The sequence below is a fragment of the Globicephala melas genome, chromosome 3, assembly GCF_963455315.2.
Source record: "Globicephala melas chromosome 3, mGloMel1.2, whole genome shotgun sequence".
NCBI lineage: Eukaryota > Metazoa > Chordata > Mammalia > Artiodactyla > Delphinidae > Globicephala > Globicephala melas.
Genome location: NC_083316.1, coordinates 105048232 through 105592852, shown reverse-complemented (window position 1 = coordinate 105592852; position 544621 = coordinate 105048232). Strand labels below are relative to the sequence as shown.

The 544621-nt window shown below is 38.6% G+C and overlaps 3 protein-coding genes, 2 long non-coding RNA genes and 2 pseudogenes across 7 annotated transcripts; 4 read left to right on the top strand and 3 right to left on the bottom strand.

Moving 5' to 3' along the window:
* Positions 1-141504: 141504 nt before the first annotated feature.
* Positions 141505-313270, bottom strand: CCDC192 (coiled-coil domain containing 192). Its single transcript, XM_060295518.1, is given in 7 exon segments — positions 141505-141585; positions 141588-141823; positions 208031-208163; positions 289031-289087; positions 290012-290143; positions 309503-309610; positions 313250-313270. Coding segments are annotated over 7 exon segments (768 nt in total).
* On the top strand, positions 149962-150534 carry LOC132596964 (double homeobox protein B-like; annotated as a pseudogene).
* Positions 190968-191814, top strand: LOC115860183 (rRNA methyltransferase 2, mitochondrial pseudogene; annotated as a pseudogene).
* A 25025-nt stretch (positions 313271-338295) lies between the features above and the next one.
* On the bottom strand, positions 338296-401741 carry CTXN3 (cortexin 3). Of its 2 annotated transcripts, XR_009563294.1 has the most exons (4): positions 401455-401741; positions 394838-395627; positions 346393-346523; positions 338296-338333 (listed from the first exon to the last, which is right to left on the bottom strand). XR_009563294.1 is itself a non-coding variant. In XM_060295459.1 (2 exons), exon 2 carries the CDS (start codon positions 395535-395537, stop codon positions 395292-395294), a length of 246 nt encoding a protein of 81 aa, XP_060151442.1. In that variant the 5' UTR covers positions 395538-395627; positions 401455-401741; the 3' UTR covers positions 394536-395291. The 2 variants fall into 2 exon arrangements, 1 of the variants encoding a protein (XP_060151442.1); XM_060295459.1 differs by lacking the exons at positions 338296-338333; positions 346393-346523 and having other exon boundaries at positions 394536-395627.
* A 15301-nt stretch (positions 401742-417042) lies between these two features.
* On the top strand, positions 417043-475185 carry LOC132597093 (uncharacterized). The gene is made up of 3 exons (XR_009563453.1): positions 417043-417166; positions 451775-451973; positions 475086-475185. It is a non-coding gene; the product is annotated as an uncharacterized lncRNA (long non-coding RNA).
* Positions 475186-499269: 24084 nt separating this feature from the next.
* On the bottom strand, positions 499270-542950 carry PRRC1 (proline rich coiled-coil 1). 2 transcript variants are annotated; one of them, XM_030869745.2, is made up of 9 exons: positions 542813-542950; positions 538219-538354; positions 536729-537118; positions 534300-534460; positions 531621-531723; positions 529170-529333; positions 522384-522487; positions 515249-515351; positions 499270-502219 (listed from the first exon to the last, which is right to left on the bottom strand). In XM_030869745.2, the coding sequence occupies exons 2-9, from the start codon at positions 538331-538333 to the stop codon at positions 502010-502012; spliced, it is 1350 nt and encodes a 449-aa protein (XP_030725605.1). In that variant the 5' UTR covers positions 538334-538354; positions 542813-542950; the 3' UTR covers positions 499270-502009. The 2 variants fall into 2 exon arrangements, with proteins under 2 accessions (XP_030725605.1, XP_060152149.1); XM_060296166.1 differs by lacking the exons at positions 529170-529333; positions 531621-531723.
* LOC132597092 (uncharacterized) lies at positions 516271-532065 on the top strand. Its single transcript, XR_009563452.1, has 3 exons — positions 516271-516345; positions 530301-530451; positions 531937-532065. It is a non-coding gene; the product is annotated as an uncharacterized lncRNA (long non-coding RNA).
* Positions 542951-544621: the final 1671 nt, after the last annotated feature.

Below are 544621 nucleotides of genomic sequence, written 5' to 3'. Positions count from 1 at the left end.
AAAGATGGAGAGAGGAAGGAACCGCTCTTGGATCATGGAGCCACAGTTTTTAAAGTCCCTCATGAGCTGTAGTAATATTAGAAAACTAGAAGAAGCCAGAACAATCAGGTGGTCCTTTAGGCAGTACAGTTTCTACTACAAGATTGCTGCCTTAGTAGTTGATGCATGTGGTACCTTTTAGCTCCAGAGCTAATTTGGTGGCTGTGGGTATTCAACATTCACTGGTCTAAACAAATAGTAAGCACCTACTATGAGGTGCTCTGTGTTATGGGGATCTAGCAATGAGCAAAACAGACAATCCCTTCTCTCGTGGAGCTCATAGTCTAGCAGGAGAGGCGATAAACAAGATAAATAGGTAAAATATGTAGCATGCTAGTAGTGAGTGCTAAGCAATGGGGAATGGGATATGTGTGTAAGATGGAGGTGGTAAAATTTTTCATAGGATGGCCCCAGTGAGAAGGTGACATTTGAGTGTGGAAATGAGTCATGCAAATACCTGGGAAAAGAGTGTTCCAAGCAGAGGAAAAGCAAAGGCCTGAAGGTGAGAGCATGCCTGAAATGTTGATGAAATTGCACGTAGGCCAGTGTGGCTGAAGCTGCTTAAGGGTTGGGGAGAATCAAAGGTCAGAGAGTTTAGGGGTTGGGGACATGACAGTCCAGAATGTATAGCACCTCTTTGGCTTTTACTCTGAGTGGGATGGTATGTTAGCTTGGGCTGCCTTCTCACTGTGTCCTCACATGGTAGAAAGACAACTGTGATGTCTCTTCTTCTATAGGGCACCATTTCTCTCTGATCAGGGCTCCACCCTTATGACTTCATTTAACATTAATCACCTCATTAAAGGCAATATCTTCAATACAGTCACATGGGTTAGCACTTCAACATAAGGATTTTGGGGAGACACAGTACAGTCCCTAGCAATGGCAAGTTATTGGAGGGTCTGAGTAGAGGAATGACATGATTTGATGATATATAAAGGATCAGTCTAGCTGCCTTGTTGTAAATACACAAGTGGGTAAGCAGTGGTGACAAAGAGAAAAGCAAGGGGATGTGTTAAGAGGTATTGCTGCAATCCGGGAGGTGAAGGTGTGGCTTTGACCACTGTGTGCAGCAGTGGAAATGGGAGGAAAGTGGTCAAGCTCTGAAGTGGAGGCAATAGAATTTGCTGATGGATGTGGAGTATTGTAGAGAATCCAAGAGTTTTGGCCTGAGCAACTGGAAGAATGGTATTGCTATTTTCTGAGATGTAGAAGATGGTAAATGGAGCAGGCTTGGGTTGGAGGAATATCATGAGCTCAAACGGATATGTCTGTTGGAGGAAACAAAGAAATGTATAGTAATAACAAATAATAGTCACTCATAAACGTGTGATGGCAAACCGAGAAGTTCTAGGAGAGGAATATGGTACAATGAGAATGCAAAAGAGAGGGACCAAACTTAGTCAGGGAGGAAGTGACTCTTCAGTGAGGTCTGAAGGATGACTAGGATTAAACTATAACTTTCATAGGGGTTTGAGAAAAGGGAAATACGGTGAGCAAAAGGCCTCTTGGAATGAACTTGGTCAGTTTGGTTAAAGAATAGGGATTAAGGGACAAGAGTAATAAAAGATGAGTCTATTCTAAAAGCCCTATAAAACCTATAAAATGGGTTTCCAGGAAGATTTGGGGTGGGGAGCACAAATGATCAGATTTACATTTACTAAAATTCTCTCTAGTTATTATATTGTGGGCAGAAGATTGGAGAGGAGCAAGAATAAGTATGGAAAGTCGGGATACAATTTCAGTAATCTAGGCATGAGCTGATAGTAATAATAGTAGCTAACATTTATAGGGAGTTTATGTCCTGTATACTGTGCTAAACTCTACGTTCATAGTCTTATTTAATTCTTACAGCAACACTATGAAGAACATTATAGTATTATTCCTATTTTACAGATGAAAAGCTTGGTTAAGGAAAAGAGTTTAAGAAACTTGTCTGAGGTCACTCAGCCAAAACCAAGATTTAAATCCAGGGAGATTTCTCCACTAATCAAGTTATAGGAGTTTGGATTATGGAGGATGCAGGGAAATGAGGAAGGGGAAAAATTTGAGCGATATGGTACTTAAGATGTAACTCAGAGGACTTGGAAACAGATTGAAGGAATGAGGGAAAATGAAGGATAACGAGTTTTCAAACTTGTTCACCTGGAGTTAGTTGGCAGTGACATTAGTGAGGAAGGACATTCTAAAGCTAGGTTTGAAGATGAATATGAGAAAGCTGGTCTGGGGCATTTTGGGCTTTGAGACATCCAAGTGGAAAATTAAGACAGCATTTGGCTACATGGGTCTTGTGCTCAAAAAGAAGTTTGTATGAGAGTTCAAATGTGAGGATTTTCTGCAAATAGATGATAGTAACTGACACCATGGGCATGAATACGGTCACTCAGTAAGATGGAATAGAGCAACGCCGTGCAATAGAATGTTGAAAGTATTCTGTATCAGTGTGGCCCAATGCAATAGCCATGAGCCACTTGTGGTTTTTGAGCCCTTGAAATGCCTAGGGCAATTGAACTGAATTTTTAAATTCTGTTAACTTAAGTTTATTAAACAGCCCCATGGGCTAGTGGCTTCCATATAAAACAGCATAGGTATAGAGTTCAAAAGAAGGCCTAGGGCCCAGACTTGTGTGATTCCAACATTTGATGACTAGATTAAAGGAGAAGTGGCCTGAGATATGAGAAGAAAACCAGATGAAGGCATTTTCAAAGTAGGATCAGCTGTGTTAAATTGGGCCAAGAGGTGGAAAAAGATGAGAGGTGAATATATATTGAATTTAGTAACATATATTAGCCAACATAATGAGAGGGTAATGAGAGAGGGAGCAAGGGCTCCAGGAGATAGAATCAAAGTATGATGTGAAACTTGTAGAAACACTGTCAGGAGAAGTCTCATGTAGTTCACTGCTACCAAACATTTATCAGATTTACCAGTTGTCAATTTAGAGACACTCTGAGGAGAACAGACTTGTTGTAAGGGCCACGATGGAGGAGTAACCCAGGCATTTTGCTCATCTTCCTCTTTTGCCAGGAAGTCGGTCTGGCCATGTATGTACCAATGTCCTTACTATGTATCGAATGTACTCAGAATTTTAGGACTAGAAGGGACTTAGGATGTTGTTCCAAGCTTCTCATTTCACAAATGCTAAAATGTCCTGAAAGGAGATAAAAATTATGTTTGACCTGCAACTCTTCACATCTTGCACCATTAGAGCATGTGAGATACAAAACCTTGAGGAGCTTTAAAGTCACAGTTTTTATTTATCTTTTTTTTACACTGAGTTTTAACTAGATGTGCTTGCTGTGCTCACATTCTACCTGGTTATGGTTTCCCATTTTTACTAGCTAGCAATCAGCATACAGGTTAGGTCAATGGTATTGACCTTGAGAAATTGATTATCATGGGAAAAATAAGTTACCCTAGAGAAGCTTGTATATGCTATAAATGTTACAATTTTGTTTTCTTATCTAAGTCTGATCATATTCTTCTTAAATTAAAAATATAAAGATTTTAAAGTCAGTCATAGAATTAAACATTAATCAAAATCTGACTTGCTTTTTATCTAAATAACACTTAAGTTAGTATTTGTAAATTATGTCTTTCAGAAAACATAGCCCAAGATTTTACTGAATCGAAATCTTTTATGTTTTGTTTATCCAAGCAGTAAATTCATGACAAATACGTTTAAAGTAAACACAATCTCTTTTCTCATTCCCTACCTCCACCTACACATGTGTTTGTCATAAAGCTAATCAAGAATAGATATGCAATATTTTCCCAACATTATTAATTAATAGAAATATTCTAAGTGATAAATGTTGTTAACTCCTAGTTAACTATAAGAAACAAAATTTGGGGCTTCCCTGGTGGCGCAGTGGTTGAGAGTCTGCCTGCCGATGCAGGGGACACGGGTTCATGTCCAGGTCTGGGAAGATCCCACATGCCGTGGAGCAGCTAGGCCTGTGAGCCATGGCCACTGAGCCTGCGCATCTGGAGCCTGTGCTTCCCAACGGGAGAGGCCACAACAGTGGCCTGCGTACTGCAAAAAAAAAAAAAAAAAGCTAATCAAGGAAATCACTAAAATTTTGTATTGGAAAAGTTATTTGTGTCTGCACTGATTTACTTCTAATTCTGCAGGCTGTGAACATTTGCAATAAAGTTCAAAATTGTTATCAAATATTAATATGTCAAATAAATACTTTTACAAAATAGCTAAGTGATTACAATCATGGTCCCCATAGCTAAACAACCTGGATTTGAATCTCAGCTTCACTGGTTACTTACTAGTCATGTGACGTGGACTAGTGTGACCTCTGTGCCTCAGTTTCCTCATCTGTAAAATAGAGATAATGATGGTAGCTAACTCATAGAGTTATGAGGATTACATTAATTACTATCTATAAGGTGCTTAGGACAGTGCCTGATACATGGTAAGCCCTAATATATATAAACATTAAATAATTATTTGAAGCATTATAATGTTTTATTGAAACTTTAAAAAAATGGCTCTAAGGCTAAACATTTAAATTGTATCTTTTTGGGGGAGTGTGTCCTGTTTAGTTTTAAATTTTGCTTTTCATTTTGATTTTGAGAAGCTTTTAAATGATTTTTGAGTAGCATGTAAGCTGTCTTTTTCTGTTACAGATTTGGGGTTTTTTAAGCAGTTGTTAGTATAATTATTTTGCTGCCACTTAATTTGTTTTTTTTAATCTTTTTTTAATATTTATTTATTTGGTTGCGTGAGGTCTTAGTCGCAGCAGGTGGGCTCCTTAGTTGTGGCTCACAGGCTCCTCAGTTGCAGCATGTGGGCTCCTTAGTTGCGGCTTGCCAGCTCCTTAGTTGCGGCACATGGGCTCCTTAGTCGCACTGCCACTTAATTTGGAAGATAGAACAGCAGCCCAGACTGAGGATTTCTTTTTTATTCACCTTAAATCCATTTTTTCCTCCTACTGTGCCCTTTAAAACTAATGGTTTGTTACTAAAACCATTATGCACTAAATGTATGTTACATACTAAAGTATGTTATAGGAATGTTTTGTCTGTATTTCACTATACTTTCCCAAAAATAAAGATTAAAAATACACACACCAACACTTTAACAAAACACACAGGCCTTAAGAATTAAATTACACCTACTTTATGGAGTCAAATATTGTAATGTACCCCATAACTAAATTACATACCTTCATTTTCTTCACTTTTTTTTTTTTTTTTGTCTTTTTTTGGCCGCACCATACAGCTTGTGGGATCTTAGTTCCCTGACCAGGGATTGAACCCGTGCCCTTGGCAGTGAAAGCGCAGAGTCCTAACCACTGGACCACCAGTGAATTCCCTACATTTTCTGCACTCTTAATGAAAAATCTCTAACTTTTTATCCTCTATTATATTCCTTAATGATTACTCCAGTTTTTCGCTTTCAAAAAGCCACAAGTATAATTGAGATATGTTTTTGTAATTGTGTAAGATTCCTGAAATTCAAAGTCATAAATATGGAAGGGATTTTAAAGGATTATATAGTAAACCCCTATATTGAGGAATAGAGTACTTGTTCTGCCTTTGACATTTAAAAAAACAAACTTTTTTTTCCTTTAGTAACACATACTCATGGTTACAAGTCCTTACAGCCATAGTATTAGACATGTAATAAATGCTCAAATACTTATTTAAGAACAGTATATTCTTCCTAATGGCTAAACTAAATTATTCTTCTAACAATTCAGACTTTTTGCTTCATGTCCTTCAGAGGTTATGGAAACCCATAAAATGTAAGGTTATTTTTGGTTTTATTTTCTAAATGATTTCCTCTTGCACGTCATTATAGAGCCCAATTTCTAGGTACATAATTATTTTTATTACTTTTCTCTGGGATCTTTCCAAGTAATTTAATCTTCTTTATATGTGGGCCAAAACTATTAAATTCAATATTCCACTTAAAAAAACAACAGGGACTTCCCTGGTGGTCCAGTGAGTAAGACTCCGTGCTTCCAACGCAGGGGGCCTGGGTTTGATCCTCTGTTGGGGAGCTAGATCCCACATGCATGCCGCAACTAAGAGTTCGCATGCCGCAACTATGAAGTCTGCGTGCTGCAACTAAGAAGTCCGCCTGCTGCAAATAAAAGATCCCGCATGCCTCAACTAAAACATGTCACAAGGAAAATCCCGCATGCTGCAGCTGAGACCCAGCACAGCCAAAATTTAAAAAACAAAACAAAACAGAAAAAACAACAGATGATCATAAAGTTAAGGACAGACTTTTACAATTCAAGTAATTATTTTTTCTTGAAACTGGGCTACCACATCTGACTTCGAAGATGGCCCTGAGTAACAACTCTTCCGATAAGTCAAAAAATGTTTTTTGTTTTTTAAGAGTTTTGAACTGAAAGTCCACCACTATTTCAACCAATTTCTAAAGACATAAAGTTCCAGAATATAAATTTTAAAATCCACATTTATGAGGTCAATTAATTAGATTTTTATAATATTTTTCTAATTATAAAGGTAACACATGTTTAATAAAGAAGTCATAGGAAAAATCAAAGGGAAATAGTACTTATAATGCCATCACCCTACAATAGCATTTACCTTTTGCTTTTTGATATTACAAAAAGATTTATTATATATTTTGTTTTGTAATTTTTAAAACTTACCAGTAACATGAACGTCTTTCTGTATATATAATTATCTTGCAAATGCATGAGTCCTAATGGCTTCATAATATTGCAGTATTTGGATTTTCCATAATTTACTGAATCTATCACCTATTTTTTAATGTTTAGTTTATTTCCTTCCTTTGTAAATATAACAAGCAATGTTGCATTGAATGTCTTTGTGCATATAAATTTTTTTTAAATTGATTATTTTCTTAGGCTAAGTTCCTAGACGTGAAATTTCAGGGTATGTGTATTTTTAAAACTTTTGGCATACATTGCAAAATTGATTTTCAGAAAGGTTATATCGGTTTATTCTTCTATTAGCTTTGTATTTGAGTGCCTGTCTCCCACCATCCTTAGAAATTCTGAGAAAGATCCTTCTTAATCTTTGTCAGTCTCATTAGCAAGGTTTAATTTTCAGATCATCACTTGCTAGTGAGGGTGAACTTTTAAAAGTTTGTTCATCATTTACATATCATTATTTCTGAATTGCCTGTTGATATCTATAATAGACATATTCTGTATCCTAGAAGTCTGGCTTCCATTCTGCCTTGTTTTGGTAATAGCGTACAAATGTTTTTTTGGTGGGGTGTTGGGTATGGCCTCTCTGTGCAGTTTTGGAAGGACAGAACATTGGAGGACCTTGACTGCCCCAGCCTAACTGTGGGCACATGACCAAATGTGCCAGTCTGGTTCTCCTAAGACTTTTGAATTTTGCGGGGTGTGGTGCAAAGTCAGAAAGTAAGTCCGGTTGCTGGGTCTGTTAGCTGCTCGTACTTTACTGCCTCCCTAACTAGAGAGCTGCCTTGCCTATGGGCAGCCGAAGGGTGGACTGGAGAAAGGGACAAAACAAAGGCCTTTGCCTCTCCTTGGGACTACTCTGACGAGCGCCCTGTGGGGTTGGCTAAGGCTTCAGCTGCATCTGCAGCGTTAGTTGGCTTCTCCCTCTGCCCAGTCTCGCCTCCTCATTTCCTTACAGGAGTATCTTCGGAAAGCAGTCACCAGCGAAACTTCATCTTCCACCTCAAACTGTTTCCATGGAACTGTCCTTTTATTTCAGTGATAGCACTCAGAAAAGTCTGTATAGTAGTCCCTCTGGAACTACTTCTCTTGTCCTTTTTGCATCCAGTTCTCTTTGCTTTTAGCTTTCCTATATTCTCCCAGTGATTCACTCTTAAGTTAACCAGAGTTGGCTCCCATGGCTTGCTTTTTGATATTACAAAAAGATTTATTATATATTTTGTTTTGTAATTTTTTAAACATACCAGTAACATGAACATCTTTCTGTATATATAGTTATCAATGTTCCTTGCCATTTTTCCAATGTCTTTTACTTACCAATTTTAGGAGTTTTTAGGTATCACAGACATAAACCTTAAACTAAATTGGTTCTCTTCAGTTTATCAGTTGCATTGTAGTTTTGTTCATCCTAGTGTTGACATGCAGTTATTTTTAAAACAGATTGCAATCCAGTATCTCAATCTTTTCCTCTGTGATTTTTACCTTTTATATAATGCTTAGAGAGAACCACACCATTACAAGGCCATGTGCATAAAATTAGTATGTATATATGTTTCAGTTTAACATTTTATGTTTAATCTCCTAATTCTTATAACATTTACTTTTGCTTTGGTATAAGGCAATGATTTAATAATTTTCTTCAAATAATTTGAGTATTTTGGCTTTTATGTTAAAGTCTACTTTAACAGTATCCTCAAATTTCAGTGCAGGAATAAGATAAACATTTATCTTTTACTCAGACAGTAGTGCAGAACTGTGTCTCAAGCTGGCCAGGTAGCTCCGCCATTCTCATCAGGAGCTCTCATCTTTGGATCAGAGGCAGTTGCTTCCTATCTTGCTTTTTTCTAGTCAGTGGGAAGGGGGAACTAGAGAGTAGAAAACAAGCAACTTCCTTAACAACACACACGTGCGTGCGCGCGCACACACACGCGCACACACACACACACACACACACACACACAGAAATACTAACACACACACATACTCGCATTCTTGCATCTTACTGGCCAAAATTTAGGCACTTGGCTATGCATAACAGATTAGGAAATGTCATCTTTTACTGGGCAGTCATGTGGCCAGCCAAAACCCATGGAATTGGAATTCCCTTTGATGATGAGTCCTGCCAGTGGGTAGAAATCTGCATTTTGAAGGGTTATAAAACATTCTATTAAAATGGCAATTATGTTGAACATGGAACTGAAAATGTACCTAGAAATATTAAGTGAAAATTATACATAGCTAACATTTTGTGGGGGCTTCCCCATACAAAATGGTGTGTGTGTGTGTGTGTGTGTGTGTGTGTGTGTAGGTGTACCATAGCAATTCAAAGCTTCTCTTCCTCTTCCTTCACCATCACCACCAATATGTATTTGGATGTGGAGCTTAAGTTGAGAAGAGATTTTCTTTTAATTAGATGATTTTAAGCCTCTTGACATACCTCACGTACTTCTTTTGTTCAGCTCTCAGATTCCTTTTTTGCAGGGTGGGTAAATATAAGCAATGATGATAGGAAGAATACATTAGTATGAATATTTAAGAGGATTTGCAATTTATGTAGTAAATTCATCAAGAAATACTATATTCTTGAAAAGGAATGGCTTATATCTGATTTAGGAAGAACTATTAAAGATCTAATAATGAAGAATAATCTGAAGTTCTGTCTTCTCATCTATTCTAAATATACTCAGTAATGGGACTGATTTTTATTGTGATGGTTTGGGCACAGTTTTATATTCAGTTTCTCTGTACTTTATTTTGGGGTTATAAATGCCCAAACCTTAGAATTCATCCTGCAAGCCCAAAAGATGACTCCTTGGAAACTAACATAAAATATTCTTTGGTATCATAGACAGAATATTGGTTTTGTGTAAACTATGGTTTTGATGCAGAATGGTATTAGGTGCTTTGTTTTATTTTTATAGTTTTTAATCATGATATATAACAGATACAGGGAAGTGTTTAAACATATATGTACATTTTGATGAAAATTACAAAGCAAATATCTGTATAAATCATGATTTGGTAACCAAACATAACATTGCCAGGTCTCCAAAAGCCCCCAAGTGTGCCTTTTCCTCCTTACAGCCCTTTTGTCCCACTCCCAGATAGTTTGTGATAGTCATTTCCTTGGTTTTCCTATCTGTATATACACCCCTAGACATAATATAAATGGATTCATACTGCATGTTTCTTTGTGTCTTGCTTCTTTTCAGCATATGTTTGTACAGTTGATCCACGCTGATGTGTCATAGTGCATTTATTTTCACAACATTATAGCTTTGCCTTGTATGGCTATATCACAATTTATGTAGCCATTCTACTGTTAATATTTTGGTGGTTTCCACGTTAGCTTTTGTTTTTGCTATTGGGAACATTTTTGTCGTGAACATTTTAGTACACGTGATGGTGAATATATGCGTGTTTTTGTAGGGTCTATATTTAGGAGGATATTGCTGGTTTGTAGGGTATGTTCTTCACCTTCTATAGATGGTGACAAACCATCTATAGAAGGTGACAAACCATAGATGGCAAACTTTTCCAAGTGGTTGTACCAAGAATGGTATTATTTTTAAGATTCTTTACCATATCTTCAAATATTTGCTAAACGTTTCTTGAGAGAGGAAAACAAACTGGTTATACTATGGTATTGTATTTTATTATAAAATAAATTTTGTTTTTATTTTTAAATTTTATTTTATAGAAACAACAGTACATTTTATTCACCACACATTTTCATCTCTTTTGCCTATCTGCTAAGAAAGATGGATGATTGTAGAATGAACAAACCATAAGCACCCAGAAGGAAATAATAATTAAAATAATCAGGAAAATGATATTATGTTAAAGCTATTTTGGATGATGTTCTTTTTTTAAATTAATTTTTATTGGAGTATAGTTGCTTTATGTTAGTTTCTATAAAATAAATTTTAAAACACCATCTAGAAAGGATGGAAACCCATTCTTTCCCAGTCATGATTTAAAAAGGTATCTCAATATGGATGATATATATTAATATATACTATATAAAATATTTATTATATTATAAATTATCCAGTATTAATATATAAAATATAGTATAATATATAATTTATCAATGATATATTCATATAATATAATCATATAATGTATATATATCAAATATACTATGTAATACAGCATAAATATATAATATAGATAAATATATATGGTAAAATAAAATTTTAAATCAAGCAAAAGTCATAAGATGCAAAGTAAAGTCTCTACTAATTCCTCTCCCTAAAGTTCTGCCTTAACTGACTGCCTAATTAACAGTTTCTTTTGTATGATTCCTGGAAAATTGTTTCTATATATTTCTCCATGTACATAAACAGATGAGAATATATATGGTATTGTTACTGAGTCTAAGCTCGCTCTGCTCGCTGCATGACAGGCCAAAAAATCGGGAGATGAGGTGTTGAGGCAAGGAATCCGACTTTATTCGGAAAGCCGGGAGTCCGAGAAGATGGCAGACTAATGTCCTAGAGTACCATCTTATTGGGGTCTTGATGCTAGTTTTATTTTTATAGAACAGAGAGGGGGAGGAGGTGTGAAAGTAAAGTAAAAAGGCCATAAGTCTTACAAAACATCTGCTGGTTTGGCCAGCCTCAGGTAGAGGATGTGTTAATTTCTTTCTTGCAGCCATTCACAGGTGGGCAGGGTCAGAATGTTTCTCTGTGAGATCAGCTAAGGCACTTGTAGTTTAACATTTAGGCAGAGAGGCAGGCTTCCCCCAGGGAGGCCATTATGTATGCCAGTAGCTATAGACAACATACAAAAAGCAACTGAGAGCAGAGGTTAAAGTAAAAGAAACAGATCCAACATGGAGTCAGATTTTGTTCTTTCCTGTTACAGTATTTTTTGTTTATATTCACTTTATGTAACAGCATGTATGATTCCATTCTTTTAACAGCATGTATAACTCTTAATTTGCAATACTAAATAATGTTGAATTGTTTGGGTACATAATAATTTATTCAACCAAGCACACTAACTGATGGATATTTAGGTCATGTCCAGGTTTTTGTTATTAATGATGATGGATCAGTAAATACATTGGAACATATGCCTGGTAACTGTTGAGAGTTTATTCACTGGATGAAAGCCTAGCTGTAGACTTACAGTTCACAGTGTACAAGCATTTTAAATTCTGATAGATGTTGCAAAATTGCCCTCCAAAAAGTTGTATCAATTTACATTTCCATCACCTGCTTTTGCCAACATTGTGCATTAGCAGAATACTTTATGCTTGCTTTTCTGATCATTGAAAAATATTGGTGTGCATTTACTTAATTATGAGTGAAGTTAAGGATGATTCTATTTGTTGTTCTTTTTCTTTCAACTGCCTGTTAATATCCTTTACCTATTTTTGTATTGGGTAGTTGCACTTTTTTCTCTTAGTGTTGCTGAATGCAAGTTTATGTGCCCGATGCACAGTGAGGCCAAACAAATGGAAACGTTGGAGTTTGGAGCAGAGAAAAGTTTATTACAGGGCCGAGCAAGGAGAAAGTGTGGCTTGTGTTCAAAACCCCAAACTCCCAGATGGTTTTCTGGAAGAAGTTTTTATAGGCAAAATTAGGGGTGAGGGCTACAGGTGTGACTTTCTTCTGATTGGTTGGTGGTGAGGTAACAGGACAATGTTCTAGGACTTCGGTGCTCAGCCTGGAGTTACCATCCTCCACCTGGGTGGGGGCCTTATTTCCTACCGAAGAACTCAAAGATATATTTTTATGTGTATTCCTTGAAAAGGAGCTGGAACTCTGTTTTACTGCTGCACTATTGTTTGTTGATTGCTCCTCCTTTGTTTCTGCATTCCCTCACTTTTCTGATTAGCAACTATTTGAATCTGCCCTTTGGTACCTTTGGAAGGTCTAGGAGGCTGAAGTCTTTTTCCTACAAACAAGAAACAGGGGACAAGGAAAGGCTTTTGTGTCCAGGAGGGCCCCGCAAGTTCATGCTCAATTTCATTAGTGATTTGTAAAACTCATTATAAATTAAAGAAATAAACTTTTGGCCTATTATGTGTTAACAAATATTTTCCTATTTTGTAGTTAATTTTTGTAACTTTTGTGGACTAAGTTTTAATCTTTTTTATGGTTTGGGGGTTGTACATAACTTGAAAATTGCTTAGAAGCCTATTTCACATGTTGTCATTTGTTTTGTAAATTTATAAAGACGGCTAAATTTCAGCTCCAGACCACCCCAATAAAGTGAATAGCACAATAAAGCAAGTCACACAATTTTTTCCATTTCCCAGAGCATATAAAAGTTATATTTAGGGCTTCCCTGGTGGCGCAGTGGTTGAGAGTCCGCCTGTCGATGCAGGGGACACGGGTTCGTGCCCCGGTTCGGGAAGATCCCACATGGCGCTGAGCGGCTGGGCCCGTGAGCCATGGCTGCTGAGCCTGCGCGTCCGGAGCCTGTGCTCCGCAACGGGAGAGGCCACAACGGTGAGAGGCCCGCGTACCGCAAAAAAACAAACATAAAAAGTTATATTTACACTATGCTGTAACCTATTAAGTGTGCACTAGCATTATGTCTAAAAAATGTACATGCCTTAATTAAAAGATTTTATTGCTAAAAAATGCTAACCATCATATGAACCTTCAGTGAGTTGTAATCTTCTTGCTGGTGGAGGGTCTTTTCTCAATGTTGGTAGCTGCTGACTGATCAGGATGGTGATTGCTGAAAGCTGGGGTGCTGTGACAATTCCTTAAAAATAACAATGTAGTTTGCCACGTTGATGGAATCTTCCTTTTATGAATGAGTTCTCTGTAGCTTACAATGCTCTTTGACAGGATTTTATGCACAGTAAAACTTCTTTCAAAATTGGAGTCAATTCTTTCAAACCCTGCCACTGTTTTATCTACTAAGTTTATGTAATATTCTAAATTCTGTGTTGTCATTTCAACAGTCTTCACAGTATCCTTACCAGGAGTAGATTCCATCTCAAGAAACCATTTTCTTTGCTCATCCATAAGAAGCAATTCCTCATGCATGCAAGTTTTATCATGAGATTGCAGCAATTCAGTCACATCTTCAGGCTCCACTTCTAATTCTAATTCTCTTGCTATTTCTACCACATCTACAGTGACTTCCTCCACTGAAGTCTTTAATCCCTCAATGTCATCCACGAGGGTTGGAATCAACTTCCTCCAAACTCCTGTTAACATTGATATTTTGATCTCTCCCATGAATCATGAATGTTCTAAATGACGTCTAGAAAGGTGACTCCTTTCCAGAGGTTTTTTAATTTACTCAGATCCATCAGATGAATCACTATCTATGGCAGCTATAGCCTTATGAAATGTATTTCTTAAAGAATAAGTCTTGAAAGTTGAAATAACTCCTTGATCCATGGACTGCAGCATGGATGTTGTGTTAGTAGACATGAAAACAACTTGAATCTCATTGTACATCTTCATCAAATCTCTTGGGTGACCAGGTGCATGGTCTATAAGCAGTAATATTGTAACCAAGCAGGATCCTATGAGGGCTTCCCGGGACAGACCTCTCCCCCATATCCTCTACTTTAGCTCCTCTCTGAAGTACCTAGATAGTAGTATCTAAAGCACATTTCCTGGGTTGTTTTACAGATTCTAAAACCCCCACCAAATGGAAGGTGTTAACTACTTGATGACCCCCAGGCCCTCAGGCTTACTGGAGCCTAAGGATTGATGCTGTTAACCCTTGTGACACCACCCTGTTACCTCACCATCAACCAATCAGAGAATTGTACATGAGCTGATCACTTACCCTGAGACTCCCCTCCCTCAACTTGCCTTTAAAAATGCTTTGTTGAAATCCATGGGGAGTTCAGGCTTTTTGAGCATTAGCTGTCCTGGACTCCTTGTACGGTGCCTTACAATAAATGCTGCACTTTCCTTCACCCCAATCTGGTGTCAGTAGATTGGCTTTGCTGCATGCAGATGAGCAGACACAAATTTAGTTAGGTAACAATATTTTGAAAGAAATCTTTTTTTCTGAGTAGTAGTTCTCAAAAGTGGGCTTAAAATAGTCAGTAAACCATATTGTAAACAGATGTGTTGTCATCTAGGCTTTGTTGCTCCATTTATAGAGCACAGGCACAGTAGAGTTAGCATAATTCTTAAGGTCCCTAGGATTTTCAGAATGGTCGATGAGCACTGGCTTCCACTTAAAAGTCACAAGTGCATTAGCCCCTGACAGCAGTCAGCCTGTCCTTTGAAGCTTTGAAGCCAGGCATTGACTTCCCATCTCTGGCTATGAAAGTCCTGGATGGCATCTTCTTCCAGTATAAGGCTATTGCATCTACAATGAAAATCTGTTGTGTAGTGTAGCCAGGTCTTCTGGTTAACTTGCTGCAGCTTCTACATCAGCACTTGCTGCTTCACCTTGCACTTTGATGTTATAGAGACAGCTTCTAAATTTAAACCTCATGAACCAACCTCTGCTAGCTTCAGACTTTTCTTCTGCAGCTTCCTCACCTCTCTCAGCCTTTATGGAATTGAAGAGAGTTAGGGCCTTGCTCTGGATTAGGCTTTGGTTTAAGGGAATGTTATTATGGCTTATCTGATCTTCTATCCAGACCACTAAAACTTTCTCCAACTGGCAATAAGGCTGTTCTATTTCACACACAAAAAGATTTTAAAACCATGATTGGAAGACAGGAGAGGGGAGTAAGCTATTCCATGACTTCAAAAAATGGTTCTGATGTTACAAAAATGTTAAACACGTATTATATTTTTTGGGACACTTTTGGTTGCAAGCGCTAGAAACCCAAATCAAACTGGCATGAAATAGCTTAAGCTAGTTCTATAGAACCATCTAATAGAAACTCTAATGATGGATCCAGGGGCTCATTATCAGTCATCTACCACTGTAACCGAAAGTGGGGGCCAGAAGGCTGGTGGAAAGGAAAGTTTGCTTTATTTTGGATGACAACAAATGGGGTAGGGGTGGGGGAGGGGACGCCTGAGGCCGACTCCGCCCACCCCCACCACTGACTACTGACTATCAGTGGGCAAGAGTTTTATAGACAGAGAGAGGGAGCTACATGCAGAGACAGCACAGTCAGCTCTGACAGTCATCTTGAAATTGGTCATTGGTAGTCTGACCAGCGACATCTTGATTGTTTTAAGTACAATTCATCTTTAGTTCCAGGGTCAGTTTGTTCCCATTTCCTTGAGGCCAATTCTTAGAATTATGGCAGCTTATGTCATGGCTCTACTCTGGTCAATCATGTAGTTAACTTCTTCCATCTGGTGAGGGCTTCAGTATCTACAAGGCAGCTCACAGGGTATGGCTCAGAATATTACCTATAACAATTGAGAAGGAACTGAAGGTCCTTAACTATGCTTAATTACTAAATTATTAATTTTTAGTCTTGTTAGACTGTTTTCCTTTGTCTCTGCATTTTCTCACATCTCTGATTAAACTTACTCTTTGGCTGAAGTTTTTCCACAGACAAAAGGCAGGTGGAGGACGTAAGGGGCAAGGACCATAGGGTCCTGCTCTGTTTCACCACCAGCCAACACACATAGTAAATAAATATTTATTGAATGAAAATCAGAGCTCTTTCTCCAACTCTAGATTTTTTTTTCTCTTCGTACGTTAGCATAACTTCTCTTCCATTGGTGAAGGATTCCTCCATGCAGTAATAAAGATGCCATAAGCCATTCCTGACATTGTCCTTACAGCTTACAGTCACAGAAGAGGACTTCTGAAAGGGTTCAGAGTGTACCACCCTAAAATATGCCACTCTGGCCTATGGATTATTTTGAGCTGAAGGCAATTGAGAAAAAACAGAGACAAGAAAAACTCTCTGGCCTCCCCATCTGTACCACAAAGGGCAGAACAATCCTTAGTCATTGGAGATAACTCTAGACTCTTATCAGCCCTGGGATGGCACCAGAGGAATCTACATACTATACCTTACCAACTAGCCCTTATCTTCCATTAGTTTTCCCCATATATTTACCTTCCCACAGTTTGCTACCCTTAGAAGTCTAAAACCCTTTCCTTTGTCTTGTCACTTCTCTACAAATTTTTTTTCTTTTGTTAAGAGCATATATAAGCCCCACTTCTAAATACACCTCTGAGTTACTTATTCATCACTGAACTCTCCCGTGTGTATGTGCAATGCATGTGTTAATAAACTTCTGTATGTTTTTCTCTTGTTAATCTCTCTTTTGTCAGTTTAAACCCCGGCCATTGAACCTAAGATGGGTAGAGGATAAACATCTTTTGTCATTCACACTTCCCATTAACTGACAGAGACTTCTCGGGGGGAGGTCTCCCGCCACGCTCTGGACTACCTTGAACTGGGTTGTGTGCGTAAGACTAGGACTGGCTGTGGATGGGTAGGGGTAAAGTCAGTCTTGCCAAGACCTCATAGCAGAGGAGACAATGATTCCCCAAAGGAATGGATGCTGGCAAACAAACTAAACAACTGCGTCATGAAATCCTTTGCATTACAACTATCTTGGTCTTAACTGACCTAAAACAAATAAACTGCTAGTTATTTCTGCAGCGAGAATGGTTTTATTTGGGATCAACAAAAGAATTGCAATTTGGAGTCTACCACTTTGGTGTGCCCTGAGCAAGTCCCCAACCACAAGGAGAGGAGAATTCTTTTAAGAGGGGAAAGGAAGTTGGGAGAGTTATAGTGAACAAAGAGTCCTTTGGAAGAATTGAGAGTTGGAAGTATAGTGACTTTTCATTGGCTGAGTTGTGACAGTCTCTCACTGGCTGAGCGCTTGCCAAGCAGGAAGAAGGAGTCCTGTTGGTCTCTGCTATCCTCTTAGGGCATGAGAGCTCCCCCTTCTGGCCTCCTGACTCTATTTTAATTAAGGTTTCTGTTTATTAATTTTCACAGTCTATCTATAGCAGTGCTTTTCAACTCATGCTGCAGGTTAGAATCACTTGCTGAGCTTTTTAAAAATAGAGATGCAGAGACTCTACCCTAGACCAATTAAATCAGAATTTCTTGGGTGAGAGTTGGTGGTGGAGAGGGGTGAAGCAGTGATATTTTTTAAACTCTTCAGATGACTTTAATGTGCCTTCTCAGTGTGGAACCACTAGATTATTGTGTAAATCACGGAGATAATATTCAAGACAGAAAAATAACAAAAATATTTATAGATAATTAATCTGTTGTCTCATGTGAATACTATAGTTACTTGTTATGAAAATTACTTAAAAGTTCATAGGCCATCATAACCTGTGATCCCAATTAAAGATTTAAAGAAGGAGGAGAATTCAGTGTTGGTTTGCACTCCTTAAGCCAGAGGTAAATATAACACATTTATAAGCTCTTAATCAACTTGATGAAGTTAGGTTAGCTACATTAACACATGAAAAACAGTCAACTTGTTCATGTGCTTTAAACCTACAGGAAATGGATTCATTAGCATCTCCTAGAGGAGAAATTGGCACATGCCATTTCCTCAGCAGTATAGGTGATAAATTGTGCTCTGCAAGGAATTCTTGAAAGATAGAAAAAGGTTCTATACTATCCTGTTTTCTCACTAGTTATAACTGCATTTTAGATGCTATCTCTTTCAAAAGCCAAAGCTACCCTTCCAGAAATACGAAGGATCAGACTTGTAATAATTCATTCAGGACTGTTATACGATAGCTTTATAAATTCAATTTGAAAAGGGCAGCAATCATTTCTGAGTTCTAATATCATATTGGTGGATAGAGTCTAATGTACTAATAGATGCTAATATTGTGCTAATCCAAAATGTCTTATGCTTACCCTTTGTAAATGGTATAACTGACCATTCTCTCTTTTAATGATGGAATAACTATACTTTTGTAAGCAGCAGCATGGCATAATGAAAAGTAGCTTTTAGGATCAGATATACCTGGAACTAAATTCTGCCTGCTATTTATCAACTGTGTCATCTTGGGCAGGTTAACTTCCTAGTGCCTTAGTATTCTCAAGAGTAAATAACAATAGGACCCATCTTGCAGTGTTGTAAAAATTAGAAATGGCAACTACTGTCTTTCTGCATTTTGCTTCAGAATTTTAAAAAATTGCACAGTTAAAAAATGAGTAAATGTATTCTCCTTATAAGAAAGTAAAACATTACAGGTAAGGAATTTAGTCTTTGATGACCCATACCCCTTCCCACCTTGCTAATGGTAACTAGTAATATCAGTTTAGTGCATAACGAGGGACTGAATATACAAATGAACAAGAGCCAGACCATGTATTTCAATAGAACTCTGACACACACTCTCTCTAGCACCCAGACTGGTAAGTCAAACCACAAGTTCGGCAGCAATTGGTCCAGCAGTGTCTGAGCTTGGTCGATGACTGTCAGCTTCCAACTCAGGACCAACTAGAGAGAGCAAAGTACGTTCCCTAAACCAATCACATAAGATACCCCTGCTTCAAGTGAGCCAGCCTCTAGCTTTCCATGCCAACAATTTCTGATCACAGAATACCTGAAGACTTCCCTTTTCCCACTATAATACTTCTTTTTACCACTCCCCTGCCTGTCTTTCAGCCTCTGCCAAATATCAGTGTTGGTGGCTGACTCCCTTGCTATAGCAAGCCCTGTATAAATATCCTTCCATCATTCTCATTTGTTTATTTCCACAATAGCTTTCCAGTCTTTTTATTATGCATTTACAGATGGATATTCATATGTACCCTTGGGAAATATATACTGCTTTATAGATTTTTTTTAATTGAAGTATAGCTGATTTACAATGCTGTGCCAATCTCTGCTGTACAGCAAAGTGACTCAGCTATATATATATATATATATATACACATATATATATATATATATATATATACACACACATTGGTTTTTTTATATTCTTTTCCATTATGGTTTATCCCAGGAGACTGGATACAGTTCCCTGTGCTATACAGTAGGACCTTATTGTTTATCCATTCTAAGTGTAATAGTTTGCATCTACCAACCCAAACTCCCAGTCAGTCCATCCCTCTCCCTTTCCCCCTTCCCCTTAGGAACCGTAAGTCTGATCTCTATGTCTGTGAGTCTGTTTCTGTCTTGTAGATAGGTTCATTTGTGCCATATTTTAGATTCCGCATGTCAGTATATCATGTGGCACTTGTCTTTCTCTTTCTGACTTACTTCACCTAGTATGATAATCTCTAGTTGCATCCATGTTGCTGCAAATGACATTATTTCATTCCTTTTTATGGCTGAGTAGTATTCCATTGTATATCTGTACCACATCTTCTTTATCCATTCATCTGTCAATGGACATTTAGGTTGTGTCCATGTTTTTGGCTTTTGTGAATAGTGTTGCTATGAACATAGGGGTGCATGTATCATTTCAAATTAGAGTTTTCTCTGCATATATGCCCAGGAGTGGGATTGCTGGAGCATATGATTATTCTATTTTTAGTTTTCTGAGGAACCTCCATACTGTTTTCCATAGTGGCTGCACCAACTTACATTCCCACCAACAGTGTAGGCGGGTTCCCCTTTCTCCACACTCTCTCCAGCATTTGTTATTTGTAGACTTTTTAATAATGGCCATTCTGACTGGTGTGAGGTGGTACCTCATTGTAGTTTTAATTTGCATTTATCTAATAATTAGTGATTTTGAGCATCTTTCATGTGCCTACTGGCCATCTGTATGTCTTCTTTGGATGCTTTATGGATTTTTAAAAACAAAAATAGTGTCATATTGTACATATTGTTTTGTTATTTGATTTTTTTCTCAAAAATATCCTGGAAATCTCTCCATGTTCATCCCAATTGTTTCCACTGGAGGAAGGTAGTAATATTTATTCCAGCTTCTTGTAACACAGTTAGCTCTGCGGTGCTACCTACTCCAGTGCTTTGCAGGCTACTTGTTTTTCTGTGTCTATCACAAGAAGTTTCTTTCTGCCATTGCACCTCTATCCTACTTCCCTTTGACCCCCATCTCCAGATTACTCCTCCTTTAATCTTCATCCTCTGAGCTGCAGTTAATTCTCTGTGACCTGGCTAGCTGCCTTCCTTTATGGCTGTTCTAGGGCAGTTTCTTCACCTTTGCAAAGTTGGGGCATGTCTAGGGCTTCAGAGACATTGATCTCTGACTGCTCTAGGTCCTGTGTATTGTCTGCTCAATTTCCTCATTGTAACATATGACCAATGCAGTCTTACTCATGCTAGATTCTTTCACCTTGAGTCAGTTTTCCAATTGTATGTAAAGAATTTCTTCCAGTGAATTAAACATACCAACCTTAGAAACCAGTTTGTGAAGGAAGTAAAATAAAGTTAAATTTTTTGTTTACTTTGTTTTTACCCCAAAATTTGGGTAAACCTTGCAGTCATCCGAATAATGTCCCTCCTGGTAAATACCAATACATTCAGAATGAAGACATCAATGGTAGGGTCTTAGAAGAATTGTGTTTAAGCACTTGGGATGGTAGAACCTTTAGACCCAATATGAATAATTAAATGAATTGATAACTAGCATATATACTCTGGAGCAATATAGCCTTGTATTTAGATCTTGATTCCTCTGGTTCAGTGAACTCGGGCAAGTTTCCTAATTTCTATGAGTCTTAAGTTTCCTCATGTCTACAATGAAGATGAAATTACTTACATTGCAGGATTTGTCAGAGGAAAACCTTTCTTCTACCCTCTTGGGTTCAAAAACTGAGGATGTGTGAATTAAGCTGACAAAGAGAAAAGACAGCTTTTAATCAACTATTTACGTGGGAGCACAAGGTAAAATGAGACTCTCCAAACAGTTAATAGGAATGGGCAGGGGGAGAAAAGGCTTCTATGGGAGGAACAAATGGGTTTTTAGGGGAACAAATGGGAAGTAAGAAAGATTGTGATAATGTTTGTTGATGCAGGTGCCGGTGGTCTTCTCCATCTTCTTTCTGGCCAGTAAAGCTCCCCTAGAGAGGGAATTTATGACATCATTACTCCCAGAAAGTTCTCCCTTTATTTTGGTAAGAGAAGCTCTGAAAAGGCTTCTTTCTGCATCTGTTGTTAAATATCGACTGTCTTATACACTAATATGTATAAAATGGATAACTAATAAGAACCTGCTGTATAAAAAAATAAAATAAAATTCAAACATAAATCTCAACTGTCTTTAGTTTAAAATTATCTTCTTACCAACTCTGGGGGTCTGAGTAGGTCTCAACAGGATGCTGTGAGAATAACTGAGGTTAATCTGGTGAAGCTCTTAGCACAGCACTCCAAATATACTTGCGGTTACTATCGATATTTGAAAATTAGTCTTTCTGCCTTGACACCAGTAGCAGATGAGAAACTATGGGAAGATTGAACCGTTTAATAGATCTCAGCCAGTTTGCTTAATTCCTGAATCAGCATTTCTTATATAGTTATTCAATTACTGATTCATCCCTTTTTGCTCATACGCAATTAAACTCGCAACCTAACTTTTCCAAATCAATTTCTTTTTGAGTGTTAAACTTGCCTTAGAATTAATTGCAGTTGTCCTAAATAATTTGGGTGACTCAAGAAAATTAATATCTGCTAAGATCTGTTCCTACCTTTTGTACCTTCTACCTGGCTTCCCATGGATGTTCTGGGTTGTCACTCAAGGTGGGGTTTTTTGAGGGTTTTTTTTTTTTTTTTTTTTTTACCTATATCTTCTTCATTTTATTCGGCTTTTTCGCCCTCAAAGGAGAAACAGAAAAATGTTATCTTTGCTTTGGTAATCCTCTCATGTCATCGGTTGTTTTATAAATGCTTAGCATTTACAGCACCCTATGAGTTACTGGGAAAAATACACCTTATTAATAGACGTCATCTTTTTTGCCATTTGATAATGTTATAGACTTTCATAGAAGGTCTCAGGAGCTGGAGTAAGCAAAATCCCAGTAAGTTTAGGATAGGTCAGAAGATTTGGATATTAGGTTATATTACTTGCAGGAGGTATGTAACTTCTCTTCAAATTGGCTTGAACACATAAATTGCCAAAGTTCTCTTCTGCTGCCTCAACTCACCAGATAAGTATTTGGTTTACTTTGCCTGGGAAAGCATTATCAATATAAAAATATGTTAGGTGCTCTCTACACAAATGCAATGGAGTATAAACAGGCTTATTAACTGACTACTTTAAATTGGTAATTGCTATTTTGTTTGTCAATAAAACTTTTATTTATTATTATGGTATTAAACAATTGGTATAAATATATTAATAGGATTATTTACTAGTTTCTAAAAACATATACTGTATTTTGTTTATGAAAATGCATTTAAAAAAACTATAGTTGGTCATTTGACATGAAAGCATTATATCATTTTGCATTCAAAGTTGCCAAGATGAAAATATTTAATGCCATCCCCTGAAGGCTAGTAAGTTTACAGTTTGTTGGACCACCAGGGGGAGTGAATTCTAGAGCTAAGAACCCCTCAGTGATTCTACAGTAGACTTGAATAAAATAAAGTCAAGATCCATTTACAACAGCCTGACAAAATGCGTAAGAGAGAGCTAGTTTGGCAGCCTTGGGAAATTTGATTAGAAACAAACAATTTTAATATTTTCAATTAAATAAATCATTAACTTCTTTTAAAACCAGTTATGTTTGCATTTGATTATGTCTTTTGACACTAGAAAATTAGAATTTCATCTATGAAATGTCAGCATAGACTCAACTTCAGACTCAGTCTCTGTGGTTGTGGAATTTATTCCTGGTTTACTAGCAACTATTACAAAGCAAGGTCTTCTAAAAGACCTCTTTCTTAAGTTTTCTGTCTCCTAAGAAAGAAGCTGACCCCTAAAACGTCACTTAAAAGATTGCCAACTCAAATCAGGACATTATTTACAATAAAAAGGCAATAGTTCAGGTCTATAACCATAATTACTTGGGTAAATCAGGATAGGACACACTAATTTTTCTAAATTGCCAAGGTAATTGAGGGCTTTTTCAGTCAATTAGCCTGAATTTTCCTTTACTATACCATTCAGATGACTTGATAATTCAAACTCCATACTTCAGAATTTTAAGCCTTATTTTGAAAAAGTGGCATTTGTCACATTTTGAGACACATAACTTAAAACAGAAGTGCCTTATTGAAAACTGCTACAAACTAGTGATTGAAGCTATTTTGCATATATTTTTCCTTCTTGGTAGGATCTTAAAGACATTGATTATTCTTAGTTTCTCATATTATGCTATTGACCATTCATCCCATAGCATATTATTTTCTCTAGCTAACAGATGGATAGTCTGAAAACCTGTCCTCTTAACTGAACAACTCGGCCCTCTCAGGACTGACTGGGATAAAGCTGATTTTTCACAAGGTGGAGAGGTGAGGAAGAGGCCTGACTTCTCAATGACCGATGATCTGCCATCTTGGTACAGACGGTTTGATGAAAAAAACTGTTCAACATGGATTCTAGGTAAAGCAGTTAGCTGGCCTTGGAAGACAAACCAGAAGTAACACCTGCATGGCCTGTCCCTAAATAATGGTCCTCCTTACTGACCTGCCATTCAAGGGGAGAGGCTGATACCAAGCCCCAGTAAAGGAGCCTCACACAGGCTGGACAGGATTCTTATTACTCTTGCGGTATTGGAGCAGAATGAGAACCAGGACCGAGGAAGAAATTCAGCTAAACAAACCAGTGCTAGGAACTTAGGACCAAGGTTGAATTCTGTTATCACAGGCATCAACTAGTCATACATAATTGATTCTAATGGTACCATCATCCATCGCCCCCAGGCCTCCTGTGTCAGACCTATTACTTTTTTTTTAATCTCTCAACTCAAAGGATCTACGCTTTCCTTTCATAAAAAGCTTGACTGCATAGTAAAACTATAGCAAAAGTTATTGTCAAAAAACAAAAGCTGGTTTCATTTCCTTAAGGGAAAAAAAGAACTTGGTTTTACAAACATGGGACTCATCTCCATTCTTTGAAGAAGATTGGAAATATTTGTTTTATGTCCAGAGGGTACAAAGATGGGTTCTCTTCTCCAAAGATGTATCAGAATCTTCCTTTGAATACTAGTGTAGAAGGGAAAATATTCCATATTAAAAAAGGCTAATTGTTCATATCCATAATACGAATAACTGCTGGAAAACAAATTTTTTTGAAGGAAAGTACTGTGTAATTCCCAAACAAAAGGAAAATAATGGGCTTGATTTCAATCTTCTGGCACAAATATTAAAATGATAATTTTACTAATATAATCACCTTTTTTTAACATCTCTATTGGAGTATAATTGCTTTAAAATGTTGTGGTAGTTTCTGCTGTATAACAAAGTGAATCAGCTATATGCAAACATATATCTCCATGTAAATTCCCTCTTGAGTCTCCCTCCCACCCTCCCTATCCCACCCCTATAGGGGTGATCTCCCTATATAGAGAGCTGATCTCCCTGTGCTATGCAGCTGCTTCTCACTAGCTATCTGTTTTACATTTGGTAGTGTATATATGTCAATGCTATTCTGTCACTTCGTCCCAGCTTACCCTTTCCCCTCCCCGTGTCTACAAGTCCATTCTCTATGTCTGAGTCTTTATACCTATCCTGCTCCCAGGTTCATCAGAACCACTTCTTTTTTTTTTTTTTTTCTTAGATTCTATATATGTGTTAGCATATGGTATTTGTTTTTCTCCTTCTGACTTACTTCACTCTGTATGACAAACTCTAGGTCCATCACCCTCACTACAAATAACTCAATTTCATTTCTTTTTATGGCTGAGTAATATTCCATTGTATATATGTGCCACATCTTCTTTATCCATTCATCTGTCGATGAACACTTAGGCTGCTTCCATGTCCTGGCTATTGTAAATAATGCTGCAATGAACATTGTGGTACATGACCCTTTTTGAATTATGGTTTTCTCAGGGTATATGCCCAGTGGTGGGATTTCTGGGTCATATCGTAGTTCTATTTTTAGTTTTTTAAGGAACCTCCATACTGTTCTCCATAGTGGCTGTATCAATTTACATTCCCACAAACAGTGCAAGAGGGTTCCCTTTTCTCCACACCCTCTCCAGCATTTACTGTTTGTAGATATTTTGATGATGGCCATTCTGACTGGTGTGAGGTGATACCTCATTGTAGTTTTGAGCTGCATTTCTGTAATGATTAATGATATTGAGCATCCTTTCATGTGTTTGTTGGCAATCTGTATATCTTCTTTGGAGAAATGTCTATTTAGGTCTTCTGCCCATTTTTGGATTGGGTTGTTTGTTTTTTTGATATTGAGCTGCATGAGCTGCTTGTATATTTCGGAGATTAATCCTTTGCCTGTTGCTTCATTTGCAAATATTTTCTCCCATTCTGAGGGTTGTCTTTTCGTCTTGTTTATGGTTTCCTTTCCTGTGCAAAAGCTTTGAGTTTCATTAATTAATTAGGTTTCATTCATTAAGTTTCATTGTTTCATCTCATTTGTTTATTTTTATTTCCATTTTTCTTGGAGATGGGTCAAAAAGGATCTTGCTGTGATTTATGTCATAGAGTGTTCTGCCTATGTTTTCCTCTAAGAGTTTTATATTGTCTGGCCATATACTTAGTTCTTTAATCCATTTTGAGTTATTTTTGTGTATGGTGTTAGGCAGTGTTCTAATTTCATTCTTTTACATGTGGCTGTCCAGTTTTCCCAGTACCACTTATTGAAGAGGCTGTCTTTTCTCCATTGTATACCCTTGCCTCCTTTATCAAAGATAAGATGACTATATTTGCGTGGGTTTATCTCTGGGCTTTCTATCCTGTTCCATTCATCTATATTTCTGTTTTTGTGCCAGTACCATACTGTCTTGATTCCTGTAGCTTTGTAGTATATTCTGAAGTCTGGGAGCCTGATTTCTCCAGATCTCTTTTTCTTTCTCAAGAGTTCTTTAGCTATTCATGGTCTTTTGTGTTTCCATACAAATTGTGAAATTTTTAGTTCTAGTTCTGTGAAAAATGCCATTGGTAGTTTGATAGGGATTGCATTGAATCTGTAGATTGCTTTGGGTAGTATAGTCTTTTTCACCATGTTGATTCTTCCAATCCAAGAACATGTTATATCTCTCCATCTGTTTGTCTTGTCTTTAATTTCTTTCATCAGTGTCTTATAGTTTTGTGCATACAGGTCTTTTGTCGCCTTAGGCAGGTTTATTCCTAGGTATTTTATTCTTTTTGTTGCAGTGGTAAGTGAGAGTGTTTCCTTAATTTCTCTTTCAGATTTTTCATCATTAGTGTATATAGCAAAGCAAGAGATTTCTGTGCATTAATTTTGTATCCTGCTACTTTACCAAATTCATTGATTAGCTCTAATAGTTTTCTGGTAGCATCTTTAGGATTCTGTATGTATTGTATCATGTCATCTGCAAACAGTGACAGCTTTACTTCTTCTTTTCCGATTTGGATTCCTTTTATTTCTTTTTCTTCTCTGATTGCTGTGGCTAAAACTTCCAAAACTATGTTGAATAACAGTGATGAGAGTCAGCAGCCTTGCCTTGTTCCTGATCTTAGAAGAAATGGTTTCAGTTTTCACCATTGAGGACGATGTTGGCTGTGGGTTTGTCATATATGGCCTTTATTATGTTGAGGTAGCTTCCCTCTATGCCTACTTTCTGGAGAGTTTTTATCATAAATAGGTATTGAATTTTGTTGAAAGATTTTTCTGCATCTATTGAGATGATCATATGGTTTTTCTCCCTCAATTTTTTAATATGGTGTATCACATTGATTGATTTGCATATATTGAAGAATCCTTGCATTCCTGGGATAAAACCCACTTGATCATCGTGTATGATCCTTTTAATGTGCTATTGGATTCTGTTTGCTAGTATTTTGTTGAGGATTTTTGCATCTATGCTCATCAGTGATACTGGCCTGTAGTGTTCTTTTTTTGTGACATCTTTGTCTGGTTTTGGTATCAGGGTGATGGTGGCCTCATAGAATGAGTTTGGGAGTGTTCCTCCCTCTGCTATATTTTGGAAGAGTTTGAGAAGGATAGGCATTAGCTCTTCTCTAAATATTTGACAGAATTTGACTGTGAAGCCATCTGGTCCTGGGCTTTTGTTTATTGGAAAATTTTTAATCATGGTTTTAATTTCAGTGCTTGTGAGTGGTCTGTTCATATTTTCTATTTCTTCCTGGTTCAGTCTCAGAAAGTTGTGCTTCTCTAAGAATTTGTCCATTTCTTCCAAGTTATCCATTTTATTGGCATACAGTTGCTCGTAGTAATCTCTCATGAAACTTCGTATTTCTGCATTGTCAGTTGTTACTTCTCCTTTTTCATTTCTAATTCTATTGATTTGAGTCTTCTCCCTTTTTTTCCTGATCAGTCTGGCTAATGGTTTATCAACTTTGTTTATCTTCTCAAAGAACCAGCTTTTAGTTTTATTGATCTTTGCTATTGATTCCTTAATTTCTTTTTCATTTACTTCTGATCTGATCTTTATGATTTCTTTCCTTCTGCTAACTTTGGGGTTTTTTTGTTCTTCTTTCTCTAATTGCTTTAGGTGTAAGTTTAGGTTGTTTATTTGAGATGTTTCTTGTTTCTTGAGGTAGGATTGTATTGCTATAAACTTCCCTCTTAGAACTGCTTTTGCTGCATCCCATAGGTTTCGCTTCGTGTTTTCATTGTCATTTGTTTCTAGGAAGTTTTTAATTTCTTCTCTGATTTCTTCAATGATCTCTTGGTTTATTTAGTAGCATATTGTTTACCCTCCATGTGTTCATTTTGTTTTACATTTTTTTCTTTTAACTGATATCTAGTCCCATAGCATTGTGCTCGGAAAAGATACATGATAAGATTTCAATTTTCTTAAATTTACCGAGGCTTGATTTGTGCCCCAAGATAAGATCTATCCTTGAGAATGTTCCATGAGCACTTGAGAAGAAAGTGTATTCTGTTGTTTTTGGATGGAAAGACCTATAAATATCAATTAAGCCCATTTGGTCTAAGTTGTCATTTAAAGCCTTTGTTTCCTTATTTATTTTCATTTTAGATGATCTGTCCATTGGTGAAAGTGGGTTGTTAAAGTCCCCTACTATTATTGTTCTACTGTCAATTTCCCCTTTATGGCTGTTAGTATTTGCCTTATGTAGTGAGGTGCTCCTGTGTTGGGTGCATAAGTATTTACAATTGTCATATCTCCTTCTTGGATTGATCCCTTGATCATTATGTAGTGTCCTTCTTTGTCTCTTGTAATAGTCTTTATTTTAAAGAGTATTTTGTCTGTCTTATATGTTCTTCTGCCTCAGTTATTCTGCTATTGATTCCTTCTAGAGAATTTTAAATTTCATTTATTGTGCTGTTCATCATTGTTTGTTTGCTCTTTAGTTCTTCTAGGTCCTTGTTAAATGTTTCTTGTATTTTCTCCATTCTATGTCCAAGATTTTGGATCATCTTTACTATCATTACTCTGAATTCTTTTTCAGGTAGACTGCCTATTTCCTCTTCATTTGTTTGGTATGGTGGGATTTTACCTTGCTCCTTTATCTGCTCTGTATTTTTCTGTCTTCTAATTTTGTTTAACCTACTGTGTTTGGGGTCTCCTTTTTTTTTTTTTTTTTTTGCGGTACACGGGCCTCTCACTGTTGTGGCCTCTCTGGTTGCAGAGCACAGGCTCCGGATGCACAGGCTCAGCTGCCATGGATCATGAGCCCAGCCACTCCACAGTATTTGGGATCCTCCTGGACAGGGGCACGAACCCGCATGCCCTGCATCGGCAGGCAGACTCTCAACCACTGCACCACCAGGGAAGCCCCTGGGGTCTCCATTTTGCAGGCTACAGGTTCGTAGTTCCCATTGTTTTTGGTATCTGCCCCCAATGGATAAAGTAGGTTCAGTGGGTTGTGTAGGTTTCCTGGTGGTGGGGACTGGTGCCTGTTTCTTGTGGGTGGAGCTGGATCTTGTCTTTCTGGTGGGCAGGGCCACGTCTGATGATGTGTTTTGGGGTATCTGTGAACTTAGTATGATTTTAGGCAGCCTCTCTGCTAATGGGTGTGGTTGTGTTCCTGTCTTGCTAGTTGTTTGGCATGGGGCATCCAGCACTGGAGCTTGTTGGCCGTTGGGTGGAGCTGGGTTGTAGCATTGAGATGGAGATCTCTGGGAGAGCTCTCGCCGATTGATATTACGTGGGGCTGGGAGGACTTTGGTTGTCCAATGTCCTGAGCTTGGCTCTCCCACCTCAGAGGCCCAGGCCTGACACCAGGCTGGAGCATCAAGACCCTGTCAGCCACAAGGCTCAGAAGAAAAGGGAGAAAAAAGAAAGAAAAAAATAATTTTAAAATAAATAATTATAATTTAAAAAAAGAAGAGAGCAACCAAACCAATAAACAAAGCCACCAATGATAACAAGCGTTAAAAACAAAACTAAGATAAACATAAAAATCAGAAAGAAATCAGTTGCAGACAGCAAACGCCAAGTCTACAGTTGCTCCCAAAGTCCACTACCTCAATTTTGGGATGATTCATTGTCTATTCAGGTATTCCACAGTTGCGGGATACATCAGTTTGATTATGGGGATTTAATCCACTGCTCCTGAGGCTGCATGAAGAAATTTCCCTTTCTCTTCTTTGTTCACATAGCTCCTGGGGTTCAGCTTTGGTTTTGGCCCCGCCTCTGTGTGTAGGTCTCCCTCAGGCATCTTTTAGGAGGTCTGAAGTCTGCCAGGGTTCAGTAGGTATTCTGTAGGAGTTATTCTACATGTAGATGTATTTTTGATGTATTTGTAGGGAGGAAGGTGATCTCCACGTCTTACTCCTCTGCCATCTTGAAGATCCCCCCAATATAGTCACCTTTTATCATATGTGAAAATGAGTCACTGATACGATAAATCAGTCTTTGTCTTACTCCTCTGATTGAAGTGATATGAAGGAGTGTTGAGAACTTGACACCATCACCATATGTACTTCAAATGATACCACACTCCTGATTTTCAACAACCAGGTAAGTATAGATTTTTCTTGCCTGTGCCACCAAATTCCATTCCTAATAAACACCAAAACTTATCATCTTGTGGTGAACCTATGGAAACTCTATTTACAGTTGGTGAATGTCCCTTTATGATCAGAAAGAGTTAATGTGACTAAACCTTCTAAATGTCTCACTTAACAGCGGACACTCTGGGGAACTGGACTTATTAATGTATTTTTTTTTTGGTTTTAGTTTTTAATGAGACTCAGGAACTGCCCCCCCAAACATTTTTATTAACCCATAATACGTGTCAGCCCTTGGGGTAGATACCATGGAGAGTAAAACATAATCCTGATGACGGGAAAACATGGAGTCTACTGGAATAGAGATTCTTGAATTTTTTTAACCTTCTATTTGTTCCCATGAAAGCATTTTCTAGAGGACTCCACCACAGAAGCACTAGACATCCATAAGAGATTAATAGTGTTTCTCTTTGAGTGGTATGATTACAGGTGCTTTTATGTTTCTAAGTTTTTTGTTTGTTTATTTATTTTGCAGAGAGTATAGTTAATTTTTTATAAGTAGAACAATAAACACTAGGTTTTGAAGCGATTAAAACTAGGTTTTGAAGTGAAGTAGTCCCCCTTATCCATGGCAGGTATGGCCCATACGTCCCCAGTGGATGCCTGAAACCACAGGTAGTGCTGCACCCCACCTATACTACTAGGTTTTTTCCTGTATATCCATACCTATGATAAAGTTTAATTTCTAAATTAGGCATAGTAAGAGAATATCTGAATTGTCAGCATTGTCTTGCTCTTTGGGGTCATTATTAAGTAAAATAAGGGTTACTAGGACACAATACTGCTACCCAGAGGGCTACTAAATGACTAATGGGTGGGATGTACAGAAAAAGGGTGGTTCACATCCCAGGCACAACGGAGAAGGATGGCACGAGATTTCATCATGCTACGCTGAACGGCGCACAATTTAAAATGTATACATTATATATTTCTGGAATTTTCCATTTAATATTTTTGGACCACGGTTGCCTGCAGGTAACTGAAACTGTGAGAAGCAAAAGTGGATAAGGGGGGACTACTGTAGTGCTTTTTCACAACAATCTCGATGAATATTTGTTAAGTGAATGAATACATTTTTCAAATTCTTGAATTTTTCTCCCTTAAAAACGTTAAGGACATTTATTTCAGGTCAGAAGAACTCCTCAGACTTCCTCTAGGAGAGGTATTCTGCTAACTTGTCTTCAACATTTGAAAACCACTGACAAGTAAGTAAAGGGCTTGATAAATTCTATGGATGTTATATTGTACCCAGAGGCTAAAAAGGTGAATTTGTCTTCTCACTTTTCATTTTTAGAACATTTTAGAAATAAACTCTATTTATGTAGGACATAAACATAGTTTGAGATCATTATAACAGCTAAAGTCTTCCAACCCATCTTGATGGACTAGATTAGAGAATGCAAAAAATATCTGTCTAAGCTGTAGGATGTAAAAATAAGAAAATGTGATGAAAACTAACCTTAAGTTACTAGGTTAGTTACTTAAGTTACTAGGCTAGTTGGCTGGAATGTGAAGGATAATGAGTCCAGCATTCCAACTTTAGACAGCCCACTCCCTTTGTATATTTCTTTAGCCAGAGGCTATGTTGCTAAATTAGCCAGACTTCCTACATAGATGTTCTATGGTCTTAAGGAAACCAGATAATAGGAGCACAGTGATATCATGAAAAAACCAATTCGAAATACAAACTTTAAAAACTTTGTGTGTGTGTGTGTGTGTGTGTGTGTGTGTGTGTGTGTGTGTGGCAGGGGGTACTTTGGCATCAATATTGGTGGAAGAGCCTGGAAGTAGCAGTAGTATTTGTTGGTAAAATTCCCTACTGATCGGGTATATGCCACCGAGACATTTAGAGTCCTGTTGAAGAGACAAGTGACATACACATGGCAAATTAAATAATAAGATACATCATATGCCTTTTATAAGCCACTCATTTCCCTCTGTGCCACATCTTATAGGTCTTGGACAAAAGACCTATAACTGGACAAAACTCATGTAAGCTCCTGCCGGTTACCTACTACTTCCTGCCCAGAGCTTCTCGAAGGCCAGTAGAAATGCATAGTCTCATGCATGTACAATCAGGAAGTACAGGGGAGTTATTGCCAGCAGAGCCATCTTTAATCAATGGGGGACAGGATCTTATAAATAAATATTTCCTCCTTTCATCTCCCAGTGGATTTCCAGAGATGCATTTCATAAGGCTCACTAGAAGATCCTGGTGAGACCTGGCATCAGTTACTCACAGTGGGGGCCAATTCAATAAGGCATCTTTGGACTGGCTCTCCCTCCTTCTTTGTCCCACTCCCTCAGCCTCTTAATCATGCTTCTTGGGATCACTGCCCACATAAACTGCTAATATGCAAGCCTATCTTAGCTTTTCTTTTGAGAGACCCAATGTCAGACACCAGGCAGGGAGAAATCAATGTGATGATAAGGCCATGGCCTAAGAAAGGTAATTGTAAACTGAAATCGAGAGATGGATTTCAGAGACTCTATGAAAGAATTGTTAGAACTCAGTAATAAAATAATGAAGAATGAGAATAGTGACCTTAGAGAGCGAGATGATGAGTTCTATTCTAGATGAGGTCATAATTTAATGGTAATACCCAGCTGGCAGTTGGGACTAGGATTTAGGAATCAAATTGAGAGTTGAAAACTTGAGAGTGAATAAGTTCTCTAAAAGAAGACTTTTGAAGAGATAACCAATGGCTCTAGACTGAATTTCAGATAATGATCAGATTTCAGGAGTCAAGAGGAAAAAGAAAAAACTAATAAAAAATGGAAACATAGGGGCTTCCCTGGTGGCACAGTGGTTGAGAGTCCGCCTGCCGATGCAGGGGACACGGGTTCGTGCCCCCATCCGGGAAGATCCCACATGCCGTGTAGCGGCTGGGCCCGTGAGCCATGGCCGCTGAGCCTGCGCATCCGGAGCCTGTGCTCCACAACGGGAGAGGCCACAACAGTGAGAGGCCCGCGTATCGCAAAAAAAAAAAAGAAACATAGGAAAATAGGAGTTTAGGGCTATGTATAATGGTGGGAGGGGACATATAGTTCAATTCTACCATCAGATCAGGGATCAGACTGAAGAGGCTCAAGATGAAAATAGGTAATACACAGTGAAGAGATGGAGACAGTGATGGAGAGGGCTTACTGCACACATGATGTAGGTGGAGATAGTTCGTTCCTGACACACAAGCTTGCTATTGTGAACTGAAGGAGAGAGGTTAGAAGCTTGTAAATCTGAGCAATTTTTTTCAGAATTTAATAAATGGATAAAAGGTAGTGGAGAGAACTTACATATAAAATATATCCTGAGCTTATTTTATTTCTAAATAAACTTTATTGAAATTAGTCATCAGTTACTTAAAAATTGAGATTTATCTTGCTCTCACACTTTCTTGCCTTTTTATTCTTAAGAACACTCATTTAAAAAAAAAAGCATACTCATAAGCACTTTCTCTAAGATGTTGGTCTACAGAATGGCATTATTGAAAAGTACCTCTCTTCCAGAAAATATTGGAAGAATTCCACTTGCATAAATATTGTATAACTCAGTGCCTACTTTTACATACCCATATTTGCCGTAAGCTAATCCTAGTTTCCAAAGAAAGGCTTTTGCACTGTTGAACAGCATTTCTGAAATACTGCCAACTGCATCTTGTGATTAAAGTTCTCTGGTATAAAACAGGTTAGAAAGGGTGAGATGCCATGCAGGTATTTAGAGAGAGAGTTTGACTTTGATGTTTTATATTTGAATGAATCATGGTTTAGTTAATCTGTTTCTGCAAAAATATTTTCAATATGCAATCTGATCATTTTCTACTTTTCCATTGAATGTTTTCTTTTCGGTGATTTTCAACCATCTGCTTTAAATATAAATGACAGTATATCACTGTGTGCTTAGATTTTAGCATACTTCATCCCTCCAGGGTATGTTTATTATCTGTTGGAATTATACCTTGAATTAAATAGTTATTGAATGAGTGAGATTACAGACAGTGGCTAGTTGCCCACAGAGAATAAGTGAGCCTTACAAACCACATATTGTTTATCCAATTAGTTGTGATAAACCTCTTGCTTATCTATACAATATAACTATGACAATCAAACTGTAATGCACTTGCAGGAGGTTTTTTGTTTTTGTTTTTCTTGTTTCACATTCTTATGACCATGGTATTATTTCAATTGATATTAGACTACTGCTGAGCTCTCACTCTTTTTAAACTTTTACAGCTTTTAGTTTTGCTTAACTTGTGGACTGACAAACATTCCACATGTTATTTTAATTCTTCTTTTGGTGTAAAACTTTCTTCTCAATGCACAAGAAATGCAAATTCCTTTTTTTTGTTTTTGTTTTTGTTTCTTGTGGTACGCGGGCCTCTCACTGTTGTGGCCTACTCCCGTTGTGGAGCACAGGCTCTGGACGCGCAGGCTCAGTGGCCATGGCTCACGGGCTCAGCCGCTCCGCGGCATGTGGGATCTTCCCGGACTGGGGCACGAACCTGTGTCCCCTGCATCTGCAGGCAGACTCTCAACCGCTGCGCCACCAGGGAAGTCCGCAAATTCCTTTTTGATAATGAGATTTTTAAAAAGGAGGGGAAATAAAAATTTTGCAATTCTACCAGAGAGAACCACTACTGACATTTTAGTTTATACAATGTCATAATTTCTCGTATGTCTATAGAAACAAAAATGTGATTAAATATGATATAACCTTCCCAAACTTACTTTTTTCATTAGCATGTATCATAAACACATAATCTTATCCTAATATTACCCTACAACATGATTTATATTGGGTACATTATAGAGGTACTAATCTGTTTCTGTTAAATGTTTAGTGTTTTTTTAAAAAAATTTCTTCTAGTTTTATTGGGACATAATTGACATGTAGCACTGTATAAGTTTAAGGTGTACACATAATGATTTGACTTACATACACCATGAAATGATTATCACGGAAAGTTTAGTGAACATCCATCATCTCATATAGATACAACATTAATGAAATAGGAAAATCTTTTTTTTCCTTGTGATGAGAAATCTTCAGATTTACTCTTTTAACAACTTTCATATGTAACATACAGCAGCATTAATTATATTTACCATCTTGTACATTACATCCCTAGTACTTATTTATTTTATAACTGGAATTTGACTACCTTCAACCAATTATCCCCCCACACCCTGCCTCTGATAACCACAAATCTGGTCTCTTTTTCTTTTTTTAAAACTTTTATTGGGGTATAGTTGATTACAATGTTGTGTTAGTTTCTGCTGTGTTTAGTGTTTTCAATGCTGTGATCAACAGCTGTGTAGTTAAATCTTTCCTGATTTCCTTAATTAATCCTTAGAATATATCGCATTATTTCTGTACTAGAACTTTTATTTTCAAGTAACAGAAACCCACCTGAGTTAACAAAAAAGAGGAATATATTAGACGAACACCAGGGGTATTTTGAGGACCTAAGGATGAGGATGGAGCTGGAAATATTCTCTCGACTCCTATGTATACTCGTCTCTGTACTTCTGATTCATTACCTCTCTCTCAGCCAACAGTCTTCCGCTGCTTCATGTTACATGGCCACAGACAGCAGCCAAGTTTATATGTCACAGATTCAGCCATCCTGAGAAAAACTAAATCGATCCCAATCCTTTCTCATCTCCCCACCCCATTCACAATTCCAGATTTCCAGGATTAGCAGATGTTCACGTTGGCACAATCAACTTGGGCCAAAGGGTGTTGTTTGGTGAACTTGGTTACCAAGAGTCACTCAATAACCACATAAATGGTGGGGAAGAAAAGAGGGACTGGGGAGATGATCTATAAATACCGTCACTCATCACACACATTTTTATTTTGAGATATTCATTGTAATAAATTGGCATTGTTAAATCAGCAAAAGAAAGTAAATTCTTTTTTTCTTTCTTTAATAAGAATAGCTTTTTCCAAGACTGAATTCATTTTATCTGACAGTGGACAGCAACACCTTTACATATTTTTCAGCTTATACTTCTACAAAGGAGATACCATCCTCTACAATCTAGTTTGACTCAAATGAAAAATTATCTATTGTCAAAATCATAAGAAGAATAAGAAAATTCTAGTTTGGGATTAACAGATACACACTACTATATATAAAAAAAGATAAACATCAAGCACCTACTATATAGCACAGGGAACTATATTCAGTATCTTCTAATAACCTACATATATATGTGTAACTACATATATGTACATGTATAACTGAATCACTTTGCCATATACCTGAAATTAACACAACATTGTAAATCAACTATACTTCAATTAAAAAAAAAGTTAGAAAAAAAAAAGAAAATTCTATGATGGAAAAACAATCTTAAAATTTGTCAACTCTTCTCTTTTAGACCTAAATATAAACTAATGTTTCTTACGTAATGAATTTTATGGTTATTATAAGAAAAGTACATCTAGTATTTAAGACTAGAACATTAATATTTATAAAGAAAAACCATGACCAACTTAAAGTAAATCTAAATTTTCTACAGACTTTCATTATGCAATTAGAAAAACATTTCCACGGGCGAGTGAAATCTTCCAGTCAAGCATGTTGAAATCTTTTGGAGAAGAAGGAAATAATAGGATAGAAGGCACGAGGTGAACAGAATTTCACCAGTTCTATGTTATCTAGAAAAGGCTATAATGTTATATAAGTCTGGGATTTCTACATGTTTCTCAGTTCTCTTATTCTCTACTTTATTTACCTATTGCTGAATAATAAATTACCCCCAAATTTAGTTTATTTAAAACAACAAGCACTTATTATCCAACACAGTTTCTGACACTCAGGAATCCAGGAGGAGCTTAGCCAGGCGGTTGTGGCTCAGGGTCCCTCGTGAAGTTGCAGTTAAGCTGTCAGCTGGGGCTGCAGTCATCTGAAGGCTTGCCTTACCTGGGGGATCTGCTTGTAAGCTCACTCATGTGGCCATTAGCAGGAGGCCTCATTTCCTCACTACAGGGTCCTCTCTGTAGGGCTCATGACACAGCAGCTCATTTCCTCCAGAGCAAATTACCTGAGAGAGTTGGTAGGGAGGGGGACATAGAAGCTACACTGTCTTTTATGACTTAGCCTTGGATGTGACAAACCATCACTTCTGCCATATGCTACTGGTCATGTAGAACAACTCTAACATTAAGGGGCTTGGGGGCGGGGGATTATGTGAATACCAGGAAGTGGGAATCACTGGGGATCATCTTGTAGGCTGGCTAACACATACACCATTCTCAGATCTTAAAAATTGCCCTCACAACTTGATTTATATTTACATCTCTAGATCTGATTCCCTTCTACTTTTTTCTTGGTACTCACTATAATGCTACAAATTAATTGTAATTTTACGGTTTGTATGTGGAGACTTTCTTCCAGTAGTCAAAAGTTTAGGGCTTGGGTTTCTTACATTTTTACCAATGATCTAAATTCTGAATTATACATATTATACTTAATTTAAAAAATAGGTTGATTAAATGTTTCTCTCTTTTTAGGCTATTATTCATTTATTAATTTATTCAGCAATAATTATTGAGTTCAGTGTATTGTGTTTTTTAAAGTTTTCCGATACATCACCCTGTGTTCTAGCCTCCTCTTTTATTTATTTATTTTTATAAATTTATTTATTTTATTTATTCATTTTTGGCTGCGTTGGGTCTCTGTTGCTGTGTGCGGGCCCTCTCTAGCTGTGGCTAGCAAGGGCTACTCTTTGTTGTGGGCTTCTCATTGCAGTGGCTTCTCTGGTTGCGGAGCACGGGCTCTAGGTGCGTGGGCTTCAGTAGTTGTGGCACGTGGGCCCAGTAGTTGTGGCTCACAGGCTCTAGAGCACAGGCTCAGTAGTTGTGGTGAACAGGCTTAGTTGCTCCGCGGCATGTGGTATCTTCCCGGACCAGGGATCGAACCTGTGTCCCCTGCATTGGCAGGTGGATTCTTAACCACTGCGCCACCAGGGAAGCCCTAGCCTCCTCTTGTAAAACAGCTTATTGAGATATATTTCACATATCATCCCATTCACTCGTTTAAAGTATAAAGTCCTCTATTTTTTTTTGGCCACGTGGCTTGCAGGATCTTACTTCCCCAACCAGGGATTAAACCCATGCCCCCTGCAGTGGAAGCTCAGAGTCCTAACCACTGGACTGCCAGGGAATTCCCCAAAAACCCCTACTTTTAAACTGTATTTTTCAAGACAAATGGCCTGACAATATCTAAAATTGAGCAGTCAAAGATATTTGGCCACTCTATATGTACTTAAATAAGAAGGTCCTTCTTTAAGACTCCATGATCTTCTACCAGAGCAAACTTGAAGAACAGATGTCTTATTTATTCTTCCTGTGACTGCTCTGCAGAATTCTGGAGACTTAGAGGGGTGTTAAATATATAGCAAACAGGAACAAACAAGTAACCTCAGTGACCTGAAGACCTGTTTACCAGGATAAGTCCTCCAATCACAGCTCTATTATTTCCCCCAAAGAACAGATAAACAGACCAAGTCCCAAGTGACTGTAAAAGACTATGTTTACCAAATTATCAGCACACACCCAAATGCTGTTGCTCCAGATAATCTGGTCTTAATGAATGGAAATTGTCTTAACTAAGGATATTTCAAAAAGTAAAAGATGTTTTCACATGCTCTTCAAAAGCTGTCACACAAGCATAAAACAGAGTAGGTGTTGATCTTAACTGAAATGTAGCATATAGTCTTTTGTTTCCCTCCTCTGGAATAATTTTTAGTTATTTAGAAAAAATTATGCAACTCGTACATGTACTCTGCTGAAAATAGAAAATACTCAAAAGCAAAAGTACAAAAAAGAATTCATAAGCACCCTTAATCCTATTATCCAGAGATAGTCTGTGCTGGTTTGCTGTGTATTCTTTCAAAAAACAAATTTTGGGGAGCATATATTTATATAAATTTTAACTGGTATATTGCAAGCTTTGACAGTCTGAAATTGAAAACTGGGCTTGCATTAATATCTAATACTCACATTGTTTCTAATTGTTGTGCAGTCAGTCTGTCATGATCTCCAGGAGGTATCCACCACCATCTTTCCTCCCTGCTCTGGCTCCCCTGAGTCCATGTCCACTGACTAAAATGGCCCTGAAGGAACCTCACCATCACCCTGCCCGTTTGAAGGGACCTTCCGTCTCACAGTGCTTAGAAGGCTGCCAACTATCTCATGGACCTCAAAGCAGCATTGCCATGTCCATGGCTTGGGAGAAAACAGCTCTTTCAGCTTCTCAGGGCTCAGCTCTAAATTTCCTGTCAGCAAGACTACAAACAGATACACATATTTATCCTTATCTGTAAGAACAAGTGACATTTTTTAGGAGAGTGAGATCTCAAACCATATATATAAAACAAAACAGTTCTCTCAAACAATAGTACCTGTCATACAGTTAGCACTGTATGCATGTAAGCTAAGAACACTTAGCTTCCCCATGTAGGCAGCCTCCTATGTGAACCTCTAAAACATTCAAGGTTGGGGGGCTCACCAACTCAAACACCTTCTATTCGAATGAGGGATCAGCTTAATACTTACATAACTAAATGGCCTATTCAGGATTATCAGATCAAAGAAGCAATCTGCCCTAAAAGTAGATTCAATACTGCAAAACAAACAAACCGTAAAAAGCAGCTCACTGTATTGACAGTTTTGTAAGGTTTTCATCTCCATCCAGGTTTCAGTTGGCCAGGTTTCAGTACAGATATGAGTTCAAGGTCCTTGTTCCTTGATTAGTAATCTCAGCTCGTACGCCAATTCCTCTGAGGAGGGTCTTAACTATGGGTGTGAGTGGCAAAGGGGGTTTCATATTCATGCTTCAGGCATATGTATACTTTCAAAATGGTTGCAATGAGAATATAGTCATATATTAGTTATATAATTTAGAAAAAATACTGCCAATATCACAACCAACAAAATAAAAGTAGAAACCTGGCCACAAATACATTGAAGCCTTCACCGTGGATCTCATGGTACATCTATTTCTAGCTCACTGTTGTGTAATGGTGGCAGCAGCATGATCCGGTGGAAAGATTAGCTCAGGAGTCAGTGCGCCTTGCCCTGTAACAACTGTGCGATCCTTGAGCATGTCATTCAGTTTCCTTATCCATCCTGTTATGGAATGCTGATGTCTCTTGGAACTCCACCATTTTAGAGGGTGTATGACTCTGGCTTGAATGCTCTGGTTGTAAGAAATGTCACATTCTTTTCTTTCCCAAATAAAATTGAATCTTGATTTCTCTTTTACCGTGTTGAGGGAAAATTCAATGTCGATCGTTTTTTCAGACTTCTTTTCCCCTGCTATAGGATTCTGCCAGAGTCCCAGGTACATTGTGCAGCCCACCCATCTAGGAGTAAACCCCTGGTCTTCGACACTAAGCAGTGTGAACATGTTGCTTGTCCAGTTCTCCAAGGCCTTGTGTGGCAGTACCTCAGCTTCTTTTACCCTTAGTGTGACCATGAGCATCCTTAACAACCCTCCAAGATAATCCTCTTAAAATGTATTGCTACCTCTCCTATACCAGTCATTTGTCTGTTTGCTTTCTGCTCTGTTCCTGCTGGTATTCTTTGCTCTTTTAATATTCTAGAGAGCTGAAAGTCTGCAAGTTACGTTTCCCAGGGTCCCTTGCCAGCAGGGTTCTGATTGGGGCTGCTAATGGGAGGCACTAGCAGGGTACTGGAAGTCAGGAAGTAAGGAAAAGATAATCATTCTGTGGCTTCCAGTTTCTGACAGTATCTCAGGCAGCAATGATGGTAGTGACTACAGTGACAGGGTTGCCAAAGTTCCATCCCCAGTTGGGATGGCACCTTACAAACACATCCAGAACTCACTATCAGCAGAGTGGCAGGTATAGGCTTGTGAACCGCAGCCTAGGAACACTGGCAGTTTCTAGTCTTTGGGTATCATCCTTCTTGCTTGTCATCCTCCACCTCCCTCCTTCCCTGTTTTCTCTCTTTTAGTGCTTTTATAAGCAATTGGATTAAATTTCCTCTAACTGGAATATCTAACTTGGGTTTTGGTTTCTTGACTAGATACTGATTAACAAACCCTGTATCTCCCCTACCTAGTATCCTTGAGGCATCCTATCACAAGATCTGGTTACCTCTCGTGGGACCCTGCGTAAGAGTAAGATGTTGTCCCTGCTAGTCTCAGATCCCATCAAACCCTAGTTAGTTAAAATTCTTTGGGTTGTAAATGACAGAAACTCAAGTGAGGAAACAAGACAAATTGGAAAATTTATTATAAGTGTGAGCCATAGAACCTCAGTGCTGGGAAGTGTCTAGGCCTCCAAAACCATGGGTGGAAGCACTGTAGGTAACTATCAGTTAGCTAATGCTGTACAGCAAACAAAGACTCAGTGGTGTATAATAACAGTAAAAAACTTAGTGGTTTATAATAATAATCATTTATTATTTTTCATGAGTCTGTGGGTTGGTTGGGTAGACTGGGCTTGCATGATCTCATCTGGGTTTCTTCATGTCTCTTTGGTCAGCTTGTGTATCCTTTAGGGACTGGCTTCTTAAAATGACCTTGGTTAGGGCACTATAGTCATGCTCCTTATCCTTCCAGCAAGTGAGCCAAGCGTGTTCTCAGGGAGTGGATGGATCAAAGAGAAAAAGGGTAAACATGCAAGGCTTTTTGTAATCTATGCTTGAAACTGGCACTCTCTGACTTTCACCAAGTCACAAGGCCAGCCCAGATTCAAGAGATGAGATACTAAGCTCTGCCTGTTGATGGGAAGAGCTGTAAAGTCATATTGTGAAGGGAGGGACATATAGGAAGGGGAGTGAAGAATTGGAATCAGGTTTGCAATCTACCCACTACAGTAAAACCAGGAAGTCAGCTCTGCTTTTCTGTGAAGGTTTGCTTTATTTTTCATTCGCACACCAGTTTTTTTCCTTTACCTGGTCCATGTGGTAGAAAATGACCGTTGCTACCAGCTTTCTCATTTATGTGTTCACTATTCAAGAAGACAACCAGGCTACAACTGGAACCTCAACCAACGCTATATATCCTGGAAAAGATCTCAGGGGCTCATCTTGAGTCAGGTGTTCACCCATGGATCAGTAAATTTTGGTCTAGAAGACAGAGTCAATTGGTGTTCCCATTATAGCCATATGGATGGAAGGAGAATAGACAGTAGTTATCAGATCAGGAAGCAACAACCCAAATGTTATCTAAATGAGCCACAAAACATAAATTGTTCCAAGACATCTTCAATTTTGTTTTTAAGAGAAATGTCTTTTTGAAAGTATGACTTATGTCATGAACAAAGGAGGAAGACGGGTTAGTGTGGAGATCAAGAGGATGGGTTCTAGAGTTAGACTGCCTGGTAGGTATCTCCCATCTGCCACATCATAACTGTGTGACCTTGGGCAAATTCTTGACCTCTTTGTGGTCCAGTTACCTTAAAAGTTAGACTGGAAAGAAAATGATTCCTACCTTATAAATTATTAGAAGAAGAATTTAATTAGAGAATGCATACTATACATACAACACTGTCCATACCTAGTATATGCTTGATAAACACTAGCTATTGATACTGTTATTACCACTAAAGAAAAAGTGTTGAATGCTGAGGATAAAAATTCATTAGCATAGCACTTGTGATTTCTATAACCCTCATTGTCAGGTATATCTGCTGGGTGCTGCTAGAGTTCCCTAGTTTGAAATTAAATTAAACTCATCACAGGGCATCCTCACTGGAAATTCCAGATTTGTGTTTACCATTCTGACGATTAGTCACCTTTTCAAGGCCTTCCTTCAAGTTTCTGTGCATGTTTATTAAAGACACAAAGAGTTAAGCCAAAAGTATACAAAGTCCAGGAAGGTCAAAATGGCAGTGATGAAACTGTGAACCCATCAGAAAGATGGGGATCAGAGAGTGACTCTGCTTGAGGCTATAGTAAGTCAGAAAATCATATAGTTTTGAAGAAAATAAATTCTTTCTTATCCAGTTTTCCCCCAACTCCTACATAAAGCCCAGAAACCTAGAACTGTTAGTGATTGTATATCCAATAGTTCTGGCCAAAAAGGAAAAAGAAAAACATTTAAATATTGAAAGATTTAATACAGATAATGTTAATAATACTATGTAGAATGCAAGTAGGTAGGAATTCGGAGGACACCAAATCCGAACCTTATTTTAGCAAAGATAGGAAGAGCTATCTGCTTTTTTCTTTTAATTTTTATTTATTTTTCTTTTAATTTTTAATGTAATATAATTTTTTGAAGATTAGATAGCATTCAATGAACTCAGTTTAAAAGTATGTGCAAGATGTTATGAAAATAGCTTCTTCTGTTTCATATGCCACACCTACATTCTTCGTGCATATTCACATAGGAAGCAGCTAAGACTGAAAGCAGGCAATTCTTTTATAATCTTATCAAAAATAGAAGCCAATAGTTGTAATGACTCACTTGTTTCCTTCTGTTTTCAATCCTTATCTTGGGACCACAGATTGCATTAAAGTTCATAAGTAATTGTACATCTTTTGTGAAGCACCTTGAAATGTTCTGGCATGACAATAAACTGGCCGTGTTTTAGAATTCCCAAACAAAGCTAAGTTTTGTGGCTGAGTCCTGTCCCTTTAATGTAACACTTAATATTATTTTAAGAACTGCAGCAAGTCACTAGAAAAAAAGATCAGAGCCAAGCCCTTAATACATAAAATAAATCAATTTTTATAAGAGATTTCCCCAGAGCGAAATCTATGTAATTATTTTCTTCACTTCTAAAATATGCAATAAGCTTATCTCATTGTAAATTCTAGGTAACATGATGATTAGAGAGTTTGTTCTTCTGTATTGTCCTTGATTCCAATTTATATTTTCTCTGCAGAAGTACATTTGAGTATCTTGAAAACTATGAATAATGTTAGTTTGGTTGAGGGTCCAACCGATATTAAAGAAATTCCTATGGCAGAAACTAGGCACAACTCATTTGATTATTAATACAAAGTTAAAATGTGTGGTGTGGAGTGTGGAAGAGACTGTTAGTTGTTCCCTCAAATCCATTTTCCACTTATTCTCTATTAATAAAGCCCCTGGTATTTATCTGCGTACATGGCTGCCCCAAATCATGGCTGCATTTCTTACCCTCCCTTGCAGCTGGTTATGGCCAGGTAATTCAGTTCTGGACAATGGGATCTAAGAGGCAGTTATGTATGACTGCCTATAGACATTCATGTGAGCGAGAAATACACCACTATTACCCCCATCCCACCACCCACCTGCTCTCATTGGATAAAGGGATAGTGAGAGGTGACAAGAAAGAGAGTTCTTTGTCATTAGGTACAAATGACCCTGAGAAGGAACTATACCTCAGGCTGTAATCAGAATAACAGACCAGAGCCTTCACCAGCATACAGTTTCAATAGAAACAACATATTTATAAGCCATCCTTAACAATACAAAACATTTGTTTGTGAGCTGGTAATTACTTTTCTATTGGAGGTTATCACATATTATAGTCCCCACCAATAGTTCTACCTCTGTTGAAGGTGGAAAATGAGAATTGGGCTCAAATCATGGGAAGAGAGATTTGCACCATAAAAAAAAAATTTAGAGAAGAATTTAAAGATATTAAAGGTAATGAAAAGTGAAAAAAACCTAAGTAGAAGATCTTAATTCTGTTTATATTTGAAATAGGATAAAGAGCTGCATTTTGTTTTCTAGTTTTTCCAAGTCTCTTTTTGCTATAGACTTATATGATTCTCCTAAATATTGCATCTCTTTCTTTTTTTTTTTTTGCCACGTAGTGTGGCATGTGGATTCTTAGTTCCCTGACCAGGGATCGAACCCATGTCCCCTACAGTGGCAGTGTGGAGTCTTAACCACTGGACCGCCAGGTAAGTCCTATTTCATCTATTTAAAATTATAGAAGCCCTTTTCAGAAAAAAGTATAGTTTATCCTTTATTCTTTTTTTCTGTCTAATAGGCATTACTTGGAAAAATCTACATTTGACTGCAGATGTGAATAATTCTTAGGGAAACTAAAACAAACAAACAAAACCCCACTAGCTTACATTTTTATTTTTGTCATGGATACCTTAGGTAGTCAGGTAAATATATATTTAATCATATCAAAGCATCCAGTTAAACTATAATTTCTAAGCCATTTTACATGTCATAAATAGGACAAAGATATCCTCATTGCATATTGTAACTATTTTGTTTAGAGCATCAGGTAAGATTGGCTGTAATTATAGTTTTCTTTATCAAATTTAGAAGGCTATCAACCATAACACACATTTATTCTACCAGTCATTTTAATCAAGTCTGAAACCCACAGGGCAACCATCACTGTATTAGTGGTCATATATGCCCTGGGGACAAAAATGCCTAAACAATTCTTCATTCTCTGGGACATGAGAAAAGAAACAAATGTGAGACAATCTGTGCTTCCTTTTGGTGGTCTATGCAAATTCTTGGCCCTTGGTCATCTCTTTTCCCTAAAAGAAAAAAAGAGTAATTGATGAATTTATGCTACTTCTACTACTCCTACAATAACAGCAAAACTGATCCTAATTTTTCTCTTTTTGCCTGAAAAATCTCCCAGAATAGCCATATTTCTTTAAATACAACTTATATGTAGGCAGCTAAATCTAGAGTTTTTCCCTAAGTTTTACAAATACATTGTCAAGATACAGTAACTATACCAGTATATGTTTCCTCTTTTCTATCTTCTCTTTAATTTTGACTATAGTCTACTTATACTGAACATTGACCAGGATGAAACATAACATTATCAATGGAACATTCTGCCCATATCTTAGCATTATGGTATCTATTTATTTTTAAAAATTATTTTTTTCTGGTAAAGTGTGATACAATGGAAAGTAAGGTAGACCAGGAATTAAGAGAACTAGATTCACTTTTTGCGTTGGATCTTGATGTGCAGTGTGAACTTGGGTTCCCAGGGTGTTAGTGGGCATCATTACTTCACCTCTACCATGAAGGGAATTAGACTAAAAGGTCCCTAAATTTTTTCTCTAAATTACAATATGCTAAAGTCATGATTTGAACAAAAGTTTAAAAATACCTATTTATTTACCTGGTATACTCAACTTAAGTAAATTTTCCTGGTTTTTGCTTTAAAAACTATAAACTTTAGCCATAATAGCACTTATGGGGCAATTTTAATGGGAATTTGAAGTAGATCCTTTATTGATGTTTTAAAAAAAATACTAACTATCCATGTTTTCTCTCTGAAATGAGTGGATTATATATGATTATTTTATACTTCATGAGCATTTAAATATAGGACCTCCAACTGCAAGTTATACTTGGAGTAAATTAAATAATGAGCAAGTCTGCAAATTTATTATTAAAATCATATTTTTTGTTTTGTTTTTTGTTTTTTCAAACTCTAAGTGTATATTTTCTAAATTAACTGATGCTTAAACTTTTGGAGAAGAAATTTGGAATTGTCGGAATCTTTATTCAGACTATCAGAAACTATAGAAATAAAAGCATTCCAAGGATGAACCGGATTTCATCGTAATTCAGTTTGTGCATTAGCCATTCCCATAGCCCAGAGTGTTACTTTTCTCATCCCGAACCCATTAATTTATATTCTTAGAACGCCCTCCTCTTCTTATTCCCACTATTAAATCTCTTCTTCCCCTCCCCTTCTCGGCCACCTACTCTGCCTCCATACTATTGATTACTGGTGCAGCTCACTTTGACCTTTCCTCCCCCAGCTGTGGACCAGGCACTGAGACATCTCAAGGGAATGCAAAATCCCGGGGCTCATGGGATCAGTGCAGTCTGTCTATCTTCCACACCTTTTCTTTCTTGGTTGCTTTTAGCCACAGAGCATTCATCCTTTGTCTTTGGAAGGTGTTGCTGTTTGTTTATGTTGTATAATAAATTTAGTTAGCATCTGCAGTTTCAAATTATTACAGATTTCACATGAATGAAATCATCGGTTCACATGGATTCCCCCTTGACCTTCAAATAAGAGCTAACCTAAATCAGAATTATGCATGGGAAAGCTTATAATTCACTGAATTTACCTCAGGACTTTTATTGCCACTTTTAAAAATTCTCAGCTGGTTTATAGTGACTTTACAATGCTGCGGAGAAATGCCAAATAATTTGGAAGATATAGTAGTTTCATCAGCTGCTGAATGAATACAGATAAGGAAAAAAAGAACTGAAATATAAGAAGCACCTGGTTTATATTCAAACTACAAGTGCTTCAGACTGACTACCTAACAGTTGTCTTCACTTTTCTGAGGAAAATCATTAAAATGTAGGATTCGTTTCCTGACGTTAGCGGACTGATGAGGACATCGGAAAGAGGTAACCTTTAGGTAACCAAAGGCTGTGGAAGGTTAAAAATCAAGGGCATTCTGAGTCATGCTTAGCTTGAAATTATAAGCTGGGCAACGATGAGTACTCTAGAATAAACTAAAAATCTTTGTAATGTTGAGAAAGGAAGACAAGAAAGGAAAGTTAGGTGAGCAGAAAAGCCAAGAAAAGCCAAAAGTGCAGACAAAACGTTATTCAAAAGCATGCCCTCTGAATCAACACTGACTGGCTGTGTTTTGTTTATATAATTCCCGGATGTATTTGAAAAGTATATACTTTCCATTGGTAAATATCATGTTTTGTGTGTGGCATTCATTCATAGTTAGAAACAGTGTCATGTTACATTCATCTGTTCTTGGCAAGGAAGCTGGAGAGAAGTCAAATTTTGAGGGCTTTTCTTAAAAACGGTGCTGAATCCATCCATAAAGAAGAGAATGTAGATGTTGAAAAGATATGGTGTTAACCTGCTAATTTCTAGACTTGCTTGTAAATTACATTCTCTTTGTTAGCAAATACATCAATTTTAAGTCAGATAGATTTTTGCCATAGTGCAGCTGTGTTCTGCTAGTGAATAAAAATTATTTAATAACCTGCCACCAAATTCTTTAACCAATTCATCATCTGGGATTAAAGTTCTCAATGTTCATTCTATTGCTGAGTGGGTTTTCTCCAATTTAACTGAGAAATTTTACAGACAACGGACAAGGTTTTCCTAGCTTTAGAAGTGCATCAATGCATCCGTACTAAAATTCCTTGCTTCTATTGAATTATTCATACTACTGTCATCCAATTAAGAATTCTGTCTTCATTTTGTTAAGGCAGTTCGTTTTTATGTCACATGAAAATGGGTAAAAAGGCATTTGCTTAATAAATGAATGATGCTGGATTATTTTATCTTTAAGGTCCTTTGTAACATAAATTCTATGATAGAATGTTAATATTTTCTAAAAAATAGAAATTTAAGAATTTTATTATTCACATATTAAATGACATTATTCACACCCACATAGAAATCTTTTCTTTAAAACATCATTTAAAGTTGTGAGTTTCTGGTATATGTTTAACAGAATGCAAGTCTTCCTAGGAAATAAAATTTTGAACTGTTTTCTGCTTTCAGAACTTAAATATTAGTTGGAATACCCCTCTTTTTTGAATTTTATTTTGTGACTTAAAAATAATATATGTCACCATAGCCACATGGGTAGATTCCAAAGCAAAAAAGTGGGGTATTTTGACAACGCTTGGGAACTCTGTAAATTAGTGGAGACGGTGTGATCATCAGTGGGAGACAGCATGCAAATCCGCATCCAGATATCAAGAGAAAATTCTTTTATGTTTTCACTGAGTTCCATACACTGAGACCATCCCTGTGAACTGCCTAATCTCGAATTCTATACGTGTTTTAAGTGGAAAGAGTCAAGCCTTATGTGTTAAATTTGTGTTAAATTTATGTTTAATTTATGTGTTATGTTTATGTTTATATTTATGTTTATATTTATGTTTAATTTATGTGTTAAATTTGTGTTAAATTTTTATAGCTGCCTTAACAAATTACCACAAATGTAGTAGTTTAAAACAATATAAATTTATGTTTACTTATTAAGCCAGACACCGGTCTCACTGCGCTAAAATAAAGGTGTTGACAGTGCTGAGTTTCTCTCTGGCAACTCTAAGGAAGAATCCATTTCCTTGCTATTTCTAGCTTCTCAGGACTACATGCATTCCTTGGCTCCTGGCCCCTTCCACCATCTTCAAAGCCAGCAACTGTGTTGAGTCCTTCTCATGCTGCCAACTCTCTGGTTCTGTGCAGCAAGGAAAGGTTCTCTAGTTTTAAAGACTCATGTGATTAGTTTGTGTCCACCTAATAATCCAGGAAAATTTCCCCATTTCAAGATCCTTAAATTTAATCCCATCTGCAGAGTCCCTTTTGCCAAGTAAGGAAACATATTCACCGATTCTGGGGACTAGGGCATGGACATATTTGGGGGAGGGAGTTCATTATTCTGCCTACCATACCTTGGTAGACATTCATTTGCTAATGCTTTTATTCCTCTCCTCTCCCTGTCTGTACTGATAATCATGAACATTCTGTCTTCTCTTCATGCCCTTCTTTCAGGAATTTCATTTACTCTCAAGCATTTGACACCTTACGTTTAATGGGGATGATTTTTTATTACTGACACATAATGAATTCAGTATTTTGTGCTTTAATTTCAATTAATCTGAAGTCAGTAATCTACTGTTACTTATTTTCATTTATATGACATGTAAATCAGTTATTAAACAGGCAAAATTTGGGAATTCCCTGGCAGTGCAGTGGTTAGGACTCTGTGCTTTCACTGCTGAGGGCCAGGGTTCAATCCCTGGTCTGGGAAACTAAGATCCCATAAGCTGCACGGCGTGGCCAAACCAAACCAAACAAAACAAAACTAAAAAAAGGAAAAAACAACAGGCAAAGTTTTAGCTGATTTAGTAGGTTGTAACAACTATGTATAAACTATTGTTATTTTATAAGCTAAAATATTGATGTAAATAAATGAGGAATTTTCATCTAGAATGCCTTCTCTGACTGGTTAAAGGATTGATTTTCTGTTAGAGACAAGCTGCTTTTCAGAGTTACTACTCACTTGAGTCTCTGATTGGCTGTATAAAAATATGGATTAAATTTAAACTATATTACAGGGATGGGACTTCCTTGGTGGTCCAGTGGTTAAGAATCTGCCTTCCAATGCAGGGGACGTGGGTTCCATCCCTGGCTGGGGAACTAAGATCCCGCATGCCACAACTACTGAGCCTGCATGCCACAGCTAGAGAGAAGCCCATGAGCCAAAACAAAAATCCTGAGGGCCACAACTAAGACCGGATGCAGCCAGATAAATAAATAACAAATAAATAAATATTTTTAAAAACCTGTATTACAGGGATAGGAGTGAAGGGTAGAGAAGGGAAGGAGATTAGTAGCTTGGATTAGGTTATTACCTTTATTAGTGGTATTTGTCAAATACTCCTGTTTCATGGCCCATTGATTTCAAGTCGCTAAACCACTCACTTTAGAACTAGTGTTGCCAGGTAAAATTCAGCACACCCAATTAAATTTGAATTTTAAATAAACAATGGATGACTTTTTAGTATAACTATGTCCCATGGAATGTTTGTGACATGAGACCAAAAGAACAGTTGTTTATCTGTATTTCAAATTTAACTAAGTATTTCATAGTTGTACTTGCTAAATATGGAAACTCTATTTGGAACTAAAATTTGCACCAAAAATATAGTTGATTTTTCGACAAAGGTCAGGTTAAATTTGTCTTTGCTTGTTCCTGATAAATTTCTAACAAATACACTCGAATTAAGGATGGGGTGATAATGCCATATAATGATTAGGGAAACAAGTTGAGTGTCAATAGTTGTTCCTCTTCTTTTCTGCTAGGAATTCTATGGAAAATGAGAAGTTTCCTAACCTCTGCATTTTAGTTTTTCATTTTGAAACACAGGCCACCTAATTCAGAAGCATTTGTAAGTTTATAAAAGACAGGGCAGACCAATTTTGGAATATAAATTTAAATATGGATGAGATTAGTAAATGCAGAAAAGAACAGGGATATCATTTTATAACATTCCCATAACTTTATTTTCAATAAAACCAGTTTTAAAGTTGCCATAGATCAAATACCCACATCACCACCAGCTCTAAAGTAGCTGTACTTTCTCAGTTTTTGTTATAGTTGGGATTTTTGATGTTTCAGATATCACTTGAAACAAAGGGATAACTGACTGGTTGCTTAGATCCTTGGATTGTACAGAATGTTAGTTAACTTGGGACTTTTTGCCATGGGGCTCTCGCTGCTCCATTGCTGGACCTCTGGGATCAAGTTTCTTTCTTCACTTTACCTTTGCCATCAACCCTAATGCTTTTTACATCTTCATTAGTAAACCTTAGGCTCATTCTAAATCTCTGAGTCTCTGTAACCTTGTACATCTTCATCTTCACCGCATAGTTTCCACAAGTGGGCATGGCGTTACCCTAGATTTTCTGTCATGAATTTTCCAGAGACTTTGAATAGAGTCATTTCTCCTTTAGGACCACATTCTCATAGCTCTGCATCCTCTGTAGGCAGCTATTATCATTTCTCTCAGTGAAGTCTTCCTTGGCCCCCTTGACCTTGCTCTCTGCCTGACTTCTATTCTGACTGTTCCAACACTGTAGATTACCTTCCACCTTGAGCTTTCCATGACCTGGACCTCAATTTCATGACCTTACAGACCTCCTTCTCCTTTTTTAAAAAAAATTGAAGTATAGTTGATTTACAATGTTTCAGGTGTACAGCAAAGTGATTCAGTTATATATATATATATATATATATATATATTCTTTTTCAGATTCTTTTATATTATAGGTTATTACAAGATATTGAATATAGTTCCCTGTGCTATACAGTAAGTCCTTGTTATTTATCTCTTTTATACATAGTAGTGTGTATCTGTTAACCCCAAATTCCTAATTTATCCCTTCCCCCTTTCCCCTTTGGTAACTATATGTTTGTTTTCTGTGTCTGTGAGTCTATTTCTGTTTTGTAAATAAGTTCATTTGTATCATATTTAGTTTTATTAATTAATTAATTTATTTTTTATATTTTGGGCCGCACCCATACGGGATCTTAGTTCCCTGATCAGGGATTGAACCTGTGCACCCTGCAGTGGAAGGGCGGAGTCTTAACCATGGAACCTCCAGGGAAGTCCCTGTATCATATTTTAGATTCTACATATAAATGATATCATATGATATTTGTCTTTCTCTGTCTGACTTACTTCACTTAGTATGATAATCTCTAGGTCCATCCATGTTGTTGCAAATGGCATTATTTCATTCATTTTTATGGCTGAGTAATATTCCATTGTATATGTGTGTGTGTGTGTATATATATATATACACACCACATCTTCTTTATCCATTCATCCATTCTTTATCCATTCATTGTATATATATATATGTGTATATATATGTACCACATCTTCTTTATCCATTCACCTTTCAGTGGACACTTAGGTTGTTTCCATGTCTTGGCTATTGTAAATACTGCTGCTATGAACATTGGGGTGCATTTATCTTTTCGAATTAGAGTTTTCATCTTTTCTGGATATATGCCCAGGAGTGGGATTGCTGGATCATATGGTAGCTCTATTTTTAGTTTTTAAAGGAACTTCCATGTTGTTTTCCACAGTGGCTATACCGATTTACATTCCCACCAACAGTGTAGGAGGGTTCCCTTTTCCCTACAACCTCTCCAGCATTTATTATTTGTAAACTTTTTGATGATGGCCATTCTGACCTGTGTGAGGTAATATGTCATTGTAGTTTTGACTTGCATTTCTCTAATAATTAGCAATGTTGAGCATCTTTTCATGTGCCTGTTGGCCATCTATATCAGACCTTCTTTAGCACCTCTTCCTTGGTAAGAGATTTCTGGTAAAAGACATAGGACACTGTGGGCCAGATCCTCTGCAAAGCCAGTTGTGTCATTAAAAAGGTTATAGGTCATGTCTAGAGCCAGAACAAAGTATGAGAGGCAGGCAAGATCCAATCAGGACTAAATGAATAGAAAAGTTTGCAGCATCTCATGATGCAGTAAAGCGATTAATAGAATCAAAGCATGAAGGAAGTTAATTGCAACCAGGATGAGGGTACAGAATTTGAGATATCCCAGTTCGGGGATTAAAATTGACTTCATGAATGGCATGGGCTCGTTAACACAGTTTATATAAAAATGGTAAGTCCACTTGTGGTTTCAGCAAAATAATGGATATGTAGATCTCAAGTCCCACTTTCTAGGCTTAAATTTCTGAGCTATGAGTAACTGTATCAAAGTCCTAGAACTTTGAATTAATCACTTCATTCTACCTAAGGTGATAAATCGCCATTAATTAAATGTCTTGATATTCAGGAAGATTTTAAAGTTAAATATGAATACAATGAAATAAATCAAGCCCATGGTAATTTACCTTTATATAAGAACATTTTACACAATCATTAAGAAAATGTGTGTATTTGTTACCTAATCTGAGAGATTACACATGTGACTTCCATTTGAAATATGTATTTGGTTTAGACATGTGACTTAAGTGGAAAATATAATAAAATTGGAATAATTTAAAACATCAGTTTTGTACTATTTAAGGACACTAGGACAATTGTGATTCATATTTTTTGTAGATATAATTTATTATATTTGTAAGAGTTACGTAGGAGCTGAGGGAGATCTTTCTTGTTGGGCTGTAAATGTGTCTGTTCAGGCATTTGAAATGCTTACCAAAACTCAGATTTATTAAATGTATAATTTAAAATGTGAGACAAAATGTAATTAACTAAGTATTTAAACAGAACTTCTTACGTGATTTTAATCTGTTCAACAGAAGTTAGTTGAACATTAATAAAGGAATATATGAAAATGGTTTTTCCTGTTTTATATAACAATTAGAATTTTAAGTGGAAGATTTGGATGTTGATCTCAAAGGCTTAAGAAAACATTGTTAAAATTTTTTTGAATATTACTTTGAAACCTAAATAACTGTAAATAGCCCGTTTTGAACACAAACTAAAACACCGGATGTAACATTTAACATTGTATGTTTTCCCTTCCCTAATTTGTTTTTCTGCTGCCAGAGTATGGTAAACAGCTTCCTGTTCTGCCCCAGATACTTCTTTTTCTTCCAAGCCTGGTTGAAGTTCTGCATCTTCAGAGTATCTTCCTTAAAATCCAGCTATCAATGATTATTTCTTGCTTTGAACTTTTAGTACTCTTTTATCTGCTTCATTCACTTTGGGCTGAACTGTTATAATTTTTCAGCCACAACAATGTCTCTTAACCCACTGGAAGGCAACATCTTTGCACCTTCATGCCTTCTGCACTACTGGGTACTTTATGCACTACTAAGTAAACAGTTGCCTGCATCAAATCCTTGACTGAGTGATTTTATGTATTTCAATAACAATAAAATTTTTTATTTATTTCAATAATGCAACACATTTTTATTTTTAACAGCTTTGTTGGGGTATAATTTACACACCATAAATTTTTCCCATTGAAAGTATACAATTCAATGATTTTTAGTAAATTTATAGAGTTGTGTAACCCTTCCCACAATCCAGTTCTAAAACATTTCGATCACCTACCCCTCCAAAAAGAATTCCTTTGTGCTTATTTGCAGTCACCCCCTATTCCTACTTCCAGCCCCAGGTAATCACTGATCAATTTTGACTTTATAAATTTGCCTATTCTGGACATTTTATGCAAATTGAATCACACAATATAGAGTCCTTTGTGCCTGATTTCTTTCACTAAGAAAATGTTTTTGAGGTTCATCTATACTGTAACATTTATCAGTATTTTATTCCTTTTTATCGCTGAATACTCTTCCATATATGGATATACCGTTTTGTTTAATCATTCGCCAGCTGAAGAACATTTGTGTTGTTTCCAGTTGGGGGCTATTGTGAATAACACTGCTATGAACATCTGTGTACAAATCTTTGTGTGAATATATGTTTTCACTTTCTTGGGTAGATTCTTAGGAGTGAAAATCCTGTATCACATGGTAAGCTTATGCATAACTTTATAAGAAACTACCAGAACTATTTTCCAAAGTGGCTGTGCCATTTGTAATCCCATGACAGCAAACATTCTGAGACCTATTTTTTTTCCTAGACTCTGCTGGTTTCTGTGGTTTCAAAGAAAAGTCACAGTCCCTGCTTTCTAAGGGTTCACAGTCAAGTACAAATAAATCAATTACCTAGACTTGGTTTTTATGGCCCTGTAGAAGACAGGACTGCATTTGATTGTAAGTCGCACAATACTTGTTTATCAGCTTATCAATATTTCAATATTAAGGACATTTAATGATGTCAGATAATAAGTCTAAAGGTAAGTACCCCTACTTGGGTGCAGCAGTTCAACAATGCTATTGGTAGCCACCGTTCTTTGCATCTTTCCTTTCAACCTCAATGGGTTGACTTTTCATTCTAATGCTTGTCATAGAAGGTTTCAGTATGGCTATTGTAGCTCCAGGAATTGCATCTTGAAACTATTGCATTCACAGCCAGAAGAAAATGTAGTCCTCATCATTGTTTTTCTTCTTATTACAGATAAATCTCTTCCAGAAACCATCCCCCATAGAAAATTTCCCTTATATTTGTTTGACTGATGCTGGGCTACATACCTACTTGTAACCCAGTCTCCATCAAATGAGGATGGATTACCATGCTCACTTACCCTGGGACTGGGTGAGAAATACAAGTCACATTATGGTTTTTTTATATTGAAATATAGTTAATTTACAATGTTGTGTTAGATTCGAGTGTACAGCACAGTAATTTGGTATATATATATATATATATATATATATATATATATATATATATATATACCAAATATATATATATAGATAGATAGATGGATAGATATATATTGGTATATATATAATTTGGTATATATATATAGGTATATATATATTGATATATATAGGTATATATATAATTTGGTATATATATATACCAAATATATATATATATTCTTTTTCAGATTCTTTTCCATTATAGATTATTACGTGATATTGAGTATATTTCCCTGTTTTATAGAGGAGGTCCTTGCTGTTTACCTATTTTATATATAGTATTACAAGTCATGTTGAATCTCATTTTTACCATGATTCTTTGGACAGTCTTTAGAATCCACATTGGGACCGTCACATTAACATTCTGAGCCCCAGTTTCCTGTTCTGTAAAACAAGGGTATTGAAGTTAGACTAGATCTCTGAAGATTCTTTTCAGCCTAAAAGACACCTTGGCATATTAGAGTTATTAAAAATTTCCCTTCTCCATTGTAATGTGAATTTTATGGGACCCAAGTTCATTCTTACTTGATTCTAGGTACTAAAACCAAGGTATAGAAGTGGAGAGGTGGGGAAGAAATTTTTATTTTCATTTGATTTCAGGCAAATCCACCTTTTTCTCCATCTGACTTTGCTTGGATCATATCTTAGAGCTTAAAATACTTTTATTAAGATAGCATTGAAAGAATTCAAATCATGATCTTCAATACTAAAACTCCCTTGTTTAAAATATGTCTTTGTGGTTGGCTTGTCTGCTATTTTAAAAGCACTATGATGCTTAACTATTCCAGCTGCTAAATAGGACAGGTGTCTAATGATCCTCAGAGCAGTTGTCTAAAAATAGAGCCTGAGCCTGGACTATATTATCCGGCACAGCCGTAAGCAATCACCACTATAATTAATGTAAATAAACACCATTTTATTGATGAATTTTAATACAGTACAAAAAGATTTTCACTGTTTACAAAAATTGGTTTAACTCTTCCAGATTAGAACCTAGAGTTTTATGATTTAGGGGAAATTTTTAGCCTACTGCAAAAAGGGTATGGCACAAAATATTGTATGCCAGAGGATGTCCGTTTGGTATTTTTCCTATGAACTTCTTTTTTTTTTTTTTTTTGCGGTACTTGGGCCTCTCACTGTTGTGGCCTCTCCCGTTGCGGAGCACAGGCTCCGGACGCACAGGCTCAGCGGCCATGGCTCACGGGCCCAGCTGCTCCGCGGCATGTGGGATCTTCCCGGACCGGGGCACGAACCCGCGTCCCCTGCATCGGCAGGCGGACTCTCAACCACTGCGCCACCAGGGAAGCCCTGAACTTCTTAATGTAAGTGGCATGATGAGATTAATTTTCTTGGACTTCATAAGGATATTCTACATATTGCTTTTTTCACTTAATACTGTACTCTGGAGATAATTTTATAACAGTCTATGTAAACATACTTCACTATTATAACAGTTTGAAAGTATCCATTTATTTAACCAGTCCCTTGTTTTTTTTTTTTTTTTTTGCGGTATGCGGGCCTCTCGCTGTTGTGGCCTCTCCCGTTGCGGAGCACAGGCTCCAGACGCGCAGGCTCAGCGGCCATGGCTCATGGGCCCAGCCGCTCCGCGGCATGTGGGATCTTCCCGGACCGGGGCACGAACCCACGTCCCCTGCATCGGCAGGCGGACTCTCAACCACTGCGCCACCAGGGAAGCCCAAACCAGTCCCTTCTTGATGGACACTTAGGTTGCATCCAGTCCTTAGTTTATTATCAACCACTGTGCGTTTTAACAAACATTGCAATTTAACAAACACTAAATACTTACTCTGTATAAAGCCCTATTTCAAACATTATTAGATAAATTAGAAGTGTTCTTTTGCCATCAAGGAACTCACAACCTAGTAAGTGTAGTTGGCTGACAGTTCACGGCCTGTACATAAGAATCCAACATCACCCAGAAATACTTTTTCCTGTCTTGATACTGCCACTTTGTTTAAAAATCCCCAGTCTGCCTTTCTCTTTACATAGATACAGGAACCATCCCCCACCTTTTTTTTTCCCTTTTTGTCTCTTGACTCTTCATCTTTGGTACTTTAGGAGAGGCAAAACTTTACCTCTACCCGTCTTAGATTTTCAGCTGGGATTCTTTAACAAAAAGAGGGATTATCAAGAGAAAAACAGTTTATTGATGTGTACAGCCCACATCGTAGGAGAGAGACCTAAGCCAAAAGTAACTCAAAATGGTGGCCTGGAATTCCAGCTTATATAGCATCTTCAACCAGGAACAAGAGATTTGTAAAGTAACTACAGGATAGAGGAAAGTAGTTGCAGGCTGCCAAGGACACAGACTGGGGGAAGGTAAATATGTGGATACAGTAAGGTTTGTTTGCAGATTCCTCTGGTGCCATCTCTGGGCTGATAAAAATGTCTTCTTTCCTCCTGGTGCAGGGAGGGCACCTTTATCTCCTGTTTTTAGGAAGGAAAAGGAGAGCCAGAGTATCTTTCTTACACCTGCTATTTCTTAAGTGCCAACAGTCAATATTGACTATTGACAATAGTCAGTATGCCGAAGTGGCATACTTTGGGGTGATATATTCTGGTTTACTTCAGGACCAAGGAGCCTGCACACTAGTGAAAGGATTGTGGAGGATCTGTGAGCTTCACCATCCTTGGTATTATAGATCAATTAGAGAAAAAAATTGGAGGTACAAATACCATTGCAATATTCAATTAGCATATGAATTGCAGATATAGCTATGATTAAAAACACTGTGGGGCTTCCCTGGTGGCGCAGTGGTTGAGAGTCTGCCTGCCGATGCAGGGGACACGGGTTCGTGCCCCGGTCCGGGAAGATCCCACATGCCGCGGAGCGGCTGGGCCCGTGAGCCATGGCCGCTGAGCCTGCGCGTCCGGAGCTGGTGCTCCGCAACGGGAGAGGCCACAACAGTGAGAGGCCTGCGTACCGCAAAAAAACCCCAAAACACTGTGGATATAGACCAAATGCAGGTAAATATTATAAAATATTTAATAATAAAATAAATAATATTTAATAAAAATAAAATACTTAATTCTTGATAGGCTGTTAATAATATTTCAAATTTGCACAATAATTTATTTTTAAAAGTATTTTAATACATATAATCCCATTCACCCAGATTATTGGACAGATAGACTCTTGGAAATGCTTTGGAGGCAAAACTTTATCACTGTAATTTTGTTTGTTTTTGCTGCACTGAGGGGCATGCGGGGTCTTAGTTCCCTCAACGAGGGATCAAACCCACACCCCCTGCAGTGGAACTGCAGAGTCCTAACCACTGGACCACCAGGGAATTCCCTATCGCTGTAATTTTAATGAACTAAAGTTAAAATGAACTTTAAGGATTTAGAATTATAGAATTTTAGCACTAGAAGGAGATTGACAGTTTGATCAACTGGTTCAAATAGTTCTGTGAGTCTAGGATCACTTAATAGTCTGATAAAAGCTACATTTCTTCTCCTTAGAAAGATAAAATTCATGATATAATTTTGGTGTCCTGAAGCAAATCCATGTACCTCTAGAGCAGTGTTCTGTTTTATTTTCGAATAACTTTATTTAGATATAATTTAAATACCGTAACATTCACCCATTTTCAGCATGTAATTTAATTTAATGTATTCACAGAGTTCTACAACCACCACCACAACTTAACTTTAGAACATTTCCATCGCCTTAAAAAGAAGTCTTCAGTCCCTTTACAGTCACCCCCCATTCCTACCCTCAGCCCTAGGCAACCACTAATCTAATTTCTGTCTGTATCTGTAGGGCAGAGATTAAAAAATTTTTTCACTCTTATCCACAAGAAGAAATATGTTCGACATCCAACTCATAGATGCACACGAAGACACAACAAAAGTTGCATAAACAATACTCTTATTCTGTTCAATGTACTCTGATATATTCCATTCTATCACAAAAATGAATTTTATGACCCACTAGTAAATTCTGACCCCCAGCTTGAAAGACTCAGTCCTAGAGGGTCTACCCTAAGTAAAAATAAAACCAAACTGAACCTTGAAGCATATGGCCTCCTGATTTAACAGCTGAAGAAACAGGTCCAGAACTGTGACTTGCTCAAGGCAAAATTAAGATTAGAACTCAGTTCTCTTTTGTCCCAGGGCATTTCATTACTTGTTCTAATTCCAATTTCCATGACCTAAGAGCAAAAAGTTGCTAAATGGTCAGGAGAAAAAGTGTTTAATATGTTATAGTTTGGTACAGGAGAAAAGAAACTAGATTCTTCCTGGAGGATGGAGGATCACGGAGGGTGGAATGAGTGTGAGGTTGTTCTGGACCACTAGAGGAAAGCACGCCTGTTGCAAGGTGACCAAAAGCTTGCCCTGGAGGGCACAGCCTGGGACTAATGGCCCTGCATCTTGTTCAGGTTATTAGAGTTGAAGCCAAGCAGCCTTTCCCACTGAGATGTCTCCTGTGGCTCTTGCCCAGGAAGTTCTGGTATGAGCAAGGGAGTTTATAATCTTTAGCAGTGACTCTGTAGCCCAAGCAGAAGGTTCTTCATTTGCTTTCTGCAGTGCCTGTGGCCTGTCACCCATCTGCGTTCAGAGCACATGCCTACAAGTGCATCGTCCTTCTTGTTCGCTTTGCTGCAAGGTGAAATGTTAGCTCTCCATAAACTGCTGAATACTCAGTGTGATGATTGTGAAACCATTGCCTGTGATTCATATTTTGGGTAACAAGTAGCAAATTGGATGGTAATAGTAGGTGTCAATGTTAAGAATTCAGATATTAAGCAATTAATCACTGAACTAACTGATGATAACTGTGAAGAAAGGTACAGAACCCCCTGAGATCTTATAACAGGGGTTACCTCTCTAGGCCTGCTGAATGATGGACTCCAAGTTTTATCATTCTATTTTCAAGATGGGAGTGCTTTACATTTCCAAAGGGGCCCAAGACACCCTCTCCTGAGCTTTAAATGTGGCTAAGTAGTTGAATGAAGTACATGGGTAATTTCCAGAGCAATTATCAGCTCCTTTGGTAGGGAGATACATGATTAAACATTTTGTCAACCAAATCAGTTGTGGAGAGGAGTCACAAAGAATGAGGATTCCATTTCAGATTCCAACCCTGGAACTTCTTAGAGCTCCTTAGCTCCTAGGAATGGAGCTCAGGGTAAACTAGAGAATGTGTTTATGTTCTTGTCAGAGGGAAGAACCAGATATACAGGAACTAAATGCAATCTGGCTTGAGCAGAGTGTGACGGAAATTTGCGAATGAGAAAAATATTGGATGCAAAGTTTTTGGAGAGAATTGAGAAAACCAGACAACATATGATTCTAGTAAGATGGAAGAGAATTGAAACCTGAGTAAGGAGAATAAAAAGTAGAGAAATATAAGAAGAGGAAGAAGATATAAAAATCTACCTGAAGGAGAGGTAAGGATGATACGTGTGAGCCTTTTCATATCAAAAACTGTATAACAATCTGGACCATTTAGAAAAGAAGGAGTATGCATACTGCTGAGAATAATGGTGAACCAATACCTGGCTCTTGAGAAAGGAGAGCAGAAGAATGTGACTTGGACGAGAGGAAAAAAAAAAGGAAAGAATATGGGACAAAGAATGGCATACTAACCTGGGAAGAATTGTGATTCATCCAGGAGGGCCTTAACTATTAGGTGAAAATCAACCTTTTGAGTGAAAAATGGACATTGTGATTTCTTGTATGTATCAAATTTTGTATTGTATCAAATCTGCAGATTTGATGTGGCTTGTCTTTCCCCAGTACAACAGTTGGTATGGAAAGTCTAAAAAGAGTTATTGAGCCCATTTATTGGAAAATGAATGGGTTTGGAAGCTTATTTTGTCAAGAAGTTTCTAGAAAATAAATTGATGGACTTTAGACATAGGAAAATTGTCATTCCCTTTTTCCAATTAAGTTCTGTGACTTTAGATGACTGATGAGAATTTAAAAGGTAAGGACTAGTCACCAAGATGGGATCTGAGGATGGGATTTAAATCTCTAAATCATAGCTACAAATAATAGGAAGGTAGACTTTTGGCTACGGCTGGGGCACATCTTGTTAGAACAGAGAAGCAGGCGTTTGCCTGGTCTAGAGCTCTTAGAGCTAAATATGAAGGAGATGGGGAGAAGATGAAGAGAAACACCCAGCCCTCTAGGGAAACACCAGTTGACATGGAAAGAAGATTGTGGGAGCTTCTCAGGTTTTGACAAGTGACAATTGGCAGGGCACCAGAAATAACCCTTGGAGCCTTAGACATCCATCCCTTGTGTCATATGGGTATAGATAGCAAACAAGGTGAACAAAGTGAGCCTAAGATCATAATCAACAAGTGTGAAATTAGATGCCTCACTCAGTGTACTATGCCATAGCCCACAGTGGAAAAGGGCAGTGGCAGCAGGAAAGAGGGTAGAGATGATGTGTTAAGAAGTTGGTGGCGCAGTGGTTGAGAGTCCGCCTGCTGATGCAGGGGACGCGGGTTCGTGCCCCAGTCCGGGAAGATCCCACATGCCGCGGAGCAGCTGGGCCCGTGAGCCATGGCCGCTGAGCCTGTGCGTCCGGAGCCTGTGCTCCGCAGCGGGAGAGGCCACAACAGTGAGAGGCCTGCGTGCTGCAAAAAAAAAAAAAAAAGGAGCTACATATCTGGGAGGGGATCCTTTTACCTGCTCCTGCAAGCAAACTGCAGAATAGGAGAGAGGATGAAGGAAGAGAAAAGCGTTTCCTTGCTCTACAAGTAAAGTCCATCTGGTGAGATAGGTATAATGAACAATGCACTCCTGCTGCAGATCCTAAAATCGTCACAGAGAAAACATATGGTGGTGATGGAGGGTTTCAGCTAGCCAGTCATCTGCCTGGATGTTTCACTAGGCTGAAGGTAACCAAGTTTTGTCCGGCCTTAGTGACTATTACATTCACCAGGAAGTCATTTCTGTAAGTCAGCTGTACTATTTCTCATCCAACGTGGATAAAAATCTAATGGCCTCAGCCCATTCAAACAGTATTTTCAATCCCAGAGAGCCACAAGATTAACACCAGGCTGCAGCTCTTCCAGAATCTAAATAAAATTTATGTCTGATAGTCAGTTGACTAAAACAATAAAAATAATCTAAAATGTTATTTTCTCAATTTAGTACATTTTCTCCTGTTTGTCATTCAGATACCTTTTGGAGTCTGTGTCCACCTCCCCGCTACTTTTCCCTTTCAATGGAGGAGGAATTTTGATTTTCCATTCAATATTACATGAAATGCAGAGAAGAGAGTAAGGGCACTGCAAGAAGGGAAAATGTGTGTACTAGGCAGGTTTTTTCAAAATAGTGTGTTAAGAAGAAGATGAAGTGAAGAGGCCAGTTTGGCTGTAGTTGGCTGGAGTATTGATTCAATGAGGGAAGTAGTGGGAAATCACCTTGGGTAGATAGTTGGCAGTCAGACTGTGAAAGCCTTGAGTGCCAACTTAAGTTGTTTGAATTTTTTTTGGTTGCATTGGGTCTTTGTTGCTGTGTGCGGGCTTTCTCTAGTTGCGGCGAGCAGGGGCTACTCTTTGTTGAGGTGCGCAGGCTTCTCATTGCGGTGGCTTCTCTTGTTATGGAGCACGGGCTCTAGGTGCATAGGCTTCAGTAGTTGTGGCGCACAGGCTTAGTTGCTCTGTGGCATGTGAGATCTTCCTCGACCAGGCCTCGAACCCGTGTCCCCTGCATTTGCAGGCGGATTCTTAACCACTGTGCCACCAGGGAAGTCCCTGAATTTTATATTAAAAGTATTGGAAGTCTGGAAATGTTTGAATGGGAAGTATCAAGATGAGAATGATTTTTAGTAGTATTAATTGGGTTGCCATGGCTAGGGTAAATTTGAGGGCTAAGGGGGTTGGGGGGATACTGACAGTAGGGAAACCAGATAGAATAATATAATAGGGCAAGCATGAGCTGAAGAAGGCCTGAACTAGACTGATGATAGTGAAAGAGGTGGAAAAGAGAGATTATGCGGAAGAATTTTCAGGGTTTGGTGAGGGAGAAAGGGGGAAGTCAGATTATGCTGGAATTTGGAGTTCAGGTGGCCGGGATAATGAAAGAGAAGATGAAAAATGAAATTATTGACATAGGACTTCCTGGTGCTGACAGGAAATCCAAGAGTGGAAGTCCAGGAAGCAATCTGAGATAAGAGAATGCAGACAGGGTCAGAAGCTGGAGTTAGAAATACAGATTTTGAATTCATTTTCACAGAGCTATTAGCTGATGCTATAGAAATATGAGCTTTAACTAAAACATTCATGCTGTTAGAATTATTTTTGCTAAATATATTTCCTCCAGAAAATATGGTTTAAGGTAGGTTTTTTCGTGCCTTTATCAGTCAGAGTTCAGTTGTAGGCAACAGAATCTAGCCTGTTTAAGCAGAAAGATATTTGGCTATTAAGAAGTTTGTGAAATCATTGTGGAGGAGGGAGCTGAAGAAACAGCTTCCAGGTTGAACTTCCAGTAATGACTCTTCAAATCTCATTCCAGACCTGGGCATTGGTGTGAGATGCTTCAGTCTCCCTCCACCAGGGAGGGAGAAGGCTCTGGGTCAGGACGCCCATCACTTCTGCTAACCACAGGACAATGCTGCATCTGTCACAGACCTGCCTTTCTCTTTATGAGTGTTTCTGAATCAAAATCGGAAACCGTAAATTTAAAGGGACCAGATGTCATTTCTTAGCTTTGCAGCTTCTAGATGCTAGAAGGGAGTTGGCCTTAATGCTGAGTAAGTCAATCCACAATTATCCAACACAGTGTTTCAGCCCCATTTACAGTAAATATCTAGAGCTGAACTTTGGGTTTGCATGACTCTCTTAATCAGATGAATGAGACTGCAACCCTGATCTTTCTGTAGGCACTATGTCATGTTTTTCATGGTCTTTTGTTTTTAGCATGTTCTCCACAGAGCTACTAGTTCAGTCATGACAATAAGAGCCAAGATTCTGAGGTTGTGTCTAGGCTCAATGAGAAAGCATGCCAAGATTGATAAATAATGTCTGCCCAGGGCTGGGGAGGGGACAATGGTACCTTCTATCTGCCGTCTCCATACTAGGTCATTGCTTCATTAGTGATAAATTACTAGTTTGTGACTGTACATTACTGTTCTTACGTGTTGGAAGAAATAGCCACTCCAGTATTTTGGGACTGGAAATGTTTTCTACTAACAGAACGCTTACTAAGTCCTACATACCCTGAGTGTACTGTGTACTTGAATTATTTTTTTTAACTCTAGGTTTATCCAGTAGTTCCTCCCTGCTTCCTCTATGATCCATCTACTGATTGGATCCATCTACCCTAGCCTTTTCCCAAACTGCTGCCTTGGGAGAGTCAGGCCCCTCAGTTTGTGCTTGTGGGAGTGAGAAGAAATGGCATCAGGGCCATGCAGTGTGGTGTGAAGTTGGAAAAGGCCAACACCTTAGCAACTTCCAGCTTCTAAGAACAGGAGCATCGCAAGCCTTAGGGGTAAACCCGTCTGCTGCTACCTGGAGGGGTTTCTCACTTTCCAGGGACCTGGTGAATTCAATTTTAACTTTTCTGAATGTCTCTCCCTCCTGTGCTATACTCATACTTCAGGGTCACCTGCTCTTTGACACTTCATTGATGACATCCCCCGTCCCCACTCTAGAAAGAATTGGCCACTCCTTTCTCTGTATTCTCAGATTACTTGGTACGCACACCTTCTGTTGTAGCAAATATCAAATTACATTTTAGTTGTTTATGTACATGTCATACTTTCAGACTGAGCTACTCAAAGGCAGAGGCTGTATTTTTAAAACCACTATTTATTAAGCTTTACATATATTATCTCTTTCATTTCTTACAATAAACCTATGAGGAAACAGAGGCTCAGAGGGGTTAAATATCATGACCCACTGTAAATACCTGGCAGAAACAGGGCTTGAAACTAGGTCATGTTTTATATGTACACCTAGCACAGTGCTTGGCATATGTGTGGGGGATGTCAGTGAATGCCCATCAAATGAGTAAGTAGTTAAATAAATAAACTGTATGCCACAAACCACAAGGAAGCCTTCTTGGGCCACCAGTTAAAAATAAGTCCTTTCAGTTACTCTTGCAGCTCTGAGCAGTTCTGGGGTTGCTGAGTGTACAGTTAATTCAAACCAGACCTTAATACCTAGGAGAAGGATATATCACGAAACCAGATTACTGGAAACAAAGCAGCTGATCGTCTTACTTAAGGTCATCTACTGAGCCTGGCCTTCCCAATAAGGGAAGCTTCTCATCATAGTGCTTATTTATAGATTCAATTTAAAATGTTAATACCACAGTGTCAGAAACATACAAACACGAAGAAAAGATGGAAAAATAGAAGCCTTCCTTCCATTCTACACATTGAGCTTTGTGATGCCCTGTGTTCAGCTGAGAGGTTTTCTAAATAAGACCTACCTAAGGAACATGGACAGAACAACTTACTCCACTATGTTTGTAGAGCCTTCATTGATTACTAGTTTTTGGTACCACTATCTTCCAATGTCCCAAAGGAGATCCTTGCTCTGAGTTTAATAAACAGAGATATTGTCCAACTAGATTAGTTTTAGATCTAATGATTTTGTCTGCTGGCATAACTAGTAAATAGCAACCAGGTGTCTGAATTATCTTTTGGCTTTCCTCTTCTGCTGTGAAGTGAGTTTTTCCATCGCTAGGTCTTCCACCACCATCTATAGGGGTGGAGGTTAGGAGTGGCCATGTGCTTCCAGGGTGCTGCTCTGGGAATGCTGGACTCTCTGTTCCCCTGGGTTCATGAGCTCACCCTGTTTCCATGTGTCACTGCACATGTGTTGGATCCTGATGGAAAAATAGTTGGGATTGAGTGGAAATAGCAGGGAGTGGGACAGCTGCATTTCAAAGCTTTTCATTTCCTTTTCCTCTGTATCCAGCATATGGCTTTAATGGGGTTGCTGAGTGTATAGTTCTGTGTAGTTTCCTCCTTCACATAGTTTTCTCTTTCACCTCTGTGCTAACACCAGCCCTAATCTTAAAAGCAAAATAGCATTCTCACCTGTCTCTTGGGAAGATGAGTTTTACTTTGATTAAAAACAATTTAAGAAATTAAGCTCTCTTAGAAATTCTGCTCATGTAACCTAGGACTATTATTTTTTTAATGTGATCATCCACTGTAAATTTTTTTTTTTTTCTACATCTTTTTCTGGAGGGGAGTAGGGTAGAGGTTTGGGATGTATCATGGTCCTGTGGTAGTAGGAATGGAGACTTGTTTTCTGGTCCTAACTTTGCCTCTAACTAAATGACTATTTCAGACATGTCATTTAAACTTTTGGGTCTGTAGAACATGAACATTGAAGGCTAACTGGATGATCTATAAAATCCCTTCCTGATTAAAAAAAAAATTCTAGGATTACATCCATCTAATTTTCAATATTTTTTGTTTGCTTCTCTTTTGGTTTCCCAGAATTTGAGTGAAATAGAATTTGGAGGAAGTACAAAGTGTGAACAGGACTATTTTCATCCAATAAGGATTTTCTACGATAAACACATTCTTCATTGATTTGTTGTTCTGTGGATTTTCTGTGAATCAAATTTTTCAAAATTACCTGTGGTTCACATGTTTAGAAAGATTGGAATATAATTAGATCCTTTGAATGACTCTCAGAGTGACCATTAAATCCTCTCTGGAATTTTATTAGTTTATTGAAAACAGGGCCTTAGTGTCTTCTTAAGAAGAAACAGAATATGTATTTTAGGAAGAAACTTCCTGGAATGGATTAGTCCAGGAATTTGTGCTCAGGATTTTAGCTTCCAGTCCCCTCCTCCCCATCTTTATTTTTGCACTTGATTTACTACTTAACCTTCAACAATCGCTTCATCTCTCTAGGCCACAGATTGCCCAGCTAATGAACAGCTAATGTATTATTTCAGAATTATCTAGAACTTAAGGGTTACCAAGTTAATTTCTGTAATGTGTCTTGAGATATTCCGATAAAGAGTGATAAGGACAATGTCTTATTTGAGTCTCATTTTCCCCTTCATGCTATTAAAAACATTCAATATGAGAAATTCTATTTTTGCTTTCCAAGCAGAACTTTTGAAAATGTTCATGGTAATAACAATGCTGTAAAAAAAAAAAAATCAGATATTTATTAACCTTAAGCATTCACATTATTTATTAAGCTTCAAATCATCAGCATTAAGTTCTCCCTTTTTTTTTTTCCTGGGTGCTATCTAATTTCTTTGCGTATCTTGGTGATTAAAAGTATCCTATATCCACTAACAAGAGGGTGGCTTCACTTTGTGCCAGATAGAAACTCTAATTCTCCCTAGAGACTTTAAATTGTGTAGAGTGGATTAGAAGGACGTCTTTCTTAGTTCTATGAAGGCCACTTTTATCCAAGGACCTTTATTTCCTGGCCTAATTTAGCCACAGGCGTCCTTTAAAGTTGAATAGTACCGATGATTGATAAATATAATCTGCATGGAGATATAACAAGTAACAATTTAGAGACTGTTCTTTATCTTTGGCAGTGGAATTTCAAATCCACATGTCTTTACAGATTAAATACTTATCTCCTGGCTTGAATAATTTAAAACATCAAAAACTTACTTGCTTTGAAATGGCTGGCATGTAGACTAACCACTTTATTGTCATCTAGATCCTTTATTATTTTATTTTTTCATGTTTTTCAAATGTTACAACAGTTGATGGTCTGCTGGGTCAGTAATATGGACATTTTACCTGCTAATGTATGCCAGTGTGAGGGTGGATCCAGGTTTTTTGGGGGGCTTGTCTGAGTTTGTTTGGGCTGCTGCAGCAGAATACCATAGACTAGGTGGCTTATAAACAACAGAAATTTATTTCTCACAGTTCTGGAGGCTGGGAATTGCAAGATCAAGGTGTCAGCAGAGGGCTGGCTTCCTGGTTCATAGATAACTGTCTTGTCATTGTGTCCTCACATGGTGGGAGGGGCAAGGGAGCTCTCTGAGGTCTCTTTATGAGGGGCTAATTCCATTCATGAGGGCTCCACCCTCATGACGTAATCACCTCCCGAAGACCCAACTGCCTAATACCATCAAATTGGGGATTAGGTTTCAACATACGAATTGGGTGGGGGAGGGGTAAGACACGTTCAGTCTATAGAAGGGCCTAAAGCTTATATAATTGGAGAAGTCTCTAAGAAAAAGAACACAAAGTAGGTATGATGGTAAATTTATACATAGAAAAAGAAATTACACACAAAAATAAATTTAAAAGAGCTGATAAATATCACAAATTAAATATCTGAAACTAAACTGCCCTTTCCCCAATATTTTTGGGTATATGCACTTTGATTACCTCTTCATATACCAACAATTTGAAATTGTATATCATTTTCTGTAGATGAAATAGCATAAATTAATCTTTTCACTAGCATGGTTGGTTGAAAATTTTTTTATTATTATTGATAGTTTATAAATGTTTCTTTTATTTCCACAACCCATTATTGGTCATGAAAATTATTGATTGTTGTCAAATTTGGGAAACCTCTAAAAGTTTCACTCACATATGCACTGTCTGTAGTATTCCTCCAAACACAGAAATGTAATAAATATATTTTATTTCATGCAATTGCCATCAAAAGAAAAAATATGGTGTGTTTATAATTGTATATGCTGCATTATTGAGTATATTCATGACAGAAAGAGAACTTTTACTTTGACTAGATATTTACGGGAACTACATCCTCTATTCACAATTTTACAAGTCTGATGATTGGAGGAATTTTCCAAAGACTCAGGTTTCCTTTTTCACCCATATACGTTTGTTTCTGGGGGCCATAGAGGACGTTCAAGTCACAATACTACCTCTAGCTCTGCACATTTGTGTTGTGATGTCTGGTGAGTCAGCATAGTAGGCATTAGGGATATTCCTGGAAGCCATTCCTTACACCAGGATGGTTGGCAATAACTTATTTATAATGGAGTAATTGTGAATCATAGGAATATATCTCATTCAAGCCAAAGTAAATGTATACCCTATTCAATTTCTATTTAACTGGATCTTAAACATGCCTACAGGCAGGTCACCACTAACATGAGAACTTAAGTGACAGTCAGGCCATAGGAATAGAAAGAGACCTTGGTCTTAACTAATTGTTGTTACAAGACCTTTTCCATATTTTATACAAATGTAATATTCTCTGAGTACATTGCTGGGGTCCCTCCCAGGGCCTTGGAAGGTGCCTATGAAAGTGAGGATTCTGAACCATAAATGCTATTAACTTCACAGAAAACCTGACTCTGACCACGTGCTGGGATTTTTGCCTTTGGAAATAATGTTCTTTATATCTCTGGTCCAGGGGTGAACACCCCATTGCGGCGCCAGGCATGGTGCTGATGGCAGTTCTGCTCTCAGGGAATAGCAGTGGACCTCTTTCTTTCCCTTCCCCACCTTTCCTTTTGTTTCTGGTATTCCCAGAGCCTAGCATTATACTTGGCACATACCATGTGGAGAAGCAAGAAGATGAACCTATTCTAAAGTTCAAATCCCACTTCTGCCATTTGGCTTTTGAAAGATTTGTTTATGAGTCTCAATCGTAAAATGGAGTTAATAATATCTTCAAATGTTTTTGCTAGTATCTGAGATAATACATGAAAATTAATTTTTGTGAGCCTTGGTGTACTCATCTATAAATTGAAATTAATAGCACATATCCTAAAAGGTTGTTTTGAGCATAATAGACCAGGGCCAGTGCAAATCATGGCAAGAGGTTAGTACCTGAAGGGCTTCAGGACATGCCACCCCAAAATATGCTGTTTTGGCATATTGACTATTTTGAGCTGAAGGCACTTGAGAAGCAGCAGATGGAGGAAGGGCTCTCTGACCTACCTTTTTCTACCTAAAAACAGGCCATAAAGTGAGAAAGATGCCTTCCTGTACAAGCAAGAGAAGTCTCTGATCCTTAATACCAGAGACTGGAAACAGTGCTGAAATGGGTCTGTAGAAACTTACTAAAATAACCTTATCTTCCTAGTTTTGCCCCTCCAGGTATCTCCTCCTCACTTCCCACCATGTGCTGCCTCTATTTCAAACCTCTTTGTCTTATTTCTTATAATTTCTTATAATTTATCATTTCTTTGTCTAAAAGGTATAAAAGCTTTCTGCTCTGGTCACTTCTTCAGGTCTTCATTCTCTTGTGAAGGTCGCCATTTACCTGTAAAATTCTAATAAAACCTGCATGTTTTTCTCCTGTTAATTTATCTTTTGTCAGTTTAATTCTTAGGCCTAGCCAGAGACCCTGAGAGAGTAGAAGAGACTTTTTCCTCCCCTACATACCAAAGAAGTAATACCAATATTGGTAATACCAATACCATCACACTAATCATTATTGTGATGCTCTAGAGAAGTGACCAGACCACAGGTCAGAAGGTTGGAAAGTCAGGTGGGACACAGGTGGTTTGGGAAGCTGGCCTTGAACCAAGACAGAGTACTGGATCTTTTTTTTTCTGAGTGCTGCCTAGACACCTGGGATGGGGGCAGGCAGGCAGCAAGAGTGATGAACAGGTCACAGCCTTAAGGATGTGGAATTAAGTTGGACCCTCAGGACAGTTTGAGAAAAATGAGAATGCTTTTGACACAAAGGAAACATGCTAATGTTTATTAAACTTGAAGATGATATAAAAGGAATATACATAGGTTAAGGAGGTTTCATAACCTTAGTCTAATATGGACAGAGGGGTTTACTATTAGCTTTATATGGTCCTTGTGTCCAGATATTCCATGACAGAAAAAAAGAGCAAAGATTACAAAAAAAAACAACCCACATCTAATGAGCCTCCTTAAATCACCAACTGAACTACTATGTTGCAGAAATACTTGGATAGGGACTTCCCTGGTGGTCCAGTAGGTAAGACTCTGCGCTCCCAATGCAGCGGGCCCAGCCAGGTTCGATCCCTGATTGGGGAACTAGATCCCACATGCATGCCGTAACTAAAAGATCCCTGCATGCTGCAATGAAGATCCCGTGTGCCATCTTAAGAGCAGGCGCAGCATAGGACAGGGAGATCATCTCGGTGCTTCGTGACCTAGAGGAGTGGGATAGGGAGGGTGGGAGGGAGACGCAAGAGGGAGGAAATATGGGGATATATGTATAGCTGATTCACTTTGTTACACAGCAGAAACTAACACACCATTGTAAAGCAGTTATACTCCAATAAAGATGTTAAAAAAAAAACAAAACCACTGTACACTTTAAATGGGTGAATTGTATAGTACGCGAATTAAGTCTCAATAAAGCTGTTTTGTTAAAGTGAAAAAGAAAACAAGCCCAGGCACAGCCTAAATAAATAAATACATCTTAAAAAAAAAAAAGGAAATATTTGGATAGTCATAACAGATGGGCCTCACTTAAAAAGCTTCTTGGCAATGTTGGGATATGACTACACATTCTGAAATATTTGAAGAAATCTACATAATAAATTGCAGCTACATCCCCAATAAGGAGACATGCAGAGGGAAAGGAGAGCGTTCCTGCAGGTATTCTGAAAGCAGGAAGAGTCCTTGTGCTGTCTCACTAGCAGAAGCAGAATCATTGCTCAGATTTCTCTCTGATTTACTACCACTAGCGACAGACAAGCTGTTGTGAGTTCACTCCAAAAATCCTCCCATGGGGGCTTCAGTGCTTTTTTTCCCATTTTCCAGAGCAGCGGCCTCCAGCAAGAGGCTTGCCGGTGGCCCTCCCTCTGGCCAATTTAGCCTCATTAACCACCTGCAGGCCTCTATTCCCATTCCTCCATGAGGTGCTGGCTCTCACACTTGAGCATCAGCATCACCTGGAGCGCGTGTTAAAACACGGCTTGTTGGCCGAGCTCCCCCTGTTTCTGATGCAGTCGGTCTGCTCTGGAGCCCAGAAACTGGCCTTCCCAACAACTCCCCTGGAGATGCTGTTGCTGCTGGTCTGGCGGCCACCCTTGAAGAACTGCTGTTTAATATACACCCCAGAGGTACTTTTATAGTAAATGATTTATTAACAAAGTGAATCCTTTTCTGTAATCCTGGAGCTTGCTTACCAATCATTTTTTACTACTCGATGCTGAATGTTTATAATGTTTCTAAAGATCTTCTCTGAATCACCAAATCACTGGATCTCGGGTGTTCGACGAACCTTATGGGGCCGGATTTTCTAATTTCTTATTTTTCCCCCTTTCTTTATTGGGCTTAAGTATAATTTTACCCTTTGTGCTCCAACCCAGTATCCCTGGATTTTCTGATAAAGCGTCTGTCTTCCTCTCTAGCCAGTTGTTTATCAGTGACAGGCTCTTTCTTCCTGTTCTTCCTTGTCACAAGTAAGGATGGTAGTTTAAGGAACACATTGACTTTAATAAAAGTGTTGTAAATAGACAAGATATCGGTATAATCAGTACTACTTTGGGTCACCTCCCCTCTCGGAAATGGTGCTACTCAGTCTTACCCGATTTTCTGTCCTATTATTTGATCGCCTATGACTTTTTCCTCTCTGAAAAGCGTGATATAATTCTTGCAGTTGAGAATCCAGCTTAATTCCTTCTTTTTTTCTAGTTCTGAAAGTTCTTTTTTCTTTTCTCCAGGCTCATGATATTTTTGTATAAGTTACTTTCTGTGTCGTGTCTCCCTGCTTGCTCTTCTTGGTTGCTTGTTTGTTTTCATCATATATATATTTTTTACTGTGCTAAAATAGACACAACAAAGTCAACCCTTTTAACGAATTTAAGGTGTACAATTAAGTGGCCTTAAGTACATTTATAATATTGTGCTACCATGACCACTGTCCATTCTCAGAACTTTTTCATCATCCCGAACAAACTCTATGCCCATTAAACAATAACTTTTCATTCTCCTCTCCTTCCAGGCCCTGGTAACATGTATCTACTTTCTGTCTTTATGAATATGCCAGTTTTAGGTCCCTCGTACTGAAATCCTACAATATTTGTGGCTGGCTTGTTTCACTTATTATAATGTTTCCAAGATTCATCCCTGCTGGCTTTTATAATCTGTATTTCTTCTTAGTTCTCTGCAACAAAGCTTGCACTTCTCTAGTACTCTTTTCCAAAATAAAACTCTTCTTTTTATTTTTATGACCACACCTGCTCCTCCCCCCTCCACTTTTCTTTTGAAAACTGACTCTCCCTATCATGAAAGTAAGGATTCTAGAATCATTTCTTTTGTTTGGCTTTTACTAGCAGGTGAATAGAGTTTTGTGTGCTGATTATTCATCCCGTGACTCATGTGTAGTGCGTCACTGAAATCTCTGCTATCATCTTGTTCCATAACCAGCCACAGCAAATAGAATTTTCCCAAAACCTTTTAGGTGTCTCTCAGAATTTTGCCAAGATCTCTTTCTAGATCCTTCTAGAAGTCATCTTTAAACTGAGGGAAACAGGGAAGAATGACAGTACCTGTTGGAAGTTGTATTGCTTGGACTTTATCTGCCAGGCAACTTTAGCATCCTGTCATTCACATGACTATTGTTTTTTTCTCAAATAATGAATGAAGAAAGTAGACAGTAGGGGTTGTGAAAAAGTTTAAAGCACAGGAGAGTCTTTTAATCACATTTACCTGTATTTTGTTGCACAGGCTGGTGCTTTACATCTGACAGAGCGGCAGCACATGAGTCACTGCCAAAGCGGGGAAAACCCCAATTATCTGATAGATACGGTTGGCACAGGGTGATATCTTGGCTTTTGATTACATATGAGTTCAGGTTGTGTATCACTTTGTTAAAGTTGTGGAGAAAGTAAGGGTGCCTTCAAGGAAAGTAAATAGTACGGCCAAAGTACTAGATCAAAAGAAATTGTTTCCACCAATAACATGGATTCCTTTTCCATCGTTTGAAAGTCACATTAACTTATAAACTGCTTGAACATTAGGCTTGTGCTCAACTACGGCCCAGCTATCGGTGGATATCAAGCCTGCAATCAATCCAAAAATGATTTTGTTCATTTTTGTTCATAGTGATCTCATTAATATATATACATTATATATATAATTTATATATATTATATACAACTGTACACATGATTTGGAAAAGCTTGGGTAACTACTAGTTCCTCCTTTCTTCCTTTAAAAAACTGCTTATTGGTACTAATTAGTGAATGATGTTTTAATAAATAGTACTCTTTCTTGACTTTTGTATATGACAAACTCCATGTGCTCAGAAAGAATAGAGATTATGTGTTTTTACTGGACTTGCAATTCAATAAGCTAAGCTTGGTTTCATTTCCAAGTTCAAAGTTACTTAAGGAAAATGGGAAACATAAATAACATTGTATGTACATTTTGTGGGCAGATAAAATAGAAAGTACTTGCACAGAAACATTAGCCTTGCACATTCATTTTGCCTCAACCCTGATATTATATTCCCCCACCCATCATCATGCATTTAGAAAATTATGTTTTAAAAAAAATGGCTCACACTACAGAAGCAAGGAATGAAGAGATCATTGTAAGGATGGAACTTTAACCCCTCTATCCTGAAACTCTGTTTCTAATTAAGAACTTGAAACATTCAATCCATGTTGTGGCTATATTTTCCAGCATGGAACTTCTTAATAGATATTGAAAAGAAAGTGTTCCCTGTATTTCTAGTTCTTTATTCAATCTCTTAGACTTTGAGTACTAAGATAATTTGATTTAATATAGTCAAACCAATATTTGAAAGAAAAGTTTTTAAGCCCCGCTTCCTATTTGATGATTAGTAAGCAAAGTTCCTTCTTGCAAAAAGTTCATAATTTGGCAAGGGTAAATGCGGGACAGGGGTGTGAAAAAAGGTGAATAGACATGTGTGGTTTAAGACAATGCAAAGAAAATGAAGGCTAAGGAATAGTACCAAGGCCTCTGGCTCTGAGGGTTTGAATGGGGAAAGAGATTGGGTACCCGAGAAGAGATAAGGAAAAAACAGGTGGTAGCATTTGAGATGGATCTTGATTCTTAGAGTTGAAAGTGCATCAGGATCACCTGGAGGGCTTGTTAAACACAAATTGCTGGGCCCACACTCAACATTTTTGATTCAGTAGGTCGGGGGTGGGGCGTGAAAATTTGTATTTCTAAGTTCTCCAGTGATTCCCATACTGCTTATTCAGATATAGCACTTGAAGAACCATTGCTCTAGAGAGACTGAAAAAGAACAGAGGGTGTTTAACCCACAGAAAGAGAATTGGCAAACTTGAGAGGCAAGAAACTGAAGGGCACTTTGAATAATAATGATGATTGATACCTAGCTTTTTAAAGTTATCTCATTTTTGCCAATGAGGACATGAAGTTTCACAGAGGTTAAAGAGCTTGCTTAAAGTCACAGACCTAATAAGCAGCGAGTCAGGATTTGAACCCATGGAGTCAGCAACCCAGAACTTTATGTCTAACTGCTGTGATTAATAGTTAAAAGCAGTACATCTTGACTGACACAGGCTTTTTTTTTTTTTTTTTTTTTTAGGCAGTAGTGAGAGTTAAGGCTTAGCATGCAGGTTGCAGTTATATTTCAGAGGGGTTAAGTACAAAATTCCTTACCCTGGCACTTAGGATGTTAATAGAGATGTATTAAAAATTTTTGATCAGGATTAATTGAGCGGTAATGTATATAATCAAGAGAGGCAAAAGGATGGAAGCCTAGTTAGAAGCTTTTATAATAGCCCAAGGAGGGAATTTCCTGGCGGTCCAGTGGTTAGGACTCCACGCTTTCACTGCCAAAGGCATGGGTTCAATCCCTAGTCCGGGAACTAAGATCCCGCAAGCTGTGTGGTATGGCAAAAAAAAAAAGCCCAAGTAAACTAGGGCAATTGCAGTTGGAATGGGGTGGGGGGATGGGGATAAGAGCTCCTTTGCAGATTGGCTATACTGGTGATCCCCAGTCCTTCTACCAACTGTGATTCCATGATTTGAAAGATTCGGTTTATGATGCAAACTTAACAAAGAGAAATGTGTTCTATCTGAGATCATTATTTTTCCCACCGTAACACATCCAGATTGTAACTGACAGTCCATAATCATCAAGGGCTCAAAATTCCAGCACTGTCCCAGTTGTGAATAAGCACGAAGCCTGAACGAGTGAGCAGACATTTAAAAATATTTTACTGCTTTCAGTTGCAGGTCTTTGTCATGGTACCCATATCCAAGGTCAGTCACATAACGAACATTTAAAATTTAAGTCTGATCTACATTCATGTTTCAGAAATTCTTCTGATGGCATCAAAAGCCAGTGGAATGTTTTCATAATCCTGAGATAATAACTAACCATACTGACGTAAAATAATTCCAGCCAAAACAAAGAAATCCATGTGGTTTTATGACTAAATATGTAATGTACACTAGCCATTTGAAAAATTGAATATATCTTTCCTCTCTTTATGCTTCTAATAGTACAGGATTTTGCTGCCTGATAATGTATGTGGGTGCCTATGAATAAGAGTCAAGAAACATTCTCTAGGTTGAGGTCTGGCGTTTTGGAGGCAGCTGGAGAGTACCGATCAAGACAGAAAGTTTGGAGAAGGGCCCCATTTGGAGGAGCTGGTGCTAAGTTGATGTGGATCAGGACAGGCATGTTGGGATGTCTTTTTAACTCAGGATCCTGAGGCAGGATATCACTGCCAATCAGTGCTTATAAAAACAAATATTGAGGGCTTCCCTGGTGGCGCAGTGGTTGACAGTCCGCCTGCCGATGCAGGGGACATGGGTTAATGCCCCGGTCCGGGAAGATCCCACGTGCCGCGGAGCGGCTGGGCCTGTGAGCCATGGCCGCTGAGCCTGTGCGTCCGGAACCTGTGCTCCGCAACGGGAGAGGCCACAACAGTGAGAGGCCCACGTACCGCAAAAAAAAAAAAAAAAAAAAGGAAACTTCGGGAGTCCAGAAAAACCGAATTTGTCTCTATCCAAAGTGAAATATTTTAACCTGATAAACTTTTCGAATGCCATTTTCAGATAAAATAAAACTTTTCTAATGTTGATCTAAAAGTTCCACTTAAAGTTTGTCACTGCTCATACCCCCAAGCCCCATGGAAAAAAATTTTTAAAGTTTCTTTTAGGCGTAATAGTGATAGCCCACATGTATGTGGTCAGGAAATAGTTATGCACCAGGCCTCCAGTAGCTGTAGCTGGAGAAAGCACTCAATAAGGGGATCCATTTCTGCACAATAGAATCTGGTTTCTCCCTCACGGTAGCATCCAGCTGAAAGTCAGTCCTTCTCACACTGTTGAAAGCCAGAGCACCTGAGAGCGGAGTCATTCATGGAAGCAGGTACTCTTGTAGAGCGCCTGGGAAAGGAGTTCTAGTATCTAATCCATAGAAATTAGGAAGAGCAATAGCTAGAGCTATAAATACAATTCATTACATGTATTTGGAAATTGAATTTTGAGCAATTACCATCAAAGATACTGAATATCCACTGCAAATTAGCAAGTCAACCTTGCTAACGGAAACAGCAACTCTGACACATACCAAGGTAGGAAGTGAAACAGCACAAAAACAGGGAAATATCAGCAGATAACGTCACCAAGACGATGAAACAAAAGGGGACACGAGGAAGACCATAACTGCTGTATTATCCTTAGCTACACACAGCTAAATGCAGCAGGTATATTTAGCCACACATAAATAAATGAGTCACCATTCTCTGATGAGGAAAAATAAGAATAAATGCTAAAAGGGAGTAATTCCAAGCTATAAATCACTTACAGTGAATATATGTATGTATGCCTCTATTTGCTTAAGTTAAATGTTAAGGAAGTTCTATGTAGTTTATTCCTCAGTGGGGGGTCAGTCATCAACAATTATATTTTTCCTTTCCTTATAGAGATTCATAGGAATTTCCGGGTGTCGCTAACCAAAACCTGGTGGATCCAAGGAGCGGCCAAGCCCTTGGTACTAGCGCAGAGAGATGAAGGGGCATCCCTGTGCACCCTAAGCTGCAGGACCACCCGACCAGGGTCAGTGCAGCCCTGGCAGCTGGCAGAGCACAACCTGGGACAAAAGGTAGATTTAGGAATGAACCTTTAGTTCAAGGTTAACCAGAGAGACTGCAGCTGGGCAGTGCAAGCTGTTGCATCTTGTAATTAAAAGGGTTTCCTGTGTGGTTACCTGCCATAGTTACTGAATGGCTTGCATGAAACAACATGCAGCATTCCGCAGATACTTCACAGTTAACCTTATATCATCACCATGCAGTCAAAAGACAAAGAGAAAATGCAGGGAGAAGGTTTTAACAGCAATTTGTAGCAAAAATGTTTAGAATAAGAACATGTAGTTCTTATTGCTTGTTACCACTGGTTCTTATGTTAATTGCCTAATTGCAAATTGGCTTTCATTAATGTCTGGATACAACTGAAATAACATAACACTTTCTCTGCTCTGATATCCTGCTACTTACGTACATAGAGCATGCCTGTACATAAAGATTTCTTTTCTTCCCACAAGCATTTGATGGCTCCATTTTTTCCTTTCTGTTTGGTGGCAGAGAAATAAGACTAGTGAACCATGTGGCTGTATTCTGAACCCATATCTCATAGAGGGACTATAATATAAAAATGGAAGTGTTCTGAAAAGCAATATATGGATCTGTATTTACAAAACAGCCCACCATCAAGTCCAAAGTTCTGGAGAAGATATTTGCTGCCTTTGAATATTGCTCTCCTCTTACCATGGCCCGTCCTGGCATGGTGGCCCTCTCTCCTTAAAGAGAGGCAGGCTTAAAGCCACACTTACTCAGTGCATTCTAAAGGTGACCATCAGCTTCCGTTAATGAAAAAGGACACTAACCAACCATTGCTTGTGGCACTTGTTTACAAAACCAAGAGAACCGCCTGCATGGTCATTCCTGGCCTCTAGGTGTGTACCATTCCAGATGCTCCCATGGCACATAGAGTATCAACACCTGAATACGTAGTGTTTAAGTGAACCAGTTTGGAGTAAGCCAGTTACTGCAGCATTCTACCAAAGGAAAGGTAGAATTGCCAAGTGGCAAACATAGCATTTCCTCCTCCTCCTTTTTAAACTTCCCTCTAATGCAAACTCTGTTCATTATAGAAGATCATGTAGTGATAAAAATGTACAGAAGAAAACAAAAATCACCCTTTCCCCATGCAGAAATAATCGATGTAAGTACTTTGCAATTTTTTTATCCATTCTTTTTCAAGATTTATTATTTCTATTTTTTGATACTTCTGGATATATTTATTTCATTATCTATAATGAATATATATGTTCATCACTCAGAAAATGTTCCAAGTCTATAAGGACTAGTTTGTTTGTTTGTTTTCCTCCAAAAGGAGGACTAGTTTTCAAGAAGCCAAATTTTAAGTCAGTATAGCATTCAGGTTACAGATGGTCCTTTGATGAGCTACTGGAAAGGAAAATGCAGAACTGTCTATTCCATTGGTGGTATGTCATAGTACCACTCTATATCTCCGATTTTTCTGTTTGTTTGTTTTTTATTAGGCAAGTTGAAGTACATGTTCATCTTCATTTTGAATGTATTCCCAGAATTTTCTTTTTCATAGCTCTGGGTTATACACTTTAACTAATTGTCTTAATGAACTCATCTTATCTTCAAGAATATCTAATTCAAAAGTTACTGTTTATGAAAAACAAATTTTTCTGATAAAATATAACCTTAAGGAAATAAATAGAACACACCAAAGTAATGAATAAGCAGGATAAAAGAAAAAACTATGAATGCAGCTTAAGGTCTAAATCTTAACTCCTTGGGTAAAAACCCTCTTTACTCTCTCAATTATAGAAAAGGGCCTGTTTTTTGTTGTTTTAAAATCAAGCTAAACATAACACCAACTAGTTTCATGCCTTGAAACTAAAAAAGTCTAGTTTCTCTAAACCAAAGTTTTCCTCTTTCCTCTTTATAATGGGCTGAACTTGTCATCATGTATATCAAAAGCTTAATAAAAATTAAACTACTGAAAAAAGTGACAAACCTCTTTGGTTCTGATTGGAAATTTACTGACTGAAATGAAAGCACTGAAGACAGGAAATAACTTTTTGTGGATAAATTCAAATGGGATGAATGAATGAATTCAATTTTTGGTCTGTATAATTTTTCCGACTTTGGCTTCCCAGGCTTTCTGGTGACTTTCACAAATAACTGCTGTTTTGGAAGTACACAGATTAATTTGGCTGCCAAACGAGTTTTCCTAGGACACTCTTCAATCAGGGCCCTTAAGCCAAGTTCACCCAGCATTCAGGCACGTGTGAAAGTGTCTGAAAAATTTGCAAAGAGGAGGTAGAGATGTGCTGTGTTAGCTAGTCTCCTGAGCAGTTTCATTGCCAGAAAGAAAGGGTGACCTATTTAGTAGAGAAAAGGGGTGACACTGTGGCGGCCCTCTCAAATTAATCCCTAATACTCAAATTAATCCCTAATACCCAGATTAATCCCTGGTTCCTATGTAACAGTTTTAGCAACTTTGCCAGAAGGGGCCCTAGCAGCTTCAGGACACGGAGGCCTTGCCTCAGAGTTTGCACGCTCAGTAGGGAGAATTGTACCCTTAGTGGGCACTGGTGATGGCCGCTGCTTTCGGGGGTGAATGTCAGCCTATATCTAGTACAGGAGAAGTGGAGCACCAGCCAGAGGCCACCATGAAGACTGGCTTGTGCAACACAGAGGAAGCATTTCTTTTTTTTTTTTTTGTCTGCGGTACGCGGGCCTCTCACTGTTGTGGCCTCTCCCGTTGCGGAGTATAGCCTCAGCGGCCATGACCCACGGGCCCAGCCGCTCCGCGGCACATGGGATCCTCCCGGACCAGGGCACGAACCCGGGCCCCCTGCATTGGCAGGCGGACTCTCAACCACTGCGCCACCAGGGAAGCCCGAGGAAGCATTTCTTGAGAATTTTCATATTTTGTGGGAGGAACTAAGGCTGACGGGGGCAGAGTCAGAAAATACTGTTTTGTGATAATTGTTTTGACAACATATTTATTTTTCTGACTGCAGTGACCTAGGAGATATGAATTTTCCTCCAACTCTGAGTCTGTGCTAGAATAAAGATGAGCCAAAGTGGGTGGAAAAAGCATCTGAGTTTTGGAAATATGATTATGCATTTTAGATACTATTTACTATCCAGTTTTTATTTATGTGAACTGGTTGTATCCTACTAATGTGCATGGCCCAGTTCCAGTTGGATGTTAAGCAGGAAATGTCATATCAGAATGTCTAGCAGTTGATAAAATATGATTTACTAAAACTCTGTGGTACGGGGAACACTGTTTAACGCCATGGAACATACACATTAGAGGCATGGAAGAAGGCTATGTGTGGCAAATTCCTATCTCCATTGAATGTGTCCATAACTGTGCTTTATGCTGTTGTCTTAATTATGGGCTAAATGACTACCAGTAATTGTTAAGAGCTGTTAAAAGTGTTGCCTCTTATAGAAGAAGTATGGCTTTTAGGCTTCCATTGTAAAAGCTGTCTAGTGCCGGGTCCTTAAAAACAAGAGCTTAGTGTGGGGATTCACAACCCAGGAAGCTAGTAGAAAAGGTCAAGACAGTTCTGTAGTTTGGCAAATAGAGCCTGTCAGGAGCATATGCTGATGTAAACGTCTAAGGCCAGGACCTTATTTGTTTTGTTCACTGCTGTAGCTACAGCACCTAGAACGGTGATGCTCATTAATATGTGTTGAATGAATGAATAAAGAGACGTGCAGTGAGGACATCTCATGCAACTTGGGCAGGAGGAGAACCAGTATAAAGCAAACTAGATGAGCACAGCTCAGCTTCAACTGAAATTAGTTGTCAGCCTAGAAAAGAGCCATGTAGTCTTCCCCAGGAGGCAAGGAAGATGATTTTGATCCTTGGGTAGCAGAAGAGAAATGTTTAAATCAGGGCCACTGAGAAAAATTTATAACTTAATTGGACTCTTCATCAGCTGTTTATGTCCCCTGTTGTCTCCCCCATGCCTGTATTGAGAGAGTTTTGTAGACCATCTATTATGAGAAGGGGTATAGGCTCTATGGTTGTCGTAGTTATCTGTTGCTGAGTTACAAAGTTACCGTGAAATGTAGCAATTTATTTTGGAATCCAGACACAGCTTAAATGGGTGGTTCTGACTCAGAGGCTTTTATAAGGATGCTGCCAAGCCGTTGGCTGATACTACAGTCATGTCAAGGCCCAACTGGGGTTAGTGAGTCTGCTTCCAAGCCCACTCACGTGGTGGCTGGTGGACCTCAGGTCCTCACTGGCTGTTGGTAGATTGACCACAAGGTCATGGGAACGTCTCTTTAAGGCTGCTCAAACACAGGATACTGTTTTCCCCCAGGATGAGTGATGAGACAGAGAGAGAGGGGAAAAGAAATGAGACAAACTTCTATAACCTAATCTCAGAAGTGACATTCTATTACTCCTGCCATATTCTGTTGTTCACACAAACCAACTTGAGAAGTGTGCGAGAGAACAGTTCCAGTGTATGAATACCAGCAGGCGGGGATCCCTGGGGGCCACCTGAGAGGCTGGCTACAGTACTAGCTATGGGCACGGTTCCATAAAGTGTGTCGCTCCATAGGGGAAAGAGTGGCCTAAGCCCCAAGGAGTTTATAGTCTATTCTGGACTATAGAAATACTTGAATAATTTTTAAAAAAACGAAAGCTATCTACAAGTTCGAAGTAAAATCCAAAGATCCTCCATAGGTTTCTGCCATAGTATTTGGAATGGAATGCTTCCAAAGCCAACTAGTTTGGGGCCCAAGAGCAGAAATTGATTCCAGTCTAGCATCTCTGGATCAGTCCTATCTGTGCAAACTGTCAGAAGGGGCGGAAAGGAGTCACCTTTTCAATTCAGCTTCTATTAGTTGGTTCTCTGGGCAGGAGTGAGGGGAAATCCTTTTAATCACTCCACACCCCCATTTTCTGGCTCGCACAACCTCTTTTTGACATAAGGATTATCTTCACAATAAGGGGCTTCCTCAAACCTCCAGTCCAGCCTCTAAAAAAAGCTGTATTTCCGTCTAGAGAGTGTTACATCCATAACAGTCTCACAACTTATGCAATAATTTAAAAGTTGTCTGACAAGCGAGGACATGCACCTGTGTCCTGGTGCGATGGGAGAGAGAGACATGTGGGCTCACGGAGACAGGTCTTTTCTGCAGGCTGAGCTCTGCAAACTGTCCTCTGTGTAGAGTGTTCCTGTCTTCTCAGTGCTTGGTGAGGTTGCTTCTGTGGCTATGTTTCCACACGGGGGAAGGATCAGCAAAATAAGAGTCCCAGAATGTCCTGTTTGAGATCCACAGCTGACCTGGCTACACCACAAGGAGTTAAAGCTGTCCCTCTGCACCAGCAAAGCAACACAGAGCAAGGGAGGCTCTAATTGCTATTTTAGAACCGGCAGGGGGATCGGTAGACGCAGTGATCTAATAGTTTTTTCCATAGCTATTGTTCTGAGACATGAGAGCTATCGGTAGTCCTTATAATCCAAATTTTCCAAACCTTAGCAGTTGTCATGATTTGAGTTTGAATTAACCTTTAAGCCATTTTATTCCTTAGATCCCTGAAGCCATTAGACAATAAAAGCGCAAGCTGCTAGACTCTGGCTGTTTTGTAAAACCACATAGTAGATAATAATTACAATGGTCTTTTCCATTTCTTAGATAAGCTCTGCTGGCAGGAGTAATAAACTTGATTTCAACATTTCAATGAGGGAGTGGTTATATTAAACTACTGAGGTTGATTCTAGCAACATAATCTTTACAGTAAATATTAATAGAGGAAAATCTGATTCTTGGCAAAAGAGATAGTGAGGTTATTCATCAAAATTTTACTTTGATCTAAATTCCAATTTACTTAATACACATTCTTTAATAAATCTTATTATAAACACATTGTTCAAATTATAGACTCTAGTTACAGAGGTCATTCCGGCCAACTCTCTGGGTGCTAAGAAAGCCATGATTTAAAGGTCTGTTTTTAGGTAGGTATCTGATGAGAGAGGAAATAGTGTCTTCATTTAACAAATGGGAAAGAAAACAAATGAAGATTTTGGGTGACTATCTTCTTCTCTGCTCTTCTTTGTCTGCAGCAGTTTATTTCCTATGATTTTTACCCATTGGCATGAGGAATAGGACTACTTGTCAAAAGTCGGTCTGCTGAGTAGAATTCAGTTTCTAAGGCAATTATGCAAAGATTGTCCTACTTTTTTTTTTTTTTTTTGCCGGGGTGTACGCGGGCCTCTCACTCTTCCGTTGCGGAGCACAGGCTCCGGACGCGCAGGCTCAGCGGCCGTGGCTCACGGGACTAGCCGCTCCGCGGCATGTGGGATCTTCCCAGATCGGGGCACGAACCTGTGTCCCCTGCATCGGCAGACGGACTCTCAACCACTGCACCACCAGGGAAGCCCTGTCCTACTTTTAACAAAACTTACTTGGCCCTTGCACATAATGCTCCAGGAATTCTAGGCAAAGCATGATGGAAAGGAGTGTGCTTTTAGGAGTATGACTGCAAAATGTCCCCAAGAAATGTTGTCTTGTCCCCTGGATAGGTACCTCCAAGACCGCCTCCATGACTTTGAAAAAATGTATCACTTGGTTGTTATCAGGGCCTTCACAAAGGTCGCTTTATTCATCTGCTAACATTTAATAAGCACTTACTGAATTCTACTTGGTGCCAGGTAGAGAAGTAGGTGCACTGAACAACAGATGTGTAGCATAGTTGGTAAGAGCTTGGATTTTGAACGCTAATTGCATGAGTTAGGTTCCTGTTTCGGACTTGCTAATTGTGTAGCTTTGGCCAAGTTACTTGACTTCTTTGTGCCTTGGCTTTTTCAGCTGCAAAATGCGGATAAGAAGAGTATCTATCTCATAGAGTTGATGTGAGGATTAAATGATTTAATGTGCGTAATGCCTTTAGAACAGTGCTTGTCATATAGTAATGCTGCATGTTTTAGTTATTGTTATCATAAATATTATTACTGAAAACAAACATTGTCTCAATCAGTTATTTGCATCTAAATCTCCCCCCATCCACCCTTCACATGTCATTTCTCATAGTTACTTTTATTTTTGTTAAGTATAAAGTAAATTTTCGTGGACCTTCAATAATTACAGCACTTTGCAATGTGAGACCCTTATTTTATAAATGAAAACCAGCCCTGGAAAGGCTGTTTGAATGGCCCGAAGTAAAAAATTTAGTAGGTTGCAGTGCCAGGATTAATATCCTGTTTATGCCTCTAATACCTTAACTGTGGCTTAGGTCAGGGTGGCATAGCTTTGGGGGCCTGAGCTCAGACCTAGGGCAGAGGACCCCTGGCTCGTTCCCCTCTTGCCACCACTACCCAGTGAACAAATAAGCATTCATCCTTTCTCCACCAAAGCCAGAGACTGTGGCTTTGAATCTCCTTTAGGAAAGAGTTCTGGCCACTTTCCCAGCCCCAAGCGTTTGTATAGCTAGCATTGATACAGGAGTGAAGAAAATGTGAGTGAGTGTCTCTGCCATTGCATTGTTGATAGAAACCAATCCAAATTAGCTTACACAAAAATGGAATGTATTCATACTGAAGGAAGACATGAGAAACAAGCCTTCAGAAGTCTTCAGAACTATTTCACATTCCATCAGAATTCTCTGTCTCTCATCTCTGCTAGAGAAGCAGAGTGTTGGCTTCATTCTCCCAGATCAGCTTTCCCCACATATAGGGATCTGGCTACCACAGCTCCAGACTCAGAATCTTATGTGATACAACAGGCCTGGCTTGCACTGTGAGCCCATCACTGTCAGGGACAGGGGAGGTATTACGAGTGTCCCTGTTTTGGGCAGTAGAGCAGAGGGGAGGACGGATTTACCAACCATCTCTTTCTATAACAAACTTTCTCTGACATCTGTTATTCTGGGATTTAAGAGCCCCAAACTCCTCTCTGGATGAAGGAAATAGCAACTTGCCTAATATTTAGCATTTTATAATTTTATAAGCGCTTATATTTGGCCACACATGGAGCAGTTGTTTAAAAGCCATTTTTTACAAATGAGAAAATCAGGAATCTAGCTTGTTGTAGTCATGTATTTAGTAAGTAATCAAACATAAGTTAGAACTGGGTCATTTTGTCTCATTAAGCATTCTTTCTACCCATTTTGCTAAATCAAGGTATTTATTGCTCTTCAGTTTATATAAAGGCAAAAAAGGCATTGAATATAGTGTGCTAGGGACCTGGTACAGTGTGTGCATTAATACGTATATGGTGAATGAATGTCTTGCCCATGTCACAGAGTGAAGCCTTAAAAAGGTGAGAGATAGAAATGAAGATTTGTGCACCAGTGAGGCCCCCCCAGCTTTCTTTGGCATGCATCCATCAGGGCTGGAGCTCTTCTTGAGTACTGGCTGATGGAAGTTTTCCTTGTTTTCTGTCCTGATTCAGATTGCCAGATCCTTGTGTTTGATTTTAAATATATTATGTCAGTACGTCCTGTTTACTTGGATTAGTTCACAATTATTCTTTTCGTCTTCTGTTCTATGGAACAAGGGTTACTTTTTCATACCTGACCAGATGCTTAGCATGTCTTATGGGCTTAATTTTGTTTAGTTCTGGCAAATACATTTCACAACTGTATTTAACAACCCAATCAGTTCATAGGCTTGGGGGTTGGTGATGACTAGAGTGAAATTCTACAAGCTCTTTTGCCTGGCTATTAATGAAATGATTCATTCTATATTAAATGTTACTCAAAACAATTCTTAAAGGGATCCATTTCACTCACTAGATCAATCATGATGTCCTCACTGAGTTTTTGATCTCCCAAATAAGAACTTGATACAGTGAATAAGGACTTGAGAATATGGCTTTGCAAAGAACCTACTTCTGTTTCAAATCTGGGAAACTGCTGACCAGATCTCAGAGAAGTTAGAACACAAACCTTAGGCTCCATAATTATCAGTGAAACCAGTTTTTCAAAATGACACCTAACCACCAAATAGCCAACAATAGAAGTGTTTCATAATTGGCAGCAACTAACCCTTTTCAACTTTCATTGAGATGAGAGATGAGATTCAGTCTGTAGTTTTCCCTTTGAAGCCTCAAGCTCTTTGTAAAGAAATGAATTTACTTCTCATGGAAATAAAGGGCTGGCCCCGTCTATAAGCAGTGGAAAATTCCCACGTGCCATCTTGTGGAGCTGTTGAATTAGGGATCAGAGAATTCATTATATGTACTGACCAGATCTCTGACTGCTTATATGGGTGATCAGATGTGCCACCTCACACTTCATACATCTATAAATGTAAACATCGGGCTATATAAACACTGGCTTTGTACTTAAAAGGAAAAAGGAAAATTAGCTCTACATTTAGGGTCTTATTCTTAGAGTCTCACTCGTTATTTTCTTCTAGTGTAAACACATTTCCATTTCTTGGCCATCCTTTTGTTTTGAGTAGTATTCCCCTTAAATCATAGTTTAATATCAGTAGTCTTTTCAAAGCGTGTGCCATGTTTGGGGTACCTTTTAGGTTCTTCGCATGTTCCTTGTCCTTCTATGTAATTTTATCTTGCATTTCTTTCTTGGTCCTTATCAATCTTCTTTACAGGTGTCTTTTCCATAGATTTTCCAGTGCTCTTGGTTTTTATCCATTCTCAGTACTCAGCTTCATTGACTTTAATGGTGTCTCTAAAGAGGTCTCTTTGGAATGAAAACTGGTGAAAAAGAGAGGTACTTCTTCTCAATGGCACTGTTAGTTTTGGCTTTCAGTTTTCAGAGTCTTAGTTTTTCTGGAAGCCATTCTGATAATACCTCTGTGTAGAAAAAGCTGCTCAGTTTCAGACAGTGCCGAAAACAGTTCTAACCTCTATTAACCATGTCCTGAAAATGCAAAGCTTCAATAGTTTTTCATCAGCTTGGGTTTCTTTCTGGACAAAGAGAAGAACACGCTGTGTTCTTGTTATCAAGCCCAGAGTTGACATATAGTGAGCTGTTTAGAACTGGAAGATCCTAGTCTTTGCCCGACTTTGGGACCCAAGTAGATCATGAGCCCATTTGACTGCAAGGCGCTCTGGGTCTTGAACAACTCCAGGTACAAACATTCTGTGGACCTTCAAGACATTCTTCTCAATGTTAGCTAAAATTGCTTGTTGTCCTTTTGGCCTTATTCCTTTTGTCTGTCTTGGGTGAGTTCCCCTGCAAACTTGGTGTTAAATTAAAGCCACCTTTCTTTCTTTCCCTTTGAACAATCTCTTGTCCTCCCATCTGCTTTATATGTCTCTTTTGGGTCTCCAGGAACACTGGGGATCAGGGAGAGGTAAGAGCCTGGCTCTCCTATCCAAGCAAGGAGAGGAAATGAGTCTGATCGGCTCCCATTTCCTCTGGCTGTCACATGATGTCACTACTGGAGTTGGCTCCCAAGAGAGGTGGTGTTTGTCACACCTGTGATGACTCAGTGGTTCTAGGTCACAGGTGTCCTTAGAGGGAGTCCAGTATCACCCTTTTAACACTAAACCTGGCTCACACACAGGCACCTCTCAGGACATCAGTAGGCCTCAGGTTTGCGGAGTTGGTCTGGTCTGGTCCATTTACAGACCCAAAACTATCTCTCCTCTCTCTCAGTTGGGCTCAAAGAGTTTGATTTCCCTCATTCTAAGAAAATTTGCTCAACCTCTGTTCTGACAGAGGATACCTTGGAAACTCAAAGGTGTTTTATCCTAAAGGTTTCAGAGTGATCTCAAGGCGTTCACAGCTACTCCTCTTTTAGTTGGGAAAAGGATCATTGTCTGCAAGGCACAATCTACAGTGATATAAAGGCGATTTTATGGCATTTTTCTAGATTACTATATAGTTTAACTCGTTTCCTAAACTGGGACATTTTTGAAAGGTCACTGTTAATTACACCAAGACTCTGGTCATAAACAAGGGAAACTAGGATGTTTGACCACTATAAACTTCTTTCACTAGAGAAGAAAAGGAAACATAAATTTAGTCTGTGGTGGGCATTCTAACACAATGGACAACAGTGTTCGAACATTTAAACCTTGACAGAAAAGTCAAAATTTGTCTTCAGACAAAAGTGGATATTATACTAATTTCACAAAGTCCCATAGCTAAGTCTTCTATATTTATATATGAATATGAATAGATGTAGTTCCTGTCTGCTTTTTTGAAGAAAAAAGCCAGCTTTCTAAATCTGCTGTTCCTTCTGTGAAATTACACTTGGTCCTTAAATTAGATGATAACATTAAAATTGAAATTATGTTTGATACCGTGGTGAATTCCTTTTCATTATTATTTAAAATGTCCTTTTATACAAATAGCAGTTGGAAGAATGGTTTGGATTGGGGATATGCCAATATTTCATTCTCTTTAAAATTGGATACTGTGATAACTCAGAAAAATGTGCATCCTGGCTTAGCCTAAGCACCAGTCATTGGTTATCATGGCTGAATTCTGAGTAAATCTTGCCTAACCTTGTAGCTCAGAAGACAAAGTGCTCCCTGTTATATTTGATAGGCCCTGGAAGATAGTGCTGTACCTCAGGTTACTTCTGAGTAACTTGTGGGCAGATACCCTGTTCAAGTGGCATAAGTAGATTCAACAGAGTATAAAAATGTCTGGATTTATAATAATAACTCTTGTGAACATTAATAAATGGTGGAGGCCATTTTGTTTGCATTCCCCAAAGGATGATCTTTTTGTAAGCTTGCTACGTGGGGGAGATTTTGGGGCTCCTTTCCAAGATAACTTGGCTCTCGTTTGGCTGTTCTGTGAATTGATTACTTGGAAAATAATGTAAATTACAATTACAGTGGTAAGTCGCAAGTAGGGACAACTAGGAGGCAGGTTGTCTAGTATGCAGAAAAGCCCTACCTATTAAGGGAGACATTTAGGTCGATTGGTGGATTTATGGGATCATTTTAGCGTGCCTGTGTGTAAGGGTATTGTGCTCATTGGTGCTGGATACACATCATGATGCCTTGATTTTACGATGCAACCCTAGCTCAGCCAGCTCTGGAGAGGGTGAAACGAGAGGGGTATAAATTTATCATCATTCCTGGAAAAATAACTCAAAGCTCTCCAAATTCTAGAATATACCATGCAGTTGAATAGCTAATACCGTGCTGCCTCGTATTTTCCTGAAATTGTTTCACATATGAGGGGTAGTCTTAGCTCTCCAAATAGATTTTTTTTTTTTTTTTTTTTTTGCGGTATGCGGGCCTCTCACTGTTGTGGCCTCTCCCGTTGCGGAGCACAGGCTCTGGACGCGCAGGCTCAGCGGCCATGGCTCACGGGCCCAGCCGCTCCGTCGCATGTGGGATCTTCCCGGACCGGGGCACGAACCCGGTCCCCTGCATCGGCAGGCGGACTCTCAACCACTGCTCCACCAGGGAAACCCCCCATAAGACTTCATTTTAAAGATACAAAAGTGTTCTGTTCAAGAAAAAGGGTTTTCAAAGCTGCTTCACTTTATAGGGATTACAGATCACTACCTTGCTCCTTCCATTCCACCAAGTTCTTGGGCTCCTCTTGGAGCACTTCTTTTGGACTTCTTTAATGCCATTTGACCAGGCTCCATGTTGGACTGTACTGATGTGTACAGTACTTACTGTGCAGTAAAGATTTATTAAATTTAAATTCCTCCCAAAGTGTCACAACTGTTTAGCATTAAAGCCCCTTCTATGAGTGTTGACATAATCCTTTCCAAGACACTGATGATCGCCAAGATTGTTTCACTACCCAACATATTTAGACTTCAAAAAGTGAACAAATCTTTAAAAATATTTGAAGAGAATTACTCAAGTAACGCATAATATAGGCTACTAAACATTCAAAAAATGTAGACATGTAGGGAGTAAAAAGGAAAAGTGCTCTTTCACTCATCAGCTTTCCCCTAATCGAGACTAATTCCCTACCCTGCTGTTGAACCACTGTTAAACATTAACTTATAGCTTACCAGAGAGTATTCTATGTATTTACGTACATTCACATGTAGTTTTAGTTTTCTTCATATAAATAAAACCAGACTCATATTGTTCCATGACTTCATTTTTTTCCTCCTAACGCAGCATAGAGATGTTTCCAAGTAAATACACGTGTTGATGTCACTCTTGTAAATACCTTCAGAGTACTTCCATTATATTTCATGATGTGAGTGTCACTAAAAATGAACAAAGAGATGGTTTCCTTTTTTTTTGTTACAGATATTCCCGCAATGAATTTTTTTTTTTATGTGCCTTCATGTACACACTTGAAAGTGTACCTCTAGAAGAAATACCTGGAAAATTCCATAGTCAGTTGAAAAACTTGATCAATGGAGAACATAGGACCCTCTAAATTTCTATATTCATTCGTATTCCCACTAGTAGAGTATGAGAGTATTTATTTCCTCATCATCTCAATCAATACATAACATTTGAACTGGTATATTTTTCTCTTTTATTATATTTCCCATTTTATATATTAATTTTTCCAATCAGACTAAAGTGATATTTTATGTGTCTTTGTTTTTTGGTGGGGTTGAATATTTTTGCACATGTTATTTCCCTTTGTAGTTTTTCTATAAGTTATCTTTTTTAATATTGCATATGTTTCCACTGGGTTGCTTGTCTTTTTCTTACTGATTTTTAGCTTTGTTTGTATATTTTGACTATTAATCCTTTTTTATATATGCCTTTTTTATTCTAAGATAAATATATTTTATCTTAATCCTTTGTTATGTATGTTCAAATATTTTCTCTTTTTTAAAAACAATTTTTATTTTATACTGGAGCATAGTTGATTTACAATGTTGTGTTAGTTTCAGGTATACAGCAAAGTGATTCACTTATACATATATCCATTCTTTTTCAGATTCTTTTCCATATGCGTTATTACAGAATATTGAATAGAGTTCCTTGTTCTATACAGTAGGTCCTTCTTGAGTATCTATTTTACATATAGTAGTGTGTATACGTTAATCCCAAGCTCCTAATTCAACCCTCCCGACTACTTTTCCCCTTTGGTAACCATAGTTTGTTTTCAATATCTGTAAGTCTGTTTCTGTTTTGTAAATAAGTTCATTTATATCATTTATTTTTAGATTCCACAGGTAAGTGATGCCATATGATATTTGTCTTTCTCTGTTTTACTTCACTTAGTATGACAATCTCTAGGTCCATCCATGTTGCTGAAAATGGCATTATTTCATTTGTTTTTAGGCTGAGTTATATTCCATTGTATATATGTACCTCATCTTCTTTATCCATTCCTCTGTCGATGGACATTTATGTTGCTTCCATGTCCTAGCTATTGTAAATAGTGCTGCAATGGACATTGGGATGCATGCATCTTTTTGAATTATGGTTTTCTCCAGATATATGCCCAGGAGTGGGATTGCTGGGTCGTATGGTAATACTATATTTAGTTTTTTAAGGAACCTCTATACTGTTCTCCATAGCGCCTGTACCAATTTACATTCCCACCAACAGTGTAGGAGGGTTCCCTTTTCTCCACACCCTCTCCAGTATTTATTGTTTGTAGATTTTTTGATGATGGCCATTCTGACCATTGTGATGTGATACCTCATTGTAGTTTTGATTTGCATTTCTCTAACAATTAGCGATGTTGAGCATTTTTTCATGTGCTTTTTGGCCCTCTGTATGTCTTCTTTAGAGAAATGTCTATTTAGATCTGCCCATTTTTTGATTGGTTTTTAAAAAATTTTTATTGGAGTTGATTTACAATGCTGTGTTAGTTTCAGGTGTACAGTGAAGTGAATCAGTTATACATATACATATATCCACTCTTTTTTAGATTCTTTTCCCATATAGGCCATTACAGGGTATTCAGTAGAGTTCCTTGTGCTATATAATAGGTCCTTATTAGTTATCTATTTTATATATAGTAGTGTGTATATGTCAATCCCAGTCTCCCAATTTATCCCTCCCCCTGCTTACTACCTGGTAACCATGAGCTTGTTTTCTACATCTGTAACTCTACTTCTGTTTCATAGATAAGTTCATTTGTACCCTTTTTTTTTAGATTCCACATATAAGCAATATCATATGATATTTATCTTTCTCTGTCTGACTTACTTCACTCAGTATGACAATCTCTAGGTCCATCCATGTTGCTGCAAATGGCATTATTTTGTTCTTTTCCATGGCTGAGTAATATTCCATTGTATATATGTACCACATCTTCTTTATCCATTCTTCTGATGATGGAAATTTAGGTTGCTTGCATGTCCTGGCTATTGTAAATAATGTGGCAATAAACATTGTGATGTATGTATCTTTTCGAATTATGGTTTTCACTGGATATATGCCCAGGAGTGGGATTGCTGGATCATATGATAGCTCTGTTTTTAGCTTTAAAAGAACCTCCATACTGTTCTCCGTAGTGGCTGTACCAATTTACATTCCCACCAACAGTGTAGGAGGGTTCCTTTTTCTCCACACCCTCTCCAGCATTTGTTGTTTGTAGACTTTTTGATGATGGCCATTCTGACTGGTGTGAGGTGATACCTCATTGTAGTTTTAATTTGCATTTCTCTAATCATTAGCAATGTTGAACATCTTTTCATGTGCTTTTAGGCCATCTGTATGTCTTCTTTGGAGAAATGTCTGTTTAGATTTTCTGCCCATTTTTTGATTGGGTTGTTTGTTTTTTTTTTTGATATTGAGCGGCATGAGCTGTTTGTATATTTTGGAGACTAATATTTTCTCCCATTCTGTGGGTTGTCTTTTTGTTTATGGTTTCCTTTGCTATGCAAAAGCTTTTAAGTTTACTTAGGTCCCTTTTGTTCATTTTTGTTTTTATTTTCACTACTCTAGGAGGTGGATTCAAAAAGACATTGATGTGGTTTATGTCAAAGAGTGTTCTCCCTATGTTTTTTTTTTTTTTTTTTGTGGTACGCGGGCCTCTCACTGTTGTGGCCTCTCCCGTTGTGGAGCACAGGCTCCGGATACGCAGGCTCAGCAGCCATCGCTCCCGGGCCCAGCCGCTCCGCAGCATGTGGGATCTTCCCAGACTGGGGCACAAACCCACATCCCCTGCATTGGCAGGCAGACCCTCAAACACTGCGCCAACAGGGAAGCCCTTCCTATGTTTTCTTCTAAGAGTTTTATAGTGTCCAGTCTTATATTTACGTCTTTAATCCATTTTGAGTTTATTTTTGTGTATGGTGTTAGAGAATGTGGTAATTTAATTCTTTTACATGTAGCTGTCCAGCTTTCCCAGCACCACTTATCAAAGAGACTGTCTTTTCTCCATTGTATATTCTTGCCTCCTTTGTCATAGATTAGTTGATCATAGGTGTGCGGATTTATTTCTGAGCTTTTTATCCTCTTCCATTGATCTATATGTCTGTTTATATGCCAGTACCATATTGTCTTGATTACTGTAGCTTTGTAGTGTAGTCTGAAGTCAGGGAGCCTGATTCCTCCAGCTCTGTTTTTCTTTCTCAGGATTGCTTTTTCTACTAGGGATCTTTTATATTTTTATACAAATTTAAAAAATTTTTGTTCTAGTTCTGCGAAAAATGCCATTGGTAGTTTGATAGGGATTGCATTGCATCTGTAGATTGCCTTTGGTAGTATAGTCATTTTGACGATATTGATTCTTCCAGTCAAAGAACATGGACTATCTTTCCATCTGTTTGTGTCATCTTCAATTTCTTTCATTTGCATCTTATAGTTTTCAGAGTAACAAACTGAATTTTCTCTTAATTTGTTGTTTAATTTTTAATTATGTTTATGGCCCTTTTGATATACAGGATTTATATTTCCATACAGCCATCTCCATTGATCTTTTGCAAGTTCTGTCAACTCTTCCTCCCTAATCCAAACAATTCTTTCCACCTTTCTTTCTAATATTCTTGTCTAAGACACTGCCTCCTCTTGCCAGGACCACTGCAATAGTCTTCTCCCTCCTGGTTCTCGACAATTCATTTTCCACACCTTCTCCACTTGAAAATGTCTATCAGATATTACTTGTCTTCTTACAATTCTTTAATTTCCTCAAATTACATTTAGGATAAAATCCAAATTTCTTACTCTGGCTTACAAAGTTCTAAATGATCTGGCCTACCTCTCAGATTTCATCTCTTATGGTTACAATGCTTCAGCTACCTAAACATTTAAGTCTCTCAAAAAAGCTAAGTTTAGTCTTCGTTTATGGCATTTGCAGTGGTTATTGTCCCTGAATAGAAAGCACCCCTTCCAGCTCTTTGAATGACTTGCTCCTTGACATTCAAATCACAATTTACATTTAATATCTTCAGAGGATATTTCCCTCCAAAAATAGTCACTGTAATTTTGATCATCACACCCAGCTTTAATTCTCACCATAACACACATATAACTATTGATCCTCTTTTTATTCGTTCATTGTTTGTTGAATGATCAGTCTACTTATTACCTATATAACCACTCAACTACCTATCCATCCATCCACTTACCTATCTATTCACCTATAAATGTACCTATCCAGTCATTCATCCATCTCTTCTCTTTGACCTTGTGACCAGTACTTAAAAAATGTATTTACTGCCATTTCTGAAGTGTTTGGGGAGGAAGTAGAGATAAATACATATGATTAATTTATAGGGTGGCCATATAATTCATAATCCAAACCAGGACACTTTTGAGAGTAAAAGAAATTATAATTACACTGAGCCAAGAGGTATAAACTGGGACTGTCTCAGGCATATGATTATCCAATTAACTATCAGAAGTCTTTTATTTAAATTATTGAAACTTGATACTATTTTAATATTTGGTATGCTTTTTATTCCTTTGTCCTTTACTTAATAAGGTCATTGACTATTCTAATATTTAATACTATCAAATTCACATAACTCTATGTTAGACTTTTTCTTGGGATTAAGTTACATTTGTAGCAGAAATAATATTGTTGAGGAATTGATATATTGCCTTTGGTCAGAAATGACATTATTAAGAAACATAATATATCTCTCCATTTATTTCAGCTTTTAAATATATTTCAGAATATTTAATATTTTCTTCATATGAATCCTGTATAATTTTTGGTTAACTGCTTTTGAAATTCTTTTATATTTTGTTGAGCTGATGTAAAGGAGATATGGTTTTTTTCACTTTATTTCCTTACCTATTATTGTTAGTATGTAGGATAACTCAATATTTGTTTCATAACCATTTAGAGCCTTATTTCAGATTTTTTTCCTTTCATCTCATGTTATTTGTGTAGGAAATATATTTATGCTTACTGTGGAAGATTGTATTTTTTAAAGATGGGCTACACTAGCATCTCCTATCCCATGTGCTCTTCTGAATATGACATTGTCACTCCTCCACCAAGAGTCCCCATCCACTGAATGTGGGCTTAGTGACTTACTTAGAACCAATAGAATGCAGCAGAAGGGTTGCTGTGTGACATCTGAGCCATTCAGTTTCTGCCTATTCTCTTGAAACCCTTCCCTCTGGATGCTCCCTGTTGGGAAGCTCCTGAGTACACAGATGCCATGGTTTGAGGAGTCCAAGCCACATGGAGAAGCCACGTTGTGCCAGTATTCTGGTTTACAACCTCAGATGAGCATTTTAATTATACTTGCCCAGGCACCAGCCGTGTAAACATTTCCACATGATTCCAACCCCAGTCATCTTAGTCACCCCTAGCCATTCTTCCTAGCTAAGGTCCCAGACATTGAGGAGCAGAGACAGGCCATACCCACTGTGCCCTACCAAATGCCTCATGCTCTGAATCTATGAGATCTAAGTTCACAGTGTTACATAGCAATAGGCAGTGGAAGATTCACGAATCAGTGAATAGAATACGAAGTCATAATAACTTTGCCATTTGTTAGTCTTGAGACTTTCATCATATCAATTCAGCTTTCTTAGACTCAAGTTTCCTTATCTATAAAATGGGAACAGTGTTATCTGCCTTTCCAAAACCACAGAGAATTGGTGAGAATCAAGTGAGAAAATTATGTGAAAGCACTTTGTGAAAATTGATGTGGAAGTGTAAACAACTCTCCATAAATATGAAGAGATGCATAAATATGATGATTAAGTTTTGAGTCAATATACAGATACTTCTTTCTAACGTCAAACAGGCGTAATGATTTCCCTGGGTAAAGCTGGCTGGACCATCTCCTGGGAAAGGAGATCCTGGTCCCATGGAACTGCATGCTAAATCTGTGAAACATGAAAAGAACTCTCTGCTCTTTAACGATAAATGACTGAAATTTCTTCTGGGAGAGGCAAGATTTGTGCGGTTCTATTCAGGATTGAAGAAATCCAGATATCTCAAACGTGACCTGAGATAAAAGTGAAACTGCTAGAGAGTGTCTTATCTTTGTTGAGGTTTTTCTTTACAAACTAAGGTCACCACATTAGAAACAATCGAAACCACTAGTTGGGAGAGCTGCTTACTCTGTTACTCCAAGGCAAACTGAGGCATCAGCCACAATGGCTTACATCTCCAGCATGAAGTGCCAGACCATTCATGATGAAACCAAGCTCACCAATTTCCATGCAACCCAAGAAAATCAGAGTTCGATAAAAAAGTGTTTGTCCTTTAGAAGAGCAGCGAGAGAGGGATCTCACTCTCAGTGTTTCCACTCTGTTTTCTTGTGCATCTAAAAAAGGAAGGTGTTTATACAGAAAGTATAAAGATGTGAACTTCCTGATTTTTATGCCTGGGTTGTTCTCAAACCCAGTTGCTGCTCACCCTCTTTTTGACTCTTAATTCTGCTGTATCTAAAACAATTGAGCATCACTTTAAATTGTCTGTTTTAAGAATTTTACGGCTGTGAATAGGCAAATGAACAGGATTTAAGGCTTAAGGGTAGCCTGATCTATTGGAAGGGAATTTTACTTTTTAGTAAGACCTTGATTCAAATCTTATTACACACGTATTAACAGCATTGACTTCAGCTATCTGCCTACACGCTTTGAAACTCAGAAATGGGGTTAACAGGGATAGTACTATTTACCTCCTTATGCTATTATGAGGATTAAATGGCCTCTTATGTTTGGGGAAACAAAGTCATGTTGACATTTTTACCCCAACTTCCCTGGATCAGATCTTCTGCAAACGTTACTGCTGAACGTACCAATAATTTCCTTCCTCTTTGTCAATTTTCTCCAGGTATTTCTGGAACTTCCCAGGTGTTTCTACAAATGTTCATGCATGGGTCTCAGCCCTCATAAAGTTTAGAATAAAACAGTTCATCAGCCTCTAACTCCTCACCCTGTAGACTTCAGGGTGGAGATTAGACATAAATTCCTCTCGATAATCTTATTTTCCTTCTCCCTCCTGACTTACCTTCCTGTTCAAGTTTATAACCGAACTACTTCTTACTTGAATGCAAATCAACTCATGAAATAGACTTGGGAATCACCAGACCTCCCAGTTTCTAGGCACAGCAGATGCCGAGTTCTAATTTGGGCTTACTGGGACATCTGGCACACACAGTCTCACAGACACGATCAAATTTAGCCCAGGAATGGCTAAGTGACAATCCAAGATCACACAGTCAGAACTCAAACTCAGGTCTTGGGCCACCACAGAGCCTCTTCTACATGCCACAGGATCAGCCCCTTTCCCCTGGGTGGCTTTGGAAGAATCCACTCTGCAACAGTAGACTCAAAGGCTATTTTGTGGCTTAGCCTGGTAGCTGCCTTCCATGATATTGACTTACAAAGGTCACCCTGAAAAGCCTGTGAGGCTTTCTCACTCAGTAGGAAAAAAAAATCACATCTTTATTTTTCACCTTTGGCAAATATGGGAGTGTACTTTTCTTGAGTAAATACTCATTCTTTGTGTTTAATTTCTATTGTGTATTCACAGTTTCCGTTTATGGGAAGAGTCATGGCTTAAATTAAGCCGACCTTATAACATTTATATTTAATTCCTTCCCTTTCCTTTTACATGTTGTTAAAGTTCTGGGATATTTCTTGGGAGTATTAGCAGAAAAGCTAAGTAGTGCAGTCACACACATACGTAGAGAACAATCCAGTGAATTTTTGATCCCCTGTCAAAGAAGCAAACCAGCCAGCAACTAGATTCAGGTGCAAGTGACATGCAGTTAGTGCTCATGGAAATCAGCTTAGATAGCCCATCCAGCTCCCTGCAATGAACAGCCCCTGAAACTCAGAAAACTCAGAGGTTGAAAATAAATATAGCATTGGTTTCCAGTAAAAAAAAACCCACTAATACCTGAACTGATGTAGTAAAAAGAGATGCATAGTCAGTTAAAATAAGCCTTCAGAGTCCCTTTTAAGAGGGAGGTGTGCAGGCCTCTCCAAGTCCCAGCCGAATATTTTCTACTTTTTTGGAGGGTCTGGACTACAGACCTCAGAAAAATATATGAAGCTCTTGGCTCTACCTTGAGACTCCTGAGGAGATAGGAAAGTCATAGTTGCATTATTTTGTGTAAGGAGAGAGGGGCTTCCTGTAAATGGAAATGTCATAAAACTATTATGTTATAACCAGGACTCTTATCATTAGGATTGTTTGGAAAAAAATGTCTCCTGAATAATTCCTTTATGTCCTTCCTCATTGTCCTTATTCAGATCTCACTTCATTTCAGTATCTTTTTAGACGTTTGGGGCTGGAATTTAAACCAAATTGAAACTGGTATCAAAAACCATAACCACCAGTCTGACTTTCTAACCCTGAATCAAAGACAGATCAATCAGTCAATATTTATTTAAGACAAAGGGTAAATAAAATGATTTGCTTTAATTTTTTTCTTTCATTTTAAAATTCCAGTGAATAGGTTTAAAATAAAACAGACATTTTTTCCTTCTTTTGATCAAGAACATCAAAATATTCTCAAAAATGAACTGAACAAAATGTCTGGATTTTTAATTCTAGGGTCTGCAATCAAAGGGAGAGATTGAGATCACTGCGTCATTAGGAAGGTACATCTTATTACTGAGATGCTGGGAAGATTAATAAGCTTTTTGTAACCATTGGTCATTTCTTGTTGATGTCCCCCTTGACTTTAGGAAGTTGATTATCTGAGACTTGACTTGATTCCTATACTCTCTTGGTGCTGTGTTGGCTAGGAAGTCCTTGGAATGGCTGGGAAACTGTTAACCAATCAAATCATTGTTCTGTGCACTCTCATTAGCTCCTGAAGCTTATAGAAGATTAGGTACAGTTCCATCTTTCTGGAAGAAAAAAAAAAAGGGCAAAAACCTAATTTTCAAAAGGTATTGTAGGAAAGCTCTCCCTCTTATGCCTGCGTTATTTAAAATAATTACCGTAACACCTGCACTTTGCTTTGTCTGAGGAGACCTCAAGTTTTTGTACTAGGTAAAAATAAACCCCAGGACCACTTTGTACACTGAAATTTGCAGAGGAACAAGACTCTCAATGCAGTCTGACATTTCCATTAGTGTTCAAATGAATGATGGTCACGCAGCTCCCACTGGAGCCCTCCAGTCTTCAACTAAATGTAACAGGAAATTACTCCTGACACTTCAGGGGACAATTGTTCTCCACCCCCCACGCCACCTCTGTATACCCAAAGTCTCACTGTTGTCACTTATCTTGATTTTAGATCAATTTGTGCCAAAGATAAGAATTTCCATTTTAAAATAACAACTGACACTTACTGGTTGCTTACTATGTACCTGTAGAAAGCACTGTATATATTGACTTAATCTTTAACACAACTGCATGGGGGAGGTATTATGATTCCCACTTCACACAGGAAGAAAGTAAAGGCATAATGTACATTCCCTGACTATGTAGGCTCTTTAAGAGCCTGACTTGTTTTGCTCGCTGCTGTATTCTCAGCATCTAGAAGAATGCCTGGCACATAGCAGATGTTCAGTAAATACTTGCAGAATGAATGAATGAATACACAAACAGCCCCCAAGGTCACATAATCAACTGGGACCCAGACTCAGCTGTCTGACCAATGCCTGTGCCCTTTGCAGCCTCAGTGCATGTTTTCAGGCAGTGTCACCGCCCTGTGATCTCGCTCAGCTCAGAAGAGGAAAATATGGCTAACTTCTCATTGTCATAGCCTTTATGAAATCACCAGCCAAAGCAGGATCAGATTTAAGTCTTTACGGCTGCTGTTGTTTGGGTTTGCTACAAATAGTCTGATGAACTGAAGAAGTAACATGGTGTAGTGGAACCTGAAAGAACACTTAACCTCTCAATGTTCCAGTCCCATCCTCTGTAAAATAGGAATAAGTATACTTACCTCATATAGGTATTGTGAGGGTTAAATGGAAGCAATGTAGATGAAACACCCAGCACCAACGTCTCACACAGAGCAAGCATTCATTATTAGTTTACTTTGTCTTTCTCCTGTTGAATCTGAGGCTGTGTCATGCATTTTTGGACAGGGAACAAAATTCTCTGCTCTTTTCCTTTCGAGCAAAAGATGGAGGGGGAGGACTTCCCTGGTGGTGCAGTGGTTAAGAATCCACCTGCCAGTGCAGGGGACACGGGTTCGAGCCCTGGTCCGGGAAGAGCCCACATGCCGCGGAGCAACTATGCCCATGCGCCACAACTACTGAGCCTGCGCTCTAGAGCCCGCAAATCACAACTACTGAAGCCCGCGCGCCTAGAGCCCGTGCTCCACAACAAGAGAAGCCGCCGCAATGAGAAGCCCGCTAACGGCAATGAAGAGTAGCCCCCACTCACTGCAACCAGACAAAGCCCGTGCACAGCAACGAAGACCCAACACAGCCAAAACTAAATAAATTAATTAATTTTTAAAAACTAATAAAAAAAATATGTAGGGAGAAAGCCTGAACAAGGACATTCGCCCCTAGGGTATGAAAGACACAAATGTACTCAATTTGTACTGACTGTTCACCTGCAGGTAAAAATGCTTCCCTGCAGATATTTCAGTGCGTGTGTAAAATACTCTGAGATAATCCTGGCATTAGTGGACATGGAAAAAATGCCAAACAGACTGAGGGGTTGTGGATGCTGCAACAGAGCCTAATTAAATAGATTATGAAATGCTGTAGGAAATGTCTAAGGCCCTAGCTTTTCGGAGGTTAAGGAGGGAAACCTTTTCAAGATTGTTATTGAGAGAAGGAGGGATGATAACTAAACATTACAAAGGATTAAAAATTTAAGAAAACCCATATTTAAAAAAATGTACATATGGAGCTAAAAAATCTGAAAATATCCCTTACAGAAAAAAAAAGGAGTGGCTTCCTAAATTTGATTGAAATGCCTTTGAACTTTTTCATTGAATATAGCGTGGGATCCTGTGTGGGACTGAGGAGGGAGGGAGAGCCTTGGGGGAAAACCGAGAAGTGGGGAGCTGAACTGAAGAGTGGGGTCACCTGTGTTGCTGGCCCTGGGTCTGCTGCTCATCTCAGCTGAGCCCTGCAGCAGGAGCTAGCTTTGGAAATGAGCTTTAATTTCGAAAAGGGAAAGGAAAAGGAAGGATGGTAAGCCCTCGTGGTAGAGGCCTCCTATAGACAGGAGTCCTGGGAGCCCCTGCTCAAGAGCTGCTGGCATGTTCCCCATGTGCTGCTCTGAGCTTGCGGGGTGTTGCAGTTTAAATTCAGAAGAAAATGCTTCATCCCAAACAGGACACTCAGCCAGAACCCACGCAAAGTCCCCAGACAGGGAAATGAGCTCTCCCCTATTTTCTTGTTTCCTGATTTACATTTACCCAGAGGCTTAGCACTGTTGCTTGATCTCTATAAACTGTCTTGGAGATTTGAACAACTGAAAGAAGGTCTTTAGTGGAATGTTTTCCCCTTGAGATGATAGGTAGTAAAGCCAGAATTAGGAACGGGAAAGATAAAGCAAATATGAAGTCCCATTTGTCTTTTCTCTTTCTGCCTCCTGCACGGCTACTTTAAGTAGCAGTGTGAGGAGGGATGTCGCTGTTTATATCTCATTGCCATGACTATTTCATATGCCTTCCTTTTGCCTGCCATCTTCTTTTATTCTTGTCTTTATTTATCACTGCAATCCTCCCTCCCAGCTATTTAAATTTCCAGTCTCTCTCTTCTTCCTTTCTAGTACATTCACACAAGACTTTCCGAACTTGATAGGTTTAGAGATGCCCCTTTTCACCTCTCCTAAAGGGTTAAATGCAAGAGATTTTTATTTTTAGAGTTAATTTAAAAGAATATTTCTCTGAAAACTTTTTTAATAACTTGGAATACCTTTTGAGATAATTTGATACAGGTTAGGGTGTACCAGAAGAAGGGCCGTGCATTCCAGCACTGGAGATCATGGTAGATCCCAAGCAAAGTAAAATAAATTTGTCTTCGGTAACATGATAGCCCCAGAGGAGACTGAAATATAATTTAGAGGCGAGCTAACATGTTTTCTATGAGGATGATAACTGACTAAATTATCAACACTGTACCTTGATGATTATCAAGTTTGATAAGAACGCTAAAGATCTTATCCGTGTCTCACTCCTAAATGCCTAAAATCAACTTTACATTATTCATGCATCGCTAAACCAAAGCATTTGGCATTCTCCTCTTATCTAGCACTCTTCTCCTTCTGTAACATGTTTAGGAAAGTGACGATGATTCAAAATCCATACTATATTCTATATAATATAACTATATGTCTAATACTAGTTATTTTGTTGGCTGTATAACTCCTTTGGGGATTACACCTTTATTTCTTTCCCAGTAATGCTCTTTACTTATTTTTTCTGTCCATCCTGGCTTGTTCATTTATTCCATAGCTGGTGAATTCCTACAAGCACATAATGATGCATGCTGGGCATTAGAAACTCAGTGGTGAATGGACAGACATGGCTAGATCATCCTGGAGCTTAACATCTACTGGTTTCTTTAAGTGCTTTGTTTAAAAAAATAAGTAAAAAAGCTTATTCCTTCTTTTGGATATCAGTACTTTCAAACAGCAAATACAATGTATCCTACTTAAAGGCTGAAATAATTTGACTCATAAAACTATACCTTGATGGGGAGTGGGTGGCAGTGGTGGTGTGATGAATTGGAAGATTGGGATTGACATATATACACTAATATGTATAAACTAGATAACTAATAAGAGCGTGCTGTATTAAAAAAAGAATTAAAAAAAAAAGACTATACCTTGAAATCAATCATTTATCTGTAAAGTACCCGCTGGGTGTGAGTCATTGGATATGATAAGATATACCACAAATAGAACCCAGATGCAATCTTTGAGGAATATATAGCATATACACACATACATTTTTTTTTTTTTTTTACTATTTTCTACTTTTGAGTTAGCTTTATTTTTAAAGTTTATTTTATAGAGTATAATTTACATGAAATAAAATTGATAGATCTTAAGTTTTCAGTTTAATTTTGATAAATGCATATGGTTATATAATACACATCTCTAATAGTTAAAGAACATTTCCATTACCCCAGAAAGTTTCTTTCCCCCATCCAGTCAATTCTCACCTTTCCCCAGTCCCGGAGTCCACTACTGTTCCAAATTCTCTCACCATAGATTAGGTTTGTCTGTTCTTGGACTTCACATAAATGGAATCAGATAGTATGTATTTTTTGGTTTCTGGGTTTTTTTTTCCTTCATATTATGTTTTTCAGCTTCATCCATATTACTGAGTATAACAATAATTGGTTCCATTTTAACTCTCAGTAGCATTCCATTGCATAGATATATCAGAATTTATCCATTCAGTTATTGATGGACATTTGGGCTGTTTTTAGTTATTATAGTTATGCTTCTTATACAGGTCTCTATGTGGACTTTTTTTTTTTTCCATTTCTCTTGGGTAAAGACATAGAATGGGATTTCTGAGTCATAAAATATGTTTATGTTTAACTTTATAAGAAACTTCCAAACAATTCTTCAAAATAGTTGTACTATTTTACACTTCCATCAATGATATATGAGAAGTTTAATGCTCCACATTTTCACCAGTGATTTGTATGCCAGTCTTTTACTGTTGATTTTATGATTACTTTACATATTATAGATATAGTCCTAAGTTAGAAATATTTATATGAATATTTTTTCCCAGTATATGGATTTTTCTCATTAGTGTTCTCCCAAATGTATTGCTACATCCTATTTATTTCTGTGTTTCATCCCCAATTAAATTAGACTTTTGAAATAGAAAAGCTAAGAATTCAAATTTGAAAAAAATTATTGTAGCATCTCTTCCCTGAAGAAATAAACACAGAATGCCTTTGCTAATTAAATGCAAGAAAGACCAGAGGGTATAAAGAAGTCAGAAGATAAAGCTAAAAATATTTTCCTATCACCCAGGCTTGAAAAAAATTTTAAGGCCACATCATGCAGCATGCGGGATCTTGGTTCCCTGACCAAAGTTCGAACCCGGGCCCCCTGCATTGGGAGCACAGAGTCTTAACCACTGGACCGCCAGGGAAGTCCCTAGTTTTTTAAAAATGAGAATAGAAATACATACACACAACTGTAGGCAGAGAACAAGGAGAAAGACCTCAAGAGACAGGTGCAAGATAGGGGAATGTTAGGAAATTCCCTGGAGGTCCAGTGGTTAGGACTCCGTGCTTTCATGCTGAGGGCCAGGGGTTCAACAACTGGTCTGGGAACTAAGATCCCACAAGCTGAGCTGCATGGCCAAAGAAAAAAGAAAAAGAAAAAGAAAAAAAAGACAGGTGCAAGAAAGGGGAATGATTAATGGAGCCAGGCTGGTGAAGAGATGGGAGGAGGTAAATTAAGGAGACAAGAGATGGGGTTCAGCTTGGAAAGATAGCTAGCACTTTGCCTGAGACAGAGGTGGGGAAGGGAGGGATGAAAATGCAGAAATATGTTGGCAGAGAGAAGGGAATTTGTAGAATGTCCTGTCAAATGGCTTTGATCTAAGTAAAGTACAGGATAAGTCACTCCAGAGACTGAGAAAGGCGTAAGTTGGGCTGGGGACTTGAAGATCATGCGTTGCAGTGAGAAGTCTGGAGGAGATGAAGGAAAGGACTGTCAGTCAGAAATTACAAGCCATGATTTATAAGGTGACCCCTTGGTTCGCTGGCCAGGCCATCCGCAACACCTTCTTTCAGAGCAGGAAGTAAAAGGGGTTAGTGTAGAGTTGGGCATTTAAAAGGTAGACAAAGTAATAGGACAAGGTGGTGTAGAATATCAGATGTTGAAAAGTCCATTACTGAACCAGTAGACAAAAGTCTGCCTCTATCATGAAGAGGGAGAAGTTCAAGGTCAGAGGAAGGCTGGTGGCGTAGAAGAATATGAAGCTCCTGAGAGCAAATGTGTTGTGATGTTAGAGTTAGTCTGATTGCTTCCAAGCTTTTGCAATTATGACTAAAGCTGCTATAAACATCCATGTTCAGGTTATGTGTGGGCATATGTTTTCAGCTCTTTTGGGTAAATACCAAGGAGTGTGATTGCTGAATTGTATGTTAAGAGTAGGTTTAGTTTTTTAAGAAACCATCAAACCGCCTTCTAAAGTGGCTGTATTTTTGCATTCCCACCAGCAATGTCTGAGAGTTCCTGTTGCTGCACATCCTCACCAGCATTTGGAGTTGTCAGTGTTCTGGATTTTGGCTCTTCTAATAGGTACGTAGTTGTACCTTATTGTTTTGATTTGCATTTTCCTGACGGCATGTGATGTGGAGAATATTTTCATATGTTTATTTGCCATCTGTATATTGTTTTTGCTGAGGAATCTGTTAAGGTCTTTGGCTCATTTTTAAATCAGGTTGTTTGTTTTCTTCTTGTTGAGCTTTAACTGTTCTTTGTATATTCTGGAGAATAGTCATTTACCAGATGTATCTTTTACAAATATTTTATCCCAGTCTGTGGCTTACCTTCTAATTCTCTGATATTGTCTTTTGCAAAGCAGAAATTTTTAATTTTAATGAAGTCCAGCTTATCAATTATTTCTTTCATGGATATTGTCATTGGCACTATATCTAAAAATGTATCACCATACCCAAGGTCATCTAAGTTTTTTCCTATGTTATCTCCCAGGAATTTTATAGTTTTGTGTTTTACACTTAGGTCTATGATCCACTTTGAGTTAATTTTGGGGAAAGGTGTAAGGTCTATGTCTAGATTCATTTCTTTGCATGTGGTTTCCATTTATTCCAGCATCATTTGTTGAAAAGACTATCGCCTTTGTTCCTTTGTCAAAGATCAGTTGATTATATTTATAGCAGTCTATTTCTGGGCTCTTCATTTTATTCCACAGATCTATTTGTCTAATCTTTCACCAATACCACATTGTCTTGATTACTGTAGCTTTGTAGTAAGTCTTGAAGTCAGGTAAGCATCAGTCCTCCAGTTTCAATATTGTGTTGGCTATTCTGGTCTTTTGCCTCTCCATTATAAGCTTTAGAATCAGTTTGTTGATATATTTATCAGTAGGTGAAGGGATAAATAAACTCTGATACATCCAGACAATGGCATATTATTCAGCACTAAAAGGAAACGATCTAGCAAGCCATGAAAAGATGTGGAGGAACCTTAAGTGCTTATTACTAAGTGGAAGAAGCCAATCTGAAAGGGCTACGTACTGTGTGATTCCAACTATATGACATTCGGGAAAGAGCAAAACTATGGCGACAGTAAAAGATCATTGGTTGCTGGTGGGAGGATGGTGCAGGAAGAGATGAACAGGTGGAGCACAGAAGATTTTTAGGGCAGTAAAAAGACACTCTATATGATATTATAATGGTGGATACATGTCATTATACGTATGTCCGAACCCATAGAATATGCAACACTGAGAGGGAACCCTAAAGTAAACTATGGACTCTGGGGGATTATCATATGTCAATGTAGGTTAATCCTTAGGAAAAGAAAATGTACCATTTTGATGAATGATGTTGATAATGGGAGAGGCTATGCATGTGTTGGGGCAGGGGTTATATGGGACATCTCTGTACCTCCCTATTATTTTGTTGTAAATCTAAAACTGCTCTATAAATATCAAATCTTTAAAAAATTTTGACCAAGTGCGCCTTCTTGAAAGTGATTCCTTTTTGCTGGTCACCTAGTTCCTTTCTGTTGGAAAAATTCTCTCTCACCGGTAATTCTGTTTTACATTTGGAGCTGCTGAGCTTGCATATTAAATTTACTTTTGCTTTGCCGCACAGCTCTATATGTTTTGTAGAAAATGAGATACTAAAAATAGAGGGAGAAGAAGAGGGAAGAAAAGCAAGACACATGGAATCTTTATGGGGCTGTACATAAAACAGCATATCTCATAATGAGCCCCTACCAGAATGTTGAGAAGGCTCATTTATAAGCTTTTTGGTCTCTTTTACATTCCTCATGTCTTCCTGTCTTAACTAAAATTTGCTAATAGTCATTGAGCACATTTCATCATCTGCTTGCAGATTCTAATTTTCCCTCAATCTTGCAATAAATACACTGAAGTATTCTGCCAAAAACACAGTCTCCTGAGAAGATCCATTTAATAAGAAAAGTGAAAGGAGGAAACTGAACTTACTCTAGCTTTGGCTTGGGTTACAGTAGAGCCTTCAATCTGATTTGCCTTTAATAATAGTTGACTATGCCAATTCATTAAAAAATTAACAGTAGCTCTGAATCAGTGTTTGACATAATAACTACAACCCAATATATTCCTTGGCTAAATATTTCCAGCCCTCAGTCAATGGTTATTGTCATATAAACCCAGATTTTCCATCCTATTTTCTGTTTGGCCTAGGATAAATGGCTCGTCAGTTGTATCGAAGTTTAGAATTTTAGAATCCTTCTGAAATCTAGTCTTATTATCTATCTGTTATCTATTATTGTCTTTCTGGAGTCTATTATTGTCCCTCCAGCTTCAATTATTCTTCCTTTAAATTGTTTCAGACCAATGGGCAAGTCTCCTAATCTCCAGGGAAGGACATGTTCTTGTGACCTAATCCAGAACTCAGTAAATTGTGCTGTTTGAATTTAATAGTAGCGAGGGGAAATGCAAGGTATAAAAGTCAGTGCGCTCAAGGATGTGAGCATCTAGGTGGGGAGGCAAGACACATGCATGTGAAAAGAAAGCTGCAAGCTAGGTTATTAACTGCCTAGTTTAGGGTGTTGAACATGTGCTGTAGGAATTCAGAAGCAGGAGAAATCACTGTGGGCTGGAGAATTCAGGAAAGATTTTATGAAGGGATGGAGACTGAAGGATAAATAGGATGCCAAGAGGAAGACGGAAGTGGGTGGGGTTATCCAGGTGGAAGCCATTGCAGGTGAGGCACAGAGATGGAAAGGCAAATGAGAACTTGGGAAATGATGATTGGAACACAACAGAAAAAAAGGTTTGAGCTCAGAAAGGGGAGATGTGATTGGAAATCCAGGCTGGAATAAACAGTGGTGGATCTTGAATGTTACCAGTTCAGGGAATTTGGAGTTTGTTGTGTGGGATGTAGGAAGCTATGTTGAAGCTGGAGAGAAACATGATAAATTTAGATCCACTCTCTTTATGGTTCTCAGTAGACAAAAGATTGCTGTTAGCTTTTGTCTTCCATGCACTAACATTTTAATTTATCAGATGCTAATTATTAAATTATGTCCAGCTCTTCCTGGAACTAGATGCATCTCTGAATCCATCTCGCATTCTTTCAGAGCCTTGAAAAGACGCTGTAGTCTTTGTTTTGCTGCTGGGGATGTTCAGCTAAGAATATCTGACTCAACTGTCAGCAATTAAGCTGACTCAACCAGTCACTGGCTATGAGGCATAAACCATAGAATTCTAATGCTCAGTATTTAGTTTTCCTTTTCCTTTCTTCCCTCCTATTGAAAATGTTTTTAGATGCTGAACTCTTTGTTGGAAAGGAACAGGTCAGTTTTCTTTTGGGCTTTAAAATGCCTCCCAGAGAGGTGACACTAGTAAAACTCAGATGTCCCCACTGAGAACCTGTGTCTCAGAAGAATGAAATTGTCTGAAGGTAGTTTTTCATGGGAAGGGACAGGGGGGAGGGGGGCAAGAAAACAACAGCATACACTTTTGGACCTGCTATCCTTCTGAGTGACTCAGTACTGAGAGTCACGGAGATAAGCAAACTCTTGGTCTCAGCTAGAGAAAACGTCCCTTCTATTTTGACCAGCCCTCTACTAATCAGGTCACTGTATCCTGTATTCACGTCTTCACAAAGCCTTGCTTTCATTCTCATTGGAGGCTGATCTCTATTCAGGACCTTTGTTGTTGGTGACCACCAAATAAAAGAAAGGGGATCTGATGTTAGCTGGGCCAGGATGGACAGAACTGTGAAGTGGAAGCTTCTTGGTCTCAAAATGGGGCACTCTCCTGGGCCAAGCATTTCCCTTGCTTCTGCATCTCCTCATTTCTTCTAGTTTCAGATCTTTGAAAAATGTTAATCCTGCTCTGTTTGTTAGGTTGTGACCCATCTATATAATCTTGTTGAATTGAATTTGGGGGATTTAAATAACTGTTTTATATGGCATAAGCAGTATATTTGAATACATTGGCCTGTTGGTGCAGGGAAAATTTTATCATGCAAGTTGCTACCTTTTTTGCATATAGAATTTATCTGTCTTTAGAATTTTAAAGCTAACTGATATATAACAGGTCATGCATTCTAGTCATCCCATTTTACAAATGAGGAAATTAAGATTCAGAGATAGCAATCAGTATAGTGACCAACAAACTGGCTGCAGGTTTCCTGGGCTACCTTGCTTTCAGTGCTAAAACTGAGAAAGTCCAAGTTGATCATCCAAACAACCAATTAACTAACTAAAAGTTTCATAGTAGTTACTGATACATTATAAACTAAAACCCATGCTTGCTGACTTCCAGCATAATGCAATAAAAATATTTCCCCGTTCATGAACAACATATTAAGTTTCTACAGTACTGTAAGGATCCGTTTGACTTTATGTTCTAGAATGTTTACGGACGTTTTCTTCCACTTCTGATTTAGGCCATCTTATCCCTGAGAACTCAGCATTAGTACACAAATTTTAACCTAATTTAAATTTAATAAGGATAGTGGGCTATTTCTGTCTTTATCAGATTGAGAAAAAAAATCAATGAACTGTATTGAGGATAGCCAAAGAAAGCATTTGTTTTGGAAATTTATTTAGGACCAGAGTACAGGATCTAAACTATATGAAGCTTAGATAAAATGTATAAGGCAATGGATAGGAGTTCTATATTAATAAAAATTGGGACAATTAACCCAAGCACTATTGGTAACAATTCTTCCACCTCAACTCCTTGTGGACGTAGCTATGTATAAAGCAGTGAAGTCAATTGATACATGTAGCTTTCAAACTGTCTCACTAATTTATAGGTACAACTCCTGCAACTTTCTGTGGCTCCTTGTGATAAGGGTGAAATGCTTAAAAACCCAGGCTGATAAAACATGCTGAACCTGTGTGAAGACAGGCCTTCTTTTTTATCCACTTCTTAAATATTGGTGATCCATTGGATTCATCTTAATCACTATTTTCTTTTCATGCTACGTGCTATTGGGAGGCAAACTCATCCTCACCCATGACTTCAGTTACTATTTATAACAGGGTGAGTGAATGGACTGCATGCCTGCACGTATGCCATGGCGCACATCGCTGACTTGTTCTTGTACTCATTACTGCTCAACGTTGACTTGGCCTCACAGTCTTTCCAAACACATGTCTTCAATCTAACTATGGACTGATCAGATTTGGCACCAAATCTATTCTTGGATGCACAATTAATTAATCAGTCTTGGATCCAGAAACCCAAATTTATATATCAAAGCCAGACCTCTTCCAACCTGTATAGCTGAAGGTCTGACAGCCCATCTCTACCTGAGTAACTTAAGGGTACTTCAATTTCAACACGTCCAAACATGAAGTACTCATTTTTACCCCAAAACCTGTTTCTCCTGTGTCTTCTTTGCACCTACCATTCAGTTAGTACCAAAGCCTGTACTTTATTCACTCTTGAGTCATTCTTCACTGAAAGATAAGAAAAAGGTAAATATTTGGGGAGCATGCACTTACATCTTTACTCAAAAAAATTACCATTGAAAAAACTCGAAAAGAATTCTGAATATCACAGTGAATATGTATCTCTTAATAAACGTGGAGAAAACAGTGTACTTAACAGTAAGAGAATATACATTCTTTTCAAGCTCCATGGAATACTTATAAAAATTGGCCATGTATTAGTTGACACACAAACACATATACACAAATGCTCAATAAATTTCAAAATGGAGAATTTATTTCAGCCACATTTTTCTAACTTGAGTACATAATAAATTATCAACAAAAGAAGAGCAAAAATAACCCATTCACTTGAAAATTGTTAAGCTTCTTTCTATAATAAAACCTGAGTAAAGGGCTTCCTTGGTGGCGCAGTGGTTGAGAATCCACCTGCCGATGCAGGGGACACGGGTTCGTGCCCCAGTCCGGGAAGATCCCACATGGCGCTGAGCGGCTGGGCCCGTGAGCCATGGCCGTTGAGCCTGCGCGTCCGGAGCCTGTGCTCCGCAACGGGAGAGGCCACAACAGTGAGAGGCCCGCGTACCGCAAAAAAAAAAAAAAAAAAAAACCTGAGTAAAATCAAAAGAAAAAGCCAAAAGTATAAGCAAGTTAGAGCTGAATCACAAGGAGAAAATCACAAGGAGACAATCACAAGGAGAAAATGACCTATAGAATGAGGCCAAAGCAATATGCAGGAGAAAATTCAGAGCCTTAAAAACACTTATAAGAGAATATTAAAATTGAAAAATGATCCAAACCTAGAATTCTAGGTTCAGAATGTTAATCTGATTCTGTTTCCTTACTGATAAACTCTTTGTCTCTGGGACGTGTTTTAGGATAGTTTCTTTAGTGTTTGGGTTCTGAAATTTCACCAGGGTGAGCCTAGTGTTTTGTTTTGTTTTAATTTGGAGTTTTGCATTTGAAGATCTGATAAGAACACTCTACTATTATTATCTATATTTAATGTCTACTAATTATATATATTATAATATCTACTAATATTATCTATTATTATTTCTTCCTCTTTATCTTTCTTCTGCAATTTTGAATTCCTACTAAATGGATAATTATTCTCTCAGATCTCTTCCTCATGTTCCTTATGTTTTCTCCCACGTTTTTCACCTCTTTATGCATTACATGGTAGGAGAATCACTTGTCTCCATCTTCCAGCTGATTATATGACTGTTTCGCTAGGTGCATTTTGCTATTTGGACCATCATATTTTGATCATAGTTTTAACTTCTGAGATCTCCCTTGCTACTTTTTCACTGTAATCTATTCTTTTGTTTGAACACAATATCCCTTCCAACCAATTTGAGGAAATTAATTATGTTTATTTTACAGTTTTATTTAATTTCCTATGTTTATATTGTTTTGTAGTTTTATTTGCTGTGATTCCATAATTTCCCCAGAGGTTCATTCTTCTACTTGTTGAGTTTAGAACTTGTTATTATTATTTTTTTAAGTTGTATTTGATGTCTTTTCTCTAGTTTTCCTCAAACATTTAGACATTCTGATTGTTCCCAGCTGTAGATATGTGTCTTACCTGAAATGAAAATCACTGAAAAATCACAGTGTTCATATAACACTGAAACACGTTCTGATTACAGGAGCCCCACTCCAGTAGTTTGTGTGGGGAGGTGGGGAAGTGTGTGTGGGACCAGAGCACCAGGAGTCCAGTCCCTCCAGCTGTCCATAGGACTGCTTCTCCAGCCTCAACCTTTCTGGAATTTCCTATGCCTCAAACCCCACTTTAGAGAGCCACATTGTGACTTGAATCTGCCGACCAATCAAGAGTCTGTAGCTGTAAGTAACCACTCCCTTCATGATGAGAGGGATGTGGGTGGATACTGATAAATGTTTTGTCATCCTTAATTAATCACCTCACCAACTGTCTTTGTCCTGCTCTTTCCCCTGGTTCCCACTGTTCCTGCTCATTGGATTATTTTGGGGCACAGTTGGGAAAACACATTCTGTCTGACCTTCTATTTCTTCTGTATGAGATTGTGACTTTCTTAGTTCTTTCAGGTTTTACTTGGAATCTGGTCTGAACTGCTATATCTCCTCCAGAAACCCAGTTGGTGTATCTGTTTCAAATTTACTACTCTGCTAAGATTTATTTTTTAATAGGTATATTAATGACTTTTCTGTCACTTTAATGGGATTTTTTTTTTTAGAGTAAATCTTGTGTGCAGTTAGCCAACTTGAACTGGAAGCCAACTTGTTGTTTAGGCCTTCTATATATAACCAGTACTTTTCCATTTTATTGTTCCCTCTATTGAAGAATTTAGAACCAATGCCTCAAGGCCAGGTCAGAAGTATTCTGTTATGCCCCCAAAGACTCTGCCCTGCTCACGGTCAATCAGAATTCCTTGCTGAGACATATTTCAGATGTCGTCTTCCTCAGAGTGAGAATTTAAAGACCACCTTTTCTCACCTTGCAGGGAATATAATCACAAAGGCTCAAACTTTGTACATGTGTCTCAAAATCTACTTCACATTTATCTCAGGAAGTTTCAAGAACTTTATACAGTAAGGACTCCTGGTTGTTTATCTTTTCACCCCGGAGTTTTCAAGGAGGTTATACAGATTAGGCCACTTTGAATTCAGTTATGTTTGTAGAACACTTTTAACTTTACCTAGCCTTTCGTGTTGATATTTCATTTGAACCTCCTGACAAATTTTCTCAGTGGATACGTAGTATTACCCTCATTTACCACATGAGGAGGTTGATTTAGACAGGAGCCCAGTCCTCAAACCCTGAAATTCCTTCTCTTGAGTACACCTCATGTGGATTTCTTTAATGACTGAGGTAAGATCAGTATCCTTAGACAAAACTGATTTTTAAGTCTAGGTATGTATCCTTGAGGCTAGACAGGAATTAAACTAGACTGTAGGGGTTGGACCCAATATTTACTAAGAAAAACGTGCTTGATTATGACAGATTAGGTTTTTATATTATTTTTAAGTCATAGAGCCAATTACTCCTTTAAAAATCTCCCCTGAGAAAAACAATTTCAAGCATAATTATGGAAATTACTGCTTTAAGTTGCTTGATCCCCTGCATTAACTCCATAATTCTGCTCAGTTTCCCTTTATCGGCCGTATCAGTTATCTACTATTTTTTTTTTTTTTCCCCCTGTACGCGGGCCTCTCACTGTTGTGGCCTCTCCCGTTGTGGAGCACAGGCTCCAGACGCGCAGGCTCAGCGGCCATGGCTCACGGGCCCAGCCGCTCCGCGGCACGTGGGATCTTCCTGGACTGGGGCACGAACCCGTGTCCCCTGCATCGGCAGGTGGACTCTCAACCACTGCGCCACCAGGGAAGCCCTACTATTGTTTTAAAAAGACCCTCCCCCCAAGCTCATTGACTTAAAACAACCACCATTTATTACTGCTCCCAAGTCTACCAGTCGGCTGGGTAGCTCTGCTGATCTGCCCAGGCTCAGTTGATCTCAGCTGGGCTGAGTCAAGTGTCTTTGTTCAGCCTGAGTGTTGATTGGGAGCTGGCTACTCACGTGTCTCGTGGTTGGCTGGCTGGCTGTTGGCTGGAGCAATGTCTTTCATCATCCAATAGGCGGACCCAGGCTTGTTTGTGTGGTGGCATCACAGTTCCAAGAAAGCAAGTGAAAGCTCACCAGGTCTCTTGAGCCCTACAATTAGAATTGGCATAATGTCACTTTGACTATACTTTGTTAGTCATGATAAGTCATAAAGAGAAAAATGAACCCTGGTACACTGTTGGTAGGAATGTAAATTGGTACAGCCACTATAGAAAACAGTTTGGAGTTTCCTCAAAAAACTAAAAATAGAGCTACCTGGCAATTCCACTCCTGGATATACCACCAAAGAAAATAAAAACAAGAATTCAAAAAGATACACGCACCCCAATGTTCACAGCAGCATTATTTACAATAGCCAAGATATAGAAGCAACCTAAGTGTCCATCAACAGATGAATGGATAAAGAAGATGTGGTACATATGTACAATGGAATACTACTCAGCCATAAAAAAGAATGAAATTTTGCCATTTGCAACAGCATGGATAGACCTAGAGGGTCTTAATAAAATAAATCAGAGAAAGACAAATACTGTATGTTATCACTTATGCATGAAATCTAAAAAATAAAACATGGATAAATATAACAAAACTGAAACAGACTCACAGAAATAGAGAACAAACTAGTGGTTACCAGTGGGGAGGGGGGGGAGGAGGGGGAAGATAGAGGTAGGGGATTAAGAGGTACAAACTATTATGTATAAAATACATAAACTACAAGGGTAGATTGTACTGCACAGGGAATATAGCCCATATTTTATAATAACTTTAATTTTTTTTTTTTTTTTTTTTTTTTGCGGTACGCGGGCCTCTCACTGCTGTGGCCTCTCCGGCTGCGGAGCACAGGCTCCGGACGCACAGGCCCAGCGGCCATGGCCCACGGGCCCAGCCGCTCCGCGGCATGTGGGATCCTCCCGGACTGGGGCACGAACCCGTGTCCCCCGCATCGGCAGGCGGACCCCCAACCGCTGCGCCACCAGGGAAGCCCTATAATAACTTTAAATGGAATATAATCTGTAAAAATTTTGAATCACTATATTGTACATCTGAAACTAATATAATATTGTAAATCAACTATATAAAAAGGTATTTATTTTAAAATAAATCATAAAGCCAATCCAGATACAAAAGTTATGGGGCTACAAAGTCACATTGGAAGGGACATGGACACAGAAAGGAGAAAAATTGGCCGAATTTTTGCAAACAATCGACCACACGTGTTTGTACCCATGCCTCAGCTACTGTAACTGGTAGCTGCTACAGGCTTTCCTTTCTGGAGAATTGCCCTCAGCTAAAGGGGGCCTCCTTGTCCTATTGATTATGCCCTATCGGGTTTCATGTGAGAGGAAAGGAGGTGCAGCCCACAGCAAATTACTGATGAATGTGTAAATTCCAGACCAGCCTCCTTGCCTTGAAGGGCGACAACCCTGCGGTGTGGTTTAAGTTCCAGAGCCTCCCTGCAGTTCAACGCAAGCCTAGACTTTATCTGAGACCACATCCTTGCTCTGCTTTTTCTCCTCCCCTCTCTTACTTTCCTCATCACCTTTACAGGTTTTTCCTGAAGAGAACTTCCTCAATAATTCACAGGCATCCTTTTCCCTCCCTTAGGCCCTACATGTAGGAATCCCTACCAAGATGGATGTTTTATGATGACATGATATTAAAAGACAGCAGACACTTGTTATTAGTACATGTTTATAAACACAGTTTCGTATTTTTAGCTTAGCTGCAGTCTCTGTGAAATTTCAAAATGCTATTTTATACTTTGGTAAAAATAACAATGGCTTATGTTTGCTGAGTGCTTACCATGTACTAAGCTCTGTGCTCAGTAACTTATGTAACTTATGTGATCTCATCTAATCCTCGCTATAACCATTTGAAATAGCTATTATTATAAGTTTTTATACTTTTAGTGTTTTCTAACTAATTTCACATCTGGAATTTTGTTCTACTATTCTTTACTGTAGCAACAAAAGACGTCTGCATCTGCATAAAAGTAGCCTTTGACACAAGGTATGAGGAAACATATGATGAGTGTCACAGACAAGGTAACTTGACCTTCCTTCAACCAGGAAAATGAGGCCTGTCTGGGTTCATCATTGAACAGTGTTGATAGGGAAACCTAATGGACATGGGAACATTCCTGTTCAAAACACGGATTCTTTTCAGTGAAGTCAGTTGGTCACCGTGAGCAATTTTGGTATTGGGTGTTGTAAAGTGTTTTGTTAAATAATACATCTGTGGGTCCAGACATGTCTGTCTTAGTTATTAAAAAGTTGTATCCTCTCAGGTTTTCATTAAGGAGCGTTAATTCATTCATACAACAAGCATTTATTAAGTTTTCATCACCACATGTAAGGTACTTCTCCCTCTCTCTCTCTCCATACATATATAGTAAGTATTGTGGACGTCATAGGAAGATGAGACATGAGTCAATAGCAACTGTTCAAGTCAACGAATCCCTAATTTCAGCAGCTGCAGGAGGAAATAGGAAATCTTATAAAGGGAGGGTCAAGGAACAGGCTTCAATTCTTTGTTAGTTGCATGGCAGTGCTTTGTCTTTTTCAGTTTAGGGGGAAATGGCCTCTGACTCCAAAGGAAAATCCAGAAAGGAAGACCAGATAAGACTGTTTGGCATGGTGCTAAGCCAGAAACCAAGGCTTGGAGAAGTAAAGAGAGCGATCCCCAAGGTTACACAGCTAGGAACTGGTGCAATCCAAATTTGAACGTGAGTGTTGTGCTGCTTGCTGAACTAGCAGGAAATGAATGAGTGAGCAATATGGTGATGGGTAGAGGCTGCTTCCTGGAGAGGAGTTCATGCAGTACAGATTTCTCCTACAGTAAAAGCAAGGAAAACTCCAACAAGTAGCATTCCATGAAGCTGCCATGATTCCACTCACCTGAGCTAAACCCCTGCAAATTTATTTTTAGGGATTTTAGCTGAATTTATAAAATTAATACATTTAATGAGCCAGAAGCAGGACAGACATTTGAAGAAAAGGGGAACTTGAGAGACAGACGGAGTAATGAATGTGTTTTGAGTTTAGCCGGTTTGGGTTTGAAACCTCTGCTAAAACTGACCAGAAACTGCCAAGAGGCTTAAACTTGGGAGCTTTTATAAAAAAAGTTTCTCCAAAAAGTGAATAAGACATAAATCTTTCCCTGAAAGAAAGGGAGCCCATTTTACCAGGAGATCGGGTCCCTTATTCTGTAAGAGACTGAAAGCTGCCAATGGGCACTCTTTGAATTCCCCTGGCTTGGGGGACGTTTATTGGCATTGAGCCCACAAGTGACCCACCTATTTGCATACCCTACAGGAAGGATCCACAGGAATAATTCAAGTTCCCAAAAACCATTTGTTTCATCTAGAGAAACAAAATCACCCCAGAGCTCCATGAATGCTCAGCCTCATCTCAACTTTTAGTGGATTTTTTTTTGTTTTTAACATCTTTATTGGAGTATAATTGCTTTACAATGGCATGTTAGTTTCTGCTTTAAAACCGAGTGAATCAGCTATACATATACATATATCCCCACATCTCCTCCCTCTTGCCTCTCCCTCCCACCCTCCCTCTCCCACCCCTCTAGGTGGTCAGAGAGCACTGAGCTGATCTCCCTGTGCTATGTGGCTGCTTCCCACTAGCTAGCTATTTTACATTTGGTAGTGTATATATGTCCATGCCACTCTCTCACTTCGTCCCAGCTTACCCTTCCCCCTCCCCGTGTCCTCAAGTCCATTCTCTACTTCTCCGTCTTTACTCCTGTCCTGCCCCTAGGTTCTTCAGAACCATTTTTTTTTTTAGATTCCATATATATGTGTTAGCATGCAGTATTTGTTTTTCTCTTTCTGACTTACTTCATTCTGTATGACAGACTCTAGGTCTATCAACCTCACTACAAATAACTCAATTTTGTTTCTTTTAATGGCTGAGTAATATTCCATTGTATATATGTGCCACATCTTCTTTATCCATTCATCTGTCAATGGACATTTAGGTTGCTTCCATGTCCTGGCTATTGTAAATAATGCCGCAGTGAACATTGTGGTACATGACCCTTTTTGAATTATGGTTTTCTCAGGGTATATGCCCAGTAGTGGGATTGCTGGGTCGTATGGTAGTTCTATTTTTAATTTTTTAAGGAATCTCCATAGTGATCTCCATAGTGGCTGTATCAATTTACATTCCCACCAACAGGGCAGGAGGGTTCCCTTTATCCACACCCTCTCCAGCATTTATTGTTTGTAGATTTTTTGATGATGGCCATTCTGACCAGTGTGAGATGATACCTCACTGCAGTTTTGATTTGCATTCCTCTAATGATTAATGATGTTGAGCATTCATTCATGTGTTTGTTGGCAATCTGTATATCTTCTTTGGAGAAATGTCTATTTAGGTCTTCTGCCCATTTTTGGACTGGTTTGTTTTATTAATATTGAGCTGCTTGTAAATTGTGGAGATTAATCCTTTGTCAGTTGCTTCATTTGCAAATATTTTCTCCCATTCTGAGGGTTGTCTTTTCGTCTTGTTTATGGTTTCCTTTGCTGTGCAAAAGCTTTTAAGTTTCATTAGGTCCCATTTGTTTATTTTTGTTTTTATTTCTATTTCTCTAGGAGGTGGGTCAAAAAGGATCTTGCTGTGATTTATGTCATGGAATGTTCTGCCTATGTTTTCCTCTAAGAGTTTGATAGTGTCTGGCCTTACATTTAGGTCTTTAATTCATTTTGAGTTTATGTTTGTGTATGGTGTTATCAAGTGTTCTAATTTCATTTTTTTACATGAGGCTGTCCAGTTTTCCCAACAACACTTACTGAAGAGGCTGTCTTTTCTCCATTGTATATTCTTGCCTCTTTATCAAAAATAAGGTGACCATATGTGCATGGGCTTATCTCTGGGCTTTCTATCCTGTTCCATTGACCTATATTTATATTTTTGTGCCAGTACCATACTGTCTTGATTACTGTAGCTTTGTAGTATATTCTGAAGTCTGGGAGCCTGATTCCTCCAGCTCTGTTTTTCTTTCTCAAGATTGCATGGCTATTTGGTGTCTTTTGTGTTTCCATACAATTGTGAAATTTTTTGTTCTAGTTCTGTGAAAAATACCATTGGTAGTTTGGTAGGGATTGCATTGAATCTGTAGATTGCTTTGGGTAGTACAGTCATTTTCACAGTGTTGATTCTTGCAATCCAAGAACATGGTATATCTCTCCATCTGTTTGTATCATCTTTAATTTCTTTCACCAGTGTCTTACAATTTTGCATGCAGGTCTTTTGTCTCCTTAGGTAGGTTTATTCCTAGGTATTTTATTCCTTTTGTTGCAATGGTAAATGGGAGTGTTTCCTTAATTTCTCTTTCAGATTTTTCATCATTAGTGTATAGGAGTACAAGAGATTTCTGTACATTAATTTTGTGTCCTGCTACTTTACCAAATTCATTGATTAGCTCCAGTAGTTTTCTGGTAGCATCTTTAGGATTCTCTATGTATAGTATCATGTCATCTGCAAACAATGACAGCTTTACTTCTTTTCTGATTTGGATTCCTTTTATTTCTTTTTCTTCTCTTATTGCTGTGGCTAAAGCTTCCAAAACTTTGTTGCATTATAGTGGTGAGAGTGGGCAACCTTGTGTTGTTCCTGATCTTAGTGGAAATGGTTTGAGTTCACCACTGAGAATGGTGTTGGCTGTGGCTTTGTCATATATGCCCTTTATTATGTTGAGGTAAGTTCCTTCTATGCCTACTTTCTGGAGGGTTTTTATCATAAATGGGTGTGGAATTTTGTCAAAAGCTTTTTCTGCTTCTATTAAGATGATCATATGGTTTTTCTCTTTCAATTTGTTAATATGGTATACCACATTGATTGATTTTTGTATATTGAAGAATCCTTGCATTCCTGGGATAAACCCCACTTGATCATGGTGTATGATCCTTTTAATGTGCTTTTGGATTCTGTTTACTAGTATTTAGTTGAGGAGTTTTTCATCTATGTTCATCAGTGATATTGGCCTGTAGTTTTCTTTCTTTGTGACATCCTTGTCTGGTTTTGATATCAGGGAGATGGTGGCCTCATGGAATGAGTTTGGGAGTTTTCCTCCCTCTGCTATATCTTGGAAGAGTTTGAGAAGGATAGGTGTTAGCTCTTCTCTAAATATTTGGTAGAATTTGCCTGTGAACCATCTGGTCCAGGGCTTTTTTCTATTAGAAGATTTTTAATCACAGTCTCAATTTCAGTGCTTGTGATTGGTCTGTTTATATTTTCTATTTCTTCCTGGTTCAGTCTCAGAACATTGTGCTTCTCTAAGAATTTGTCCATTTCTTCCAGGTTTTTCATTTTTTTGGCATATGATTGCTTGTAGTAATCTCTCATGGTCTTTTGTATTTCTGCAGTGTCAGTTGTTACTTCTCCTTTTTCACTTCTAATTCTATTGATTTGAGTCTTCTCCCTTTTCATCTTGATGAGTCTTGCTAATAGTTTATCAATCTTTTTTATCTTCTCAAAGAACCAGCTTTTAGTTTTATTGATCTGTGCTATTGCTTCCTTCATTTCTTTTTCATTTATTTCTGATCTGATCTTTGATTTCTTTCCTTCTGCTAACTTTGTGGGTTTTTTTCCTTCTTTCTCTAATTGCTTTAGGTGTAAGGTTATGTTGTTAATTTGAGATGTTTCTTGTTTCTTAAGGTAGGAATGTATTGCTATAAACTTTCCTCTTACAACTGCTTTTGCTGCATCCCATAGGTTTTGGGCCATGGTGTTTTCATTGTCATTTGTTTCTAGGTATTTTTTGATTTCCTCTGTGATCCCTTGGTTATTAAGTGGTGTATTATTTAGCCTCCATGTGTTTGTAGTTTTTAGATTTTATCCTGTAACTGATATGTAGTCTCATAGCGTTGTGGTCGGAAAAGATACTTGATATGATTTCAATTTTATTAAATTTACCAAGGCTTGATTTTTGATCCAAGATATAATCTATCCTGGAGAGTGTTCCATGAGCACTCAAGAAGAAAGTGTATTCTGTTGTTTTTGGATGGAATGTCCTATAAATATCAATTAAATCCCTCTTGTTTAATGTATCATTTAAAGTTTGTGTTTTCTTATTTATTTTCATTTTGCATGATCTGTCCATTGGTGAAAGTGAGGTGTTAAAGTTCCCTAGTTTGATTGTGTTACTGTCAATTTCCCCTTTTATGACTGTTAGCATTTGCCTTATGTATTGAGGTGCTCCTATGTTCGGTGCACAAATATTTACAATTGTTATATCTTCCTCTTGGATTGATCCCTTGATCATTATGTAGTGTCCTTCTTTGTCTCTTGTAATAGTCTTTATTTTAAAGACTATTTTGTCTGATATGAGAATTGCTGCTCCAGCTTTCTTGTGATTTCCATTTGCATAGAATATCTTTTTCCATCCCCTCACTTTCAGTCTGTATGTGTCCCTACGTCTGAAGTGGGTCTCTTGTAGACAGTATGTATACGGGTCTTGTTTTTGTATCCATTCAGCCAATCTGTGTCTTTTGGTTGGAGCATTTAATTCATTTACATTTAAGGTAATTATCAATATGTATGTTCCTATTACCATTTTCTTAATTGTTTTGGGTTTGTTATTGTAGGTCTTCTCCTTCTCTTGTGTTTCCTGCCTAAAGAAGTTCCTTTATCATTTGTTGTAAAGCTTGTTTGGTGGTGCTGAATTCTCTTAGCTTTTGCTTGTCTGTAAAGTTTTTAATTTCTCTGTCAAATCTGAATGAGATCCTTGCTTGGTAGAGTAATCTTGCTTGTACGTTTTTCCCTTTCATCACTTTAACTGTGTCCTGCCATTTCGCTTTTGCTTGCAGAGTTTCTTCTGAAAGATCAGCTGTTAACCTTATGGGGATTCCCTTGTATGTTATTTGTTGCTTTTCGCTTGCTGCTTTTAATATTTTTTCTTTGTATTTAATTTTTGATAGTTTGATTAATATGTGTCTTGGCGTGTTTCTCCTTGGATTTATCGTGTATGGGACTCTCTTCACTTTCTGGACTTGATTGACTATTTCCTTTCCCATGTTAAGGAAGTTTTCAACTATAATGTCTTCAAATATTTTCTCAGTCCTTTTCTTTTTGTCTTCTTCCTCTGGGACCCCTGTAATTTGAATGTTGTTTCGTTTAATGTTGTCCCAGAGGTCTCTGAGACTGTTTTCAATTCTTTTATTCTTTTATCTTTATTCTGCTCTGCAGTAGTTATGTCCACTATTTTATCTTCCAGATCACATATCCGTTCTTCTGCCTCAGTTATTCTGCTATTGATTCCTTCTAGAGAACTTTTGATTTCATTTATTGTGTTGTTCATCATTGTTTGTTTGCTCTTTAGTTCTTCTAGGTCCTTGTTAAACGTTTCTTGTATTTTCTCTATTCTTTTTCCAAGATTTTGTTTCTTCTTTACTATCATTACTCTGAATTCTTTTTCAGGGAGACTGCCTTTTTCCTCTTCATTTGTTTGGTCTGGTGGGTTTTTACCTTGCTCCTTCATCTGCTGTGTGTTTCTCTGTCTTCTCATTTTGCCTAACTTACTGTGTTTGGTGTCCCCTTTTCTCAGGCTGCAGGTTCGTAGTTCCTATCATTTTTGGTGTGTGCCCCCAGTGGCTAAAGTTGGTTCAGTGGGATATGTAGGCTTCCTGCTGGAGGGAACTAGTGTCTGTGTTCTGGTGGATGAGGCTGGATCTTGTCTTTCTGGTGGGCAGGTCTGCGTCAGATGGTGTGTTTTTGGATGTCTGTGACCTTATTATGATTTTAAGCAGCCTGTGTGCTAATGGGTGGGGTTGTGTTCTTGTCTTGCTAGTTGTTTGGCATAGGATGTCCAGGACTGTAGCTCGCTGGTCGTTGAGTGGAGCTGGGTCTTGCCATTGAGATGGAAATCTCTGGGAGAGCTTTCACCATTTTATATCATGTGAAGCTGAGAGGTCTCTGGTAGACCAATATCCTGAACTTGGCTCTTCCACCTTAGAGGCATAGGCATGACAGCCGGTCAGAGCCCCAAGACCCTGTCAGCCACATGGCTCAGAACAAAAGGGAAAAGAAAGAAAGAAAGGAAGAACAAAAGAAAATAAAATAAAGTTATTAAATTAAAAAATAATTATTAAAAGTAAAAAAATTTAAAAGTCATTAAGAAAAGAAAAGAAAAAAAAAGAGAGAAGAGCACAACCAAAGCAAAAAACAAATCCACCAATGATAACAAGTGCTAAAAACTATGCTAAAAAAAAAAAAAAATACAGACAGAACCCAGGACAAATGGCAAAAGCAAAGCTATACAGACAAAATCACACAAAGAAGCATTCACATACACACTCACAAAAAGAGAAATAGGAAAAAAATATATATATATATCATTGCTCCCAAAGTCCACCGCCTCAATTTTGGGATGATTCATTGTCTATTCAGGTATTCTGGAGATGCAGGGTACATCACGTTGGTTGTGGAGATTTAATCCGCTGCTCCTGAGACTGCTGGGAGAGGTTTACCTTTCTCTTCTTTGTTCACACAGCTCCTGGGGTTCAGCTTTGGATTTGGTCCTGCCTTTGTGTGTAGGTCACCTGAGGGCATCTGTTCTTCGCTCAGACAGAACGGGGTTAAAGTAGCAGCCGATTAGGGGGCTCTGGCTCATCCAGGCCCGGGGGAAGGAGGGGTACGGAATGCAAGGCAAGCCTGCCATGGCAGAGGCCGGCATGACATTGCACCAGACTGAGGCGCACTATGCGTTCTCCTGGGGAAGTTGTCCGTGGGTCACAGGACCCTGGCAGTGGCGGGCTGCACAGGCTCCTGGGAGGGGAAGTGTGGATAGTGACCTCTGCTTGCACACAGGCTTCTCGGTGGCTGCAGCAGCAGCCTTAACATCTCCTGCCCCTCTGCTGTCCATGCTGATAGCCGTGGCTCGTGCCCATCTCTGGAGGTCATTTAGGCAGTGCTCTGAATCCCTTTTCCTAGCGCACCCTGAAACAATGTTCTCTTGCCTCTTAGGCAGGTCCAGACTTTTTCCCGGACTCCCTCCCGGCTAGCTGTGGCACACTAGCCCCCTTCAGGCTGTGTTCATGCAGCCAACCCCAGTCCTCTCCCTGGGATCTGACCTCCGAAGCCTAAGCCTCAGCTCTCAGTCCCCACCTGCCCCAGCGGGTGAGCAGACAAGCCTCTCGGGCTGGTGAGTGCCGGTCGGCGCTAATCCTCTGTGCGGGAATCTCTCTGCTTTGCCCTCCGCACCCCTGTTGCTGTGCTCTCCTCCACGGCTCTGAAGCTTTCTCCCTCTGCCACCCGCAGTCTCCGCCCGCGAAGGGGCTTCCTAGTGTGTGGAAACCTTTCCTCCTTCACAGCTCCCTCCCACTGGTGCAGGTCCCGTCCCTATTCTTTTGTCTCTGTTTATTCTTTTGCCCTACCCAGCTACGTGGGGAGTTTCTTGCCTTTTGGGAGGTCTGAGGTCTTCTGCCAGCATTCAATAGGTGTTCTGTAGGAGTTGTTCCACGTGTAGATGTATTTCTGTTGTATTTGTGGGGAGAAAGATGATCACCACATCTTACTCTTCCACCATCTTGAAGGTCTCCTTTTAGTGGATTTTTACGTCTCTGTGTCTTGAAGACAAAGCCAATAACTGATTTTTCACATTGGCCCAAGGCGATCTTCCCTGCTCTAAGCAGGCAGCCAGGGAGTGCAGGTCACTTCTATCACCTAACATTAAAGAGAAAAGAAGTGAGAGCATAAGGCAGAAGGATTGGATGAGATCAAAAACACGATAGGTGCCTGGCGAGCAATCCTCGGCAGGGGCCTCAGAGCAGCTTCAGGACACGGACAGAGCCCAGGAGGATCATTTCCTTCTTCAGGTTAAAAAAGAAAAACCAGCTATCCTCTAAGAGGTGGTCTATTCATACTGTGCATCATTAGGTCATTTATTTGAAAATTGTAGGTAATACTAAAAACAATAGTCATTTTCTTAACACCTAGATGAATGGGCTTCTCCCTGCATCACCCTCTGCACCCCTGGGTCATATTAATATTAGCTTGCGTGTGGGTAGTTTTCCAGGAAGTTTCAGTCTTGGTGAAAGCTTGAACAACCCGTAGCCTTTCTAAAATTTCTTATATGTTTCCCATCTACTTTTGTTCTCTCGGTCCACACTTATCTTTAACGGAAAATAAAGGGTAATCACCATATAGGCCAGGAAGCAGCATTCTTCCTCATAACCATAATTATTCTGGAATTAGCAAAACCTTTCTGTCATAGAATCCAAAAGTGGCTTCATGTTTTCCCTGACGTTTAGAACTCAGCAGTCCTTCGCGTCAACGATACTGTGCAAGTTTCCAAAGCACTCCACGCCATCAGTCTAGCTAGCTTTCCTTGAGGAAGCTGATACATCTAGCCTTCTCTTTTCAATCTGCCAGCCCAGGAAACCTTGGACTTGGGCAGGATTTGCCTAAGATGTCCAGGTTTGTTACTATGAACCCTTTTCTGTGTAAAATTTTCTAGACGCTTATACAACATGTAATAAGACCATGGTTCTTTGAACTCTTGAGCAGGTGTATGATTTTATAGCTCAATATTTTAAGATAGAATTTGCTTTAATCTTCCAGTTAAGCCTCTTTATGCAAACAGAGCTGCCAAGAGAACAAATGCAATTCACTTGCAAGTTTTTTGTCTAGTTAACAGTAAGTACGCAAATCAGTTTCCTGTTCACACAAAGGATTTTCTTGTGTTTAAAATCTTTGACCAAGGGAACGTTGGCTTGGGTATTTATAAGGAATTCACAGCGTTTATTATCTATAGTGCTCTGTGCACCAGGATGTGAAGAGACTTAGCAAGCAGTTGGTAAGTACCAAACAAGTATACTGCCAGCACAGAGCTTTTAAAAAGGACCTTTGTATTGTGCAGCAAGAAGACATCACAAGGGTCTGTGTGGAAACAGGGCTTCAGTGCAGTGAAAGGTATCAGGAAGTTGGAGGCAGCACAGAGGAAAGGAAAAGGGAAGCTTCGTTGTCAAGATAAAATTAAGACAAGGGTTTGCAAAAGGTCCATTTCCTTCAGGTTTTCTGTTCAAGGTTTTCCTGAACTTTTCTTTTTTTTCTGTCATGTATTTCTTCCTTTTTCTTTAAGAAACATGAAAACATTCACATTAATAAGTATTTCCAAAGAGGCTCCTGAGTCTTAAGGTCATGGCAGGTTTGAATTATCTTTGGAAACAAATTGTCTGCAGTGTTCACAGCAGCAGCCCTGTAGCTGAGGCCCTGCATGCTGTGGGAGGGATGGTACGTTGGGAGCATTGCTGATGTACCCTTCGCACAACACAGTGATACTTCACTGTAGTGATGTAATCCCTCACCCCAACGTATTTTTTTGGGGGGTGGACTCCCCAATATATTAATTGATGTGCTTTGTCCTTTTTGTCAGGCTGTTTAAATCTCTTCCCTTCACTTGGTTGCCCAAAGATTTTTCCCTTCAGCCCAAATAAGTTAGACATAAGTTGCACATTGCTTTAGGGAAGGGAAGACGTTATGAAACCTGAATAACAAAGGTGGCATATTCTTGGTTCTTAGGTTCAAAATCGCTGGTTTAGATAGAAGACAGAAAAATTTACAAGCATCCTTGAAGAACCAGTTTCTCTTGTGGTCAAGTCTGTGAGAATGTGGACGTGAGGAAACCCCCTGTTAAGTATGCAGTTTGGAAAATAGAAACGTACGACCAGGATTTGGACCATGGGTCAGCAGTTCTCAGGGAAATGACCCCTCCCTCCCGTGCCATTCTGATGTGGCAGGTGGCAGGTGGCAGGTATTGATGAAAGCTGGTGGCACAATGTACTTAGGGAGGAGGGGCCACAGACAGTTTCTCAGTTTATGCGCACTTGAAGTTATGAGCAAAGGCATTTCAAAACTCTCCAAAGAGCAGGTCACTGATGTAAGCTGAGGAGAGCCACTGGGTAGGTCCTGTGGCAGGACTGAGGGGTTACATCACGACCAGGGGACTGAGGCCACATGTTAGCAGATGGACAACAGATGCTATGTGGGAGCCAGGTCAAGGTAGCAGCCCCTCCAAACACCATGGGAATAAGATAGGATGAGTCACACCTGGAGCAGGAAGCCAGCCTGGGCCTGACACATAAATAGACACCTACTGCCCGCTGCTGCAGGGGTGCCATCTGCTTACATCCTCTCAGAGCTTATTAGCATCAACCCCAGGATAAGGATAAAGAAGAAACAATCCTAAACAAACTGAGTTTTGTTTCCTATTAAATTTTTTATTCGAGATCATTATAGATTCACACACTGTTGTAAGAAATAATACAGAGATTCTGTACATTCTTTACCCAATCTCCCCAATGGTGATGCCTCTCAAAATTTAAGTATAATATCACGACCAGGATATTGACATTGATTCAGTCAAGGTACAGAACATTCCCATCACCATAAGTATCTTCGTGTTGCCCTATCATAACCACATGCACTTTCCTCCCTGACCCTTAACATCTGACAACCACTAATCTGTTCTCCATCTCTATAATTTTGCTGTTCTGAGAAAGACTTTATTTCTCCTTTAATCTTTGAAGAGTTATGTCACTGATATAAAATTCTAGGTTGATGGCTTTTTTCTTTCAACACTTTAAATATTTAACTTTGTTTGTACTTGCATGGTTTCTGACAAGAAGTCCACTATAATTCTTATCCTTATTTCTTTATAGGTAAGGTGATTTTTTCCCTCTGGCTTTATTAAAGATTTTCTCTGTATCTGCTTTTTGAAGTTCGAATATGATATGCATAAGTGTGTGTGTTTTGCATTTAACCTGCTTGGTATATTCTGAGCTTCCTGGATCTGTGATTTGTTGTCTATCATTAACTTTGAAAGTTCTCAGTCATTATTACCTCAAATATTTCCAAATTGTTTAGCTATTCTTGTTCCTTTGATTTTACGTACAAATTTTAGAATAATCTTTTCTATATATACAAAAATATTTCTCAGATTTTATAGGAATTATGTTAAAACTTTATATTATTTTGCGGAGAGTTGATGTCTTTACTATGTTGAGTCTTCCAATCTGTGAACACAATATGTCTCTCCGTTTATTTAGATCTTTGATTTCTTTTATTATCATTTTACAATATTCAGTATACAAGCCCTATACATGTTTTATTAGATTTACACTAACATTTTTTTTAATTAAAGAAATAAGGTGATTGTAAATGGTAATGCATTTTTTATTGCAGTGTTTTAATTACATATTCATTGCTACTACATAGAAATACAATAATTTTTGTATTTTTATCTTGTATCCTGAGACCTTGCTGAACTCACTTATTATTCCTATAAGTATTTTTCTAGATCCTTGGGATTTTCTACAAATTTGTAATTTGGGACAGTTTTATTTTTTCCTTTCCAATCTGTATGCCTTTTATTTCCTTTTCTTGCCTTATTGCACTGGCTATGACTTCCAGCACTGTGCTGAGTAAGAGTGGTGAGACTGGACATCCCTGCTTTGTTCTCAATATTAAGGGGAAAATATTCAGTCTTTTCTCATTAACTGTAATGTTACCTGTAAGTTTTTTATAGGTGCTCTTTATCAAGACAATAAGTTCATGAGGGAATAAGGTGAACAAATTTTTCTCTATCGCTATTTCTCTGAGAATTTTAAAATTATGAAAGGGTATTGAATTTTGTCAAATGCTTTTTGTATATCTGTTGATGTGTTATGTGATTTTTCTTCTTTAGCTTGTTAATATGGTAGATTACATTGATTTAGTTTTGAGTATTGCACTAGTCTTGTATCTCTGGAATAAACCTCTCTAGGTCATGATGTATAATTATTTCTCATTATTGCTGAATACTGTATTGCTAAAATCTTGTTAAAATTTTTTGAGTCTATATTTATGAGGGATATTGGTCTTAGTTTCTTTATCTGGTTTTGACATCAAGGTAATACTAACTTTATAAAATAAGTTGGAAAGTATTCTTGTGATAATTAATTTTGTGTGTCAACTTGGCTAGGCCATGGTACCCAGATGTTTGGTTAAACATTATTCTAGATATTTCTGTGAAAATATTTTTTAAATGAAATTAACATTTAAATCAGCTGACTTTGAAAGCAGATTACCCTCTATGGTATGGGTGGGTCCCATCTAAGCAGTTGAAGACCTTAATAGAAAAAGACTGACTTCCCTTGAAGGAAGGGGAATTCTGTCAACACACTGCCTTTGAACTTAAACTACAACATTGATTCTTCTGTGGGTCTCCAGCCTACTGTGCAGAGTTTGGACTTACCAGTCCCTATACTCACATGTGCCAATTCCTTAAAATAAATCTCTCTCCCTTGCTTGCTCTCTCTGTCTCCATGAATACATGCACACACACACACACATCTATCTATCTATCTATCTATCTATCTATCTATCTATCCACACACACACACACACACACACACACACACACACACACTACTGGTTCTGTTTCTCTGGAGAACCCTGTCTAATACATTTCTCTTCTATATTCTGGAAGAGATTACATAAAATTAGTATTAATACTTTTAAATATTTAGAATTCACTGGTAAAATTGTTGGGCCTGGGGATTTATTTTTTGTTTTAAAATTATTAATTCACTTTCCTTAATATTTGTAGCACTATTCAAATTATCTATTTTATATAGACTGAGTTGTAGTGGTCTGAGCTTTTTTAAGGAATTGGTTCATTTCTTCTAAATCGTCAAATTTCAGTGTGCAGATTCTCTTATTATACTTCCCAGGAACTGTTTTGTTCCTGATATAACATGCTGTGTCTCCTTTCTTTTTTCTTTGTCAGACTTGTGGAAGTTGTCAATTATATTGATCTATTCAAAAAACCATTTCTTTTATTGATTTTTTTAGAATTTTTATTCTTCTCTTGTTAAATGGAGTGTTCTGTGAGTGTTGACTAGATACTGTTGGTTAATGGTGTTGTTGAGTTCTTCTATATCATTGCTGATTTTCTTTCTTGTTGTTCTATCAATTGTGGAGAGAGGGGTTTTAAACTATTTAACTACAATTGTGAATTTGTCTGTTTCCCTTTCAGTTCTATCATGTTTTATTTCACATATTTTGCAGCTCTGTTGTATATGCCAATATATATAGCATTGCTATATCTTCTTGGTGGACTCTTTTATTACAATATAATGTCCTTCTCTATCTCTGGTAATTTTCCTTGCTCCGAAGTCTACTTTATCTGATATTAATATAGCCACTACTTCTTTCCTTTGAGCAGTGTTTGTATAATATATCTTTTTATATTTTTAAGTTTTCAACCTGCCTATATTATTATATTTGAAATGGTTTTCTCAGAGGCAGCATATAGTTCAGTCATATTCTAAATCTGCTCTTCCATTTCCTGTGTTTTAATGGTATATTTATATCATTTATATTTATATGGAACTGTTACTATGTTAGGGTTTAACACTATTTTATTTTTAAATTTTCTGTTTGTTTACTTATTTCTCTATTTTCTGTTTTTCTGCTTTTGGGTTATTTGGGCATTTTTAAAAAATCTATTTTGATTCATCTGTCTCTCTTTGTATAGCATTTTTAGTGGTTACTCTAGATATTACATTATATATACATTACTTATTAAAGTATCTTATTGGCTATGGGAAAGAATTGCACATTTTCAAATGCATTTGAAATGATAGTTATCTCAATCATGTGTGTATTGCTTTCAAGGTGAAAAGTATGTCAGTGCCATTTCATTATCCAACTGACTATAATTCTGTAAAATTCTTTAAAAAAAAGTAACAGAATGAAGAGTCTCATAATGAGCTCTCAAACTGGGAGCAAAATTAAATTGTTTATTTTATAAAGCTGCCATAATATTCCCTTTGTTCCAACACTACTTAGATCATCAGGAAGAATTAGGAATCATCCATGAGCATCTAATATATATAAGACATGTGCTTTACCAAGTTATCTAACTTTAGGGCAAATTCTAATCAACTTCATTTTGGGGAAAATTCCACCAAACTCATCTTAAAACAAACCTTTTAGTATAACTAGTACTAGCTGGCAATAAACAAAACATTTAACTCTCTCATTTCCTTGATCTGGGAAAGTGATGAGCAGTTCAGATTGGAAGTTCCCTGTTCTGTGTTTAATGATTATAATTAATTGTACCTACAGTTAGGGGTGAGAACAGCAGATTGAGGTGCTGAGTCACCAGCAAGGTGGGATTTCCATAAGTTTCTTGGGGAGCAGAACCCAATGGAAGTTTGGCCCCAGCAAGAATTTTTGGGTGGAGGTGTGGAGTCTTTGTGATTTGCATTTTTAATGGAGACTTTAAACAGTAGGGCTCATGTGAATCTCAATCTGCAAACTCAAGTCTGCACAAATTCCTTTCTTTATTTTCTATAAATTATTTGAAGAGTGACTCTGAGTCCCTATCCCACGAAGGAGGCAGGAAGTTTGACTCATTTTGAGTCTTCCCTTCCCCTGGCTTCATGCCAGGATTCTTGGTTCTGAGACACTTCTCTGTCATTTGCTGATGCTGAGTCCCCCGTCTTCCCAGTCAGCTTGGTCCCCTCAAGTCTGCTGCTTGTTCACATTGAAGACACACATGGGTATGAAACTCGTGGCAGGGCTTGAAATCCTGGTCCTCAGAATCCAACCTGCCTGGTGTTCCATGTGGCTGATCCCTTTGAGATCCTGCTGCATCCCTAAAGCAAGGGCAGGGAGAAGGGACAGGTTCTTGCTGCTGATGGGGCACACATGCCTCTCTTGATCTCCCCTCAGGGGTGGAGGGAATCCCTCCCTGTCTCCTCACACTCCCCTCAGAGACTCTTTCTCAACCCTTCTTTCTGCAATGGACTTAAGCTTTGGAAACAAAAGCATAGAAAGAAAGTCTCTCATGGTTACCTTCTCCGTTTGCTTTTATACAAAACTCTTGGGTTCTAGACAAGAGAGCAGAGAGCAAGCTACATTTTTAATGTGGGAATAGAATGAGATAAATACAGGGAGAAAAATGCGTTAATAATCTGAAAAAGCATTCTGTTACAGAGTAATAAAAGGCATATGAGCTTATTTTTTAACCATAACCTGGTGAGATTTGGCGATCCCTGGGTAACATATTTTCCTTGTGATGCCAATTTGAGAATGAATCTGTGTAAACGTGTCTGTATCATAAGAAGTCAAACTGGAGTAAGAACATCACACTCAAGCCTAGTTCTGAAACTTACTAGCTGTATGACTTCAGGCAATTCATTTAATTTGCTCTAGACAAGGGGTCAGCAATTTTTTTCCATGAAGGCCTCGATATTTCGGCTTGCTGGCTATAGGTCTCTGTTACAACTATTCAACCTTGCCACCATAGCAGGAAGACAGCCCAGAGACAATACCTACACAATGAGCATGGCTGTATTCGGATAAAACTTACCTTATAGACAGTGAAATGTGAATTTCATATAATTTTTGTGTTATGAATATGATTTTTTTTGTTCAACCTTTTAAAAACGTAAAAACCACCCTAAGCTCACCAGCCACACAAAAACAGGTGGCAATCCTGATTTGGCCTGTAGCTGTAGTTTGCTGACCCCTGTTCTGGACTCTACAAGTCTAGCTCCAACGTTTGGAGCTCAGTTTTCCCATCTGTAAATAGGAAACACAGGGTTTTCAGTCAAGCAGAGGCATAATTTTTATTTATTTATTTATTTATTTTTGCGGTACACGGGCCTCTCACTGTTGTGGCCTCTCCCGTTGCGGAGCACAGGCTCCGGACGCGCAGGCTCAGCGGCCATGGCTCATGGGCCCAGACGCTCCGTGGCATGTGGGATCTTCTCGGACCGGGGCATGAACCCGTGTCCCCTGCATCGGCAGGCGGACTCTCAACCACTGCGCCACCAGGGAAGCCCCAGAGGCATAATTTTTAATTCTACTTTATAAATGTAAGGCATTACTACTAAATATGCTAAATGTGCTAAGGAGACCTAATGCCTAAGTTTTCATCTAAATAGGAGAAAAAAGTAACTAGAAATAGAACAAACGATCTTTACAGATGTCCCTTAATTGTCTTTGCTTCTCCATCTGCGTGAAATAGAACTGATGCCACTGGATGCAAAGGGGAGTTTTGTAGATGAAATAAGTAGAACGTCTGTGTGTTGGATTTCTTCCTTTAGAAAATACCAGTTCTGTTAGTCATCATTTACCTACTTACTTGAGCTTTGTGGTGTGGGTCAAATGACATTTTTCTGTCAGAATTCCCTTCTACACAGCACACACATTAAAAAAGAAATAGAGAACAAATGTATGGATAGCAAGGGGGGAAGAGGGGGGTGGGATGAATTGGGAGATTGGGGTTGACATGTATACACTGCTATGTATAAGATAGATAACTAATGAGAACCTACTGCATAGCACAGGGAACTCTACTCAATGCTCTGTGGTGACCTAAATAGGAAGGAAATCCACAAAAGAGGGATATAGTATAATGTATAGCTGATTCACTGCTGTACAGCAGAAACTAACACAGCATTGTAAAGCAACTACACTCCAAAAAAATTGATTAAAAAACCCCCAGAGATTTAGAAACTGTCCTGAACTGATGAGGAAGCTGCAGTGAACTCTTGGTTACTTTCTTTAGGTCTTTGTGCTGCCTCTGTCATGCATACGGGAATATGCATTACCACTGAATGTAAAATGAAATAAAATAATCTATTTGAAAATGTTTTAATTAACAATTGAATGTAGGATGTAATGTACTCATTTTGTCTAAAATTTTTTATCGAAAAATTTCTTATTTTGAATATATATATATATATATATATATGACTGTAAATCAAAAACTCAAGACATTTAAATTTATGGTAACAACATACCAAACTGGACCTGGCGTATGCATTGTATTCCAGGCAGGGATTCCAAACCATTTATCTATAGGGCAAGGCAGTTAAGATAAATGTCTTAAGCAGCCTGGTATAAGACAATAGGAAATGGTGGGACCCAGGGCACACTGTAGAGTGCGGCCCCACTCTTCTTAAAAGCAATTACTTTAAAATAAAACACAATGAGCAAACCAAAGACAAAACACAGTTTTGACCAAACCAATTAATATGATCAGTTGAATCTGGACAGCTTTTTGACTCCTCTTGTGGAATAAACTTGAGAAAGAAGGTACCCATGGAAAATTGTTTTTCCTTTAAATGGCAATGCGGGCTGACCTGAGAAAGATGTGTAGACAATGGATGTCTTTGTTATATAACTGCATAGGGGTGGTGAGTGTTGTGAAAGTTATACTGGCCTGGGGCCCGCGGGCCCTTGTTCTGGCATTTCCTAGTTATAAGCTTGGGATTAATTACCTAGCTAAAACCTATCTCATGAAAATTAAATAAAATAATCTATTTGAAAATGTTTAGATAACTATAAATTGCTATGTAAATATTAGTTATACTCCTATATACATAACTGTTGGCTAGCAAATGCAGGTCCCTAGCAAGATAATAGGGCATCCACTATAGCTGTTTATTGTTTCTTTCACTGTTACCATACCAACATCATTCAAATAGGAGCTACGCGATAAGGCACACCTTGGTTTCCCTGGTAGTGCAGTGGTTGGGAATCTGCCGGCCAATGCAGGGGACGCGAGTTTGGGTCTTGGTCCGGGAGGATCCCACATGCCGCGGAGCAACTAAGCCTATGTGCCACAACTACTGAGCCTGCACTCTAGAGCCCATAAGCCACAACTACTGAGCCCGTGTGCCACAACTACTAAAGCTCGCACGCCTAGAGCCTGTGCTCCGCAACAAGAGAAGCCAACGCCATGAGAAGCTTATGCACCGCAACGAAGAGTAGCCCCTGCTCGCCACAACCAGAGAAAGCCTGCACACAGCAACGAAGACTCAATGCAGCCAAAAATAAAATAAAATAAATTTATATTAAAAAATAAGGCACATCTTTTTAGTACAGGGCCAAAGATTATATTATCAGCTTTTTTCTTTTAACTAGAACTCACTGTTATTATTGTTTGGACCCCATATGACAAAGAGCTGGTGCTAGGCTAGCTCCTTCTCTCCCCTTCAGCTGTCATCTTTTGCCTGTGATAACATCATTCTTTGAAAAATGTGACATCAGACAGTAAATTTTTGTTTAAGCTAATTTGTGACTTTTAAGAAAATGGATTCAAGAGTTATTAGACAATACATCATGTGAGTTTTTTCACCCAAGAACAAGAGATTGGGTATTATTGGATTTGAGCACTAAGGGTCATTCTTGTTAAATAAAAAGCAAACTTAAACCTTTGGGATGGAAATGGTCAGACAATTCATTAAATGTCCTCTTGCCACAGGTTCATGTTTTTGGGAATGTACTGAGTATCTAATTCAGATGCTCAATTGCTCTGGGAACCTGATAACTGTTTTTAGTGGTTTTTTTGTTTGTTTGTGTTACCGTAAAAGACCTAATTTCATTAGGTATGGGAAATCTCACGGCCAGCCCTATCTTTTGCTGTGAACTTTGTCCCAGTGTACTAGTACTTTATTTTAAAAAGGTTATTTCCTACTTGAACTAGCAAAAAATGTTCTCTCGTGTATGGGAAATCTTAACAAAAGATTTTGTTGTAATAGCAGGGGAGAAATTATAGTAATAATTTAGCCTTTAGAAATTACTTTTTTCTTTTTTTTTGTCTAATTTTTTCAAATTACGAGAGTCGAATTTTTGAATCTCAAGCTGATTTTCCAAGTCCTTTAAATATGTTTCTTTTCTTATGTCTTTTGGAATAGTTTTGTCTCTGCAGTCCCCATACTTGATAATTTCCAAATATATATTATTTTGACTTAGGCCGGCAATGTTCATCAGCACTTCTCTATTTATTGCATTAAAGCAAATAAATACTTCAGTGTAATACTTCTTTACTTCAGTGTAACGTAGAAGCAAATGATTGGGTTTGGGGATAAGCAGAGAGTGTAAGAGATAACTAAAACCTGACTGAATTCATTCTTTCCCAGAAATGCATTTAGGCAAAAATAGTATAGTTTTGCTGAACTTCGTTGAAACCTAAGGCACCCCCTTCACATTTCCGGGTCAGTTTCTCCAGTGACTTACTTTTCTGCTAGTCTTTAACAGGTCTATTACTATGATTTCAGCTTGTCATGCACATAATAATGAAATTAAATTGTTAAAAAATCCAACATTTATTTAAATTGATTAGCCATACCACACGTTCAACTTAACTTCCTCCCTGAGAAAAGTTAATGACTGGTGAAAAAGGAGAATTAAAACTGCATATATTTCTGTAAATGTTTTTAGACTATTAGAGAATGACTTTTGTTACTTGTTAAATAGTTTAAATTTTTAATTTCCAATTATTTTGAACCAGATATATTACCTTATGATTGCCTAAATTTTCTTCAAGAATAAGGGCATCAGCATGCTGTCTTGTGATATTTACAACAGATATTTTAAAGATCAGTAAACTGTTTCAGCAATCCAACTGGCTCTTAAAAAATGAGACTTTGGCTTTACAGTGTGGGCTGTAATCTGATTTGTAGTTTGAACCAGGTGTTCGGCACAATCTGAAGTTTACTACCCAGTTCTCTGGAGGAATGGCAGAAAATGGAAATGAAATTTGGGGGGCACACAATGGCATAAATGTTCAGCAGGGAATGTGAAATTTTGTACTTATAAATGTCTCAGAGGCCAGAGGCCAGTAACAACTCTTCTCACCTCCCACCTCCTCATCAAACCTGGATATCTAAAGAATTCTTCTTGCTTAGGTGTCAGTAACAGAGATTAGTCTGTTCACCTTTGGACCAAATATCCCCCCCGATTCTGATTTGAGGATAACCTAGACCTGAGTCAAGATCAGTTTCTTGTAAAGATGGGTTTGCAGGGTAATATGACTCTCGATGCTTTCTTCTTCAGTGGCTGGTCCTTAGATATGTAGAGGTGACAGGCTCTATTAATTATTAACAGCAGCTCCAGCTCTGTCATTTTATCTCCGCTGTAAGGCTACTTTCATGCTGAGGGTTGGCCAAGACATTAGCCAGGGGAAATTGATCTAGAAGTGAACACCCTCCTATTTGGGGTGTGATGAGGTGTTTTTTTTCCCCCCTCCCCCTCCCTGCTTTTCATCTTTCTCAGCCTCAGTATCCCATGAGATTAAGATAATCTTTGGTAAAATAAAGAAATGGAGACTTGGTGATCAAAATAACACAAGAAAATTGCAGGGAATAGTTTGTCTTGGAGATAGTCCACTCTTACCAAACTGAAAGATTTAAAGCTTTCTCACAGTAATATGCAGTAAAAACGTGGCAACTTTCATTCTTACCATGGTGTCAGATACAATGGGCAGAACTTCAAGACTGGAACAGGGTACCCTCATCAATACCAGAGAAACAGGAAAGACAAAGGGGATCATAAGGTTTGAAGAGGTGAGAAGGAGGGACAGGAGAGAAGGGATTTCTGAAGTGAGGGACTGATGTAGACTCCATGGAAAAGCTTCTTTTGGAACCGTGGAAAAGTGCTTCAAGTCACTTTCTGGGGTAGGTGTGTATTCATGATCATAGAGTTGTAAGTTGGTTTCATTTCTGATAATGGACTGCACCTGTACATACTTGCAGACATTTCAGGTGAAATTCTGAGGTTATGTACAGATATGGGAAGATTCTAGCTTTATAGGAACATAGAACCTACTGGTAAAACCATGGTTTTATTTTGTAGTGAACCTCTAGAGTCAATATTGCAAAGCTATTATGAGTCCAAAACTCAATACTTCCTTAAAAAAAAAAAAGTCAGGTTTAAAAACTTTGTTTTAAGGAGACTCTTTAACTGTGCCTGTGAATTCCTGAATGATAAAAGTTGTGATCTTCATGTTTTCTAGGATATTGCTAACATCTACTATTGTGCCTGGTAGATAGAAGAGTTCTGATGAGTAGTTGTTGAACTGATTGAATTAAATCGAGAAGTAGCAATACAGTCAGACTCATGGGATAGCTATAGCTGTTTGCCTGAGTCCTGCAGTACAGAGAGAGTAAGAATTAAGCCCCAAGGTCTTAAAGTTAGTAACTAGCTTGTCTTTTTGGATGAGAAATAGTTCATTTGAAGGGGATGAGTGGGATATGATATGAGGTCTTCTACTCCATTAATTACAGGGCAGCTTTCCTTTGCCCATCCTCTATTTTTCCTGATGTTATTTTGTGCCATCCACAGCTCCTCGGTACAATTGTAATGGTGTATTTTGCTTTGGTCTTAATGTTGCTCGTAAGGGAAAAATCAGTGTTATGTGTTTTCCCAAGGAGATGTTGTCCCAGGACACTTCTCCCAAAGGACTGCGGCTCTGATTCATCCATTCTTTATTTCTTTTGATTGGTTTTGTTTTACTTCATTTCTACCCTTGCTAAATGCGAATAAAATACATGCCATTGAGAAATATATTCTAGAGGATACAAAAAGACAGACCTCATGGCTATTTAATCTGTTGGCAATGATTCTGCTTGCAGTACCCCAACATTCCCCAGTTTGAAGCTCACCCTCCATGACTGCTTTCTATTCACAGTTGAGCTGCATAATAAAATGGGATTCATGCCACTCTTCCCTTGCAGTGTGACAAACCTCTGGTAAGAGGATAATGCTAAGTTCTTTGACCATCTCTCTAGCTTTGTGTTTTTTCCTCTCCCTCTGTTATCAGGAATGTCTGAAAACAAAGTATTCTACAGCTGTGTGGATTATGTGACAAATGTCTAAAGGGGAAACATTCAGTGTTTGCGTCTGAGGACTTCCCTTTGTTTTGTTTCCTTCCGATATGAACCTTATAGAATAGGTCAAACCCGTGAACTTGAACTTGAGTTTGCCAGTGAGTCTGCTTGGGCTCTGGACTTTACCTTGGTGACACTTAATAAACTTTTATTTATTTTTTTTTTACTGAGAATCTTTGAATATCCTCGTCATAGACCACAGGAGTGATGCTATTATTAAAGAAAATTAAAGAAAATTGGCCTCTTGTAAACATTCTGGAGAGTCTTTGACCTCTGGGAAAGGATGGGCCTCGCGCTCGGCTTCCAGCTGCTGAATCTTCCTTTCCTTTTCTTCTAAAATTTCTTCCAGCTGAGTGATCTTCTCAGTCTGATGGGAAACCTGGGTCGACAACTCCACAATCAGGTTGATTTTTCGGTCACCTTCTTCCACAGGCAGGAGACCACCACAGCCCTCTTCCAGTGAGCTGTCTTCTAAAACAAACAAGAAAAGGAAAATCTGAACAGTTTTAATTGGATTTCCCAGAACTCAAAGAAAGGGAAGATGAAAAAGTTTCATTTCTCACGTTCTTAAAAGAGAACACAGATGTTGCGTCATCTGGCCAGATATACTGAGAACGGAATCTGGACCAGTGTGGGGAAGGACCCTGGGTGCTCGTGAAAAGAAATCTTAGAAGCCTCTGGAGAGGGAGGAGAATCAGTCTTTGCCAACTCTTGTTTATACGCATTTAACTTTCAATTAACCATGGGAATGAGCTGTCCTTGAAAATCCAATCTACAAACAGTAGCCATCCCAGATTTCATGTTATCTTTTCTTCATAATTCTTCACAAGAGCTACAATCAAGTAGAAATACACTTCAATGTGAATTTAATTTGACTGGGAAAAAAAAAGTTGCCATTGTCCCTTTTGGGAGAAGTGATAATGAGAAAGGACTAGTTTCTTAACCCAAGTCAGCTTTAGAGTTGGCAGGGGTGTAATTTGAGGTGATCAGGAAAACTCTGTAGCAGGGTATAGAGATTAATTTCTTTTAGGTCTGAATACATTTCAGCATGTCAATAAAATCACAAATGCCTCCTGAATATAAAAACTTATCTTTATCAATTTCTATAAGGTAACCCCTCAGATAAGGATAAAGGTCTGAGTAAGGAAGGAGAGAGAGGCTGTGTCAAAGAGATAAAAGATTAGTGACTGGAAGCAGGAAATCCTTGAAAACAAATATCACTAGATGGCCAAAAAAATTTAACTACTGAAAGGAAACCTCATTCTACTAGATTTTAGCAGTACCACCCTCCACATCACTCATCCTGAAATTTCTACCATTAAAATAATTTCTTTACGTTGTATAAAAGGCAGACTTCAGCTATAAAAAGTAAAGGACATCAAGGGCTTGGGTACCATGGTAGGATTAATTGAGCTAATAGTATACGAATGAACTTGACACATGGTGTCTACAGCTAATTGCTGTAATTGAAGGTCCAGCCTCTACTCAAACCGCAGTGAAAGCAAACCCACAGCTGCACCTGAAAGAAACATAACGGTAAGTCCAGGGTACAAAGGGCTGCTACTATTGTGTACCTATACACCTGTTAAAGCTGGGGCAGCTTTGTTGTGATAGCCAGTGCAGGCAGGGAATCACCCATTTCTCAGCAAATAAAACTAATTTGTGGCCATAATTTTCTCGAGAAGTCACGGGGTGAGAGCTTGAGCACTGCATTGCACACTGGACACAATGCTTTGGCTTCACAAAAGTGATGAGAGGAGAGATCAGGCTGGTCTCTGCTTTTAGAAATTACTGTCAGCAATGTACTACGTTTCAAGAATCTATGGAGAAATCTTTGTTCTGAACATATGAGATTCTAATGATAATATTTAAGGAGATGGTAGTTTGGGTATCTTTCTTAAAAAACAATGAAAAAAATCTCAAATCGCAAAGAAGCATTTGATTTGTGCCCTCTTCAAGAGGCCTGTGCTTTCAAGCCCAGAAGAAGGAGTCCATAGGATGGGGTGGGGGGCTTCCTCATTTGCTGATATGCTGGTCCTCACCTTTCCTTTTTTCTGACTACAGCTGTGCTGCCCAATACGGTAGCCACTTACCACATGCTGCCATTAACCAACTGAATGTGGCTGGTTTGAATTGAGATGTGCTGCAGGTATAAAATATACATTTGATTTGGAAGACAGATTTGAAAATAACGTGAAATATCTCATTAGGCTTAAAAAATTGATTATGTATTAAAATGATATATTTTAGATTACATTGCACTAAAATATATTTTTTAAATCAATTTTACTCATTTGTTTTTACTTCTTAAAAATGTGGCTACTAGAAAATTTCAAGTATCATTTGTGGCTCTCATTATAGTTCTATTGGATAGTGCTGAACTGGAGTTTCCTTTTGGATGAGAACTCTTTTTTTTTTTAACATCTTTATTGGAGTATAGTTGCTTTACAATGGTGTGTTAGTTTCTGCTGTATAACAAAGTGAATCAGCCATATGCATACATATATCCCCATATCTCCTCCCTCTTGCGTCTCCCTCCCACCCTCCTTATCCCACCCCTCTAGGTGGTCACAAAGCACCGAGATGATCTCCCTGTGCTGTGCAGCTGCTTCCCACTAGCTATCTGTTTTACATTTGGTAGTGTATATATGTCCATGCCACTCTCTCACTTCGTCCCAACTTACCCTTCCTCCTCCTTGTGTCCTCAAGTCCATTCTCTACGTCTGTGTCTTTATTCCTGTCCTGCCCCAGGTTCGTCAGAACAAATTTTTTTTTTTAGATTCCATATATATGTTTTAGCATATGGTATTTATTTTTCTCTTTCTGACATACTTCACTCTGTATGACAGTCTCTAGGTCCATCCACCTCACTACAAACAACTCAATTTTGTTTCTTTTTATGGCTGAGTAATATTCCATTGTATATGTGTGCCAGTCTTCTTTATCCATTCATCTATCGATGGACACTTGGGTTTGGATGAGCAGTCTTTGAAACAAAGGTGGTTGTGTTCCCTGCTGATGGCTCTTGTTAACATGTACAGTTGTTATTCGGGAGGGAGGATTGCTGGTCCTCAACTATTAGCACAGAGATCATGTCTTCTGTTACTCTAGAAGGTAGAGGCATGGAAATCTGGGCTTGGGAGAATGGGTTCTTAGGGGTTGAAGTGAGTTTCAACAGGAGAGGAAAGAATAGAAGGGAAATGGCAGCAAGAGGCAGTGGGAAGATGTTAAGGAAAGGAATGGCAGGCAGGATAGAGAGGGCTGGGCACTGTGAGGCTCGGGGACAAAGGGGGCATCAGAAGCATCTCTCCTTGTCTATGTCTGTCAGATTCTCCTTTCTCGTTGACCTCTCCTTCAATACTTTCTTTCCCCAGTTTTCCCTCTCTTTTTAGGAGAAGTTATTTTCTACCAATTGCACAGGGAAGAAAGGAGTTTAGCATCATTCCCAAAAGCAAACTGGTCAAAAATATTTTTTTAATTTGTTTTTTAAAAAAATAACGCAATATAGGTAAGACACTTCTTTCACTGAATTCTAATGATAAAGGGGTAAAAATGCAGCAGGGTGGCCTTACATAGGCAATCACAGTCACCAGGTCTATACCCTCTGTCTCTGCCCTCTCGGAAGAGTGTAGTAGAGGGAGAAAGTAGAATGACAATGAGAGAAAGAGAGTCAGGGTGTCTTGGTTAGCTCAGGCTACCACAACAAAATACTGTAGACTGGGTATCTTAAAGAACAGAAATTTATTGTCATAGATCTAGAGCTTGGGAGCCCTAGATCAGGGTGCCAGTGTGGTTGGGTTCTGGTGAGGACTCTCAGCCTGATTTGCAGACAGCTGCCTTCTTGCTGTGTCTGCACATGGTAGAGAAAGAGATCACAGGTTCTTCTTATGAGGGCACTAGCCTCATTCAGAGGGCCCTGCCCTCATGACCTCATCTAACCTAATTACCTCCCAAAGGCACCATCTCTAAATACTAGTACATTGGGGGGTTAGGGCTTCAACATATGGATTTTTGTGGGGGACACAATTCTGCCTAGCACAGGGAGAAGATAATTGGAAAAAGTGTAGAGAAGAAACATGAGGCTGAAAAAAGGAGAGATGGCATGAGACCTTTAATTCTACTGTAATGTTTTCATGTATTACATGAAAATGCCGATAAGGAGACAAGCTAAAGAATGGGTGTGCCAAAAAGGAGATTTCTCATACAAGTATATTTTACCATTAAATGATCTCTTTACACATATAAGAAAAATATTTTTGTTCCGTTTCTAAACACGTATGAATAATAAAAGTGTTTTAAACTTTTCAATAAAGTGAGGGACTCCAGGATTCACATCCTATTTGTATTGGAAACAGCCCAAGGCCACTCCAATAAATTTTTCAGACTCTACCACTAAACTTCACATAATCTTGTCTGCACTGCTCTTCCCTACTCCAAACTCCCTCATCTGTAATAGGAAGGGATGTGTGTCCCTAAGGTCCTGACAGCTCTACATGCCCCCAGATCTCAAACACCTCTTGTCTTCCATGGCCTTTTGCTAGAAGCTCAGATAGTCTTGCCAAGGCCATGGCTGCCTGAGATGTGGAGGATTCTGTCTGCTGACCAGATAATCTCAGGTTTAACCTTATACCCAGAGGCAGTAGGAGACCCAGAGACAAGAGAGAATCTTCTCTCTGTCAGACAGAGGGGACAAACCTGACTAGCGACAGTCAGGGTATGATGTCATCACAATTGCTACTATTGTAGAGGTTTTTACAAGCATACATTATTTTTCAGGATTTCCCCTCTTTCTGCCTTACAAAGGTGGGAAGCAGGAATGAGACTGCGGGTTTAGGGTCACGGCAAAGAGGAGGCAGGAGAAGGGGTGGTGATAGTTGTGCAGGTTTAGAAAGAGGACAGACAATAGGAGCCTTCTTCCAGCTGGGCCAGGCTACGTTCAGGTTTCTAAGTCACCCTTGAAGGACAAAATGCCTTTGGCCATTTGCAGCTTCCCATTCTTTATACCCTCAAAACCTTCATGCTCTTAGCACAGGGTCACATGAGAGTCATGTCAAAAATGACTAAATTGACAACAGCAGAGGTAATTGTACTTTGAGAAGCTTAGGGACTTAGAGTTGGAATGTGTGCTTTGCGGGTGCTCTGATCTCACCTGTACAGGAATTATTTCTGCAGCATCCCTAAATGATGATTTTCTAAGTGGCTTGCAGACATTGGTGTCCCTCAAGCTCTTCCTGGGTCAGCTGCCAATTGTAATCAAAGAATGAAATTTGCATTTTGCCACAAGTGCAGCTGCCTTTTGTTATAGAGCTATCTGACAGGTGGAAGGCTGTCATGGACAGACTGGAGGAGAGCAGAGTACAACTTACAGCTAATCAGAGGAAAGAGGTGTAGTGTGAAAAGTGGCCAACAAATGGCTGGAAAGCTTTTTAAAATTTTTATAAATATTTCTTTCTAAAAAGGGGTGTTCCCCTTTTGATCCCTTTACTGATATCACCACCCAAAAATGTTCATTGAGCAGAGAAACGCTAAGAACCACTGATCGAGCATCTGATTCCAATACCTCTAACAGTGGGAAACACACTTCTTCCCAGTTAGATCTCAAGCATCCTTCATGGTCATCTTTTTCATTCATTCATTCATTCATTCAATAATTAGTTCGGTAACTGGGACCCTGCACATAGAGAATAAATCAGATGCCTGCTGGCTCCAGTCACAGTTCCACAGTTGGGTAGGAGAGGCAACACTGAGTTAGGCCCTAGAGGACACACAGGATTTAGCTTAAACAAGCATCTCCACTGGGTACTCACCTGTGGACATTTACTTTTCTCTCTGCCTTTCAAGCTGACTGCTGAGGCTGCCAGGTATTTAAGAAAGACGCCCACTGGTGAAGTGATTAAATACCTCGCTCCCCTCAGAGGCACCCAGGATTACTGTTTGGCCTAAAAGACTATGTCAGCTTCCTCCTCTGCTCAAATGCCCATCACTCTGACTCACCTTCATGCTGGTTTTGAAAGCTGTGTATATTTCACAGTAACCACCGAGGGAGTACAATTTCATCTGTTACCATACTTGGACTTGAAAATTGGCACCTCCTTGTAAATATATCCCTCTCGTTACTTGGATAAAATCCAAAATGACAAAAACCTTCCTAATTTTCTCTCCTTCTCTAGACTGTTGCAATGAACATTTGAGAATGGTAATTCTCTGCAGTGAAATGATTCACTTACATTTTGCATTCTTGTAGCACAAATGTTTTACCTCTTGAAAATCAGGTTTGTCTTACATCCTGCAGACTTGTGTATCCTCCTCCATCAATGTTTTTATTTGAACACTTAGAATACATTTGAAGTTGGCAAATTTGTTGACTTGGGAAAAAACCAAGTAGCATTATAAGAACAGATTGACCTGGCAAATAAGTTTAGTCAGTTAAAATAATTAAAAAACAGTCTGATATTTGCTAGGAAGTTTTGATATGTATCACAAAACTCCCCATATCATAATGATGACCTGTCTTATAACAGGATTGTGTTTTAGAGGAAAAGTTTGAGGTGCAATTGTAGACTGGAGCAAATAGACATTTTCACCTAGCAACAGCCCAACAGTCCCATACCTAAGAGCTTAAAAATATCTGTCTGTTTTAATAAGTGCTTTGGAAGGACAACATACTTAGTTGAAACCTTGATGGAAAGGCTGTAGCCCTGATGACATGGGGAAGTGCTCCGGAGAGCAAAGGGATCAGAGAGCCTATAGAACACTTGATGAAAAAAAAAAAAAAAAACACTTAGGAAAAGCAAGGAGTGAGAGAGACTGTGTAGGAAGTACTTGTTGCTTCAAGCTCCTTGGCCTCAAGCAGACGCTGTTCCTGCGCCAGTCCCCAGAGCCAGCATGTGGGGTCTGCTGATACGGATGCTTTGAGGACTTGTTTAGTGTTTGGGTACCAGGTGGAATGAAAAGCACTACTCATTAACCACTAGTGTCACTCCTGTGCTGGCAGGATGCTCTCACCGTGAGACATGTGTGGGAGCCAAGCAGGCCGAGGGAACTGCAGATTCCCAGTGTCCTTCCTTTGTCACTCTGAAGCATAAACACACTGTGATATCCATGCTTAGCATTTATGGAGATGGTTAATGCTCTCTCACCCAGAACATGTAGTTGAAGTACTGCAGTAGCTTCATATCTGGCCACACTGCTTCTGCTACTGCCCTTTCAGTCTGCCTTCAACTCTGCCCGGAGAGGTTTCATTAAAACATAGGTTGGGTGTAAACACTCTCTTGTCCAAAATTCTTCAATAGTTTTTCATTTCATGTAGACTAAAAACCCAAGTGCTTACACCGACCCGTGTGATCTGGCCCCCCTGTGCCTTGCTGACACACCTCCTATGCACCCTCCTCTCCTCATTCACCCTGCTACATTCCCACCAACATCTTCGCTATTCCTACCAGACCCAGCATATTCCCACCCCAGGGCCTTTGCATTTGCTCTTTCCTCTGCCTGATAATTGTACCCCTGATCTACACATGGCCAATTCCCTCAATTCCTTCAGGTCTTTTCTCTCCAAAGTCACCTTCATATAATGAAGCCTTCCCTGGCCATCGTGTCTGAAATGTCAACCCAACCCCCATTGCTGAACACTTCAAATCCCTGTTCCCCACTTTGGTTTTACTGACAGGCTACATCTGACTACTCTATATTTTATTTTTATCTTGTCGCTAGTCTCTCTTCTCCACTAGGATAAAAGCTCGGTGAGGGCAGAGTAGCTTCACTACTGCATCCTCTTTTCCTAAAACAGCCTTGGCCCATAGTAGATATTCATTTGTTAAGTGAATAAATGAATGAACGTTAAGTGCGTAAATGATACAAAATCACCATGGCCATGATCAGTCCAGAGGTTTCAATTTGTATATCACTAGGCTGGTCCCTCAGTTTTTTCACCAGGCACATTTTTTCTTCAAACAAAATTTTTCACTAATGCAATTTTTAAAGAAAATAAGCTGTTATGATTGTACAACGTTGCAATTAACTTTTCCGAGTTTAATTTTTTTTAAATAGAAAAGTGGAAAAGTTAGAGTAGATCTCTTCCAGATCTGTGGCTTAGATTCTATAAGCTATAAAAATGGTTTTCCGAGTTGTCCACTCATCTTTTTAGAATCTGGATACCTCTTCCCAAGATGGATTTGACCAGCACTGCAAGTGACATACTATTACAAAAAGAAACCTGGCAAGGCAAGATTATTTACAACTAGGGTCAAAAGAATATCCTGCAAGCGTGGCTTGAACATGACCCTTACCCTGAAAAAGCAAACAGGAAACATATGGCCAAGGAAATTGGCATTCCAGAATTTAAAATTCAGATTTGGTTTAAAAACCACAGAGCAAGACAGAGACAATTGGGGTTCAGCTCCTCCCTAGGAGAAGACCAAATCCATGGACAAAACCAGCCTCAGCCTTATACTCAAGAATACTTAACCAAAAGAAGCCACACGAGACCAGACATCCGTCCCAAGATCTCAATCAAACATTCTAGTTCAAGCCTTCAAGAGGAGCCAATTCCTTGATACTGCAAACAGGAAAACACTAGCCAAACAGGCATTCCAGAATCGAGAATTCAAATGTGGTTTCAGGACCCAAGGTCTCTGGACCCTGGGCAGAGCAGAAGTGAGCCTGTGAATTCCTTGGTGGATGGCCCAAATGGGAGACCTGGTCTGACAGCTCTGCAGCACGAAATTGACCTGTGCACTCTCCCAGGCAGATCTCATCATTTTCCTTCCTCCAGTTCTTTCAGCAAGAACCAACCATTTCTACCTTTCTCCCGTCCCACGTATCCTCTGTCCCTTGTGTGATCCAAGGACAAAGTGTCATGATGCAGCCCATGCAGGCTGTGCAGGGAGGAGAGAACTCTCCTCTACTCTAACACTTGGGAATTATGTGCCAGTACTGCTGACTATAGGAGGAGACCCAGATACTCAGTATCCTTTCTGGCCCCAATACCAAGAAGAACGCCAGGATCACCAAGAACAGACTGACTACTGCAGTTGGAAGACTATTCTCAGCCTCAAGCTGAGCACAAAAAACAACCACCACAGGATCTGGGCCAGGTGGACATACCTTACTTTCTGCAGTGGTGGGATGAGTGCTGCCAGGCTCTGATTGCAGAGTGGGATCCTCAAAAAGGGACCCACTGAGGCAGACTGTTGGCCACAGCACACAGAGTCATGCCCTCAGCCAACAGCACCAGCAATATATAGAAACCTCAAGAAGCCTTTAGGTCAACTCCTGCCATCCACAGATTGTCAGTAAAAGGTACAAACTTTTTTGAATCCTGATCCCCAGGAAGAGGACCCTCCAGGATTTTCAGGCTCTTCTGAACACTCTGCAAAGCTCACCAGGGCTTGGGCTTCAGAAGGAAGAAAATAGCATTCTGAACCTGATCCAGGCCTTTTTTTTTTTTGATGCAGATCAGAGCAACTTAAAGAACAATGAATTAGGAAATCATCCTGTCAGGGGCAAAACTAAAGCAGGGGAAAGGAAAAACCACTCGGAAACCAACATGGAGGTTGTTTTTCTTGTGGGCAGTGGTTATCTTCCGTACTCCACTAAGTGAAGGACTGTTTCCAAGCTCCCCACTGCCTCTGGAAGCACCATGGGCACTAGGTGGTGGACATGTCTGCTGAATTCTTACAGAAAAAAAGTATTTTACTGACGAATATGACCTTCTCTCTGTAGTCACCACATCCTCCACAGTCTGGAAAATCCACAAACTGTAACCTAACTCAGGCAAGAACAGATCTCTGAGGGACATATTAGAACTTCTTTCCCTCCTGGCATCATGAGAGGGCAAACTTGAAATTAGTTCACTGTGTAGAAAATGAAGGGATGCTGTACTTCCTGATGATGTGAGCTCATAAAAGTGAGCTTTTCCCCAAAGCTCTGGGGGTTTAAATTGCGAACTAGATACTACCTCAGCATCCATCATTACGGAAATGATTAAATGGATTAGGACAAATCCATAATACTGAGTAACCTTCACTTGGAAGTGTATTTTTACTTTGACTATTTAAAACATACAAAAAATTACAAGGAAATTATAATAGCAATACCATATCATCACTGAACATAGTCTAATGACGCTAATCTTTCCACATTTTTAGTTTTTTGTATATATTTGATATATGTATATATATATGTCCATAAGATTTCTCCTCTTACTATAAATACATTATATATTAATCTAAAACCTGGGATAACCATTCTCATTCTCAGTCTTCTCCCTTTTGAAAAGGTAAATTCTGAAAACAGATTTTGGTATATGTGGGTTTACCTTGGCAATAAAAATGTTTTTAAAAAAAATGGTTTTCCAAGTTGGCACTTGGCAAGCCCTGTCAATATGGAGAATCCAGGGCCTCACTGCTGAAATTCTGCTCAGGTGAATCTAGGAGGATGTCTGGGAATCTATATTTTTATGAAGCTCCCTGGGTAATTCTGATGATCAGCTGGTTTTCGCACTTGAATTTCTGCTGCCCTACAGTAGACATGGCGAACAAAGCTTTTGGTGAAATCCTAAGAGGCAGGCCCAGGAGTCCCCTAGGCAAGCCCCTTCTTGACAAGGCTGCTGTGCACACAGCTAGAGGAGAGAGGTCACATCTGATGTGCTCTTTGTGTCGCTCCCTGTTTACCCGAAAGGGCTCTGCCTGCAAATGTAACTAGCTGACCCAATGCATCCGTGGTCCTCACAGCCCTGCTCCTCCTCTAATTGTCTTAAATCTCATCTTGCCAGTTCTAACGTGGCTAAATTATCTCCAGAATACCCAGAGAAAATGGTGAGTGTTTGGGAGTTTTTGTTTTTGCTTCTGTTTCCCAGGGCGTGGATGGATCCATTTCCTCAAAAGCTGATGTGGAGAGGAGTCTCTCTTTTCCTTCCCATGAGGAGTGACTCAGAGGAAGGGAAGGGAAGGGAAGGGAAGGGAAGGGAGAGATCAAACCTTGGAGTGGAAGCATGGCGACCCCCAGCTTCCATAAGTGTTTAACAGCCACCATGGCCATATAGGGAGCAAGTGAATCCCCTCTGCAGATATGAATCCAGGGTTTTCTTCTTGGAGCTTGCTGGAGTCGTGACATGTCCAAGAAAACTGATAAGAACATTGTCGCAGAAAGACATGTGAATACCTTGGCTCTAGCTTGGGAGGTGAAGGAGAGTTATTTGTATGGGAAAGCAAGTGAGGACGTCTCAAAGATGGTGCCACAAAATGAATATAGGCTGGGACAGGATGGAGGGGGAACACCCAGTGGCCAGAAATTGCTGGGTGGGCAGAATGTAATGCTGTGTTCCACCTCCTACCTACACCAGTAGGGCAAAGGTTTTACTAGGGTGAGGGTAGGACAGCATAAGTTAACTTACTCCATCACTCCCTTTTGGTGCATGGTTCCTTCCCACCCACTTCAGGGTCTCAGATCACAGCAGACTGTTCTACAGAGGGGTTCTTTGATAAGACACATGAGCATTGTCAGCATAACAGTGCACCTGAGTTATGCCAAGAGGAAATCAACCTAAGCAGAAGAAAGGTGTTTTGGAATCTCTCTCACCTCTTCCTATGAGCAGACCTGAAGTCCCCTCCCATAGGTCTGGCTCCTCAGAAGATAATAATGGATGAACACAATGACGGACAGCCTGGCCAGAGGCTGAAAGGTAAATATGGCTCCTGGTAGGGAAACAGAAAATTCAAGGGAACGGGAGACCCAGGAGTTTGGGAGAAAGGAAGAAAAGGAAGAGACAATAGATGAAGGACCATTTCTATGCTTATCTGAAGTGGAATCCATATGGATTCTTCTGAAGTGAATCCATATGGACTGAAAGTCACTTGGAGGAATAAAATAAGGAAGATTTCCATCATTTGAACCACGTGTTGCACTAGAGTGACCAGCAGTGAGACTTCCCTGCTTTTCTTCTTGGGTGCACAGGGGTTATATGAGCCTAAGTCCTTATCAAATGAGGAATGCCAATTTACTTTGTTTGTGTTAATTTTCAAAAGATAATACAGTTTCTGGTGTTGTATGGCATTGAGAAATAAAATGATGCTGTAGTAATAATAGTATTGGCAAGGTTATTTTTTGCTAATGAAAATTAGCTGTGGAGAAAGATGGGCTAAAGGAGTCGTCATTTTTGTTGACCAGGACTTTGCTTGTGTAAACTATGTAGGGGAACGGGGTTTGTGGAGAGGAGGCAGAAGTCATTTTAGCGTCAGTGACTTGACACTGCCATTACATGTCTGTGACGACAGGACCCTTGGGTGCAATCATTTTCCTATGCAAAATTTTGAGCGACTTGTTCAGCTCTGCTTCACAACACACAGCTCTCTTTCTTCCCTCTCACCTTGCCCCTCATTTTCTTCCTTTAGATTGATTAGCCCTGGGATGACTGTGATGCCACCATTGAATTTTTCCAGTCCCCTAGATACAGTGCTAGGTCTGGACTCAGTACTTCTTGAGTGGAGTTAAGGAATCTATGCATAAGGTGTAACAAATTGCAAAAAAAATACTACAGTGGCAAAGACTCTCTCCTTGACCAAACTTTAGTCAGGCTCCTCTGGGCCATTTTCTTGACTAGACGTCACCCTTGAGCCTTGTCCTCAAGAGTCCAGTTGTAGTAAGACTCCTGCTAAGTTACTTTGGCAAGAATCTCCCATCCTTTGTATCTGATCACCCTCAATTTCTGATCCAATTCCTTATCCTCCTCCACCCCAGGTGATATCTGGTGAGTAATGAGAAAAATCTATGCATTATCGGAGGCCCAGAAGCTGCTTAGCCAGGGGACTTGGATTTCAACTAAGGGAAGCTCAAGGTTCCCAAATGGATAGAGGTCTGGATTCTCCCGTATCCTATGGAATTGTATGCCATTGTTAGTCCCCCTTCCTTGTCAATGTTAACTTTTTACTGGCTCCAAGCGATTAGCATTTAAATGTAACTCAGTTGCTACCATCTTAGAAAGGAAATAAAATCTTTTTACTACTTGAAGCCTCTTCAGCTGTTGCTCTACGACTGTATTACCCCCTTCACAGATACATTTCTTGGAAAGGTTGTCTATACTGTGACTCCCTTTCCGCATACCTGCCTCACGTTAACGCATTAAAAGCACTCTAGCTTTTGCTTTTAATGACATTACTAAGCTAGGATTTGCTGAAGTTACTAATGTCACTGAATCCAGTGGACTTGCTTCAGTGTTCATCTTGAATGACCTCTGAACACTTGCCACTGTTGACAGCCCCCCTTAAAGCACTCTTCACTTGACTTCTATAATATGACGCTCTGTTTTCCTCCAAACTTTCTGAATACTCCTTTGGTCTCATTTTGTGGGCTTCTCCTCAGAGCAATTACTGCAGGGAGATCCTTACATTCCTGGTCTTAAACTTTCTTCTTTCTCTCTATAGATAATTTCATTTACTCCTGTGGCCATGGTTGTAATCTGTTTGTGTGAACGATGCCCAAATGACCAACGCTAGGTCACCCATGAGCTCTGGACCTTAGACTCCTCTCTTGAGATATCTCATAAACATCTCAGATAAAATATGTCCCCAGCTGAACTCAGTATCTAACGTACAAAACTGATCTCCTTCCTAGCTGAGTAAAATGGCATCACCATGCATCTACTTGCTAAGGACAGAAACCTGAGAGTTACTTTAGATTTCTCCTTTACTCCCATCCTCTTCCATCCATCTTGTCACAAAGTCCTGTAGATTCAAACCTCTAAAGATTGCTTAACTCTGTCTAATTGTCTCCATGCCCATGAGGTCAGGCAAGATGCTCCTGCAACATCTTTCACCTCTGTGGCCTTGTAATTCTTATTCAAAAATTATTTTTTATATCTCTGTGAGGTACTATTTTATCAAGGACTTTTCCAAACTCCACTATTTGCCCCTCAGGTTTAGTCCTTTATGGCCAAAAGGAACTAACAAGCGGCTGGGGACAGCTTATCAGGTGATACATAGGGGCTTTAGAGTGGTACACCTGAGCACTTGGACATTTATTGCTGGAATCTATGGGGTCCAATTAAGAAGAGACCAAGTGAAAAGTGCGTTTTAGGGAACGAACCATAAAAGTGGTTTAAGTGTATAAGAAGCAATAGTAGAATTGAAATGGGTAAGAAAATATCAAAGGAGGGAGGCCCTTGTACACTTGAGAGGAATAACAGAAACAAATACTGCTTATCAGTCTTACCTCCTATACAAGTAATTGTACCTACCTTTATTTTTATTAACTTTTTCTTTCACTTTTATTTTGTGCAATTGGTGTTAGTTTAAATTTCACAGAAATTAGACAATAGTAAGTTATTAACAGTTAACGGTACCTGACTCAGGGATGGGTGGGGACCAGACGTGCCTCTGTTAAGTTAAACTGGCAGCATAAAAATGCCCTGTTCCTGAGGACAGCCTGTGGAGCATGATTCTTTCAATTCCACCTCCCAGTGGAATGCCATTCCAATTTTATCAGCTTGATTTTATTTTTTTGAAATTTCAAGATGTAATTTCATCTTGAAATTACAAAAGATAATTCAAAAGCGTTGGAGAAATTCCCCAAGAGGGAACTCAAACAAGCTGTTCTTTATTTAGGAAATCTTCTGATATTTCGTGCAAATTCATAGATGTTTTCTCATTAGTCACCTATGCTGTCATGTAAATTATATGCCTTGAGAACATGATCAAAGCTAATGGTAAAGGAGTTATTTTCAGGTTGGGCTTAAGTCCAAGGCACTTTAGAGAAGCACAAAAAATTGTCTAGGAGACTAGTGAAACACTTAGCAAAATGCTTCCATCCTGATACTAGAAAATTTTGTATATATTTTGGATGTATTGTACATAAACTTTGGAAAAATAATATTTATAGTTTTTAGAGATGTCAAAGAACTTCCATAACTATGGTTTCACTTTTTTCTTTTTTCCGTAGCCCCTTCCTCCATACTTGTAAGAGAAGGAAAAGGGGTGAGGGGAAGGGAAGTGGGGAAAGAATGAACATTTATAGAGCACTTACTTTATGTCATTTTACTAAGCACTTGTTTAGCAATCATAACAAAGCAGAGTAAATCTTTATGTTTTGTTTCTGTTATTATGACTGATGCCACTAGAATCCTTATATAGGACCAGATCTGAAATATGCAGGCCACTTTGCAATTTCATCACTCCACTCCCCCTCTGCTGTCAGGTATTCATGTAAATCCATGCAAGCCTTGGCCCATTAGCATATCCTCCTGGTCTGGGGTCACAACATATCCATAGGGGTCATTTTCTGAGCACTTCTCAATTGATTATGGAATATTCCTGGCTTTACAAGAATAAAATAACAAGCCAGGTGTCTCATTCTTTTTTGTTTTCATCTATTATTAATTTCTGATCAGAAAAATGCTAAGATAACAGGAATCCTAGGAATTGGCAGCAGGATTACCATTAAGACTTGTGGGCATTTGTTCTGGCCACTTTCCAAGATGACCCTCCCAGTGTCTCTAGGTTCTAACCACCTGGATAAACAAATGCTTAGTGACACGTTCATTTTCAGCAGGCCAAGTTCTCATTTTGTCTCTGGTTTAAGATATAGAAATTATTTAAAGTTAATCTGTATTATGTATTATTTGGTAACTTCTATTCTTTAAACCACTTAAAGTGAACCTTCAAATGAGAAAGTGTGCCTAAAATTGTAAACGTTTCTGTTTTTCTAAAGACTCAGATTGGGTTTAGTCAATCGTGTAAGGTGATTTTTACTTGAGATTAGCTTCAAAGAATCAATATCGTCTGTGAATATATCAGTCAGGGTGATTTCAGCTTGGAATAACAGGACATGTGACTCGCAGCAACTTAGACAATGGGGAGTTTATTATTGCAGTGAAGTCTGGGGAATTCCAAAGTTAGCTCATTCGGTGGCTCACAGAAGCCAGGTTGGCTTCTCCTAGATTCTCTTGTTTCTCCCTCCTATTTGCAAGGTGGCTGTTCTTTACAGGGCATTGTCTAAAAGTTGGAAGACAAAGGAAAGTCTTGTCTTTTTAAGAGTTCGGAAATCTTCCATGATGCCCGCTGCAGATTTACCTTACGTGTCTTTGTCTATGATCATATCACATTCCTAAAGCAGCCCTTGATGCAGAAATAGAATCCCCATTATTGGTTAAGACTAATAAACCTTAACATTTTAGGGTGGGTGGGGAGGACCTTTGAAACACATTATCTACCTAATTACTAATAAAACTGGGATTCCATTAAGAAGGAAGAATAGCATTTTTGTTTTGTTTTGTTTTGTTTTTGGTGTGTGTAGGTGACTAATAGTGTCTGCCATAGTGAATAAAATTGTTATACAAAATGCCAATAGTAGTGTGGCATTCAGTACTATTTTTGTTGCAAAAAACCTGAAAGCCCAACTCTAACTGGCTTACGTAATAGAAGGAATGTATTGAGATAGGACTAGTTTCAGGCAAGACTTAAACTAGTAGTCCCAGGAATGTAACTGGAGATCTTTTGGCCTCTCTGCTTTTTCTTTATAATGTCAGCTTCTTCCTAAGCCTGGTAGTATCCTGGTAGCCAGATGATTGCCACTGTCTTCCAGGGATAAACCTCCTTCTGTCTAATGTCAAAGAGAGCGTCTACCTGTATCAACACAGAAAAGTAGGAGGATTTTCTTTCCCATAAGCCTCAGCAAATATCCCTTACTGGCTCATATTTAATTACAAAAATCTCATCTCTGAACCAGTGGGTGGGCTATACAATTGACTTTTAAGCTTATAACATTGTAATGCATTTAAAGCAACACAATTTATGACAGTGATTTTCTGACAGAAGTGGAAGGAAGTGAGGCAGACCAGCAAATGAATGAATGAATAATGAAAAAATAAAGACCTTTCCCAATTATTATGAGTTTCATATTGCAGCTATTTCCCTAGCAAGAGTTCCAATAAATTAAATAATCATTGTCTGGAAGACAGCTTAAAATAAAGCAAATCATAAAAATCAGATTTATAGGAAACATCTAGTAATAGCCACACCGGTATTAAAATTCTAGCAGAATAAGAAACTGGTTGTTTTGGATGGAATTTATTGGTTTTGAAAAAGATGAAGAAGTTATGCATGGTGACATTTTGATATTGGGGAAATTGAGTTAATTATTTTTTGGCTAAAGAACTCAGGCAGAATTAGTTTAGGTTCGCATTTGGCTTGGACAGAAATAGTCACAGAAGTAGAGAACAAACTTATGGTTACCAAGGTTGAGGGGGGGGCAGTGGGAGGAACGGGAGACTGGGGTTGACATGTATACTCTACTATGTATAAACTAGAGAACTAATGAGAGCCTGCTGTACAGCACAGGGAACTCAGTGCTCTGTGGTGACCTAAATGGGAAAGCAATCTAAAAAAGAGGGGATATGTGTATATGTATAACTGATTCACTTTGCTGTACAGCAGAAACTAACACGATATTGTAAAGCAACTGTACTCCAATAGTATAAATAAATAAACAAACAAGTAATAAATAAAAATACCCCTCCCCCCAAAAAAACCCATATTTGGCTTTGATATTTGTTTATCATTTGAAGAGACTTTTAAAATCTAAATAAATAAGAAGAAATCTTTTTAGTGGCATGTACTTTTTAGCACACAGTGATGTTTAATGCCAGGAATGTCAGCATTTCTGAAATGTCTACTATATACATCACAGACTAGAAAAAATATATATTCGTACATTCTAAAATATACCCTTGGATAAATTAATAGTGTGTAAGAGCCAAAAAGTGAATTTTATGATTCAGCATGGAAAGAGAGGGCAGCTCCCAAAAGATGCACGGGGAGGGAGGGAGGGCTCAGGGCCTACACTACTTGGGTGGCCACTGCAATAATTTCCTAAAATCTTGGACAAATCAGCCTCTCTGTGTGTCAGACTCTTCATTTATAAAACAAAAATGTCAGCCTATATAATCAATGAAAAACTTTCCTGACTCTAGGATTCTATGATTGTATTAGGGACTTTGGACTTCTGGGCATATATTCTAAACTATTTGGGGACTTAATGTGTTGTTAGTTTACAAGTTGGTGTTTAAGTTTCTTAAACCTGGTACAACAGCCCATTCTACATCTATATTCCTCGGTAGTGGGTACATGGTAAGTGTCAGATCTTGTTGCATGAAATTGGAGGCGACGATGGTGATTATGACTCAATCTTCTTTGGCAGATGAATGGTAGGAGTGAACGGCTTATTTAGTATCTCCCTCCTTAATTAGTAGCCCCCCAAACTACTTGTCAATCTTTTCTTATAGAGAAACAGCCAAAGGGTGAGCAGAAATAACTTGGGTAATACTTCTTTAGTTTTTTTCAGCTTCCTGGAATTTATGAACCCTATTGATGATAAACCACAAAGTTACATATTTACATATGAATCTGAGTCTCCCATACGGGGGAAATAAGAAAGTTGCCAAGGAAGAATTTCAATTAAAATTGAAAAATAAGCTCTTAAAAATGATTCTGTGTTAGTGGCTGGTTTAATAAATGTTTGTAAAGCCAATAGGACAGCTTAAATCTTCAAATTATCATCTTGCGGCAGGGATGGTATAGGAGTGCAGGCGTGTGTATCTCTGCACGTGTACGCACATGTCTGTGTGGTCCAAGAATATCCAGAGAAGAAGTAGATAATGTGAAACAGAAAGAAATAGGGTAAATGACTACTATTCAATGGGGAGTCCTTTGTCTGGACTTACCCCACCTGAAAGCTGCACTCTCTGTCAAGATAGCCCATCTGGCCCCTGCAGTACAGAATAGATAGAAGTACAGAGGGACAAAGGGAGGGAAGGAAGGAGAGAGGGAGATCTAGCATGGCACCATAGCAGAGGAAAAGCTATAAGAATGAGGAGTTATGGGTAATTTTGCAGAGGATGCTTTGGAAAAAAGTGACTCTCTAAAGTCCCAGCACTGTCCTATACAGTAGCAGAGTAGAATCTGCTATAGAACCTCAATGAAATAAACTTTGTGCTTTGAGAGAGAACTTTGAACAACTGCAGATAGACAGACTGAGAATTCTCTGTGTGAGTACAGAAGCCCTGAAAAAAGTGATTCTACCATTTAAGTCTGAAGCTAGAACAGTGCAAGACATAGGAGAATCCTGTGGAGCCATAGCAATGGTGCAAAATATGGCCAGGGCCAGGAAGGAATTGTTTTTTCATCCACAAATTCCTTAATGAATAGGATTGAAAATTAATAGGAGAAACTGAACAGTTTGCTCAAGGTAAATTTAGAAAACTGTATATAGTATGGCTTATAGGATGGTTTCTGGCACTCCCAATCTTTTCATCTTTACAAAGTTCTGAGTCAAGGAACTCTTCAGATATTGTCAGAGACAGGCATGGAAACCAGGTGGAAGCACCTGACTGTAGCAATCCAGTATTTGGAGCGGTGAAACTGGATAGGCAGAACCATTTCCCAAGTGCTGCTTGTGTGAGGCCTGATGCTATCTGGATGTGTCACACATTCCATGTGCATATGTACACTGTAAATACGTATACGTATCAGCGTGGCCAGGAGTCAGTGGAGCCCAGCTAAAATAATATCTACATTCGACCAAATGCAAAGTGGTTTACCTCCCATCCATTAATGCTATACTTTTATATAAAAACCAATCAACATAAAGTTTTGATCACATTAAAATTATAATGAATTAACATCAATGAAGAGAAAAATGTAAATAAATGGAATAACACAAGTTATCATTTTTGAGTGGGATTCATCTGGTTTGGGGGGCTTTGGAGATTTGAACTCATTGATTCATCTAGCAAAGTACCTATTAGACACAAACCTCTAAGATAGGCCTTAGGGATAAAACAGTGACTAGAAATCCGTCTCTACCTTCAAGGAAAAATGTAATTGCTCAATTCCTCTTACATTACTCACAGTAAACTTGTTTGTGTCAGTAATCTGTTAATTGACTCAGTTTCAAGATAAAGAATTACAAATGCCCTAATACAAAAGACATTTCAGGATGAAAGCAAGCATCTTGAGAAATATTATAGTAACTTTAAATGTAAAATACACCCCTTAGTTTCCTACAGGTGAGAGGAATGTGAATAGAATGATATATAAGAACTGTCTTCTTTGTGTAGAATATAAAACTGTAGTACAAACATTCAGGGAAGGGAGCAATCTGTGTTCAAATTAGGGCGCCTCTGATCATTTGCTCTGTGTGCTGTGCAGGGTTACTTAAACTTTCTGTGCTTCAGTTTCTTCATTTGTAACTAGGCCTGTCAGTACATCAACACAGTATCTCATAGAATTATAAGAGACTTATGTGGGTTAATTCATGTTGAAATCTTAGAATAATGCCTGGCACATGTGCAAGAAATGTTAACTATCATTATTAATGTCTACCTACTGTTTCTAACCACATTCCCCAAATCAAAGTTCACCATCTTCCTGTAAATCACTTGATGTTTCTATTTAGCAGAATGGTCAAGTAGAAGTTTTCATTTGTACAGTTTCACAATCCCATAGCTCTATTTCCAAAATCCTAAAAGCTCTGGAAAATGAAAGTTTTTCCTAGCTCACCTGGTGGTAGAATCTCATCTGACCTGATCTGAATTCACCTGGCATCAAAATCTGATCTGAACTGATAGGAAGCTATTTATAGTATTTATACATCCCATTCAGTGTAAATATTAATATATTTGAGTACGAATATTATCCCCACCCCTGTTGGAATTACCTTTCAGATTTGAAAATTTCTGCATTCTGAAACATATTTGGCCCCCAAGTTTCAGATAAGAAATTATAGAGCTGTACTAGTGAGGACAGAGAGAGTAGAAGAAATTTCCATCTCTGGCTCTGTAAGGCAAGATTTATTAAGTGAGGATGTGAGTTTCTCCAATTATAAACATCTTGGACCAATCAGCTCTCCAGATCTGAAAAAATGTGAAACTCGTTTCCTCCATGATATTCATTATCACCAGATCAATCTTCCCTCCTACTTATTATATCTGCTATAATTTCCAAGGAGCAGTTATTTTGGTTTGGGAACATTTATCAAGATACGTAATTCTATCCCTCCTCCAATTATTTTAATTTCTTACCCCTCTTTCCCATTCTCTATCCACATTCATACATACACACCATCAGATAGAGGTCAAAACAAACTCAAATTTTTGGGTGTGGGTATATGTCCTCTCAGCCCCTTTCCTGGTTGCCTTTTCCATTTTCCTCCACCTGGGATCAAGTCAAGCAGTCATGAAGGATGTGTCCTGCCAAGCCTCTTAACTCCATTTTGCCCTCCAGCACATGTACTATTATGAGTGAGCCACTGGTTGGAAGAACTGTCTAGTCTTTAGGCAATTTTGTCTGGTTTTGTCCCAGAAAGTTGAGAGCAGATCCCAATCTAAAAGGCCTATCCTTGTTAACAGCTCTTAAGATCTCCAGAGTTGTCCAGGAGAAAATTCTTCTAAGGCTCCTTCCTCTCTTTCTCCAGGGAGTCTGAAGTCATGTGTTTTAAAATTCTCCAAAATAGACTTAATCTCCACATCAGATTTAACCACAATAACTACAGCTGGGTTTAAAAATCTGCCCCCCCCCCTCACATTACTAACAGAAAGCAGCAGTCTAGCTAGAAGTGAACCTGAAAACCTCTTTTCCAGTGCACTCATGATGTTTTCTTTCCCTTTTGTGGTCAAGGAGGCCTCAAGATGTAGAACTACTTCGTTACTAAGGAGGCCAACAGTAAAGAGGCAAATGCAGGTTTATAAAGATATTAATCCAAACAAGTGGAACATTCATGCCCCAATGAGGCGGAGACCCAAAGGAAATATGGTAAAGAGGCATCTGCATTTGAATTCTCCCTGGGCCATTTACTCATTGTGTGTCCTACTTTAACTTCTTTGGGCTTCGTTTTCTTGATCAGTAGCATAGGCACCATAATATCCGCTTTTGCAGAACTACCCCAGGTCACAGAAGAAAATTACTGAATGGGATTCAAGTTTATATCTGTTTGACTCTAAAAACACTGATCTTGTCCTTGCATCATGCAGTCCTTAGAAAGTTCATGTGTAAAACAGAACACTCCCTCTGCTGCTAAACAACCATGGCTAGCTATCAATACAGCGTGAGAGAGCGTTTGGACTGTTTAACTTTTGATGATGGAACCTGGTATTGATCAGGGCTACAAGCAGAGCACAGTGTTAAATCAGTGTTAAATCTAAAAGACTACCTTGACCTAAGTAACAGGGTGTCAACAGGTGGGGCAATCTGCAGCTGGCTGTGGTTCTTCTGTAGTAGAAGGTAAACCTGGTTACAGGGTAGCACGTAGCAAACCTTAGGAAGTCCCACTGAAAGCATCTGGAGCTCATTGAGAGCTGAACAGAAGAGGAAAAACTATAGCAGAAATTTCAGTTGCATACAAAAATCTAAACAGAGAGTGGAGAGTCCCTCCTCCGAGCAATCCTGGGTGTCTCAGATATGATGGCTCCAAGGAATACTTCCTTATCACCAAAAGGAACCCATTTAAGACAAGAGACTGACTGCCCGCATCCCTTTCAAGAAGATTTCATTACCTAGGAGCTAGTTTTCTCCCCTGGTTTCTGTAAAGGCAGAAGCCCTTGGCTTCCTGGGATACTTAAGTTTCAAAAGCCCTTTGGTATAACCTTTAACCACCACACTTAAAAAGTTAACAACAGGGTCCTACTGTACAGCACAGGGAACTGTATTCAATATCCTGTGATAAACCATAATGGAAAAGAATTTTGAAAAGAATGTATATATATGTATAACTGAATCACTTTGCTATACAGCAGAAATTAACACAACATTGTAAATCAACTATACTTCAATTAAGAAAAAGAAAACAGTAAAATATCACTTCTCTTTTTCCTAGACCCAGGAACATGTTCACGCTGGAGATAACAGGAAAACAGCTTTATAAGCCATTGTTGTATGCTGTTAATGAGGGTGTGCAATTTATGCTTTGAAAGGGGGCTCCTGGAAGAACAGCCTGAAGACACCGTCTCAGGTCAGTGACATTTCCTGCTGGATATTGTTTGCTGACAAAAACTTTTTTTTGGTGAGAGGTTGAGGTGGTGGGTGTGTAACTAAGTGGGTATAGGTCTTAAACTAACGGGTGAAGGGCTTGAAATAAGGTAAAAATAGGGAACTGTGGTATTCATTCCCTCCCTCTTTCTCAGTTTTACTGTATGTTGTCACATCCCTTCTGTGGACCGTGAAGAAAAAAATGCTCCCTCTATATCTCTATTTCTATCAATAAATACATATAAATTATGGAGCACACCAACTGACTGAGAGGAATACATTATGTTCTGTTTTAGTTCCCCGTGATCAAGTTATAGGAGAGGGTATCGTTTTAGGGTCCATTTCGACTATAAGTAAGCAGTAACACGTCCAGAATCACGAGGACCTCCCAAATTTATACAGTAGCAGCAGGTTTTCGACAGCCATCAGCACACTGTGGATTATTGTTAGTATTTGCCCGTCTAAATCTCTGACCCCTCCTCTGGCCTGTGAACTCCTTGGGGACTGAGGCAGGGTGTCACCTGGTTTCTGATCTCCAGGGTTTGCACCATTACGTGGCCCACAGTGGTGCTCCACAATGTTGGGACTCTTGGCAGTGCTGTCGGTCTCAGGGTATGCCTTGTGAAATTTAAGAAAGTGATCTCTGCTCTTGGATCTGATGATTGGACTGACTGTGGAGGGACATTGCTGGGAGCTATTTTGTGTTCTTAGTGGATGATGCGCCATATACAGCTTAAAGGTCACATTTTACATAAAAATAAATATTCCAGTTGACTAATAAGTCACTGAGAGCAAGTTTGTTTGTGTCTAATAAAATTACATAATGCAGGAAGCTACAGGAAACTCACATTCTGCCTGTCTCCATTTTCCAGCTAAATTAGACTCCGAGAAAAGAAATAGGCTTCTCTCTCACAGCCTGCCACTTTTAAACAACCTCAAAGGTCTATTCCCTATGGGTCAAACTTTGGCAGAATACTGCTATTAGCCTGTGCATGGGGTCATGTGAAATACTCTGATCTGGACAGTCAGTGGTCCACCGTTTACTATTGGATACCACCTTTCTTATGGCTCCTGCATGGGGAAAGAACCCCCCAGGTTTAATGCAAATGGGAAAACAATGGGAATGGTTGGAGGTCCTGCATACAACTATTTAAACGGCATATTTATTCAGTTCTGAACAATGACTAGCACAACCCTGGGGGTTTATTATTGTCTGGATTTCCCTATCACACACCCAACCATTCAGAAGCACAGCTGGAAGTTTCCTTTTATATTACCTCATTCTACATCGATCACTCTCTAATAAAGATGGATACACTAACCATCAAACCTGAGAAGTGTAGAGCATTGGTTTCATTTGAGCATGAGTTCTTTGTGATTATTTAGGAAGCCTGTATAAAGTGCTGCCACCCATTCTTGCCTGTTGAACTTTTGCATTTTCTATTTAGTGAGCATGCCAAGGGTTTCTGGGGATCCACTACACAGTGACCCAGTTTAAAGGCAGTTAGAGGATTTTGTAATACATCACCTGGAAAGCCATAAAGGCACATATCATTTTGCAGATGTACAAACAAGACAGGAAGGGTCTATCTAGCCCGTAACCTCAGGCAGAAGATGCAGACCTGAGATCACTTTGAAGCTTTGGAGACTCAGGAAGATCAACTTTTCTTTGTAACGCATTCTGATTATTTTCATCTTCTTATAGGCACTCCCTCTGGTTTGTCTAAGTTTGACATGTCTCTTTCATGCAGGCGCTTGACTTGGCAGACACAGAGGAAATGAGGAAACTGTGCCAAATTAAAATGAACACATTTTGAAAATACTGCATTTGGATCCTAATATTGATGCTTTTTCATAGGAGAGGCAATAAAAAACATCTTAGAGTTGAATTGCGATTCTGGTCTTCTCTGAGAAGTAAAAAAGTACATATAAACCATTCTATCAGGTTTTGAACTTTTCTATTTCTCTATCTTGACCAGAAAACTTAAAAAAATAAAAGATGTCATTTACCAGTTCAGTAAATTTCAGTGCATCACTGTCTTAGGTACTTTACAACTAAAACTTAAACAAAAACCTTCTCTTTATTAGAAAGAGACCAGGTGTCAGAAAATAGGAGTGCTGCTTCTAATTCTTTCATTAACTAGCCAGCAACAATGGACAAATTGTTTAACATTACAGTTTTATAGCTGTTGAGATTGGGACCATCATATACTAAGGGCACAAAAGACTGCAAATTAGGTAGCAAATTTTAAAGTTGCAAATGTTAAAAATAGAAAAAAAATGTTTCCTAAATGCAATCCATTTCAAAGAACATGTTTATCCAAATCTAGTGTGGCATACCTCAAAATTTAACTGACTTCTTTTTATTGGTCTCCTTTTTTCTCTTGGTAGCTGGGGGGAAAGGTGAACTTGAACTTGCCCACATAGGGTGACTACATCCTTGCAGTTTAAAACAGTAACTTCTCAATCCCAACCGGATTTAGGTTAGTCAGCTCTGGGGTCTTTTCACCCACCTTCTCCTATAATTTTCCATGATAAGTTCATTAAGAAGTTCATACACCATACTGCTAGGGTTTGGCAGAAAGATGCCTGGTACTTGTGTGGTCCCCTGTGGTCAGTACTGTCCCAAGGTTTGCCTGTGTTCTTTGCTGATTGGTGTCTGTTGAGCTCTGGCTGTTTTCACCTGCTTTTTAGATGTTGCTCTGGAACTGCACACGGAAGGCCCTGGTTTCTGACATAGCCCATCTTCTCTAGGTTTTCATGCCATCTCCTTGTCCCAACCCTAGACCTCTTCAGGTCTCAGCTTTTGCCCCTACCCTCTACCCTAGGACACACACTGACTTGCATATCTCCTTGATGGTACGTATGTGTGACACCTGGGAACCAGAAGTGCTCCTACTTCTGGCCAGCCAGCATGGGCTATTTTGAAGGGCAAACTCCTCAGGCTCTATGTGGTAAAGTGGTGAATTAGCCCACAGTTTAACTGGGTGTTTATACCACTGCCCATTGCTTCCTCCCAGAGGTTTGACCTTGTCTCTGTCTTGACAGACCTTTTCTCTCTTTTTCTTCTTTGTCTCCTCCTCCCAGCAATATTAAGGAATTAGGTTTTGTTTTTGTTTTTGTTTTGCATCAAATTGCATGATCTCCCTTCCTTCTCTATAACGCAATCTAGGGCCACTTCTCCAAGGTTGGGTTTTTGATATATACTATAGGTTGAATAATAATAAATTTCCACTTTTGTAGGTAAAAAATGGTTAAATATTAGAAATTTCATGTGATTCAACCTATAAAAAATATGATTTTGAGAGTCTGAAAAAATTATTATTCTTCCTTATCAAAGCCTGATTTTCAGAACTATTATCTCCCTATAGAACTTAGAAATCTCAGTTTGAATGCCAAAGTTAAACAATTATTCTTTGTACTATATAATTGCTACTCTGCCCTATCCTGAGGAGTAACCCTCAGTCTCAAAGCCTATACTTAATGGCAAAAGGAAATTCATGGGAGAAATAAAAATAAAACTAAATTGCTGAGGTTAGAAATTATATCAGAGGGTGTTTCAAAACATTATTTTTCTACCACTACAAAAATTCAGATCAGAAACTGATGTGATAGTTCTAAGTTTTCATTGAGAAAGTGATATGATAGCACTAATGCACCTATATTTTATCAGGAAGAAGTGATGCTGAAATTTATTTCTGACCTAATTTAGTTGAAGTTTGTATTGTGTTTTGGGAAAGTGAAAGATGGGACAAGAATGACTGGTAATGTAGTTTTAAGAATAATATTCCATTATACTTCTATAAATATTAAGATTAAGAAAACTCTTCATTATAAACTTTATTTCATTTAGTTCATGGTAAAAACATCTCTTAAGTTTTTAATGGAGAAACTGGTTTGGCCCAAGTTAAAGCGCTGTTAAGTTACATGACCGGGGAAATGACTAGGCTTAGACTGTTAGTATGTTTTGAGTATGTCCCTCCTCAAAATAATCATCCATCCTGGGAAAGAACCATAAAGTCGTGTGTCCCAGAGCTGAATAAGCTGTGAGATATGGACAGTCAGCGTCTATATAAGATGAGGCATCCTGTGGTGTGACTCTTCTAAAGGAGAGCAAAATTATGGCATTAAACCACTCTGAGTTGTGATTCTCTTCTGAGAAAGCACCAACCTTGAGTAGACAATAATCTGCACTCCTTCACAACTATACTTCCTATTTATTACAACCCGATTACCCTGTCTGCAGAGTTTTACACCGTTCCTATTGTGTCTAGAAAGGCAGAATGCTGAGGGTTACTGAATCAAATATCAGGCTTGTCACTTTATATTAATTCAACTGATTATGAAAGGGCTAAGAATTCTTAAAAATTTTCTTGGTTGTGCCATTTAGAGAAGTGTCACCACCATACCAAAGATTCTTGGTGATTTCATTGTTCATGTTGTGTCTACTAGTTTCAGCTGCTGGCGGTATACTTAATGGAAACTTAAAACCTCTTGAAATAAAATTGAGGTAAAATTTTTAATTACTTGAAATAGCTGATTAAGATAAAGTCAGTTTAAGGTAAAAAAGTGAAATAGTTGTCAGACTTTAACATCTATCTGTATCAGTCTCTTAAGAAAGTAAATAGTTAAAAGGTTTTGTCATATACCTAAAAATACTGTGATACAATGAATTATAATGGCTAAAAAATTATAATATGCAAAATTTTTTTTCAATGTAAATTTCTTGGGATAAATTAATAATCTAAATCTGAGGTCTCAAGTTAGGTAAAATACTTCAATTTGTTCTAAAGGAGAAAATTTGAAAAAAATTTGCCCTTAAATGAATTATTTTTATTTATTTTTTTGTGTTGCTTTAAAAGGATTAAAATGACTGCAAACTTGTGGGCTAGTTGGACTTTGTTCTTGGTATGATTCCTCTTGTAAGTCGTAGTTCAGACATTTCCAAATTCAAAAGGGATGGCACATTAAAATAAAAAGGCAGTGGTAGGGCTTCTCAGTAGTAAAACGATGTGATTTTTTCCAAAACTACTACATCCCTTAGGATGGCTATTATGAAATCAAAGAAGAAACACCCCTAAAATCTGAGAAACTATTACACCGAATGTTGGCAAGGGTATGGAGGGAGAAATTGGAACCTTTGCACATTGCCTAGTGAGAATGGAAGATGGTGCAGTTTCTGTGCAAAACACTATGGCAATTCCTCAAAAAGTGAAACATTAAATTACCAAATAGCCAAAATGAGGAAACAACCCTAATGTCTATGGACAGATGAATGGCTAAACAAAATGTGGTGTATACATACAATGGAATATTACTCAGTTTTAAAAATGAAGGAAATTGATAACATGCTATGATATGGATGAATCTTGAAGATACAGTATTATGCTTAGTGAAATAAGCCAGGCACAAAAGAACAAATATTGTGTGATTGCATTGTAGGAGGTACTTAAATTAGTCAAATTTGTAGGGACAGAAAATAGAATAGTTGTTACTGAGGGCTAGAGGAGAGGAGTTATTGTTTAGTGGGTACAGAGTTTCAGTTTGGGATGAGGGGAAAGTTCTGGAGATAGACAGTGGTGATGATGGTTGTATAACAGTGTGAAAGTATGTAATGCCACCAAACTGTACATATGAAAATGGTTAAAATGGTGAATTTTGTGTTTTGTATATTTTGCCACAATAAATAGATGGTATTTTTGATCATGAAAATCTAGCTCGCCCCTAGCAAAATAGCTGCTTTCTACCTACACTTATATTTGCTCTCACATATTCTGCCTCTCCCATTGGCTAGTGAAATAAATTATTTAATTTTTGTGGTCCTCAGTTTTCTCTTCCATCAAATGGAGAAGAGAAATTGGGCAATCTGTAGCTCTACTCGAGCTGTTATTATCACCTTGGATGATTAGATGGAAAATATTATGTCATTACTCTATTTAAAATAGACTATGCTTTGGTTTACTTTTTTGCATTCCAGTTCTCTAAGGAAAGGTTTACAGACTGTGAGTTTACTTTTCCTTGTCTCTTGTACCTTTTGATGGCCATAAGAAGACTGTTTTACTAAGGTTCATTAATATCTTGGCAAATGTCTTAAATGTGAAATATTGATAGAAAAGTACAATTTTCATCATAGAACTACATTTCTATCATATAAGCTTGACATGAAAGCATAATATCTGCATTATCACCTGTTCATGGCAGAAAACTGAAAAATTATTTATTAATAAAATGCAAAACTTGTTTTTATTTTCTAAATTAAAATTCATCACTGTATGATATAAAGAGCAGAAATGAAAGGAATAGTCATTTATATAATATTGAATCTTTCCTCAAGTGCTATATAAAATTACATATCTCTCAATTGCATGTACAGGGAAATTGAGGCATAGAAGATATAATTTAATAGGTTAATAAGAGAGGGTTAGAAAGTAGTTTCTTTGTTAAACTTGATTGCTTGGATTCTTTGCCTCTTGGGATAGTCTTATTCTAAGCAAGTGCACTAGTCAGGATAGACTTTGTTAGGCTACAGAAACAATTAAACCTGGAAATTTCAGTAGTCTGAAATATAAAAATTTATCTTTCACTCATACAAAATCTGTTAAGTCCAGTGGTTCTGCAGGCAGCTCCTCCCCAGCAGAGTCTCAGGGATCCAGGATGTTTGCGTCTTGTGACACCACCATCGCAGCACGAGCCTTGCAGTTCTCCCAGGCAGAGAACAAAAGAGCTGGGGTGAAGGTGTGCAGGGGCATTTTGTTGTATCTGTCTGGGACTTTACAGATGTTACTTAAGCTCATAATCCATTGACAAGAGAAAATGATATTGACCCTACCTAACTGCACAGAGGCCAGGAGTGATACATCTGTATTCAGTGAGCATTAAATGTCTCTGCCAAAATGAGGTTCTTTGGTCTGAGCTGTTCCAAATGGTCTGAACTGATCATGTCCTGAGAATTGAGACCACACGATGTAAGATAGTGCCAAAATAGCTGCTACATTAGTTTTCTATTGCTGCTCTAATGAATTACCACAAATGCAGCTTAAACAACATGCATTTACTCTCTTACAATTCTGTAGGTCAGAAGTCCACCATAAATCTCACCAGGCTAAAATCAAGATGATGGCAGGGCTACATTCCTTCTGGATGCTTTAGATCCATTTCTTGCTTTTTCCATTTTCCACAGTCTGCCCACATTCCTTGGATCCTGGTTTCCTTCCTCTGTCTCTACCTTCAAAGCAATAATGTTGCATTTCTCCCTTCACTCATGATCACAGCTTCTGACCACAGCCAGGCAAGGTTCTCCACTTTTAAGGACTCCTGCGATCACATTAGGTCCACTTGAATAATCCGGGATGCTCTCCCCATCTCAGGGTCCTTAACATTAAATTCATTTGCAAAGTCTCTTTTTCTACGTAAGGTAACATATTCACAGGTTCCAGGGTTTAGGATGAGGGCATTTAGGTGGGGGTCATTATTCTAGCTATCATAGCTACTGTTTATCATGATGAAATTCACTCATTTACATTTGATATTAATAACTAGCTGTCTCCTTAGAACAAAACAGGTTTCTTTTTTGTTGGCATTGTTTATTTATGTTTTTTGCTCCTTTTTTTGTGAGGATTCTGCTACTCTATTTCTTAATTGAAATATAGTTGATGTACAATATTGTGTTAGTTTCAGATGTACTACGTAGTGATTTGACACTTGCATGTATTATGAAATGATCTCCAGGATAAGTCTAGTAACTATGTGTCCCTATACAAAGTTATTACAATATTATTGACCATATTCCTATGCTGTATATTACATCCTCATACAAAACAGTTTTCAATAGAAGTTTCTGTTTCTTTGGATTTTATTTCTTTTAAAAACTATTGGTTTATAATTTGGTCACATAAGACCAAATTTGAGATCAAGTTTTTAGCATTTCTGTTTGTAGTGAACAGCTATTTTTTTGTCTGTTTCTGTCAGGTAGTCCTATTCTTAGCAATACTATTCCAATTTTGTTTGGGTAATCTTCCATTTTGGCTCTCAGGCTATATGACTTGGGTGCAGCTGACCTTACTCAAGGCTCTACTGGTGCCCGTATGAACCAAGCATGCCCATCCACAACTTGACATCACCCAATCACAATGATTCATTCAAAAAATTCCAAGACAGTGAACTGCAGAACTTAGGTGAGATTGCTCTAAGAGTTCTTATCCCACTGGGGTTGCAAAGAGTGTACAGTGTAAGTGTGGAACCACTGGTGTCCTTCTCAATCTAGCAAGGGAAAGAACATGCCTAAGAATGAACTCACTGTGGAGGAAAGCAGGGCTGGAAGACAAGAGACAGAGTCCTGGCTCCCACTGACATTATTCAAGCATCTAGAACTAGTCGTGCCTCAGATGTTTATTACAGAAGTCTATGTATCCTCTTTTTTGTTTAAGCAAGTTTAATTTGTGTTCCTGACATTTGCAATCACATAAGTCTCGACTGATAGGGGCGATAAAGTTAAATAGTGGTAATAAGTTCACATGCTCTAGAACAACCTCTGGTAAGTAAGATTTTTGACCCACACACTGAAATCAATCACTGAAGCACTAGGCTACTTCATTGGCTTGACCTGCCCAGAATAACTGGTGTCATCATTTATAAAAATACCGCTGCTGATTGCCCAGTAGATTATTTCCTCTGTGATGTCACATAAACTCAGAGAATTGTCTATAGCTATGGCAGGCAGCAATCTGTGCAGGGTGTTGAATGCTCTGCTGAAGACCAGTCCAACAATGGATACATCACTTGACTTTCACTGCCAAGTATGATATATGTTTCATGAATGCATACAGATAGGAGGTATGTGAAAACTGGGGGTGATGATATAGTAAGGAACATTTGTGAAAGTTAATTGAAGAGCATTTAATAAACTGTTTGAATGAGGACAGGAAGTATTTTTTTAACAAGCATGCTGTGACTGTCAGGACCGAGATCCAAGAATGGAAAAAACTGTTTTATAGCTTCTGCTGTTATGTTCTCTTTAGATTATTTAGTTATTATTGTGAAAGATTTATATTCTTCTATAATTATTCTCTTATATATACAATTTATTCATCATTCTGGGATCCCCTAGTAATAAAATTTGAAAGATCTTATTAAAATAGCAGAACACAAAATATAATATTTTGATCATAAAAATATGTATGTGTATAAATATATTTATGTAGAAAGAGAGCTGATATGAAAAAACATTTTGGGGCAATAGGATGGTTAATTTTTAATCTTGCTTAAAATTTTGGTTAATATTATTAATAAAATATTTGTTAGGTACTATATTTTTGGTAGAGATAACCAGCTATGTGTAAGAATGTTTGTCTATCTATGATCTGATTATGTGGATGTATGTAGCAGTTTCATTGTGGGTCATTGACTTAAAGTAGACTACTGTTAATTTTCAAGCATTTTTCCCCTGACTTCTGTTTCCCAAGGGTCAGAATTAACATAGTCTTGGGAAACTGTCCTAGTTTCGCCTCTTAAATTCCCTAACGACTTCTAGCAGCCTCAGAAGAGGTGACATAGAGATATATGGTATTGATTCCTTTGTTCAGCCATCAAACAAGGACAGAGCTTTGGGAATCAGTTCTTGGACTGCTTGCTGACAGCTCTTTGGTGCATTTCGAGAGACAGGCCATAAGCTTCCCCCAAGTTCCAAGAGACTGAAAGTAGCCACCTGCCATATTACAGTTGCTCCATTTCTAACTTGAAGTTTTTTCTGAACTGAAGAAAATTAAGCAGAAGAGTTTTCCAGAAACATTTGTTAGCAAGTCTGATTTTTCAGAGGCTGCTGGTCCTCCCTCATCACAAAACCCAGAAGGCTCTCAATCAGGGGTTGAAAATACAAGTTCCTACATGGGCCAGTCAGGTGAATGTGAGTGAGTGAAGGGGGCTAGCAAGGATTGTAGTGAACTCCGACACCCAATCCCCGTGGAAAGGAGGTGGCCACACAGCTGGAGCCATTTCTCACTGTGCGTGAAACCAGCCCTGTGCACAAAAAAACCCAAAAATCTGAAAATTGCTTGGAAGCTTGTTGAACCTGTGAATTCCAGGGCCACCCCAGATATTCCAATTCATCTGATCTGGGGTAGGCTCAGGATTCTGAATTTGTGTCTCTCATCCAAAGTAATTTTGATACAGAAGATCCCAGCATCATTCTTTAAAAAAACACTCTTAAAAGATAGTGAATGAATGATTGGACAGAACTTTTCGGGCTTTAACTGGTAGCTGGTGAAAGGGATCAGAAAATGTCACCCCAAAATATGGTGCTTTGGCTTATTGATTATTTTGAGCTGAAGGGAACTGAGAAACAGATGCAGGAAGGGCTCTCTACCCTTCCCCTTTCTGCCTAAAAGCAAAAAGCATAAATTTCCCGCGAGAAAGGTGCCCTCCCTGTACCATTCGTATCACTGGAGACAGGGAGTTGATGCTGAGATGAATCTGTACCAACAAACCTTACTAAATGACCCTTATCTTCCATTAATTTCCCCCATATATTTACCTTCCAACAATTTATCAACTCTAAAAAGCCCAACCCCTTTGTTCAAATGGTATATAAGCTCTCAGGCCTAGCCAGTTCTTTGAGGTTTTCACCTCTTTCCTGTAAAGCTCCTGTGTCATGTAAAAATATTAACATCAAATACATGTGTATGCTTTTTTTCCTGTTAATTTGTCCTTTGAAGGTTTAATTTGCAGGCTCTAGGAGCTGAACATAAGAGTATAGAGCAAAAGCTTTTGCTTCCCTATACTAGTATTCACCTATCTGAGGAGTAAATTATCTGCCAGGTCCCTGACCACCTTATCTAAACCATTTAAGACCATTATCTATATGTGGCGCAACACTGAGGCTCCGAATCCCTGGGCAAGATGTGTGTGAAGACAGAGGTCGGGAAAACGGAAGGTTTTGTGGTTTTGCTGGACTAAGACTAGGGATGGTGCCTGGTTAATGCTGCTTACTTGAGACTTTGGCCTTAGAGCAGGAATGTGCTCCAAGGACCTTTATAAAAAGAATACCTTGAGGGAATTTCACAGATTTTATCCTGCCCACCCTGCTACTCTTATTTGTACCTCATTTCACTTGACATGCTTTCATGTTGAGAAAACAAGGATACTTATGTCTCCTTTGACTCTCTGTTGTTGACCAACTGGTCCTGAATGTAGACTACTTAGTCGGTTTGACGAAGCTTATAAATATGATATTAAGGAAATGATAAAAATTAGAACAAAATCAAGGGCCAAAATAGGAAGGAAGCACATGATCTGGGCTATGGTAGGTAGGTCAGTAAGGGACTAAGTTAAAATAGGATTGGGATGTTGCAACAGCTGCAGGGTGGTGGGGTTTGAGGTGAACCAGTAGCAATGCATGGAATGGGGACAGATAAAGGAAAAGAAGGCCTGACTGATTTGAAGCATAGAGGAAGATTCTTGGAGGTAATGTTCTTCCCCTAAGCTTTCTCTGCAGCAGAAAAACAACCTTCTTCTCTTCTCTCCGTCCTTCAGTAATTATTTAACTATTTTTGGTTTAATTTTAATTGTGTTTGCTTTTCATATCTAAATAATAACTCTTCAATTTTCTTTATTAATTTTCAGGCTACTTCTATTTGTTCACTTTTCTAATCAGTCAAGTTCATAGGGAATATAATTTACGAGACGCCCATTACTTCACATACATATTTTTGTCATTAGCAAAAATTCTTACTAATCAGTAGTAAAAATACAAATGGGAGATAGTCTTGATAATAACCTCCTAAGCATTCCTTCTTTGGCCTAGGTTTATCCAAAATAACTGCAGAACACTGATGACTATTCATGCCATCATGATTTTTGGATTGACTGATTTTTGCCGTGTGAATCAGAATTCTTTTTCATGTCATTACCTAGCAATATTATGATTTAACAAAACAGTTTAATTTCTTGAGGAATATTTCAATGAAATAACATGGAATGAGTTTCTTTACCTAAGCTTCATGGAAGAAAGGAACACAGTTTTTTTTTTGTTTACTGCAAGTAGATGCTCAATTTTATTGTGGGGAATACAACTGATTATAATTTAAGCCATGTCTCATTGTTTAGACTATTTTACATTTCTGCTTAAAAAATAATTTCTAAATACTTAAACTTTTTAAAAACCAAATTGTGTTTTCTCTGGGGAAAACAAGATTTATTCTGAACCCAGAATTTAAAGTCTTTTTCCTCAAATCTGTCCTTTTCCAGAAGAGACTATTATTTAGTAAGACTTGAGCTACAAAGTAATATCAATTTTATATAGCACTGCTTTAATTTAAAAATGATCTTAAAGGAAACCTAATTGAATGTAAGAGTTTGGGCTGCCCCTCTTACTTGTTAGTTAATCCTGTAGGAAGCCAGGCAATTCTGTCCATGAGGTCATGGCTCAGGAACCTTGTCAATTTATCTGAGTCATAGGTGCATTTGTGAGAATGTTTTGTAATATTTAATGTGTTTTTTTTCTTTTGTTTTCCTGAGTCCAAAAATCCTTTGATCTAGTCTACTGTAAGCATTTGTCTGACTCAGAAGAAACTGGAATTTGTTACAAAAAATTCGCAACAGGCTATAATTAGTGTTTGACCTTCAAAATTGGGTCATGCAAGCAAGGCACTTGTGGCTGACAGTATTTTCCCGAGATGGCCACAGCAATATGTCCTGTCCCACATGCTCTCTGAAATGTGAACCGGCCACACCCCTTCAAGAGGTGGAATCGAATTCCTCTCTCCTTGAATCTGAACTGGCCTCAGTGACTCTTACAACTAACAGAATACACACAATTCCGTTGTGCTTATACATCTGAGTTTAGGATGTCGCATTTCTAAAAGAGACACCTTCAAGAAAAAGAAGGAAAGGAGCACTCATGATGCAGGAGTTTTCAGATGATTTTTTTCAACAAAATCTTGCAGCACTATGCCAGTTTTACAGCAATGAACAAACCAAGGCACAGCCAGATATTAGATTAGCAGAGCTGGGGGATTTGGAGCCCTGTTCTTCTGTTTCTCTGCACTCTCCACTCTTTCTCCTGAGACCTAGATATTCAAGGCAAGTGTTAAAATGTCTCTGACAAATAATGGATATACCTGCATGTTATACTAAACATCTGTGGGTGCAGGTGCCTTTTGGACCTGCTGGGGAGTTTTCGCTGGCGATCCGAAGCCATTACGTAAATGTCAGTGGAAACATGAACTTGAGGGTAACCGTCAAGGAGATCTGCCATCCCGCACGGAGTTCAGAGCCCTTGCCCCTTTTATGCCATTCTATGGGACATCCATACATGCAGGGTGTTTGGGTAAATATTCACAGATAAACATGCAGGTTGTTTTGAGAATTTTCTATATTTAAAAAGATACTACAAATAGGGAGTCTGGCCCTGCAAGGTCAAGATCAGGCCTGAATCTTTAACCTGAGTTCCTGCAAGCTCACAAATGAGCAGAGAGCAGGTGCCCTGCTGGGTGATCGGGTTTGAAGGGACAGCAGTTTCCTTTTTCTCATTCTGTGTGAGCGTGTGTGTGCGTGAGCGTGCACGTGTGTTTTGTGTGAACAACTTTTACGTTTATGTCTGCCAGCTGAGAGGCTGTGTGTATGTCCTTTAAGTTCAGGAACAGGCCCTCGTCTTGTTGACACTGCAGCTTTATGACTAAGCCAGCATCCCTGTCATCCCAGAAACTCTCTCTCCGAACATTTCCTCTCCTGCAAACATGTGTGTCCCGATGGGGCCCGGTCAGCAGCCTCAGCGCAGGGCCTGCTTTTCTGCTTCTGAAGGTGCCTTAACCTTTCCACCACTCTCTTTGCACACCTTCCTCCCGCAGGCAAAGGTCTGTTTAGAGTGGTTCTCTCTTCACCTATGTATTAAACATTTCTTTTGTTTTATTGGAAAGAAGTCCCTCTATGTCCCCAAAATGCAGAACAGAGAAATAAAGACATAATTCCTAACTTTTACTCTGGAGCTTAAAATTATCAGCATTCTATAACTTTGGGAAGCAAATTTCAAAACATGTCTGTGACTCACTCCTCATTCATAAACTTTGTATTTTCTTCCTAGAAAGCTAGTTGACTCTAAGGAAACTACTCTCTTTTATCACTGCCCTGGAATCCAGAGGAGGCACCACAAAGAAAGCAAAACTGAGGCCAGGGACCCCTGCTCACAGTGCCAATCTCTCCTCATTAGATGTGATCCATGTGCCCTAGAGCCACAGGATTATTAGAAAACCATAATTCTGTCCTAAGTACTGAACTGCTACAGATTTACCCTGGAACCATTTCAGTCAGAGTGACCTCCATCTTTCTACCTTCCCTCCCGGGCCCTGTCAGCAGGATGGAGAGTGCTGTGCGGAGTTGGGAATAGGCTCCCCTAGAAGACCGGTCCTTCCATATCCTGGGTATTTCATAGGGTCAAACAAGCTTCTTGCTTGCTGGGCTGTGTTCAAGCCCATCTCCCGTCTCTCTATCCTACTTGCCCCTTGTTCCTCTACCTCCTCATTCCTGCAAAACAGGCTACTTATTGCTGCCTAAAGTAGGGCATGATTTCAGGGGGGTTTTTTCCCCTTAAATTACTGCATGTATAAACAAACTATTACATAGGGAACTCGGAATCAAGTAACTTAAGTCAGCTCTCCTCTACTAACTGATACTTGGACCATATTAGGAACTCTTTCAGGCCATTAAAATATTCTCTAACATGTTTTTAAGCTATCCAGTTCCGAAATTCCTGTGTTAATGATAAAGTTGGAAGTTAACTCTTGTAACTTATTACTGTTATACTACCCAGTACGTTAAGCTTCTCCTTTGATATCAGGGAGGGTATTTTTTTATTTTATTCTATTTTATTGGAGCATAGTTGATTTACAATGTTGTCTTAGTTTCAGGTGTACAGCAAAGTGATTCAGTTATACATATACATATAGTCATTCTTTTTTAGATTCTTTTCTCATATAGGTTATCACAGAATATTGAGTAGAGTTCCCTATGCTATATGGTAGGTCCTTGTTGGTTATCTATCTTATATATAGTAGTGTGTGTATGTTCATCCCAAGCTCCTGATTTATCCCCCCTCCCACATTTCCCCTTTGGTAACCATAAATTTGTTTTCAAAGTCTGTGAGTCTGTTTCCCTTTTGTGAATAGGGAGGGTCTTAATTACTAGATAGAATCCTATCAGTTAATTACTTCTGCAGCACATTAACTTGTGCTCTATTGAAATAAAATTTACTTTTGAAGTAAAATACATTAAATATTTTCACATTCTCAAATGATGTTTTAAAAAAGTACTTTCATAAAGTAGAACACAAATTCTAAGGTAAAATTTTGAAAGGTAAAAAGGGAAAGAGAAAATTCTCCAAAGGCTAAGTCCTAGGAGAAAAACTGAAAAAAGAAAACACTATATATGCCTTTTTTCTAAAACTGTATTATTCTATATATACAGAAGTTTTGTTTCCATAGATAATATTAAAAATCCTCAAGACCTTACCTCTTGCTATAAGAGTGGCCTAATGATATATGCCTGCTTTTACATCAAGAATTACTCTATTGTAAGCACTCATAACCTGAGAGCCTTAACTTTCACATTCAGAACTATTCTACTGGGAATTCAGCTCAATGCTTTGATGAAGTTTTTCTTCTTCCTCTTCTTTGTCTTCTGTAATGTGGTATTATTTCTGCAGTTTCCATATGGATTGATTGTGGACAGACATATTCCTTTTCTGCAATCTCTTCCCTCTAAGAAATGAATTTTTCATTTGTGTTTTGTTTTTTTACTTTTTTTGGACTTAATATAGAATTTTTCTCTTTAAAATTTGTTTAAATAAGGTAAGCTTAAATGGCTTCTGATATAATATAGCACATGAGATACAGTTCAATTAGGTGGAAACAAATAATGGTCATATGTGAGGGAACTACTGTGTAAGAGTGTTTGATTATATTAAACATCTGCTTAAAAGGTGTAGAAGATAAAGTATAAAACCTTGAAAGAACACAAGTTTTAGGGAAGAAACACAAAAGAAGTTGACTTGAAGTTTCAAACTAAAGTTATAAAATCTTCTGGTAGACTTTGTTCATAAAGGAAAACTTTTTTCAATTTGAATTGAATCTTTTTTTTTTCAATTCAGAGAAACCATTCTTTGGAAAGAGGAGCAGTAGAGTGGGTAGGCGATATTGTATGTTAGTAACCTAGTCACCGTGGTAAAAGCATTCAGATTGAGCAATTACATTCAGGTAGTTACATTTAGAGCCTTCATACTGCACCAGTCATGATGTCTCTTTGTTTTTGTATTTTCCCCCATAAACCACAAAGCAGAGAACATAGAAAAAGAACGAAAAGAATCAGGGACCACAGGAAACTTCTGTTCTGTGAATAAAGGGGAACAGAATACCATGCTTAAGATCTAGAGCTTAAGATCAGAACAGAAGAAGTGAAAGTCTAATGAGTAAATGTAATAAATCACTTGTGATATCATCAGAAATGCAAATTCCTGCATCTCCGCACAGACATACTAAATCAGAATGTCTTTAGAAAGGGCCTAGGAATTTAAATTCCACTAATTCTCCAGGTGACTTTTTAGTATATTAACATTTGAAATCCAAATAAAGCCAATTTAGAGATTTTTATTTAAAAAAAAATCATACAGAGCCAATTGCCTGATAATAATTAGGCCTTATTCTAAGAATACATTTGTAACCTAATATCAAGCTAAGTAGCCACTGATAATCAGTAATATTTTGTCTGAGGTGGCACAGCTTTTTACCTAAATGTTTCCTTTCTTATAAATCTTGCTCTAGATTATATTTTTGTGTTTATTCATCTTTTAAGAAGTAGTTAACAAACTAATACTCATTAAAGACTTCTCAAATGGGAGAGCCATAGTTGACTGGGACATCTGGGTTCTGGAACTAGCTTCAGTCTTTTGATCTCTCTGGGCTTTGGTTTTTCTCTTCTGTCAAATATCGTTTAGATTAAATCAGGAGCTGTGAAGTTAAGGACCATGGGTAGAGTTGGCCTGGCTAACCTATTGGGAGAGACGGGAGATGGGGCTACTGGAAAGGGGGCTGGCACTGTTCAGCTCTAACCAAAAGTTGCCAGGAAAGAATTCAGACTCAGGATTGCCTGAGTGTCCAACTTTTCAAGAGAAGCTGGAAATCCTGCTTGTAATAGGAAATCTGATTGTTAAATGGTTGCAGCTAATGCAAAATATCTAACATATAGCACGGGCCAATACTTTAAAGAACAATTAAAACACTTTGGTTGGCTAGATTTAGCCTGTAGGCTAATTTGTGGCCTTGTTAAGATCCTTTCTAGTTCCCAAATCCTGTATATCCTCTACGTTTCACAGCTCTCCAGTTCTATATTGCCATATTGTCAACTCTAGGCACCTGGAGACAACATAAGTAGTAACTAAGAGAAGCTAGTTACAGGGTATTTCCTTATAGACTTAATTCTGCTTCAGTGTAGGACATTCATATTAGTTTCAAAGGGACAATACTAAGAAGATATATAGCAGAGCAGATGCCTGGTTGTAGACACTTAAATTGTCCATCCTCATTTAACATGTCATGGCTGATGACTGTGTCCATTATAAGTGAGTTAAGATTAGACAGGACTAAAGGATCTGAGCAATCAGATTGCCTGTAGTTTTTAAGTCTGTCCTGTAAGTTGTAGGGCCTATGTTTCCATGTCATGTACATATACAGTAAAGATAGCTAATTAGGACAAATAAATGTTTCTGCTGTCTCACTCTTTTACAAATCATAAAGCCTTTAGGAATCTTTCTTTACCTCTCTGTATAATTCATTCGATCTTTGAAGGTTTGGATTTTTTTCCAACTCAAATGTTAGATAAATCTAATGCAATTTTGTTGAATTAAAAAAAATAGACCATTAAATCAAAACTACAATGAGGTATCACCTTATACTGGTCAGAATGGCCATCATCAAAAAGTCTACAAATAATAAATGCTGGAGAGGGTGTGGAGAAAAGGGAAGCCTCCTACATTGTTGGTGGGAATGTAAACTGGTGCAGCCACTATGGAGAACAGTATGGAGATTCCTTAAAAAAATAAAAATAAAGTTACCATGTGATCCTGAAATCTCACTCCTGAGCACATAACTGGAAAAGATGAAAACTCTAGTTCAAAAAAATATATTCACCCCAATGTTCACAGCAGCACTATTCACAATAGCCAAGACAGGGAAGCAACCTAAATGTACATTATCATATGAGTGGATAAAGAAGATGCGGTATATATATACAATGGAATATAACTTAGCCATAAAAAAAGAAATAATGCCATTTGCAGTTACATGGATGACCTAGATATTATCATACTAAGTGAAGTAAGTCAGGCAAAGAAAGACAAATATCATGTGATATCACTTATATGTGGAAACTAAAAACACAATACAAATCAACTTATTTAAAAAACAGAAACAGACTCACAGACATAGAAAACAAACTTATGATTACCAAAGGGAAAAGAGAAGAGGGAGGGATAAATTAGGAGTATGGAATTAACAGATGCATACCACAATATATAAAATATATAAACAACAAGGGTTTACTCTATAGCACAGGGAACTATATTCAATATCTTGTAATAATCTATAATGGAAAAGGATCTGAAGCTGTACACCTGACACTAACACAATATTGTAAATCAACTATAGTTAAATTTTAAAAAATAGACCATTGTATAATTGCCAAAACCTACTTTCGCATACATATCTGCAACATCGACACCCCATTCTCACACATATTTAAGTATAAAAGCTTAAGTTCAGAAAGATTCGTTCAGTTGTATTTAGAGGTGTTATCCCAAAGTTATTAGATTTCTACCCCTTGTGTTGAACTATCCTTTGCTATATTGAAGTCCTGGAAAATTTTAGAAGTACCATTCAGCATTTTATACAGTACTGATGGACTCACTTGATATTTCCAGATTACTAAAGGCCTGAGTATTTATAGAAGGGTTACCACCCTCTCTGTTCACTCTGTTTTTGAGAAGAGATTTACTGACTGGGGAATCTCTAAAGGTATATTGAAGACACACTTGGATTGAGATGGGCATCCTTGTTCTGCCATGAACCCAGGATTTTGGGTAATAAGACCTGGCATTTGTTGATTCTCTCTGTGCCAGGTACTTTATGTACATTATTCATAATCTTACAACCACCTTGTAAAGTAGCTATTCCCATATTACAGCTGAGGAAATTGAGGCTCAGAGATAGTAAGGGACTTGTCTGAATGACCAAACTGGGATCCGAAACTAATTCTGCATGGTTCCAAGGTCCATATTTTGTCCATTACTTCCTGGTGCCTCCCAGTATTGCAGAGTGGAGAGAGGGTTTTCTGGGCCCCAGTTTTCTCATCTGTAAAACATGGGAGTTGGACAGTATGATCACTGAAGTCTGTTTTACTTTTAACATCCTATACTGATATTTTAGGGCTTTCTGTTACAGAGACTATGACTCATTCCTAGGCAAAACCCACTTTGAATGTTTTCAGATACCTCAGATCCTGGCTGAGATTTTCAAACAGGATGTTGACAGATATACTTAATATTAATCTTGTCTCTTGTGGTATTGGGATTCCTGCCAATTCTTTGTCACTCAAAACAATGGAGAGCATTATTTTCCGTTCTATTTTCACATAAGCCTACTCTAGACTCTTTTTCTTCCTTACCCTGAGCTATGGGCTTATATTTAACCAGACTCTTGACTTTTTAAATCTTTATTTGCACATTTGTACAACTATAATAAAGATTTCTAAGTCTTTTTTAAAAATCCACAGTAATCTACGTTCTCTTTAGAATATCATATAAAACAATACCACATAAAACTGGACAATAATAATAAGATGATGTCAGACGATCACGTTGCTAGTTGCCAAGTGAACTATTAGAGTTAGTGAAGATAAAATTTCAATTCTCTCCATATTACCTATGTATTTGAAATCTATATACACACTTGCAAGTACTTCTGTTTATTAAGGAAGTACATTTTAAATTCACGTAGATTAAGGTATTTGGAAATCTAAGCTGCATCTCAACTAATGTCAGCATCTTAGATACTAAACCAATTTTTATACAAGTTGGAAATGACTACATTACCTTTCTCTACTGCTAGTTCTATCCAGGAATTAATCTTTCTAATGATTAGATTTGCATAGTAACAAAACAGAACAATGACAACAACAAAAAACAGCCCCTTAATTATCTCAGGATTGTCTAGCTTTTCTTTTTTTCTCTTTATTTATTTATTTATTTATTTATTTACGGTACGTGGGCCTCTCACTGTTTTGGCCTCTCTCGTTGTGGAGCACAGGCTCCGGACGCGCAGGCTCAGTGACCATGGCTCACGGGCCTAGCCGCTCCGCGACATGTGGGATCTTCCCGGACCGGGGCACGAACCCGTGTCCCCTGCATCAGCAGGCGGACTCTCAACCACTGCGCCACCAGGGAAGCCCTAGCTTTTCTTTTGAGATAGTGAGGTTCTATGATATTTATTCTTTAACTTAGGGGTTTCCTCCATTGCTCCAAAAATGTAATGGCATCAGATAATTGTACAACTTAATTCTGAAAAAAAGAATGCAAAGTAAAAATCTTCAGATAATAACTATTGTAACCAACGTTCTTTATAGCCTCTTGGCTATAAGTCATCATCATTCCTGATGATGATTCTCTGCTGAAAACCAACATTTATTGACAGTTTTCTTTATGCAAGGCAACAATACTGGATATTGTTGGAAGACACAAATATGCTAAAGATGTAATGCATGCCCTTAAAGAGCTTATGGTATAATAGGGAAGAGATGGACAAAAATTGTTAGATAAGCTAAAAGCTGATAAACACCATTAAAAGAGCACAGATAAGTGCTTAAGGGGTTCTGAAGAGCTGGGCATTTCACCTTGGACTTGAAGATCAGGAAACATTTAGACATTTAGGGGAGGATGTTCTAGAAACAGAAACAAAACAAAGATCTTCATGACTTTTATCATTTGGTCCATTCTTTTTGAATTTTCTTTTGCGGCCACCCCGTCTCATGCATATCTCTCAACATGGTTAACACTCGTACTTATCATTTAAGACCCAATGGGGGTCTCATTCGTCAAGAATCCTCCTCCATCCAGGAGGTTATGAATTCTAATTCAGTTTGATTGGGATAAATGAATATCCTTCTCAAGTTTTCTCCATTTTATTAAATTAATCTCCTGCCACTTCTTTTCACGAACCCAAGGACTCATCTTTGTTACCTTCATCTCCTTCCTTCACCCCCACATCCAGTTTATCACCATGTCTCACTAATTCTTTTTCTAAAATAAAGATTAAATCTATTTTAGATTAAGAAAAGGCATATGCATATACATATGGCATACAATACAATGGAATAGTGTTCAGCTATAAAAAGAAATGAAATTTTAATATATGCTGCAGCATGGGTGGACTTTAAAAACATTGTGTTTAGTGAAATAAGCCAGAAACAGAGGGATAAATATGATTCCACTTATATGAAGTACATATAATGGACAAATTCATAAAGACAGAAAGTAGAATAGAGATTACCAGGGGCTGGAAGGAAGGGGAGTTATTGTTCAATGGGTACAGAATTTTTGTTGGAGATGATGAAAAAATTTTGGATATCAATAATGGTGATGGTTATACAACATTGTGAATATGTTAAATACCACTGAACTGTATAGCTACAAATGGTTAAAATGATAAATATTCTGTTATGTGTATTATACTACAGTTAACACTTTTAAATTAAATCCATTTTCTCCAATTCTACTTCTGTGGTCCATACCACCACTTCCTCTCACCTGGACTATTGAAATACTACATTTGATCTAGTCCCTGCCCCTCTTTACACACTCATCCCCTGCACTTTCCCCTTCATTTACTTACTCCACTTCAGGGATATTAGATTTGTTACTATTGTGAACATACATCAAACTGTTTCCCTGAAATAGCTTTATACTTGCACTTTCCTTTTGGAGTGTGCTTGTCCTCTTCCTCTCTATATGCTTGACTACTACTCATAATTCATGTTTCAGTTGAAATGTCATCTCCTTCATTTTTTTGTTTGTTTGTTTGTTTTTGTGGTACATGGGCCTCTCACCGTTGTGGCCTCTCCCGTTGCGGAGCACAGGCTCCGGATGCGCAGGCTCAGCAGCCATGGCTCACGGGCCCAGCCGCTCCGCGACATGTGGGACCTTCCCGGACCGGGGCACGAACCCATGTCCCCTGCATCGGCAGGCGGACTCTCAACCACTGCGCCACCAGGGAAGCCCTGTCATCTCCTTCTTAAAGAGGCTTTTGCTGATCTACCTCATCAAAGTGTTCTCTACCCTACTCCAACTTCTATTTTATATCATAAAATTCCATGTAGTTTCTTCACTGCACTTACCCAATTTGTAACTTTTCTTTTTACCAATTTATTTATCTTGAGTAACGGGGTAAATGGTGGTGCCACAGCCTAAGATGGGAGAAGATAGTGTAAGACCATCTTTGAAGCATGATTAGGTTGGAAGAGAAAATGTAAAGTTGACCTGCAAACAGATGAATCTGGAGTTAAAGGGAGAGAGTTGGACTGGAGATACAAATTTAGGAATTATTAGACGATAGGTGATATTTAAGGCCATGAGAATGAATGAGACAATCCAGGGAAAAACTGAAAATTGAGAGAAAGAGGGGGCTCTGGACTAGGTCTAGAAAGTCTTCAGAGGTTCTATAAAGTAGAATTCAACACATTAGAGAAGTAACCAATAAGGAAGAAGGAAAACTAGGACTCTGTGGTTTGACATAGCCAAGAGTGGAAATGTGTCAGGAACAAAGCAGTGATCATCTGTGTGGTGTGATGCTATGAATTGAAGTAAGATGAACACAGGGAAGTTTACATTGGGTCTGACATCATGAAGATAGTTGGGGACCTTGGTTAGAGTACTTTCAGTGGAATACCATCATCTAAATGGGGTGGGAAAAACAAGATTGAGGTGGATTAAACAGCAAATGGGAGGGAGGTGAGGAAGTCAAGACAGTCTGGAGCTGTTTACTTTAGAATAAGAGTGGGAAAATGGTACTGAGTGATGAGGAATCAAAGAAGTTTTTGCAGGGATGTGAGATACCAGCATGTTCCCATGCAGATAGGAATGAGCTAGGAAAGAGTATATGATGCAAGTGTGAGGTTGGATAAATAAGTGACGTACCTAAGAAGGTGAGAATCGCGCAATCTGGAGCACTAGTAGGAGGATAGAACCTTGAATGAGAGGAGGGACACTCTCTCCACTGGTAACAGAAGGCAATCAGAAGAGCACAGGTGACCACATGAAGCAAGAATTAAATTCCGTCAGTAGTGGAAAGGCGAGAGTCTCCATTTGATGACCCGCGTATTCTCAGTGAGTTACAGGTGAGGTCATCAGCTGGGTGTAAGTGTGGAAGAGGAGAGGGAAATTTGAGAAGAGACAGGAGGGTACAAAATAGTTGTCTAGGAGAGGGAGAAAGCAACTTACCAGAAAAAAAATCACAGCTGTTCTGCTGGGAAAAGTTTCATGCTCATCTGAGGTCTGTAGTCATACAAACCAATCAGGCAGGTTTTGTTATTTTGTCAGCAGATATGAAGAACAGAGATAGAGGGTTTCTATCAGATATTTTGTCAGGCAAGTGATGGAGAGAGGGAATATGAGTAGGTAAAAGGAGGTTTTAAGAAATAAATCTACAAAGGTATGTTGAGGCCAGTTCATGGAGAACTCTGAATGTCAGGCTAAAATATATGACCTTTATTTCGCAGACAATGAGAAGCCATTAAAGTATTTTTCACTATGAAAGTGACATTACCAAAACTATATTCTTGCATAATTAACCTGCCTTTAATGTAAGGCAGTGAGATGGTTACAGAATAAAACCAACAAGAATATTTGTGAAGGACCAGAGGTTAGATAATCAAGACCTAAATGAAAGTAAGCAACAGTTGACTTGAACCAGACCACTGAAAGTTGAATTCCTAAGAGATCTTGGTATCTTTTGGAACTAAACCAACTTGATGGGATTATCAGATTACGGGGGAGAGAATCCTACAAGCTGGACAGGGATTAGGCAGGATATTACTTAAAGCAGCTGGCAACAGCTGTACATCAAGAGACATACTGATTAATCACAGAATGGGTGAGAACTTAAGAGTCACCTTGAGTATTGGAACCAAATAAATAATCATTAAACTGTTGGTCATTGATAGGGCCAGTGGAGGTCAGGAAGAGTTCAGGAAGTGGTATGCATGATGCGTGGAGTCAGAAGGCATAGACTACAGCCAACACAAGGATGCCGGGTGCTGGCCCAAAGTGCTAAGTAGGGCAGGGAGGCCAGCCAGTTTCGAGAGTAGAATAGAAAGGACTTTGGATCTAATGTTCAGTTTAGTTTTTCAGGATTGGCCAGCTTAATGATAATGCTTGGATCTGAACCCTGAGTCCTAGATTTTATGCCATCTAAATATATGTATTTACCATAGTATGAGTTGAAATGGTGAAGTGAAAAGTCATAAAATAATATAGTTGGAGATAAATAAATATCAGCTTGTTACAATACAGTGTAGAAGAATTAGTAATGCTTTAAATCAATCCTAGGATTTGATAATCTCCTTCTACCAGGGAGCCAGCATCTGTGCTAGTGGTCCTACAGATATTACTGGCAATCTCTTCCCTGGTAAATCTGCCAGGGTGGCTTTAAATTTTTAATTTTATAAGCAAACTTCCTCCAATGTGTAGGAGTTCATAACCATATTAGGCAACAGAACACTAGGACAGAATTCCATTAAATTTTATTTAATGTCCATCCATCCAACATTTCATGACCATTAAGTATCAGGCACTGTGCTAGGCTGTGGATACAAAGAAAAAGTAAGATGCCATCTCTGTTTCTCTTCAAGGAAACTCTAGATCTGTTAGTAAAGAAAGATAAAGAGATATTTATATAATAGATGTTATGACTGTGGTATGCATAAGATTCATGGAAAGGCTAGTGAGTGGTTGGGGAGATGGTAGTGGTCATGGAAGTGGTTGCAAAAGACTTTCTGAAGAAGGATCAGAAGACACGAAGGGGACAGGGCTGGGAGAGAGGTAAAGGGTTAAGGCATCTTACAAAGAGGAAATAGCTGGTGCAAAGCCTTCACGAACCGAGCAGAGTGGCACTTTGGGGAAAATTTCTAGTAGTTGCACATGGCTGTAACACTTCAATTAGCCCTGAGTGGATGGTGGTGGCCAGAGTCGGACCCCCAGCCACACTGCCCAGCTAAGCCAAGAGTTTCATGGAAGCGGCATTGAAAATCTAATTTAAAAGAGCCATGGCGAGAAGAAGTTGCTGCTGCAGGTGGCCTGGCTTTAGGAAGACCAGTTCTGGAGGCTGGGGAGTCCAAGATGAAAAGTGCCAGCTAATTCAGTTCCTGTATAAACTCCATGAAGCCAGACATTTTGGACTGCTTTTTACTACTGAAATCCACAGATCTAGATTAGTTCCTGGTTCATAATTTTCAGAAGGACTGGAGAAGAGCAGAGATGAGAATGACTTTCAGAATTACAACAGCTTGGAAATCTTGAACAGAAGCCAGTCTGACAGGTAGAAAGTTTTGCTTTTACCATTTGGTTTAGGATTCTATCTGTTTGTTTTTTATTTTTCCTTTTTTTTCTTCCTTTTCTTCTGAGCCATGTGACTGACAGGGTCTTTGTGCTCAGGCCGGGTGTCAGGCCTGAGCCTCCGAGGTGGGAGAGCTGAGTTCAGGACACTGGACCACCAGAGACCTACCAGCTCCATGTAATATCAACCGGCAAGAGCTCTCCCAGAGATCACCGTGTCAACACTAAGACCCAGCTCCACCCAAAGGCAACCAAGCTCCAGTGCTGGACGCCCCATACCAAACAACTAGCAAGACAGGAACACAACCCCACCCATTAGCAGAGAGGCTGCCTAAAATCACAGTAAGTTCACAGATGCCCCAAAACACACCACCATACGTGGCCCTGCCCACCAGAAGGATAAGATCCAGGCCCACCCACCAGAGCACAGGCACTAGTCCCCTCCACCAGGAAGCCTACACAAGCCACTGAACCAACCTCACTCACTAGGGGCAGGCACAAAAAACAATGGGAACTACGAACCTGCAGCCTGTGAGAAGGAGACCCCAAACACAGTAAGTTAAGCAAAATGAGAAGACAGAGAAATGCGCAGCAGATGAAGGAGCAAGGTGAAAACCCACCAGACCAAACAAATGAAGAGGAAATAGGCAGTCTACCTGAAAAAGAATTCAGAGTAATGATAGTAAAGATGATCCAAAATCTTGGAAATAGAATGTAGAAAATACAAGAAATGTTTAACAAGGACCTAGAAAAACTAAACAGCAAACAAACAATGATGAACAACACAATAAATGAAATTAAAAATTCTCTGGAAGGAATCAATAGCAGAATGACTGAGGCAGAAGAGCGGAGAAGGGACCTGGAAGATAAAATAGTGGAAATAACTACCTCAGAGAAGAATAAAGAAAAAAGAATGAAAAGAATTGAGGTAGGTGGTGGTGGTAGCTGGAGCAGGTCAGCATTCATGGCCAGGTCCTTGAAGCTGGTGTGGTCTTCCTTTCAGCGTCAAAGGTTCCACACTGGTGGGAGTTGCTTCAAGGGCCGGACCAGCGCTGAGCACCTGTGGCTGATGCGGCATTTGAGGGACCCGTTTGTGAAGGCTGCGAAGGTGGAGAGTTACAGGTGTCGAAGTGCCTTCAAACTCCTGGAGGTGAACGAGAGGCACCGGATTCTGTGGCCTGGCCTCTGGGTGTTAGACTGTGGTGTCGCTCCTGGCGCGTGGAGCCAGGTGGCTGTGCACAGTGTCAACGCTGCAGGCACAGATCCCAGTGCTCCTGTTGGCTTTGTGCTTGGGGTAGATCTCCTTCACATATTCCCCCGGAAGGAGCAAATTTTCTGTGCCCTGCTGATGTGACTGACCCAAGAACCTTCCAGAGAATCTGAGAAGTGCTACCTGCTGGGAGAGCAGATGTGATTCTGAGTGACATGGCACCCAACGCCACAGGGATCCGGGGCCTCGACCATGACAGGCTCATCAGCTTTTGCTTGTCCCTTCTGGACATGGGTCCAGAAGTCCTGCACCCAGGGGGAACATTCCTGTGAAAAACCTGGGCTGGAAGTCAAAGCCATCGGTTACAGAAGAGACTGACAGAGGAATTCCAGAAAACAAGGACTGTAAAACCTGAAGCCAGCAGGAAAGAATCATCAGAGGTGTACCTCTTGGCCACACAGTACCGAAGAGGGAAGGGGGAAGGTCTGTGAAGGAATGAGAGTTTCTTCTGCTGTTTCTGGTTCTTTTTCACTGCAAATGTAGCTTGAGCCCTTTCCTGAAGTGTGGCTGGGGAGATCCGAGCTTGATCTGGGATGCAGTGGGCAGGACAAAAGGGGGACCTTTTCTTAAAGCCCAAAAGATATGACAAAACAATTCAGAGTCTAAGACATATGATAAAAAAGTCTCTATACCATGATTCGTGAGGAGGAAGAGATAGGCAAAGATTAAAGGATGAAAAGGCAGACTGAGGGAAGGATAAAAACATTGGGAGTCAGGCTTCCCTGGTGGCGCAGTGGTTGAGAGTCCACCTGCCGATGCAGGGGACACGGGTTCGTGCCCCGGTCCGGGAAGATCCCACATGCCATGGAGCGGCTAGGCCCGTGAGCTATGGCTGCTGAGCCTGTGTGTCCAGAGCCTGTGCTCCGCAACGGGAGATGCCACAACAGTGAGAGGCCCGCGTACTGCAAAAGAAACAAAACAAACAGACAAACAAAATACTGGGAGGCAGAGAAACATACACATGGACACCTTTATGTAACTTTCTCTTCATACCCACGTTAGTATGTTACAGAGAAACAGGCTGCCACCCTTGCTCCGAAACAACCCACAGGTTTCCAGGTGTTATTTTGGGTTTACCGTGTAATGTAGAAAAAATCTGAAGTTTCAGTCTGGGTATTTTTATCCATCTCTCTGGCGAATGATCTGGAAATACATCCATTCTTCAAGCAGTGAGAGTTCTCAGAACAATAAGGGAAGACATTTGGTATGAATTATGCATGGGGTGGGTGTGCTTTGTTTTTTCAATGGAATTGTTGCTGTAATACTCCAGCCTCCAAAGACTTAAAGGTAAGTGCCAAAGCAAGCAGAGAAGTGGTGTGTTCGTTTATTTCCTTTTACTCATACAGGAACTCGATGCAACTTTACAAAACAATATAGGCCATATTATTTTATGGTATTTCCATGTTTTTAAGTTCGTCTTTTGAAAAATTAATTTCTTCAAAACCATTTCCTGGAGGTGTGCTCATCTCTTAAGAAGAGTTTATTGATTGTAATGATGATTAAATGTGTAGACTGAAATAAAACGCAAAAAAAAAAAAAAAGAATTGAGGCAGTCTCAGAGATCTCTGGGAAACATTAAATGCACCAACATTCGAATTATAGGGTCCCAGAAGAAGAGAAAAAGAAACGGTTGAGAAAATATTTGAAGAGATTATAGTTGAAAATTTCCCTAACATGGGAAAGGAAACAGTCAATCAAGTCCAGGAAATGCAGAGAGTCCCATGCAGGATAAATCCAAGGAGAAACATGCCAAGACACATATTAATCAAACTATCAAAAATTAAATACAAAGAAAAAATATTAAAAGCAGCAAGGGAAAAGCAACAAATAACATACAAGGGAATCCCCATAAGGTTAACAGCTGATCTTTCAGCAGAAACTCTGCAAGCCAGAAGGGAGTGGCATAACATATTTAAAGAGATGAAAGGGAAAAAACGACAACCAAGATTACTCTACCCAGCAAGGATCTCATTCAGATGCGATGGAGAAATTAAAACCTTTCCAGAGAAGCAAAAGTTAAAGAATTCAACACCACCAAACCATTTTTACAACAAATGTTAAAGGAAGTTCTCTAGACAGGAGACAAAAGAAGGAAAAGACTTACAAAAACAAACACAAAACAATTAAGAAAATGGTAATAGGAACATACATATCGATAATTATGTTAAATGTAAATGGATTAAATACTCTAACCAAAAGACACAGACTGGCTGAATGAGTACAAAAACAAGACCCATATATATGCTGCCTACAAGAGACCCACTTCACACCTAGGGACAGATATAGACTGAAAGTGAAGGGATGGAAAAAGATATTCCATGCAAATGGAAATCAAAAGAAAGCTGGAGTAGCAATTCTCATATCAGACAAAATAGACTTTAAAATAAAAATTATTATGAGAGACAAAGAAGGACACTATATAACGATCAAGGGATCAATCCAAGAAGAAGATGTAACAATTGTAAATATTTGTGCACCCAACATAGGAGCACCTCACTACATAATGTAAATGTTAACAGCCATAAAAGGGGAAATTGACAGTAGTACAATAATAGTAGGAGAGTTTAAAACCCCACTTTCACCAAGGGACAGATCATCCACAATGAAAATAAATAGGGAAACAGAAACTTTAAATGACACATTAGACCAGAAGGAATTAATTGATATTTATAGGACATTCCATAAAAAACAACAGAATACACTTTCTTCTCAAGTGATCATGGAACATTCTCCAGGATAGATCATACCTTGGGTTACAAATCAAGCCTTGGTAAATTTAAGAAAATTGAAATTGTATCAAGTATCTTTTCCAACCACAATGATATGAGACTAGATATCAATTACAGGAAAAAAAACCTGTAAAAAATACAAACACATGGAGGCTAAACAATATGATACTAAGTAACCAAGAGATCACTGAAGAAATCAAAGAGGAAATCAAAAAATACCTAGAAACAAATGACAATGAAAACATGATGACCCAAAACCTATGGAGGCAGCAAAACATCTCTAAGAGGGATGTTTATAGTAATAAAATCCTCAAGATTTTTAGAAACCTCAAGAAACAAGAAAAATCTCAAATAAACAACCTAACCTTACACCTAAAGCAATTAGAGAAAGAAGAATCACCAAAAAAACCCAAAACAAACAAACAAAGTTAGCAGAAGGAAGGAAATCATAAAGATCAGATCAGAAATAAATGAAAAAGAAATTAAGGAAACAATAGCAAAGATCAATAAAATTAAAAGCTGGTTCTTTGAGAAGATAAGCGAAATCATAAACCATTAGCCAGACTCATCAAAAAAAAAGGGAGAAGACTCAGATCAGCAGACTTAGAAATGAAAAAGGAGAAATAACAACTGAAACTGCAGAAATACAAATGATCATGAGAGATTACTACAAGCAACTATATGCCAATAAAATGGACAATCTGGAAGAAATGGAAAAATTCTTAGAAAAATACAAGATTCCAAGACTGAACCAGGAAGAAATAGAAACTATGAACAGACCAATCACAAGCACTGAAATTGAAACTGTGATTAAAAATCTTCCAACAAACAAAAGCCCAGGGCCAGATGGCTTCATAGGTGAATTCTATCAAACATTTAGAGAAGAGATAACACCTATCCTTATCAAACTCTTCCAAAATATAGCAGAGGGAGGAACACTCCCAAGCTCATTCTATGAGGCCACCATCACCCCGATACCAAAACCTGATGAAGATGTTACAAAAAGAGAAAACTACAGGCCAGTGTCAATGATGAACATAGATGAGAAAATCCTCAACAAAATACTAGCAAACAGAATCCAACAGCACATTGAAAGGATCATACACCATTATCAAGTAGTGTTTATCCCAGGAATGCAAGTATTCTTCAATATATGCAAATCAATCTATTTGATAAACCATATTAACAAACTGAAGGAGAAAAACCATATGATCATCTCAATCGATGCAGAAAAAGCTTTCGACAAAATTCAACACCGATTTATGAAAAAAACCCTCCAGAAAGTAGGCATACAAGGAATTTACCTCAACATAATAAAGGCCATATATGTCAGACCCACAGCCAACATCATTCTCAGTGGTGAAAAACTGAAACCATTTCCACTAAGATCAGGAACAACACAGGGTTGCCCACTCTCACCACTATTATTCAACATAGCTTTGGAAGTTTTAGTCATGGCAATCAGAGAAGAAAAAGAAATTAAAGGAGTCCAAATCGGAAAAGAAGATGTAAAACTTTCACTGTCTGCAGATGACATAATACTATACATTGAGAATCCTAAAGATGCCACCAGAAAACTAATAAAGCTAATCAATGAATTTGGTAAAGTAGCAGGATACAAAATTAATGCACAGAAATCTCTTGCATTCCTATATACTAATGATGAAAAATCTGAAAGAGAAATTAAGGAAACTCTCCCATTTACCATTGCAACAAAAAGAATAAAATATCTAGGAATAAACCTACCTAAGGAGACAGAAGACCTGTATGCAGAAAACTATAAAACACTGATGAAAGAAATTAAAGACAGGACAAACAGATGGAGAGATATACCATGTTCTTGGATTGGAAGAATCAACATTGTGAAAATAACTATACTATCCAAAGCAGCCTACAGATTCAATGCAATCCCTATCAAACTACCAAAGGCATTCTTCACAGAACTAAAACAAAAAATTTCACAATTTGTATGGAAATACAAAAGACCCTGGATAGCCAAAGCAATCTTGAGAAAGAAAAACGGAGCTGGAGGAATCAGGATCCCTGACTTCAGACTCTACTACAAAGCTACAGTAATCAAGACAGTATGGTACTGGCACAAAAACAGAAATATAGATCAATGGAACAGGATAGAAAGCCCAGAGATAAACCCACGCACATATGGTCACCTTAGCTTTGATAAAGGAAGCAAAAATATACAATGGAGAGAAGACAGCCTCTTCATTAAGTGGTGCAGGGAAAACTGGACAGTTACATGTAAAAAAATGAAATTAGAACACTCCATAGCACCATACACAAAAATAAACTCAAAATGGATTAAAGCCCTAAATGTTAGGCTGGATATTATAAAACTCTTAGAGGAAACCATAGGCAGAACACTCTTTGACATAAATTACAGCAAGATCCTTTTTGACCCACCTCCTAGAGAAATGGAAATTAAAAAACAATTAACAAATGGGACCTAATGAAACTTAAAAGCTTTTGCACAGCAAAGGAAACCATAAATAAGATGAAAAGGCCCCCCCAGAATGGGAGAAAATATTTGCAAATGAAGCAACTGGCAAAGGATTAATCTCCAAAATTTACAAGCAGCTCATGCAGTTCAGTATCAAAAAAAGAAACAACCCAATCCAAAAATGGGCAGAAGACCTAAATAGACATTTCTCAAAGAAGATACACAGATTGCCAGCAAACACATGAAAGGATGCTCAACATCACTAATCATTAGAGAAATTCAAATCAAAACTACAATGAGGTATTACCTCATACTGGTCAGAATGACCATCATCAAAAAATCTACAAACAATAATTGCTGCAGAAGTTGTGGAGAAAAGGGAACCCTCTTGCACTGTTGGTAGGAATATAAATTGTTACAGCCACTATGCAGAACAGTATGGAGGTTCCTTAAAAAACTAAAATTAGAACTACCATATGACCCAGCAATCCCACTACTGTGCATATGTCCTGAGAAAACTATAATTCAAAAAGAGACATGTATCACAATGTTCATTGCAGCACTATTTACAATAGCCTGGACATGGAAGCAACCTAAATGTCCATCAATGGATGAATGTGTAAAGCAGATGTGACACATATGTACAATGGAATATTACTCAGCCATAAAAAGAAACAAAATTGACTTATTTGTAGTGAGGTAGATGGACCTAGAGTCTGTCATCGAGTGGAATAAGTCAGAAAGAGAAAAACAAATACCGTATACTAACACATATATATGGAATCTAAAAAAAGAAAATGGTTCTGATGAACCTAGGGGCAGGAGAGGAGTAAAGACACAGACATAGAGAATGGCCTTGAGGAGATGGGGAGGGGGAGGGGGAAGGGTAACCTGGGACGAAGTGAGAGAGTGGCATGGACTTATATACACTACCAAATGTAAAATAGATTGTGGGAAGCAGCCGCATAGCACAGGGAGATCAGCTTGGTGCTTTGTGACCACCTAGAGGGGTGGGATAGGGAGGGTGGGAGGGAGACGCAAGAGGGAGGGGATGTGGGGATATATGTATACATATAGCTGATTCACTTTGTTATACAGCAGAAACTAACAAAATTGTAAAGCAGTTATACTCCAATAAAGATGCTAAAATAAATTTTCAGTTAGGTTTGGACTTCATCTGTTTCATGTGGATTTTATTTCTCTAGTGTAATCTTCATGTATTATGTTTTTTACCCTCCCTCGATTTGAAATTCAATCGATTTTTATTCTTGCTTAACTTTCATAAGCAATGTGCTTAACAGTAGATGCATGTAATAAATCAAGGAATAATATACATAAACTTTCACTAATGTAGAAAGACGTGTGAAATCAGTCATTTAAAAAGGATAAGAATATTAATTTATTGCCTTAAATTAAGCAAAAGGAAATGATGTAATTGAGGCAATAAAAAACTAGGTAGTCTTTTATTTTTCTTTGGGAATGTTTTTCAAGAAGGACCAAAGCCTTTTTATATAATATAAATTAGAGTGTTCATTAGCATGTGCTGATGGGGAAGGAAAAAAGAAAACCTTCAACCAGTTTTTGTTTTCTTAAGAATTTATTCTGAAGTGAATTTTTAGCATCTTGATACTGCTTTATTGGCAAAGAAATTAAGGTACTTTATTTTGTTTGCCAATATTCCCACATATACATCTTTGTTTAGAACCCACAGTTTCTGCTAAATAAATTAATTCCCTTTGGCTTTAGATCAAAGCAACCTCAAAAGGACATCTTTTCTCAAATTCAATTACTGACTCTTGGGACTTCCATGGAAAAGTTATGGTTATAAAAAAGGAAAGATCAGCCACTTGCATCTGAAGATGTTTATAGCATTAAGATAGATGGATTATACAAGGTCTGCTTCTAATAGTTTCTCTTCTGATGATACAATTTAAAAAGATAAGCACTGATTCTTACTTTCAGAGTAGTCAGCTCTGTATTTTCCTCATTGTCCCCTGACGTCCTCTTGGATTTGGGGTGTTAATTATATTCCACTAACCTTCACTTCTAAGATCCCAAGGCTCTTATCTGCTCAGATCCACAAATAACATCAATTAGGTAAATGTGGCCTTTCCACTCTCTCATGCAATCCTGTTTAACTATCAGTATCATGATAATACATCTAGGATTCTGTAGCATGGTCCTGGTTTCAAATATTTTTGAGTATGGATGTAAATTTATATGTTAGAACTCAGGCAGCGTTTTGATTTTTAGTTCTAATAATATAATCACTATAAATATATGAGACATTAAAACTTTGAAATGAAAAGTGCATTTTAAAAGAGTTCTCGGGCTTCCCTGGTGGCGCAGTGGTTGAGGGTCCGCCTGTGGATGCAGGGGACACGGGTTCGTGCCCCCATCCCGGAAGATCCCACATGCCGCGGAGCGGCTGGGCCCGTGAGCCATGGCCGCTGGGCCTGCGCATCTGGAGCCTGTGCTCCACAACGGGAGAGGCCACAACAGTGAGAGGCCCGCGTACCGCAAAAAAAAAAAAAAAGAAAAGAAAAGAAAAGAAGAGTTCTCATTTTAAAACTGCAGGTAATCTTTTAAAAACAGTTATATATGAATTAATTAACATTATATATTACTATAAATGAAAGTGAATAGTGTCTGGTGGTGGCATACATTACAAAAAGTAAAAACATATTGAAACTACCTTTTGTCAGAAATTTACTTAGCAACATGGCATAAGATGAGAGCTCTTGGCACTCATCTTGAATTAGAAAAACCTATTCACCCTAAAGAGCTATCAAAATTGTTACTCTGGTCAACTGGGATAAGGGCCTGGAAGGGATGATTTGTTAAACAGTTGAGGTCAGAATCCTGTCATAGACAGTTCAGTGTGATAAAAATTTTGCCTTTCAATTATTTTTTAAATTTAGGAGCTTTTAAGATTTAAGGTAATATTATGATTCTATAGAACTAAGTAAGTTTTATCCTACTGACCTGAGTCTTTTAATGCTTGTTCTGCCTTTGAGGACTCATAAGAATTCTTGTTTTCATCTATGCATGAAGCATATGGGTATCTCTGCACCATCTCTTTTGCATCCTTTTATTTCTTTGACCTCAGAGATTCACTTTTTGGAGTTATAAATGATCACTTTATGAGAATACAATTTCTGTTTGTGGCCGAGGGCTCCTCTCTTCTTTGTTTGACAAGTTCTATACAAAATTCCCTGGAATAGGAGCAGGGTTCCTTCTTTATTCACTAGAAATGACCCAGGAAAAAAGGGGCCTTTGGACGATGTCTAGACTGTCTATCTTTGCAGAACAGATGTTCTAACAGTGTGCCCAGGTTGAAATGACAGCGTGTCATGGCAGGACTTCAGGTCTTGCTGGAAAATCACAGCAACATTCTCAATGATAATTTCTGGGATTAAGGAAAGCATGTGCAGAAGAGCAATAATGTTTTCAGATCTTGCAGGCACTGATTATTATGCCAGCATGATTAACACACCTCCTGGATCCAATGCATATTAAGCAAATCAGGAATAATGCTGTGCCTCTTACATTAGCTCTTTATTTCTTCTTAGTTCTATGTTCTTTGTCCAGTATTAAATTGTGGCTTTATTTAATTGAAAAAAAATTAAAGGCATGGTAGGGTAATCTAGTCCAAGGCAGTATATCTTTAAAAACAAATATTCTTCCAGACTACTACACTGCACATATGTATCTAATATATACATAAGAGTATAAATTGAACCCAATCCCACTGGCCAGAAAGAAATCCTGTGTCTTCAGAGAGAAGTTTTCCACTCTCCAGGACAATCTGGTCCTAGGCATCCTTTCTAAATTTGATTTGATGAGCTCAAGCCCCCCACAAGTATCCACTCATTCCTCCAAATTTATGCATATGACCAGTGTATCTAGCTTCTAACTTCAACCTCCTATCAGGAAACACTGAGTCATTAAATAAAATAACATTGTGGTTTCTGGGGAATACAGGAGAGAACATCGTTCCCTTTTTGTACTTTGGCACCAAGAGGTTGGTATCAGGAATGGCTGCACCAGTATCTACAGCTGACTGACAGTTGTTTGCAACCTCAAACTCTCCAGTTTATCTTCTGTTGACAAATCTCCATCTGCTGTGTGTGACAAAGGAGTGCTATTTCTCTACACATTTCTTAGAAGGAAACATCTTCCTTCTCGCCTCTGGTCTGGGTTTTTTAGCAGTATTTCCAAATAGCACATGCTCTTCTGGTGATCATAGCACTTGCCACCGTTAAGTAAGAAACCTCTGAAATTGATCAAGCTCCAATTCCCATGTACCTTGTCTGACATTTAGCTGGTGCTTGCCCTTTCATCCAAACTCTCTGGATACAGAAGCCAGGAGACTTTAAAAAAATAAAAAATAAAAAAAACTATTCCTAAGGGATGGACAGAAGGAAGGGAGCACCATTTCCTGATAACAGTATAATTCCAAAATTAGTCTTACAAACAAAGGAGGGAGGGGACCCTGACATCATTGAATTCCCACAGCTGATATAGCTAGCAAATACTGGACCTCAACCAAAAATTTCAGAATGGATCTTCTTACCCTTTGCTAATTATAAAATAAATAGATTTCCAGACTTTTTGCAAAGAAAGGGCTTAAATATGCACTTTGAAAATGATAGGGAGAGAAAGAAGAGAAATTTTTTACTTTCCTCACAAGATAAAACTGATCTTCATCGCATGGCCGTATTCTTCAAGTTTATGAGCTTTAACTAAAATAGATTAAAGGGGACAGTGAAAAGTATTTGGGTTTTTTTTTGGCTTCTGTCCAGAAACTTCTCCCATCTTCTTTTATCTGATAGTGCCCCCTAGCCCTTGACCTCTGGCACATGACCCAGGTGTGATAAAATCCCATTGCCCTGGCCATAGCAGTTGATCCAAGGGCGATGCAAGTAGAGTCAGTCAAACGGCTTCTTTGAGATTTCTGTATAGATTCTGTAAGAAGTTCTGTTCCCTTTAGTTGGGTACAAATTAAGGTTCTTTGGTTGCAAGTATTATAAGCCAATGCAGACTACTTTAAGCAAAAAGAGAGTTTATTGTAAGGATATGAGAAAGCTCTCAGTGATGAAGGAAAGCTTAACAGCCTGACCTCGTGGAGTCAGCCTCTAGAATACGGGTATCAAAATAGACAATTTCTTCAGGCGGCAGGGCCCAACCTTCGGAATGAATTAGCTCTAGCTTTTTTCTACCCTCCCTCATTCAACTCAGCTCAAGATTCAAGTTCCAGAAAAAAAGCAAGTGTGATTGGCTCAGCTAGTCACAAGCCTTTTCCTAGGTTAAGTAGGAAAGGGACACTGATTGACAGTCCCCCTGGACTGCAGAGAGCAGGAGAGGCATAGTTCCCCAAAGGAAAACCATGTTTCTGTTACTAAAAGAAGGGGGAAGTAGTTCTGAGCAGGCAGAAACTGATGTTCACCAAAGATTGATAAGCCAGGGCAGCCAGGGGACCTTTCCTGATCTGTGCCTGCAATAGCTCAAATGGGGCCAATAGGCAAAGAAGAGCCAAATGAACAGTCCAGAAACCCTGCTCGGCCTCACTGCCAGCCTTAGCAGCTCAGACATTTCTGTTTAAACCAGTTTCATTTTGGTTTCTGTCACTTGCAACCAACAAAGTCCTGAGTGACGACTAGTTTTTATGTGAGTTATTTTTAGGCCTAGAGGCCTCTGGAATATCCTTTTGAAATTAAGAACCACCCTCAATTTGTACATATTGAATAAGTAACATTTCTTGGGATCTCCTTGCAATAAGTCCCTAAGTTTTTCAGGGACTCCTGGAGGAGTTGTTTATCCTTGAGGGAACTTCTGAAATCAGTGAGAAGACTTTGCCTTTGGGGTTCTATTCCAGGAAACAGCTCTATTTCAGGAAGACTTCAGTGGACAAAGGAAGAGGCAACCTGACGGGTAATCTCTGAATAAGACTAGGGATTATAAAGATAAATATAAACTATTTCTATGAGGTAAATACTAAAACTCCTTAGGAACTTGTTATACTTAAAAAGCACACTTTGAAGTTATTATTCCTACATTCTCTCATTTTTCCTAATTTTAATTTCTGGTGTTTATTGGCCTAAATATAAAATATCCCACTGTGGAACAGTTTCTGTATCTAAGGATTCAGTAGGAGTGCCTAAAAGAAAACTCTTTTCTGCAAATGTAAGGATAATTATGTGGGTGGGAAAATCTCCACCTTTTGTTTCCCTGAGTTCTTGTCACTTTCCATCAAGGCAGTAACACAGTTGGCAGCAATAGGAAAGTGCAGGCTGCCTGTTTGTGCTTTGATCAAATGTCACACTGAGCTTCACGCAATCTGATGCCATGGGTGGTGAGCAGTGCTTTTGACAAAGTCCCAGCAGTTGAAACAGTGAGATCCCAGGGCCCTCCTTGTTACTTTCTTAGAAAACTCTAGGTAGACAGGTTAAAAAAAAAAAAATCTGTGTTCAATGGCAAAAGAAGGTTGTACGCAGAACTATTGGTCAAGAAATTGGTTCCTACTTTGAGGAATAGCAGCCTTTCCAAGAGCTGTGCTGAGAGACAGTAGGAGAGGATGGCATTGTTTAAAAGACTAGACACACATGGACAACTATTCAAGACTAGCCTTACGCCAATAAATATTAACATGACCGCTCTCTAAAAGCTTGGAATTCTACCAAGGGAAGATTTTATTTAGGCCCAAAGCATTCTCATTAAAATATACTTGACAGGGTGTTACATCTTTGTGAGGATTATTTTAATCACTGTTTTTTTTTTTCTAACTGAGATAAAATTCACATAACATAAAATTCACCATGTTAACCATTTTAAAGTGTGCAATTCAGTGGTCTTACTGTATTGACAATGTCTGTGCAAGTGTTGCCACTATCTTATTCCAGAACATTTTTATCCCCCTCAAATCCCTGTTTTCTTAACATCTAGTTGCAGTAGTAGTTTTGATCCCAAGGAGGTTTGCAGGAGGAGAATAAAAAGAGGGAGAGAAGGTTTGGGCTGAGTGCCTGGGGATGGACATCATGATAAAAAGATACTCTTTAGAATGCTAGTTAGAGTTGGCTCTGGGGTTTTGGCAAAGAGGTATATCTCCTGACTTTCATAATTGTGTAGGACAGCAAGTATGATTCTTAAAATTAATGGGATAGTGTTTAAAAATAATTTTGTGTCACTGAAAAGTCAATCCTATTACAAGCCTCCCTCGAAAGTGTGTTTGGCTCTATTCAGACCATGAGCCCTGGGTAATGCCCAGGGATGTACCTGTACTACCTGGGAGAGTCTTCTTAATGAGAGTAAATCCAAGAGATGACTTAAAGTTGATACGGCTTTCAGTGGGACAATGGGAACTTGCCTGTGGGAATTAGATATATGTTATTTGATATACCAGCTGTGCATATTAAGAGAAAAGAACTAAAAGGAAAATAAAATCCAGAAGAGTGCATTCCTTTTAGTATGCTAGCTTGAAGTCTATAAACCAGGTCCCGGACGTTCTGGTCAAAGATACAAGCTTTCATCTTAGCAGGTGACTTGATGCTTATGTGCCAACAACAGGACTTAGTCACCAAGGTCCTTTACAAAGTAACTTTGTGCTCCAAAACCAAAGGGAGCAGAGATGGTTTTGAAATCTAACCGTAGGTTCCTGCCTACTAATGTTTACCAAAAGGTGGACTCAAGCTTTGAACGGGTATAATAGGCGTTTCACTGAATTCTGTGAGTGAATTAAACTGTGAGCACTTCAGATGCAGGTTGTGGAGATGAGGCAAGGAATATGCCCTGGGCTGTGATTATCTGTACAAAGTAAAATCAACAAACAAGGATAGGCTGTAAGTAAGTTTCCTGCAGTGCCAGTTTTATAATAAAGGTGTTTTGCTTTTTGTTTGAACTTGCCATTGACTAAAATCATTTATTTCCTTGGAGGTAATTTAAGTACATAGCCAACGAAATAGTTTTTCTGTGTTTACGTGTTAAAAAAATTTGGTAGCTCACTGTTTCATCAATTTGAACATGCTTAAAAGTATTCCTAGTATTCCAGGACATTCCTCTGATCAGAGGTTGAATGGCAACCTTATAAATAGTCTTACTTAGAAAATGAACCAAACAGGGAAAAATTGTGCACCTTTGCATAAAAAGAAATTCTAATTTATTTGCATCCATCTCTTTAATCTGCTTGTTATAACTATAGGCACTGGTTTGTAACTATAGCAGAGAAGTAGCTTCATGTTAATCCAGATAGCATGTCAATTAGAATCAACACTTTTTCCCCTCCTGCATTTTCAATTGTTACAATAAGATCAGCTTTCAGAGTAGACGACCACGATGTCCCTTGATGGAGGCTGGAAGGGGTCTCCTTTCCCAAAGTGGTTCACTCTCCATCTACTGTGGGTTCAGAAGTTATACTGCTGGACATTTATTTGTTGGATCATGAAGATCTTTTGTTCATCAAGAAGAATCTACTTAAAAAGTGCAAATACACATGGATGGGTGACTCATTAAGCATTTTATTATATTTTAACTTGATTACCAGCTGAAAGTGGATCGGACATATTGATTTTGTGCCTCGCTCTTTCTTTCCTGCAATGGGCTATCCCTTCCTTTAAGGAAGTATTCTTCTCCCAGTCCAGCTCTGTGCTTCTGGGAGCCGCTATTCACAACATCCTCCTTTCCCCCTCTTATTTCCCTGTGCCCCTCCGCCCGGCGGCTGGTGCAGACCAGGCTTGTCCAACCATACTTCCCCACCCCTGGCTACAAAGATTGATTCATGGCCCTGGATGAGTACCCAACCCAAACCAGGACAGAGTATTTTCTTGTACTTTTTCTAACTGGAGCTGGTGGAAAAATGCTTTTTTTCCTCTCTGGAGGAGAGATAAGGAGGGCAGCCCTTAATTAATTGTGGCCATGTGTCCAGACTCTCCTGACATCCCACTTGAGGGAATGAAAGTCTCCATGCAGAGAGAAGCAGAGTGGAGAGGCACAGGTGCCCTGATGGGATCTGAGACCCTGAATCTATGGGACTCTAAGGCTGATGGCATGCACTTTCTTAGTTTGTTTACACATCACCCTTTATTTGTTTGTTAGTTTGTTTATACATCACCCTTTCTCCTTAAGCTATTATAACTGGGGGCATCTGCCATTCACAAACAGATGTCTAAAAACCAAAAACAAGCATTTTATAAAAGGACACAGGACTAACTGGGGAAGGAGTGGTGTTCTGGTCAAGGACTATGTGTGGGAGCTGGGTCAACCCTAATTGTCCAGCGGTTAAATGGGATTCATTGTGTGTTAAAGTTACCTACATCTTTTCAGACTTTACTTTCAAATCAATTGAGAGGTAGGGCAAGGTGACCAAAGTCTGAGAATGAGAGCTCATATTACTCTGGGGCCACAACGGCCTTGACAATCTCCTGGGTTATTGAATGCAGGGTGAGGCTGCGTGAGACCCATGGGAGAGTAAGACTGTGCAAATATTTGGTTTAAGACCTTCCTGCTGTATGTCAGTTCACTGACTCAGGTCCTCCACCAAATAAAAGAAGCAACACATGGGTTGAAAAGGGAGTCCCTGCTTTCATCCATAATTGACCTTGGAGTACTTGACTTTATTTAAATTTATATCTGTTCATAATACATTAGGGTTTTTGTTTTGTTTTGTTTTTTCCTGTACAGGTAGTTTTTTTCCCTTTTAAACAGAAATATAGAGAAAAAAATGGACAAAGAAGCAAAGGTGGGATTTAATGTTTTCTAACCTCCCTCCACAACCATTAGAGTCCTCGTGCCTCAGTACTATTTTAATTTTGACCCATCAAACTCTCAAAGGGACAAAATCATCATTAGATAGCAAATGATATTATTTTTGTCAAAAATGAGAGTAATGAGGGCTTCCCTGGTGGTGCAGTGGTTGAGGGTCTGCCTGCTGATGCAGGGGACACGGGTTTGTGCCCCGGTTTGGGAGGATCCCGCATGCCGTGGAGCGGCTGGGCCCGTGGGCCATGGCTGCTGGGCCTGCGCGTCTGGAGCCTGTGCTCCGCAACGGGAGAGGCCACAGCAGTGAGAGGCCTGCGTACCGCAAAAAAAAAAAAAAAAAAAAAAAAGAGAGAGAGTAATGAGAAGTAGATACCTTGCAATAAAATCTTTTTTTCCACTAGATTCAAAATACAGTTGAGAAGTTGAAAGCTTCTCTCAGGTGAGCTGGAGAACTTTCTCCAATGTGCTGTACAATCATCATCAGCTTCTTCTTATTTGAAATATGGCCATGATGCCTTAGAATAAAGACCTTTAAATGCATAATATTCTCTATTGGATTTTATTCTTTTAGGTTTCAAGGTGGTGAAAGGAAATTAAACTGTCTTTATGTTGTTCTGTGGAAAGAGAAAAGGCTGCGTTTCAAAGTGATGGTGTTACATGCCATTTCAATCTCGGGGAAGTGCTATTTAAAATTGAAAATTAAAACCAAACTCATATTAAACAGTTTCCCATGTGGGCAGGATGCTGGGAGTGTCTCACTTTCTGCAACCACCACGTCACCTACTTTCTCCTCCTCCACTATTTCCATATTCCTCCTCTTTTTTCATAATTGCTTATGAGTAATAAAGGAAGCAGGAGTAAGAACAATTGCATGTTCCTGGCTTTACAAGAGTGCTGCACATCAAAGGAAAACATTCATCCCAAGGAATCATAGTTTTGCAAGAGTTTCACCCGGCAGAATGAGGTTTGCTGTCGCTGCCGCAGAGCAGAGAAATAGCCTCACTGCACCAGAGCTGCGCAGGCGCCCTGGGGTGATTGCCCAGGTTGCCACACATGTCTGTCCTGGGGCAAGGTAATAATCCACATCTCTAAGCCTGTGCTTATTCTTGTGGAATCGGTAAATGGACTTGCTTCGGAGGTTATTCTGAGAATTAAACGCACATGAAATACTGAGTAAAATGCCTGCCATGTAGTATTAAATGTGAACTCATATTATTGCTGATGATGACAGTCCGAGGGGTTTTCTCCCCCAGGTTGGTAATCATCTCTGAGAGAAAACTTTTTAAAAAATCCAAACCAGAGTGGCTATTAAATTTTTCTGAACCACCCAGATTTCATTCCCAACCAGGCTCCGCTGTTTGTTTCTAGCTCGTTAGCCTATCGTTAAAACACAAATTTCTTTCCTTCCCCATGCCCGTCTTAGTCAGTCTGTTGGCCCGTCTACACTTTTAGACAAGCCCCTCTCCTTGCCCCACTTCAGAGCCCCGTCCCTTGGGGCCTGAGGTCTCCTCCTTGGGCCCTGCTCTTCCCTCACGGCCACCCAGCAAGACACTTATCAGACCTGTTTCAGTCCCCTCTTCAGTCTCAGAGACTCTTCTTTAAGGAACCGCTTATTCATCCCCTGCCTCTCACACGGTGAAATCACACCCAGCTTGGAGTTAGGAGTTTGCGTGCTGTCTCTAATCATGCAGAATGGAGATCGGGCCAGACCAGCACACTGCCTGGCACTGTGGCCTTGCTTTCTGCTTTGTTGCCAGAAAAGCTATATGCATCACCTAGGACCAAGGGCCAGTGTGTGACTGTCACATGGTAATACTGACCTCTAGGGGCTGGCTTTCCTTCACGTAGAGTCTTTATCTTCTCATTGAGTTCCAGGACTGTGATGGCAGCCTCTTGCTTAGCTGTTGCCAAATCAGTTTGTAGCTTTTCCAGTTTCCTTTTGTGCTTTAGTTTCTTAAAGAAATAAGAGTTTCCGTCACTAGAGACACATGCATCAAAGGAATAAAAAGAACTAATGATGTCTGAACAAACAGGGCCTTTGAAAGCCGGCTTAGATGAAATGCTCCCTGTTCATCTAGACTGAGTCCTGTCTGAGGTACATGTGCTCCTGTCAGAGACCTGGAATCACCAACAATAAAAGCCTACTCTCTGCATCATAGTATCGTTCACCCTATTGAATGGTTTTTATCTGGATCTGAGCCTTGTGTTTTGGCTGCTTATATAGAGAGGCAATTAGAAAAGAACTCTAGCTGGCAGTCTGCATTTTACCATTGAAGTGCCCAAACCTGAAAACATCTGATTTTTTTTCCAGTCTGTACGTAGACTCTCATGAAATAATCACCGCCTTGATTCTGTCACTTCTGCCCTAACACCATAACGGTGTGCATTCAAATAAACTCTAAAACATGTGATGCTACCATGAAATGCTGATGTTTATAAATATTTACTATGGTATCTATTTAGAGAGTTCGAGAAAGTGGTCAGTGGTAAGAGGGTTTTCAAGCAATTGAAATAGCAAGGACAGGAATTCCTTGCTATAAAATAATCTGATTTATGACATCGAGACCTTTGAAGGAACTACATTAAGAAGTTGTTACATAACCAAAGGATTCCCATTGAAACTATATGACTAGAAGGCTCCATTTATGATTCTCACGATGGATTTGATTTATCAAACTTGGATTTCTCTGCAACTACAGAGAAGCTGTCTGTTGTGAAAAGTGCTGCGTTTGCATTTTTGTGTTGCTGCCTTTCCACTGAAGAGCTCACCTTGCCAAGTCTTTGTGGGCTGGTAATTAGGAAGCCCAGAAAATAAACGACTAACATTTCTTATCAGACATAAATCTTGAGATAAGGAAAGGAATAGTTTTTGCTCACCAGGGAAGATGATGTTCCCTGATCTTTAAAAAGAGTACACTCAGGTAGCAGGGAATCACTCCCTGTTTTGAGAGTAAAGCCAATAAAATCAGTTTATCAAAGATGGGATTAGATAGTCACAGACCTCTCATTTTAAAGACAGCAAGACAGGACTTCATGAAAGCTTAATTAATGGCATATGCCCGGATAAAAGAAAATGCATTATTCAAAGGAGAATGGTGGTCATGGAACTTCATTAAAGAGCGTCAGAGGGGTGGAAGTGGGCAGAATTTACTCAGCCCGTCCAGGTGAGAGGCGCCCTGAGCCACAGACGTTCCACTAGAGGGGCAGTTAACATTCATGTGCTCATTTTATCATTGTACTAATTATGAAGCACCCCTTTGGTGTTAGACACCGTGCTGGCCAGCTGTTAAAACAGTGCTGATAAGATCTCTGCTCCATGTCACTAAGACCTTCTTACTCACTGTCTTTCTCTGTGTCTCTGTTCACCTAAACCCTTCACAATTTGGCCTGTCATGCAGCTTAGTTCAGGGAGAGACTGAGCTGATGAAGAGATGCAGGTGCCTAAGTATTTGGTAGCTGTGTTTCTGACAGTAAATTAAATTGTCTTGCTAATCTGTACTTCTCTCTCTTGTAAATTGGTTTGCATTAGCTTGTTCATGCAGACCTCATCTATCCCAGGTCTATGGCGATCATACCTGTGAGGGGCCTTTCCTGATGCTGCTTCAAGACGGCTCCATGCTCAGATTTTTCACACTTTGCTTTCACCACTTAGGACATTGGGGATGGAAAGTGGGAGGAAGGATGTAGAAACGAAAATTGAGAAAGTGGAGGGAACGAGGGAAAGGATGGCAAGAGGGATTCAGAACAGAGTGCTAATGAAAAGTCTCAAAAAAGAACTGATAATGATATACAGGCTGAAGTGTCAGGGATTTGGGTACTGATGAACACGATTTACACTGAAACGTGTAGGAAGGTAAGACGGGTTGGTGGATGGATAGAGAAACTGATAGATACGTGATAAAGTGAAGATAGCAAAGTGTCAATTGTAGTGTCTAGCTATGAAGGATATAGGTGTTTACTATAAAATTATGTCAACTTTTCTGTATGTGGAATTTTACATGATAAAATTTTGGGAAGAGAAAGAACTAAGGATTTAGTTTCCTTACATTGCCCCTCCCTTAATTCTTAATAGGTGGTATTCAAATTCTGAAAACGTGTCACATCTATTCGTATGCAGGTAAGTATTCTTCCAGAAACTTTTCTCAGAGTAGACATTGATACTAAATAAAGCAAAAATAAATGCAAGTTGGTGAGAATTGCTGGCTGATCCCTAGGAGCTGGCATGGTGTCATTAAGTAAAACTCTTAACGAGCTACATTTCCATCCTGACGGGATGACTTAAGGGATAGTGCACAGGAACTCAGTGGAAAGATATAGCGCTCCTCGGTATCACTTAAAATTTTCAGCTTTTCAGTTAAAAAGACAACTCTTTTTTTTTTTTTTACATCTTTATTGGAGTATAATTCCTTTACAATGGTGTGTTAGTTTCTGCTTTATAACAAAGTGAATCAGTTATACATATACATATGTTCCCATATCTCTTCCCTCTTGCGAAAAAGACGACAACTCTTTTAAAAAATTCCCATCTCCAGACCACCTTTTTGTCTTTCTCTTATTGTTTTTTGTCTCTTACTATTGTTATAATATTTGTCTATTTGCCTTATGATCTGAGAAAGAAGCTGAGGATATTTAGTTTGGAGGAGACAGTATATATGGGAGTTATGACAATTGACTTCAGTTATCTAAGGGGTACTCAAGAGGAGAGGAAGTTGAGTCAAACAGTATTGTTCCAGAGATAGCATGAGAAACAACGTGAAGGAAACACAAGGAGGCAGATTGTGGCACAGCATGAGAAAGCACCCTCCCCAGCAGTTAGAGCTTGAATCCGTAACAAGATAGGATGAGGCAAAGACCTCCTGCTCTGGGCAGACTCGGGCACAGCCTGCCTGGGTGGACATCTTCAGGCAGGCCCAGAGTAACCTCTGGGACCTGGGTCAAGAAGTAACTGGAGGTCTGGCTTACCCCCACCTCCCTCCACCCCTAGCCCTCCAGGGACACAGCACTTGCGTGAATGGACACCTCAACCCTCATAGTCTCTAAGGTGGATACAGCTGTCAGAGATACTTTAGAGATAATTCTGGTATTTGTGAGATGTTGGCCAAGAAGGCCTGTGGGTCCCTCAGAATTCAAGAATAATGTGACTCAAAATGTATAAACTTTCTTATTCAGCTGTAAGAGAAAGGGGAGGGGAAATTTAAATTTAAAGTTGAATAAAGGACCTAGATTGGTTGCTTAAGATTTCTGTTTGGACTTTTTGGTTATTCAGATAAAGTTTAAAACAGTTTAACAGCATTGTCTTTTTTTCTTTTTTTAATTTTCTCCAGACAGAACTTACTGTATGCTATTAATTCATAGCTTTAACCAAGTCCTTTGGGCATTTCTAAAAATTCCGTTTGCCAACATGTGTTTTATTAGTCATAGACATCAAATGATTTCAGTAACAATAATATTTTCCTTTGCTTTTTTGGCATTCTCTAGCCAGGCAACCCAAGTGTTGTACTTGAATCTAATGGAGTCTGTTATGGTCTCCCCAGTAAGCAGGAGCTCCCCTCAGTGATTACTGAAAGGATAGGAAGGCTTTATAGCTTAGAGGTAAATTCCTATTACCTTGCTCTTTTCCTACTTCTCCTACAGGGTGGACAGAGGGAGGAAATCATGTATTTGTGCAGTGTTTTGAAAAGGAAATATTTATCCGTATCACATTGCTGAATAGCTTGCATTATACCAAGTCAGTGGGAATTAGGAATAATCAGGCAACTATTTATAGAAGAGTTTCAACACAGAGTTGCCAGCACTGTTTAAAATTTCTTGGTCTTTCTACACACTTTGAATCATGGCCTCGGATTCTAAAGCTGGGCTTTGTCAATTATTGGCCGTGAGAAATTAGGCCAGACGCATGACATCTTCAGGCTCTAGATCCCATTTCAAAGAGTCGGTGGGGATTAAATGACATAACACATAAATGACAGTACCCAATGCTATGTTTGCAATGTAGTGGGTATGTCTTTCTGGTTTTTGTCATTATTCCTTGAAACACGTCAGGGAAACTCTAAACTGGTCACTAAAACACTAAAGTATCTTCTCTACAGATGACTCTGTCACACTTTACAAAAAATAAAATTTATACTTCATTGAAAGCAAAATTTTGTCTTTTCTTTCTTCTTTTCCTCCTCCTTTTTCTTCTTCTAAATTACGTTTTCTGCCTGATTGCATTGATCTCCTCCTTACTTTGTATGGGTAGACAAAACTTAATGTCCTGAAACAGACATGCAAATAGCCTCGATCCAATCTCCTGCCAGAGCTGGCCCGACGCCTAGGCAAAGTAGGTGGCTGCCTTCCTGGAATGATATGAGGAGTGCTCTAAGGCCCTGCCTCTTGCTTCCTGTGGAATCTCTGTCTTGGGCCTGCCAGAGCACAGCTTCTTCCCATTTTGTCTGAAATCTACCCCATCCAGCCCACCGTCATTCCCTTAGAGAGCATACATAACAAATAGGTTTTGTCTCCAGAGGACTGCTGATAAAATGCTCACTACCAAGGACATATAAGAGAATGGTCTGAATACAGAAGGTATAGCTAGTTTTCTCCTTTCACGTCTCTTCTAACAACCCATCATTAATAATGAAACTATTAAAAGTGAGAGCAGCATTTGGATAAAACTTGGCTTAAACAATCAGTTTCCCATCTGTTGTTTTGTTTTATGTTTATACTGCCTCAGGTGAATATTTTAAAAGCCCAGGGATGATGAATATGTTCCATGGATGTTTCTTAGTGCTCTATGGCAAGCCTTTGATGTGGGGATCCCTTCACAGTTTGCACCTGTGGCTTCATCATCCTTAACCTGCACTCCCAATAGCCGCTGCTCATTGATGAAACCTAATTGTCATCTACGTTAGCGTCTCTATTTTGCAGAGGAGAGAGCTGAGGTCCCAGAGAGCTTGAGTAGATCTAATCATGGCATCTAGAAAGGAAGTAGCTAAATTGACTTGAATCAAGGTCTTTCGATTCCAGATGCTGATTTTTATTTTCAATGGTAACATGAGGCTTCATTAATCAATAGCACCATTACTTTGTTAGGTTCGTAAAGGTAACCTTGGATAGTTACAGAGTGAGTACAAGTAGAAAGTCAATATAACAGAGTTGATTGTAAAAGAGTAGGATTGAAGTGTGATGGCAAGGCCTTTATAGCATGGGTTGTGATAGGCAGGCAGCCTTCCCTTATAGCCCACTTTTAACAGGAATTACTGGACTCAGGTCATTCTATATGATACATATGAGGGTTACACTTGATAGAAAGAATAATTTTTAGGTAATTGAGATCCTGCTAACTTCAAAAAAATAAGCTGCACCAATATCTACCGGCCAACTTGCTTTCATATAGCATCAGAATATCTGTACTGAAACAAATCCATTTCTGAGATAACGGGTACCGCTTGTACGTTCTTTCTTTATGTGAGTGTAACCCTGCCTCAATATTCTTACCCAGTAAACATTAATTGGGCTGACAACAGAGATTTTTTTTCTAACTTCTTTATTGGAGTATAATTGCTTTACAATGGTTGCAGCCGAGATTTTTGAGAAAGAACCTACAGTGCAATAAATAGGTTTTTATATTATTAGCTGAGCACAGCACAGAACAAAATAGAGTGTTCAATAGGTCTTGTGAAAAGAAAACATAGCCAGTGTTTGCTAAAGCCAAATCTACTTTTTGGGCTTACCATCTCAAATCACACCCTGAGAATGGCGGGAGAAGTGCACCTAAGTCACACACCGAACAGAGCCTGCTAGGAAGCCTGTTTTTCAGTCCAACCCTCTCTGCCGGGTTGAAAGAGAAAGCCCAAAGGGCCAAAGATGTATGTGAAGCAATTTCAGCTTCTCAGCCCCACCTCTACAGGTGTTGGTAACATAGGCAAACATCTATAATGGAAGAGCACAGAAATCCGAGGACAGAATATACAGGTGGTGAAAAAGAATTCCTATATCTGCCTTATGACAGTGCTACCCATCTCCTCCAACATGATTATGAAAATAATGAAGAGCTTTTTCTCTGCAATGACTTTATTACTGGGCAGATACTTGTTTTGTTTTTCTGTGCTCAGCACTCCTTTGGAACTTGACTAAGGCTGCCTTCTGGGAAAAAATTTGTAGCTATTGGCCATCGGTGGCTTATCTTGAATCATAAAGCACAAGCATGTGTTCGAGGACTGAAAAATTAAGATCCTGAAGCACCAAGTTGCTTAACTCACCTTGAAGGGTTTTTCTGTGTGATAAAGAACCTAATTAAGTTAACCTTCCCAAGAAATAGCCCTCTCCTTCAGAAACACTGCTCTTCCCTAAGAGCACTGAAATTATAGGGGATATAGGCTTAGTGAGGACAGGAGCTGGTCTCAAAACAGCTTAACAAATCATAAGGAAATCTAAGTAGAAGAGATGAAAATTATCGTAGGAGAAATGATTCTCATAGAGCATGAAATAGCTTTGTACAGTGTTTAAGAGAAACTAGAGAAAGCAGCAAAGTAGGAAGTTCTCTGTGATGTGTATTACTTTCCCATGAAAGACAATGTTTTTTTAAAAAACTGCTGCTTTCTTAATGCAAAATTGAAACAATTTTACAGCAGAAATTTTTAAGTTTAAGGTGAAATGGATCTGATCTCATATAAAAATGTTTATGATGTTAAGAGACTGAGTGTATGGGTGAATGTTTTGTAAATTGCTTAGTGGCATTGTATTAGTTAATACTGATAGTGATATTATTATTTTAGGATATTTATTCTTTATAAGTAGGACTTCTGAGATGTTGGTTCTTGGCAATGAATTATTGAGCAAAGGGCTTTACAGTGATATCTATTAGTCAAATATTCTCTAGGTGCAATTAAATGAGCAGTTTGTCCATTCTTTAATTTTTCAATTCCTTTAATCTGGTATATGTCTGGAAATAAAAATAATTTCATAAGAGGCAAGAATCTCAAGTTTCTCCCTAAAAAAATTTAAAGTTTCCAGTCAGGTTCATTGCAAGCCATGTTTGACAGTTAATTTGACTAAAGACATTTAAATGCATATGGAGAAATCACCAGGAATTAAAGCATCCAGCTTGACTCCTAGCTCAAGATTTGTCTAACGCTTTTACTTGAAAGGGAGGATTCACTTGAATATTAAACTAATCTGACAATATAAATTCAAGTGAGGAGAATAAATTGCTGAAGCAGATGTTGGGAAGTGACAACAGAATCAACGATACATAGTTCACATACGCTGAGACCAACTACTTTTATCTAAAACCTCAGACAGTGTTTAACAGTTCAGTTATTATTGCTTCCTAAACACTCTCTTTTCTTGATTTTCCTCCTCTCAGTTTCTTCTCAGCTATCCACTGTAATAAATAGGAAGTCATATTGTAAAAAAAAGACTCAGAGGGGATATCAAGTGCCACTAAAACTGTGTCCTGGCCTTCAGTTAGAAAAATCGAATTCTTCAAAGATGCTACAGGAACAAAGCAAACAGTTGATATTCAAATAAATTACAAATATACAGTCTTGATGACTGTAGATATAACCCAATGATCAAAACTGAACTGCTTTAGGGTTCATTTGTCCAAGTGCTGCAAGGCAAGGTCACTTTGGGGGTCTCACTGCAAAGACGTTTTGTAGTGCCCTCCCCAATTCTGTTCACATTCCTGATACCTTATGAATGTGTACTGATGATGCATGTGTGACAGATGACATTTTATCTAGTATTGGTGACACTGTAGTCTGTGTCCATTTGATAACAAGAAAACCATGTTTCCAATACTGCAACAAAAATTTTCTTTGCTTTTCTAAAACCTTTCAATCTGGTGATCATTCGCTTAGTCTCTCCCATAGGGCTTTCTTGCAGTTTCTGTTCTTGACCACTGGGGCAACCTGTACCATAAACCTTTAAAGATGACCCAAGAAATAGCAATGGTTTGCCACACCTGAAAACTTCCATACTAAAAGGTGTCAGTCCTGCTCTGTGCAGGTGGCTGAACATTGGGGGAAACATTAAGCAACATTTACAACCTAAATTCAGTTTCACTCCTCATAATCCAGCTATGATTTTAGTTAAAATTTTTGGGTCTTTTGTGTCTGTGTGTCTGTGTGTGTGTCTGTGGGATTTAACCCAGAAACCTTTTTTTTTTTTTAACATCTTTCTTGGAGTATAATTGCTTTACAATCGTGTGTTAGTTTCTGCTGTAAAACAAAGTGAATCAGCTACACTTATACATATATCCTCATAGCTCCTCCCTCTTGTGTCTCCCTTCCACCCTCCTTATCCCAGGAGGGATAGCTGGCCACAAAGCACTGTTGGCCACAAAGCACTGAGCTGATCTCCCTGTACTATGCAGCTGATTCCCACTAGCTATCTATTTTATATTTGGTAGTGTATATATGTCCATGCCACTCTCTCACTCCATCCCAGCTTACATTTTCCCCTCTCTGTGTCCTCAAGTCCATTCTCTACGTCTGCATCTTTATTCCTGTCCTGCCCCTAGGTTCCTCAGGACCATTTTTTTTTCTTTTTTAGATTCCATATATATGTGTTAGCATACGGTATTTGTTTTTCTCTTTCTGACTTGCTTCACTCGGTAAGACGGTCTCTAGGTCCATCCACCTCACTACAAATAACTCAATTTCGTTTCTTTTTATGGCTGAGTAATATTCCATTGTATATATGTACCACATCTTCTTTATCCATTCATCTGTCGATGGACACTTAGGTTGCTGCCATGTCCTAGCTATTGTTAATAGAGTTGCAGTGAACATTGTGGTACATGACTCTTTTTGAATTATGGTATCTCACAGTATATGCCCAGTAGTGGGATCACTGGGTCGTATGGTAGTTCTATTTTTAGTTTTTTCAGGAACCTCTATACTGTTCTCCATAGTGGCTGTATCAATTTACATACCCACCAGCAGTGCAAGCGGGTTCCCTTTTCTCCACACCCTCTCCAGCATTTACTGTTTGTAGATTTTTTGATGATGGCCAATTCTGACTGGTGTGAGGTGATAACTCATTGCAGTTTTGATTTGTATTTCTCTACTGATTGGTGACGTTGAGCATCCTTTCATGTGTTTGTTGGCAATCAGTATATCTTCTTTGGAGAAATGTCTATTTAGGTCTCATGCCCATTTTTGGATTGGGCTGTTTTTTTTAAATATTGAACTGCATGAGCTGCTTGTATATTTTGGAGATTAATCCTTTGTCAGTTGCTTCATTTGCAAATATTTTCTCCCATTCTGAGGGTTGTCTTTTGGTCTTGTTGATGGTTTCCTTTGCTGTGCAAAAGCTTTTAAGTTTCATTAGGTGACATTTGTTAATATTTGTTTTTATTTCCATTTCTCTAGGAGGTGGATCAAAAAGGATCTTGCTGTGATTTATGTCATAGAGTGTTCTGCCTGTTTTCCTCTAAGAGTTTTATAGTGTCTGGCCTTACATTTAGGTCTTTAATCCATTTTGAGTTTATTTTTGTGTATGGTGTTAGGGAATGTTCTAATTTCATTCTTTTACATGTAGCTGTCCAGTTTTCCCAGCACCACTTATTGAAGAGGCTGTCTTTTCTCCATTGAATATTCTTCCCTCCTTATTCAAAGCTAAGGTGACCATAGTTACATGGGTTTATCTCTGGACTTTCTATCCTGTTCCATTGATCTATATTTCTGTTTTTGTGCCAGTACCATACTGTCTTGATTAGTGTAACTTTGTAGTATGGTCTAAAGTCAGGGAGCCTGATTCCACCAGCTCCGTTTTTCTTTCTCAAGACTGCATGGGGTCTTGCAGGGGTCTTTGTGTTTCCATACAAATTGTGAAATTTTTTGTTTTAGTTCTGTGAAGAATGCCATTGGTAGTTTGATAGGGATTGCATTGAATCTGTAGATTGCTTTGGTACTCTAGTCATTTTCACAATGTTCATTCTTCCAATCCAAGAACATGGTATATCTCTCCATCTGTTTGTCTTGTCTTTAATTTCTTTCATCAGTGTTTTATAGTTTTCTGCATACAGGTCTTCTGTCTCCTTAGGTAGGTTTATTCCTAGATATTTTATTCTTTTTGTTGCAAGGGTAAATGGAAGTGTTTCCTTAATTTCTCTTTCAGATTTTTCATCATTAGTGTATAGGAATGCAAGAGATTTCTGTGCATTAATTTTGTATCCTGCTACTTTACCAAATGCATTGATTAGCTCTAGTAGTTTTCTGGTGGCATCTTTAGGATTCTGTATGTATAGTATCATGTCATCTGCGAGCAGTCACACTTTTCCTTCTTTTGTGATTTGGATTCTTTTATTTCTTTTTCTTCTCTGATTGCTGTGGCTAAAACTTCCAAAACTATGTTAAATAATAGTGATGGCAGTGCACAACCTTGTCCTGTTCCTCATCTTAGTGGAAGTGGTTGCAGTTTTTCACCATTGAGACCTATGATGGCTGTGGGTTTTTCATGTATGGCCTTTATTATGTTGAGGTAAGTTCCCTCTATGCCCACTTTCTGGAGGGTTTTTATCATAAATGGGTGTTGAATGTTGTCAAAAGCTTTTTCTGCATCTATTGAGATGATCATATGGTTTTTTTCCTTCAGTTTGTTAATATGGTTTATCACATTGATTGATTTGTGTATATGGAAGAATCCTTGTCTTCCTGGGATAAACCCCACTTGATCATGATGTATGATCCTTTTAATGTGCTGTTGGATTCTGTTTGCTAGTATTTTGTTGAGGATTTTTGCATCTATGTTCATCATTGATAATGGCCTGTAGTTTTCTTTCTTTGTGACATCTTTTTCTGTTTTTGGTATCAGGGTGATGGTGGCCTCATAGAATGAGTTTTGGAGTGTTCCTCCTCTTCTATATTTTGGAAGAGTTTGAGAAGGATAGGTGTTAGCTCTTCTCTAAATGTTTGATAGAATTCACCTGTGAAGGCATCTGGTCCTGGCTTTTGTTTGTTGGAAGATTTTTTTTTTTTTTTTTTTATTGCGGTACGCGGGCCTCTCACTGCTGTGGCCTCTCCTGTTGAGGAGCACAGGCTCCGGACATGCAGGCTCAGTGGCCATGGCTCACAGGCCTAGCCATTCTGCGGCATGTGCGATCTTCCCAGACCGGGGCACAAACTCATGTCCCCTGCATCGGCAGGCGGACTCTCAACCACTGCACCACCAGGGAAGACCTTGTTGGAAGATTTTTAATCACAGTTTCAATTTCAGTGTTGGTGATTGGTCTGTTTATATTTTCTGTTTCTTCCTAGTTCAGTCTCGGAAGGTTGTGCTTTTCTAAGAATTTGTCCATTTCTTCTAGGTTGTTCATTTTATTGGCATTTAGTTGCTTGTAGTAATCTCTCATGATCCTTTGTATTTTTGCAGTATCAGTTGTTACTTTCCTTTTTCATTTCTAAATCTATTGATTTGAGTCTTCTCCCTTTTTTTCTTGATGAGTCTGGCTAATGGTTTAACAATTTTGTTTATCTTCTCAAAGAACCAGCTTGTAGTTTTATCGATCTTTGCTATTGTTTCCTTCCTTTCTTTTTCATTTATTTCTGATCTGATCTTTATGATTTCTTTCCTGCTGCTAACTTTGGGTTTTATTAGTTCTTTCTTCTCTAATTGCTTTAGGTGTAAATTTAGGTTATTTATTTGAGATTTTCTTGTTTCTCGGGGTAGGGTTGTATTGCTATAAACTTCCCTCTTAGAGCTGCTTTTGTTGCATCCCATAGGTTTTGGGTCATCATGTTTTCACTGTCATTTATTTCTAGGTATTTTTTCTGATTTCCTTCCTTTCTGATTTCTTCAGTGATCGCTTGGTTATTTAGTAGTGTATTGTTTAGCCTCCATGTATTTGTATTTTTTACAGGTTTTTTCCTGTAATTACTTGATATGATTTCAATTTTCTTAAATTTACCAAGGCTTGGTTTGTGACCCAAGATAGGATCTATCCTGGAGACTGTTCCCTGAGCACTTGTGGAGAAAGTGTATTCTGTTGTTTTTGGATGGAATATCCTATAAACATCAATTAAATCCATCTTGTTTAATGTGTCATTTAAAGCTTGCGTTTCCTTACTTATTTTCATGTTGGATGATCTGTCCATTGGTGAAAGTGGGGTGTTAAAGTCCCCTACTATGATTGTGTTACTGTTGATTCCCCCTTTTATGGCTGTTAGCATTTGCCTAATGTAGTGAGGTGCTTCTATGTTGGGTGCATAAATATTTACAATTGTTATATCTTCTTCTTGGAGTGATCCCTTGATCATTAGGCAGTGTCCTTATTTGTCACTTATAATAGTCTTTATTTTAAAGTCTATTTTGTCTGATATGAGAATTGCTACTACAGTTTTCTTTTGATTTCCTTTTGCATGGAATAGCTTTTTCCATCCCAGCAGTCTGTATGTGTCCTTAGGTCTGAAGTGGGTCTCTTGTATACAGCATATATACTGTCTTATTTTTATATCCATTCAGCCAGTCTGTGTCTTTTGGTTGGAGCATTTAATCCATTTACGTTTTAGGTAATTATTGATATGTATGTTCCTATTACCATTTTCTTAATTGTTTTGGGTTTGTTTTTGTATATCTTTTCCTTCTCTTGTGTTTCCTGGCTAGAGAATTTCCTTTATTATTTGCTATAAAGCTGGTTTGGTGGTGATGACTTTTCTTAGCTTTTGCTTGTCTGTAAAGGTTTCAATTTCTCCACTGCATCTGAATGAGATCCTTGCTGGTAGAGTAATCTTGGTTGTAGGCTTTTCCTTTCATCACTTTAAATAGTCCTGCCAGTCCCTTCTAACTTGCAGAGTTTCTGCTTTGAAATCAGCTGTTAACCTTATGGGGATTCCCTTGTTTGTTATTTGTTGCTTTTCCCTTGCTGCTTTTAATATTTTTTTCTTTGTATTTAATTTTTGATAGTTTGATTAATATGTGTCTTGGCATGTTTCTCCTTGGATTTATCCTGCATGGGACTCTCTGCACTTTCTGGACTTGATTGACTATATCCTTTCCCATATTATGGAAGTTTTCAACTATAACCTCTTCATATATTTTCTCAGTCCCTTTCTTTTTCTCTTCTTCTTCTGGGACCCCTACAATTCGAGTGTTGGTGCATTTAATGTTGTCCCAGAAATCTCTGAGACTGTCCTCAATTCTTTTCATTCTCTTTTCTTTATTCTGCTCTGTGTTAGTTGTTTCCACTATTTTATCTTCCAGATCACTTACCCATTCTTCTGCCTCAGTTTTTCTGCTATTGATTCCTTCTAGAGAATTTTAAGTTTCATTTATGTGCTGTTCATCACTGTTTGTTTGCTCTTTAGTTCTCTAGGTCCTTGTTAAACGTTTCTTGTAATTTCTCCTTTCTATTTCCAAGATTTTGGGTCATCTTTACTGTCATTACTCTGAATTCTTTTTCAGGTAGACTGCCTATTTCCTCTTCATTTGTTTGGTCTGGTGGGTTTTTACCTTGCTCCTTCATCTGCTAAATATTTCTCTGTCTTCTCATTTTGCTTAACTTACTGTGTTTGGGTTCTCCTTTTCACAGGCTGCAGGTTCATAGTTCCCGTTGTTTTTGGTGTCTGCCCCCAGTGGCTAAGGTTTTTTCAGTGGGTGTGTAGGCTTCTTGGTGGAGGGGACTTGTGCCTGTGTTTTGGTGGATGAGGCTGGATCTTGTCTTTCTGGTGGCCAGGACCTTGTCTGGTGGCGTGTTTTGGGGTGTCTGTGAACTTATGATTTTAGCTTCTCTGCTAATGGGTGGCGCTGTGTTCCTCTCTTGCTAGTTGTTTGGCTTAGGGTATCCAGCACTGGAGCTTGCTGGTCATTGAGTTGAGCTGCGTCTTAGCATTGAGATGGAGATCTCTGGGAGAGCTTTCGTTGTTTGATATTATGTGGGGCTGGGAGGTCTCTGGTGGACAAATGTCCTGAACTCAGCTCTACCAACTAAGAGGCTCCAGCCAGAGCCTGGCCAGAGCACCAAGACCCTGTCAGCCACATGGCTCAGAATAAAAGGGAGAACAAAAAAGAAAGAAGGTAAAGAATAAAATAAAATAAAGTTATTAAAATTAAAAAATATATTATTAAAACTAAAAAAGTAATTGAAAGAAAGAAAGAAGAGTGCAACCAAACCAATAAACAAATCCACCCATGATAACAAGTGCTAAAAATTATGAAAAACAAAAACAAAACCCAACAGACAGAACCCTAGGACAAATGGTAAAAGCACAGCTATACAGACAAAAGCACACAAAGAAGCATACACATACACACTCCCTAAAAGAGAAAAAGGGGGAAAATATATTTATATATAAAACAAAGGAGGGAAATATATTTATATATTTATATATAAAACAAAGGAAGAGAGTAACCAAATCACTAATCAAATCTACCAATGATAATAAGCTCTAAATACTACGATAAACATAAAACCAGAAAGAAATTAGATGCAGAAAGCAAACCCCAATTCTACAGTTGCTCCCAAAGTCCAACACCTCAATTTTGGGATGATTCGTTGTCTATTCAGGTATTCCACAGATGCAGGGTACATGAAGTTGATTGTGGAGATTTAATCCACAGCTCCTAACGCTGCTGGGAGAGATTTCGCTTTCTCCTCTTTGTTTGCACAGCTCCTGGGGTCCAGCTTTGGATTTGGCCCCGCCTCTGCATGTAGGTCGCCTGAGGGCATCTGTTCCTGCCTGGACAGGATGGGATTAAAGTAGCAGCTGATCTGGGGGCTCTGGCTCACTCAGACCAGGGGCGCGAGGCGGGGGAGGGTGGGGTATGGAATGCGAGGTGAGCCTGAGGCAGCAGAGGCCAGTGTGACGTTGCAGCAGCCTGAGGCATGCTGTGTGTTCTTCCGGGGAAGTTGTCCCTGGATCACGGGACCCTGGCAGTCATGGGCTGCACAGGCTCCTGGGAGGAGAGGTGTGGATAGTGACCTGTGCTTGCACACAGGCATCTTGGTGGCTGCAGCAGCAGCCTTAGCATTTTCATGCCTGTCTCTTGTGTCTGCGCTAATAGCCACAGCTCGCGACCGTCTCTGGAGCTCGTTTAGGCGGTGCTCTGAATCCCCTCTCCTCGCGCACCCCAAAACAATGGTCTCTTGCCTCTTAGGCAGTTCCAGGTTTTTCCCGGACCCCCTCCCAGCTAGCTGTGGCACACTAGCCCCCTTCAGGCAGTGTTCACGCCGCCAACCCCACTCCTCTCCCTGGGATCCGACCTCCAAAGCCCAAGCCTTAGCTCCCACCCACCACCCACCCCGGCGGGTGAGCAGGCAAGCCTCTCAGGCTGGTGAGTGCTGGTCGGCACCGATCCTCTGTGCGGGAATCTCTCCGCTTTGCCCTCCGCACCCCTGTTGCTGCGCTCTCCTCTGTGGCTCCGAAGCTTCCCTGTCCCACCCAGCCCCCATGTGTGCCAGTGAAGGGGCTTCCTAGTGTGTGGAAACTTTTCCTCCTTCACAGCTCACTCCCAGAGGTGCAGGTCCCGTCCGTACTCTTTTGTTTCTGCTTTTTCTTTTTTCTTTTGCCCTACCCAGGAATGTGGGGAGTTTCTTGCCTTTTGGGAGGTCTGAGGTCTTCTGCCAGCGTTCAGGAGGTGTTCTGTAGGAGTTGTTCCACATGTAGATGTATTTTTGATGTGTTTGTGGGGAGGAAGGTGATATCCATGTCTTACGCCACCACCATCTTGAAGGTACCCCCCCAGTTTATTTGGTCTTGTCCTCCACTATTTAGAGAAGCTGTCTTGTTTATGTCATGAAGCCACATTTCACAGGTGGTAAGATAAGGATATTTGGATTATGTGTAGTTACTTTCAGTAGTCCTCAGAACAAAAGTTTAATTTCAGAATCTGTTGCTGTATATGAATCGACTTTTGTGCATTCAAGATGATGTTGCAAAGGTATAACCCCACTGAAAGAGGCATTGTGAATAGTATGCAAAGAGTCAAGGGTTGTGGGGGAGGGAAGGTGTGACAATCATTGGAACTTTTGCTATGTAGATATTTGCAAGTTTCAGATTGCATATTTCAACAAGTCTAGACAAATGGCTTTGTTTTAAGACAAGTCACCAGATATGGATTGTTCCTTGGTTTTTTGGACTCAAGAGTCTGTCTCTCTTATTTCCCTCTCTTGCAAGGTGTTTTCTCTAATTCCATTAAGAAAGCTAGCAGTGAAAAGATAGCATATGAATCTAAACTTCCAAACAGGAGTCTTTAAGTAGATCTCAAAGTGCTATCTGGTAGACCTCTAAGCCTGTTCCCATCAACACACCTTTGTTTCTGAGATGGGCGAGGATAATTCATAGGGAGGGGAACATGTGTACTGGGCTTAAAGCTACTTGCCTCATCTCTCCCTATTGACTTCTGGTGTCACACTCTCCAGAGTCTGAGACTGATTGTAAGATTTAGGGATAATCAGATGTTTTGTTCATCAGGAACAAGTTGAAGATTTCTCAAGTTAGACAAATGGTGAGTTTTCTGTTCTGGTCCTGACCTAGAAAACCCACAGGAGAAATATTTGATCAATGCTTCTTTAGATTTGAACTTCCAGGTCATCCTTAGTAATAGGGGGAACAACACTGACTTGACAGGAGACCACCCAGATCTGGACATGTCATCTCCCCAGAAATACATCCTTGGGACACCCTGGACTGAATCTAATCCCCTCTAGATAAGAATGAGGCTGACTCAATGCCAGCCAAGCCTTTATGAAACTAAAGTTTAGGAGATGCACAACAAGTAAATACTTTTTAACTATCTAAAAGAATGGATAGATGAATAATATGCTCCCTAATTTTGCTGAAATATCATGTGTTGAAGTTAAAGCTGACAGCTACTTTCTCTAATTTCAATTCTATAGTGCCTTATCTAAACTGACAATATCAGTTACTGAGTCACAAATGCACTTGGCTTTTCAACTGAAGACAACTTTTTTCTTTTTAATTGTCATAAAAAGCACGTGGCATAAAATTTATTATCGCAACCATTTCTAAGTATACAGTTCAGTAGTGCTAAATATATGCACATTGTTGTGCAACTAATCTCCAGAACTGTTTTATTTTGCAGAACTGAGACTCTTATACCCATTATATAACAACTCACCATTTCCCCCTCCTACTTTCTGTTTCTATGAATTTGACTACTCTCATACCTCACATAAGTGGAATTATACAGTATTTGTCTTTTTCTTATTGGCTTGTTTCACTTAGCATAGTGTCCTCAAGTTTCATCCATGTTGTAGCATGTGTCAGAATTTCCTTCCTGTTAAAGGCTGAATAATATTCCATTGAATGTATGTATCAGATTTTGTTTGTCCATTCAACCACTGAAGGACACATGTTGCTTGTACCTCTTGTCTTTGTGTTGAAGACATTTCTTGCAGTAGTGATCATAGTAGTATGGTAATCACTTGTCTTTCCTAGATGAACTGAAACTTTTAATTACAAATTGCATTTTCATTTACTAAAAGTGTTTACTTTTTGTTTTTGTTGTCAACCAGGAACATTGGTCCCAAATTGGGAAGTCGTTTAGAAGCCATCTCAGATATTATTAAATGATTTTGGTAAGATTTCTATCAAAGATTTCTAAATCAGGCATTTATTTTATGTCTGACATAGGGCCTTCCTCCTTTTTAATAAAGGAAAGTCCAATGATACTGTCAATATGACTTACAACTCTTTTGTTAGGAAATGTAAAACCCCACTGACAAACAGGCCTGGGATCATCAGGCAGATATAACTCAAGAATGCAGTAGCCTAAGAAATAGGTAAATTTTGATAGATATTTAGTGGTTGTTAGAAAAGCAGCACAGAGGAGCAGATGATTATCAGACAAGCTAATTCAATGATGAACCTTTCTTTTTCAACTGCCCTTTCAAAAAGGGGCTGTTAAGGCTTCCCCTCCTGCTCTATATGTCAACCGACATCTGCGTATCAGAGCCATCTGAGGAGTTTTGAAAAGAAATACATCGGCTCAAGCTTCTCTCTACTTCTACTCAATCAGAATTGGAAAGAGTTTGGGTATGGGGTTGATAATCTGGTTTTTAAGCTTTCTGGTTGGTTCTGATATGCATATCTGTATAGGTTGACTGGAGGAGTACCTATAGACAAGAGCCAAGTGCTGGCCACAAAGGCAGTGTGAGTTTCCTGTGGACATTTGTGTGCTCGTATATCCGAGGGCAGGCAGGAATGTGAGTTGGGGAATTGGGAGAGCAGCAATCACAGTAAGCTGCAGATGGGGAGGTTTCCATGGGGGCTTGGTCCACAAAACGTCTATTTTTTCTTTAGTTTACCAGTTTCAGCTGTAGAAAGAAAGGAACTAGTTGGAGCAAAAGAATCTCTGGTTCTGGAAATCACACTATCCTATGGCAGTGCACTTAAGGAATTTGTGAAGTACATCAGCTTCCGTTCTTAGGGTAAATATGAAGAGATAGTAATCAAAGTACCAAAGGGCACCAAGCCATTCAGAGCTCCAGCACTCCCTCCCTCCCAGACTTGGTGCAAAACACCTCAGTCCCTCTGATTTCTGAACTCCCTTGAAACTCTTTGCAGGTCATAGCAGCTGAGGAAAATTCCCACACCTGCTTTCACACTCATTGCATTGTTCAAAGTTATTTCATCAACTTTCATAAGCTTCAAAGAAATCTAGCAGGAAAATTTTAAGTTCTGTTCCCGAGTCTGTCAACAACACAGAAATCTGAGGCGAGTGCCTTGATATTCACTCTCTAATGACAAATGGAATTTTTTAAACCACCTCAGGGTTTACATATGGATGAATTAACTCATTCCGTTTAAATGATTTGAGCCTCGAATATTCAGGGTGAGGTGGGGAACAGACACAATGAAAAGGACACTTCAGGAAAATCTCCTTTTTTTTAGCTTTAAAATTATATTTTCTTTTTTAAAAGTAATTCAAGATTTTTTAAAAAAGGAAGCTGTGCTTCTTAAATGTTCTAAATCCCTTGATAATCCCTGTGTGCACTTAACACACATTCACACACACACACACACACACACTAGAAAAGAAAAAGAAATGTCATTTTTGTGGCACAAAACACCTCAAAGATCTTTGCTGGCTAGCTTAATTTTGGTGCATTATCGGGGGAAAAATACTTTATGGGACCTCAAAGTACTCCAAGGTAGCGCCAAGCTATTCCAATATATGAAAAGGGGGAATCTTAAGTTGACTGAGAGGCTTAATGTGGAGTATAGTTCCTAGACAGTCTTTGATCATTTATTTCTGTTTATTTTTTTTTTCTATCTGAAACTGGAGTCACACTGTGCATAATTTTAAAGAGAGAAAAGATGGTATCTAATTATTTCTCTCTTATTTTCCAATGGGATTGTTACTACTCTCTTCTATGATAGAGTAAATTAGGGAAAATCTGTAAATTAGATAAGAAATTATACTAGAGGTGACATTTCTATCAACCTGGGGGAGCCAAGTGAGCATATCATCAAGGGTTGAATGTTTCTACTGGACTAATCCCAATTTTCCAAGTGCATAAGCTACTAGAAAACTTTTTAGTCTATGACTTTTGAGGATATGTTTTTCTGACCAGGTTAAAATTTTCCAAAGTAGATAAAATTTTAAGAAAGAATCAAGCTCATTAGAAAGAGCTGGCTTTGTGAGATCCTCAATAATAATTTAGTTCAACAAACATATCTACTATGTGCCAGCCTCTAAACTAGATGCTAGAAATACAAAGATAAAGCATAATCCCTTCTCTTTGGAAGCTGTTGTCTTGTGAAATAAACAAATATATAACAAAGTTTCAATATAATGTTTTATGGCAGAGTATGTATAGGGTCCTTTGGGAGCACAGAGGAGGGGCACTTAGCCCTGCCTGGAGGGTCAGATAAGGTTCCCTACAGGAGATATTGCCTCAGCTGAATCTTGAAACATAAATAGGAGTGAGATAAGTGAAGAAAGGGGTATGTAGACAAGGTCATTCGAGTATGCTCAAGACTGAGGTTCATAAACATTGTCTGTGTAGGAACCCTCATGAGGTCAAGCTCATGATATCAAGATAAAAAGCAAGAGTGATAAAGGCTAGATTATGCATGATCTGTTATACAGTTCTGGGAATTTTGGGCTTTATTTTCCAGAGAATGGAAGTATTTTAGACTTGGACAAATGCATGCTATACATAGATCACCCTCATGGCCTGAGGTGAGTAGAATTTTAAGGGAGAAAGTCTAGATACAGGGATTTCAGTTATAAAAGCATTTCAGTAGTCCAAATGAACTGAGGAGTAATAGGAAGACAAAAATATTTAGGAAGTAATATTTGATTGAGTGATTGGCTCTGTGTTTGTGGGTGGTTTGGGGAGGGGGTAGTGGTGAAAGAGAAAGTATTGAATTCCATCATGCAGTGACTTCCAAACTTGATGTATGATTTCCAAACTTTAGTGTCTATAAGAAGTACCTAGTGAGTTTTTTAAAATGGCAATCCAGACTATGGATCAATATGACAGATAGGATTGATTTGGGGACTCATCCTTTCCACTCAAGTCATATGGTAACACAGAAAAATACATTACAGGTCTAAAAACATATATATATATATATATATATGGCTCCAAATCTGGAAAGTAAAATATCTGGGTCTCAAAAATGCAAAGGAAACTCAAAGCAAGTAATCATGAACAGGAGTGGAAATGAAGCAGCCTGCAGGGATATTGTGAGCAGACATAAACCTTTAGGGGTGGGAGTTGTCATGGTCAGTTAGGAATGGGAGTCAAGCTTTGTAGGCCTTGTGTACACAGTTAGCAACTGGAACAGGGCTGTCCTTCCCCTGCATATTCCCTCGAGCTAGGAAGAGGCTTTTCAGTTGGGAAAAATGGCTACAAAGATACCAGCTACCAATTCAGGGACAATGCACGAATGGAGGAAGTGTGTGGCAAAGAATCATCCTGGAGAAATATGAATCTCAAATCCATGTCATGTATGGCGTGTGATTCTGATTCATACTTGTCATACAGAAACTGTTAGCCAAAAATGCTTTTTAAAACGGTTCAGCAATAATGAAGCATGAAGGGTTCTAGGAGAGGCCAACTTGGAACTGAATGTTTGGAGCTCCCATGGAAGCTATTCCCACTGAAGATAAGCTCACAGACCAAAATCACAAGGCACAAAAGTTGACTTACTGCAATGAGTGAGAGGATGTCAGTATACACAACAAATAGAAGAACTCACACCCAGGAACTATTGACAATAGAGGAATTAAAGGGGTTTTAATGTTCAAAAATAATTTTGAGACTCTTATGACAAAAATAAGGGATTATAGAGAAAAAGGAAAAGTATGCAAAAGAACCAAGCAAAAATTTGAAAATAAAAGCTATGATCATTGAAAAATGTACGTGTTAAAAGACAAGAGAATTAGGACATTGGTAGACAATCTGGGGATTCATGAGAACCTACAGAAATGAAGAGATGGGAAATATGGAAGAGCGTTTAAGAAACATAGGGTAGGGAGGAGAATCTCCAAGGTAAGTCTAACACGTTTTCTAGAAAGAAAGAAGAGAGAATGAAGGAGAGGCAGTATCTGAGGTAAAAATGGTGGAAAATTTTTCTAGAAATTAAAATATAATTCCTTAGGCTTCAAAATTACATTGAGTTCTAGCAGGAAAAGTTTAAAATAGGCATCATGGGTCCTACTTCTAGAGATCCTAATTCACCAAATACTTATCACTATAAATATTTACAACCTTCAGCATCTCATGGCAGACCTAGAATCTGTTATTGTTACACAGAGTTCTCTGGCACCCCTGTTGGTAAATAAATCGTGTGAGATACACCAATAGCTAGACAGGCATGTGGGCTCAGGGCAAATCATTTTACATAACCGGGAGATATGTGGTCATATCCAAATGTTAACAGGAAGGATCTAGTGAGAGTGTGAGTTTAAATATACAAGAAAGAAATGAACAGTTGATATTCTAAGATTCCTGAGATGGTGCGAGAATGGGATCTAAAACCAGATGGGTGAAAACCCAGAAGAAGTAGGTATACCTATATGTGTGGTGGTAGGAAGGAGAAGAGTCCTGTCTGATAACCTTTCTAGGATAACTTTTAGCTCTAAAAGATAGAGAGGTACGAGAACCAAAGCACTCTCTGTGCTGATCCCTGCTGCATATGGTTCTTATTTGTAAACCACTGAGACCAATTTAAATACAAAACAAATTTACTGACCAGAAACTTGGAGAATCTAACTGGGAAACATATTGGTCACAAGGGAGACTTTGCAGCAGCCGGAACAGCAAACACTCGACAGAACTAGTTTAGAGTTGCAGGCAGCGCAGCCTGCAAGTCCTTCATTACGGCCCTGAATGAGGGATGCTCGCTACAGCTCCTGCTACCCCTGCCTCTGCTGCTTTGGAAACTGAAATTGGCTCCTGCCCCTAGGAATCCTCCCTGACTTTTTCTGTGCATCTTCAACTCCCAATTCACAGTGCAGGGAATGTGCATTGGTTGCTCGCATTCTTTCACTCTGGCTGCAAGGGAACCTGGAAGGTAATCTGGCCTGCTTGGCCCAGTGGCTCTGCTTTTTTTGAAGACCTACATAATGGAGAATTCCCCCTCTTAGGTAAGGGGATTAGAATTCTAGGCAGCTCAAAATGTCCTCTGAGATTGTTGCTGCATCCCACGGAGCACCTTTGTGGGAATTAGTAAAAGGTGCCCCAGGGAGATAGGTGCATCTTTGTGTTAGCCATGAGAGTACCTTTTGAGAGCATTTTTAAAGTACCCGTTCCTCTAGGGGATCCTTTACCGAGTCAAGGTGCTCAGCTAGGCGAGCAGGATGTAGCTGGATACTAGTCCACACTTACCAGTCAGCTGGGTGGCCTTGTTCACAGAATAACCTACCCAGCTATACTCAATGTTCCTGATGGCGCTACACCTGCCAAAGGTAAGGGGATTAAACGTGACCATGAAACCACATCACAGAATTGGCAGACATAGGCGGCAGCACTGATCCCACACTGTATAATCCTTAAAGCCATAAACTATTGCTTCACAGTCAATCGGCAAAATGTTATCAGAAAAGGCAGATAAATTCCCTTTTTTACTCTTGTTGCTATTTTCTGAGTGCAGATGTCTGGCCAAGTATGATAAATTCAAGTGACCTTATTGGGACTCAAGATTCGAAGGGTCTTTCTTGGCTTTTCTGAGTCCTGTCTTGAGAGATTCTTCTTCACAAGAAATTTTTCTTAGCTTAGAACATCCTGAGCTGTCAGTCTTGATTCAGGCTAGGAAGCAGGACTGGCTTTAGGAAAATGTATCACTGAGAAGTTGAAGATTCGTTTCCTCTCCCTGCACCTTGTATCTCTCCCACCTGTCATGGGTCTTGTGTGTCTCTAACCCAAGTCAGGTGTAAATTAATCATTTGGTGTCATTTTGATTTTTACAAGCTGAAGAAACTTAAGGCCAAGAGAATGAATCTCTAATGATGGAAATTAGGTATACTAGGCAGTAGAGAAATGTTCTCTGAGGGGTGCTGAAATCACAGCATCCCAGGAAAACCAGCTCTTTCTGTATTCTTGTATTCATGAGGCTGACTATCTTCCAGAAATTCTCCAAAACAGAGGTGAGCCAGGGCTGTGACTGCCCTTGATCAGAGTGGGCCCCTAGCAATAAGCCAGATGCAGCCAGCGTCCAGCCCCTGTGGCTGTGCCGTGGGCTGTGGCTGGGCTGGGAGTGCCATGAAGGTGAAATAGTAGGTAGAAATTCCAGCTCAAGTATTAAGGCACAATAAGGCAATCTGTACTTACTAATTGCAAAGAAATTCGAGGTAGGAAATAAGTATTTCTAATGTTTACACAGAAGCCTTTATCTCAGGGTAGGTGGTGAAGTGCTCTATTGTATGTTCTAGCTTCCACGTGAAATTTACATAACTAAAGTTTTTCCAGTTTCTACAATGGACACCACCTTTCTTCCCAAAATGAACTAAGTGTCTCTGCAGTAATAATGAGAGTTGACACTTATTCAGTGTTTTCTCTATGTCAGGCACTATTCTAAGCACTTTACTTATATTAACTCATGAGAATCTCATAAGAATTCTACATGGTAGAGACTCTTATTAGCATCCTTATTTTGCAGTTGAGGAAACCGAGGCACAGAAGATTGGCCAAGGCGAGTGGCAGAGCTTAGGTAAGAGGACATAGCTACTAAGTGGCAGAGGTGGATTTTGAACCCCAAAAGTTGGCTCCAGGTCTGGGTTCTTATGCCACAATGACTCTGGAAAGGAAAGCACCCCAGGCTTTCCAGGAAGAAAGGATGAACGCTAGAGGAAGTAGAGTCAGGTATGAATAGCCAAAGGATGGGAGGAAAATGTGGATTGAGAAAGGGAAAGTACGGATATGGAAACAGACTCAGGGGACTAGGGAATTCAGATTTCACTCTCAAGTTGGACAAATGCTGACCTCCTCTGTAGTCCATCTGTTGTGAAGTTGTTTCATGACCCTCAGAATAAAAGAACTTGGGAGTCTATGACTATGTTGAGGGTTTACTACAGGACAGTTCAAGGAGGACGCAGAAATGCTTCCTAGACTGCAACCATGAGGAAGAACCAGGCCCATGCTTAGGAGTAGCAAAGACAAGAAAACAGCTGTCACTCAACAGTTTGGCCATCTAATATATAGAAAAGGAAAATCAACTTAAGATGAAAAAGAATGAAAGAAATTTGTTATTTAGTGGGGTTATTAAAGGAAGACCAATTACAGGTATATGTTGTCCTCCTGAGTGAAAATACCTTTGTCCTTTTCAAGTCAGGTTAAAAATAAAACACAGCCAAAAAGGCCAGACCTCCCTCCCTCACTTCTCATTACTTCCTATGGCTTGATCCTCCCATGATGTTGGTAGAGATGTAAAACTCAGGTCTTAATGAGCCTCAGTAGTGGGTCCAGAATATCTGGACAAGAGGCTTTGGGGCCAATCCAGATGGCTGGGTGTGACCAGGGCACCGGTCTAGGCCTGTGCTTTCATAGAAAGTAGTGTTAAGTTAGCTCATGGTTTTATCCGGGGTGGCTTGGGGGATGAGGGCACTTTGCTCTCCAAGCTACCCTGTGCTGCTGTCACTGATAGGCATACTGCAGCAGAAATGTCTCTAGCCTTACAGCCACTTCCTTCAAATCTCCGATAAGGTCAGCACATATGTACGAATGCATGTTGCCTGAAGACAAATACTGCTTCACATTTCCTAACCAGACATTCCAAATCCTCTGGCTGTAGACAGCTTGTTCACTTGAACCCTTCATAGGTTTTCTTTTCCAGAAAAACAAGCCACATTGTCCAGAAGAAACAAATTCATGGCATACAACCAAAGGGAACAAGATTTATTTACTAAAAAATCTACCCATTCCTGTTAGGATCCCACTCCTGTTTGAATCTGAATTTCTAATGAGAAAATGAAAATGGGGGCAACTGAGGAGTTAGAAACAAACAGGCCCACAAAAGAAACAATCTTATCAATGCCAATTGATACCTGCATTTACAAATTTGAAAGATGTTATCACAAAAGGGTGCTTTGTGCCCGCGTGGAGGGGTGGGATAGGGAGGGTGGGAGGGAGGGAAACGCAAGAGGGAAGAGATATGGGAACATATGTATATGTATAACTGATTCACTTTGTTATAAAGCAGAAACTAACACACCATTGTAAAGCAATTATACTCCAATAAAGATGTAAAGAAAAGGCCTACCAACTCACATTCTTACAAGGTATTTAAGAGTGCATATCTCCTAGCATATCCTGTTTTTTAAATCAAACTTTTATATTTTGCCAACCAGAAAGGTGAAAAATTACATCTTACAGTTTTTTATAGTTATTTTGACTTAATCTAATTACAAGGGAAGTAAAAGGTTTTATCTGCCTACATTTTATGTCATTATATAACGTTTAAATATTAATTTAATTTTGCTATTTTCTATTAAAATCCTACACTAATATTGTTCCATATCTTTTTTAAATTGGAGGGCTTTTTGGAGAAATACTATTAGCAGCAAAGGTGTAACTAAGAAGTCACCATTTTAACTTCAAGTGAAGAAGCTTATTGGAAGATGAATTAATAATAGAGGAAAAGTGTGAAGGATAATTATAATTTTATGAGATGGGCTAGGAGGCAGGAGTTTCTAAGCAGAGGAAGCCTGAGAAAAGGCATAAAATTAGAAAGTATGGGTTGGAGAGTTGAGCCCAAGCTTTAGTCCAAGGAGAGGCAATAGGGTCTGCTCTAGCTGAGTTTGAAAGGGGAAAGTTAGTGCAGCCCATATGCTCTGTGGTAGCGGAATTTTTGGACATCTATATGAGGAAAGAATATGTTAAAAAAAAAAAAAAAGTATGGATCCGTCCTGAATGGCAAATGTGCAAAGTGGAAAGAGACAAAACCCCCAGCATAACAAGGGTTTAGACTGTGAAACTCTTAAAGGCCATGCTAAGGAAATTTATTCTGAAGAAAATAATGGGTCATATTTTTAGCCAGTGGATGGGCATTTAGAAATAACACTGGACCAATGGGGGAAAAAATTTGGTCAGCGAACCTAAATAGAGAACCAACACAATAATCTAGTTGAGAAATGACAAAGACCTGCACAGAGCAGGACTGCGGGAACGCTGAGAGGGGAAAGTATTGATCAAACTTTTGCAAGACAAAATTGACAGGATATGAGAACCAACTAGTCCTAGAAATGGGAATGAGGGAGGAATCATGGATGGTTCCCTGTTTTTTCATTTTATTGACTAGGTGGATGGAAACACCTTTAACTGAATTAGGTAATACAAAGAAAGATCAGATTCTTTCGTGGGGGTGGGAGTGTGTGGGGTGAGAATGGGCACAAAATGAATCCAGTTTTGACTTTAAGGTGCTGTTAAGAGGTCAAGGGGAAGAGTCAGCCCGGTTTCATGTATTCATTTCTTCAACAAATGTTATTGAATACCTACTCATCCAGGTCCTATTCTAGGTTCTGGGGATACCATTGTAGGAAAGACAAAGTCCTGGCTTCTACAGAGGTTATATTCTAGGGAAAGTAACTAGAACATTAATTTCAGGACAAGTTTATGATGCATAAGAATTAAATTTTATTCCCTGGGTACATTGAGCTATATGGAAGCCTTTCGTACATATGTTAATATGCATAACGCATCTATGTTCCTGTTGAGTCAGCATAATTTTTGTATATTAAAATATTACCAAGATTTATAGTTTTATTTTCTTTTATTACATACTGTTGTTTCTGTTTATCCATTTGAAGCCAAGGTTTGACCCCACAATGAAATCCTCATTTATTACAAAGTTCATATGGGAAACTGGGAAGTACATTATAATGATTTGTTTGATGACATTAGTCTTCAGAAAAATCAGTGATTAAGCATAACCTCCCTGAGCCTCAATTTCCTTATTTGTTCACTCAGGGGGCTTGTAGAAATGATCTCAGTTACGACCTCCCTGAGATCAGTCAAGTCTAACCACTGTGACGTTTTTGTCCTGTCACTTCATCTCTCTTCTCAGTATCTGGCACAATTTAACTCTATCATCCTTCTCTTGCCACCTTCCTCACAGGCTGCCCTTGATTCTTGTCCCTCTGGAACCAACGTTGGTGCTGCTGAGTTCCGTGGGAGGAAATCTTCACAATCTTGCTTTTAATGACACTTTATCATCTTGGTTTCTAGTCTCACCTGAGTTCTCAAAAGGGCCCAGTTATTCTTCTGAGTCTCTCTTGCAGCTTCCTCTCATTCCCAACAGTGGCCTGGTCAGGCCTTCATTCATGGTGACAAATCTCCTAAACTACTTAACCTCCTCTCACTCTCAACAGTTGACCTTGCTCACCTACTGCACAGGGAAAAATAACGAAACTCACTCAGGTAAACAACTGAGACAGGAGCTCTTCAAATTCAGGCCCCGAAGGCCATAGAGTTATTGCTTTGGACTCCACCCTATCCTCCTTCCCTTGCAGTCGCAGTGAAAGAGGTGCCCTCCTTCTGCATGTGGCTCATTCCTCCCCCTTTGCCCATATATGATCTGGCTTTCTTTGCCTCTTACTTTCTCAGGGACTCTTCTCTCTGATCATATCATCCCTTCTCCCACATCTTCATACTGCCCCCCTCAGGCTTATTCTTAACAGGCTTATTCAAAACAAATTGACAAATCAACCACCTTATTCATCTCACATCCCCCTCCAGCTATCACCCTCTCTTTACTTTCACAATCAGACCTTTTTTTTTTCTTTTTCTTTAATTGAAGTATAGTTGATCCACTATGTTGTGCCAGTTCCAGGTGTACAGCAAAGTGACTCAGATTAGATACATAGATAGATAGGCTCTTTTTCAGATTCTTTTCCATTATAGGTTATTACAAGACACTGAATACAGTTCCCTGTGCTATATACTATACAGCAGGTCCCTATTGTCCATCCATTTTATATATAGTAGTGTGTATCAGTCAATCCCAAGCTCCCCATCTATCCCTTCCCTGCTTCCCTACCCCCTGGCAACGGCAAGTCTGCTCTCCATGTCTGAGTCTATCTCTGTTTTGTAAATAAGTTCATTTGTATCATTTTTTTAGATTGCACATATAAGTGATATCATGTGATATTTGTCTTTCTCACTTACTTCACTTGGTATGGTAATCTCTAGGTTCATCCATGTTGCTGCAAATGGCATTATTTCATCCTTTTTTATGGCTGAGTAATATTCCATTGTATATATGTACCACATCTTCTTTATCCATTCATGTATCGCCAAGCATTTAGGTTGCTTCTATGTCTTGCCTATTGTAAATAGTGCCGCTCCAAACATTGCGGTGCACGTATCTTTTTGAATTAGAGTTTTTGGCTTTTCTGAATATATGCCCAGGAGTGGGATCACTGGATGATATGGTGGCTCTATTTTTAGCTTTTTTAAGGAACCTCCAGACTGTTCTCCATAGTGGCTGCACCTATTTACATTCCCACCAACAGTGTAGGAGGGTTCCTTTTTCTCCACACCCTTTCCAGCATTTATTGACTTTTTTTTTTTTTTTATTTTTTATGTGATACACGGGCCTCTCACTGTTGTGGCCTCTCCCGTTGCGGAGCACAGGCTCCGGACGCGCAGGCTCAGCGGCCATGGCTCGTGGGCCCAGCCGCTCCGCGGCATGTGGGATCTTCCCGGACTGGGGCACGAACCCGTGTCCCCTGCATCAGCAGGCGGACTCTCAACCACTGCGCCACCAGGGAAGCCCTGTTTGTAGACTTTTTGGTGATGACCATTCTGACCGGTGTGAGGTGGTACCTCACTGCCGTTTTGACTTGCATTTCTCTAATAATTAGTGATGCTAAGCATCTTTTCATGTGCCTGTTAGCCATCTGTATGTCTTCCTTGGAGAAATGTCTATTTAGGACTTCTGCCTATTTTTTGATTGGGTTATTATTATTTTTTTGGTATTGAGCTGTCTGAGCTCTTTGTATCACAACCAGACTTCTTGCAAGAGTTGCCCACCCTCTCACTATTTTCCACTGTCATCTCCCACTCACTCCTCAGCTCTCTCCAGAATGGCCCGTCTCCACATCTGATCCAAAGGTGTGGAGTAAATGAAAATATGTTAGACTGATTGAATGAAATTAAATATCCCAGACCACTTTCAGATTTTAAATAATTTATAAGAATGTACATTAAGAAGGTTTTCTATGTGAAGTATATAACATCACTCTTTCTTCGGGATAGTTTACATTGGGTAAGTCATTCTAAATACTTGATTATATTCTTTTGATCTAAAGCATTTCCTCTCTCAGAACTGATCATTTTCCTGAAATCTAGAGGCAAAACTACCCTCCTTTGATAGACGAGGTTTTGACTGAAAAATGACTCTGTTCCATAGATCCAATATTTTGAAGTAAATATGGAGATGGAGTTGAACTGTGGGTGATGGAAACTGCTCTCAACCTCAAGCTATTACCTCCCCAGAAGAAGTCAATGCCCGTCACAGATGTGCCTGCAGGGTACTCTTATTTTGGGCTATAGTGTTTTTCACTAATAGAACAAGGCTGAAACCTGCAGATAAATAGGAAGAGTTTGCTGGTCATGTATACAGTGACTTAAGTCTGCTTAGGGGGGCCAGATCCCAAAGGCAGTCAGTCTATCTCACATTCTGCCTGTGAACATCATGCGTCCTTGAGGAACACCACACTGGATACACCGAGACATCCTATACCCGTCACATAGTGTTTTGGATGATAGCAGCTATTTCTTAAAATGAAAACTCCACCTTTTCCTGCTTTGCTTGGACGGTGGTATTCACGTGTTTTATTACAAGTGTGTCTGTTTCAAGTCAATCCAGCTCCCTCTTATTATGATGGGGTTATTTATCTTTCACACATGACCCTTCTTAAGAACAGAGAAAAGCAATGGAAACTTGCTGTCTTCAACGTACCACAGAGAGAAGGGTGGCGCCCTTTGGCTTAAAAATAATAAACAAGTAACAAAAGCCAAATGCCCTGTGAAATGGTGGCACGAGGCCCTATGTGACCACAAACATTATTTCCTCCTGCCTTCCCAGGGCTACTGGGTATCTTAGGGGCACCTGCTGACGGTATCAGCTGCCAGAGCACTGCTGGCACCACATGGTACAAAACAACAAAGGAGCAAACACAGGGCAGTGCTGGCCCGGTGGCCCAGCTGGTTGCCACCATGAATCCACAAAGAGCAGCCACGCCATCCACATCCTGCTGCGTCCCCAAAGCATCACACTTGTCTGCCACAGATCTTTCCAATCCAGCCTTTGTCTCTGCAAGAGGGAAATCCAGTCCAGTCTAGCCCTGGGCGTAAAAGTGCAGCTAACCACTTGGGGTGACCTGGGGAAGAACAGACACCCTCGCAGGGCAGGGTGAGCATTCCAAAGAAAACCTGCTTCAATTAAATCAAACCCTTCATCTGGCTGGGACTAGGGCTCCGTTATATACAAGGCACAGGTCGTCTCTTTGGCTTTGACATTTCCCTTTATAGTCTGTCAAATCCACTCCTGTTAACACCTGTCTTATCCAACACAGTATTTTTCAATTAAGTTGTGTCTAAATCCTACTACTCCATTAGAAAGTTTAATTGACTTTGAAAATGAAACTTTGAGGCACACAGGAATGAAATGATTACAGTAGCAGCTTCAGGTATAAAATTTCACTATTAGAAATGTAATCATTGCCTGCTCCAGGATCCGTCAAAGCGCATATTCAATTGCTAATAGCCTACCAGAGTTCTCTGAGGTCACAGGATGCCAAAGAACAGGGCAGAGAGAAAGACACAGAAATGGGGCCAGAAAAAAAAAGACATTTAAACTGGGGGACTCTTGAAGGGAGATTGTGGTTTTTATTTCACATTCTTAAAAAATAGGGCTGGGTTCAACACAAAATTAAAATTCATAAAAATAGCCAGTCCTTACAATGTCCAGTAACCCAAGAATGCATACCTTTCTAATGTACTAATGATTAAGGAAATTAAAACACTCATACTAGAATATGATTATACATTTGTACATGCTATTTTCCCCCCTCTTACATCCCATAACGTGTTACCACAGGTGGTGGCTTGAAAAAAGGAGAAAAGAAAGAAAGTGTCCACGTAAAAGACTGCAGCCCTTCGGGCTTCCCTGGTGGCGCAGTGGTTGAGAGCCTGCCTGCTGGTGCAGGGGACACGGGTTCGTGCCCCGGTCCGGGAGGATCCCACATGCCGTGGAGCCTGTGCGTCCGGAGCCTGTGCTCCGCAACGGGAGAGGCCACGGCAGTGAGAGGCCTGCGTACCGCAAAAAAAAAAAAAGACTGCAGCCCTTGGATGTGATCTGATAGTATAGTTCCTGCAGCTGACTAGGCCCTAGAAATGTATAGACCCCTGCCTAGGTCAAGAGATGGTACTTGGATAATCACTGGGTAAATCATAATAAAATCAACAGTGGCTCCCAATCACTGGAGAAAACACATAAAGTTGAAAGAAACTTTCTTAGCAGATCCACCATCCACAAAATTAAAATGTTGAAGCAGAAAGCACACACTGTCACAGATGCCATAAAACTCAGAGGCCTTGTGCTTGGGAAGCATGTCCAGGAACAGCTGCTCCTAACAGGCCCAGGATAGCGGATGTTATATATGACAGCCTGTTTTTATTTCTTGTGACTCTTGCCTCATCCGGAGGATAAGGGGGTTGGCCAGGTTGCATCAAAAAGCTCACAGCTCCAAGTTCTAAGATCCCAGGATAATCACTGAGACGATCCACAGGGTTAAAATCTGTTGCCTGCTGCTAGACAAGTTAGCTTGCAAATGTGTACCATTCACTACCTTTTAAAATTTGAATTAATTGACAATATTTAAAAATTGGAATATACCACAGAAAAGTATGGGTGCCCAGTTTCTTTTGAAAACAGGACTGGCCACATCATTTGGGGAGTCTAGGACAAAATGAAAATGCAGCCGCCCTTGTTCAAAAATAATTAAGAATTTTATGACAGTGACAGCAGAGCGTGAGAGCAAGTGTGGGCCCGTCTAAGTGCCGGGCTGGCGTGCCTCCACAGGTGGCATGCCCAAGAAGCCAGCATTGCGTGAAAATTCAGAGGAGCTGGCACTCAGGCCCATATTCCTCAGACAGCAGTCAGTGGGAGCTGAATGGCAGCTACCCCTTTAAAATGGAGCCTGCCTGCCTACAGTCATCACAGCCGCCTTCACTCCCTTTATCTCCTACTTTGAGGCCAAGTGTCAGTCAACGTTCATCATTGCACTTGCTCAGTTGATTTTTTTCACCCTGACTTCACTGCGCCATTTATACAACCTGCCTGTCCACTGCAGAAATACAAGTTTGTGCCCTCTGGTCCCAAGGTTATAACTGCCCATACAAAGACATGCTTACTGTTCCCCATTGGGGGCAGTGACCCACTATGAGGCTTTTATTGCCAATTGAAAGTAGGAGTCACCCACACACAGGTTGGACAACACTTTTTGTTCTAAGACAGTGCAGTTAAGGGAGGATGGTGAACATATGTCAAGAGGTAGCTTGGCATGACCTCAACATGCCTCTCTTCCTCTAGAAGGATTACATGGACCAATGCAAGACTGGAAGATGGATGAAACCCCTTCTACTCTAGGTTTCAGGAAAGTCTTTCATTTTATGAAAACCAAAAAGATTTTGTTCTAAAAACTAAAACAAAAAAAATGGCAAGCACAAATGCTTCTCTAAAAAATCACCCTTTTAAAATTAACACCCATATAGAGTGTTAACTATCGGTCATTCCCTTCGACCCCACCTGATGTACTTTGATGAATCTTTCTTCTGAAAAGAATAAATCATGCTCTTTGGGAACTTGGAGGATAAATCCAAAGGACTTAGCTCTTCCTAAATGATAATATGTCCCATAATGATGGGCTTTGTTCTCTTGAGCTTCAAAATTCATAAGCTTGAAGTCTATTACAGACCTCACAGCACCACTGTTCTGTACTCTAAAACAGATTTGCCTGCTAAGGACACATAAAAACTAAAGGAAAAATCTTTCTGTCAACAGTTCCTTTTTCCCTTTGACCTCCCTGCGATTCCTGGCATCATAGAGTATTTCAATTTTCTGGGCCCTTTCCAGGCCAAGTCTGTTTCTATACGAGATTTGTTCTATACCAAACCTGAAAAGGTTCATTGGTCAGGGTTCTGGTTGACTCATTCCACCAGATTTCCCCCACTTGGTCAACGTTCTTTACCTCATTTCCTAGCTGTAGCTTTTGCCAGCACTTTTGCATTCATCTAACTTAAGTACCGACGTAAGTAAATATTTGATGAGTACTTTATATATGAATAAATAAAGACATAATAGATTTATTCTTTAAGTGACCAATATAAAACATATTGCTTTTTAATGCTTTTAATAACTCTTTCATTATTGCTGCTCTTAAGCAAAGATAAGTATGCATACTGTATGTTCAGTCACAATAGGTCTTTTTAAAAAAAAACACTTGAAGAAAAGCATTAATTTCCTCTAGGCTTGTTGCAGTTCAGGAAATGTGAAATAATTTAATAAAATTTTGTTTTAGCATGTCCCATTTTTGCATTCATCTTTATTCAGTTCTACTATAATGTATACTGTTATAGGCATGTGAATTGCAAATAATGCTGCATGTATGCCTTTCTTTTGTTCACTTGTTTAGAAAGTCCTTACGAAAAGAGATTGCAAATGTGGTTTTTCCTTGTGGTTCCATCTCCACTACGCCCATGTAACCGTAGGGCTCTTTGTGTCCTGTGGTTACTCAAGAGACAGAGATAAATGAGATAATTTGATGACTGTAATACTTAAGCCACTCAACCTCAAACTTTCTTCCTCTTCCTCTTTTTCTCTCCTCAACCCTCAACATTTAACTTCTTACCCAGTTATTTGAGAATTTCAAGTTTTGAGACCCTAATGTAATATTGCTTTCTAAAACAATGGCTCCGTTTTCTCATTTATTGATTCATTTATTTTTTGAAGTATAGTTGATTTATAATATTGTGTTAGTTTAGGTGTATAGCACAGTGATTCAGTATTTTTTCAGATTCTACTCCATTATAGGTTATTACAAGATAAAGGGTATAATTTCCTGTGCTATTACAATATATATCCTTGTTGCTTGTCTATTTTATATGTAGTAGTTTGACTGTTAATTCCATACCCCTTATTTGTCCCCTTCCTTCCATCTTTCCTTTGGTAACTACAAGTTTGTTTTCTATATCTGTGAGTCTGTTTTGCATATACATTAATTTGTATTATTTTTTAGATTCCACACATAAGTGATATCATATAGTATTTGTCTTTGTCTGACTTATTTCATTAAACATAATATTATCTAGGTCCATCCACATTGCTTCAAATGACAGTATTTCATTCTTTTGTATGGCTGAGTAATATTCCATATTGTATGTTTTTGTGTGTGTGCGTGTATCTCACGTTTCCCTAATCCAATTGTCTATTGATAGAAATAGTGCTACTCTGAACATTAGAGTGCATATATCTTTCCAAATTAGTGTTTTCATTTTTTCTGGATTTTTTTCCCAGGAGTGATATTGCTGGATCACATGGTAATTCTATTTTTAAGTTTTGAAGGAAACTCCATACCCTTTGTCATAGTGGCTGCACCAATTTATAACCTACCAACAGTGTATGAGGGTTCCTTTGCTATACATCCTCACTAACGTGTTTTTTGTAGGCTTTTTCTACCTGTGGCTCTCAAACTTAGTTGAGCAAGGGCAAGATGCTCTGGCCTCAGGTCTCCATGACGAGAGTCACTCTTCCTTACTGCTCAGCCACATTTGCTCTTGTTTTAAATGTCCATCTACATGCCCTTCTCAGGCCTCTCAAGCTGAGAGCTCTACCTTCACCCTCAGGGTTTGTCTTAGTCATCTCAAGTGAGTCTGCCATATACCTCACATTTGTTAAGCATTTATTAAGTGTAATGGACTTTCCCAAGAACTTTACATGGATTATATTATTCAATCCTCACAAAAGCTTATGAAAGTAGGTGCAATTATTACTATAATTCATCAGTTCTCTGACATGTTTATCTCACATTCCAAAATAAGAATGTGTCTTAAAATGGAGTATTGGTAGCATTTGAAGAATCTTATTGGCACATAAAATGCTGGTGTATGTATTTTACAATCCATGGAATCTTCGATTTGAAGAAATATAGTATCCCCATCCAACTGACAAGGAACACAAGCTCAGAGAAGTTAATTTAAGGCCATGAGGCCATACAGTCTTATTCCAAAGCCCAATCTCTTAACCACTACTCTGCAACTCAGGGCAGTGATCCTTGATACTTTTCTTTTCTCCATAATTTCCTTTTCATAATCAGATTTAAGTGTATCATTTTAAAAACCAATGATTATTTTCCTTTTGTGATTTAAAAGTTAACACATATTAATTGTAAAATTTAAAGAGCAAAAAATTTGATGAAATAGAAATCATTTCGAATACTATAAGATAGTAATATTGTCAAAATGTTGGTATATTTCTTCCTGGCTTTTTTCCCCCTTATGCACATTCACATACAGTTGACCTTTGAACAATCCAGGGGTTAGTGGTGCTGACCCTCCATGCAGTCAAAACTCTGCATAAGGGCTTCCTGGTGGCGCAGTGGTTGAGAGTCCACCTGCCGATGCAGGGGACACGGGTTCGTGCCCCGGTCTGGGAGGATCCCACATGCTGCGGAGCAGCTAGGCCCGTGAGCCATGGCCGCTGAGCCTGCGCGTCCGGAGCCTGTGCTCTGCAACGGGAGAGGCCACAACAGTGAGAGGCCCGCATACCACACACACACACACACACACAAAATCTGCATAAAACTTATAGTTGGCCCTCCGTATCCACAGTTCTCTGTATCTGCAGCTCCTCATCTGGGTTCAACCAACCATGGGTCATGTAGCACTGTAGTATTTACTGTTGAAAAATATCTGTGTAGAAGTGGTCTGGCACAGTTCAAACCCATGTTGTTCAAGTGTCTGTGTATGTATAGCATTGGTAACTTATCAGTGATGCAGTTTTGTATCGCTCTGTTTTAACACTGTATGGCGAGCATTTCCCCATGTTTTTACGTGTTGTATAAATGCAACACTTTGAATAGCCTTCTAACTTACCATTGTAGGGTTGTACTATAATTGAACACTTAGGTTTTTGCCAAGTGTTCACTGTAAGTACATGTGATGGGCAGCCTTATTACTGTCTTAGGATTCCAAGAACTGTTTATACTTCTTTTTAAGTTATCATGGCCTCCTCAGCTTATCAGTAGAATTAAAAGAGTATGCGCCTCCCACACAGAAGAAGACCTGAGAGCATGAAGTATCTGAAAAATCCAGAGCTCAGGTGGGAAACATTTCCCAAAGAGCACACCAGTGGCTTCCTGTGGAGCTGCTACTTGGCATTATTCAGCCTCTCTGGAAGAGGATTTTATCCTCACTAGAAAAGGCCCAGGTGTCAATGTGTTTGAGGTTGAGTTACCATAGCAATAGACCTTTGTGCCATACAAGTTCTGGTCACGACATTGTGGTGGAGGCTACAAAGTGAACACTGCTTTCACAATGTTGGGTTCTAGAGTTTGGGGCACGAAGAAACAGTGGATACAGGAATTGGAAACTAGGAAATTTGATCTAAGCACTTCTAGGGCTCATTTTCTTAGTCTCATTTTCTTTTTACCTCTTCTCACTACTGACAAGAGAGAGGGAAAATCAGCAAGTAATCATTATAGCAGAGCTTAGCCTTAAAAAAGTCACAGTGGACCATATAAAGGGAGTTTTAAGAGAGCCCTTGGGAAGACTTCACATTCCTGACAGCTCATCCATTAATCCCCAGAAAGAAATTTTGTACATATTCCCACCTTCAGAAAATAACTACTGTCAACTCTGGATTTTATTTCCTGGGTACATTCATGTTTACTATGGTGATTAGAATGTGTCTTGAAAATTAATGTCTTTTGATGACTGAGGGATACTTTCTCAGTATCCCCAATTAAAAGTCTTCAGTAACATCTTTTAATTTTCAATTAAGCAACCTAGAGCTCTCTAAGTAATCATAACTTTTTCTAAGTGAAACTAAAGCACCCTACTACCTGTAACTGTTCTGCGCTCATCAGTATCTGCTACCTGTCACCTATATGTGTGACCCTGTGCTAGGTGCTCTAGGGACAACCAAGTGCAAATACTGTTTTCCCTGCGGCTATCAACTGCTGCAAAGTTTGAAAGTCTATTGGGTATCAGGGAAATGAAACAGAAGAGTGAATGGGGTTTCTTACCTACATGGGGGTGAGTCAGGTAGATAAAATATATGTGTATAACTAATGCTTCTAGAATTCACATTTCAGAAATTCAGTATGGATTCTGGCCTCATTCTTATTATTCAGTATTAAACAATGAGTATTTGTTTTGATAGTAATGGTGCCATTTTTCAGGGTGGCTCTTAAAACATAGCTAAAGCATAATCCCTGTGCACGAAGCATTTACCTTCTAAGGGGAGAGAGGTTTCTCTAGAATCACTATAACTCAGGGCATTATCTGAGGAGGGTCATAAGAGAGAACCATCATTCAAAGGAAAGGAAAACTGTTTGGTGAAGGGCTCGTCGGGGACTTGACTAAAAGCTGATTAGGAATTTAGCCATAGACATTGGGCAAAAGGAACTTTATGAGAAGAGATTACAAAGGGGAAAATATTAGCGTGAATTTGGGAAAATTTGCAGATTCTAGGTTGACTGCTGAAAAATATGAAATATTTCCTGGTATGTGAGACCAATTTTCTCTTTACTATTTCAGTTTAAGCAAATGTACCACCTAATTGAGAATCCCTCTGAATTTCTTATTAAATGAGATGGGATGTATGCATACCTAATACATACCATAGGACCAAATAGAAAGAACTAAACATATTTTTGAAAGCATGCCTGTTAGAATGATCATTATTTTTATCTCTCCTGTCAAGTTGCATATGCTTTTGAGACAGTTGGCAGGCTTTGGCTGACAAGATAGAAAAAATGTTGGAACTATGTCATTTTTAAATTTTATATCAAGTTTTCCAATAATTTAAACTCTGCTTTTCTCTACTTTGTGAAAGAAAAATACACAGTGGCCCCTGTAGGCTACTGGAGCACTGAACAACACATTTACCTGCATTTCATGATTGTGCTGTCATATTTTCTTCACTCATTAAGTGATAATGTTTTTATCGGTTCAAGACACTCACAGCTGCATTACCTTAACTGGAGGCTTAAGCCATTAGCAGGCAATCCCTCAGAGAAGGGATTGCTTGACTCCACTCAGGAGAGCTAGTTGTTTGCACAAAACAGTTGCTCCCTTTAAAACATTCTCCTCGTGATGATTTTGGATTGTTTTTCAATTTGAAATCTTTGCCTGCAAAGATGCTATGATTACGACATGTTATAGTATAAAACAAAATTGTATGATTTATAAAGTTCATTTAAGCACTATAATAAAGTGATTTTAAAGTTTCACTTTTTGGTATTGTGATTTTCATTTCTTCACTCGATCTCAAATTACTTCTTTTGGATGGATGGTAAAATATGTGTAAGTTTTTTGATGTGTGATCAAAGAGAAATTTTCAAGTTCTCTGTCTTGGTTGGAAATGAAGAACGTTCCTGAGAGACAAAGAATTCAACTTAATTGTTTTTATACAGTTCATTCTAACACTATTCTGCCCAACGGCAGTGATTTGATCTTACATAGCTTGAAAATTAGCTTTTTTTATTAATAGGTTTATTCTAAGAGCACAAATAATAAGTCATCTGCAAAAAAGTACTAATTTCAAGCATTGGAAGTCTCTGGAGGTCCATAAGTAGAGAGTTTTGCTTTGGTAAGGAAAAATAAATTTAAAGTATTCTTCTACCTAAACAATCATTCAAGCAATATGAACCAATTGCTATGGGTATATAAATAAGGAATAGTAAAACGTATAAGCAGAGTACACAGAAGATAATGTTCCTGCTCTCAAGAAGTTTATTATTTTGTCTTTATAATGTAGAATAAACAGAGACCAGAAGAAACAAATCGAAGTTCAAATCATTATGTATTTATTGAGCACTGAGTGTGCCCAAAACTGGATACTAGGACAGTGAATTAGAAGCTTAAATAATTTTGAAAGAGATGACCGCTTAAAATAATTTTAACAAAATACAATTTTGGTATAATAATTCAAATAATTAAACTACTAGAATAGAGGTATAAATTGTGTGTCATGAGAGAAGTAATTAGCTGTTTATCTGCTATCAACCATCAGTGAAAGTGAACAAGGTGGGACTGTGAAATGAGAGAGAAAGAAGGGGCATAAGAGGATGTTAACACTTGAATTTTACTCCAAGCTGTATTTTGAGTGAGAACTACATGGGGGCAGCCAAAGAATAAGATTATCTCTTAAAAATAGGGCCAACCCTTTTTAATGTGGCCATAATTAAATTTTTCCTTCAATTTCTATCAGCCTGAAGAATCATCCCTTTCTTTGCTTTAAAAGATGGGCTATTTTGGCTACCATTTCAACTATCAGGAGGCTCAAGCCTCTTGAGAGCCCACAGTAGCTTGGGGCTTGGACAGGACCTGCTAGCACAACTAAGATGACACATGTGCTCCCTAAGATAATTCAAGGATTCCCAGGCTCGGAGGTACTCTCGTTTTGTCTGGTTGGTTTTATCTAGAAAAGAACAGAACATAAATATGTACTTTGGTTTTTGGTGATTTAGTTCAGAGGCAGTAATAGTTACCATCTTGTTGAATGCATCATTTATATACATTACTAATAAATTTGAAATCCACTTTGTTCCAATCCCCAGTTCTATTTCCCAAATTTCTTTTCCCCCTACAAGCAGCTACTACTTTGATTTCTTTGGTGATTCTTTCAGATTAAATTTTTTTTATTATTCTACTTTGTTCCATTGATTCTCTTAAAAGTAGTTTTACTATAGACATGTTTTTATGTCTTTATTGTTTCATATTTTTTTAAATTTCACATTAATGCTATTCTACTATCTATCATAGCATATCTATGTCTATATAATAGTTTTCAGTGATTATCCTGGTGCCATAATTTCTTCAGGGAATTTACCCAGAAGTGGCATTATAGGGATACAGGACATGTGCATTTTCAGCTATATTAGGTATTGCCTGATGGCTCCAGAGTGAATGCACTACTGAAAACTCCTGCCAGCATTCTGTGAGACTTTCTATTTCGCACGTCCTCTCCAATATTTGATACTTCTTTGATTTTATCCAATCAGATGAGTGTGAAATTGTATCCTTGTATTAATTTCTCTTTTCCTGATTACTGGTGAGATTAAAGATATTTTCACATATTTATTGGCCGTTCAGTTTCACTTGTAAGTTCTACGTTTTCACAGTTTTGTTTTTCATACCTTGCTGATTTGGTCTTTTTCGTTTTTAAAAAATGACACGTAGGAGTTCGTATTTTTTTTCTATTTATTTCACTCCTTCCATTTATTTGAATTGACTCTTTTATTCTTTATTTAGCATTTTAAAATTAGCAGTTAAATAAACTTATTTTCAGTTTTTGAGAAATAAATACAGTAAGGTTATGATTTTCCTGCTAAGTATCACTCTAAGTTTTATTCACAAGATTTTTAAAAGTATTGATAACATTCTCAGTGTAATATTTTTCTAAGTATTTCATGATGTCTGCTGTGATTTTTCTAAACTCATAGGTTAATCAGGAGTGAGTGAGTGTGTGTGTGCATGTCTGTGTGTGTATGTTCAGTTTTCAAATGCATTTTTAAATATCTCTTTATTAATGAATTCAAATTTAATTCTGTTTCAATAAGAGATCATGGTCTATGTGATAACTGAATCTTTTGAGGAAATAACTAGTTTTGGAAAATGTGTTATGTATCCCTGAAAATAATATATTTTTGCTAATTAATGGATGCAGGATTCTACATGTTAGGAAAAATTTGTCAGTTGCATTTTAAAAAAAATGTTCTATACTCTTTCTTCTAATTTTTCTGATTTATCCATTGTTGCTGAAAGAAGTGTATTGAAATATCCAGCTGTAATAGTGCATTTCTCTCTTTCTTCTTGTAATTCTGTCAGCACACACAAATACTTCTTGATCACATCGAAAGAGTATTCATGTTCATTGAGTGTTAATGTCTTCTTGGTAGGAATTTTTTATCATTATGCAGAGTCTCTTTATATCACTATTAAAACTCTTGCCTTTAGTTCTATTTTGTTTCATATTATTATGCTAGTTGTGGTTGTAGTTTTATCTTTGTTTAGTATAAATAAGTAAATAAATAAATCTTTATTTTATTTCATTCCATGCTATTTTGCTTTAAGTGTACATCAGGTGAATTCCACAGAGCTGGATTTTTATATTTTTAATCCAGTCTGTTCATCTCTGATTTTTAGTGCCGAAGTTAATATGTATACCTTTATTGTCATTCATATTTGGACTTATTTCTGTCACTTTATTTTACATTTTTTAATACTTTGTTTATTTTCTCTTTTTTCTTGTTCCCTTTCAGGTCTTATGCTGGATTGATCAAGCTTATTTATTCCTTTTTTCTTTCTCATTTTTTTCTCTCAGAATTCTCTCATTTATTCTCATTAGTAGTTTGGCAGTTATATACTCTATTTCCTACATTTTCATGTTAACCCTTATTATTTTTTAAAACACATTTACCTGAACTAACAAGGTCTAAAATTAATCGGTACCTTTACATCCTATTCCAAATGTTACAAGAACATTAAAAGTTTCTTTTATCAATTTTTTAATTGAAGAATAGTTGATTTACAATGTTGTGTTAATTTCTGCTGCACAGCAAAGTGATTCAGTTATACATATACATATTCTTTTTTAAAATATTCTTTTCTATTATGGTTTATCATAGGATTTTTTTAACATCTTTATTGGAGTAAAATTGCTTTACAGTGGTGTGTTAGTTTCTGCTTTATAACAAAGTGAATCAGCTATATATATACATATATCCCCATATCTCCTCCCTCTTGCGTCTCCCTCCCACCCTCCCTATCCCACCCCTCTAGGTGGTCACAAAGCCCTGAGCTGGTCTCCCTGTGCCATGTGGCTGCTTCCTACAAGCTATCTGTTTTACATTTGGTAGTGTATGTATGTCCATGCCACTGTCTCACTTCTTTCCAGCTTATGGATATTGAATATAGTTCTCTGTGTTAAGCAGTAGGACCTTGTTGTTTATCCATTCTATATATAAAAACTTACATCTGCTAATCCCAACCTCCAACTCCATCCCTCCCCCCAACTTCCTCCCCCTTGGCAACCATCAGTTTGTTCTCTATGTCTGTGAATCTGTTTCTGTTTCATAGATAGATTCATTTGTGTCATATTTTAGATTCCATTTATAAGTGATATCATATGATATTTGTCTTTCTCTTTCTGACTTACTTCACTTAGTATGATAATCTCTAGTTGCATCCATGTTGCTGCGAATGGCATTATTTTGTTCAGTTTTATGACTGAGTAGTATTCCACCATATATATGTAACACATCTTCTTTATCCATTCATCTATTGATGGACGTTTAGGTTGTTTCCATGTCTTGGCTGTTGTGAATAGTGCTGCTGTGAACATAGGGGTGCATGTATCTTTTATATATCTGGATATATGCCCAGGAGTTGGATTGCTAGATCATATGGTAATTCTATTTTTAGTTTTCTGAGGAAGCTCCATACTGTTTTCCATAGTGGCTGCACCAATTTACATTCCCACCAGCAGTGTAGGAGGGTTCCCTTTTCTCCACACTTTTTAATGATGGCCATTCTAACTGGTGTGAGGTGATACCTCATTGTAGTTTTGATTTGCATTTCTCTAATCATTAGTGATGTTGAGCATCTTTTCATGTGCCTATTGCCCATCTGTATTTCTTCTTTGGAGAAATGTCTATTTAGGTCTTCTGTCCATTTTTCGATTGGGTTGTTTGTTTTTTTGTTGTTGAGTTGTATGAGCTGTTTGTATATTTTGGAGATTAAGCCCTTGTTGGTCGCATCATTTGCAAATATTTTCTCCCATTTTGTAGGTTGTCTTTTCATTTTGTTTGTAGTTTCCTTTGCTGTGCAAAAATCTTGTAAGGTTGATTATGTCCCATTTGTTTATTTTTCTTTTTGTTTCTATTGCCTTGGGAGACTGACCTAAGAAAACATTGGTATGATTTATGTCAGAGAATGTTTTGCCTATGATCTCTTCTAGGAGATTTATGGTGGCATGTCTTATGTTTAAGTCTTTAAGCCATTTTGAGTTTATTTTTGTGTATGGTGAGTGGGTGTGTTCTAACTTCATTGATTTACTTGAGGCTGTCCAACTTTCCCAACACCATTTGCTGAAGAGACTGTCTTTTTCCTATTGTATATTCTTGCCTTCTTTGTCAAAGATTGGACATTAAAATTTTTAAACTCAGATCTCCTTCCAGTGCCTACAACATTTCATGTTCAAGTTGTGTAAAATGGTAATTGCATCTAAGTTTACTCCATCACCAACTTTTTATTTTGACAAATATCAAACCTACAGAAAAGTTGAAAGACCAACACAATACAATAAGCACCATGTACCCTTCACTTAGATTCAGAAATTGTTAACATTTTGCAACTTTTGCTTTATCTCTCTCTCTCTCTCAAGTATGTTGCCGACATCATGGCATATTACTCCTACATACAGGCCTCGTTTTATTGTGCTTTACTTTACTGCACTTCAGCAAACTTGATAAATGTTGTGTGTGTTCTGACTGCTCCATTTACTGGCCATTCCCCCATCTCTCTCCCTGTCCTTGGGTGTCCCTATTCCATGAGACACAACAATATTGAAATTAGGTCAGTGAATAACTCTACAATGGCCTGTAAGTGCTCAAGTGAAAGTAAGAGTCACATATCTCTCACTTTAAATCAAAAGCTAGAAATGATTAAGCTTAGTAAGGAAGCCACGTGGAAAGCTAATGTAGGCAGAAAGGTAGGGATCTTGTGCCAAATAATAGCCAAGTTGTGAATGCAAAGGAAAAGTTCTTGATGTAAATTAAAAGTGTGACTCCAGTGAACACACTAATGATAAGAAAGTGAAACAGCTTTGTTACTGATAGGGTGAAAGTTTTAGCGATCTGCACAGAAGATCAAACCAGCCGTAACATTCCTTTAAGCTAAAGCCTAATCCAGAGCAAGACCCTAACTCTCTTCAATTCTATAAAGGCTCAGAGAGGTGAGGAAGATGCAGAAGAAAACGTTGAGGCTAGCAGAGTTTGGTTCATGAGGTTTTAGGAAAAGGAAAGAAGCCGTCTCCCTAACATCAGAATGCATGGTGAAGCAGCAAGTGCCGATGCAGAAGCTGCAGCAAGTTATCCAGAAGATCCAGCTCAGATAATGAATGAAGGTGGTTACATTACACAACAGATTTTCAGTGTAAACAAAACAGCTTTCTATTGGAAGTAGATGTCATCTAGGACTTTCACAGCTAGAGAGGAGAAGTTAATTCCTGACTTCAGAGCTTCAAAGGACAGGCCGACACTCTTGTTAGAGGCTAATGCAGCTGGTGACTTGAAATTGAAGCCAGTGCTCATTTACCATTCTGAAAATCTTAGACCCTTAAGAATTATGCTAAATCTATGCTACCTGTACTCTAGAAATGGAACCACAAAGCCTGGATGACTGCACATCTGTTTACATCATTGTTTACTGAATATTTTAAGCCCACTGTTGAGACCTACTGCTCAGAAAAAAAGATTTCTTTCAAAATATTACTGCTCCTTGACAATGTACCTGGTCACCTAAGAGCTCTGATGGAGATGAACATGAGATTCATGTTGTTTTCATGCCTGGTAACACAACATCCATTCTGCAGCCCATGGGTCAAGGAGTCATTTTGACTTTCAAGTCTTATTATTTAAGAAATAGATTTCATAAATCTGTAGGTGCCATATATAGCAATTCCTCTGATGGATCTGAGCAAAGTCAATTGAAAACCTTCTGGAAAGGATCCACCACTCTAGATGCCATTAAGAACATTCATGATGCATGGAAAGAGGCACAAGTATCAACACTAACAGGAGTTTGGAAGAAGTTAATTCCAACCCTCATCAATAACTTTGAGGGGTTCAAGACTTCAGTGGAGGAAGTAACTGCAGATGTAGTGAATATAGCAAGAGAACTAGCATTTGAAGTAGAGCCTGAAGATGTGACTGAATTGCTGCAATCTCAAGATAAAATTTTAACAGATGAGGAGTTGCTTCTTATGGATGAGCAAAGAAAGTGGTTTCTTGAGATGGAAACTACTGCTGGTGAAGATGCCGTGAACACTATTGAAATGACAGCAAAGGATTTAGAATATTACCTAAACTTAGTCGATAAAGCAGCAGCAAGTTTTGAGAAGATTGACTCCAATTTTGAGAGAAGTTCTACAGCGGGTAAAATGCTACCAAGCAGCACTGGATACTATGGAGAAATCGTTTGTAAAAAGAGGAGTCACTTGATGTGGCAAGCTTCACTGTTGTCTTACTTTAAGAAATTGTCACATCCACCCCAACCTTCAACAGCAATCACCCTGATCAGGCAGCAGCCATCGACATGGAGGCAAGACCCTCTACCAGTAAAAAGATTATGACTCACTGATTATGTTCAGATGATGGTTAGCATTTTTAGCACTAAAGTACTTTTAAATTAAGGTATATACATTTTTTTTCCGGGGGGGACCGTGCCGCGCGATCTGTGGGGTCTTAGTTCCCGACCAGGGATCGAACCGGCACCACCTGCACTGGAAGCATGGAGTCGTAACCCCTCAACCACCAGGGAAGTCCCTATACATTGTTTTTTAATAGACTACAGTATATAACTTTTGTCTGCACTGAGAAATGAAAAAATACATGTGACTTGCTTTATTTTGATATTTGCTTTATTGCTGTGGTCTGGAAGGAAACCCACAATATTTCTGAGGTATGCCTGTATTTCAGCAAGCACCTCCTAAGAAAACAACATTCTTCTATAGGACCACAATGCCATCATTACACCACCAAAATTCATATTGATACAATATCCAGTCCACTTTCCAATTTCTCCAATGGCTCTGAAAAATAGCCCTTGTACATTTTTCTTTTTAAATTCAACATCATTCCAAGGATCATATGCTCAATGCCTTTTGTTGTCATGTTTCTTTAGTTTACTTTAATCTGGAGCACTCCCTGCCTTTTATTTTCTTTCATAATCTTCTCATTTTTGAAGAGTTCAGCATAGTTGTCTTGTAGAACGTCTGACAGTCTGGATTCACTTGACTATTTTTTTCTTATGATTAGGTTAAAGTTTTGGACCAGAAGACTATATAGATTATGTTTTATAGTTCTTATCAGGAGGTACATAATAACATGTTGTCATAGTACTCATGATGCTAGGCTGGATCACTTGGCCAGGGTGGTGTTTTCCAGATAGCACCATTGTATATGTCACTTTTCCCCATTTCTCATTAATAAGTAATCTGTAGCGGTGCCTGTCCTTTAGTTTTTTTGTTTGTTTTAATTTTTTGTTTTTTTGCAGCATACTACGTGCAGAAAAGTATACATGTCATTAGTGTGTTGCTCAGTGAAGTTTCACAAATTGAATGCATCCATGTAACTAATCAGCCTCCAGCCTGAGATACAGTATATCACCAGCACTCTAGAAACTCCCCTTATACCCTTTTTCAGGTACTTCCTAGGTAACTACTATTCGAACTTCTAACATCATGATTGATTTTGTCTGATTTTATACTGTGACTAAACATAATCACACAGGATATACCTTATTGTGCCTGGCTTATTTCACTCAGGATTATTTTTGTGAGGCTCATGTGTATTGTTGTATGGTGGCTTAATTTTGTTCATTCTTCTTGCTGTTTAATATTCTACTGTGTGAACATATAAATGATTTATCCATTCTCCTATTATAGGTTTTGGGTAGTTTATAGTGGAGATATTATAAATAGAGATTCTGTGAACATTCTAGTACATTTCTTCTGGTTAAATTTTCATTTATGTTGGGAATGTTCCAACAGAACAGAGTAGCTGGGTCACAAAGTATGCCCAAATTCAGTTTTTAGAGTCATTGTGTTCATTTACCTGCCCACATAAGTGTTTACGTGTTCCAGTTGCTCCTTATTCTTGCCAACACTTAATATTATTAATTTCTTCCATTTTAGGCCTCTGGGGAGTCTACAGTGGGTCCTACCTCACTTTTTAGGCTCTCTAAATTAATCTATTCAAAAACATTTTAAAGTGGTCAACAGTAAATTATATTTGCCAAAATCTGTTACCTATTTTTTTGTTCACCATTTATTTTTGCATCCAGCTACTGTGCTTCTTGGTTCAATTTCCTGCTTGATGAAGAATATTAGAAGTTCTTTCCATGGGAAAATAGTATAATCTTTTGACTCCGTTTATCTAATTATTTTAGTTCACTTTTATTTGAGTGATAATTTAGTTGTGTATGGAATTTGGGGGTAAATATTCTTTTCTCTCAGCTCTATAAAGATTTTTTTTTCCATTGTTTTCTGCCAGTCATCATTGTTGATGAGAAGTCTGCTATCAGCTTTTTTCTTTACAGGCATATATCTTTTCTCTCTGGTGGCTTTTAAGATTTTCTCTTTTTTGACATTGATTTGTCAAAAGGTCACATTATTACTTTTTGACATTTTACTACAATGTATCTATATGTGAACTTACTTTCATTTTTCTCCTGGAAACTTTAAATTCTTCAACTTGGAGATGTGTATGTTTCTTGTATGCTAAATATTCATATTCATTATTACTTTGAATATTTCTTCTCTACTCTCTCTAGAAATTCTTAGCTTTTTTCATTCTTTTTTCCATATGTCTGAAATTCTCTTTCATGTTTTTCATTTATTTGTCCTTCTGTGCAGGATTCTGTGTGATCCAAGAGAATCTTCTCTCTTCTAATTCATTTAGTCTCTCTATGTTAGTTTAATGTTAAATTTGTTCTTTTGAGCTTTTAAAACTTATAGTTACTACATTTTTCATTTCTAGAATTTCTGTTAGGTAATTTTTCTAATCTTCCTGTTCTTTTTCATACCACCTCACCTTTGTTTTATGGTTTTCTTCCTTTCTATTTTGAACATTGTAAATGATTTGAAATCCTTTTAAAATTGCTTCATTATCTCCATTCCCAGTGTGCTACACAAATCCTCTGTTTGCCAACTCACTCTTATGGTGGTTACTTTATTCAGAGAGGTCATCATTTTTTTTATTATAATCTCTTCTTTCTTGGGGTTCATCTCTGTGGCAGTCATATTTGCCCTCGTCTTTGGTAGACTTTTAATGTTAATTTCTCAGCTTGGGGACATAGGGCCTTGTGTATCACATGAAGTCAGACCTCTATTCTTCAACGGAGCAGGCTTAGGTTTTCAGTTTGTTGTGGTTGATTATATTTCAACATACAGCTGTAAGTAGATAACAAACTTCCTCCTAGTTATTCCAGAAATTTCTTGTTTCCATTTCATTTGTGGAATAGTTTTTCCTAGCCCCTAGATTTATGCATGAAGGTCAGTTCCAGCTCTCTGCTCCCAGGGTCCCATGGTCTAGTTTCCCTTCTGACAGTAATCCAAGTCCCCAGCCATTAATCAATGACTTGTTCCTAATTTCTGTTGAGCCTCTTGACATCAGCTTCAACTCAGCATTTTCACTTTGAGTTACACTGGATGTCTGGCATCTGAGAATTTCCTCTTTTTTTTTTTTTAGTTTCAATCTGGACTATGTATTCAAGGTTTTTTTTAATGGGGTGGGTGGATTGTTATAACCCAACATTTCAACATCTTCACAGCAGCTTGGGAGATTTCCTGCATCTGATACGTCTTCTTTAAAGGCTCAAAGTCCTGGGTCATTGTCATTGGCAGGTTACTTCTTTGCCCAAAAGTCTGCTAAGGGAGTTAATTCTAATATGGGAGGAGTAAGTTTCTAGTTATTTGATAATACCTATTTTTACTAATTCAGTATCCTTTTTTAATGAAGATAAATCTTCAGAAATATTTAAAAAACTTGAAGTTTGACAGTGTCACTGACTAAGGAAGAATATCAAGGATATATTTTTCACCACTATGTCATAATATTTGAAATTCTACCATTAGGAATCACTTTTATGTGGTTATTATTTTATTTCCAAGACTCTTAAAAATCAATATGTTATATTCAGTGATTAATACCTCAGACAATCATTTCCTTTTTGGCATTATCTGATTTCTAATAACAACTATCTAAAAAAACCCATGCACACAATATGCATGTTGATTTTGAGGGGAATAAAGTTATGTGAGAAAGTTCAGACTACAAAGCTATCTCACATGAAAGGTTGTTTGCTAATTCTATAATTGGAGATGTATATGTATACATATACATATATGTGTGAATATATACACACACAGCATTTTAAATATTCTACAGCATAATTTATTTTTATATAACTACATATTTGATTTTAAATTCATTTCTTTTTTTTTTTACTATAGTTAGTCCTAAATGCTTATGAACTTTAAAAAATACAGTATTTCTTAATTCTTGACAGCATAAGTAATTCAAAAACGTTGAGACAGAAGAAATAATTGAAATTTTAGGGGAGAAAATTTATTTTGCTCTTCAGATTTATCTTTCGAACTGTCCATTATATTTAGAAAGACGCTAGCCCTTAAAAACAAACAGCAAAAATACCATGAGCTACAGCTTGTACAGATTTAGAAGTGGCATCCCTCAGAATTAACTGTAAACGACTCACCAGACCTCAGGTTTTGCCTCTGTGCCAAGCTTGCTAGGTGAGTTTACTGAAAACAGTGGATTAACAGATACTCAGTTATGATTTCCATGGGTTGCCAAACTATGTTCTTAAACTATCGTTTAACATTCTGTATTTAGATAACTTTAAATTTTTACTTTTCCATAAAGAAGAATTTTTTTAGTTCATTTGTGGATTACAAAGTCATAGGAGTAGGAGGAAACAGTGCCCATTTCTTTTTGCCTCCCAAGCCCTCTCTGACTGTGAATTTGAGGCAAGCATGGTGTTATGGGCTGAACTGTGTCCCCCGCCCTTCCCCCCCAAGAAGATCATATGTTGAAGTCTTAACCCTCAGTATGTAACTGTGTTACATTTGGAGGTGAGGTCTTTAAAGAAGTGCTTAAGCTAAAATGAGACCTTCAGAGTGGCCCCTAACCCACTCTGAGTGGTGTCCTTAGAAGAAGAACAACAGACACCCATAACAAAGAAGGGCCATGTGAGGACACAGCAAGAAGGTAGCTGTCTTCAAGTCAGGAAGAAAGATTTCAGGAGAGACCAACCCTGACAACACCTTGATCTTGGACTTTTAGCCTCCAGAACTATAAGAAAATACATTTTTGTGTTCTAAATCACCCAATCAGTAGTATTTTGTTATGGCAGCCTTAGCAAAGTAATATATAATCGCTCCTTTTTTTCAGTCTTCCACAGTAATTAATGGAAATCCCTGCCAGAGATCACTTTCTTTACTAGTCTTAGAGGCCTGGTAAGGACAAGAATGTATCCATTGACAAAAAATTAACAGGACAAAACACACAAGCACACTAGAGGAAATCTCTGTTTTCTAGAGACTGCAAAGGCAGCTGTATAACTCGTGCATGTGAGCACTTGGCTATTTTTGTTTCTTTGCTATACAGAATGTATCATGATCTAACCATGCATATTGCTTTAAAAACTGACTTTGAGAGGTAAATTTGGAATGACTAAAAGGTAGGTAAGAAATAGGTGTTCACATTTTATTTTTCATTCCGCTTCAATTTTTTCCAGGAAAATGGATAATGTGTTGCAAAAAATGTACATTGTTTTCTTCATGACTCTGGTTAAACCACCACTATGTTATTCTCACTTGTCACTGATCCTTGTCTGTGTCTATATTGCCATCAGTATACAGTTATGGGGGTTACAGTTGGGAAAATGATACTGCAGCTACATTTCAGTGTATTTAATGCCTCTATAGAAGTCAACAAAGACATGAAGCCCTGATTCTGGAAATTATTTACCTGAGAAGTAAAGTAACCTTAAAAAAAAAAAAAGATAAAAACCCAGTAAAATATTCTATTTCTTCATGAATCTAATTTTTATTGCAAATATTTTATGAAATCGGAAAATTTTCACTGTGGGGATTTTAAAAATACATTTCATGGTGTTAGCTGTCCTTCACCCAGCTCCTCCTATAGCAATTTCTTTTGTTCCTTGCTATCTTTTCTCTTTGGTTACCAGCAATGATGTTAAAAATAAATTCATTCGAAATTATAGTGCTGTCCCAGATATTTGAAGGACAAAGATGGGAGGTAGTTTGTGTTTTCTTCTTTGCAGATTCCAGAAAATGTTTATAAAGTTAATTACCATAAGACAATTCTGAGAAAATCATGTCAAGGAGGATCTAAATTGCCCATTTTGTTTACTTGACTTGTACTTGAAACTGTTTCCAACCCTGCTCTCGCTTTTCACTTCAGATCTGCAGTTTCAACTTACTTCTCACCAAGTGTACTTTTCATGTCCCATAGGCAAATCAAAGGCGGTGCGTTCAAGATCAAATTAATTCTCTTTCCCCCGCCTGCTCTTCAACAGCTTTCCCCCTTCGTGAGCGGCACCACATTCCACTCCCTCCCCAAGCTTTTGCATCTGACAGCGCTCTCCCCTGTTCCCTCTGCACATCTCCAGTTCTCACTGTCTACTTTCCTTTTTCCTTCCCTGTTGTCTGTCCATGGGAGGTACCTCCCACCCAGGTTCCTGCAGTAGGTCTCCTGGGCTTATCCTCTCCAGTTCACTTTCTACATTGCCCTCAGTTTGATATTTCTAAAATACCAATCTGATTATATCTACAACTGTTCAGTGGCTACCATCTGCTCTTAGCAATACCTACCTCTTTAAACTTATTTCTGGACACCTTTCTGTTCCAAAATATGCCCATGCTCATTTTTTAAAATTTATTTATTCATTTATTTATTTTTGGTTGCGTTGGGTCTTCGTTGCTGCGCGCGGGCTTTCTCTAGTTGCGGCGAGCGGGGGGCTACTCTCCGTTGCGGTGCGCGGGCTTCTCATTGTGGTGGCTTGTCTTGTTGCGGAGCACGGGCTCTAGGCGCACAGGCTTCAGTAGCTGCGGCACATGGGCTCAGTAGTTGTGGCTCCCGGGCTCTAAAGCATAGGCTCAGTAGTTGTGGCCCAGGGACTTACATGCTCCATGGCGTGTGGGATCTTCCTGGACCAGGGCTTGAACCGCAGTCCCCTGCATTGGCAGGCGGACCCTTAACCACTGCGCCACAAGGGAAGTCCCCTGCCCATGCTCATTTTTGAAGAAATGAACATTATACTCCTTTGCTTGATAGTCTCTCTCACCTGTACTCTTATGCACACTTTGTGTCTCAATTTATATGTCATTTCTTCTGGGAAACCCCCTCACCTGCTCTCAGCCTCAGTTAAGGACCCTTCTCAGGTGTTGTCACAAAGACGTGTATTTACCCTGTCTTAGCACTTTTCATACTGCATTGCAAGTGCCTTTGAACTTGATTATGTCATCCACCAGCCTGAAAGTGCCAGAAGGCAGAGGCAATCTTTATGTTGTTCACTGTTCTGGGTGCACAGAGCCTGGCACATAATAGACGATGAATAAGTATTTATTAAATGAACAGATAAAAAGTAATTAGAAAACAAAAATCACACTATTTCTGATGGACCCCTTATTCTGTCTTTTTGTTTGAATATTTTAGAAGTGTAACAGTTTACTCAAATGTGCTTGAAAAATCCAGAGGTACCTTAAGTGAACCTTTATCTTATTCCTCATACAACTCTCAAGGACAGTGTGATGACAGGGAAGGAAAGTTAGATGGTTCTGATTCCAAATGGATCAAAACATCGACTCTTTAGTCCATTCCTGTTATTTAATAATAGAGCCAATAAATAAGTGCCATGACTCACTGCTCTTCTCAAGTGTAATGTATTCTTCCCAATGGTTCCTAATTATTCAAGAGAAGTCTAGCCTTTTTTCCAGAGTACATGCATAGAAAGTGAAGGATAAATTTCTTTAAAAGATTGGATGGAGATTTTACAAATGAATTGATGAATCAGAGCTGCAAATTGTTAGTAAATAAATGTGTGGGAAGTTTCTGACCTTGATCACAGATTTTACACAGGGAGAGTCCAGGTATATGTATGCCTCTTATTTTTCTGTCTGGGAACTGTTAGTAGGACTGCCCCAAACGAGTAGGAAGTTACTATCTGACAGAAAGATCAAGTTGGAGGCAAGAGTTCCTTTATTGTTTTGACGTTTATATGTTGGTCTAGTGTTTCAATACAGTCCTTGTACATTGATTGCACAGCTGTGTCTGGTGCAGGGGAGACTTGCCAGCATTAATGACAGTCAACAGCACAAAGAGTTCTTCTGCTGACCATGCCTAGTGCTTTTACACTGATTAAATATTTAAGAACAGAAAGGTTCCTTATTTAAAGACAATAAAACATGCCAGTCTAAATCAAAAAGTTTTAAAATGTCAGACATCTCTAAGACTTTGGGCTAATCATTCACCATTAGAATGATAAAAATAAACTAATTTTCTAAACTGAATTTTTTCTGTGCTGCTATCAAGAATATCTGAAGTGGGAAAGACTCCAGGGCAACATTCTCTTCTTTCAGGCTTTATTCCCAAAGGACACAGTGAATGTTATATGGGGCCCCCAAAAAGCAGATGCTAGAATAAAGCATTAGAAACTGCCTTTGAAGTTTACTACCAAGATCCAAGGTCTTGACAGACCAAATGTGTATTTGGTGCCTGCAAAAAACCTGTATTCCTTTTACTCTTCCTAGAAGAAATGAAGGCACAACTCAACTCTTCTGAAAAAGGCTCTGCACTTTGGGAATTTTCATGGCTGACTTTGTGAAGCCTGCCCAGTCCTCCACATATCTTGCTTCTTCCACTGCCAACATCTTGGACCACAGGCCTTGGAGGGAACATAAGTGGCTTATTTCCTCCACTTCACTAATGTTTTATTCAGCATTCTGTTTCATCTTGATTGATCATATTTTAAAAACAAGTATAAATGTTTTAATAGTTGATTTCAAATTATTCATAGAAAGGTATACTGATCAAAACATGGTTCTTTTAAAAAATTACTTTATTAAAATTATCACCATGTCATCAGAACATTGGAGGTAGAACTTGAGATGTGGTTTTTATTCTTGTTCTCTAGTAAAAGGGACTTATTTCTAAGTTCATTACAGAATTCAGTTCAAGATCACTATGGGTCAAAACTCAGCAAGAAGAAGAATGACCAGGTTGAAACCATAGAGGAATTGGAGACAGTTGTTTCTCGAAGACATAAATTCCAGATTTTCTTGAAGCGAAATTTTCACTAAAGTCTTGAAGTACTTTTAAAAGATAAATGGACAGCCCATTTTATCTGTGGTTCAGAAAACACACAGACTGGGCACAGGACAGCCAAAAGGAGATAAGAATTTTGTCACTTGTTTATTTTCATCTCTGCTAAAATGGTTTCTTTGGCAATCCAACTGTGTCCCCAGTAAAAAATAAAAGGCTTATGTTTGTACCTCTCTGACTTTAATACATTTCAGAGTTTATTGTGATTTAAAGCAGTGGTTCTTTCACTTTCAAAGAAAAAATCAGGGCCTGCTTCAGTGAAGGGGGATGGAGGGAAGCCAAAAGTTCTAGTCCATCTACTTGGTTCATTCCTCCTTTTCCATTGATAAGAACTCAGTGATGACGATAGAAGAAAAAGGTAAACAATTTGTAGTTTGAGCTTATACACATGTGCTATAAAACAGTGCCCTCTACACCAAAAAATGATACATTTATTTTATCACACTTACCTTGATAGTGTGTTGCAACTCACTTAATCTGCACAAATTCAATTAGTACACCTACCAACAAGGTGCATGTACTTAGCCATTTGATGGAGGTGGGCTGAGGTGGTGGTATGTGGGTTGTACACATCTTCTCTAGCATTAGCGACGTGGATGATTCCTATTTAAACCTCAATATGCACATATTCTAATAACTAGTTATTTGAAAGATATAGCTAAAAACATCATTAATGCAAATATTCATTAACAGATCATAACCAAATAAGCTTTAACCAAATGATCCTCAGTAACCAAAAAATCCTCAGTAAATTAAATTGAAAATTATAAAGCAAACTTGACATTAATTTATAATTACAAAGCAAAAATCAACCACAAGGTTGATGAAGTCCTGAGAACAAAGCATACTAGTTGTTGACATGCATACCAATAGCTTTCCAGTATTGCAAGAGTTGCCTCAGACTGACTACTTATAAAATACCTTCTTCCTGAAATTCTAACAATGTGCTAAGTTTAGTTTATGAACATCAAATATTAGTAATGCATACTAACTCGTCTTCTGTTTAACTAGTAAAAAAATCTTCTTTATTAAAGTGAATGTGTATGGAATTGTACATCTTTGGCAATAAATGGAAGAAAGGATTCGTAGTTTTGGATTAGTTGAAGGCCCTGCCAAAAGAACCTGGGGCTGTGGGCCATTCTGTCAGAAACCTAGGTGTAACAAACTGAGGACAGCTGTAGCCTCCTGGGCTGTGAGTTGAAGGGCTGGTGAACTTCTGGGAGCCAGAAGCATGCCTAATGGGGCATATCTGGTCATCCCTCAAGCACTGGGCTGCTGCTGAGACATTTCAGCTGCTTATGGGCTTTCAACCAGATGGCCTCCAAGGCTCCTGCTGTCCCTAGGAGTCACCATTTATGACCGACGAGGAGATGACTGCACATGTTTCTGCTCAGAGTTTTATAAGCTATACAGTTTATTTCCAACTGTTTTGGAGACGGATACCACAAATATGACCTGCTGGCTTCTGGGCTGTGTCTCTGAACTGTTACTCTGATGCCAGTGTGGGTAACTTGTTTTTATATTCATTGTAAATTGGGAATGAGTTTTAATAGATAAAACAGAAGTAGTTCTATTAGCAATCCCTTTCCAAGTGACTATCCATTCTTAGTCCTTCACGTGGCTCTTCAGACCAATACTTACTGAAGATGCTTTAATTTTTAGTTTTATAAGAGTACCAAAAACTGGTCAAAGAGCTGGACAGTTCTATCGTGGTATTCCTGTCAAAATATCCATATTATCTTAAAGGTCAGCTCATGTGCTTGAAAACTACCAAATTTGTCCTCTCCCATATTAAAGCCATTTAATAAAAACTTTCATTGTTTCTCTTGAAACAAATATGTTTGAATTCAAAGATATGGCACCAATACAACCTCGTTTATTTTAATGCAGGTGGTGAAAAAATAAGCTACTTTGTAAGGAGCTGTGTGACTTCCTGAACATTTTCTTTTCCAAGAGGGAGTGACTCTGACTGGAGGACAGCATCTCCCATGGGGCAGGAGGAGAGAAGGTGGGTGAGTTATGCGGTGACCCCGCATTCTATAGAACACACAAGGCTCCCATCTCCATGAATCACAACTGGTTTTTTAACACAGACTCTGATTTCATCTTGTTCTATCTAAGACAATGTTGAAATTAATGCTCTCTAAAATCTGGGCAACTGTATCTTTGTCCTTAGGTCTGTGAAATTCCATGAGAAAAGTGCTCAGAAAGAACTTCATTCAGTGAGAGATTTGGGGAGTTTTGGAAACGCTCAAACAAAACCTGTTTAATTTATATGAGCCCCCAATGAGGAAAACGTTAAGAACAGGAGTTTTGAAAGAAAATTTTTCCACAGTATTTCACAGGTCCTGCTTCCTTTTTGAATATTGCTTGTTTGCTTTTATAAATAATATTTTCCCCAGCTGGCACATTTAAACAGGATCCATTCAAATAAATTTCATGGGACATTGAGCAATTCCAGTCCCTTTCTCAGTCAAAACTAAAGGTTATATTATTTGCTCTATCCCTCCCTTTGAGTGGCTAGGAAAGAACTTGTTGATATTGTTGATAATGTTTCAAAGAAAACTACAGCTGCTAAGTGTTTTCTTAAGTGAAGCCCAGCTTTCAGCCTTGGTCATGTCCCTGAAGATAGGCTCTTTTAGGTGTTACTACCATTTCTCAAAGAGCGAGGGGTGGTAATAGAAGTCTTAAGGCTTCCATTTATTGGCTCTCATTTCCTTCCTGAGTATGTTCATGGTTAGGAATCCTGCTGTTGGGTTGGAGGTACATGCTGATACGAAAACCTCACTGGCCTGGTACGCTGGGTGGCATGAGGACTGAGCATTTTGGAAATGCCCATGATTTCCATCAGCAAAGAAAAAATTGGCTAGCTGGCGATTAAATGTCAAATCAATAATGATTCTTTTGTGTGGGCACGGTTGGAACAGAAAGCCTTTCACCAATTTTAATAAAAACTCTGAAACGTGATTGTAAAGGAGCATTGGGGAAAATCCTGTGATCTCCTTGGAACATACAAGAAGGACACTCAGGGTGACCCTAGAGGTCAGAGGCGAATGGAGATTTAGGGATGGCTCCTTCCAAAGACAGCATCATGTTCTCACTGGCTGTTTTAGAAGTAAGGCAGAGACCTCAACAAGGCTTGAGAATAGAAGTTATTGATTAACATGGGGGAAAGTTGGCTCAGTACAGCTTTGTAGACTTTAACCCATACGTGGAGAGAGGCTAGTTCACTAGTAGAATAATCTTCAGTGTGGGGAATTGAACAGAAAATAAGTAGAGAGGAGCAGAATATATTTAACATTTAAGGACATATTAAAATGTGAATTCTAACAAGGTGGCATATGGAGACTTCTGGACTATACCAAGGGTGTACGGGTCAACCTCACACTCAGTAATAAAAAGCAGAGGCCCCACTTTTAGGATATTGTGATTTTTACTTATACAAGAAACAACTATTGAAGCAGAGGCTTATAGTCAGAGATTTCTCTTCTTTTTAACATCTTTATTGGAGTATAATTGCTTTACAATGGTGTGTTAGTTTCTACTTTATAACAAAGTGAATCAGCTATACATATACATATATTCCCATATCTCCTCCCTCTTGCGTCTCCCTCCCACCTTCCCTATCCCACCCCTCTAGGTGGTCACAAAGCACCGAGATGATCTCCCTGTACTATGAAGCTGCTTCCCACTAGCTATCTATTTTACATTTGGTAGTATATATATAAGTCCATGCCACTCTCTCACTTCGTCCCAGCTTACCCTTCCCCCTCCCCGTGTCCTCAAGTCCATTCTCTACGTCTGTGTCTTAATTCCTGTCTTGCCCCTAGGTTCTTCAGAATCATTTTTTTTTTTTTAGGTTCCATATATATGTGTTAGCATACAGTATTTGTTTTTCTCTTTCTGACTTACTTCACTCTGTATGACGGACTCTAGGTCCATCCACCTCACTACAAATAACTTGATTTCATTTCTTTTAATGGCTGAGTAATATCCCATGGTATATATGTGCCACATCTTCTTTATCTGTTCATCTGTCGATGGATACTTAGGTTGCTTCCATGTCCTGGCTATTGTAAATAGTGCTGCAATGAACATTGTGGTACATGACTCTTTCTGAAGTATGATTTTCTTGGGGTATATGCCCAGTAGTGGGATTGCTGGGTCGTATGGTACTTCTATTTTTAGTTTTTAAAAGAACTTCCATACTGTTCTCCATAGTGGCTGTATCAATTTATATTCCCACCAACAGTGCAAGAAGGTTCCCTTTTCTCCACGCCCTCTCCAGCATTTATTGTTTGTAGATTTTTTGATGATGGCCATTCTGACTGGTGTGAGGTGATACCTCATTGTAGTTTTGATTTTCATTTCTCTACTAATTAGTGATGTTGAGCATCCTTTCATGTGTTTGTTGGTAATCTGTATGTCTTCTTTGGAGACATGTCTATTTAGGTCTCATGCCCATTTTTGGATTGGGTTGTTTGTTTTTTTGATATTGAGCTACATGAGCTGCTTGTAAATTTTGGAGATTAATTCTTTGTCAGTTGCTTCATTTGCAAATATTTTCTCCCATCTGAGCGTTGTTTTATCGTCTTGTTTATGGTTTCCTTTGCTGTGCAAAAGCTTTGAAGTTTCATAAGGTCCCATTTGTTTATTTTTGGTTTTATTTCCATTTCTCTAGGAGGTGGGTCAAAAAGGATCTTGCTGTGATTTATGTCATAGAGTGTTCTGCCTATGTTTTCCTCTAAGAGTTTTATAGTGGCTGGCCTTACATTTAGGTCTTTAATCCATTTTGGGTTTATTTTTGTGTATGGTGTGAAGGAGTGTTTTAATTTCATTCTTTTACATTTAGCTGTCCAGTTTTCCCAGCACCACTTATTGAAGAGGCTGTCTTTTCTCCATTGTATATTCTTGCCTCCTTTATCAAAACTAAGGTGACCATATGTGCATGGGTTTATCTCTGGGCTTTCTATCCTGTTCCATTGATCTATATTTCTGTTTTTGTGCCAGTACCATACTGTCTTGTTTACTGTAGCTTTGTAGTATAGTCTGAAGTCAGGGAGCCTGATTCCTCCAGCTCCATTTTTTGTTCTCAAAATTGCACGGCTATTCGGGGTCTTTTGTGTTTCCATACAAATTGTGAAAAATTTTATTTTAGTTCTGTGAAAAATGCCATTGGTAGTTTTATAGGGACTGAATTGAATCTGTAGATTGCTTTGGGTAGTATAGTCATTTTCACAATGTTGATTCTTCCAACCCAAGAGCATGATATATCTCTCCATCTGTTTGTATCATCTTTAATTACTTTCATCAGTGTCTTATAGTTTCCTGCATACAGGTCTTTCGTCTCCTTAGGTAGGTTTATTCCTAGGTATTTATTCTCTTTATTGCAGTGGTAAATGGGAGTGTTTCCTTAATTTCTCTTTCAGATTTTTCATCATTAGTATATAGGAATGCAAGAGATTTCTGTGCATCAATTTTGTATCCTGCTATTTTACCAAGTTCATTGATTAGCTCTAGTAGTTTTCTGGTAGCATCTTTAGGATTCTGTATGTATAGTATCATGTCATCTGCAAACAGTGACAGCTTTACTTCTTTTCTGAGACTCAAATCAATAGAATTAGAAATGAAAAAGGAGAAGTAACAACTGAAATACAAAGGATCATGAGAGAATACTACAAGCAACTATATGCCAATAAAATGGGCAACCTGGAAAAAATGGGCAAATTATTAGAAAAGCACAACCTTCCCAGACTGAACCAGGAAGAAATAGAAAATATAAACAGACCAATCACAAGCACTGAAATTGAAACTGTGATCAAAAATCTTCCAACAGACAAAAGCCCAGGACCAGATGGCTTCACAGGTGAATTCTATCAAATATTTAGAGAAGAGCTAACATCTATCCTTCTTAAACTCTTCCAAAATATAGCAGAGGGAGGAACACCCCCCAACTCATTCTATGAGGCCACCATCACCCTGATACCAAAGCCAGACAAAGATGTCACAAAGAAAGAAAATACAGGGCAATATCACTGATGAACATAGATGCAAAAATCCTCAACAAAATACTAGCAAACAGAATCCAGCAGCACATTAAAAGGATCATACACCATGATCAAGTAGGGTTTATCCCAGGAATGCAAGTATTCTTCAGTATACGCAAATCAAGCAATTTGATAAACCGTATTAACAAATTGAAGGAGAAAAACCATATGATCATCTCAACAGATGCAGAAAAACTTTCGACAAAATTCAACACCCATTTATGATAAAAACCCTCCCAAAAGTAGGCATAAAGGGAACTTACCTCAACATAATAAAGGCCATATATGACAAACCCACAGCCAGCCTCATTCTCAATGGTGAAAAACTGAAACCATTTCCTCTAAGATCAGGAACAAGACAAGGTTGTCCACTCTCGCCACTATTATTGAATACAGTTTTGGAAGTTTTAGCCTCAGCAATCACAGAAGAAAAAGGAATAAAAGAGATTTCTTTTAATTTCTTAATTCCTTGCTGTAAATGTGTACTTGCCTATATTTAATAAAAGTTCTATTTCCAAAAAAAAAAAGCAAAAATGCAGAGGGCCTTTTTGTGACCTAAGACCTGGGCAGATGGTAGAGGAAAGAGGTGTGGTTGCAAATAGTCCCAGGCTTTGTCAATATCAACTGTACCCACAGATGTGAAAAGACGGACTTTCCCCCTACAAAGTGTGGGAGAAACACCTGTATGGTCAGATGACCAAGTGCACCAGCGCTTTCAGTAACTACTCAGAGAACAAGTACAAAACAACCAAATGCCTTTGTAGACACTATTAGGGGAGGGGCAGGTTTGCCTGCATTTCTCTCTGGCAATGCAGAGCCGACAGGCAAGGTATTTCATTGGGTTGGGGCACTTCTTGAGAAGCATTAAGGGATACTGTTTCCTTTTCTCCCTGGAAATCTTGCCTTGAGGCCTGACTCTGAGGATGGTATCCAGCCTGCAACACAGACATAGACTAACCCTGAAGCTAGATATCACTCACTGTGCCTCAGGGGCCTGAGGACGTGTCGCAATGTCTGGCCCTGCAGTAGCAGCACCTCTGCTTGAGGGCCATCTTATCTGTCATGCTTCAGAACTCTTCATCTGCAGAGATCTGTGCTCTAAAACCAAGCATGTGGGCTTTGCTTTTTCTGGAGCCTCTGGTGTAATGTCCTTCCCCAGACATTCCCAGAGCTCACTCCTTCCCTTTTCTGCTTTGGTATTATCTTACCAGTGAGACCTTTCCCTGTCGCTCTATATAAAATAACCCCCTCTCCTAGGATCTACCCAATTCCCATACTGTATTTTCCTGTTAAGCCTTTTTGTATCATCTGACATTTTATACATTTACTGGTTTGTTTGCTTATTACCTTTCTCACCCCACTAGAATATAAGTTCCATGAAGGCAGGGATTTAGCCTATTTTGTTTACTATTTCCTAACCATAGGCATCCTTTAAATATTTGGGAAATAAATGAGTGAGGTCTTAAGCAAAGCTTTTAACTCTGATCTCTCTCAGTTTGGGCATCAAGGGAATGACAGATGGAAAGGGCTTTTTTTTTTTTTTGCAAAGGATGTAATCTGAATGGGGCCAGGGTCCCAAGGTTAAACAATGTACCCACGGGACAAAGTGAAAACCTCTTCATTTTGAGAAGGGCAAGCAGTTTTCAGTGTTTCTTGATTAGGTGATATCAGGTGATAAGGCAGGGTCCTACCAAGCTCCGAATATTGTCCTTGGTGGAGTGGCAATGGTAAGTTTCTTGTCCTTAGGGGAAAAGAATCAGGATAGTTGATTCAAATGTGGCCTTAAAAAATGCCAGAGTCCAATAGTTATTGACTTGTCTCTAGATTTTAATTTATTTAAACCTTCCCTTTACTGTCCCTTGATTTACATTTTGGAAACCAAGGTAGCCGCTAGAGCTTGGGAAATATGTATAGTTATATCAAAATTAAGTTTTATAGTATGATTCATAATTGACTGGATTTTTTGTTAGCCCATCTGTTCCCTGGTTTCTGGATACCCTCTTTTATGTGAAATTTCTCATGGCAGTTACGGTCATGCTGCCATGGAGGAAGTAGTCAGCCATTAGGAAAGGTTCTTTAAACATCAGAGGGCTTAAGGACCACCTAGGAGGTACCTGATCTTCCAAGCTTCCTTCTTCTCTGTCACTCTAAATTCCACATGCCAGGGACAGTAGTTCTGAGGTGGACTTTATGACTTCCTGCAGGATAAACTCATAGCTTCGATGTTGGTAAAATGGAGATAAACCCATAGAGTCCAGGAAAACCTGGTTGCCCAATCCCACATTAAAGATGCCTAGGGAGTTTAGAAGAGATTCACGGGATCCTTAGAAAGATCAGTTCTCTAACCTCCTGTAGAACTGGATCAAGAAAAGGGGCTGAGAAGATTTCTGGATTTCTGAAAAAAGAGGCTGGTCCTTAGATGACTCCTCTAGCCTCAGGATGCCCTACACAAGTCACAGCACCCTCTGCTGTTAGCACTGCGGCCTCAGTCAGTGGCATTCTGGAGCCAGCTCGTACAGGCTCACGAGAGCAAGTTGTTAACTTTCAGGAAAGTTAGGAGCTGCATGATCTAACATTGGTATCTTAAAAAGGGCCAGAGTGGGTGGGAGTATGAATGTAAACCACTGAAATAGGCAAACACTATAAATTGGGGCTCCTCCCCCTCTCCCAAGAGCTGGTAGTTAAACATTCACCAGCACAGCACTAGCCCTTCGTCATCACTTAACATTACTGTGACAGTTTGCCTCCTTGGACTTGGTGTGTGTGTGTATGTGTGGAGACACATGTAACATGCGTATACTACGGGAATAGGAGGATAAAAGGATGTTTGAAAAAATATTAGCCGTATGGTGAACAGGGGGCCTGGGAAGTATGATCTAAAAGCTAATGAGACATTTTTATGTTAGAATATATTTAGACTAATTCTTGTTATAAATTTCACTAGTTTAAGAGTAGGTCATTAAAAAGAATTATTATAAAGATGCCTATGACTTATTGATAAGGAGCCAAGGTGGTACATATGGTTAGAAACTGATACATGTGGAAGATCATATTTTTCTAAAAACAAAATCATACCAACTTTAAAAAATTTACATGTGCATATGTGTTTTTCTATGTTACGGAGTATAGAAATTACATGCTATTGACATAAGTAGTGAGAAGGTAGGAAGAAAAAGAAGGAAATTTTAAAATTCATATACCTTTATCTTATTGACCTTTTAGCCAGGTATTCATTGGTTACATTTTGGAGTTGCAGAGCAAGGGCCTAGCAAAATGACTTTTAAAGAGTGACTTACTTAGAAATGTCAATAATATGAATGAAATGTCATAAATGTAGATGAAAATTTTTGAGAGAAATTATCTTCATTCAGTTTTACATACAACATTCGCAGTATTAGCTACTCAAAATAGGAAAAATTTAAAATAATACAAATCAGTAAGTGTATGAAGATGATTGTACATGAAATGCTAAGGTTAAATGAAAAATATTAGAGGGTGTGTGTATGTTTGTAAGTGCTTTAAAATCCTTTGTGAAGGGGCTTCCCTGGTGGCACAGTGGTTGAGAGTTCGCCTGCCGAAGCAGGGGACACGGGTTCGTGCCCCGGTCCGGGAGGATCCCGCGTGCCGCGGGGCGGCTGGGCCCGTGGGCCATGGCCACTGGGTCTGCGCGTCCGGAGCCTGTGCTCCGCAGCGGGAGAGGCCGCAGAGGTGAGAGGCCCACGTACCGCAGGAAAAAAAAAAAAATCCTTTGTGAAAACAAAAAAGGATAAAGCTATCCCGGAAAATGGAGACCAAGGCTGCTTAAACACATACAGGCACCATGCAGACAATGGACAATTAATTTGTGCTGAGGAACTGGAGCCTAAGTGTCTTTCTGCCTGTCCCAAGTAAGACACAATGACTCTCTAACCTTGGACCAGCTCTTGAATCTCCCTGTAAATTGTGGGGATCCAAGGAGAGAGTAAGCTTCTTTATGAAAGGATCTCAGAAGCCATGATGCAGTACATACAATTTAGCCGTAGAGGTATGTAAACAAACAAACAAAAACCATCAGGAGGCCTGGCTCCTATGCTCATATTCACTGTGGTGTTAAATGTTTGCTGAGATGTAAGCTTTCATTTCAGATCTTTAAAGCATATTATAGAAGTGACCACACAGACTCTATAAAAGAGAATATATATAATTGTATCACTGACTCCACCACATCAGATAAAGGCAATCTCCCTACAGTCTCAACTATTCCTCTGGAAATAACATAGATTGTTTACTCTACCAGAGAGCCACCTGTATTTGTCTGTCTATCAGACTTTAAAGATAATGAGAGTACAGGGCCAGGAACCTAAAGCTGGGTCTGTTGACATAATTAGGTGGTAACTCTCCAACTCCCAAAGTTCGTTTAGGAATAAGAGAGAAACAGGCACCTCTTGCTCTATAAGGACATTTCTTTTTAGTTTGATTCCTAGTAATATTTGCCTAATTTGTGTCCTCTCTGCTGTTCAGTGGTTAGTTAATTTAGGGATGACAGAGGATCTTTACCTGGGACATGGGCTTAAGCACTTCTGAAAAAGTGGCTCTGCAACTGATATGAGTAGACCTGTAATAAACACTTTACAAAACACATAATTCCAGGATTCACTTCAACAGCTAGTAACTTCACCAGGAAAGCCCAGCACTACTAAATTCTTTACTGTGAATCCCTGATACAGTGTACTAAGAAACTGCTGGCTTTCCTCAAATGCAATAGAAGATGCCATGACCTGAAAGTCCCAGCATTGCCCACCCCAGTCAGTTTCTGAGGAAACATCTAATAGCATAGCCAGCTATAAAATTATGACACGTCTGTTGGCCTTTTACTTCAGTCTTCTCCTCAAGATAACAACTAGGCTTTCACCTCTTCTTGCCTCTGCACAGTCTGCTTCCCCTGCCTGGATCTCTTTCATGCTCACCCCCATTTTCACTTGGCCAATTCCTCCTCATAATTTAATACTCAGCTCAGGTATCAACCCCATACATGAAGGCTTTACTGAGCAATCCCCATCTCTAGTCTGGGTTAGGGATGCTTCCTGTGAGCTCCCCCATCGTAATTTTTGATTACTGTGATAACGTGTGATATGACCCGTGTTTGGTCAATCTCTTTCTTATAGCAGTGGTCTTTTAAAAAAAATTTTTATTGGATTATAGTTGATTTACATTGTATTAGTTTCGGGTGTACAGCAAAGTGAATCAGTTATACATATACATATATTCACTCTTTTTTAGATTCTTTTCCCATATAGGTCATTACAGAATATTGAGTAGAGTTCCCTGTGCCATACAATAGGTCCTTATTATCTATTTTATATATAGTAGTGTGTATATGTCAATCCCAATATCCCAATTTATCCCTCCCCTCCTTACCCCCTGGTAACCATAAGTTTGTTTTCTACATCTGTAACTCTATTTCCATTTTGTAGATAAGTTCATTTGAACGCCTTTTTTAGATTCCACATGTAAGCAATATCATATTTGTCCTTCTCTGCCTTATAGTAGTGGTTCTAAATTTTGATTGCACATTACAATGATCCAAGGAGATTTGTAAAGCCTTAATGCCCTGTCTGCACTCCAGACCAACGAAATCAGGGTCTCTGGGGATGGAACCCAAGATTCAGAGTTTTTTAAAGCTCTCAAGTCGATTTCAATGTGTAGCCAAGGTTGAGAACCACTGCATTAGATGGCAAAGTCCTAGAGGGTGGGCTGGCTCTTTTGTGCTTCAACCCAGCGCACAAGCCTATATGATGACAAAATTTTGTTAAGTTAATACAAGTGAGAATATTTTAGACTTTTACCAAGTGATATTAAGAGGTATCAGATTATTTTTTCTGGAATACAAGTGGGTTAAAAGTAAAAATTACAAATATCATATTTACTAAAAATCATTAAGTCCATTGGCTTTACATCAATTATTTAGGAGAAAGCTATTGTGTTTTTTTCATATATTCTGAAGACTCTTCTGATAGTATTCTATATTATTTTTATGTACATTTTCTAAGGTAAAATAATGAATTTGAAGAATTGCGAATTTGTATTAGTACTTCTACAGTGTTATAGTTTAGATTATATGTGTAAGGCCCAGGTTCACTGTTTCTCAGTGTTCTGCATAGGGCCAGCTGCATCCACATTAAAATATGATTCCAGACTCCATACCAGACCTGGATTTAGATTCTTTGGCAAAAAATGAGAAATCTACTTGCATCTTTTCTCTTTTTTATTGAAATATAATTCGTATACTATAATATTAATGCTTCTAAAGTGTACAATGCAGTGGTTTTTATATATTCACAAAGTTGTGCAACTCTCACTACTATCTAATTACAGAAACTTTTAATCAACACAAAAAGAAACTTCTTCCCATTAGCCCCCATTCCCCATCTACCACCTACCCCTCCCTCAGGCCAATAGCAACTAGTAATCTATTTGCTATATCGATGGATTTGCCTACTCTGTACATGTCATATCAGTGGAATCATACAATATGTGGATTTTTGTTTCTGGTTTCTTTCACTTAGCATTGTATTTTCAGGATTCATTCATCTTGTAGCATGAATCAGTACTTCATTCCTTTTTATGGCTGAATAAAATTTCATTGTCTAGGCATACCACATTTTTTATGGGATAGTCATCAGTTGATGGATATTTGAACTGTTTCACTTTTGTCTATTGTCAGTGATGCTGCTATGAATATTTGTTTACAAGTTTTTGTGTGAACAAGTTTTCAATTCTCTCAGACGTATACCTAGGAGTAGAATTGCTGGGTCATATGGTAACTCTTCTACCTGTATTTTAAACAACCTTTTCAGGTGATCCTAAGACTCACTGAGATTGAGAACCACTTTCCTAGTGTCTCTATTTCCTCCAAGGCACTGCACCTGCAATCTTAACAACTGCTAGCCGGTGTGAAATTGTATCTGCTAACAGGTGGAAAAGAAGGGCTATCATAGCATCCAATAAATGATGATTCATAAATAAAAAGATAACTGCTAAGCTAGTATAAATAGCTAATAGTATCACACTGCTGTCTTTGTTTGACAAATTTAAATCCTGATGTAACAGACAAGATTTAAAGAAACAAATAACTAGTAGTAAGTCAATCATTAAGAACTCTAGTATCCTCCTAGGTTACAGTTAAATTTGCCTTGATTTATTTTTGTCTGAGAACCAAGAGCTTACCTGGTCAGGCACCCCAGGAACCAGATTCTGGGTTTGGTAGGTATGGTGGAAAAATGACATTTTTTTTGCCTTCCAAGCATTTTGAGCATGTTTCCTAAACTTGGAGGTTTCCCTACCTATGAGTCCTCACCTTCTCAAGGTAGAAGCCTAAAATTCACTTGCCACCTCCCTTGCATCCTCAGTGCATGCTGGAGCCCTGCTCTCCACCAGTCAAAAGCATCCATGCCAGAATCCAGATCAGAACACTTTTGGGTGCACTCCACTCGCAGCAGAAGCACCCTGTACACAAGCAGAGGTTCTAGAGGAAGCGTCCAGGGCTGGCATCAGAGGTACTATTGGGGGCAACATGGGGGTGGATGGTTCCACCAGGGCAGTTCTATGTAATTTAAGCCTCATTCCCAGCTTCAGTTTCCAAGTCTGGCCCTCTGGCCCTCCTAGAGGGTTTGGAAGTCACTCGTGATCTTCATTTAGTTCCTATTCTGTTTAAATTGGTATTTCTGTTAAACAAGAATACAGTTGGTATCACAGGACTCTACCTTAGAGGCACCACTGATGCTGAACTGTCTAGAAGCTTGCTCCAAATACACTGGTTAGCTTTAGGGCCCTGGCAAATCTCTTTGACAGAAAAGCCCTCCTTTTTGGGTTCAGTTTGACAAATTCTCTCTACCACTCAGAGTATAAGAAGTTTCACTGATGCAATCTGAACACTTTGTGATATTTGACACTAATTATAAAATATTTGCCTACACAACAGTAGGCTGATTTCTAAGGTACTCTCTGCAAAACACTAATTCTGAATCATGATCTCTTTGCCAAGTCCATCAGTCTAATAAGTTTAGGTGGTCTTATTTCTTAATCAACCTCCCTGTCCCACTACCTTTCTTTAACACATATGTATGTACAACAACAGCTTTAGAATACAATGTCTGATAGCTTTATCTAAGCATCAAGGATAAATGGAAAGTTTTAAGGAAAAATATGAATCTGTGAGTTCTGAACTTTGTATATACATGTTGTATATTTAATAACACCTAATCAAGAATATATCCAGCCATTGCTTTCAACAAATTCCTTCCTATACTTTCTGATATAAAGAAACTCCTTAGACTCTAGTGAGCAATCTGGAACATCCATAAGAAGATGGTTTCTGTGATGTCAAAGAAAATCCCATGCAAGAACCTGTGAATGTACTGAAATGTACTGTTTATGTCAAACCTGATTCTTTCCCCAACACCCTCCATCCTCAAACAGACTACTGCCCATAACGAAGAGACCAGGTTTTGGGTTTCTTAAATCACTCCAAAATGAAATCCAGAAGAGAAGTAGTACTTCGGTTGATGTTTTGACATTTCATCTTTATCTACTTTGGGTTTGGTTTGCTCTGGCATGTGGGAGTCCACAGGAAATGTCACAAATATCAATTGTTACTTTCTAAAATATAGTGAAGCTGATGTCTATAATAACTCCCAAGGCACACAGTATATGTACACACCATATAGACCTAAGAATACATCTGCGAACCTACAGTTTCAGACTGAGAAACACCAGCCTGGAGCCTTGCTACTGTGCATTTTTAAGGCAACACATAGTCATTGCAAACAGAGAGAGACACTGCTGTCATAATGTTTATTCATGAGGGCTGTAGAGAATTATATTTTTAGGCTAGAAAATTTTCCCAGAACATATGCTCTTGAAAATAAAACAAATAAAAATTCATCCATGAAAACTAATCACAAAGTATCCTAAGAAAACAAATTTGGCGTACTTATTTTGAATACAATTGTTTATCCTCAACAATGCAGATACATAAGACCTGAGTGAGGGAGCAGTGGGGTCCAAGTGGCATATAATTGTACTGGTGTGAATGCCCAAAGGGTCACACTTGAAACTGACCAGAAAAAGATCCATTTGCTAGGAAGTCATCCTGAAGTCTAAAGTCTTATCCTGAGATCCACCGCGGGAAAGGCAAAGTAAACACCCCAGGCAACATACTTTTGGGGAAGTTATGGAACTATCTTCAAAATGTTCCTGAGTCTCTCCAACTAAACTTTGAACTATTCCAATATGCTAAAAAAAAAACATACACATTTATGAGCATTTAACATGCTAGTTTTTCAGGCTGAAATCCACCTCAGTCCTAGGTTTCCATCCAGTGTAACTTTTGTCTACAGCAATGACTAGCTAAGGGTTTTAAGGGTTACTGTGATAAAGCTCTTTAATTACTTTTCTATCTCCAGGGATGGGTATGTTTCAGGTGTGGAAAAGTGTTCAGGAGGAAACATTCCCATGAGCTCAAACTGGACATAACTTGTTCTTAATGCTTAATGCCAACATCTGGCAGTATTCTCATTAGCAATTCCACAAAGCAGAATAATGCCTCTTATTCTCATTTCTGCCCAGTCCCTCTTCTGAACTTCCAGTCTGACTGTTTGCATTGTTCCCACTCCCACCCACAGCCTGGTGCGCCCTGCTTTCTCCCCTCCCCGGACAGCAGCCTCCCTGTTTGATCTCCAGGGTTCTTCCTCCTCCTAACACTTCCTCTTAACTGGTTCTTCCCTAAAAACAGACAATAACAATTCAATCAAGAAGGACAATTCATTAGCAGGAACAATCAAGTCTCCCCGCACCCAATAAGCCTGAAGGATGAGAGGCTGGCTTGTTAGGATCAGCACAAATAGTTGAAGGAGGAACAATTAATAACGATATCTTTTGGTTTTGCCTTCCTTAGCCTCTTCCTGGAATCTTGTGACTGACTTCTTTCTGTGAGAAGCTCAAGTTCTCCTTAGTTCCTGCCACACAATTGCCATAAATTTTTCATGAAACAAAGTTCAAAAGGTGTAGAGCTATTATTTTAGGTTTTCTTCATTTTTAAGATGACTCATACCTAAACCATTTGTCAACTCTCTGACTGGTTATCCTCCTTTGAGAAACCACACCCGTCTAAACAAGTCTGTCCAAATCATTTACGTTATGTGGTTGCTGATTATTGTTACAGGTTCCAAGGCTATGACAATACCTTTTCACTTATAGAGGCTCAAGAGAACTCGCCTGAGCCCTTCTCTCTCCCTGCAGTCTCCCAGTGGGGTTTATGTCAGTTCTCAATAAAGGGACTTAAAACAAGAGAAAGAGATTGGGCAAAAAAGCAGGATTATTTATATTTCAAACACTACAAGTGATAAACATCTGCACATAAGCAGTTATTAACATTTAAAATGAGAAACAATTTCCCTTTTCCATTTTGCAAAAGAGGAGACTGACATCTCCAATGATTTCTAGGAAATGATATTAAAATGTACTTGCTTAAAAAATAAATTCTTGACCATTCTGAGGTCCCTTATTCAATTCAATTGAGGGTGCTTCTATTCTAGAGGAATTCCTGACAGTATTTGAGAATGCGAAGGCTAAAGCAGGAAAAGGACAGAAGAACAAAATAGGGACGTGGAAAAGTGTGTGCCAGCTGACCCTCCTCTGCCCTCCGCTGGCTCCCCTACCACAAGCACACTGATGTTTTCAGAGATGTGCATCCAAAAACGAATGGCAAAAAAACTTTGGCTAAGTCAGCTGCATTTCATTTAGTACTACACACGGGGAATATGCGTCATCAAAACTCCCAGGTGGGATGTTTGTTTATGGGGTCAAGCAAGAATCGGATAGAATCAGGTGAGATGACATTCTCCAGGGGGCCGAGTAAGTAAAGGTTAGGAAGGCGAACTTAGAGGGACAGGAGTGTGGTCAGAATTGCCTCTTAGCATCAAAGATGATCTTTTCCAGTTGCAGCTCCTCAGCAGTAGTTTTCCATTCCCCATGGCACTGACAGCTGCCTAATGCAATCACTGTGTTTTTACTCAGGTGACAGGGAGCAAAAATGCCCATGTTCCTCTGCGCCTCCTCTGGCAGGTGCAGAGAGTGTCCTTCAGTTCTCCCAGTGTGCAAAAGGAATATGTACTTTTCCAGGTTCAACAGGGACATGTATTTATTGTGAAGACAGTGAAGTACTTATGAGTCAAACTCAATAAAAGGGAATCTGGTGCTGAAAAATATATGCTTTCACACTGTTAGAAAAATGTCAAAACACTTCTTGCAAATGATGATCAGGATAAAGTAGCAGAAGTAAAATTAATATCAAGGGACTTCCCTGGTGGCACAGTGGTTAAGAATCCGCCTGCCAATGCAGGAGACATGGGTTCAAGCCCTGGTCCGGGAAGATCCCACATGCCGCGGAGCAACTAAGCCCGTGCGCTGCAACTACTGAACCTGCACTCTAGAGCCCGCGAACCACAACTGCTGAGCCTGCGTGCCACACCTACTGAAGCCCGGGCTCCTAGAGCCCATGCTCCACAACAAAGAGAAGCCACCGCAATGAGAAGCCTGTGCACCTCAAGGAAGAGTAGCTCCCGCTCACCGTAGCTAGAGACAGCCTGTGCGCAGCAAGGAAGACCCAACACAGCCAAAAAATAAATAAATAAGTTAAAAAAAATTAATGTCAAGATTAATGAGGGTTGGCTGTGTTCCAGGCACTGTATCCTTTACCTGTATCATCTCATCTGGTCCTCACGATAACCTTACTGAGGCAGGTTCTATGATTATCCCGTTTCACAGATAATCATGATGCAGAATTCTCAGAGCATTCTCTCACCACTGATGCTGTTAAGGTCAGCAATGAACAAAGCCATAGGGATGTTTGCTGGGTTTTGTTGTTATTGATTTTGTTTTGTTGCATTAGTTAGCCAACACTTATACAAGATCTACTGTGTGGCAGGTACGGTGCTAAGAACTTGGTAAGCGTTAACTCATTTAATCTTCACAACAACCCTGTGAGCTAGATACACGTATTATCATCAATTTGAAGTTGTGGAACTTGAGCCTCAGGAATCAAGCAACCTACTCGAGGTCACCCAGCTCGTGAGCCAGGGGAACAGGGCTCTCACCCCACAGTCTGTCTGGAATGTTCCGAGGGAAAAATGCCTTATACAAGCAGTTGATGCGCAAGCGTTTCTTAAATATTTAACCAATTTTCTGAATTTGCTGGGGCAGGGATGGGTGTGGGGGGTGTATGGGTATTGTGAAGGAGAGGTTGACAAGGGGAGGTACAGGCCTTTTTCCCATCTCTTTTCTTCTTTTCAGACCTTGACAGTGACTCTTATACCTCATGATGATTGGTGTGAGAGCTCACATTTCCTCTTATGAATGTCACTGCCTAGTAAACCTAGTAGTGATGATAGACCGATCATTGGGGATTAGAAGTTCTCTAACATGTGACTGGTCAAAATCAGTTTCAATGCTAACAGCTAAAGTTAACAGCTCAGAGTTTATTTTACTTAATAATTTCAGTACTTCACATTTAACAACAAAATAAACTACAAAATAGGCTATATTTTCCCTCAACTATCAAAGCATACATTTATACCCAACTCTTTAGACAATCCGTTAAATTTCAAATAAGTCCAAACTGGAGACTTCACCATCCTGAAGGGGAGTTGCCCCTGCTCCAAGACTGACACCACCCACGTAGCACTGTCCTGCAAGGAGAGGAAATTAACACTCGCTGATGGAGGGTTGAGCATCTGGAAAGCCTGTGGTTGAGAGGTCTGACCTCATTAATATAAGAACCTACAAATATCTCAAGTAGTGGGGGCTGGAGTTCATTGCTTTGAGAAGGAAATGAAAATAAACCAACTCAAGGGGAGGAAGTTGGTTCATTCAAAATAGAGAGGATGAGGTACTGGGGGTGCTTCAGATGGCAGAGACCAGACTCCACTTCTACCCAAGTCCTTTGGTTAATATGACCTCAAATAGGCAGGAATGTTAAGGAAGGATGAATCCTGACTGCTGTACATAGACCAGAAGCTCCCACAAATCTTCTGGTAAGGCTTAGCACTGAACAAAAAGGCCACTGGTCTTTGAAGGGCCAATAGGCAGAGGGAATGGCAGCCATACTTCACTAGAAAATAGTGCCCCCCAACTTTGGGATAGTAAAATCCCTGGGAATCCTAGGCAGATCCCAAGAAGGAGGGAAGACCACTCTACCTACCAAATGCCTGAAACCAAATTTCTTGCTAACAATGACAAAAGGGGGCCTTGTCAGATGTGTATTTTTTATTTTTAAAAGCAATTTGATATTTTTGTCCATTGACTATCATGCAGCAAGATGTGGAGGGATATTGTACATTCTATTTCGTCCCTTTTCATTCTCTGGAACTTATTGCATAACTTTTAATCTCAAGTTTTACCTGGTTTAATAATAGTAATAATTCTTAAAATAAAACTATTTCTAACGTTGCTCACTCTGAGGTCATGTTGTGGATACCTATAGATCCAAGATAAGATGAATGACTTAAACACTGGTGTAGCAGAATCTGACATCCACTCATCAAAATTCATGCTTCCCTCTTCTTCCTGGGTGCATGGCTAAACTGCCTCTCCCAGCCTAATTAATGTGGCCTCATGACTGAGTTCTAGCCAATGGAACATGAGCAGAGGTGAGGCGCTCCACTTCTAGATACAGCCCATTATAAACCTCCCAAGTGAATACCTCCATGATCTCTTCTCCTCTGGCCAATGGGAATAGAGAGGGTCCCAAAGTAACCTGGGAATCTACACATCAAAGATGGCAAAGGGTCCTTCAGTCTTGAATGACACTGAGTTATGATGAATGAGCAAACCCTGCCCATCAACAAGAACATTCACAATAGACTCTTACTGGAATGAGCAGGAAATAAACTTCTGTTGTGTTGTCACTGAAATTCTAGAGTCCCTTTGTTACAACAGCAAGCTGTATCCTAACTAAAAAAATCAACAACTATAAAAACAAACTCCCCCCATGTGTAATCACACACTCATGTCCTTTGTAATGAACATCTTTAAAATTATAGAATAGATGTAACAAAACAGCCATCTAAATTAAAATCCAGTATTAAGTCCATATTTAGGCCACCTATAAATGTGTTTGTTTGCCACACAAAGCCCTCTACTTTGTTTGAATTAATTGCCAACATTTATAAATGAGGAAATTTCACAAAAAACTTGGACTTTCATCTGAAAAACTGGATAATTTGGTCAACTGGGGCTTCATTTTCCCTTTTGTGTAAGTCATGCACTCTCTAGATTAACACAACTTGTTCTGGCCATCCCACCCTCCCTGCATTAATTACTTGGCCTTTGAATGCAGTTGAATTTGCCTGCTGGATTATTATAAATAGTTGGGGATTAAAAAACTATGCAGTCCAATCAGACTACAATTGCAATGAATAAAGATTACTTTATCTGCATGTTATGCCCGGGGCTTCTTTTGATGGAACTTACAGAAGCAGCTATATAAACCTCATTACTAAAGATCTATTATAAAAAATAAAAAGACAAGACAAAAAACAAAAACAACAACAGAAAAACAAACCCATTACTGCATTTGCAGATCTGATATTTTTGATGGGTTTTTCCCCTTCACTATATATTTCAATATTCCCTATATGAAATCCAATATAAACTCTCATTTCAGAGTTAACTCATTAGAAAATAAGTAGTAATATCTCCTACCCCTAATAAGATAAGAACTGTTTATCTGATCATTTTCCTTGCTTTACTTTTGGCTTTTAGGAAGATCAAAGCTATATTTCTGTTTCAACTATACTGTATGGAAATTTATGACTTAAACATGAATATTCTATTTTTTTCTCCTTTTATTGCTATTTTATTTCAATATATATGTTTTTAATTATGTTTACTTATATGCTTTTAAAAATTCAGCTATTTTATACTTGTATTTCTTATGGGCAACCTCAAACTCTTTGTGAAGTTAGAATATAAATAGATATGGTTAAATTAAATATTATGTTTAATGTTTAATGACAGAGTAAAATTATATCAAGGGAACAGATAAAGTTTAATATTCATAAAATGCCAGGCTATGTTCATTTAAGATATACATTTTTTTAATTTTGTTCCTTCCCTTTTGAAAATAGTATAAAGTTATAAATAAATAATTTCTTGGTATTTCTGGATGATTTGCTGTAAACTAGAGGGACATTCTTGTTTGTTGTTGTTTTATTTTTAAAAATTAACATTAAAAAGCAGCCAGCATATACAGATAGATATGTTCTCTCAGTTGCTTGTCCATTCATTCCACAGGTAAACCTATTTGTGTCAAGAACTATGTATATTGCAGTTCTATTTACAATAGCCAGGACATGGAAGCAATCTAAGTGTCCATTGACAGATGAATGGATAAAGAAGATGTGGCACATATATACAATGGAATATTACTCAGCCATAAAAAGAAACGAAATTGAGTTATTTGTAGTGAGGTGGATGGACCTAGAATCTGTCATACAGAGTGAAGTAAGTCAGAAAGAGAAAAACAAATACCATATGCTAACACATATATATGGAATCTAAAAAAGAAAAAAAAATTGGTTATGAAGAACCTAGGGGCAGGACAGGAATAATGACAGAGATGTAGAGAATGGACTTGAGGATATGGGGAGGGAGAAGTGTAAGCTGGGATGAAGTAAGAGAGTGGCATGGACATATATACAATACCAAATGTAAAACAGATAGCTAGTAGGAAGCAGCTGCATCGCACAGGGAGGTCAGCTTGGTGCTTTGTGACCACCTAGAGGGGTGGGATAGGGAGGGTGGGAGGGAGACGCAAGAGGGGGGAGATATGGGGGTATATGTATATGTATAGTTGATTCACTTTGCCTCTGAGGTGGGAGAGCCAAGTTCAGGGCATTGGACCACCAGAGACCTCCCGGCCCCATGTAATATCAATTGGCGAGAGCTCTCCCAGAGATCTCGGTCTCAACACTAAGACCCAGCTCCACCCAACAGCGAGCAAGCTCCAGTGCTGGACGCCCCATGCCGAACAACTAGCAACACAGGAACACAACCCTACCCATTAGCACAGAGGCTGCCTAAAGTCATACTAAGTTCAAAGACACCCTACAAAACACCACCGCATGCAGCCCTGCCCACCAGAAATACAATATCTAGACCCCCCACCAGAACACAGGCACCAGTCCTCTCCACCAGGAAGCCTATACAAGTTACTGAATCAAACTTACCCACTGGGGGCAGACACGAAAAACAACGGGAACTATGAACATGCAGCCTGCAAAAGGGAGACCCCAAACACAGTAAGTTAAGCAAAATGAGAAGCCAGAGAAACACACAGCAGATGAAGGAGCAAGGTAAAAACCCACCAGACCAAACAAATGAAGAGGAAATAGGCAGTCTACCTGAAAAAGAATGCAGAGTAATGATAGTAAAGATGATCCCAAATTTGGGAACTAGAATGGAGAAAATACAAGAAACGTTTAAAAAGGACCTAGAAGACCTAAAGAGCAAACAAACAATGATGAACAACACAATAAATGAATTAAAAATTCTCTAGAAGGAATTAATAGCAGAATAACTGAGGCAGAAGAACAGATAAGTGACCTGGAAGATAAAATAGTGGAAATAACTACTGCAGAGCAGAATAAAGAAAAAAAGAATGAAAAGAATTGAGGACAGTCTCAGAGACAACATTAAATGCACCAACATTCAAATTATAGGGGTCCCAGAAGAAGACAAAAAGAAAGGGTCTGAGAAAATATTTGAAGAAATTATACTTGAAAATTTCCCTAATATGGGCAAGGAAATAGTCAGTCAAGTCCAGGAAGAGCAGAGAGTCCCATACAGGATAAATCCAAGGAGAACATGCCAAGACACATATTAATCAAACTATCAAAAACTAAATACAAAAAAAATATATTAAAAGCAGCAAGGGAAAAGCAACAAATAACATACAAGGGAAACCCCATAAGGTTAACAGCTGATCTTTCAGAAGAAACTCTGCAAGCCAAAAGGGAGTGACAGGACATATTTAAAGAGATGAAAGGGAAAAATTACAACCAAGATTACTCTACCCAGCAAGGATCTCATTCAGATTCGACATAGAAATTAAAACCTTTACAGACAAGCAAAAGCTAAGAGAATTCAGTACCACCAAACAAGCTTTACAACAAATGCTAAAGGAACTTCTCTAGGCAGGAAACACAACAGAAGGAAAAGACCTACAATAACAAACACAAAACAATTAAGAAAATGGTAATAGGATCATACATATTGATAATTACCTTAAATATAAATGGATTAAATGCTCCAACCAAAAGACATAGACTGGCTGCATGGATGCGAAAACAAGACCTGTATATATGCTGTCTACAAGAGACCCACTTCAGACCTAGGGACACATACAGACTGAAAGTGAGGAAAAGGAAAAAGCTATTCCATGCAAAAGGAAATCAAAAGAAAGCTGGAGTAGCAATTCTCATATCAGACAAAATAGACTTTAAAATAAAGACTGTTAACAAGTGACAAAGAAGGACACCACATAATGATCAAGGAATCAGTCCAAGAAGATATAACAATTGTAAATATTTATGCACCCAACATGAGAGCACCTCACTACATTAGGCAAATGCTAACAGCCATAAAAGTGGAAATCAACAGTAACACAGTCATAGTGGGGGACTTTAACACCCAACTTTCACCAATGGACAGATCATCCAAAATGAAAATAAATAAGGAAACACAAGCTTTACATGACACATTAAACAAGATGACTTAATTGATATTTATAGGATATTCCATCCAAAAACAACAGAATACACTTTCTTCTCAAGTGCTCATGGAACATTCTCCAGGATAGATCATATCGTGGGTCACAAATCAAGCCTTGGTAAATTTAAGAAAATTGAAATCGTATCAAGTATCTTTTCCGACCACAACGCTATGAGACTAGATATCAATTACAGGAAAAAAAAACTGTAAAAAAATACAAACACATGGAGGCTAAACAATACGCTACTAAATAACCAAGAGATCACTGAAGAAATCAAAGAGGAAATCAAAAAATACCCAGAAACATATGACAATGAAAACACAATGACCCAAAACCTATGGGATGCAACAAAAGCAGCTCTAAGATGGAAGTTTATAGCAATACAATCCTACCTCAAGAAACAAGAAAAATCTCAGATAAACAACTTAAGCTTACACCCTAAGCAATTAAAGAAGAAGAAAAATACCCCAAAGTTAGCAGAAGGAAAGAAATCGTAAAGATTAGATCAAAAATAAATGAAAAAGAAATGAAGTAAATGATAGCAAAGATCAGTAAAATTAAAAGTTGATTCTTTGAGAAGATAAACAAAATTAATAAACCACTAGCCAGACTCATCAAGAAAATAAGGGAGAAGAGTCAAATCAACAGATTTAGAAATGCAAAAGGAGAAGTAACAACTGACCCTGCAGAAATACAAAGAATCATGAGGGGTTACTACAAGCAACTATATGCCAATAAAATGGACAACCTGGAAGAAATGGATAAATTCTTAGAAAAGCACAATGTTCTGAGACTGAACCAGGAAGAAATACAAAATATAAACAGACCAATCACAAGCACTGCAATTGAAACTGTCATTACAAATCTTCCAACAAACAAAAGCCCAGGACCAGATGGCTTCACAGGAGAATTCTTTTTTTTTTTTATTTTTAACATCTTTATTGGAGTATAATTGCTTTACAATGGTGTGTTAGTTTCTGCTTTATAACAAAGTGAATCTGCTCTACATATTCATATATCCCCATAGCCTCTCACTCTTACATCTCCCTCCCACCCTCTGTATCCCACACCATGATTTTATCCAGATTAGCTCATTGCAAATCCCAAATGGATGGTGACCAGAATTTATTATTTTGCAGTCTTTTCTGTTGGACTTTGGGGCTGCAGCCTCTCAGGTCTCAGATGGGTCTGAGTTTGTTGTTGTTCAGATTGGCCATTGAACATGACTGGCCACTGTTCTTAATCAAGAAGTCATCCCATAACACCCAGGATAAGGATGGAGGAGATAACTAAAAAGATGGCGATCAACTCTTTGAGGAAACACTTAAGGCATCAGGGTTGTTCAGATCCTTGGGAAGGGACAGTGGCAGGGTGACAACCACTGGTTTATGCACGTGGATACACAAGGCTATTGTGACAAGAGATGCTCATTAGTTGTTCTCTGAGTGAAGACAGGCTAAAGTAAAAATGAAACTTTTCCTGGAACTTCAGAGGGTCTCTCTCTCAGGGGAGGACTTGTAGCACAAAATGGACAGTTCCATATCTGATTTGTTTATATGAGCACTTGCCTAAAAATCACAAGACTGGGGCAAAATAAATATATATAAAACAATGCTTCTCAAAATATGGTGTAAAGATGGGCAACAGCACAGCATCCGAATCTAGCATCCCCTAGAAGTACATATTCTCAGGTCCTATCCTAGGCATATAGAAAACTCCAAGCAATTTGTTCTTAAAAGTTTTCCAGATACTTCTTGATATACTAAAGTTTAAGAAGCACTTCCCTAGGCCTATATGTGAGGTATCTATAATTTCCACTTCCGTTCACTCACTAAACTAGGCTGACTTGCTTGTCTTTCTACCGTTAGTTTCTAGTTCTCTTATCCTGATAGTACCTGATTAGACCATCTGATTATATATAAGAACTCAGTTTTGTAATTTTTATCATCAACACAAACCAGAATTGAATTTATAGAAAGCAGCTTTGTAGAGGTAATAAAAATACTGATTCTTAGCTTTGTGATTTGGTTTGCAGTGGAGAAACCGTAGTTATAACTTCTGAAAAGTTTGTGTTCGTTTCCAGAATAACAATGATATAAATTAAGGGATAAATAAAGGAGAAAAACACTTACATAGGCTACAAGTTGCTCCTGGGAAGCTTTCACTTCAGCTTGTAATTTTTCAATACACTGAAAAGGAGCAAAGTTTAGAAACAAAGTACATAACTCTTCCTTTTACTCGTTCAAAGTGTTCCAGATATAAACATGTACCAGTTCTCATATCTTATGAATGGCAGCATTATCTCAGCTAGATGTTTTTAAAATCATCATTAAAGAAATCATCATTCCCTCCCCCCAGAAAAAGAAAGAAAGAAATCATCACTCCCATCCCTCTTTCTCTTCCACTCTATGGAAGAATCCAGCAACAGAGTACATGAATTATTAATAATTAGATGATTGGGAAAAATAATGTTTGCTTGATGTACTGTAGGTAATGTTAACCCACCTTTTATCATATATACATACATGTAGGAGCCAATGGATTTGTATCTGCCTTTGGAATATATGGATATATTCTGTGTGAATATACATATTTACATATAGATACAGATTATCTATCTATCCCAAAGGCAGATACAAACCAATATGATAAACAAACAAGAGATAAATTTATGTAATGACATATATAAATATCTAGAAATTCAGAGATTGGTAATTTCTTATAAACTGATTTATTAAAAGTCAATGAAAAATTTTCTGATCCACTTGTTTCACTACAGAGAAAGAAGCTATTCCTTGATTAAGTTCAACCTTGAAACCCAAAAACCATTTATGTAGTCAATATCATGTACAAAATAAATAGAATATTCAGCTAATATGGTTCAAAAGAATACATGTCAAGCAAACTTTAAAAATATCACCAAGAAAGTTAATTTTTGTATGTGAATATTCATCAGGGAATACAGTTACATTGAGCAAATACAAATACTGTTATTTACCATCTTAAACTTAAATATGGACTTCCAACCCAGCCAGAAATTACTATAGAATTGTCAGTTCATATAAGTTTAGGTAATCTTTAGAAATAAAGATTATTTCTCTTCTACAACATACCTGGTCTTTTGCAAGGACCAGTTTTTCATATGGTTCCCCCCTGTCTTCCTTTCGGTCCAGAGCCTCTAGTTTTTTCTCCAGCCAGGAAACTTGTTCAAGCAGCTTTGATTTTGTTCCTTCAGAGGCTGAAAGCTAAAGACATTTGCTTGTAAGTGTATGGAAGTACAGTGATTTTTTTTAAAGCTCCTTTTAAAAGTCCGACTTATAAATGAATTGCCTTCCACCAATATCTATTAAATATGAAAATGGCTTTTGAAACATTCCTCATAGATGACAAATGACTAGTATAGAGAGTTAAGGAAATAATGTTGATTTTATTTATTTTTAATAATAAAGATCTTTCTGAGCAAGAGATGAGACCACATAGTTCAGCAGGCAGAGAGATTTGTGGTGCAACAATCTCAACAGTCATCTTTATTATGTTTAAACATTGCACTTTACTTGCACAGCTGAACCTGAAATCTGTATTGTGGTTTACATAGGGTTCTTGAAACTTAACTCTTGGGGACTACAGCTGTCTAGAAAGAGCAGGAGTTCTGACTCCCTTGAATCTTTACCATTAAGCAGTGAGGTAGAAGGAGCTGAAGGGAAATGCAGGAATTTCTAGTTGAAGTCTGATCAATGGCAGATCTATGCTAAACCATAACCAAAAAACGTCTAGAAGTGACTGTTTTACTGTTTCCTCTTGAGGAGAGTGGTAGTTTGATAGTCCCTATTCCCTTAACTCCCTTGGAGAGCCCCTGGACTAGCTTCTTCTTTCATTCAGGAAGCTTATTGTGCTTTTTCTCTATAACTCAGCAACAATTCTGAAAGAGTTCCTGGAAAGGGACACACAACCTTGTATTCATTCCAATTCTCATGCTCTTAGGCGCGGCTTATCTCTAAGTATGTCTTTCGTATTACTCCAAGTATTATTGCAAAGCATACCGTCTCATCTTGAAAAGGGCAACAAATATTTAAACAGTTTACCGGATGGAGAAGCATTATGAGATTGGTCTGCCATGGAAATAAGTTGGGCACATCATATATACTGGTATCCATCCATCCATCCATCCACCCATCCATCCACCCACCCACACCATCAATCACTCAACAAATATTTGTCTGGTTGGCTCTCTATGCAACCATTGTGTTATGTGCAGGCGATTATGAAAGTGCAGCAGGAGGGTCAAAGGGAACACATATGCTGTGAACTGTTGGCTTTGCTTTTCAGCTCTCAGTGACCTGGGAGGCCTGCAGTGCTCCACATGGGCACTAACACGTCTAACTCTCAGGTACATGATGCTTTGGAAATGTAGTCTGGTTTCTCTGAGCACCCTTCCATTTTATCACACAGTTTAGTGTAATGGCTAAAGACACAGACTGTGGAGTCAGAGCCTTTGGGTAAAAGTCCCAGTTTTCTATTTGCTATCTCTGTGATTTGGACAAGTTGCTCAGACGCTCTGAGTTTGATTTTCCTATCTGTAGATGGGAATGGGGATAAAAAGAATAGTACTTACCTCATGCATGTGTTTTGAGGTTTATATGAGTTTATACAAGAGAAACACTTAGAACAATGTCTGGAATAAATCAAAGACTTAGTAGCTATTATTATCGTTTCTTCCACCTCCTCTAGACTTCTGTAAGCATTCATATGGGTTCTACCCCAATATTTATTACTTATCAAATTGTAAAATAAAGTATCTGAAGACATCACAGCCTCTGTGAGCTGGTTACCCTCATAGCAGCATTATTCTTAATAGCTAAAAGGTGGAAACCAAATGTCCATTAACAGAAGAACAGATAAACAAATTGTGTTGTATACATGCAATGAAATTTTATTCAGCCATAAAAAGGAATGAAGTACTGATACTTGCTATAACTTGGATGAACATTGAAGACATCGTGCTAAGTGAAAGAAGCCAGACACAAAAGGTCACATATTGTATGATTCCTTTTGTATGAAATATCCAGAATAGGTAAACCCATAGAGACAGAAAGCAGATTAACAGTTGTCAGGGGATGGGTGGTAGGGATTATGGGGAATCATTACTTAATGGGTACAAAGTATTCTTCTGGGATGAAGAAAAAACGTTGAAACTCGAGAGAGGTGGCGGTTACACAACATTGTGAACACACTAAATGCTACTGAATTGCATCCATTAAAATGGTTAATTGTATTTATGTGAATTTCACCTCCTTTAAAATAAAATGACTTTCTTGTTAGCTCTCAGTGGGTAAGAAAATTGTCATCATTAAATCCATTCACTGAATGTTATTTGAAAAAAATAACAAAATTGGATTGGTTTAATTTTAAATTAATGAACTCAAATCTCAGACAGGTACTCTACATTCCCCTGACATCAAAATACCATATTTTACTACTAGTAAATTGGCTTTCCTCTTCTCTGAGATAACTATTTATTACTCTCTACTCTTTCCTCAAGTATCATTTCATGCTTTCTTTCCCTTCAAAATTCCACCCTCAACCCTCTCTCCCCAAATGATCACCTCATCAATATTTCACTGGAAAAATAGGGGCCAGATGGCTACTCCCTCACCTTCTCATCAGCCAATATTTAAACCTTACTGCAGCAGGCCCTGCTAATCTGTTTCCCATTGGTTGTTTCCCCATTTATCCCTTACTGCCAGACACCCAATTTGGATTAGCCAGCAGCCATGTGTTTAGGGAAACTTGGTCTTGTCCAGCTCCAGGGAATGAATCACAATTGCTCAGCCAGGCTTGTTGGTCTCATGCCCATGCATAAAAAATGACTTTAGGCATGAGCCTGCAATCCAGTAGCGGCCCTTGGAGCCTGGGGAGAAGGAATTTACCAGATTTTTTAAAAAGACATACATGAGGAAGAACAACTCTTTTTCAAAGGATGTTCTGACTGCATGTAATGCTTGGAATTGTTGCAGACATTGTGGTAAGACAGTCAACACTGAGGATGGTAGAGCAAAGGATGGATAACACCTGTGTTCTTGCTGACATTCTTGAGCTGTAGAATTAACCAGCCCTGGAACTGCTCCATCTCTGGACTTAATCTTATGTGCGATGATAGCGGGCCTTAACATGTTACTTTAATTGGGTTTTTGGTAGTTGAAGGAAAAAGCATTCTTACTGAACAAATGGAGAAGATATTCCTCTATCAAAAGCCAAACCTTTTGCTTGGCTTTGAATCTTATCTCCTCTATCTGTCAAAAGCCTTTGCTCCTGTAATTTCTACAGCCCACGCCCCCATCCATTTCTTCATTCTCACCCTTTCTGGATGATTCTGCTCAGCATATAAACATGTTATAGTAATTCCCATAAACAAAAGCTGTCTATTGAACATTCCCCCACTTCCTCCTCCAGTCATCATCTCATTTCTATGCTTCTTTTCCCACTCAAACTTCTTAAAATGATTGCCTACCCACACTGTTGTCACTTTCTTACAATCTTCTCACTTTTTTTTAAGAAAAAAATTATTGGCTTATATAAGTGGGGAGTCAGAAGTAGATTTTTGTTTCACTCACAACTAGATTCCACAGAATCCAAAAAAATCATAGTATTCTGTCTCTTTTTAACCTCTATATCTTGGTCCTATGTGTTGGCTTCATGATTTCCCAGTGCAGACAAGATTTCTTCACACATTGGGGAAGATGTTACCTATTGCCTTCCAGGTTCAGGTCCTCAATAGTAAGACAATTTGACCTCCAGTAACAAGTTGAAAAAGGACTTATTTTTGGCCCCATCTATGTTCGTATGGCCACTCCTGGATTGTTCTTTATATTGTCAGGAAAATGGGATATCATAATTGACTGGACCTCAGTCATATGCTTAAAGACCATTCCCTCTAGTCAGGAATACTGTGGTTGACAGCCCCAGGATTATTAAAAGATTGGAGCCTAAAGGAGCTATTCTCCAGAAAAGGTAAACATGAAAATAGAGGCCAATTAAAATTCACCCTCTGGGTGTTCAGCACAATTATATCCTCATGCTCATGAGGATGTGCTTTTCCTCAAATGCTCCTGCATAATATGATGCATCTATTCTACATTAATCCGAAAATGCACTTCGCCTCTCAAAAGGAGATAACCCAGTGTCATCTTGAGTTCCTACATCTGGCTTCACATTTTGTGTGTATCTCTCTAAATCAAATCCAGATGAGACTCACCATGATAGGCACCTAAAGACAAAATTTAAATGTCCCCCCCACCCACACATGTCTAAAATACAGGGAAAACAGGACAATCACAGTGTTACTACCTTTTTAAAAAAAGGAAAAAGGGAAACAACTTACAGTTGTCATAGGCCATTGCCAATGTCACAGTCTATCAATATTAGTCAGCAACGTTAAGGCCTGTCCTGGTTTCTGATCTGATTGATTCTGTTTCTGACCTCTGGGAGCCTTCTTTGTCCTTTTCTTCCATGGTCACAATCAAGAAAAAGGCCAGAGGGTATTTCTTTGGTAGGGGTTGTACTAAGTTTTAGTTTTGGGCATGCCACTTATTTCTCTATTTATCAAGACGATTTCAGTTGTGTTATAGAAAGCTAATGCCAATTGCTTTAGATTAAAAAAGATGATTAATTGGTTCATTTAACTGAGCAGTAGAGGCACCCCTAAATTCTGAGTCTTAAATTAGATTCTCAGAATTCTCTCTCTCCCTCTCTCCTAACCTAACTGCTTTTTATGCTACAGAAAAAAAAAAGAAAATTTTCCCAGTGGCGGTGACGAGGGCTACTCTGGATTATTTTCCTCTCTTAATCTCTCTTCGATTGCCTTCTGCCCTCCACTACTCCCCTGAAACTGATCTTCCCTAGGTTGCCTATGATTCTCATTTTTCCAAATGCAGTGGACACATTTCTGGTCATATTATTCAATCTCCCGGTAAAATATTACACATTTGAGCATGCCATGCCTTGTGAAACACTCTTTTTACTGCTTAGAGGACACGAGTCTCTGGATTTCTTCCTGATTCTTTGTTTCCTTGGCTAGATTTTCCTCCTCTTCCACTCCTCTAAATATCAAAATCTGAAAGTCCTAGCTGATCTCATTAGGTGCCATGGTTGAAACACTAGTTATACACATGTTTATGACTCCCAATTTTTTTACATACAACCACTTGGCTTGTTGGATACATATATCCAACAACCTACTTAATATTGTCACTTGAATATTTACTAGGCAACTAAGAATTAATATATTCATAAAAAAATGAAACAATGCCATTTGCAGCAACATAGATGGACCTAGAGATTATCATACTAAGTGAATAGGTCAGAAAGAGAAAGACAAATACCATATGATATCACTTATATGTGGAATCTAAAATATGACACAAGTGAACTTATCTACAAGGCAGAAACAGATTCACAGATATAGAGAACAGACTTGTGGTTGCCAAGGGGGAGAGGGGGTGAGGGAGGGATGGATTGGGAGTTTGGGATTAGCAGATGCAAACTATTATATATAGAATGGATAAACAACAGAGTCCTACTGTATAGCACAGGGAACTATATTCAATGTTCTGGGATAAGCCATAATGGAAAAGAATATGGAAAAGACTGTATATATATGTAAAACTGAATCATTGTGCTGTACAGCAGAAATTAACACAACACTGTAAATCAACTATATTTCAATAAAATAAATTTTAAAAAAGAATTAATGTATTCAGAATGAACTCCTTATATTCTATACCTTCCCCAGACTTCCCTCTCTTATGGAACCACCCATCCATATGTTTAAGCCACAAATGTATTTAAATCTTCTCTTTCTCTCACAGTCCACCTAATCCATCACAGAGGACAATTATTAAAACCACCCCATTAAGTAATGTGAATTGTTACGTTTATCTCCTCTTATTGATGGTTCTCTTAGATCATCTCCCCCACAACCCATGCCCACAAACACAGCAATTAATATTGTAGACGAGGTTTCCAATGTCACTCAAAAACCACTCAAAAACAAATTGAGTCTTGGCAACCCTTGTAGAGCTCACGCTACAGAGAGTAGTGACTTTGTTGAAAAACAAAGGCTTCCTTTGTGCTAAAAGTTTTGCAAGCTATGTTGGACCACAAGCTATGAAATTCCTTGTCAATAAATAACCGAGGCAAGCACTGGAAAAATTACCTATCCTACCTGTGGAATGGGCAGGAACCCCTATGTCTGAAGATACTTTTAGATCACAGAACTGGTTTGGTCTCATTTCAATTTTACAGCTAAAAACAAACAACAAATTCCTCATGCTACCCCCATTCCTCATGCTACCCCCATCCTAGACAAAACAGACTTTTACATTTATTAATATTTCTACTTTAACAAGTTATTTCCAGCCGTTCCTAGGTTTATGCACATCCTAAAATAGACTCCCAAAGGCCCTTAATTTAGAAGCATGGTTACCCCCTGTTTTAGTTTGCTAGGGCTGCTCTTAAAGAGTACCACAAACTGAGTGGCTTAAAAATAAACTTATTGTCTCACTGTTCTGGAGACTAGAAGTTCAAGATCGAGTGTCGGTAGAGTTGGTTCCTTCTGAGGGCTGTGATGAGGAATCTGTTTTATGCCTCTTCTCTGGCTTTGGGCAATTTGCTGGCAATATTTGGCATTCCTTGGCTTCTAGAAGTACGGCCTTTGTCTCTGACTTCATCCTCACATGATTTTCTCCCTGTATGTCTGTGTCCAAATTTCCACTTTTATATGGATGCAGCCATATTGGATTAGGAGCCCATCTTATTCCAACGTGTCCTCATTTAACTAATTACATCTGCAAAAAATAAAGTCGTGTTCTGAGGTCCTAGGAGTTAGAACTTGAACATTTGAATTTGGAAGGGACCAAATTTAACCATAACACCCCCAAATTGGAGTGGGAGGAAGCAGGGAACTCTGAGTAATGAAGAAACATTTAAGCTCTGACTGAAAATAGAAATATTCACCAAAAAGTCAATCGATAGTTGAAATATAAAGTTAGGGATCCAGACATAGAGATTTCTAAGACGCTTTTAATCTTCAAATAAGTCCTCTGGGCTGTATGAATAGATAAATATACCAGAGAGAAGTGGGACACGGGAAAAGTTGAGGCAATTAATCACTGACTTGCATGTAAAGATAAAGTGTTTGGTTATAAAAGTCAAAAAGCAATAGTATCAGGTTCTAAGAAATTAAAGCCAACAACTGAAGAGGCCTAGGACCCATTCCTCATGTACAGCTAGTCCCTTTAAGTTCTGGTCCATTCTTGCTACCGAATCCAAGCTTGCTCTGCTCACCGCACGACAGGCCAGTAAATCAGAGACGAGGTGTTGAGGCAAGGAATACGACTTTATTCGGAAAGTTGGCAGACCGAGAAGACAGCAGACTAAAGTCTCAGAATAACCATCTTATCAGAGTTTGGATGCCAGTTTCTTTTATAGCACAGAGAGGGGGAAGAGATGAGGAAGTAAAGTAAAAAGGCCATGAGTTTTGCAAATATCCCCTGGAATGGCCAGCCTCCAAGAGGGGATGTGTTATTTTCTTTTCTTGCATCCATCTACAGGTGGGCAGGGTCAGGATGTTTCCCTGAACAAAGACACTTTGGTTTAACATTCAGGCAGAGGAGCAGGGTTCCCTGAGGCAGGCCATTATGTAGAGACCCTATCCGTTTAGAGAACAAGAGCAACAGTAAGTAAAGGTTAAAGTAAAATAAACATATCCAACATGTAGTCAGATTTGGCTCTTCCCTGTTACATTCTCAGAGCACTTTTGTGGAACAGGGCAAAGGCTTTCCCTGCTGGTAGGACTCACAGAACCGACTCTCCACTCTCTGGCTTTTGGTATATGCATTCTGCTATCCTTGAGTTTCTTTCACGGGTCTTTCTTTCTCCTCAAATCTCCTTAGTGTCCCACTTAATAGAGGACAGCTGGATTCTCATACCTGATCTGTGTTGTCTTTCATGTAACATCTAGAAAACTTATCTTTCTACATGTGAAAGAATGATAGTAGAAAAGGTCAATAAACTATTAGTATTATTACGTAAATAGTTTTGACTTGGATAGCCCCTAAAGGGTATCAGGGACAGCCTGTCACTATACATCCATTCAGTAACTGCAAGAGACTCATATTTATACAACTCTAAATTTAAGCACTAAACTGTTCCTGAAGCTAATAAATGAGATCTTCATACAAAACACATGATCATCTAAAATTTTCTTCTTGAAGCCCCAGGCCCTGAAAAACGGGAAAAAGAAAAACTATTTCTAAGAAATAGGTTAAGGGTCTGATGTATCAAAGGACTGAAATATTCAGAAGACTTAAATGAAGAAATCCAAATTACAAAAAGTCGAGAAGAGTCCAGGGCATACATGGGGTACATTGAGCCTACATGGAGCCTTCCATAGGAAATGTCACCTTTAACATCTAATGATTCAAACATAAGATAACTGGGGTGACCACAGATCATCCGGTCACCTGAAACTTGGGATCGGTCTTTTATTTTATATTGAAGTACGTACATACATACATATATATATATATATATATTTATCCCTCCCCCCTTTCCCCTTTGTTAACAATAGATTTTTTTGCAATGTCTCTGAGTCTATTTCTGTTTCATAAATAAGTTAATTTGCATCATTTTTTTAAGATTCCATGTATAAGTGATATCATATGATATTTGTCTTTCTCTATCTGACTTACTTCATTTAGTTTGATAATGTCTAGGTGCATCTGTGTTGCTGCAAATGGCATTATTTCATTCAATTTTATGGCTGAGTAATATTCATATATATCACATCTTATATATCATATGTATCATTTATGTGTGTGTATATATATATCACATCTTCTTTATTTCTTATTCATCTGTCAATGGACATTTAAGTTGCTTCCATGTCTTGGCTATTGGAAATAGTGCTGCTATGGACATGGGGGTGCATTTATCTTTTTGAACTAGAGTGTTCATCTTTTCTGGATATATGCCCTGGAGTGAAATTGCTGGATCATATGGCAACTCTATTTTTAGTTTCTTAAGGAACCTCCATTCTTTTCTCCAAAATGGTTGCACCAGTTTACATTCCCACCAACAGTGTAGGAGGGTTCCCTTTTCTCCACGTTCTCTCCAGCATTTATTATTTGTAGACTTTCTGATGATGGCTGTTCTGATCGGTGTGAGATCAGAATTTGCATTTCTCTAATAATTAACAGTGTTGAGCATCTCTTAATGTGACTGTTGTCCATATGTATGTCTTCTTTGGAGGAATGTCTGTGTAGGTCTTCTGTTCATTTTTTGATTGGGTTGGGTTTTTTTTGATATTGACCTGTATGAGCTGTTTGTATATTTTGGAAATTAATCTGGTCTTACATTTAGGTCTTTAATCCACTTTATGTTTAATTTTGTATATGGTTTTAGAGAATGTTTTAATTTTGTTCTTTTACACATGAGCTGTCCAGTTTTCCCAGCACCACTAATTGAAGAGACTGTCTTTTTTCCGTTGTATATTCTTGCCTCCTTTGTCATAGGTTAACTGACCATAAATGCATGGGTTTATTTCCGGGCTTTCAAGCCATACTGTTTTGATTGCTGTAGCTTTCTAGTACAGTCTGAAGTGAGGGAGCATGATTCCTCCAGCTCTGTTCTTCTTTCTCAAGATTGTTTTGCCTATTTGGGACTTTCTGTGTTTCCATAAAAATTTAAAATTTTTTGTCCTAGTTCTGAGAAAAATGCCATTGGTAATTTGATAGGGATTACATTGAATCTGTAGATTGCCTTGGATAGTATGGTCATTTTAACAATATTGATTCTTCTAATCCATGAACATGGTATATCTTTCCATGGGTTTTTGTTGTCTGATTTTCTTCATTATAGTTTTCAGAGTACAGGTCTTTTGCCTCCTTTGGTAGGTTTATTCTTAGATATTTTATTCTTTTTGATGCGATGGTTGGGATCAGTCTTGAATACTACTTTTCCATTTAATTAATTACCAAACCATCTTGTAAATATTTCTTGTCTCTTTCTTCTCTTCACTACTAATAGGCACTTATCATTTCTAAACTGGATTTTTGCAAGCCCTGACACATGATATGCCTGACACTGGTCTCCTAATAAATCTGTTCTCAGTAGACACAGAGTTTTCTGTCTGAGGGCAAATCTGAATACACTTCAAACCCTTTAATGGCTCCCCATTGCCTATAGGATCAACACCAGTTTTTATAATGGAAAGAGCATAGCTTTGACATCAGAGAGATGACTGGATGAATCCTAAGTTGATTTGAGACCTCAGGGAAATCACTGTCTGTACTTCTATTCCATGGAACATATGGTGTAATGGCAGATACAGACCATTCCAATTACTGGGGGTGGGGTGGAGAAGGTGGTAAAATGGGAGAAGGATTATGAGAGCACCTGGTGAGGACATCTAACTCAAACTTGAAAGAGGAAGAAAAGCATTTTGGAGTAAGTGCATCTAATTGAAGACCTGAAGGGAGAAGTTTGTTGGGTTTTGTTGGTTAATGGAAAAGGGGATGAGAGGAGGTGGTGGAAACAGAGCAGAGCAATTCTCTGCAGAAGTAGAGGGAAAGGGATGCATTAATTAAAACTTGACTGTAAGGAACAAGGCCTTTTGGTTTTTTTATAGATAAGAAAGTAAGAGAGAATACATTCCTTTCAAGAAATTGAAAGTGGTATCATAGTAATATGCTGGCTGTGGTATAAGATAAAACTGGAGAAATAAGTAGGGGGTTAGACCACAGAGGATTATAAAATCTGTTAAGGAGTATATATTTGATCCTGACAGGGCTAATTTAGGGGGCTAATTTAGGATTTAAGCGAGGAGAAATAGGAGGTCTGCGTTGTAGAATCTTCACTCTGGCTATAGTGTTGAGGAGTCATCAAACAAGGACCATAATGAAAGTAAAGTAGGGAGAAGTTTCTGCAGTTGGTGGCCTGGACAAGGGTAATGGTGGTAGAGATAGAGAAAAGAAGATGGACTGAAGAACCGTTTGAGAGAAATTATTCATAGTACTTAGCAATTGGATGTGTGGGGTGAGGAAGAAGAAAGAATCAAAGCAGCACAGATTTCTCATATAAGCCACAGGGGGTGCAGGTAGCACCTCTCCCTGGCCTAGGGGATTTGAGAGCAGGAACAGATTTGGGGCAGGAAGCTAATGGACAGGTAGAGTTTGAGTTCCCTCTGAGAACCTTGGTGGGCCTATTCAGTAGGCAGTTGGATATCCAGGTCAGGGGTCAGGAGGAAGATCAGGACTAATGATGAAAACTTGGTTCTTCTCTGTGGATTGTGCTCTAAAGGCAAGGCACTAAGGGAGAATGTATAGAAAGAGCAGACAAGCAGGCTGCAATCCCACAAAAGAGCTTTCATCATTTGCAAAATGGGAATGCAAATTTCCAGGACCAGTGGGAAAAATACACAAGCTAACATACGTAGGAGTACCTTGCAGAACACTTGGCTCACAGTAAGGGCTCAATAAATATTTTATTGAATGAATAAATGAATAATTCAACAAAAGCGTACACCTAATTTACTAATTTCCTTGTAGAGGTTAAGCAAAGGGAAAGTTAGTTGGCCATCTCTGAGAAAGTTTTATGAAGAAAATGTAGGTTATGCCCATGCAAAAAGATACTTGCCCTTATCACCAGAGCCAAGACTTATAAGGGGCAAGGCATTTGCTTTTTCTTAGACAAGAAAGTCACATTTATTAGCACTGGGTCAGCTATTTAAAACTGACCTCTGTTTGATCTTGACATTTACAAGCAAAAGGAAGTCTTTAGTTATGTAACAGGCCAGAAGTCCACGCATCCCTGACAACAGAAGCCCATTTGTCATTGTGCTCAACTCTACTCAAAACAACACATCTCTTCACCAGCTTGTATTCTTTCCTTACATTCTCTGAGGTTCCCAATTGGTGTGCAACAATCCAGTAAGAGGGTTAAAACTGACAACTGCTTAGACAGGAGGGTGTGTGTGTGTGTGTGTGTGTGTGTGTGTGTGTGTGTGTGTGTGTTAAGAGGGAACTCTTCTGCAATAAAATAAACTAGAACCAAATTGTTTAACAAAATTCTCAATTGCTTGGTTTCATGGTGATTAGGAAACGCATTCCAAGTCAAACAAGCTGCTTGTGATTTTGTGGCATTAAAGTAGACTTCCAAACGGATTGGAAAACAAAAACTCATTCACAGAAACTCATGATTTCAGATTGGCATATCAAGCATAATTTCTGAGCGTTTGCAGAAATGAATACTCCTACCAAGGGCACATTACTTATTTCAAATAAACTTGACATCAAGGGATCCACTGTTGCATTTAAACAATGGAAAAAGAACCAGAACATTTTTGGTGGCAATCTCAATATGTATCAAATCACTTTTAGCTACTTACACACATATTCAGCAACTAAAAATTTGCTGGAGATCTATATTCTTTCTATTCCTAAACTTAAAGAAAACGTAGATTGAACACTAAGACGCAAATAATGGGAGTTTATTTTAGAGCCTTAGGTACAAAATGATGAATAAATGTTGGTTATTAGAGTCAAACATACTAGCCTTTTGTCTTTCTGGTTTTCTGCTTACTTTTCTCAGTCTTAAAGTTAAAAGATCAGTTAGAAGCTTCGTTCAATCGCCAGAAACTTTTGCATATGTCAGAGGGGTTCATGATAGTTCTCACACTGAGAGGAAGTATTGGTAAAGGACCCAGAAGACTGACTCTAGATTCCAGCTCAAAAATTCACCTGAGATTTACAACGAGAAATAACTGCTGAAAGTCATTCCATTATAGAGCATTGGCATTGAATTGAGAGTCCATAGAGTCATGCATCTATGAGTAACTGAGTTTTGACAAGGCTTTCAAGACCATTCAAAGGGGAAAAACCGTCTCTTCAACAAATGGTGCTAGGAAAACTGGATATTTACATGCAAAAGAACCTTGACGAGACAAAGCACTACATGCAACAGTGTGGTGAAGGGGTTGGATGAGCAAAGCAGGTATTTGCTAACCTAATATCCATTCTCCCCTTCTTAGTAAAAAAAAAAAAAAAAAAAAAAAAAAAAAACTTCTATACTCTTGGGGTGACAATGTGCCCAGTTAAAAATCCATATTTCCTAGGCCCCATGATATTAACCATGGTCAGGCATATGTAAGAATTCATTAGGTGAGTTTTGGAGAAAAGCTCTTCAAAGAGGCTGCTCAGCTGGCAGTTGTCCATCCCTATTTTGCACTTGCCTTTTTCATCTTCATGCTACTTGACTTCATGAATGGCTGCAGCTGCAGGTACCTCTTGGACCCTGAGGATGGGAGCTATGTTTGTGAATGCACGGAGACCAAGCCCAGGCCTCTGAGAGCTGCAGAGCTCCTGAGCCTATTCTGGGCTCCCTGTGTCCAGACTTACTCAATTACTTGTTTAGGCCACTCTTATTTGGGTTGTTGTTTTATGTACCCAAGATTAATCCTCACTGATTCACTTAGTTACTGTGGAGCTGGGGGGCACGAAGCAAGAGTGATGGTTCCTCTTCACCATTTGGTTTGGGTTAGGGCTGGAAATTCACTTCAGTGTAGAGTGAGAACTTGTTAGAAATGCACATTCTTGACCTCCACCCCAGATGGACTGAATCCTACACTCTAGGGGTGGGACCCAGCAATCTGTCTAACAAGCCTCTAGGTTCCAGTTTGGGAACCAGGGTGAGTTCTTTTTGTTCAGTGCTGCTTGAGTAGGAAACTTCTTTAAATGGCTTTGACATATGACCACACGTTCTTAAGAACAGGGTCTTTGAATTTTAAAAATACTTATGTTCGAATATCAGCCTCACTGTTTATTAACTGTATGACCTTGGGAAAATGGCTTAACATTTTTGAGTCTCATTTTCCTCATGGAGATTATAATAATAGTGCCCCTAATAAGGTTCTTGTGTGGATCAGATGAAATGTCTGTCAATCGAAGCACAGTACCTGGAACACTATAGATGCTTAATGAATGTCAGTTTCTCTACTCTGCCTGCCATTGGCAATACACTGCAGGGGTCTGGTACCAGGCCTGAATCTCTGTAGGATGTGAACTTAGCCACCACCCCACTACACCCCCTTTCATGCTTTGTCTCCATTATTGCTTCTGCTATTCTTTAAGATGGAAGAGAACCTTAGGGAGATCCCAGGGGAAAAAAGAAAGGGAAAGGAATCGTCTTGGAATATAACGTAATTGATCCAGTTAAGTAAAGAGTGAGGATACAGGAAGCTGCTGTTACTAGTTTTATTTGGGGCTTTCGGAAATGTCTCTCTCATCAGGTGAGGGGGAAACTATGCCTAACTGGCATATGAGCTATGACTAAGAAGTAAGGAAAAGACTCCCATGTGCTTTTTTCAAAAGTTGAGAAATAAAACTAGCATGTTCTTCTCCATTGAAATTTCTCTGCACTTTGAGTGTCACCAATAAATCTCTCTTTATGAAAACAAAAAGGGCACAATTATTTTTATGCTCCAAAGACCATCATGGGCCCCTTGCTGTGTCTTGTCTATGTCTTATTCCTACCCGGGAAACACAGTTGGTAGAAAAAAAGATCAAGTTGCCCACCGAGCTTCCCACCTCCTAGCTCCTGCTTCAAATAATGACATCTCTTTCGCAGCTAGCGTATATGCCACACTTAATATATAACTAATGTTTTGCTAGGTATGGTATCCGAAAGACGCCTGAAGCTAATTCTGACTACGTAATTGTTACTGGATTCACCTCCTTGGTGAGAAAATGACCACAGATTCCCCTCACTCCCCAGTTTCTGCCTGCCCCCCTCCAAATTCTGAAAAGACCAGACACTGGAGCTGAATGGGCAATTCAGCTCCCAATCCTGGCAAAATCAGAGAACGGGCAGAAACAGATAGAAGACTTAAGAGATGAAGCAGAAAGAAGGTTAAAGTACTAAAGTCCCTTTACCAAATGAGGAGCTGAGGAAGAAGATAAGAGAAAGCTGGGTGGTAAAAAAAAGCCAGCTAGGGCAAGGGAGCTGGGGTGGGAAGGGGACCTTTTCTGGTTGAAAGACTCTGAGATTGTGAGCACTGGAGAAGAACCACTGTGTTGCGATCTGGGTGTCTTTCAAACACTTTGAGAGACATCAGTAAAAAAGGAAACTTACATACACACACACACACACACACACACAAGCCCATGACATATGACTCAGAATATACAGTTCTGTTATGACCACTAGCAGCGGTAGAGATAAATTAACATTAATCGAGAACCTACTAAGAACCAGGTTACACTCATCTCGTTCAACCCTCACTACAGCCCTATGAAACCAATGTGTTCACCCTCTTCTGCATAAGACCACTGTGACTCAGAGAGACTAAGTGAACTGCCCAAGGTCATAAAGCTAGCAAGTCCTGGAGCAGAAACAAAGCCGGAGCTCTCCTGGGTCTGCTGCTGGGAGCCGGGAACCAGAGGCTGGTGATGACTGAGACACACTGGGCCAATGCTGCTCCCAGAGGAAATGTCTCAGGAACTGGCCTCCCTCGTCCCTCTGCGCTGGTGGCTCTCTGGATCTGTGCTCCACTGTGACACTGTGGCTTCTCCTGGCACTCTCTTAGCACAAAAGCTGTGCGATCTCTTAGCTTGCGTACAGTCATCAACTACAACCCCCGGAGCCCCTTTCTTTGTCCCTCCCATGTGCACTGGGGATAGAAGCCAGCACACAGGCAAAAACTGCCTTTTTTTGAGTTTCCCCTGAAACCTCTTCACGCTTCTTTTTTCTCCTCTTGACTCTTTTCCTCCTTTCCTGTGCCTCCTTCTAATCCTTTCTCTACTACCTAATTTCCAGGCATTTCCCCCCGCGGGTCTTAACCTGCAGGAAATATAATCAAGTATTTTCTTTAGCAAAACTTGGCAATGTTTTGAATTATCTACAGTTATTACCCAGGAAAAGAGATGGATTCTTATGTCCCTTTCTCACTCTGGCCAGCTGACTTGCTGCAAACTTACTTCTTAGAGCTGTGAACAGCCCAGATTAAAAGTATTAATTGCAAATTTTCCTGCTGTCATATTTCTTTTATTTTGACACTAGTGGCATGACTGCAGAGAAATAAAGAATAATTGTTAGCTAAGGGAATCCAACAAAGAAGTCCGTGACCTCACAGAGGAAGCGCCACACTCTCCTTATTTCCTCACTAAGTTCCTTCTTTTGCATAGTAAGCCAACAGAGACCTTGCTGGAAGGGACCCTAGAAAGGTTCAATTTAAGTAACCTGAGGCCCAGGACCAACAGGTGTTTAGTGTAGACGAACCCCGAGGCATCTATCTGGGTTAGTTCTATGTGCATCACTAAGAGGCAGAGCCAGGAGGTAAGAATTCAGCTAATGTCAAAATTTAGCCATTTCGCAAAGGCAGGACCCACTGGTTGACAATACCATGAGCTTCCACTCCTTAGTTCCAGCACAAATCTTTGTCCTCGACATTTCCTCTCCTCTTCCCACTTGTTTCTAGCCCACCAGGCCAGCCCATCTGACAAAATGATTTGGATTACCAGTGAAAGCCAGCTAGCATTCCCACTGTCTTTGTGACAAATCCTAAATTAATGGTATTTAAAAGAAGCCTTAACTCAGCCATAAAAAGAAATGAAATTAAGTTATTTGTAGTGAGGTGGATGGACCTAGAGTCTGTCATACAGAGTGAAGTAAGTCAGAAAGAGAAAAACAAATACCGTATGCTAACACATATATATATGGAATCTTAAAAAAAAAAAAAAAAGGTCGTGAAGAACCTAGGGGCAGGAGGGGAATAAAGACGCGGACCTACTGGAGAATGGACTTGAGGACACGGGGAGGGGGAAGGGTAAGCTGGGACGAAGTGAGAGAGTGGCATGGACATATATACACTACCAAATGTAAACTAGATAGCTAGTGGGAAGCAGCTGCATAGCACAGGGAGATCAGCTCGGTGCTTTGTGACCACGTAGAGGAGTGGGATAGGGATGGTGAGAGGGAGGGAGATGCAAGAGGGAAGAGATATGGGGATATGTGTATATGTATAGCTGATTCACTTTGTTATAAAGCAGAAATTAATACACCATTGTAAAGCAATTATACTCCAATAAAGAAGTTAAAAAAGAAGCCTTAACATGTATACACATAAACAGGAAAAAATACTCCTTCACATACACACACACACACACAGACACACAGACACACACACACACACACACACACACACATACACATCATTGTCTGGACCACTAAAGACAGTTTCTCTTTTTGCAACCACAAAGTGGCCTAGCCTGGTAAGGAAGACAGTGGCACCCAGTGGACAAATGTTTGATTGTTTGAGACAGGTGTCCCATTCAGAAATATTCTCCTTTCTTAGCTTGAAGAAAGACTATTTGCTCCCCTTACCTTTCCCTATCCTTCTGCCATCACATTTTTAAAACATCTACTGAATTTAAAAATAGGGGGGAGGGGAGTGTCGTTACAGTTTTTATCTCTTCAAGAATAAGACTAAACTGAAACACTGGAGAAAGCAAAAATTTCAGGATTAAATCCTCTGAGAACAGTGTCTATATTTGATTAACCTATTTCAACAGTAACAGCGGAGACAGCCAAATCTAATAAAATATTCAGCTTAATTAAAAATGTAACGTTGAAAATGCCTGTAATGTGCTTTTCTTCGCACATAATATTCTCCTTTTCCTCACACCATTGCCAACTTCCAATTAAATTGCCTTGGTTATATGCAAATTTGGCAACTCCAGGGGCAATACTTCAGGAAAATAACATACACAGATCCTGCAACTTGATACTATGCTGCAGTCTATCTGGGAACCATACAAATACCTACTATTTTCACTCTCCAGCCCCTACAGTGATTCTTTTGGTTGTGAGCTACTTGGGTAGAAAAGCTTTGCTTATCTATCTTTCTTCCCTCAAACTTCTAACTAACATCTTACTCACGGTAGTTACAAAGAAGTTGAGTGAAATCCAGTTTCCATTTTATGTAATTAATCTGCTAAACACTGAAAAGAAGTATCTAATTGTTTGATGTTACATAAAGGGATCATCCAGTTAAGAATCTTAAATATTAGGGGCTATTTGCGCTGGAGAAAAACATTTTATAAAGAACAAAAGGGATGAGGACTTTTATGGGTGAACTGAATTTTACTGATTTAAATCATTAAAAGACGTTCAGTTACAAAATAAGCATACATCTTCTTAGTGTAACCTAATACCAGCAAGGGTGCCCTTTTTAGTTAGCCATTCAAAATTTCTTCCAAGTTTGCGAGCTCTGAAATCCTTAGTTTTTATGCTTTGAAATGGTACCTCATGTTTATCATTATATTCTTTGTAATTCAAATTTTGCCACAGTTTGAAGCTTGCTTTTTCTGTTGTTTTAAAGAAAAGATGAGTTGGCAAGCCAGCGTTATGGCACATGGGTGAGATGGAATCTTTCCCCAGTGGGTCTGGGCCTAGGGCACCACGCTTTTGTTAATTGACAGAAGGCCCCTGTGACCCCTTGCGTCTATCACATTTAGGTAGTCAGCAATAAACACATCCCAAAGGAAGAGATGTACTTTTTGGGTAAGCTGAAAAAAACAATGGAGGCCATTTGTACATGTATCCCTACAATACATGTTAAATGTACTTCTTTTTGTCATAGCACAAGCACACTTTCCCCCTCGTCTCTGCAAAAATTCTTATAAAATTCTGATGCACTCAACTTTTGCTATACAGACCTTTTTTATTAAAAACTCAAAATTGTTTTTCAAAAGTTTCTAAAAATTTATTTGCAGAATGTCTCAATCCATGACAAATCAATCAATGTTTATAAAATCTCAGGGTCTGTGTCCTTTTCCTCCACTGACTGCCACCAACAGTGAGCACTGGTGCCCTGTGCTGTGGGAGGACCCACACTCCTGGCAGCTTTGCTCTCTGCCAAGCCCCCCTGCCCAGGGGCAAGGGCAACGGTAACAGCAGGATTTGTACCACGTACACTATACTGTTTGCAAAGTGTAATTGTGTTGGGAAATGGTCTGAGCTTTACTGAGAGCCATACTCCGTGTCTCTGCACTCGGAGTGTAGGCAGATGACATATAAGGCAACCCGACGGCCGGTAGAGGCTACACTCCACCTATGACTTGCTTTGCTTCTGTGAGGGTCACAGCCCAAGAGGGATGCCAGGATTTGAAAAACTCTCTTTCTTCACATAATTGGAGAAAGTTGCTCCTGTGTAGTTCCTATAGGTTTTATCTTACTTTGGGGCTTATCTGTTTATAATGCAAATATGTTTCACTTATTCAGAAATCTACTTGCTTAAAGATGGCTTTCCTAACTCATGGGCTGTGGCGAATGAAAATCAAAATATAAATCTAAGAGGAGTTTTAAAGGCTGAAAAGCTCCATACAGATTAAAGTAATTATTGTTATAACTAAAATGAATGAAATGGGGTGTGTGTGTGTGTGTGTGTGTGTGTGTGTGTCATTAGGTACAGAGGTTAAAACACATATTTAGATTTTCCTTGCTCTACTGCACACTGAGGAACATATATTTCCAATCCCAGTGACAGGTATTACCTGTTCGGATAAGACTTTAGCCTTTGCTTCTGCTTCCATCAGGCAAATCTCCAAGGCCTCGAGCCGTGCCAAGGTAAACGCCATCTGTCTGGTTTCCAGGGACTCTTTCTTTAAAACAATAATCAAGTATTACTTTTTGACATGGGTAGTTTCCTGAGTGCATCTCAAACAACTCTGGGGACTAAGGACAGTCTTAATAAACTCACACAAATCATCTCCTTTTCTTCTTCAACATAGCAATAAAACAATGAAATGTTACAAAAACAATAGTGTTATTTAACAGTTTAGAGTCTAAAGGCAGAGTAAAAAAATGCATATTAATGAGCAATGAACAACTTTAGAAAGGTAGAATAAAATATCCATGTTGAAATTTGGTTAGTCTGCAACTTTTATTCCTGATACAGAGCTTTTCTTCAAGAGGTTAGAACCAGAATTTCACATTCCCAATAAGAGATGTCATCTAGAATGCCTACATTTTTAACATTCACCTAGCTTGAGGGTCATAGTCATTTGAATTCAGAGAAGCTCTTGGTTCCTTTGATTGTCACCTTCTTATCACAAGTTTAATTAAAGCAAAGATACTACATGGTTTAGAATCAGATCATTCTTCCCCAGAACGTGGCTAATATGACTCAAATCAGCAGATGTGTAGACTTTCCCTCTCAAAATTAAGTTGCTCTTTATCACATACAAGCAGAAAAATGTGCAAAGTTGGTATGAGAATATCAGTTACCAGCACTACTGAGACTAGAGCACTTCCTGACTACTCTTTGGCCATTGAGACAATTAATTAATAAAGACACAGCAATATGAAAACTTCAAAGGAAAACCTCATATGTGCTAGGATTATGAGGTTCCTATAGCTTCCTGGGATGTGTCCTGTCTTCTTGTGAAAGTTCAGGCTGCTGCAGCTGCTTCCAATTAACCCCACAGGAAAAAAAGAACTGAGTTCCTACATATTAAAAAAAAAAGAACAACAACAACAACAAAAAACCCTGCTGCTTTATTTCCCCTTTGGTTTAGGAGCCCACCAATTTTATACATATGTGCATTTCCTGAGGATACAATAGAGCCATCTGGTGGTAAATGAACCAGCCATAAAAACAAAGCATTTATTCAGTTCCTATAATTGTTCATGCCATCCTTTGAACCTTAGGACCCTGGCAAGGACCTCTGATAGAAATAAATGTTGCTCTGTTCAAAAACAGCATGGCTCCTAAATCACACATGGCTGCATAATCTCCCTGAGGTCAGCCTTTGGGGGGTGAACATCTTGGGTTAGAACAGTGATATTTGGGATGAACAAATGACCCTCAGCCTCCCATATATGATTCCAATAATTTCAACAGTCAGTCCAAAATATCTCAAAACAAAAGCCTCAAAACAAAATTCTTGTGTATTTATACTTACAGGTAGTTTATGCTACAAAACATTTCATGCATAAAGGAGAAATTGTCAAAAGTCCAAACTTTTCCAAAAAGGTTAAGGATCCCTGACCTAGATTGCTATTTCCAGGGGGAATCTTCTTGTCCAGTGTTTGACCTCGAGGAAGTTTTTAAAAGTAGACCCAACAAGATCATCTAATCTATTTCTCTAGGTCTTTTTCTCCAAACATCCCTAATTTTCCCTGACAAGAAGGACAACCATTTCCAGTAAGACAAAAGCATTGCAAGACAAAGCCAAATGAAACAGGCTTGACTGGAGACTGTTATTAAATAACATAGGACTTTTTGTACAGGTAGATTTAAGAAATCCTCATGTGTTATAGAACAAGGAGAGTCCTGAGCAAACTGAGGAATGCAAAGCCTGTCTCCACCTTTACGCCAGCTGTCACTCTCCACTCCCTGGATTGCCTTTCTGTCCCCCTCTCCTTTAAGGGGAAGAGCCATGAATGTATCTACACTGGAGAAAAAATGGCCTAAACAAAGTCAAGCACTTTTTAATAGGAGACAACCTCCATTAACCAAAGGAATACAGATTAAATCAAGAATAATCTCGCAAATAAGTAAATACCTGGCGTTGGAAGTTTTGGAGGTAGGTGTGTGTTTTCAGGGACTCTAAACAGTTAGGTGTAGTCAGTCCTTGCCCCAGTTTTGCAGGATGCAGTGGTACGAGAGCAGAAAGTTAGGATTTATACCCTGAAGTTCATTCTCCCTCAGGCACATGTGGACACACAGTACATAAATTGATTTATGTTTCTTATGAACATGAAACTGTCTTGGTGGTTAAAGTAATGGAAGAGTGAATTATATTAATCAAAACTGAAAACATATGATATATATAGGTGTTTGGGGATTGAACCTGTGTCTGTGGATTTCCAAATGGTAAATTGCAGCACTTCAAGTGGGTATTCCAGTTTTTAACTTCTACTCTTTGTCCTAAAATGTTCTACCTAAATATCCATCAGTAATCTAAGTGCATGTATCTAAGATAACCAAGATGATCAAAGTAAAAGAATATTACAAAATATTAATAATTCTATAAACTTTTTGGTTACAGTAAAGACACTAGATTACTATGCATGTGTGTTAAAGTTGACAGTCTACTAATTGACAAACCCTATGGAAAATTGTAAGAGTAGATTTTCTTTTAGCTGCAATGTTTCCTCATTTGAGAATCTGGAGGAAAATCTACTCTTTGTTCTAAGTTAATTTTTCTTATTTCTCTAACCCATCTCAGTACCTTTTCATTGTCCCCTTCCTTACTTTTAAGTCATTATTTCTTTGTCTTACAATGATCTTGCTCTTTCTCAGCCAAACAAATCCCTTCCGCCCTTCAGGACTGGTTCAAGGTCTCTGATTCGTCCAGATCATCCACATCCCTCTGAATCCACGTGCGGCACTTAGAAAGGCGCCTGAATGCAGAGGCTAGACTGGTCACTGCACCGAGCATTTAGTAGGAGCTCAATAAGAGTTGTTGATTGATTGAAGGCTCAGCAGTCAGAGAAGGGGACTGCACCAGATAGAGCGGTCCTTCACGCTGAGAGGCTGTAACAGTGACTCCTTTGAGCAACACTTCCCCTGCATCTGGCTTAGAACACTGACAAGGATCAGAGCCCCAGAGAAAGTCCACTTGCCAAGGCCAGGGGCCAGACAGCGTAGCAGAGGGCAAGGAGGTGGCCGTGGCGTTGGGTGATGATGGCAGGGCTGATGTGAGGATTAAATGACGTAAATCAGGTAAATGCTTGGACAGATGAAGTGCTCAATTAATATTATTTTGAATAATTCTATTCTCCTAATTCTTTTAAGGGAATCATTTGATATTAAAACTTTCTAACTTGTTTTTAAACCCTAGTAAAAGAAAGTTCCCATAGAGGCCCTTTGGTAACAGCAAACGATCAAACCACAGCAGTGAGAAATTCAGTCAAGTATGCAATTAGAACAAAGCTAATATGTTAAATATGTGGGTGCATTTCTTTAAAAGCAAGATTGCTAAATAATGATGTGGCTATGGCAAATTCCACCTTTACACAAGAGCAATTTGACATGAGTCAGTTGAAGACAATTAAATGTTTCTAGCAATCTGGAGCATCTATCGTGCAGGGTTCCAGCAGCAGCCCCTGCCCCGTAGTGCGGTAACTTCCCGCCAGGTAAAACACGCTTTCAACACATTTTGCAACAAACTTCCTGCTTGATGTCTCCCCTATTTATTACCGTGGTCCATTCATCTTTCCCAGTGCTTGACAAGCGCCGAAGGCCCTAAACTTCCCTCTACGACCTGCTCATATTGCCCACGCTAGCCCCTTACCTCCGGGCAGACTTTTTCCATTCCTCCCTCAGTCTCTGGTGATCAGAATTCATTTTACAGTGGAAAGTTCATCACTCTCATGTCCTTCTGTGCTTAGCATTTGCAATAGTTTCTTAGGTTAAATTGCCAATTTCTATTTAGGCAACAATTTAACAACTCAGTTCTCTTGATTCCAGTCCATTCAAGTGAAAACAGTATTCCTCTGTGTTTGGGGTTGTGTCATTAATCACTAAATAAGATATTTAAATTCAAAACTTGAACAAATTACAACTATTGTCAAAGCCCAGTGGAAAGGGTTTCTAAGTAGAAAGTGCCCATCAATATGACCCCGAAAGGGATGGTCATGGGAGGATGACAGATGAGCACTGACTAAGGGGAACTCTGCTTGGATTCTGGAAGGACACGTTCCTTACCTGACCTGAGTCTCACTGACTGTGTGTCTTGGGCTATGTGACTTTGGGGCTTCACTTCTCGGGGCCTCAGTTTTTTCATCTTTAAATGAAGAATACACTGGTCAGGTTGCAGAAGAAAACAGATGGTCATTCCAAAGGAGTGATTGAGGGCAGTGTGATGAAGGGAAGAGCATGGGTACGGTTATGGAAGTCAACAAAGGATGGTGAGACACACCCTGCATGCAAAGATACTTTTTGCCTTACCTTGACCTGAAGAGGTAGGGGGAGAGGTAATAGGAGAGCATTATCACAGGATCTAGAAAGAGAGCTTGGGAGAGGGCCATGCTATAAACCGAGACCTTGGGCAGAGAAATACAGCCACTGCCAACCTGTGCCCAGGCAGTAGTGGTTGATGGACCAGTGGAATAAATAGCCTGACCCTCCTCTCCTCTCACCCGCTGTACTTCTGTCTCTATCTTCCTCGGGCTGAACCCAATGAGAAATCAGAGGGCAAGAGAGCTTCAACAAGAAGTGCAGAGAGACCAGCTCCCTGGAAAAGAGCAGAGTGGGGGAAGGGTGGAGGGTGGATAATGGAGGGGGCAACAAAGATATCTCAGGCCAGAGGGGTTTAATGCTATTAGTGGTTCCCAAATGCCAGCCCATAGATCAGTGTTGGTTTGTGATAACATTTTCACCAGTCAGCAGGAAAATGATAAATGCTAACTTTTGAAAAGGACATTGTGAATTTTTCATGAAGCCAAATTTATTCCATTTAGATGACTGTCCTTTATTCTGAGCTTATGATCATTCTATATATTTTGGTGTTAAGAGGATGTGTATTTAACAAATGATGGTGATAGTACATGGGAATTTTTGTGTTTTACTGTTTTTTCTTGAAAAAAATTGAAAAATTGGCAGTCTTACAAAAACTAAACCTAATTATTTTTTGATGGAAATTTTTACTAGTTTATGAAATCTAAAAGTGTGGAGACCCTCTATCTAAGTGATCTCTGTTAAATTATACATTAACTGTTTTGTCAGGTGGCTATTCCAGAGCTACATTCCCTGAATTCCATTGGACTAAGTCCAAGATGGACCTGAATTCAGTATCAAGTTGTTTTAGCACAGTTCCAAGATAGTTATTCTAGGAAAAAACCCACACTTGTAAAGGTCAACCTTTTACCCTGTGAAAGATTTAACTCCTTTTCCATTTCTATAGCATCACCGATAGAACAAATGAAAAAGGTATTTGAAAGGAATTGTTAACTCAGATTTTAATTTATAAAAAGATTGTTGGTGGGCTTCCCTGGTGGCGCAGTGGTTGGGAGTCCGCCTGCCGATGCAGGGGACACGGGTTCGTGCCCCGGTCCGGAAGGATCCCACATGCTGCGGAGCGGCTGGGCCCGTGGGCCATGGCCGCTGAGCCTGCGCGTCCAGAGCCTGTGCTCGGCGACGGGAGAGGCCACAGCAGTGAGAGGCCCGCGTACCGCAAAAAAAAAAAAAAAAAAAAAAAAAAGATTGTTGGTGAGGAAGTTAAAGAAAGAGAAGTGGCCCTGTGACATATGATAGTTTCATAAATAACTTTAAATAATGGCTTACCTGAAACTCTTAACAGGCCAAGTCATTTTAGTTCAATTCAAAGCAATTCAGTTCATTTAAGTTCAAAAAATATTAAGGGCTCACTATTCGCCAGGTACTGTGCTAAGCAATGGAGAAATAAATAGTAACCAGACATACAGGATTAATACCCTCAACCAGATTCTCAGTTTAGAATTTCTCTCCAATACAAACATCCTAGGATTTAGTTTTATGTAAAAATCAAAAGAATGTCAAGAGTTTGGTGATTAATTTAATATTTTTATTTTTATTCTCACTCATAAAATATTGCTCTGTGCTTTGGGGCCTTGTTCTTTTCTCTTTGATGAGGATTCTGGTAGATGTTAGAAAGAGGTAAGAGGCAGTCCTAACCTGTTTTCAAATATTCCAGATCTATCTCAAACAATATTGATTTATAACTCCTTACAGACTGTGAACCAATAGTATAAGAGGAGAAAAGGACCTAGTAAATAGTTCGTATCTTCCATCATTTCAGTTAAAGTTAACAGTAAAACAAGGACTGGGTTACAGGACACCTGAATTTGGGGTCATGTTATGTTACAGAATTTGTTCTGTGACTTAAAATAGCCCTCCAGCGTTTTGATTTTATGGGTGGATTTCTTAAAACTTTGGGCATCACAAATCTCTTGGACTACCTGATGATATATGTCAATTCTCATACTAGGAAAAAAAATGCCTATGTACATGCTTGTGTACACACACACACACACAATAAGCACACATGCACACTATTTTGCCTATACTTTCTGGGTGCTTAAGTGTTTTTCTCAGTGCTATTCATGTAGCCCAAATTATGAATTCCTTATTTAGAGGGAATAGTGTATTCCAGCACCTTTAGTTTTTATTCTAAAATAAAAGACCAAATATTAATGAATGAGAGTATTAATATGTTCTTGGTGCCTCTACTGTAAATCATGCAGATGAACAAACGAATAATCTTCTCTTCCTAGAGACATACTCCAAACTCAAAAGAAACAAAATGGCTCTTCCTTCTGGAGAGTAGAGCAAGTGGCCTACCTTCCCAGGGAAGCCTGCTTCTTGTAACTGAACTACACAGCAACTAGTGCTAACCCATCCTGCTGACGGTGAAGTAAAGATTTTAATAATGAGAATATATTTCTTTCATAATAAAAAAAGAGAAAGGACATAGCAAGGTAATTCGCTATTAAAAAATAATTTTTATTTTTTTATTTTTTATGTATAAATCATGATTTACTTCTTGTACCTGAGTTCATTATAAACATCCAAATAAAGATTTTATTAGCAAGGAAGAGATGACAAGAGAGGTTGGGTAGGCAGCTAACAGGGTCTGCCACAAACAGCATAAATAGCTGATAACCTTTTTCAATTTATTTGCCTTTGATGTGAAGCTCTTTACACCGGGGGTAAGTAAGCTTTTCACAGAGCTTTCACGTGATCTATCCTGTACTTATAATGTTTTTCTTTCCCGTTTTTTATTGTCAGAGGAAAAAAGCATTTTTTTGACATCAGAGGTGACACTAGCAATTAAGCATTAGTAACGACTTCATTTCTTCAGACGATCTCTTTGAAACTCTAGGGCTAAAGTCAGCAGCTTTGTGTACATTGTCTTATGTTGTCATTTTTTCTGTACCGGCAGTATGGGCCCATGAATATTGTGTTTTCTGCTTGCTGAATATCTGCGGATTGATCTTCCCCAGTAAATCAATTTAGACTGGGTTTGTTCTAAAATCACTGGGAGCAGGGAGAGTAACTTTGAATTAGACAGTGTTGGATGTTTCTAAAACAAAAACAAATAGCACTTGGTACTTCCTGTGGTTCTTGGTTAATCATCAAGTTGTATGCCAAATATCTTGAGAACTGTGACTGGCCTTTGATTATTCCTCTTTGATTAGCACTTACATTAGAATTATTGAATGTATTTCAGATGTTTGCAGGTATTAAAATGTTATATATTATGTGATTTTATGAACAATTTGTCTTACGTTTTATCCGTGCTATAGGCATCTATCAAAACATTGGTAGTATGTTTCCAGAGACATTAAAACAGAATTTTCCCCTCTGTGAATACCCTGACCCATTGTTCTAATTGCTTCAATGTTTGTAACATTTGCTGCTTTCTTTTTTTTTATTAATTAATTAATTTTTTTTTAATTGGAGTATAGTTGATTTACAATGTTGTGTTAGTTTCAGGTATACAGAAAAGTGAATCAGTTATACAAATACATATATCCACTCTTTTTTAGGTTCTTTTCCCATATAGGTCATACAGAGTATTGAGAGAAGAGTTCCCTGTGCTATACAGGAGGGTCTTTATTAGTTATATATTCTATATACAGTACTATGTATATGTCAATCCCAGTCTCCCAATTTATCCCTCCTCTCCTCCTTCCCCCCAACCCCAGTAACCATAAGTTTGTTTTCTACATCTTTGACTCTATTTCTGTTTTGTAAATAAGTTCATTTGTACCATTTTTAGACTCCACATACAAGCAATATCATATGATATTTGTCTTTTTCGGTCTGATTTACTTCACTCAATATGACAATCTCTAGGTCTATCCATGTTGCTGCAAATGACATTATTTTGTTCTTTTTATGGCTGAATAATATTCCATTGTATATATGTACCACATCTTCTTTATCCATTCCTCTGCCAATGGACATTTAGGTTGCTTCCATGTCCTGGCTATTGTAAATAGTGCTACAATGAATATTTACGTGCATGTATCTTTTCGAATGATGGTTTTCTGTGGATATGTGCCCAGGAGTGGGATTGCAGGATCATATAGTAGTCCTACTTTTCATTTTTTAAGGAAGCTCCATACAGTTCTCCATAATGGTTGTACCAATTTACATTCCCACCAATGGTGTAGGGTTCCCTTTTCTCCACACCCTCTCCAACATTTATTGTTTGTAGATTTTTTGATAATGGCCATTCTGACTAGTGTGAGGTTATACTTCATTATAGTTTTGATTTGCATTTCTCTAATAATTAATGATATTGAGCATCTTTTCATGTGCTTTTTGGCCATCTGTATGTCTTCTTTGGAGAGATGTCTATTTAGATCTTCTGCCCGTTTTTTGATTGGGTTGCTTGTTTCTTTGATATTGAGCTGTATGAGCTCTTTGTGTATTTTGGAGATTAATCCCTTGTCAGTCGCTTCTTTTGCAAATGTTTTCTCCCATTCTGTGGGTTGTCTTTTCATTTTGTTTATGGTTTCCTTTGCTGTGCAGAAGCTTTTAAGTTTAATTAGGTCCCAGAAAAATGATTTTTATTTTTTACAAAAATAAAGGAGAAGATGAAATGGAGACTTATTATGTAATAGATAGGTGTTGAGTTTCAGCTTTGCAAAATGAAAACCTTCTGGAGATAAGTTGCACAAAAATGTGAACATGCCTTACACTACTGAACTACAAATTAAAAATGGTTAAAATGGTCAATTTTATGTTACACATATTTTACCACAATTAAGAATTTTTAAATAACTTATAAAACAAATGTATAGAGCAGATAAATTATGGAGTGGAGGAATTAGTCAATACTAAAATTAATTCAACTACTCTACCTATGCGTCACAGGACTGCTGTGAGAAAGAATTAAAAAAAAAAGACTGCTCATAATAAAAACTATGAAATTTAAGAAAAGGAAAAAACATAGTAAGGCAGTCTTACTGAAGAGAAAGATTTTGATTCCTTTAATTTAAAAAAAATTCAAAAAATACTAGTTGTTTTAAATTAAATTTTGATTTAGTGGGACATATAATAATGCAAAGACTTTCCCTGTTTATAAAGTTAATGCTTTGTATAACTGAGTTTTTTGTGACAGGATTGCTTATTTTCTCCACATCATTTATAAGTTTAGATTTTGAATACTTTGGCATGTTGACCAACAATGTTTTCATTCTCCCATTGTATCCCAGTATTTTAGTTAATGCACATGCCTGTAGGAAGAAGGATTTTCAGGTCAGCTTATGAGTAAGGTGATGGAATTTTATTGCCCAAACTGAAGTTTTTCAAACTTAGTTTTGTGAATAAATCTTTGCTATTCTGTGTGTAATAAAGAACAAATGATTTATGATTGACATTATTCAAAGTGAAAGTAATGTTTTGTCTGCCGGTGAATTTTAGGCTCCAAATAAGTAAACTTCTAAAAAAAGTCCAAAAATTTAACTGTAATGATAAAAACTTAAAGACTCTAATGATGCGGTTCCCAAAACCTAGCAAGGAAGTCCTTAGTTGAACTTGATGTTCCATGAGAAACATTTTCCATGATCAATCTCCCCTTCCCCCAACCCAGCCTGACATTTGCTCAGACTGCCCTCTTTACCAAGATCTGAAAGAGAAATGTGTTATGCATCTTTCTGGATCAGATAAAAGTTCAGCCACAATTTCCATAGTACATTCCAATGTGATAAGGTAAGAGCAGGACAGATGAGAGAGCTCTTTTTTGCTGTAAGTTTCCACTTCTTTTAAGGTCTCCCAGTCAAAATATTACTAAGAGGCATGGCCAAAGTATCAGAGAAGATGGCAGAGCTTACTCAGTGGGACTCAGTTTTCTCGCCTGTGAAATGAGAAGATCATTACTTCTAATTCATCTTGCACTCGGCGGTGGCCATTTGTCATGCTATGTCTTTCCCTCCACGTCATAGGCATGTGACTCAGCCTCCCCCAATCAGACACACCAGCCTAAGAATTCAGTATAAATTAGAGTGATATGAAAAAGGTGCCAAATAGAATGGAATCTGGCCAGGTCGACAGGGTCATTCTGTTTTCAGAGGATGCAGTGACAGAAGACTTAGAAGTAACCTCTCATACTCAGGGGTAGTAGTAGGGCTGTGATGCCTTTGTCCTGTGGTGGCAGTAATAGGTCCTCCACTAGGGAAGGGAAGCTGAGTATAGTCTCCAAGACTGATGCTCTGACTCTCCTAGGGATCCTCTGAAATCCATTTTCTCCTTAATACTAACTGGAGTGGGTTCTTTTGGTTTCACATGCAAATCTGACTGATTATTATTTGTTGTTCACGTGATTTTAAGCAAGTAGTTTAATTATCCTGAGCCTCCACTTCCTCCCCTCTACAAATGGAAGAAATGCTAACTCATTGAGGGCTGCTGTGGTGATTAAATGTGGTCATGCAGAAAAATGCTGAGCATAATGCCTGACCCACAGAAGAAAGTTTGTTTGTTTGTTTTTAATCTTCTTTTTAAGCTCTAGACTTTATGAGTCTGTGGTGTAGCTTCTGGGAGCTCACAGCTTTGGAAAGAGCCTGAGCTCTTGATCATAAGGAACAAAAACTCTTAGAATCTCTGGTGGCCTTGGCATCATGCAGCCACACCTAGCCTGGTTACTCCTTGTTGGAAAAGTAAAACATTAAGTATAAGAGCAAAAATTCAAAAATGTAGTAGGAGAGGGCACAACCTGTACCCTCTTCTGCCTGCTGAATAGGGTTTATACTTGGTCTGCTCCATTTCTTCTTTTTCTTGACTTTCTTGGTAGATGTGGTTTTGGGGGCTTCTGAGATGAAAGGGGGGAGATTAAAGAAGAGCAAGAGGGGTGCGGACTAGGGCTAAAGGAAAAAGTTTTCCAAAGAACTTTTGAGGAGAAAAGTTCAGAAAAGCTGTCATGTGAAATAGATGCTTATGGAAAAGGAAAGAAGGACTTTTAAAAAATGGATCTCTGAAATTTTTCCTCACATACTGTTTAATTAGTGAAATTTAACCCTCAGTATACCATCAGAGTTTATTGGACCCAAATTCGTTTTGAGTTTCTTTTTTTGAGCCATTCTCTTCATAAAAATCTATATTTCATGTCTTTTATTCTTTCTTAGAGGTCTTACAAACTATGTATATATATATATATACACACACACACACACACACACATATACATATTTTTTCTTTTATATAGAATAAAACTCATTCTATCTTAGAATTATCATACAGATCCATTGGAGCCTTTTATATAATCCAAGATATATTCTGGGATCTCAGTGATCTTGTTTTCCCTATATTTGAAATATATTGCTACTTAATCATCCTAGGAGTTATTTTTTATCATTATTCATTGAGTATTTCTAACTATGACTTAGTAAAATTAATAATCATCCTTCAATTTCTTATTGTGTTGTCAAAAGCATGATGTCACCTTTCAAGGTACAAAAGGGGAGACACCATTTTTTAAATTTGCTTTATTTTAATTTTTTAAATTTTGAAACAAATAACACACTTAGAGAGCAGTTGGAATACAGAGAACTTTTTCTTTTTCCCTGTGAGTTATGTTGTGCCCTTATGCCCCATCACCCTGAACCTCTCAGTGTCTATTTCCTATACAGAGGGACTCTTTGCTACACCATCACAGCATGGCCTTCAGTCAGAAAATTCACCCGGTTGTCACCCCACCCCATCTCCTTCCCTTCCCCCTCAAAACACGGGCTCCACTAGCGAAACATCATTTTTTTTTTTTTTTGGTGAAACATCATTTTTATAGCACATTTTTTCTTTCATTAATGTAGTTGAGCATGCTGAATTCTCTTTTCTCATCCATAATTCCCAAAGACAAGAAAATTGGCAGAGACATACATTTCACAATTCTTACACAAATCAGAAGGTGAATGTGAACAGTAGCATTCTTGACCAGCATGGTCCAATGCAGTAGCCACCAGCCACATGTGGCCTTGAGTATTTGAAAAGTGGTTGGTTTGAATTGAGATGTGTTGTAAGTATAAAATAGATACGAGATTTTGAAGGCTTAGTATAACAATATATGAGAATATGAGAGATCTCAATATATTTTTGTACTGATTACATATTAGTGACAGTATTTTGAATATATTAGGATAGATAAGATATATTATTACAATTTACTTTTATCTGTTTATTTAAATTTTTAATGTGGCTACTAGATAATTTTAAATTATATATATGGCTTTTAAACTACATATTTCTATTCAACAGTGCAGCTCTAAGTGGTGGAATTAATCATGTAAGTGAAATAGACTATGCATCTTCAGGTCATGACTACCGAGAGACTTAGATGAATGTCCTCAAAGTCATGAATCAGTAAGTGAAAAACATACCTCTAAGGACAAAAAAGGAAATAGGGTATTCTCATACAAGACAGGCTATATCACACAGAATTTTGTGACAAGAACTTGGACTTTTCTCTTTTGTTAAGGGGATGTGTGACAGCATTCTGCCATATTTTATAACATTTATGTGCCAAAAGTTTTACTTGGTAACAAATAGATTTGCTGTGTTTAAATTCTGATCAAAATTCTAACGAGGTTCTTTTTTTAAACCTACATCTTTATTCTTCTGTAAATTATTTGAAAATGATTTTAAAAATAAAAAATTTAGGTGGGTTTATTTAATTCAACTAGTCAGTGATGATGACTATTTTCCTAGTATACTAAGGGTTAAGAACTTGAGTAATTTGAAAGTTACCTTATGGGTACTAGATTGCTTGTTTGTGTTTGTTTTTACCACAAAGCAGTTCTGAGATCAGACCATTTAGATCTCGGCATTACATGTTAAGCAGTCACAAAGAAAGGTATTATGGGAGACTTTTTGTATATTTTCAGTAATGTGATTATCAGAAAAGAATGTATGAACACATTTGAAGGCACAAGGCCAAATGCTGCTTTATTCAAAAGGAGAAAAATTAATAGGATTCAGAATATAGTCACCACCATGGACACAGATTTCTTTTTTAAGAAAGATTCCAAGTAGAAATAGCCCCTAGGGAAAGCAGACTATTCTAGAATTTATAGCATTTTTCTTAGGCATTTGAGGCAGGCAAAACAGGGCTTACTCCTTGCCAAAGAATGTTTCTGAACTACATTTAATTTTAAAATATTTTACAATTTAATCTTCGTTTACACTAAATGTATGATTCAAGAGCATTTTCTTCCCTAACTGACAAATGTGTCCAGCTCTTCAATAACAAACACATGAGAATCTCTCACATATTGACTGAGTGCCTTTCATATGTAAGGTCCAGAGCTAAATCCTGGAGATAAAGGTGAATTCATCAAATTCCCAACCCTCCAGGAACTCATAATGTGAAAAAGGTTGAGAAAGGGAGGAGAGATGTTCAGATAAGTGGACTTCAATATTATAAGGATGAGAGAGGAGAAGGGGAAAAAAGACATGTATTGAGCACCATCACTGGGCCGTGACTTTTCAATATATTATGTCCCTCAAATTCAGACAATATAAAAGGTATAAAAATGGAAACGAAAATCATCCAGAATCCTACATGTTATCTCCTACATGCGGAGATCACCACATGTTACTATGGACTGAATGTGTGTGTTCCAGGTGCCCTCAAATTCATACGTTGAAGCTCTAACTCCCAATGTGATAGTATTAGGAGATGGAGCCTCTGGAAGGTCATTAGGTTTAGATGAAGTCAGCAGGGTGGTATCCTTATGATGAGATTAATGACCTTATAAGAAGAAACCAGAGAGCTCTCTCCTTGTGTCACCTTCTCTCCCTCCCCCTCCCTTCCTCCCTCCCTTCCTTCCTTCACCCTTTCACCCATGTGAGGATATAGCAGCAAGGCAACCATCTGCAAGCCAGGACCCAGTCATGCTAGCACCTGATCTCTGACTTTCCCATCTCCAGAACTGTGAGAAAACAATGTTTGTTTTCTAAGCCACCCAGTCTGTGGTATTTTGTTATGGCAGCCTGAACAGACTAGGACACCATATTTGGTGTATAATCTTCTAGACTTGTGTGTGTGTACCTGAAGATGCATAAAATATAAAACATTGATTCATACTCTACATGGTTATATATGGTTAAATTATGATCATTTTCAGTTAACAGTATATCATAGGTAACTATATTTGAGTAATAATGAATGTCATTTTCCACAAATTGTAATTTTAAAAATTACCATAACTTTCAATGGTCACAATAAATTTTATTATGTGTATATGCAATTTTCCATACTATTGGACAACCCTGTAATAAGCATTATTTATGCATCTTTGTGAACTTGTTTTTTATTAATATAAATGGAAAAAGTGGTTACTGGATTTTAAAGAATATATACTTGATACATATTTAAGATTACATCCCCCAAATTCATCCTCTCACCACAGTACATGAGAGTCAGACTTTTCTTACACCCTTGCCAATAATGATATTTTCAGTACTTTTTATATCTGTCAAAATTGCAGGTAAACATGATATCTAAGTTTTAAAATTTTTTATTTCTTTGCTTTCTATTTGGACATCTTATTGGATACTTGCAAGCTTGGACATCTTATTGGATATTTGCATGTCTTCTTATAAATTGTAATTTGTGTCCTTTGTCCATTTCCAATTTAAGGGCTAATCTTTTCCTCATTGATTTATATGAGACCTTAATATATGAAGGACATTATGTTGTAATAGACACTATAAATATGTTCTAATACTTACTTTGAATATTTATAAATTCTTCCTATATGGGTTGGAATAGTGGTACATATTCTTATGAGATATAGAATTTCCAGAGACTCAATTATCTTATCATCTTTGTGCATTAATGCATAACTTTGTTCAAGAAGAGAGTGAAATTTTTGAAGAAGTAAACTCTAATCAAAACTTGGAGAAAGCTCCATTTCTCTGAACCTCATTAAGTACAGATAACACATCACACATTGATTCAAATTGTTAGACATACTTTGAAACAACTGATTCACTCTGTTACCTAACCTAACATAAACAGTTCAGCTATTGACATGAGGACTTGGGGCTATTATTCCCAGCAGCAAATTTCAGTTTAACAAATCTATCTAAACAAATTAAGCTGATGTTATCCAATCTGCCTGATGAGACTGAGGGAAGCCAGAAGCCATGCTTTATGCCTGAGAGCCCGCATCCTTGTGCTTCTCACTCCCAAGTCACCCCACTCTCTTCCAATTTCTCTCCAAGCATCCAAAGAGAGCCTCCCAAAGGTAGACTTACTCCTTTGGGAAAGGCTAGATTGAATAACTGTCCTAGCCGCTTGGGAGGATATTCTCTCTCAAGGAAATGTGGAAGTTAGGGGAAATATTTTTCTTCAGACCACAGCAATTGAAGTGTGCTCTCATACTCAGACTGATTGACTACATGGTCCCCAAAACTCATTCTTCCGTTGCCCTGTCTTCCTCTGATCTAAACATTCAGGTTTCAGAAAATGAGCAAATTATACATGAAATTTGAGTTTATCCACACTATTAATTCAGAGTAACCCTTGCATTCGACTAATATAATATATTTAACTTTTATATAGTTATATATGTATTTAAATTCTGTCTCCGTTTTACATTTCAAAACTTCCTTCCTTTTGTGTATATACACAAACTTCTCAATGTTTCCAACCTCACAGAAAAAAAGTGTCAGCACTACACAGAACAAATTACCATGCTTTCCCCAAATAATGCCTATTGTTTGGAAATTTTTGCCATTTGAAGAAGCCAAATAGAGAAAAAACATAATGGGCATCTGACGAAACAAATTTGCAGACACTCAAATGCTTCAGTTTATAGAGGTCCTTTGCACCACTGATGCCTCTTGGGGAAATTCTGAAAAACAATCTATCTGTAAACAATCTGATTCGGTGCCACATGTTTTCTAAATTCCTTTGCCTGTTGACATTTTAAAAAAGAAATAAAGGGATACATTTGCATGTGAAAACAGGACCTTTTGTTTCTTACACATTTACTCTATCAGAAGAATTGAAAACAAAATGGGTCATCTTGTCTAATCGCTTATGAAGGATCATCTTCTAAAAGACACTTTCTAGTTCTTTGGCCAATCTTATTTTAAACAGCTAAGATCTTTTTTATGGCCTCTGTTCTCAAGTTAAATAGAACTTATTATTAAAATGAGAAATTCTGGAGGTAATCTTTTTATTTTGTATCTATCTATACCTTTTGCTTTCTTTGGTTTAATTATTTTCTTTTTTTATACCTAATTTTATATTGCTGTAACCTTTGTCCATCAATACATTTCTGAAAATTCTCCTAGGTACATGGTACGATTTCACTTGCCCAGTCCTTTGAAGTTCTTTTTGGCCACGCAACTTCTTTGACCAATGGAAAAGAAGGAAAAGTGGTGTGTGTAACTTCTGGGCTGAGCACTCTCTGTGCAATTGGCCCCTCCTCTCACTGCTGCCTGCCCGGATTGCAGAAGTGCACTCCCAGGTGAAGCTTCCATCCAGAATAACTCATTGGTAACTATTTACCATAGTAAATAGTTTATTAGTAACTATGACTAAGTAACTGATTACTAACATCATTAGTAACTATGATGAATAGAGTCCCTCTGCCTCCCATCTTGGATGGGTATTGTGAAGAAGAAATAAATTACTCAGAAAAATAAAATATTAAGATAAGCCATTAGCCAATTACAATGGATAACCTTCCAAAATGTTAATGAAGTTTTGATCTTTCTTGATAGTAGCCAAAGGAAAAAATATATTTCTCACCAATGATTCCATTGCTACTACCTTTCTATGTACAGCTTGACCTGAACTCTCTGTTGAAGTTGTTGCTTATAGAATTTACACTATTAAACTAGGTGAACTTTGAGACGATTGTATAGGGACAACAGTGGGATGGGAGCAGGAAAGCATTATGTTGGATCAGCCCCTCACTTATGGCAAGATCTCAATATGAAAGTAGTTATATGAGAGGTTGAACAGTGTGTAGAAACTCCAGCTAACATCTCAAGTCCTAACATCTGGGGAGATAACATTACCTGCCCAGATACAGTAATGTTTGTAATGTTAGATATTATCTAGATAACTAGCAGATGTCTCTAGAAGTAAAGTTTCAATTTCTATACTATTCATGTTCTTTTGTGAAAAAATTTTAGATTAAATGAACGTTACAACTTTTTTTTTTTTTGGTTGCATTGGGTCCTCGTTGCTACTCATGGGCCCCCTCCAGCTGTGGCAAGCGGGGGCCACTCTTCACCACGGTGTGCAGGCCGCTCACTGCAGTGTCTTCTCTTGTTGCCGAGCACGGGCCCTAGGCACACGGGCTTCAGTAGTTGTGGCACGCAGGCCCAGCAGCTGCGGCTCACGGGCTCCAGAGCGCAGTCTCAGTAGCTGTGGCACACGGGCCTAGCTGCTCCGCAGCATGTGGGATCCTCCCGGACCAGGGCTGGAACCGATGTTCCCTGCACTGGCAGGTGGACTCCTAACCACTCTGCCACCAGGGGAGTCTTTTGTCTTGCCCTCAGTGACAGCACAATGGCTGCTTTGCATTTCCTATGAATTTCCATTCCCAAAACCTCATTCATTCAGGTAGACCTATTCTGATTTTGTTATTCTATGGGGTTAGAGTCCCTGGGACACAGACTGAGAGATCTGGCTACAGAGGGCTTACTGGAAATGGTTCTTGGGGGCAACACCTATAAAGGAAAGAAAGAAGCAGGAATGCAACAGCAGCCTCAGCCGGTTCCACAGGGGAGTCCTGGAGCTGGGCTGGCTCTTCAGAATTGTCCTCAAAGGAAGGCGGCCAGGTTCTGCAGCCCTGCATCAACCAGTTATTGGATGCAGGTTGATTCCATGGAGGGGGATGACTTTGGGGCAATGGAGTGCCTTCATCGGAGGGAAATGTCTGGTGATAGACTCAGCTGTTAGTCATCATCAAGCAAAATTACTGAAAGTAAATCATAGATCTAAATGTAAAACCTAAAACTATAAAACTTCTGGAGGGAAAAAGAAAATATTTGTGATCTTGGGCAAAGATTTCTTAGATCATATAGCAAAAGCATGATCCATGACAGTACAAATTGATAAATTAGACTTCATCAGAATTAATAATTTTTGCTCTTCTAAAGACACTATTGAGCAAGTGAAAAGACTAACCATAGACTGGAGAAAATACCTGCAAAACACACGTGAACTCTCAAAACCCAATGATAAGAAACAAACAGTACAACTTAACAATGGACAAAACCTTTCAATAGATACTTCTCCAAATGAGATATAAGGATGGCAAATAAACAGATGAAAAGATGCTCAAACACCATTAATTATTAAGAAAATGCAAATTGAAACCACCATGAGATACCACCACACCTATTAGAATGCCTAATTTTAAAAGGCTGACCTTGGAGAGAATGTGGATGAACTAAGACTTTCATACACTGCTGGTGGGAATGTAAAATGATACTATGACTTTGGAAAATAGTTTGACAGTTTTTAAGAAAGTTAAAAATACACCTACCATGTGATTCAGCCGTTTCATTCTTAGGTATTTACCCAAGAGAAAAAAAAGCATATGTCCATACAAAGATTTGTACATGAATATTTATAGCAGCTTTATTTGTAAAGAGTCAAAAACTGGAAATAACCTAAATGTCAGTCAGCGCGTAGAGGCATAAACAAACTGGTACATTCAGTTCAGCAGGATACTGTTTAGCAATAAAAATGAATTATTTATACACACTAAAACATGGGTGAATGTCAAGATAATTTTACAGAGTGACAGACGTCAGTAAAAGGGGTACATACTGTATGACTTTGTTTATATGAAGCTCAAGGAAATGCAAAATAATATATATAATGACGTGAAACAGATTGTGCTTCCTTGGAAATGAGGTGGGAAGAAGTGGGTGAGAGGGATTACAAAGGAGCGTGAGAAATTTCTGGGAGTGATGGAAAGTTTCATTATCTTGACTGTGATGTCAGTTTCACGTGTGTACACATATGTCAAAACCCATCAAGTTGTACACCTTAAATTTGTCACGTATGCTTAAGGAAGGAGAGGAGAGGAGAGGAGAGGAGAGTGAAAAAGGAAGGATGGAAGGGAGGGAGAGAGGGAGAGAGGGAGGAAAGAAGAAAGGAAAAGAAAGAAAAGAAACAAAACCCAAAACAAAAAGTTCTGAGATATTTCTTACCTATTAGAGTGGCAAAATAAATAACCTATTTCTTTCAATGGCAACAAATCTTTATATTTAAATATACACAGAAATGTAATTCTATATTGATCTCATTTTAAGATAAATAGGAACGTCTCCTTTAAATGATTTAAAATGTTCATTTAAAGCACAAGTGATATATTAACAACTGTAATTCACTAATGATTTGAAAGTTTGCTCATCAAAGGGAAGAATCTTTTGAAAGCCATTTCAGAATGCTAAAGTTTAGAAATATCAGAAATGTGACCAAATATACACTTCCTGAAAAAATAATGCTATATTATACCAAGTACTAGAAGAACATAAGTTATATAATTTGACACAATTTAAGGCATTGCTTGCATTTCCCAGTTTATCAAATGTAATATTTTTTAGCTAATCTAAGGTTGTTTTATAAAGCTGACTTCCTATATAGTGTGCTATGAGTTTGACCTTACAAATTAAAATTTTAAAGTGCTTTAATATTTTTGGCACTTAAAATAATAATTCTTTAATGAAGCCGTCACTGAATTACAACTTGAACACTAAATGGCTTATAAGGTTTTATAACAAGCCTAGTTTTTGCACAATGAGTGAAATACTTCATACATATTCTAGCATTAATGAATTCATACCCACACTCTCATTTTTGGATGTGCCACTCCACATAACCAAAGATCATCTGGAGTTTTTACATCATTCATTTCTATTTGTCACAGTTCTCAGGAATAGTTCAAGGGGAGAAACCCTGAGCCAGGTATCCAGTTCAGGTCACGCCTCCTTGCGATAGAACTTTTATTTCCTAAACAGTTTCAAATGAGATGATTTATAAGCACTAGCTGTTCACTGTCTGAGGATGTTAAAATGGAGCAAAGGCAACGGTTCAAATAATATTCTAATCCTCCAAAGGTATAAGGTCCAGATAAACAGCGACAACCTGGCACCTGAAAAGTGGATCTAAGTAAATTCTCACTGGATTATATCTCTTAAGGTTCTTACTCTGTAGTCAGCACATGACTCATTCATCACTCAACAGCTGGACTCTCCCTCAATCTCCCTTACTCTAAATTTCTTAATTTCTAAAGTAGCAATAATAGTAATAACAATATTTATGGAGGAGGAAGCAGAAGAGAGGGAAGGAGGGAGAGGAGGAGAAAAAAGTATCCACACAACGGTGATGATTCTTAGAAACCACCGCCGTCTGCTGCTGTAAGGATTCAGAGGGACAGCATCTCTCAGTCACCTAGTCCATTTGTTCTATTTCAAATGCCGTTTTGATATCAGGGACTTTGTCTCAGGGACATAGAGATGAATAAAGGCTCGAAGAATGCACAGTTTACTGGGAGAGTCGAAACGTTAAGGTATTATTCAGAGACTGGATGCCACAAAGGTGGAGCGTATTTCATTCTGCTTGGGTGGTCGATATCCTCACAGAATTGAAGAGATTTTTATCCTTCATCCCAATCTTCTCTGCCAGAACTCACCACAGCTATTTAAAAGAGGCATCTGAGATCCACCGGCAATTGGGTTCCTCATGGTATGGAGCAGAATCTGTTCTGCTGAGTGACCAGTCTTTCAGTTCCAAGACTTAAAAGGGGTCGTGGGGTAAGGAGGCAGCACTAATCATGACTGTCCTATGGCCTTCAGGGCCCTAATCCTAACCTCTACCTCGAGCTAAATGCATTCTTTTAGAAATGTAAGAATTCAGTAACTAGAGCAGAACAAGTTACTTGAAGCCCCAGGGCTCCCACCTATGTGAAATGTAAATTGAAAGGAGATAGATTCTGGGCTCCAGGAAGCTAATTGGGAGCCCTAGGCAGAAATCCTAAATGTAGTAATTGACACCTTGTCCTTTTCAGTGTCTTAGGCAGCCAGGGAGAGGGTTACCTCTAGGGCACTAATTGATTAGCATTGTTAGAGGAAAGGCAGTAAACCGAGATTGGTGAGCTGAAGTCTCCCTCTTCCAAAACTCCAATTTAACTACTAGCTCAAGGGTTCCAACTAACCAGAGAAAACATGTTTTCATATAGTGCCAGTGAGGGACACTCTTTCTTTGGCCAACAGAATTGTAAGTAGATCCACTATATAAAACAAAAGCTCACTGACAAAAAAGTAATATAATACTAAACTATCACTAGAGTTAGAACACAAAATTTTAATTAAAATTATATTCTACTAATCTAAGTTGTTTCCCTTTGATTTATACTTCTTCACCAAAAACCCTCTTCCTGAAAATTATTGTTGGTTTGAGATATATGTCCAGTCTGTCTGGGGCCAGATTAAATGAACTCTTAGAAAAGAGATGTTAACCTTGAACAAAAATAATTGTGTGGAAGTGAGATTCTGAATATGCACCTCACTAGATCAAATGTTCTTAGCTGGTGATGCGGGGGTGGGATGAGAGTAGAAAAGCAGAATGCTGAATCTAGAAAGAAATAGAGAAATCAAAAGGTGAGGTCCCGTGGTCCACAGGGGAGCCTGGTTGAATTGAATCGATTCTGAGCAGCTATATACCTATACACTTGTAGATATGTTCACAACCATTTTCACATCCCAAACATCTTATCTGAAGAGACTATTAAAGTCTCATCCTCACTCTATGAATGAAAAACAAGGCTCAGAGAGTTTAAATGACTTGGGTATCATCACACAGCTTGCAGGTGGCAAACTTGGGCCTAATTCCTAGTCCTACAGTCTTTCTTCTATACCACACTGCCTCTGCATTAAAGCTGAAAAAGTTATTCCAGAAATGTCTGTGGGTGGAGACTAGGGGATACTTACTAAAACTGAATCGAGGGCATATAGAGAGCTTACTTTTTTCTTTTTAAAGGGAAATTCTCAAACTTACATAAAAGTAGAGAACTAGTATAATGAGCCTCCATGAACCTATCACCCAGCTTCAACACTTCTCACCAACCTACCCTGTTGTCATTTGAGGCCTCGAGAGGGACTCGAGGCTTTTGTAGAAAGGACCCAGCTGTCCCAGGATGACTTGAAAGAGAATGAGCTGAGAATATCGGGAATAGACTGTGATTTAAACCCAAGCCTAAACAAACCAAATAAGATAAGTTACCCAATCTATATCATGTCTGATTCCAGAATTTCCTCACATACAGGCAAATACTTTGACGTAACCCAGGATGTCTGCAATAGTGTAGGGCCACAGAGAGCAGTGTGGGATCACAAGTACAAATGGGGACAGGCACCCCACACCAACTTCCCTCCTGCACAGCAGCATCCCTTCGTTGGCACTCTGGCCACTTTACCTCCTTCTACTTGAAAAAGAACATTCTATGTTTTATTTTTAAAATGTTTACTAGTAAAATGTGAAAGTGAAACTATATTAGGAAAATATCAACATTAATTAAAGAAGTTACAGTTTCACTAACTAATGCTTTTTTAAAAAAAGGAATTCATGCAAACTTTGTTTCTTACCGATATTTTGTTCCTTTGTTGTGTATTTGACTCTGAACTTCCAGATGTGGTGCTGAAATAAAGTAAGGGTTCAGAATTCCAAAATTTTATTTCAGACATGCACACACTCATACACACACATACACACCCCACATCAAATAGATCTTTATGCTGTAACATTGAAGATATATTTTCTAAAGCGTTTCCTCCCAATGTCATTTTCTAAACATTCCTAAAGGAAATCAGAACTAGGGAATGTAAACTTTACTTGAAGAAGATAAAATAGCCTTTAAAGGTCCTCTTGAGAGTAAGCAGTCCAAACAGTACAATCTGTTCTGAAAACCTGCAAAATATCTTATTTCAACTAAAAAAAAAAAAAAAAAAAAAAAAGGAGAGAGAGGAAAGAATATCCTATGAAACAGCAGACTTAGGGAATTCTTTATCTTCTACACTTTTTCTCAATCAATTTCTCTTTCTCTCTCTCCTGGATCATTTCCAGTGGTTTACCAACATGCTGTTATTTATTGCATCTTGAGCCCTCTTAACCCTTTAGTTTCTGCTTGATTACTCTGACCCCCATTAAAGCAAAACTATATTCTCACCGTCTCTAATTCTTCTTCCTATTTTTTGTTAAAACCACTCCATTCAGACTCTCACAAGTACCATTCCACAGAAACTGCACTTATTGAATTCACTAGTGAGCTCCACATTACTGTATCCAGTGGTCATGTATCACAACTCATCTTAAAACTTTTGACAAGGTTCAACAGCCCCTCCTTGAAATGCTTTCTTCACTTGGCTCCCAGGACATCCTAAGGCCCCAGGCTTCCTTCCCATCCACTTGCTGCTCATTCTCAGTTTCCTTTGATGGTTCTTTCTCCTCTTCCTGAACCCTCAACATTGGCATGCTCCAGGGCTTCCTCTCTTCTCTACTCATATTCACTCCCTTGGTGAACTCCTCCAACTTCAGGGATTTAAATAGTATCAATATGCTGATCGCTCCCCAATACATATTTCCAGGGCAGACTTCTGCCTTGAATTCCAGATGCATTCTTTCAATTGTCTTCCTGACATCTCCACCAGGATGTCTAATGGACATCTCACTTTCAACATTTCTAAAACCTAACTTCTGATTCCTACTCCAAATCTGCTCTACTTGCAGTCTTCCCCATCTCGGTTGATGATGACATCATCCTTCCTGTTGCTTAGGCTAAAACCTTGACCTTCCGTTTTGTCTCAGAACCCAAATCCAATCCAACAGGAACTTCTGGGCTCTGCCGTCATAATATATCCAGTACCCAGCCGATTTTCACCACCTTCGTTGTTAACGAAATGGTTCAAGCCTCAAGCTACCATCCAGCTCTTACCTGGACTGTTGCATTAACCTCCTAAATGGCTCTCTCTGGTTGCATCTTTGCCCCCTACCTTCTATTTTCAATATACATCATCCATAAGAAAAATGATGGGACTTCCCTGGTGGCGCAGTGGTTAAGAATCCTCCTGCCAATGCAGGGGACACAGGTTCAGGCCCTGGTCCAGGAAGATTCCCACATGCCGCGGAGCAACTATGCGCCACAGCTACTGAGCCTGCGATCTAGAGCCTGCAAGTCACAACTGCTGAAGCCTGTGCCTAGAGCCCATGCCCCGCAATAAGAGAAGCCACCACAATGAGAAGACCGTGCGCCACAATGAAGAGTAGCCCCCACTCGCTGCAACTAGAGAAAGCCCGCGTGCAGCAACAAGGACCCAACACAGCCAAAACTTAATTAATTAATTAATATAAATAAATAGAAAAATTATTTCACTCCTCTGCTAAAAAATCCAATAAAGGATTCCATTTCACTCAGAATAAAGGCCAAAGCCCATATAAGGACCTACAAGGTCCTACAGATTTCTCTGCCATTCAGCCTTCCCACCAACCATAGGACTCCATTCCATACCCTCCTTCCCTTCCCAAACACTGGAGTCACACGGGCGTCCTCACTGTGCTTCCATCACCTCTGCCTGGAACACTTCATCCACACTTGTCCACCTGGCTCTTTCCCACTTCCTTCTTTTCTTTGCTCAAATATCCCTTTCTCAAGCATGCCCACCACATGCGCTTCATTTAAAATTGAACTCCTCACTCCTATATACTTTCAAATCACCTTGCTTGATTTTTCTCTGCAGTACTTACCGCCTTCTAACATATTATATAATTTGCTTGTTTATTATATTTATTGTGTTGCCTCCCAACAGAAAATATAAATTCCTTGAAGATAGAGAATTTTTTTCTGCTGTTTTTTTGTTACCCTATCCTTAGCATCTTGAAGAGGGCTAGAATGGTCAATAAATATTTGTTGAATGAATAAGCCTCCAATCTTAGTAAGTCTCATTCTGCTGTTACCAACCAATAAGTCTTACTTTACAACACTGGGGTACTTTTATTATTTTCTATCCTACTCTCTCCCTGAGGAGTGTATTATTTTATTCTCATTTCTGTACAAGTCTCTTACTTTAAAAAAATTGAAACCATTTAAAATGTTCACAAAGTAATCAGTGACTCTTGAACAAAATTAATTAAATTCCCACTTAGTGGAAGGACACACTGGGGTTTTGAGAGATGTAATTGCTTTTCTTGCATCATACCTAGATCAGCAAAACCTGGTACTTTGGTGCTTTCTACTTGACAGTACCTCTTTATCATGAAATGGAAAACACACTTTTGATCATTACAGTTGCTGGGCAAAACAACAAATGCTTTGAACAAGACAACAACCTTAATAAGTGGGCCCTTTTACCTTCTAACTGATTTTGTCTTCTATCAATGTAACTCACAAAACTGGTATTTTCACTAAATGTACTACCCCTAGTTCTAGGGAATGTGTTTATCCTTTTCTTAGGTGTTTCCTCTGACCAGAATGTTCATGCTGTCATCTCTGTTTGTTAAAATCTTGCCTATTCTTCACACCAGGACTCAAAGACTGCCTCCCCTGAAGCCTCTTTGGTCCTATTAGTCAGAACTATTTCTTGCCTCTGTGTCCACAAGCAGTTTTTGGATGTCTGTCTTTTATAGTTCCTATTACATTTCATGATGTGTACAATTATTTGTCTACCTATGTTTTTGCGTTTCTCAGTGACACCTCCCAGAAAACAAGGACTATACCTTGTCAAGAAATTAATATTTGGTCACTGAATGAAGGCAAGCCAAAAAAATTGAGTACAATACATGTGCATATTCAGATGTGCCACAAATAGGCAAGAAAAAAGTACTGTTTGCAGCTACCTTCTTTTAATAATGCCTGAAACAAAACTACTGGTTTAAAAGTGAAGGAGCTTTGGCTGCCTGACAATAATATTTAAAGGTCATAAGTCATGGCCTCAGAGTAACCATAGTAACTCAGCATACACAGTATAAGTCATGTTGTACCATAATTAAGGGAACAAAAGCTTTAGAAAGCCTATTAGCCTTGAGAGAAAACAAATTAGAATTAACAAATGTGTTTATGAAACGTTTTTATTGCAGTGTTTTCTTCAGGGTTCATAGAAAAGCTGAAACAAATCTTTAAATTTCTTTCGGCAGAGGGTAATAATATGACATATAAGCCTTATAGTTGCTTTTTTTTTTTCAGTATTCAACGAGAACATAAATACTTCCTTCCTTTAAGTGAAATATCTTTATATCTGTTCTCCCAACTTTTTACCCTGTTTTTTATGATGGAGTAGTAATCAGTCATCAGTCCATGTTAATAAATATTTTAATAAAATTGGTTTGGTTCTATTGAGAATCCAGTTTTTCTAGGAGAGGATTTCCTGGGAAAGTGCTTTATTTGTTCCCTAGGTTGACTGCATCCAAGGTCTAACCCTCCCTGGCTTAGACAACATAGGCTCAAGTTCCCATCTGGTTTATATAAACTATGGAGAAGGTCTGTCTCAAGGGCATGAGAAGAGGAGTGGGGAGAGAAAGTAGGGTAGGCAAACAGACACTTGGGACCAGTTTGTTGCTGCTTAGAACTGAAGGAGCTGAATCGAACCTTCCTAAAGGTGAACCAAGGTATCACGGTCCTCCACTGTCTCCTTCATCAAAGTCCTGCTCTATGCTTGCACAGAACACTCAGCTCCATATGCCAGGAGAACAGAAACACCAATGATAATTTACAGTGAGAGCAAAGTCATGCTTTCCACTTGGCTTCCCTGCTGGTGGTACACTATGCTATTCGTTTCAAAGTTGTTAATCACAGGCCATTTTTCCTCTATTTGGTAACATTATGTTCACCAAAACTTCCTCCTTCGGAAAGATTGTTACTCTTTTGAGGGTCACAGGCTTCTTTGCACATAGAAACATTTCTCATAAAATTTGGAGGAATTTGTGAGTTTCCCACATCACCTATGGACCATAGACACAAGGTTAAAAATAAATGAAAACAAGGCCCACACATTTCATGTAATGAAATTACATTTTAGATCTTAACAAAGCAGAACTACGGTTACATGTGTACATATCACAAGGACACCATTTTCTAGGATACAGCTCTTTCTATAGAAAAGGCAAGGCCATCTCTCATTCAAGGCTTAAAAGAAAATTCTAAATGGAAGGTATTTCCACATTTTAAGTGTAAAGGAATATTTTGTCAACATGCAAATTTCCTAGTGATTAACTATAGATTGATTATAAAGGTGAACTGTACTTCCATATTTGTGGCCAGAGTTGGTTTGGGTTTTTGTTTGGGGATGGTTGGAATGACCTAGTTTCTTCTTGACATTTCATTCCAGTGGTACTGAAAAAGGGCTGGCTCAGCTCCCCCTTTCCACACCAGTATAATGGTTGGGGTGAGTATGTGATTTTGAGACGAGCAAGTGAGGGACATTTTATTCATTCAACAAATATTTATTGAACACCTACTGCATGTCAGACCCTGCCCTACGATCTGGGAAGACATCAGTGTTCAAAGAAAGGGATCATTCTCCAGGAAAAGAGAGAAAGTCTGTCTGATGTTTTTCTCAGACATGAAGGAAAGGTTTTCTTTGAAGCACAGAGTGAAGGCTACTTTATCTATAAATTCCCATGAATTCTTTTGGAACAGGAGGAGCTAGGAACTCACCTGCTTCTCCTTGGGGTTTCATACCCTGGGGCCACAGATGTCCTGCTATAACATTCTCCCATCTCAAATCAGGCCCACTGAGGTACCCTGTCCATGGGACAGACATTGACTATCCCCATTCCTTAGAGGTTTAGAATCCCTGTTACTGCTCTGCTGTCCCCTGTTGCTAGGCAACCACAATGACTGTGGAAAGGACAGTTAACTTCCCAGAGAAAAAAATTTCAATTACAAAGCCACAGTAACCTCTAAAAACATCTCACAAATCAGATCCAGGCAGGAGTATAGATAAAAATTCACTACATATTCATCATTTCTGGAAAATGCTTTCAAAGTGGGCCAGAAGCAGTGGTTTTGTGCTCAAACCATGACATGTTTACATACAGAGCCAGCGCTAAGGAAACAATCACACTGTCTGAGAGGGGTGCATTCACAGAAATGGATTGGTTTACAGGCTAGCAGTGGTTTTCGCAGCAGACCACCTCTCCTTGTGATAATCTTCCTTTTCTGGGACCCACAGACCCCAGACAGAAGATCTTACCTGGCCACATCCTAATGAAGGCTTCCTTCTTGAGCCAAGATTGCAGAAGTGATAAATTGTGCTGATTAGCTGGCGGTCTGCTCACTGTCACAGCTCATCTGCAGCCACTGCTCCTTCTTCTTTATTGTTTGTTCGAAAGTCCCCAGCCACTTTCTTCCAGACAGTTGCTACATCTCTCCCTGGAAGCATTTGTAGACCCAGGTCAGCTTGTGTTCATTCCACTTCCTGCTCTGGCAGGAAGTACATATAGGACCTTTGCAGTGTACAGATCAGAATCACTCCTGGGTTTTGATCCCTTATGTCCTGGGCTTACCCAAGCCTAATCACACAGCCCATCGCAAAACAAATTAGGTTGGTCGGACAGAAATTTTTCTAATCACAGAGTTTGTTTCTAGGGATGGAGCGTATAGACCAAATAGCAGTAATAAGAGTGGGAATAGTTGAAACATCATTTAAAGAGTGTAATTAGCAGTTACTTCTTCAATAGAACTTTAAGTCACCCAGATCCTTGGTAAAACAACCCTATGAGTAAAGTTATGAACTACTGAGCAGCTGGTGTTCTGGGTGGAAAAATCAGCACTAACTAGGTAGGTGTGGAAAGATAAAGATTGGGGTATTAGCCTTGCATCTAGGTGGCAGCCTGTGTGGAATTCAGAAAATCGTCTTACCTCTCTATGACTTCATTTTTCTTTTAATTTATAAAAGACTCACTTGAGTTGTTTCTGTCAGCCCTTCCAGCTTTAATATTCTGTTCCATTTCCTTAGCCCATCTTCTAAAATAACCCACACTGTGGATTATACTTTAATGCATTTTAGAGGAATGTGCAGGTGTTCACTATGCAGTTGGTTCATAACAATTTATGAAAGGAAGGTCATCTCAGTAATGGCTGGTGAAAGGCAGTGTAAGCACTAATTATTTATAATGCTTATTAATCTTATCTTACATCTCACTGATCAAAAAGAGATGGGGAGATATGGCTGGTACAAAAACAGGCTTTCAAAAAGTCCTTGAAAACAAAGTGACTTTTCCACTATTACTCCTCCTTAAATGAATACTATAGGGAAGGATTTCAGAAGAAGATGGTGAAGAAATTAGCAGATTTATTTTTAGACATATTGGTCTATAGAATTTTTGACTGAACAGGCTAAGTAATGAAATAAATGATACTATCCTTGTGTGATTAAGTTAAAGGAAAGTGCTTATTAATGAAAGTCGTTGAAATGATCTTATTTTTAAAAGTTGGTTGTTCCTATAAAAGGGTTTCATCTTCAAGGAATTCATGGAAAAGACTCTGACGAGTACAGGTTTCTGGTAACTGACTATACTGCTGAACCGAATGAATAAGCATTTTCAGAACTCTAATGGAAAACTGATGAATTCATAAAAGCGCTAACAAAAGATCAAGATAAAAAAAATTAATTACATGGGACTGAGTGAACTGATGAGGGTGATTATAATTTTTGTGACTTTCTGTTTGAATAAAAAAAAAAAACCCACAAGGACTCAGAGGCCAAAAATACACAAATCAGTTTTCACTGCAAAGTAAAGGCGCTGTTATAGTGGAGGATTACTGGACTGAATGTCAATATTATGACATAGTATGAGTGTGTTTCGTGTTTGGTAATTGCAATCATTGTTGCTTTCATTGTGGTCATCCATTTACAATGCTTGGTGTCAGTCTATTTATCTCTTGTAAAAATAAAATACAGTGTGTGTGTGAAAAAAAAAGAAAAAATTGATAGGTGGTAAACATTTCTGAGTCTAAATGTAATTTAATGTTAGTGTGTCAGTCCACAGTGGAAAGTAAATATAGGATGTGGGTAATACTGGTGGGAATACAAATAGAATTTTTCTTTAAAAATGGATGAATCAGGGCTTCCCTGGTGGTGCAGTGGTTGAGAGTCCGCCTGCCGATGTAGGGGACGCGGGTTCGTGCCCCCGTCCGGGAAGATCCCACATGCCGCGGAGCTGCTGGGCCCGTGAGCCATGGCCGCTGAGCCTGCGCGTCCGGAGCCTGTGCTCCGCAACGGGAGAGGCCACAGCAGTGAGAGGCCCGCGTACCGCAAAAAAAAAAAAAAAAAAAAAAAAAGGATGAATCAGATAGTTAACTACAATTAATATTAGGTTAGAGTGGACATATTCTGGATTTTCTGCATGGTAGCCATTCTTATTCTAATTACTGGCTTATTTTATGTCTAATCATTAAGTTCATTTTGGAGTTGTATTGTTTTATGTCTCTCAACTCCCATGACCACACTTGATTGGAAGAGGGACGTTAGCAGTTATAATATGGATTAGTGAGTTTTTGTCTAAGGTTTTAGATATTGGGTCTAAAGGAACCTGCAGTTAATCTCATTTATATGGTTAATAAAGTTTTTTAAAAGTTGAAAAAAAATTAAAAAATAAAAAGAATATTTAACTCTAATTTCCATTTTTTTCCCCTAAAATATTTAATGCAAACTAATACTATGTGAGTTGTCTGTTAGGGAAGAAATTAAATAAAACTCTTGACTTTCACTAACGTATAAGCAGGACAACACAAGTGAAATACAATATGATTCCTAAATTTAATTAATTTAGCAAAGCAGGAGCTCAGAGCCAGCAGAAACCATGAAAATGCTAGAGTCAGGGAATGTGAAGCACAGTCTTTGAGAGGACATTGTTCTGTAGGGATGCAAAGAGACATCTTAAATATTAAGGGACAAAGAGACCGTAGCTGGCATCTGGTTATAAGTGCAAGACTTCTGTTTTAAAAGCATTTTCCAAGGTGTTTTAAGGAACTGAGAATCCTGAGATAAAGTTAAATATTGGATATTAGGTCGACTGTCATTTTGCTTCCAAAGGGATGCTAAAATTTAGTTATTTTTTGGTGAAAGTATTCATCTTTTTTTTAATCCAAAATACTTTTATTTGTTCAGAATCAGATGTACTTTTAGAAATAGTGGGAAAAACAGTAATGCTGAATATTTTAGAAAAATGTGAGTCATTGACTAAAAGTGAAAAGATATTAAAAATTTATTTCTGTGGTAAGATTGTAATCTTATTGGAGGAGAACGGTAAGATTGCAGTCAATGCTGGGAATGAGGCTCATAATTCCAAGCCATCGAGTTTGGAAATACCAGCCTGGGACGGTGCAGTCTTGGAATATTTGAAAGTCAATTGTTCCAAACATTCAAATATTTGAAAGTCATCAGGAATTTTAGTGATCTGTTCTTCCTGAAAGGAAAAATCCTACTATTGGTAGAATAAAGAAACCAGTTGAAGAATAGCCCATTGCTTAGTTACGCAAGTATTATCAGTTTGTTGACTATATTTCTTAAATCTGAACTTGTTTAGCATTTAATAATTATGGTCGATATAATATTAAATGTTCTCTCAGCTAAAAAAAAAAAAAAAAGTTGGGCTGAATTTTTAGAAAAACTACCAATTCCCCTAGTCTAGAGGAAAAGAGGGGGTGTTAAAACAAAACTTCTAGAAATATATATAAATCATTGGCATTTCCACCATTAAAAGTATTTTAAACTCAAAAAAAACAAAAAATACTGTGAGCTCATCAGCTCATCAGGGCTCTTAAAGACTACTATGGACAATTTGAAAACTTACCTGTGGTCTGTCAGAAGTGCATCTTTTCTTAGAACCAGAAATCATATATATGCATATAAGGAGGACTCAAGGATTATACATACTTTATGTGCTCTCATCCTAATACTTATCAGGATGCCTTATCAAACTTAGGTCAGAGCTGAAATAAGTTAAGACCAGAAAGGAAGGTAGAAAAAGAAACATATAATGAGGAGAGAGCAAGACAGAACAGATAGTAGATTTACAATGAAGTAGAACGGCTGAGGAGAGAAGACAAAGCTGCAGTGGAGGTTTTTAGAGTTTGTGCTTGGGAAATAGACCTTTGGCTTTTATCCGTCCACTCACTTTCAATTGTACATTCACTTCTTCAATAAATATTGAAGACCCGTTGTGTACCAAGCATGGTGCTAAGCATAAATAAAATTGATACGGTCCCTGTTCTCAGTATCAATTCAGCTGATCTGTTCATCATTCCATCAAGGTTGTCATTCTAGTAGCCATGAATGTTCTATTGCAAAAAGAGCAAATGAAGAAAGTCTTGGATTTCCCAAAGGGTATTCTAACTTAAGAGATCCCTAGCACCAAAAAGAATAAATTAATGAAAGCAAACAGAAATACCTCATAGGTATTCCTCCTGTGGAGGTACCGTCCTGTGGAGACAAATGACCACGTTTCACAGAGTTGACCTAGGGAAGTTGGCTATGTTTTCATTGTAATGGACACAAGGTGACAGTGCCTGTGGCTGGGAGTCAGGGTGTGTCTGAGCTATATGGGAGGACAAGAGGAGGTCATGAAGGTGAGAAAAAAACCACAGTAACATCTTACAAACAAGTACATGAATTGCTCATTCCATGAACCTTAACAACCCAAACATTTTTCAACTGATTGCAACGATTTTCCTTGTTTCTCTCAAGAATTAGCCAGCTCTCTTGTCATTTTTGTGACCTCTTCCCTGTGTTGCTGATTGCTTGGCACAGTGGGTCTCATTATCTCCAGGCTTCCAGCCTGTTTTAATGGAGAGGGATGTTTATCTGTGTGAGCAGAGAGACTTGCTTACACCCCTTGGTCCTAAAGTCTTTTGTCAGGAAACAGGAATAAATTGAAAGCAATTAGCTGATGAGCAGGAATATAAACTTTTCATTTACGGCTTTTTTATGGCAGGAAGTAAATATTCCTTTTCCCTCCTTACAATTCTGTATTACATGAGCATTTATCATTTGGAGATCCCAAATAGCCCTAATGTCTCTGTGGGAATTGTCTCTGTCCCCTTGTACTTGGTTTTAGAGGGACAGTAAATTCATGTACTCAGCACCCACCATAGAACCCAAGGAGGGACAAACCCTGACCAGACAAAGGACTGCACAGCATCTGAACTTGGCTATTCACCAACTGGATCCTGGGACTTTGAATCTCAAACAAGTGATATAAGAATAAAAGAAGCAGTTGAAGTTCTAGTTATCCATTTGCTCATTAATTTTTCCACAAATATTTATTGAGGTTCTGCTACATGACAGGTATTTTTCTAGGTGCTGGTGATATAGTGATAATAAGAAAGACAAAGTTGCTGCCCTTAGCAACTTCATACTTGAGTTGGTGGAGGCAATAAAAAAATTCAGAAGGTAATTTCAGACAGAAATGAGTGCTGTAAAGAGAATAAAACAAAGATGTACAACTAGGAGCAGGTGATAGCATAGAACTGAAACATGAAGGATGGGAAGAAACCAGCCTAGGGACCCTTGCAGGGAAGAGTGCTCTAGCCAGTGGTTCAGTCCCATTGTCATAGAAACATTCTGAGTAGCAGCATGAAAACCTCTCTGACCTCATGTCTTTGTGTGCTCCCCTTCACAGAAAAATGCATCCAAAAACTTGCTTATTTTTCCACCTGTCTTCAGTCTTCTCCAGCCATTCATAGTATCCTCTGGAATGGCTTTCATTCAGGCCACCACCAACTTCCACCTTGTCACCTCCCTTCAATAGCTGCATCCTGACCTGAATTTTCCCTATTATGAGTCCTGCTCCTTAGTCTCTGGAATGGCCTTGGTTTCTGCCCATTCCTAACCAACCCTAACTGCAACCTCTGCTGATTTCATGAGCCCTAATATACTGCCAATTAATTCCATTTTTCTTTTCTTTGCCAGCATTGGTTTCTGTTGCTTTGAACCAAAGTCTAATTCATTCACTTATATTTTTCATATTACTGTTGATTTTTATCCAGGAAACCCAACTGTTCAACCTACAGCACAGTCCTCATTCATTCTTCTGCTTACATTCAGTGCTCTTGTTGAGGACATACTCGTGTTCCTTCTATGATTGACCTACTGTTCATTTATAGTTATTCACTTCTTGAGAGTAAATCATTCATTCATTTAAAAACATTTATTATTATGTATGTTCCTATCACAGTGAAAGATATTGGAGATAGACATAGTTAAAAACAGTAATGGTTCCAAGACATATTTGTTAGATTGGTACACTCACCAAAAAATTTCTCTTTTAGTTTAAAGTATTTTTAAATATTCTTCATGTTTCTCCTAATGCTTTGCTACACTAGGCTCTGTAGACTATGTCCTTTATAACTCTAATTGTGTCTCTGTTAAAATTTCTTATAGATTTGTTAGCTGTAAGATTAAATATAATTTATTTAAATATTATATTTTTAGCTTTTTAGTGATTTTTTATACTTCCAATAAAGAATCTAGACTCAAACAAGTAAAACCAAACAAGGTGACAGTAGAGAATCCTAAGAAGCCATTTCTCAGAAAAATCATCTTCCCCACTAGGATTTTTTTCATGGCTCACAGCCAAATGAATGAACATGTTTTGATGAACATTTAATTGTGAAGGACACTTTCAGTTACAAGTAATAGGAAAGGCAACGCACAGTAGTTAACTCATAAGGGAATTTGCTGGCTCATGTGAGTAGGAGGTCCAGAGATTAAAGGTTCTTCAAGGTTAACAAGTGATGGTATCAGCACATAGTATATTTCTATCTCACCATTCTTCTATCAACAGTGTTGGCTTCTTCTGAAGGCTTGCTTTCCTCGTGGGCATAGAATGGCTGCCAGTAGTAAATGTGACTACAGGTGATTTTGTTCATGGCTAGAGATAGAGAAAGAGAGTTGCCTTCCAAAACTTTAAAACAAAAGTCATAAGTTTTGTTTTAATTGGGTGATCCTAAATAATTGAATCACTTTGGCTGGGGAAATGTTGATTGACTCAAATCTTAAATATATACCCACCCTCAAACCAACTACTATGGCAACAGAAAAGGATCCATGAGAACCCACCCTTAGGACTGGGGATGGGATCAATGTCATTCAGATCACATGGCCACTACATAGTGAGGAAGGATGAAATATATTTGGGAGGCTTTAACACTAGCCAATGCAGGCATACGTTTGCACGTAATTTGTATATAATTCACATATGCATTTCTTATTTGATTATTTTATTAGAAATAAGAATGATTATATCTTACAAATACAGGATGTTGCCATATAAGTGCTTTACATATTTTTTCATGTTATCTAGACTAGAAAAATATTCAGTAAGATTAATTTACTATTACAATCCTTAAGGTCATTATATCTCTATTTTTGTGTTTTTATTCTTTCTCATTGAGGTATATACCAGCAGGAAAAACAAAAAGTTAAAGGGTAAGAACACTTAATATTTTTATCTGAAATATAATCTGAGAAGCACTATTTTAGATAATACTATGTAGTAAATAAACAGTAACCATGTAGTAGTTTATATATCATTTATTTTCAGAATATAATATTTCTACTTAAAATACATTGTACTCACTAACCCTATTACATTCGTGAAATTACCAATCATCTTGTAGCTATAAACTAGAAATTATTTTAAAATTTTTATGTCTAATGATGTGTTTATTTACTTTGGAAAAGACATCCATTTTAATCTCTCTATCCTGAGAATGATGAAACTTTATCTTTACTGTCATAGAACCAGCAACAAAACAAAACATCTTGATCAGCTCAAAAATTCACTGAAATCTTCCTTCAGTATAGTTCATTATTATTTTAATGTAGTTCATTATTATTCCTTTATTTAATGTAGTTCATTATTATTTAATGTAGTTCATTATTATTCCTTTATTTAATGTAGTTCATTATTATTCCTTTAATGCAGTTCATTATTATTTAACGTAGTTCATTATTATTCCTTTATTTAATGTAGTTCATTATTATTCCTTTATTCTTTCTACCATTTATTGATTGAACACTTAGTCTGTGCCAGGCACTACTGAGCACTGAAAGTGTGTGTGTGTGTGTGTGTGTGTGTGTGTGTGTGTGTGTGTGTGTGTTACTTGTACAATGCACAAGGATTTTGAGAGGTTTCTATACCCTTCCCAAAGTACATAGAACACTGAAAGAGAGGTCAGAAGATTCAGAATTGGGATAAGGACAGGAGAGAATGGAGATATGAGAAAAGTACACGCATTTTCCTTACAAAAGGGCTTATATCAGGCCACTGAGTAGCAGGAAAGAGTTCTCAACTCCAATTACCAGAGTCTAAATATGACTGTAAGTCACATCTTCATTATCCTTCACCAAGAAGACAACACTTTGGAACTTGACATGAATGTGAGTTGAAAGTGAATGACAAGTAGGAAAGACAATCAGCACCACCTGTACTTATTCAATGCAGGGAACGTTTCGCCATTCTAGAAGTATTCGTCATCATGAAGTATCAGCACAGTGGAGAAACGATTCCTCTTAGAATCTGCCCATTTCAGCGCAGGACAGTATTTGTGTGTTTCCTAGACAACAGAAGAAAATTATTCAAAAATCAGTTAAGCTTAAACAACTAAAAAGTATTGAGAATGTTTTATTTATTATTTTAATTTTAAGGAATAAATTTGACCTTGGTCAGGTTAATGTATGGCTGGTAAAAAATAAGGGAAAAAGTTTAAAAAGAGCAACTCAAAAAGGCAAGCAATTTTGTCAGTGTTCTTAGTGTTAATTAGGAACACCCAGCCTATACCACACAGGGAGAAAAATGCTCACAATCTACCAGACCCACTTCAACAAGTGAATTATTGCTTGTCCTTGTAAGACTTTGATTATTATTTTATTATTCTATGAGAAAGTTTGTGAGATTCTTGCTGAATCTAAAAGCAATTCAGCAAGAGTGTGAAGTCCCAGAAACTGGTAAGATGGAGCTACCTTACCACTTTCAATATATCACACTTGTTACTCACCATTTGCAAAGGATTATTTTGGCCATTCTGATTTTCATTAGTGAAAGAAGTTACATGAACTGTAAATCCCAAAATTGGGTAGAAATTATAGGTAAAGGAAAGAAAATAATTCAAGAGAATAAAAAACATAACAAAGTGCCTTAATAATTGTCATTCTTAATTTTAACTACAATTAATATACAATTATTTGCTTTCATCTAAAGGCTCTTATAAAAACACAATAGCTTCTAAATTGGTTTCTAAATTTTAGTTACTAAATGAATTTTGGTGAACTATACTGCAAGTCTAACACTTAAAAATAAAAAAGATAAAGAAATAGCAGTTACATTCCCATGTCTGCTTCTTCAGCAGTATATTGTTTATAAGATTAAAATGCCATATGCATTATTATAAGGATTTACTAGTGGTAATTTATGAGATGACTGTGCCGAGCCTTCCAGGAGCCATCTTTCAACCTGTGCTGCTGAAAACAGACAAAAAACAAATATTTAACAATGAAATATTTATTGACAATAAGACCAATTTGTCAAGAGAAAACCATTCTCTATGTAGTAGACATCAGCTGTCCTTTTAATCAAGACACAGTCTGATAAAAGGGAGGCGTTCTGAGGCTGCTCTGAAAACAAATGTATCCTCATGATAGAATGGTTCCCAAAATAAGCTGACACATTTGGCTTCTTCCTGTGGGTATATTGAATTTCCTGAATGATCTTCCTATCATTTCACACATGGCAGATGCAACAGATCAGCAACCAAACAAAACTCCTGCCAGTGGAGGTGGTTGCTCGGTTATCACTATGGGAACTACTTTCATTTGTCTATTAATTTACCTAATGACAATGTTTTTAAAACCCGTAAATCTCACACTGAGGTTTCATGAATTTGCTTATGAAGAAAAAAATGAAGCAAACCATCAGACTCCCTTAGTTGAAGCTGGAAATATAAAGGAGATCAAACCCACAAATGAGATGATACTGTAGCTTATCCTAGGTTGAAAGCCTCTCCTTAAAGTAAAATATTTCTGTGGTTATTTTGCAACTTCAGAAATGAGAATGTAAAAGTTAACTAGTAACTAAACTCTATTTCCTCAAGATTTTTTGTATCTTTCAAAACTTACCTTTAAACGTATATTCAGAAGTTGTTGTGATTTGTTTTTATTAGCAGAAATGACAGATTTTGCTGGCAAGGGAGTCTTTAAATTCTGTTGATGTTTGTTATTTTCAAACATTGAAACACTGCATTATTACATTAACTTTAATGTCGTATTGGCTATAGGAGCAAAGTCAAGTTATTTAGTGGAAAACTTGTCACCTTACTGATTCATTTTAAGATTCAAATGTTCAATTACTCCCATTAGATATGTTTTTAATATTTATTAGATAAGATATACTAGAAAAATAAGTACAGAAATTTCTAAGAGAGACTTATCGAAAATATAAAGTTAAAAAAAACTGTTCTGGAAAAAAAAAAAGGCCATTGTGTTTGCTGCTGGCTCTTTGGTACAGAAAAAGCATAAAAGAAAAGTATTAATCAGATTGTATAATTTCGTATTACCCCCAACACTAATATTAATGGTACACCAGTGACTGTTCACTGGATACAAAACTGCTAGGTACAACATAGTTAATAAGCCTGGGATAAAAATGGGTTTTTTTGGGCAAACGTTATGGCACATGACTATGTTTCAGACCACATTAAACATCAATAGTCTATGTGAGGTACTTCATTAAATGTCACTATGTGAAAATTTGAATTTCTACAACAGATAGATTAAGGATTGGTTTATTTGAAATACTAATTATTTATTCACCTCATTAAAAACCTCAGTTTTTTTTTAGAGGAGGTCCTTTTGCCCCCTTAACTGTACACAAAGTTTTATGTATGTAAGGATATGTGCGTTTGGCCAAAAAAAAGGACACAGAGCTGTCCTCAGATTTCTGAAAGACTATATGTTTCAACAAAGTTTAAAAATTATGTTTCTTTAGTGTAATGCCCATCCCTCATTATCAAATGTAATTTGATTTACAAAATATTGATTTAGTTTGTTTTGCCAAAGAAAATATACCCACATAAGAGAAAACTGCTGCTATAAAATGACAAATTTATATGTGTATTGATTATGAGGATGAATGGACTCAGAACCTTAGGAATATCATTAAAATATATCACAACATCTTCATTTTTATACATAACTTAAGAATGCATAAATGATAACAATATAAACAGAGCTATCATTTATTGAGACCTTAGACTGTGCCAGACTTAGTTCTATTTACATTATTTCATTTTAATAGTGTGGTGACAGCCATTATGATTATTGCTGTTTCCCATATGAAGAAACCAAGACTTGGAGGAGTTAAATAATTTACCAAAGATCTCACAGCTAGTAACTAGAGGGCCTGAAATTCAAATATATGTCTTTTTGTTACTAAAATCTATACTCTTTGCCACTGTGCTATAATATATTTCCTATAGCCCACCACCACTCAAAATGTTATCATGGATATTTTTAGGTTGTGAAGTAGAGTACTCTAATTCACCCACTGAATATTTAGAGTCCTGGCAATCACATTTACTTCTGGAAAACTGGAGAAGTAGGTACGATTCCCCTTCCCTACATATCAGTGCCTCAGATCTTTTCAAGAACAAATACTAGCTAGTATAACCTCAAGCTTCACTTTTTTTTTTTTTTGCATTCACTTTCTTTTTTTTTTTTCACATCTTTATTGGAGTATAATTTCTTTACAGTGGTGTGTTAGTTTCTGCTTTATAACAAAGTGAATCAGCTATACATATATATATGTTCCCATATCTCTTCCCTCTTGCGTCTCCCTCCCACCCTCCCTATCCCACCCCTCTAGGTGGTCACAAAGCACCGAGCTGATCTCCCTGTGCTATGAAGCTGCTTCCCACTAGCTATCTATTTTACATTTGGTAGTGTATATAAGTCCATGCCACTCTCTAACTTCGTCCCAGCTTACCCTTCCCCCTCCCCGTGTCCTCAAGTCCATTCTCTACATCTGCATCTTTATTCCTGTCCTGCCCCTAGGTTCTTCATGACCTTTTTTTTTTTTTTTTAGATTCCATATATATGTTCTAGCATACGGTATTTTTTTTTTCTCTTTCTGACTTATTTCTCTCTGTATGACAGACTCTAGGTCCATCCACCTCACTACAAATAACTCAATTTCGTTTCTTTTTGTGACAGAGTAATATTCCATTGTATATATGTGCCACATCTTCTTTATCCATTCATCTGGACACCTAGCTTGCTTCCTTGTCCTGGCTATTGTAAATAGAGCTGCAATGAACATTGTGATACATGACTCTTTTTGAATTATGGTTTTCTTAGGATATATGCCCAGTAGTGGGATTGCTGGGTCATATGGTAGTTCTATTTTTAGTTTTTTTAGGAACCTCCATACTGTTCTCCATAGTGGCTGTATCAATTTACATTCCCACCAACAGTGCAAGAGGGTTCCCTTTTCTCCACACCCTCTCCAGCATTTATTGTTTCTAGATTTTTTGATGATGGCCATTCAGACCAGTGTGAGATGATATCTCATTGTAGTTTTGATTTGCATTTCTCTAATGATTAATGATGTTGAGCATTCTTTCATGTGTTTGTTGACAATGTGTATATCTTCTTTGGAGAAATGTCTATTTAGGTCTTCTGCCCGTTTTTGGATTGGGTTTTTTGTTTTTTTGATACTGAGCTGCTTGTATATTTTAGAGATTAATCCTTTGTCAGTTGCTTCATTTGCAAATATTTTCTCCCATTCTGAGTGTTGTCTTTTTGTCTTATTTATGGTTTCCTTTGCTGTGCAAAAGCTTTGAAGTTTCATAAGGTCCTGTTTGTTTATTTTTGGTTTTATTTCCATTTCCTAGGAGGTGGGTCAAAAAGGATCTTGCTGTGATTTATGTCATAGAGTGTTCTGCCTATGTTTTCCTCTAAGAGTTTCATAGTGTCTGGCCTTACATTTAGATCTTTAATCCATTTTGAGTTTATTTTTGTGTATGGTGTTAGGGAATGTTCTAATTTCATTCTTTTACATGTAGCTGTCCAGTTTTCCCAGCACCACTTATTGAAGAGGCTGTCTTTTCTCCATAATATATTCTTGCCTCCATTATCAAAAATAAGATGACCATACATGTGTGGGTTTATCTCTGGGCTTTCTATCCTGTTCCATTGATCTATATTTCTGTTTTTGTGCCAGTACCATACTGTCTTGATTACTGTAGTTTTGTAGTATAATCTGAAGTCAAGGAGACTGATTCCTCCAGCTCCGTTTTTCTTTCTCAAGATTCCTTTGGCTATTTGGGGTCTTTTGTGTTTCCATACAAATTTTGAAATTTTTTGTTCTAGTTCTGTGAAAAATGCCATTGGTAGTTTGATAGGGATTGCATTGAATCTGTAAATTGCTTTGGGTAGTATAGTAATTTTCACAGTATTGATTCTTCCAATCCAAGAACGTGGTATATCTCTCCGTCTGTTGGTATCATTTTTAATTTCTTTCATCAATGTCTTTTAGTTTTCTGCATATGGATCTTTTGTCTCCTTAGGTAGGTTTATTCCTAGGTATTTTATTCTTTTTGTTGCAATGATGAATAGGAGTGTTTCCTTAATTTCTCTTTCAGATTTTTCATCATTAGTGTATAGGAATGCAAGAGATTTCTGTGCATTAATTTTGTATCCTGCTACTTTACCCAATTCATTGATTAGCTCTAGTAGATTTCTGGTAGCATATTTAGGATTCTCTATGTATAGTATCATGTCATCTGCAAACAGTGACAGCTTTACTTCTTTTCTGATTTGGATTCCTTTTATTTCTTTTTCTTCTCTGATTGCTGTGGTTAAAACTTCCAAAACTATGTTGAATAATAGTGGTGAATGTGGACAACCTTGTCTTCTTCCTGATCTTAGTGGAAATGGTTTTGGTTTTTCACCATTGAGGACGATGTTGGCTGTGGGTTTGTCATATATGGCCTTTATTATGTTGAGGTAAATTCCCTCTATGCCTACTTTCTAGAGGGCTTTTATCATAAATCGGTGTTCAATTTTGTTGAAAGCTTTTTCTACATCTATTGGGATGATCATATGGTTTTTCTCCTTCAGTTTGTTAATATGGTTTATCACATTGATTGATTTGTGTATATGGAAGAATCCTTGCATTCCTGGGATAAACCCTACTTGATCATGGTGTATGATCCTTTTAATGTGCTGTTGGATTCTGTTTGCTAGTATTTTGTTGAGGATTTTTGCATCTATGTTCATCAGTGATATTGGCCTGTAGTTTTCTTTCTTTGTGATATCTTTTTCTGGTTTTGGTATCAGGGTGATGGTGGCCTCGTAGCATGAGTTTGGGAGTGTTCCTCCCTCCAGCACTGTAGATTTTGGTTAGTCAAATAAGGAAATAAATCTTTGGTTGCCATAGCTAATTCTTCACTCATAGTTTATTCTTCATACCCTCAACATTTTTGATCATCTACTATGTGCCAGTCCTTAAGCTAAGTGCTAGGAATGCAACAGTAAATCAGAAACATATTGCACCTGCTCTTACAGCCTAATAAAGACAAATCACAGAATTTCACTGCTGAAGATGTCTCAAAGGTCATAGTCCAGAATTTCCCAATGCCCATTTTATGAATCTGAGAAGCAGATTTTCACCTTCCCTTCTTTACATATATTGTTTGATAGAAGACTCGAATACATTTCTCTCTTCCATCTTGTGATGGGCAAAATTCTAAAACGACCCCCACAATCTTTGCCCCCTGTTGTTACTCCTATGATTGTGTTGTTTTACAACAAAAGGGATTTTGCAGATATAGTTAAGGTTACTAATCAATTGACCTTAAGGTAGAGAAATTATCTGAATGGCTTAACCTAATCACATGAACTCTTTCAGAACAGAGAATTCACCTGCATACTTACTACACAACCAACAAAATCTTCATATCACATTCATCTCTTGCATCCCATTCAGTTTTTACATAGTATCCAAATAATATCCTTTAGAGTCAGAGATCCAATTTGGAGTTAAATATTGTTTAGCTGTCACCTCTCTTTAGACTCATTCAACTTGGGACATTTTCTCATGCTTTCCTTGGCTTTTATCACCTTGAAACTTGAAGATCACAGGCCAGTTATGTCGGAGAATATCCCTTCGTTTGGATTGGTCCAGTTTTTCTTCATGACGATTGTGCATATTGGAGAAAAGAAACTGTTTTCTTCTCATTGATTACTTTAAAATAGCATACAATTTCTACTTTTATGATTACTAGTGTTGTTAATTTTGATAACAAGGTGGTGTCTGCCAAGATCCTCCATTGTAAAGTATTCTTCTTCCCTTTGTAATTAAGAAATATTTTGTAGGAAGGTAATTTGAGACTATGTAAATATCTCATTCATTACCAAACTTTAAATTTATTTGTGTATAATAATTGTATCAGTATGGACTCATGATTTTCTATTTTATTCATTGTTTTATAATATGCTACTATTATTCCTTACTTTAATACTCAAATTGCCAGAAATTGGTCAAATGGAACTTCCTTTTTTTAATTTTATATTTTTATACAGCAGGTTCTTATTAGTTATCTGTTTTATACATATTAGTGTATATATGTCAATCCCAGTCTCTCAATTCATCCCACCATCATGCACCCCCCCCCCAGCTTTCCCCCCTTGGTGTCCATATATTTGTTCTTTACATCTGTGTCTCTATTTCTGCCTTGCAAACTAGTTCATGCATACCATTTTTCTAGATTCCACATATATGCATTAATATAGGATATTTGTTTTCTTTTTCTGACTTACTTCACTCTGTATGACAGTCTCTAGGTCCACCCATGTCTCTACAAATGACCGAATTTCATGCCTTTTTATGGCTGAGTAATATTCCGTTGTATATATGTACTACATCTTCTTTATCCATTCGTCTGTTGGTGGGCATTTAGGTTGCTTCATGACCTGGCTTCTTTTTTCTTTTTTTAACATCTTTATTGGAGTATAATTGCTTTACAATGGTATGTTAGTTTTTGCTTTATAACAAAGTGAATCAGCTATACATATATCCCCATATCTCCTCCCTCTTGCATCCTGGCTTCTTAAAGCTGGCTTTGCTGCAGTGTTATTTTGACAAGACCCCCTCTATACTCTGAGCACTTCCTTACTTTCTGACAGCAAGATTTCTTTGCCTCATCTTGTACTTTCCCATCCCTAGCCCTGGAATTGGCCATTTTTCCAGGGAGTCCTGGTTTTGGTTGCTGATACATGATATTTAGAAACCAAGAATCAAACTCTGAGGGTTGTTGTTCTTTCAATTCACATTAGGCTTTCTTTACCTTTTCCAAAACATCATGCTCTCTCCTGCCTAAGGCTTTTGTATATGTTATTCCCTCTACCTGGAATGCTCTTCTCTCCTCTTCACATAGTGAACTCTTCTTACTTATCCTTCAGATAAGTAAGAACTTAAACCTTGCTTCCTCAAGGAGACTTTCCATTGGTGTCCAGACTAGTTGAGGTGTCCTGTCATAACATCATGTCCCTTTAAAGAATTTTAGAGTATAGTCAGCATTTTGTGTCATGTTTCCTTCTTGCTCTGAAGGACAAAGGCTGTTTTTTATCAATATGGTATCACTAGTGCCTAGCATATAGTAATTCCCAACAAGTATTTGTAGAAAGAATGAGTAATGTGAGTGAGTAAATGAATGAATGAATAAAGAAATTAATGAATGAAGCTAGAACTAGACCCCAGTGCTTTCCCAGTTAGTCCACAGTGGACACTTAAAACTTTTAAAGGTAAAGAACTCACTGAAATAGTACTCCCTAGATTCTCAGACATAAAGGCACAATTTGATTCTTTCTAACAAAACCCAGAATTTTTCACACTGGATCAAATGATTTTCCACATTATTGCTGATGTTAGTTCTTCTTGGAATGGATTCAGACAAAAATGGACAACCAAGTACCCTCTGAAAAGGTCATAGAGTTTGCCACTACTGATTAATCACTTGGTTTTATTCTCCATTGGATTTATTATATTCCGAGTAACTTTGCTAAGCTGTTAAGAAAACAAAAAGCTTCAGAAGAATATTTAATTTGATTGCATAATGCTAAATCTTTGCCACCTCCTGGCTCCCTAATTAAATCTTGTTTTTATACAGCACCTTGTTCTTGAATGTGGGCTGCTCTACGAGTCTCAGGAAGGGAATTTATGGTAGATAAAATCCAGAAATTTGCTTTGAGACATTGTGGAAGTCTAATAGACCTACAGTTGTCTCTACAGGAAGGGCAAACATACAAGTGTCTTCTTGGCCTGATGCATTTATGGCTTTCCTCTGGTCTTGAATCAGACCTAGACTCAACAAAGATGCACCTATAGTTTCTGCCTTTCCCCAGCAGTAACTCCAATAACTGTCCCTGTGAATTATGTCAGACCCTTTGGCATCCTTCGGAGAAGTTGATTATTGAATTCTGTTGACTGGCTAGAAGGAAAGTGGGATCAGAAATGCAGACCTAAAATAGTTATAGTTCTTTCCATCCTGAGAGATACATTAGGAGAATTTTCAAGGGTTTTTTCTCATTTTACATTTTCTGAGGTGGGCTTCTGAGACCCTTGGCAATTTCTCTTCTATTCACTTTATGTTATGTGGTGTCTATTATAAAAACAGAGAATCTCATAACAACTTACACAATGGAAAATGATTATTCAAATATTTTTCCTTTTCCCTGACTTACAGTGTGCTTTTCTTCCAATCTAAGATTTTTGGCAAAAGTGAAGACCTGGATGAAAAAATCTACCTGTGTTTCCATTCAAATCAGATGAGAAATGCAGAATAACCCCCACCCCATGTGAATTAGGAATCTCTCCTTTGTTTTTCTGGGGCTGCAGTGAAGGAAATATTCTTGGCCATGTTGAGGCCCCTGTAACTTGATATTTTAATACTTCCCACCAGAGAACCTAACCAGTACTTATAAATTCAAGAGAAATCCCTCTACTTTTTAGCCCCCTTCCAGTGGTAAATTTTCCTCACTCAGTCATGTTTCAAGTGGTTTAGCCTTCACTCATGACCCATTTAATTTAGTTATTAAAAGGAACAGTTATTAGTATATCACGTCTCAGAAGTAATTGAGATGGATGCAATTGATTGATGTGATTTAATTAACTAGAAGTTTTTGCCTACACTGAGAAAATCATAATGTGAGCTTTACTAAACAAACTAAAATAACCTGAGCAGGAACCAACTGAGTATTCAAAGAATCAAAGGCAAAGAATCAAAGCAAGCTTACAAAAATCTCCTCTAATGAGAATGCTGTTTGAAAATACATTGTTCAGCTTTGAAGTAGAAAAAAAGCTGAGCAACTGGACTCTAATATTTTCTAAACAGAGGTACATTTTAATTGTTGGATTACTTTTGAATTTTAGAAGGGTGATTGGCAATTTATGTGCCATTTCTAGCAAAGGAAAAAAGAGAGGTAATGGGATTCTGTTCACCATGCCTTCAGTAGTGGCCTGGAAGATGGAACTGCAAAGGCCCATTTTTCCCTCCAGGACTGTATTTCATTTGTCAAAATGAATATGGGGTATCGATGCATTCCTAATATTTACTAATATTCTCCCAGGTCAACAAAGCATCACAGACATTAGCAGAGTACAGCATACCAACAAAAGCAGAGATGCTGGTAATATTCTAGCCTTGTCAAATGACAGTCTCTGGCCATGAAGAATGTTGGGTAGGGCTCTGTTAAATTATCCAAAGAGCTATTAGATATCTGGTGTATTTGTCTGTATAGAGACTTTCTTTCACATCCTACTGAAAAGTATTTAAAGTAAAATAATATCCTACAAATGCCATATTCTAGACTCTAGAATGTCTCTAGAATGTCTATTTATCTACCAAGGCAGTTGAGTAGGAGTAATGTTATGATGGTAAATGTGTACATTTCTGGCATAAATGTTTACTTGCCTCTGCTTCTCAACAGTTGAGTAGTTTCTCTGTCTTCCCACTTGAAGTCATATGATATCCAGTGAACATCACCTCTTTGGAGGCTGCTAGTGTTTATCTTCTAAGTGCTAATATTAAAACAAAGTTCTTGATTCAGGCGACTGTGAGCCTTAGTTTCTGAGCATCATTTCTTCTCTTCTAGAGTCTTCCATAGGGACAATTATCTTTGAAAAGTATAAGTCACTGTGCTGCCTCTTTCAACACAAATCACAAGTGTCTGCTTGGCCAGAAGTTAAAAAGCAAATACATATTTTAAGCCAAAATTTAAAATAGTCATATATTTAGGAAATTCTATTGCTCTTTTAACTTTTAAGCATATTCATGAAATATTTTTAAAGTTTCTAAAAATGTTTACAAATATAGAGCTATTTAGGGGGTTTACAAGATACCTGAAAAAATTCTTATTTTGATTATAGTCCTTTCTTTTTTGTTGTTGTTTTCTCAAAGCTTTTTAGAGTCTTATTGCCATTTCTTTTAACAGATAACATCTGGGGGAAAAAAGAACAAAAGTAGTAGTCAAAGTTTACAACACTTGCTTGAGCTAAAAAGGACAAACAATAATTTGGAAGAGTCCTATCAGTGCCATACAATATTGTTTATTAAAATTAACCAAGATATAAACACACCTACATACAATATTGATATGTCAAGCACCAAGAGAAAAAGGAACAAAGCATGAAAAAACGTATTTTCTTTTTTTTGTTTGTTTTTTTATACTGCAGATACTTATTAGTTATCAGTTTTATACACATCAGTGTATACATGTCAATCCCAATTGCCCAATTCATCACACCACCATCCCCACCCCACTGTGGTTTTCCCCCCTTGGTGTCCATACATTTGTTCTCTACATCTGTGTCTCAACTTCTGCCCTGCAAACCAGTTCATCTGTACCATTTTTCTAGGTTCCACATACATGCGTTAATATACGATATTTGTTTTTCTCTTTCTGACTTACTTCACTCTGTATGACAGTCTCTAAATCCATCCAATTATAGTCCTTTCTGACATAGAAAATTGGTCAACAGAATTAGAAACTACAGTTTTTAAGTTCTGTGATGGCAGAGACCATTGTAACCTCAATACCTAGGAAGTAGTAAGTATTTAATAATCATTTGTTGAATGAATGAATGAATGAATAGACGGATGTAATACTGACAAAATCACGTCTTATTAGTAAGACAAAAATAATAGAATAATAATACAATTATATAGTTCTTTTTATAATTGAACATAATTTTCATCTATTCATTGGAATGTTTAGTTATTTTTATCTACAAGAAAGACATTCTGAGAAATTATTATTATGGTTGGTATTAATAACATATCTAATTGTTCCTCCAATCTCTATACTCATGCTATACTGGCCTTTCTTTGCTTTATTAAACATATTTTTGTACCCATGCCTTGTAAAGAGAACTTTAAAATGGCAAGTATAACTGACTTAGAAAACAGCATAACATGATGAAAATCAGTAATGGCAAATACACAGAAGCAAACTAGACTGTTTTGGAAATTTTAAATGCTTGTCATATCTATGATCATTATTTCATTGTAAATCATTAGGTAAAAATTTAGGAAATTGGCTTTATTCAATTTTGGTTTCTCAGAGCCTTTTATGTCTCCAGGAAACAGAAATCAAACTGTTATTGAAACTTAGAAAACAATTGACAACACTGCTTAGACTTCCATATTTCTTTTTAAACCAGTGTAGAACGATGAATCAGTGTTTAGCATCTACTATGTACCAGCATCATAATAAACAATTCACAGCATATAAATAGAGTATGTGGCATGATCACTACATTCAAGTGACATATTCTTGTAGGGGAAAATATGTAACAATCATGAAACAAATCCTAAACAACTGAAAACAGAAGGAATTAACTTTTAGCTAGTTAAAGAAGAGAGATGCTTAGGAAAAATGTCATGAGACAGCTGAAATTGACCTTATGTCTTGTGGATAAGAACCAGGAAAATGAAGGGAAGATTGGACGTCTCCAGTCTGTGAAACAACAGGAACCAGATGACGGAGAGGGGAATGCATGTGGAATGAATGAAATCAGAATACTCCTCCAAGGAGAGCTGGTGGTGCTCTATCAGAGGAGTGTATGAGATGCTAGAATGCTTTTCAGGGTGCCCTGCAAGCTATTGTTAGCAGAGTTATGAATGGAAGGAATTCTATTAGAAGACACATTAGACCTGATCAATATTCACTTGTCAGGGGAATCATTTGATACCAATTCATCTTTTCCTCCTGTGCCCATTCCATGATGGGTCTTGAGATATAGGGCTGTCATTCACATAGGATCTATTCTCTGATAGGGCCGGAGAGCAAAGACTCCAAATTCTTGGCTCCTAGGTTCAAAAGCATTGATACAGGTGTAATGTATGACCAAAAAGTCTTGAAAGGAAAAGCAATCTGGTAAAGCTCATGCATGCTTCTACCCTTGCCCTCAGAGCAGAAAACCATCTGAGCTGTGCAGGAAAAGAGAGAAAATCTGGAAGAGAAGCAAGAACCTACAGACTTTTGTCTGTTTCTGTGCCCTGCCCCTCCCCTTCCCCATCTCTCACCCCACACCTGAAGATGGAGAAAAATACAGTGAAATTGTCATTTAAATTTTGATTTCTGATAACAAAAGGGACACATCTCTTGCATCCTGGGTGAGGCTTACTGCATAGAGAAGTTCCTGACACCATCATGATAGAAGCGAATACCTCACAGGTCCAGTCTGAACTCTAGGAGTAGCCACCAAGCCAGTGTCCTAATGAGAGCAGAGTTTGTAGATAATAGAGCAGAGATGGGTCAGAGGCAGTGTTAGGGATGCAGTGACAGTCTCTGAGTATCCCTGAACCCTGAATCTCAAGATGGGGGGAGAAAAACTAGGACATGGAAAGGAAGACCAAAAGAAGCCTAGAGGTTGGGCTAAGGAAAATGTAGTGTGACAACCGGAGACCATGGCAATGCCACAAACTTCTAAATAAATAAACCCTGGGCAGAGTCTAATGATCAAACTCTGACTGTAAAATTGTGCATTTTGGCAGGTGGTAAAACATGAGATATGCCTGAAAATTGAAGCAGATTAGTAACAGCTCAAAGGACATCTGCATAGGATAAAAACACATCAGAACTAAGAAGCAAATGGCTTCCTTCCCAACAATATACTGCATGGCTTTGGAGCAAATTTCTTTATTAACCCACCCCATTCCTCCAACTTAGGCTCAAATCCAGGGAGAAGAGAAGGGAGAAAAGCCAAAAAGGAAGTTCTATCCAGAGTGTGCCTGCATTATAAACTAGGATTGTCTGAGAAATTACCATATTTTCACTGAGTTTACCTAAAATAAATTATGATTCTGTTTGTGTGCATGAAGACTCAAAGTCAGAAGATATATTTTAATTGTAGAAAATAGTATTATATTTTTGAACTTCATTCCATGCCTTTGAAACACAAGCCTAATAAATTCATATTTGGGGTCCCTTAGTTGCCAGTTACTTCATTCTTCCCACCTACCCATTCTTCAGGGAACCAGGGTTCAGAATTCTCTGACCCAAAATAACTGTAGTGGTGCTGTTGAGAAAGACAGTTGTAGCTGAATTATCTTCATTTACTGAGCAATAAAATGAACATATTAGTTCCACTTCTACCTATGGGTGCAGAGACCAGAAATAGTCTTTCTGGATTCAGCCACGGATCTGTAGTGTCTGAGTGGAACCCTGAAACTTCCAAGGCTTATTTAGCTATAACTTTTGCCCTTACTCATGGAATATTAACAAATTGTCATGAAAGTTCTTTCAACTTTTAGCTGCTTTGTTATCCAGTGTCTTTGTGGGACACCTCTGCACAAAACACCAGTCTGCTTAGATGTGGCTTAACATCATCATCATCATCATCATCATCATCATCATCATCATCATCATCATCATGACATAAATAAAGGCTGCCATTTATCAAATGCTTTCTCTGTGCCATGTTCTTGACATATACATTTCCTCATTTAATGTGCATAGTAACTCTATGAGGTAGGGTGTAGTATGCTGAAACCAAGGATCAGAATTAATTATCATTCCAAACCTCACATCACTGGGCAGCACCAGAAACTATATGATGATAAAAACTGTGCTAATGACTATTCTATACTCCACTATCCCTGTGTACCCTTTTTTTTTATTGACCATTATTCTCTGGGAGTTAACATATTCATATACCATGCTTTCCCACTTGGCTAAACTGGATAGTCTGTATTGCTCTAACCCATATGATATGGCTTCAATTTTGAATCAGGACTGTCTAGAGATGCCTTTGGTTTTGCAGACTCACCAGATTGGAGATGAATGTCAGCACAAACTTAAACTATGCCTCAGTGTACACATTCCTTTGACAATTTAATTTGGAGAGCTTCATTTTCTTCCTCTGCCTCCACCCACATGCTACACAAGTTTCCATCTTCAGTGCCCCTGGAATAACCAGTCCTAAGGCTAGATTTGTGGCCCTGGTTCCAGATGTGGCGATTCTTGGTTTCACTTTGTCTCATTTCATATAAGACTGTCATATTAACATTCCACTAACATAACAGCATTCCAGCATTCAAACCTACAGAGATAAGACATTTTTCTGCTATGCCATCACTGCTTATTTGGATATGTAGTATTATATATTTATTGGCTTGTTATTTAATAGCTATGAAGATAAATGGTCTACAAATGAGTAATCTGTCCCGAATTTTATACATATTGAATTGACATCTAAATGATGGGATGGGAGATTTCTATCTTTGTATCTTTACATTTCTATCTATAAAACATAAATAAAATGAACAAAATCAACAGAGATGTTCAATGCTCAACATAGACCAAATTTTCGTGACCACAATTAGTTCAATTTGGAGGTCTCAAAATTTGGAATAGTTGGGAATGGCTAAGTAATATGTTTTACCTGTTAGCTTGTTCTTCTGACAGTTCCTCTACTACTAACTACTTCCTAGTCTACACTCTTAAAATTTACATCTTCTTTGTATAACTACTCCTTGGTAAATTATTTAAAGTTTTTTTAAAAAAAACCTGTTATCTTGAATATCACACTTATAAAAAAGTTTCTAAAATAGTATTGTACTATGCCTGTATAACTTTCATCCAGCTTCCTTAAATGACTATACTATTAAGTAATCTACATATTTTGTTCAGATTTTGCCAGGTTTCCCCTAATGTCCATTTTTTGGAGTAGAATCCAGTAAAGGACCCCATGCTGTATTTAGTTGTCACATCATTTTTGTCTCCTTTAATCTGGGATGGCTCTTCAGGCTCTCTTCATCTTTCATTACCTTCACTCTTTTGAAGAATATCGGGTGGCTATTTTGTAGAATGTCTCTCAGTTTGGGTTTGTCTAATGTTTCCTCATGATTAAATTCAGTTGTGCATTTTTGACAAAAATACCAAAGACATAATATTATGCCCTTGGTCTAGAGATGAAGCTGAGGATATGACAGCAAAATCTTTTATTAGGACCTTAGTAAGATGAAAGGTAGGGCCTCAGAGAATTATTCAGTCACACAAAAGTCCCTTTGAGATTAAAGATGTACCATGTCACCTTGGGTTAAAAAGGACACAGACAATCTAAAAGTACAAAGAGGCAAACAGGTCCCCCAAGATATCAGAAAGTAGGCTGGGAAAACTACTCATCAGCAAATGTGACATCTTTCATGAAAAAGGAACGATGACTCAGCAGGCTGAATTGAGAGCCCTGTTCTGAACTGCATTATATCTCCCAAAATTCATATGTTGAAGCCATAACCCTCAGTATGACTATATTTGGATATATGGCCTTTAAGGAGGCCATGAGGGTTAAATGAGGTCATGAAAGTAGAGTCCTAGTTGGGCAGGAACAGCATCTTTCTGAGAAGAAGAGACCCCAGATCTCTCTCTCTCACTGCACATGCAGAGACGAAAGACCATGTGAGGACATGGCAAGAAGGTAACTGTCTGCAGACCAGGAAGAGAGGCCTCACCAGACATCAACACTGCTGGCCCCTTGATGTTGGATTTCTGGACTCCAGAATTGTGAGAAAATAAATTTCTGTTGTTTAAGCAACCAAGCCTGTGGTATTGTTATGGTGGACCAAGCCAGCCAATACAAGTCCAGAGGGCATCGTCAAAAGCCACAGACGATGCTGGGCCTAATCAAGGAATTTCCAACATTTTCCCAGTGAGATTTCAGAATTACACTGCATCAAATTCTCCTTTGTGGCCTCCCATTTTTCACTTTTTCTGACTAGGAATGTTTATAATGGTTATCCTATAGGTCTGTTTCACCATTGTATGTTGAGTGTGTGAGGAGCAGGTAACCTAGATCTTTAGTTTCCCAGGTCCGTATGTTGAGAAAAATTTCACACAAAAAACTATATTTAAGAAACTACACCTGAGGGCTTCCCTGGTGGTGCAGTGGTTGAGAATCTGCCTGCCGATGCAGGGGACACGGGTTTGTGCCCCAGTCTGGGAAGATCCCACATGCCGCGGAGCGGCTGGGCCCGTGAGCCATGGCCGCTGACCCTGTGCGTCCGGAGCCTGTGCTCTGCAACGGGAGAGACCACAACAGTGAGAGGCCCGTGTACCGCAAAAAAAAAAAAAAAAAAGAAAAGAAACTACACCTGAGAAGCCTCATCCATACCTGGACCTGATTTAGATGATGAGATTCTGGACTTTGAGCTGATGATGTTAAGGAATGGGACTCTGGGGACCTTGGAGGGGGTGTATGCATGTTGAATGTGAGAAGAATGTGAATTATTGGGGCCTAAAGTGCAGAATGTAGTAGACAGCCTCCTTTACGGCCCGCAATGATCTCCACCTCCTTGTATTCTAACTTTATGTAATCCTCTCCCTTCTGGGCTGGATTATTGACATGCTTCTAACAAACACAATATAACAGAAGCAATGGCATGTCATCTGAAATTACGTGACAAAAAGACTGTGGCTTCTACCTTAAATTTGCTCTCTTAATCACTCTCTAAAGAAAACCACTGCCATGTTGTGGAGCTACCCAGTGGAGAGACACACATGGGCAAGGAACTAATGTCTCTGGCCAACAATCAGTCAGGATCTGAGACCTGCCAAGAGCTACATAAATGAGTTTGGAAGCACATACTTACCTAGTCAAACCTTGAAATGACTTAAGTGCTAATCAACAACTTGTTTGCAGCCCTGTGAGAGACCGTGATCCATCCATGGTCAGATTCCTGACCCACAGGACTTTGGGATAATAAGTATTTGTTGTTTTTAGCCACTAAATTTTGTTATAATTTCTTGTGCACTGGAAGATAATACATTTTTTATCACTGCATCTCTTCTTAAAATATTTCTAGTGTGCCTTTTCCAAAATTTTTTTTTTTATATTGGAGTACAGTTGATTTACAAGGTTGTGTTAGTTTCAGGTGTACAGCAAAGTGTTTCAGTCATACATATACATATATCTATTCTTTTTCAGATTCTTTTCCCATATAGGTTATCACAGAGTATTGAGTAGAGTTCCCTGTGTTATACAGTAAGTCCTTGTTGATTTTCTATTTTATATATAGAAGTGTGTGTATGTTAATCCCAAACTCCTAATTTATCCCTCCCCCCACCTTTCCCTTAGGTAACCATACATTTGTTTTCTACGTCTGTGTGTCTCTTTCTGCTTTGTAAATAATTTCATTTGTATCATTTTTTCAGATTCCACATATAAGTGTTATCATATGATATTTGTCTTTCTCTGTCTGACTTACTTTACTTAATATGATAATCTCTAGGTCCATCCATGTTGCTGCAAATAGCATTATTTCATCTTTATGGCTTAGTAATATTTTATAGTACATATGTATCACATCTTCTGTATCCAGTCCTCTGTCGATGGACACTTATGTTGATTCCATGTCTTGACTATTGTAAATAATGCTGCTATGAACATTGGGGTGCATGTATCTTTTCAAATTATGGCTTTCTCCAGGTATATGCCCAGGAGTGGGATTGCTGGATCATATGGTAGTTCCATTTTTCATTTTATAAGAACCATCCATACTGTTCTCCATAGTGGTGTACCAATTTACATTCCCACCAACAGTGTAGGAGGGTTCCCTTTTCTCCACACCTTCTCCAGCATTTATTGTTTGTAGACTTTTTGATGATGGTCATTCTGACCAGTGTGAGGCAATGCCTCATTGTAGTTTTGATTTGCATTTCTCTAATAATTAGCAACGTTGAGCATCTTTTCATTTGCTTTTTGCCCATCTATATGTCTTCTTTGGAGAAAGGTCTATTTAGATCTTCTGCCCATTTTCTGATTGGGTTTATGGGTTTTTTGTTTTTTTGGTATTCAACAGTATGAGCTGCTTGTATATTTTGGAGATTAATCCCTTGTAGGTCACATCATTTGCAAATATTTTCTTCCATTCTGTGGCTTGTCTTTTCATTTTGCTTCTGATTTCCTTTGCTGTGGAAAAGCTTCTAAGTTTAATTAGGTCCCATTTCTTTGTTTTTATTTTCCTTACTCTAGGAGGTAGAGGCAGAAAGATATGCTGCACTATATGTCAAAGAGTGTTCTGCCTATGTTTTCATAGTATCTGGTCTTACATTTAGGTCTTTAATCCATTCTGAGTTTATTTTTGTGTATGGTGTTAGAGAATGTTCTAATTTCATTCTTTTACATGTAATTGTCCAATTTTCCCAGCACCACTTATTGAAGAGACTGTCTCTTCTCCATTGTATATTCTTGCCTCCTTTGTCATAGATTAATTGACCATTGGTGTGTGGGTTTATTTCTGGGCTTTCTATCCCATTCCATTGATCAATATTTCTGTTTTTGTGCCAGTGCCATACAGTTTTGATTACTGTAGCTTTATAGTATATTCTGAAGTCAGGGAGCCTGATTATTCCAGCTCTGTTGTTCTTTCTCAAGGTTGCTTTGGCTATTCCAGGTCTTTTGTGTTTCCATATAAATTTTAAGGTTTTTTTTTGTTCTCGTTCTGTGAAACATGCCATTGGTAATTTGATAGGGACTGCATTGAATCTGTAGATTGCCTTGGGTAGTATAGTCATTTTGACAATATTGACTCTTCCAATCCAAGAATATGGTATATCTCTCCATCTGTTTGTGCCATCTTTGATTTCTTTCATCAGTATCTTATAGTTTTTTGAGTACAGGTCTTTTGCCTCCTTAGGAAGGTTTATTCCTAGGTATTTTACTCTTTTTGATATGATGGTAAATGGGATTGTTTCCTTAATTTCTCTTTCTGATCTTTTGTTGTTAGTGTGCAGAAATACAACAGATTTCTATGTATTAATTTTATATCCTGCAACTTTACTGAATTCATTGACGAGCTCTAGTAGTTTTCTGGTAGCACCTTTATGATTTTCTTTGTATAATATCATGTCATCTGCAAACAGTGACAATTTTACTTCTTCTTTTCCAATTTGGATTCCTTTTATTTCTTTTTCTTCTGATTGCTGTCACTAAGACTTCCAAAGCTATATTGAATACAAGTGGCGAGAGTGAACATCCTTGTCTCATTCCTGATCTTAGAGGAAATACTTTCAGCTTTTCACCATTGAGAATGATGTTAGCTGTTGGTTTGCCATATATGGCCTTTATTATGTTGAGGTATTTTTCTCTCTATGCCCACTTTCTGGAGAGTTTTTATCATAAATTGGTGTTGAACTCTGTTGAAAGCTTTTCCTGCATCTATTGAGATGATCATTTGGTTTTTATTCTTTAATTTGTTAATGTGGTGTATCACCCTGATTAATTTGTGAATATTAAAGAATCCTTGCATCCCTGGGATAAATCCCACTTGATCATGGTGTATGATCCTTTTAATGTGTTGTTGGATTCTGTTTGCTAGTATTTTATTGAGGAGTTTTACATCTATGTTCATCAGTGATATTGGCCTATAATTTTCTTTTTTGTGGTATCTTTGTCTAATTTTGGTATCAGAGTGATGGTGGCCTCATAGAATGAATTTGGGAATGTTCCTTCCTCTGTAATTTTTTGAAATAGTTTCAGAATGATAGGTGTTAGCTCTTCTCTAAATGTTTAATAGAATTTTCCTGGGAAGCCATCTAGTCCTGGCCTTTTGTTCATTGGAAGTTTCAATTTCAGTCCTTGTGATTGGTCTGTTCATATTTTCTATTTCTTCCTGGTTCAGCCTCAGGAGATTGTACCTTTCTAAGAATTTGTCCATTTCCTCCAGGTTTTCCATTTTATTGGCATAGAGTTGCTTGTAGTAGTCTCTATGATCCTTTGTATTTCTGTGGTGTCAGTTGTAATGTCTTTTTCATTTCTAATTTTATTGATTTGAGCCCTCTCCCTTTTTTCTTGATGAGTCTGGCTAAAGGTTTATCAATTTTCTTCATCTTTTCAAAGAGCCAGCTCTTAGTTTCATTGATCTTTTCTATTGTTTTCTTCATCTCTATTTCATTTATTTCTGTTCTGATCTTTTTGATTTCTTTCCTTCTACTAACTTTGGGTTTTGTTTGTTCTTCTTTCTCTAGTTGCTTTAGGTGTAAGGTTAGGTTGTTTATTTGAGATTTTTCTTGTTCCCTAAGGTAAGGTTGTATTGCTATAAACTTCCCTATTAGAACTGCTTTTGCTGTCTCCCATAGATTTTGGATCATTGTGTTTTCATTTTCGTTTGTCTCTAAGTATTTTTTGATTTCCTCTTTGATTTCTTCAGTGATTCATTGGTTGTTTAGTAGCACAAACTAATATGTTTGTTATCATTGCAACTCTTCTTAAAACACTTGTAGTGTGCCTTTAAGTTTGTCTTTCAACCAGTATTTGCTTACATCCTCCAATTTTTGTCTATTAATCTCTTAGACTGGTTTATACTAATTATATGTATTATAATTATATATAGTAGAATTATTAATTATATACTATATATTATATTTTATATATTATAGTATATCTTAACTGATGATATATAAATTATATATTATATATATTTATATATATCAGGTAGAAAAAATTTAGCTTGTTATTATAGAGTATTTTAAACATATACAAAAGTAGAGTGAAAAATATAATGGACCCCTTGTATCCATCACCCAACTTCAACAGTCATGATCAATATTGACACAACACAACAATACTGACACAATAACCTATAGTCACTGTTGTTTCATGTCTACCTCTACCTACTCTCTCTCAGATTATTTTGAAACAAGCTCCAGACATATCATTTCTTCTGTAATATTTTCAGCATATATTACTCTTTATAAAAACATTTTAAACGTATGAGTTAACCACATAAATAGTATCAAGGAGTGTTTTGATGATGAAGATTAGGTCTTCAGAGCAGAGCCTAGTGTAACCATCCTTGGTAATATTCTTCTACTTGAAGATATACATAAACTATTCTAGAGAAGAAGTGAACAGGAATTTGGGTGTTAAGGATTAGCAAGATGAAGAGAGACAAAGAGTTGAATGAAGAGAGGGGAACCCAGCAACATGACAGTAGACTGCAGACAAAGCAAGTATTTAACCAGTAAAAATTAACTCAGTAGGAATGATCAAGTTTAAGAACAAACCTGTCTAACATTGAAGGTTAAAGTCGGTCAAATATGCTGCATATTTTATATAACTCTCCTTTAACACCTGAAGTCCTTCCAGAAAATCTGCTAGGCACATAGCCTAGACTCAAAGGTATTTTGCTAGTAGAGAGATTCAGATGGTGTAAAGCAGAGTGAAATAGTGAAGAAAGGGGCCCGACAGCAAGTGAAAGGCTGAGAAGAGATTTCACATATTGTTCACATTTGCAGCAATATGTGAAAAGAGGAGTCAATGAATTTTTTACTTAAACATTAAAGGAAAGGTGACTCGAATTCTAGAATATGTGTACTTACTCCAAGAAGCTACTGTCTTGGTTACACACCTGGACACGAAGTCTCACATACAGATAGACTTCCTATGGATGGAACCAGAAATAATGCTACTGCTGATGCCTTTTATCACATCTATAAATTCATGATGGGTTTTGTAAAAGAAAGGAGGAGAGAATCAATTTTGTCCCCTGGTTATACCATGTCAGTGAACTCACAGATTTCATTGGCCCAGTTGAGTACAACTGCAGAATACAGCTATGGCTACTCGTCCACAAACTGCTTATGGAGGTTGTTAAAGATACAATAAAACAACAAGAATATCATACTCAACTGATGTTGGAAAAGATAGTTTTTAAGTCCAAATCTGTGAACTACAGCAGTTTTGAGGTAAAGATGAAGTAATATATTTTTACCAGTTGTAAAAATCCTGTGGCAAATCCAATCCAATTTACTATGTCTCAAAATTAAAAACAAACAAAACAGAAATGTCGGTCCCTTTGTTTTACACAATCAAGGTAGCAGAAGACATTGTGAATTTTATATAAGAATTCCTTACCCTGGTTTTAGAAACCTAGCTTTTTGGTAATAGCACCCATGATTCACAACTTTACTTCAACCTATAAAACTGAATTTTCATCTCAGTCACCTAACTCATTGTACTGGAAGAATATTTTATTTTTCTTAGATTTTATTGTCAAACACAGAGGGATAATATTACAGAGCAATTTTCTCTCTATTGCCCATAGCAATGATAAACCAAAAATGCGTATAAGTAAGACTAAAGTATGGTGTCAATCAAAAAACAATCAAGTTTGCCATATAAATAGTCCTTTTTTAATATAAACATCTTCCTGTTGTAGGTGTTGACCTGTCCCTGATTTCTGAAAGGAGGATGGTTTTGTTGGATTTAGTCAGGGGCAGCCAATACCTCATTTCTTCCTCATGCTCTCTCATTTTATGGGTTAGCCATAAAATGCAGATTTAAAAATTATAGATTGTCATCATCCAGCAGCATATCACGTTTCTGAGTTTATCAGAAACATTTTAATACTGGTGGGAGACAAGTATTATTTGGAAGTAAACCTATGTATATTTACCTACATACACACTCATAGGGCCATAAGCATGTATCTATGTATGAATGTGTGTGTGTACAGAGAGAGGGAGAAAGAGGGAGAAGATGAAGAAGATGAGAGAGGAATGAAGAATAAAAACTGTCACACCATGCTCATTCCCCTCCCTGAGCTCCCATTTATCTTTTTTTTTTTTTTGGTATGTTTCATAGATTTTATTTTTTAGAGCTGTTTTAGGTATGCAGAAAAACTGAGCAGATGTCAAAACTTGGAAACAACTAAGATGTCCTTCGGTTGGTAAACAGATGAATAAACTGTGGTACATCCCGACAATGGAATATTATTCAGTGCTAAAGAGCTTCCGTTTATCTTCATTTTGATCTTCTTGACAAGTATATACTTCTATCCTGTCTCCTCATACAGCTTCTTCCTATCATTTAAAATCCTTTGAGAGTCTTTCCCAGCCCACTGGCCCTCTGCCTTCTCCCTCTTCTTGCCTGTCTAGTATACGATTTTACGCACCACTTGACTTAGCATTTAACTACATGCTTTTATTGCTCTCTGAATGATCTGTGCATCAGTTTTGTCTTCACAACTAGATTATAGACAACTCAAGGGCAAGAACTCTGTGTTATCATTATGCATGACCACGTCTTCCATTGCTATGCTGTATCATGGATGCTAAGTAAATGAGCATTGATATAATGAAAGGACAGAATTTCCAATTAGCTTGTGATTTTGATTAAGAAATTATAACTGGTTCTTAAATTGCAGCCTAAACTTTTTAGAATGTTTCTGTGCATTTCAGACATCCATTTCCTCTATTTGAAATGTAATATAACTTATGGGTTAAAGCCACACTCTTTTTGAATCCCACTCTCCAATTTACTTATTGTGTGATTTTGAGCAGATAGCATAAATGTCCTCTGCCTAGACTTACTCTATAAAATAAGGATAATAATAGCATCTAATTCACAGAATCTTGGGATAATTACAGTAATTAATTCACGATCATCTTATAGAATACCTGGTACATAGTACACATGCTGACTACTTTGCTATGGTTGAATGAAAATCATAGCTCATATTTCCAAATTGGCAACTTGCACAAAAAGTTGGCTATTATTGGTTTGAAAAAACCAATGTTATTTTAGGCTCAGTTTTTTGAAGATCAATAATCTATTTAAGAAGATATGGGGAGGTGGGATCTTGAATTAAATCACAGGGGGTTTATGCCAAACACAAGGTAAGAATTATCAAGTTTAACGGAGTTTAACTAAAGTCTAAAATGTAATGTCTTTCCCCTGTCTTGGACATTTTTTAGATCTCTGACCAAAGAGAGTTTAGACCAAATTAGTACAGCAAAGTTGTTTTCAGAATCAACCCTCATATAATAACTTGGTGTTTTGGCATCAATGTGCCCAGTATCCTAAGAAAGTATGTTGTTAAGCTGATATAAGCAGTGTTTTTGGGGGGGGATAAAAAAATACATGTAAGTACATGAAATAAATTTATCAATCTGCTATTTTCCATGCCCCATACACATCTGTCTACCTCTTGAGAGCTTCATTAAGAAGAAAGATGTCTAGAATAATTTGTAAATGGATCCCTTGGCCATATCATCATCTAATAATACTCTATCACAGCATAATCCCTAAAATTTATTTCAAAGGGCTTTTGTGAAAACTAAATAAGATAATGTTTGTAAAGCTTTTAGCACAGTATTTGGTGCAGGAGAGGAAGCAAATAATATGTCTTACCTTCTATTATTTTATTATTACAATTAGAAAGTGGAAATTCAGACAGTCGTTTCTCTAAAGTCAGTGAATAGCAGAATGAAACTCAAACTTAAGACATGCCTTTCTTACTAAAACTTTCTTATTGTGCTTCCATTTCCCTCCAGTCCAGTGTGCCTTCTGAATCCTGGGTAGGCTCCAGTGCACTGGCCCCTCACTCTGGCTCTGCCAGACCTGGATCTCCTTCCAGGCTTCTGCTGTGACCCTTTTTCATTTACCAAATTGCATTCCTTCTTGTACCCTGCAATTGCAGCATTTCTCAAGGCTCTTTCCTCTCCCTGTGCTAGGTAACCCATTGAATATCACCATTCCATTTGTCACTCCCTTAGAACCAGTTCCCAAGTCTGTATCTCCATTCTGAGTTCTGTCTTCCAATGCTGAATTTTAACCCTGACTTTCCAACTGCCTGCTCCATATTTCCCTATAGTTGTTTACTGGAACCCTCAAGTCAAAATGATGGACTCATTACTTGTTCGTCCTCTAGATCCACTCTTTTTCCCCAACCACAAACATCTTCTAACATTTCCAGTTTTAATAAAGGAGCCTCTCTCCTTCTTCCTTTAGACTCATGTCCTCAGATTCTCTCTCCTCTCTTCTTCCATGTTCCAGTTCATGTATGATTTGTTGTCATTCTAGAGCTGCACTGAACAATATGGTAGCCATTAACCACAGGGAGCTATTGAACACTTGAAATGTGACTAGGTTGAATTGAGATGAGATGTAAGTGCAAAGTGTACACTACATTTTGAACACTTAGTACAGTATACAAGAGCATAAAATATTTCTTTAATACTTTTTTTACATTGATTTCATGTTGAAATGACAATATTTTGGATATATTGTGCAAAGTAAAATATATTATTAAAATTAATGTCTCCTATTTCTTTTTGTTTTATTTTAATGTGGCTACATGAAAATTTAAATTACATCTGTGGATTACTTTATATTTCTATTGAACTGTGTTGTTCTAGATTATTCTAGTCTTCCTCCTCAATATTTCTTGAATATCTTCTATTTCAGTCTTATTATTATCCTCTAGTTCAAGCTTCTTACAATGTATCCTAGCAGGTTTCCCTGTCTACAATCTCCCTCCTCCAGTGTCCCTCATCCATGTTGCGTTCTTTCTCCAAATCATTGTTCCTAGAAAATGGTTCAAATCAAACTATTCCCTACTCAAAAATTTTAAAAAATTACTTCTCTCTGTTCATCAGATAAAGTCTAAACTGTTATAGCCCCCAGCATTTTTTTTTCTTAAACATCTTTATTGGAGTATAATTGTTTTACAGTGGTGTGTTAGTTTCTGCTTTATAACAAAGTGAATCAGTTATACATAAACATACCTCCCCATATCTCTTCCCTCTTACGTCTCCCTCCCTCCCACCCTCCCTATCCCACCCCTCTAGGTGGTCATAAAGCACTGAGCTCCCGGTGCTACGCAGCTGCTTCCCACTAGCTATCTATTTTATGTTTGGTAGTGTATATATGTCCATGCCACTCTCTCACTTTGTCCCAGCTTACCCTTCCCCCTCCCCGTATCCTGAAGTCCATTCTCTAGTAGGTCTGTGTCTTTATTCCCATCTTGCCCCTAGGTTCTTATGACCTTTTTTTTTTTTTTTTAGATTCCATATATATGTGTTAGCATACGGTATTTGTTTTTCTCTTTCTGACTTACTTCACTCTGTATGACAGACTCTAGGTCCATCCACCTCAACACAATAACTCAATTTTGTTTCTTTTTATAGCTGAGTAATATTCCATTGTATATATGTGCCACATCTTCTATATCTGTTTATTGGTTGATGGACACTTAGGTTGCTTCCATGTCCTGGCTATGGTAAATAGAGCTTCAATGAACATTGTGGTATGTGAATCTTTCTGAATTATGGTTTTCTCAGGGTATATGCCCAGTAGTGGGATTGCTGGGTCGTATGGTAGTTCTATTTAGTTTTTTAAGGAACCTCCATACCGTTCTCCATAGTGGCTGTATCAATTTACATTCCCACTAACAGTGCAAGAGGGTTCCCTTTTCTCCACACCCTTTCCAACATATATTGTTTGTAGATTTTTTGATGATGGCCATTCTGACTGGTGTGAGATGATATCACATTGTAGTTTTAGTTTGCATTTCTGTAATGATTAATGATGTTGAACATTCTTTCATGTGTTTGTTGGAAATCTGTATATCTTCTTTGGAGAAATGTCTATTTAGGTCTTCTACCCATTTTTGGATAGAGTTTTTGTTTTTTTGATATTGAGCTGCATGAGCCGCTTATAAATTTTGGAGATTAATCCTTTGTCAGTTGCTTCATTTGCAAATACTTTCTCCCATTCTGAGGGTTGTCTTCTTGTCTTGTTAATGGTTTCCTTTGCTATGCAAAAGCTTTTAAGTTTCATAAGGTCCCATTTCTTTATTTTTGTTTTTATTTCCATTTCTCTAGGAGGTGGGTCAAAAAGGATCTTGCTGTGATTTATGTCATAGAGTGTTCTGCCTATGTTTTCCTCTAAGAATTTCATAGTGTCTGGCCTTACATTTAGATCTTTAATCCATTTTGAGTTTATTTTTGTGTATGGTGTTAGGCAGTGTCCTAATTTCATTCTTTTACATGTAGCTGTCCAGTTTTCCCAGTACCACTTATTGAAGAGGCTCCCTTTTCTCCACTGTATATTCTTGCCTCCTTTATTGAAGATAAGGTGACCATATGTGCATAGGTTTATCACTGGGCTTTCTATCCTGTTCCATTAATCTATATTTCTGTTTTTGTGCCAGTACCATACTGTCTTCTTTACTGTAGCTTTGTAGTATAGTCTGAAGTCAGGGAGCCTGATTCCTCCAACTCTGTTTTTCTTTCTCAAGATTACTTTGGCTATTCGGGGTCTTTTGTGTTTCCATACAAATTGTGAAATTTTTTCTTCTAGTTCTGTGAAAAATGCCAGTGGTAGTTTGATAGGGATTGCATTGAATCTGTAGATTGCTTTGGGTAGTAGAGTCATTTTCACAATGTTGATTCTTCCAATCCAAGAACATGGTATATATCTCCATCTATTTGTATCATCTTTAATTTCTTTCATCAGTGTCTTATAGTTTTCGGCATACAGGTCTTTTGTCTCCCTAGGTAGGTTTATTCCTAGATATTTTATTCTTTTTGTTGCAATGGTAAATGGGAGTGTTTTCTTAATTTCACTCTCAGATTTTTCATCATTAATGTATAGGAATGCAAGAGACTTCTATACATTAATTTTGTATCCTGCTACTTTACCAGATTCATTGATTAGCTAGAGTAGTTTTCTGGTAGCATCTTTAGGATTCTCTAAGTACAGTATCATGTCATCTGCAAATGGTGACAGCTTTACTTCTTCTTTTCCGATTTGGCTTCTTTTTCTTCTCTGATTGCTGTGGCTAAAACTTCCAAAACTATGTTGAATAATATTGGTGAGAGTGGGCAAACTTGTCTTCTACCTGATGTTAGTGGAAATGGTTTCAGTTTTTCACCATTGAGGATGATGTTGGCTGTGGGTTTGTCATATATGGCCTTTATTATGTTGAGGAAAGTTCCCTCTATGCCTACTTTCTGCAGGGTTTTTATCATAAATGGGTGTTGAATTTTGTTGAAAGCTTTCTCTGCATCTATTGAGATGATCGTATGGTTTTTCTCCTTCAATTTGTTAATATGGTGTATCACATTGATTGACTTGCACATATTGAAGAATCCTTGCATTCCTGGGATAAATCCCACTTGATCATGGTGTATGATCCTTTATTTGTCTTGTTGGATTCTGTCTGTTAGTATTTGTTGAGGATTTTTGCATCTATACTTATCAGTGATATTGGTCTGTAGTTTTCTTTTTTTGTAGTATCTTTGTTTGGTGTTGGTATCAGTGTGATGGTGGCCTCATAGAATGAGTTTGGGAGTGTTCCTTCCTCTGCAATTTTTTGGAAGAGTTTGAGAAGGATGGGTCTTAGCTCTTCTCTGAATGTTTGATAGAATTCACCGGTGAAGCCATCTGGTCCTGGACTTTTGTTTGTTGAAAGATTTTTAATCACAGTTTCAATTTCATTGCTTGTGATTGGTCTGTTCATATTTTGCATTTTCCCTGGTTCAGTCTTGGTAGTTTATACCTTTCAAAGTATTTGTCCATTTCTTCCAGGTTGTCCATTTTATTGGCATAGAGTTTTTTGTAGTAGTCTCTTATGATGCTTTGTATTTCTGCAGTGTCTGTTGCAACATCTCCTTTTTCATTTCTAATTTTATTGATTTGAGTCCTCTCCCTCCTTTTCTTGATGAGTCTGGCTAAAGGTTTATCAATTTTGTTTATGTTCTCAAAGAACCAGCTTTTAGTTTTATTGATCTTTGCTATCGTTTCCTTCATTTCTTTTTCATTTATTTCTGATCTGACCTTTATGATTTCTTTCCTTCTGCTAACTTTGGGTGTTTTTTTCCTTCTTTCTTTAATTGCTTTAGGCGTAAGTTTAGGTTGTTTATTTGAGATGTTTCTTGTTTCTTAAGGTAGGAGTGTATTGCTATAAACTTCCCTCTTAGAACTGGTTTTGCTGCATCCCATAGGTTTTGGGTCATCATGTTTTCATTATCATTTTGTCTAGGTATTTTTTGATTTCCTCTTTGACTTCTTCAGTGATCTCTTGGTTATTTAGTAGCATATTGTTTAACCTCCATGTGTTTGTATTTTTTACAGGTTTTTTTCCTGTAATTGTTATCTAGTCTCATAGCGTTGTGGTCAGAATAGATACTTGATACAATTTCAATTTTCTTAAATTTACTAAGGCTTGATTTTTAACCCAAGATATGATCTATCCTGGAGAATGTTCCATGAGCACTTGAGAAGAATGTGTATTCTGTTGTTTTTGGATGGAATGTCCTACAAATATAAATTAAGTCCATTTTGTTTAAGGTATCATTTAAAGCTGTGTTTCCTTATTTATTCTCATTTTGATTGATCTGTCCATTGGTGAAAGTGGGGTGTTAAAGTTCCCTACTATGATTGTGTTACTGTCGATTTCTCCTTTTATGGCTGTTAGTATTTGCCCTATGTATTGAGGTGCACCTATGTTCAGTGCATAAATATTTACAACTGTTATATCTTCTTCTTGGATTGATCCCTTGATCATTATGTAGTGTCCTCTTTGTCTCTTGTAATAGTCTTTATTTTAAAGTCTATTTTGTCTGATGTGAGAATTGCTACTCCAGCTTTCTTTTGATTTCCATTTGTGTGGAATATCTTTTTCCATCCCCTCACTTTCAGTCTGTATGTGTCCTAGGTCTGAGGTGGGTCTCCTGTAGACAGCATATATATGGGTCTTGTTTTTATATCCATTCAGCCAGTCTATGTCTTTTGGTTGGAGCATTTAATCCATTTACATTTAAAGTAATTATCGGTATGTATGTTCCTATTACCATTTTCTTAATTTTTTTGGGTTTGTTATTGTAGGTCTTTTCCTTCTCTTGTGTTTCCTGCCTAGAGAAGTTCCTTTAGCATTTGTTGTAAAGCTGGTTTGGTGGTGCTGAATTCTCTTAGCTTTTGCTTGTTTGTAAAGGTTTTCATTTCTCTGTCAAATCTGAATGAGATCCTTGCTGGGTAGAGTAATCTTGGTTGTAGGTTTTTCTCCTTCATCACTTTAAATATGTCCTGACACTCCCTTCTGACTTGCAGAGTTTCTGCTGAAAGATCAGCTGTTAACCTTATGCCCCCCAGCTTTTTCCTCCTTCACATATTAGCTGTGATGCCTTGGGATAACAGGGTATTGCATAGCAAGATGAAGCTCTGCTTAGCTGGAAAAATCTTATTCGTTTTTTGAGGAGGAGCTGGGGGAGGGGTCATGTGGCATCTCCATAGGGGCTGTTCAATTACTTTAACTTGAATAAGCCTGACTCAGAAAAATTTATCCTTTGCAAATATTTTATAAGCTGAAATAATACATCCTTTATGAATCCCCAAAGCCACCAATCTGTTGACAAAACCCAGGAATTTGTGTAAACACAGGATAGAAGGAGGGGTTCCTGGTGCCACTGAAGAGGGTTTGCTCCTCCTTTGAGATGCCAACATTGTGTCTTAAAGATCCCAAATACCTAAATTTTACCCACCAGTGCGACCGGTTCCTCTCTGAAAAGAGCAAAAAGCAACCAAACCTTTCTGAAGCAATTATTCATAACTGGAAGAACAAACGGATGAGTAACAAAACCTAATGTAAATATCAGGTCATTCAGGATGTTTTCCTGAATGACAACCGATGGGTGGAGAAGACTCAGAAGTTTTTGTTTTTCCACACGAAAATCTAATACTGTTTAATAGTAGACCTTGTCATTATTGTTAATATTGTTGAAGGTAGTCTCCTCAGTTTGATATTCAAGACCAAATCCTACTACCGTTTCTTCCAACATGAACCCCTACACACCAGCTCATCTTGATTACTGCTCATTCCAGACCATCCATACAGATTCTATGTCTTTCCATGGCCATAGGATGATAGGCCTGTAAGGGAAGGCAGAGATCACCTAACCCAATTCTTCACTTTATGAATGAAGACCCTGATGTCCTACAGCCCATGAAGTGAATTTCTGGCAGTTTCCAGAACTCAGATCTGTCACTTTCCAGTCTTGTTCCTTTTATACCACATCATTCACCCTTCCTCTTTCTTCTGATTTTGCTTATTGAAATTCCATCTATTCTTCAAGACCTAAGATAAATGTCACCTCTTTCATTATGACCAACCAGCAGAAGTTCATCCTTCTTTGCCCACACTCAGTCTGTAACCTGCTGTATGTTTGTGATCCTTAGCTCCCTTATTGGATTTTAAACATTTTGAAGCCAATGATGCTATCTGACTCAATGTACATCCAGTAAAATGCCATCCACGCAGGAAACTCTCCAAGCATTTCTGTCAAAAAAATGATTGAACAAAGGAATATGACATAGCAAATTGAAACCTTGGCTTTTGAATCTATAATATGAGGAAAATGGATGCATGAATGGGCAAAAAATATAAGCCATAATCCAATGCATTTTGGTCTCCTTGAATAAAAGACTCCACATTCCTTTCAAGGTTTGTTAGTGATTTTTTTTAACAAAAACAATAATTTCATCCCTCCTTGCTAAGCCTTTCTTTTCATTAGAACAAGCAGAAGGGAATTAGTGAATTTTAGCAGAGACCAAGCTATTAGGGATTTAAAGATTAAGTTTGGAAATCCGTGTGTCTCTTTAAAATATGAGGAGTGCCAGTTCAGCTGAGTGCAGAAGGGCAGCCAGCCAAAAAGATCCAGTCAAGTTAAATTGAAAAAGAGTTGGTTAGTTTTTGCCAGTGGATGTTTAAATGTTTGATAATCCATCATCCAATTCTTCTGTCCTGGTATAGTTTATTAAGTAAATGTTTATTATACTAAACTCCATTTCAAACTAGGGTTGTAGGGTAACTTTTCAAAAGCAGAAATTTCGTATAAGATGAGTTAAGCTTAAAAGAGACAAAATCACCAATATATTTCTATTTTTAAATATGTTCTTTACATGGGGCTCAAAGGATGGTTAGAAAGTAAAACTTATTCCCCAAATGAGAGTTAGCCCTGAGGAAAATTGCTGCATACACACACACAAAATTCCCTCATAGAGGACTTACTAATAATTTTTTAAATGGGAGGGGTTGGATAGAAAGAAAGCAAAAAAAGAAAAAGACATTAACAGGTCTTTCATGTTTTTGACCTTAAGAGTCAAAAGTTTATCACAGGCAGTATTTAGTGGCCACAGGGATAAGTAGATATTCGGGCACTTACCTCAATTAAATTCACTTCTGTGCAACAAATAATTACTAAGTATTTGTTATATCTAAATCAGTGTGCTGACTAGGAAATATGTGGTCAATAAAGATGATTACAAATAATTCCTATCATCAGATTAAGCAGAGATTTCAGGTACTGTGGATACTATTTATCTATCAGCTGATCTGAGTGTCAACCCTCTCTCCATTTATAGACTTTAGCACTGTTTCCTTAGGGGGAGAAGAGGTCTGAATTACCTGGATAACTTTTTCTATTCATCATTTAACTGATTTAATTTGGCTTCCTAGAACTTATGGTTCATCATTTGGCCTAAATCCAAGTGTTTTCTCTAAATCTATCTTAAAGACACTTCCAGAAATACAACATTGGGTAGTTCTGAGATCTGAAGACATCATTTAAGACATTTATATATTTCAATAACATTTACTCATATGTTACATTTTACTGAATTTTATGAAATGTTTTTAAATTATACTCATTTAAAAACTAATGGAGAGTAATATTGTTTCTAGAAAGTAAATTGAAACAAATCAAACTTAAGGAGCATCTTGGGCAAAATTTTATCAGAATGTTAGCTTCTTCAAAAAGTAATAAATAGAAGTTGAACCATTTTCTGCTTCCCAACTAGAATGTCTCCTCCTCAAGAGTAGGTACTTTTATATATCTCTGTAAACTCAATGAGGCCCTAGTACAATGCCCGATAGCCATTAGGCACTCAGTAATGTATGTTGACGAATGAATTAATTGATTAATGCAAAATGTGATCTTGCAGCATTTGGACACTTTCACTTCTTAAATTTAAATTACCCAGAAAGGTAAGCAAAGGTAGAGAATGACTCAGTAATATAGAACAATCCAAGAACACAGGCAGCTGTTTCCCAGGGCATAAGGGAGAAGTTACATTCTGAGAAAAGTTTCTAGGGGAGGATAGTAGCTGGCCACAGGGGCTAGTCTATGCAGTCTCACAATGACATCCTATAGGATGCACCAGTCATAGATTTCTCCCCAGAGATGTTTACCCCATAGAAACCTCACCACCAAAAGCTGTGGCCAATAACCTGATATCCTGGAAAACTGTCCAACGTACTAAGCAGACCTATCCAATTCTGAAGAGTCAACGAGATTTATTGCCAAGAATTCCTTTGCAAAACTTAGAGGACATATCCTTCTCATATTTTGCCCTCCTTGGTGAGATATTTAAATAAACACATAGTTTCATTCCTGGACTCACTAGCTGGGTATTCTTTGAAACTTCACTTACAGACCACTCAGAGGAACAGAGTCACCTCCATGAAAACTCAGTCTTGGAATTCTGTGAGGAGGGTAATCACAAGATTAGTGTTTTCCCTATTTAAAACTAATTTAAAACTAAAAATAGCTGCAAAAGGCTCTACTTATCTTAGAAGGGGGTGGCAGGCTGGCGAGGGGCAGGGATTATACTGCTAGAGAACATCCACAAAAAATTCTCCAATATTTCAGGATTAAATACATTACTCGGGGACTATGAAGTAGCATTTCACGTGCCATGTGTGTTGTTTTATCAATAAAATGTGTGCTTAATCTATTTCTTTTGGGGCCATAAAAGAAATTATTTTCAAATATACACATTTTGATATTTAATGTTTTGGCAAGATTTTGCACACTTAAAAGATCATTGATTTATTTGCCAAATAGTCCCATTTATTACTTCCATTTTATGGGGAACATGAAGGAACTCAATTGACTTTACCAAGATCACCAGCTAAGCAATGATAAGAAACCTGAGAGTGAATCCTTTCTGCTTCCAAATATTTTCAAAGTTGGCTCATGTAAAGCAAAACATTTGTATGATCAAAGAGCACTTCTGGGAATGAAAAAGAGAAACCTTGTCTCTCAATGCCTAGAGGTCTAAACTAGTTCCAAAGATAAAGCTTTTATTTTAGGTATGAGCTCAAATTAATCATTACTTTAACTGGATATTTCTTCATTTTATCCAGAACTTGGAATCACAAAAGCACAGTTTTATAAAATTTGCCCTTAATAGCCTAATTTTTAATGGCAGAGTTTTGTGTTTGGTGTGCCTATTTACACAACTTAGTGTCTCAGTGAGGTACACATGTAAAATATCCCTCCTGCATTGAAATCGTTATTAAGTCAATATTTGTCAAAAGCTTGTTAGTTAGGTACTAGTCTCATCTTCTCATTTAGTTCTTGTAAAAACCCCTGTGGGGAAGATGTTATTAATAGCACGCCCATTTTACAGATGAGAAATGAGGTATACAAAAGTTAAGTCACTTTCCTGGGCTTCCCTGGTGGCGCAATGGTTGAGAGTCTGCCTGCCGATTCTGGGGACACGTTCGTGCCCCAGTCCTGGAAGATCCCACATGCCGCAGAGCGGCTGGGCCCGTGAGCCATGGCCAGTGAGCCTGCATGTCCGGAACCTTCGCAATGGGAGAGGCCACAACAGTGAGAGGCCCTCATACCACACACAAAAAAAGTTAAGTCACTTTCCCAAGGCCACAAAATGAATGAGGGTTGGAGGCCAAATGTAAACAGGCTGAGTATCCAAAACAAAGCAAAACTTAGTATGATAAGTCAACCTCACAGTCCTGTGAAAGGCTCCATAAAATCTTTTTTCCAGGTGGTTTCTTAAAAATAATAATAACAACAACAGAAGTGTCAGGAGAATGTTGATTCAATTTAGTATTTCTAGAAAACCCTATTTCTATTTCTAGAGTTTGTCTTACTTATAGTTTTTGCTATTGGTTTGATTCCTGGGGCTATTCTGTAGATAGGCAAGCGTTCCATGGCAAACTGAATTCACATTCTCACTTTGCCTCACACTGGCCATGGGACCTGAGATATATTATCTAAGTTCTTCAAATCTCTTTCATATTTGTGTTCAGTAAATGGTTCCCAAATTTCTAGCTATAAATGCTTTTTTTTAGCACTAAAAGGGTATTTGGAGATTAACTAGTCTAAACTTCTCAATTTACAAGTAAAGAAAGTGAGGCCTAGAGGAATGAATGGACTTTAAAAAGCCTCTCAGCCAGCTCCTTGCAGGACAGTAAAGAACCCAAGCTGCCAGATGTGTGCTCTTTCACTATTCTGTGCTATCTCAAGTGGATTAATATATGATTGATGATCTCTGCCACCAGGAGGAATTTTCTCCAGTGGATATTGCATGATTATTTTTATGTGTAACCAGAGTTACAGTGCTGGGCAGAGAGGTGGGTGTAGCTAAAAGTCTTTTCACTGCCTATGAGTTTTAAGCTCTAGTAAATGTAGAGTCTCTTGTTGCCATTTGTGTGACTCCCATTTGCCAATTTGGATCCACAGCACGTCAGCTGCACTCTGAAAGTTATGCAACTATCATTTTGATGGCTTCACTGTCTTCTGAAGCTTTGCTGCAGACTTGAATGAGTCATCATGCTTCACAGATTTCCCTCAGTTAAACATCTCCGTGGAGATTACCATAGGGGGCAATTGCTTATGATTACTCCTGCCAACTGAACTCCTAAAATGCATTGAGATCTCTGTGGCATGGCCCAGGGCTCTCTACTTGGCTCTGATATATTCAAAGTTTTAGCATTAATGTGGATAAAAATATAGAAGGCTTGCTGAACCAACATATGGATGACACAAAGATGGTGAGCACAATGAATATGATAATGACGGAATCAGATTATAAAAAGCCTAGAATGATGGACCAAATGGAATACAATGAAATCAAGAAAGAGAAATGCTAAATTCTTAGACTGGGGTGCAAAATTTTAAAACTGTACAAGAGCAGAATGGGAATTTACGTTTGACATAACATTTGACATAACATGGCATAGGTAAATTTCTACCTTGGTATAGATAAAAATGCCTGAGAGTTTCAGCTGACTGTGAATTTGGTATGAGTCAACAGTTATGTGGTGGCAAAAAGGATCGTTTCATCTTGGGCTGCCTTATAACATGTGCTTCTCAGAATGAAATAAATCATAATTTGGTTTTACTCATTTTAGTCAGCCACATATGGGCTATTATTTTCCTTTCTATGCAGCAGGGACATAGTTAAACTGAAGAGCATCCAGAATGTTTGATAAGAACAAGAGATGATTCAAAACGTATGACAAGATGAAGGGTGGTTGAAGGAAGTGGAGTTTTTTATCCTTGGGGAATAATGGTAACTGTCAAAAACGCTGAAGGAGATGAAATTTGACCATACTTTCAAGCTGACATGTTAGCCTGACATAGTTTCATGGATGCTGGTAGAAGTTCATTACTCACAGCAATCATAGTACCCAGTGTATCAACACTTCCCGGTGTCAGTTTCTTAGCCCAGTTCCCACAGGGCAATGCAAATCAGACCAGTTAATGCTTGCACACACAGTGGGCTGCCTTATAGGAGAGGAACCCCGAGTTAGGAAATCCCAATATTTTATAATAGGCTACAAGCAAATCTGCCTAACCATCTTATTAGGGAAAAGGAGATATGATCTCTAAACAAACATCTTGGAAAAGAACAAAATGCTGTCAGTGACTTGGCTGGAAAGACATGCAAAAAGAAGAGGGATCCATGGAGAATTTTCATTCAACAATAGCTATATCTCGAGGGTTGTCCTGTTAAAGAATATTAGAAATCTGTCACTTCAGAAGAAAAAAACAGTGTCCAATTAGTGAAAATTGCCAAAATACAAGTTTATAGTAGGTTAAAAAATATTTTATATAAAACAGAACAAGCTCAAAATGGACTCCTTAAGAAGTTAGGCATGTTGAGGCAGAAGTCAGGCAGCCGTTTGTTGTGACTATTGAAGAAATATTCACATACCAGAGAAGTACTGAATTTAATGTTGTATTAAGCTCCTTCCAGAACTCCACTTATCAGAAAACAGAGGGAAGGAAAGAAGTGAGGAAACTAGGAAAAAATGCATGACAGAAAAGGATATTTCAAACTTGAAATACTTCATTGTATAACTTCTGAAGTTCTATCTATGTCCTAAGAGGACCCAGACATCTCTTTGATAAACCAGAGACAGGGCTAAATCCAAAGCGTTTATGAACTTTATGTTGTAATCTCCCTTGGTGGGTCTCTTCAGCTAAGAAAAACAGCTCAAAGATCTATTTGGAAATAAAGAAACTTTGAAGGCTTATCCTAGATTGATTATCCTTTGTCTAGAGAAAGAGAATCTTTGCTAAGGAATCCTTTATAATCTACCTGGAAATACTTCTGGTTGTCCAGATGCCTAAACTGGAGCTTGGGAATATCCCAAAAGAAAATATGTTGTCCATAGGGTTGTTTTTAAGAAACACACAAGTGTCTTCCCCCCTCCAAGAAAAAAGAGATTATTTAAGAATAACCCTCATGTCAATTAGCAAAAGGACATTTTTCACTTCATAGATTTATTAACTGCTCATCCTGTTTGAATTCATGTGCACACACACCACATATGTAAGATGACACAACTATGGGTGGAGATGTGACTGTGGGTATGCCATTTGACCTCTTTGCCTCTCTATTTCTTTATATGAAAAGTAACAGGGGGTGAAATAGATGACAGCAGCATTTCTTTCCAGCTTTGAAAACTCCAAAGAATCCAGGAAGAACTGCTTTCTTAAAAGCTGGCTAAAATTCAGAGCTCTAAGAATGTAATAGGGCGTAGAAGAAAGTAATGGGAATCTTAGAAGAAAAGAAGTGGAAATTCCCTTTGAAAGATGGTTTAAGGGAATTTCTCTGAGGCTAAAGCATAGACACATCAATCAGGATACTGGAAAAGTCTATGGGATGGAATTATATAAGAATATCTTGTGGTGTTTGTTGTGACAAGACATAAGTGTAGTTTATGGCAGGAAACTGGAAGCAAAAGTTCCATTCTATTATAAATTCATCAGGGAATCCTATTCTAAAAAGTGACTTTGGTAAGGGCCCCAGACTGGCTGAAGGGTTGGATGCTGACTCATCAGGCCAGAGCAAGCTGTAAGGATGGGGAGGACTTGCTCCTGAAGAGGTAGACACCTATCTGGAAAGAATTAATTTATTCTTTTAAGTAACAGGAGACACAAAGTTTAGATGGTCCTTCTTTTGCATCTCAAAACAAGCAAATAACTAACCTCTTCTGGCGTGGGCCAGTTTGATCCACATTACATATGCACATATAGGGATTTGAGTATATTTTCTGGAGATCACAGCTCTGCACTTTGTGATGAATCAATAATTGAGACATCCCCCTTTGCATAATTTGTCTCAGAAGACATACATCTCTGATCTCAAAAATCAGGTAGAATTTATTCAATGCTTTGGAGCTTAAAATATTTTTTGAAAAGAATTGTGTTTCAATATGTTTACATGTCCATTCTGAAAGCTGACCTCTTCAAACTACAAGTTTTTTTTAGGTGATTTATGGTGGACAAGTAAAATTTCTCATCAAACCAAATTTATCAATATAATATAAAAGTTTCACTGTTTCAGTAAAACACTGTGAGATGAGACAAGCCTCTTAGATAGCGTTATCCACCAGAGGGCAGAAAGCAGAAGCAAGAAAAACTATAATTGTACAGCCTGTGGAACGAAAACCACATTCACAGAATGATAGACAAGATGAAAAGGCATAGGGCTATGTACCAGATGAAGGAACAAGATAAAACCCCAGAAAAGCAACCAAATGAAGTGGAGATAGGCAAGCTTCCAGAAAAAGAATTCAGAATAATGACAGTGAAGATGATTCAGGACCTCAGAAAAAAAATGGAGGCAAAGATTGAGAAGATGAAAGAAATGTTTAACAGGGCTTCCCTGGTGGCACAGTGGTTGAGAGTCCACCTGCAAATGCAGGAGACACGGGTTCGTGCCCTGGTCCGGGAAGATCCCACATGCCACAGAGTGGCTGGGTCTGTGAGCCGTGGCCGCTTAGCCTGCGCATCCGGAGCCTGTGCTCCACAGCGGGAGAGGCCACAACAGTGAGAGGCCCATGTACCGCAAAAAAAAAAAAAAGTTTAACAAAGACCTAGAAGAATTAAAGAACAAAGACCTAGAAGAATTAAAGAACAAATAAACAGAGATGAACAATACAATAACTGAAATAAAAAATACACTAGAAGGAATCAATAGCAGAATAACTGAGGCAGAAGAACAGATAAGTGACCTGGAAGACAGAATGGTGGAATTCACTGCCACGGAACAGAATAAAGAAAAAAGAATGAAAAGAAATGAAGACAGCCTAAGAAACCTCTGGGACAAGATTAAATGCAACAACATTCACATTATAGGAGTCCCAGAAGGAGAAGAGAGAGAGAAACGACCCGAGAAAATATTTGAAGAGATTATAGTCGAAAACTTCGCTAACATGGGAAAGGAAATAACCACCCAAGTCCAGGAAGCACAGAGAGTCCCATACAGGATGAATCCAAGAAGAAACACACTGAGACACATAGTAATCAAACTGACAAAAATTAAAGACAAAGAAAAATTATTGAAAGCAATAAGGGAAAAATGACAAATAACATACAAGGGAACTCCCATAAGATTAACAGCTGATTTCTCAGCAGAAACTCTACAAGTCAGAAGGGAGTACCATGGTATATTTAAAGTCATGAAAGGGAAGAACCTACCACCAAGATTACTCTATCCAGCAAGGATCTCATTCAGATTCAACAGAGAAATCAAAAGCTTCACTGACAAGCAAAAGCTAAGAGAATTCAGCACCACCAAACCAGCTCTACAACAAATGCTAAAGGAACTTCTCTAAGTGGGAAACACAAGAGAAGAAAAGGACCTACAAAAACAAACCCAAAACAATTAAGAAAATGGTCATAGGAGCATACATATCGATAATTACCTTAAACATGAATGGCTTAAATGCTCCAACTAAAAGAAACAGGCTTGCTGAATGGATACAAAAACAAGACCCATCTATATGCTGTCTACAAGAGACCTACTTCAGACCTAGGGACATATACAGACTGAAGGTGAGGGGATGGAAAAAGATATTACATGCAAATGGAAATCAAAAGAAACCTGGAGTAGCAATACTCATATCAGATAAAATAGACTTTAAAATAAAGAATGTTACAAGAGACAAGGAAGGACCCTACATAGTGATCAAGCGATCAATCCAATAAGAAGATATAACAATTATAAATATATATGCACCCAACTTAGGAGCACCTCAATACATAAGGCAAGTGCTAACAGCTATAAAAGAGGAAATCACAGTAACACAATCATAGTGGGGACTTTAACACCTCACTTACACCAATGGAGAAATCATCCAAACAGAAAATTAATTAGGAAACACAAGCTTTAAATGACACAACAGACCAGATAGATATAATTGATATTTATAGCACATTCTATCCAAAAACAGCAGATTACACTTTCTTCTCAAGTGCACACAGAACATTCTCCAGAATAGATCACATCTTGGGTCACAAATCAAGCCTCAGTAAACTTAAGAAAATTGAGATCATATCATGCATCTTTTCTGACCACAATGCTATGAGAAAAAACGTTAAAACACAAACACATGGAGGCTAAACAATACATTACTAAATATCCCAGATATCACTGAAGAAATCAAAGAGGAAATCAAAAAGTACCTAGAGATGACTTACAATGATCCAAAACCTATGGGATGTAGCAAAAGCAGTTCTAAGAGGGAAGTTTATAGCAGTACAAGCCTACCTCAAGAAACAAGAAAAATCACAAATAAACAATCTAACCTGACACCTAAAGGAACTACAGAAAGAAGAACAAACAAAACCCAAAGTTAGTAGAAGGAAAAAAATCATAAATGTCAGAGCAGAAATAAATGAAATAGAAACAAAGAAAACAATAGCAAAGATCAATAAAACTAAAAGCTGGTTCTTTGAGAAGATAAACAAAATTGATAAACCATTAGCCAGACTCATCAAGAAAAAAAGGGAGAAGACTCAAATCAACAGAATTAGAATTGAGAAAGGAGAAGTAACAACTGACACTGCAGAAATACAAAGCATCCTAAGAGACTACTACAAGCAACTCTATGCCAATAAAATGGACAACCTGGAAGAAATGGACAAATTCTTAGAAAGATATAATCTTCCAAGACTGAACCAGGAAGAAATAGAAAATATTAACAGACCAATCACAACTAATGAAATTGAAACTGTGATTAAAAATCTTTCAACAAACAAAAGTCCAGGGCCAGATGGCTTCACAGGTGAATTCTATCAAACATTTAGAGAAGAGCTAACACCCATCCTCCTCAAACCCTTCAAAAAATTGCAGAGGAAGAAACACTCCCAAGCTCATCCTATGAGGCCACCATCACCCTGATCCCCAAACCAGACAAAGATACTACAAAAAAAGAAAATTACAGATCAATATCATTGATGAATATAGATGCAAAAATCCTCAACAAAATACTAGCAAACAGAATCCAACAACACATTGAAAGGATCACACACAATGAGCAAGTGGGATTTTTCCCAGGGATGCAAAATTTCTTCAATATACGCAAATCAATGTGATACACCATATTAAAAAATTGAAGAAGAAAAACCATATGATCATCTCAATAGATGCAGAAAAGGCTTTTGACAGAATTCAACATCCATTTATGATAAAAACCCTCCAGAAAGTGGGCATAAAGGGAACCTACCTCAACATAATAAGGGCCATATACAGCAAACCCCCAGCAAACATCATTCTCAATGGTGAAAAACTGAAAGCATTTCCTCTAAGATCAGGAACAAGACAAGGATGTCCACTCTCACCATTATTATTCAACATAGCTTTGGAAGTCCTAGCCACAGCAATCAGAGAAGAAAAAGAAATAAAAGTAATGCAAATTGGAAAAGAAGAAGTAAAACTGTCACTGTTTGCAGATGACATGATACTGTACATAGAGAATCCTAAAGATGCCACCAGAAAGCTATTGGTGCTAACAATGCATTTGGTAAAGTTGCAATATACAAAATTAATGCACAGAAATCTCTTACATTCCTATACACTAATGATGAAAAATCTGAAAGAGAAATTAAGGAAGCACTCCCATTTACCACTGCAGCAAAAAGAATAAAATACCTAGGAATAAACCTACCTAGGGAGACAAAAGACCTGTATGCAGAAAACTATAAGACAGTGATGAAAGAAATTAAAGATGATACCAACAGATGGAGAGATATACCATGTTCTCGGATTGGAAGAATCAACATTGTGAAAATGACTCTACTACCCAAAGCAATCTACAGATTCAATGCAATCCCTATCAAATTACCAATGGCATTTTTTACAGAACCAGAACAAAAATTATTAAAAGTTGTATAGAGACACAAAAGACCCTGAATAGCCAAAGCAGTCTTGAGGGAAAAGAACAGAGCTGGAGGAATCAGACTCCCTTACTTCAGACTATACTACAAAGCTACAGTAATCAAGACAATATGGTACTGGCACAAAAACAGAAATATAGATCAATGGAACAGGATAGAAAGCTCAGAGATAAACCCACATACCTATGGTCAACTAATCTATGACAAAGGAGACAAGGATAAACAATGGAGAAAATACAGTCTCTTCAATAAGTGGTGCTGGGAAAACTGGACAGCTACATGTAAAAGAATGAAATTAACACCATACATAAAAATAAACTCAAAATGGATTAGAGACCTAAATGTAAGACCGGACACTATAAAACTCTGAGAGGAAAACATAGGAAGAATACTCTGACATAAATCACAGCAAGATCTTTTTTGATCCACCTCCTAGTGTAATGGAAATAAAAACAAAAATAAACAAATGGGACCTAATGAAACTTAAAAGCTTTTGCAAAGCAAAGGAAACAACAAACTAGACAAAAAGACAACCCTCAGAACAGGAGAAAATATTTGCAAATGAATCAACGGGCAAAAGATTAATCTCCAAAATATTGGAGATTATGCAGATTATGGAGATTATGCAAAACAGCTCATGCAGCTCAATATTAAAAATCAAACAGCCCAATCAAAAAATGGGCAGAAGATCTAAATAGACATTTCTCCTAAGAAGACATACAGATGGCCAAGAAGCACGTGAAAAGCTGCTCAACATCACTAATTATTAGAGAAATGCAAATCAAAACTACAATGAGGTGTCACCCACACCACTTAGAATAATCATCATCAGAAAATCTACAAACAACAATGCTGGGGAGGGTGTGGAGAAAAGGGAACCCTCTTGTACTGTTGGTGGGAATGTAAATCAATACAGTCACTATGGAGAACAGTATGGAGGTTCCTTTAAAAACTAAAAATAGAACTACCATATGACCCAGCAATCCCACTACTGGGCATATACCCTGAGAAAACCATAATTCAAAAAGACACATGCACCCTACTGTTCATTGCATCACTATTTAAATAGCCAGGTCACGGAAGCAACCCAAATACCCATTGACAGATGAATGGATAAAGAAGATGTGGTACATATATACAATGGAATATTACTCAGACATAAAAATGAATGAAATTGGGTCATTTGTAGAGACATGGATGGATCTAGAGACTGTCATACAGAGTGAAGTAAGTCAGAAAGAGAAAAACAAATATTGTATATTAACACATATATGTGGAACCTAGAAAAATGGTACAGACAAACTGGTTTGCAGGGTAGAAATAGAGACACAGATATAGAGAACAAACGTATGGACACCAAGGGGGGAAAGTGATGGAGGGTGGTGGTGGTGTGATAAATTGGGAGATTGGGATTGACATATATACATTAATATGTATAAAATTGATAACTATTAAGAATTTGCCATATAAAAAATAAGTAAAATTAAACAATTTTTTAAAAACACTATGAAATGAATTCAATAAAAAACAAACTTGAATACATATTTTTTTCCTGCATACATAAGTATCTGCTCTAATTTCTGCCTCTAAAAGCTGTTGCTTATTTTGTTTCAGCTTTAACCCTTAAATATAGTAAAAGAATGATCTCACTTGGAATGTTCATTAATTTAACAGCAGGAGTCAAGTTAATCTCCTTCAAACCCCATATTCGACTTACTTTCCAGTATTTAAGATGCTTTAATAAAGATGTCTCTTGGAGGGAGAAATGTTGATCTAGAACTTGGGGTCTCTTGGGAGAACAAACCAGTCAGAGCCCAGACTGAGAATGAGTTTGCCACATTTTTCTGAATCAGAAGTCAGCTTTATTCTACAGTGACCTTGGGAAAGTAATTTTTGTCATCCTGGGATGCAGATATACATGATAGAGGGCAGCTGCACTCATTATAAATATCCTGTAAGGTAGGCAAAATGCTGCACTGTAACTCCTGTAGCCAGGAAAGAGAGGGCTTCTGTGACCTTTTGAGAATATGCTGTTCACCCCAGGGAGCCCTGAGTAATTAAAACAGGGAGTTAGCACTTCTCACAGGAGGGATCAATTTACCCTGAACAGCCCAAAGCATTTTATCACCTGTTCTGGTCTCTTGCTCTGGACGATGGAGGGTGGAGAACGGGGGACCCAGTGAGGGGGTGGCTGAAGAAGGAGCAGTAATCTGAGAAGGGAAAACAAAAATAGAGAGGAGGATAAAGGGAGGAAAGAAAGAAGAGCAGGCTTTGGGAGGCCCTGTGGCACTTACTGGCAGTCGTATTCTCAAAAGCCTCGTGGAGGGCTATTTCAGTCTGTTCCCGTTATAGAAGCAGATCCTAGCGTGGCCCCGAGGGAGGGTACTGAAACCGGCCTTGACCACCACTCCTCGTGTCATTTTCTTTCTCAAGAATCTACAGGGATTCTTGAGAAAGAAATCACTTTCATTTTGACTCAGGACCTTTGGATGTTCAGCTCCACCCTCATCCTGCCTATGTGAGTTCCAGCTACCCCTCCGCTGTCTTCTTAGCCAGGCTGCCCTCCTGCCTAAAAGCCCCACAGCCACACCTCCTTCTCCTCTTCTGTGGCTTTCCCTCCTCTCTTCCGTTGCACGTATCTAAAACACGTCCATCCTCTTAGGTCAAGATAGAATTTATTTCAGAATAATAACTTACATTGCATAAAGCTTTATACCAAGCACTTAAACATGTACCATCCTCACCTGAGCCATTATTTCCTGGGACATTTCCTTGACTATCTTGGCCCACATCCGTCTCTCCCATATTCTATCTCCTGAAGTACTTGTTCACTGATCCACCTCTACAGAATCAATCTCTAGATTGATTACAGGAAGAGTTTACAGGAAGAGAAACTGAGGCGATCTATTCTAATGAACTAAGGAGGCAGAATGTTGACTCTTGCTATTTCCTTTATATTTTTCCATATTGTTTCTACATTTTTACTGTGATCATATACACCTTTTATACTAAAATTAGTGTGTGTGGAGGCATATATCTTTGTTAAGCTCCCAGATGATGCTGATGGTGTAGGAGCCATAGGTTGCCACAGTCATTTGAACAATGATTCAGACACATGTCTTCTCGCATTTCTCAGCTCTTCAATGAGGTAGAAAGTTACTCAAGAGCAAGAACTAGCCCTGCACTTTTCCTATCTCTCCAGTGCTAGAAATGCCAGGCTCAAAGCAGGTGCTCAATAAATACCTGAATGGGTTTGAATAGACTCCCCATAAAAATAGGAAAAAAATTATTACACGACATGGTACATTTGAAGAAAAAAGAAAACTTTATAATTAGTGGGTTAAAGAAAGATGTAATAGTAAGACAGAAAAAATACTCAGGTGACTTAATAGAGCACAGGATGATCAGAGATCAGCATCAGTGTTTTGTTTTAGATCTAGAAGCAAAGGATCTTTGAAGGCATCAATTAACTTGTAGCATGAAGAAACTATGAGGTGGTTCTCTTTTTAACCTGGCTCATTCTTGAAGTGATGTGTTCAGTTATAAATTCTATAGCTAAAGAAGAAATCTGAGTAGTTGGGAAGAGTCAAGAAAAGAAGCCAAACGTATATACATTGCCAGTGGGAATGTAAAATAATGCAGCTGCTTTGGGAAACAATCTCACAGTTCTCCAAAAAGTTAAACATAGAATTAACATATGGCCTAGCAAATCCACTCATAGGAATTTACTCAAGAGAATTGGAAACACATATCCACACAAAATTGTGTACAGATATGTTCATAGCAGCATTCTTCAGACTGGCCAACGGATTACCATGATCGATGATGAATAAACAAAATGTAGTATAACCAAACAACGGGACATTATTTGGCCATACAGAGAAATGAAGTACTGATCATTTTACAACATGGATGAACCTGCTTTAAAAACATGCTAAGTGAAAGAAGCCAGACACAAAAGGCCATGTACTCTTTGATTCCAATAGTATGAAACGTCCAGAATTGGCAAATCCATAGATTAGAAATTACTGGATTAGAAATTATTGTGTCTGAGAGAAAGAGGGATGGGAAGTGACTGCTGGTGAGTATAGAATTCTGGAATTATATTGTGATGATGGTCACACAAAATTCTGTGAATATACTAAAAGCCAGTGAATTGTATACTTTAAAAGGCTAAATCTTATGGTATGTGAATTATATTTTAATAAAGCTGTTATTTTTTTAATGAAAAAAATCAAGAGGGAACATGGGGAGGGGGGAAATCTGGGCAGAAAGACCATCAAAATGTTAAAAAAAAAAGAGAGAGAGAGAGAGAGAGAGATACAAGGGAGCTGGTTTACTAAGGACTGTCTTTTTAGGCACAGTTGGTTTTTTTTTTAACTTTTTTTAATGTAAAAAATGATGGCTAGCTGAGGAGAAAATTAGAAGACATAGACTATAAATACAACCTAAGGAGTTTAGATGCAAGCTTTTCCTATCAGTACAGAAGTTGGAATAAGAGGTTTTCATATCTCTCTTTTGGGGGGACTTAAACAGTGCTTAGAATAGGTCTTACATGTCAGAAAAATTTGTGGGAGCCCTTCCTGAAATGGGAGAGGGATGAATTACATGACATTTTGTGGTCTTTGCTCTCTTTCTCAGAACAGTTAGCCCTCAGTATTCGATGCCACTCTCTGCCTCCCGAGCACTGAAATAAGAGAGGAGACGCTTCTGTTTCTTGAAAAGTTTTATTTGGTTTCTATTCAGTCATAAACACACATTCCTCTTAAGACTGTAAAAGTCTTCTCCTCTAAACAATTAACTTTTTATTTAAAAAAAACGTTGAAGCAGTACTTGCACCCTATTATTTCAACCAGTTGTGCAAAGAAAGTAAATTCAGGTTATGTATAGTTACCTCTACGCATGTTATTAATATGAATACCCAGAATGTACTTGGCCTGGTAAATAGTTTTTAAACCTCCATAAGCCTTTGAATTCAGTTTTATTTGAAAAGTAAAATGATATCATCCTCACCCATATTTTCCAGGAATCAACCACCTCTTCTAAGCATTCCTATTGCCTTTCAGTGCTCTTTGCTTTAGGAGAAAACAAGTACCTGCTTTGGGTCCACTCAGCAACTTCTTCTTCATTCTTTGCCCAGGACCCAGCTTCCCATGAAAATAAAACAAACTGGGCGACATGATTAGAACAAGGAAGTCTCTTTTGGCCCTGCCATCAGATTCAGATCAGATCATTTCTAGTCTTTTTCTGTGGTCAGGTCCGGTAGGGCTTCATTTTAGGCAAAGTCACTATAGATGTTCTCAGTTGCACCATCACACACATTCAACATCATTCATTGAGTAAATATTGAAATTTAAACCTTCCTATTTTGGGTTAGGAATATAAACTTCCATTTCCAATATCCTCAAAAGTTCACCGAATAAATGAATTGTGGTTCTAGAACCAGATACGGATAAAATTTGAGTTGCTGAGAACGTTGACTAAAGAGAATCCTGCGCCAAGACATGAAGCATTTCTCCTCCTCAGGATGGGTTCCTGCTCCTGTCCTGTTAAGCAAGGGCATGGTCAAACTGCCCTTTCTCCAGGCCTTCAAGTCCGTCAGCCCAGGTCGAGGTTGGCATGCTCCGATACGGGTCCAGAAGAATCCGGAAGCACCTGACTATGAGGATGCCCAAGAAAATAAACAACAAAATCACAAAAACAAATGTGGTTTTCTGCTCCAGAGACATGCTAGAATCTGATGACACGTTCCCAAGGGGCACTAGGGGTGAAGGGACAGGCTGTCCTCCATCCATCGTCCAGGGAAGCTGGAGCACAGGGTCTCCCAGGTTCCTTCTCTTCCATCATCAGCCTGCTGAGATCATGGTGGCTGCACCTTGAAGAAGCTGCAGAATAAAGAAAGGGAAGGAGAAAGAGTCAACGCCAACGGGCAACTTTATTTCTGGGCTCACCATCATATTTTTCAGAGAAAAGAAGGAATCTCTACACTTTCTCCAAGGGCTGGGCCAAAAGAAAGCCATGTAGTGATAGAAGAATAGATGCCTAGGCAGCGCCTACCATGTTCCCTCTTGTCTTTTCATATCCTATTCAGGACCCCTCCCTTTGGCCCCTGCCATCCCCACTGGCTTACTAAAATCCCATTCTATGTCCATTTTCCCTCCAGCCCAAATGAAGCCAGAGCCCTTGTCTTTGTCTGTTCTCAACACAGCTGGGGCAGGTATGCATTTTCAGGAAGTTCTTTATGAAAACACTACCTAATCCAAATGGGAAATAGAAGAAAAATGAGGACCATTAACTGTGTACATTTACAACATAAAGATTGCTAGGTCTGTGAAGTTCAATGGAAACAGTGGAGAACTGGGTACAGAACCTTGTGAGCCTGTGTTAATGACTCCCTAGCCGTAAGCTGGCTGACTAGTATAGCAATACCCGTTCAGTCCCTCCCTTCCCACCACTGGTCTCCACTCAGTGAGAGCCGCCGTGACTCCCTGGACCAGTCTTCTCCAGCCTCGGCCTTTGTACGAGGCAAAGTATCAAGTCTTCTTCTCCTAGCTCAACATCTTATAATTTCTAGGCTTATCCCATAACTCAGGTTTTAGAATGGGTACACAATTCATTTGGGGGCTGCACTGATGGGCAACCATTCCAAGAAGATCCAGTAAATAACCTAGTCATCTTAATTCAAATTATGAGCCACATCTCCCTATAAATAAGTCTGGGGTCTCACTTCTTCACAGGGAAGCCACGACTAGAATGATTTAAAATTCAGTTTTAATTTGCAATTTTACCACCCTATGCTGATTAAAAGGCAGGTGCAAGGATATGGTTAACCCTCTTTGCAGCCTAATCACGTGTTTTGAGAGGCCTGCTAAAATATAAATATATACTCTTATTCTCTGACCCTTTCACCACCAACCCCTTTTAGATATACCAAATTGAGGAGACATTAGAGATGAAAGCATTTTGAGAACTCTACAAATCTTTATAAACTGTAAGCCTCTCCCTTCCCAGCATATTGTGTGGTGCCCAAGTTCCTATTAAAATAACTTCATTTGGTCAAATCATCAAAGGTCTCTATTAAATTGCAGTATTTTATCAAGGAAAGTGACACATTAACACATTAGTAGGGATTTGTCTTTGAATACTTTTCCTTTTTGAAGGAGGGAGAAATGTGGTAGATAGAAAGGAAATTGAAGGAATATCTTGCCGGGAACGAGGGGCTGCTAGAAAGGACTTGTGGGAAGCAGACATGGGTACTGTGAGCAGATCGTCCAGCAGGAGAGTCCTGGGGAAGGATGAAGGAGACTGGGTAGAGATGAGAAGAGCAGGAGATGGTTATAAAGGGAGATGGAGATCCAGAGATCCAGAAAGAAATGGCAACTGTTTCACAATTTTGCCTGGGACTGATCGAAATCCCTAGAAAAGCCTGCTTGATTTTAAACCTGCAATCAGCTAATCAATAATTTACAGATTTGGAAAGCTCAACAGCATGTTTAAGTTAAAGGAAGCATCAGTATAATAAGATGCAGAAATAGAAATAAATGTAATCACTTGGCCACCACAGTACAAAAATATTCAAAGACCTCTAAATTTTGTAAATGTCTGTCTTAGAGTAAAACGTCCCTTTTGGGTAGAAATGATTCTTAGGAAATGTTCACGATTGCTTTTACCTAAAAAATGCAATGTTTCTTTTAGATGAACAGTGGAATTTGGGCGAGTAAATTATTTCGAAAGATTTTGACACAACCGTCATCAGTGTTAATAAAAATAAAAGGCAGTTATTTTAAGTACAAGAAGGACCAGAGTTACTCGTGGCAGTATTTTAATCCTGACTGGCTTCCCCCATCACGCAGCATACCTGTCTTCCCTTTGCTGGGTCCATTTGTGTGTGCTTAGGAAATAAAGTCTAATTTTAATATGGACTAAGGAAACCTTAGTTAAAAGATGCCATTTTCAAAAGTCATATAATACGTCCCTTTTCTCAAACCAAGCTCCCTGGACTCTGATGTTCACAGTGTATACACCCTGAATTAGTCACGAAGCCCTGTGTGAGCAGTCCATCCCAGCCATGGTCCTTCTCACTATAGGCCGCTCACTTTGGTTAATTTGCAAAGAAGCCCTCTCTTTCTTTCCCCATACTTCCTCTATACTGCGTCATGATTCATCATTCTAAGCTCAAGTCTTACCACTCCTCCCCTCAGAAAACCCACATGCTCCCATGTCCAAGATCCTAACCCACCCAATAACCCCCTTATGGACCCAATACCCTTGTTTTCTGGACCACAAATTAGATCATATACTCTGACAGTGGAATTTTTCTAAGGTATTACTATATTTTCAAAATAAGTTCAAAAAACAACAAAGATCAAATCACATTTGGTTTTGAGTAAAATGACCAGTGGACAAAAACAAACTTACACGTAATTGATCTGCAGACACCCAAGGAGAGCATCCTGACTCTGTCTGCTCTGCAGCTCTACCTGACACCTGCTATTCTTTGAACACCTCCAGGTTTCCCACCTCTGAGCTTTGAGTCGTGATGCTCTCTGCCTGATCCTCTCCTCCTCGCCCTATTCCCACCTTCGGCTTTCTCTCCCTCCCTCGGGGTCCCCACCAAATCCCACCTCCTTGGTGGAGCCTCAGTCTCTCCCTTCACCCAAGGCACCAGGGCTTCCTGCTCTGTCCCCAGCAGCATTTCACCTGCATCCTGTGGCAGCATCTATTACAGGACATGTCTCCACGGTGTTCGTCAACTTCCCCTTACTAAACAACAAGGTCCTTGAGGAATTCCTTGCTGCTCTGGGGTCACTGTCTCTCTAAATAGAGGTTGAAGCAAATCTCTGGCCCCTTAGAGTCCAGGAAACTGAATTCAAACTTGGAGGTGCCGGCTGATACAGAGAAGGGGGAAAAAAAGCACATGTCATCCAGCCTAACTGGGATGTCAGACCATTGTGTTTGAAATAGATCCTGTTTCAAAGAATCACAAATAGTCTGGGTCACAATGACACTTTAATAGTCATAAAGCTCATGATTTAAGAAGCAGTTGTTTGGTTTTTTAAATTTTCTTTGGCCTCAGTGCTGATGGGTCCAAAATAGAGAAATCAGCTAGAATTAAGCACTCTCCCTATGTTTAAGGGGTCAATCCTTTCTTACCTATCTTGCTTTTTTGGTGGGGAAGGGTAGTCATTTAAAATATCCTAAATCCCATTGTCTTACATGGAAACTATCAATGCCAACACGTACCCATCTCAAGCTTGGGTCCTTCAGACTTTTCATCTCATTAGCATCTTATTTTACAATTTCACGGTAAGAAAAAATATTTTACCTGGAGAAAATCTATCTTAAAACAATGACGTGTTTCTTTTCTTAGTTTTCAAGTGGCAGCAACAGAATCAGTTCAGTGCATTTGCCCCCTTGTCCTGGGAAACCACACACAGGCATTTGATTTCACCATCTCACTTCTGTGGTCCTCAACTCAGGCACCCTCCCTCCCGCAGTGAATTGCAATAACAGCTGCAGTATATGCAGTACGTGTGTAGTCCTGCTGGGCACACAGTGTGTGTTCAAGAAATAGGTGATGATGAGCGACTGTTTTCTCTTTAACTGATTTTTGTGCAAAATGAGATTTATTTCTAATTTTCCAGGCAGGAATGGAGATTGTAAGTAAACCACCCCAAATCATAAAATTCAAAAGAGTAGCATCCCCCAAAAGAATGTCGGAATCAGTAGGAAGTCGTCATCCCTCAGCTGTTAATGGCATGCAGGGTACAGTGAAACAATGCAGTCTGTATTTTAAGTACTCCGAAACCACATAATTGCTGTACCTAATTTTTGAAACTTCTAGGCCACAAACCTAGTTATATGACTTGACATAATTTCAAAAGGAGATGTAAAAAGTAGTTCGTCCATTGAACAAGAACACTCACAGGCTTGTCCACTATACACTCACACATGACGGACAGGATACTTTGTCCCGCAAAGATATCCTGTGTACCTTGTTTATATTTATCTGGCAGCGTGGTGAGACCAGTCAGTAGACTGTAACAGGAAGGGAATTGGCTACGTAAGCGGGACTGAATTTGCAACGACTGGCAGGGACGAACTTCCTCAAAGTGCTGCACTATCCTGCAACCGTTCTGAAACTGGCTGTTGAAATGTTAACCTGGCTTTTAATGATTGAAGTAATACATATCCTGAGACTGACGCAGAAGAGAATCACTGTCGACTTTCTGAGCTAAAGGAAGCCTCAGCTGCATGGCTGTTTGTATAGCTGGAGTGTCTGGAGGCACTCCCCACCCTCCATCCCACCCAGTCACCCCAGACGTCTAAGCATCCCATCAACCCTATTATACATCTCCTCCCACAATTGGGAGCCCTCCCTCAAAGCCACCTCATCTCTTTTGGAAATTCTGTGGCTGAATCCAGTGAACAGCAACTTGCATTCCAGGATATATATGCAAAGATGCAAAATATTTCCTATAAATTCAAAGAATTCATGGCCCTCTTGGTGGCCAGCCAAGACCTTCAGGTAAAGACTTCCTGGCTCTTTCTAAGTACTTCCTGCGTTTTAACCATGACTCCCCCCACACCATTTTCTCAACTCACATAAATACATGGCTACTTCCATATTCCTCTTTTCCAAATACAGAACTCCTGTTCCAATACAACAGCCCTGATGCTTCTGAATTCACAGGATGGTTAAGAGTAAAATTATTTTGAACACTCAAAAAATGGACCAAGGCTAGTAGAAAGTCCATAAATAATGATTTTAAAGACAAGCAAATGTGGTCAGCTACAAATGTCAACAGGCAGTTTCAGACCTGCTGCCAGCCCCCACTACTGCACCAGAAAGTCTGTTTCCTCTGCCCATCCCTGCAAAGTCAGCCTGCAGACACGTTTGCTTGGGTTTGCGAGTAAACCCTGTTGTACCTGGTTCACCATGCTGGTCAGCAGGAGACCTTTGTCTTCAGCCTGAGCCCTAACCTCAGTTTTACTTCTTCCCTATCTTCATCTTCCTCCTAACATCTGCTTAAAGAGTTTTAAAGGCACTGCAGGGCAAGGCTGCAGCCTTGCTGAGAACAACAGAAAAATACCGTGCAAGAGCCCAGTCAGTAAATGGGGATATCAAAAGGCACCACTAGCAAACCTGAACTTTTAACTTCAAACGATAAACCTTACTGTTCTACTCAGTTTTCTTTCCCTTGTGTGTTTCCTAGTGAAAGAGAGTGCTTGCTGATACCTCAAAAGGCTAGGGCTGCACACTGCTCATCACCCAGGGACAGCAGGGGCGGTCAGCATCATCATTATGAGTTGTTGGGTTGTGATCCTTTGTAAACAAATTAGAACATCCCTGTTACATTTTGGAAGGCTGGATGTTTTAGGTGAACAGAAAAAAATATATTGTAATGGGCAAAGAGCTTTCAAGAATAATTTACTGCAGCTTAGCAAAGAAAAAAGCGTTTTACTACTCTTTATCCAGTATCTGTAGCATTATAAACGTAAGCATGCTTTAAAAATAAAGGCATCATTACATTTCACCCGCTCGCATTAACTTTACCTAGCAACTATTTAATTAGACTTTATCTGACAGCTAGATCTAAATTCAGAACTTGGATCCAGAAGGCATCCATGCGATCATGGCTCATGCATATATTTAAAGTTAGAGAAAAGCGTTTAATTAGCCCATCAGAGATACAGATTTTGGTCAAATACCTGGATCTGGCTGAACAAACACTTGATCCATTTCCTGGTGGAACAGTTACAGGTAGCTACAAGCATCTTTAGTTTCCATTCTTCCCAACCAAGCTGTGTTAAAGCAGTAGACAGTGGTAAGCTGCAAGCAGCTGCTGACATACCCCAGAGCTAAAGCTGTTGTTTCAGGCTTAGAAACTTCCCATTAACACCCCGAGTTAAAGGAGCATCCTCTTTCTGTGTGAGGCATCATTAGCGGCCAATACAGCTGCTTCACTGAGGCGAGCCATGATTTCGGTTCTGCCTCAGCAACTCTTCAGAGGATTCTGCTTCAGCGAGTAGAGGCAGTATCCTAGCAGTGTGTCTGAAATCATCTTCAAGAAAGCATTAACATTCAAAAGGAGTATGGGGGAAAACATCACAGGGCATTCCCATACCTTTTCAAAATCAAAGCCATAAATCTACCAGTGCTCTGTTCTTCTCTATTGATTGTTGACATTGTTCCTCTTTGGGGGTGTTAATTAGCACCTTGCAGTGACCAGCCTCCAAATTGATCATGGTTTATGACCTTCAGGCCAACTTAATTAATGGGAAGACTTCTGGGGAAGGGCATCAACTTAGCATTTGGGAGGTAAAGGGAAGACTCCTTTTCCTAAAGAAGACAAAATTGCCCTTTCAGAAAAGCAGCAGTTATGAGGGGCATTGAGGAAAGAACAATTAAAAGAGAACAAAATCCTATTTTTACCACCTGTTTGTAAATTGACTAGGTGGTAGGTCGCCAGATCCAGTGTCTCCTTTGGGCAGCCTGCATAACTGTGACCTTGGCAGTCACCTCACCCCACACAGGCCATCAGAGACCACTTGATGAATAAAGATAGACCTTTGTTAAGAGAAAGTTGTACTAATTCTAAAGATTATAGTTACACGGCACAATACTTATTTTCCTTGGATAGAATGCCTGAATAAATTTGGAAAATATTTTAGGATAAAATTCATCTTAAAAAAAAAAAAAGGTGCTTCTCTGGAAAGAATTCAGCCTAATCCTTAAGATGCAACATCCTTGTTTTTTTGGCAACTCACCACTTTCTTTGTTTAAGGGGAAACACAGCAACAATACCCACCCACCAAATGATGGGGTGCATGGTGTTTAAAGCTAACTCTGCCTGTGCCTGTCAGCTCTGCTGTCTCTTCAGCTCTTGTGAGAAGCTGGCCGTGACCCAGTAGCTCTAGGGGACTGGAAGGGAGCTCATTTTCTAAGAGGAAAACCCCCATCTGCTAGCAAGAGACAACAATCCCGGATAAGTCTCAGACCCAAGGAAATTCAAATGCTAAATGTTACGATCTAATGTCAGAATCAAATGCTTGACATTAGAACCTAACCTCACGAGAAACATGAAGGTTCTTTCCCCAGATGTTTTCCAGATTTGTAACAGAAATTCCTTTCCAATTAGTGTAACTTACTGTATCTTCACACACACACACACACACACACACACACACAACAGTGGAACAAATGAAATCCAACAGAGCACTGCCATTCAATACAAACTGGTGTCCATGCTTTTCAGCCGACGGTGCTGGCGGACAGAACTCCCTGTCTCAGTAATGCTAACAGAGTGTGGTTCAGGGAACATTCCGACCTCACCCTCACTTATATACTTGTCGTTCCATGTGGCCATGTGGTAAGAAAGGACTCTAGTTAGAAACGAGCCTGGATTACTGCAGGCTCCCCTGCCCGGAGGCCCCCTCAGATATTGTCGCCTTGCTATGGGTAGAGGTGGCAGGGAACACAAGAGGGCTGTAGCTGTCCTCTAGCTACTCTGCAGGCGGAGGCCATCACAGGGAGATGAGTGCCTGGCCTATTTTTAAAACTCTCCAGAGAAGTAGATTCCAAATCCCCCTCTGACAACCTCTGTTTAAACTAACTCCTCCGTTGCTTACTTAGTCTAAATGAGTCGGCCCATTTCTTTTTATTCTATCCCCGCTGCAGTCATTAACCACCACAAGATTCTGTTGGAATGCGCTTCCCCAAGGAAGCTGAACTAGGTAAACCAAAGAACATTTGATGAAGATCTGCTGCTACAAAGATCTTCCAGCCAAGTTTGGATATTTCTTTTCTAGAATAATCATCATTGGAATGATTGGTACCAGCCCCTCTCCCATGCAGTTACATTACTTCAATCATCATGAATTCTGAAACAATGAATAAGGATTTACAAAAAGTTTATTTCTTTGAAAATTTCACAGTAGGTCCTAGTCGTTTAGTCATTAGTAATCTTTATAGCTCTTCTCTGAATTCCTCCCCAAATTTCTGCTTTCTTGTCCAGCTTTAAACGGGGAGCATAGGAGGGTACACAGAGCTGTTTCATGTTTTAGACTAACATGAAATTGTGATGACGTAGGACGATTTCATAGGTTATATATGCTATGCTTCTCTGATCCATTCTGACCCCAGGGTTATTCCTGGGTGTCAATTCAATCTTTCTTTTTAACTACACAACACCATGAGTTAATATTGTTGGAAATCTGTTTTAAGAACTTTCCCTACCTTCTCTTTTCCTACCTTTTGTTTCACTTTTAATGTTCTTTAGGTTACAGTTCTTTCCTAAATTTCCTATGCTGCACTTTTCCATAAAGAAATAAACAGCGAATATGAAAAAAAAAGTTCATGAGCAGTCAAGCTTTATGCCAGCACAAGGCTGTGCTGTTATTACTATCATTATGTTTCCTTCTGACTCTGCCTAATTCTCAAAATAAAATTGAATTGATTCTTGGTATAATCTTCAAAACAGAAACATGATTTTCTTTTCATTTTCATCACTAGATGCTTGGTAAAGAATCTTTTCTTCCTTCTTTTGGGTACATTTTTCTTTGATGTCATTCAAGGAACATTCATTAAGTTCATTCATTAAGGGTCAGTTATGTTCTGTGTTCAGTGTTGCAAAGAATAAAAGCTATGGGTACTAGGTCCCTGCTTGACTTGGTTCAGATTGTGCACTGCACAACTCTAGGAGGCTCCCTGGTAAGGGGCCCCAGGAGCTCACTTTCTAGCAATGGTTGCTAAGCTTCCTGACAGATGAGCCCACCTCCACCACTATTTCCCACTTCCTCACCTCCCCTTCACTATTCACCCAGCAGGCATCTGAATTATGTCCTTACCTCTCTACAGGACTTGATTTCACAAGGTTATCTGTGGCTTCTAATTGCCTCAAGCAAAAAAACCAAAACCAAAACCAAAAAAACCCTTAGCATTAATCTTCCTTGTTCTTTGTGGCAACATTGGACATGGCTGACCACACTCTTCAAGGAAGGTCCAGATGAAAGAATACACAGAGCAAGATGGATGGAGTGGCAGGAACTGACATCTCAGCCCTTAGAGCCCCTCTTCTTTGGTGCCTTCTGCCTTCAGAGGCTCTCTTTTGCCTTCTGAGGCTCAAGCCAAGTATAACTCATGTGACTACCAGAAAATGTGAAATTGAGGATGTAAAAACAGGCAGACTAGGATATACATTAATGACTCCATCACTGTCAATTCATTAAGAAAGAATTGAAAGTCAGTTTAAGTGTGTCATTTTTATTTTCAGGTCTTCTTAGTTTAAAAAAAAATCAATACATATGTAACATGAAGTTAAAAGAAAAAATTGAGATTAGCTCAATTTCTAATAGCCCTCTGATTTGCTGGGTCTAAGTATAAGTTTATCCACTTGGCTATCTTCACAGGTCAGTGAACATTCAAAGTGCAAGGGAATAGTCAGGAAGGTTTAATACTATTCGCACCAAGCCTATAAATTAGGATCTATATTCAAGCATTATTAAAAGCAAGCAGGTTAAAGTCCAACTGCAAATTGGCAACCTCCTGGTTTAATCTTTTCTTGAATGCATTTCTGTACACATCGCATCTGTGGTATGGTGAATACTCAATTAGCCGATGAAGCTGGAACAGAGAAGTATTCTAAATGAAAATGGGAGACAAACAATGAGCAACTCTGTGGAATTACCTTTGAAAGAAGGAAAACACTGAGAAATTTATACTTGTCAGGATTACAGATTGCCCTAAAAATTATCATTTGTTTATTTATTCCTTTCTAACTCAAAAATAATAAAGCATATGGGAAGGAAATACATCATGCTCATGAAAATGCTGATGTCCAACCCTAAAAAGGAACAACTTCACAAGATACATTGTATTAATTTTATTTAGAGACAATATTTATAAAATTTAAGTTATTAATTCTAATTACAGTATGAAAGTGTAAGAACATCACTATGGATTATTCACTGTCCAAAGGAAATTCATACTGAGGAGTTAATAGCCTGGTGGGTAAATTTATTCTTTTAAAATGACTTGTGCAATAATAACAATTTTCTTAATGACTTTGAAATACTTAATGCCTTTAAAATGTCATATAAAGTGCCAATTAGAGTTTTATGCAAACCATCCCTCTGAATCTTTATGCTGTCATTTTGGCATTGTTCTTTCCTTCTGTTCAACAGCTGCATTTTAGAAGGGAAGCTGCATGGACAGTTTGAGGATTAAGCAGCTTAGAACATCAAGATGATTTAGAAAATGAAATAGAATGTACCTGAGAATTACTGACCTTTTAGCCTGACTTTTATACCTGACAAAATTCTGGAACTAAAAATCTTGCCACTGTAAAGTTAATTTGAAAACAGAGGAGAAAAAAATCATATGAAGTAGTTTAAAAATTCTCGTTGAAAAATTATGAAAAACCAAGCTCAATTTCTGATATTTATAAACTTGTAGAAATTATGAAAGGAGGCTGAGAACGTGGTAATTAGCAGAAGTTATGGTGTGTGATTACTGAATGCAAATTTCAGCTGCCTCAACATTTGATAGATTATGTATGTAATCAGTTGCTGCTTGAAAAAATATTTAAGTTTACAAATATTTCAATGAGATCAATCAAAAGTTCCAGTCATATAGCATATTATGTTAAAAGGCACATAATGAAGGTACACGTTTCTCTTTCAGTTCTACATTCCAAACCTTGATAAGAGACCTACCATCTATAATTTTGCCTTAAAATAATACATATTAAATGTTTATGTATAGCAAGTATATAAATGTTATAAATCATGTGTTTCTGTTATTAATATTAAATTACATCAACTCATTTATAAATAAAATAAATTAATATTAAATTACATCACAAGCTTGTTAAGCATGCAGATTTGAGGGGCCCGCGTCCAGATTATTCAATTCAGTAAGGCCAAGAATCTGTATGTTGAATAAGAAACCAATATGATTAATGATGTAGTGAGTATGAAGTCTACGCTTTGAAAGTAACATAGTTAAATGTTTTTTTTTCCTCTCCTTGAATATTTGGTCATGTTAGGCATTTTAACTCTGTGAGGAAAGAACCTTAAGCTTAAAATTTGGGGTATCACAGACCTCTTTGAAAAAAATGGATTGAATGCATGGACCCATCGTTAGAAAAATGCATATATCCTGCTATGAGAACCCCTGGCTGAAATGCCCATTCAAAATACATGCATCTCCTCTTTCTTCCTTCCCTCCTTCCTCCCCTTCTTACCTCCTGTTAAAGTGGTAGTAAACACGACCATAATAAAAGCCCATAGTGGTAAAGACAACAGGGTAGAACAAGAGGCAGAGAAAAGCCTGGTCTATTTCTGGGAGAGGAGAGTGGATGGAGGAGTGCTGGTTGGTGACGCCAAGCTTAGAAAACATGCACAGGAGGCTGCAGCTGCGTAGGAGGTGACCGTGCAGCAGGGAAGACTAAGGTCAGGAAGAGAAGTGGGGCTAAAAATAAGAAGAAGTGGAAGGCCTGGGGAAACATGAGTGACCGCTCTGCCCTCCCGGGTTGTAACTAACTAGTGGGCCAGGAATCCTGATGTAGCTATCAAGATGGGTGGTGGTGGGGACTGAGCGAAATCATCACTTATGACGGCAGGAACAGAATAGAGGTTGTCAACATTGACCAAATAGGCAAGAGTGAGGTCGATTATTTAATTAAAAAAATCAAGAGAACTAAAAAGGGCAACTGTTAAAATTTCGTTCTCCCTGGGGTTAGATCTAAGAGATGAGCAGTGCACAGAGTAGCTACTTTTCAGCATAAGCCTTTCTAAGCAATTTGACTGTCTAACCATGTGCATGTTGTTTAACTATGTGCAATTTCTCTTTGCAAAGATGGTCAGTGTAGTATGAGCAAAACATTAAAAAAATAAATAAAAATCTTGCCTGAAACCCAATGAGTCTCTTTACAGTGTTATCCTAAGTACCAGCAGCAAATGGATGGATAATTCTTTGAGAACAAAGGCTTCCTCACACACCCAGAATCTCCCCTCAAGGGCTGTGGTCCATTCTGCATATAAGTAAAGCTGATCCTTCTCCACCCTCCTCAAGCATCTTGTGTGCACTCAAAATCTGAGTTTTTTGTTTTATTTTTTTTTTTTGCGGTACGCGGGCCTCTCACCGCTGTGGCCCCTCCCGTCGCGGAGCGCAGACTCAGCGGCCACGGCTCACGGGCGCAGCCGCTCAGCGGCATGTGGGATCCTCCCGGACCGGGGCACGAATCCGTGTCCCCTGCAGTGGCAGGCGGACTCCCAACCACTGCGCCGCCAGGGAAGCCCAAAATCTGAGTTCTTGTAATCACACGCAGTGCCATAGGATCTAAGCTATCGCCCTGGTTTTCCCATAACATGCAGTGTCTATTTTATGCGTTATCTGTTTATTCATTTATATGGCTAACTTCTATTTAATTATTTATTTGTTCATTTATTTATGTATATGTATTTATATCCCATTAAATTTCAGAACTGTTTGAAGAAAGCTATGAAGTAGATTATATGTCATTAGTGGTAGCAGACTTTTTTTAAAATTTTTTTTATGTATTCAATGAATTTTCTCATTGCTAGGAAAGGCTAGATATACTTGTTTTCAAGTTTTGAAGGATAAAGTCATTTTAGAAGGGTTGTGTGGCTGAAGCACTAGATAGCATGTTTAATCTAAAAGAAAAAAACTAGGTTTTTATAAACTTTATTTTGTAGCAATTGTACATAAACAAATGCATAGCGTATATTGATACTTCAATATGTTCAGTGTAGATGACTACCGCAGAGGTGAAAATGCTACATGGCGAATTACTAGGGACTGAATAGAGTTCAGTAACAATTTTCAAAGAGCTGTGAAAAAGTCAACTCTTCATTTGAAATGCTCAAGGATAGCACCTTAAAATAAGCTGAGACAGAGCCGGCCAAGTCTCACTTCCATCTGCTTTTGTCCTCATGAGAATGCCCTTCATTGTTAGTTTCAGAAAGGGCCCTTGTTTTTGTTCTCAACATTTTTCTTACTTCAAAAGTAGATGTGGCGTCAATTGAGAAAAATGAACATTTAGTGTTCCCAGTAACCCCATAATTGGTGTTGCATATCACGAATATGGTTAGGGGCTTGGGTCAAATACCAATGCAGTATTCAGTGGACTATGGATTACTAATGTGTAAGCCAAGAAAAGCTGTGCTTGTAAATGCGAAAAGGATGAAGAAAAATCTCTCCACCATTCCCTGCACATGCCCACGTTCATAGGCCTAGTCAGGATGGCAGGATGGGACATTCATCATTAACAGAGACCCCTTCCCTAGTCGTACCTTAAGGATTAGCTTCTATGATCTGAGACGAGCTCTCCCTGGCTCCTGGGGCTCTGTCTTGATTTCCCTCTAGGTTGGAGTCCATGCCTTGTCTGGCTCCCTGATTACAGTTCCTTGCATCTTTTTTTTAAACCTCTCTCATTCTGTAGTTCCCATCACTACAAAACCACTTCCCTATTCCTAGGCCCTCTATTTATCTAAAATAATAAATTACATTTCTTCCTTCAAGTATTGTCCATTCAAAGGCTACCTGGCTCAGAGAACTAAATATGGCAAAGAAGAATAATGGAACTTATTTTTTCAACTCCTGTCAACAACTACTCTTTTTATATCTTCTTAATATCTAACATCACAACAGTAACAGTAAAATAATGATGATGATGATGATAATTAGAATAACAGTACAATCACAATAATATAACTCGGCAAACTTGTACCTTTGGTCTTCTTTGACTTTGGACTCTTACAGTGGCAGGACTTGAACCCTTTTACATGTTTTTATCCAGTGAAAGTAGTGTGTGTGTGTGTGTGTGTGTGTGTGTGTGTGTGTGTGAAATTGTTCAGGCTTTCTGATTAGGCTGAATACTTAGATACTTGAGAATAAAGAAGGCTGGATCTCCTATTAATGCATTTTTCACTTGACTGGCTATACTATTAGCAGAAGTAATAATTTATCCACAGACTTCACTATTTGTTACAAATCGTCCTAAGTAAACATTGTAATCGTATTTGTTCCTAGTTGTTTTCTCTTGCAACATCATTGTCCTACTTTGCCTGTCATATTGAAATAAGTCTAACCAGGCATGACCATTAATTACTGGCTTCCAACCGGTAATCTTCATTTGTATCAGTCAAGAGCAGTTAGATAATGCTGTGATTTAAAAAAAAATTTTTTTCAGTGGCAACAAATAACAAAAATTTTATTTCTTGCTACATGTTCATTAAGGGTCATCTGGGGACCCTGTTCTGCCAAGTGGCTTAAATTGCATTGGACAAAGCAAATCTCATGGCCACATCTGAATTTAATAGGCTGAATAGTATAATCCTTCCCTAGGTAGGAGCACAGAACACTGTCAAACAGTGGCATAGTCCACCATTACTAGACTATGTAGACTGTTAACTCGTTAACTAGAATTCTGCCCTTTACAAAGTTACCCCTCATAGATTATGCCCCCACAATAACCTTTCTTTGGCATCTCAGCATCCTTGAGCTTCAACCTGCACTGAATTGTCTCCCATCCAGCTCCAGCTCCCCCTCATCTAGGTCAAATCTCCTGCTTAAATCTCCTTGCCTCCCCTTTGCTTCTAGTCTCCGTTTGGATTTTGATGCCTGGGTTCATTTGGCTTCTTTAGCCTCTGATCTGTTGGATCCTCTTCTGGATGCAGAAGACAGCATCATTAACTCAAGGATGTAGCTGAAGGATACCCTGTACACTCTACTGGCCTCCAAAGGCGTTCAAGGGATCATCAGATATGTTGGACACCTTCTGTTCAAATCTTGATTCAGGCACCTTCTGTGAAGATTGACTTTTTGGTTTGGTTGTTAGCCTGGATACCAGAGGAGAAGATATCATCCATATCATCATCAAATACAGACTTAACTTCCACTTTCTTTTTGGACTTTTCTTTCGGTTTTACAGTTAGGTCAACAAAGATATCAATGTTATCATCAAATAAGTTGGAGTCAAATGTATCATTTCCTTTCTAGCTCGGCACAATAAGGCAGTCTATTGAGCATGTTGCCTTTCTGATGCAATCCCAGAACCTTCGGCTCTTTCATAATGGGCTGTCACAGTCTGACGTTTCCAGACCCACTCCCACACTGTGGCTCCAGCCTAATGGGTGAGGTATCATACCTGGTACCTCACAGGGACCATACCAACCCAGGATACAAAATATCATTATTACTCCAATTTTATATCTACATAGACAGAGTTTGGGGAGGTGAAGTGATTTGCTCAGGAACACGAAGATCACATTTAAAATATTTTTGCCCACCTCTCACTTTTATGCAGGGCCTAAGATAAATAGACATGGCAGTGTCTTAAAATAACTCAGAGTTTGATAGAGGCTTTTGGAGAAACAGTGACATTCATTTCTTAGTGGGCAGGAAAGGTGGATGTGGACACTGCAAGAGACTGCATCCAACCTGAATTTTGAGCATTGCCCCCCTGGTCTGCAGGAACGTCTAGTTCCTGCAAATGGAAAGACAGAGCGTGGCCTTGTTGAGTCTGAGGGGTGGATGGTTGGGAGGGAGACAGCGAGCTGGATCTCTGCAATAAGGCAGCCAACGATTTCTTGGGTTTGAGATCCTAAGGAGAAAGTTATTTAGGTGCCTCTTTTTCATCATTCTGACCTACTTGCAATGTTTCAAAAATAATTTTTTGTTAATCAGAGATTATTCGTATTTGTCTTCCTTGTTCTCCTGTACCATCTTTTATTGTTCTACTGCTTTTTTTCCAGTTGGACAGAACCTCTGAAATCCTTCTTGTAACCACCATGACCTTGGCCAACCCCTCTCCTAGATCCATATAGAATCAGAATTTTAAATCAGCACTATTTCTAATAAGGTAGAAGTGATCCTTTAGACTAGACTCCTCAAGGCATAAACATCGTGTAATGGATTTTGCTACTTTGCTGTCCTCTGAAGAGAACATAAGCCTGAGGCCTTCCTGAGTGCAGAGGCAAAAAATCTCTTCAGAACAACAAAAAAAAGAAAAGAAAAGAAAGAAGGGGAAGAGAGGGAACGAGGGAGGGAGGAAGGAAGGGAAAAGAAAACCCACTCTCATACCTGAAGTCCATGTTCTTAATGGGGACTGACCCATTCACCTTCTTGCATGGATTTTGAGTTTTTAGGTTAATATGGGTCTTGAAGTGACCACCATGTATGTAGCAGATGACTAACCCAACTAGTGGGCAGCTGAGTTCTCTTGGTCCTTTGCTACCTACCTCCACCTCTTACATTTAGACAGTTAAATTTGCTCTTGAGTTAAAATATTACATTATAGGTGGCTCCAAACTGAGCATAGAACTGGGTCTGGGGTTGGTTGGGGGAATAGATTGTCTAACTTACAATTCCATGTAAATTATTATAACTTGATTTAAAGAAGACATTTTCATCAATATTTTTATGTTAATGTTTTATATTATAAAATCATTTCTCAAAACTGTACTCTAATTAGCTTGGAACCAAACGAGAGCTCCATGCTCCGTGTCTATGATGTTTTACTGTAGGAAGTATCAATAAATAAGGCAATCAGTGTTTTGCTACTCGAAGAATATTGAGTTCCTTTATTTCAAGGAGAATGGTTTTGAGTCTCAGGCTATATATTCTAACCAGAATGCAAACTAGCTGTAGTTTGGAGGGACTCTTATACAGTTTTGGATATGATAACTCACGAACAGTATAATCTACTACTCATTACACTCAGAACAGTATAATCTACTACTGAGAAAAGAGGAATTAAGAGTTACCTAAGACTCCTGGGCCCTTTGAGTTGTGACCTGGAGGAGGCAAAGTAGCACAAGGAGATCTGCATTCTTACACTGGCTGTGAGACCAAGTCATCCTAAGCTCTGGTGTCCCATGCTCCCCAGCTGTTAAATCAAGAAGGGTATAACTAGACCTAAAATTCTATGATTCTCCATCTATCATGTGCTCACAAGAAAAAATCACCACTGTCTTCCCACACTTGCAAGAGCTTACCAGAACACTTACCACCTCCATCAGGATAACTGGAGGGAGTACAAGCCCTTCGGGAACTCCACCTCTGCAAGGTAGAATGGTTCCACCAACACTTCAGGAGGAAAATTAGAAGGAAATTTCCATCTGGAGGATGAGAGAGATTTCTTGAGTTTTCTCGCATGTTTTTCAGAAAAATATTTTGCAGTGTTGCCTTATAGACTGCTTCACTCAAAGACAGACGGAATAGGGTAACTCTACGTTACTATTTGCCTTGAGTCTTCACCTGCGGAGTCAAAAGTCAGACGTTGGAAGTTGAGGAGTGAAGGCTCTGAAGTGTGGTGAGAGGCAGGAAGTATCTCTTTCTTTTGCAGGAACTTCCATCCAGTTCTAACATGTACGCTGGCCATTCTCTGGGGGCAGAAGAGAGAAGTAGGTCTGTTATAGTTGAAGCACAGTAGCAACTTCAATATACAAGCCTACCTTTAAAATGGAAAATATCAGCTATCTAAAAGTATTTTCCACAATCTATTTGAGTATCAAAATAGTTCAACATCGCTTGTAAACCAATCATAGGGAATTATACTCTTATTCTGAAATACTTGCACTTTCCTCTTACTGATAAATGATGGAAAAGAAAAATTCAGTTCCACAAGCACATTTTCATAAACACAAAGAAAACTAATTCAAATCCATCATGATTTGAGTAATTGGTTCAATTCAAACTGAGTGGGTGGTAATAGCACTGACTATGTTCCTTTCAAAGGTCACTGTTTATAATAAGAAAGTAAATTCATGGATTTCAAGCAGAAACATATTCTAAGAAGACCTAAATAAAGAGTCGTTTCAGAGAATAGCTAGAAATCATGACCCTTTTATTGGTACTTCTGATGGAAAGCTTCTTGGGATGCTTTGCTAGATGAGCTTTTGCCATTATGAGCTACTCATAAAATGATTGACTAAGTACCTATGAAACATGTTTAACATTTTGGAATCTGGTTATATTAAACCAGAAAGTAATTTCAAAATTACTCTATTGTTAGCAGTTGTCATTTGTGTTGGCTTCTCTAGTTCTCTGACCCATCTGTTAATCATCCCCAGAAACCACCCAGCCACTGCAATCCATTCCTCAGTCAGCTTGGCCCTGTCCTCAAATGACCCTCCACGGAATAAACAATCAACAAAATCCTAATATAAATAATTCATAGATGAAACTTCACTTTAAAAATTAAATTAATTTTAAACATGTAAACAAATGAGATCTAATGAAAGACCAAGAGTTCATAGTTACCATCAACATAAGACAAAAAACAATTCAAATAATGGCATTGTTCTTCTCTCTCAGTTTCTCTGTGCCTATATTCCCGTGTATGTAAAATGGGGATAATAATAGTACTTACCTATCTCCTAGCATGGTTGTAAGGATTAAGTGAATTAAATTTATATAAAAGAGCTTAGAATAGTTTCTGGGACATAGAAGTATATGCTATTATATAAGTACAAGCTATTATATAATCATAAATTTTACTTTCATCTTTTCTCTCTGATTGTACCAATGATAATGGCACATCTTCCCATGATAAAGTGCATTATAATTTTTCATTTCAGCATATATCCAGCAAATTCAAATGCAAGTATAATTTTAAAAGCTACTGCTTATGCTCCAATTGGAATTGGAACCCTAAAGAAATATTGAACTGTATACTGGATCATTAATGTATATGTTATAGTTATTTTTATTGAATTTTCACTATGTGTCAAACAACTTAAATGTGCTTTAAATGTGATAGTTTATTTAATCCTCACAGATTAGGTATTGTTGTCCTAGTTTTGCAGCTGAGACACAAACCGTTTGTATGTCTTGCCCAATATCACAGAGGTAGAAAGTGGTAAATGAGAAATCCAAATGGAAGCAGCTGGCCTCAAGAGACCACTTTTTAACCTGTACACTGTTTCTTTATGTGGATGGAAAATTCCTCATTGTACTTCCTGAGCTAATAGCTACTATTGTGCAATAACAGGCAAGTCAGTATATAGCTATTACCATCTATAACTCAGAAGAGCTGCCCAAGTTCAGATTCTTTACAAGGGGCACAATTTTATTTAATGAGAACACTGTCACATAATATATGTCCTATCTCCCTTATACTTTAACCTCTCTGAGGATCTTTATATCCTCCAGAAATTCCAGTATAGATTAAGACAGCCCTGCATAAATAGGACTTCTGTGATACCTTCCCACCTGATGGTAAGCATTACAGAATTCCACATGAATGAGGGGATTTTTTCCACTTCTGACTTAGGACTGGTTTACCCTGCCAGTACTCCTTCCCTGTGCCACACATCTGGTCGAGTCTGCACTGAGTTATCTGGGGGGCCCCACCTGGCAAGACTTTGTCTTCATTCTTCTGTGAGCCATCTGCATCTATCTTGCTTTTAAAAGAAAGTTATCATTCAGGCCTTGATATAAATATGGAGGTCTCGAGACAATGTTAGCTTAAGAGCTGATATTGTCAGGTATAGGGCTTCAAGACCTTCCAAGGGGCCCTGTGTTGGGTGATACAGATCATATGATGGGTTTCAGGGTGATTTTCTTGCAGAGATACAATATGCTAAGTTAACATATTTAAACTATGTCCAACAGAGACAGCTACGTCTAGACATGTAGCTTTCATTATATTCTATAACAGGGAGGTAGCTGTGATAAAGTAGAAGGAGCTCAAGATTTCTACCCAATGGTATACATTCCAATTCTGCCACTTCCCAAACTCTATAAACCTGGGTAATTCGTTAACCTTTTCAAGCCTCAGTTTTCTCAGATGTCAAATTAGGATAGGTGTGCTAACCCTCCCCATTTGCTATTCATGAGTAGGTTTTTGCTCTTTAATTCCAGGGAGCACTTTCACAGCTAAGTGTGCCTTTTAAAAGGCATACTGTGTAAGGAGATAATAAAGAATCAGGATCATCATTCTTTTTTGTTTGGTTTGTTTGGTTTTTATTGACGTATGGTTGATTTACAGTATTATATTAGTTTCAGGTGTATAGCATAGTGATTCAGTATTTTTATAGATTATGCTTCATTAAAAGTTATTACAAAATAATGGCTATAATTTCTTGTGCCATTCAAGATATCCTTGCTGCTTATCTATTTTAAACATAGTAGTTTGTATCTCTTCATCCCATAACCCCTTTTCTGCCCCTCCCTACTTCCCTCTCCCTACTGGTAACCACTAGCTTATTTTCTATATCTGTGAGTCTATAAACTTTTTCTTTTACTGTATACATTCATTTTCTTTTTCAGATTCCACATATAAGTGATATCAAACAGTATTTGTTTTTCTCTGTCTGATTTATTTAACTAAGCATAATATTCTCTAGGCCTAACATCCATGTTGCTGCAAATGGCAGAATTTCATTCTTTTCATGGAATTTCATTCTTTTTATTCCATTATATATATATATATATATATATATATATATATCACTCTTTCTGTATCCATTCATCTGTTGAAGGACATTTGGGTTGCTTTCTTATCTTGGCTGTTGTAAATAGTGCTGCCTTGAACATTGGGGTTCATGTATCTTTTAGAATTAGTATTTTCATTTTTTCCGAATATTTACCCAGGAGAGGAATTGCTGGATCATGTGATAGTTCTATTTTTAGTTTTTTTAAGAACTTCCATACTGTTACCCATAGTGGCTGTACCAATTTGCATTCCCACCAACAGTGCACAAGAGTTACCTTTTCTCCACACCCTCTCCAACACTTGTTATTTGTGGACTTTTTGATGATGGCCATTCTGACAGGTATGAGTTGATATCTCACTGTGGTTTTGATTTGCATTTCTCTAATAATTAATGATGTTCATGTGTCTATTGGCCATCTGTATGTCTTCTTTGGAAAAATGTCTATTTAGGTTTTCTGCTCAATTTTTTCATTGGGTTGTTTGGGGTTTTTATGATATTAAGTTGTATGAGCTATTTATATAATTTGAATAACAACCCCTTATAAGTTCATATCATTTGCAAATATTTTCTCCTATTCTGTAGGTTTCTTTTTGTTTTGTTGATGGTTTTCTTTGCTGAGCAAAAGCTTTTATGTTTAATTATGTCCCATTTTGTTTATTTTTGCTTTTATTTCTTTTGCCTTAGGGGACAGATCCAAAAAACATATTGCTACAATTTATGTCCAAGAGTGCTCTGCCTGTGTTCTCTTCTAGGAGTTTTGTGGTTTCAGGTCTTACATTTAGGCCTTTAATCCATTTTTGAGTTGTGTTTGTGTGTGTGTGTGTATGATGTTAGAGAATGTTCTAATTTCTTTCTTTTACAGGTAGCTGTCCAGTTTTCCCAGCACCACTTATTGAAGAGACTGTCTTATCTCCATTGTATGTTCTTGCCTCCTTTGTTGCAAATTAATTGGCCACAGGTGGGTGAGTTTATTTCTGCACTCTCTATACTATTTCATTGATCTATGTGTTTTTTTGTGCCAATACCATCCTGTTTTGATTACTGTAGCTTTGTAAGGATCATATTCTTGGAAGCTAGTTCTTTCTTCCCTCTTTCTCCCACTGTTCCTCTCTTTAAGACATTAATCAGTAGACAGGATGCTCAGAAACTTTACAGAGGAGTGGAGTACTAAAAATGCTCATCAAAAAGCATGTACCCAGCTAAATAATGATCGGACCTGACAAATGAAAGCAGCATGCAATGGGATTAAGCATTGTAAGTCTCCTTAATCTCAAAGATAAGGGCTGATTGACCCCAAAATGGCTAAATAGGCAGAGGAGAAGAGACTGAGAATTTAGAAATCAGCTATGTGGAAGAATCTTGGGAAAGCATTGCCTCTCTGCTCATCATTCTTTCATACGTGAAACCCTAGGCCTAGACTCTTCTTCAGCCATAGAATAGCCAAGGCAATATTAGGGAGAGTAGAAAATTCTTCTCCAATTCCCTTAGCAATGCACATTTATTCATTAATATTTAGGAGAATGTTACATATAAAGCAATTTTTTCCTTTCCTATGGATTCAGTTTTCTCATTAAGCCTCATTCACGGTGGGAAGAGCCATTTCCTTCTGACTCACTGTAATTGTGGAGTCACCTTAGCTTGTATTAGCTGTGATGATTAAATACTATTGATGGAAAAAAACCTCTGCAAGTATGAGATATCTTCAATATTAAACAAGAAAAATTGATTGTGGAAAATGTAACTGTCCCAGGCAGTTACTCATTTCCCCCTCAGGGCAGCACTTTCTTCATGTCTGCATTTTAGAATTTCCTACTTTATATTCTAATTCTGGGGTCAGCAAACTTTCTGTAAAAGGCTGGATTGAAAATATTTTCAGTTTTGCAGGCCAGGCAGTCTTGGTATTTGCTACTCAACTCTGTTGTAGCATGAAAGTAGCCATAGATAATACATAAACAAATGAGCACGTCTGTGTTCCAATAAAACTTTATTTATGGACACCGCAATTTGAATTTCATATAATTTTCATGTGTCCCCAAATACTTTTTTGTTTGATTTTTCCCCAACTATTTAAAAATATAAAACCATTCACAGCTCTTAGGCCATGCAAAAACAGGTGTTGGGCCAAGTATGACTCACAGGCCATAGGTCCCCTACCCCTGTTTTAATTCATCTATATAAAGCCTTTGAGAGCAACAACCGTATTTTTCTCATCTGAGTGAATGATAATCAGATCATCAGCAATGAATATAAATGCTAAGGATCACAGGAACGTTCAAACCAGTATGAGAAAAGAGAACAGAAAGAAGAACATGGAAATAAATAACTGAAATGTCATATCTTAAGAGTGCCTGCAATTGGACTGTGCTATCTGTGAAAACATTTCTTGATAAGCTATTAGGAAACATTGGCTTTATTTTTCACTTTTAGAATTCAGGTCACAGTTGAACCTGGATTACTCAGCAGTGCTTCAAGGGGCTGCTGCGGCTTTGCCGTGATTAGCATCAGAACTGAAAAGATGAGATATGAGCCATGATGGTTAATGGAAGCAATGGCTTTATCCCATTATCATTCTGCAGGGCAGATGGAGAGAAAACAAATATAAATAGAAAAAAAGAAATTTCAAGCTTGTTTATGTGTTCTGATGCTAGCCTTAGGATTGAAGAGAATTTTCAGAGTAATTCAAATAAGGCTATTTCCTTCTGAGCCTAGGAAAAAACCTTGAGATGAAGAGATTGCTTCAGAGTTTCATGGGGTTTCTGGGTTTCAATTGGATATTTTTAACCACATAGAACTCTGCTGATAACTTGTGGTGTGAGTTTATCTGGTGCCCAGGGGAGAAATGGGCTCAGTGCCCATTCAGAAAGTTTCTACTTGTTACTGTCCTGATCACCACAAACACATTCTTTCCAAATGAATAATAAGATCTCTAGGAGAGCTAATGCAAAGCATAAGACCAAATCATTTTACTTTCAGAACTATAAACTTTTTTTAAAAATCACACTACTGCAACTAGAAATTATTAATACAAATGAGTGCCTATCTACAAGTCTCAGAGCCTCTAAAACTTGGGCCACGTGAAAGCACTCTAGACTACTTTCTTTTTTTTAAATTTATTTTATTTTTGGCTGTGTTGTGTGTTCATTGCTGTGCACGGGCTTTTCTCTAGTTGCGGCGAGCAGGGGCTACTTTTCATTGTGGTGCATGGACTTCTCATTGCGGTGGCTTCTCTTATTGCAGAGCATGGGCTCTGGGCGCATGGGCTTCAGTAGTTGTGGCTCTCGGGCTCAGTAGTTGTGGCTCTCAGGCTCTAGAGTGCTGGCTCAGTAGTTGTGATGCACGGGCTTAGTTGCTCCGTGGCATGTGGGATCTTCCCGGACCAGGGCTCAAAGCCATGTCTCCTGCATTGGCAGGCAGATTCTTAACCACTGTGCCACCAGGGAAGTTCTAGACTACTTTCATTCCAGTAGGAAAAATCTTAGAATTACCAAGTTGGAATAAATTTTGGATATCATGTAGCTCTCCTCAACATTTATCAGAACAAGGCTTAGGTCATTTCAGGTGAAAGAAAACCCCAAGCACCCTCCATGTACATTAGATCTTCTGTCCCAGTATTTATGGTCCTCCCACGCCGTATATTATCCTTGTGCCTAATTTACATCCTAAGAGGCAGTTCATCTGCTAGACCCATTTTGCCAGAAACTCATGGATGATTATGCCAGTCCACAATACCAAAAACTGAGGAAAGAACTTTGAAACTTTTGTTAAGTTTGTAAAAATTGCATAAGGTTTTTTCCTCCCTATGCATTGGTGATTAACTAAAGCAAGCGGAAGTGTGCTATAGGAAAGGCAAGATATGACTCATAAAAAGCCAATCAAAAAGCTTGGTCCTGGAACACTCCTCTAGCCTAGAAATTGAATTGAAGTGAAAAATAAATTTGGTATGTTTGATGTCATTCAGGAGTAATCAGTTTTGTATCTGCAGCTTTTTGTCTGGCACTATATAAGCTCATTTCGACCATCACGTAACGAGAGTTCTTTCACCTTCCCTAAGCCAAGCACTTCTGCCTCCTCTCTTCCAACAAACAGCTCCTCCAACAGCAAACATACACTGAAGCCTTGCCTGCGTCCTCTGAAAAAATGTGAGGCTCTCTTCCTAAATCAGCCTGCTCTAAATATGTATTCCCATGATTCTAATTTTTCCACTAGAGTAAGTAAATGTCTGCTAGAGTAAGTAGATTATGTCACCCCTTTAATGATAGAATATGAATAGTTATTCAATCAATGGAGCTGTTAAATGCTTATTATGTCTATCTTTATACAAATATTATGTCTTGGATTAAATTTAGGGTAGTGCAGGCACTGAGTTTAGTTTCTTTTGTGTCCCAGAGTTGTCCCTAGACACTGTCTTCAGGGCTGACCCTTTGTATTGTCAGTCAGTTCACACGCTGACTTCCAGAAGACCCTTATATATTTCTCCACCTCAAAACTGACCAGCTTGTAGCCTCTTTGTCAGGACTCTGCTCTCAACCAGCTGTCATTTTGGAAGGAGCTGTGATAAGTAAAATGATGTTAATAGATATTAATGTCTTCACATAGCACTTTTTCTGGAATACTGTACTGTAATCAAGATTATGTTGAAGAGAAGTAGAATGGCAGGAATGAATCTATATCAGAGCTGGAATTGCAGGCCAAAGTGTGAGAGACTTTTTAGCCTGAGAGCTTTCTCAGGGCTCTCATATATAAAGAGATAGGCACCTCACTTGTCACCAAAGCTAATCTAAATAGCCCAGCCCAGGGAAATACCTTAATACACAATCTTGATAGGAATGACTATATACACAATGCAAATAAAATTATTCATGGCAAATAGTACACGTGGCAAAAATTTTATGATTGTAAAGAGCCTCTTATAATAATTATAAATAATAGGAAATCTTGCATGCAGGGGTCCCCAATCCCCGGGCCGCGGACCAGGAGCGGTCCGCGGACTGTTAGGAACGCGGGCCTCCCAGCAGGAGGTGAGCCGCAAGCGAGCAAAGCTTCCTCTGCCCCTCCCCATCGCTCGCCTTTCGGTCTGAACCATATCTGCCCAGCACCCCGCCCCGGCCCCAGCCCACCACCGGTCCACAGAAAAATTGTCTTCCATGAAACCAGTCCCTAGCGCCAAAAAGTTTGGGGACCTATGCTTTAATATATATGGAATTTACTTAAATAATACTGTAACTATCCAAACTTCATCATATTGGCCATATGCTTGAGCTATACATGAGCTTATGAGCATAATTAGTCAATTCATGAATTTCAATTTCACTTATACTTTTTTTTTAATTGAAGTATATTTGATTTACCACTTATACTTCTAATACCAAAACTTAAAGTAAACAAATTTTTTCTTGCGTAAGTGGTTCCACCTTAATTAGGTCATTAATTGCAATGAGAAAGGAAAATATATTTTCCTTTCAAGTAGCTCATGTTTCAGCCAGGCTTGGATAATATGTTTCTGCATGTGGTCTCTAATAAAGGCATAAGCAAATATTGCTTAAATATGTGCTGCAGCTAAAGACAAAACAGTGGACAATTACCATGTAGAAGAAAGGAGTTAGAAAATTCGTGAGTCAGGGTTCAATATATGTTTCTGTGAATAAAAGGGCAAACAATTTTCAGGTTAAACAAAACCATTTGCCTTTACTACAGATATAAATATTTGAGAATATTAATTGAACTTGAGTCACTGCTATTAAACTACTATGAGCACCCAAAATTTTAACGAAGACAGAATATTTTTGCGTTAGATAAACCTATGGTTAGTAATGAGGAAGGACCTGTAACTGAATTCTAAGTTATAAATGTATGTAGTTTTTCCCCAGGTGCAAGTAATAAGAATTCCTGTTTGTTTTCTTTGGTTTTTTTTTGTTCATGACATAAACATCTAAGTTTTCAGGAAGAATTTAGAAATGTCTATAGAAAAAGAAACATCATTGCTATAACTGCTTTTCATAAGTATGTATCCAAATATTTAAAGGGGTTGGCTGCTCACATTTTTAATTATATCCACTGACTTTTGTGATTAGAGAAACTGTTTCTGTTGGAATTCACCATTTATTGCTTACAATGTCTCACTTATTCTCACAGATTCATTTAAAAGGCAATTATTTTAATAATCACTTTATAGTTGAAGGAACTAAAATTGGGAGAGCATATAAGTCTCTCTCTCTCTCCACGTAAGGAGGCAAAATGACTTGCAGAGCAAAGAAGACAATTTGACCCTTCTGAATGGAAATGTAATGGTGAAATCTGCTAGGAAACACTGTTTTCTGCCTAATTCTTAAGATACTTGGATCCATTCAGGCTTGTTTACTGTCCGTGGGTGCATGGGACATCAACAAACAGGCTCATGGAAACCTAAAAGAAAAAAGAGCACATACCCTAACAGTGTGGCTGTCGTTTCTAGATCTCTTACCAGAATGTGGGAGGGCTGTAGGCCTGGTGATAGGGCCAGAGACCAGAGCTGACAATTGGCTGTGGCTCCCAGACCCCTTCAAGGTCCCTGGGATGTGGGTAACAGCAGGACAGGAGCATCCTTCATTCAGGCTTAGCTCACATCTTCCTGGAGTCAAGGGACACAGACTCCTTCACAGATATTATATCAAGTAATTCTTACACAAGCCCTGCCAGCTAGTTGGTGCTACCACTCTAAGTGTACTAACCAGGTTGACATGACTCACTATACCATTAAACTCTAATCCACACGCATTCAGTAATTACCAAATAAACCTTTAGACTTCCGATTATAGGGAATAGAACAGGTCCCTTTTATATAGCATGCTAATGATTTATATTTTCAGGCCAGGAAGGCAAAATTGACATTTTGAAAAAGATTATGTTATATCTGAAGGACTTATATTCCACCAGGATGGCAAAGGGAAATTCTCTGTCACCCCAAGGCCATGAAGTCCCAGCTCTCTCCGTGATTTTCATCTTTAAAAGGTCCATCAAGGCAGGGTAGTGTTAATAATGTTCCGTTTCTCCTCCCTTGGGGAAAATCTGCTGAGGAACCCTCAAGGCCTGAGGTGCTGCGGTGTTGGACAGAGCACGTCACTTCTTGACACTGGCATTCTGAGTTTACTTTAGAAGATGAGGCTACACCTCCTCAGAGAACCTTCTACTGCAGCTGATTGGCTGCACACTTGCCATGTGGTTGTGTCATTCAGGGTCTCATTCTCTTTTCTACATGTCCACTGGCACACACATGAAAGTACAGAAACCCACAAGATGCACTCGTGTTTGAGCCAGGTCGTAGATCCTCAGAGGACTCAGAGGGCCTAAGGAGAGGTGGTGCTGAAAGGGGCAGCGGAGGCCGGGGAGGGAGTGTCACATCCATCACAGCTCCCATCTGAAACACTTCTGGGTGAGTGTGTGCATTTGTTCAGGTGTGATGAGAAGTGGGAATCATATAACACTTCATTTATGGATTTCACAGCACTGCAATGGGAAAGTGAAAAGTTTATTCACAGGAGTCTCACAGAAGTTTTCTTTAGACTAGTTGTATTCCAAGAATGTATTTCACCTAAATATCTTGAATAGTGGTGCAAATGTTAGAATGGAGAGCATTACTTGCTTCACGTGAGTGTATGATAAACACACACAAAGTCTTAAGAATTTCAAACATATACAGGGACGTTGTAAATCAACTATACTCCAATAAGTATTTTTTAAAAATTAAAAAAAAGAGGCCAAGCCAAAAAAAAACCCACAACCATATACAGGGGTATGAATAAAAATACCATCAGTTCAAATAGAAGTATAGTGTGAATACAATATGTAATCATATATATGTATATTTATGTATAGATATGCATCAATATATATCTTGATTAGTCAAATCATCTTATTTTAAAATTGGCGGGGCCATCCAGCCTCCCTTTTCCTCCACAACGAACCTAGAACTTCCGGATTAAAGGGCAACCAGGAACTTGAAATCTCCTCAACCACCTTCCATACTCTGGGATTTTTAAATTAGATTCACAGTTTGTATTCCAAAATATCACATTTCATAAAATCATCCTTTACAACCCAATCCAAAGTGGTACTGCTAACAACAAAGTCATACACTAAGCAGGGATACCTTGCTCCTTGAGGGTACACACAAGGACACACAGACACAGACACAGGGACACACACTCATATTAGTGAGATGCTCAAGTGCCTTTCCCATTGGGAGTGAAAATACTTGCCCCTCTCAACCCCACCACTGAGCACTGCTTGACCCTGGGGGTAGAGGGAGAAGAAAGAGGGGTTAGAAACCCTGGACCTGACTGAATATTTACCCAAGAGACTGAGAATCTGCAAGTAACCCAGATTACTTAGCAGTAACTAGATAGGGACTTCCCTGGCCGTCCGGTGGTTAAGACTTCACCTTCCAATGCAGCGGGTGCGGGTTCCATCCCTGGTCAGGGAGCTAAGATCCTACATGCCTCGCGGCCAAAAAGGTGAAACATAAAACAGAAGCAGTATTGTAACAAATTCAATAAAGACTTTAAAAATGCTCCACATCAAAAAAATCTTTTAAAAAATTTTAAAAAAAGAACTAACTAGATAAATTTTTTCTATTAGGCAGAATAAGAAACAGAAACCATTCTATTCTGAGTTCAGAATTAAAAAATAAAGTTGCATTTATTTCACATACTTCAGGGTTATGATTATAAGTTATACAGCCAATTGTGTGATTTTCAATTTGATTTACAACATAAGATTCAAAGGTAATATTCAGAAGCTCTGGAAATACAAAATGGCACTCAAAATACTGAGTTGTACATAAGGTAGGAGTTTTGCTGGGTGAATGCAAAGCTGACTGTATTAAAAACTCTTATGTCTTTAAAACCAAAGTTCAATATCTATTTTAATCTGTATGCTTGTAAAAGTTACTGTCTGATAGCATCATAGTGGTCTTGTCCTCATTGTCTATTTTCAAGCAAATAAAAAGGATTAGAGGATATGTTTTCAAGACAAATGAAAGAGACTATGCAGAATCACTCATGACAAATAATGTTTTCTTGAGGATAAACCGCAAAAGATATCAGCTAAGAAATCCATCTTTTAAATCCGATGTTGGGATTTGGGATATAAAACATAAACACAAGAATTACTTTGTCATAGGGGGAAATGCAAGTTCTCTGAATAAGCAATTAATTCAGGTAAAATGCAACTGAAATATTTCTGATCTTTCCCAATCTGTGAAAATAAACTTAAGATAATTTTTCCTCTAATAAAACAAAAATGGACTTTGAACTTCATTAGCAACTTCTATAAATGAAAGTAAAGAAACATTTTCATTTCAATAATTCCCATTAGTTATCATTATTTCATCTGTCAACTCCCAATACAAATTTAAGGAGGGAAGACTTTAATAAATTGAATAGATTAACTTTGACAGCAGTGTTCAAATTGTCTGAAAAACAGCATGGATCAAAGTCAACTGAGAAGAGAATATACTCACCAATATAGGTATGGAGGCAGGTTCTACATACTGGGAGTCGTTGCTTCTAATGGGACTATGGCATGTCTTCCTGATGTGCTGAGGCGGAAAGAAAAAGCAATATCTCATCTACGAAATTTTGAAAGACATTTTCCAATTCTATTATCGTTCTAAATGCTTACATATTGTAAACAACTGACTATAGTTAAATTGAGTAGCATTAATTTATGCAAAATATACCAAAACAATTCAGTAACTGCATTTTTTTTTTTACAAAATCACTGAAATTCTAGATCTTAAGATTAATAAATATAGGGACATATTTTTGGAGTAAACCATGTGAGGAATGATTCAATCAGACAATCTCCAGGATTGAACTGAGAAGCACAGATTTATGTAGAAAGCCTCAGCTGCCACAGTGTAAAAACAAAGGTTCTATGCACTTCAATTTAGTTCTCCATATAAAGAACAGGGGATTCCTTAAAGGAAAACTGAGTTACAGACCTTGTCCTATAAGAACCCTGTTCTCACCCACTGCTCCATGGGGGTAGAGTTTCCCAGCCTTCCAGATTTCCTGCAGAGGGTGCCTCTGATACAGTCCTGCTTCCATGATGCAAAACTAATGTGACCTCTTAAAGAGTGACAACCAACGTATTACCAGAAGGATACTCAACCCTTATTGATAGAAAAATAGAATAGAGTCTAAATGATGAGATATAAAGGAGATTCAGTCGTATTCAAGGAGAATTGTGTTTCCTTCTTCATTTTTGTCTGTGGGAACCACGGGCTCTTACCCAGATTTCAATTGAAAGACAGAGAGCAACTTTTAGTGTAAGCCATAATTTTTAATTATCTCATCATTCATTCTCAGTCATCATGGATCTTGTTTCCTGGGGGGGAAAAATGGCTCTTATGTTTGACAGTATCTGCATTCTTTCCTCTTATTTGATTGATATTTTCGCTGTGTATTAAATTTTACATAGGAAATAATACTCTTCGTGAATTTTGAAGAATTTTTCTAGCTTACAGAGTTGATATGAGCTTTAACACTTTGTATATGACTTGGTTTTCCATCTGGAAGCTTTTAGAATCTACTGTGTGCCCAGTTCTGAAATTTCACAATGATGTACCTTACGTGGGCCTGTTTTCATTTATTGTTTAAGCCTCCTATGAACCCATTTAATCTGAAAATTCATGACCTTCAGTCCCGGGGAAATGTCTTCAATTATTTTCTTGATGATTTCCTATCTTCAATTTCCTCTGTCCTTGCTCTTTATGAATATCTATTATTGTATGTTAGATTTTCTGGACTGTTTTCTAAACTTCTTATCTCCCTTCACCTATTTTCTGTATTTTTAAAAATAAATTTATTTTATTTATTTCATTTTTGGCTGTGTTGGGTCTTCATTGCTGTGCACAGACCTTCTCTAGTTGCGGCGAGCGGAGGCTACTCTTGGTTGCCGTGCGCGGGCTTCTCATTGCGGTGGCTTCTCTTGTTGCAGAGCATGGGCTCTAGGCGTGCAGGCTGCAGTAGGTTTGGTTCAAGGGCTCTAGAGCACAGGCTCAGTAGTTGTGGCGAAGCTTAGTTGCTCCGTAGCATGTGGGATCTTCCCAGACCAGGGCTTGAACCCGTGGCCCCTGCACTGGCAGGCAGATTCTTAACCACTGTGCCACCAGGTAAGCCCCCCCTATTTGCTGTCTTTTTGTTCTACTTTCTGATCTATGTCTCTAGCTTTATTTCCAACTCTTCCACTGAGATTTTAATTTTTGCCATCATCTTTTTTAATTTCCAAAAAAATCTTTTTGGTTTACTGAATGTTTTTTCCTAGCATCTTGTTTTCAATTCATGGATGCACTAACTTCTTTTAATTCTCTGGACAATGCAAAACAAGCTTTGGAAGATTTCTTCTTCCTCACTGGTTTCTTTCCCTTCCTTATTGTGTTTTCCCTATCTGTTCTGGTTTTTATCTTCCATCTTGGAGGTCTTCTCTAGTTGGAAGCTCTGAACAAATGTGTGAGATTTGTTGACTTTGAGCTTCGTTATCATGTGATCTGGGTGGACCATTTATCAGAAAACTATGATGTCCGTGACTTTAGGTCTTTTTTCTTAGGTTTCTCAGACTCCCCATAGGAGAACTTTCTAAGTCCTGAGTGATGGAAGCCCAGTGGGGCACCTAAGTAAGCACTAAGCATCCAAAATGTGTAAATTCACCTAAGTTGTTGTTTTCAGGATGGTTTTCAGGGTGAGGACTGGTGGTCTAAATTCCCATTGCTGCCCCCTCCTTGGCCTTCCCATTTTTGTTGTGGAGTGCATTTGAAATTTGCCATCTTAAAATAATAAATATGAGAAGTGTATTTTCATCTCATTAACCAGATCTAGTCATTGACCCACTTATTGCTTAGATATGATAGAAGGACACATATGATTTCCGTATACAGATGGGAAAACTGTGTCTCAGTGACAGCACAGGGTCTTCTAAGCAATAATCTCCCCTATTGACCTGGGAACCCAATTAATCAACTTATTTCTCAATATATAACCTTTTTTCCACTTCCAGTGCTGAGGATATAGAGCCAGCAAACTTAAGCCAGTGTTTATAAGCAGTAAGCGTATAAGGTTCATGGTAAATGTTTAAGGTGTCTACAAGCTCAACTTTTACTTCCTTTTAGCTCTGTTAATCAACAATAGACTTCTCCTTCTTAAAGAAATTAGCTAAGGGAAACAAAATGAAATATAAAGGCTGGTGACAGGCATACAAAATTCTTATATAGTGCTTGCCCTTGAGTCATTTCTGCACTAATTTTTCACACCATAGAATATACTTTCAACAATTAATTCATTAGAAACTCAGGGTAATAGTTTTCTGTGTTTCTCCATGCTGTTTTTTATTAAGAAAACATGATAGAAGATAAGAAATAGAGACATCATCCAATACTGTGAATCCTGCAGCATTCTTCATACCTCAGAACTGAGTCAAGCATTAGAACCGCTGCCTCCACTAAGAATATGCATTGATTATATATTGTTGCTGAATAGGAAACACTCCTATATTTATTCTACTCTATTACAACACCTCTGACGCCAGACGGCTGGGTTATCCACACGAAGCAATTCTGACACTAACTGCCTGGATTAATGCAAGTCCCCATAGGTAAAGGGCTCAATCTCACAGGACTGCCACCCCTTCATACATCAGTCACAAGTAGTGGGTCCCCAGGCTACTCACAATTTCTGTCTGCCTCAGCTACAAATCAGAGGTTCCCATGACCCCCTCCTTGGGCTCAGTAACTTAATAGATGGGCTCACAGAACCTAGGAAAACAGTTTATTTAGTATTGCCAATTTATTACAAAGGATATTTTAAAGGATACAAATGAACAGTCAGATGAAGGGGTACATAGGACAATGTCTGGAAAAGTCCTGAGCACAGGAGTTTCTCTCCCCTTCTGTGGAGCTGGGGTGCACCATGCTCCTGGCACATGGATGCGATCACCAACCCAGAAGCTCTCCAATCCCCATACTTTGGGGATTTTTATGGAGGCTTCATCATATAGGCATGATAGATTATTAACTCAGATTTTAGCCTCTGTCTCCTCTCCAGAGAATGGGGAGTGGGGCTGAAAGTTCTGAGCTTCTAATCATGGCTTGGTCTTTCTGGTGACCAGCCCCCATCCAGGAGCCCACCAAGAGTCATCTCTTTAGAACAAAAGATGCTCCTATCAATAGGAAATTACAAACATTTAGGAGCTCTGTGTCAGGAACCAGGTCAAAGACCAAATATTAGCAAGAACTAGGGCAGAGACCAATACGTATTTCTTATTACTTTACAGTTGCATAACAAATTGCTACAAAACTTAGTGTCTTAAAACAATAATAATTATTCTCTCTGACACTTCTTGAGAATCAGGAATTCAGCAGTAGTTTGGGTGGTTCTGCATTTGGGTCTCTGATGAGTTGCAGTCAAATGTCAGTCAAGACTTCCATCATCTGCTTCGAGATGGTTCACTCGCATGGTTGGCAGTGTGGGTGCTGGTGTTGGCAGAACCTCGGTTCCTTTCTACATGGGCCACTTCACAGAGCTGCTTGGGTGTCCTGGAGGCATGGCTTCCCCCAAAGTGAGTAACCCAAGAGACCAAGGTGGAATCTGCAATGACTTTTAGACCTATCTTCAGATGTCACACATTGTCACTTCTACCATATTCTCGTGGTCATACAGGCCATGATTATTTAACCATGATTCATTGTAGGTGGAGGGTACACAAGAACAGTAGATTCCAGGAAGCAAGAATCATTGGGGGCCATCCAGAGGCTCATTACCACAAAGGAAAAAACTTGCTTTGTTTAATGAACACTTGGAAAGCCACTGGGTGTTGGATGTGAGATCCCAAGGGGTTTGGGAGATAATGATAGTCAGTAGTAGAGCAGTTGCCAAGGGGAATGGATCCCTCTGTCCGTAGGGCTGTTGTTTTGCTGAGTGGGATATACCAGCTGAGGGTGGGAGCGGTATTACTCCAGAAAGTAGAGAGGTTTGAGGGGGGAAGGGGAAAGAAAGTAGAAATTTGAGGCAGCAGGAGAGAAATTATGGTGAAGTTCTGAAATATTTAATGTGAAATTTTATTGTTTAGATTATTTTTGTTTGGAGTTTGTTTCTCTTTGTGGGCAATGTCAGTTTACTTCCCTGTATTCCTACTAAATCCTGTTAACATCTAAAATACTTGTCATGTTCTGTGGAATTGGATTTGTTCTTTGGGATGTAAAGAAAATGCTGAATTATGTTTCAAAGTGAGTGCAGACACTTGGAGCGCCAGGATCCCATCATGTCTGGAAGTACATCTCTACCACCTTCCCTTATCTGAAGCTGGAGGCAAGTACCTCTCTCTGGAGAAACTATCTTATAATTTATTTTAAAAGAATGATTTATTCTTTGTTTTCACAATGTAATGAAAGAGATTTTAATGAAGGACTAAGAAAAAATATCAGGTAAATGAGATACTTGAATGGCTGATTTTGAAGAGCATATAATCTCTCTCAGTGGAACTTTTTAGCAATTAGTTTTAAAACTTTTATAAATAAGTATTTGTGCCTCCGTCTCCCACTCCCATCGCCACCTCTCTCCATTAAGCAATGACTGGAACTGCCTTTTCCCTGGCACTCTGGGAGGAGCTGGAGCAGGTCACCTTGCAGTCTCCATCAGCTTTACATTCCTACACATCCCTCTGGGATAACTAATAGAGAAATATCTAAAACAGTGTGCAGGAACATGTCATGAATGCAATGAAAACTTGTCTTCCAGGGGTGACATATGCATAAAAAAATTCCCCTGTGTAGACATTGACCAAAACCGGAGTTTTTTCTTCTATTACTGTCTTGTTTCATGTTCTCCATGCTCTGTTTTCCATCACATTCAGAAACTATTTTCAAGTTTTTGATGAAGTTTTTATCCTTTGAAAATAAGAAGGTCGTCTTTCTGCGATTGTGCACTCACCCACATTCAGTTGTTTTCCTTGTGTTGGAAAACCATGGGTGAATTCTGATACCCTCATCACAGCAGTCTTGACAGTGAATTTATCTGAGATTCCCAGGTGTATTTACCTCCAACTGACCACAGATTCTTGGGAAGTTTTCCAGATTGATTTTGCATTATTTAATTAACCAACCATCCATCAGAGATTGTGATCACCAACATGACTGCAGTAGTGTAGAAATTAGGAAAATTGTCTCCTGAAGTGTATTTGAAAAAAAAAAAGCTTTAAGTTGAAGTTTAATATATGTATAGCTTCAAGTTTAGCTTCAAGTTTCATGGTATAGGTAGTATAGGTGTCCCTCCTACCTCCCTGTATTCTCAACTAAGACTTTATGAAGGAAATAGAACAATTATCTCAACTTTATGAAGGAAATAGAACAATTATCGCCGGATAAAATCATTTAAAACGTTGTGGCACCAGTCAGAGACTTTCAGAATCAGGGATGAAATTTACAGTTACTACTCCATGCACAGAGAGCTGATGACAATTATCCAAACAAAATTTCTCCTTTTGATAAGCACCTATTGGCTATTCTCCCATCTGTTTTTCTCTTACACGGGGCTTATAGGAAAGAAAATAAATCTAAATATCTAACAAGAAAAATCTGCTATTTTGAGAAGAATGATGGAATTGTAAATTGGGGCTAAGGAATAGGGCTGCCAGATAAAAAGCAGGATATTCAGTTAAACACAAATTTCAAGTAAATAATTTAATAAAGTTTTTAGCACAAGGATATCCCTAATGTTTTACTGAATATCCTGTATTTTTATCTGCTGAGACTGGCAATACTGCTAGGGGATTTTGAGGATCCTTTATTTTCCTCCCCTGGTTCTAATGGCCATGAAATGATCTAAAGAAGAATACTCCAGCATGTTGCTTGGGAGGATGACATGTAGTTTGCAGAAAAGGTAAAATGTCTGCTTTCTAACCATTTATATGGAAAAAAACTGGCTGAATAAATAATGCATAGGATGCTTTTGTTAGCATGTGTGCAGTCCCACCAAAGGCATGAGAACGATTTTGAAAGATTAGGAACTCTGACTTGGTATAAAACACTGGCCCTGCTGCCTCTTCCCTCAGTAACCTCAGACACGAAACTTAATCCGAGTTGCAGTTTTGTTGTCTGTAAAAACGGAGATTTTCATCGAAGTACCTGGCAGATGGCTGGCACCCAATAAATCTAGGCTTGGCTTTTTCTTACACGTGGGTGGCACAGGTTGAGACTCCAAGACTGAGGGAAAGGATGTTATTTGCTCCCAAACTCCTTAAATTACCTGGTCTGCTCTTAATTATAGGGATGGAAATAAGCACCTTATCTAAAAAAAAAGTTATGTCTTTGGTAATCAAGGTGTATCTAAATTAAAAAAAAAGTTTCTGAACTTTCGGAAAATTTATAGACAATGCTGTGTAAATTAACAGTTCATTGTACACTGTATTCTACTATTCTCTAATGGTCTTAATGGGAGGGTGTTTTCTTCCCAAGATGTTTGTTAATACTTGAGGGAATATTCTTCAGGTTCTTTGTGTTCTCTACTGTTTATAGTGGTTTACAGTTACCATATATTTTGCATAAAAAACCAGACATATTGTCTGACAAATAAATGGGTTTTTAGAATTTGTTAATTTACATATGAAGCCAGCTAACATTGTAGAAATTTAATTTCATTATTTATACTTTTAATCGATTGCCTCTATTGAAAAGAAAAAAAATCAGTGACAACTAGACTGTCCCATAAGATCACAGTGTGTGGTTATGGCACTCCCAGCCCCTATGTAGTCCTGGGCATTTCATACTTCTTGCTTTTACCTAGAAATCACAGTGTTTTAGAATTAAGAGGGGGTTTCCAGGCTTGATAGGTACAAAATAGACTTCTAGGCCAGTGGAAATCAGAGACCATTTCATTGAATGTTTGCCATCTCAACTCAAAGAGCAATCTAATAGCAATTAGACAGCCACTTTTTTTCTTTTCCCAACATTTTCATCTAAAGATAGTACAAAGAGCACATAGTAAAAGGTCCTTAGGACTGGAGAGCCTGACCTATAAAATCAATGCATAATAGTAAGAGCATAAAAGGAAGAATATTGCCAAGACAAAAAGCCTAGCAAACTTGACGGTTTCCTAATGATGGATCCTAAGTATCTAAAAAGAAGTAAATAAATGGGCGATGGACCATGTGGAAACAAACACTGGGAGAGGAAGGGCTCTAGAGTGTTGTGGCTGTATTGATTGAGTACAGTCTTAGGAAGAGGGCTGTTGCTTCTCAGAAACAGAAGGACTTTGTCACTGAGATGTTTTCTTTTGAGATTAGCAGTCCCAGTTCTGTCCAGGTTAAAAAAAAAAAATTCAAGTCTAGTCACTCTCCTTTTTAATTTCCAACTACGTCCCAATTATGAATTTGCCTTCCAATACTAGGAAAGAGGCATTCAAGATAGATGTGACATCACCAAGATATTACAGTAGTCGTGAACATTTACACAATTAATCACATTGCTTTAATATGAACCAAAATCTGTTAGATATTCAAAGGGAAAATTGACAAACCTAAAATCATACAGAGAGAATTTAACATAACTTTCTTAGATACTGTTTAAGACAGTAAGGGCGTAGAGGATTTGAGGTTTATAAGATTGGCCGTATATGTTTTACCCAAGAAATAGAGAATATATATTATTTTTAAAAATCAATAAGAACTTTACAAAAACTGACATAGCTTAGACCAAAATAATCCTTAACAGTCAAAAAACAAAAATCATACAGGGCACATTCTTGTACTATGATGCAATAACTGTTTTAAATAGTCAAAGGGAAAAAAAGCCCATGAAAATTGAAATTTAGAAAATACCTTTTTCAATGACTCAAGTTAAAGAAAAAAAACTTAAAACTGAAATGAAGAGGATAATTCCCTCAAAATAAACTGTGATGTCCTAGTAATTAAAGCAGGCAAACAGATCCAAAGAGCAAAGTCCAGAAACAAATGCAGATAGATAACAGAATTTAGTATTTGTTAAAGATGGGTTTTTGAGTCAATGCAGGAAGGATGTATGTTTCCAGATGGCTAGCTATTTGGAAAACGAAATAAAGCTGTAGTTCATTTTTTTTCTCTTCTGACATCTTTTTTTAAAATTGTTAATGAAGTATAGTTGATTTACAATATTGTGTTAGTTTCAAGTGTACAGCAAAGTGATTCAGTTTTATATATATGTGTGTACATATATATATTCTTTTTAGATTCTTTTCCATTATAAGATTATTATAAGATACTGATTATAGTTCCCTGTGCTATACAGTAGGTCCTTGTTGTTTATCTATTTTATATGTAGTAGTGTGTATCTGTTAATCCCAAATTCCTAATTATCCCCCCCCCTTTCTCCTTTGGTAACCATAGGTTTGTTTTCTATGTCTGTGAGTCTATTTCTGTTTTATAAATAAGTTCATTTGTATCATCTTTTTTAGATTCCACATATAAGCTATATCATATGATATTTTTATTTCTCTGTGTGAGTTACTTCACTTAGTATGATAAGCTCTAGGTCCATCCATGTTGCTGCAAATGGCTTTATTTCATTATTTTTGTGGCTGAGTGATAGTCCCTTATATATATACATACCACATCTTCTTTATCTATTCCTCTGTCGATGGACACTTAGGTTGCTTCCATGTCTTGGTTATTGTAAATAGTGCTGTAATGAACATTGGGGCACATGTATCTTTTTGGTTTATAGTTTTCTCTGGATTGTAGTTCCTTTTTACATTCAATGTAAAATTAAAGTTTATCTAGATTTCAAAATTATTTTTAAACTATAATAACATTAAAAGGAAATTTAGGAGGCATATGTTGTGATATTATAAAGGAGATTACCTTCTTAGTAAACCTACGAATTCCCAAAGTCATAAAGAAAAAGGTTTGATTATATAGAAAGATGAAACTCCAACATGAGGGACTTCCCTGGTGGTGCAGTGGTTAAGAATCTACCTGCCAATTAAGGGGACATGGGTTCGATCCCTGGTCCAGGAAGATCCCACATGCCTCAGAGCAACAAAGCCCATGCACCGTAACTACTGAGCCCGCGCTCTAGAGCCCACAAGGCACAACTACTGAAGACCCACACCCTAGAGTCCGTGTGCCCTAGAGCCCACATGCCGCAACTACTGAGCCCATGTGCTGCAACTGCTGAAGCCCAAGCGCCTAGAGCCTGTGCTCTGCAACAAGAGAAGCCACGGCAATGAGAAGCCTGTGCACCACAATGAAGAATAGTCCCCGCTCGACACAACTAGAGCAAGTCCGTGCACAGAAACGAAGACCTAACACAGCCAAAAAACCCAACAAAAACAACAAAAAAATAAAACCTCCAGCATGAAAATCAATGGTCTGGGGGAAACTATTGTCTGCAGTGTACAATAGACAATAGGATCTGTTTCAGGATATAGAAGGAGTCCCTATGAATAAATAATTACCTATGGTGAGAGGCTCAGTATACAGATTGAACAGTGAGACCATAAGCAAAAATAGAACTCTAACCCACAACCTGCAGCAACCAGCCCCTAAAGTCCGTTGGTCCAAAACAACTAAGACCATAAGCAAAAATAGAACTCTAACCCACAACCTGCAGCAACCATCCCCTGTAGCCGTTGGTCCAAAACAACCAAGACTTGATTATTAACTGACAGTTTCCCTAATTTGCCCCCTGTTCCCATCTTCAAACCAACTGGAGAAAGCCAAATATGCACCCCTAGCCAATCATATAGGATGCCCTGCTTCTGGTTAGTCTGCCTCTAGATTCCTCATGCCAACAACCTCCAATCAGGGCATACCTGCAACTTTCCCTTTTTCCGCTGTAAAGCCTTCCCTCTCCTTTCCTTGGCTTTGTGTATCTGCCAAACGCAACTGATGGTGGCTAACTCCCTTGCTATAGCAAGCCCTGAATCAATAGACTTTGATCTCATTTGGGTGGTCTTCATTTATTTCTACCATGGGAACTCTATTCATTAATTGTCTATGTATGTGAATTTATAGAGAAAGCATTATAAAGGCATATTTCTGATTGCACATTTATTGGGGATGGGGAAGGTGGTCTCAGAGATCAAGGGGTTTTCACTTTTTTCCTAAGCATGTCCATATGGTTTTGAACAAGGCCCAGGCCCTTCTGTTGTGTTCCACTCTTCCAGTTCCCCCAGTGATGCCAGTGCTATGGTTCTGGTGCCACTCCAGTGGATCCTATCAGGAATGTAACAAAAATAAAGCTAACCCAAACTGTGGGTTAGGCCATATGGAAAGATCTCAGCGTTTATCTCTCTCGGTGATCCAGTGGTATAATAAGTCCACTGGATAGCATTTAAATGGCTCAGCACACTCACTTCTGCTGTCATGTTACACTCTCTAAAGCAGACAATGTGCTGAGATAGCACCTGTCTTAAAAGCAAGTGACTCAGGAAGGGCTGATTATAACAGAGATGGACTTTTTATTTGGTTGGGTTGGGATGAGTTTGGTATGTTTTCAAAATAGGTCAGATTATAAACCTCACTGGAAGGCAGCAGCCATAACCAAGGGAACAAAAAACATCTGGAGACCCAAGTCCTGCATGACTGTCCCTCAGAATAAAGTTGCAGAGGACTGGAAGCAGCGTAAGGCCCACAGGAGAGAGGGACTCAGGTCTGGGAAGGCTTATGCCCCAAACCACTTCATTTAAGGAATGCAGTGCCTAACAGTACGAATCCACAACCAGTGAGGCTGTTTCACTGGCCGTGTTTTTAAGTAATCGTATGTGTTAGGATTCTCAACGATCTAGAGAGGCCCAGGCTACTTTGGTTTACTGAAAAAAGAAGAAACGCCAAAATAGGGTTTCAGTGTTGTGTAAACATTTTAAGTGTTCCGTCTTGACTGTGTACCTCTGTGACCTCCTGAATAACCCACTTTGGAGGTAATGTTTGCGTAGGAGACCTGGGCCCAAGGCAGAGCACAGAGCTCTTGAAGAGGAGGGTCCATCCAATTAAGATGGGGTGGTACATGTGACTACACTTAGGAGTTATCTCTTTTCCACATTTTGTTCTCACTAGGGTAGATTTTCTCATTTTTAAGGGTGAGTTAACCTTAATTAACTGGTATACTGGTGAAATCAACATTTACATTTTTGTGTGAATTTTGTTTGTTTCATCTCGCAGTGTCTGTGCTTTCTCCCATCCGTTATCCACACATGACATCAGCTTTTAAGCTGCCCATATCCAAACACCCTGGTGTCACCTTCCTAAGGAACCTAGGCAACTGGAATGTTCTCTCTGACTCACCCTTCAATCTTATACTTTAAAAAATTCTGTTAGACTATCATAGCTAAAATTTAAGTTGTTCAACCTTAAGTCTGACATCTTCAAGCAAATTCTATTCAGTTAATATAATTTATTTTGAGAAGTAGAAATGTTAGATAACATATTCTAATTCCAAAGAAATTAACACAGATGTCAGTGACAAAGTAACTAGGAAATGACTATAAATTCTTAGAAGGCAAACTCAAAGTCTTTTGTCTCCCATAGAATCTCAATGAATTTCAGTTAATAATTTATAAAGATGTTTTCCTGTACCAGGACATTGCAGTCTAGTGAATAATAACCAAAGCAGATTACAAAATAGTGCAGGAAAGAATTTTTAGGACCTTTCCAAGTAAAGGTGACTTGGAGAAGTTATGGAATCCTTTCCCGAAGCCCAGAGAGTTTTAGTATTCTCTTTATAATGTATTTACAAAATATACAAATATTTAGTGATTTAACTACAAAAATTCGTAAGTCTTGACTCTTGATTTCCCCCTGTAACTCAAGACTATACATAAAAGGAGAAATTTCCTTGAGTTTACTTCTAACTGAAAGTAGAGAGTTTGGGATTGTTTTTTTACCTGAGAGATGTTTCTGGTTTACATTAATCCACATTTGTTAGTGGTCAAAGAATGATTTCTCTAAGATAAACATGAACCTCAGTTCTAAAATATGTTCACCCAACTTCCCTCCTGCCCAGACAAGACCCAAATTTACTGCTGGAACTTCTGTGTCAGGGGCTTTTCCAGATCCCGTGTTTTCCAGGGAGAACAAGGCCTTTTCCCTGGGAACAGATCTGAGGACAGTGGGCTCATATTAAATATCATTCACGTTTATATCCTCCACATAACTATCCCCCAAAGAGAGGAGAAATATTAACTTCCAGGCATTAGAGTCATCATCATTTTCATTCCTTTACGAAACAATATGTTTTCAGACTCTACATTCCTGTTTCTTCTCAAATATACAGCAAGTTGGTGTCATGGAAAGAGGAGCATTGTGGGCTGAATTGTATGCCCACAAAATTCATATGTTGACAGCCTCTTCTCTAGTACCTTAGAATGTGACTGTATTTGGAAATAAAATCTTTAAAGAGGTAATTAATTTAAAATGAGGTCATTAGGGTGGGCTCTAATCCAATATGACTAGAGTCCTTTTAAAGGTTAGGACACACACATGTTACAGAGGAAAGACAATGTGAAGACACAGGGAGAAGACAGCTGTCTGCAAGCCAAGGAGAGGGGCCTCAGAAGATAGCAACCCTGCCAACACCTTGATCTTGAACTTCCAGCCTCTAGAATTAGGAGACAATAAATTTCTGATGTTTAAGCCACCCAGTCTGTGGTGTTTGTTATGGCAGCCCTAGCAAACAAATCCAGAGGATAAGACCTAGATTCATCGCCCAGCTCTGGAAAAGTGACTTAAACCCTGAAAATATCCTCAAAATGGACATAACGTTTTCATTAAAACCTCCGAGCAGTTTTATGGTTTTACATACTGTCTCTACGTGGCTGCCTCTAAATGTCTATCTCTTGCCTTTTCCCCAGATACATGCTCATAGCCATCTGTACCCCCACATCTCTACCAGGAGGTCTAATGGGCATCTCAGATTTGATATGGCCAAAGCAGAACGCCTGGTATTCCCCACAAAACCTGAATTCTCCTCAGTAAGTGGAAACTCTAACATTCTAGTAGCTCAGGTCAAAATCTTGGAGTTATGCCTGACTCCTCTTTTTCTGATGTCCCACATCAAATCCATCACCAAACCCTGTCAGCTCTACCTTCAAAACATATCCAGGCCCATGAATTGAGAGACAGATTAATGGAATTGAATATAAAGTACAGAAATTGATCAGCTTTCAAACATTATGAACAAAATCAAATGACAAACTCTGAGACAATATTCACAACATATATCTTAGATAAAGAGCTAATATCCCTAAGAGACAATGAATTATTTTTGAGAGAATAAAAGCGTATAGAAAAAATAGGTGAGAGATCTGAACAGATGATTCACAAAAAGAATCTAAAAATGTCTCTTGAACATATAAAAAGATGTTCCATTTCATAATAAGTAGAGTGCATATTAAAAGTACACTGAGATACCATTTCTTACTCATCAGATGGACAAAAATTCAAAAGCATGACAACACAATCTCTCGGGGAGGCTGTGGAGAAACAGGCTGTCTCATATACTGCTGTTCAAAATGTAAAATGATATCATCCCTATGGAGGCAATTTGGCATTAGCTAACAAAATTACACATGGATTTACTGTTGATCCTGCAGTCCCACGTGTAGCAATTTATCCTGAAGATACACGTGGATTGATACAAAAATACATAGGCATAAAGGTTGTTCATTTGCAGTATTACTTGTAAGTGTAAGACATTGGAAACTTCCTAAATGTTCAAGCATAGGACATTAGTTGGATAAACTATTGTATCACACAGTGGAATACTATACAGCTATTTAAAAAGAATAACAAAGATCTCTATGAACTGATGCAGAGTGATTTTCTGGAGATATTATTAAGTGGAAAAAAGCAAAGTACAAAAGAACATATTTAGAATGTCAAAATTTGAATAATAAAGAAGTGAAAATTAGAAAATATGTATCTGTTTTCTTATCATTACAAAACAAACAAAACAAAACATATAAAAATGATAAACCCCGAGAGTGATGAAGTTGGTGGCCAACAGGTAGTGGTAGTGGAGGAGATAGAGGAAGGAGTGATGCTTCTCTGAGGACATAATTTTGTACAGTTTTGATTTTTGAAAGTGTGTTAATATTCTACATATTTGAAAATAAAATTAAATCAATAAGGACGGAAAAGTAAAATTAAAACTGAATGCAAACTGAAACAAATGAATCAAACTGTACGGCAAATGGATACTACAACCACATGGAAGGAAAGGAAGGGAGGGAAGAAAGGAGGGAAGAAGGAAAAGGGTTGCCAGATAGAGCAAGGAAAAAATACAGGACAGCGAGTTAAGTTTGAATTTCAGATAAGCAGAAAATAGTTTTTAGTATAAGTATGTTCTGTGCACTACATCCCCAGCCACCACCCCTTCCCCTACTTATCTCCATGACTCCCTCTTGCTTTACTCACTTCCTCAGCAGCAGACATGTGGACCTCCCCTTAGACGTGCCAAGCAGCTCCCACGTCAGGGCTTTGCACATGCGTACAGGGCTCTTTTCCCTCATTTATTTAGGATTCTGGTCGGAGGTAATTATAATTGAGAGATCTTGCCTGCCTACCACACTCCTTTTATCTCTTACTTTGATATATTGTTGTTTCCTCTAGCACTTACTGGAAGATACATATATGCCTATAGAAAGTATATGGGGTGTGTGTGTGTGTGTGTGTGTGTGTGTGTGTGTGTGTGTAAGAACATGGCACATAGGAAGTGCTCCATGACTATTTGATGATCAAATAAATGGTATTATTGGGCCAGTTAAATGAGTACAGATGCGAAGTCCCTGACACTGAGCAAATGTTATCTCCCATTACTTAGTCATTCCTTCTTTGCATATAGGGGTTTCCTTTTAAAACCTAGAACCTAAAAACTAGTCAAGAAATTCAGCAATAACAGTGCAAAGAGAGGGAAGATATTTTGCCTCTAGCTCTTTGTGACTAATCAACTCTGCTTCAAGGACCTTGAGGAGATATTTCTCTTCCAACTATGGCTCTTCCATTTAAAATGGTAATCCCAGGCCTCATTTTGTATTTTCTCCTATGAAAGGATGTGAAGATCACCCACTTAACAAACTCTTCGGTTGATGCAAAATGCATGTAGAAACAGCAACTAAGGCAATATAAAAGTGAAGATGAATTGAAGTTATTTATATTCAGTAAAAATGTGTTGGAGGAGTAAAGTAAGAAAAATGTGTCTATCCAGCAAAAGTGCTTTATACATGGTTAAGAAATACCCACGGGAACTTCCCTGGTGGCTCAGTGGCTAAGAATCTGCCTGCCAGTGCAGGGGACACAGGTTTGAACCCTGGTCTGGGACAATCCCACGTGCCACGGAGCGGCTAAGCCCATGCACCACAACTACTGAGCCTGCGCTCTAGAGCCCATGAGCCACAATGACTGAGCCTGCGTGCCACAACTACTGAAGCCAGCGTGCCTAGAGCCCATGCTCTGCAACAAGAGAAGCCACCGCAATGAGAAGCCTGCGCACCGCAACGAAGAGTAGCTCCCACTTGCCACAACTAGAGAAAGCCCACGCAAAGCAACAAAGACCCAACACAGCCATAAATAGATAAATAAATAAATAAATAAATTTTTAAAAAATTTAAAAAAAAAAGAAGTACCCATGGACCACCAGCCACCAACTATGGTTACAACTTCCCTCTTCCCAGAAGTGGCCAGGCCAGGCAACAGGCAGGATGATGAGGATGTGCCTAGGGTACTTCCAAAACAGAAGCACCACAGGGTCTGAGGAAAAACTGGAAACAGTTATATATGTTCAAGACATAAAAGTGATGACCAAATGGAAAAATAAGAATTTGATTGGTTTATTATTCCTGCTTTACAGTTTAGTCTTGTTTCAAGTTTGAATTATGGTGTAGAGAAACATGTTAATCTTTTCTGGGCTTTGACTTCTCAAGGTGGTCATTTGGCCCTTTTCTAGAGGACCATTCAGCTCATCTGAAAAAGGGAAGTCCATCCTCCACCGGGCAAGACCTTACCTTTCCTAGTAATACCTTCTCCTCTGACCCAGTAGAGCACCTTTAGAGCATCTGGAAGCTTCTGCCAGCTGGAGATAATCTTGATATTATTCCAAAATAAAAACACTCAACCCTTGTAACTCCATTTTTGTGGGGAAGGGGGTTACAGATGATCAAGAAAAAGGGCTAGCATTTGATCCCTTTAGATACAGGCATTTATCTTGTGTTGACACCCTTGATGAGGTTCTCTATGTGCTGAAATGTGACCACAGGTGTGTAAGAGGTACACAGACTGTCGATTGTATCGACAAGGTAGGGCTGAACCATGTCTACAGCTTTTTATAAAATCTTATTTATCTTGATAGTCTGGGATACTCAATATCTTTGTTCCAAAAGTCACTATATATCTTAACAAAAACAAGTTCCACAAAAATGTGGACCATAATCTTCATGATTCAAGAATTTAACTTTTTAATCTTTTTATGATGGAAAATGTCAGGCAATTAATTTGGATTGCCTGTGATCATGTTTTCTCTTTTTAACTCAAAATAAAATAGGTTTTTATATCATTTAATAACAGTTTTTTTCATATTGCTGGGTATGAAACCAATTTAGAGGGTCATAACAAGTAGTTTCTTAATGAAACAGAATAAAGTAGAAAATAGAGTGCCACTACAAGAAGGGAAATTATTTTTCGTAAAACTTTTGTTTCAAGAATATGTTAAGCGTGTGTATCTATAGTATGTATATGTTTTAGGCTACACTATAAAATGCACTTCTTACTGTGGAGCACAGTAAAAAAAAAATGTGAAAGCCATGGATTTAATATTTTCACTTTCATAAGCAATTAACAGACACCCACAGTAACAAATAAAATCTAATTCATAGATTAACTGAAAAAGAAACACCACTACCTATGTGAAATAACTTATAGATAAACATTCAAAAATATTCATGTTTCTCTAGAAAAACAGGTACTTTAGTAAAAAGAAAATAGGTTTATGACTTCCTGAAAGTCAAATCCCTAACTTGCCTTACGTGCTGAAGGGTAAAAAAAAAAAAAAATCTTATTCACCTTAAATAACCTTTAAAGTAGGATTTATGATGACTGGGTTTTGTTGGCATTTTGATGACTAATTTGAACATTTTTTATTAAAATGAAGTGCAGACAGATTTATTGGGATTTAAAAATCTTAAAAGAGGCTTTTATAGGACTTATTTCATTATGAGAAAAACTGTGGTAAACCCTCAGTGGGAGGAATGACATCTTTGGCATCTTAATGGGTGATGTCAAACATGAGCACTTGATAGATGCTGCTCTGGTCTCTACCCTTGCTCTGGAACTTTTCAGCAGCTGCCTGTGTTGTGATGCATAGATAGTCAGGCTGTGAAGGTCCACACCAGTAGAATAAGATTCCAGTTTGGCGTCTGCTCCAGGAATGAATGAAAAACCTAGAAAGTTGCACATAAAGATTTGCCCGTGGGATATTTTGGGGCAGAGATTGCTGACGGTATTTCTTGAGACCCACTGAGATGACCCTCAGACTTCTGAAACCACCTTGTGTATTGGGAGTCGATCTGGGATGTAGTGCATGGACTGCGACAATTCATCTCATTTTGCCCTCTGCCAACTAGTCTGTCATTAATTGCTATTTGCCAGCATTTTTGGAGCTCATTTGTCCCTATCTCACTCCAAGGTACCCTTTTATTGAAAGCTCCCCTGTTTGGGAATAGAAAATCAGCACAGAACGTGGTACCTGGGTAATAACAGAACAGTTGACAGAAGTATCTGCATCTTTTATTTTCTTATTTTATTTTATTTTTTATTTTTTTTACATCTTTATTGGAGTATAATTGCTTTACAATGGTGTGTTAGTTTCTGCTTTATAACAAAGTGAATCAGTTATACATATACATATGTTCCCATATCTCTTCCCTCTTGCGTCTCCCTCCCTCCCACCCTCCCTATCCCACCCCTCTAGGTGGTCACAAAGCACCGAGCTGATCTCCCTGTGCTATGCGGCTGCTTCCCACTAGCTATCTATTTTACATTTGGTAGTATATATATGTCCATGCCACTCTCTCACTTTGTCACAGCTTACCCTTCCCCCTCCCCATATCCTCAAGTCCATTCTCTAGTAGGTCTGTGTCTTTATTTCTGTCTTACCCCTAGGTTCTTCATGACATTTTTTTTTCTTAAATTCCATATATATGTGTTAGCATATGGTATTTGTCTTTCTCTTTCTGACTTACTTCACTCTGTATGACAGACTCTAGGTCCATCCACCTCATTACAAATAGCTCAATTTCGTTTCTTTTTATGGCTGAGTAATATTCCATTGTATATATGTGCCACATCTTCTTTATCCATTCACCCGATGATGGACACTTAGGTTGTTTCCGTCTCCTGACTATTGTAAATAGAGCTGCAATAAACATTTTGGTACATGACTCTTTTCGAATTATGGTTTTCTCAGGGTATATGCCCAGTAGTGGGATTGCTGGGTCATATGGTAGTTCTATTTGTAGTTTTTTAAGGAACCTCCATACTGTTCTCCATAGTGGCTGAACCAATTCACATTCCCACCAGCAGTGCAAGAGTGTTCCCTTTTCTCCACACCCTCTCCAGCATTTATTGTTTCTAGATTTTTTGATGATGGCCATTCTGACTGGTGTGAGATGATATCTCATTGTAGTTTTGATTTGCATTTCTCTAATGATTAATGATGTTGAGCATTCTTTCATGTGTTTGTTGGCAGTCTGTATATCTTCTTTGGAGAAATGTCTATTTAGGTCTTCTGCCCATTTTTGGATTGGGTTGTTTGTTTTTTTGTTATTGAGCTGCATGAGCTGCTTATAAATTTTGGAGATTAATCCTTTGTCAGTTGCTTCATTTGCAAATATTTTCTCCCATTCTGAGGGTTGTCTTTTGGTCTTGTTTATGGTTTCCTTTGCTGTGCAAAAGCTTTGAAGTTTCATTAGGTCCCATTTGTTTATTTTTGTTTTTATTTCCATTTCTCTAGGAGGTGGGTCAAAAAGGAAGAAGTATCTGCATCTTGATTTAATGCTTTTGGACAAAGTCTTAGTGTAAAAATTAATCTAGTCCATCGATAAGAATATTTGAAACTCATTGACCAGCCTCTAGAAAACTTGACAAGTCATTTTCAAAATGGCCCAGACTATAAATGGATAATGGAAAACGTTGTTTTTGCTGAAAAGAACTCCAAAAAAGTAAAGCACTCCTAAAATTTATTTCGCAGCATCTACATATTCCTGCTCTCATTCTTTCTTGCAAACAGTGCTATAAGTTTAAAAGCTAAGTTCCTAAGCCTAAAGTTCATAATTAAATGTTTACCAGAGAGGCCCCTGTGAGACAAGGTGGTATAAATATTAGAATTATAACAGTGCTTGCAGTTTAAACTTTTACACTACCCTTTCATAAGTTTCTCCTCAGATATGAGAATAGGACCTGCTAACTCTAAGGCATCCTGGTGTTCTAATGTTTAAAAGACAGCTCGGCTAGAACAATGTTGAGGACTGTAGAGCATTTGTTTACTAGGGTGTACAGACTAATGGCCCCCCAAAGATGTTCCTCGCATCCTAATCTCCAGAACCTGTGAATATGTAACCTTACATAGCAAAATGGACTTTTCACGTGTGATTAAGTTAAGGACCTTGAGACGGGAAGATTATCCTGACTAGCTGGGTAAGCCAGATAACCACAAGGGTCCTCACAAAAGGGATGCAGAGGGTGTCAAAGTCAGAGGTAGAAGGTGTAAGGACCAAAGCAGGAGTCAGAGGAGAGAGATGTTACCCAGCTGGCTCTGAAGACAGAGGAAGAGGCCATGAGCCACAGAATGCTGGCAGCCTTTAAAAGCTGAAAAAGGTGAGGAAATGGATTCTCCCTTTAAATCCTCCACAGGGGAACAGCCTGGCCAACACCTTGAGCTTAGCCCAGTGGGACTGACTTCTGACTTCTGACCTACTAAGAGTAAGAGAATAAATCTGTGTTGTTTTCGTCACCAGGTTTGTGGTACTTCTTACAGCAGCAACAGGAAACTAATACATTTACCAAGCTCAAAAAAAAATAATACAAGAAAATAGAGAGGGGGAGCCCCTTGTACCACATTTACTTTGGAGTAAGTGTGTTTATTCTTACAACAGATACAGGGTCCTCCCACACATCCCACCCAAAACAGGCCTTAGCCTGAGCACCTTTTCATCAGTCGCTGCTCATTTAACAGCAGGAAATGGAGGATGAAAAATTTGCTTACTCACCCAAAAAATCTGAAAAATTCCATGATGGAAAATTTTTTTGATGTAACCTCTCAGAAATAGTGCAATTTTAGAGAGGTAAGAATACATAACAAACTGGATAAGTAGAGATATTACACTTACTAGAACATATTTAAACTACTGCAGTTTTATAAATAAATCTGTCTTCCATGAATGCTATATTAATTTCTAGGATTTCTCTGATTCATCTTTGCTTACCTTGGTTTATACAGAAGTTTCTAAAACAAGAAAAAGAGGGATGGATTCATTTCCCTTCTCTTTCTTGTATCTCTATAATATTACCAGGTTATTTTCCATATTGGATGTGTATTTTACTATTTACTTTGGATGGAATCAGGTGATTTGTTTGAAGTCCAAATAGACTACATTTCAACAAATAAGGTAATTTAGCTATTTTAAATCAACACTTGGTAAAATATTTTCTCCATCATTAAAACTTCAGGAATAATTCCATGCTGTCAAAGACATTTTTCTCCAAATTATTTCTTCCTTCTTATTTTAGAATGTATCACTAAATAAAGGATTCCTTTTTAGTATCTTATCCATTTATATTATATAAGTGGTTCTTCAAACCAGGAAGGGTAAAATATAACTGCCACTGGTTTTGATCATCTATTAATATTGAACTTGCACATCACACACACACGGAAAAAAAAACATATTAAGGAGAAAAGGGAATGTCAAATTCTCTAGGGTTTGATGTTTCTGTAATAATGTCAGTGGAGCCATGTTTCTTCTCAGTAAATGTGCCTACAAAGCATAAAGAGAAATCCTCCAAAGTCAAATTTGCATAAGATTTGAAATATGAAAGTCTGAATGGTAGAATTCAAGAGCTTGCAGGAAAACCTAGGAGGTTATTAGTTTATCTTATCCTAGCTATCAGTTTCTCTTTAGCAAGTAAGAGTTGGCCCCCGTGTAAAATACAGCCTGAAGTACAGAAAGTTCACACAAGAAAGAATTCACCCGAAAAACTTGCAAATAATAAAGGGCCATGCAGCAAGCTGGCAGCGAAATGAGAAACAACCTCTCAGAGAAAGGTCAAGAGATCATGAGGAGTGAAAAAATTTCCGGGGAACTGTCACTTTCTGAAAAGGAAAATGACAAAAGTGACAAATTTCAGAGAGTCTGAGGAGAGCAAAGGACAGAGGTTGAAAAATATAGAGTAGAACTGCCTGCCTTCTTTCTTTGAGAGACCATTCAAGGATATTTCCCCAGAATCCCTTAGGGGTTCTTCCTTAAAAAAATGGTGAAACCCTTGACCCTCATCACTGCTGACCAGAAGAGGTACCTGAGAAGACAGAGATCTGCATTCCCTGAGCTGACAGCCATGGCCCCTGCTTTATTATCCAAGCTCCTTGAGGAATTTTTCCCTTCAATATTAAAAATAAAAATGCATAGAAGTATCACACCAACCTGCCTTATAATGACCTCCTGAGTAATAACAACCAAGCTCAAATTCACACACTCAGCACACACACACACACACACACACACACACACACACAGAGTGTTGAGTTCTTAAGCCATTTCCCAGTTGGCAGGGAACACTTTTCCTCCTCTTTCTTTCCCATCCTTTTGTTTTGTCCCTTTCCATTTTTTCTCTCCCTTCAGCTAGTTTTAAAGGTAGTAGGGGGAACATTCAAAGCATTTTTTTTAAGACATCTTTATTAGAGGATGATTGCTTCACAGTGCTGTGCTAGTTTCTGTTGTACAACAAAGTGAATCAACCATATGCATACATACATCCCCATATCTCCTCCCTCTTGCGTCTCCCTCCCACCCTCCCTATCCCACCGCTCTAGGTGGTCACAGAGCACAGAGCTGATCTCCCTGTGCTATGCGGCTGCTTCCCACTAGCTATCTACTTTACATTTGGTAGTGTATATGTGTCGATGCTACTCTTTGCACCTGTGATAATATTCAGCAGTTTAAAATGTTCTCAAGCCTTACCCTTTATTGTGTTTTCGCATTTTGAGACACAATACACCAACTCCAGTCAGAGCTCCTGACTTGAGGCCAAACGGAGACTGAACTGAGAATAGTTCTGAAGGTTTTCAAACAAATATTCAAGCCTATCTCCCAACCAGTTCCTCTAGCTTCAGAGAGATAAAGAGTTGAAAAGCTTCTTCCTAGAGAGTAATGTATGTAATATTTGTCCAACAATGAAAATTCTTTGCTTTTAATATCTCCAAATTTAGGACATAGTTTAAAACATACAGTTATCCATCCTTTAACTACTTTAAGATAACATTGTATCTTTGAGGTTTTAATCATTTCTTTTGCAAGTTATTTTTAGACATGTTCATTTTTTGGTGGAAGCACCAAAATACAATGGCATTCTGCAACAGCAGTATTCCATCAAGTGCTTTTATCTATAAGGCGTGAAAACAACATTGATTACACTGCCACGCACTGCGCAAATGCTCTGCATCATGAAAGGATTGGAACCTCATTTATTATCATCCAAATTGTACACTTGATAGCAACACGTTGTAAACTGAACAGCCTTTCCTATCCAGACCAAAAGATATTATAATAAAACAATTGAGACATTGTGAAAAGCATGATTTGGTGGATTCCAAGCCTAAAAGAAATCTTATTGTTCCCCCATGACAAACGCTGATTGTGTGGCTGCTTCAATAGGTTTGTCCAGCAGGGTTCGGTAATAATCCTGGTCACTTAGAACGGCACTGAGAGGTCAGATGAAATGACAGAGATGCAAAAAGTGTCTGAATCCCATCACCAAAGAGCAAAACTCTGAGGCCTGATGACAGGGTTTTGGTTTTCACATTACATCACACAGAGGTGTTTGTGTTTTCCTCTTGGGAAACATCAAATAAACATCAAAGCAACAAACCTATTAGCATTGACCAAACGGATCCAAAAGTCTATCCTAATTAGAACTAACATAATTTTCCTGATAACAAAGTTTATGTGAGTTTTGGAACTGAATGTGAGGTCCAAATTCCCATGGTGGGGACCACATGTCTTTGGCCAAGTAAAAATATGGGAGCCGATAGTGTTTCTAAATATTGGTCTAAAACTGAGGTTCCAAGTGTTGAAAACATGAGTGCTGATCTCATGATGTCCTAACACCGCCACAAAAACGGGGATTGACTATTGAGCTCTATGCATTACAAAAGGTAAACATTTATGTTGATAATGAATGAAAACTAATGTAGAATGCATTTATTCATTTAGCTGGCTTTTGTGACCCAGGAATAACTTTGTTTAGCTAGTGTCTCTGTACGCTCATATATAGTATTTAACAGAAGACAGTTACACGGGATTTGATGTCTGTCTACGTCTGGTTCCTTACAACTGATGGACTATTCTGGGCTGAACTTACACACTTCAAGTGTTTTATTGCTAATGCAGATCCATAATACTTGAATAATTGAATTTATATGCATATATATAGAATTTTAGAAATCAAAGGATTTGAATTATACCATTATTTTTAAACTTTTTTGGTTGGATTTATTACCATCAGAAAATATTAGCTTTACTGCCTTTTGTATTTTCAAAAACTGTCCCATCCTGTGTTCTCACAGATCTTGTCATTCCCTGTCGAGAGGTGGGATCCCTGTCTCTTCCCCTTGAGACTAGGTGGGCCCCTGACAAATCCAGTGGGGAAGACCCGGTGCCACATGATTTCTAAGGCTAAGTCAGAAGACGCCATGCGGCGTCTTCCAGACTCTCTTGCGATGCTCACTTGCGGAGCCCTAAGCCTCCAAGTCAGTGAGAAGTGCCAGGTGGCCATGCTGTGAGGAAGGCCAAACGAGGCCAAAGACAAAGAGACCACAAGGGGAGGCCCCAGGATAGCAGGAAGAGAGAGAGGTGCCCGGCCAGCCCCACTGCTTCAGCCACCACCTGACTGCATTCACACAAAACACCTCAAGCAGAGCACCCACTCCCAGCCCAGCCACTTGGGCATTTCTGACCCACAGAAACCAGGAGCAATACTAAATGACGTCTGTTGTTTTAAGCCAGCAAGTTTGGGAGTAATGTGTTATAGACACGGTATTAGATCACAGGAAAAAAAACTTCTCTAATTAAGGGACCTCTTCAATAAAGGACCTTGCAGTGGATCTGTATGTATCGTCCAGACTCTCCCTCCATCTCTCTCCATCCCAGAACCAAGGAACTCATTCCCCCAGATGAGAGGAATGTTGGCCCTGAGGGCTCACAGCTGCGCCCCTTTCCAGGCATTACCCTCAGCCAAAGGAAGCTGACTCACCCACGGTATGCCCCTCCCCGAGGACAGCCCACATCTAATAGCGATTAATGTGGGATACTGAGACCTTGCCTCCTTTGCCTCAATTCAGGCAACACGGAAGGATCCTCACAGCTCCAGAGGTCCTGTGGGACAGGCTAAGGCCTTGGTTGCAACAGTAGCAGCTCAACTTCTTCCTCTGGTCAGTCGCTTCCCTCACTCCCTTATAGGTATTATTCCCGAGTGTCTACATCAATAAATTACTACACACAAATCTCCATTTGAAGGACAGTTTCAAGATAGCCTGAACAGGCCTCAAAGGTTAATTACCATTGGAAAGGAAGGTGAAGTCAGGCTCTGAAGTATACAGTTCCCTCGTTTTCGAGTAGACAGCAATAATAATTAGAGATACGTTGACCCTCATGATGACATGAACGAAGTTTCTAATCAATTGATTATTACCTGTAGACTGAGATGGTCTCCCTGATAGTCTTTAAGGCATCCTTTGCTCATTCTGACACTTGCTGGACATAATCTAATTTGCCTGACCAAAATCAAGCTGGCCTCTGGCAGTTTTAACTATACAATGTTTCAGAAGAGAGTGTGTTAAAAATAAAGCCTTTATATTATGAATCATTCCATTAGCAGTGAAACACTTGAAACAAGACCACAACTCATTCTTAAATCTTGGTCCTGGACATGTGGCAGAAGTTAATTAAATATACGCTTTAAGAAAGAAAACCTTTTACAGCAAAGCCTATGAGATTTGAAGGTGCCTAGTTCCATTTTTCCTGGAAGAAAATGTTTTATTTTCTTTTTTGTTGCTTCATCTCTTATTTTATCTACGTGTCATCTTCGAGAAGTGATTCATTATTTCACAAAGACTGTGAAAAGAAAGACTGAGTTCAGAGATCATTGCCAGAGGCTGATGGCATGCGGACAGCTCAGTGATTTAAACCGCAGGACATTTTTCTTTTTCAAACCAGAGCCGATCTTCTACTTCAGGCATTTTATAATTAATTCATGAAGACAAGCTTCAAACTTGTTTTCTCACTTGTCTATCTTGTGTTTGCAGGTTCTTCCCTATCTTTACATGAGGACAGCTCCCAGCAGGAACTACTGATTTCTCAAATTTTTCAAAGTTCTCTTGAGGCCATTACATCAGCTCTGAAGACAGTCAGAATGGACACATACATTTATTGTCTTCTCAAGAATCTGTGCAGTGACATGTGGAATTGTTCTGTACTGCTTCACCAGCAGCAAAACAAAATAAGGTACCATTCTTTTCTCTTTTTTTTTGAACTATAGTTGATCTACAATGTTGTGCTAATTTCTGCTGTACAGCAAAGTGACTCAGTTTTACACATATATACATTCTTTTTTAATATTCTTTTCCATTATGGTTTATCCCAGGAGATTGGATATGGTTCCCTGTGCTATACAGTAGGACCTTTTTGTTTATCCATCCTAAAATGTAATAGTTGGCATCTACTAACCTCAACCTCCCACTCCAACCCTCACCCAACTCCCTCCCCCATGGCAACCACAAGTCTGATCTCTTATGGTTGTGAGTCAGTTTCTGTTTTGTAGATAGGTTCATTTGTGCCATATTTTAGATTCCACATATAAGTGATATCATATAGCATTAGTCTTTCTCTTTCTGACTTACTTCACTTAATCTCTAGGTCTATCCATATTGCTGCAAATGGCATTATTTTGTTCTCTTTTATGGCTGCATAGTATTCCATTGTATGTATGTACCACATCTTCTTTATCCATTCATCTGTTGATGGACATTTAGGTTGCTTCCACGACCTGGCTATTGTAAATAATGCTGCAATGAACACTGGGGTGCATGCATCTTTTTGAATTATAGTTTTGTCTAAGTATATGCCCAGGAGTGGGATTGCTGGATCATATGATAGCTCTATTTTTAGTTTTTTGAGGAACTTCCATACTGTTTTCCATAGTGGCTACACCAATTTACATTCCCACCAATAGTGTAGGAGGGTTTCCTTTTCTCCACACCCTCTCCAGCATTTGTTATTTGTAGACATTTTAATGATGGCCATTCTGACTGGTGTGAGGTAGTAAGGTACCATTCTTTTTAATATCCTAACTAAGTTACTCTCATCCCTCAATCCACCCATGGAGGAAAATATCTCTTCCATCTCTGGGGCCCTCCTTCCTAAAAGAAGTTCCAAAGCTCAGAGGTGTTTATTCAGTCCAATGGGTCCATTTTACTCTTTCAGATGAGTAAATGGAATACCCACCTTGGTCAGAGTCTTAGTCTTTTCAGGTTACTGTAACAAAAATACCATAGACTATTAGGCTTAAACAACAAACATTTACTTCTCGTGGTTCAGGAGGCTGGGAAGTCCAATATCAAGGTTCTGGCATATGTGGTGTCTGGTGAAAGCCTGCTTCCTGGTTCATAGAGGGCCTTCTTCTCGCTGTGTTCTTATATGATGGAAGGGTTGAAGGAGCTCTCTGGAGTTTTTTTTAATACTTTTTTAAAAAAATTATTTTTTTGGCTGCGTTGAGTCTTTGTTGCTATGCACAGGCTTTCTCTAGTTGCGGCGAGCAGGGGCTACTCTTCGTTGCAGTGCGCGGGCTTCTCATTGCAGTGTCTTCTCTTGTTGCGGAGCATAGGCTCTAGGCATGCAGGCTTCAGTAGTTGCAGCATGCAGCTCAGTAGTTGCAGCATGCAGGGCCTAGAACACTCAGGCTCAATAGTTGTGGTGCGTGAGCTCTAGGGCACGTGGGCTTCAGTAGTTGTGGTTTGCGGGCTCACAGCACAGGCTTATTAGTTGTGGTGCACAGGCTTAGTTGCTCTGCAGCATGTGGGATCTTCCCAGACCAGGGCTCGAACCCGTGTCCCCTGCATTGGCAGGTGGATTCTTAACCACTGCGCCACCAGGGAAGTCCCTGGAATCTTTTTTATAAGGGCACTAATCCCATCCATGAGGGTTCCATCCTCATCACCTAATCACTTCCCAAAGACCCCCACCTCCAAATACTATCACGTTGGGTATTAGAATTTCAACATATGAATTTGGGGCAGATACAAGTATTCAGTCTACAACAGTCCAGCAAGTAGTTGGTGATCTTCAGCTGCAGAGGTTGTTATTGCCAATGTGCCAGTGCAGCCCTTGCCTACTGAAGAGACCACAGCACATCTGCCAGTGCTAACCTCATAGGAGTTTCTCCCCATTCAGGGGAGAGAAGCATTGGTGTCTTGTTCAGCTAAGGTTGCTCTCAGCCCTATAGCTCTCTAGAGACACAGGTCCCTGCCCTACACAAAAACCTAGTCACCATCCCAAGACCACTATTCCATGATGCTAAAGTAGCTGGACCAGAGGTATACAGTCATCTAACACATGTTCTGCCCAGAATTGTATCCCCCTATGCAAACACCACTTACTACCATGGCTCAGTTAGTCCACTCTCCTTGGAAAATGAGTCCCCTGTGCTGCTTTACTAGAAACATAGGTATAGGTCGGGATCCACAGACCAGTGGTGCTGCTAATATAGTCCAGCCACCTCAAAGAGAAGGGAAGGTCAGTAATTTCCTCACCTAGCATGCTTCTCAGTCAGCACTCTGACTGTCTCATCCCCATGGCCCACCATCAACGATCAAAATATAGACCCACTATCCTAATACACGTATGCTTGATTTCCCATAACACAACAACCTGGGGTAGCAAGAGTCTTAAAACAGTACAATTACATAGTATTTCTCTGATCCAGCTCCACTAGGTCTGAGGAAACTCTCAGAATACAGCTGGATACTTCTGGGAATTCTCAGAGGCAGCCTGCACAAGCCGCCTGAAGTATTTCTTTCAGTGTTCACAGATTTCACTTCTCACAGTCTTCACAGCTATCATTGCTGCTCACCGGGGAGCTGTCTCTTGTCATGGCTGACTTCCAACTGCAACCTGTTGTCTGTCATTGTGGACCATGCTCACGAGAAGCACGGCACTGTGGGCAGGCACCAGAGTGCTGCCACTGCGGCTCCTACGTGGCCAGGGCACTAAGGTACGGCAAGACCACTGGCAGTTGCCAGCAAAGCCACATCAGGGCAGGCGCTGTGCCCGCTAAGGCAGCTGTCTTCCATCAACGCCGACTCTGAAGGCCTGGATGGCTGGCACCTCGTCTCGAGGTCTTTAGCTTTTGCCCCATCTCACTTTAGCCCCCTCCCTTGGACACAGGGCAACACCTCTGGGGACAATTACAGTTCCACCCTGTGCTTCCCCAGAACTCACTTTGTGCAATGCCTGCAGCATGACTCACTGCTTTCAGGGCACCATCTTGCCTAGCGGGTACCCTGGTCAGACACGGAAGCAGAGCCTGGCAGCCCATCCGCTGTTGTGCAGACATGTTCGCGCAGGCCTGGACCTCAAGGTGAGTGCAGGTCAGCCTCCCCCTGTAGCTCCTGCCTGCAGCGTGAGGTCACAGGTACTTTCTGGATTAGAGATGACTGAGGACTGTGGGCTCAGAACGTCTGGGGAGAGGGGCCACAGCTCGGTTATAATATTTTTATTTCTCCTCGGTTTCATCACCGAATATCCCTTTGACTATCCTTTAAAACCTACGTTGTCTAGCAAGGCGGAATAACCTTGTGTTTGGCGGTGAAGAGAGCCACCCTCTGAGAGAAGACATCTGTTTTGTGGTAGCTTCCTCCACAGACCCAGGGATTTAGAGCCCTGCGAGTTTCTCTGAGGAAAATAATTCAACTGTCTAAAATCCATAAAAGGGAAACTGTCAGCTCTATTCCTAAGGAGTCAATTAATTAAAGTTAGGTTCCCACAAACACTTGCCAGCCCCAGATTAAAGGATGTGGACAGGAATTAGGCTGTGGCCTCCTGACGCTGGTTGAGTACCTGGCAGATTTGTGGAAAGTAGCTTGTGTGCTGATCTGACAGAAATGAGTATTAACTCACGAGGAAGGAAAGATAAAGAGTTCAAGGACAACCTCGAGCATTTAAATTTGGGGACTTTTCATCTTTTTGCGCCCTCTGCTCCTCTTTGCAAAGTTTTCATCGTTTTTTCACCCACACTTGTATTTATCACCGTCTTCTCATGGGGGTATGTCTGAGATGAATCACTACTTTGAAGTCTGTCTGGCTTGGGGTTTGAGAAGTCACCTCTCTTGAGTAACATACCTTCCTCTCAGATTAACAAAGACCAGTGTGTTTCTGTTGCAAAGTTTCGAGCTTAGAGCTGGGCACAGAGGCATACAGAGCAGGCACCAGTCAGTGGCTGTAAGAGTCGGATGCCCACGTGACAAAAAAGGTCACGGGGGAGCCCCAGCCTGCTGGGGGGTGCCTCATGTGGTCCCTCCAACCCTCAACCTTTCCCATCAGGTTGGCACAAGTGTGAAAGTTCAGGGTCTGAGATCTCTTCTCTGCTTTCTGCCTTCCAAATTTCTCTTTTAAAAGGTAATCTCCAGTCTAAGCAATGATCTTTTATTTCTACCTTAGTAGAGATTCATTTATGAGGTTACTTTCCCACATAAGTGGAGGAAACGGGGCACAGAGCAGGAAAGTTTAAGGAAGCTGGCCTTCCATAGAGGGGTTTTAGGAATTAAAAAAGATGAACATGGCCAGGTGAACTGGAAAGAAGGAGGCAAACAAATGGAATATCCATTATGCACACAACAGCCCAGTTAAGTAGGTATTAATCCCCCCCATAGTAGGTACATGTTATTTTTGGATTTTTAAAGCTGAAAAAGTTGAAGTACAGAGAAGTTAATAATTTGTCCCTTTACTGACTCTGGAGCCCAGATGCCGAGTTAGGATGACCTGATACCTCTGCCATGGTACTTCCCCAGAATCCAATGCATCACTTACATCATTTTCCCAGGGAAGCTGCAGCGGTAGAGGGCCCGCCACCGCTTGGTCTGCAGAGAGATGGGTTTAGAGCTCCCTCTACTGAGGCCTGGAACTGCCCCTGCTTCTTAACCTGCTGGTTGAGATGTACTCAGAGTTTAGTTGGATATGTCTTAAATCAGATCCCTGTAATAATAATTAAAGATAACTAGAATAATAATGCTACTGTTTATGGAGGGCTTGTGCTGTTCTAAGCACTTTACAGACACTGTCTCAGAGAGGACGCCAGTAGAGCAAATACCGTCTCTGGTCATCAGCATTTGACCTTTTCCTTGGAACCCAAAAGCCACATAATCTCAATGTGTGTTCAAGTCAGGAAAGCAGCTAATTAATTGATTTAAAAACCAGTTTCATTTTATTTTTCTCTGCCTGGTAAATGCCCTCATCTGTTCTCTCCTGACCCTGAAATGAAATCTTAGGGATGTCTCTGGTTTCTGATGACACTCAGATGAGAAAAGTTCTCTGGTCACCTTTAAGCATTATCCCGTCCACTCCGGTGACAATTACAGTGTTCAATCTGTTCTGGTAGAGTAACAAAACTCCAAACTCATTTAAAGTTCAAACTTGTCCTCTCTCCATCACTCCATCCAGGTCCGCTCCCCGCTGGAGTTCTGCCATGCGGAAGGGGAGAAGCAAACCACTGGCCTCTAACCTCCTGTCATCTCTCCTCCCCCACCAGTTTCTATTTCTGACCCTCCCTGTGACTAGGCCCAGGGGTAGGGTTTAGGGAGAGAAGACGCAGATTAAATTGATGCCAGTGCCCTTTGGGCATGGGGGATGTCTGAGGTTGGCTTTTATTTGTGTGAAGCACTTGCACAGGTTCCTCAGAGAACCCAGCTGCGGCCTCGGACCACAGTGCCCTTGAACAGGCAATGCCTCTGTTCTGGCTAGCCGCTTACATCCCCTCAGCCTCTGAGCTTCAGGAGTGTCTGCCTCTGAGGGATCCTTTCCCCGCTCCACACTATCCTCGTGGACAAGCTGGCTCTCCCATGTGAGACCCACATCAGATCCGTGGAAAACAATCGCTTTCGCCCTGCCATCTTGTTCGCCCCCAAGGAGGTACACCTGCCTTTGCTCTGCTAACTCCAGGCTGACCCTGCCGTGAACTCAAGCCCGGGGATGGAGTGTGGCAGACACAAGGTTAGCTGTCTGAGTGGCCCCTTGAAGCTCTTCTCCCTTGGCCCAAGGGTGACATTCTTCCTCTCTCCATAGCCAGACTTGGGGTGAGAGAGAAAGAGAGTAGAGAATCCCACAGCACTGCAAACTGCATCCAAAGAAAACATCTGTGAACCCTTGATCAGTTTCACAGAGCTTCTGCCATCTCCTTAACACGCCTGCACATGGGAAATAACATCTTTGGCACCTCATGTTTTATTCCCGGATTGGAAGCTCAGTGGAAACCACAGAGAAGCCGTTGAGGTCCTATTATACTCCAGGAAGGGTGCACATTCACTTTCCCACCCTTCCATCACTCACACTTTCTGAGAAATTCTATGCTTTGTGACAATCAAATTGCCTTGTATTGTCAAGTTCTTGCGTAGCAAACAGTGCACCCGACTCTGGCTCTCGCATTGTGACTGGACATAAGCCCGCACTTCCTGGGGGAAGAATAGGCCACGTAGATTTTTCACATTTTTGAGGCTATGAAACTCTTCTAGATTCCTTAGAGTCATCCCATCCCCTTCAACAATTTACGAAATGTTATTGCGATGAGACTGAAAACAGTTTTATAACCATTGTAAAGATCCTTTGGAAATGTCTTAAAGAATCCCAACATCTCTGTTAAACTTAATTTAAAAAAAAAAAATTCCCTGTCTTAGACTAGCCCTCTTCTCCAAACTTTAAATACCACTATCTAAGGCTTCTATTTTTATCTCTTCAATCATAAGGTGAAGCCCATAGAGTCTGGGAGAAATTTTCTCTGAAAATAGGCATGGAGATAATATTTTCAACAGAATGTATTTTCTATTATCGGCGTTATATATATATTAATCCATCACATAGCGGCTCCTTAGGTGATCACAGGCTAAAAAATACTGATCAAGTTGAAGCTTGAATTCTTCACATTCAACCCCAATATATTTAGCTAAATTTTATTTTGGAAAAGAAAACAGGGACTTCCCTGGTGGCGCAGTGGTTAAGAATCCGCCTGCCAATGCAGGGGACATGGGTTTGAGCCCTGGTCCGGGAAGATCCCACGTGCTGTGGAGCAACTAAGCCCATGTGCCACAACTACTGAGCCTGCGTGCCACAACTACTGAAGCCCGTGTGCCTAGAGCCCATGCTCCACAACAAGAGAAGCCACCGCAATGAGAAGCCAAAGCACCGCAACGAAGAGTAGCCCCCGCTCGCCACAACTAGAGAAAGCCTGCGTGCAGCAACGAAGACCCAAGGCAGCCAAAAATAAATAAATAATAAATAAATAAATTTATTTTTTAAAAAAGAAAACAATGCTTTGCAACATTGGCAGTTGCTCATTGAAATTTCACTGGCTCTTCTCTTTTATTTCCAATGATTAGTATCAGTCTTAGGGTCAATATTATGAATATATATGTTGACTTTTTTAATACTGTATAATAATATAATTAAACACCAATATGTGTGGTAGATAAAATATGAAACCAAAGCACTGGGTACAATGACTAAGAGCTCTTTTTAGAAGAGGACAGGATCTTGACCAGACCCTGTTTAAGTCGAATTAGCTGTCTCCCTTCCTTCAACCTGGATAGATTTCAGAGCAATTGTCAAGGCCCAGGAGGTTGCTTTTGTAATGAGAAGCTGTTCAGCAGGCTATAAACTCCTCGAAGGCAGGGACTGGATGCTGTGTAAATTAAATTTTTCAGGGCTCTAGGACTGTTGCTGTATATGGTAGGTTTTGTTACATGATGCTTATTTATAGAATATCCTTAATACGGCTTTTACTTACCTTTCTGGGAGCATTGTCAGGAGATGACAGACTCTCCATGGAACTGCTGAAGGTGTTTTCTTTGGAAGCATTTGCAGTGCTGTGGCGTCCCACACGTTTAGATTTACAGCACTTTACTGAACTGGTACTTCTCGCCACTGAGGCCTCAGCACCAGTGTCCTGTCTTCAGAGCCTCTTTCCATCTCTCTATCGTATCCCTCCTTGGATGATGTCCAAGGAGTCATCGCAGTTTAAAATGTTCTTGCTATTTGTTATGATCTGCCTCCCCCTCTGATGTTTAAACCCCAAGAAGGCAGCGACCTTGACCTTGTCTCTGGCTTATCTGGGACCTAGAGTAACATCTGGCACATGTTAGATCCCCAAATAAAGAAGTTCTAGCCACTGGCCAGAAGAACCTTGAACAAGTTATTCCATTGCTGTAGGCCTTGGGTCTTTATCCTCGAAGTCAGGGAGCTGCTCAAGGTAATTTTTAAAGCTCCTTCTGACTGTAAAACACACCACTCTTCAAAATACTGATATCCTTCTAAAATTTGCCTTTTTCATGAATTCAAATTATTGGCTAAAGTAGGAAGGAGTCATAGCCTTACTGGTCATCATGACTGACTTTCAGTTAAAATATATGTCCTCAATCTAATCTCTCTGGCATCTGGGGATAATTTTAGTATACAGTTAATCCCTTCCCATTAGTTGTTTCTTGTTCCTTAAATATGTTAGCATAAACTGCCAAAATCCTTTTTGTAGACTTCCAATGCCAGCCTTACAGCCCATCTCTTATGGCTAAAGGGAAGGAAGAGTAATACTCTGTGCTCAAGGAATTCCGGAAGAAACCACAAAGACAAGTTGGGGCAAAGCTCTATAATAGAGAAGATACCCATACGTATAGCCAGGAGTATGTATAACTGTGAGACAGTTAGAAGGACAAGGAAAGTGTAAAGGAAAACAGATCCACAGACGCAAGGAAGAACAGGAAAGAAAGATTTCCCTACAGATGCCTGGAAACTCCAAGGAAAGCCCATAGACGTTCTCAGAAGTGAGACCACACCCAGCCATCTCTAACTGTCATAACACTAACACAGGACCTGACCCGGATGCCTGATATAGTAATACTCTGGGTTTGCTGATGATAACCTCTAGAGAACATGAGGCTGGCAAGTCATCATTTCAGCCTTCAAATAACACCCAGAAATTTCTGAAATGGTTTGTATAAAACTACAACCACGGGAAGCAAGGTGGCCTCGCTCAACATTCAGGGCCCCCGGCCTGGTGCGCGAGTCTTTTAATCTTATAGATCGGGGTGTCCAAACACTTGCTTCTAAGTGGCAGGAAACTTCAGCAAAGGAGCCAACTCATTTGAAGCCAGTGTTTTCTTTAGGCACCTACTAGGGTTTAGAGCCCATTTATTTGCTAGCAGTAATCAGCTTTCTACTTTCCAGAGATCATCTTTGCCTGAGTTAATCGGCAGATAATCTGGATTAAAAAGTTCCAGCCTCTTAGTAATATGGGTCACCCCCCATCTGTGTGTGAGGCAGGTACAATATTATGCAAACATAGCTTTCACCATCTTCTACTCTCCTCCGCTTTCTAAGAAAGATTCTTTAGCTGAATTTCTCAACTTCCCAGCCTTTGTCTCCTGAGTGGTGTCGTGGGTAAAATTGAAGAAAAATACTTAGAGATGCTACATTTTTTAATGTAAATTTAGAAAAAAGAAAGAAAGAAAAAGCTTGAGCTCTCTGAAAAGGAAAACTTTCAGAAGCAACAGAGAAAGGAGGAGACAAGCCTAATAATCAAAAGCAATGAAAAGAAAGCCAGAGGGTCGTGAAGACTCATAGAGGTGGTGGGAAGAGATTCGGAGGAAGCCACTGCTGGGCAACGTGGGGCTTCACGGAGCTGAACAGGCAGAGAGGTTTCAAGGCAGTTCATTTATACACTATAAGATGCAATCCCCCCCTCAAAAGACTTCAGTAAGGACTCACATTATATTTCAAGCCTGTGGAAAGCAGAAGTTTCTTTAAAATATGTTACTGACTTGGACCGGACCTTAAAGCAGGACTCGATGCCCACGATTTGGGCGGCATGCGACAGGGTCACAAAATGAGATGATGGCATTTAAGGCTCTGCCCTTGAGAATGAATAGTCACTGAAATGGCCCAAGCCTGGCAAGAGCAATTAACCCTAACATGCACGTGCTTACGAGCCAGATAGATGAGGCTCCGCTCCTGCCCCTCTCCGGCTCTTCCCCTCAGTGGGACACCAGGGCTCCCATCAGGCATCCTTGCAGTGATCGCTGAGCACGGCCACCACCTCACACAGGCCCCACCGCATTGCATCCAGGAGGAAATGCTCCCAAAACGTACAGTCGTTTCTGACGTTGTGATAAGCAAATAATATATACGGTTATAGTCCCTTGACATACACGTTATTTTCAAAGACAGCAAGCAAATCATCTTCCGAATTAAGACAGTGATTAAACAATGGATCGGGTCAATTACAGTTGCTTACAGAATCAGTGCCTATGGACAAATATATGAAAAATAAAATCAATGACTTTAACTTTGGTAATTTAGAAATTCGCCCCCTTGGAAGCATGAAACTAAACAGTCCTTAACAGTCTCTTTCTCCTCCGTCATAAGGGAATGCTACTTCCTCTTTCAGCTTCCTAGCTCCCAATCCATTTTTATGCTGCAGCCCCCAAGATCTATGTCAAACAACGCACACTTTGCTCATGTTTGGAAACCTACAATGTTATCAGCTGAATTAAAGCCACACTCCTGTGCCAGGTTTTCAGGGTCGTCCACGCAATGGGCTGCTTTACTTCTTGGATCTCACTAACCACAGCCAACACCCTCCAGCCACTCCAAGCCTCCAGCCCTGTGTCCATCCAGGCTACCTCTGTTTCTGCTGGTCTGAGCCCCACCCGAACTTCTCCCCCTGCCCTGCCCCGCCCATGTCCACTAGACCCTTTAAGCTCCAGCTCAGCCGTTCAGTCCTGCCAGGCACACTCCCCTGTTAGCAATAGTCCCTGCCATGCCAGTAGCTTCAGTCTTTAAATTCCTTTGAATTTATCGCTTGTACTATTTGCAGTTTTTTTTTTCTGTATTCTGATTTCCTACTTAGTTATCCTGCACAATTTCGCCCTTTCATATATCAGTATATTATAACAATACTATTTATGATAGCTCCATTGTAATGGGTGAACCTAATATTGCAGGCCTTCCCATGAGCTGGTCTTACACAGCACCTTTTGGCAAGGAAGCTCACCTGGTTGGCTGGGTCAGTCCATCTGGCCCCCAGAAATCCATCTGCTTCAGATTCCTATTTTAATTACCTTGGAAGGGCCCTTTTACTAAGATTATAAAAAGACAACCAAAAAAGATAAATTGAGAAGCAATGCTTTCACCTTATGGACTATGGAATAACTCATATTATTAAGCATTTAAATGATGCATTTAAATTATACAACAAAATGGATCAAAAGTTTGTTCTTTGGTACTGTGCCTCTACTAATCCCATACTCCCAATTTATCCCTCGCCCCCTCTTCCCCTTTGGTAGCCATAAGTTTGTTTTCTATGTCTGTGAGTCTGTTTAGTCTATATTCAATATCTTGTAACGAGTTATAAATGGAAAGGAATTGAAAAAAGAATATAGATATATACAAATTTATGTATAACCGAATCACGTTGCTGCACACTCGAATCTAACACAATATTGTAAATCAACTATACTTTAATTAAAAAAAAGTTTATTCTTTGGGATATTTGTAGACCTCATATATACCCAAAAGAGTGTTCAGTGGTCAGATAAACTCAATAAGTCCTGGGTTAAGCAAATGGCAAACAGGTTTCCTTACTCTAGCTTTTCGGAAAGTCTCCTAATGTCTGCACTGGGAATCTCCTTAAGTGGGTTAGTGGATGCTGTATTCCCACAAATGAGTTGACCCCAGCACCATTTTTCCACAGAGCAACTTCTGGGGAGCGTATTCCAGGAAACTCATTCTGTCTGACATTGATGTGGTTGAGGCATTCCCTCCCGAAGCCCTCCTCATCAGGATCTTGCTTGAATGTTTAGCGAGCAGTGGCTAAAGGAAAGGTCTATTTTCTGTCCCTGACTTCCTCTGTTTTGTTTCCTGGTCTGGTCATGTGAAGGGCCCTGCTCTCTCTCTTTTTTTTTTTTTTTTTTTTTTTTGCGGTACGTGGGCCCCTCACTCTTGTGGCCTCTCCCGTTGCGGAGCACAGGCTCTGGACACGCAGGCTCAGCGGCCATGGCTCACAGGCCCAGCCGCTCCGCGGCATGTGGGATCTTCCCAGACCGGGGCACGAACCCGGGTCCCCTGCATCGGCAGGCGGACTCTCAACCACTGCGCCACCAGGGAAGACCCCTGCTCTCTTTTAACATCTCACAATTTTCATGTTGTGTGTTAACAGGTAATTCTTAGTCTCTGTCTGCATTTGCTCAGTGTGAATTCCAGTTCAGAGAGGCAGCCTCCAAGACCAGTCAGCACTGTGGACCCCAGAGTCCCACAGGCTGGCTTTCAGTTATAGCCACGGCCACTTACCAGCTGTGTAAACCAGGGACATTTCTTAATCTCTCGGTGCCTCATCTGCAGGCATGACTATAGGACACACGTCACAAGATTTTGTGAGAGGTTAATATAGGGAGGGTGTTGTACAGAATCTGGCCTCTAGTAGTGCCATTAGTATTAATTTACAGTATGGTCCTCAATGATTCCATTTCTCCTAACTATAGCTATTGCTGGAACCATTAGCTATTATGAGGATCCATGTAAATCCTAAAACTTCAGGAAGTCTGACTCATGACTTGAAAACTGCTTACTGTGTTTGCCTGAGAAAAATGTTCCATTTGTTCTTCGTGGGAACAAGAAAAGAGAAATAGAATGAATTAACTGCTATTGGTGAGAAGAGAACAGCTTCTGGGCTGAGTGTTTTCTCAGAGTTATCCCCTATGACTGTGCTTCAGAGGTCAGCAAACTTCTTCTGTCAAGGGCCAGATAGTAAATATTTCAGGCTTTGCGTGATAGAAGGTCTCCGTGCTAACTACGCAGCTCTGCCCTTGTAGTGTGAGAGCAGCCGTGAGCGATGTATAAGTGAATGGGCGTGGCTGTGATCCAGTAAAACTTTATTTATAAAATCAGGAAGCTGGCTGGATTTTGCCTGCAGGCCTTGTTTGGGGACCTCTGCTCTGCTGTCATCAACTCAATTTCCCAGGGATGGGATTTTTTTTCAGGGTGGCTTTGCCACCATATGTGAGTAGGGATGCTGACCCCTCTGGGACCCAGTAGTGGTGAGAGAAGCCAGTCCAAGAAAAAGCCAACAAACTTGGAGAGTAGCATTGAAAAAACTGCAGGGAACAAAAGCACAGTCCTGGTGACATTGTAAACTTCTGGATCAACTTTGCTGAAGCCTGCCTTACCTCGGGACGTTATGGTTATATAAGCCAGTAAATTCCTATTACCGTTTTAGCCAAGCTGAGTTGGGTTTTCTTGTCACATGCTAACCAAAGTCTTCTACTGCTACACCATGATTATAGCTACATTAAGTACATCAATGAGCACTTTATGGTGGATGCGCCTGGTACTCAATTTGTGTTTTATATCTAGTTAGAACTTTTGCTGACTAACTCAGAAAAGGAAATTTAACAACCAAAGCCCATTCCAAAATGAATTTACAGCCATTCATCTAAAAATTTCTAGGGCACTTTCATCATTTCTAAAGTGCTTGGGGACATTATCTTTCAAGTATCTATTATTCATATTTTATTTATAAAGCTCTCTTGTATTTTGGTTATATTGCTTCTGGCTCTTCTGTTATTCTACATAATAAAAACAAGCAAATTCACCCATCAATCTATAACCCCTCCAAGTTCTGACTCTAGTTGAGAAGGACTCTAAGTAAAAATAAGAGAGGCGCTTGCACTGCGTTCATAAATCAACTTCTTGTAAGATGTCTTTAATGCCTCCGAGTCAGCCTTAAACCTAAAACTGCAGGATGCTCTGATGACTGTTTTCTCTCTATAGCAGACAGGGTGGTGCCAGGCCCTCAGGCAAGGTGCCTGGAAATGTTGTCCAAGTCCACCTAGAAACCAGGGATCTTGAACACAAGAAATGGTAAAGGCCTTACTCACAACATTTACCCCAAAGATATGGATCATTCCTGTGACATCTCTGAGTGAATGGCAGGAACTCAACACAATAGTACTGTCCCTCCTCACTCGCCCCAGCTCAGCACACCCTCAGACACACCCTGTGCTCCCAGAACTTGACTGACTTGCTGATCACCTCTGGAGCTTGTGTGATAAAAGTCCTCACCTGGTACAGCAGTTCTCACACTGGCCAAATGTCAGCACTCGTCAGGCCCAGGATGCCGTATGGCCACTAACAATGGGTCACTGATTTCGTTCATGCTATGAGTCAGTCTCCTATGCCGCTGTAACAAATTACCAGAGACTTAGTAGCCTAAAACAACACATATTTTTAATCTTATTGTTCATATTTATTTTTAAAATTTTTTATTGATGTATAGTTGATTTACAATATCGTTAAGTTTCAGCTGTACAGCACAGCGAATATATATATATATATATATATATATATATTCTGTCTCAGATTCTCTTCCACAGGTTATTACAAAATAATAAGTATAGTTCTCTGTGCTGTACAGTAAGGTCCTTGCTGGTTATCTATTTTATACATAATTGTGTGTATATGTTAATTCCAGCTTCCTAATTTATCCCTCTCCACACCTTTGTCTATGAGTCTCTTTTTATTTTGGAAATAAGTCCATTTGTGTCTTTCTTTTCTTTTTTTTTTTTTTTAGATTCCACATATAAGTGATATCTTATGATACTTGTCTTTCTCTTTCTGGCTTGCTTCACTTAGTATGATAATCTCTAGGTCCATCCATGTTACTGCAAATGGCATTATTTCACTCTTTTTTATGGCTGAGTAATATTCCATTGTATACATGTATCACATCTTCTGTATTCATTCCTCTGCTGATGGACATTTAAGTTGCTTCCATGTCTTGGCAATTGTAAACAGTGCTGCAATGAACATCAGGGTGCATGTGTATCTTTTTGAATTATGGTTTTCTCTGGGTATATGCCCAAGAGTGGGATTGCAGGATCATATGGTAGCTCTATTTTTAGTTTTTTAAGGAACCTCCATACTGTTCTCCATAGTAGCTGTACCAGTTTACATTTCCACCAACAGTGTAGGCGAGTTCCCTTTTCTCCACACCCTCTCCAGCATTTATTGTTTGTAGATTTTTTGATGATGGCCATTCTGACTGGTGTGAGGTGATACCTCATTGTAGTTATGATTTGCATTTCCCTAATAATTAGCGATGTTGAGCATATGTTCATGTGCATTTTGGCCATCTGTATGTCTTCTGTGGAGAAATTTCTGTTTAGGTCTTCTACCCATTTTGATATTGAGCTGCATGAGCTGTTCGTATATTTTGGAACTGAAAGCCTTGTCGATCGCATCATTTGCAAATATTTTCTCCCATTCTATAGGTTGTCTTTGCATTTTGTTTATGGTTTCCTTTGCTGTGCAAAAGCTTTCAAGTTTAATTAGGTCCCATTTGTTTATTTTTGGTTTTATTTTCTTTACTCTAGGAGACAGATCCAAAAAGATATTGCTGTGCTTTATGCCAAAGAGTGTCTTACCTATGTTTTCCTCTAAGAGTTTTTTAATACTCCTCTTATAGTTCTTTAAAGCAGAAATCCGACGTGGGTCGCAATGGGCCAAAGACAAAGTGTCAGCAGGGCTACAATTTCCTAAAGACCCTAAGAAAGGGTTTTCTCATCTTTTTCAGCATCTAGAGGCTGCCCACAGTCCTTGGCTCACAGCTCCCTTCATTGTCCATAACCAGCAATGGAGGATTGAGTCATTCTTATAGCAAATCCCTCCCATTTACATTCTGCCTCCCTCTTGTAAAGACCCTTGTGATTATACTGGGCCATCCAGATAATCTAGGATAACCTCCCCATCTCAAGGCCAGATGATTAACAACCTTAGTTCCATCTACAACCTTAATTTCCCCTTTGCTGTGTGACAACATAGTCATAGGTTGCAGGGATTAGAACCTGGACACCTTTGGGGGCCATTATTCTGCCTACCACAGAAATAAACAAAATAAATAAAATAAACAAAATATATTAGTGGCAGATGATGCTAAGAGCAGTGGAGAAAAGCAAAGCAGGGGAGGGTATGGGGTATGCCGGACATGTGTGGCCTTTTACACAGCCGCATCAGAGAACGTCTCATGATTAGGAGACATCCGAGTAAAGATCTCCAAGAGATTAGGGAACTAGCCATGAAGATATCTGGGGGGAAGCTTTCCCACCAAAGGGAACAATAAGTGTCAAGGCCCGGAGGTGGGAGCAGGCTGGGAGTGTCTGAGGAACAAGGGGAAAAGCCGTGCAGCTGAAGGTGGGGAGGGAACGAGGGGAGAGAAGGACAGAGAGGGGATGGTGAGCATCGTGTCACCATGATGACATGAGTTTTAGGCTATTGAAAAGGACTTTAGATTTGACTCAGTGTAAAACGGAGAGGTTTTTTTTCTTCAGTGTGTTTAGATACCTTTTATTTTAAAATAATTTTCGATGTATAGAATAATTGCCATAATCCAGAAAGTTCCCAAATACTTTTCACTCAGTCTCCGTTCATGTGAACATCTTATATAACCATGGCACATTTACCAAAACTAAGTAATGGACGTTGGTTTGAAACTATACCTAAACTTCAGACTTTAATTCATATTTCATGGTTTTCCCACTAATGTCCTTTTCCTGTCTCGGGACTCCATGCTGGGCTTAGTCATCATCTCTCCTTACTCTCCTCCAATCGGTGACGGCTTCTCATTCTTGTTTTCTGTGACCTTTGGTGCTTTTGAAGAGCCCTAGGCAGGTATTTGTAAAATGTCCCTTAATTTGGATTTGTCTGATGTTTTCTCACAATGCGGGTTATGGGTTTTGGGGAGAAAGACGACAAAAATGAAGTGACCTTCTCATCATATATCATGGGGAGCACGATGTCACCATGGTTTACTACTGGGGTTGTTAACTTTGATCACTTGATCCGACATCTGCCAGGTTTCTCTGCTGCAAATTTACTATTTTCCCCTTTTCAGCTTCTATTCATTAGAAAATGAATCAAAAGTCCAGTCCACTCCCAGGAGGAGGAGAAATAACTTCCACATCCTGGAGTGAGGAGTATCAGAGAATCTGCGGATGTATGTTAAAACTGCCTCAGTTATTACAGGCATACCTTGCTTTATTGTGCTTCACAGATATTGTGTTTTTTACAAATCAAAGATTTGTGCAACCCTGCATTTGGCAAGTCTACCTGCACCATTTTTCCAACAACATTTGCTCACTTCGTATCTCTGTCACATTTTGGTAATTTTGACAACATGTCAAATATGTTTATTATTATTATATTTATTATGGTGATCTACGATTAGCGACCTTTGATGTTACTATTGTAATGGTTTGGGGGCCCCAGGAACTGCACCCATATAGGATGGCAAAATTAATTGGTAAATGTTGTGTGACTTCTGACTGCTCCATTGACCAGCCATTCCCCATATCTCCTCCTCTCCTTGGTCCTTCGTATTCCTTGAGACACAACAATATTGAAATTAGGCCAATTAATAACCATACCACGGCCTCTAAGTGTTCAAGTGGAAGCAAGAGTCCATCGATACAGCAAACCTTATTGTTGTCTTATTTTAAGAAATTGCTACAGGCACCCCAGGCTTCAGCAACCAGCACCCTGATCAGTCAGTAGCCATCAATACTGAGGCAAGAGCCTCCACCAGCATAAAAGATTATGACCAGCTGAAGGCTCAGATGATGGTTAGCATGTTTTAGCAATAAAGTATTTTTTTAATTAATGAACGTACAGTTTTTAGACATAATACTATTGCACACTTAATATACTACAACATAGTGTACACTAAATTTCCTATGCACTGGGAAACCAAAACATTCGTGTGCCTTGCTTTATTGCAATATTTGCTGTATTTTGCAGTGGTCTGGAACCAAACCCAGATAACTTCCTGGTATTCCTGCAATGAGTATTTTGGAGGAGGTACTTTGAAGCAATGAAAACATCCTGCTTCTCTCAGAGTTTTGCCCACTAATATTGGCATCTATCAGTGGATCTTGACTGTAACGAGTGGTGCTTTAATGGTGATTTTCTATTTCCTTAATTCCTTCTATGTTTAATATTTGGAATTCTTCTGTAAGGAATTCTTCTGTGCCTTTTCCCTTATTCAGTTATTCATTTATTTATATGAGTATAAACTCACGGACAATCATTTTGTTCTTTGGATTGTAATCTGATACTATTGTTATTTATTTTGTTTCTCCGATAGTTCTGGCTTTGGACGTTGGGAAGTCTTTCACATTGGCTCCTGTGTCCATTTGACATGCCCTGTTTTTTATTTTGTTTTGCTTTTAGCATATCTTCTTCTCCTGATACTTACTCTAAGATGCTCCAGGCTTATCTTATATTTTTCCTGTCCCAACCCCAGTGCTCTCTGCTGATGATACCGTTGTGAAAAAGAGTTTTCCTTCTCCTTGGGGCATTTGTAGTCTGGTATAACAGGTGCAGCCCTGTGGTAATCGGGGGAGTAAAGATTTGTAAAAGGTAAGGTGTTAGCACAAAAGAGGGACTAGCTTTTTATTAGGGGAGAGTCACAGAAATCATAACGCAAGGTGAAGAGTGTAGTTCTGGAGTCAGATTTACAGGGTTGGAATTGGGGTTCCCCATGTATTAGCTGATGATTCTGAATCTTTGAGCCTCAATTTCCCTATGTGGAGGGGATGATAGCACCCACCTGTCGAAGCGACCATGATGCATCCACCATGCAGTTTTGTCTTCATCCTGCATTTCTTGGTTCCCCTGCAGCTAAGAGGGACCATATGTCAGACTGGTGGCCCAGAGAAGATGGGGGAAGTAGGGGGGTACCACTCAGAGGTCTCCCTAAAACATCCTTGCGATCCTTCTCACCCTCTCTGCCTTCTACACCAAAACTCCAGGATGGGCATGGAACCCAGTGCTCACAGCTTAAAAGTGAGCCCCACAGGAGGTGCTGCCAGCCAGGAATTTGTGCTCCAGACTCTGCACAAGAGCAGGAAACAAACAGTCTCGCTGAATTCTGCGACTGTTTAATTGCAAGCTTCAGCCTGTCCTGATTAGCACGGCACCTCAAAGGTGGCTGGAACACATAAGCAAGATAAAAAGCACATGATAAGCCCTCAATAGCTGATAGCCATTACTGCATTACATGGTACAGAGAGGGGGCCACGCTATAGAGTTGGGACTTGAGGGGATCTGCTAGGTGGATGGGAGGTGATTGGAGTCAAGTGTTTTGAGCAGAGGGTAAACACTGACAAGTAAAGAAAGAAAAGGGGGATGGTGAGAGTGTTAGAGAGGGGGAGGGAGGAAACTGACATGGGACAAAGGGAAGCAAGAGCCATCCAAACTGCAAACAGGGCAGCTGCTGGGAGGCGCCCTGGCCCCCAGGGTCCTGCCTCTGTCATATGCACACAGGGGCGGAGCCCAGCGCCTGTGCCTGCTCTACGGATGGCCGCTCAGAGCCTCAGTGATGTTTCCCCCTCAGCTACTCCAGACCCAGAGGGAGAAAGAGGCCTGGTTTTTCATTTTTCTCAACCTAATGACAAGAGCCTTCCTGGACACTTGTTTTTACTCTTTGAAATGTGTTTCTTTTATCACCTTCCGGTCACAGGAAGAGTCTTAATGGAGTTAGAATAAGAGAGGGAGCAGAAAGCCCCACAGAGGGGAGGCCAACCAAACAAAGGACAGAGGTGCCTTTGTCTCTCTGGCTTGTCAGGCAACAAAGGACAAATGTGCAGTACGGGGCTGGAAAAGCTGCAATGGACGCTTTTCTTTAAAGTCCCCACTAAGCAATACAGACAGGTCCCCAGGCTTAGGGGTTCAGCCTGTGGTCAAGTGAAAATTGGCATCTATGCAAAGCTAGCCAGCCTGGAAACTGAGGCAGCCTCACTCGACCTTCCCAGCACTGTGGTCAAACCGGCCGAGTGGCCACCTAGCAGAGACGAGTCCTGATGCTCAAAAAGGCACTACTTATTTTCCTCTTTGCTTAAACTTACCAAAGTTCACTTATCCAAAAAGTCATTGTTCTGGGGCCTCTGTAAATGTTGTTAAGCTTTGGGGGTGGTTAAGTTGCAGCTTTCGCTTGTGACACCAAGGAACCTTGTACACAACTGGAAAATTGACACCAAGCTGACTGGACCAAATCAACCTAATTTTTATAGAAATCTTATCCAGCAGAAAACTATATATCAGGGCTTCCCTGGTGGCGCAGTTGTTGAGAGTCCGCCTGCTGATGCAGGGGACACGGGTTCATGCCCCGGTCCGAGAGGATCCCACATGCTGCGGAGCGGCTGGGCCCGTGAGCCATGGCCACTGAGCCTGCGCGTCCAGAGCCTGTGCTCCGCAACGGGAGAGGCCACAACATTGAGAGGCCTGCGTACCGCAAAAAAAAAAAAGAAAGAAAGAAAGAAAACTATACATCAGAAAAAAATATAGCAGTCCGTGTTTCCAGATAAAAGGATCACCTGTGCCTGAAAAACAGGAAATAACCAAAACAAAGAAAACCAGATCCAGAGAAATAAAATTTGGACGCATGTGAAATCTAGGAAACCTTTACAGTGAGCTGTTTGGGCTCCTGCCCACCAAATTCTTCCTCCGTCCGTCTTCCCCTCCCACCTCCTTGCCTCCGTGGCTTTCCAGACTGACAGTCTACCAGTGAGAATTTGGGGGCGATGCTTCTTGCTGAAGGACCCACTTTGACCAAGCCCCAACTGCAGGACAGGCTTCTAAAAGAGCGCCGTCTGTATAAATTAAAGCGTATTAGCCATTGTGCCCTTTTCCTGGAAAGGAAATCACATCTACTTATGTGTATCTGGAAATCAAAACCTACTTGTCTGTGGCATTCTCGTGGACATGCCAAAACAAAACCCAGGCCAGCCTGCTTGGATGAGGGCTGAGCACACAAAGAGATCTATTCATGCCTTTGGACTTCAAGAGAATCATATGGTCCGACAAAGGTCAACAAAATGGTCACAGCCTGATTTCAAAGGTTAGTTTTTAAAGGTACAGTTCACTACGGCTGCTAAGAAAGAAACCCTTTTTTTATTTTAGACACTCAGAGATAAGAAACAAGCATAGGAGGAACTGTGCAATCTGCCCTGTGGTCATGTCTCTTTAAGATATGCAGTTGGTGTTACACAGTGAATTGGCTGTAAAGTCTAATTTTTAAAAAGCCTCCCATATTATGGGATTTACTCACGTACTGTGGAAAACTGCCTAAAATATCTACAAATATCATCATTATTTAAACGCACAAATTTCTTCCACGTCTTGGCAGGTAGAGTCTTTAGGGAAATTTTTTCTTTCTTCAGCTTCCTTCCTTCTTTCTTTCCTCTTTCCCTATTTCTTCTCCCTCCTACCTGCCTTTGTTTTTATCATCCCTTTTTTTTTTTTTTTTTTTTTTGCGGTACGCGGTCCTCTCACTGTTGTGGCCTCTCCCGTTGCGGAGCAACAGGCTCCGGACGCGCAGGCTCAGCGGCCATGGCTCACGGGCCCCGCCGCTCCGCAGCATGTGGGATCTTCCCGGACCGGGGCACGAACCCGTGTCCCCTGCATCGGCAGGCGGACTCTCAACCACTGCGCCACCAGGGGAGCCCCTATCATCCCTTTTTGATGAAAGAACAGGAAAGGAGAGAGAGAGTAACATTTATTGAGCAGCTACTTTGATACAAGTGTTTCCGTGTGTATTCAGCAACCATAAGCACGCATCCCCTGGCTTAATCTGAAAAAGCCAGTTGCGCTTCCAGTGAATTCGCTTTAGTAGAGATTTATTTTTTTAAGTAACAAAGACAACTTATTAAGTACACTGTTTTAAGATGTCAGAGTCCTTTGAATGACTTAATATGTCTAGTCATAACTAAACTAATGCCCTCCCATGTGATTGGCAGAGGATACATTTTCTGTTTTTGATATAGAAACACACACAAGCACAAACATGTTCTTTCTTCTTCTGTATTGGTAACTTGCATGCTAAGTTTTCTTGGCTGTTGGTTCTCTCTGCCCCTGTGGGACTTAATTAGCCTCTGGGAAGACGGTGTAACATAAGCAGTCTTGAGGAAAGAAGTCTCTCTGTCCTTCCGAATAACTTTCTGACTTTCCCCAAACTTTGCTTCCTCTGCCCGCACCTTGCCTCACCCACTGTCAGCGTCCTCTGGCTCTCGGAGTCTACAAGGCCACGTGCTCCATCTTACACAGGATGGGAGCCAAGCAAGGGAGGAAGGACCTCGAATTGCTCAGTATTTTTCCAGAGAAATATCTATTATTCCTTCAGATTAGACATCAGTGGAATGAGACAGTTACTCGGATGGAAACAGGTTGAGTTTATTTAAAGTGTTATGAGGAATCTTGAGAAATTAATAGACAGTGTCCCTTATGGGCATGCATTTCCACCTTGCCACCCCTGCCCTCACTTGGCTGGGCCCCTGCACACCTTCCCCGGCTTCCTCCCAGCAGATGGAGTCCGAGGTCCCTTCTCAGACTCACTCCGGCAAAGGGGAGAGAGTGGTTTGCAGCCTTTTTCAGGGATTTTGTTCACTCTTAAATGTTTTTCCATCCAGTCAGTTCCTTCCTTTACTGCTGGTTCATCAGATTTTCTCCCAAGAAGGAATGAGAAGATTAACCTTCAAATATGCTTTGGACCAAATAAATGTTAAGCCATTGTTCCCACAGTGGCTTCTAAGATGCATTTGGGGAAGTTAAGTTTCTCCTGGGTTGCATCAGAGCTTCATGTTTGACAGGTGTGGTCCCTTGACTGTCTAATGATAACAACCCACACCTGTTGAGCTTTTTGCTTTCTTAATCTCCACAAAGAGTAGCCTGAAGAGAGTATTTATTCCTCATCCTATGATGAGGAAACAGACACAGAAAGGTTAAGTAGAGTGTGGCCTGTGACTGTCTGATTGAAAATCCCAAGCTTTTCCCCAGCTACCCTTTTGTTTGTGTCAAGGGGGGTTCTGGAAGACCGGCCCACACCCTTGGATGAGGCCGCAGGTGTGCCCCTGGCGTGCTCCAGGAGGCTTGTCTTCAGGTGGAGATGATAGTAGCAATAATCTCCCTGCTTATAAAGAACCTGCTCTACGTGCTCATTTCACAGGGAGGAGGCTGAGGTTCGAGGTCACGTAGCAGAGGCGCTTCGTGCAAATGAAACGAGCTGTCCTTTATCAGGAAAGTTTCTTCTGTTTTCCCAGACGTCATGTGGTAAGTTTAGGAGTCTCTGAGAGGAAGATAAAAAGCATCGTCAATGTCCTAAATGTGTTTGGCCCCGGGACCCCTGGTGTGGCCAGAAGCACAGGGCCATTGTTATGTAAGACGCCTGGGAGGTGCTGGTCTTGGTGACCGGATTTTAACAATTTTTCCCAGGTATGCATATAAATTCATTGATCAGCCTTTTTTGTTTTCTAATTCTAGAATGAAGCAGTTGATCTGCAGACATGGTGTGGCTGAGGATACATGAAGGGTGGCAACAGGGCCGAGAGAGTCGGGAGGAGGTGTAGGGGGTGCATACAGGTAAGTGATTTAACTGCTCGCGGCCTCAGGTTTCTCAGGTACAAAGTGGGTGTGATGATACCTTCATTGAAGGGTTGTGAGGATCAGAGCAGAGAATGGCTGTTGGTACAGGGTATGTGTATGGTCAATGCGGGCTGTTATTTACTCTTCTGATACCTCTTACAATGAGCAGTGTCATTGTGGGCAAGTTTTGTTGTTGTTTTGTGGTACGCGGGCCTCTCACTGCTGTGGCCTCTCCCGTTGCGGAGCACAGGCTCCGGACGCGCAGGCTCAGCGGCCATGGCTCACGGGCCTAGCTGCTCCGAGGCATGTGGGATCTCTCCGGACTAGAGCACGAACCCGTGTCCCCTGCACAGCAGGCAGACTCTCAACCACTGTGCCACCAGGGAAGCCCTGGGCAAGTTTTTAAAATAAGTGTAAGCCCCATTTCTTCCTCCATAAAACAGGGATAAATGTTCCTAAGACAGTTGAACTGATATAAAACCTAGCCGTGCGCCTAGAGCCCGTGCTCCACAAGAGAAGCCACCACAGTGCGAAGCCCGTGCTCCGCAGCAAAGAGTAGCCCCCACTCACCGCAAGTAGAGAAAGCCCCCACGCAGCAACGAAGACCCAATGCAGCCCCAAAAAATAAATAAATAGAAAAAAAATTGATACTACTTAAACAACCAAAAACCTAGCCTGGAGCCAGGTAGTCAGTGGCTTCTCAATATGTGATGTGAACTTGTCCTCCGGCTGGCCATGCCCTCACATGGGGAGCTCCCCCTTCACCCCGCTTGCCTCAGTCCTGGAGAAGATGGAGATTCCAAGGGCATGAAAACCTCTCACTGCTTAACCCTTTTTCGGCCTTCTACTTAGGCTAATTCCTTTATCCTGGGTTCATTAAGTTCATCTATCAAGCCTCACAACGTGGTGAGGACCTGAGGGTTTAATTTCCATTTTTAGAGCGCACAGCACAAAGCACTGTGATTGAAGATCCTGCCTGGCCGCACTCAGAAATGCACGGCAGCTGCTGTCACAGAGCCCCTAATGCACTTGCTTCTACAGCCTGTGTTCCGTGTCCCCCCACCAGATGCCAATTATAGCTCACCTGATACTGGGTCTGCCTGGGGTAGGCAGAGTCCCTGTCATTCCACTCAGTACAGAGTACCTGTCAGCACTCCACAGAATCAAATAGTTCCGTGGTGAATACTCACTTTCCTTTTTTTGTTTTTCTTTCAAAGCACAAGATTATGGATTAGGGAAAACATAGCAGATGCGAGAGAATCAGCCCAGTTTTGCTTGTATGAACTTCAGCAAGGTCGTAGCACAGGGGGTTGGGACCCTGAGGCAAAGCAGTGGAAACTGGATGGTTGGCAGTTTTCTTAAGGCTTTGTTTCTGTGCAGTCCCATGCAGGGTTGCATAAACCAGCATCTGAGCAGTTTTTCTTAACTTTCAATGGAACATCACGACTAGGTCTTATATGGAAACAACTATACACTACAGGGTAGAGACTTAGAGAATTTTATCTTGCAGTTTTGCTATCCGGGGCAGACATTCTGCCCATACCAACCATTTTCATTTGTTGCAGAATCAAAAACTAAACCGTGTGCAAAGTTCATATAAGGTTTTACACATGAACCAACACATGGTAAGAGCCAGAAAAGCGGCAGCAAAGACTATGTAGCCATGTAGTTTTGTTAAAAACATGTTCTTGGGCTTCCCTGGTGGCGCAGTGGTTGAGAGTCCACCTGCCGATGCAGGGGACACGGGTTCGTGCCCCGGTCCGGGAAGATCCCACATGCCGCGGAGCGGCTGGGCCCGTGAGCCATGGCCGCTGAGCCTGCGCGTCCAGAGCCTATGCTCCGCAACGGGAGAGGCCACAGCAGTGAGAGGCCTGTGTACCACACACACACACGCACACGCACACGCACACACACACACACAAACATGTTCTCCATGTCTCCAATTTACTAGATCTATGAATTAAAAGAGAATTCTGAAAACATTAAAAAGTCAAAGTTAGCATGTTTGTTTTACTTAATAGCAGAAATGGAGTTAATAAGGACAGGGTAGTGTGGACGCTACGTTATTGCAAACCACTTCTGTGAGATTTTGCTGTGTTTGAAGTTCATGGGCGGTCATGTCTAGACATTTTATGTTCAACTGGCGCCCTCTAGCGACAGGGGAGCAGGCTCTGGCCGTGTGTTGTCTCATTTGAAAGCCAAAGAATTCCACTCAATGTAAAGTATCCTTAGCCAAATTTACAAGAAAGGGAGAGAAGATGAGAAGCTGGGAGGCAAGAAGGTGCTTTGGAGTACGTTTGTAACTCAGAAGGCAAATCCCAGCAGCTATCTGCAGTTTACACAATAGGGGTCTTACATGCCTGGAGAGAGCTTGAGGACATTCCAGAGATGAGGACATCCTTCAGAGAGGGATCTCTGAGAGCCTGCCTAGTATGGGACCTGAATTTTTCCAGCCTGCCTCAGATAATTCAGATACACTCCAAAAATTACACAATTCCTCTTGGCTTGAGACACTGGAATAATGAGGCAGAACGCAAATGTTCCACAGTCCGTAGCCAGAACAGAACATGGACCTCTCATGAGCTGAAATCCTTTAGCGCCAGCAGAGGACCAAAGATGTATGTATCCACTGTATGTATGTATCCACTGTCCAAAGCCTTTCTTGCTATGGAACCAGATCCTTGGCCTGGAAGACCATCTTCACGGATGGTACCGACATTGGGGGCAGAGACAACACTTGCTCTGGGCTGGCATCATCACCTGGCTATGGGACATCTTGCTTTCATCTGTCCTGGACACTGCTGCCGTAATCCAGGCCTTGTTCGTTTCCAACTGAGACTGTTTTTATATCTTCCAAGTTGGCTTCTCGCTCCCTTGTTAATTAATGCCTCTTTTACACTGCCACTAGCTGTTTCTATTTAAAAAAAAAAAGTATCTGGTGATCTTATGGGAAACTACAGTAACATGAAATGACCCCAACTCACTTCTTCAGCCCCTTCTCCCCTTTTCCCAGACACAGAACATGCTGTCCTTCACTGAACATACCACATGTTCATCTTCCTGCTTTTCCCTCTACGCAGAACTTCTGCCCCCTCCCCACTGGCCACCCTTCCTGACCTGCAAGTGTCGTCTCCTCTAGGAAGCATCCTCCACATCCTAATGTCTCCCACCCCTGATCCCACAGCTGCTTTGACAGCAGTGTTGCTCCTGGAGTCTTGGTATCGCTTGCTTTTGCCTTTGTCTCCACTTTGACCTCCTCCAGAACAAAACTCAAGCCTTGTTCTTTTATTTCATTTTTTAAAATATTTTATGTTCTTTTATACTATAAAATACTATACACAAATACTGCACACAAATATTTGCTAAAACTAAAGGGATAACTGAACATGCTTGTTTATATTTGTTAAGATATAATTGACATATAACGCTAATTTCCAATGTATAACATAATGATTTGGTATTTGTATATATTGCAAAATAATCAAAATAAATCTAGCTAAACTTCTGTAAGCAACTTTCACATATACAATTATGTATATTGTTATTTAATATATGTATATTACATATACATGAGTATACAATGAAGAACTATAGCAACCTGCTGTACATTATATTCTCATGACTTATTTATTTTATAACTGGAAGTTCGTACCTTTTGATAACCTTGACCCGTTTCATCTACTTCCCCACCCGCCACCTCTGGCAGCCACCAATCTGTTCTCTGTATCTATGAATTCTTTTTTTTTTTTCTTAAGGTTCCACATACAGGTGAATTTATATGGTATTTGTCTTTCTCTGACTTATTTCACTTAGCTTAATCAGGCTTATTTATTTCATATGGCCCGGAGTTGCCTGGCATCTAGCAGCACACACACGAGACAGATACAATTTTATACAATTTTGAAGGTCGGCTTCATTTTATCTCTATCTCACCAGTCAAAATGGAAGGATCGTGAAATTCAGCCCTGACAGGACAGGGTTTGAGTCCTTCTGCCACCTCTTACTAGCTGTGTGACCTTAGGCAAGTGATGAACCTCCCTTATAGAATAGAGATAATAGTACCTTCCGTGCAAAGTGAAGGCTAAATTAGGTAATGCATGTGAAGTGCCTAGGAACACCTGGAACTAGGCACTCATTGAACGAAATTTAATCAGTCCATCTGTTATGTAATATACATGGTATATGATTAAGTGGATTTTTTCTTGCTGTTGCAACAGCTGAAACTCAGAATATCTACTTGTTTCTCTGATCTCATGCTGAATATTTCTATTCTTTCCACCATGATTCCATGTACATTTTCACTCGAACTTGAATTTGGCATAGACTGATTTTTTTTTAAACTAATGGAAGCTTATTTAAGGGGCAATTATTACTTCATGGAAATATTTATCTACCATTCCTTAGTTTCACACTAAGAAGCAAGGGGAAGGTATGTTTTTACTACTAGATAATTTAACCTTTTTTTTGGTCTCTCTCTCACCTCCTATATATCTACTAGGGCCAAGTCAGCTGAAAAAACAAAATCATATAAGCAGACCTCTACTTCATCGTCTTGTCTCAGAAACTCCTGCTGACAACACACATTTCATATACCCAAAGTGGGGTGTTCTGAAAGAAACAGACTCCAGCTCCCTAATTTACTGCCCTCCTTTTATTAGCATCAGATTCCTAAAGCATCACATGGGTGGCTGGCCATCTCACTGTCAGGAGGCTGAAGCAAGTCACAGGGGGTCCAGGAAGGAGACATTAATGCCAAGTTCCTGCTGACAAGGATACTTGCCTACACCCTTTTAAAGCATTAAACATAGGCAAAGAAACAGGCGAAAAAGACCCGGCTTGCCAAAAAGCCATTACGCAAACCTAAAACTTTGGTACTAAGTTTTTCTTTATAAGTGTTATTTCCGTGACAAGCCCTGCTAACTGGTGCTTCAGCTGCAAAAGTATTTCAGTTTTTATATTACAGAAGAGACCTCAGAATCTAATTAGGTATGTTTGTTAGATACACTTGATTTTTTTTCTACCTGTTCTTCCCATGTTAAATAAAGTAGTGAAAAGCAAAATGTAGGAAGAGTTTTAGGCTAATGCATTAGGTCGTAATTTTTCACAAAGTGTTGGGATTTATCCTGGATACAGCAACTCTGCAAAGGCAGAAAAGAAGGAAACTCACCTTGACACTATTTGGAGGAAAGCACGGATCAAACAGCCCAGTGATAGGGAAGTAAAAGAGAACAGGTAATCTAAGTGACAGGCAATTGAATTTCACTCCGATCTCAATATCTATAATACACATTATGTAGCATCCCGTGCAGCTCCAGCAATAACCAGACCTTGAGCTCAGGTGATATAAACCCACACTTCGGGATCCCACCACACACAACAGTCACAGAACTCTCCCCATTTTAAAACTCTCAGGGGAATTGACACATAAGATTTCTACAGTCTGTTAGATTCCAACAGGTCACAACTGGGAGCCCAGAGACTGGACCCATCCTCTTTGTCATAATTTCTTTGGTCAGAGTTTTAAGAATTGGGCAAATTTATATAAAAATCCAGACATCTGGATACTCTGGGGGGAAGAAAGTCAGATCTTAGCACACGACGGCCCACAATCCCCCAGGGCAACAATTAGATGAAGCTAAGAACACCTTTCCCTCGTGGGTGGGCTATGTGTTTGCCAAGGCAGCCCATCCACCTTTCCCACTTCTATTGCTTCCCTGAGCCTACAGCATTTGACTATACCTAGAAAAATATCATTTTTTCTTTTTCTTTCTTTTCTTTTTCTTATGTTTTGGACTGTGCCACACAGCATGCAAGATCTTAGTTCCCATACCAGGGATCAAACCTGCACCCCCTGCAGTGGAAGCCCAGAGTCCTAACCACTGGACCAGCAGGGAAATCCTAACATGGTTTTTCAAGTGCTTATTAATATAGTAACTAGTTTCTCACAGTTCTTTGGGCTAGAAGTTCAAGGTGGCGGCAGGGTTTCCTTCTTCTGAAGCCTCTCTCCTTGGCTTGGAGATGGCTTTCTTTTCCCTGTGTCTTCACATGGTCTTTCCTCTACTAGTCTGTGTCCTAATCTGTTTTTATAAGGTCACCAGTCATACTGGCTTAGGATCCACGCTAATGACCTAGTTTTAACTTAATTACCTTTAAAGATCTTATTTCCAAGTACCTCAACATACTTTTTTTTTTCTCATCTGTATTGGAGTATAATTACTTTACAATGCTGTGTTACTTTCTGCTGTACAACAAAGTAAATCAGCTATATGTATACATATATCCCCATAACTTCTCCTCCTGAGCCTCCCTCCCACTGTCCCTATCCCACCCCTCTAGGTCATTACAAAGCAACTAGCTGATCTCCATGTGCTATGCAGCAGCTTCCCACTAGTTATCTATTTTACGTTCGGTAGTGTATATATGTCAATGCCACTCTCTCACTTTGTCCCAGCTTATCCTTCCCCCACTGTGTCCTCAAGTCCATTCTCTACATCTGCATCTTTATTCCTACGCTGCCACTAGGGTCATCAGTACCTTTTTTTAGATTCCATATGTATGCATTAGCATACAATATTTGTTTTACTCTTTCTGACCTACTTCACTTTGTATGACAGACTCTAGGTCCATCCACCTCATTACAAATAACTCAGTTTCGTTCCTTTTCATGGCTGAGTAATATTCCATTGTATATATGTGCCACATCTTCTTTATCCATTCATCCGATGATGGACATTTAGGTTGTTTCCATGTCCTGGCTATTGTAAATAGTGCTGCAATGAGCATTGTGGTATATGTATCTTTTGAATTATGGTTTTCTCAGGGTGTATGCCCGCTAGTGGGATTGCTGTGTCATATGGTAGTTCTATTTTTAGTTTTTTAAGGGACCTCCGTACTGTTCTCCATAGTGGCTATACCAATTTACATTCCCACCAACAGTGCAGGAGGGTTCCCTTTTCTCCACACCTTCTCCAGCATTTATTTCTAATTTTTTGATGATGGCCTTTCTGACTGGTGTGAGGTGATAGCTCATTGTGGTTTTGATTTGCATTTCTCTAAAGATTAATGATGATAAGGATCTTTTCATGTGTTTGTTGGCAATCTGTATGTCTTCTTTGTATTGGATTGTTTGTTTTTTTGATATTAAGCTGCATGAGCTGCTTGCATACTTTGGAGATTAATCCTTTGTCAGTTGCTTCATCGACAAATATTTTGTCCCATTCTGAGGGTTGTCTTTTCATCTTGTTTATGGTTTCCTTTGCTGTGCAAAAGCTTTTAAGTTTCATAAGGTCCCATTTGTGTATTTTTGTTATTTCCATTACTCTAGGAGGTGGGTCAAAAGGATCTTGCTGTGATTTATGTCATAGAGTGTTCTGCCTATGTTTTCCTCTAAGAGTTTTATCGTGTCTGGCCTCACATTTAGGTCTTTAATCCATTTTGGGTTTATTTTTGTGTATGGTGTTAGGAAGTGTTCTAAATTCATTCTTTTACATGTAGCTGTCCAGTTTTCCCAGCACCACTTATTGAAGAGGCTGTCTTTTCACCATTGTATGTTCTTGCCTCCTTTATCAAAAATAAGGTGACCATATGTGCATGGGTTTATCTCTGGGCTTTCTATACCATTTCACTAATCTATATTTGTGTTTTTGTGCCAGTACCATACTGTCTTGTTTACTGTAGCTTTGTAGTATAGTCAGAAGTCAGAGAGCCTGATTCCTCCAGTCCGGTTTTCTTTCTCAAGATTGCTTTGGCTCTTTGGGGTCTTTTGTGTTTCCACACAAATTGTAAATTTTTTTGTTCTAATTCTGTGAAAAATGCCATTGGTAGTTTGACAGGGATTGCACTGAATGTGTAGGTTGCTTTGGGTCATAGAGTCATTTTCACAATGTTGATTCTTCCAATCCAAGAACATGGTACGTCTCTCCATCTGTTTGTATTGTTTTTGATTTCTTTCATCAGTGTCTTATAGTTTTCTGAGTACAGCTCTTTTGTCTCCACAGGTAGGTTTAGTCTTAGGTATTATTCATTTTGTTGCAATGTCAAATGGGAGTGTTTCCTTAATTTCTCTTTCTGATTTTTTGCTGTTAGTGTATAGGAATGCAAGAGATTTCTGTGCATTAATTTTGTATCCTGCTTACTTTACCAAATTCATTGATTAGCTCTAGTAGTTTTCTGGTGGCATCTTTAGGATTTTCTATGTGTAGAATCATGTCATCTGAAAACAGTGATAGTTATACTTCTTTTCTGATTTCAGTTCTTTTTATTTCTTTTTCTTCTCCTATTGCTGTGGCTAAAACTTCCAAAACTATGTTGAATAATAGTGATGAGAGCAGTCACTCTTGTCTTGTTCCCGATCTTAGAGGAAATGCTTTTGGTTTTTCACCATTGAGAATGATGTTGGCTGTGGGTTTGTCATATATGGCTTTTATTATGTTGAGGTAGGTTCCCTCTATGCCCACTTTCTGGGAAGTTTTTATCATACGTAGGTGTTGAATTTTGTCAAAAGCGTTTTCTGCATCTATTGAGATTATTATATGGTCTTTATCCTTCAATATGTTAATATGGTGTATCACATTGATTGATTTGCATATATTGAAGAATCCTTGCATTCCTGGGATGAACCCCACTTGATCATGGTGTATGATCCTTTTAATGAGCTGCTGGATTCTGTTTGCTACTATTTTGTTGAGGATTTTTGCATCTATGTTCATCAGTGATATTGGCCTGTAGTTTTCTTTTTGTTGTGACATCTTTATCTGGTTTTGGTATCAGGGTGATGGTGACCTCGTAGAATGAGTTTGGGATTGTTCCGCCTTCTGCTATGTTTTGGAAGAGTTTGAGAAGAATAGGTGTTAGCTCTTCTCTAAATGTTTGATAGAATTCACCTGTGAAGCCATCTGGCCCTGGTCTTTTATTTGTTGCAAGATTTTTAATCACAGTTTCAATTTCAGTGCTTGTGATTGGTCTGTTCATGTTTTCTATTTCTTCCTGGTTCAGTCTTGGAAGATTGTACTTTTCTATGATTTATCCATTTCTTCCAAGGTATCCATTTTATTGGCATATACTTGCTTGTAGTAGTCTCTCATGATCCTTTGTATTTCTGCTGTCAGTTGTTACTTCTTTATCATTTCTAATTCTGTTGATTTGAGTCTTCTCCCTTCTTTTCCCGATGAGTCTGGCTAATGGTCTATCAATTTTGTTTATCTTCTCAAAGAACCAGCTTTTAGTTTTATTGATCTTTGCTATTGTTTCCTTTATTTGTTTTTCATTTATTCCTGATCTGATCTTTATGATTTCTTTCCTTCTGCTAACTTTGGGTTTTTTATTCTTCTTTCTCTAATTGCTTTAGGTGTAAGGTTAGGTTGTTTATTTGAGATGTTTCTTGTTTCTTGAAGTAGGATTTTATTGCTACAGACTTCCCTCTTAGAATTGCTTTTGCTGCATCCCATAGGTTTTGGGTCATGGTGTTTTCATTGTCATTTGTTTCTGTTTTTTGATTTTCTCTTTGATGTCTTTAATGATCTCTTAGTTATTTAGTAGCATATTGTTTAGCCTCCGTGTGTTTGTATTTTTTACAGTTTTTTTCCTGTAATTGATGTCCAGTTTCATAGCGTTGTAGTTGGAAAGGATGCATGATACAATTTCAGTTTTCTTAAATTTACTGAGGCTTGATTTGTGACCCAAGATGTGATCTATCCTGAAGAATGTTCCATGTGCATGAGAGGAACATGTATTCTATTGTATCTGGGTGGAATGTCCTATAAATATCAATTAAGTCCATCTGGTCTAATGTGTTATTTAAAGCTTGTGTTTCCATATTTATTTTCTGTTTGGATGATCTGTCCATTGGTGTAGGTGGGGTGTAGAAGTCCCCTACTATTATTGTGTTACTATCAATTTCCCCTTTTATGGCTGTTAGCATTTGCCTTATGTATTGAGGTGCTCCTAAGTTGGATGCATAAATATTTACAATTGTTATATCTTCTTCTTGGATTGATCCCTTGATCATTATGTAGTGTCCTTCCTTGTCTCTTATAATAGTCTTTATTTTAAAGTCTATTTTGTCTGATATGAGTATTGCTACTCCAACTTTCTTTTGATTTCCATTTGCATGGACTATCTTTTTCCATCCCCTCACTTTCAGTCTGTATGTGTCCCTAGGTCTGAGGTGGGTCTCTTGTAGACAGCATATATATGGGTCTTGTTTTTGTATCCATTCAGCCAGTCTGTGTCTTTTGGTTGGAGCCTTTAATCCATTTACATTTAAGGTAATTATCGGTATGTATGTTCCTGTTACCATTTTCTTAATTGTTTGGGGTTTGTTTTTGTGGGTCTTTTCCTTCTTTTGTATTTCCTGCCTAGAGAAGTTCCCTTAGCATTTGTTGTAAAGCTGGTTTGGTGCTGCTGAATTCTCTTAACTTTTGCTTATCTGTAAAGCTTGTGATTTCTCTGTCAAGTCTGAATGAGATCCTTGCTGGGTAGAGTAATCTTGGTTGTAGGTTTTTCCCTTTCATCACTTTAAATATGTCCTGCCAGTCCCTTCTGGCCTGCAGAGTTTCTGCTGAAAGGTCAGCTGTTAACTTTATGGGGATTCCCTTGTATGTTATTTGTTGTTTTTCCCTTGCTGCTTTTAATATTTTTTCTTTGTGTTTACTTTTTGTTAGTTTGATTATTATGTCTCGGCAAGTTTCTCCTTGGGTTTATCCTGTATGGAACTCTCTGCACTTCCTGGACTTGATTGACTATTTCCTTTCCCATATTGAGGAAGTTTTCGACTATAATCTTTTCAAATATTTTCTCAGACCTTTCATTTTTTCTTCTTCTGGGACCCCTCCCCTATAATTCAAATGTTGGTGTGTTTAATGTTGTCCCTGATGTCTCTGAGACTGTCCTCAATTCTTTTCATTCTTTTTTCTTTATTCTGCTCTGTGGCAGTTATTTCCACCATTCCATTTTCCAGCTCACTTATCCGTTCTTCTACCTCAGTTATTCTGCTATTGATTCCTTCTAGTGTATTTTTAATTTCAGTTTTTGTGTTGTTCATTACTTTGATTGCTCTTTAGTTCTTCTAGGTCCTTGTTAAACATTTATTTTCTCCATTTCTGAGATTTTGGATCATCTTTACTATCATTATTCTGAATTCTTTTTCAGGTAGTTTGCCTATACCCTCTTCATTTATTTGTTCCTGTGGGCTTTTATCTTGCTCCTTTTTCTGTAAGATATTTTTCTCTCTTTTCATTTTGTCTAATTTACAGTATTTGAGGTCTCCTTTCCCTAGGCTGCAGGGTCGTAATTCCTCTTGCTTCTGTTCTCTGCCCCTGGTGGTGAGGTTCATCCAGTGGCTTGTGTAGGCTTCCTGATGGGAGGGACTGGCTCCTGCATTTTGGTGGATGGAGCTGAGTCTTTTCCCTCTGATGAGCAGGGCCATGTCAGGTAGTTTGTTTTGGGGTGTCTGTGAGCTTAGTATGACTTTAGGTAGTCTGTGTGTTGATGGGTGGTTTTGTGTTGCTGTCTTGTTTATTGTTTGGTGTGAGGCATCTAGCGCTGGGAGCTGCAGGCAGTTGGGTGGAGCTGGGTCTTGGATTCAGATAGACGCCTCTGTGAGACCTCTCAGTGATTAATCTTCCCTGGGGCTGGGAATTCTCTAGTGGTCCAGTGTCCTGGCCTCAGTGCTGCCACCCCAGATCCTCAGGCCTACTTCCAGTCAGTGAACCGAGACCCCGCAAGTCGCTTGTCCCAGCAATGAAGGGGATTAAAAAAAAAAATGACCAGCAAAACCCCAAATGGTAAAAAGGAAAATCAAACAAAGACAGAAATAAGGAAACACACACACACACAAAGGAAACAAAAACAGAACCAAGTAAAACAAAAAGCAAGAGAACAACCAGACAAACAGAAGTACCCCAAAACAAAATCAAACAATTAGAATCAAAACTAACAAAAACACAAAACCTAAAAACAAAACCAAAGCATTGTGCCAACTGAAAAATAAAGCAAAGAGACAAAACAAACAAATAATGACTTTTTAGAAAAAGGGGAAAAAACACAGAACTGAAAAGCAAAGTATGAATGGAAATATACAAAAATAAAAAATATATTAAAAAAGAAGAAACAAATAAGGGAAAAGAACACAGAACAACAGAAAAGCATAGTAAAAATAGAAATATATAAAATAATAAAAATTTTAAATGTTATAAAACACAAAGATTCCAAAAGACCAAATTAAAAAAAATACAACAAACAACAGACAAAAACAAAAAGCCAGAACCAACAACAGAATGAATCAAAACATAATAAAAATATTAGTAATATTTATGTTTCCCTGGGATCTCAGCTGTAAGTGTCCTTGCATACACTGTGAGCCACAGCCCACCTCTGCCTCCCCAAGAGGCCCTCCTCTGCCTCTGGGCTGGTCTCTGGATGTGCTGTGAGTCCTGTGGGGACAACTCAGACTCTGATCTTGCCCAGTTCCTGCGTGTGTTGCCCCAAAGTCCACAGCTACCTGAGCTAGACCATTTTCATTTGTGGGAACACTCATTGTCTACTCAGATATTCCATAGATGCAGGGTCTACCTAGCTGATTGCGGGGATTAATCTGCAGCTTGTGGGGCTGATAGAAAGATTTTTGATCCTCTTCCTTAGTCGCCCCTTCCCTGGGGTTCAGCTTTGGTTTTATCCCCACCTTTGCATGTGGTCCACCCACAGGAGTCTGGTCCTGAGGCTGCCTTGGAGCTCTTGGGTCTGCCCCATTGAGGACAGGGCACAGAGGTGGTACGATTTCTTGGATCACAGGAGCCCTGGCAATGTCAAATGCGCAGGGAAGCCAGCGGTCACGGGCACAAGAGATTTGGCCCTAGTGAGGTCCTTTTCTGGTGCCCACCAGAAGATGAATGAGGGCCAGCCCTGAGGGGGCTTTTTCTATTGCTCTGCAGCCAGCGCACGAGAGCCAGACCTGAGAGGGCTTCTTTTATTGTCCGTCAGCAGGCACCGGCGTGTGGGGAGAGAGAGGCTACAATAATGGTTCCTCCCCCTGTGTGTGACTAAGCAGCAGTGCCCTGCTTCCCTGCTGCAGATTTCCTCCCTCCCATCCCCTCAGTCCATCTCCCCACAGCCAATAGCAGTTCTCGCCCTGGGTCTGTTCTCTAATTCCCATGCTCCAGTTTCCAGCCCCCTTGCACACCTGTGAACACACTTCCCAGTCCGGGGCATATAGGGCTGTGGTATGGACTGTCTGTGTAGTTCTCACTCTGTCTCGTCTGCCACAGATCGGCCACTTCACCCACTTCCAACAGCATCAAATGCTTCCCTTCTGTCCCAGTCGATTTCCCCATCAGAGAGGGGTTTTCCCCGAATTCGGGAATCTCTCCTTTGCTTCAACTCCCCTGCCCTGGGGTGCACGTCCTGTCTCGCTTCCTCTCCTCCTCCTTCTCCCTTCTTTTTTCAGTCCTACTCAGTTACCCAGGGATCTTTATAATCCTTTCCAATGTCCAAGGTCATCTTCTAGTGTTCAGTTGGTGTTCTGTGAGAACTGTTGCAGCTGTAGATGTATTCCTGATGCATCCGTGGAGAGAGATGAACTCCACGCCCTCCTACTCCTCCGCCATCTTAACTCTGCCTCCAGGTTCTAAGAACATAAGATTTTGGAGGGGCACAATTCAGCCCCTAAAATTTCTGAAGATAACAAAACAAATATTAAGTTCAGTCTATTCTGCTACCATCCGCATTTCTTTAACAATTAGCGTAAACAAAATTGGTAAATGGGTCCATGTGGTCTGTGTAAACTAGAAGTCTTATTGGTTCATGGAAATAAGCAATAGCACCTAAATGTAAAATCACAAACAGAGATTGAAAAACGGAATCTCTGGAGTGTACTACACTGGTTTCCACTTAAGCAAATGTTTTTCTCTTTGGCTTAGATGAGACCCTTGCTCTGATTTGGAAGAGTTCATTGCATTGTTCTCCCTGACCATTCTGTATTTTGTCCTTTTTCCAGAACTCAGCCTCCCCAACCCTTTATTAGTCCCCTCTCTTTCCATCAAGCTCTCTCCACCATTTTTTAAATTAAGATATAATTGACATATATATTATAGATAATTGACACTTAATAAACATATGATTTCAGGTGTACAACATAATGATTAAAAACTTGTGTATATTGTGAAATGATTACCACAATAAGTCTAGCTAATATCCATTACCACAGAGCTAAATTTTCTTCTTGTGGTGAGAACAAAAATCTATTTTCTTAGTAATTGTGCACTGGTACAGTATTATGAACTATAGTCATCATGCTGTATATTAGGTCCCAAGTACTTACATATTATAACTGGAAGTTTTAACCTTTTACTTCACGCATTTCACCTGCTTCCCACCTCCCAACACTGGAAACCACCAATAAGTTCTCCTCATCTATGAGTTTGACTTCTTGGGGTAGTTTTTTTTTCAGATTCCATATGTAAATGAGAATATAAGGTATTTGTATTTCCCTGTACTTGACTTTCACTTAGCATAATACCCTCGAGGTCCATCTGTATTGTTGCAAATGAAAATATTTCATTTTTATGACTGGATAATTCTCCACTGTATATATATATACCACTTCCTCTTCATCAGTGGGCACTTAGGTTGCTTCCATGTCTTGGCAATTGTAAATAATGATGCGAAGAATGTGAGGGTGCAGACAGCATTTCGCGTTAGTGTATTTGTTTCCTTTGGATAAATGCTCAGAAGTGGAACAGATGGATCCATGAAATAGTTCTATTTTTAAATTCGGGGGGAAACCTCCATACTGTTTGGCACAATGCCTACAGCAATTTGCATTCCATCTAAAGGGCACAAGGATTCCCTTCTCTCCACATCCTTGCCAACACTTGTTAATTTTTTTCCAGTTTTATTGAGGTATAACTGACACACACCACTATATACATTTAAGGTGTACACTACTACAGTGGTTTGACTTACCTATATTGTGAAATGAACACCGCAGTAAATTTAGTTAGCATCCCTCATCTCATTAAGAAACAATAAAAAGAGGAAGCAAAAAAGAATAAAAAACTGTTTCTTTTTCCTTATTACAACTCTTTAGGATATAATTTCTGAACAAGATATATATATATATATATATATATATATGGTATATATATACAGTGTTAACTATAATCACACTCCTGGACATCATATCCCTAGTACATATTTACCTTATAATGGAAGTTTGTCACTTTTGACCACTTAGATCCAGTTCCCCCTTCACTCAACCCCCTGTCTTTGGTAACCACAAATCACATCTCTTTATCTATGAGGAGTTTGGTGGTTACTATTGCTGTTGTGATGGTGGTGATGGTAGTTTTGTGGTTCCATATATAAGTGAGATCATACAGTATTTCTATTTCTCTGACTTGTATTATTTAGCCTAATATCCTCAAGGTCCATGCATGTTGCTGCAAATGGGAAGAGTTTCCTTCTATTTCAATAGAATACTTTTCCATTTGCGTATATACACCACATCTTCTTTATCCATTCATTCATCCATGGATGTTTCAGTTCCATGTCTTGGCTATTATAAATAATACTTCTATGAACATGGGGGTGCTATTGTAAACAGAATAATATTTTTCATTTCTTTTTCAGATAATCATTGTTAGTGCATGGACACATTATTGAATTTTGTATGTTAATTTTGGGTCCTGCCACTTAATTCAGGTGGATGATTAGATCTAAGAATTTTTTGAATTTTCTATATGTAAAATACTGTCACCTGCAAATAAAGACTTGTTCTTCCTTTCCAATTCCGAGGACTTTTATTTCTTTCTGTACCCTTTTTTCTCTGGCTAGGACTCCCAATACTATGTTAAATACAAGTGGTGAGGGAGCATTCTTTTCTTGTGCCTGGTTTTAGAGGAAAAGCTTTCAGACTTTCACCACTGAGTATGATATTACATATGGACTTGCCATATATGGCCTTTATGTTGACGTGTGTTCCTTCTATATTGAATTTTCCAGTTTTTTTAATCATGAAGAGACGTTGACTTCTGTCAGTTTTTTTAGATGATCACGTGCTTTTTTTCCCTTCCAATTTATTAATGTATTGTAGCACATTGATTGCTTTTTGTGTATGGTGAACCGTCCTAGCATCCCAGGGATAAATCCCAATGGATCATGGAGAATGATCCTTTTAATGTGCTGATGAATTCAGTTTGCTAGTATTTAAGTAAGCATTTTTGTACCTATATTCATTGGGGATATTGGCCTGTACATTTCTGGTAGCATCCCTGTCTGGCTTTGGTATCGGGGTAATGCTGGCCTAAAAACATGAGATTGGTAGTGTTCCTTCTAAGATCTTTTGGAAGAGTTTGAGGAGAATTGGCATTGCGTCTTCTTTCAATGTTAGGTAACATTCGCCAGTAAAGACTTCTGGTCCTGGGCTTTTCTTCATTCAGAGGTTCTTCATTGCTGATTCAGTCTGCTTCCTGGTCTGTTTAGATGTTCTGTTTCTTCATGATTCTGTCTTGGTAGGTTGTATGTTTCTACGAATTTCTTCTTTTCTTCCAGATGGCCAGTTTGTTGGTATACAGTGGCTCATAGTAGCCTGTTAGGTTCCTTTGTATTTTTGTGGTATCAGTTGTAATGTCTCATTTTTCATTTCTAATTGTGTTGATTTGGATCCTCTCTCTTTTTTCCTTTGTTAGTCTAGCTAATGGTTTGTCAATTTTGCTTATCTTTTCAAAGAGCGAACTCTTTGTTTATTCTTTCTATTGTTTTCTCATTCTCTATTTCACTTATTTCTGCTGTAATCTTTATTATGTCCTTCCTCGTGCTAATTTTGGGCTCAGTTTATACTACTTTTTCCACTTCCTTAAGGCAGGAGTTAGGGTGTTTTTTTGAGATCTTTTGTTCTTAAAGTAGGCACATATTGCTCTAAAATTCTCTGTTCAATCTGCTTTTGCTTTATCTCATAAATTTTGGTATGTTCTGTTCCTATTTCCACTTGTCTCTAGACATTTATTTCTCCTTTAATTTCTTCTTTGATCCATTGGTTGCTCAGAAGAGTGTTCATATCTATGCATTTGTGAATTTTCCCATTTTCTTCCAGCTATTGATCTCTAGCTTCATACCATGGTAGTCAGAGAAGATAGCTGGTGTGATTTATTTCTTCTTAAATTTGCTAATGTGGTCTCACACATGATCTGTCGCCAAAAATGTTTCATGATCGCTTGAGAAGGATGTGTATTCTGATGCTGTTGGATAGAATGTTCTATACATGTCTCCTAGGTAACTTTGGTCTCTAGTGTTGTTCAGATGCTCTCTTTGCTTATTGACTCACTGTCTGGATGACCTAAGCATTGTTGAGAATGGGGTATTAAACTCCCATTTATGATCAGGAGGTAGTTCGATTTTTAAACTTGGGGGGAACCTCGACAGTGTTTGCCACAGGGCCTTACAGCAATTTGCATTACCATCAACAGTGCACAGGTGTTCCTTCTCTCCACCTCCTGGCCAACACTTGTTAATGTTTTTCCAGTTTTATTGAGGTAAAATTGACATACACCACTATGCACATTTAAGGTATACACCATTACAATGGTTGGACTTACCTATATTGTGAAATGAACACAACAGTAAATTTAGTTAGCATCCCTCATCTCATTAAGAAACAATTAAGAAGAGGAAGCAAAAAAGAAAAACATATACTATTTTTTTTCTTATGATAACTCTTTAGGATATACTTTTCTTAACAAGTTTTATATATATCACCCAAATGTGTTAACTGTAGTCTCCTTCCTGTACAGTGTATCCCTAGTACATATTTATCTTATTACCAGAAGTTTGTCCCTTTTGACCACTTTGATCAAGCTCCCCCTTCCCCTAACCCCTGTCTGTGGTTACCACAAATCTCATCTCTTTTTCTATGAGGAGTTTGGCAGTTGCCGTTGTTGTTCTGTGGTTCCATGTATAAGTGAGATCATACAGTATTTCTCTTTCTCTGACTTGTATAATTTAGCATAATGCCCACAAGGTCCATCCATGTTGTTGGAAATGGCAAGATTTTTCTTCCTTTTAAATGGAGTAAAGTTCCATTGGTATATACGCCACATCTTCTTTACGCATTCACCCGTCCGTGGATGCTTCCGTTGTTCCGTCTTGGCTATTATGAATCATGCTGCTGTGAACATAGGGGTGCTGTTGTGAACGGAATCATTTTCTCCATTTCTTCTTCGGATCATCATTGTTAGTGCATGGACACATTACTGAATTTTGTTTGTTAATTTTGTGTCCTGCCATTTAACTCAGGTGGATGATTAGATCGAAGAATTTTTCAGACTTTCTCTATATAAAATACTGTCATCTACAAATAGAGACAGTTGTCCTTCTTTCCAATTCCAAGGCCTTTTACTTCTGTCTATAGCCTTATTTCTCTGACTAGGACTTCCAATACTGTGTTAAATACAAGTGGTGAGGAAACATCCTTTTCTTGTGCTCGATTTTAGAAGAAAAGCTTTCATCCTTTCACCACTGTGTATGATATTACATATGGACTTGTCACATATGGCCTTTATGTTGAAGTGTGTTCCTTCTATACTGAATTTTCCAGAGGTTTTTTTTTTTTAGTTTTCCAGTTTTTTTTAAATCATGAACAGTTGTTGGATTTTGTCAGTCTTTTTAGATCATGTGCTTTTTTTCCCCTTCCATTCTATTAATGTAATATAGCATATTGACTTATTTTTGTGTATGCTGAACGGTCCTTGCATCCCAGGGATAAATCCCAATGGATCATGGTGAACGACCCTTTTAACGTGCTGCTGAATTCAGTTTGCTCATATTTAATTAAGCAATTTTCAGCTATATTCATCGGGGATGTTGGCCTGTACATTTCTGGTAGCATCCCTGTCTGGCTTTGGTATCAGTGTAATGCTGGTCTCACAATATTAGTTTGGTAGCGTTCATTGTAAGATTTTTTGGAAGAGTTCAGTTAGAACTGGCATTGAGTCTTCTTTAAATATTAGGTAACATTCACCAGTAGAGCTGCTGATGTATAGCTATTCCTGCTGTTGTATTCTTTTGGGGGGTTTTTTTTGGCTACCATTTGCTTGAAATATCTTTTTCCATCTCTTCCCTCACAGTCTCCGTGTGTCTTTAAAGCAAATATAAATCTCTTATTGGCAGCATATCATTTTTCCAAGTTTTTTATCCATTCAGCTATTTAATGTCTTTTGATTGGAGAATTTAATCCACGTATGTTTAAAGTCATTATTGATTGGAAAGGACTTATTATTGCCATTTCCTTCATTTCTTCTTGCTGTGGTGTAGACTCATTCCTGGTTTCTTATCCTGTTGACTGTTTTTTTCTGATGTCTTTTGGAATCCGTATGCTTGACCTCTTTATCATGTTCTTTTGTGCAGTTACTATAGGTTTCTCCCTTTTGGTTACAATGAGTCTTACATAAAATATCTTAAAATTATAACAGCTTATTTTAAACTGGTAACAACTTAACTTTAATAGCACTCCTAAACTTTACACTTTCTCCTCCCCTCCACACTTTAGGTTGTTGATGTTACAGTTTACATATTTTTTCTCTTCTGTTAATACTAACAAATTATTGTAGTAATTGTTATTTGAGTTATGATTATTGAGTTATTTTAACTTTTAAACTAGAGTTTAAGTGCATTAAGCACCTCCTTTTCATTGTTACAGAATCTAACTCTTTGACTATATACTTACCATTTCAGTTAGTTTTACACTACCTTCTTATTGTTTTATGACGTTAATTGGCCGCATTTTACTTCCATTCAGGGAACTCCCTTTAGCATTTCTTGTAAGCAGGTCTAGTGGTGACAAACTCCCTCCACTTATGTTTGTTTGGGAAAGTCTTTATCTTCTTCATTTCTGAAGGACAGTTTTATCAGGTGTAGAATTCTAGGTTGATCAGGTTTTTGATTTCAGTATTTTAAACATACCATCCCATTCTCTCTAGGCCTGAAATTTTTCTGTTGAGAAATCTGCCTGTTACCTTATGGGGATTCCCTTGTATGTAACTTCTCTCTTTCTCTTGCCATTCTCAAAATTTTCTTTAATTTCTGCCAATTTAATGATAATGTGTTGTAGTGTAGCCTTATTCAGGTTCAACCTCTTTGAGGTCCTTTGTGACTCACAGATCTGGATGTCCATTTCTCTCCCCAGGTTTGGGAAGTTTTTGACCATTACTGCTTTAAATATAATTCCTGTCCCTTTCTCTTTTCCTTCTGAAATTTCCTTCTGCCATCATGCAGATATTGTTTCTTTTGATGGTGTCCCATAATTCCTGAAGGTCTTTTTCATTCCTTCCCCCCTCCCAACTCAATAATTTCAATGTCTTGCCTTCTAGATCACTGATTATTCTGCGTGGTCAAGTCTGCTTATGAACCTCTCAATTTAATTGCTCAGTTCAGTTATAGTATTTTCCTGCTCTAAGATTTCTGGATTTTTTAAAAAATTTATTTATTTATGTTTGGCTGCCTTGGGTCTTCGTTGCTGCACGTGGGCTTTCTTTAGTTGCATTGAGTGGGGGCTACTCTTTGTTGAGGTGTGCAGGCTTCTCATTACAGTGGCTTCTCTTGTTGTGGAGCATGGCCTCTAGGTGCACAGGCTTCAGCAATTGTGGCTCGTGGACTCTAGAGCGCAGGCTCAGTAGTTGTGGTGTGTGGGCTTAATTGCTCCGCGGCATGTGGGATCTTCCCAGACCAGGGGTCAAACCCATGTCCTCTGCATTGGCAGGCGGATTCTTAGCCACTGCACCACCAGGGAAGCCCTGGATTGTTTTTAGTGGTTTTCATGTCTTTGTTGAACTTATTTGTTCATGCATTGTTTTCCTAACTTGGTTTAGCTGTCTGTGTGTTTTTGTAGTTCACTGAACTGCTTTGAGGGTTAATTTGAATTATTTGTCTGATTGTTCCTAGATCTTCATTTCTTTAGGGTTAACTTTTGGATCTGTATTAGTTTCCTTTGGTGGTGTCATGTTTACCTCCTTTTATGTGATCCTTGATTCCTTACATTAGAATCTGTGCATTTGAGTAAGCGGTCCTCTCTTCCAGACTTTACAGGTTCCCACTGTCAGAGAAAAGTTAATCACCGGTCAGCTCAGTCTGGGCTGCTGGGCATGTCTGCTGGTGATATTCTTGGGCAGGTGGTGCTTGCTATCTTGGTATATTTTTGGGTGTGACCGCTGCCAAGTTCTGAGGTTCAAGGGGTGGGTGCCACTGGCTGAAAACAGTTGCATAAAACTGCTGGCTTGATTCTCTGCTCAAGTGAGGCTAGAGGATGGGCTCTGCAGTTACCTGAGTTCTCTGGTCAGGCTTACTAGGCAGTCAGGATTGGGTACTATACACAGCAAAGGTGGACCTATGAATTAGCTTCCCTGCTCCGGCAGGATAGCAGGACTGATCTCAGGGCCTGCACAGCTTGTTTTCCGGAGACCCGAATCAGGTGACTATGTACTGAATTCCCTGGTCAGGTGGGGCCAATGGTTTTACTCTGCAAAAACCATGGGATGTGCTGTGTCAAGCTCTACAGCAAGCATGGCTGTTGGATGGGCTCTACAGCTTCCGTGTGCTCTAGTTAGGTTCCCTATGGGTAGGCTGAAGGCTGTATTCAGGAATTGGTGGGGCTGCAAATGTTCCCCTGTTGGGGCACAGTGGGAGACCCAACCGCAAGGCCAGTAAGGCTCTTTGCGGTCTTGACTCAAGTCATCCTGTGCCCCAAGTTCTCTGGCTGAACAGGGCCACTGGATTGCTCTACAGACTATCAACTCTGCCTACTGATCCTCTACTTGTGCTGCTGGGCTGTGCAGCTTCCAGGCATTCATGCCAGCCTTTCTGGTTAGGCAGGGCCAAGAGCTACACCCAACCTGCCAGCTGGCCTGTGGCTAAGCCCCCCTGCCTGGATTGGGGCAGAACAGGTTCCACAACTACTGAGGCTCTTCATTTGAGGGCCTGAATCAGATAGACATGTACCTGCCAAGTTCCTGGTCACATTGCTCCACTGACTTGGTTCTGCAGATAAGCAAAGCTGCTCTTGGCACTTGGGCACTGCAGGTATGAACTCAATCTCTCAAGATCTGAATGCTGGTGATTTTAAGCCTCTCCGCCTTCTCCATCACAGTCAGATTCCCAGTGGTCAACCCCTGAAGATTCTCCTGCACCCTCCATTGGAGACCAGAATAGCAGCTCCCACAAAGCAACCCACAGTGCTGGGTGTCACCTGGCCTCTTTTTTTTCCACGACAGGCTCACAGCAAGGTGCTGCTCCAGCCTGCTGGGGGGAGGGGGGCGGGGGGGGGGGGACAGTGCAGTCAGTGTGTATCCACTCCTCTTAACCATCTAATGTGGTCTGTCTTGGTCTCTGTGGCACTGGGAGATGCTTAAGCCTCATCTCCATGGCCTGGAATTCCCTCAGTGGCAGCTTGTCCATGAATAGTTGTTAGCTGGCCTTCTTGTGAGAGGGAGCAAAGTCAGGAACAACCTATGTTGCTACCTTGGTGACATCACTCTCTCTAAAATACCTTAGTATATGCAGAATGAGTCATGATTTGTATTACAGCAGTGGTTTTCAAAGTGTGGTCCCTGAAGCAGCCATAAGTATTTTTACAGTATTTAAAAACGTATGTGGTCAGTACCTTGCTTGAAAACTAGCTTAACAATAATGACATCTCTGGCTTTTATCCTAAAAATACTAGAAGGTAAACCTAGTTTATGGTTTCTCAATTTTGGGAGTTAGAATAACCAGTTATCACAAATATATTTTCATACCAGCAGCAAAGCCAAAGCAGCCCTCTCACACTAAAATGAAAAGCAAGGCATAAAATAGTTTCCCTTGAACATAATATTGTAAAATTAAAAGTATACTAGGGCAAAGTCCTCATGCCACTATTTGAATTCAGTTAAATTCAAAAAATAATTATAAGTGATTTACCCATAACTTCCTGAAGCAAATATTCAGGACGTTTCGGAAGAGAATATGGTTTACCAAGTTACACATTCCATTTGACTTCTATCTCTGTAACTTGTTTGCTGGGATGATCCTGGATAAGCAGCTTAATCTGATTTGGTTATGTCATCTATAAAAATAAGTGCCTACTCCATTGCCTAACTAACAATAGGTACTTATCACATAAATGTTAGCTTCTCTTCCCTTTCTTACTGCTTTAAATCCTTAAAATGAGTTCACTTTATGGATAGTTCCAAAGATTTCCTTCATCCTTAAATTTTTTAATTTCCTTGATAATGACCTTTTCCAATTTTGTTTCTGTTGCCATTTTTTCCCCTCTTCCAGTTAATTCTGAAACAAAGTATAAATTTAACAGGGCTTTTCCTGAGCCCTAAACTGCGTTTTTCTTGTCTATTGAAAACTATTAATAGTTTGTCTTTTGGCAAATAAATCCCCAAATCAATATCCTACTGTCTTTTGGCATGTATCCCTTCCCCCACCAAAACAAAAGAGAAATCCCTCATCTGGAGATCATAGGCTCAGGATAGCAAAGAGTAATGAGTAAATATATATATATATATATATATATATATATTTTTTTTTTACAAGAAAAGATACTCCTGCAGGTCAAGGGTAAATTAAACTCCCCACTGGAGAGGTTTCCTTATGAACACAGGCCTTAACTTCCTGCCTATTACTGCCAATGTATCCTCTCCCCCAAATATTCTGAGTTCTTTAACCTTGAAGTTAAACTCTGGTACACAGTCGACCCTTGAACAACACAGGTTTGCAGTGTGCAGGTCCACTTATACACAGATTGTTTTTCAATAAATAAACAGAACAGTATTACATAATCAGTGGTTCGATGATCTCTGATGTGGAATTATGGATATGGAGGGCTAACTGTAAAGTTGTACGTGGACTTGAGACTGTACAGAGGGTCAGCTCCCCTAAACCCTCATTGTTCAAGGGTCAACTGTATTTGAATGGTACAGTTCCACTTGAAAGATGATGTTTGAAGCTGCTATTACATAATTCTTGGCATCCAGTAGCCAGTTGAGACAAAAAGGAATATGGGTCCTTCTAATATAATATGAATATGATTAGCATTAAAAAAAATCACTTGGGATATAAGTCGAGGTATTTTTTATTTATGACATATGTACATACGTACAAAATTGGCTTTATCCAATACATCATCCTGCATAGTATCTTAAAAAACAATACCATATTCTGGGAGTAAAAATCTAAGTTTCTTAATTTATGTATAACCTAACATCTTTTAGAACACAGAATATTACCAATTTGGCTTCACAGAACACAAATTCCTGTTTAGAATTTTTTCTAGCCAAGGAACAAAATAAATTCAACAACATCTTAAATTAATTTAGCTGACCCTGAGTATATTACTAATTTCCATAACTTGAATTAATGTATATAATACACTTTCATCTGTACTGTTATCTACTTATATTTATCATACTTCCATTTTGTCTATATCCATTCATCTCAATTTTCTACCTCATTAATCCTTGAGAGAAAGAACAAAGAATGGGGAAGTAATAATAAGAAATTCAGAGGAGAAAACTACAGGTAGTAGCTCAAACTTTTCCACCCAGAAGTCTGGGGCCCAGCTCTAAGTCCAGGGTTACCTGATAAACTTAATAACAAGACGATATTGATCTGAGTACCTTCTGTCAATTGAGGCTGATGTAAAATTACTCTTCCTGCATTTCTTCCTGTTCTCTTTCACAACACTTAATTAAAAAGTATACAAACTGAGCTTCCCTGGTGGTGCAGTGGTTGAGAGTCTGCCTGCCGACGCAGGGGACACGGGTTCGTGCCCCGGTCTGGGAGGATCCCACGTGCCACGGAGCGGCTGGGCCCGTGGGCCATGGCCGCTGAGGCTTGCACATCCGGAGCCTGTGCTCCGCAACGGGAGAGGCCACAGAGGTGAGGGGCCCGTGTACCGCCAAAAAAAAAAAAAAAGTATACAACTTATCAAATTCAGTAAGTAGTTCTGGGAGCACTTCAAAAGAAAAGAAAACACAAACATGACCAAAATAGTAGTGGCAAAGAACTGTGTTAAAGCTAGGTTGTCCCAAGATGCTTGAGGGTAAAACTCCCCAGCTCAACTCTCCCAAAAAATGCTAGTGCAAGAATTATAAGGAAACAAGCAAGAAAAGGACAGGGCAGCTGGATGATTGGTGAAGGGAGCCGTGGCCTTAGGTTGATGACCAGCATATCTCATACAAAATACCAACAGTAAAAGACCTCCTGGCTCACGCTGCCCTGGTGTGTGAGAGGTAATGAGTTACTTTTCTTGCCCCTTGTACAAGAGGGAAATCCAAGAATGAAAAAGTAAACAAGAGGCTGGGAAAGTTGACTGTGGAGTCAGTCATGCACTGATGCCTACATCTCTCTTCTTTCTCTCATTACTTTTAATGACACAGAAGACTGAATGACAACTATACAGTGCATAGAAATTAACACATAACACAGATGGAAAATTAGTACTTAATCTTCTCATCCTCAGGTAAAAAAAATAGAAATCAAACAAGTACTTGAAATATTAATACAAAGCAAACATTACATGAAATGACAGCACAGGATAACAGCTTCAATACCTTAAAAGATTTTATAAGATTGTGCTGATTCTTTTACATCTAAAGAATTATATAGAAGAGTAAATAAAAATTAAATTATGTTTATATAAGAAACTATCTTCAAAAAGTTATTTGAACTTTCAAATATAGAGTTCAAAAGTATATGATGAACTATTTTTGATTTGTATAAATCCCAAAATGGTAAAATATATTATCTGGGGGAAAAAGAAGCTTTCATTAAATACAAACATAATGGACTAAATAAACCAGGTTCACTATAAAACAGTTTCTTGGAAAACTTCCATAAAAAGTAAAGGCAGAATGGCACGAAGTTAGAAAAGCTGTGTTTAAGGCAAACTAAGTAAGTAACCTTAAAGTAAGTCATATGATCCCATAAACAACAAAGTAATTTCCTCTCAAAAATTTCTCTATTACAGTCGGAGAAATGAATTAAAGCAGAAATAATGGCTGTTGTCAGAGTTACTTGGAAGCACTGAATACCATTATGCAAAAAAACCCAAATGCTTCTAATTTAAATATGCTTGACTCATTTGCCCCTTAGTTGTCATAGAGCAATGAAAAAAATAAAATGCATTATCCCAGTGTTCATCGTACAGTATGAATGTGAAATGCTGAAACATTAAAAAAAAAATGGAATTTTTCAGGCTATGTGTATAACATGATAACCAAAAAGAAAATGATCGATTCTGTTATTCTGGCCTATGTTAAAAATATGCATAGACAAGTGCACCATCTCCCTACAAGTAGGTGTGTTAGAGTCTCTTGTTGAGCACACGGCTTAGCATCAGACCTGTGATCACATGGACACACGAAAAGCTTCCAAGACGGACAGGGAAGAGATTAATCATGAATTAAAAGAAACAATGCTTTTAAACAGTGTTCGGTAAACATGTTCTTTAGTCAACTATTTCTTAAAAAACAAAATAATCAAGTACATATCATTAAGTTAAATATCTTAGCACATGAATTTGCACCTTATAAATCTGGTGTATCAAACTGTCCTATAAAAATATTTATATATTTTTTGAGAACTATGGTACGTGCAATTATATAATCAGAAAAAGGATCTGTTTCTTTTCATCTACTGGAATGACACCATGCCTTTCTAAGAAAAAAACTGCAGCCCACAGGAAAATGATCAAAACAGCTGGACTGACTGAAGTTGTCCAGTTTAAGAAGGGACTGTCTCTTCTCCACCAGCAGCTCAAAGTTAGCAAGTGTCAGTATCCCAGGCCAGCCTTCTCACATGGTCCCGGGGGACAGGCGCTGTTTATACATGCCTGCTACTGCTTTGGCTGCACTGTAGATCATCTGCCGACGAGACATGCCAGTGAAAGTCATATGCCAATCAGTCCGGCTGACATTGAGTAAGCTCTTCTCCAGGACTTCGCCCACTGTCACCAAAAGGCCCGACCACCTCAGACTGTAGTCCTGGGGAGTTAGACTTTGAGCCTAAGGAAAAAAGAAATCGATATTTTAATACATTAAAAAACATCACTGGAAGTAGTTATGTCATAAGTGACATTTCAAAGTCTCTCAGGTTACTTCTCATAGAGATTATGACAGACCCTGAGAAACACGGCTATGCTGCCAAATGTATGAAGTTACAAGGCTACAAAAAAAACACAAAACAATATTGCACGCATGGACTTGATTTACAATGTCCACACTAAGCTCATCTTGTTGTTTAAATACAATCTAAGTCTTAAAGCTAATGACTCTATCTAACAGAGCTCAGTGTCAGAGGGCCTAAGTGTCAGTTCTATATTCAGTGTCACTTCAGGTTAATAAGATTAGTGCTAAAATAGAAATGTTATTTTATCTTTTTACAGTAATAAAATTCCTTACAATTACAAGAAAGAGAGATAATACTGCATATATTAAGGCTTCAACCCTATCAGAAAAGAATTGTTAAATTAATCTGCAGAAGAGTATTCCTGGAAACTTCATTTATGTGTGAATAAGTTAGTACCAATATATATCAAATAACATCCAGTCCAGGAGAGAGCATCAACCACTGTTACATCACTTGTACTTGACCCAGCCTACATCTGCTCCATGGCAATCATTTATTCACCTACACAGGAATGAAAAAATAAACCCACTGCCTGATATCCAAGAATGATAGTTTTTTGGCTTTAGGGTGGTAAGTATAGTCCAGAGGAGTATACCCATATGTAGAAAGGATCCATGCAGTGATTCCCAAATGTGCTATATATTACAATCGCCTGAGATGCATTTTTTTTTTTTTTTTTTTAACAAAACCACTTTTCATGCTCCACCTAAGGCCAATGAATTGGAAACTCACAGATGGTTCCAAGAGAAAGAGCACAATACTTATAAAATAGTTTCTGAGAAATTTTGCTGGGGAGCCTGCTCTGTCTTCCCTTCCACAGGGTACACTGCACTATCAGTATTCTACTATGTTTTAAAGAGAGATAGTAGATAAACCACTATGGTCCTCAGAACTGTGTTTCTCAAGTGCGATGTGCACATGAAGCATCTGGGGAGCTTCTAAAGTTGCAGATCCTAATCCCATAGCCTTAGGTTAGGGCCCAAGAGTACTTTTTTTTTTTAAGACTAAATGGGCAATGCACAAATCCTTTTTTTCCACTTTTGAGATAAAACTGACATATATCACTATTTAAGTTTAAGATGTACACCACAATGGCTTCACTTCCATTTATTGTGAAATGATTACCATGATAATCACCCCATATTTAGATACAATAAAAAGAAGCAAAAAAAAAAACCTTTTTCTTTATGACAAGACCTCTTAAGATCTACTCTCTTAACAACTTTCGTATAGCATACAATAGCGTTAACTACAGTCACCATCCTATACATCATATCCTCAGTACTTATTTCTCCCGTAACTGGAAGTCTGTACCTTATGACCACCTTTCTCCTACCACCCTTCCTCAAGCGTGCATTTTTAACAAGTTCCCAGGTGATGATTATGATGCTAGGCCTAGGATCATACTTTTGAGGATCAAAATACTTGACATTATCAGCTAACATCTAGAAACTGGGTTTTTAATTGGGGGAGGAGGGATCATTTACATTTGTTTAACCAGCATAAACTGTATAAAAATTTTTCCTGATTTTCACTAATATATTGATATATGCTGATTATAATCCCCTTAAGGGCTGATTTCTAGTCTCTTAAATTCTCTTTAAAAATTTCAACTACAAGGGAACACAGAATTGAACATCTTGCAGTGGATAAAACAAGAAACAGCGTAGAACTGAAGAGCAAGGACAAGAGGAAGGAATCTCAATACCTATACTTTTGTATCTCAACTTTGTACCTTGTGAAAGAAATGAAATGACAGCAGAAATGGCAAAACAAAAAGCAAACGACACTCTTTGAATACCACTGTTCACAGTTAACCACATTAAGAGCCTGTGTGTACTTTTCCAGGCCTTTTTGTCCTATTCATTTATATACATTTTAAAGTATATATGGCTATATGTGTGTGTGTATATATATGGATACTACATGCAGTTTATTTTCACTTAGCAATGTCACAGACAAATTTGAATATTAGTATATATACTTTTGATGCTTTGTTCCTTGAGCATAATGTCTGTTTCTTTCCAATATATATTTTTAAAACAGAATAAAAATTGTCCTTGCAGTGATCAGACATCTAGCAAAAGAGTCACCAACATTTTCTGAAAAGGATCACGTAGTAAATATCTTAGGCTTTGTGGGCCAGACAGTCTCTATAGCAACTACTCAATTCTCCTGCTGTAGCGAAAAAGCAGCTGTAAACAGTATGTAAACAAACGGGCCCAGGTATGTTCTTTACAAAAAAACACTTCTTTACAAAAACAGGGGTCAGGCCAGATTTGGCTGTAAGACTTTTTTCTTTTTTTTTTTTTTGTGCTAGTCCCTGATTTCAAGCAATGTAAGAATGACAGTGACAGAAGCAGCCTTACAATTACAAGGTTCCTAATGTTTTACCATTAGATCTGATTTTTGCTTTGACTTTCCAGTATACACATACCCTTCTAATCCTAATTAGCTAAGAGTTATTAGCACGGTTGTAATTTCTTTTTTTTTTCTTTTTAATTTTTATTGGAGTGTAATTGATTTACAATGTTGTGTTAGTTTCAGGTGTACAGTGAAGTCAATCAGTTATACATGTATCCACTCTTTTTTAGATTCCTTTCCATTATAGGCCATTAGAGAGTACTGAATAGAGTTCCCTGTGGTATACAGTAGGTTCTTATTAGTTATCTATTTCATATATAGTAGTGTTTATATGTCAATCCCAATCTCCCAATTTATCCCTTCCCCCCTAGCCCCCCCTTGGTAACCATAAGTTTGTTTTCTACATCTGTGACTCTGTTTCTGTTGTAAGTATGTTCATTTGTACCCTTTTTGTATATTCCACATATAAGCTATATCATATGATATTTTTCTTTCTCTGTCTTACTTAGTATGACAATCTCTAGGTCCATCCATGTTGCTGCAAATGGCATTATTTTGATCTTTTTTATGGCTGCATAATATTCCATTGTACATGTACCACATCTTCTTTATCCATTCATCTATCAATGGACATTTAGGTTGCTTCCATGTCCTGGCTATTATAAATAGTGCTGTAATGAACATTGAGGTGCATGTATCTTTTCAAATTATGGTTTGCTTCCGGATATATGCCCAAGAGTGGATTGCTGGATCATATATTAACTCTATTTTTAGTTTTTTAAGGAACCTCAACACTATTCTCCATGTGGCTGTACTAATTTACATTCCCACCAACAGTGTAGGAGGGTTCCCTTTTCTCCACACCCTCTCCAGCATTTATTATTTGCAGACTTTTTGATGATGGCCATTCTGACTGGTGTGAGGTGGATCCTCACTGTAGTTTTGATTTGCATCTCTCTAATGATTAATGATGTTGGGCATCTATTCATGTGCTTTTTACCCATCTGTATGTCTTCTTTGGAGAAATGTCTATTTGGGTCTTCTGCCCATTTTTTTTTTTGGGGGGTTGTTTGTTTGTTTTTTATATTGAGCTGCATGAGCTGTCTGTATATTTTGGAGATTAATCTCCTGTTTGTCGCTTCCTTTGCAAATATTTTCTCCCATTCTATGGGCTGTCTATTCATTTTGTTTATGGTTTCCTTTGCTGTGCAAAAGCTTTTAAGTTTACTTAGGTCCCATTTGTTATTTACCCATTTTCATTACTCTAGGAGGTGGATCCAAAAAGATATTGCTGCAACTTATGTCAAAGAGTGTTCTGCCTATGTTTTCTTTTAAGAGTTCTATAGTACCCAGTCTTACATTTAGCTCTTTAATCATTTTGAGTTTATTTTTGTTAGAGAATGTTCTAATTTCATTCTTTTATATGTAGCTGTCTAGCTTTTCCAGCACCACTTATTGAAGAGACTATCTTTTCTCCATTGTATAGTCTTGACTCTTTTTTTTTTTTTACATCTTTATTGGAGTATAATTGCTTTACAATGGTGTGTTAGTTTCTGCTTTATAACAGTGAATCAGCTATACAAAAACATATATCACCATATCTCTTCCCTCTTACAACTCCCTCCCTCCCACCCTCCCTATCCCACCCCTCTAGGTGGTCACAAAGCACTGAGCTGATCTCCCTGTGCCATGCAGCTGCTTCCCACTAGCTATCGGTTTTACATTTGGTAGTGTACATATGTCCATGCCACTCTCTCACTTTGTCAGCTGCTTCATTTACAAATACCTTCTCGCATTCTGAGGGCTGTCTATTCATTTTTTTTATGGTTTCCTTTGCTGTGCAAAAGCTTTTAAGTTTAATTAGGTCCCATTTGTTTATTTTTTATTTTATTTCCATTACTCTAGGAGGTGGATTGAAAAAGATCTTGCTGTGATTTATGTCAAAGAGTGTTCTGCCTGTTTTCCTCTAAGAGTTTTATAGTATACGGTCTTACATTTAGGTCTTTAATCCATTTTGAGTTTATTTTTGTGTATGGTGTTAGAGAATGTTCTAATTTCATTCTTTTACATGTAGCTGTCCAGTTTTCCCAGCACCACTTACTGAAGAGACTGTCTTCTCCATTGTATATCCTTGCCTCCTTTGTCATAGATTAGTTGACCATAGGTGCATGGGTTTATCTCTGGGCTTTCTATCCTGTTCCATTGATCTATATTTCTGTTTTTGTGCCAGTACCATACTGTCTTGATTACTGTAGCTTTCTAGTATAGTCTGAAGTCAGACAGCCTGATTCCCAGCTCCGTTTTTCTTTCTCGAGGTTGCTTTGGCTATTTGGGGTCTTTTGTGTTTCCACACAAATTGTAAATTTTTTTGTTCTAATTCTGTGAAAAATGCCATTGGTAATTTGATAGGGATTGCATTGAATCTGTAGATTGCTTTGTATAGTATAGTCATTTTCACAATATTGATTCTTCCAATCCAAGAACATGGTATATCTCTCCACCTGGTCGTGTAATCTTTGATTTCTTTCATCAGTATCTTACAGTTTTCTGAGTACAGGTCTTTTACCTCATTAGGTAGGTTTATTCCTAGGTATTTTATTCTTTTTGATGCGATGGTAAATGGGGTTCTTTGCTTAATTTCTCTTTCTGACCTTTCATTGTTAAGTGTATAGGGATACAAGAGATTTCTGTGTATTAATTTTGTATCCTGCATCTTTACCAAATTCATTGATTAGCTCTAGTAGTTTTCTGGTAGCATCTTTAGGATTTTCTATGTATAGTATCATGTCATCTGCAAACAGTGACAGTTTTACTTCTTCTCTTCCAATTTGGATTCCTTTGGATTCCTTTTATTTCTTTTACTTCTCTGATTGCTGTGGCTAGGACTTCCAAAACTATGTTGAATAACAGTCGTGAGAATGGACATCCTTGTCTTGTTCCTGATCTTAGAGGAAATGCTTTCAGTTTTTCACCGTTGAGAACAGTGTTTGCTGTGGGTTTGTTGTATATGGCCTTTATTATGTTGAGGTAGGTTCCCTCTATGCCCACTTTCTGGAGTTTTTATCATAAGCAGGTGTTAAATTTTGTCAAAAGCTTTTTCTGCATCTATTGAGATGATCATATGTTTTTTATTCTTCAGCTTGTTAATGTGGTGTATCACACTGATTTGTGGAAATTGAAAAAACCTTGCATCCCTGGATAAATCCCACTTGATCATGGTGTATGATCCTTTTAATGTGTTGTTTGATTCTGTTTCCTAGTATTTTGTTTAGGATATTTGTGTCTATGTTCATCACTGATATCGGCCTGTAATTTTCTTTTTTTTGTGATAACTTTGTCTGGTTTTGGTAGCAGGGTGATGGTGACCTTGTAGAATGAGCTTAGGAGTGTTCTTTCCTCTACAATTTTTTGGAAGAGTTTCAGAAGGGTAGGTGTCAACTCTTCTCTGAATGTTTGATAGAATTCACCTGTGAAGCCATCTGGTCCTGGCCTTTTGTTTGCTGTTAGATTTTCAATCACAGTTTCAACTTCAGTACTTGTGAGTCATATTTTCTATTTCTTCCTGGTTCAGTCTTGGAAGGCTATACCTTTCTTATCTGTCCATTTTTTCTAGGTTGTCCATTTTATTGACATATAGTTGCTTGTAGTAGTCTCTTATGATCCTCTGTATTTCTGTAGCATCTGTTGTAACTTCTTTTTCATTTCTAATTTTATTGATTTGTACCCTCCCCTTTTTTTCTTGATGAGTCTGGCTAAAGATTTATCAATTTTGTTTATCTTTTCAAAGAACCAGCTTTTAGTTTCATTGATCTTTTCTATTTTTTCTTCATCTCTATTTTATTGGGTTGGCCAAAAAGTTCTTTCAGTTTTAAGTAAAAATAAGACACAGTTTTTCATTTTCACCAAGAATTTTATTGAACAATGTATTTACTAACCGAATGAACTTTTTGGCCAATCCAATACTTATTTTTGCTCTGATCTTTATGATTTATTTCCTTTTGCTAATTTAGGGTTTTTTTTTTTTTTTTTGGTTGTTCTTCTTTCTCTAGTTGCCCAACAAGGTGGAAATTTTAAAAAGTTATGAAGACATAGGTGAATAAAGTAAATTTTGATTGGGATGAAACAGAGGAAACAGGAGATTCACAGAACTTATCCCAGCAGGGTGGAAATCTTCAGATGGCCATTAAGAAACAGGATGAATAAAACAGACATAGGTGGGATTAAAACAGGTTTTAACACAGCACTACCAAAGGTTGAGTGGGACTCCCTGCTGGTTCCCCAACACTGAAGGGCCCCAAATAAGTCTGCTCTATTTATCCTAGTTAGGAGAAATTTTAAAAGTCTGAAGGTAGAAATGACAATGAGAAATTTAAGGAGCAATGAATTGGGGCAGTGACTAGGCAGATTAATCAAGATAAAGACTGACAAATGGGCCAAAACCCCTTGGCTCAATCCCTAGCTGGGGACCCAAAGACTTTTGTACAAGAGTGAGTAAAATGGTCAGGAGTGGAGAAGAGAAGTTTCCCTTGAGCTGTGTTACCAAAGTCCACTAGTGAAGGCCTGATGTGTGCTACAATTAGACTGAAAGAAAGTAAAAATGTAATGGTTGATAGGATTATGAAAGTTGACACTTCCCCTACCTAGTATTACAAAACCAAAACCCACTGATGAAGTCTCAATGGGGGCTACAGTGAGGAACATAAGTGATGATGGAATTACAGTATAAGTTTGTAGGAGACTTGGTGTGTTTGAACTGGTTTCATGTGAAGTGATGGTGTTTTTTTTCACCTGATTATATTTTGGGGATGGACACTGTATCTCACTGGGGAACGTTTCCCTTATCTAGTATTGTAAAACAGAAGGGATGGAAAGCCACCCTTCAAGCATTATTAACTGGACATGCTCTATGGAACCAGTAAGATTGTCTGAGCCTGCAGTGTGGAATAGAAGTTGGAGTGCTGGTAGGGACAAAACTCTCTGCGCCACAGCCCTATGTGGAACGTAGACTGAGGCTTATGGCAAAAATCTGTGAGTGCCTCCCAGCAATGACTACTTGAACTTCGAACTACAGAATTTCCATTTGAGGCATGTTTACTACCTAGCCACTGGACATTATTAATTGAAGCTACTCATATGACTAAAGGGCATAAAATGATACTGAAATGTGAAATACCCAAAATGTCTGGGATGATGGAGAAACACCCTAATAGGGATGGCAGTGCCCGGAAGAGTTCCACCATAATGGAAACGGTTTATACAGGAACACGCTGTCTGGGGAATACAGGGAGGAGACTAACAAGCTCGGTGTCTCTTTTCCTCTAGGACAGATTTTGGAGTCACCCGAGAAGCTGCCGGAACCGACTGCCATGTAGACAGTGCCCTATGAACAGCTCTTAACTGACCAACCAAGAGCTGCTTGGTTTATGGGTAGCAGTTCCAAGGTGGATGGATAACATACTATTTGGAAGTCCACTGCTCTGACTGAGGAAGGTAAAAACAAATCAGACAGGCAAGGCTGAACTGCATGCTGTTTTCCCAGCAGTGATGAAAGAATTGAACAGTGATATAATCTCCTATCTTCTGGTTTTTCCTGAGTCATGGGCAGTGGTCAATGGCCTGGCCATATGGTCAGGCAGGAGGGCAATGGAAACCTGGCCTATTAGAAGGATGCCCATATGGGACACACAACCCTGTGGAAATCACTGTGGGAACTAGAGGGATGCATTAAACTAGAACATGTTGATGCCCATCAGAAGAACTCCTTTCCAGGCTTGGAAGGTGAATGGAATCAACAATCAGATATCCCCCTGCTCTCTCTCAAGACGGCCACCTGGGTCCATGAAGTGAGTGAATATGGGGTTAGTGCAGCAATGCAGAGATGGGCTGAATCTAGACCCATTCTTCTTGTACACTCTGAGTCACAAAATGCCAATAAAAACTGTTCTGTCGACCAGCAAAAAAGACAGAGACTGCAGATGGCTATGTGGCAGATTTCCTGTTAGGAAGGCCCTGAACATAGCAAGTTAGTTGGTAGCCCTGGGGGAACTACAAACGGTTCTTTACAGGTAGAGACAGTGACTCTAGGTGGGGCTTTTCTTACCCAGTGGTAGAGGCAAATGCTCAGTTACAGTTTCTGGTTCAGCACTCTTGTTGTTGTTGTTGTTAACACCTTTATTGTAACTATGTTTTTAATCTTTGTTACAACTCCTAAGGGCCTTTAGGGCAAAATGTGCCTTCACTCCATCTGAAAAAATGGGGCTAACAGTGATTGCTGCTATATGGGCTGGTGGTAAAGACAGCCCACCTGTTCTGCACCTATGTAACCTTAACTTATCTGAATAGAAGTGGATGAGGGGGAGGCATCTGCTAGCCTAGTATTGCTGTCTGTAATCTAGACCAGCACAGTTGCTGAACCTAATGTCCCTTCCAAAGGTGGAGAAGTTTGGATATGAATGGAGAAAAGGGAAAAAAAAAAAAAAAAAAAAAGGCACAGAGCAAGAGATGATACCATCTCTTAGCTCTATTATACTACATGCCTGAAAGGGTGAAGCCATATACTGTATCTCTGACACCCCTCCTGCTGTTTTTTTAAATTGAAGTATAGTTGGTTTACAATGTTGGGTTAGTTTCAGGTATACAGCAAAATGATTCATTTATACATATGTATGTACAGATCTATTCTTTTTCGGATTCTTTTTCATTATAGACTACTACGAGATATTGAATACTGTATAGCACAGGAAACTGTAAGTCCTTGTTATCTACTTTTTATATAGTAGTGTGTATTTGTTAACCCCAAACTCCTGATTTATCTCCTTGCCCCACGCCACCACTATCCCCTTTGGTAACCAAAAGTTTGCTTTCTAAGTCTCTGAGTCTATTTCTGTTTTCTAAATAAGTTCATTTGTACCATTTTTTTTTTTTTTTTACATATAAGTGATATGTATTTTTCCTTCTCTGTCTGACTTACTTAGTATGATAATCTCTAGATCCATCCATGTTGCTGCAAAATGACATTATTTCATTCTTTTTAATGGCTGAGCAATATTCCATTGTATATATGTACACATCTTCTTTATCCAGTCATCTATTGATGAACACTTAGGTTGATTCCATGTCTTGGCAATTGTAAATAGTGCTGCTGTGAACATAGGGGTGTACGTATCTTTTCAAATTAGAGTTTTTGCCTCTTCTAGGTATATGCCCAGGAGTTGGATTGCAGGATCATATGATAGCTCTATTTTTAGTTTTTTTAATGGACCCTCTATACTGTTCTCCATACATTCCCACCAACAGTGCAGGAGGATTCCCTTTTCTCCACACCCTCTCCAGCATTTATTATTTGTACACTTCTTGATGATGGCCATTCTGACTGGTGGGAGGTGATAACCTCATTGTGGTTTTGATTTGCATTTCTCTAATAATTATTGATGTTGAACATCTTTTCATGTGCCTGTTGGTCATCTGTATGTCTTCTTTGAAGAAAAGTCTCTGGGTCTTCTGCCCATTTTTTGATTGGGTTGTTTTTTTGTGGTAGAGTTTTATGAGCTGTTTGTATATTTTGGAGATTAATCCCTGTTGGTTGCTTCCTTTGCAAATATTTTCTCCCATTCTGCAGGTTGTCTTTTCATTTTGTTCATGGTTTCCTTTGCTGTGCAAAAGCTTTTAAGGTTTAATTAGGTCCCATTTGTTTATTTTTGCTTTTATTTCCTTTACTGTGGGAGACGTATCCAAAAAATATTGCTGTGATTTATGTCAGAGTCTTCTGCCTATGTGTTCCTCTAAGAGTTTTATAGTATCCAGTGTTACATTTAGGTCTTTAATCCACGTTTGAGTTTATTTTTGTACATGATGTTAGAGAATGTTCTAATTTCATTCTTTTACATGTAGCTGTCTACTTTTTCCAGCACCACTTATTGAAGAGACTATCTTTTCTCCATTGTATATCCTTATCTCCCTTGCTGTAGATAAACCGACACACCTGAGGTCAATTAATTTCCAGGCTTTCTATCCTGTTACATTAAATCTGTGTATTTTGTGCCAGTACCATACTGTTTTTGATGACTGTAGCTTTGTGGCATAGTCTGAAGTCAGGGAGTGTGATTCCTCCAGCTTCATTCTTCTTAAGATTGTTTTGGCTATTAGGGGTCTTTTGTTTTCGCTATTAGGGGTCTTTTGGTTTCCAGCCAAATTTTAAAATTATTTGTTCTAGTTCTGTGAAAAATGCCATTGGTAATTTGATAGGGATTGCACTGAATCTGTAGATTGCCTTAGGTAGTATGGTCATTTTAACAATATTGATTCTTCTATCCAAAACCATGGTATCTTTCCATTTGTTTGTGTCATCTTCAATTTCTTCATTCAGTCTTAAACAGTTTTTGGAGTACAGGTCTTTTGCCTCCTTACATAGGTTGATCCCTAGGTATGTTATTCATTTTGATGTGAATGGTAAATGGGATTGCTTCATTAATTTCTTCCTTAATTTCTCTTTCTGAGAACTTAAGAAAACAATTTTCCACTCCTGCTTTTGAAACCTGCAAACCCATGTGCCCTCATGCTGGGAGACTTTCTCATGATATGACAATGTACTAAATAGTTATTAATGACAAACTGGGATGCCAGGTATCATTTAACATTTATGGCTGTTTTACTATAAGGGATACATGTTCAAAGACCAGGGAGTGGATTGTGATATTCTGATTTATAAAATATAAAGGACAGGGTTTAGACAGTTCCTTGGTTGGTGAAGGTGTGGAGATTTGGAGAGAGTGGAGCACTAGGAGAGGGTATGGAAGCTCCACCTCCTTTCTCCATAGCTTGCCCTATGCATCTCTTCCATCTGGCTGCTGCTGACTTATATCCTTTTATAATAAACCTGTGCTCTAGGGTGAAGTGGGTTTCCTGAATTCTGTGAGCTACTCTAGCAAATGAGAATCTCTGATTTCCTCTGATATACAGCCAGTCAGTCAGAAGTTCAGGTAACAACCTGGACTTGTGATTGATAGGTGTCTGGAAAGGAGGGGTGCAGGCAGTCTTGTCAGACTGAGCCCTTAACCTGTGGGATAGGTGTCAGAATTGAGTTGAATTATAGGATATCCATAGGCTATCCAGCTGTTCCTAAGAACTGCTAGGTGGCATGGGGAAAACTACCCCCCCCACACTTTAATGTTCTAATAAATACATTTCAAACTTTTATTAGTTTTACTGTTTACTTAAGTGATACTGACTGTATTATAATTTATTTTTTCGTTAGGTTACAAGCTAGTCTCACAGAATAAAATGGAAAACTTTCTACCTCTATGCACGAGAATCACGTATTCTTTGAATACCTTGTAGACCTCACAACACCATTAAAACTCAGTGATTTTTTTGGAGCTAGATGAAACTCTTGCATCAAAAGGCTTCACTAAGATAATTAGGTTAAATCATATGAAACTGCCAAAATGTGACTGGTTTTGATCAACCTAATGGTTATAAACTGCCACTGTTGATTCAAGAATATTTTCCTAGAAAATCAACCATTTTCTGTAATTTTTCTAAATTATTGTATAATAGTGTACAATCTTTTAATCACCTTCACATTGGAGTGAGTTTAATAGTACCATGTATAAAAATGTCTTCAACTTCTGAAGAGAAAACTTCTGAAGAGAAATTTTGGTAAAATTATGGTGTAAGTAAAGGTTCAATAAACTTAAAAATTCCAAGCATAAATTCTTATTCCCCATCTAACCTGTACACCCCTAAGAAGGCCACAGGTTGCTTTCAGGGGCTCTGTAAACATGTGAGCCAAATTTATATGTGAGTGCATACATCATACATGCATGCTTTTGGGGGAGAACCCAGTAGCTTTAGCAAATTCTCAAATACCTAAAGTCCCAAATAACTTTAGAGAGTTTTGAAATGACATTTAACAAGGTACATACATAAAAATGTGATGGAAATTAAATGGAAGACAGGAAAAATACCATTTCAGAGTACAAAGATTCCAATGTAAACAAACTTACATTCTATTTCATTTAAGGATTAAAAGTACATAAAAATATAGAAGGAATGAAAACCATTTTATATTAATGCTAACATTCTTCTGGAAACTACGTTTTCAACAAACTGAAAAGACATGTGACTTTCATCCAAGGTTTGTAAACTTCTAAATGTGTTTCTACATGTTTTTAGAGCTGAACAAACTAAAGAGGAAAATGAGGACAATAGAGTAACAGCAGAAAATAAAATGTGAGATAAAGGAGAGTTAATGAAAGGTGAACACAAATTTTTTTTCCAATCACAAGGTAGTGAACACAATCATAAAAAGAGGGAAAACAATGAGAAAAAGAGCATTAACCATGTAATGGCTTACCTTGACAAAGACCGCTGGAAAACGAAAGTAGGGAGGTACTAAAACAACATGGAAGGAATAGAAAATTGAAAAGCAAAGAGAAAAGGCTAAAAGGAACAAGTGAAGCAAAACAATGAAAAATCTTATTTTGAAAACAGTATTTCAGGTTTCTCTGAAGGATAATGAAAAAGAAAAGGATAAAACTAACCTGTTGTACAAATTCCAAGGGTACTGGTGTGGCTTGTGTAAATGCTTCTAGATGAATACCATGCACAGGGTCTTCAACTATCAGACAGCCAATGTCAAACCATCTGCAACAGAATGTATGAGTTTCACATTGTGTATGTGCTAAATGAGTTATGGTGAATAGATAAAGTACTAACATTCCGATAAAACATTACCAGATTGACTAGAAAAACATTTCCTTGAAATTTTCAATAGGACAATCTATAAAACAACATATAAAATTACCCTGTTGGCTTAATTCAGAGAAGGAAAAACAACAAAGAAAAAATAATTGAAATTACTCATGGAAAGTTCCCTTTCTTGCTAAGATTTGGAGAAAAGAATGGCAATTAGGGGTGCTCAAATATGCAACAGATAAATCTACTCATTTGAAAATGCAAATAACATCGTAATTAAAAATGTCACTTGCTAAAATATGGGAAAATTTATATTACCAACTCTATAATATATAGGCAAGTTGCAAAGTTACTATAAAAATAAACTCATTCAGGAAATAACAAATCCTCTCCTCATTCCTGATAATTCCTTCTAATCACACTTTCTGAATTGTTCACAACGAATCAGTTTGAAAACAGCCTCATGAAATCAAGAAAACTTTCTTCAATTTAAAGATACACGTAAAAAGTGATAGTTATAAACTGACTTAGGTGAGGTCATCTGTAATATCACTAGCATTTTAACTAGCCAGAATCAGGAAATCATGAGTTTAAATAAGATACAGAGCAAGAAAATTTTAAAATATACAGATTAAAGTGCGATGAAATACAATATGATTAGGAAACTTATTTACATATTCAAAGAAACAACAAAACAATATGTAGAATAACTTTGAGTGTTTATAATGTCTGTAGTATTCACATCCTAAAATTTTCCTTTAAATTAAGAACCTTAGTTATTTTATTTATTATATGAATCATTATTTTAAATAATTTATTTGGTATATGATGAATCAGTGTTTTATTTTATATGATTTGTGTATTATGCAGATGGCAGAGAATAACTGTAGTGACTAAGCTTCCAGGCACAGCACGGACGTCCTGAAAAGCAGCAACCCTGAAGGTACGAGCAGTCTCCCCTACAATGCCGGTGATCACACGAGAAAAACTCCCCTTCCTCTCCAAACTACTGTCACACTCCCGAGCGTGTCAACCTGGATATCCCATCCTTCTCAACTCAAATCTAAACTGCCGTCACTGTCAAGCCCACCGAGACCTCTTCCATTTCCCTGACTAGTGCTATTGGCTGAGGAAACGCTGTCTTCTCTCTCCTTCCTCCTGTCCTTCCACCCCACTCCCACTCCCCACCCAGCAGGAGGAAAAGTGGTGCTCTCCACTGTTCACACTCAAGGACAATTGCTAAAGAATGCGCTCCTTCTCCACACCCTCTCCATGCGGTTGGGGAAATAAGACAGACTCGATTAGACTTAAAAAAGGCTTAAGAATGGTGGTTCCAAGACATTTAGATTTCATGTAGCAGGAAAAAAATCAAAATAGCACCTGAGGAGCTGACACAGGTATGCCAATTTGTATTTTATCAAAGAAAGACCATCCACTACCACCAGTCACTTCACAGAAGGACATTTTAACCCATTTCACACATAACCCTTGGTTTTAGAACTTGACAGGTTAATCTCAGAATAAGGACAATTCATGTTCACACAGGTTATTTTTCCATTTTGGTATAAAACATGCTAATTTCCCTCATGTAGCATGAACTGATGCAAAGTTTATCACAAATAGCTAGGTCTATACTGGCTTTACTATTAGGAGGCAAACACCAATGGTCTTTTCTTGACTCAGTTATAAGCATGTATTTTCCTGACTATCTTCTGTCCATTTATTTTTCATGGGAACACCACAGAGAGAAGTAGCCAAAGCAAACGATCAAGTGTTTGTTTTGCGTCATGGGTTTGCTGTTTGTTCTCATGTCCTTCCTCTAGTCCCCTTCTGTATCTTAATATTACAGCCTTTTCACCCTCTCCTCCTTAAACCATACTGGAAACCATCCACAGACTTCCTAATACCAATTACTATTCCTAATCTTCCTTATTTGCTAGTCTTCTGCTCAAAAAAAGGTAGGAAAAATAGCACATCTAGGTATGATGGAGCAGTTGATGGCAGACCAGTGCTCCCAATGAAAAGCTGGATGAGTATACAAGTCATACCTAATGGCATCCAAGAGCTGTAGAAGCAAGGAAGACAAAATGGAGTAACATTCTGGACAGGGACAACCTTTCAAAGGTATGCTGAAGACTTTCAGCTGACCCTGAGCACAACCCAGCCTGGACTCAGGTCAGTCTATCTAAAGTGCACCAAACTACCCCGTCCACACACCTCACTACTCTGTTTATTAGAGGGAAGAGTGAACCTTCTCAAAATTACCTCAAGACTCTCGAGTTTCTTATAAACAATGCCTGGCTTTCAAAGATTATGAGGCATCCACAAAGACAGCACCTTATCGTCACACCAAAAGGAGGCTAAAAGAGGCCCACGCGCTGGATTCAGTAGACAAAGATCTTAAAATGAATATGACTCATATTCAAGGAAAGAGAGAGGTAAAGATAGTCGAAATAGAAAATACAGGTATTCAATAGTAAATTAAATCTACTTTTTTAAAAAAAATCAATGTATGGGCTACACAGCAGAAGAATCAGAGTGAGGAAGTAGGGGAAAGAGGGGACTGACCAAATGAGAACTCTGAGGCACAGTCAGAAGGTGAACAAGCATGTAATTATAGTCCTAGAAAGAGAAGAGAGAAAATGGGCCAGAAGCCAATTCTGAAGATCCAATGGCCAAGAACTTTCCAAAACTGATGAAAGACATAAAATCCAATGAAAGAAAGAATCAAGCTCAGGGAATCCACAAAAATTCAATACCTAAGCAAACACACACAAAACTGCAAAAATAAAATGACAGAAAAAATCCTAAATGCAGCTAAACAATACATTCTCTTCACAGAAACAAGCTGGATAGCTGCTGTAACAGAAATGATGGAAGCCAGAAAACAGTACAACAGCATCTTTAAAGTACTGAAAGAAAAGATCTGCCAATCCATACTTCTACATCCAGAAAAAAACACCCTGTGAAAATAAAGGTGCTTTAAAGGCACTTTCAGACAAAAGCTGAGAGAACTCCTGGCTAAAGTCTTCCATCACAATGTATATGTACCAAAGGATGCTCTTGAGGCAGAATGACAATGATCCCAGACAGAAAAACCAAAAATGCAGGAAAGAATTCAGAGAATAAATATAAGTGAATAGAGTGTACAGAACTATACTAATATCTTAGGAGTTTAAAATATGTACACAATTAAGATACTTAATACTGCAAAAGATGAAGGGGGTAAATGGTATTGAAAGTAGTTCAGTATTATCAAAGTCATAATTTTTATTAAAACATAATACATGGAAAAAGGCACAATGGAATCTCTAAGGTAGCCCTTAAATGAATATTTCAGTTTCCCCCTCTGTTAACCTTTTAATAGTCATCATCACTGGATGGTTGCTTGGTGCTTACACAGAAAGTTCAAACTTCCCAACCTAGCAATCAAAGCTCTTCAAGCTACTTTCTGATTTCCTATCCAACAGTGTTCAGCCAAGCTGATAAAATCACTGACCCCTGAATACATCTTAATCATCTGCACACTTCTCCTCCATGCAGAACGTCCTAGCTATTCTTTTCTACTTAACCAAATTTTACCTACTCTTCAAAATTCAGCTCAAGTCCCAATCATTCACGGATCTTATCTGACACCATCTCCACATCAAGTTAATCCCATTGAAAATGTACATAGCATTTTATGTACAGCCCACGTGCAGCAACGAAGACCCAATGCAGCCAAGAATTTAAAAAATAAAAAAATATGTTCCTCTACTGACAGGTGTTTGGTGATACCTATCAGTGTGAAAAGATATTTTAAAAAACAAAAAGATGAATTATGTTGCTGGAGGGTTTTTCCAAACTAAATAGATGAGAGGTAGTGTTCAACAGAACTCAAACCTAGTGACTGCCTCCAGGCCCTCTTGCCATACCTTCCATTACTCTGAATGACTGTGTAAATGATTGTTACTGGAGATCAACATCCAAGCCAATAACTAAATCACTGTATCATATGTAATTGATTATTAACACAATCTTAGCATGCAGGGAACACAATGTCCATTTTATAATTAAAAAGGTGAAACGAGCAGAAAGGTGAGCTGAGCTACACAGGTCACATAGCTAGTTAGATGACAGAGCTAGACCAGACGTAATTTTCTCTCTGGTTCTAAAATAGGATACATTTTTTTACTAGATGTTCAGTGTAAGCAATCATATTCTGCTCCTAAGAGAAACATAATAAGCCTCTTACTGAACCATTATACGCCAACAAACTGGACAACCTAGAAATGCATAAATTCCTAAAAACACACAACCTGAATCAAAAGAAACAGAAAATCTTAACAAACGGATCACTTGTAAGGAGACCAAATCAGTAATCAAAAACCTCCCAACACACGAAAGTCCAGAACCAGATGGTATCACTGGTGAATTCTACCAAAGATTTAGAGAAGAATTAATACCAATCTTTCTCAAACTCTTCCAAAAAATAGAAGATGAGACACACTTCCAAACTCATTTTACAAGGCCAGCATTGCCCTGATACCAAACCCAGATACCAAACCCAGACAAGGACACTACACAGAAGAAAATTAAAGGCCCAATATCCCTGAAAAACAGAGATGTAAAAATCCTCAGTGAAATACTAGCAAACCGGATTCTACAATGCATTAAAAGGATCTATACCATAATCAAGTGGGCCAGGGATGCAAGGATGGTTCAGAATGTGCCAATAAATCAATGTGCTACACCACATTAACAAAATGAAAGATAAAATCATACGATCATGTCAACAGAGCTATAAAAAGTATTGGACAAAATTCGACATCCATTAATGACAAAAACTCTCAACAGAGTGGATACAGAAGGAACATACCTCAACATAATCAAAGTCATCTATGGCAAGCCCATAGCTAATATACTCAACAGTGAAAAGCTAAAAAGCTTTTACCTCTAAGATCAAGACAAGAATGCCCACTCTTCCCACTTTTATTCAGCATGGTATTGGAAGTCCCAGTCAGAGTAATTAGGCAACAAAAAAAATGCATCCAAATCAGAAAGGAAGAAGTAAAACTGTCACTATTTGCACATGACATATTATATATAGAAAAACCTAAAGCTACCACCAAAAAACTGTTAAAACTAGTAAATTCAGTAAAGTTGCAGGATACAAATTCAATACCCCCAAATTTGTTGTATTTCTATACACTAATAGCAAACTATCAGAAGAAAAAAATTTTAAATACCATTTACAATTAGATCAAAAAGAATAAAATAGTTAGGAATATATTTAACCAAGCAGGTGAAAGCTGTCTACTCTGAAAACTGTAAGACATTGATGAAAGAAACTAAAGAAGACACAAATAAATGGAAATATATTCCATGCCCATGGACTAGCAGAATGAACATTGTTAAAATGCTCCTATTGCCCAAAGGAAGCTACAGACTCAATGCAATCCCTATCAAAATTCCAGTATTTTCCACAGAAATAGAACAAACAATCCTAAAATTTGTATGCAACCACAAGACCCTGAATAGCCAAAACAAATCTTGAGAAAGCAGAGCAAAGCTGGAGGCAATATGCTCCCTGATGTCAAATTATAATACGTAGCAACAGTAATCAAAACAGTCTGGTACTTGCATAAAAAACAAAAATATAGATCAATGCAATAGAGCCCAGAAATAAACCCATGCATTTATGGCCAATTAGTTTATGACAAAACAGCCAGGAATATACAATAGGGAAAGGACAGTCTCTTCAATAAATGGTGTTGAGAAAACTGGACCACAATTTCACACCAGAGATAAAAATTAATCAAAATGGATTAAATACTTGAGCATAGCATCTGAAACCATAAAAAACTAGAAGAAAACATAGGCAGTAAGCTCCTTGATATCTGTTGTGGCAATGATGTTTTCTGGGTTTGACACCGAAAGCAAATGCAACAAAATCAAAAACAAGCGGGACTACATAAAACTAAAAAGTTTCTGCACAGCAAAGGAAACTATCAACAAAATGAAAAGGAAACCTACCAAATGACAGACAATACCTGCAAATCATATATCTGATATGGGGCTAATATCCAAAATATATAAAGAACTCATACTAATCAACAGCAAAAACCAAACAATCCAATAAAAAAATGAGGAGAAGATCTGATTAGCCTCCTTTTCCAAAGAAGACATACAGATGGCCATACGTGAAAAGGTGCTCAACATCACTAATCCTCCAGGGAAATGCTAATCAAAACCACAATAAGATAACACCTCACACTGTTAGAATGGCTATTATCAAAAAACAAGAAATAAGTGTTCACGAAGAGGTGGAGAAAAGGGAACCCTTGTGCACTGTTGGTGGGACTGTAAATTGGTACAACCACTTTGGAAAACAGTATGGAGGTTCCTCACAAACTGAACTACCAAATAATCCATAAAGTTCACTTCTGGGTATTTATCCAAAGGAAACGAAAATACTAACTCAACAAGACATATGCATCCCCCTGTTCACTACAGCATTATTTCCAACAACCGAGGCATGGAAGCAACTTAAATGTCTGCTGATGATAAAGAAAATGTGATTTATACACACACTCACACATAAATATGTACGTATATATACAATGAAATATTATTCCATTGAAAAGGAAGGAAAACCTTGCCATTTGCAGCAACGTGTATGGACACTGAAGTCATTAAGCTAACCGAAGTAAGTCAAATAGAGAAAGACAAATACTGTATGATCTCACATGTGGGGGGAAAAGCAAACTCACAGATACAAAGGAGAGATTGGTGGATGCAGAGGCAGGGGTGGGAGGGGGAGTAAAATGGATAAAGGGGATTAAAAGGTACAAACTTCCAGTTGACATGAGAATATAATGTACAGCATGGTGACTATAGTTAATAATACTTTTTGTACATTTGAAAGCTGCTAAGAGAATAGATTTTGTCTTGTAAGTTTTCTAAAAAAATTATAACTATGTTAAAAAAAAATCCTCTTACTTGTCAGGAAGCAATTCTGCAATGAAGTTTTCTACTGACACAGCAGTCTGTTTTTCATGGATCACTCCAGTTCGACGCAAGCTATCTATCCGTTCCTGGGCACCCTGAAACAGTGTACATTAGAAACTATTTTAAATTATTCGGTTTTAAACATACTAATTTATGACTGTATCAGTAATATGCATATACATTTATACACAAACACATATATACTCACTGTAAACGTGAAAACAATACAGAAACACACATATATACTCATTGTAAACATGAAAACAATACAGAAGCACAGAGAGTAAAAAGTGAAAAAGCCCCACTGTATTCCCCTCAGTACTAAGAGTCTGCAGTGCATCTTCCAAATTATTCCTATATGCATTATTATTTTGGTTGCTATCATGAAATGGATAATTTTTATATTACATGTTCTAATTGGTTATTACTAATAAAAGGAAACTGTGCTTTTTAATGTTGATATGGCAAGAGGCCATCTTACTAAATAAAAATCATTTATCAATTCTAGTAGTTTTTTAGTTGATTCTCTCTTGAATTTTTCTAGGCAGGCAATCATATCAATAGCAAATACGTTTTTTCTCTTTCTTCTGATTCCTTTTATATATAGCCTTTAAAGTTTGCACCAAAATAACAGTTATTTTAACTTCAAATGTATGCATTACATCAAAGCTTATTCAAGAAAATTAGTACCATTTATGAAACAAAATTGAGGGGCTGAGAACACTATATAGATAACTCAAAATCATGAATTAAATATATACTTATGGCAGAAAACTAAAAGCTGGATTAATGAGGACAAGGTTGTTGTTTACTACTTTTATTTGAATCACTTCATAAAAGTGATCATGAATGATATGATGAGAATGTGTTCAAAAAGCAAGATAAAGCTATTTCTGAATAAAACTAGTCATGGATAATACCCCTATTTTTATCATGAACAGCAGAGCTAAGCAGTGAATGAGATGAATGAGATTAAGGGGTCAATTCTTCTTCAAATGAAAATGAAGAAAGCTAAGATACTTCTAGAGACAATTGAATTTATTTCAGATAAATAAAGAAGTGACAACTGCATGAGAACATGTAGGCCAATCTGTCATTAGCTTATAAACATGAAAGATGAAAGAAGATATGAGTTAAACTACAATAAAGTCAAGCTGTATTTTTGCTTACTCTTGTATCTCTGGTACCTAGCATAGTGTCTAACCTAATAGGCAGCCAGTGAGAACTTACTACATGAAAAAGTGAACAAGGGATAAAAACTAAGGGCTTCTGAAGGCCTATATGGCTAATATTAGGAATCTAAAGAGTGTAAATATGGCATCACCAAATCTAATAGTGCACGAGGAGGTCACTGTTGAACCTGAAAGAAAATACAATAGCTAAGATGAACCTAATTCTTTGTACTGGATAATGTAAATCTGTTCCGAAAAGTAAAATAATTCCCTCCTCCCAAAAGGTAGTTATGTCTAATTTTTACTATAAAGAAGTTTAAATAAATGTTAATTCAGTAAAAAACTATTAGGGGATTAGTGGGATGTTTAGAGATTCATTCGCAACTCTTCAAAGGTGCTATTTCAGCTACACACTACGACAAAATATTCCTAGATTCTATGCTCCCAGGAAACAGAAACTAAGTTGGTTCATTTTTTACTATCCTACTATCCTACAGGGCTTTATACTTCATAGGGTTCACAAAATACTGAACTGAAATTAATTAGCACCTATAAAGATAGGATAATGAGTTAGGTAGACAAGTGTAATGCTTGTTTTTATGGAATCCAGAAGAGAAAATGAAGAGGGGGTAAATCAGCCTCTTTCCTCCTCTGACCACAACATTACTTACATGGCATCTTTTGGCGTCACAGAGACACTTTGATATTAGTCACTACCAATGTTTTGAGAAGGGAATTTTAACTTTATTTTTCAGCAGTGCAGGGTACCAAAAATTAGGTAGTTTAGAGGCCACACTGAAGTAACTGTCTCAGAACTGAAGTAAGATGCAGAAATGCCTCTAGAGCTTATACTGTACTCTGAGAGCTTATACTAAGCAACTTGGTTCAGATAATCAAAATTCCATGCTTCTTCAAAAATTCTTACAGATATTAACTACATTTTTCTTGACTATAAGCTATAAAACAATGGTCAGAAATATAATTGGCTTTTCAGTAAAATTAATACTTGGCATTGGAGAAGTTTCAGAAGCTTCCTAACTTTAATTACAGCTGATTTATTTCCTTAAACAATTTCATATGTTTAAAGGAAAACAAGTTTAGTCAAAAAAGACATTCACTTCAAATAAAATCTGATGGGGAGAAAAAAATCTGGGTTGAAATTTTAATATTCTACATTATTTTCTTTTTGTTAGTTCCCTCTACTGCTTCTGAAAAAAAACAAACAGCTGGGAAAATTACAAATCACTTTCCTATATATATCAGTTTCAATCAACTTTAATTTTAAGCTTGTATTAAAGATTGTGGAAAAGGAACACATTTCTAAATTTGAAGGGCAAAAACCAATACTAAAACAAATCTGTCAAATACTAATAAAATCACAATATAAACTGAACTATTAATATTCAGAAAATAAGATTTTTCTAACAGAAAAAAATCTCCATCAGCCTTTCAAGTTCAGTTTATACCGATCTGAAGTGTCTTTTATGCAATGATATTTAACATAAAATATTTAAGACTCATGTTTTAAAAACCATAAATTTTGAGTTATGTTCCAAAAATCATGTGGTGATCTATCATCAGAAATTATGAATGACAACCCTATCAGTTTTTTTGAGAACAATTAGAAACCACAGGACTTGCAAGAAGATCTTACCGAGTCATTATGTCATTTGCATTCTTAACATCTAAAACATTATTTTGAATTGTCCCTTCGTATGACACTCAGGAGGATTTTAGGTTCCGAGGCAATCAGTGGGTGAGCGGTATATCTTTACTTTCTAATGGGAGAGGTCAGAGCTTATGAAGAGGAGATGAGAAAGGAGATGGCACGTTGCCTCCATTACAAGTATGTATTCAGGCAGAAAATTTTAGGAAAGCATACATACGGAAGTTGAGGAAGGAGAAGCTGAGTTCCTGAAAACTATCTGGGTCTACCTGGACCTTGTAAAATCTTTGCATGTCACCAGAGGTACTTATACACAAGTCTGAAGACCACTGTTTGATGGTAAAGGTACTATCAAAGTATAGCAACAGGTGGGCAGCTAGAGCTCTGTTAAGGGGAAAAATCTCTATTCTCATATGGCTGACATGTTGTTAAACCAAAATTCAAAACAGATCCCAGAGTGAAAACATCTTCTGCATTAGACTGCTTACTTGAGGAAATAAATTATTAATTTAAAAAGTTTACCCTAGCACTTTAAATTCTATTGTTTGGGGTTTTATACCAATATATCTCAATAGGACTGCTAGATATTCATTTTAAAGAACATGAAGCACTATTCTAAAAGTTTATATCTGTAAACGAAACAAAGATCTCTGCTCTTGTAGAACTTAATTCTAGTGGGAAAAAAGTATTAAAAAATAAAATTACATCAACGTAAATTATATGCTAAATCAGAAGATGCTGGCTGCTATAGGAGAAGGATCAGAGGAGGGCTAGAGAGATCAGGAGTGCAGGGCAGGTAGGTGCAGACTGCAGTACTGAACAGGGCGGTCAGGACAGGCCCCACTGTGGAGGGAAGATTTTAGTGACGACTTGAAGGAGGTCAGGGACTCAACCAAGTAGATAACTGAGGAAAGAGTGGCTCAGAGAGAGCTGTGAAAAGGCTGTGAGAAGAGAGCAGCCTGTCAGACAAGCGCAAAGACCTGCAAGGAGGCCAATGTGGCTGGCATGGAGTGAGCAAGGGGGAAGACCAGAGAAAAGCAGAAGGCCGCTGGTGCAGCCACTGTGGAGAACAGCATGGAGGTTTCCTAAAAATCAAAAATAGAGCTGCCATACGATCCAGCAGTCCCACTCCTGGGCACATACCTGGAAAAGATGAAAACTCTAGTTCGAAAAGATACACGCACCCCACTGTTCACAGCAGCACTATTTATAATAGTCAGCTCATGGAAGCAAACTAAGTGTCCATCGACAGATGAATGGATAAAGAAGATGTGGTGTGTATATACAATGGAATATTACTCAGCCATAAAAAAGAGTGAAATCATGCCATTTGCAGCGACATGGACGGACCTAAAGATTATCACACTAAGTGAAGTAAATCAGAGAAAGACAAACATTTTATGATATTACTTATACATGGAATCTAAAAAGATAGTACAAATGAACTTATTTACAAATCAGAAATAGACTCACAGACATAGAAAACAAACTTATAGTTACCAAAGGAAAAAGCGTGGGGGTATAAATTAGGAATTTGAGATTAACAGATACACACTACTACATATAAAAGATAAACAACAAGGACCAACTGTTGTACAAGGAACTACTGTTGTACAACACGGAACTATACTCAGTATCCTGTAATAACCTATAAAGCAAAAGAATCTGAGAAAGGATATATATATACACATATATGTATATATATACATATATATATATATATGGTATAACTGAATCACTCTGCTGTACACCTGAAACACTGAAAATCAACTATACTTCAATTTAAAAAAAAAAAAAAAATAGAAGGCCAGTTCAGCCAGGCCACATGGGGCTGTGGAAGCCTTGGTAAGGAATTTGGATTTTACACTCAGTGAAATATAAAGTTCTGAAAAGAATAGTGAAATGGTTTGATCTTGTGTGTTGAAAGAATTACCGTGGCTACTCTGTTGAGGATAACATATAGGGCCACAAGGGTAGAAACGGGATGACCTGTTAGGAGGTGAACCCAAGATTCCAACAAGGCTTTGTGGTGGCTTCACCCAGGGTGGGAGCAATGGAGACAGTGACAAGCAGTCAGAGGCTGGATGTATTCTGAAGGTACAGTGAACAAGATTTCTTGACGAACTGGACATGGATAACGAGAGAAGTCAAGGATGACTCCAAGGTTTCTCAACTGAGAAAACGGAAGGACAGAGCCGTCATCAACTGAGATGGAGAAAGCTGCGGCGGGGGACAGGTTGGAAGGAAAGAAAAGCAGTTGAGTACTAGACATGATAAGTTTGAGACATTCAAGTAAAGGTATTAAAAAGGCAACTTTTATATTAACCTAGTTTACATGAGAGGTCTCTGCTGGAGATACAAACTCAAAACTGTCAGCACACAGCTGGTATTCAAAGCCGTGGGACTGGTTGAGATCACTGAGTGAACGTAGATGAAGGGAAGGAGACCATCAGGAGGTTGTGGAGAAAAGGAGCCAGCAAAGGAAGCACAGAGGAATTTGTGAGGCAGGGAAGAAACCAAGTGTGGCATCCCCAAAGGCAAGCGTAAAAGACATTACAGAGGAGTCTCAAAGCCAGTCGTAGGTCAAACAAGATGCACAACATTGGCGACCTTGAAAGCATTCTCAGTGGAGGGGTGAAGGTGAGAGCCTGGCTGGGGTGGGTGTAAGAGACCGAAGAGAAGAACTAGAGATCAAACTGTTGGCAACTCTCTGCAAGTTTTGCTGCAAAACGAAGTGAAAACCTAGGGTTGGAGGTGATGGGGAAAGTAAGGTAAAAAAATTTGTTAAGGTTTTCTTTAGTTTATTTTTGTTTTTTAAGGTGGGAGCAGTGTTTACATGCTGATGAGCTGTTCATTTGTTTTTGTGTGTTTGTATACTGATGGTAAAAAGTGTATGAGAGGGAGGGCAGAACTCTTGGAATTTTAGCACTTAGCACGCAAGAGGGGGCCAGGTCTACTATGGTAATGGGATTGGCTTGTGTATGTGACAAATTTTTTAATGGTAACAGTCCAGAAGACAAAGTGTACAATATTCAAGTGGTGGTGTGAGTATGCAAGTGTGTGCAATTTGTTTTCAAAATAAGCCATTCTATTATCTGCCACTATTACATAGGGATTATATAGGTATCTATAGACTTAATCACAAGGTCTTCTTCCCTCACTACCAAAAACTATGGCAGTGTCTTCCTTTGGTAAGTGCATTACTACTGGTAATGTAATTTAATAGGTCTCTATATGCTGATGAGACCTTGGCACACTCTGGTTATATACAGACTTTGTGCCTATAACATGCCAGCTAGTCAGGTCTCTAAGGCAAGGTAGTTAAAAGGACAGGGAAAGGGAAGACTCAAAGAAAGTAAGTTAAGAAAACTTTCTGGATGAGCGCCGAGTCCCCTCGTCAAGTACTGGCTTGGCCAAAAACTTCGTTCGGGTTTTTCCGTAACGGAAAATACAAGGGAAAAGGGGGACTTTGTCAGGTGTATTTACAACCTGCTTACTAGAACCCCATTACTACTCTGGAAACTTCCAAATATATGAGAATCCCATAAACCATGAAGAAATACATAAAGTGTAAAGTATTATTAATAGTGATAGTAATAAAAAGCTTACGGGATTCAAGGGATATTATAATTTCAGTAATGGATTTAAACGTTAATACTTGGTTAAGAAGATCTCTTTCAGGACTAAAACTGCTCTCTTTCTGTGCTCTTGGCATGTGGTTCCTCCCCTCCCCCGATAATCAAAACCTACTTTATGTTTCTTTAAATTAAAACTCCACTGTATCTTCCTAACACTACAGAATTGTCTAATTAAAAACCAAATCAATATTTCAGTATGTAAAAACCCAAAAGCTCCATACAGACCATAGGATTATCATCAGAAATTTTAAAAAATGAACTGCCAGCTACTATATCCCGAAAAAGATGCTCCATTGCTCACTTTTAATCCAGCTGCATAGCCCACTGGTTGTGGGGCAATGCTGGACTGCCCAGCTTCCCCTATCACCACAGCTAAGCCGAAGACCTCCTGGAAGGCATCTCGGACAGCGGCAACTTTTACTTCTTTATTTGAGGTCACTACAATGTCCAGTTCACCTCCAGATTCTACAAAGACCAGAAGAAAATTTCAATTCCAAATTAAAATAATGAAATTCTCATAATTACTACCATGCACTAACATTTTATTACATAATTACTCTTAACCTGGCAAAACAATGCAAGCTATAGATTACCTTTTTATTGGCTGAGGAAACTGAGGCTGATAAGGTCTCACCCAAGGTAACACAGCTACTTAGCAATGATGTCAGGACTCAGATCTAGGTCTGTATCTTTTCACTACACTGCCTGATGCAAGCAGACACATTTCACCCTGTCATCTAATAGCATCTTACTCTGAGATTTCTCAAGAAAGCTGTTTGTACTGTGAAATATTTTGCCCTAGAAACAATGCTTTTCCTCAGTTAAGTATCTTTTGGAACAGCTGAAAATATTTTCCAAATATCTGGGCTTTTTATTATGGATTTCTTTTTTCCTGATTGAAACAATGTTCCACAGATCCCATCTTTACTGGAATTTCTTAAATTATTAAAACCTAAAAGCAAGGGTTACCATAGGAAAGAAGAGGAAGACTATATGTTTTTCTTTTTTTTTTCCTCCACGTGGGACATATCTCTTAACCGTATCTAGCTAAGTACTGTTCCATTAGGCTTCAGCTCAAAAAGCTTTTCGGTTTTTTGTCATGACTCATGCCACTTTTAATGATTATAAAGGGAGAGCTAATCAAAAAAATGTTGAAACTGTGTTAAAGTCCATTTCTAATAGTTCTTGTGCTTTCTTGATACATTTGAAATTGTTATGGTGATTTCTAAAATATTTATATAAAAACATGGTAAGTTTTACTAGAGTTTTGTTAGATCCAAATGGTCTCGTTTTTGCTGCCTGTCAATAGCTTTTTCACACTCAGTATTACTGCTTTTTATAGGTGATGAAGATTATATGCTATTATATCTTCTAATAATAGAAATTTTATTTTGTATCTTTCTCTCCCCGTTTTATTTTCCTTTTTCTGGAGGTCATGCAGAGTACTGGCCTGAGAAAAGTCTTTGGTTTGAGTCCTGATTTTATCACTTACTAGCTTCGGTACCTTGGGGAAGTCACTGAGCTTGTTTCCTCACAGAAAAGTTCCTGCCACCTCACAGGGCTTGCTCTAAGGATTAAATAAGGTAATTGATTTCACCATCTAACACAGTACCCATTAAAACAACAAGAGCTCCAAAAATATTAATTCCTTTCTTTTTCTCACTAAAAATAAGAGCTTGTGAAGAGAAGAAAATATATACTGCATTAATTATGTCAAACTTGATTATTATGAATATATGAAATCAGTATATATGGTAGGGTCCAATTTCTAAACACTTGCAATTACAAACACAGAGAACAATTCAGCTGAGTTAATTCTTTGATTCAATTTTCCACTTAAAGGGAAGCAAAGAAGCTAAGTGTTAGCTCCACCACGTCGTGTAACCTAGGATAATAATAAAGCTCTCTGAACACAAGTTCCTCATCTAAAACTTGAGAAAAATAACACCTAGCGTGCAGAGCTCTTATGGGAATTAGTATCTGGCAGATCAAGCATTTAATAAATGGTACTTATCATTATTAGGTCTTGCCCTTTGACATTTACTAGACAATTACCAACAGACTCAAGACTTATGAAAGCTACTGACTTTTTATTGCTACTGAGAATCTCTGTTCAAGTACCTGGTGCATAGCTTTGGCCACTAAATTGTTATCTTCAACAGAATTACTAATAATTGGTCACAAATCCTGCTAAAAGATTATGTTATTTCACTTACTGGATATGTACATAAAAAATTTATCCTCCAGTTAACCGTCTGGAGGATTCTTGGTAATGAGGGTTCAAAGGTGATTAAAGTAGCTTTCCCAACAAATCTAGTAATGATATATTATTAGTAAATAGATTAACAGCCTATAAAAATGTTATTCCTGAGTTACACATAAACACATTTAATTAAAATAGATAACTGGAGAAATGTCAAAACCAAATATCAACAAAGCAACACTTCAAATGTCAACAATGAATGGTAAAATTCATATAAAGCAACACTAACCATATTCATAATTAAAATCAGTAAGTATACTAATAATTCAAATTATTTTTACTCCTCCAAAGTTCATTCTGGGAAGTTTTCAAAATTTATTTAATGGTGACTAAGAAAAAGATGAATTAAAAGTATCAAAACCAAGACTGACAATCAATGTAAGAATATAGGAGGATTTTCACTAATTACAAGACCTGTGGGATTACACTCAGTGGCTGACATGAGCACATACTTTATACGGCAGATGCTGCTCTATTTTATGTACATACTGATATATGGAGCCATGCCAGGGTCCAGCGTTGTAATCATACTTTCTACTGAATGTTTTGTTTTATCAAGCACAGATTTCACCATAGGGTTCCCAGCCACACCCTGCACAGAACAAATTCACATGTAAATACTCATTCTAAGCAAAGAACACCATGATTACCGGATGGTGAGGAAAAAAAAAATTTTTTTTAAGTTTCCAATGCATTGCAGACCTATACTTTTGTAAAATGTAAGAAAACTAAGGTTATGGCAATGTCAAATTGCTATGAAATTTCAAAATGCTTCCTCTCAATTTCTCTTCTCATCTCATCATAGATTGACAGCAATCTACTGACCCCACTTCGAGCAACACTGGCCTCGGAAGTATGTTTACTGCATATATATGTATGTGTGTATGTATATATGTTTATTTCATTTCTATGTATACCTATATTTTTATTTCATTTCATTACTATTTATTTATCTATATAAAAGACTAGGCAAAACTTGTCCATCAAGGTCCCAAATAAAGACTGCAATTGGATGTCTCTGAAGACTCATATTTTGTTCCCTAATATAAAAATAAAAACAGTAAAAACATTTCTTATCTTTATTTCCCAGAGTTACTGATTACCTTAATATATAATACTCTGTTCTATGAAAGTTTCTTTTTTCCTACTTCCTATTTGTTTTGTTCCCAAATTCTCCCTTTTAATAAAGCCAGACCTAGTCCTCTGAATTCCTAAAACCACACTATTAGACAGAAGGAACCAGATCTGAGTATTTCCTTCCATCTATGCTTCTTCCACAGTCAAAGAGACTTAGAGATGGCATCTGGCTAACAGGCCATGATTCCACCTGTCCCAACCTACTACTAAACTAAGGAGATTCAGAAAAACAGATGAGTTCATAACACTGATATTTAAGACTGTCCACCCATCTTATGCTGAATATTAGAAGAGTTATTTACAAGATCTGTAGGGTTGAACTGAGTATTACAACTGGTAACTGACATGCTGACACATGCTCTTAACGAGGAAAAGAAGTGACAGTCTCTACATAAAGAAGACCTTTAAAAAGCACAAAGTGATATAAAGAAGCAAGCTTAGAAAAATGCCATCTTTCTGATACATAAAACTCAAACACTGTAAATCAGTTTAACCAGCTACCAATTTAAAAATATGTTTAACATGTAATTAAATTGCAGCCAAACCCTCAGAATATTGAGGGGAACTTGACAAAGCGATTCTAAAATTCATTAAGAAAAATAAATAGAAAAGACCAGCAAAGAAAAATTTTGAAAACAGCAAACTTACACAACCAAATGCTGATCTGCCTTTATGAATGCAGAGACTCAGAACTGACTTTTCTATCTGACTCATCTAAGAATACTCATCCCCACCTCAGCACAGAGTAGGCTTTCAATAAATATTAGTGTAATAAATAAACAGTTACAATAATTAAAATATTGTGGTACTGTTGCAAGGACAGGCAAAGCAGTGAAATAAAATACAGAGTGCAGAAACTGAGGTTAACACACAATTTAGTAACTAAGGTAAAGGTAACATATCAAATCACTGGGATATGATTTTGGAACAGTCGATTAAGTGGTTGGAAAAAAATTAAGTTTGATTTCTACCTCATATAATATAGTAAAGTAAGTATCAGCTATATCAACTTGGTAAGTAAAAAGAATGAAACCACAAGAAAATTAGAAGAAATCATAAAAAAAATTATCATATAATATAGTAGGTAAATGTGATTTTTAACATTTAAAAAAATTGAAAAAAAATTGATAGAAATGACTCCCCAAAATTTAGAAGGCTTTGTGTCAATAAAGCATAATAAAGTTGAAATGTAAGATAAAAATGGAGGCTACTGCAACATATGATAGCATATAATAAAATATTCTTCTTACATTAAGAGTTCTTATCAATTCATTAAAAAAGAAAATCATCCCAATTCAAAACTGAGCAAAGAACATGAATATAGACTTCACGAAATAAAAATACAAATGGCCAAAAATCACATTAAATAAAGTTCAAATTGAGTAACAAAGAAATGCAAATTTAAACAAGGTATTATTTTTTTGCCTATCAAATTAGAAAATACTACATTTCAATTAATAAAATCACTGCTGGCAAATGAATGATGTTATGACAGTGTATCTTGGTATAACCTTCCTGGAGAGCAATATGTATCAGTAATTTTTAAAATGTCCACACTGACATTTACCAAGAATTAACTCTGATAAAACAGAGATGCACATAAAGATTGGCATACAAGAGTGCTCACCATAATTTAATTAATAAGAATTACAATTAGAAAATGCCAATAACAGGTAAGTGAAATAAAACATGGGAAATAAATGCAATGACATGTTGGGCAAGGTAGCCTGAAGAATTACAGCTGGGAAGATGTTCATGATACACGCTAGGTAGACAAACAAAAGACACAAAATTGTGTCCATGTGTCACTATTCCAGTTTGCTTTTCACTAAAAAAGAGATAGATTTACATAGATATGCGCATCCAAAAGACAGAGGAACTATAGAAAAAGTGTAATAAGAATAAAAGGTATTTTAATTTTTCCTCTTTGTATTTTACACCTCTTTGTATTTTCAAAATTCTCTCTAATGAATATCTGTTAGTTTTATAATTAAAAAATTAAACGTGATTTTTAAAGTAAACACCCCTTACCTTAATAAAACCCCAGAGTCCACCAGCAGATGCTTCATCCTGCCCTCTACCAATTCTAGGATCTTCTTGCTGCTCTGGAAAAGTTATGGCTGATGTGGTTCCAGTTCCCTGTGCCAGAGACGTCAAACCAGCTTGCTGAGTAATGGGAGTTGGCAAAATACCTAGTTAATGGCAAAAATGTCAATATATGTAATTTATTCCATAAACTATTTCCTATAAAAAGAAGATACAACATATGAGATGAGTAGTTCAAAACAGCTTTAATAATGTAACTATATACTCAGGCATTTCAACACTGAGATATGAGCTCAAAGAATCACCTAAACCTTTATAAAATACACAAAATTCCAAAGAAGAAATTTCTTTCCCTCTTCATAAGCTTACACCAAGTGCCCTGAAAATGGACAGAAAATATACATCCAAAAGTACTTCATGTTTTTGCCCTATGAGCACTTGGATGCAGACAGCTACAGTTTGAATCTCTTTAAAGCACAAAAATAGCTGATATGAGCACTCAAGCCCATCATAAAAAAAGCATGTAAAAATTAGTAAACATATCCACATACCCTATTTTAACTCAAAAAAAAATTCACATACACATGGGTGTCATACTTGTACTCTCGAAAAATTTTTATTTGTTAAGGTAGACAAGCCAAGTTGGATTATAAAATCACAACAAAATTGTTTCTTTTCCTAAAATGAGAAACAATAGGCAGAATATGACAGGATGAAGTTTTGATATTGATTTCCAATAACCATTCCTGGGAAGTCGAAAAAGTAGGTGTAACTGACCTAGAAAATAAAATAGTCCAATTCCACCAACTCATGGCACATACACTTATTTGTTTTTGAACTTTTACCTGGCTAAATAAAACTACTCCCTGGACCATTCAGTCCTAATAATTTTTTAAGTAAAGCTTTTAAAAAAACTCTCAGACTTCACCTTGATGTTTCTCGATAACTGCACAAAATGTTAGGACAAAAGTTTCGAATTCTGTTTGACATTCCACATACTAATCATGTACTAAGTTTTATATCATATAAAAATCATATATTAAGTAACATCAGCTTTATTTTAATAATTTAAATGAAAACAGGAAGCTCTGGAGATCAAGGAAAAGGGAATGAAACATTCATGCACAGTAACAGGACCCCTCATACACTGCTGGTGAGAAAGTAAAATGGTGCAGCTGCTTTGGAAAATAGTCTGGTAGTTGTTCAAAAGTCAGCAATTCTGACATGCACCCCAGTGTTCACAGCACAGCACTATTTACAACAGCCAAGACATGGAAGCAACCTGAATGTCCATCGACAAATGAATGGATATATATATATATATATATATACACACATACACACATATACAATGGAACGTTACTCAGCCATAAAAAAAGAATGAAATACTGCCATTTGCAGCAACATGGATGTACCTAGAGATTATCATACTAAGTGAAGTAAGTCAGACAAAGACAAGTATCATATGGTATCACTTATATGTGGAATCTAAAAAATGGTGCAAATGAACTTATTTACAGAACAGAAATAGACTCACAGACATACAAAAAAACCTTATGGTTATCAAAGGAGAAGGAGGTGGGTAAATTAGGAGTTTGGGATTAAGAGATACACACTACTATATATAAAACAGATAAACAACAAGGACCTACTGTATAGCACAAGGAACTCTACTCAATATCTTGTAATAACCTATAATGGAAAAGAATCTGAAAAAGAATATAGATATATGTATAACTGAATAACTATGCTGTACACCTGAAACTAACACAATGTTATAAAGCAACTATACTTCAGTTAAAAAAAAAAAACCCTCCAGGAAAAAAAAAAGTCAGCAATTCTGCACCTAGGTATAAACCCAAGAGAAATGAAAACATGTTCACATAAAACCTTGCACACAAAGGTTCATAGAATCAGTATTCACAATAGGCAAAAAGTGCAAACAACCCAACAGTTTATCAACTGATGAAATGCATAAACACAACGTGGTATATCCATACAATGGAATATTATTCAGTCTTAAAAGGGAAGTTCGCTACAACATGGATGAATCTTGAAAATGTTACACTAAGTCACAAAAGACACATATTATGAGTCCATTTATATGAACTGTTCAAAATAAGCAAATTCATAGAAACAGAAAGTAGATTAGTGGTTCTGAGGGCCATGAGGATTGGGAGGAAGTAGGGCGTGACAGCTAATAGGTATGGGGTTTCTTTGGGGCTGATTAAAAGGTTCTAAAATTGATTTTGGTGATGGCTGCACAATTCGATAAATACAGTAACAACTATTAAACTGTACACATGAAAGCGCTGAATTGTATGTGAATTATACCTTAATAAAGCTGTTTAAAAAAAAAACAAAACATTCACCATAACCACTTGTTTCAAAGTATCAGTGAGAGAGAGAATTACCTGTCACCGGAGGTGCAGAAAAAGACGGCATCAGGGGTGTCTGGGGAGCTCTTCCTGCATGTCCTCGTGTAATGTCATAGGCTGAGCCGACAGAGAATCCTGATGTAGGAGGACCCGAAGCAGGGGCAGATAAGAGAGTGTTTGGGGCAGAAGTGGAAGGTGGGAAGTGGGATAAAGGAGGGTTACTGAAGGCAGCAGCAGTTGGTGGAGAAACATGAGGTGGTAAAGAGGTAATGAGTGGAGGACCAGAAGGAACCGGTGAAGGAGGCACAAAGGGCAAGGGTGGCGAAGGCCTCACAGGAGGCAGGGACTGCTGAGGGGTGGAGAAAGTGTGTGGCGGCGGGGGCTGCACAGAGGACACGCTTGGAGAAGAGAAAGCGCTGGCCGCAGCTAGAAAAAGGAGGGCAGGAAAAAGTGCGTCAGTGAAATGTTTTTCACTTAGTTTTCAAAGTGTCTCATTACTGTCTTCTTGGAAAATTTTAAAATTTAACAGACCCTATCCCAAGAGTTATTTTTAAATGTGTGATGTGAAATATATGACTATGACTGAGTGCAAATGACTTTCAACTCCCATCAGTAAAAGCAGCAGATATGTAAAATTAAGTTATGGTATTGCAGACCTTTGTGTTTTTGTTTGTTTTGATGTGCTTTTAATAAAATAAAGCCGTTTTTCATCCCTGCTGATATGAGCATAAAACCTCACAATTTAAGGCTCAAACTTTGGTCAGAAGGTTAATCACCACAAAGTCACAGAACATTAGACAAAGCTAACACATACTTTTTAGGATGTCTCTGTCATAACAAAGAAGATTTCTAGTCAGCATGAACATAAAAATCGAAAGTCAGAATAAAGCAAAACATATATGTTTTCTGTCTTTGGGCTTAAATTAAAAAAGGCTATCTCCCTTCATCCTGGCAAAGATTACAGAATTTTTAATATACAGGCACACCTCATTTTATTTTGCTCCGCTTTACAAATTGAAGGGTTGTGGCAACCCTTGTGTGAAGCAAGTCTATCAGCACCATTTTTCCCAACAGCATTTGTTCTTCGTGTCTCTGTGTGACATTTTGGTAACTCTCACATTTCAAACTTTTTCATTATTATTATATTTGTTATGGTGATCTGTGATCTTTGATGTTACTAATGCAAAAAGATGACAACTCGCTAAAAGCTCAGATGATGATCAGCATTTTTAAGCAATACTTTAGCAAAGTTTTTACTTAAGGTACGTACATTCTTTTTTTTGACATAATATATTGCACACTTAACAGACTACAGTATAGTGTAACCATAGTTTTTATATGCACTGGGAAACAAAAAAATTCATGTGACTCACTTTATTGCAGTATTCACTTTATTGTACTGGTCTGGAACTGAACTCACAGTATCTCTGAGGTATGCCTCTATGCTTTTTTTAAATGACTCTGAGAAAAGATAACAGTATCTTGACTAACCTCAAAACATACTGATGCTAGACAACTGCACGTACCTAAAGGGGCTGGGGGGGAAGATGGCTGTGCCGCTGTGGCAGCGACAGCCAGTCCTGCTGAACTTGGTGGAGGAGTCCCAGGTGGTGTTGTCTCTATTCCACTCTCTTCCATCATTTTTCTTCAATTACGGTAAAACTGTAAAAATATAATAAATATTACACAGTAATAAAAACTATATTTTTAAACCTTGTATAGTTAGAGAATAGTTTTTTAAAATAATCAACAGACAGATGTCTGTCTTTACTGTTTATAATGCCACTTATCTCCAGGTGAAGGGTTTGTCAAAATTCCTAATAGTCTGTGAGAATATTTAGCGTGCAAACAATCTGAGACATTTTCACACACCTAATCCATTACTGAGAAATAATTTTACGTTAACTAAGTAATTAATTACCCAATATATTTCAAATAGTAAATTAACTAATTTAGTTTCTGCCACATGGATGCATGGTAGATTTATATCTAGATTCCAGTCACTATTACTTTTAAAATAAAAATAAGTTATTTAAAGTATTCTTGAAACACTTCCTCTCTCATTAAGCAGTGTATGAGGGCTACTCCTGTTAACAGTAAAAAAAAAAATTTTTTACTGTGCTCGATTCCCAGGTTTTCTTAGTTTACACTCTAAAATGTGCCCCATAATGGCTAAATGATATGTCTTGGGTTTTAGAAAATTTAACTGTAGCAAAAATGCCACTAGATAGCATTTTGACCTAACAGTCAAAAATGGGTTACAAAATGTGGGAAAACTTCCTTAAAAATTACAAATTTTCAAGCCTGCCTCAAGTATAAAATCAAAACTTCTAAACCTACCAAATAAGTTTTTGAAGTTTTTACTCATTTAACAAATATTCAGTAACGGTCAACCACTTGCCAAGCACTGTACTGATGCCTCTGGAAATACAGTGTAAGCAAAACAAACAGGATACTTATAGTCCGGTCCGGGAGACAGTCAAACAATGACAGCAACATAACAATGAACTATAGCCTGAATGATGTGCTCTGAGAGCAAGAACAATTCTGCTCGCTGGGAATACGGTTTTGACTTGCGGACAGAAAAGGGTTCCCCAAGGAAGTCACATATAAGCTGAGATCTGAGGGACGATCAGAATTTAATTAGGCAAGGGAAAGGAGCTAAAGAGGGCACATGCCAGAAAAAGTGAATATAGAGAAGGTATAAAGGCCCTGGAAGGTTGAGGGACATTGACACATTCAAGAAAACGCATGCAGCAGAAAGGAATAATGAGGACCGGAGACATGGAGAGGAACTCAGACTGCGCTGACACGTATACGCCAAATTAAAGAGTTGGGTCTTTTAAGAACAGAAAGTCACTGTGGGGCATTCAAACTGGGAATGACACATTGGGTCTTTTCACTTTTTTGAAGAAATTTCAGATTCACAAGAAGATGCCAAAATAGAGCAGACTTCATGAGTACCTTAAACCCAGTTTCTGCCAATGATGGCATCCTACGTAACTAGACTACGGTGATAAAACCCAGGAAATTAACACTGGCACAATGCGAGTAACTGAACTACAGACCTTATATGGATTTCACCTGTTTTTACATTGACGTGTGTGTGTGTGTGTGTGTGTAGTTCTATGAAGTTTCATCATATGCACTGACTCATGTAGCTACCACCACAGTCAGGACACAGAACTGTTCCATCACCCCAACGAAACTCCCACATGCTGCTCCTTGGTCACACCCTCTCATCAACGATAAACTCTGGCAACCGACTGTTCTCTACCATTTTCTCATTTCATGAATGTTATGTAAATAGAATCATACAGCACACAACTTTTTGAGATTGGCTTTTTTCACTCCACAGAAAGCTCTTAAGATCCATCCAAATTGCTGGATATATCAATGGTTGGTTCTTTATTGCTGAAGAGTATTCCATTTTATAGTTGTACCACTGTTTGCTTATCCATTTATTTGTTGAAGGACATTTAGGCTGATTCCAGCTTTTGGCCATTCATATTTGGGTTTTGGAAAAATTCCTCTGACCACAGTATGCAGTTTGTGCCTTAGGGCAGTCAGAGATGCAGAGAGACCATTAAGAAGGATATAGAAGTAGTTCAAATAACATCCTAGGTTAGTGATTCTCAAATGGGGAGTGGAGGAGGGTGATTCTGCCCCTCTCCCCCGCAAGGGTCATTTGGCAATGTCTGGAGACAAATTTGGTTGTCAGAACTAGGGGGTATTACTGGTATCTAGTAGGTAAAGGCTGGGGATACTGCGAAAAATCCTACAATGCACAGGATGCCTCCACAAAAAAGAGTTATCTGGCCCCAGACTAAGGTGATGATAGTGGAGATGGAGAGAGTGGATAGACTCAAGAAATGTTTAGGTGGTTAACACTCAGTGACTGACTGGATATGGGGTCCAGGAGGGGGAGAGGCATGACTTGCACAACTGGAGAGATGGTGGTGCCATTCAGTGAGACAGGGATCACTGGAGGAGGTCAAGGTGTATGTCTGACATCCTGGGAGAGGAGGGATTATGCAGTATTTAATACTGGACCTGCTAAGTTCAAGCTCCTTGAAACGTCCAAGTACCGGTGACTTGGTCTGCAGCTCAGCAACCACATAAATGCGGGCTTCAACTGTTTACTGATAGTCTCTAAAGCCATGTGCTGAAAAGAGATTCTATGAGAAGACCAGGAGAAAAAAGAAGATGGCCCAACGAACCCTTGAAGAAGAGCCCAGGAGAAAAAAAAAAGCCTGCAGAGAAGAATGAAAGACCAGAAAGATAGGAAGAAAACCAGGAGGCTGTGGTGTCCAAAAGCCAGAGAAGCGTGTTTCAAGGTAGGAATGGGCAACAGTATCAAATGCTACAGAAAAGACAAATAGGATGATATATGAAAAAGTCAATAGATTTGCCAAACTGGAGATAAAACCTAGTGAGAGCCGTTTCCATAGAAGGAGTGGGGATAGAAGCCAATTTCAGCTGGACTGAGGTGTGAGGTGAAGCAAATGTGTACAACACTTTCAAAAAGTTCTGTTGTGAATGTAGAGGAAAGATCTATGGCAGTAAGTAGAAAACACGTATCCAGGGAAGCAAAATCCTTTCATTCAATACCTACAGACAAAGATAATCAGGGACAGAATGGCCTTCTGGGGACTTTATCACCCCCTGATAAAGCTACCTCTTTTCTTCATCTCATTTTTCTACTGGTTATTCATCTTCCTCCTACAGATGCTACCGATTCTCACAGTAATTAGTAGAAATCATATTTAAAGATAAATATTAATTAATGCATTTGCAAAAGAACCTGTACAATGAATACAACCCATAAAATGGAATAATTGGTCAATTTCTTTCTGTCTTTAAAAGCCACACTATTTGAGAATTGGCTTAATGACAATATTGGGTAAATTTTGGATGCATAAACATACCTTTTACTAAAGAAAAGCTCTTGTGATAAAAGTAACAGCAAAATGTCAGAGTTGGTAAAGGTTCTAGTGCTCATTCTCGACACAAAAAGGATATTAATGTATCAGCATTAAACAAAAAGTGATGAAAAAAAAAGTGATGGAAATGGCTTGGAAAATTGAGTCCTCAGTCTCTGGACCGACCCTGATCTTCCAATTTGCTTGTGTCTTGGTTCTTCAGTTAAAGAAAGTAGGTGGTTACTTATAAAGATACAAGAAAAGGTTTGATAAATGTAAAAGCTTGTTAAAAGCGATTATTATTGTTGATTACCGGTTCAAAAGATAATCTCTACTACCCTTTAGTGAGCACTGCTACAGGAAGGTCTGAGTTTTGTCTCTGCATTCCCACTTCTTATCCCAAAATAACTTCCATAAACGTTCACTGACAAAATAGCAGCTGTACAGGGAAAAGACTGGAATGCCAAAATGCGTCACGTTCGCAGAAATCTACATGTTGTCTCTTAAAATAACTACTTGGAATGACAAAAACTCTCTTGGATTGGACAAATTCTGCCAATCTACAGAACAGGCTATCCGGCAAACTTTCCCGAAGCAGTTCCCAGGAACGAACAAAGAGACAGCACAGTCCAAAAGCCCTCTGGAGCGGCGCTAGGCACCGATGGGGGAACCCACGGGAAAGGAGTCTCCATTGGAGACTCCAATGGAGACTCCTTTCCACGGGAAAGGAGTCTCCATTGCCCGTCCCCGTTTGTTGACCTAGGAGTCTCCCAGGCGGTAGCGGCCTCCCCCCAAGCTCTGCCACGTCTCCAGGCCGGGCCGGGCCGAGCTAAGGTCAATGGGCTCCTGCCTCCTTATCTCCCCTCCGGCCAGCGCGGTGGAAGGTGGAGCCAAACAACCCGGGGCGCCGGCGCCGGTCCCGGAACTGGAGCAAAGTGCCGGATAAGACCCCCGGGCCGCACCCACCGTGTAAGCCGCGGCGAGAACAGCTTGCCTCTTGAAGCGCACCCTGAACCCTGCATGCACCCACGGCCCGCGCCCGGACTGCACGACGGCGTAACTCCCAAACTACCCTCGCTCTCGGGGCGCCTGCCGGCCCGCCCACCTCGCACCACGGCGCCCCTGGGCACCGGTTTGGGAGCCCGCGTCCCGTCCGGCCGCCCGCACGCACCCGCGTTACTGCCAGGCTGACGCTCACCTGCGGGCCTGAGAGAGTGTCTGCGTGGCAGTGAAAAGCGGGAACTACGGAAGCTGAGCTGTAGGACTACGACTACGAGGAGAAGCAAGATGCAGGAAACCGCTCGGCGCTCACGCCCCCGCCTCCAAGATGGCCACCGTAGGTGCACTTCCCTGCGCTGCCACGTCGGCCGCGCGCCGCCCCGCCCCGCGCCCCGCCCCGTCTCGCTCGCCCGGAGCCCCGACCAGTGGCCGCGAATTTAACCTGCTGGAGTACTTGGGGCCAAAGATCCTCCTGCCCGCAGGGCTGGGTGCTGCCCAGCTCTAGGAGCATTCTCCAGCAGGGCTGCCCAACTTTCCACGCCGCAACCTCCGTACGCGAGAATGGAACCCTTGTTACCGGGTGTAGCTCACTTACTCTGTGCCGTGGCCGCCCGCGGGGATGACGATGAACCAGCCCGGGTCGTCCAGTCCAGTCCCCGCCTCCAGGAAGGACCTTGCTCCGGAAACAGGAGACTTATCCTATGTATTTTCAAAGATTTCCAAATAATAGCGGTTGCATCAAGAAAGAGAGAGAGCACGGTGGCAGCTACCATACTGATTTCTCCCCCAAAGTTCATGTATTACACATTGTTTTTTTTTAATGGAAAACCAAAGATTATCCACTTTCTTAACCTTACGTGCTGCACTTAAAACAGTTCCTGAAAGTCGGTGCTCAATAATGTACACTAAATAAATCAATGAATAGAGTGCAATGGAGGAATATAAAGAATTTGCAATCAGAAGTCCTGTTTAGGTCCAGGAGTGCCCTAATGCTACTTGAGCAGTCATGGGACCTTGTATAGGTCACTTATTCTTCCTAAGTCTCAATATTCCATCTGTAAGATAGGAATAATATTGTTTGCCATCTCTAATCAAGCAGATAACAGTTAAAATAAGACATACGAAAGCACTTTTTAAACTGAGAGGTAAACACATGAAAAACTTGTTTTTATTGTTCCCAAATTCCTTCAGGAACTCATTTGTAGATTTAGCATTAATATAATATCCCGGACTTGACAGCTGAAAGCATTTAAAAATTCCAATACCTCACTGAAACGTTAATACTATTTAACTATGCCCTAATTTCAGACAAAATGACTTGCAGCTGCAGTGGGTTGTTCCCTTTGGCAGTGACTCTTATCCCACCCACTGAGAATGTGTGTAGATGGCTGTCTAGGTTACTCGCCAGAAAGTGCTGTTTGGGTTGGTATTGAAAATAGTTAGCATCTCTATCCTCTTTGGTCTACACCCTTAATAGCTATAAGAACTGTTCCTTTCTTCATTCATTCAACAAATATTTATTAGTGGCTGCAATGTGCTGAGCATCAGTACTGGAAATGTAGCAATGAACAAGACAGACAAGATCCTTACACTGAGAGGCAGATCTTCTCACAGGAGAGGCAGGCTATGAGCAGGAAAATAAAAGAACTAAGTACTGTTTGTGATGGGCACTTTGAGGAAGTCAATAGGGTGATTATTATTGACACTAATTGGGGTAGGCCACTTTGGATAAGACAGATGTGCAAGCCTTCTCTGAGGAGGTGCGATTTGAGTACAGATCATAAGGAAGCAGCCCTGTGGTTCTCTGAACAGAAGGAAGAGCATGCAAAGGCTCTGAGGGAGGGTGACTGGCAAACTTGCAGAACAAGAAGGAAATCGGGACTGAGAGGGTGGTAAGAAATGAGGTCAGAGAGATAGCTGGGCCAAATCGTAGCCAGCCTTGTAGGCCATCTTAAGGCCTTCGGGTTATATTGAGAGAAATGAGAAGCAGGTGGAAGGTATTGACCAG

Excerpts from the sequence above, each read along its gene's own strand:
- CTXN3 (XM_060295459.1), bottom strand. The coding sequence starts at position 395,537 with ATGGATGGAGGACAGCCTGTCCCTTCACCCCTAGTGCCCCTTGGGAAC.
- PRRC1 (XM_030869745.2), bottom strand. The coding sequence starts at position 538,333 with ATGATGGAAGAGAGTGGAATAGAGACAACACCACCTGGGACTCCTCCA. Across the intron at positions 529,334-531,620 it reads TGGCATGGCTCCATATATCA|AATCTGGAGGTGAACTGGAC; the intron begins GTATGTACATAA and ends TGGTCTTTGTAG. Across the intron at positions 515,352-522,383 it reads GCAGAATTGCTTCCTGACAA|ATGGTTTGACATTGGCTGTC; the intron begins GTAAGAGGATTT and ends ATTCTGTTGCAG.